General features: G+C 43.3%; 130 protein-coding genes across 163 annotated transcripts; 63 read left to right on the forward strand and 67 right to left on the reverse strand.

The window, feature by feature from the left end:
* Positions 1-1,792: 1,792 nt before the first annotated feature.
* BCIN_07g00470 (hypothetical protein) lies at positions 1,793-3,170 on the forward strand. The gene is made up of 3 exons (XM_001555980.2): positions 1,793-2,074; positions 2,258-2,393; positions 2,707-3,170. Exons 1-3 carry the CDS (start codon positions 2,072-2,074, stop codon positions 2,787-2,789), a joined length of 222 nt encoding a protein of 73 aa, XP_001556030.1. The 5' UTR covers positions 1,793-2,071; the 3' UTR covers positions 2,790-3,170.
* Positions 3,171-3,212: 42 nt separating this feature from the next.
* BCIN_07g00480 (hypothetical protein) lies at positions 3,213-5,839 on the reverse strand. 3 transcript variants are annotated; one of them, XM_024693782.1, is made up of 4 exons: positions 5,656-5,839; positions 5,428-5,543; positions 3,428-5,361; positions 3,213-3,355 (listed from the first exon to the last, which is right to left on the reverse strand). In XM_024693782.1, the coding sequence occupies exons 1-3, from the start codon at positions 5,795-5,797 to the stop codon at positions 3,562-3,564; spliced, it is 2,058 nt and encodes a 685-aa protein (XP_024549569.1). In that variant the 5' UTR covers positions 5,798-5,839; the 3' UTR covers positions 3,213-3,355; positions 3,428-3,561. The 3 variants fall into 3 exon arrangements, with proteins under 3 accessions (XP_024549569.1, XP_024549568.1, XP_001556031.1); XM_024693781.1 differs by having other exon boundaries at positions 3,423-5,361; XM_001555981.2 differs by having other exon boundaries at positions 3,213-5,361.
* Positions 5,840-5,973: 134 nt separating this feature from the next.
* On the reverse strand, positions 5,974-9,685 carry Bcapl5. Its single transcript, XM_024693783.1, has 6 exons — positions 9,507-9,685; positions 9,327-9,445; positions 9,075-9,271; positions 8,643-9,026; positions 8,366-8,594; positions 5,974-8,318 (listed from the first exon to the last, which is right to left on the reverse strand). Coding segments are annotated over exons 1-6 (3,036 nt in total). The 5' UTR covers positions 9,509-9,685; the 3' UTR covers positions 5,974-6,213.
* A 33-nt stretch (positions 9,686-9,718) lies between these two features.
* Positions 9,719-11,682, forward strand: Bcemc2. Its single transcript, XM_024693784.1, has 4 exons — positions 9,719-10,311; positions 10,362-10,568; positions 10,625-10,774; positions 10,821-11,682. The coding sequence occupies exons 1-4, from the start codon at positions 9,934-9,936 to the stop codon at positions 11,055-11,057; spliced, it is 972 nt and encodes a 323-aa protein (XP_024549571.1). The 5' UTR covers positions 9,719-9,933; the 3' UTR covers positions 11,058-11,682.
* A 501-nt stretch (positions 11,683-12,183) lies between these two features.
* BCIN_07g00510 (hypothetical protein) lies at positions 12,184-18,148 on the forward strand. 2 transcript variants are annotated; one of them, XM_024693785.1, is made up of 6 exons: positions 12,184-12,756; positions 13,187-14,082; positions 14,179-16,423; positions 16,490-16,724; positions 16,785-17,036; positions 17,090-18,148. In XM_024693785.1, the coding sequence occupies exons 2-6, from the start codon at positions 14,078-14,080 to the stop codon at positions 17,104-17,106; spliced, it is 2,754 nt and encodes a 917-aa protein (XP_024549573.1). In that variant the 5' UTR covers positions 12,184-12,756; positions 13,187-14,077; the 3' UTR covers positions 17,107-18,148. The 2 variants fall into 2 exon arrangements, with proteins under 2 accessions (XP_024549573.1, XP_024549572.1); XM_024693786.1 differs by having other exon boundaries at positions 16,490-17,036.
* Positions 18,149-22,338: 4,190 nt separating this feature from the next.
* Positions 22,339-23,460, reverse strand: BCIN_07g00520 (hypothetical protein). Its single transcript, XM_001555987.2, has 4 exons — positions 23,422-23,460; positions 23,306-23,361; positions 22,826-23,162; positions 22,339-22,755 (listed from the first exon to the last, which is right to left on the reverse strand). The coding sequence occupies exons 1-4, from the start codon at positions 23,426-23,428 to the stop codon at positions 22,748-22,750; spliced, it is 408 nt and encodes a 135-aa protein (XP_001556037.1). The 5' UTR covers positions 23,429-23,460; the 3' UTR covers positions 22,339-22,747.
* Positions 23,461-23,801: 341 nt separating this feature from the next.
* On the forward strand, positions 23,802-32,093 carry BCIN_07g00530 (hypothetical protein). The gene is made up of 2 exons (XM_001555988.2): positions 23,802-24,166; positions 24,224-32,093. Exons 1-2 carry the CDS (start codon positions 24,051-24,053, stop codon positions 31,731-31,733), a joined length of 7,626 nt encoding a protein of 2,541 aa, XP_001556038.1. The 5' UTR covers positions 23,802-24,050; the 3' UTR covers positions 31,734-32,093.
* Positions 32,094-32,151: 58 nt separating this feature from the next.
* Positions 32,152-33,861, reverse strand: Bcdia4. The gene has a single exon (XM_001555989.2). The coding sequence runs from the start codon at positions 33,803-33,805 to the stop codon at positions 32,285-32,287; it is 1,521 nt and encodes a 506-aa protein (XP_001556039.1). The 5' UTR covers positions 33,806-33,861; the 3' UTR covers positions 32,152-32,284.
* A 940-nt stretch (positions 33,862-34,801) lies between these two features.
* On the forward strand, positions 34,802-37,111 carry BCIN_07g00550 (hypothetical protein). Its single transcript, XM_024693787.1, has 6 exons — positions 34,802-35,176; positions 35,250-35,549; positions 35,612-35,889; positions 35,968-36,086; positions 36,137-36,521; positions 36,665-37,111. Exons 1-6 carry the CDS (start codon positions 35,125-35,127, stop codon positions 36,953-36,955), a joined length of 1,425 nt encoding a protein of 474 aa, XP_024549574.1. The 5' UTR covers positions 34,802-35,124; the 3' UTR covers positions 36,956-37,111.
* A 185-nt stretch (positions 37,112-37,296) lies between these two features.
* Positions 37,297-38,822, forward strand: BCIN_07g00560 (hypothetical protein). Its single transcript, XM_001555991.2, has one exon. It carries the CDS (start codon positions 37,546-37,548, stop codon positions 38,656-38,658), a length of 1,113 nt encoding a protein of 370 aa, XP_001556041.2. The 5' UTR covers positions 37,297-37,545; the 3' UTR covers positions 38,659-38,822.
* A 916-nt stretch (positions 38,823-39,738) lies between these two features.
* BCIN_07g00570 (hypothetical protein) lies at positions 39,739-40,600 on the forward strand. Its single transcript, XM_024693788.1, has one exon. The coding sequence runs from the start codon at positions 39,933-39,935 to the stop codon at positions 40,494-40,496; it is 564 nt and encodes a 187-aa protein (XP_024549575.1). The 5' UTR covers positions 39,739-39,932; the 3' UTR covers positions 40,497-40,600.
* A 990-nt stretch (positions 40,601-41,590) lies between these two features.
* On the forward strand, positions 41,591-42,666 carry BCIN_07g00580 (hypothetical protein). Its single transcript, XM_001555994.2, has one exon. It carries the CDS (start codon positions 42,099-42,101, stop codon positions 42,597-42,599), a length of 501 nt encoding a protein of 166 aa, XP_001556044.2. The 5' UTR covers positions 41,591-42,098; the 3' UTR covers positions 42,600-42,666.
* A 24-nt stretch (positions 42,667-42,690) lies between these two features.
* Positions 42,691-45,922, reverse strand: BCIN_07g00590 (hypothetical protein). Its single transcript, XM_001555995.2, has one exon. It carries the CDS (start codon positions 45,837-45,839, stop codon positions 42,849-42,851), a length of 2,991 nt encoding a protein of 996 aa, XP_001556045.1. The 5' UTR covers positions 45,840-45,922; the 3' UTR covers positions 42,691-42,848.
* A 142-nt stretch (positions 45,923-46,064) lies between these two features.
* BCIN_07g00600 (hypothetical protein) lies at positions 46,065-46,910 on the forward strand. Its single transcript, XM_001555996.2, has 2 exons — positions 46,065-46,261; positions 46,353-46,910. Exons 1-2 carry the CDS (start codon positions 46,154-46,156, stop codon positions 46,563-46,565), a joined length of 321 nt encoding a protein of 106 aa, XP_001556046.1. The 5' UTR covers positions 46,065-46,153; the 3' UTR covers positions 46,566-46,910.
* A 978-nt stretch (positions 46,911-47,888) lies between these two features.
* Bcurb2 lies at positions 47,889-52,687 on the reverse strand. Its single transcript, XM_024693789.1, has 7 exons — positions 52,651-52,687; positions 52,332-52,588; positions 49,890-52,275; positions 49,722-49,843; positions 48,953-49,665; positions 48,747-48,901; positions 47,889-48,694 (listed from the first exon to the last, which is right to left on the reverse strand). The coding sequence occupies exons 1-7, from the start codon at positions 52,651-52,653 to the stop codon at positions 48,017-48,019; spliced, it is 4,314 nt and encodes a 1,437-aa protein (XP_024549576.1). The 5' UTR covers positions 52,654-52,687; the 3' UTR covers positions 47,889-48,016.
* A 180-nt stretch (positions 52,688-52,867) lies between these two features.
* Bcabp140 lies at positions 52,868-54,232 on the forward strand. The gene is made up of 2 exons (XM_001555998.2): positions 52,868-53,224; positions 53,432-54,232. Exons 1-2 carry the CDS (start codon positions 52,912-52,914, stop codon positions 54,217-54,219), a joined length of 1,101 nt encoding a protein of 366 aa, XP_001556048.2. The 5' UTR covers positions 52,868-52,911; the 3' UTR covers positions 54,220-54,232.
* A 1,520-nt stretch (positions 54,233-55,752) lies between these two features.
* On the forward strand, positions 55,753-57,606 carry BCIN_07g00630 (hypothetical protein). The gene is made up of 3 exons (XM_001555999.2): positions 55,753-56,186; positions 56,240-56,455; positions 56,506-57,606. The coding sequence occupies exons 1-3, from the start codon at positions 56,006-56,008 to the stop codon at positions 57,375-57,377; spliced, it is 1,269 nt and encodes a 422-aa protein (XP_001556049.1). The 5' UTR covers positions 55,753-56,005; the 3' UTR covers positions 57,378-57,606.
* A 148-nt stretch (positions 57,607-57,754) lies between these two features.
* Positions 57,755-59,799, forward strand: BCIN_07g00640 (hypothetical protein). Its single transcript, XM_001556000.2, has 4 exons — positions 57,755-58,470; positions 58,539-58,860; positions 59,019-59,201; positions 59,292-59,799. The coding sequence occupies exons 1-4, from the start codon at positions 58,185-58,187 to the stop codon at positions 59,569-59,571; spliced, it is 1,071 nt and encodes a 356-aa protein (XP_001556050.2). The 5' UTR covers positions 57,755-58,184; the 3' UTR covers positions 59,572-59,799.
* A 975-nt stretch (positions 59,800-60,774) lies between these two features.
* BCIN_07g00650 (hypothetical protein) lies at positions 60,775-62,166 on the forward strand. The gene is made up of 2 exons (XM_024693790.1): positions 60,775-61,065; positions 61,201-62,166. Exons 1-2 carry the CDS (start codon positions 60,970-60,972, stop codon positions 61,936-61,938), a joined length of 834 nt encoding a protein of 277 aa, XP_024549577.1. The 5' UTR covers positions 60,775-60,969; the 3' UTR covers positions 61,939-62,166.
* Positions 62,167-62,274: 108 nt separating this feature from the next.
* Bcmup1 lies at positions 62,275-64,802 on the forward strand. Its single transcript, XM_024693791.1, has 7 exons — positions 62,275-62,464; positions 62,695-62,833; positions 62,901-63,516; positions 63,567-63,726; positions 63,779-63,950; positions 64,002-64,164; positions 64,217-64,802. The coding sequence occupies exons 2-7, from the start codon at positions 62,728-62,730 to the stop codon at positions 64,608-64,610; spliced, it is 1,611 nt and encodes a 536-aa protein (XP_024549578.1). The 5' UTR covers positions 62,275-62,464; positions 62,695-62,727; the 3' UTR covers positions 64,611-64,802.
* Positions 64,803-64,888: 86 nt separating this feature from the next.
* On the forward strand, positions 64,889-67,128 carry BCIN_07g00670 (hypothetical protein). Its single transcript, XM_001556003.2, has one exon. It carries the CDS (start codon positions 65,042-65,044, stop codon positions 66,338-66,340), a length of 1,299 nt encoding a protein of 432 aa, XP_001556053.2. The 5' UTR covers positions 64,889-65,041; the 3' UTR covers positions 66,341-67,128.
* Positions 67,129-67,267: 139 nt separating this feature from the next.
* On the reverse strand, positions 67,268-68,999 carry BCIN_07g00680 (hypothetical protein). Its single transcript, XM_001556004.2, has 3 exons — positions 68,669-68,999; positions 67,976-68,618; positions 67,268-67,849 (listed from the first exon to the last, which is right to left on the reverse strand). Exons 1-3 carry the CDS (start codon positions 68,833-68,835, stop codon positions 67,589-67,591), a joined length of 1,071 nt encoding a protein of 356 aa, XP_001556054.1. The 5' UTR covers positions 68,836-68,999; the 3' UTR covers positions 67,268-67,588.
* A 180-nt stretch (positions 69,000-69,179) lies between these two features.
* BCIN_07g00690 (hypothetical protein) lies at positions 69,180-70,283 on the reverse strand. 2 transcript variants are annotated; one of them, XM_024693793.1, is made up of 3 exons: positions 70,207-70,283; positions 69,981-70,146; positions 69,180-69,873 (listed from the first exon to the last, which is right to left on the reverse strand). In XM_024693793.1, the coding sequence occupies exons 2-3, from the start codon at positions 70,075-70,077 to the stop codon at positions 69,425-69,427; spliced, it is 546 nt and encodes a 181-aa protein (XP_024549579.1). In that variant the 5' UTR covers positions 70,078-70,146; positions 70,207-70,283; the 3' UTR covers positions 69,180-69,424. The 2 variants fall into 2 exon arrangements, with proteins under 2 accessions (XP_024549579.1, XP_024549580.1); XM_024693792.1 differs by having other exon boundaries at positions 69,981-70,283.
* Positions 70,284-72,187: 1,904 nt separating this feature from the next.
* Positions 72,188-73,747, reverse strand: BCIN_07g00700 (hypothetical protein). Its single transcript, XM_001556006.2, has one exon. It carries the CDS (start codon positions 73,619-73,621, stop codon positions 72,398-72,400), a length of 1,224 nt encoding a protein of 407 aa, XP_001556056.1. The 5' UTR covers positions 73,622-73,747; the 3' UTR covers positions 72,188-72,397.
* A 2,787-nt stretch (positions 73,748-76,534) lies between these two features.
* BCIN_07g00710 (hypothetical protein) lies at positions 76,535-78,976 on the forward strand. Its single transcript, XM_001556008.2, has 3 exons — positions 76,535-77,178; positions 77,230-77,761; positions 77,816-78,976. The coding sequence occupies exons 1-3, from the start codon at positions 76,820-76,822 to the stop codon at positions 78,839-78,841; spliced, it is 1,917 nt and encodes a 638-aa protein (XP_001556058.2). The 5' UTR covers positions 76,535-76,819; the 3' UTR covers positions 78,842-78,976.
* Positions 78,977-85,393: 6,417 nt separating this feature from the next.
* Bpk3 lies at positions 85,394-90,206 on the forward strand. The gene is made up of 4 exons (XM_024693794.1): positions 85,394-85,410; positions 85,471-86,427; positions 86,566-89,143; positions 89,208-90,206. Exons 2-4 carry the CDS (start codon positions 86,299-86,301, stop codon positions 89,357-89,359), a joined length of 2,859 nt encoding a protein of 952 aa, XP_024549581.1. The 5' UTR covers positions 85,394-85,410; positions 85,471-86,298; the 3' UTR covers positions 89,360-90,206.
* A 605-nt stretch (positions 90,207-90,811) lies between these two features.
* On the reverse strand, positions 90,812-93,604 carry BCIN_07g00730 (hypothetical protein). The gene is made up of 4 exons (XM_024693795.1): positions 93,511-93,604; positions 92,694-93,295; positions 91,796-92,497; positions 90,812-91,733 (listed from the first exon to the last, which is right to left on the reverse strand). The coding sequence occupies exons 2-4, from the start codon at positions 93,234-93,236 to the stop codon at positions 91,548-91,550; spliced, it is 1,431 nt and encodes a 476-aa protein (XP_024549582.1). The 5' UTR covers positions 93,237-93,295; positions 93,511-93,604; the 3' UTR covers positions 90,812-91,547.
* A 1,078-nt stretch (positions 93,605-94,682) lies between these two features.
* Bcgpi10 lies at positions 94,683-97,481 on the forward strand. The gene is made up of 4 exons (XM_024693796.1): positions 94,683-95,018; positions 95,404-95,634; positions 95,686-95,897; positions 95,948-97,481. Exons 1-4 carry the CDS (start codon positions 94,719-94,721, stop codon positions 97,341-97,343), a joined length of 2,139 nt encoding a protein of 712 aa, XP_024549583.1. The 5' UTR covers positions 94,683-94,718; the 3' UTR covers positions 97,344-97,481.
* A 749-nt stretch (positions 97,482-98,230) lies between these two features.
* Bcsec59 lies at positions 98,231-101,979 on the reverse strand. Its single transcript, XM_024693797.1, has 2 exons — positions 100,843-101,979; positions 98,231-100,796 (listed from the first exon to the last, which is right to left on the reverse strand). The coding sequence occupies exons 1-2, from the start codon at positions 101,735-101,737 to the stop codon at positions 98,650-98,652; spliced, it is 3,042 nt and encodes a 1,013-aa protein (XP_024549584.1). The 5' UTR covers positions 101,738-101,979; the 3' UTR covers positions 98,231-98,649.
* Positions 101,980-102,285: 306 nt separating this feature from the next.
* Positions 102,286-108,620, reverse strand: BCIN_07g00760 (hypothetical protein). Its single transcript, XM_024693798.1, has 4 exons — positions 108,037-108,620; positions 107,779-107,911; positions 105,373-107,588; positions 102,286-105,317 (listed from the first exon to the last, which is right to left on the reverse strand). The coding sequence occupies exons 3-4, from the start codon at positions 106,441-106,443 to the stop codon at positions 103,077-103,079; spliced, it is 3,312 nt and encodes a 1,103-aa protein (XP_024549585.1). The 5' UTR covers positions 106,444-107,588; positions 107,779-107,911; positions 108,037-108,620; the 3' UTR covers positions 102,286-103,076.
* A 1,475-nt stretch (positions 108,621-110,095) lies between these two features.
* Positions 110,096-112,310, forward strand: BCIN_07g00770 (hypothetical protein). Its single transcript, XM_001556020.2, has 3 exons — positions 110,096-110,263; positions 110,487-110,682; positions 110,729-112,310. Exons 1-3 carry the CDS (start codon positions 110,239-110,241, stop codon positions 112,047-112,049), a joined length of 1,542 nt encoding a protein of 513 aa, XP_001556070.1. The 5' UTR covers positions 110,096-110,238; the 3' UTR covers positions 112,050-112,310.
* A 1,716-nt stretch (positions 112,311-114,026) lies between these two features.
* Positions 114,027-115,201, reverse strand: BCIN_07g00780 (hypothetical protein). The gene has a single exon (XM_001556021.2). It carries the CDS (start codon positions 115,161-115,163, stop codon positions 114,192-114,194), a length of 972 nt encoding a protein of 323 aa, XP_001556071.1. The 5' UTR covers positions 115,164-115,201; the 3' UTR covers positions 114,027-114,191.
* Positions 115,202-116,102: 901 nt separating this feature from the next.
* Positions 116,103-118,361, reverse strand: BCIN_07g00790 (hypothetical protein). Its single transcript, XM_001556022.2, has 2 exons — positions 117,405-118,361; positions 116,103-117,327 (listed from the first exon to the last, which is right to left on the reverse strand). Exons 1-2 carry the CDS (start codon positions 117,881-117,883, stop codon positions 116,622-116,624), a joined length of 1,185 nt encoding a protein of 394 aa, XP_001556072.1. The 5' UTR covers positions 117,884-118,361; the 3' UTR covers positions 116,103-116,621.
* Positions 118,362-119,028: 667 nt separating this feature from the next.
* On the reverse strand, positions 119,029-120,624 carry BCIN_07g00800 (hypothetical protein). The gene is made up of 2 exons (XM_001556024.2): positions 119,994-120,624; positions 119,029-119,937 (listed from the first exon to the last, which is right to left on the reverse strand). The coding sequence occupies exons 1-2, from the start codon at positions 120,556-120,558 to the stop codon at positions 119,099-119,101; spliced, it is 1,404 nt and encodes a 467-aa protein (XP_001556074.1). The 5' UTR covers positions 120,559-120,624; the 3' UTR covers positions 119,029-119,098.
* Positions 120,625-121,775: 1,151 nt separating this feature from the next.
* BCIN_07g00810 (hypothetical protein) lies at positions 121,776-124,388 on the forward strand. 2 transcript variants are annotated; one of them, XM_024693800.1, is made up of 3 exons: positions 121,776-122,203; positions 122,242-122,975; positions 123,042-124,388. In XM_024693800.1, the coding sequence occupies exons 1-3, from the start codon at positions 121,794-121,796 to the stop codon at positions 124,085-124,087; spliced, it is 2,190 nt and encodes a 729-aa protein (XP_024549587.1). In that variant the 5' UTR covers positions 121,776-121,793; the 3' UTR covers positions 124,088-124,388. The 2 variants fall into 2 exon arrangements, with proteins under 2 accessions (XP_024549587.1, XP_024549586.1); XM_024693799.1 differs by having other exon boundaries at positions 121,776-122,199; positions 122,256-124,388.
* A 650-nt stretch (positions 124,389-125,038) lies between these two features.
* On the forward strand, positions 125,039-127,311 carry BCIN_07g00820 (hypothetical protein). 2 transcript variants are annotated; one of them, XM_024693801.1, is made up of 3 exons: positions 125,039-125,604; positions 125,662-125,784; positions 125,836-127,311. In XM_024693801.1, the coding sequence occupies exons 1-3, from the start codon at positions 125,148-125,150 to the stop codon at positions 127,179-127,181; spliced, it is 1,926 nt and encodes a 641-aa protein (XP_024549588.1). In that variant the 5' UTR covers positions 125,039-125,147; the 3' UTR covers positions 127,182-127,311. The 2 variants fall into 2 exon arrangements, with proteins under 2 accessions (XP_024549588.1, XP_024549589.1); XM_024693802.1 differs by having other exon boundaries at positions 125,662-127,311.
* Positions 127,312-127,334: 23 nt separating this feature from the next.
* Positions 127,335-128,472, reverse strand: Bcsws2. Its single transcript, XM_024693803.1, has 4 exons — positions 128,400-128,472; positions 128,303-128,347; positions 127,971-128,237; positions 127,335-127,913 (listed from the first exon to the last, which is right to left on the reverse strand). The coding sequence occupies exons 1-4, from the start codon at positions 128,400-128,402 to the stop codon at positions 127,869-127,871; spliced, it is 360 nt and encodes a 119-aa protein (XP_024549590.1). The 5' UTR covers positions 128,403-128,472; the 3' UTR covers positions 127,335-127,868.
* Positions 128,473-128,636: 164 nt separating this feature from the next.
* On the forward strand, positions 128,637-129,875 carry BCIN_07g00840 (hypothetical protein). 2 transcript variants are annotated; one of them, XM_001556027.2, is made up of 4 exons: positions 128,637-129,049; positions 129,099-129,225; positions 129,282-129,433; positions 129,525-129,875. In XM_001556027.2, exons 1-4 carry the CDS (start codon positions 128,722-128,724, stop codon positions 129,794-129,796), a joined length of 879 nt encoding a protein of 292 aa, XP_001556077.1. In that variant the 5' UTR covers positions 128,637-128,721; the 3' UTR covers positions 129,797-129,875. The 2 variants fall into 2 exon arrangements, with proteins under 2 accessions (XP_001556077.1, XP_024549591.1); XM_024693804.1 differs by having other exon boundaries at positions 129,282-129,875.
* A 665-nt stretch (positions 129,876-130,540) lies between these two features.
* On the forward strand, positions 130,541-131,017 carry BCIN_07g00850 (hypothetical protein; the record flags this gene model as incomplete). The annotated part of the gene is made up of 2 exons (XM_024698299.1): positions 130,541-130,783; positions 130,858-131,017. The coding sequence occupies exons 1-2, from the start codon at positions 130,695-130,697 to the stop codon at positions 131,015-131,017; spliced, it is 249 nt and encodes an 82-aa protein (XP_024549592.1). The 5' UTR covers positions 130,541-130,694.
* Positions 131,018-133,301: 2,284 nt separating this feature from the next.
* Positions 133,302-134,841, forward strand: BCIN_07g00860 (hypothetical protein; the record flags this gene model as incomplete). Its single annotated transcript, XM_024698300.1, has 2 exons — positions 133,302-133,348; positions 133,467-134,841. The coding sequence occupies 2 exons, from the start codon at positions 133,302-133,304 to the stop codon at positions 134,839-134,841; spliced, it is 1,422 nt and encodes a 473-aa protein (XP_024549593.1).
* A 318-nt stretch (positions 134,842-135,159) lies between these two features.
* On the reverse strand, positions 135,160-137,902 carry BCIN_07g00870 (hypothetical protein). 2 transcript variants are annotated; one of them, XM_024693805.1, is made up of 15 exons: positions 137,838-137,902; positions 137,673-137,783; positions 137,559-137,602; positions 137,450-137,498; positions 137,089-137,315; positions 137,013-137,032; positions 136,887-136,948; positions 136,765-136,839; positions 136,494-136,715; positions 136,178-136,206; positions 135,942-136,127; positions 135,783-135,889; positions 135,640-135,724; positions 135,530-135,584; positions 135,160-135,475 (listed from the first exon to the last, which is right to left on the reverse strand). In XM_024693805.1, the coding sequence occupies exons 1-10, from the start codon at positions 137,862-137,864 to the stop codon at positions 136,186-136,188; spliced, it is 858 nt and encodes a 285-aa protein (XP_024549594.1). In that variant the 5' UTR covers positions 137,865-137,902; the 3' UTR covers positions 135,160-135,475; positions 135,530-135,584; positions 135,640-135,724; positions 135,783-135,889; positions 135,942-136,127; positions 136,178-136,185. The 2 variants fall into 2 exon arrangements, with proteins under 2 accessions (XP_024549594.1, XP_024549595.1); XM_024693806.1 differs by having other exon boundaries at positions 136,178-136,715.
* Positions 137,903-137,977: 75 nt separating this feature from the next.
* Positions 137,978-140,213, reverse strand: BCIN_07g00880 (hypothetical protein). 2 transcript variants are annotated; one of them, XM_001556032.2, is made up of 3 exons: positions 139,592-140,213; positions 138,954-139,519; positions 137,978-138,689 (listed from the first exon to the last, which is right to left on the reverse strand). In XM_001556032.2, exons 1-3 carry the CDS (start codon positions 140,062-140,064, stop codon positions 138,541-138,543), a joined length of 1,188 nt encoding a protein of 395 aa, XP_001556082.1. In that variant the 5' UTR covers positions 140,065-140,213; the 3' UTR covers positions 137,978-138,540. The 2 variants fall into 2 exon arrangements, with proteins under 2 accessions (XP_001556082.1, XP_024549596.1); XM_024693807.1 differs by having other exon boundaries at positions 137,978-138,868.
* Positions 140,214-143,326: 3,113 nt separating this feature from the next.
* Positions 143,327-145,222, reverse strand: BCIN_07g00890 (hypothetical protein). The gene is made up of 5 exons (XM_024693808.1): positions 145,002-145,222; positions 144,881-144,946; positions 144,816-144,829; positions 144,646-144,761; positions 143,327-144,590 (listed from the first exon to the last, which is right to left on the reverse strand). The coding sequence occupies exons 1-5, from the start codon at positions 145,108-145,110 to the stop codon at positions 143,627-143,629; spliced, it is 1,269 nt and encodes a 422-aa protein (XP_024549597.1). The 5' UTR covers positions 145,111-145,222; the 3' UTR covers positions 143,327-143,626.
* Positions 145,223-149,084: 3,862 nt separating this feature from the next.
* BCIN_07g00900 (hypothetical protein) lies at positions 149,085-150,648 on the reverse strand. The gene is made up of 4 exons (XM_024693809.1): positions 150,330-150,648; positions 150,031-150,274; positions 149,648-149,971; positions 149,085-149,463 (listed from the first exon to the last, which is right to left on the reverse strand). The coding sequence occupies exons 1-4, from the start codon at positions 150,498-150,500 to the stop codon at positions 149,303-149,305; spliced, it is 900 nt and encodes a 299-aa protein (XP_024549598.1). The 5' UTR covers positions 150,501-150,648; the 3' UTR covers positions 149,085-149,302.
* Positions 150,649-151,881: 1,233 nt separating this feature from the next.
* On the reverse strand, positions 151,882-153,065 carry BCIN_07g00910 (hypothetical protein). The gene is made up of 2 exons (XM_024693810.1): positions 152,824-153,065; positions 151,882-152,767 (listed from the first exon to the last, which is right to left on the reverse strand). The coding sequence occupies exons 1-2, from the start codon at positions 152,996-152,998 to the stop codon at positions 151,986-151,988; spliced, it is 957 nt and encodes a 318-aa protein (XP_024549599.1). The 5' UTR covers positions 152,999-153,065; the 3' UTR covers positions 151,882-151,985.
* A 949-nt stretch (positions 153,066-154,014) lies between these two features.
* On the forward strand, positions 154,015-155,618 carry BCIN_07g00920 (hypothetical protein). Its single transcript, XM_001556040.2, has one exon. It carries the CDS (start codon positions 154,547-154,549, stop codon positions 155,477-155,479), a length of 933 nt encoding a protein of 310 aa, XP_001556090.1. The 5' UTR covers positions 154,015-154,546; the 3' UTR covers positions 155,480-155,618.
* A 2,719-nt stretch (positions 155,619-158,337) lies between these two features.
* On the forward strand, positions 158,338-160,794 carry BCIN_07g00930 (hypothetical protein). The gene is made up of 2 exons (XM_024693811.1): positions 158,338-159,749; positions 159,802-160,794. Exons 1-2 carry the CDS (start codon positions 158,461-158,463, stop codon positions 160,334-160,336), a joined length of 1,824 nt encoding a protein of 607 aa, XP_024549600.1. The 5' UTR covers positions 158,338-158,460; the 3' UTR covers positions 160,337-160,794.
* A 4,258-nt stretch (positions 160,795-165,052) lies between these two features.
* Bctps2 lies at positions 165,053-169,455 on the forward strand. Of its 3 annotated transcripts, none has more exons than XM_024693812.1 (4): positions 165,053-165,607; positions 166,031-166,491; positions 166,542-168,507; positions 168,560-169,455. In XM_024693812.1, the coding sequence occupies exons 2-4, from the start codon at positions 166,279-166,281 to the stop codon at positions 169,114-169,116; spliced, it is 2,736 nt and encodes a 911-aa protein (XP_024549602.1). In that variant the 5' UTR covers positions 165,053-165,607; positions 166,031-166,278; the 3' UTR covers positions 169,117-169,455. The 3 variants fall into 3 exon arrangements, with proteins under 3 accessions (XP_024549602.1, XP_024549601.1, XP_024549603.1); XM_024693814.1 differs by having other exon boundaries at positions 165,053-165,556; XM_024693813.1 differs by having other exon boundaries at positions 165,053-166,491.
* A 2,748-nt stretch (positions 169,456-172,203) lies between these two features.
* BCIN_07g00950 (hypothetical protein) lies at positions 172,204-173,652 on the reverse strand. The gene is made up of 3 exons (XM_024693815.1): positions 173,278-173,652; positions 172,803-173,123; positions 172,204-172,710 (listed from the first exon to the last, which is right to left on the reverse strand). The coding sequence occupies exons 1-3, from the start codon at positions 173,407-173,409 to the stop codon at positions 172,237-172,239; spliced, it is 927 nt and encodes a 308-aa protein (XP_024549604.1). The 5' UTR covers positions 173,410-173,652; the 3' UTR covers positions 172,204-172,236.
* A 946-nt stretch (positions 173,653-174,598) lies between these two features.
* BCIN_07g00960 (hypothetical protein) lies at positions 174,599-176,496 on the reverse strand. Its single transcript, XM_024693816.1, has 4 exons — positions 175,981-176,496; positions 175,549-175,915; positions 175,424-175,484; positions 174,599-175,345 (listed from the first exon to the last, which is right to left on the reverse strand). The coding sequence occupies exons 1-4, from the start codon at positions 176,119-176,121 to the stop codon at positions 174,868-174,870; spliced, it is 1,047 nt and encodes a 348-aa protein (XP_024549605.1). The 5' UTR covers positions 176,122-176,496; the 3' UTR covers positions 174,599-174,867.
* A 536-nt stretch (positions 176,497-177,032) lies between these two features.
* Positions 177,033-179,086, reverse strand: BCIN_07g00970 (hypothetical protein). The gene is made up of 2 exons (XM_024693817.1): positions 177,918-179,086; positions 177,033-177,865 (listed from the first exon to the last, which is right to left on the reverse strand). Exons 1-2 carry the CDS (start codon positions 178,773-178,775, stop codon positions 177,125-177,127), a joined length of 1,599 nt encoding a protein of 532 aa, XP_024549606.1. The 5' UTR covers positions 178,776-179,086; the 3' UTR covers positions 177,033-177,124.
* Positions 179,087-179,640: 554 nt separating this feature from the next.
* On the reverse strand, positions 179,641-182,121 carry BCIN_07g00980 (hypothetical protein). The gene is made up of 9 exons (XM_024693818.1): positions 181,837-182,121; positions 181,704-181,780; positions 181,589-181,640; positions 181,362-181,536; positions 181,263-181,286; positions 181,141-181,212; positions 180,590-181,093; positions 180,367-180,527; positions 179,641-180,311 (listed from the first exon to the last, which is right to left on the reverse strand). Exons 1-9 carry the CDS (start codon positions 182,071-182,073, stop codon positions 179,889-179,891), a joined length of 1,725 nt encoding a protein of 574 aa, XP_024549607.1. The 5' UTR covers positions 182,074-182,121; the 3' UTR covers positions 179,641-179,888.
* A 1,326-nt stretch (positions 182,122-183,447) lies between these two features.
* BCIN_07g00990 (hypothetical protein) lies at positions 183,448-185,286 on the forward strand. The gene is made up of 5 exons (XM_001556051.2): positions 183,448-183,998; positions 184,050-184,176; positions 184,235-184,358; positions 184,417-184,859; positions 184,919-185,286. The coding sequence occupies exons 1-5, from the start codon at positions 183,858-183,860 to the stop codon at positions 185,230-185,232; spliced, it is 1,149 nt and encodes a 382-aa protein (XP_001556101.1). The 5' UTR covers positions 183,448-183,857; the 3' UTR covers positions 185,233-185,286.
* A 57-nt stretch (positions 185,287-185,343) lies between these two features.
* Positions 185,344-186,691, reverse strand: BCIN_07g01000 (hypothetical protein). The gene is made up of 5 exons (XM_024693819.1): positions 186,551-186,691; positions 186,167-186,491; positions 186,019-186,118; positions 185,729-185,966; positions 185,344-185,668 (listed from the first exon to the last, which is right to left on the reverse strand). Exons 1-5 carry the CDS (start codon positions 186,593-186,595, stop codon positions 185,456-185,458), a joined length of 921 nt encoding a protein of 306 aa, XP_024549608.1. The 5' UTR covers positions 186,596-186,691; the 3' UTR covers positions 185,344-185,455.
* A 979-nt stretch (positions 186,692-187,670) lies between these two features.
* Positions 187,671-191,156, forward strand: BCIN_07g01010 (hypothetical protein). Its single transcript, XM_024693820.1, has 4 exons — positions 187,671-188,754; positions 188,828-189,217; positions 189,297-189,951; positions 190,249-191,156. Exons 1-4 carry the CDS (start codon positions 187,769-187,771, stop codon positions 191,014-191,016), a joined length of 2,799 nt encoding a protein of 932 aa, XP_024549609.1. The 5' UTR covers positions 187,671-187,768; the 3' UTR covers positions 191,017-191,156.
* Positions 191,157-192,304: 1,148 nt separating this feature from the next.
* Positions 192,305-193,874, forward strand: BCIN_07g01020 (hypothetical protein). Its single transcript, XM_001556055.2, has one exon. It carries the CDS (start codon positions 192,348-192,350, stop codon positions 193,656-193,658), a length of 1,311 nt encoding a protein of 436 aa, XP_001556105.2. The 5' UTR covers positions 192,305-192,347; the 3' UTR covers positions 193,659-193,874.
* A 1,908-nt stretch (positions 193,875-195,782) lies between these two features.
* Positions 195,783-197,068, forward strand: BCIN_07g01030 (hypothetical protein). Its single transcript, XM_024693821.1, has 2 exons — positions 195,783-196,944; positions 197,000-197,068. The coding sequence occupies exon 1, from the start codon at positions 195,883-195,885 to the stop codon at positions 196,750-196,752; it is 870 nt and encodes a 289-aa protein (XP_024549610.1). The 5' UTR covers positions 195,783-195,882; the 3' UTR covers positions 196,753-196,944; positions 197,000-197,068.
* A 567-nt stretch (positions 197,069-197,635) lies between these two features.
* On the forward strand, positions 197,636-199,826 carry BCIN_07g01040 (hypothetical protein). Of its 2 annotated transcripts, XM_024693822.1 has the most exons (4): positions 197,766-197,961; positions 198,020-198,367; positions 198,424-198,543; positions 198,599-199,826. In XM_024693822.1, the coding sequence occupies exons 2-4, from the start codon at positions 198,151-198,153 to the stop codon at positions 199,027-199,029; spliced, it is 768 nt and encodes a 255-aa protein (XP_024549612.1). In that variant the 5' UTR covers positions 197,766-197,961; positions 198,020-198,150; the 3' UTR covers positions 199,030-199,826. The 2 variants fall into 2 exon arrangements, with proteins under 2 accessions (XP_024549611.1, XP_024549612.1); XM_024693823.1 differs by having other exon boundaries at positions 197,636-197,961; positions 198,424-199,826.
* A 3,360-nt stretch (positions 199,827-203,186) lies between these two features.
* On the reverse strand, positions 203,187-208,315 carry BCIN_07g01050 (hypothetical protein). Its single transcript, XM_024693824.1, has 2 exons — positions 206,532-208,315; positions 203,187-206,465 (listed from the first exon to the last, which is right to left on the reverse strand). The coding sequence occupies exons 1-2, from the start codon at positions 207,071-207,073 to the stop codon at positions 204,512-204,514; spliced, it is 2,496 nt and encodes an 831-aa protein (XP_024549613.1). The 5' UTR covers positions 207,074-208,315; the 3' UTR covers positions 203,187-204,511.
* A 4,785-nt stretch (positions 208,316-213,100) lies between these two features.
* Positions 213,101-217,927, reverse strand: BCIN_07g01060 (hypothetical protein). Its single transcript, XM_024693825.1, has 3 exons — positions 217,345-217,927; positions 214,049-217,282; positions 213,101-213,967 (listed from the first exon to the last, which is right to left on the reverse strand). The coding sequence occupies exons 1-3, from the start codon at positions 217,473-217,475 to the stop codon at positions 213,385-213,387; spliced, it is 3,948 nt and encodes a 1,315-aa protein (XP_024549614.1). The 5' UTR covers positions 217,476-217,927; the 3' UTR covers positions 213,101-213,384.
* A 1,314-nt stretch (positions 217,928-219,241) lies between these two features.
* On the reverse strand, positions 219,242-221,126 carry BCIN_07g01070 (hypothetical protein). The gene has a single exon (XM_001551471.2). It carries the CDS (start codon positions 220,858-220,860, stop codon positions 219,445-219,447), a length of 1,416 nt encoding a protein of 471 aa, XP_001551521.2. The 5' UTR covers positions 220,861-221,126; the 3' UTR covers positions 219,242-219,444.
* Positions 221,127-221,593: 467 nt separating this feature from the next.
* Bcdao11 lies at positions 221,594-223,395 on the reverse strand. 2 transcript variants are annotated; one of them, XM_024693826.1, is made up of 3 exons: positions 222,697-223,395; positions 222,036-222,645; positions 221,594-221,942 (listed from the first exon to the last, which is right to left on the reverse strand). In XM_024693826.1, exons 1-3 carry the CDS (start codon positions 223,345-223,347, stop codon positions 221,683-221,685), a joined length of 1,521 nt encoding a protein of 506 aa, XP_024549615.1. In that variant the 5' UTR covers positions 223,348-223,395; the 3' UTR covers positions 221,594-221,682. The 2 variants fall into 2 exon arrangements, with proteins under 2 accessions (XP_024549615.1, XP_001551520.1); XM_001551470.2 differs by having other exon boundaries at positions 221,594-222,645.
* A 1,710-nt stretch (positions 223,396-225,105) lies between these two features.
* BCIN_07g01090 (hypothetical protein) lies at positions 225,106-227,912 on the forward strand. The gene is made up of 2 exons (XM_024693827.1): positions 225,106-225,413; positions 225,495-227,912. The coding sequence occupies exons 1-2, from the start codon at positions 225,319-225,321 to the stop codon at positions 227,617-227,619; spliced, it is 2,220 nt and encodes a 739-aa protein (XP_024549616.1). The 5' UTR covers positions 225,106-225,318; the 3' UTR covers positions 227,620-227,912.
* Positions 227,913-228,072: 160 nt separating this feature from the next.
* BCIN_07g01100 (hypothetical protein) lies at positions 228,073-229,555 on the reverse strand. 3 transcript variants are annotated; one of them, XM_024693829.1, is made up of 4 exons: positions 229,510-229,555; positions 229,217-229,415; positions 228,958-229,106; positions 228,073-228,902 (listed from the first exon to the last, which is right to left on the reverse strand). In XM_024693829.1, coding segments are annotated over exons 2-4 (819 nt in total). In that variant the 5' UTR covers positions 229,219-229,415; positions 229,510-229,555; the 3' UTR covers positions 228,073-228,234. The 3 variants fall into 3 exon arrangements, with proteins under 3 accessions (XP_024549618.1, XP_024549617.1, XP_001551518.1); XM_024693828.1 differs by having other exon boundaries at positions 228,958-229,415; XM_001551468.2 differs by having other exon boundaries at positions 228,958-229,555.
* Positions 229,556-231,223: 1,668 nt separating this feature from the next.
* Positions 231,224-232,669, forward strand: BCIN_07g01110 (hypothetical protein). Its single transcript, XM_024693830.1, has 7 exons — positions 231,224-231,328; positions 231,381-231,398; positions 231,456-231,562; positions 231,610-231,675; positions 231,724-231,828; positions 231,880-232,188; positions 232,249-232,669. The coding sequence occupies exons 1-7, from the start codon at positions 231,253-231,255 to the stop codon at positions 232,345-232,347; spliced, it is 780 nt and encodes a 259-aa protein (XP_024549619.1). The 5' UTR covers positions 231,224-231,252; the 3' UTR covers positions 232,348-232,669.
* An 827-nt stretch (positions 232,670-233,496) lies between these two features.
* Positions 233,497-235,864, reverse strand: Bcerg5. Its single transcript, XM_001551466.2, has 5 exons — positions 235,526-235,864; positions 235,320-235,470; positions 234,302-235,266; positions 233,967-234,250; positions 233,497-233,912 (listed from the first exon to the last, which is right to left on the reverse strand). Exons 1-5 carry the CDS (start codon positions 235,692-235,694, stop codon positions 233,877-233,879), a joined length of 1,605 nt encoding a protein of 534 aa, XP_001551516.1. The 5' UTR covers positions 235,695-235,864; the 3' UTR covers positions 233,497-233,876.
* Positions 235,865-242,746: 6,882 nt separating this feature from the next.
* On the reverse strand, positions 242,747-243,885 carry BCIN_07g01130 (hypothetical protein). The gene is made up of 2 exons (XM_001551465.2): positions 243,517-243,885; positions 242,747-243,443 (listed from the first exon to the last, which is right to left on the reverse strand). The coding sequence occupies exons 1-2, from the start codon at positions 243,763-243,765 to the stop codon at positions 243,111-243,113; spliced, it is 582 nt and encodes a 193-aa protein (XP_001551515.2). The 5' UTR covers positions 243,766-243,885; the 3' UTR covers positions 242,747-243,110.
* Positions 243,886-244,410: 525 nt separating this feature from the next.
* On the reverse strand, positions 244,411-245,670 carry BCIN_07g01140 (hypothetical protein). Its single transcript, XM_001551464.2, has 3 exons — positions 245,578-245,670; positions 245,102-245,498; positions 244,411-245,013 (listed from the first exon to the last, which is right to left on the reverse strand). Exons 1-3 carry the CDS (start codon positions 245,620-245,622, stop codon positions 244,592-244,594), a joined length of 864 nt encoding a protein of 287 aa, XP_001551514.1. The 5' UTR covers positions 245,623-245,670; the 3' UTR covers positions 244,411-244,591.
* A 787-nt stretch (positions 245,671-246,457) lies between these two features.
* Positions 246,458-247,444, reverse strand: BCIN_07g01150 (hypothetical protein). The gene is made up of 5 exons (XM_024693831.1): positions 247,401-247,444; positions 247,323-247,329; positions 247,026-247,206; positions 246,776-246,886; positions 246,458-246,721 (listed from the first exon to the last, which is right to left on the reverse strand). Coding segments are annotated over exons 1-5 (387 nt in total). The 5' UTR covers positions 247,402-247,444; the 3' UTR covers positions 246,458-246,634.
* A 210-nt stretch (positions 247,445-247,654) lies between these two features.
* Positions 247,655-249,821, reverse strand: BCIN_07g01160 (hypothetical protein). Of its 2 annotated transcripts, XM_024693832.1 has the most exons (6): positions 249,648-249,821; positions 249,080-249,595; positions 248,824-249,031; positions 248,394-248,771; positions 248,096-248,341; positions 247,655-248,044 (listed from the first exon to the last, which is right to left on the reverse strand). In XM_024693832.1, the coding sequence occupies exons 1-6, from the start codon at positions 249,771-249,773 to the stop codon at positions 247,821-247,823; spliced, it is 1,698 nt and encodes a 565-aa protein (XP_024549622.1). In that variant the 5' UTR covers positions 249,774-249,821; the 3' UTR covers positions 247,655-247,820. The 2 variants fall into 2 exon arrangements, with proteins under 2 accessions (XP_024549622.1, XP_024549621.1); XM_024693833.1 differs by having other exon boundaries at positions 249,080-249,821.
* Positions 249,822-249,987: 166 nt separating this feature from the next.
* On the reverse strand, positions 249,988-251,179 carry BCIN_07g01170 (hypothetical protein). Its single transcript, XM_001551462.2, has 4 exons — positions 251,034-251,179; positions 250,606-250,872; positions 250,422-250,548; positions 249,988-250,367 (listed from the first exon to the last, which is right to left on the reverse strand). The coding sequence occupies exons 1-4, from the start codon at positions 251,064-251,066 to the stop codon at positions 250,297-250,299; spliced, it is 498 nt and encodes a 165-aa protein (XP_001551512.1). The 5' UTR covers positions 251,067-251,179; the 3' UTR covers positions 249,988-250,296.
* Positions 251,180-251,802: 623 nt separating this feature from the next.
* Positions 251,803-254,450, forward strand: Bcvps52. Its single transcript, XM_024693834.1, has 4 exons — positions 251,803-251,917; positions 252,031-252,644; positions 252,698-253,095; positions 253,149-254,450. The coding sequence occupies exons 2-4, from the start codon at positions 252,170-252,172 to the stop codon at positions 254,289-254,291; spliced, it is 2,016 nt and encodes a 671-aa protein (XP_024549623.1). The 5' UTR covers positions 251,803-251,917; positions 252,031-252,169; the 3' UTR covers positions 254,292-254,450.
* Positions 254,451-256,113, reverse strand: Bcgyp8. The gene is made up of 3 exons (XM_001551460.2): positions 255,699-256,113; positions 255,502-255,639; positions 254,451-255,443 (listed from the first exon to the last, which is right to left on the reverse strand). The coding sequence occupies exons 1-3, from the start codon at positions 255,922-255,924 to the stop codon at positions 254,545-254,547; spliced, it is 1,263 nt and encodes a 420-aa protein (XP_001551510.1). The 5' UTR covers positions 255,925-256,113; the 3' UTR covers positions 254,451-254,544.
* Positions 256,114-256,538: 425 nt separating this feature from the next.
* BCIN_07g01200 (hypothetical protein) lies at positions 256,539-261,716 on the forward strand. The gene is made up of 4 exons (XM_024693835.1): positions 256,539-257,166; positions 257,583-258,734; positions 258,818-259,311; positions 259,392-261,716. Exons 1-4 carry the CDS (start codon positions 256,921-256,923, stop codon positions 261,601-261,603), a joined length of 4,104 nt encoding a protein of 1,367 aa, XP_024549624.1. The 5' UTR covers positions 256,539-256,920; the 3' UTR covers positions 261,604-261,716.
* A 331-nt stretch (positions 261,717-262,047) lies between these two features.
* On the forward strand, positions 262,048-265,678 carry Bcfun12. Its single transcript, XM_001551458.2, has 2 exons — positions 262,048-262,813; positions 262,873-265,678. Exons 1-2 carry the CDS (start codon positions 262,352-262,354, stop codon positions 265,579-265,581), a joined length of 3,171 nt encoding a protein of 1,056 aa, XP_001551508.1. The 5' UTR covers positions 262,048-262,351; the 3' UTR covers positions 265,582-265,678.
* A 668-nt stretch (positions 265,679-266,346) lies between these two features.
* Positions 266,347-269,738, forward strand: Bcpol5. The gene is made up of 2 exons (XM_001551457.2): positions 266,347-267,412; positions 267,462-269,738. The coding sequence occupies exons 1-2, from the start codon at positions 266,371-266,373 to the stop codon at positions 269,483-269,485; spliced, it is 3,066 nt and encodes a 1,021-aa protein (XP_001551507.1). The 5' UTR covers positions 266,347-266,370; the 3' UTR covers positions 269,486-269,738.
* A 118-nt stretch (positions 269,739-269,856) lies between these two features.
* Positions 269,857-273,421, forward strand: BCIN_07g01230 (hypothetical protein). Of its 2 annotated transcripts, XM_024693836.1 has the most exons (3): positions 269,857-270,504; positions 270,597-271,720; positions 271,875-273,421. In XM_024693836.1, the coding sequence occupies exons 1-3, from the start codon at positions 270,054-270,056 to the stop codon at positions 272,487-272,489; spliced, it is 2,190 nt and encodes a 729-aa protein (XP_024549626.1). In that variant the 5' UTR covers positions 269,857-270,053; the 3' UTR covers positions 272,490-273,421. The 2 variants fall into 2 exon arrangements, with proteins under 2 accessions (XP_024549626.1, XP_024549625.1); XM_024693837.1 differs by having other exon boundaries at positions 270,597-273,421.
* A 742-nt stretch (positions 273,422-274,163) lies between these two features.
* Positions 274,164-275,378, forward strand: BCIN_07g01240 (hypothetical protein). The gene is made up of 3 exons (XM_024693838.1): positions 274,164-274,640; positions 274,743-274,893; positions 274,949-275,378. Exons 1-3 carry the CDS (start codon positions 274,337-274,339, stop codon positions 275,319-275,321), a joined length of 828 nt encoding a protein of 275 aa, XP_024549627.1. The 5' UTR covers positions 274,164-274,336; the 3' UTR covers positions 275,322-275,378.
* Positions 275,379-275,397: 19 nt separating this feature from the next.
* BCIN_07g01250 (hypothetical protein) lies at positions 275,398-279,072 on the reverse strand. The gene is made up of 2 exons (XM_024693839.1): positions 278,929-279,072; positions 275,398-278,868 (listed from the first exon to the last, which is right to left on the reverse strand). The coding sequence occupies exon 2, from the start codon at positions 278,775-278,777 to the stop codon at positions 275,502-275,504; it is 3,276 nt and encodes a 1,091-aa protein (XP_024549628.1). The 5' UTR covers positions 278,778-278,868; positions 278,929-279,072; the 3' UTR covers positions 275,398-275,501.
* A 691-nt stretch (positions 279,073-279,763) lies between these two features.
* Bcsrp68 lies at positions 279,764-281,903 on the forward strand. The gene is made up of 2 exons (XM_001551453.2): positions 279,764-281,102; positions 281,160-281,903. The coding sequence occupies exons 1-2, from the start codon at positions 279,802-279,804 to the stop codon at positions 281,713-281,715; spliced, it is 1,857 nt and encodes a 618-aa protein (XP_001551503.1). The 5' UTR covers positions 279,764-279,801; the 3' UTR covers positions 281,716-281,903.
* A 28-nt stretch (positions 281,904-281,931) lies between these two features.
* BcniaD lies at positions 281,932-284,867 on the reverse strand. The gene has a single exon (XM_001551452.2). It carries the CDS (start codon positions 284,829-284,831, stop codon positions 282,072-282,074), a length of 2,760 nt encoding a protein of 919 aa, XP_001551502.2. The 5' UTR covers positions 284,832-284,867; the 3' UTR covers positions 281,932-282,071.
* Positions 284,868-287,373: 2,506 nt separating this feature from the next.
* On the forward strand, positions 287,374-292,605 carry Bcnmd2. 4 transcript variants are annotated; one of them, XM_024693840.1, is made up of 9 exons: positions 287,374-287,673; positions 287,739-287,783; positions 287,839-289,955; positions 290,007-290,298; positions 290,351-290,505; positions 290,554-291,156; positions 291,212-291,350; positions 291,408-291,510; positions 291,916-292,605. In XM_024693840.1, exons 1-9 carry the CDS (start codon positions 287,655-287,657, stop codon positions 291,920-291,922), a joined length of 3,480 nt encoding a protein of 1,159 aa, XP_024549630.1. In that variant the 5' UTR covers positions 287,374-287,654; the 3' UTR covers positions 291,923-292,605. The 4 variants fall into 4 exon arrangements, with proteins under 4 accessions (XP_024549630.1, XP_024549631.1, XP_024549632.1 ...); XM_024693841.1 differs by having other exon boundaries at positions 291,212-291,510; XM_024693842.1 differs by having other exon boundaries at positions 291,408-292,605.
* Positions 292,606-292,839: 234 nt separating this feature from the next.
* Positions 292,840-296,047, reverse strand: BCIN_07g01290 (hypothetical protein). Of its 2 annotated transcripts, XM_024693844.1 has the most exons (7): positions 295,793-296,047; positions 295,653-295,720; positions 295,547-295,578; positions 294,043-295,489; positions 293,644-293,937; positions 293,048-293,585; positions 292,840-292,977 (listed from the first exon to the last, which is right to left on the reverse strand). In XM_024693844.1, the coding sequence occupies exons 1-6, from the start codon at positions 295,797-295,799 to the stop codon at positions 293,298-293,300; spliced, it is 2,136 nt and encodes a 711-aa protein (XP_024549633.1). In that variant the 5' UTR covers positions 295,800-296,047; the 3' UTR covers positions 292,840-292,977; positions 293,048-293,297. The 2 variants fall into 2 exon arrangements, with proteins under 2 accessions (XP_024549633.1, XP_024549634.1); XM_024693845.1 differs by having other exon boundaries at positions 293,644-295,489.
* An 887-nt stretch (positions 296,048-296,934) lies between these two features.
* Positions 296,935-301,189, reverse strand: BcCHSVII. Its single transcript, XM_024693846.1, has 5 exons — positions 300,094-301,189; positions 299,834-300,034; positions 299,576-299,742; positions 297,665-299,516; positions 296,935-297,613 (listed from the first exon to the last, which is right to left on the reverse strand). The coding sequence occupies exons 2-5, from the start codon at positions 299,870-299,872 to the stop codon at positions 297,344-297,346; spliced, it is 2,328 nt and encodes a 775-aa protein (XP_024549635.1). The 5' UTR covers positions 299,873-300,034; positions 300,094-301,189; the 3' UTR covers positions 296,935-297,343.
* A 5,504-nt stretch (positions 301,190-306,693) lies between these two features.
* BCIN_07g01310 (hypothetical protein) lies at positions 306,694-310,069 on the reverse strand. Its single transcript, XM_024693847.1, has 2 exons — positions 309,229-310,069; positions 306,694-309,174 (listed from the first exon to the last, which is right to left on the reverse strand). The coding sequence occupies exons 1-2, from the start codon at positions 309,532-309,534 to the stop codon at positions 307,048-307,050; spliced, it is 2,433 nt and encodes an 810-aa protein (XP_024549636.1). The 5' UTR covers positions 309,535-310,069; the 3' UTR covers positions 306,694-307,047.
* A 182-nt stretch (positions 310,070-310,251) lies between these two features.
* BCIN_07g01320 (hypothetical protein) lies at positions 310,252-311,038 on the forward strand. The gene has a single exon (XM_001551443.2). It carries the CDS (start codon positions 310,340-310,342, stop codon positions 311,009-311,011), a length of 672 nt encoding a protein of 223 aa, XP_001551493.2. The 5' UTR covers positions 310,252-310,339; the 3' UTR covers positions 311,012-311,038.
* A 278-nt stretch (positions 311,039-311,316) lies between these two features.
* BCIN_07g01330 (hypothetical protein) lies at positions 311,317-315,017 on the reverse strand. Its single transcript, XM_024693848.1, has one exon. It carries the CDS (start codon positions 313,767-313,769, stop codon positions 311,466-311,468), a length of 2,304 nt encoding a protein of 767 aa, XP_024549637.1. The 5' UTR covers positions 313,770-315,017; the 3' UTR covers positions 311,317-311,465.
* Positions 315,018-315,526: 509 nt separating this feature from the next.
* BCIN_07g01340 (hypothetical protein) lies at positions 315,527-317,706 on the reverse strand. Its single transcript, XM_024693849.1, has 4 exons — positions 316,786-317,706; positions 316,560-316,721; positions 316,240-316,500; positions 315,527-316,162 (listed from the first exon to the last, which is right to left on the reverse strand). Exons 1-4 carry the CDS (start codon positions 317,512-317,514, stop codon positions 315,788-315,790), a joined length of 1,527 nt encoding a protein of 508 aa, XP_024549638.1. The 5' UTR covers positions 317,515-317,706; the 3' UTR covers positions 315,527-315,787.
* An 842-nt stretch (positions 317,707-318,548) lies between these two features.
* Positions 318,549-320,029, reverse strand: BCIN_07g01350 (hypothetical protein). 2 transcript variants are annotated; one of them, XM_001551439.2, is made up of 3 exons: positions 319,212-320,029; positions 319,064-319,158; positions 318,549-318,994 (listed from the first exon to the last, which is right to left on the reverse strand). In XM_001551439.2, exons 1-3 carry the CDS (start codon positions 319,645-319,647, stop codon positions 318,653-318,655), a joined length of 873 nt encoding a protein of 290 aa, XP_001551489.2. In that variant the 5' UTR covers positions 319,648-320,029; the 3' UTR covers positions 318,549-318,652. The 2 variants fall into 2 exon arrangements, with proteins under 2 accessions (XP_001551489.2, XP_024549639.1); XM_024693850.1 differs by having other exon boundaries at positions 318,549-319,158.
* Positions 320,030-320,232: 203 nt separating this feature from the next.
* Bchox4 lies at positions 320,233-322,359 on the forward strand. Its single transcript, XM_001551438.2, has 5 exons — positions 320,233-320,475; positions 320,559-321,189; positions 321,238-321,444; positions 321,504-321,749; positions 321,802-322,359. Exons 1-5 carry the CDS (start codon positions 320,465-320,467, stop codon positions 322,192-322,194), a joined length of 1,488 nt encoding a protein of 495 aa, XP_001551488.1. The 5' UTR covers positions 320,233-320,464; the 3' UTR covers positions 322,195-322,359.
* Positions 322,360-322,933: 574 nt separating this feature from the next.
* On the forward strand, positions 322,934-324,633 carry BCIN_07g01370 (hypothetical protein). Its single transcript, XM_001551437.2, has 3 exons — positions 322,934-323,777; positions 323,824-323,996; positions 324,065-324,633. Exons 1-3 carry the CDS (start codon positions 323,270-323,272, stop codon positions 324,557-324,559), a joined length of 1,176 nt encoding a protein of 391 aa, XP_001551487.1. The 5' UTR covers positions 322,934-323,269; the 3' UTR covers positions 324,560-324,633.
* Positions 324,634-328,941: 4,308 nt separating this feature from the next.
* BCIN_07g01380 (hypothetical protein) lies at positions 328,942-334,283 on the forward strand. Of its 2 annotated transcripts, XM_024693851.1 has the most exons (6): positions 328,942-329,603; positions 329,674-329,704; positions 329,861-332,329; positions 332,387-333,157; positions 333,209-333,342; positions 333,395-334,283. In XM_024693851.1, exons 1-6 carry the CDS (start codon positions 329,520-329,522, stop codon positions 333,539-333,541), a joined length of 3,636 nt encoding a protein of 1,211 aa, XP_024549640.1. In that variant the 5' UTR covers positions 328,942-329,519; the 3' UTR covers positions 333,542-334,283. The 2 variants fall into 2 exon arrangements, with proteins under 2 accessions (XP_024549640.1, XP_001551485.1); XM_001551435.2 differs by having other exon boundaries at positions 329,861-333,157.
* Positions 334,284-335,085: 802 nt separating this feature from the next.
* On the reverse strand, positions 335,086-338,989 carry Bcstu1. Its single transcript, XM_024693852.1, has 4 exons — positions 338,340-338,989; positions 338,162-338,280; positions 337,218-338,111; positions 335,086-337,165 (listed from the first exon to the last, which is right to left on the reverse strand). The coding sequence occupies exons 1-4, from the start codon at positions 338,802-338,804 to the stop codon at positions 335,374-335,376; spliced, it is 3,270 nt and encodes a 1,089-aa protein (XP_024549641.1). The 5' UTR covers positions 338,805-338,989; the 3' UTR covers positions 335,086-335,373.
* Positions 338,990-339,164: 175 nt separating this feature from the next.
* On the forward strand, positions 339,165-340,950 carry BCIN_07g01400 (hypothetical protein). Of its 2 annotated transcripts, XM_024693854.1 has the most exons (2): positions 339,165-340,662; positions 340,729-340,950. In XM_024693854.1, exon 1 carries the CDS (start codon positions 339,550-339,552, stop codon positions 340,516-340,518), a length of 969 nt encoding a protein of 322 aa, XP_024549642.1. In that variant the 5' UTR covers positions 339,165-339,549; the 3' UTR covers positions 340,519-340,662; positions 340,729-340,950. The 2 variants fall into 2 exon arrangements, with proteins under 2 accessions (XP_024549642.1, XP_024549643.1); XM_024693853.1 differs by having other exon boundaries at positions 339,165-340,950.
* Positions 340,951-342,393: 1,443 nt separating this feature from the next.
* BCIN_07g01410 (hypothetical protein) lies at positions 342,394-344,949 on the forward strand. 5 transcript variants are annotated; one of them, XM_024693856.1, is made up of 3 exons: positions 342,394-342,810; positions 342,968-343,232; positions 343,306-344,949. In XM_024693856.1, the coding sequence occupies exons 2-3, from the start codon at positions 343,173-343,175 to the stop codon at positions 344,443-344,445; spliced, it is 1,200 nt and encodes a 399-aa protein (XP_024549645.1). In that variant the 5' UTR covers positions 342,394-342,810; positions 342,968-343,172; the 3' UTR covers positions 344,446-344,949. The 5 variants fall into 5 exon arrangements, with proteins under 5 accessions (XP_024549645.1, XP_024549647.1, XP_001551479.1 ...); XM_024693857.1 differs by having other exon boundaries at positions 342,998-343,232; XM_001551429.2 differs by having other exon boundaries at positions 343,201-343,232.
* A 162-nt stretch (positions 344,950-345,111) lies between these two features.
* On the reverse strand, positions 345,112-347,823 carry BCIN_07g01420 (hypothetical protein). The gene is made up of 2 exons (XM_024693859.1): positions 347,478-347,823; positions 345,112-347,419 (listed from the first exon to the last, which is right to left on the reverse strand). The coding sequence occupies exons 1-2, from the start codon at positions 347,541-347,543 to the stop codon at positions 345,521-345,523; spliced, it is 1,965 nt and encodes a 654-aa protein (XP_024549648.1). The 5' UTR covers positions 347,544-347,823; the 3' UTR covers positions 345,112-345,520.
* A 344-nt stretch (positions 347,824-348,167) lies between these two features.
* On the forward strand, positions 348,168-350,220 carry Bcsec62. The gene is made up of 3 exons (XM_001551427.2): positions 348,168-349,055; positions 349,107-349,669; positions 349,732-350,220. The coding sequence occupies exons 1-3, from the start codon at positions 348,275-348,277 to the stop codon at positions 349,921-349,923; spliced, it is 1,536 nt and encodes a 511-aa protein (XP_001551477.1). The 5' UTR covers positions 348,168-348,274; the 3' UTR covers positions 349,924-350,220.
* Positions 350,221-350,324: 104 nt separating this feature from the next.
* BCIN_07g01440 (hypothetical protein) lies at positions 350,325-351,726 on the reverse strand. Its single transcript, XM_024693860.1, has one exon. It carries the CDS (start codon positions 351,573-351,575, stop codon positions 350,463-350,465), a length of 1,113 nt encoding a protein of 370 aa, XP_024549649.1. The 5' UTR covers positions 351,576-351,726; the 3' UTR covers positions 350,325-350,462.
* A 1,367-nt stretch (positions 351,727-353,093) lies between these two features.
* Positions 353,094-355,968, reverse strand: BCIN_07g01450 (hypothetical protein). Its single transcript, XM_001551423.2, has 3 exons — positions 355,776-355,968; positions 353,831-355,718; positions 353,094-353,764 (listed from the first exon to the last, which is right to left on the reverse strand). The coding sequence occupies exons 1-3, from the start codon at positions 355,838-355,840 to the stop codon at positions 353,411-353,413; spliced, it is 2,307 nt and encodes a 768-aa protein (XP_001551473.1). The 5' UTR covers positions 355,841-355,968; the 3' UTR covers positions 353,094-353,410.
* A 380-nt stretch (positions 355,969-356,348) lies between these two features.
* Positions 356,349-359,998, reverse strand: BCIN_07g01460 (hypothetical protein). Its single transcript, XM_024693861.1, has 2 exons — positions 359,232-359,998; positions 356,349-359,180 (listed from the first exon to the last, which is right to left on the reverse strand). Exons 1-2 carry the CDS (start codon positions 359,316-359,318, stop codon positions 356,436-356,438), a joined length of 2,832 nt encoding a protein of 943 aa, XP_024549650.1. The 5' UTR covers positions 359,319-359,998; the 3' UTR covers positions 356,349-356,435.
* A 2,310-nt stretch (positions 359,999-362,308) lies between these two features.
* On the forward strand, positions 362,309-364,475 carry BCIN_07g01470 (hypothetical protein). The gene is made up of 3 exons (XM_024693862.1): positions 362,309-362,679; positions 362,740-363,489; positions 363,546-364,475. Exons 1-3 carry the CDS (start codon positions 362,583-362,585, stop codon positions 364,169-364,171), a joined length of 1,473 nt encoding a protein of 490 aa, XP_024549651.1. The 5' UTR covers positions 362,309-362,582; the 3' UTR covers positions 364,172-364,475.
* A 3,124-nt stretch (positions 364,476-367,599) lies between these two features.
* Positions 367,600-372,263, reverse strand: BCIN_07g01480 (hypothetical protein). Of its 2 annotated transcripts, XM_024693863.1 has the most exons (2): positions 371,753-372,263; positions 367,600-371,617 (listed from the first exon to the last, which is right to left on the reverse strand). In XM_024693863.1, the coding sequence occupies exons 1-2, from the start codon at positions 371,778-371,780 to the stop codon at positions 368,250-368,252; spliced, it is 3,396 nt and encodes a 1,131-aa protein (XP_024549652.1). In that variant the 5' UTR covers positions 371,781-372,263; the 3' UTR covers positions 367,600-368,249. The 2 variants fall into 2 exon arrangements, with proteins under 2 accessions (XP_024549652.1, XP_001551468.2); XM_001551418.2 differs by having other exon boundaries at positions 367,600-372,263.
* A 570-nt stretch (positions 372,264-372,833) lies between these two features.
* BCIN_07g01490 (hypothetical protein) lies at positions 372,834-375,033 on the reverse strand (the record flags this gene model as incomplete). Of its 3 annotated transcripts, XM_024693866.1 has the most annotated exons (5): positions 372,834-373,917; positions 373,974-374,075; positions 374,143-374,322; positions 374,399-374,594; positions 374,650-375,033. In XM_024693866.1, 5 exons carry the CDS (start codon positions 375,031-375,033, stop codon positions 373,013-373,015), a joined length of 1,767 nt encoding a protein of 588 aa, XP_024549654.1. In that variant the 3' UTR covers positions 372,834-373,012. The 3 variants fall into 3 exon arrangements, with proteins under 3 accessions (XP_024549654.1, XP_024549653.1, XP_024549655.1); XM_024693865.1 differs by lacking the exon at positions 372,834-373,917 and having other exon boundaries at positions 374,013-374,322; XM_024693864.1 differs by lacking the exons at positions 374,143-374,322; positions 374,399-374,594; positions 374,650-375,033 and having other exon boundaries at positions 373,974-374,097.
* Positions 375,034-375,460: 427 nt separating this feature from the next.
* BCIN_07g01500 (hypothetical protein) lies at positions 375,461-378,153 on the forward strand. Of its 2 annotated transcripts, XM_024693868.1 has the most exons (5): positions 375,461-376,253; positions 376,329-376,508; positions 376,564-376,623; positions 376,690-376,712; positions 376,771-378,153. In XM_024693868.1, the coding sequence occupies exons 4-5, from the start codon at positions 376,691-376,693 to the stop codon at positions 377,904-377,906; spliced, it is 1,158 nt and encodes a 385-aa protein (XP_024549656.1). In that variant the 5' UTR covers positions 375,461-376,253; positions 376,329-376,508; positions 376,564-376,623; position 376,690; the 3' UTR covers positions 377,907-378,153. The 2 variants fall into 2 exon arrangements, with proteins under 2 accessions (XP_024549656.1, XP_024549657.1); XM_024693867.1 differs by lacking the exons at positions 375,461-376,253; positions 376,329-376,508; positions 376,564-376,623; positions 376,690-376,712 and having other exon boundaries at positions 376,765-378,153.
* A 1,444-nt stretch (positions 378,154-379,597) lies between these two features.
* On the reverse strand, positions 379,598-382,305 carry Bclsb6. The gene has a single exon (XM_024693869.1). The coding sequence runs from the start codon at positions 382,130-382,132 to the stop codon at positions 379,805-379,807; it is 2,328 nt and encodes a 775-aa protein (XP_024549658.1). The 5' UTR covers positions 382,133-382,305; the 3' UTR covers positions 379,598-379,804.
* A 133-nt stretch (positions 382,306-382,438) lies between these two features.
* BCIN_07g01520 (hypothetical protein) lies at positions 382,439-383,594 on the reverse strand. Its single transcript, XM_024693870.1, has 2 exons — positions 383,128-383,594; positions 382,439-383,053 (listed from the first exon to the last, which is right to left on the reverse strand). The coding sequence occupies exons 1-2, from the start codon at positions 383,220-383,222 to the stop codon at positions 382,609-382,611; spliced, it is 540 nt and encodes a 179-aa protein (XP_024549659.1). The 5' UTR covers positions 383,223-383,594; the 3' UTR covers positions 382,439-382,608.
* A 93-nt stretch (positions 383,595-383,687) lies between these two features.
* Positions 383,688-385,381, forward strand: BCIN_07g01530 (hypothetical protein). The gene is made up of 2 exons (XM_024693871.1): positions 383,688-384,128; positions 384,182-385,381. Exon 2 carries the CDS (start codon positions 384,320-384,322, stop codon positions 384,857-384,859), a length of 540 nt encoding a protein of 179 aa, XP_024549660.1. The 5' UTR covers positions 383,688-384,128; positions 384,182-384,319; the 3' UTR covers positions 384,860-385,381.
* Positions 385,382-386,269: 888 nt separating this feature from the next.
* On the reverse strand, positions 386,270-389,898 carry BCIN_07g01540 (hypothetical protein). Its single transcript, XM_024693872.1, has 3 exons — positions 389,450-389,898; positions 386,728-389,236; positions 386,270-386,665 (listed from the first exon to the last, which is right to left on the reverse strand). Exons 1-3 carry the CDS (start codon positions 389,455-389,457, stop codon positions 386,648-386,650), a joined length of 2,535 nt encoding a protein of 844 aa, XP_024549661.1. The 5' UTR covers positions 389,458-389,898; the 3' UTR covers positions 386,270-386,647.
* A 771-nt stretch (positions 389,899-390,669) lies between these two features.
* Bccsf1 lies at positions 390,670-400,959 on the reverse strand. The gene is made up of 3 exons (XM_001551410.2): positions 400,652-400,959; positions 400,568-400,603; positions 390,670-400,518 (listed from the first exon to the last, which is right to left on the reverse strand). The coding sequence occupies exons 1-3, from the start codon at positions 400,708-400,710 to the stop codon at positions 390,858-390,860; spliced, it is 9,756 nt and encodes a 3,251-aa protein (XP_001551460.1). The 5' UTR covers positions 400,711-400,959; the 3' UTR covers positions 390,670-390,857.
* A 127-nt stretch (positions 400,960-401,086) lies between these two features.
* Positions 401,087-403,829, forward strand: BCIN_07g01560 (hypothetical protein). Of its 2 annotated transcripts, XM_024693873.1 has the most exons (7): positions 401,087-401,421; positions 401,479-401,496; positions 401,552-401,605; positions 401,664-401,751; positions 401,801-402,832; positions 402,883-403,313; positions 403,362-403,829. In XM_024693873.1, the coding sequence occupies exons 1-7, from the start codon at positions 401,312-401,314 to the stop codon at positions 403,642-403,644; spliced, it is 2,016 nt and encodes a 671-aa protein (XP_024549662.1). In that variant the 5' UTR covers positions 401,087-401,311; the 3' UTR covers positions 403,645-403,829. The 2 variants fall into 2 exon arrangements, with proteins under 2 accessions (XP_024549662.1, XP_024549663.1); XM_024693874.1 differs by lacking the exons at positions 401,087-401,421; positions 401,479-401,496 and having other exon boundaries at positions 401,551-401,605.
* A 1,430-nt stretch (positions 403,830-405,259) lies between these two features.
* Positions 405,260-407,792, reverse strand: BCIN_07g01570 (hypothetical protein). The gene is made up of 10 exons (XM_024693875.1): positions 407,520-407,792; positions 407,325-407,445; positions 407,104-407,265; positions 406,868-406,950; positions 406,636-406,817; positions 406,428-406,576; positions 406,261-406,270; positions 406,116-406,209; positions 405,999-406,068; positions 405,260-405,941 (listed from the first exon to the last, which is right to left on the reverse strand). The coding sequence occupies exons 1-10, from the start codon at positions 407,525-407,527 to the stop codon at positions 405,888-405,890; spliced, it is 933 nt and encodes a 310-aa protein (XP_024549664.1). The 5' UTR covers positions 407,528-407,792; the 3' UTR covers positions 405,260-405,887.
* A 4,938-nt stretch (positions 407,793-412,730) lies between these two features.
* On the reverse strand, positions 412,731-415,324 carry Bcnog1. Its single transcript, XM_024693876.1, has 3 exons — positions 415,113-415,324; positions 413,272-415,058; positions 412,731-413,165 (listed from the first exon to the last, which is right to left on the reverse strand). The coding sequence occupies exons 1-3, from the start codon at positions 415,240-415,242 to the stop codon at positions 413,124-413,126; spliced, it is 1,959 nt and encodes a 652-aa protein (XP_024549665.1). The 5' UTR covers positions 415,243-415,324; the 3' UTR covers positions 412,731-413,123.
* A 449-nt stretch (positions 415,325-415,773) lies between these two features.
* On the forward strand, positions 415,774-416,851 carry BCIN_07g01590 (hypothetical protein). Its single transcript, XM_001551402.2, has one exon. It carries the CDS (start codon positions 416,092-416,094, stop codon positions 416,788-416,790), a length of 699 nt encoding a protein of 232 aa, XP_001551452.1. The 5' UTR covers positions 415,774-416,091; the 3' UTR covers positions 416,791-416,851.
* Positions 416,852-416,888: 37 nt separating this feature from the next.
* Bcpaa1 lies at positions 416,889-418,333 on the reverse strand. Its single transcript, XM_001551401.2, has 4 exons — positions 417,654-418,333; positions 417,184-417,588; positions 417,029-417,115; positions 416,889-416,979 (listed from the first exon to the last, which is right to left on the reverse strand). The coding sequence occupies exons 1-4, from the start codon at positions 417,933-417,935 to the stop codon at positions 416,935-416,937; spliced, it is 819 nt and encodes a 272-aa protein (XP_001551451.1). The 5' UTR covers positions 417,936-418,333; the 3' UTR covers positions 416,889-416,934.
* Positions 418,334-419,496: 1,163 nt separating this feature from the next.
* Positions 419,497-421,429, forward strand: Bcddi1. The gene is made up of 3 exons (XM_024693877.1): positions 419,497-419,797; positions 419,862-420,469; positions 420,528-421,429. Coding segments are annotated over exons 1-3 (1,302 nt in total). The 5' UTR covers positions 419,497-419,795; the 3' UTR covers positions 421,220-421,429.
* A 16-nt stretch (positions 421,430-421,445) lies between these two features.
* On the reverse strand, positions 421,446-423,393 carry Bcrrp8. The gene has a single exon (XM_001551399.2). The coding sequence runs from the start codon at positions 423,097-423,099 to the stop codon at positions 421,603-421,605; it is 1,497 nt and encodes a 498-aa protein (XP_001551449.1). The 5' UTR covers positions 423,100-423,393; the 3' UTR covers positions 421,446-421,602.
* Positions 423,394-424,723: 1,330 nt separating this feature from the next.
* Positions 424,724-429,373, forward strand: BCIN_07g01630 (hypothetical protein). The gene is made up of 4 exons (XM_001551396.2): positions 424,724-425,573; positions 425,641-428,267; positions 428,317-428,401; positions 428,461-429,373. Exons 1-4 carry the CDS (start codon positions 425,450-425,452, stop codon positions 428,706-428,708), a joined length of 3,084 nt encoding a protein of 1,027 aa, XP_001551446.1. The 5' UTR covers positions 424,724-425,449; the 3' UTR covers positions 428,709-429,373.
* A 570-nt stretch (positions 429,374-429,943) lies between these two features.
* BCIN_07g01640 (hypothetical protein) lies at positions 429,944-431,626 on the forward strand. Its single transcript, XM_001545049.2, has one exon. The coding sequence runs from the start codon at positions 430,046-430,048 to the stop codon at positions 431,453-431,455; it is 1,410 nt and encodes a 469-aa protein (XP_001545099.2). The 5' UTR covers positions 429,944-430,045; the 3' UTR covers positions 431,456-431,626.
* Positions 431,627-435,079: 3,453 nt separating this feature from the next.
* Positions 435,080-438,520, forward strand: BCIN_07g01650 (hypothetical protein). Its single transcript, XM_024693878.1, has one exon. It carries the CDS (start codon positions 435,985-435,987, stop codon positions 438,103-438,105), a length of 2,121 nt encoding a protein of 706 aa, XP_024549667.1. The 5' UTR covers positions 435,080-435,984; the 3' UTR covers positions 438,106-438,520.
* Positions 438,521-439,007: 487 nt separating this feature from the next.
* Positions 439,008-440,585, reverse strand: BCIN_07g01660 (hypothetical protein). The gene is made up of 2 exons (XM_024693879.1): positions 440,548-440,585; positions 439,008-440,309 (listed from the first exon to the last, which is right to left on the reverse strand). The coding sequence occupies exon 2, from the start codon at positions 440,177-440,179 to the stop codon at positions 439,100-439,102; it is 1,080 nt and encodes a 359-aa protein (XP_024549668.1). The 5' UTR covers positions 440,180-440,309; positions 440,548-440,585; the 3' UTR covers positions 439,008-439,099.
* A 23-nt stretch (positions 440,586-440,608) lies between these two features.
* On the reverse strand, positions 440,609-441,529 carry BCIN_07g01670 (hypothetical protein). Its single transcript, XM_024693880.1, has one exon. It carries the CDS (start codon positions 441,435-441,437, stop codon positions 440,667-440,669), a length of 771 nt encoding a protein of 256 aa, XP_024549669.1. The 5' UTR covers positions 441,438-441,529; the 3' UTR covers positions 440,609-440,666.
* Positions 441,530-443,559: 2,030 nt separating this feature from the next.
* BCIN_07g01680 (hypothetical protein) lies at positions 443,560-444,494 on the reverse strand. Its single transcript, XM_024693881.1, has 2 exons — positions 443,666-444,494; positions 443,560-443,604 (listed from the first exon to the last, which is right to left on the reverse strand). The coding sequence occupies exon 1, from the start codon at positions 444,315-444,317 to the stop codon at positions 443,712-443,714; it is 606 nt and encodes a 201-aa protein (XP_024549670.1). The 5' UTR covers positions 444,318-444,494; the 3' UTR covers positions 443,560-443,604; positions 443,666-443,711.
* Positions 444,495-446,359: 1,865 nt separating this feature from the next.
* On the forward strand, positions 446,360-448,399 carry Bcade2. The gene is made up of 3 exons (XM_001545704.2): positions 446,360-446,718; positions 446,791-447,343; positions 447,410-448,399. The coding sequence occupies exons 1-3, from the start codon at positions 446,442-446,444 to the stop codon at positions 448,302-448,304; spliced, it is 1,725 nt and encodes a 574-aa protein (XP_001545754.2). The 5' UTR covers positions 446,360-446,441; the 3' UTR covers positions 448,305-448,399.
* An 18-nt stretch (positions 448,400-448,417) lies between these two features.
* Bcrna15 lies at positions 448,418-450,099 on the reverse strand. The gene is made up of 4 exons (XM_001545703.2): positions 449,713-450,099; positions 449,513-449,638; positions 449,335-449,432; positions 448,418-449,255 (listed from the first exon to the last, which is right to left on the reverse strand). Exons 1-4 carry the CDS (start codon positions 449,762-449,764, stop codon positions 448,563-448,565), a joined length of 969 nt encoding a protein of 322 aa, XP_001545753.1. The 5' UTR covers positions 449,765-450,099; the 3' UTR covers positions 448,418-448,562.
* Positions 450,100-450,226: 127 nt separating this feature from the next.
* Bcphb2 lies at positions 450,227-451,580 on the forward strand. The gene is made up of 3 exons (XM_001545702.2): positions 450,227-450,571; positions 450,645-451,000; positions 451,055-451,580. Exons 1-3 carry the CDS (start codon positions 450,337-450,339, stop codon positions 451,385-451,387), a joined length of 924 nt encoding a protein of 307 aa, XP_001545752.1. The 5' UTR covers positions 450,227-450,336; the 3' UTR covers positions 451,388-451,580.
* A 609-nt stretch (positions 451,581-452,189) lies between these two features.
* On the forward strand, positions 452,190-454,928 carry BCIN_07g01720 (hypothetical protein). The gene is made up of 4 exons (XM_024693882.1): positions 452,190-452,815; positions 452,925-453,118; positions 453,172-453,310; positions 453,363-454,928. Exons 1-4 carry the CDS (start codon positions 452,436-452,438, stop codon positions 454,855-454,857), a joined length of 2,208 nt encoding a protein of 735 aa, XP_024549671.1. The 5' UTR covers positions 452,190-452,435; the 3' UTR covers positions 454,858-454,928.
* A 397-nt stretch (positions 454,929-455,325) lies between these two features.
* BCIN_07g01730 (hypothetical protein) lies at positions 455,326-456,779 on the forward strand. Its single transcript, XM_001545700.2, has 3 exons — positions 455,326-455,728; positions 455,814-456,309; positions 456,377-456,779. Exons 1-3 carry the CDS (start codon positions 455,617-455,619, stop codon positions 456,450-456,452), a joined length of 684 nt encoding a protein of 227 aa, XP_001545750.1. The 5' UTR covers positions 455,326-455,616; the 3' UTR covers positions 456,453-456,779.
* A 1,370-nt stretch (positions 456,780-458,149) lies between these two features.
* Positions 458,150-460,894, forward strand: BCIN_07g01740 (hypothetical protein). Its single transcript, XM_024693883.1, has 4 exons — positions 458,150-458,745; positions 458,801-459,067; positions 459,125-460,079; positions 460,130-460,894. Exons 1-4 carry the CDS (start codon positions 458,742-458,744, stop codon positions 460,707-460,709), a joined length of 1,806 nt encoding a protein of 601 aa, XP_024549672.1. The 5' UTR covers positions 458,150-458,741; the 3' UTR covers positions 460,710-460,894.
* An 845-nt stretch (positions 460,895-461,739) lies between these two features.
* Positions 461,740-466,226, reverse strand: BCIN_07g01750 (hypothetical protein). The gene is made up of 5 exons (XM_001545697.2): positions 464,697-466,226; positions 464,074-464,583; positions 463,006-464,003; positions 462,580-462,950; positions 461,740-462,343 (listed from the first exon to the last, which is right to left on the reverse strand). Exons 1-5 carry the CDS (start codon positions 466,042-466,044, stop codon positions 461,959-461,961), a joined length of 3,612 nt encoding a protein of 1,203 aa, XP_001545747.2. The 5' UTR covers positions 466,045-466,226; the 3' UTR covers positions 461,740-461,958.
* Positions 466,227-471,008: 4,782 nt separating this feature from the next.
* Positions 471,009-474,839, reverse strand: BCIN_07g01760 (hypothetical protein). The gene is made up of 2 exons (XM_001545694.2): positions 472,726-474,839; positions 471,009-472,670 (listed from the first exon to the last, which is right to left on the reverse strand). The coding sequence occupies exons 1-2, from the start codon at positions 474,076-474,078 to the stop codon at positions 471,885-471,887; spliced, it is 2,139 nt and encodes a 712-aa protein (XP_001545744.2). The 5' UTR covers positions 474,079-474,839; the 3' UTR covers positions 471,009-471,884.
* Between the last annotated feature and the right edge of the window lie 553 nt (positions 474,840-475,392).

Raw genomic sequence — 475,392 nt, forward strand, 5'->3', positions numbered from 1 at the left:
GATTCTCAATAGATAGACATTGAGTCTCAAACGTTGTTTTGGATAATGAGGTCCTCGGTTTGTACCGACTAATGGTACCAACTGGTGAACTTATGAAGGCATCGACAGATGGATGTTATGACGAACCAGAGTAAGACAACATACCATCACAATCCCATGCACGGGGAGCGCCATCAAGGAAAACCATGAGATTTTCGTATTTCCCACGCAATAATGAAGAAATTTTCTGAAAATGACTCTCTAGGAACAAAGCAATCTACTTGCTTCAATCACAAATGGGATGAGAGATTTGTTCTCTTTATAGTCTACAAAATGCTTGGAACATGGGTTGTGGCTGGCCCCGCCCTTTTCGCAGCAAGGAAAACTTTGAGCTTCCGAAGGACATACTCCATGATGCTAGTTCCAAAAATATCATTCGGAAATCCAGAGAGATCTGGTGTGTATAGCTCCCTCTCAATTCTTAAATGGCGGTTTGAGTCGTGAAAACCGATTACACACATAATTCTGTCAAATGCTGTGCAATTTGGAGGAAAAGAACATGGTAATGGCTGCGATCATCCAAGGAGGCCAACCCCACAATACGATATTCACCCCGCTTATCAACCTGCTTACGATCATGATCATGATCAACTCGATCCTGGGTATGTCCATGTTTCTCATTGTTCGCCACATTCTCAACAGCAACAAGCATTAGGTCCAAAAGGCACAGAAGTTCAACGGCCTAATTCCACTAGACATAATTTTGATGCGGAAAGCAATCCTCTCGAGCACTCCGTCAACTCTCTGGGTCACGACTTGGGACTTTTTAACGCCCTTTTGTATTCTGAATCAAAGGGTTAAAAGGAGCTGATAGATAGGCAACAAAATCCAGTCTGTAATATTTTTAGTGTACTACTAATGAGACATCTTCAGCCTCCAGCGGTTTGCTTCCGCATAAGTCAAAGTTTCTTGGAACTGCTCCTGCACAAGGACTGATAAGGAAGCTGGGGGTCGGCAGGTGTGGAGAAGAAGCACTTGGCTTTGCTAAACACCGGGCTCACAGGCACGACGAGAAGGGAGGTTTGGGGAGTGTGAAAGAGGAGCATTTAGTTCTCTTAATCCTAAATTCACATTATGTGAAGAGTGGCTCGCTTGATAGTATAAAAGACCAGTCTGTGGATGATGTCATCCTTATTCAGGACGAGGTCCTGAAATTCCCTGGGGAACAAGCTCCTCGACAAAAACGGCATCATCCACGATTGGTGGAACAGGAATTAACAGGAAGTTCATCAGGAAGAAATTAGAGATCACTAAATCGAAGGTAGATAGCTTTTATAGCAGCGAGTTCTGGTTTCTTCTCGGTGAGCTTCTTGTCCCCTTTAGGTTCAGAATGACAAGCTACTTCCATCTAAGGCTGCCATTGGCGTCTTTGACGTCCCTTTCAAGTAAATCTCGCAACTTCCATGTCCGAGTTTGAGACAAGTACACCTTCATGTAGATTTTGTATCCTCGAAGTCTCTCTTTACCTATCCTTTTATTCATCGTTATAATAGCTGTCCCCAACGTGATAGCATGCATGGTGCTGTGTCAATTTTGTGAGTCTAGTCTCCTTAATGACACCACAAGTCCGAGACTGTGGAATGTGATATGGATGGCACCATAGATGTTGTAGCAAGAGCTCCTGGATGGGCGACAAGCTTCGCGATTTGATACCAAGTGCAGTAACGTCTTAGATACGCTCTACACCGCTTCCATCTTAGCACCGGCGAAATTCTGCCCATCAATATGCGAACAGGCTTCCCCACAAATAATCGGCCGCATCTCCAAGTCTAAAGAGCCGATCGGGACACATTTACGAAGCTCCCAGCCCAAGCTTTCTTCTCCATCCCAAAGTAATTTTATATTGAATAAGATTGATATATCACCCTTTATTATAAATCCTACCGAATGAATTGTTGACAGATATTTTACATCTTTGATCTTTTACCACTTCCAACCTTTACAATTCAAAAACACATAGAACAAAACTCGAGTCTACTCCTATACATCAGTTACGAGACATATTTCATCATTCGCAATCGCAAACGTCAAAATGGTATGTACTTCCACTTTTCCCCTCGTATGGATTTTTTGGGGACACTTTGTTTTTCCAAATGATCATTCGGTTTATAACTCTTCTCTGCTTGTCCCAATTCGCATTTAATACCTCTTGGAAAGACCCCAATCTCTATCCCGGATCCTTAAACTCTTAAACCCTCAAACTGATCCTCTTCCCTAGGTTCAAACACCCACCCAACGCAAAGCCAATCTCAAGTTCGCTGCCGTCAATGAGAACAAGCAAGGAAAATCAGAAGCTCAATTGCACAAGAAGGAGTTGAAGAAACAGAAGAGCCCTATTAGTAAGGGTTGGCTATGTAGGTTTTGATTTCTCATTGTCTTTTCTTCATGGAAGGGAATAGGGAAAAGGAATTGGGACCTGCGGAGGAGAGGCGGGAAGCTTGAAGGTCTGGAAAGAGGGGCGAATTAAGAAGAAGTTCGATTGGCGTGGGAAAGGGGCGTTTCTCAATCGCTCATCGAATGCCTTTTCTTTTCATAAAAAGATGTGGATAGAAGCAGAAGTTCCATGGACAGATAAGAATAAGTCACAGCCTAGCGGAATGTGCTTCATGAAGGAATTCCGAGGGATCTCACTATGCGCGAGACTCAAGCTAACAACCCAATCAATAGACCTTTTCGCATTCATCCTCATTGGCGGATTATTTGTCGATCTCCTTTTCCGCGTAGTCTCCTATTTCAGCGGCGGCAAATAAGCGCATTACATTCTATCTTATTCAATTCATCTATTCGAGTCTCGCGACCATATATGCCAACTAAAAACGGAGGAACTGTGGATTTTCATTGTATACAACTCAGATCATGTCGCGTGGACGGAAGCTCACGAGCTATCAGTATTCTAGGGGTTGGACTTAGTCTGCAATTGAGAAACGCAATTGCGAGATTTGTGGATGGGAGTTTTATTTGGGTCTCGTTTTGTTATTCCATTTTTTGTATCCGTTAAAATTAACCGGATTTCGATGGTCAAGGGGGTTTCATATGGGATCAATATCAATGAATGATTGATTTAGCGCTCCATAATTCTCTGTCATGTCAATTGAACAAATTTCAAGTTCGGAAATATTCCCCGGGAACGAAAGTGCGATATGTTTTAAGTACCTCGACATCTTCCATTTCCATGTAAATATTGGCTGGTGGATCGAAAGCCAATAATTCCGATGGGACTAAGAATATGCATACCTGCTTGATGTTCGTGTACGGTTGTTGCTTTACAGATCCCAGCTGTATCTTACATTAAGATATATTTATCTTTCATTTGGCTCTACCTATCTAGTCATTACTTCGCTCAATCTAGAAGTCAAGGAGGTATGGGATGGGGAGAGATGAACCTAACTTTTAGAACTCCCATAACCCCAAAACAAGATATAAGAGAAACAGTAGATCCATGGATATTAAGATTTTACACATCACCCAAGCGAAACAGATTACCCGCTCCCGTCTTACTCATTTATCCACTTGAATATAACCCTATGCGCCCAAACCTCTCCTCTTCCCACCTCCATCATGTTTCATCTTCATTCCATAATCATACTGTCTCTCCAACTCACTCTGCACTTTCTGGATATCTCCCTTGCCCTTCGCCTCCACCCCCTTTCCACTGACAGCACCGCCCTTTCCAGCCCCGAGTAACCTCAGAAACTTGCTTTTCCTTTGAGCATCCCCATCAAGCGCATCTGCATTCCACTGAGCCGCTACTTCTTTCTCAACTTTTGGTTTCTCAGACTCTTCAGTGAGCTTGGACTTCTTCTTTTTTGACGACTCCTTTTCCTCCTTGGAGCGCTTGCGTTTTTTGCTTTCCTCTGCTACTGGTTCTGGTTGAGGAGTTTCCTCTTTGACAACGACGGGGGTGGATTTAGCCGCCTTTTCGGCCTTCTTGCGTGCTTTCTTCTCTTCTTTGGTTTCCTCTACTGGTTGTGAGACTGCGGCCGGTGTGGGTTCATCGACAACAACTTTTGCGGCCTTTTCTGCCTTCTTGCGAGCTTTCCTCTCTTCTTTACTTTCCTCCACTGCTTCGGAAGTTTCTTTCTCGGCCTTTTCAGCCTTCTTACGGGACTTCTTCTGTTCTTTCGTTTCCTCGGCTTGGTTTAATGCCATTTCCAGACTACTTAGTAAATCGACACCTCCCTCATCCTTGTCCTCCTTGACGTTTTCTGTCTCAGGCGCATCTCCATTCTCATCAGCTTTCTTAGCCCTCTCAGCTCTCATTAATTCCTTCCTCGCTTTTCTATTTTGCTTTCCCTTCAAATTCACGACTCCCAGTTTTGCCTCTTCTTCCTTCTTTGCCCTTTTTTCGGCTTTCTTTTCGGCCTTGCGCTTTATACGGGCTTCTTTTAATGCTGCTTTTTGTTCTTCGGTCATTACTTTTGGCTCTTTCTCAAATACACCCATTACTTTCTCCTGTTTTCGTGCATCTTTCTTGACGCGCTGTATTTCTCTTTTGACAATTGCGTTTAATTGGCTCTCATCTAGGTTGAATTTGGGCTTCTGTTTCTTCTCTTCTCGTTTCTTGGCCTTGGTCTCCTCAGGATCTTCTTCGTTATCGCTCTCGGAATCGGAACCAGAATCGGAATCAGAATCACTATTCGATTCATCTTCAGAATCAGAAGATTCTTCATCATCCTCGTCATCATCGTTGTCGCCCAAAATCTCGTTTTTTGCTGCAATGGGATCGAAAGCAACACCCATTTTCTGTGCGTTTCTTCTCTTCGCTTTCATTAATCTCCTAAATCTAGCTTCTTCTCTTTGTCTTCTTCTAAGATCTCTCTTTGCATTTCCAGCTTCTCTCTTAGCCATTGCAATCCTCTGCTCGATTTGTCCATCCGAAATATCCCATAATGCTAACCAATTCTCTTCTCCTTTTGGTAAAGCGACTCCCTCGGGAATAATCGGTTTTGGTGGAACAGGTTTTGGTTCGGACATTTTCTTCTTCTTGAGTGCTGTCTTCGAAATGTGTGATTTATTCTCTCCGTCGAGGAGAAGAAGTCGTTCCGGATTGATACCTTCTGGCACAGCAGTATTTTCATTTTGGGCCGACTGCTTCCCTTCGGCTAGTTCTTGTTTCTTCTCCAAACTCTTCTTGCTCTTCACAGTTCCATCCTCCAATGTTACTACCTCTCCAACATTAAAGGAAACACCACTAGGATCATGGATCGCGGCCAATTTCTGGGCTTGGTTGACAGCATTCAGGCGAATCTTATAACGTTCGATATCGATTGCGTGAAGACGATTCCTCTCCTTGTTCTTGTTGTATTTTTCTGGGTTACGAGTCTAGAGGCCCAAATTTAATAAGTCTTTTCCATCCTACCAACCAACATCAGAAAATCGAAGACTTACAGCTCGTCTAGTCATGATACCATTCAATTTTCTAGCCTTCTTTGCATCGGACTTGGCCTTCTTCTTCTCTTTCTTCGCCGTATTTCGTATATCGCGCGCGATTTGTGCTCGCTCCTCTATATTGCCAGTTCATTAGAATTATCTATCCCAATCCAAACGAATCAGAAGCTCAATGATTCTATGACCGGGCCATATCCATTAGGATATGCAAAGAACAAATGAACCTACCTTTAGTAGCTCCAATTACCTTCGGCTTTCCAGCGGAAAGAGACTTAGCTCTATAACCCGCATCGCGCTTTTTCATAGGTTGATCGAACTCGTGAGTCTTATCCACCCCCCCGAGAGGAATGTAATTTGCTGAGGTTGCCATATTGTCTATGTGCAAAAGAATTACACTCGGAGAAATTTTGGCAGGAGAGTTTTGAATTTTGAAATGCGATTGGGATTTTTTTTGCTCAGTATTGGTCCAAGCTCTGAACTCCGATAAGGATAAGGATCTTAGTCACGTGCACCACCCCCCTTTCCTACAGATTAGATGCGCGAACCTGGATCAATGGGGGATTTCAATTGGCAAGAGTATAATCAAAGCAAGGAGTATTTGCATACTTCCAAGTCAATTGAGATAGAAACAACCGAATACTTTGTACATATGCATTCACACGGATAACCTACAGAACTACATTTTGATCAAAACTTAAAAAGTTTTTAGCCCATGAACACCTTTATGGTATTTGTTGCACGCTCCATACGCCATTGAATGCTTCCTAAACGCTATGCATATTACACCTATTCCATGATCTCTTCTTCCACCTTTGGTTTCTTCTTTTTCTTCTTTGGCTTCACAACATCTGTAGTCGTTGGAGCCATGGAGATCTCGCCTTCTCCTTCGTCAACCACAGCTTTCTTGGCCTTTTTCTTTTTCTTAATCACTGTCGCTACTTCTTCGCCTTCTAGTGGTTTGGCCTTCTTCTTCGTCTTCTTTTTCACCACTGTTCCTTCTGGTGGAACATCTTGTGCAGCGTGGATTCTCTCATTCGCCCGCTGCATCTCCAATCGAAGTCTTTCTACTTCTTTCATGGCCTTTACCATCTCAGCATCCTCTTTCTGCTGCCTTTCGAAGTCAATCCCGCTAGTATTGTCACCCTCAAGGGAAAATTGGCCGATATGGCTCGAGTCTACTTGCAAAAGGGATTGTTTCCCTTTTGCCATTCGCGCCTTCATGGGTCCATCAGTACTGTTCTCAGAATCGTTTGCAGGCGTAGAAGTTCCACTCATGTTCAAAGTCTCATCGGCAGCCACTTGTATTCGTTGACGAGGCTTTTTTGAGGGCTTTTTAGTGTTTGTTGTGTTTAGATTCGTCTTTCCTAGGTCTAGCTGCATAATTGGTATGGCATCGATGTCTAAATCTGGCCCATTGTTGCTTTGAATAATGTTATGAAGAGGCGTCGAAGTACCAGAGATACTGCCATCATTTAGTGCGATATAAAAGGGGTCGTCTTTGTTTCTTTCAAGTCTTTCCGCTTTCCGTCGCGCAACAATATCTGGATCTAGGTATGACTCTTCGCTGCCTTGTTGATAGGACTGAGCAGGTTGGTCGGGACTTCCGCCAAGACGATTAATAGCAGGCTCATTTGATGACATTGAAGTAGGCTCTGGTTTCTGATGATAATAGACTTCGAATTCGTCGTTTTCGGGCTCATCAAAGGATATCGTGTCTACATTGCGCAATAGGTTGTGCAAATTTGGATTAATTGGCTGATCAAGGTCCAAATTAGATGGCAAGGGAACATTTTTCTGCGCACTCGCTGCAACAGAGTTTAATTCTTGGCCCCTGAATAGAGAAGGGAGTGCTTGTGTAAGTAGAAGCGGTGCATCTTGCTGAACCGAGTCCGAGGACGGCTCTTGACCATTTGTTGCTTCCGCTGCTAACTTTAACAGCTCTGAAAACTCAACCGCCCTCTCCTGTACCTCCAAATCGGGGTGCATTGCTAGGGGTTCAATGGCATTTATAATACGTGCCATTAAAAGTGACATCATTGTCTTTCGTTCAACTGTCCATAATGAACGCTCGTCATCAGCTATGATCGCAAAAACCTTTGGCAGTGCTTGGAGGTATACAATGAGACTCTCAGCAGACGTAGAAACCTTGGCAATATGCAGTAAGGCTGCCATTGTATTTTCTGGGGACTCCAGATAAGAAGCATACTCTCCAATCATCCATGATATCGGACGAAGCGCTCCATTTCCGGAGCTAACTTGACTCGACGTATCGTTAAAAGCTAGTATCAGTATTGAGTCGGCGGCTCTGGCCGCTTGAGATCGGACTGCTTTTACCTTGACGGCGACATTTCGCAATTCATCTCCGATTTTTTCAGAAATATCGTCATCTGAGGATTCATCCATTTCTTGGTTTGAGGTCGCATTTGTGATAGGAGCGTTTCTGACGAGTTGAATTAAAATGTCGATATACCAGTCAAAATCGACGAGATTAGCATAATTGTTTATCGAGCACATTTGGAGTATTCTGGTGATGACATCCACCTTGTAGTCATCAGGCAATAACAGATCTTGTGATGACCCTCTATCAGACTTGATCGCAACTTCCGGGGCCTCATCGTCTGAATCTGCTTCGGGCTCAATGTGCCCAGCTGGTCGAGGATTTGAACTATTTGCAGGCACTGAGGGGGAACTCCGAAGTTGTCTCATCAATCTCCCAACAATCGACATCAGATTGTCGCTGCTGACCATACCTACAACCAAGTCTAATGCGCGTAAGCGAATTGAGATATCAGGGCTATCGATACAGTCCATTATTACATCTTCTTGTTGGGCGACAAGAAACGAGTGAGTAACAACAATCTTGTTGAAAGCGAGTAGAGCGACATATTTTACTTTGAATTTTTAGCATCGGTCTCTTGCTCAGGAACTCAATACTTACGATTAGGATCTCCTTCAACCATAATCATGCCACGCAACTTGCTCACACAAAGAGATGCTATTTCTTCCCCGCCTGCGGATTCCTCACTGCTTCCTAGAATTCCGCCTAATATAATGCCATTTATGCATTCATATAGCAGTGACATTGCTGGAGTGGTTCGTATGATAGATGTAAGTGGTGGTAAAAGTTTTTTGACCAATCTTGGCTCAAGGGGAGTCAAGGTAGCGAACTAGACGTATGTCAATATACAGTTTCTGATACGAAATCTAGAACTGACCAATTTAATGAGTTTGATGGCCATCCAATTATTTCCACTATCAACAAGGAGCTCGAATAACCTCGGAGCGAGGGGTAAAAAGTCTTGAGGTCTCCGCCATCCCAATTCGCAAACCACATTGACAATTGCAGCTGTAACACTTGGATCTTCGCCCTCATCCATTAACCGCTCTTTTATTTTTGGCCATGCCGGACGTAATGTTTCTGGGTAGACTAAAGCCAGTCTATAAAGTGTAACAATGGTTTTCTTGCGAATCGTTGGATGGGAATGTGTCATTCGAGGTAATAAGTCTGAGAGAACCGATAGTGCAAGTGAAGGAGTAATGACATGCGGTAACGTTATGATTGGTAGAGACATTGTCGTCGGTGTCGCGGAACTCAAATCCTGTATATGCCTCAGTAGAATACTTAAGAATCATATGGGATTTCGTACCTTCTTCAAGAGATTTGTAGCCAGCATTAGAACTTCAGTATCCGGTCGGAAGCTCTGCACAGCGCCCAAATATCCGACTCGCTTCTGCAGGTATTTTGGCGAGGACATGACTTCGAGAACATGAAAGGAAGCCCATGACATATCATGTCCAAACATTTCCAGGTAAACCAGTTTCAGCAAGGCAGTAGCCTTGAGGTCTGCGTTGTATCTGTCAGCTAAGATGCACCCCCTCCTTCTGCCATAGATTCTAACCCATGTCGGACCCTTTGATTTCCGCACGACATTCTTTCAAGCTATTTTGAATGTATTCCTTCTCGTTGCCTTTGTGGTTTCGCAGACCTCGAATGAGGTCATACAAGGACTTTTCGAACCTGCTAAAGCTTTAGTACATTATCCTGGATGAAAGTACGGTCATTCCCAGCAAGGGCGTACATCTTTAACGGCTTATATCTGTATTGAGTGGTCCTCCATTAAGAAATTGGTTATGGGAACGTTGGATGTCCAGTAGATACGACGCGCATGACTTGAGGCTTCCTGGAATTTGGTGGAGTCAGGAAATAGATATAATTATTCCAATGTTGTAAACGACCCAAGTTACGAGTGTCCATCCCATACCCATCCCCCCACTAGCTTTACACCGCCCGCATCGATAAAGATATTAAGGCATTAACATATAAGGCATAAACTTTGAGAATCGTCAAAACATCCGTGAGAGCTAAACTTTATGTGGAGAGCTTCACAATCACAAGCTGTCCCTACTTTACTCGAGCTTCCAACCCCGGATTTTCATCTTGCACTCTTCTTCTTCTTCTTTTTCCTCCACAAAAGCCACATCTAGAACACCCGAAATACTACAAGCATGTCCTCTGCACTCCTACACCCACCTGCACATCTCCCGCCAGCACTGGCCTTACAAAACTCTCAACAAGCTCCCTCTATATTGCGGAACACTCCCTCATCGATATCATCGTGGTCCTTAAGCTCGCTTTGGACAGCTGCGGAATCACCAGAATTATGGACCACTTACGAAAATCTGTTAATGTCATGCTTGCGGACTGGTGATGAGAAATCTGCGCAGCTATGCATCAAGCGACTCCAAGAAAGGTTCGGGGTTGAAAATGAGCGGATTATGGCAATGAGAGGATTACTTTGTGAAGTTAATGCAGAGGACAATGCAGCACTACAAAAAGTACTGGACGGATACGAACAAAACTTGTCAGACAATCCAAATAACATGGTAAGCTTACTTGAACGTGTTTCCATACAAATATTTACTGAGCCGTGCAGCCTATCTTGAAACGTCGAATTTCGGTTCTTAGGTCACTTGGAAAAACCTCAGAGGCAATTGCCGCACTCAATGAGCTGTTGGATTTATCCCCCACGGATGCAGAATCCTGGGCAGAGTTGGCGGATCTTTATGCTTCGCAGGGCATGTATCCACAGGCAATTTTCACATTGGAAGAGGTCCTACTCATCACACCTAATGCATGGAATGTAGGCTGCCTAGTATCTTTTTTGGAAGCCGTAAATGTGCTAATAACTGAATTCAGATGCATGCCCGACTTGGAGAAATTCTATACATTGCCGCGGGTGTGAATGATTCGAATTCGGACCGGTACCTTGCAGACTCTATGCGAAGATTCTGTAGAAGTATCGAATTATGTGATGACTATCTACGCGGATACTATGGCTTGAAACTGGTAGGCTTAGCCCATATTTTGAAAAATCACTTCTAACACACCACAGGCTAGTAGTCAACTTCTCCGCAAGCCCCCAACAAGTCGAAACAGCAAACCAGATAATAGTCTACCCTTTCCAGGCACAAACACAATCGAGAAGCTGAATGAGACTGCTACGTCTAAGTTATCGGAGATCGTCCGACGAAGTGCTGCTAGAGAACCCGGCTGGGAGGGTTATGACGAAGCTTCCCTCATCGCCGCTCGTGAATTGTTGAATAGAGATTCGGGTTCTATTACTCGTTGATATTCATAGAAATTAATCAGTTCTCAGAATGTGGAACATGCAAGGCACATCATCTTGTCCCTGGAGACACAAGATCCACATTTTGGAACAAGAATTCCCATCATTATTTTCAACGTCGGATATATGCACTCGCACAGTCAAAAGTGCAAGGTTCGATATGGTTTTTCAACTCGAAAATTTCTTCCATCTATAAATTACGGTTACGACTTGCATGAGAATGTTACTGTTCAAACCCGTCGTTTCAAATGTCATGGGCTAGAATTGGACAATCGAAAGGTAGGTTATAAGCCCCTCCCGAGGTCGTGGCACCAGTAAGGAGCGCATTCATGGATTTCGGTGCCCAATCATTGAATTGGCGATTAGCTTTGCCACATTGGGCAAGAGGCTCGGAATTCTTGGGCATCTTTAGGCTGTTAAAAAAGGCGGTGACGAGGTTTTTTTAGGCGGCTCTAATTATTTGAACCTATCCGAACCTGAAAGAAACAATTGAAGGATGAGTCTTTTAGAATCGTGACAGCGCACGGGTTTAGAAGGCCTGGTATATGTAGATAGAGTCAGCCTTGAAGGTGGTCGATTACAGCTGACACCGCAATGATTCCCTGATTTCCTTCCCGAATACTACACAAGTTGTATCTATACATAAAAGTCTTCCATTGTCCAATCTGCTGTGCAACATCGTGGACCCTGGTTGTATATTTCAATATTCAAATATGCGGAAACATCATCAATTTAATCACAAGACCAACTACACCAAGAGGAAAGGCTGAAGGAGCCAACCACACAAGCCTGAAGTTCCAGAATCATAAAACCAAAAAAACCCCGAAGTGAGAATTTTCCCTTTTGGTCCACAATTCACGCAGTTCTGCGAGTTAATCTACATAAAAAAAAAAGCCAAACTTTTACTCTTCCCATAAGAGCCCAAGGGCTTTGAATTCGTACCCGGTTCCCAAGTCTTATTACCCCTTCATCAGCAGACGAAGCGAATTTGTACCGGAATCTTCCATCATTACCCCCAAAACTTGAATCCATCACTTCGTCCCCCCTAGCAACAGAGTACCATCCATCCAATATTTATTTGTCCTTCACATCCATTCCCTCGTTGAAAAAAACCCTTCTAAGTTCTAACGGATTGAGAACAAATTACATCAACAACCAGTCCCTCCCTCGCCACTACGGAAGACTCTATTGCAAATGAGAAAACAGAAATACACAAACTATCTCACAACATGAAGTCTACATAAACTACACAACATCATATCACATCGTCAAGTTCTTTTTCCTCCTCTTTCATTTGATTTGAATTTCCCAGAAACCGAAAACCAAGTCAGTGGTACTGGAGTAATCATATCAACATTCCACAAAGCACTCACACATAAAATCAGTGTTTGATTATTACCATACTCCGTCAGATATTACCCCTCAAGACAAATATTTGGAAGGCCCGTTCTTTTTCTCCAGGTGGTCCATCTATTCTAAACTGCCCTTCACTACACGGACCATTTGTTATTTCCTCTCCGGCTTCCCCTCCCTTCTGGTGTCCTTCTGGTTTCATAATCGTCTAGACTTCTAATATCGACCGCGGATGCAACCCCATTTAGAGCTTTTTTTTTTGGATCATTCTCTTCCTTGGATTACCTAGGATCTCATTATCATACCTCGGATCATCCTGCCTTTTGGTCAACTTCACAAGGAAAGAAAGGTATGTTACAGTATTTCGATCTTCATATAACTCAAGATATCAGAATCAGATAGCCGATCAATCTTTTCTGTTACTTGAGAACTTCTATCGTTTCTTCCAGATCACCTTCTTCTCATTGAATTGATCCCTTGATCCTTGTACTGCAGTGTATGTACAATAGCTCTTTCACTTTGCGTACCGATAATGCTCGCCCTTTTCTCCATTTGCCGCCAGTGTGTGCCAATTTTGAAATATAGCTAGGTATATTAGATGTAAGAGTACCCAAAAGGATCCATATGGACTTCGTCGATGAGAAAGAGAAATGGAAATAGGAAGAACCTGGCAGCCTAGGAAACCATAGAGGGAATTAGAAAATACTACCTTACCTACTAGAACTAGTAGACGAATAGCAGTCCAGCTCAGTTTGGATTGGTTGACAACGAATAATTAGGAAAATTGGAAATATACGCTAAAATATTCGACCCCTCGCAGCAGAAAAGTATCCGGAAAAGCTACTCGTGGCTACAAACAGACAATACTTCTAGCCACTGCTGCCCACAGACCAAAGCCAAAAAGTTATAATCCACCACACCACCACCATCCTTCATCCACTCATCCACTCATCCACCCTTTCACTCAACCCACTTATTATTACATCCATTCAAGATCCACACACCACACTTTTGTTTCTTGATTTCCCTTTTCCCCTCCAAACCCTCCCTCGAACAATCAACCTTCACTTATCGATAAAAATCCCTCCGCCACATTCTTTCAACACAACCAGACCGTTCGAATAACAACACCGACAGTCGACAGTCGGCAGTCGACCATTTCACCAGTAGTGTTACTTACCTACTATATTAATATTCTAAAGTGTCACTTGAATCATCGCCGCTTACATCTCCGATCAACACAACCTTGGATTTACATAAACTATCTTAGCATACCCGTCGATTGATCAACATCGAACCACTAGCTAGTTAGGTTCGCGACGGCCCGCACAACCACTACAATTTATTATTACCTCTTCACTCAAACTACAAAAAGTTTGACACGACGCCGTCCAACCTTAAAAATCAATTGAATTTGGTGCTTTGACGTTGAATCGCTTCTTCGTCTGCGTCGTCTGCATAGAAATCATATAAACTTAACAGGTTTTTCTGCAATTCATTATCGGTAGTCCAATCCGGAATATTCTTCAAGAAGTTGTGAGGTGGGACATAGCCTGGGCGAAGACTTCCCCCCCCCCCCTCCACCAACCCATTTTCAAGGATATCTTCACTCCGACATTCTCTAATCGAGAGTCGTGGGTGGGAGATAATTCCTTGCAAGAGACATCCCGATGCCGTAAGTACTTGAATTCACAACATAAGTGTCACACTGATAGCTGCGACATGATTAGCGGTCTAGCTTCACGTATGCTAACTCTTTTATTCCTCATAGTCTTCGTACAAGGGGTCAAACAACTCGAATAAGCATTTCACATACTCCTAATACCCAAAGTCCATATACTACTCCATCACACTCTACTTCAAATTCTAGATCCAATTCATTCTCCGAGGGATCGTCGGGTCACATTCGCTCAGACGACAGTCAGGAATTTTCTGATAATTCCCAAGACTCTTGGAACGGATTAGATTATTCAGACGACATCGAACCCTCTGAATCTGCTTCACGGCCACGCGCACAGGCAAGATACATAGACAGAGGGCAAATTAGTTCCCGAGAACATAGTGCAGGTCGACCAGCTCCTAGTGAACGTGCGCACTCGAATTACGATCGTCCAGCACGCCGTCATACTCCGGCCGCTGAACGAAACCACCGCCCACCTATATCTAGAGTGCACCGGCACACAGCACCGGGACCAGTATCAACCGTGGAGCAATTAGATGATTTTTCAGGCTATGGCCGAGGCTATCCTGCTCAACAAACCGCTCCGTATGGTGGTAGAGTAGCGCCTGCGCCTGGATATGCCTCAAATGGATACCCCGCTAGTGCAAGTGCTCAATATGCACCCCCGTTTGGCAATCCCGCTGTCGCTCCCCCTCCAGGCTCTGGCCCAGGAGCTTTAACACACTATGGTGGCGGATATCCTCAACAACAATACAACCAAAGTTCAAATCCATTTGCACCACAAAGCCAGACTTCATTTGCGCCACAACCATCTCCAAGCCCAGGCGGAGCTAGCTATTTCAACAGCCATAGTAGACACGATCCAATGGCATCTAGACACGATCCAATGACGTCTAGACACGATCCAATGACGTCTAGGCATGATCCAATGGCATCCAGACATGATCCAATGGCATCTAGACATGATCCAATGACTGGGCACAGTGGACACAACACCCCTTCTGGATATCCTGGCCATGCTAATCAAGAGCTTATGCATTATGCACCTCAGCAAGGTTACCCCGGGAATCAGCCATATGGCGGAGGTCAAGGCTATCCAGGGTACCCAGCATATATGCCACCTGCTATGTCTCCGGGAATGTCTCCAGGTATGTCTCCAGGTATGTCTCCAGGTATGTCTCCCGGTATGCAAGCACTGCAGCATGGACATCATGGACAGCAGCATGGACAGCAGCATGGGCAGCATGGGCAGCAAAATATGGCAATGGCTCCAGCAGGGATGCAATACTTCCCTCCTCAATTTTCCCCGCCAGCTCCTGAGCCAGCTCCAGCTTCCCCACCAGTACCAGTAATTGATATTGAGATGGAGAAGAAAATGGTGTTGATGGAGGAGCAAATGAAAAACGCTAAGATAGAGTCTGATAGGGCTAGAGAGCAAGCAGAGGCCGCCCAAAAAGCATCTGAAGCTGCACAGAAAGCATTGGCCGACAAAGAGGCACGAGAACTCAAAGAGAAATTAGAAGCCGAAGAAGCTGCTGCTGCTGCACAAAAGCTAGCAGATGAGAGGGCAGAATGGGCAAGGAAAGCCAATGAAGCCCAAGCTGCAATTGAGAAGAGAGCAGCCGAGAAACAAGCTGAACTAGAAAAAAGGGCTGCAGATATGGAGGCCGATTTAAAAAAGAAGGCCGCTGAAGCTGAAGCTGATTTGAAGAAACGAATGGAAGAAGCTCAAACGTTACTAGCGGCTAAACTTGCACAGGAAGCAAAAGCAGAGAAAGAGGCAGCTGATGCCGCTGCACAAGCTGCTTTGAGGGCTGAATGGGAGAAGAAGGCATCAGAAGCACAAGCAGATTTAATGAAGAAAGCTGCAACAATGGAAGCAGATCTCAAAAAGATGGCTGCCGATAATGAAGCTGATTTGAAAAAGAAAATGGAAGAGGCACAATCAGCATTGGCGACCAAATTAGCGAAAGAAGCTAAGGATGCCGCAGACGCTGCAGAGGCCGCCCAGGCCGCAGCTATTAAAGCTGAATGGGAGGCTAAAATCGAAGCTGAGAAACAATTGGCATTGGCGAAGGGCGCCGCGGATGCATTGAAAGCTAGGGAAGAAGAAGCAAAAGCTAGGGCAGCCGAAGAGGAAGAAGCAAAGAAAAAAGCAGATGAGTTAGCCGCCGCTATCGCCGCCGCGACCGCGGCTGCGACTGCGGCTGCAAATGCTGCTAATCCACCGCCACCACCTGCTCCACCAGTGGATGAGAAAAAGAAGCCTATCAAGTTCAAGGATGCCGTAGGCAGAAAGTTCAGCTTTCCATTCCAGTTGTGTGCAACATGGGCGGTCAGTTATTTTTTTCATTGTTCTTTCCCTTTGAGAATACAATTACTAATTAAGGATTCTGTACAGGGCATGGAAGAGTTGATCAAACAAGCTTTCCTTCACGTCGATATTATTGGTCCCCACGTTCAAGAAGGTCACTATGATTTGATCGGACCCAATGGTGAGATTATTCTACCCCAAATATGGGAAACAGTGATTGAACCCGATTGGGCGATCACTATGCATATGTGGCCAATCCCAGAACCGCCAAGGCCAGCACCTCCAACTGGACCTCCTGGACCACCCCCAATGAATCCAAATGGTAGGCCCCGAAGTTCTCATGGATATTCTCATCATCATTTTCCTAACCGTCTTCCAACAGCACCTCCCAATGGCATCCGACCTCCTGGGCCTCCCCCTGGTGTAGCTATGCCACCTGGACCTGGACCTAGACCACCGCCACCGCCACCCGGGCCTGGGTCTGGAGGCCCTCCTCCTCCTCCCTTTCCTCCCTTTATGTCTCACCCAAGCGGCCCACCAGGTCCAAGAATCGTAACGGTTAAGCCAAAAAAGAAGGTAGAATCCGGAGTGCTGGGATGGATGGCAGGCAAGAGACCTGCGCCTTCATCTAAAAGTATACAATCTACCTTACATATCTTTCGAACACCTCACTTACTGAACAAATAGGTCGATCCAAAAAATAAACATCACGAAATTTCGTGTAGCGTGAAACATCATCTAAATCTTCATTGTTCCTATGAACGCTTGGAGTGCCATAATCATAGCGACGACTTCCTGACTAAAAAAGCTTCTGGTCTCAAGATTCCTTGCCTAGAGCTGGATCCAGGTCACATAGATTCCATATGTCAACTTTAGCTGGGAGGCAGTATCTCAAAAGCTAGAGCTGTTTTCTTTTGTGAGTTTTTGTGTGGGCGACGGGTTGCGTATTCTCGAATCCTTAATTTTTGTTCAGAGGCATAGATCTTTCTACCTCGGAGAGGCGGGCCGTTTCGTCTACACAAAAGATGAAGCTAATATGTTCACGTTTCTTCAGTATTTTCAATGTTTTTTTTTCCATCTAGCTAATGTCTTCTAGCGTGTTTTTTGTTTTGTTTTGTTTTTTTGTTTTTTTTAATATTTCGGGGGTTTCTCTTTTGATACCATCTTGGGATATACAAATTTCCTATTGCTCATTTAACTCCTGTTTTGCTTTTGGATGAAGGACAAATTTTGGGCGGGAAATGGAGATATGACACCAAATGATTACGAGCAGATGAGATAAGAACTTGAACGAGAGATGAAAGGGATGGATAGTATTGGATAGGCAGGGAAATGGATGGCGCATCATTTCTTGTTTTATATTTTTATGGCATGAAATGGTGTTGAGATTTTTTGATGGGGCATTACTTACATCTTCTTATTTTTGGCTGTGGTTCCTAGTTTGTCTATCATTGTTATAGAATGTTTATAGGACTACGACTATTCTGTATTTGTTTCTAGCCTGTCTCCTTTGTTGCAGATTCGAGGTACAGCAATGCATGGGGGAGAAGCTTAAGAGGTCAATTTGAGTGGAAGATTAAATAGGGAGGGGATGAGAGGAACGCAAGCAATTGGCAATGGAAGATATTTGTATTCTTTTTGGGGGAGAGAGAAGGGGAAGATCAAGATGCTGGAAGTGAAGTGCAGTGAAACGGAGTACAGTAATAGCTTTTACACAAACAAAATATCTTTACATCTTTAAAAACACGAAATTGTCCAACCTCTCTGCAGCGAATTTTTGGAGGCACACCACGCGAAGTGGTACGCGCTCCATGCAATTAAAATCCAGTCTCGATCTTCATGCCAAGTAAAAACGGATATGCATGTACATACGCATGACTCGGTCACTTTCGGAGTATGTCGATGTGTTCTCGGCTCGCTCTAAAAAGGTGAATACCCGCAATAGCGCAGTAGTACAGAGTTTTCACAAACATGTAGATCATGTATGTATGTATGTATGCATGCATGGGTGCATGGGTGAAAGCACTGGAGGGGAAGGGGGGGGGGAGAAAGATGTGGATTTGTATGGATGGATGGGTGAGTTGTGTTGTGTTGTGTGTGTTGTGTGTGTTGTGAATATCTTTTTTTTTTGTACTCGGTGAGATGGGTGGGCTAGGTGCTGGGCTATGTGATTTTTTTATATGCGGATGGTCATGTGGATGGTCATGTGAGGGGTGGGAGGGTGCGGGGTTGGATGTGAGTGATGGTTGCGATAATGGTAATGGTGTGGTAATGATATGAGGGGTTTTGAAGGTGCTGATTAGCTTGTAGATGGATTTTATGGTTAGATTGGGTTGGGCTGAGAGTGTTGATCATTTTTGGGTTTGGAGTTGGGTTTTTGTTCGTGTTTATCTTTGGGGGCTGGGTGGCGGGGCAGGGGGAAGGGGGGGAAGGGGGGGAAGGGATGTTGATTTTGAGATTTTGAGATTTTGAGGTTGAGAGGAAATGGGAATGGGAATGGAATGAATGAGGACAGTATGAGTGAGTGAAGTGGATTGGCTTCTTCTAACTTGAATGGGATTGTGTGACTATAATCTTGAGCCTTTGAAGGACTAGGGAAGGAGTTACTTGATATTAAAATGTGGTGGCGAAATAAGCTCACCGGGAAGTTGAAAGATGGAGAGGTACATGGGAGGGTTGTTACTATCTCGATTATCAAGTACGGAATTGGCTGATTTATAGGTGTGTACTACTTACTCATTGGAGTGCAATCAAATAGCTGTTTTGATGACAATGTAGATATCATTTACGAATTTCGTTTAAACGCAAACTTTTACATGTTTGAGCATCTATTTGTCTCGGTTTTGATGTGAACTCGGGACACTTACAGGAGGATTACATTTGGAAACAAAAAATTGAATGAATTCTGTTTCTCGTGAGTCTCATCTTGGAAAATCGAATCAAAATTTCTTGTGAAGATGGAAATGCAGTAGATGCCGCGGAAATATTTCACATTTCAGTGTTGTTTTTCGGAATTTAATCTGAAGATGTGAGGATTAGGTGCTCACCGGGAGCAGTTGAATTGCTAGATTCGTCTACATAAATTCTGTGCGGTAGTCAATATGATGAGTATATGAATTCTTCGCATCAATTTTATACATTGCATATCTTCGCGGTTTAAATAGTTCTGGTAAGTGCCTGAGACATGAGTTCAAATAATACTCCTGTACGTAATAAAGTATTGAAGATGTTAGCAAAGCAAAGACGTGCTTGGAAGTATGTACAAAGAGTGCTGAGAAATTGATGCTAATTAAAACATATTTCACGGGTTGAAAAATGAAGTTGACGTATGGGACTAGGTTCCTGTTTTAGTTTACTGACTGAGGATATCTATCATGGTGTACAGGTATTTGATGAAGTTGATCTCCTCGCTTTTGTAGGTATAATTCTGTTCTATGAGTCTAAAATGATATCTCACTGCGAGACTCAATGTGTTACATGTAATGATGTAAATATTCTATCATTTCTTTCAAGGAGCAACCTATCATCACACGTCATCAGACTTCATGTGTGTTGTCTCCAGAGTTTTGATTAATTCAGGGCTAGAAATCTCAACATTCAATTCAAAATCTCTATAATAATATATGTGATAACGAGCAGCGTATCAAATATTGATTTACCCATATGTAACCAGGAGACCGACAGTAGTATTTAAACCCCATAGTCAAGCATTTGCTCATGAAGTAATGTAGTATAAATCTATCTTAGTACTCAACCCAAAAGCCCCCCCAAAACTCCTAGGGCATACCTATATTCCCACCCAAAGACACAAACCTACTCTTGGTGTCTTATTTAACTAACAATTCTGGGCGCAGCCTCGGTCCACCGTCGACACATGTTGAAGTCAGGATAAGCTCGATGTCAATATCAAGGTACACATAGTGGAGGATCTGATCCAGACAAATTACGCGAGTGACGAATTCCTTGAGTAGAATTCAAGAGGCTATTAGCTAGTATGGTAGATATTTAACTCAACTTCTGATGACCTGGAGTGTATAATATATATTAATAGGTGCGGTAAATATATTCAACTTGTAAGTCAAGAACTGACGCATATTAACTGGCTAGCTGATAGCGCACACATAGTTTCAAGATCCTGCGGTGGTAGCCAACTTGCCGAAGATTTGAAGGACAAAGAGTAGTGATGTTAGAAGCCTAATTGTAGCAGTTAACAATAACCTATTGAATCAGAGATGATGTGGATTGGACATGACAAAAACGTCAATTTCGGGAATCCTTAAAATGAGTAGGAAATCGTTTTGACATACTGTTCGCTGGTTTCATGCTTTGAAATGACTTTGGCTAATGTATTATACTGGGCCGCGTAACTGTTAAACGATCTCTCAATTTGTTGAATATCGTCCTTGAACATGCGAAGAAATTTTCACAATTCATTTTGTTAGTTGTACCCCTTCAGCGGAAATCCACGACGGCTAAAAACTCGTCTGGAGTCAACAGCCGTCGGTTTTTTTTTGTTTTTTTTTGAGATGTGCAACAAAACTTTTCAGACCTCGCCTGATAGACTGCCAGTCTTTCGGGAACAATATGTACGCGGTATAATTCACTGCTTATACGACTGCTTGTACGAAGAAAATCATTTTCCTTTTTTTTTTTTCATTTGAGATATGCAACGAAATTCATATTGGGAATAGTATCCCTGGATGCTCTCTTCTACAAGGTTGATAAATAGCAGCTTATCAGTGTAGAAATATCGCACAGTGGTATAGAGATGACAGAAGGTTCATCGAGAAGCAAGAGCTATGAGTTCTACTTAGAATCACTGAACTCATAGTATCATTTGGAGATGTAGATACCGCATCTCAGGAATATTGAGGATGCATGAAGCTTTCAAAACACAGATGAATTTTCCCTCCAATTTTGAGTAAGTTCGTGATCAATAAGATAGAATTGACTCTATCTTGACCGCCAAACTTACTGAGAGTCTGTGATCTTGTGAGAAATGAATTCGATGATAAAATACTGACATGCCCTGGAAATAGATCTAACGTATAAATATGTCGACCCATTTATCGTAAGAGACACGTAGAGCAAACCGCTTTCGCATGATGAGTCGTAAGGTTTGATCTACGAGATTAGTGAGCTGGGGAAAAGAGCCGGAGGGGATGAATCGCTAGAATTGTTGTCTTCACTTATGTTCTTGTGGACGCTATGTTCGGGCGCAGTTGTGTGGTGAGGGTGTGGTGAAGCGAATGGGGACAGGAGAATAAGGAAAATCTAGTTCGCATTCTAGGCATAAAGGAGTGAGAAAGTGACGCACAAGAAGCAGCAAGGAATGACGGACGTAATGGAAGGTAGTGTCATTTCTGTGCTATGTTTGAGTTGATGATCGGGAGGTGACGTGAAGGCTGATGCTGTTCATTAAGTTTACGTTGCATTGCAGTATGCTATATTAATTGTTACAGCTTACTATACTGAACACTCAGAGTGTGAGTATGGACAAAGTATAGGTAACGTGAATGTGCCGTAACAAGTAAATCGACATGGGCCAGTTAGACGAAGTTCATGCATGAAAATAGCAATGCATCTGAGGTATTCGTTGATAAGATTGATTTTCTAAATTGGAGCAAATTATTCAACAAACTGAATTAGAGACGGATATCCAGAGGTATGTTTCTCAATGCGTTGTTGCATTTGGTAATTGAAGCTGTTTTAGGGTAAATTATGGAGAAGATCCTGAGTCGTTGCAGGAAACTTTTCAAATGAATGTTGTGGGGTAGGAAACTATGAGATACTAAAGGAAGGAAATTTTTGGGCAAGGCCTGGACGTCATGGGAACTTGGACAAATGAATACGTGGGGGAAAGATCGCAGTCAATTGTAATTGCGCACTTGCAAATTGATGCTCAAGAAATATCTGTACTGGACTCTCGAGAAATTTGGAATTGTGATTGTAAGATGCGGACTGCTGAAATCGAATTGTGAGATCCGAAAAAGGGCCATTGAAACTTGTCAGGTTCTGGAATAAGGACGAAATCAGAACTCCTCCACCCATGTCCATATCCACCATATCGAATGCCAGAAATCGTAATAAATCCTCGAAGTCGCTTGTGTTAATTTGTCGGTATGAAGGCACCTCCAGATTCACATCACAATTGACCCAACATTCTCCAAGTATTCTCATGATCGGCAACTGAGATTTTGTCAAAATGTACATTTTATTCACGTTTGCAACGTGGAAAGCAAGCTTCATAAACATTTTTTAATGGAGATGCTGCATTCCTAGCTCATGATGCGACTAGACCATGTAAATAAACCCCATTCCGACCCGATGACGCTGAAGAATTGTTCAAAATCCTGCAATAAATGTTAGCCCGCCCGATTCTTCATACAGAACTCCTTGGAAAGTAAGGGAAAAAAAACATACTGAGAGGAGTGAAGAACCATCTGTTCTTTCCTGATGTGTATCTCTCCTCCAAAGCCTTCTTGACGGTCTTCTTGGCCTCCTCGCGTTGAGAAACCTCCTTGAAGGTATCTGCGGAAACAACACCCTTCAATCCCTCCAACTCAAGAGTGTAACGTGTTGGCATCAAGTGGTTGTAGTTGATGACCTTGATGAAAGGCTTGACCTTGCTGCGCTTGGTTTGCTTGGCCTTGGACATACGACGGGTGATTTGGGATGGGTAACGCTCGATACCGGCGACCAATGCGTGAGGGTATGGGTGGGACTTGTTGCCGGCATCCTGGGGTTGGATGATCACGACCTGTAATTATTCCTCCATCAGCAAATATTCCTTACAACTCCAATTCCAGTAGTCCATGTGCCGCCGCTCTTTTGTTCATCAAATTGCTCGCTTGAATTCGTCTTTTCGTAGGGAACGGTAAATGGTGAAGGGTGAAAATTTACCTTCTTTCCGGCATATCTGCCTCTGGTGATGATGGCAACACGGCCGGTCTTGAGGACTATAAGTTCAAATTAGAATCTTCGTAATCTCGCGATTGATCAGTCCGGAGTACACGTACACTTCATGGCGACTGTGGTTAGTTGTCGAAGGGTTTGTCGTAGTCGTAGTTAATTCGAGGTTATTCAGAATTCTTTTCCCAAAATCTAGCTCGGTGCGAAAGAGCCCTCGCTTATCATGCACGTGACGGTGGCGCTAATTTTGTGTGGCTGGTATGCAAAAAAGATGTGGCTGTCGAGTAAAAACCCAGCGAGGGATTGATTGGTCATCAGTTGCCCGTTCACATTTCGTGCCGCCAATTGATTCGCGCTAAGCAATTTATCACAAAACTGTCCGTGCTCAATGGTTGCCCCGCTGCGTCCCCAGCCAGCTCATGAAAAGTAAATAAACACTCCTTGACCGCTGTGTTTTACTTTATGGATTCCTTTCAAACTTCTTAATGAACAGAAACAGAGACACTCTATGCGCAGTCGATACCCAATGCCACTTGGCAATTACAATTAATACAATCATAAACCCCTTGACCTTTGCATAATTTGGGGTTATTCCCATACTTTCTTACATCAACAAGTCAACTCCATTAAATCTGGATTTTGTATCGCGAAGTTCCTCGAGTACATACATACTACTGCATCTTCTCCACAATATCAACATTCCACATAACCACATTCCGGGGATTTATCCTCCGCAATGCCTTCTTCAGAGAGAGAGTCTTCTCGCGATGGCGATAGACTTGCTCTTGTACATAGAAATTCCGCGCATTCCATATCCTCATCAATAGATTCTGGACGAGCAATTGTTCCAATGTAAGCTTTTATTTATCTCATCTATATGTCAACACGATTCTGACGGTGAATTTATAGGTGGGATAGTTCTGATCCAGAACGCGCACCTCCTCCACTTCCCATGAACCCCTCGTCCCCGAGTGTCTCATCGCGAGGAACTTCGGCTGCTATCAAGTCTGCACATGCGGCGCTTACTGAAAGAGCTCGCGACAATACTTATTTTATCAATATACCACCCCCAAAACGCCTCACCGAACCATCCCCAGAACGTTTACTGATTAAGGGTGCTGCTCCCGGTCATAAACGAATGCAATCTTTGCAAAATGGTAGTGTCAGAGATTTGAGTAGTTTTATTGAAAGTGGAACTTTCGGTCCATTGAAACCTCCAGAGAAAATATCAGCAAGACCTGCGACACCACACGCCAGCAAGGATTTCTCATTCGACCCATCGCCAGAGAAGTTTTCCGACAAGATGTCAGATAAAGATTCGGCTCGAGCCACAACACCTACCAAAAGAGCCGAGTCGCCTCGGGAAAGACGCGACTCCATACATGTACGACCTTCACTGCGCCGGCCACCCCATGGTATGTTTAGCGAAAACACGCCCCCTCAGTCAGCCACGATGCAGGCTCTTCACAACATGACGAGTAAGGAGACAGATCCACCTCTTGCCAATGTCACCAATGGCTCTACTGCCTTAGTGCGACAACCTCAAACGTTCGACGCCATCTCAAATCAAATTCTCAGTCTCACCAGTATATGCACCAGCCTGCAGAGGGAAATGGCGCAATTGAGTAGAAGAAGTAAGGATAACGCTACAGATCTAGTCAGTCTAAAGGAAGCGACAAATGCCAGGGATGAGGATATACGTAAGAGTCTCCGAGAACTGGTTACTGGCTTGTCTGATGCTGGCTCCGAGCGTACACTATATGGAGGCAATAATCTTTACGCGGACAACAAAGGACATGCTTCACCATCCTCATCACGCAATTCAAAAGGATTCTCGCTTCCTCGAATCCCTAGCCCAAACAGCTTCGCTGCTTCATTGGATCGAGAAACCTTATTATCCACCCCGCTTACGAGAGATCATGGTCGAGAACACATTGGCGACGCTGCTGCGCATGCTGCTAGTGTGGCTCTGCTCGAAAAGGTACTGCGAGAGATGGGAACTAAAGAAGGACAAGAGTTGTTAATATCTCGACTTACGGAAATCGCTGAGCAACTTGGTCGGGAAGGAATGTCGACAGCCAAAAAACTAGAGGACCTGGTAGAATTTATCAAGAAAAATACTGAAATTTCTCAATCTCTAATTGCCCATCACAACAACAATCGCGAACAAGAGACCAGGGGACGTAAATATAGCTTTGAAGAGGATTCGCCAAGACTAGAACTAGATTTTGATAGGCCGGCCTCTGTCGCACAGAAATTAGAGGCTCTTGTCGCCACTGGAGCAAATAGAGACCGACACAAATCGCAAGGGCGCAGTCGATCAGGTGAAGTATTAGGTGATGATGTCATCCAAGTTATACGAAGTGTCAAAGATAGCGTCGCACAAGGAGGTGGCCTTACCGCAGAAGTCAAGGCACTAGTTCGAGAACTTCGTGGTGAGGTTTTGGGTATGGGACGAGAGATCGGCAGAAAATTAGATCAAGCCAGCAAGGATGGAGCTTCCAATGGTGCCGATGTCACTATTGTCGTTCAAAATGGGTTGGAGGAGTTGAAAGAGCATATGAATCAACTTATCCGTGAAAGTCGACGTCAAAACTCCGCTTCCGCTGCCACACAAAAGATTGACTACAAAGAAGTCTATAACGTGGTACGCTCAGCGGTAACTGAAAAGTCCGAATCAAGGGAAGACATTATTGATGCGGTTCGAGAAGCTTGGGAAAACTATAAACCGGATATCGAGTTGCAGCATTTTGGTCTCGAGAGAGAGGAACTATTGGCATGCTTGAAGGAGGGCATTCAAGAGTTTGCGCCTCAGAACGAACCGGGAGCAACACGAGAGGAAGTCTTTGCCGCAGTCATTGAAGGATTGAAGCATTTCACTCCGCCACCAGTGGATAACGAATCATTATCTCGAGACGAAATTCTCGATGCTGTTCGTGAGTGCCTTGAGGAGTTTGAGTTTCCAGCTGCACCAATGCCAGAGCCTCGCGAACCTGAAATCACTAGAGACGATATGCTTGATGCTGTGGCGGAAGGTCTTAGAACTTTCGACTTTTCTGCAAACCCCACGGCACTCAGTGCAGAGGTTCTTCAAGGGTTCACTCAAACTGAAATGATTCAAGCCGTTAAAGAGGGTCTCAAAGAATTTGATTTTGCTGCTATCAACCGTGGTCATGATGACATCAAAAGAGACGATATGGTGGTCGCTATTCGAGAAGGGCTCCAAACATTTGGACTTGCTAACCAGAATCGCGAAATGGATGGAGGTGTTACTCGAGATGACGTGGTAGGCGCAGTTACCGAAAGCCTACATACGTTTGACTTCTCCGGCAGTATTCATTCACCACATCATGGCGAAGAATCCATCACTCGTAACGACATGTTTGAAGCTGTGAGAGCAGGTCTTGAAAGCTTCGAATTTCCCACTTTGAACAGGGAAGTCGGAGATAGTATTAGTAGGGAAGACGTTTTCGATGCCGTGAAAGAGAGTCTCCACAATTTCAACTTTGGCGCATTAATACCAGCCTCCGACCCCGAGGAAAAAGAAACAGGAATTTCTCGGGAGGATGTTTTCGAGGCTGTCAAAGATGGCCTGCAAACCTTTGATTCCGCTCTCACACGCGAGGTTGGTGGAAACACCGGCATTAATCGCGGCGATATCCTTGACGCTGTGAAAGAGGGACTTCATACTTTCGGTTCTGCTCTTACTAGGGAAATCGGTGGAAGCGGCAGTCTTACACGTAATGATGTAATGGATGCTGTCAAAGATGTTTTGACCACTTTTGATTCAGCCCTTATTCGAGGAAGAGCCGAAAGCGGAGCAACTCGCGAAGAAATCGTCGATGCCATGCAGGAAGTTATGACCAAATTCCATGGCTCATCCATAGCTTCAGGTCCAAGCCAAGGAATTACTCGCGATGATGTCGTCGATGCTTTACAGGAGGTTCTGGAAGGGTTCAACTCGGCTCTAACCAAAAATGTTGGAGGTTCTGCAACTCGTGCTGAAGTTTTCGAGGCTATCAAAGTCGGTCTCGAATCACATGAATCTAGTGGTAACATAACTCGGAATGACGTCCATGAAGTTATCAAAGAGAATCTTCAGAATTACCATATTGAAAGTGCCCTTACCCGCGACGAAGTTGTGGAGGCCGTCCAAGAAGTATTGACGGCGTTCGATTCTGCATTAACCAAAGATGCTTCTTCAACAGTTACACGAGATGATGTTCTAGGGGCCGTGAAAGAAGGACTTCAAGCGCAGACATCTAGTATCACGCGCGATGAAGTTCTTCAAGCCATAAAGGACGGCCTTCAATCAAAAGAAATTGCATCAACTCGGGAGGATGTCGATTCAATCACTCGAGATGATGTATTCGATGCTGTGAAGAATGGATTTGAGATCCATGAAATTGGAGGAAGTGTCACCCGGGACGATATTCTCGAAGCAGTCAAAAGTGCTAGTTTCACACGTGAAGACATACTTGATGCCGTGAAAGATGGACTCCAAACCTTTGATTCGGCATTGACAAGAGGTGTCACACCTACATGCACTAAAGCTGATGTTTTCGAGGCTGTACGAGTTGGTTTACAATCTCAAAGATTCCCACCAACAGTCACACGTGAAGATGTATTCGAAGCCGTCTCAGATGGCCTTCAAACATTCAACTCCGCCATCGTTAGCGTTAGAGAGGCAAATGCTAGCAAAGGCGACGTCTTCGACGCTGTCAAGGAAGGTTTCGAAACATACAACAACGCTCTTACTCTTGATATTCCAGTGGGCGTTAGTCGTGAGGATGTTCTAGATGCAGTGAAGGAGGGACTACAAACGTTTAACTCAGCGCTCACTACCGAAAATGATGTCAAGGTTGACCGAGAGGATATTCTTGAAGCAGTCAAAGAGGGCCTCGAAAACTTTGATTTTGCTGCTGCTAAGGCGTCTACCGATCTAAGTCGAGAAGTTGTGGAAAATATCACCCGTGCCGATGTTATTGAAGCCGTGAAAGCAGGACTAGAAAGCTCACCACAATCTGTTGACAAATTCACTGCTCAAGTCTCGGAACGCATACATGAAATTATGGACTCTGTACGAATCGAATTCAAGGCAGTTTCAGACGAAGCTAAACAACAGGTTGTTGCAAATGGACGGGATTCCGAGCAACTACTAGATGCAACTAAAGACGGATTTGAGAAGCTCCGATCTGACATTGAAGCTTACGTTGATCGAGCCTCAGATGTCACAGGTAAAGATGAGATTCTCGAGAACATGCGGGATAACTTCGCTACGCTTCGTTCCGAAGTGGAAGAACTTATCTCTAAAAGCTCAACTACTGGTCTTGAAAAAGTCCACAGTGAACTTGAGCATCTTCGAGGTTCGATAGCATCAGCTTTGGTTCCATCAGGAGCAAGCGATGATAAAGATGAGATTCTTGATGCCTTGAAGGAAGGTTTCGATGGTCTTAAACCTGGTATGGAAGTCTCGCGGTCACGAGATATTGACGAAGAAAACATGCCAGGAACCAGAGAAATCATCGACGCTCTGCAAGACGGGTTCTCTGTTCTCAAAGCTGAGGTTGAAAAGGCTGCCAACAAGCCTATCGATATGACTGTTAATCATGAAATTCTCGACACCCTCAAGAAAGGTCTAGAGAATGTCAAAGTTGATTTTGAAATTCTCAAAGAGAATCAAAAGAAAGAGCAAGCACTGGTAGAAGTCTCTGATCGCGCATTGGTTCCAGCTAAGGACAGCCTCTCTCATAATGATATTGGGAATCTAGAGATGCTCATTACCCAGCTTGGCATCAAAGTAGCAGCACTGGAGTCGAAGGAACAGCTTCCACCACAACTTGCTCCTGGTTCTGTGACCAAAGAAGATTTGGCTAAAGTCGAGGAGCTGCTTCGAAGTGTTCAAGATAAAGTGGAGGGGGTTGTTACGCGCGAGGTTATCCCTGATGAAGATAGAGTCAAGAAGGAAGACCTTAATGCCATTGAGATTTTGCTTCACAATGCAAAAGCTAAGCTTGATGAGATCGACCCTGAACAAACTGCTAAGAAGGAGGACATTGAGACTATGGGTGTCTTCGTTCTTGAAATCCGAGATGGTGTCAATGCAATGATTGAACATCTTGAGGAAGTCTTGAAGAAAGATGACATCACTTCTATCGAAACTGCAGTACATGATGTCATGAATGCCCTCGCAGAAATAAAGGAGCAAGTCAGTAACGAATTCAAGAGTCTCGACAAGGTTACAAAGACCGACGTTGAAGCTGTCGAATCTGTATGTCTTGACATCAAATCTGCTATCGAGCAAACCGTTGTTCCAGAATTTGCAGTTTTAGCTACGAAAGACGAAGTTACCACACTAGGTACCTTGGTGAAGGAAACCGCCGGTCGAATTGAATTACATGCAACGACGAATGCCAAAGCTTTCGAGGACCGACAGGCGGAAACTGTTGGTGTTAGTGAACGTGTTACAGAGGTCAAATCTTTCCTCATGGAATTCAGGGATGCAGTCAAGGAGAAGCTCGACGAAGGTACAGCTAATGTCGAGACAGTTCGCACATTCCTTGAAGGTCTTGGAGAAACTATCAACAAAAATGGCACTATGTCCGAAGATCTACAAGCAATGTTTCATGCTATGACAGAAGAGTTTGAAAAGACTAATGCTGGTATGGTTGGATCTAAGCTCGATACTGATGAAAAGTTTCAACAAACATGGGACAAGCTCGATTCACATTTTGATGAAAAGTTTACTGAAATCATTACCAAATATGATGAGCTCCAGAACTTCTTGGAAGAAAGAGCCACAGCCGGCGTAGAAAAAACAACAGAAGTTGAGGCTAACATCATAAGCACGAAGCAAGTGGCTGAAGATGTCAAGGGCCTACTTGATACATTAATAAGTGCTGTGACAGACTCCGCCGAAAAGATGGATGAAGGCTCAAAGACCGTTTTCAACCGTGTTGATGAAACTTTTATCAGAGTAGAGGAAACTCACGCCGATGCTAAGGTCGAGCACCAGCTCACACGCGAACAAGTATTGAAGACTTTGGGCGTTGTGGAAGGAGTTCATGGAACTGTAACGGAGTACAATCCCCAAATTCTTGACATGATCAAAGATGTTCTTAAAATGGTTGGCCAGCATTACGAACATTCAAAGAATTCGGTAGAGACAATTCAGGAGAAGATCGCCGAAATTCCTCCTCCACCAGAAATCCCTCCTCCTGTTGAATACGATGATACACCTGTTCACGAGAAGCTTGATAAGCTTGTGGACCATGTGCAAGAAGCCGGAAAGTCCGTGGCACAATTGGAAATGCTTGACAAGATCCATCGACAAATGATGTCTACTGCTGCAGAAGTTTCTCAATTTGTCACAACCCAGACCCAAAAAATTGCAGATGACCATGAAAGTAAGGAACAAGCTGCCGCAGAAGCTGCCATTGCCTTGGAGAGACGTCTTGTTCAGAAAGAACAAGTCGAAGCATCGATTGCTTCACTTAAAGGCGAAGAAAGAGCTATGAAGGAATATATTACCAAGCTTAAGACCGACAAAGAAGATTTGCTTCATCAAAAAATGAGACTCTCTTCTGATGTTTCTAGCTTGGAAACAGCTTTAAGAATCCGCCGTGAAGAATTACAAGAAATGGAAGAAAGAGCTGAAGGACTTGAGAGACGAATTCTTGAGGGAGTCATTGATCATTCCCGAGCCCTTTTGTTAGCAAATGGCAATAGAAAGAAAGCACGAGATCCTATGAGTCGTAAACGGAACCCCACTCAACGCAACTCAACGGCTCATTCTATCGCCTCCAGCGTCGCTTCCAAAGCTCCATCGATTACACAGGGCGCTGTTAATATGGCAATGAAAAACCGCTCTCCTACCAAAGGACCTCAAGCCAACCAGGCCCAAAGACGCATTCTATCCCTGAGTCAAATCAACAATAATCTTACAAGTGGCAACTTCAAACGCAGTCACAGTGTCAAACAGCCCAGTGCTGCTGCTACTCCACGTAAAACTAGCTGGGGAGAAGACTCAAACAAATCCCGCAATTACGGAGAACTTAACAAGGAGAATCTGGCTTTGAAAGAATATGAAGATGAAGATGAAGAAAACAAAGAATCAGGCCATCTTTCCGATCATGAAGGCGGAAATCAAAGCGATTCAAACACAATGAGAAGAAGTAGTCATGGTACTACTGTTATTACGGGAAATGAAGGAACAGAGTATTCGGAGAGTATTGATGGTGGTGGAAGAGATCGAGATGAGGATAGAGATAGGGATGAGGGGTCAGAATCGGATTATGAAACGGAAACGGACTTGGGAACCAATAGTCATCTGGGCACCGAAAGTGAATTGTCGAGTAGTAGTTTGGGAAAGGGAAAAGACTATAATGCGGTGGTTTTGTATGAAGAGGAAGTTGTTTAGTCCATTGATGGTTGGAGATGGAGATGAGGGAACTGATGTGGGCAGTGTTGGATTCTATGGAGGGGCTTTTCGTAAACTACAAATTCACGCGGTAATGGTCTAATTCTTGTATTTTTTTGACCCTCTTACTCGCTTTGGGAAACGGAGGAAGGGGTGGCTTTGTTTTTGCTAGGAAGCAAGGGATCATGACAGGACCTACAATATACCCTAGTATGTGGGTTTCTTGATGAAGTCCTGATTGAAGTTTATGATTTTTATATCTTTTTCCTTTCTATGAATAGCGTTTTAGCGTTTAGTATATTTTATATCCTTTTTGGTTGTGGTATTTTCAATTTCAAAGATTCCCTTGCGAAGGCGGCATACTAGGTAGTTAGATAGTAGTAGTAGTAGTACAAGTACAATTACAATTTTTATCTTCTCATATATTCTTCTATGGTATCGTTCATTGCATGCATTGTGAGTAGAGATATGAATCTGTCCCCATTAGTATCTTAAGTACGAACACAACTACCTCGCATCGACATAAAACCACCCATACTGCCCTTCTGAAGTTACTCCCTCTTCAAAACTTTCCTCCCCGCCATCCACGGCCACAAAACTTCGGGCACCCTAACCTCTTTCCTCTCCTCGTCCCATCCATTTTCTAAAATGGCAGCCACAATCCTAGGCACCGCAAGCGCTGTTCCATTAACAGTCCACGGAAACGCAATTTTCCCTCCATTCTTATCAATATCCACTCTCGTCGCCAATCTCCTACTTTGATAATCCCCGCAGATACTTAATGATGTTACTTCGCCCCATCCATTATCTCTTTCTCTGCGCGAGGGAAAGAAGGCTTCGATATCTATTTTGCGCATAGCTGAGGCGCCGAGATCGGTAGAGGGCATTTCGAGGATTCGACAGTGGAGATCGAGGGAGGTGAGGATGGTGGTTTGGAGGGAAAGCATTTCGTTGAAGATTTCTGTGGTTTCTGGGAGGGAAGGCGAGGTCCAGGCAAACATTTCGACTTTTGTAAATTCGTGCACTCGATACAGTCCCTTGGTGTCGATGCCACGAGCGCCAGCTTCGGCGCGGTAACAGCGGGATGTGGCGATTGTTTTCAAAGGGAGGAGGGATTCGTGGAGAGTGGTGTTTGCTTTCATCCCCGCGAGAGGAATTTCGGCGGTTCCGGCGAGGGAATATGTTGGTTTTGCGCTTTCGGCATCGGAAGGAGATTGGGTGATGGAGTAAATTTGTTGTTCGTCTGATTGATCGCGGGGTTGGAAACCGCATGCTGATGCGATGTGGGAATATACCATTGAGGGGGGAGAAACGATGGACCAGCCTTTTGAGAGAGCGAGAGAGAGGGAATACTGGATTAGGGCTTGTTCGAGGAGTGCGGCACCGTTGAGTAGATAATACCATCCCCAACCGGAAGTATTGGCTGCAGAGGAAAAATCAAGGAGGTTTAATTCGCTACCTATGTGGACGTGAGACCGCCATACTCGATCTGAGGAGGCGGCTTTGGGTTCGGGATGTTCGTTGATGGTTCCTATTACTTTTGGTTCTGAGCCGCGGGGAGTGGAATCGGATGTAAGGTTTGGAATTGCGGATGCGAGTGTGTTGATTTCTGTCATGAGCATTGATTCTGAAGATTCTATTTCAGAGATTTTATCCTTCAGACTTCTAGCTTCTGCGATAATCTCCTCTTTGGAAAGGGCGCGTAACTTTTGAATTTCTTCTGAACCGTCATCTCGTATTGCTTTTGGATTTGCAAGTTGAAGTTTTAATTTATTATTTCTTTCCCGTAATGATCTTGCATCGCGCTGATAATCGTGCCATTGTTCGAATAGATTTATGATTTTGGCTGGGTATGTTGACTGCAATTTGTAATTTCTTTCTAGACAACTTGTTTCGTATAATTCGGGATTAGCTCGTATATGTTTTGTATCGATAGATTGTTTGGGGGCTATGGAGGGCTTGGGTATTTCGGAACGTAAACGTGGAGAGACATGGTATGGACGACGAGGAGATGGACGTGAGAGGGATTGGAATTGACATCGTAAACATGTAAAGCGTTTTATCGTTGACATTTTGGATATTGAGGGGAAGGATGGTGGGATGATATTATTTTTTTGGAAGCTTAACCTTAGAGCTAACAATAAGATAAGATTAACCTTAGCTGTTGAAACTAAGAAATGTGAGCTGAGCTGATTATTATTGGATGAATCTAAAATGCGGGGTACACTCGGTAAAACTATTTTCCGACCCCTTCGCCAAAAAATTTGCAGCCAACACCAAAAAAACGTCTAGATGAGACTCTGAATTCAAAAAAGGATGTCAAAACAACGGAATGTCCAAAAAGTGATTTCAAGATCGGATTTAAACCGACGGAACTCAGGGTTACTCCCTACGTAGGGCTCGAACCTACAGCCTCAAGATGGATTCATATATAGGTATGAGCCTAATAGAAGTCTTGCGCGCTACCATTGCGCCAGCAGGGAAATCAAATGATTTCTTAGTAGATTGTTGAGAACCAATGCTTAATTCAAAACTATATTTCACTATGTATTAAGGAACTCGCGTACTACAAACCGGTCTTCCATGCCAATGCAATAATTGCAGCCGAAAACACCAGTCTAAACGGCCATTACATATTCATATTGCGGCTAGTATGTCAATAGATACTCTATATAATACGAGATTCAATATAGGTTTCATAATAATACTTTTTGGGGTTGAAAAATTCATACAAGTTATAAGGTAGGGTAGTGTAAGATGTAGGGATATCGATTAACAACGATTTCGAAGACTATCTAGTTATATGATGTGACTGGATAGTACTATTGTAGGTCTATTATTGATAAAAGTTATATGGGGGATTGATTGTAGTAAGACAATGAAATATATACTGACTCGAATGTATATAGATGTTCCTTCTCTTGCTCCATCAAATGATTTCTTCCCACCTCTAGTCTTGTGCGCTCGTATAGACGGGTACGTGCTCGTATGCCCCTGCAAGCATATATGCTCGCCAAGTGATCGTTGAGCCAAGGGCCCGTTAGTCACGTGGTTGCTGCTATAATACTGGGGCGTCCAGGGGATTTGGCGGAGGTGTATTTGTAAGCGATGAAAGATGGATTCGTTACAGGCAGTATACTGTACTCAAATGGTGGCAGGCTTTTAGTTTAGAAGTCTTTCTTCTTTTCTTTTATTTCACTTGATTGGTAGACTTCTATGATCCTACTTTTAATAATCGATTTAACCTATTTTATTCCGATTTTCTATGATACAGGGGGATCACGGTTAAACGATACGCTGACTCCGAACAAGGCGCTCTCAAATCGCACTGTTACAAACACAAACTATATAGTTATTTTAACTGCTTGGTTCACATATGTAACAAATTTAAATGATGTCATCAAATCAATCTATCACAGAATCTACTGACGAGCCTGTTGCAAGTAAGTTGAAGGATAGTTTTTATTCCTTCACTTTTTGGCAAACTCTCGCTGTGTGATTGCTGACTCTCCTCAGATTCAAAATTCCTGTTCATCGCGATCAACAATCCAGATGATTTAAAAGATCATGACACAAAGCGCCGAGCCCGGTCGCATGCTGTGAAGCAAGCGCTCGAGAACAACCGAAAGCTTCGGAAAGAATCAGGTGACAATTTCAGAGTTTCGTCGTCAAAAGATTACTCCAGAAGATTGGCGAGCAATAGAATGCGTAGCCAACCCCGAGTCGCAATACCATTGTCCCCATCCGTCAGCACGCTTGATCCTTTCCAGACGCTGGCTGTGGATTCATCGAGACTGCATGCACTGTTTAGCAACTGTAAGTCATTCATAGCCACTGAAAAACTACCTTGAATAGATAGCTTACATAAACTGATTCAGACAAGGCCAGACAGGCTGCCGAGCCTGTTTTCAGTGTTAAGAATGAGCTTGTATATCATAGCTTTCACACAGTTTTTAACGCAGGGCTAGATGACCCTGCTCTTTTGAATGCTGTTATGCTTACATTCGCATTTGCAGCGACGGAGGGGGGCATCAATCAAGAATGTCTTAGGTACCAGAGTAAAGCAATAAGTTGCATTCGTGAAAGAATGAGTTCTATAGACAGGGCTACTATGACAACAACCATTGGGGCCATATTGCTGCTTACTGGGGTAGAGGTCTGCTAGCATTCCCTCTTAGATTTCCTAAAGTTCTTAAGCTTGCGGCTGCGGTAGACTGATAATTTGGTGTTCTAGGCTCGCCTTGGGATGCAGTTTCAAGTTCAAATTCACATGAGAGCAATAAAACAGGTGCTTGATATGTGTCAAACGGAGGGGATATATCTCACTAGCGGAATCAAGCGGGCTATATTTTGGTAAGCTACAAAGCAGCAGTTCAGTGATTCACTCTTACATTAGCATGCAGGCAAGACTTGAATTCATCGTTTATGACAGGCTCGACCCGCATAGTTGATCATACGACTTTTACCGAGCTTCAGTGGAAAAGAGATTCGTATTCCCCAAGTCTTTTCCGGCTTCCGCCAGGATTCCAGGTCCGATCCCAAGTACTAACCAAAGAGTTTGTTGAAATACTGGAAGATATACATGCATTGTCATGTATTCGTGTGTTTTCCGGCCCCTCCAACTGTAAACCGCTAGCGATGGCAAATATTAACAACCACCAAGCATCTATTCAGTCACGGCTGGTGGGATTAGTGGGCCATTCTCCCATTTTAGAATGTTGTAAGCTTGCTGCATATCTTTGTTCCAGTATGCTATGCTGCCAGGTTTGGTGTGCCTTAGTAATTCCGGTACGTCGCCCATAGGGACTGATTTTTTCCCCAAATCACTTCTCTTTCTCTCTTGGCGAATTTTTTGGTTAAAATGTATTCGAAAATGTGCCAAAAGTTTTTGTTAATCTGTCTTATGAGGTGCTGAATTTTGGATTCTACAGACCCACGTTTCCTTAAGGTTACTTCGAGAACTACAACAAGCGAACGACGACCCTGTATGGGAAGATCACCCCGAGTTGTTACTTTGGCTCCTGTATATCGGCGGGGCTTTCACCACCACGGAAACCGTACGCTCAGATTACGTTGTTCTCCTGCGCTTGAACACCTCTTCCAGACTTCGAGGCTTGTATAAATCGTGGCAGGAACTGCTTAACATTTTGAAGCAATTTATTTGGTCGGACGTCGCATTCACGTCGGATGTTAAGGCGCTCTGGGAAGAAGTCACAAATTAAATTGGTTGGAATTTGAATATCAAATTCCCAACATGCTAACCAAGACTGGCTACCATTTCAGTAGAAATTAAGCGTTCTGAATACTTAGATAACCTCCTATTCTCTAGCATCATATCTTTATACTGGCTTTTCATATATAATGTTCGTAATAATTCATGGTTTCCTCTCAACAACTTGGGTAATCGCACTGATCATAGGGAAATACCGATGTTGGTCCCAGTGTGACGCAACAAGATCTAATCCCTTTTTGGAAGTATCATCTTACTATATTCGGAAGTATCCACTTTCCTTATTTGGAAGTATCTCTTTACTCTTTTTAACAATATCCTTCTTCCTTTAATGGAAATATATCTACTTCTTAGATATTGAATTAATCTATAGAGTACTTGGATTAATAATTCTTCGGGCTGATTGGTAATGCCTCTAAATTTCATATTATCTTGACTACAGCTTTCTTCATCAAACCACAAGATGTAAAAGTATATAAACCCCCAAGTGGTGGATATGACCGTTTTTTGCACACTTAAATCCCAGATCGATAAAACAAGAGGTGAAAGAACCCAATCATTCCAAAAGAACTTCTTGAAATCATGGCTCAATCGCGCCTTTTCCAGCCTTTGACAATTGGCAATATGGAAGTGAAGCATCGCATCGGTATGCCTTCACTCACTCGCTTCCGCGCTACCGACGATCGTGTGCCAACCACTATGATGAAGGAATACTACAGCCAACGCGCCTCTGTTCCTGGTACCTTGATGATTGCAGAGGGTACCTTTGTTTCGCCATCAGCCGCCGGCGGATATTCCAACGCGCCAGGGATATGGAGCAAAAACCAAATTGCTGCATGGAAAGAGATCACAGATGAAGTTCATGCGAAGGGTTGCTTTATCTTCTGTCAGTTATTCGCAATGGGCCGTACTGCCAGTATAGAGGTGGCGGAGAGTGAGGGAATCAGCATCGTGGCGCCAAGCGCTATTCCGATCGATGAAAACTTCCCAACACCGCGGGCTATGACGATCCAAGAGATCGAACAATTTGTTGGAGACTTTGCGACCGCCTCAGAAAATGCTATCAGCGCGGGTTTTGACGGCGTCGAGTGCCATGGCGCGAACGGCTACCTCATCGATCAATTCATTCAGGATACAAGTAATCAGCGCAACGATGCGTATGGCGGGAGTGTGGAAAATAGATCTCGCTTTATCAACGAAATCATGAAAGCCATGGTCAACGCTGTTGGCCCGGAACGTGTTGGACTCCGTCTTAGCCCTTGGAGTCCGTTCCAGGGTATGAGAATGACTGATCCCATTCCACAATTTATGGACATCATCTGCAAAGCCAGAAAATTAAACCTCGCATACCTACACCTAGTTGAGTCGCGAATCTCTGGTGCGGATGATTATAGCGGCAGCAACGAGCGGCTAGATTTTGCATATCAACTTTGGAACGGACCTATCCTTGTCGCGGGAGGGTACAAACCAGCGGATGCACAAAGGCTTGTTGACGAAGAACGTCCAGACAAGGATATTGTGGTCATGTTCGGAAGGTATTTCATTGCAAACCCAGATTTGGTATATAGGGTCAAGAAGGGCGTGGCATTGAATGCGTACGATCGGAAGACGTTCTATATTAAAAATTCGTCGATGGGGTACGTGGATTATCTGCCAAGCATAGAGTATCTGAAAGAGCACGAGAGTGTCTATTAGTTCGAGTTGATAAGGTATCGTAGACTAGAGGGGTTTGACCATAGTTACTAGGTGCTAAATTATGGCTCTCTTATAAATCCTTGTTCCTGTGTATAACTCTAATTCTATTGAAGACTTCTCCTCTAATGTTTGAATTTTACCTCCTTTGATATTTCTAAAGCGCATTCATATCACAAAACCTGGGCAATCGCTAAGTGATGGTGCGAGGAAAAAGAGAATTGAAGTTCTGGTGACGAAACTATTCGCTAAGCACCGGTACGTGGAAATGTGTTAAGTGACAGAAAGACCATACTATTGCTAACTGTACTGGTTAGTTCTCATTTTTATTACTGCTGTCGGGCTACAAGTCTTTATAGTGATCCAACTACGTCTAAAAATTGTTGCACTTTGTGTGATTTTCATCCGTCGCTCGATCTCTTTGCGCTGTAAAATTTGTGTATGCAATACAGGAAAGAAGGCCAAGTGACTGGTCTTGATTGGCATGTTGATCATTGCAGAAAATACCCTAGCACAACTTTTATCAGCTTAGGTGATTGTAGTTTCTTGGTCGCGGATGAGATCAAGTATATCACGTCTCGGTGGGAGAATCGAAGAGGATGGGAAAATTGAAACCCACAGGAATGAGAGGGTTAGATATGCGACTCGTATGTGTGAAAGAAATACCAGGCTATAAAGGAACTTCATCCTGATCGGAGTTACCAAAACAACATAGCCCTTGATTTTAAGCAGACCAGCTTACTTTAAATCAAATGAGGTCACTACTCAATCCAAGTTCAAGAATTTGAAGCGATAAACTGAGGGCAGAACCGAGTATAGAGACTCGTACACAAGTGCCACCAAAAGAGACCATGTATGGCACAAAGTGATACATACACAAGAATAGAGAAGCAAATTGGTTAAAGTGTTAGTGGCAAGATTTCTAACCCATTTGAACCATCGTTTGTCATCTTTCTGAAAAGAATGTTTGAACTTTCAAGTCATGCCTTGAATGAAGTGAGTTTGAAGTCATGACTAGCCAGACCAACACCCAACTACTTATCACTTGTCTACCTGATAAGAGTGCAGATTCCGACACACATCGTTTTTCACCTTTAAATTCACCATCACATTCTAAAATCTGATCATTTCGGAGTTCTCACACAAGGAACGGAGGAGCCTCATTGATATTACAAATAAGATAACAAGAGTTAGAACCAATTGCCGACAATTATTACAGACCGAGTGACTTCGTTCATCAGCAAAAGCCACGAACCCAAAGACTACCTAACCAAGCCATGGATTTTTCCAAAGTACCAAAGGCGAAGCCCATATCTGCGAAGAAAGCAGCTCAGTATAACAAGATATTTGATGATCCGCAAAAGATGAAGGAGATATTTGAACAATGCGAGGCGTCCGGTCGTTGGGCTGCTGGGGGGTGCAGGGTGGATGGGCGGGGTGCTCCGATGTACCGAGGGACCAAACCGGAGGGGATTGTTGAAAAAGAAGAAGAAGAGGAGGAGGAGGAGGAGGAGGAGGAGGAGGAGGAAGAGGAGGAGGAGGAAGAGGAGGAGTTGATAGCTTCAAAGTACTTCAAGAAGGGAGCTGGAACGAAACTCAAGGATCCAGAGAAGAAGATGGAGAAATTTGGGGCCGGAGTAAGAATTCCAAACTTGCTTGTGTTGAGAAATGAAGAGGAGGGATCGGTGCTTTCAACCAAGAACACCACGACCCCACGTACTCCGACTGCCGAGTCTGGAACAAAAAACACCCAACAGCATGACGAAGAGGCCTGCCATTATCAATCTGCAATTACAATCATGTTCTCCAAGCATATTGTCGACGCCTACAATCACGAGTGAGCCGCTGTTTTCCAGGAGATGTGAAAGGATGCTGCATTGCGTTACTGAACATGAGACTGTGAACCCAAGAGTAGAAGACACACAATTACCAAGCATATGAATCATCAATCAACCACGAACAAGCATTGGCGAGCTACCGTGAACACAAATTATCAATCGAGTGATCGACCATGTAGTCCAATCACCGAGTAAGAATGACCAAGCTATCTAATTGCGCAAATAAACAACCAACCATCCGTTTTCATTGCCGAATGACAAATCAGACTGAAAATAGAAGTGTTCAATGTACTAGTACTTTATTGACAAATTCTATTGCAAACCATCACTACCGACCAACCAAATCTCCAACGTTGTAGTCCTATTCTTACCTCCAGTCTCTTGTGTGTCTCGCATCACTATGCATTAAACTTGCGTGATTAAGGTTGATTCGGACTATGATAAATCATGCTACTACACTAGGTAGGCAACTTTCGATACCTCGTCTGAGATCATGGATTTCATCAGACTGTATCCAAGTTCTTGCGGGGAAAAAAAGTGACTAATGAGAGCTACATCCCAACTTCCATACTTCCCCGATGAAACGTGTAACAAAAAGACTAATAAAGATATGCAACAAACCCTTTTGACCAGCTCCGATTGGTGTTTTTCAAAGAAATTCTGTCTAAGCGCGGAACAGACAAGCTGGCGTGCGCGTTAAAGACTATAGTGTCTAAATATGCGTTGCTAGGATAGCCGTCTTATACCTTTAGAGCCTTACTTAGCGTTGTATGAAATAGAATTTTAGAGCGACGCAGATGGATATTATTTAACCAACCATACTAAATTTCGGCTACACCAACTATTTGCTGTTGGTATAATGTCATTATATTAAAGACCATAAATCCAAGAGCCCCTAAAAGATATAAAAAGGATACTCTTTTCATTATCGATGCTATCCAACCAGGCCAGGTACTGAGAAGGAGTAATAGTCCAGTTTTAAAGGGTGTCATACTGTTTGTTTTCGACACACGGTAGTCACTCTTCACATGTTATTTCGACTCAACTTTGGCTCAAAATCTAAACAAAGTCTAACAAGATGAATGGAATATTAGTGCGCCAGCTGCTTAAGCTGGCCTGTGCTACACTGGCTATACTTGTTACTACATATGTAATAAAACTTTATTGAGTGCGGAGTTTCATTCGAGGGATCCAGAAGCAAGGCCTTGTCCGTTCTCACCACCCATCTGGTGGTCAACAACCAATCTTCTCTCGATGTGAATGTTGACCAACAAATCTCCAAGCCTATGCCACCCCATCATTGGTTACTCGGACACATACCTCTCAGTGCAAGTATCATTGGTAATCTCCCTCCATATGCCCATGGCGTCTACGTTGGAGACCAAATCCGACAGAGATATCCGCATCTCGACAGCGCCTTCTACCTCGACAATTGGCCGCTCGCCGCCCCAATTCTTGTCGTGCTCAAACCGGATATGATGTACCAACTGACTCGAGCAAACCAAATACCAAAAGACAAAAGCATTCGCGCTTTCCTGAACCCTTGACCGGTGAATCTGATTTGGCCACCTTAGGAGGCGATACTTGGAAATACTGGAGAGGCATATGTCAAGTCTGGTTCCGGGAATGATTGAAGAGATCAAGATATTCAAAGACCTGCTAAGAAAAAATGCCGAAAGTGGTAAAGTGATGTTTCTCGAAGATAATGGTCTTTGTTTCCTCGCCGACCGAACAATACTCTGGGGCGATCGTTATGCCACACATCACAATCTTACCCACTGGCCGCGAGCCGAAGAGTTTATTCCAGAACGATGGATTGTAGCTGAAGGCGACGAGCTCTACCCGCCTAAAAATGGATGGCGACCATTTGAGCGCGGTAATCGCAACTGTATTGGCCAGGAAGTTGCCATGACAGAAATAAAACTCATGCTCGCGTTGACGATTCGAGATTTTGATTTCAAAGATGCTTACGAGGAGTATGATGTTATGAAAGGTAACCCAAAGGGTTTGAATGTAAATGGCCAAAGAGCATACATGATGCTTCGGGGAGGCGGCCATCCGGCGGATCATTATCCATGCAAGGCGACTTTTGCAAAGCGAAGGTGATCTGGCTAGAGGGAACAGTTGTGCATTATTATGAGTAGGAATTTCGCTCGGGATAATATGCGATTCAACAAGTCTGTAAGTAATAGTGGTATGGAGCGAGGTTATAACCCTCTCAATTTGAGGGTATCTACATGAAGACAAAAATCAAGGTTGAAAAGTAGAAACTTATAATCTCAATCTTTGAGACATCCAATTTCATGAAAGATGATTGATGGTCAGGCTAAGTCCAACGTGCTATGTGCTATGGTATCATGCCCTGCTCCGATTTGCCAACTTCTTTTCTCCCATCTCCTCTATCTCTTTCTTCTTGTGATAATGGGGTGCAAGCTCATACAACCAATTTGCTTTGATGGGAATGCAACTGCGCATGTACTCCTTTGTAGTTTGTACAAGTTCATGATACACAACCAACTTGATAGGGGGATCATTTGCCATCAATACTGACGAAGGATGTATATACACTGTAGTATTTCTCTTCACTGTCCGATAGCTATCTCCATCTCGTTGTAATCGTGCCGCATTAGCGAAGAATCCCGCCGTAATCGCTTTTTGAATAGGCTCCAGATTTGACGCCCCACAACTGGCAATTGTAACTTCCACGCGTTCACAGAGCTTTGCAAGTTGGTCTCGAACATCCCTAGCTCGAGTAAGGGAACGTTGTTGAAGAAAGTTTTCTTTAGCCCAGATAGTGCTGAAATCATTGTCCACCCACTGATTCCAAATGTTCAAATAGGTGAGGTGGTCCCCTCCTTCTTTGATCGTGAAGCGCGCTCTGGCGCTATCTGCATGCACTCTTTGTTCTCCTTTGGGACGGAAAAATAGTGCCGAACTTTCACCTAACATTGCCATGATGCTCAATACTTCGTCAGAGCATGCCAGTTGGTCTGAAGCAATGATAGACTTCGCAACTTGAGGATCTGTTGGGAATTCGGCCATTTGTCTTCCAATTTTGGTTAGTTCCCCACGGTTGTTCAATGCAGATAACGCGTACAATTGGTTGAGAGCACCAATTAAAGTTTCTGTCGGTGGAGGGTCCATAAAGTCAAAAGTCAAGAGATCGTTAATTCCAAGTGACTTAAGTAGGAGAACTGTACCATTCAGATTTGTTCGCTGGATTTCAGGAGTGGTACTTTCTTCCATTTCATTCATAAACGCCCATTTGGTGTACAAGCGGAAGCACTTCCCAGGTCCTACACGACCAGCACGACCACTTCTTTGATTCGCAGACGCTCGTGAACATGCTACTGTAACCAACTTTGACATTCCAGTCGCTGGATTATAGATATTCTCCTTTACAAATCCTGGATCGATGACATACACAATGCCATCAATGGTCAAACTCGTCTCTGCAATATTGGTTGCCAACACAACTTTTCGTGCTCCTTTAGGTGTTGGTTCGAAAATTTTGGTTTGTAGGTCGGTTGGAAGATTTGCGTAAATAGGACAAATAACAAGCTCGGGTACTCTCGAACCCAATTTTTTTGAAATATCACTTATTCGTTCTTCCGCTGCCTCAATCTCATCTTGACCTGTTAGAAATATCAGCACATCGCCACTTGGCTGAGAGGTATGTATCTGAAAAAGTGTAGTAATGGCTGCAGCAAGATAATTTGCTTCTGGCTGTGGGGTATTATAAATTTCGACTGGGTAACTACGCCCTTTAACATTGAAGATAGGAGCGCCATCGAAGAAGTCTGAGAAAGCCTGTGCATTAATTGTCGCTGAAGCAATCAGGAGTTTAATTGTTGGCCTTTCTTTGGCAAGATCTTTGAGCAAAGCTAGAAGTATATCGGTATGCACAGTCCGTTCGTGAGCTTCATCAATCATAATCACCTGATACTCGTCCAGAGAAGGTGTAATCATGACCTCTTTCAAAAGATGACCATCCGTCATATATTTGATGAGAGTTTTGTCACTTGTACAATCCTCAAAACGGATAGCGTAACCAACTTCGTTTCCGATCTTGCATCCCATTTCCTCTGACACACGTTGAGCAACGGACATGGCAGCCACTCTCCTAGGTTGCGTTACTCCAATTTTCATCCCATCTTTAGTATACCCAGCTTCATGTAGATACTGGGGCAGTTGTGTAGTTTTGCCAGATCCTGTCTCACCAACAAGGATAATAGTCTGAAACTGATCAAGGGCAGCCAGAAATTCGTCCTTGTAAGCATAGATTGGAAGATTTTTCCTCGTCTCCTCAATTGTCTTTGCTTTCTGCTCAGCAGCCTTCAGTTGTTCACCTAAGAATCTTGCTTCTTTATCCATGCCTTGACCCGGTAACTTCGAATCCATAATCCACTTAATCCCTTGCTCCTCGTCCAAGATATAATCATATTCGCCTTGATCGACTCGTTCTGTGCTTTGGATCTGGTTTCTGGCGAGCTTTTCTTGTTGCCTGTCCCACTCCTCGTGTTCAGAAACGAATTTCTCCTGGCCATATTCATCCCTTTCGACGTAACGTTTGTATAGTGCATCTTGTTTCTTCTTTTGATCGAGCTTCCCTTTCTCTGTAATATAGTCGTCTGGCATAGCATAGCCATCACGGTGATCATCAATTCTTGATCTCTCATCAGCGAGTCGAAGTAGCTCTCTATTCTTGGCGAAATCTGCCTTCTCCTTCTTTGATAAATTGGAATAAGGATCATTCAGCTCCCTCGTTTCATCCTCGACCTGTCTCCTCAGCAAAGCGAGACGCTCCGCTTCACGCTTCTTCAGGTATTCTTGTCTCGACCTTTCCCTTAGATCTGGCATTGCAGCACGTCTTGCAGCAGCATCGTCGGCCAATGCTCTCCTCTGTGCCATAATAGGATCGGATCTATCTTCGAGTATTGTCTTCGATTTGTCGGAATTCTTCGACAGCAGCCTCTGCGCAAAAGCATCCTTCTCTGCTTGATCTTTCCTTCGTTCTTTTTCTGAATCCGAGATATCGTCATCTGAATGTACTGTTTTGACCCGTTTTGAGGCAGGCTCCTGAAATTCGGGTTCGTCCTCGGAAATGTATTCTTCGTCGCCCCATCGTTCCTCATAATCATCATTCGCCTTATTCCGGATAGTTTTCGAGCGCTGCTCTGTATCTCTACGTGGAGACCTTTCTCGACGAGGTGACCTTTCTCGGTGTTTGTCGCGCCGCGAGGAGCTTTCACGGTGTGACTTTTTCTCTTTCCTCTTTGCTACCACTTTTGCTGGACCTATTTCCTCTTCCTCCATAGGAAGAAGCGCGTATTTTTTAGAAGCCATACTGTTTTGATATACTGGAGATATCTGGGTAAACAGAAACAGGTTAAGTTAAGTGAGGCAGGCGATTTTTCTGTAATTTCGTCGAATGTTGAAATAACATTATTATGAATGTCGCAGCCTCGCGACATGTACGATGTGATTGCTTGGAGCTCAAATAAGTGGATCACAAAATGATCCGATAATTATCCGACAATTCAATAAGGCATTTCTGGACCTCACTTCAATGATCGAATTTGATGCCATGTGACGGAATGGGATGAACGACAATTGAAAATAAACAAGTGAAGCGGAAAAGAAAGAAAAGACTGAGCAAAATGAATCGCACTTCGATGAGTCTCTTAAGGGGCTCAAAATACCTGGCAAGGAGCGGCGCATCCATATCACAACGACGATTTGCATCCTCAGAAACTCCTTCACCTACTGTAAGCCGTCCGCTTTCTCTCACTAGATGCATATTTTCAGTTCACATACTGTCCCCAAGTTGGTTCTAAGTTAGAGCTAATACCTACTAAGCGCGCATTCTACAAAACTTTCACTCGCCCTATCGCAAAAACTCTCCTGATAGCAACTTTCATATATCAATTGACCTATTGGGGTTGGGTGAAATTGGAGAAGGATGAATTAAAAGCAGGCAAACGTAGGGAAATAAAGGAACTCGAGGAGGAATTGGAGAAAATCAGTGGAGGCGCTATTAAGGGCGAAGATGTGAAAGTCAAAGGTATCTAAGGAGAGCTGGCAATATTATGCACGAGGTTCAAGCACATAGTCACTTGGGGAACTGTGCAGCGTGGAAATGAAGATGGAGAATTATTGCGACCAAATGAAGTCGCTCTCATGATCTGGTCATGGTGGCTACTACTTAGTCTCCAATATACAGTCGCAATCGCTGTACAGCGACGACTTACAGACGAGATATCGTTTGCGATATACCTATCAGATTCATGCTCGATTTTGCGCAAATCGAAATCACAACATAGATAAACATTTTGTTTGTGTGGGGCCCTTCTTGGAATCCGATCGACTACCATTGCGAAGATATCAGTTCCAAAATATGAACATAACTATAATTACAAATTATGGTAGCCATCGTACCTGCTTGTCTACACTGCATCTTGATGTTTCGCCGAGAGGGGAGGGCGTGTTGCGCTTCACACCATGATGTTGAATTTCCATCGAAGTCGATCAAAATCCTTGAACACTGTCTTGAAATTCACCAAATGTTTCATGCAACTATCTATCATCTACACCCCCTGCTCAAAATTTTACCAAAAAATTGTATCAAGTGTAGCAAGTACACACTCTCTCCTCTGTAATGAAATTTCTACTTACTTTGTCTAATCCCAATGGCTCAGGACTGCCTCCTCTTTTTAAATAAATGTATTGAATCAATGATGTAATGTGAAGGAAGGATTGGGCATTGATATGAGTAAGGAAATGGAGTAGGGAAGGAAAGCAATCGAGTTACGTCTCACACATGTCACATTGATGACAGCACGTGGTCACCGCATCTTGCCCGAATAATCTTTTTTTTGGTCTATAGAATTGTTAGCGGAAACTCAGAGCGGGGACTTGCCAAGAGAGCCAGAGAAGAGAGAGAGCGTTTGCTTGTTTTGATGCTGGTCAGGGCTTGTGCATTTATTTGTTTGAGAGATTGGGTATTGCAGTGAGTGAATGGTGAATTGGTGGAAAGATGAGAAGTGCGTGGTTGGGAAGCGAGGACTTTTGGGCGGAGGCGGTGAAGTCGGGGTAATGTGCTTTGTGTGATTTGCGAATGAGCGGCGGACAGAAAGTTTGACTTGTTGGGGTAGGCAGTGATGATGCTTCGAATGATAAACATGTGTTGTTTACATGCCATTCATGACGTCCCAAGCATCGTCTGAAACCAATTGGCTTATATCAAAAATAGCATTGCATACCTAGTAGTACATCCATCGATATTCATATTTAGAACCGTGGCACAGAGCTGTACCATTGAAAAGTTGTGTAGAAGCAAGAGTAGGATATGACGTAGCCAAAAGTAAATTGAGAAGGGTCTAGTAGAGGTAGTTTTGAACAATCGTATTACGCTTTTCCAAATGTGGTATCTATCTAACCGTCTATCACTTCGGCATATGTGGAATATCACTATATCAACTAAATCCCACTTATTCTTCATATAAACCTTAACTGTGTTCGGTTTAAGCACCTTTCCATTTTCCGAATCGAGCCCAATCTCTATATAAAGTTCCCCAAACTGCTCTAGCACTGGAATCCAGCCCATCAACCACAGCCTTACGTCCTTCCATATCTGTGCACCCGAATATTGCATACAGGCCAGGTGTCATAGCAGTTCTAACTTCTGACTTCATTGTCATTTCGAGGTTGAATTTTATGTATGTCTGAAGTATGATGTGCATATGTTGACCGGCGATCTTTTTGGCTTTGGCGACAGCAGACGTGAGATTGTTCATAGATGAATGAGAAATGGAATTAGGTGTAGGGTCGCAAATGAGGGTGAGAAGACGGGTAAAAGATTCGGCGGCTATGGGAGAAAGGGTATTCGAGGAAGATGAAGTTATGCCTGGTTGAAGTTGCGGGAGCCAGGGGGGCGGGGTAAAGGCCTGAAGAAGCCTCTTAGAGGTGTGCGAATGGGCTGTAAAGAAGCAGCGGAGAAGAGGCTGTAGAACTTGGATGACACAATGAAGATGACCCTCAAGACGGAAGCGGTGGTTGGTAAGGACGACCTTCATTAACGCACACAGACGAATGAAGATGTTATTCGCTTGTGAAGTAGGAAGAGAAGGTCCTTTGCTGGAGCATATTATAGCAAGTATTGCCAGAGTGCGATCAACGGACCATTGGGAGAGGGCACGACGCTACGGATTTGTTAGCTATATCTAGGGAAGGCTGCGAAATTGAGACTCATACTTTTGTCTTTAACATCATCTCCATAATTTCCCCTAGCAGAGAAAATACCCGGTATGAATTGGTCTTGATAATCTGTGTGCAAAACAGATCGTAAGCTTGACAGAGATCCATAGATCCTTGGGAATTCTTTGCATCAGCAGGCTCATGTCCAATATCTGTCAAATGTTAGCTATAAGCAGCAGGAGATGAAAGCACATTGGACATACTATCGCAGGCGCCAATAACATATCTGATAGCTACCAACTTATCCAGTTGATTCAAGCCAATCAGTTCTTCGCCCATTAACTGTTGAACCAGCTGTAACTTTTCCGCATTGTCCATTCCGGAGGTAATTGTGTCCATCTTTTTCTTGATGCCAGCTCTACCGGCAGATGTGTTAATAAAAGCCTCCAAAGAGATGTGGAGGATTCCATTTTCGTTGCTCGACGCACGAGTAGCAAAGAATTCCGGCAATAGTTGACGTACACCATCCACTTCTGGCTTTCCTTCATTCAGCTTCGCAGCATATACTTGACCTTCTGTTGCGAGAGGCTCAAGCTCTGATGAATCCACGTCCAGAGATTCCAGAGCCTGGAGAACAACAACGACCGATAATGAACCATCCTTATGATTACCAACCTCATCTATCTTAGGTTTCTTTTTCAGTCGCCTTTGCAATTGGACGAGAAGAAATTTTCTGAAGGATGTGCAAAGGTCAGTCAAATCTTGGTTGCTGACAATAGCTAGATCATCAAGTTGCTTCGATTTGGTAATAAGAACAGTAAGTAATGAGTGTGATGTGGAGATGAAAGGCAAAGCCTTCTCGCCCTTGGTCTTCTTCTCGTCGCTGGTAAATTTGGAGAGTTTATCTTGGAGATAACTTATGGCATCTAAGACATAATTTCGATTTTGAGACTGATCCAAGTTACTAGTCACATGTCTAATATAGATCAGTAAACAAACAGCCGGGATAATATCAGTATGAAGGACACGTACGACAAAGTCAACTTAACAAGCTCTCTCAATGTAACAAGAGTCTCCAATCGCTTGGGCATCTCCTCGAACCCGACTTTCTTGATCAATTTCTCAATTTCTTCGAAATCCTTGTATTTCATGCCCTAGTATTGAATTAGTGACGCCTAGAATTCTGCCGGTTCTACTTACTGTATAAAATGTAGGGCGATGCATGATCTTCAATTTCAATGCTAGCACAGCGGGATAACACTCAGGGGATTGTGCCAAGAGATCTGTTGACCAACTTTGCATAATCCGCTCTCTGTACTTCTTGCCGATCACCTCCAATGGAAGTTGTGTTAGAGATTCAATGACAGCATAATTACATGTAAAAGTAGCAGTAAGAGGATTTTCTTCTTGAGTCTGACAGTTCAGCAGAACATCGATGAATCGACTGATGATGCTCGAGTGGTTGAGTACACAATCTTGACGCAGTACTCCAAACCATAAAGCGGCGAATGCTCCATGATTCAATACATGCTCAGTTGTAGAGGTCTTAGCCAAAGAAGCTATCCAGAGGATATTCTTTAACAGCAACTCAAAGGCACTGTCTTGTAACTTTATGCCAAGTTCTAGGGCACGAGGATATTCCTGAAAGATGCAATTATAAAATGACCATGCAGTCCATTGAGCGCCTCGCGATAATGTGTTGAGATGGATGGGCCACTTTTCGATATTTGCCATTTTTTGATCAATCAAGGCACCAATAGAAGGGCCTAATTGTTCAAGGCAGCGCAAAACCACTGGCGATGAAAGACTTTCCAATTTCGTTCCAATTTCAGCCGCATTCCATGCTGAGCATGCACATCGAAAGATTTCCAAATTATCCAATTCTTTCTCACCAAACGTATGGGTAGACAATATGGTAAAGGGGCTCGCTTGCTGCTCCCACAGCCCAGCAATTTCTTCTAGATGAAGAGGTTGCATCCATTGGAAGGATCGAGTCAGAACCCTCCAAGCCCGCCAGCTATATCTGTCACTCAACTTACCAAAATTTCCGTTATCAAAGATGACATGGTACAAACGTGTTCCAATGATGTCTACAACATCTTCTCTAGAAATTGAATTTGCAATAGCTTCAAGGATGGTTACGACAGCGTTAGGTTGGTTTACCATCTCCATAGCTAGCCAATCAACCAACTGTACTATCTGTTGAACAGTTAAGGAATTCTCCAAAACCTTAGGAAGCTCGATCTGCAATGCTTCATCCTCCCAAGCACAAAAGGCATCTGCCGGGAACATCGCGTCTTCCTTTCGTGTTTGCTCAAACTTAACAAGCTGAGAGTACCAGTGGCGCACAAATCCCGACAGATCACGAGCTTTGGCAAATTCATTCATTAAAGGAACGACAATCTCGGATACAATATGTCGAGATTGCTCGGGCCAGGCAGATTCGAAGTATACGTTAGTAATTCGCTCCAATACATCGTTCAATAAATTCTTGTCGCTATCAGCGATGAGGAAAACATTTGCATCAAGTTTCATCACGGTTTCTAGAAGGTACCAATCCGTGCTTCCCTCAGGTACAATATACTCCGCTGTTAAACTTTTAAGTTCTGGGAGGCTAAGATCCACTTCGTGTTGAATGGAGCGCTGAAGTATTTCGCGGATGGCAGAATTATGCGCCGCTGTTTTAGTTGGGGGCATGGCAGCTTTCAAGGTTATGAATACTGTCTGAAGCCAGGCATTGTCTGATGGTCGTCTTCGGCGGTCTCCATTCGACTGCAAAGACCGGATCGCAATATCAAAAAGAATAGGAGCGTTTGCAACATCTTGTAGAACTAGGACTCTCGTCAAACTCTGCAACAATGTTGAATCTTGTTTCTCTCCGGCGCTCGCTTTTGAAGGAATGATGATATTTCGAGCAATCAATTTCTCCAAGATTTCCTTCCAATCCTGTGTTGCTGAATCTACCTTCGTCATTTTTAACAATGCTAGTAAAGGTTCTGAGCAGTGAAGAGAAAATTGCATAAGGTCTTCGGTTCCTGCCACGCGGTAGTCCCAGATGTCGATAAAGGGGGACATCAATTGAGGCGATATAACCACACCAGCCTTTTTACTCAAAACCATCTGGCAAAGAGACATCCAGGAACCTAGAACCATGGCGGACGATTCGGGCGTGGTTCGTACGACGGCTCGCATATACTCCGTGGTAAAGGCTGGACTTCGACCATTCCCTGCCGTTCTTTGGGAGAAAGAGACTTTGGTCGATCGAACGATACTATTGATGGCAGTATGAATCGCCATAACTAAAGCTCGAAGCCCGTTGGCTGGACCATGATACGTGTGGGTGACTAGTTCCCCGGTCCGTTTGCGCTTTTTCGAGATGATTGATGTTTCCCTTGAGTCAGACCCCGACGATGAATCATTTTGTGCCTCCATGCCTGAATCGTCAATGTCGTTGATCTCTTGGGCTTCCTGTAATGTCTGTTGTAGGGTTACGATAAACTTCTTTTCGGTGAGCATGCGTGCTGTATTCGCTAGCGGGATCGCATTCAACAGTAAACGGAATAGGTGCCATGATGACGGTGTAATTCTAGGGGAGCATTGTTAGCTCATGATATTCAATCCAAAGTGTAATCAACAATGTACCTGGCAGTTTTATCCTTAGGAGACTGCAATTTCTTCAAAAGCCATCGTAGAAGCCATTCTTCTCTACCATGAAACGAGCCTGCCGCACATTTCTTCCTGAAGACTTTCTCTTCATGTTTTTGATGATCCAGAACAGTAGCGACCTTATCCAAATCAATATCAACAAATTTTCCAGCTTCACGAATTTGTTCCTCGAACGGTGCCGATGCTTTCTCCAGCCCAGCAAGCTTTTCTTGCGCAATTCGAGATTTTGAATCCTATACAGTGATTAGTCCAAGGGTCGAACTTAAGATACTTATGCGACCTCGATATAACTTACCATTATTCAAAACTCTCATTGACAATTCGAATTTGGCAAATTCCCCTCCCTCGTTGATAGCTTAACTTTTTTTTGGGAGCCATTAAATCAAAAGCTGTAAGTGGCATAGTGTCCTGGCAAAACATGTTACCGCCTTCCTAATTGATACTGGCGTGCGCACGGACAGTCGCAGTAACAAAATAAATTTTCTATCTTGACTGCGACTTGTTTCTTCCATGCACAAAACCACAACACAATTTCAAACGTTGCTCATTGCTAAATATGTCTCAAGACGAAATTCCACCAAGTAATGAAGGTACTGTTGCTGTCGAGGGTATCTCTGCCTTGACTATCCAGGATCCTGAATCATCCGTGGCTAATGATCGTCCCGAACTTCCCCATCGTTCTCATGATCCCGAAAACAACATGAAGAGATCAGATCCATTTCAATTTGGTTCTCGATATCTCAGTGAAAAAGACAACGTCTTCGAGTTCAATGCATGGGATCACGTCGAGACTGATGATACTTACAAGGAGTATGCAGAACTACAATATGCGAAGCAACGCGAAGCTCCTGTATCGGAATTTGACAAAAGTACGTATTTTCCGCTTTCTCTTTTCCCAAAACATTGCGCCAAATCCTGGTACAGTGCTACTATGACGATAAATCATAATTCATCTGAGGTTACTAGCCTCTGAATGATACAAATATAGCAATGTCTTTCGCTCCTATCTGACTGTAGTTTAATTTCTGAAACTATTTGACCTATGGTTTCTATCAAAAACTAACAGATTTCTCAAGGCAGATTCAATTCCGATCCCGCCAAATGGTGGAACAATTTTTACAAGAACAATACTGCCAATTTCTTCAAAGATCGAAAATGGCTCCAGCAAGAATTCCCCATTCTTTCTCAAGTGACAGAGCCAACCTATGGGCCTTGTACAATTCTGGAAGTTGGCGCAGGCGCAGGTAACACTGCTTATCCAATATTAAAACATAATCAAAACCCTGAATTAAAAATCCATGCTTGCGATTTCTCCAAGAAAGCAGTGGAAGTGATACGTGCGAACGAGGCATATGACACCAAGAATATCCAAGCAGACGTGTGGGATGCTGCTGGCGATGACCTTCCCCCTGGATTGGAAGAGGGTAGTGTCGATGTTGTGATCATGATCTTTATCTTCTCTGCACTTTCTCCTAGTCAATGGAATCGAGCCGTACAAAATGTCTTCAAAATCCTCAAGCCAGGTGGCGATGTGCTATTTCGAGATTACGGCCGTGGTGATCTTGCTCAAGTGCGTTTCAAAAAAGGCCGTTATCTAGAAGAAAACTTCTACATTAGAGGTGATGGAACTCGGGTATATTTCTTTGAAAAGGACGAGTTGGTCAACATTTGGACCGGAAAACTTCCCGAGTCAGATGCTCAGGCTACAGATTCAACGACAGAGCAAGAGTGTGGCTTCGATATTATTGATCTAGGCGTTGACAGAAGGTTACTGGTTAATAGAGCCAAAGAACTAAAGATGTATAGATGCTGGATGCAAGGCCGATTCAAGAAGAAGAGCTTGCCTAGCACCAATCCAAAATAAAATTTTCATCCCATGACTCACTGTATTGATTTTTGTTTCTTGTGTATTAGGTGGTGCCGACTATAACGCCCTGAAAATACCAACCATAGCTCCGAAGGGGATTCTCCTGTAAATCTTGTTGCACATGTTGAGATTTTGAGAACAAAATCTCTTGTTTTAAATAAGGCTTAAAATCCCTTACACTCCATACGGCTCCTCTTCGGCGATTACTCACACCCTTTCTGTTCTCTGTTTGAACAACTTTCACTACATCTGCAATTGGACCTGTCCGCGTGCAACGTTTTTGAATATTCAATAGAAGTGATCGATGTAGACCTAAAGCGGCATTTGGGTTTCGTCATTTGATGCGTTGGCCAATGAAGCATTCCTTAATTCATTCGCATCTTGCTGACAGCCATGTTGTAGGGAGGCTTGAGGAGCGGTACTGTTCATGTAGATTTGAAACTCGATTAGAGTCGTCCAGAATGATGAATTGACTAGAAATGCATTGCTAGCTGCACTTGCTCTAGACTAAGTGCTATAATGGTTCATCTGATATACTTTAGGGGCAGTTCAAGTGGCGTGCGCCGAATGACTAGTAGCTATTGGCATCACACTGCTATTTAGATGTATTGGGAATCAGAAATGGACCACAGATATGAGAGTGACCCATGCATACTAGCTGCATAATCAAATCTCAGGTTCATCTGAGTGAAGAAGCGTGAGATAGTCTAGATTATGACTTGGTTGGATAGAAATAACAGCAAGCTGCTTAGAGGTGTGCCTAGGTAGGTACTTGAACATATCTACAACAAAGGGGAATGGCCACATATTGCATGATGGAAGACACTATTTAGGTAGACTGAATGCTGGAAGGAACTGGATTGCCTAAGTTGGTGACGTTTGAAGCAAACATGAACTCCTGCAGAGATACCGAAATATGATACCCTATATCTCATTAGGAGAATCACGCTTAGTTTTGACAAGAACTATTAGATATTTTATCCTTTGGCTTTCTTGAATTCTTGGATCACTCATGAAATAATGAACCAAGCTGGCCAATATACCCCAAAGCCAACAGCTTTGAAACCTGTTGTACTAGAGTAGGCGAATTGAACAATGACATCAACAAATACTGGATATCTACAAGTACAAGGAATCGGTCCGCATTGTGGAAATTTTCATACGTTTCTTCCAAACGTTGATGAAGACGATACTGCTCAACTAGTAAAAAGCCTATCATTAGCTTTCGTTGACCTATTTACATCTATATCATCACAGAGCTAAGGAAATGTGAAATCGTAAATAAATCTTGCATCTCATCTCAGCTCCCCTATCATCTCAAGTCCTCAGCCGAACACGAAGCGATAAAAATTCGCGTTGGCAGTAGTGGAGCCCAGGTTTCAGCACCATGGGGCGGTTCTTTCATCACAAAATAATTCTGCTGAATAGTGAATTACCAAGCCGTAGTGTAGCAGCCATTAAAACCCTTTACTAATAAAAAAATCTTTCCCTACAACAACACCTTTTTAAATACTTGCAAGCTCATCTTGTGAAATTTCCATTCCGTTGTGTCAATATTATCAAGGAACTCCTGAACTTTGCAATAATGTAATGGTATTCATTACTTTCCTTTCGACAATTTCTACAATATTCCAGATACCATCACTACGAAGTTCTGATAAATAGAAGGACAAGACGATTGATAAGCTTGGCTTCAGGCTGTCAAACTAAACCTCTCTTCACTCAAATACCTTGCCACCCCTCTGAACTTTTCATTTGGATTGTTGGATAGCAATCAACAACGATGCCATCGAGGAGAAAACAACTAAAGAGAAAACAACCTGTCGCGACTCGCAGCTCAGCGAGACTAGCTAAGAAGCATCGAGCCAATACGCCAGAAGAAGATGTACAAGCACCGCAGCGAGATATCGAGAAGCCAGAAGTCAAGGCAGAGCCCGAGTCAAATGATGAAACACCACTTGCTAGTAAGTTATATCACTCACCATTTCTTTAGAAGATAATCTGAAATTGCTGTTAGTTAATCCCGGAATCGAGGCCGAAATGTTTGATAATGGCGCCGATGCAGATGATGAAGCTGAAGACTTCCAAGGAGAAGGCAACGACGAGGATGAACGACACGAACCTTCCGAGAGAGAACCAGAGGCAGACAAGTCCGATGATGAAACGGATTATGAACAGTACATAGCGTACGGTTCCGACGATCCTGAGTATCACGAAATACGACGCAAACGTGGTAAGCTATTCTCAATCCCATGAATAATTCAGCTAATATGGTGAACACAGAGAATGAAGTATCGCCGTTGCCCAGGGTACCGACAATTCCTCGATTGATTACAATACTTCGTGGTAATGGCAGGGATACCTCGGATCAACGCCTCACAGCCAGTTCTGGAAAGAATAGGCTCCCGAACTTTTTCGATAAATATGGAACCCGGCATCACATCCCTATCGAGATCTTCAAACAAATATTGGACTACCTGCATCAACAGAAAGATGTCATTACCGCTACTTCGGTATCCCTTACCAATGTTTATAATTACGGACTTGTCTTCGATATTTTTGGACTCGGTATATGTAGGAGAATCAAGGATTTACTACAAAACCAGCCAGTGGAAGCATGGGAAACAGGCTTTTTTGACCTCCCAGTTCTCTTTGCGCCACCCTCAAGGCCCAAAGTTTGTCTTCGAAACGTCCTTCATTCGTGGTTTCCAGAAAGGCTCACGTGGATCCAGTATGGTAATAAATGTATGTATCATGGCCCGATCTCACTCAAGCTTATACGAAGATATATAAGGAGAACTGAGGGGGAAGGACAACGGAGAGCGATTAAGGAACATGAAACACGACTTAGAGAAGGTCGGGAGAATAAATTGCAAAGGCAAAGAGACAGAAAAAAGCGCATCGAAAATAGACGCAACAGAAGAATTGCCAGGTTGTCAGAAACACAAGAAGCACATGCCGAGGATTCAGAATTCTCAGATGATCACGATTGCGTTGAGAGCCAATGCGCTCTTAACCCCGAAACGGCCCATAAGAAAATACAGTATGTCTCTTCAGGGCGTGATCCGATTACCGATTCCGAGGCAATGAATTCTTTTGCCGAAGACTCGGATGATATGGGATGGTCGACTGAGGACTCAATGCTGGCATCATAGTTTCATTAATAACATGAGATAAACGTCTGCGATTGCAACGCTCGCTGATTGTGATGTCTTTTACTGTGCGGCCGTTGAATAGGTGGCGGAAAATAAGGCTGATGTCAATTTTGATGTAGAAAGATCTAGTCAAAAAAACTGGACGTAGTCAAAAGTACAATACTTTGACTGATTGCGTATTAAGTGGGCGTAGATGATGGATTGCTAGCGGTAAATTCAGCAAAATACATTTGGGAGTGGTGACTGCATGAAAAAATAGAGGGTTTTCGATTTGGTGTATAATCCTCCGTAAAAAACCGTTGTTTTTATTGTCAGATTATATTAACATAAGCGAGGGGGGGGGGGGGGGGGGGGGGGGGGTGCAAGGCCATATACGCGAGTCTCTCGTTGATACTCGTGAGAGATCACAGTGAAGTAAATTGAGGAGAGTTGCAGACTTTTTTTTCTCTCTCTATATAAGGTTGTTGGGGACTGCATTTTCATTTACAAAAGCCTCGTGAGCTATTTCATTCACCAGGACAGCTACATCTTGATGCGAATTTCGAGTAACAATTGGCTATAGAAAATTTGTTACCATTCACAAACAAAGACCTAGTCGTCAACAATGAAAATCTTTATATTGTAGCAATTGACAGCCTCCGCAAATGTATTAGTGTCACGGATTTTTCCCTCAAACAAAGAGGACTTGACTATCCAGGAATCCAAGAACTTATTATTATAAGAAATAAATCATAATGTAGTGAGTAACTTTTATTCTCCACCCCATTTTATTTTTATTTTTGTGATCGATATATAACATCCGTAACAATGGTACGCCAATTCCGTGTACATGTACCAGCTGTTCATGTGCAGCCAACTTTCCATCTGATCGAAGCAGAGATCCTGGATCTTTCATATCAAGCACTGGTTTTACAGGTTGATGGCACCGTGAGACTGGATAAAACGGCAATAAACCCTGCCGCCTGGAGAGGTCGTGCAGGTGCTGAATTAGTGGGCGGTCCAAATGGCATCCCCCCTGGTCGTATAAGAAATAAATTGGCAGCGCTACCAACCGGCCCTCAGTTAAGAAATAGCTGCACAATGTCTTTTTCTGGTACGTGGGCTCCATAGGGACTTGCTAGAGTGTTTGGATAGTAAATAATAACGTTCGAATGTGTATAGGTCAATTAGGAACGTTTGGAACCCCTGGAGCAATGCCGCTTATGATACTAGCTGTTCGAGTGGATGATCCTAATGATGGCACACTTCAACCCCCTCCACTCGGACTGGCAATTGGAAAGGCAAATCATGATTACTTTTTAAGGAAAGGAATTTCCCATATAATGTCCCGTGCAATGAATATTAGGAGAGGTATCCCCAACAATTATGACCCCAACGATGAGGAACAAGTAAATGAAAACAAATGGCGATCCGAACCGCCTGTATCTATTGCGTTCCCTCTGATAGGATGTAGAACAGGGTATGGGTTTATTAATGCAGCCGAGTAAGTTTTAATTTTTTACAGAATGTATTGTCTTTAGTTTTCAGTCGTGCTTCCCGAACCATTTTTCACTTTCGTGTCTCCTCACAATACATCTGGTTGACTTCCTGAAATTGTTCAAACCCCCTCATTGGGCAAGTGCTGACTTCCTGATTTTTCAGAAATATTCTGAGCGCAATCATTGGGTGGTACAGAGATCCACAATACAACGGACTGTTTGGCAATGCTGCAATGCGCGCTCTCAGCATTCCAGATATATATCTCGTCGTTCCTCCAAGAACACCTTTAAACGTACGTCGTCTCAAGCCTGCATTGATTCGATCTGCCTGGGAAAAGGCATGGAAGTAAGTGATTATCCTCCACATTTCTACTGTACTCTGTTTCATAAACTACAGAATGTCTTATGATACAGATACTGACTGGTTTATCTATAGCCGATATATGCCACCACCTCCGCCTGCTGCTGGTGCTCCACCCGCAAATTTGTCTAGAGAGGCCAATGGAAACCAGTCTGATCAAAATCGACAACACACAACTACATATTGGGCACCAAATCTTGGTAATGTTTTATTAGTTGATGGTGTGGATGATGTAGCAGGAGGGTTTCCACTCAACCTTACCCCATGGGTACGAGAGAATATCACTGATGCCTGGATCAGACGTAATTGTAAAGTATTTAGAGGAGGTAGAATAAGGAGAGTGACTGTGATTTGAATTTGATATAAATTTAACGGGGAAGGGAGGAAGGAAGAGTGTAGACTAGAGGGAGTTGCTGAATTATCATTTACTTAGAGAACAGAGCTTCAATCTTTGCGAAATTCTAATCTCTAGAGGTCCAGAATGCCCATTTTACCCATGACTTATAATAAGAATGAAAGGATTTCACTTGAGGGTGATTTGTACCAAGGGCAAGGAAGAAAATACCACGAGAAAGAAGTATCAAACAACAGTCACATGCTGCATTGTAATTCGAACACACTCTATAAGCGATACGAATGTGAAGCTAGTTGCGTCCCAGTTCAATAAATATCAACACAATTCTATACATGGGGTTCAAAATCCAGGTCAGTGAATAGCAGGAATTCCAAAAGTCTGGACTGAAAGTCTAACAACGAAAGATTTTGGATCCCCATCACAATTAACAAAGTGTACATGAAATTCGAATCACTTTCGAAGAATGGCGGTGATGAAGGCTCGTTTTTGGTCTAATATTCCAGACGATTCAACAAACTTGATTCTGGCTAGAACGAAATGGCGATTTAGAATGCAGTCCGCATAATCTTTGTGTGTGCGGCTATGCACTACACAGATTTACCACGATAATACACATTCATGATACAAACATCACCAATTAAATCTACTCTGAGCATCTACCGATGCTCAACTATAGCTCTCTTCTATTAAAAATGACTATCCATGAGATTTGACGCTGACCCCTCACTGCTGCTAACATTGTGACAAGATGGGCATGCTCGTATGCCTATCAGAACCCTAGTTCCAATGCCAGTTTCAATTTTAGTCACATTTTCGAAAGAGAAAACCACACCAACCGTTTAATTCCCTCGAACGTTCTCGTTCCGACAATAACTTTGGAACTGTACACTGATCAGGTGACCATTTATTAATATACCCATACAAAGCTGCCCCTGGTTACGCAGCCTGCTGACCATAAGCGAGCATTCCCCTTGGCTTCGGGGTTTATCTAAACGCCGCCGAACCCGCCTACAGGAATTAAGTCGAAGCTGATAAACGAAAAATTGTTCCTTGAACGGAATTTGTTTCCATATTTCCCTCTTTGAATGCAAAGGAATTAAGAATATAAAATGAATCAGACATTAAGGGCTTATTTTTATTTATCAATGATTGCTATACTGATAACCTTACACCAGCAGTATCTAGGTAGCATCGATATAATTCGATCCGCGGTATGCAGCACGAAGATGTTTGAAAGTCTAAGCAAATATGACGCGAATATACCATAAATTTATTGAGACATGGAGATATCGGATTTGAACATTCCGCATATTATAAGAGTATCTATAAGAAGATAATATTCCCTCGACTTCGACTGCTTCAATTTGCTTCAGTTCAACAACAACAAAATCTTAAAACATGATTTACAGGAACTCCATTATCATCACTGGTGGGACCATCAACCTAGGGTACCAGAATGCTCTCAAGATAGCAAGACAGCATCCAGACTACCTCGTCGTCATCGCATCCAGGTCCGATGAACAAAACTCCGCCCAATCCATCAACAAAAGTCTACATCAAGACAATGCTATTTTCATGCAACTCGATCTTTCCGACTCAAAAAGCGTTCGAAATTTTGCTACGAAATAGATCGCTGATTCCACGAAACCTCAAATTAAAGCTTTAGTTTTGAACGCCGGTCTTCAACTCCCAGCCGGTCTCGTGATGACACCCGAGGGATTGGAAGCAACTTTTGCCATTGCTCATGTGGGACACGCACTTCTTTTCTTCCTCTTATGTCCACATCTCGCGCCTGATTCCCGCGTGGTTTTCACATCGAGCGGCACACACGATCCTACGCAAAAGACTGGTATGTCTGGGCCCGAATACAATACCGCAGAGGATCTCGACCGCCCTCCAGAATCCATGATTGAGATTCCAGGACGCAAGCGTTACACCACCGCTAAGCTTTGTAACGTACTATTCGCCTACGCTATATCACGTAAACTCACCGAACCGGCCCCCGAGCGCCATATCACTGTTACAGCAATGGATCCTGGTCTTATGCCCGGCACTGGATTGGCAAGAGAAGCAAACAAGTTCGAACAATGGCTTTGGAATTCTGTTCTGCCACACATGATTTGGTTGCTTCGTTTACTTGCAACACCAAACACAAATACACCAGCAGAGTCAGGTACTGCACTTGCTAGACTTGCGACTGCTGCTGACGTCAAGGGCACGACGGGAAAGTACTTTGAAGAACTAAGCGAGATCAAGTCGAGCAAGGATAGTTATGACGAGGGTAAACAAGAAGACTTATGGAATTGGACAGTCAGCTATTTGGCAAAGGACCCACTCGAGAAAGCGAAATTTGAGTCGCTCAGATGAAAGCAGACATTAAAACAGGTCAACATAAAACTTCTCTTCGCTTTTCAATCTGTACTGTAAGAATATTCCTAATGAATCCTGCAAAGATTCCGCTCCGCTAGCCAAGAAACAATGATTCTCGTTATGTCTTGTGGCTTAAGAAAAGACCCTGAGAAGCTCTAGATGCGTGATTTATACGAAGAGTCGAAAGACATACCGCTGTTTTTATTGATGGATGAGGAAGGTCCTTTTAAATGGCTCGAGGATGGTACACTGAGTGGGGCATATCGGAGAAAAGGATTATTAAGTTTCCGCTGGGCAAAATCACGACATCGCAAATTTTACCTAACAATCCTCGCAATTCCTCATGAATTTCATCTATACTTGAATACCATGTTTAGTGAACCAATGAAATGGAAAAAAGTTACCTATAAAAATCCACTTAATCCCGAAACTCTTGACAGCTTTCGGTTCGCGACGGCATGCCTAGCTTCACATCCGTCATACTATCTGGATTTGCTCTTCTTGATCTCTTGTAAAAGCTTGGGTTAGTATCACGTCTTCGTCTCACTAAATTTATCATGTTGTTATGTACACTTAAGAATCTTCCAATTCCCTTCTGATGTTTTTCTGCACCTTGTTGTATTATATGAATAGCAAACGCCTCGAATTATTCCCCTTTCACGCATAATTTATACCCTTGAGTGCTCGAGCCATTCTATATCCCTCGAACCGTCATACAATCCAGGGCATCAATAGTAACCAAGATATCGACAGGATCCCGGCACCTCAGAAATAAACACCAAAAACATGAGAGACTATTCGAATAACGCATCGAGTCCTAAATATGGCGGTACGGATCAAGTTAGCGAGACCCCCAAGACGGGAGTTGGAACACAAAGCAATTTCAGTCAAGGTACAATTAAAAAACAATCCTGATAATCGACTAGACTTTCTAGCTCTTAATTCTGACTCTCAAACAGAAGAAGGAGAATCCGCTTATCAAACTAATGATGCGCGCCGTCAAATTGGCCCCATTTCCGCCATTTTCTTGATCTTCAATCGCATGATCGGAACCGGAATCTTCTCGACCCCAAGTACCATTGTTGCACTTTCCGGATCTGTTGGGCTAGCACTATTTATCTGGGTTGCAGGTATGCTGATTGCAGCAGCTGGTCTTGCAACATATATGGAATTTGGTACCGGACTTCCACGAAACGGTGGCGAAAAGAACTATCTCGAATATGTATTCCGAAAGCCTAAGTTTCTCGTCACTAGTATGTATGCTATGTATGTAGTACTACTCGGTTGGGCGGGTTCGAATTCCGTGGTATTTGGGGAGTATATTTTGAGTGCCGCCGAAGTTGAGGTAACTCGTTGGAATCAACGTGGAGTAGGATTGGCCTGTATCACAGCCGCTTTCTTGATCCATGGGTTTTCTGTAAAATGGGGATTGAGACTTCAAAATCTTTTGGGTGTTATCAAGCTTCTAATTCTTCTCCTGATCATCATCTCGGGCTTTGTTGCGCTTGGTGGCCATCTCAGAATCGAGAAGCCAAACAATTTTACCAATGCTTTTGAGGGAACGACTGGTAGCGCGTAAGAAAACACCCATCCCATGAACAACATTATCATCTGACTTTGTGTAGCTACGGAGTTGTCACAGCTCTGTACAACGTCATCTGGAGTTATATCGGCTATAGCAATGCCAATTATGCACTTTCCGAAACCAAAAATCCGGTCAGAACACTCAAGATGGCCGCGCCTACAGCTCTCGCTATAGTCGGCGTGCTTTATATGCTTGCAAACGTATGTTGGCGATATCAAGATCCTCCACAAATAATGCTAATGTGTAAATCAGATTGCATATTTTGCCGCTGTACCAAAGGAGGAAATCATGACTTCGGGTCGTATTTTGGCTGCTTCATTTTTCAGAAACATGTTTGGATCCCGTGCCGAACGTGTATTGTCTGTTTTCGTTGCCCTTTCAGCATTTGGGAATGTCCTGAGTGTCATATTCTCCCAAGGCAGAAGTAGGTTGCTTCGTATGACTTCCCACAAAGTGTTATTCTAACAATTCTTAGTTGTACAAGAAATTGGCCGAGAAGGAATCTTGCCATTCTCCCGACTTTGGGCAAGTAACAAGCCTTTTAACACACCATTCATGGGCCTTTTCGAACATTGGCTGGTGTCTGTGATCATTATGTTAGCTCCTCCACCTGGAGATGCTTACAACTTTATTCTGAAGTATGTTCCTTTTTACTCAAGATCTTGCTATCATTCAACTAACACCACTCAGTGTTATCTCATACCCACTTGCGGTAGTAAACGTCTTTGTATCTCTAGCTTTGCTTATCCTTTATGCTCGACCATTCGCAGCTGATCGCCATCCACAACATTGGGCCCCGCCTTTCCGTGCTACTTGGCCTGTGGTTTTATTCTTCCTTCTCTCGAATGTCTACCTTGTCGTTGCACCATTTGTTCCACCCGATGAGGGACAAAATGTATACGAGAGTTTGCCATATTACCTTCATTGTGTTGTGGGTATTGCATTCTTCGGCGCGGGAGCTATTTACTGGTTGATTTGGGCTCAAATACTACCCAGAATTGGTGGATATAAACTCGTTCGAGAGAATATCGTTACTGATGATGGATGGAGTGGAAGTGTCTTCAGAAGGGTCAAATCAGAATAGATAACGAGAAGCAATTGGGCTGACAAGGGAGCAACGGAGTACAAATTATTGGTATCAACACTTTATAAGAATAATGGTAATAACAACAACAAATTCAACATGTAATAGAAAGTAAACAATTGAGGTTCTGATGATCGTTGTTGTTATCGATGTATTACTAGTTGTGTAAATAAGGCTGAAATGTTAGATCCAATCACACATACGCTATTCCTCATCCAATCTAGTCTAAAATGCCACCCTATCATACCCGCTTCCCGCCTCCCGCCTCCAATCCAGACGAACATGTTCACAAAGCAACTTATGTCAAACTCATCTTGCAGTAAGTTCACAACGCATAACAATAATGCTTCATTGAGACCCACATTCATCTGGATGCCTCATATACCGTGTCGTTCTCCTCGCGCAAATTGATATCTGTTATCCGTAAAACAATGGCACCACTACTCGAAGATCCTCGTATCCGACAGACCTGGAATCAATTCTCACAGAATGCGGAACATGCAACAGAAAATGCTGCGGCAGGAATATGGACTTTTCAACATAATTATTTGAATCCTTGCTTTTCGACCATTGGGAACGGCTTCAATTCGTGTACCGCACAATGTTTCCCAGGACAAGAAGAAAGGGCGAGGAGATTAAGAGAACGAGGGCGGACGAGAGGACGCGCAGAGTTTAGTTTCGATTTTTATGACGATTGGGATGAAGATGAAGGCATTTTAGGAGGGTGGGGAAATGATGAGTTGGATAGATTATTGGCAGGAAGTGGATCGCATTCTGGAAATGTGAATGAAGCACCAAAGAGAAAGAGAGGGATGAGTTACGGAACAAGAGGAAGAAAGAAAGGATTAGAAGGCGACCCTACAATTATACCGAGTACAAGCGCTATAGGATTTCTAGGACGTTTACCTTGGAAGTTAGGGGGAACGCTAAGATACAAACCTAGCGCTGCAGATTTGCAAGAACATCCTGGGGCGCATCGATCGGATTTTAATGGAGTTGGAGAGGAAGCAGATGCATTAATGGGAGACGATCTTGATGATGATGTGCGGGATTTCATGAGAGGACATACGAGAAATAGGAGTTCGACGCAGAGTTCAGGGGAAACTTCAGATTCATTTCGATCGAGAGGGGATTTATTCCCCAGTGATGAAGAAGATGCCGTGCCTTTGAGTGACGAGTTTGCAATGGTACTTGAAAGGCGAAACACAAATTCTGGTACGGACGATAAGAGTAGTGGGAAAACGCGAAGTAGTAAAGGCAAAAGACCTGCGCAGTCAAGGGATGTTTCACGAACCACACAATCATCACAAACCCTACGACCAAAAGGAGTCCGTTCGGGCTCAGGGACGTCATTACAGAGTAACCCAGATCTTTCAGAACATGACTTGATCAATACCTTGTCAATTGAGGATTTGCAATTGGAGGAGGAAAGGATACGTTTAGAAGAGGATGAAGAAGTGGAAAGAAAACGACAAGCTGCGTTACGACTGGCGCAGGAACGAGGGCTTCATGCAGAGGGTAACTCTGAACCTATTTTGTCAGAGCCAAAACAAGATATAGAGGAAGTAGACGAGCCAAGCCCACCTGAAGTAGTCGACGTAGTACAAGCCACCGAACTACCTCCAGCACAAGCAAAAGCACAAGATAATAAAAATACAACGGAGATCAAGGATATTGACAACGACAAAGGAAATAATTTTGTACCTGCGAGACTACCAAATTTTGGTTGATTGCATTCGAAGGAGTATTCAAGACAACAATGACGAAAAGTTCAAATTCTACAGATCTACCATTACCAAACCTGGCTTATTCGCAACTCAGGGATTGGATTGGAATATCGCGCCCACTTTTCGTCTTTCCAAATATAGAGACTTTTTAAACAAAGAAGAATTTCTCGTACGTACTGCGCGCGGAAGGATATAATTGTGCCGTCAACATCAAATTAAGAAGACGCGAAAGGTTTAGACTTCAAGCTACAGCTTCCGGAAGATATTGCGGTATATTGTTGCGTCGCGTTGCGCTGAACGGATTGGTAAACTACAATAGTGCCCCCCGAAAGTTAAATCTCACGCAAAAGGTTCTACCTCCCTAATAGGATTTGTCTGCACGACTCAGCAGCGTGCAGAAACGTCAAAGATGATGGATCGTGAGCCAAATGAGCCGGAACAGAATACGAGGACGAGGACCAGAGGATCGTTAATCATCCTACTACGCTACAGGTGACGGACGAGCGACAGGCAGAAATCAATCGTTGGTAAACCATCAGAACAGACTGGCGTTCCCGGAGACGGAAGAAAGAATGTGCGAAGTGCTCGCTATTCTGGAATGGATGATCGATAACCCTGGCTGGGTGGGTATTCGATCATATAATCATCACAGGAGTTTGGGCTGGGTTGTGAAGTATGTTTTGCGTGTTGTAATTTAATGCGCGTAATAGATATGGAGTATGAGATGGGATGGGATGGGATAGGATATCTATAGATACAGTGGTTAGTTCAATTGAGCGATTATCGATACACGCTTTCTGAGGATATGTCGTTACTATATGACATTACTATATGGTGTGGTGTTGTGAGTGTGAGCTTATCAGTAGGTAGTGTACTAAATGCCCTAGGTAGGTAGGTATCGCATGTGAATCTCACCTCACATCATCCGAATACCATTATTCTTTCTCTATTCTCTATTCTTTAATCTATCGATCAAGATATATAAAGTAAGTCATGATATCATGTCAACCACCAATTCGGCGAAACAGCCTACCTATGGACCTACTACATAGTACCTAGTACGTAGTACATAGTATCCAGTAACTTCTCAAGCTCTCAATACCTAGACCAGCATACTTTTTTCCCCCCCTATTCCAAGATCGCATTAACCACCCAAGATCATACAATCCTCAATCCTCAATCCTCAATCCTCAATCCTCACATCTCATCTCACCTCCCAACATCCCCATCCCCCACACCCCACGCACCCCCTCACAATTTACTCCACCCCGCCTTCCCCGCCCGCGCACTCAAAAACCCATCCGCCTTCCCCAACATATCCACCGCCTCCGCAACCATCTCATCCACAATCACCCGCGCAGGTTTAATATCTTCAATCACGCCCGCCACCACGCCCATCAAATGCGGAATATCGACATCTTTCCCCTGCTCCATATCGTATTCGAGGGGCGTGATGCCTTTGCGAGTTAACTCTTGGATTTTGGCTGGTTGCGATTCCCAAGATTGTATGTACTAGAAGAGAGGGCGACGCGTTAGTGTGATGTGATGGCTAACTTGATGGAGGATTGTGAAGAAGGGAGGAGGGAAAGTAAGAAAGAAAAGAAAAAAAAAGAAAAGAAAAAAAAAAGGGAATCTCACATCATTCATCTTCACTCTCAGTGGTCTCCCCGACACAACCAACGTCCTCAATGTATCCTCGAATCTCGCACTGACAACCTCTTCCTTATGAATCCTACTACACCCCGCCTCATCACTCGCCACGAATCTCGTTCCCACCCACACCCCACACGCGCCCTGCATCAAACTACTCGCCAATCCCCTCCCATTATAAATCCCTCCCGCCGCTACCACCAACGCCGTCTCTCCCTTCAACATCGCAGGTTTGTATTTCCTCGCCACATCCACCACCGCCGGTATCAAAATAGAATTCGGTATATCCCCCGTGTGTCCTCCGCCCTCTCCTCCTTGCGCACACACAATATCGACCCCCGCATCCAATGCTTTAACCGTATGTTTAGGAGCCCCAACCATATTCATCACTAGAATCCCCGCATCGTGCAATCGTTTAATGACGTGTGGAGGCGGAATTCCCACAGCGGATATGAAAAGTCGTGCACCTTCTTCGATTGTCACATCGATAAGCGCATCGAGTTGGCCATGCGTATAATCGTGGTTTGTAGCGCGAGCGCCTTCGCCGACTTTAGGGAGAGCGAGATCAACGCCAAAGGGGAGAGAGGGGTCTGACAGATTGGATTTGAGGGAGTGGATGATTTCGCGGAGTCTGAGGTGTGTTAGTGAGGTTTATGAAAGAAAGAAGCATGGAGGATGTACTGTTGAGGTGTGTATCCTAATCCTCCTATACAGCCCAGTCCACCTGCATTACTGACTGCAGCTGCCAGTGGACCACCGGATGTACGAGCCATACCGGCGAGAATTATAGGATGTTTGATACCAAGTAGGGTGGTCAGGGGAGTGGTTATTGGACCTTGAGTCGCCATTGTGTATTGATTTTTGTATTTTCGTGATATCTGTTGTGTGACTTGTTATATTGAGTCGGATTTGATGAGATTCAAGGAGGGTACAAAGATATAGACGACCTTAGCAATTGATATAGGGAAACAGATGTGCGGAGAAGATGGATACCATTGAAGTGAAACATGTCAGAAAAATAATAGAAATAGATAATATGGGGTAACGCGCGGATAAGGTCGTTGTGGAGTAAACAAAATCAGGGGTTCTGTGGGGAAATACCGAGGTTATCGGATCGCAAGATCTGCGATTCGTTAATATGAGGTTGTGGGGGTTGAAGGGAAGATCACATGAAAGAGAATGACGTTACGTATGAGGATCGAAACGCGAAGAGGTAGTATTGATCAAAATGTCTGCACATCTTGATGCTGGGTATATCTAGGTTATTAGAAAGTGCTCGCCAGGTATAGCATAAAATCAATGTGACATCCGAACTCCTCATTCATTCCCTTCCGTTTGCGTTGCTCGATCTGTTGATCCTCCCACACGTTCTCCGCTACACACGTTGATCCCCCTACACATTCTCCTCCTTGCACCCGAATGTCCTCTTCTCCCCTCTCAACATGAATGTGAAATCTCAAACGCCGGCGGTACCGCACCCTTTTCATTCCTCAACGCAAGCAAATGATAGTAAATCGTCATACTATCCTCCGGACTTTCATGAAGCAAGCTACGCCACTCGCTCTTGAACATGATGTACAACGCCGGGCCAAATCCGTTGAACCTGCATGCCGTTTCGTAGGCGATGATGGCACCACGTTCGCATTTCTCCAGAACCATGAGATAAATCCAAAGACGACATGCCGATCGAGGCCAAGCCCATTGAGGGACGCTTGCGGTGGTGATTTCGTCTCCGCCAGGAAAAGAGCGAAGTTCAGCTTCGAGGTAGCCTGCGAGTCGAGATCTCACGTATGGAGGTGGCAAGGCAGAGTCCGAATGTTCTCCGGGTACCTCTGATTCGGAGGATGATCTGGATGCCATTTCAAACCGATCGTGAGATTGTCTTCCTATGATTAAACACCTTGATATCAGTAATCTGAAGGATAAAAGAAGTAAACAAGAAGTTATTTGTTGAGCCATCATCACGATCCCAAGCGTTGATGAGTATACATACTTTCTAATCTTTCTTCTCCAGATCTCAAATTCTCCTCTTTCGTCTCCTCTCTTGTCCCACTCTGTATCCCCTCGTAGATCGTTGGGAAAGTGGACATTTAGAGAATTTCGAGTTCGAAACAATAGAATGGCAGAATTGAATAGAAGTTGAGATGAGGTTGAGAAGCCTTAAACACCTATTAACACAGACCTCGGAAAAACAGGGGGAATATGCAAAAGTGAATTACAATGAAAGTATCGGCAGGCACTGAATGATAGTTCACGTACTGGGAAAGTACGCACCTAGATAATCAGGGTCTTTCCCATGCGGACGTCATTGAGAGCTTTGAGAGTAGTAGTTTGGAAGGAGTCTCAATTCTCCGCACACGCTACAAGGTATACCCCGCCCTCTAGCCTTTCTACCACATCCTTAGTTTCGCCCTAACTACCTGCGATCTCCAATATTCAAGACATTATGATATACAGTCACCCATTCCCAACCTCATTCATTGCTACTGAACTCCAGAATTGAATGTGAGTTGTTGTTGTGTTAGTTTATAAGCTATTTCCATGATAACATTGCATCTAACTATAACCACATTGTGAGAATCTCAAATCATCAAGCTAGGAATCGAGATTGCAAGTTATCATGTCCTATTACTGACATGCTTTACTTGTGTTAATTCATCCAATTTCGACCTACAACCGTTAATGAACCACCATCTCACTACTCAGCCTCCATAGAATCCCAAGTTCAGGTCACCAAAACTCCTCGCTCTCCCATCCTCAAATCTCCTTGGCTCATATTCGAGACTACCGCTCAATATTCACATGCCCCATCCACAAATTCAACCCCATCTGCACCCTCTAATAAAAATCGCTCATCCAAATACCCCTCCTTCGCCAACCTCAAACCATTCTCAAAAGCGTTCCAAGTTCTATCATTAGAAAGTGCAGAAACCTCCTCGTGACCATCCAAGCAACTTGAGTAATACGAATCATCTCAACCAGTCGTGTAAATAACCAGATCAACGATGTACTTCTTTGGGCGATGAGTAGTAATTGCGTCGTACACGGTAGTGTCATCATCATCTCCAAGTTGACCATTCTGCTTTTTTTTTCGAGGAGGTCGCTGAATAATGCTGAGATGGACTCGAGTTTGTACTTGGAGATGCGGATGGAAGGAGGCTGGGAGGGATGGCTCAGAGGAAGGTTCGGATTTCCAGGGTGCGGAAGAAATAGAACATAGGTAGTGATATTATCGACGGGGGTTTTCTGCTTGCGGGCCTTCTTCTTTCTGTGCTTGTGTTTGGGGCGGCGGGGAGTCGTCGATCCTTCAAGCTCGGATTTCGAAAGGTGTTTCGATGAGTTTGAGAAAAGATGATCGACTTTGATGATTTAGTAATCTGAAAAAGATACTGATTGATGATACAGGTCTGAAGTGCATGCGAATCGTATCCAGTGGCTCATCAAGTTCTAACTCTGCTCTCACAATTTGCCCAATTTCGATATCATACTGAGCCAAGCTCTATTCACATACAAATTCTCTTACCGACTCTTAAACTTGACATCCAACTCTTGTGCTCCAAAAAGTGTCAAATCGGCCTGTATTTGATATACCCCTTTACTGCGCCATTGAGATCTTTTAACACGGTTTCAGAGTCCATGATTTGTGATTGATACACCGAGATAGATAGATGCAACAATGATATTCCATAGATATGAATGAAGAAGCTCAGAAGTCAAACGGAGAATCAAATCATAAATTGTATATTGCCTAGAAAATGAGAAGTGGAAAATGGTGAAAGCTCAAAGAGGGCATTGGTTTCACATAGCAAGACCAGGCAGAAAAAATGGGTATCTTTTATCGCTTCTAATAAGGGGAGTGAATTGTAACATGAATATCCAATGAAAAAAGTGGTTTTTATTTCTTGCGCTACCATTTATATCCGGCGTGACTCTGAATGCGTAAAAAAGAAGAAAAAGAGTATCTAGAATATTTGCCATTTTGTGAGACAGAGTATATCAGAATAGGAAAATGAAAGAGCGAAAAAAAAAAAAGACAATCATATCTCAACCTGAGCTCGGGACCGTGATGGCTGCTAGACCAGAATCGAATCCCAAAACTCTTAGAAAAGAGATATGACATTCACAAATTAATCAACAAATGAAATATGAATGTTTCAAAGCGAGGCATTGGAAGCAAGAGCTGTCAAGTTTGGAATTACGTGCACTTGCAGAACCAAGTATTTGATAGTTCGGCATCCAGATCAGCTGCGCACTCATTTTATCAATCCTTCTCGCTTTTCTCTATCCATAACTATATATAAAAGCAGGTTATCTCTTTCTTTAACAGCATCATGGTATCTATGTATCATGCATCCCAGTTCTCACACGCCGTCTATGCCTTTTACAGATCCTTATTCAATCTTTCAATCATCACAAAATTCTCACCACCTTCAATTCTCCCTCTCCCCCATCAATCTCCACCCAACCACCTCCTTCAATCCTCTTTTTCCACTTATTACTCTCATCTCTCGCCGTCACAATCGTCATTCTCAATACTACGCCTTCTCCTTGGCTACTCTCGTGTTCCTTTTCCAATTGCTGTACTTCCATTTTTGTGCTTGTCCAACGACCAAACGCCCAGTTGAGAATATACTTTGCAGGTGTTGGTGTGAGATCAGAAGTAGAGTTCGATGAGGATGAGGATGCAGAGATGTCAGATTCGGGCGGCGAGAGTGAAGAATCAGAAGGTGGAATGGGAGAGCTTGAGGATAAAACTGCCTTGATGCGGTATACTTCATCTTTGGGTGCTTTGGTGAGGAGTTTGTTGAGGGGATCGAGAGATATTGTTGAGGATGGAGAAGATGATGTGAGGGTTATGGATAGGACTTCGACTTCGGATTGATGGTCGTGGGAATGTTCGTGTTTATGATCGCCATTTGTATGGTCATGGCTATGACCATTCTCCTTTCCATCAACATCATCGACCAATCCTCTAGCCAGTCCTCCGTCAACTCCACATACAACATCTACCCCCACTGACCCCTTATCACTCTTGACCCAAGCGACCTGAACTTCCAAATCCCCTAATCTATCCAAGCATTCATCGAACCTTCTCTCACTGACCCCCTCCCACTTATTGAAAACCACCAAATCCGTATATTTGGCCTGTAATCTCGCCGTATAACTCGTATCTTCATATCCCTTCCAATTCTCGACATCAATCACCGAAATCACACCATCCAATACATAAGCCCCCTTTGTTTCCCTCGCAATCCTATTGACCTCCATAGCCAACGTAGCAGGGAATGCCGAGCCAGATGTTTCAATTATAATTCTATCCAAACTTCCCTTCTCTTCCTCCCCGGTTGATCCGTTGACTTTGACTGGTAAACTCTCCTGCAATTCTTGAAGCGCCGAAGATAGAGAACCGACGAGATTACAACATATACACCCGTTGAGCATTTCCCGCACGGAAGTTATGGAGGATGAAGAAGCAAGCTGGGAATCGACAGCGAGATCTCCGAACTCATTTTTGAGAAGAGCGAGACGGTAGGAGGGGTTGAGGGCGTGCAGTTGTGGGAGAAGGTTGAGGATTAGAGTTGTTTTCCCTGAGCCGAGGAAGCCGGTAAGAATCGTTATGGGGATTGGCGACATGGTGGGAGGACTTGAAGATCGAATTGAAGAGGGGTGGTGAGATTCGTGGTAATTTAGAGTTGCGGTGGTGCTGTGCTGGTGATAATTGGGATGTGGATGGAGGGGTAGTGATGGGTGGAGGGGCACTTGGGGAAAAGAAATTCTCTTATCGCTTATCGCTTCAGTGATTGTCATTTATTAACCTTTCATCTTCATATTGGTGTATCCATACTAATAATCCACCAGACCAGACCAGCCATTTGTTGAAGGACAAGCTCCGACTTTGAAGCCGCCCTTCATTTTCGTGAAATACATATCCTTCGTCATCGCCGCTGGTTTAGAACACTATCGCCAACATTGCTATGCTTCATCAATTGGAGAGAACAGCTGAAAGTCCAGTTGACCCTCCACTTAATCACAATCCTCCATCCATTGCCGCCCCTCTTTCTCCCGCAGCCAATGCTTCACGAGGTGCGAGCGGATCGCCCTGAATTCCAGTGACTTGGTACAAAATACATACTCAAGTGCCGTCACATCTACTCTATCTGGGCGTCTGACACGATTTACGATCATTGGACCTAAAAGTCTCCGAGAATGTTTCGAATAGAGCGCGGGCACGGGAGTCTTACGGCTTCTTACCACGAAACCACGACGGCGGAGATGAGCTCCAGCTGCTGGCACTCACCACGAATTCATGTTACTACCCGTGCAAAACTCGACTGGGGAACACAGCATTGATCGATTGCGTGTTTTCTTATTTTATTTTATTTTTGGCTTGGCAGTTTGTTGAGACTCTTGCCTCCAAGGGTGTCAGGCGAGAATCATGACATGATGCGAGATCCTGACGGCGTAGGTAGTTAGCTGCATGAGAAGTTTTGCGAGCAGCGAGCTTATGGAGTAAGCCTTACAAGTAGAGAAAGGTCTGAGCCATTTATTCGTCGATCTCCCCATGAAGTAATTTCCACATGTCCACTTAGGTACAGATCATAGCATCAAAACTTGTTTAGTATCTTATCTTTTTCTCCGACGTAGGATTGGACGTGCAACCATCTTTGCGTGGATGTCTATTTCCTCAACTCACCGCAGACATGTGTGCGTGAGGGTGTAACACTGCACGACTGCACGATACCGCGTCATGCAGGAGAACGATTCAGGTACAAGTCAAGGGCATGGCTCGAAAACCAATGGAGAAAACATACTGGCACCCCATTGAGAATTGAATCCTTGTATGTGCCGCGGAGTTGTTGACGCTGATGTTATCCCCAAGCTCTTCCTGAGTCCGTAGGAATATGAATCAATTGAATCGTTGAGAGTAAGCGGCTGACAGAAAGAGCTATTGCCGCCCCTTTTACATCATGATCACCGGTTTATGTGTTGGAGTGAGGGGCTCATGATATCGGATGGTGTCCTTGCCGCCGGTTGTTGCAACGCTTCACGGACATTTGCTTGGAGCAGTTTTTGGCCATGTCGAAGCTCAACAATGCTGCACTGCACGTATTAACGAATGATGTCCACATACCCCTCGATAAGATATTGGGAAAGCCTATCGTTGATTGAAGGTTGTCCTATGTGAGATGCTGTGTTCTTGAACTAGATGTGCGTGCAATGATTCGTATGTGTGATTATCCCAATTGCGGAAAACACCAGCCACATTCCAATCCCACCCAAAAGCAAAAGGATCAAGAAGCTCATTTCGGCCATCACCCAGCCAAGGCTCGGATCGTGGAACAATCCTTTTCACGATTCCATTGAGGCTTCTTAACAAGAATATCGAAAGAGACATCGTCACAATCTTGATCGTATACTCCTAATGTCACGCTCGCAGGATGAGATGCCACTCATAGGATTTCCCCAGGGGAACTTCGTCGTGAATACTCGGCCAAGTAGAGTTAAGATCTATTCCAGGGAAAGACAGGGAGCAGCAAATGCCAAAGAGATTTCTTTTTGCTGGTTCATCCGAATTGTGATAGATCGCTTTGCATAGATTGCTTCCTTATTCTTATCGGAAGGTTGTTTCTCAAGGCCGGACCGTACGGGAGGCGAAGAGGACTCACGGAGGACAATAATCTAAAATTGCAACTTCGACATCACCATGATTTTCTAGCCTGATAGACCACGGCCATATAGATAGTACATATTTCGAAACGGGAAAAGCTTAAGAGCAGATCATTGTATCCACTCGATTTTCACGAGGTTAAATTAAAAGCGCCCTCAGGGGGGGAAGGACGGAAAAGAAAAGTCTGCCCCTGGGTCGAGACGGTTGATTGGTGAGCGTTCTCGCGATGTTTGTATGGGAGGGGATGGATCTAGACTTTTTGACTGGGGTTGCCGTTTCAAAACCATAAACTAAACGCCACGCAGCCGAGTTAGTTCGGAATGGACATGGCTTTTTGGTCAATGACTCCAAGGAATCTATCTGTATTTGATCATTGATGCCCCTGCAGACGGTTTGCCCCTTCTTGATATCTGGTCCACCGAGATAGCCCCCAATGGCTAGCTAACCCGGACGTCAGGAACGAGAAACCAACGAATTTCCCTCTCCCGACGATGCGTCCACCCTTGACACTACACTTCCATATGGCTTCCTACTTCCCTAGCTATGGTCTCTTTCTTTCGCACTCCCTCCCAAATGTTTCATTGACTAGCCGGTCATGTTGGAACCCGTTGCTTTAATTCTTTAATTCTTGGATAGCGAATGGGAATCATCCGTGGGGAGATAGATCCGTGTCACTCTATCCAGTTTCCCCTGCATCCCCATTCTGGGCTGAGTCTTTTTCACCTTAATCTTCCTTCATACATGTGCTAGCGCATCTTCATATGATTTCCCGCGTTGAGGTGGGTAGCACTGCATATTGTAAGAGACTACAGGTCAGAGTCATATAATATAAGATTCCATACTTTTCCGTATGATGCTTCTTTTTCTCACCCTCTTTTGAAGCTTCTTCTCAACACACTTTCGTACTTTTGTACACCACATTCATTTATTCGTTCTCTGCGTACTAGTCATTCCTTCATTTGCTATTCTGTTGATACAGAATCTTCTATTCCATCAAACACCAATTGAGGCCAGTCACTCTTGTGTTTCCCGTTCACTTTTCAACAATCCTTCAGCTTGCAAAGCAGTCAGTCACCTTACAGATATCAGCACCATCAGACTTGGATACATTTCAAAGTACATATTCTACAATCAAACTCTTCATTGACACTCACTCCGCCATTATGGTTTTCTCAACATTGGCCCTCGTGGGCACATTCGCCGCTTCGGCCACTGCATACTCTGCAACTGCAAGAACTTTCGCTGTCAACCATTTCTATGGAACGGGACCTCTTCTCACCGCCCGTATAGATCCAATCATCAACCCAGGAACTGTTGGATCACACGTTCATACGATTCAAGGAGGCAGTGCCTTTGGTATGACTATGGGGGATACCACTGCTTTGGATGATTCTAACTGCACTTCCTCGCTTGTCAAGAATGACAAGAGCAACTATTGGACTCCTTCATTATATTTTGTCGATCCCAAAGATGCATCCAATATTACAGCCGTACCTATGTTCTACATGAACGTTTACTATTTGTGAGTGACGAATTTCATACATTTCCAATAGACATGCTAATATATCCAAAGCTTTGAGCCCACTACCGACAAGATTACCGCTTTCCAACCTGGTCATCGAATGGTAGTTGGAAACCCAGCTCTTCGTACGCCTCCAGCAGGAGGCGGAGCATCTATCGTCGATTATAAGCTCGGAACACCCCAACCAGTCCAAGTTACCTGCCCACGTAGCAATTATGATGTTCCATCTTACCCCGCAGACTCAGATGGATTACACGGAGTAGGAATCCAGGACCCGCAAAACAAGGGAGCAGGTGTTGGATTTCCAGATCAAGAGTGTGATGGAGTTGCTTCACCAATGCGTCTCGATGCTCACTTTCCTTCATGTTACAACCCTGCTGCTGGATTGACGGATTATAAGACAAACATGGATTGGCCTACAGATGGAAATTGTCCAGAGGGCTGGATTCACACTCCTCATATTTTCTATGAGGTTTATTACAATACTCCTCTCTTTGCAGATCAATGGACCCCGGGTCAAGGAAAACAACCTTTTGTTCTTGCTAATGGAGACCCAACTGGTTATTCATTCCATGCTGACTTTGTAAGTTGTCATCTTCTCGAGCAAAATGTATTCAATATACTAATATATTCATAGATCTCGGGTTGGGATGTAGAAACTCTCCAGCAAATCATCGATAACTGCGACGCAGGTGATAGCGGTATGGATAAATGCCCAGGTCTCATTGGTGGGCTCAATGATCCACAAACATCCTGCACTATCAAATCACCAATTAATGAAATTGTTTCCGGGTCTATGTCTATCTTGCCAGGTAGCAATCCACTTGGAAAATGGGGCGCTGGTGTTGCCAGTGTAGCTTCTTCCGTCGTCGCATCTGCTACTTCTGGTATTGTTTCTCAAGCTTCTTCAGTAGCTGTTGGTGCTTCTTCAGCTGTCTCTTCTGCTGTAGCTGGTGCTTCATCAGTTGCTGCTTCCGTATCAAATGTTGCATCATCTGTATTAGGGGATGCTACATCTGCAGCAAGTATTTCCATCCCAAGCATCTCTCTACCTCTCTACCAAGCAACACCTTCAGACTCAGCCCAGCATTCTCAAACCCATACCCGCAACGGTGCGTCCACAAAGGTCGCAGCAGCATCATCAGCCGCTAGCGAGGTCGTATCTTCCAGGGTCATCACATCCGGAGGTCAAGTAATTACATCCATCGTCACCGTTCACGCTTCCACACTCATCTACAAAACCGTTTCGGTCACAGCAGGTCAAGTTCTTCCTACCGGGTCTAGCGTCTCTTCCAGCACTCCAGCTGCTATCTCCGGATATTCATATGCTGGTTGTTACGCAGATCAAGAATCAAATCGCGCGCTTTCTGGCGTCACATTTGCTGATGTGGGAGTGGGTGCTGTTTCTAGCACAGCTTGCGTGGCTTATTGTGAAGGAAAGGGATATAGTGTTGCGGGAACTGAATATGGAGGACAGTGTTTCTGTGGACAAAATTTACCTAGTCAGACATTGAATGCTAGTGAGTGTGTCATGGCTTGCGAGGGAGATGCAAATGAGATTTGTGGTGGTTCGTTGGCGTTAAGTGTTTATTCTAAAAGTGGCGCGAGTAAGAAGGAAAAGAGAAGTTCGAGACATTTGCATAGACATGTGCAGAGGAATTAGACTGGTGTCTAGCGATCATTATCTCGGTTACATTTGGAATATTCGGGAAGTGGATGAATCTGCATCTTACAGGTGCCGGAGCTGGGTGGTATGGAGGAAGCACAAACAAACATAAACTTCGTTCTCGCAAGGCGAGCCTTTTTTTTTTTTTTTTTCTTCTTCTTCTTCTTCTTCTTTGAACAAACTTTAGAGTCATTGGAAGCAATTTGTTAGGATAGACAATTCTTTTTGATATCTCGAACAATCAAGTCTTCTCAACTCATCGTTTTTTATGGATAGTAGGCTTGGATCTGAGATTGAGATTGAGATTTAGTTACGAGATTTAGTTACGAGATATGAGATATGGATGGTAGTTATGAAATCTATGATTTGATGATCTTTTGATTATATTATACGGATACTAATAAGTTATGTCATCACTTGGTATTATTTTTGATTTGTGATGTCTTGTGTGTCTATGTTGTATCTGTGTTTTTGGAATGGGATGGGATGGGATGAGATGAGATGAGATGGTGGTTTTCGTGGGGGGAGGAGAGGGGAGTGTTTGGTGCTGCATCTTTCGAGTAGATTCATCATGGGGGTGTATGGGGGTTTATTATATGCTATGTGATGTGAGCGTATGAGAATGATTGTGTGATATGAGAATATGATAATATGTGAAGGTACGTAAGTAAGAGAGTGACTGTGTGATATATATATCACAACCGGAAAGACGCAACCTGAGAGATCGATCCACCATATTTTCAATTCTTAGCATGGAGCATTGAGCATTTATAACTTAATTATTTCTTCCGCCAGATTGATCACAAAGGAGATCGATTTTCTACTCTTCCTCTTTTGACTCTTTCTGTTTATGTTTCTGTTTCTGTTTACTATTCGTACGCTTTTGTGTCCCGAGTGTGTATGTAGGTTGCCTCGTCTTGTTTTTGTCTGGCTGTGATTATTATTATTATTATTATTATTATTATTATTGTAGAATGATTCATTCGATTGGTTTTATGATTATTTGGATTGGCTGTAGTGTATATTTATATGTATATGTATATGTATATGTATATGTATATAAAGACTTTTTTTTTTCGTATGCTTATGCTTATGCTTATGCTTGGGTGATCTCTCTATCTAGATATAGCTAGTTATCTATGTATGTATGTATGTATGTATGTATCAACTTTTGTTCTTTTGCAATGTGAATTAGGATAATCACACGAGTTGCAATTCATTATCATCATCATCATCATCATAATAATAATAATAATAATAATATCAATTGAGATGATCGTAGGTAGGGGTCGAAGAAAAGAAGAAGAAGTAAAAAAAAAAGAGGCGGGAGTTATGAAGAGTTTTCTCTGTGTAATTATCTAAACTCTTACTTTCCCTTCCCTTCCCTTCCCTTCCCTTCCCTTCCCCTCCTAATCGCAAAATTCCTAAATGAATAAACTGATATATCTGTGCAATACTCACTCTCATATTTGATATCAATATCAATATCAATATCGATCTTTCAAAAGCGATCTTCTGAATTGTGGTCAGGCCCCACTGACGTAGTAAGATCCTGGTTTGGAATATGATGTAATAGTAGTGGTGGGATTTTGGAGATGTTGAGGCGAGCTTAAGGGGTTGTGGGGGGAGGGGGGGGGGTTAGATTTGATTTTTTTTATTTAATGCTGGGTGGATGTTAATTGGGTGGGAGAAGGAGGAGGAGAAGGAGGAGAGGTGGATGGATTGATGGATTGATATGCGAAATGAGAGGAGAAGAAGTGAGAGGAGAAGAAGTGAGAGGAGAAGAAGTGAGCTTGGGATACGATTTGGGTATTGTGTTGAAATATAGAGATATGGTGACAGAAATGCGATGTAGAAAATAGTCTGATATTTACTAGAGTATTTGTGAAAGTCCTGGATAGATGATATATATATATATATATATAATAATAAGTGCCCAATAGTTTTCCTTTCACATCATATTTCGAAACAATCCCCGCGCGAAATCATACTCATCTGAGTATTTGAATCAAAGCGGGTATTCATCTATTCATCTATTCATCTATTCATTCACCTATTCATCCACAACCACAACCACAGCCACAATTCCATCTTCATATCACACGCTTTCCCAGCTCCCATTTCCAGATAGATCGATAGATAGACCGACAGCATCGAGTCCCAGATATCGAATAGAGATCGAGATATCCCTACAAGCTCGCTAAATTACAATTCAAACATCGCTGATCATTATTAGTATTAAAAAAACCCAATGATTTCTTTAACAAATGGTTGGCTCCTTGTGTGGAAATCACGCCGCGCCGTCGTGCCAAAATGGGAGTTTGTGAGCCAAAAAGAATATGTAGATAGTGCTACCGGAACACTGATGACTGGAGGGACAATATTTTGCTATAAATATGAGTGAGGTGATGGGAAAGATGTACTCGAATCCATATTCGCGTGTATATATACACACGAGAAAGAATACTTTAGTAAACTCCATGCGCATGGAGTCCCCCTTGCTATCCAAAGAAAATAAATCTATACACTTATATATATAGATCTGAGAAATCTATAATACGATAATCCCACATACGAGTAACGAAGATCATGAGACTTTCTATTCCAGACCCACGAAATAAACACACACGTGATACTTTCTGTGATATGCTAACTATAAGATTATAAATAACTCAATGATAGATAGATAGTCACCTTACCTCATTAGCAGAATAGCACCTCACATCTCCAAGAAAATGGATAAATACGGAGTTGATGTATAAAGTATAAAGTATAAAGTACAAAGTGTCTACTTCCATAGGGCAAGAAACACCCCAAACCCCATAGCCGAAGCATGGATAAATCGATCATTCCATCGCTCCACGCTCCAAAAAACTCAAAGATAAAAATGATCAAGTCCGCCCTCGCTCGCTACGCTACGCTACATTACCAAGACACTTTCCATCCATCCGCTGTCACGCAACCTCAACTGTCTCGTCGCGCAAATCTTACACATACCCTATCTCGATTCTCCATCGAACCAAAACCAAAAACAAAAACAAAATTCACCACTATCTCTTCATAATCAAATGAGTTAAATAACTCATAACTCATAACTCATAACTCATAGTACCAGCAACCCGCACACAGCGAAATAAACACATCAATCACCCCGCCCATCGAAATGAACATTTTCCGAGGTATGCCAGTAACATAACTTCACTCTATGCAGTATATACAGCACTAAACATAACCATGCTATTCCAAGAAGTTTTTTTTTACATTCTTCCATGAGAGAAATTCCAAAAGAATAATAATCTGTTTTCGAACTCGAAAATGAAAATCAAGTCTTGTCATGTCAGCCATCACCTACCACCACAGACCCCAGACTTACTGTATATTTCTACTACAATCCAAACAGACTCATGTCGAACTGATATCCAAATAAGTCTTCACCATTTCTTCCCTGATCCTAATACCCTCCCCCCAAAAGACTTTCATTCAACACCATCCAAGAACATAAATGCATTCACAAACAAATTTCTACCAAGTTCCAACCCAAAACAGATATTTGAAAACCAAAAAACTTCATGATGCTGAGAGCGAGATACTCAACACTTTTGACTTCATCCACACTCTCAAATGCATGATGATAGATATACTTCCTAGCCCTATCGCAGGATCCGATAGAAAGGAGTTTTGGCTGGATAGGGATAGGGGTATAATACTATACTAACTGCCCCATAAAAAAATCAATTTGTTGCATATCTGAAAATTGATCACTTTGAGCTTGCTCACGTACGTTAGTAAAGAGCAGAGAAATTAAAATGATTCCTCTATCGACGTGTGCGGATAAAATTTCAGATATGTAACAAATGTCCTTCCAATACTGAGATAGGCATGCTGTTTTATTACCATGCCCATACAGCTTCTCTCCTTCCTCCAAGATTATATCGATATCTTGATTGATATCGTGTACAGCAATGGAAATATTATGTAGCTGGCGCATCATGTATTTTAGAAATTTTAAAGTGTATCAGAGCAAACCCCAGATGCAGGATGGGATAAACACATTGCACAACTTTGGGCATGGCTACGATATTATGAGATGCAGTTATTAATGATAGTGGGTTGAGATGTATAGCGACTTCACAAGACAACGTTTTGATTCATCCACAAGGAATATTGCCTTGTCTTGTGTTTGCAAGTAATTCAATACCCTGTAAGTATTTGCCCAAAGAGGATTTACAGAAAGATTGTGATGTTCTTGTTGTCCATAGATGGATTTTACTTTGAATTTGAATTTCTTGTGATGTCGGATTGAGCTATGGAGTATGTACTAATACTAATACAAACAATAATGCTAATGGATTACATACGAAACCACTCGCAATCTGGGCTTGTGTGTGTATGATGGAATGCCATGAATTCAGTATAAAGCAGTACACTAGATATGTGGGTGGAATAGTGTTGCGTGGAGAACGATTCCTTCGAGACAGATATCACTTGGATCTAATCTCAAATGTGTATTGTAACTATGAAGGCAAAAGAGTAAGAGGGGTACCATACGAAAGGGTCTCCTCGATACAATTTCCGCTTTGCTGGTCACACTAATGCCCAATTGAACTTTGGGGCAGTATTCTCAAAGTTTATACATGTGTACGAGAATGCAGGCTGAAGTCAAATGAATGTACGATATTTGTTCACTTGGTAAGCTTGCCCTATACTTGAACGACACGCAATTGTCATGCCATATCTATCATAACAAGGGGTAAACTTGATAAGCCAATGCTAATTGACTAGATATAATCTATATCAGATTGGTAACTTGTTGAGAAAAGACAAAATGTGGCCAATATCAGAATTGAAGTCTTTCATTTGATACGTGAATATGCAAAACCCATGCGAGTACTTGGGTAGTTTCTAAAGTGTGAAGGTGCCGGCATCCTAGAAACAAAATGATCGAATGGAAATGTTTACCGTGATTGCTCATCTGTACACTTAAGCCTCGATGATCGCGTGTGTGCGCGGGATTGGAAACACTCGCTCTTTGATACATGTGGTTTAATATGAGGGGCAAGATGAATGTGTGATACAAATCATAACAGGAGAGATCTTTTGAAACCAAACAAATCAAATGGAAAGGGAAATTCCGAGAAGATGTAATCCAAATTGCCAACACAACCCGTATTTGCTTTCACGGTGATAGTTTGAAGCGTGCCATCATCAATAAAGCCAAAGTTTCTTGATCGTCTCAAGGTTTAAGTCTTATGATGTTATTGGATACTGGAGGATTTCCAAGTTTTCGTCCATCCATGGTGCACTAGGTACTTTTTGTAAGGGTGTAAAAAGTGTATGCATGCAGCGATATGTACCCCATGTCAGGGATTCCTCTTGAGTCTTTGTCTGACGTTGTTGGAACGTTGGGTTGCTTTCTTTCCATCTCTTTGGGAGAGAATGGATGGTATCTCGAATCGTAAAGACGTATCTGGAGCATCGGGACCCTTTCTGCGGATCAGTCGCAGATACATGCAAAGACGTGATTTTGATTCATGTCATGTCATGCCATGTTGTGTTGTGTCGACAAGTTCAGACGATCAGGTGATCGCTGGAAGGAAAAGGAAAAGGAAAAGGAAAATGAACATGAACATGATTGCCCGCGCCACGAGAGCCAACCTATGAGAGTGTGCGATATCGGCGATAAGGTTATCGGTGAATGTTAAAGTGTCCTCCGACCTCGTAAAGCGTGAAAGCGTGAAAGCGTGAAAGCGTGAAAGCGTGAAAGCGTGAAAGCGTGGAAGCATACCGGTACTCGCTCCTCTCTCGTTCCTCTCTCGTGCTTGGCTATGCGACCGACCTACCTTTGATCGGAAGCGTTCTGTGGGGGAATCCTTGAAAGGGAAATGTGGTTGGCTCTCAAGGTCAAAGGGGAGATGTTTATTTAAGGGTCCAGCCAACCAGGGTCAAAGGGCAAAAGGACGAACGCATGTGATCAATGCTGCATGAATGAAGGAGATGGGATGGGGCGGTGGAAATGGATGGGGCGATGAAGATGAAGATGAAGATGAAGATGAGATAGATCACGCTCGCAGGTATCAGATTTGTTGGGAACGACTTCAGAAACAATAGAAGCTCTGTAGATGTAGATGTAGATGTTGATGGAAATGATACATGTACCAGGACTATCGACGGCGAGGGCGATTGATCCAGCATCAGAATGAATGAACGTCCACCCATGTTCTCCCTTGTCGTCTCTCGTGATTAGAATCGGCATCGGCATTTAATCTAAAATACAATGGCTGATGACTTTAGATTGCATGTGGGAAGTATCTACGATGTATACATGTATGTGTGTATGATTAGCATCAACAGGATCAATAGTATCAATAGTATCAATACGCTTCTTTCTTCTTTCTTCTTCTTCTTCCTTCACTCTTCACTACCAGCCTTCACTCAACACACACTTGCCTCATTCGAAGTGAAGTGAAGTATCGTGTTAGCGGCACAAGTTTCATCCAAAATGGTATAGCGCCAGCAGATAATGAATGATAATCAATGATAAGACCTTTTGCATTTCGATATCACGAGTGCGATTCCTCTTGAATGACTGACTGACTGACTGACTGAGTGACTGACTTTGATCAAAGTACTTTGCAACGACAACACGAACAACAGCAAGACTCACCAGATTACAATAAATCTTTCTTCTCTGTCTATTTATTTCTTACCTCTCTCTCTCTCCTTACAAATCACATTATTCCCGACTCTCTTACACTGCCTTACTTCGACCGTACTAGGTTCCTCCTACACCTGCCTACCGATTCACACGCAATACGCCATACCTACACATCCTTACACAATCATCAATATCATATCATACATCTTCCTGCTCCGACATATAAATTCCTTCTCAAAAACACTTTACTAGATTGTACCAAGCCGCCTTCCTACTTTCAATTGCAATACCTCAAGAGGAAACGGCTTTTATCGAATCATTAACTTGAGCTCGGCAGATCTATCTCCAAACAGCCTTTCGTTATCCTAACCTCGACAATAGCCAGCCAACCAGCCAACCGGGTACCAATAATCGCTCTCCGCCATCGATATCGTACAACATACGAGCCGCATATCCCTTTCTCCCTTCTGTCTTCTATCTTTCTGCCGTATTCCTTGGAGAGACCTTGGCCGTTTCCTTCAAGGCTTGCCAATAACTACCGAGGGCGCGCATACAAGCAAGCTCAACTTCGCTACTGTTACCTAACATATCTCCATCGTCGTACAACCTCCTCATTCTAACCCTTCTAAATACGTACAACTTCAACCATCTCTTCATTTTATCAAAGCGACCATAAGTGTGTCGATGCAGACGATTATTCCATCAAGGATATTGCCTCTTTCGAGTCGTTGAGCCGAGGGGAGGATCTTTCAAGGAACTGAGAAGGATATTATACCTTCCTGAGTAAACAATCGCAATCATGGCGTCAACGACGACCTCAACTTCATCCTTGTCGTCAAGGCGGCAAAAGACTGGCGTGGGATCTTTTACTATCAATGAGCAAATTGGTAAAGGGAGTTTTGCCACAGTTTATCGGGGCACACATATGGTATGTCATTGAGTAGATGGCAGCCTTGCCATCTTATCTGCTATTTTGGATAATTCTTGAGAGCTTTCAGACCTCAAATATCTACAACTTCTGTCTCATATTCTCGAATGCTTCTAATGCTAACGCGTCTTATCACAGCCCAGTGGAAATCTCGTGGCGATAAAGTCCGTAAACCTATCCAGACTGAATAAGAAACTCAAAGACAACTTATATGTCGAAATCGAAATATTGAAAAGCCTTTACCATCCTCATATCGTTGCCCTCATTGATTGCAGAGAATCTGCCTCGCACATACATCTGATGATGGAATATTGTGAACTGGGGGACTTGTCATATTTCATTAAAAAGAGGGATAGATTGGCCGATAATCCTACACTTTATGATATGGTTCAGAAATATCCTATGCCAGTCGAAGGCGGACTCAACCAAGTTGTAGTTCGTCACTTTTTCAAACAACTATCCAGTGCCATGGAATTCTTAAGAGAGCGGGACTTCGTACACAGGGATGTTAAACCACAGAATTTACTTTTGATACCATCACCGGAATGGATAGCAAAGAGGGCGAAAGGTGGACCAGAAGCCATGAAGGCGAGCAAGGAATCCGTTGTGGCTATGGTTGGAATAAATTCATTACCGATGCTTAAATTGGCAGATTTTGGATTTGCTCGATCCTTACCATCTACTTCGCTTGCAGAGACTTTGTGCGGTTCACCCCTTTACATGGCACCCGAAATTTTACGTTACGAGAAGTATGATGCACGAGCTGATCTCTGGTCTATTGGAACGGTTCTTTATGAAATGATGACCGGAAGACCTCCTTTCAAAGCAATAAATCACGTTCAATTGTTACAAAAGATTGAAAAAAATCAAGATGAAATTAGATTCCCTAGTAGGGGTATCTACAGCAGAGATTTGAAAGATATTGTGCGACGTCTCCTCAAAAAGAAACCGGAAGATCGAATAACCTTTCCAGAATACTTTGCTCACCCCGTCGTGACCGAACCAATTCCTGGCCTGGTTGGGGATGATCGACCAAAGGAAAAATCTCCGGAAACTTCAATTGTTCGCCAGCCATCTTTGAGAGATCGTCAACGTGAAAGTCCAACTGTCAAGCATATTGACACGGCATATGAATCATTGATTACTAGAGACATTGGGGAGCAATCTCCAAGAACTCCTAATATAGAATCCAATCAACCTTTTGGAACACCAGGTCGTAGCTCGGGTCGTCCTGACTCCAGAGATCGACCTTCTCCAGTTTCTGCTGCAACTGCTCCAAATGTGGATACCTTGCCACGACAAAGAGATCGCAAGGATCGCACGGAACCAAATTATGCTCCTATTGTAAGAACTGGGTCCACGAAACAACGTTACGATGAGCAAGCGAATTTGCAACCCAAAAATGAAGTTCAATCGAGTAATTCCATAACTGAAGCCGAGCAAGATGTTCGCGATGCTAGAGAATATGTTCTCGTTGAGAAGAAAGCTGTTGAAGTAAATGCTTTTGCTGATGAGATGGCTGCAAACCCACGACTTGGACGTGCTAATTCAGCACCTAAACAATTGCCCAGAAGACATACATCAATGGGAGAACCAAATTCGACAACAGGAGCTGTAGCTGTACCACCTTCACGTATAGTTCAAAGAGCGTCAGGAAGAGCCCAGCCTGATACATCATCCGCCAGAAATTCATATGGTTCTTATGGTAAAACTGGTAGTAGTCCATCAACTGCTTCAGCTATAGCTAAAGCACTCCAAGGCGCGAGCGTCAGGGTATTTGGAGTTTCTTGGTCACCAACCCTCATTGGAAAAGGTCCATCTCCACCACAATTATACAATCCTTATCCCGCTTATCCTACACCTAATGCTGGGTTGATTGGAGATGGTCGACCTATTGATGAGGACCAAAGAGTTGTTAATATCATTGAGGATTCTGCAACTCGAAGTGATGTTGTTTATGGATTTGCTGAAGTCAAATATCGACAGCTTATTCCTTTAGCACCTTCTATGAATCATGGCCTAGGAGGTCCAAATCCAGAAAGAACAGGTGATGCTATGGATGAAGATGATGGTCTAACCGTGGAGGCTATTGTCAACTTATCCGAAGAAGCACTTGTGTTATATGTCAAGTCATTATCACTTCTTTCAAAATCTATGGATATTGCAGGAGCTTGGTGGTCACGAAAGCAACGTGGTGGAATTGTTAGTGGAGGTCACACTCCAGGAAGTGATTCATCTTCAGCAGCTCAAGCAGGAAACCGTATTAACGGTGCAGTTCAGTGGGTTCGCACCCGATTCAATGAAGTTTTAGAGAAAGCAGAACTTGTTCGACTCAAATTGGTCGAGGCTCAAAAAAGACTCCCCGAGGATCATCCAGGACACCCGAACAATCGTTCAACAGCCTCAAGATTGGTTGGTGGATCTTCAACTACTGATGGTGTTGTATTGAGCTCCGGTATAACCGCTGAAAAGCTGATGTATGATCGTGCTCTAGAGATGAGTCGTACAGCAGCTATCAATGAGTTGGCAAATGAAGATCTCCCTGGTTGTGAAATTTCATATACCACTGCCATTAGAATGCTTGAAGCAGTTCTCGAAAATGATGAAGAACTTATTCCTCGAAAGAGATCATCAAGTTTACGGGAAGATAAGGAGAAATCTGAAGGGGGAGAAGTTAATGGTATTAATTTTGGTGATAGAAAGGATGTCTTGAAAGGTAACTATGATTCTTGGTTTTGTGAAAGCTTACATTTGTGAATGAACTGCTAATTCGAAAATAGTACTGCAAATGATTCGTACTCGTCTTCAAGTCCTCAAGAAGAAGATGACAGCTATTGCTAAACATCAATCAATGCCACCTCCATCATCATCTCCACGTCGAAGCTATAGTGGAGGAACCACTCCTACCATCAATAATACTCCACCGAAATGAACAATATCCAGATAAGCAAGAAAGCTGGTCTTTCGATTAGTCAAATGCATTATGATAACATGGACGTAAGCGCAAATGCATAGTTCGGGCGTCATTCGAGTTTAGCAACTTTCCATCTCTTTTCTCATTCATTTTATGCTGAATTTTTTCTATGATTTTTTAGAAATCTCTGGATTTTTTTTTTTTGATTTTTTAATGTGGATTTGGTTGTTCTTTCCTTTCTTCTTCTCTTGGACTGGAGTACCTGGACTTGTGCTTTACATGGAGATTTCGTTTGAGAGCAGGTGCATGCGACATTCACTTCGTATCACAACCTACTGATGATTATGATTGAGGGTCGGAATGGTTAAGATTGGCGTTTTTTACTTGATACTATTATTTTCAGAGATTGAGAGCTTGTGAATGCACAAACCTCCCAGGCTTTTTTTCTTTCTTTCTTTTCTTTTTGCAATATTCAATGGGGTTAGGATGGGAAGGAGGATGGATGGATTGATGGTGTTTGATAGAAACAGACACGCACACGCAAATGAATGGATGGATTGAATCAGGCACTCCCTCTCCTCTCTTATGGGCGTATTACATCCAGATATTCATTCGGATTTGGTGTTTGGGTGGGATTTGATTTTACTTATGGGCTTTTTGCGTTGAATTTTGGTTGTGTCTAGGAGGACGGTGAGATGTGTATGCGTGCATGGATTGCATTGAATTGCATCATAGTATTTCAGAAGATACCATCATATCATATCATGACAGGCAGAAATGGAGGTTGTGGATATCAAACGAGGAAGTTGGTCAACTAGCGAGTGAGTAAGCAGTTCAAGAATGATTAGGATTTAAGGAATCAGGATTTCGGGGATTGGGACAGGATAGGATAGGAATGGAATGGGATGGGATGGGATGGGATGGGATGGAATCGAATCGAATAGGATAGTTAGTATATGGTAGGATAGGATAGTATGTTAAAGATATATTATATTAATCACAATATGAGTGATCCATAATTATGTGAACCTATTCGTGAGTGAGTGAGTGAGTGAGTGTGTGTGTGTGTGTGTGTGTGTGTGTGTGTGTTTGCATATAAATTACCGACTACCGATTCCTTTTCTTCTTCTTCTTCTCCTCCTCCTCCTCCCTCCTTCACCTTCCCCTTCTTTCTCATCTATCCATCCCTTCATCAATTATCGCAGCACTTCATCACCGCATCATTCCCAGCTAGGTACGTACCATCACCATCACCATCACCACCCGCTCCACCACTCAAACGTATCCAATCCATTAATCTATCCATCTGCCAGTGCCCGTACTCCCTCCAGACGACAAGCGAATCGGATCGAATAAATTCCTATTAGACTGTTCATATCTCACATCCCACATTTCACATCTCACATTGAAGTATAGAATGATTTTCATCTGTCGAGGAAATTGGATATGTTAGGCTATTTTGTGCTTCGGTGTAATAAGATAAAACAAGATATGATATACTATGCTATGCTATGCTATGCTATGCTATGTCATACTATCCTATCCTATCCTATCCTAATACTATATATGCAACCTCCTCCTTTCCAAACATCTCTTTCGTCCAGGTAGGTATACTTGCTCACAACCCACCTCACCACAATAATCACAAGGTGCGTTGAATCCAGCAAAAACGTCATGTTTCTATCCATTCATCCCATTCTTCTTCATCGTCCAAAGTAAAGTAGGTAAATAGATCAAGAAACAGTAGATACCACCAACAGAAAAACTCCCTCCCAAATGCCATTGCCTTTTAGGTATAATTGCGACTTCAACTTTATAGTTCCGTAACGTCAAGCAAACCGTCATGTTTTTCACTCAATCCTTTTTCCCGATTTGCATTGCATTGCATTGCATCAAAGAATCTCAATGCCCAATCGTCAAGCGGATTGCCAAAAAACAGTAGATACCCCAAAAATCAAAACTCCTTCTTCCCAATGCCTTTAGGTATAATTGCGACTTAAAGTCAAGCAAAACGTCATGTTTATGTATCATTTTCCCCTCCCGTTCGCCGATGCCAGTTTAGATCGTAAAACATCTTTGTAATGAGAAAAGAAAAAGTAAAAACAGTAGATACCCAAATTCTTTTTGAACCCCTTCTCTGAAAAACAAAATGAAACCTCTCTTATAAAAAAAAAAATGCGTGTGCTGAATGAGAATCGGAGTTTTCTTAATTTTCCAATGGGATGTGAACATTCTTCTCGCCTGCAGGAATAACGTCATCTTCTTTCTCACCTTTGAGGTTTGGTAATTCGGCGATAGATTCCTTGATGATGGCGAGAGCCTTTTGAATGTCTTCCTCGCTGATAACAAGAGGTGGTGCAAGACGAATGATGTTCTCATGGGTTGGTTTGGCCTATGAATTGTTAGCCATGTTCATCTCAAACAGTTTTCAATTATAAAATAGAAAAAACTTACAAGTAATCCCTTGCTCTTCATCAACATACACAAATCCCATGCACTGTGACCACCAGTCTTTGTTTCATCAATGACAATAGCGTTCAACAAACCCTTTCCTCTAACCAACTTAATCATAGGGCTGTTGAAGTCTTCCAATCCCTTTCTCAAGACATGACCCAACTTTTCAGCTCTCTCAGTCAATTTTTCTTCTTCCATGATTTCCAAAGCACGAATAGAAACTGCACAACCCAATGGGTTACCTCCATATGTAGAACCGTGAGTACCGGGTTCAACAGTAAGCATAATCTCCTTTGAACTCAAAACACAAGAGACTGGGTACATTCCACCAGAGATGGCCTTTCCGAGGGTAACCATATCTGGTTTAATACCAGACCATTCTGAGCAAAGCATACGTCCAGTTCTACCGATACCGGTTTGGATTTCATCACAGATCAAGAGGACATTATGTTTCTTGCAAAGAGCATGAACCTTTGCAAGATAATCATCATCTGGGACAACAACACCGGCTTCACCTTGAATCGGTTCGACAATAAAGGCAGCAGTGTTCTTTCCGTGGGCTTCGAGGACAATTTCGAGATCAGATACATTGTTGAATCTAATTTGTCTCTTGGTGGTTGGGCATGCAGCACCGACACCTGGAACATATGGACCATAGTTATCGCGAGATTCAGGATCGACAGACATGGAGATTGCGGTCATCTATAATGGAAACAACAAGTTAGTATCATACGATAAAAGAAATTCGAGCGCAGCGAGCTATGGGGGTTTGGGGGCTTGCCCCCTTCAAGAAGATTCAATCAATTGAAGATGACGCTCCGCTGGCCCTCCGGGGGCCACTGCCGTGGAGGCAGACTAGAGATGTATAAAAGGATGAGAAAAGGTTATTGCAACATACCGTTCTTCCGTGAAAGTTTTCTGCCGCTGCAAAAATGAGCGCCTTATCCTGCTCAACGCCCTTAACCTTATACGCCCACTTTCTCGCAATCTTGATCGCGGTCTCCACAGCCTCTGCTCCTGTATTCATGGGCAAAACCATATCATATCCAAACACTTGTTTAATCTTCTCTGCCCATTTAGGGAAGACATCATTATGGAATGCTCTTGAGGAAAGCGTTAGACGTTGGGCTTGCGCACACAGAGCTGCCACGAGCTCTGGATGACAGTGGCCTTGGTTGACGGCGGAGTAGGCAGAGAGACAATCGATGTAGTGATTTCCTTCGGGGTCCCAGACGGAGGATCCTGAGGCGCGTGCAAAGACGATGGGGAGGGGATGGTAGTTGTGGGCTGCGTAGGCGTGCTCGTCGTGGATGGCGGAGGCGGTAGAGGTGGAATGGTATTTGGATTCGGGGATGCTGGTTACGGGGGAGAAGGTGGGGGCGGTGGCTTTGAGTGTGCTACCGGCACCGTTGGTGGACAGGGTGTCTGCGTGGGGAGCCATGGTTGATAGGGATGTGATTTGTGATAGATGTTGTTGAAGGTGTGGTTTGTGAATTGTTGCTATTATTTAGAGACTGTGTTAGAAATTGAAATTGGGAAAGGAAATAGTATTTTGATATGCAATTGTAAGGAATTGTAGGATGTGGTGTTGTAGCTGTTGTATATGTTATTTGTAGGAGGAAGTGGGATGAATGTTTGAAAGGGAAGTTTGCTTGCTTGTACTCTAATAAAGTACACCAAAGAAATAACCTGTTTAGTACAATATATCTACTTACTTTGTATTTTGAGTATGATCTAGTATAATGTTCGCTTTATTAATAAAATGTATATAAAACCTTGATATCAAAAGTATCAATGAACAAACAAGTCAAGTCAAGTCAAGTCAAGCCAAAGCAAGGGGATTCAAGCCTCTTTATACTCGACTAGACGGGTCAGAATCGTGTCTATCTCTCTCTATCTACCTCTTTTCTTTTTTCTTCTTCTTCTTCTTCTTCCAAAACTCACTAAACCCCTAAGTGCAAGTATATCCCATCTTCCCACCCAGCTGATCACTCCATTGACTAACAGAAATTTCCCAAATCAAGACCATCTACCATTTTGCTCGCGTTTTCTCTCCATCGTGCTTATACCTGCACTTAGGGGAACAAAAGACTCCAAAACACACCCGTTGCTTTCCGCCCTCGTCACCCCTTGCTTATAGGGTTCGAGTGAGGCGGAGATGATGATTTTAGGGTGTCCTTTTAGTGGATACGCATTGTCTGGGTTCTGCATGTACCTGGTCGTTCGGTGGTGAAAAGAGGATTTAGAGGGTCCAAGATTCATTTGGAACCTATCATTGGGGCTTTGATATTCTAAGCATAATCGTTCAGGATCTGATTGGATGAGAAGGGGATTTGGGATTGAGGAACTCTGTCTTCCAAGGTTTCCTCTTCCAACAGTGACGGTTTTGAATGATTGAGTGATTGAGTGATTGAACGATTGAACGTTGCGTGAATGAGCATGAGAGGTTAGCTGTGATTTGAATGATATATCGGAGCGTAGTACATACAAAGACGTACATATATAACTAAGGGCAAAGACAAGAGATAATGAGAGCGATACAGAGGACGCAATTGGTTCCACCAGTTCCTTGATATGGGATTCGGTAATTTATTAGTCATTCAGACGTTTCGTCATTTGGTAATTCCTGATAGCATCGACACACGATAGGACACACCCCGCATAGTAGAGTACATCTATGGACAGATATCATTTTTGGAGTGCTCGTGTGATGAAAATGTAATAAGGCAACAAGGCAACAAGACATCTCTTCTTAGTCACCCTCTCATCGGGTAAAGATCGGTACGTGCTCACTCCCACCACACAAACACGTGGGCAGCTTCGTAGGAAATTATATCATGTTCTCCAATTGTACATAGTATATATACATTCTTTCCCTCTCCCCCCCGCCGTCTCATTCAATCCTCATGAGCAATCCATCGTCATGTCAAATTCAATCCCGACCTCTAACAAAGAGGTAAAATCTTCTTCACCACCTACAATACCTTCACCTCCCCCCCATCACCTCAACCACAACCTCCCAAATCCAGATATTCAAGAAAATGGTCTCCACGCTCTCGTAAATATCCAAACCGCAAAAGATATCTGGACTTTCCTTCTAGTATTTAGAGTCTTTAATTCTTTTCTCGTCAAAACTTTCTTTCAGCCAGATGAATATTTTCAAGCTCTAGAACCGGCTTGGGAAATGGCTTTTGGAGAGGGGAGTGGTGCTTGGATTACTTGGGTATGTGATCTTTTCAATTCATTCTGTTTTTTTTTTCTTTGCGTCTTGTGGGCAAGGGAAGTGTGGACTGTTTATAAGATACGAAGAGGGGAAAGAAATATAGATGACATGGTAGTAATTTTACCGGTGAAAGGGGGAGGGGGAATAAATTGGGAAAAGTTTCCCTCTTGTTATTTTCTCATACCTCACTTCCAAATATTCGGCCTCCACGGCAGTGGCCCCCCGGGAGGGCCAGCGGAGCGTCATATACAAATCTTTCTTCATCTCATCTCGTCTCACTTCATGCCAGTTGAAACCAATTGACTATTTTTCCTTTATGGGGGCAAGCCCCCAAACCCCCATAGCTCGCTGCGCTCGAATAATTGATACTAATCAGATCAAATAGGAATGGCATTATCAATTAAGATCTTCATTACATCCGACTCTCTTTGCTGCTGCATATTACTTAATAGATAAACCTATGGAATTTGTGAATTTCTTTCCTCAATTTAGAGCTGAAGTTTTAGCTGTATTGCCAAATATCATTCAGGCTATTTTTGCCGCAGGTTGTGATTACTATACTTGGAAAATGGCAGAGAAAATGTATGGATTGGGTAGTAGAACTGGTTATGTTACTGTATGTTTATATCTTGAATCTCTAGAAGAATTGAAAACTAATTTTGATCAGCTTCTCATGAGTGTATTAAGTCCTTGGAATTGGTTTTGTTCAACAAGAACCTTTTCGAATTCTTTGGAAACTAGTTTAACAATTACTGCATTGTATTTTTGGCCTTGGGACATGGCAATTAGTTCTGGAGAGAAAATTAAAGAGGGAAAGAAGGAGATGTCGACTACGTCTATATCTAAAGGTGTTTTCAGAACGACAGAAACCGTAAACCAGTAAGATTTCTAGAGTTATGTATTCGAAACTCATCATCTAATTGTAACAGTCTTCGATATTCCCTTCTTCTTGCAGGTATTGCCTGTATTCTTAGACCAACCAATCTTTTGATATGGTTTTGTGTCATAATGCCAATCATTATGTCCCTCATACCCGGAGTATCTCCAAAAACAACTAAATCACCCATCCCACAAGATTACATTATTCTTCTCAGAGAAGCTATCTTATGTGGTTCGATCATCCTCATCATCTCAGCTATTTCCGATCGTCTCTACTTTGGAGAATGGACATTCCCACCTTACCAATGGCTTCATTTCAATATCTCTCAAAATTTAGCCGTATTTTATGGCAAAAATGATTGGCATTATTTCTTTTCCCAAGGCTTGCCACTTTTGTTACTCACTTATCTGCCATTCACGATTCTCTCGACATTCAAAAGCTATACACCATCTACAATGCCAAATCCGGAATTCACTTACAACCTCCAAACAATTCTAACACATCTCACTGGTGTGATGATCTTCGTCTTAAGCACAATCTCCCATAAAGAAGTTCGATTCATTTACCCACTTCTTCCTATTCTTCTCCTCCTAACCGCACCATCAATCACATCATTTTTCACACGCGAAACTCAAATCCCTACAAACGACTCTTCCAAATCGAAAATCGAAACCGCAACAATCCGCAAACCACTTCTCACCATTCTCATTCTCCTCAACATAGCCTTGGCAGCTTATACAACAATCATCCATCAATCCGCCGTGATATCCGTAAATACATTTATCCGACACAAATACGAAACAGAAATGTTGGATGCGCAAGGAATCCCTCTTCATTCTCCAGACGCATACACATATCTAAAACATTACCCCGCTTCATTTGATGAGCACGCGCCCCCTTCGCTAAATATCGACTACGATATTAAAAAAGAAGAAAATTCTCAATATGCAAAAAAGATGATGGGGACTTCCCAAAACCCGGATTGGGATGGGGAAAATGGGGAAGGTGCGATACCCTTTGTGGGATTTCTAATGCCCTGTCATAGTACCCCGTGGAGAAGCCAATTGGTGTATAAGGGATTGGGGGCCTGGGCTTTAGGATGTGAACCTCCTGTACATTTGGAGATGGGGCAGAGGGATATGTATAGAGATGAGGCGGATAGGTTTTATGATGATCCGCGGAGGTTTTTGAGGGAGGAGATTTTGATAGAGGGGGATGGGGAGGGTGATGGAGATGGAGATGAGAAGAAAATGTGGCCCCGCTATCTGGTGGGATTTGAAGGGGTTGAGAAGGATGTGAGGGAATTTTATGAGGGGGTTGCGGAAGGAGCACAGGATGGAGCGGGTAGAGGAAAGAAAATGAAAGAGATTTGGAGAGAGAGAAATACCCAGTGGATTGATGATTGGAGGAGGAGTGGCGATGTAGTGGTTTGGGAATTTGTATAGGGGTATGGGATGAGATGAGCCGTGAGATTAGGCGAAGAAGATAGTGGATGAAAGAAGAATGGATAGTGAAAATGTATACATAGTAGATAAAAAGAATTGAGATGATAAGATTAATATCGTATATAGCGCATTTATTCATTTCTCTTGCTCTCCTTAAGCCTCATCTTAAAGAAAGAAAGAAAGAAAGAAAGAAAGAAAACCCATCTCAATACTTTCCCTTTCCCTTTCCCTTTCCCTTTCCCTCTCCCTTTCCTCTCTATCTTCTCATCATTAACAAAATTCACAAAATCCACAAAATCCAAAACCCTCTAATATACCTAAGTAAATATATTCCAAGTTCTACGCTTCCAATTCCATCTTTTCATCTCTCATTTCTCGTTATCTAATCCATCCCCCTTTCTCAATTCCCAATTCTCTAGAATCCTAATTCTTTTATATATATATATATATATAATATATTTTCAGTTTCATTTTATACATAGACACTATAGACACTATAGACACTATAGACACTACAGAGATTCGAGATTCGAGATTTTTTTTTTTTTTTTTTAGATCCAGGAGCATAATCGGAAAATAGGTTATATATATATATATATACTTACTTACTTACTTACTTATTCTCTCCTCTTCTTTCTCTTTTCATTCTCCCCCACTCATTTCTTCATTTCCTCTCTCTCCTCTCTTTCCTCTTTCCTCTTTCCTCTTTCTCTTTCCTTATTCCCAGAAGAATAAATCCAATAAAAAGAATAAATTCAAAACAATCAAACAATCAAACCAAGACAAGGCGAAGTGAGACGATATGAGCATTCCAGGATAAAGTAAAAAATCTTAATATTTCCTTAATCTCCCCCACCCTCCCCCTCTCCTTTTCCTCTTATCATTTCTGATTTTCTTCCCTTCCCTTCTCTTCCCTTTCACTCTGCTTCCTCATCTGTACATCTAATATCACCCGATCAATTCATTGATATTATATCATCTCATCTCATATCACCTAACATACCTATACCATACATATACTTCATATTAATATTCTCCTACTCTTCTACCGCTCTACCCTATACGCTTTCAACCCGATTCCCCCCCCCCCTGATATCCTCCATTCTTTATGCATTCATCTATCCACCTATCTCTCTCACGCATACTCTTCTATCCCCAAACCTTAAAATCCCTATTCCCAAATTACCATTCCAAATCCCAAATCCCAAATCCCAGACCCTAAGAAACATTTTTTTCTATCCTCATTCTTCCTCTCATCTCTTCAAACCGAATACTTGTTAATCTCTCCAAGCATCCCCACTTCATCCTAAATCCCCAACCCCTTAACACAACACCAAAGCACCACCGGCACAACCACATTATCATTCCCCCCAGTCAGAACCGCCTCCGTTAGACTCGCCACCCCCGCCGCAACAATACTTTTCCCCACCGTAACACTCCATGCATCGCTCCCCTCTCTCTCCCACCCACCTCCCCTAACCCACCCCTTCGCCCCCACCAACGCCACAGCAACCACAATCATAAACGCCATACTCCCCTCTAAACTCTTTCCCCCTCCCCAATACCATTTTCTCTTCCCGCACCTTCTTCCTACCAAACTCGCCGCTGCGTCACCTAATCCCACACATATAACTCCTGCAACCATAGCAATTTCTCTCTGTCTCTGTGGAATTTCCCATCCTTTCCACGGATCCATCGCTTCTCCTTCTGCTCCTCCTTCAAAAGACGAAGACGACAAAAACTTCGAAGAAGCGATTTCAGATCCCGAGACAGAATCAAGCAATTCCATTGAAGAAGAAGAATAAGACGGCAAGCTCCCCAAACTCAACCACAAAGGCACCGCACATCCCACCCCAAGAAAAATATGACTGACAACCACCGGTCCCTTCAAATCCCTTCCATCGACATACGGCATTAAGAATTTCGCCAACGCCCTACTAATCGGCGGTAACTGACTCGCTCTCAGTAAATCCAGTAGTAAAAACACACCCAACACCAATGCCATAGCCAACGCACAATAATTCGGATCCACAAATGTCGATGGCAAGAGAATAAAAACCATCATGAAATGAAAAACTTTTCTTCTCGTATCCACTTCATATATTTTCGAAAGACGGAAAACAATCGCTAGACCCGCAATGATAATCAGGAGCCAGTAGCCCAAGAGTATCAACCGCGTATTTGCCGCGCCGAAATCTTGAGTACGAATGCGTTCTACCCATCCTCTTTCTAAACAAATCTTTGTTCGTTCGTGTAACTCTAGATCATCGGAAGAATGGGAGCGAGAAGGTAACGGAATCCATCTCTGCAAATTCGCCTTCACGACCTCGAGTCTAAATCGTGGCAAATCTCCAAACATATACCCAAGAGCCCAACCCACGGGTTCATAACCTTGCAATGCTTCTTTCCCTACGTATTCTCTGATACCAAGTAGGATAATAACGAGAATACAGATATATACATAAATAGCATATCCCCATTTCCGAAATGTAGCCTGTCTATAAGTTAATTTGGAAAATGATTGAAGACTGATAGATGCCGATCTTTTCTTCCGACCAGAAGGTGTTCTAGTTTTTAATTTGGAGGGACTAGATCCCGGTAAAGTATTTCTCCTCGAGATACCCGAATACTCTCCATCTAAAGGAGAAAATTCGGAAGAATGTAGTTTCCCACCCCTTTCTTGTGAATAACGGCTATGAAGTTCGTCATCACTCGTATCACTGATGAATCTATCTTTGGCAAATACACTTAACGTATTTGTACCAAACGATAAAGATCTCTTGCTGAATCTGAACCCCGAGTTTTTAGGATCCGGTCTTCTAAATTTCCATGTAGGGACTCGAGCTAATGTAACACCCCATCTAAGAACATGTGTACAAGTAACTAGAATTCCTATACCACCACCCCAAAGAAGTGCTTTTAGAATAACTGCTTGCGGAGATGATGCTCTGAGTAATAAGCTTATAAGCGCGGTTGATAGTAATTGTAGTTCAGCTGCCAGGAGACTAGTAGTTGTGAGGTAATAAAGTGTTTTACATAAAGCTTGATGAAGTGGTGGTATTAAAACCAATACTTCTGGATTCAGAGGCAATGATTCTTTACTCAAGAATGGAGCTCTGGTTAATGTCGTCGTGAATAATGGCATACATGCCAATACCCAATGTAACATATCTCTTCCTTCAAGACCTCCAATAGCAGGGATTAATTTTTTCGGTAATGTTGATATCGCGAGTATCATACTTGGTAAAAGACCACTAGGATCACTGACTGAAAGTAAAATCGAAACAAGCATTGTTATCGTAGGAGGATATAATAAAGGAGCAGGATCGAATGTTGCAGGTATAGTAAGAGGGAATGGAGATTTCCATGGTGTTCGTGAGCTCAGATGTCGTAATAGTCGAAGTGGATATAAAGCTATCAAACCACTTATAATAAGAATTTGACATCCAAGTTCTTCACAGTCAGCATGATTTCTGAAAGTCTGGAGATAAAAGCATACCATTCTTCCACAGATAGAGTATTTCCTTAACTCCTTGACTCTGATATATTATACCTCCCACAAAACATAATAAACACGCCTCAGTTGTTCTCCTGACAATTTCAATCCTCCTCCTCTGTTTAAACTTCTCAATTAATTTTCTCTGTTCCTCCTTCGTAACTATCTTCGAAGTCGGCATTGTAGACCTAATCCTCCCACTTTCCTTCCATCGTATCTCATCATCCAAAATAGCCGGACTCAACAATGGACTGGGCGTACTTGACATACTACCATCTACACCCCTCAATCCTTTGTGTGGTTTCGTCCTCGGAGCAGGCAGGCCTTTGAGGAAATGTTCATCATCTGCCTCAGTCCCGCTATCGCTGTTCGTAGATTCGATATACCCATTTGATGATCCATCAATCGTTACCCTAACGCCATTATATAATTCATCGTCTGTATTTTGTGCCGAACGTAGAGGTGACGGCGACGCAGGAGCTCCCGAAGAAGATGTTCTCGTTTGGGAGTTAGAAGGCCTCAGATTGAAAGAGGGATTTAAGGAAGAAGGTTTCCTGGCAGGCACTCGGGAAGTCCATTCTTCTCCTTTCGAATTCCTAATAACCGGATTCCTCTCACTTCTTTCGCTCCCAAACGGAATCTCCTCATGTCGTTTATGATATGGATGTGGACTTCTTTCCAATCTCGGGGCCTTCTCTCCCGTTAATGTATCCCTCGTCTCCCCTCTTCGTGCAACTTCCTCCCTCAACTTCTGCGCATGCGATTGTTGGGTGTGCGATTGCGATTGCTGCATAGTCGATGGTATCTGCTGCATTTGCGTCTGCAGCTGTATCCTGGATCCCGAGTCTTCCCGTATCGCAGTCTGCAGACCCAAATTCAAATCTAACCCTTCCTCCATTAATATTATCCCTCCCTTTGAATCTCAGTCCAAGTCCCATTAATTCATCACTGCCTTGCGAACCAGACCTCAATTACCATCTACTCTCAAAGTTTGGTTTGGAAATAAAACTGGGTGAAAAATAGAAATGGCAATGACAATGATGGTTGAAGATTGAAGATTGAAGATTGAAGAAGAATGTATCAAACTAATCCGTGGCATGAAAAATCTCATGATTACATTACGAAAGCTATTCACATGCCAGATCTTTGAACCATTACTCCCCACGTAACCAATCCACAATCCAGAGCCATAATCCACGAGGCTCCGAGTCCGCTAGCGGCCGCTTCAGCGTTGATTTTCTATAAATAGTCGAGAGAGTAACATAAGGCTGATATCAGATGTAGATCGTTGATTTTTGGACTATTTGGACTATTTGGACTATATAGCCCATTGGATGGTTGAATGTTTAAATAACATGTTGTCAAATGCTAGGTAGCTCAATAGTCCTATTGATCGAAATCGAATATAATAGTATTGTCATATTGTTCCTGGAGGAGAGTTCACAATGAATCATATTCAATTAGATGAGATTAATTATCAATAGAATAATGATTACGCTAACTTGCCCACCCGAGATCAAATCAGGATTCGTAGGGCTGAGAGAATCAGAATTCCAGTGTGTATATGTGTGCTTGGTGGTATAATATATGTATCATGCTAAAAGTAAGTCCAGGAAACAAGCCCACTAATCCGTTCCACCCCATGTCATTCATCAACGCATAACCGCTCAGTTCGCTCAAATCTCTTAAATTACATCCGATTGATCTTCTATCCTGTCGTTCTTTCCTCTCATTGAATGGCATTTTCGTGGAACAAGAGAAGCCCCATTTCACAATTGTTCAGCGTGCCATCCCGTACCATCTGCAACGAGAACTGAAATTGTAAGAATGAACAAGTGAAAGGAAAAAAGATACCGGAGAAAATCAATGGCTAGTATCCATATGCCGCTAAAACTCCCCATCGCCAACTATACGTTTCTTGTGATGCCCAATTCACCATGTCATTTGAAGGCAATTGAATAAAAACCAGCCTCTAAGACGCCACCACATGGTACGCATCCATGAAACCTCATAACCCTTATATGCATCCACCCGACCCTGCCTCAATTGCAAATGATAAACTCCTGATAGTAGCCGTTTTTCATTATAGGGTATTGCGCTTTCCTTTGCGCCAATGTTTATGAAAAAGAAGAAAAAAAAATGCAAGAAAAAGAAATAGATTGTGATATGAAATGTATATTTAATGAGGATATTCTCGCAAAGTGCAATAAATTGATTGTCCTTTGGAGATTATCAGCTCAATTTCCATGAGGTTGGGTCCCCGTGAGAATTGAGGAGATAGCCATAGCACTTCGTGAAGTTGTAGATGATCCCGGGTTTGATGAATTGGATGAGCTGCCATTGTTCTGGTAAACCTGGTTCGATGGGTTGACAGAAGAAGCGTTGTTATTTTGAGAGGCGTAACTCAGGTGAGGAGGAGGTAAGAGCGACGAAGTATTATTGCATTGGGTAAGATGATTCGAAGAGCCAGAATTAATAGCATTATTGTAGGTAGAGTGGCTAGAAAAGTCGCCCAGGGCATTGGCAGAGGATACATTATTGCTCTGAGACATTTGGTTCGAAGTACCATAAGGATTCATCTTAAAAAAGTCTTCTGGTGAACTAGCATTGGCGCTATTAATGTTCTGAGACAGGGAAGCCATTGGATTTGCAGAAAAGTTGTTGTTGCTGTAAGAAGCACTTTTCATGAAATCACCATTGTTGTTTTGAGTGCCACGAGAACTGTTACTCAACAGACCCATGGAGGAGTTGTTCATGTTTTGAGACCGAGAGGCCATGGAATTGGTGAGATTGTTATTTGCGCTGTGGGGACCATTGTTCGATGAACCCATGAAAGAGTTGTTGCCGTTTTGAGGAAGAGGGGCCATTGAAATGTTGCGGGAAGCACTGCTCGATGAACCCATGTTCTGAGATAGAATTGACATTGCACTGGCAGGAAGCCCACTGTTTCCATAAGCGCTGTTAGACGATATCATGGAACTGTGATTTTGAGTAAGAGAGTTCATTGAGCTGGCAGGAAATCCGTTATTGCTGCGAGAAGACATGCTCGTTGAGCCTATCAAAGAGCCATTGTTGATTCCAGAGAGGCGACCCAATGAGCTGGCAGAAAAGCCACTGTTGTGAGAAATGTTGCTCAATGAATTGACAGAAGGACCGGCATTGTTATGAGAAGTGTTGAGCAAAGAGTCATTGGGGAGCGGAAGACCACCTGGAAATGACATTGTTGGATTGTTCAATGGTCGTAACGTTGTAGCCATAGCGCCCTTGCCAGAATCAAATGAACCAGCATGAATCATTGCAAGAGACGACCTATTATTTGTAACTGATGTGGGGATTTGATATCTTTCCAGTTGACTTTGTTGTGTGTTTTGTTGCAGACCTTGATTGCCAATTTGTCGGAGAGCATCGTTAGCTTGCTCAAAGTTTTCGAGATCTTGCCCAGTCATTTGAAAGTCTTCGTCTAAATTACCCCGGCTTGGTACGTCTTGTGCAGGAACGATGGCTTGTTGGTCAGTCCTTCTCGATTGCTCCTGCTGGTAGACTGCTTGAATCTTCGGCTTCAAAGCTCTCCAACCTCGTTCTGAGCCACCATCTCTGAAAATTCTAACGGCTGCTTTGAATGGCTTGCTGTTGGCGATAAAGTCCTCTGGAATATCTGGAAGGTCACGCTTCGCAAGTGTGGAGAAGAGGATTCTCCGGCTTTCGCGGTTAGCATCATTCGGCTTGCGACCTTTTGCCCTCTTCTCACGGACTGCTGCTTCGACTTGTAAAACGAGTTGCATGACCTTTGCGTTCTTAGCCTTTTTCGCTTCGAAGAAGGCATCACGATCTTCTTCTAACTTTTCCATCTTCTCCTCCCAAATCTGGCGGGCGGTGGCTTTCTGCGCATCGTTATGTGTAGGATCCTCACGATATGGATCGGGTGTGAGTGCTTCATATTCCTTTATGATGTTTTCGACGTCGGCAATCAAGTAGTATTTGTATAGTCTGTGCGTTGACGTTTGAATTGCTCCAGGGTCTCCTTCTTCGACGTAATCATGAGGTTTACCAAAAGAGTCGTACATGCTGACTGGAATGCATGCCAGCAGTTTGTCAATGACAGGGAGGGAATACTTGAGCTGGCGATGTTTCTGGATTCGATCTTCTCTCTCAATCTTTCCCTTCCAACAGTTGAGACACCACCTCTTTTTCCAAGCCCAATGTGTTCTGCTTGCATCTTTGTTCTTACAACCAGGTTCCATGCAACCTTTTCCTCCCAGAAGATCAACATATTGCATTGCCGATAGACCTGGAATCTCATCAGGCAAGTTGTAACCATAGTTTTCTCTGCGGCAATTTATATGGATAGATTGCAACCCATTAACCCACTTGTTCCAGCTGTGACAGATAGTACGAGCTTTTCGGAGAAATATAGGAGGGCAAAATTCGAGAATGCGGATGACAACGTCGGCTGGTATTGTAAGTTCCTTCTTCTTTGCCTTTACACAACAGTTAGATTTATTGCCAGATGTATACGTGAGTGGGCACACTTACTACCTCCAATTTATTTATCTTTTCAGCATTTTCGGCCTTTCCAGAAACCTTCAATAGCCTTGCCTTCTTCGCGGCGGCCTTCTGCTCGTCTGTTTGTATCTTGCGCTTCCTCATGTTGGTAGCTTTAGTCATTTCCAAGTCCATGGGCGTTTCTGACCGACTTTGCGTACTCGATCGAGATTCTACAACAAGTAGATTTTCGGTTTGTGGAAGTTTTTGCGCAGGAGCCAAAGTTGGTAAAGATGAACTGGACAAAACTGAATTGCTCGAACTCGATCTTTCTAGATTAGGAATTGGGCCCTGTCCACCGTAGCTTGAATAGGATTGATTTGCTAAAGTTCGAGAATCTTTCTGCAATCGAGCAATCATCTGCTGTTGATAGTTGCTTCGATTTGCGGGAATTTGCGAGGCCAGGACTGAATCAGATCGGGAGAAAAGGTCGTCCATATTTTGGGGGTATTTAGTGGCAGAGATGTGTTGTTGCAGTTGAGGGCGTAGAGGTTGGTTCGAAGAGAGTGAATACGAGTTATTGTTGGAGGGGTAAGTTTGTTGTTGAGTGTAGTTGTTTGTGTTCACTGTTCGTAATAAATTGGAAAGTTGTGGAAGTTCGGTTTGACTTTGGGTGGCATTAAAAGAAGATTGTGGTCGATGATTGGAATTATTGAATGGTTGTTGCTGTAATGGATTTCCAGGACGAGTGTGAGAGTTGAGATTGCTCGTAGTCAAGGGTGAGAAGGACATTTGATTCATTTGACCGCCCATCGTAGACGATTGAGAAGTTGAACTGATGGTATTTCCGGAATATGGAAGCTGAATAACATCACTGTCTATCATCATGCCTGCGGGTGAATCTAAATCTCGCAGGGCAAGAAGAGTATTATATGTCTCATCACCAGAAAGTATTTGCTGAGCTGGGAAACTAATATTGTGACCTTCGAATGACACACGAAGAGACTTTAATAACACTCCCTTGACAACGTCTCGAGCGATACCGAGCGACTCTTTGAATGCAGCTTCGAGATCGACACCCGTATCGCCCGATGCGAGAGACGATATAGGAGGAGCACTCATATTATGATTGAGTGTATGCCTCGTATCAACAGATGGGTCGTGAAGGAGGGATGGGCGAAATTCAATCGATGGTGTTGAGGATGTCGAATCGCTTTGTCCCCACCCGGAATCAATGACAATGTGTAATGTTCATCCACAGAATCGGCGAATCCATACAATAATTTCTGCCACGGGTGATTATATTTGCTGGAAATCAAATGAAGCTTGGTGGCGACAGGTATAATTATTGGGAAGGGAAGGCTTTTTTCGCCGATGTGTGGTTGTCGTGGTGGATTGTGGATGATGTTGTTGTTGTATGATTTCTCGAATTATTTGAAGAGGTGGGAGGAATTGGAATTGGGGGGATTGTGAGATGAGATTCTTTAAGGACCACCGTATCGAGAGTCTGGAGCTAAAATTGGTTGTGGTCGTAGTTGTTCAATTTTTGGCTGCCCAGTGATTTTAGCCCGAAACCTTTTTTTCCCTTTCCTTTCTTGACCGATCCTCCGATCCTCAGCCTCGGTGGTGCCGCCACTTTTCGAAAATGTTCAACTGACTGACTGAGGGATGGATTGACTGACTGATGGACTGACTGACTGACTGACGGACGGACGGACGGACAGACTGGTGGACTGATAGACTGTACAGGCAACGCAACTCATCGATGCACAAGTCTGTGTTTTGCGAAAGTCCAAGGCCGGACTATGGTAATCAATGTCGTTGGGAGGATAAACCAAAGGCAAATGATGATAACCTCAAGAAAGATTAATGCATGGATTCGGATCGAATGTCGAGTTGAAAGAGAGAGAAAAAGAGGAGGGAACAGAAGAGAAAGGATTTGATTCCCCGTTTTCAAACGAGTCGTGAAATCGTCTTTGCTGTCTTTGCTTTAAGTTGCTTAACAAGGTTTTAATTAATCGACGGAAAAGCTACCCTTTGACTAATTATAGTAGATGTGTTTGCCCTTCCTTGGTTGTGAACGATTTGGGTAGTAGTATACTGTAGCATGAGGTGGGCGGTTAGTTTTCACAACTGGCGGCTAAGGGGATGAAGATGTGTATGTATGTATGTATGTATGTATGAATGAATGTATGTATGTATGTATGTGTGTGTGTGTGTGTGTATATCTGTGTGTGTATGCGGATGTGGATCTGTATGTGTATATCCTAAGAATCGGTTATGGTGATGATTCTGATGTTGTGTTGTGTTGTGCAGTGTAGTGTTGTATTGTTTCGTAACCAAGGTTTAAAGCGTCAACTTAGAGAGGACTCCCAAGATCCAAAGCTTCGGAAGATGAGCTGTCTCTCTGTACAGATAGAACGAGCGAGGAAATAAATTCAAACAAATACAACATACCTTTCTGCCCATGCGTGAATAGAAACGAGTTCTCACCAACGATATGGAGATTGAAGATGAAGGGGGAGATTGGTGGAAGAATCACCTGATGGCAGAGTATTGAATGGGATGGTTCCTCGTGGTCACCACTACGCTACAATACAAGTGTTAGTAAATCAAGTGAGAGGAAGAGGCAAAACAACTCGTACCAAGGTTTTTAAAGCCACCCACCACCATTTAAGCAAGAAAAGGAGGCTATTGAGAAGATGTAAGACTTACTAAACTTTTTGCTTGCTGGCTTGCTTGCTTGCTTCCTTGATTGATTTATGATTCGAATATCTTCTTGATGGTTGTGCTTTCCAGATAATTATTTCCTCCATCAAGTCTTTCGCATGCCCGACTGATGTGTATATTCTCGTGATGTATATAAATCAAGTGTGAAGCCATCCTCTACATACAAGAAGATACTTGCGGAGATGCTTTGATTCACCGCGTCAATACCTCCCTAGCTACCTACCTGGGCATCCTACCCAAAACACGGAAGAACAAATCGGCTTTCAAGCAATATCACAACCAAGAATATGACGAGGTGCCACTACTCACATCTAAAGCCAAGTACAAGTTGAGCGGGAAAATGAGGGTTTCTGAGATGAAGGAAAAGACGGAATACTTAGGTACAAGCCGAAAACGCTCAATTCTCTTTCCAGATGAGAAATGAAGATGTCAATGTCATGCTTTGATATGTTGTTGTCGATACCCTCAAACAAAACAGAGAAGAATTGAAGAGTAAATTTTCAATTCCAGACGCGTTTGCTTGCGCGTTCAACCTTCTCGCACCTTGCTCCCTGGTCACCTGTTCGGACGAGGATTGATAATTTGATAATTTGATAATTTGATAATTTGATAGCCTCGTGCACGAGGCTTGTGATAGGTGATACGTGATAGGTGATACGTTGATACGCGACATGTGATATCCGAGGATTCCGTTCCGTCTCTACTCGCTTGGGAACACTCTACGTAGCACGTGCCTGGATAGGTACACGACAGTCCACTCTACTAGGTCAACTCTCTCTTTATCAAAACTGGAGCTGCTTCAATGATTTTCATCCTCTCGAATCCACAATACTGAGGACTCTTTTCAATAGTACATGCTACTTCCCGAGTCACATCCCGAGTCTACGATGGAATCAGTTTCGCTTGAGATGCAAAACCAAAAGCAGCATCGATCAATTCGTGAACTTTCTTGCAGTAGGAATCTCACCAGTTTGGAGACAAGGCCACGCGTGGATAATTTGGTATGGAACCTTGGAGTAATGGAAGAGGCATATTTAATACTTGCACACTTATTACTCATGGGCATCTTTTCGGACCTACTACATTGTACTCGTGAAAATCTCTCCCGCCCATATTTCTTCAGATCAATATCCAATTCCCATCCCACTCCCACTCCCACTCCCACTCCCACTCCCACTCCCTCTTCCTCGCCCAGAATGTATGACTCCAATTTTTATATATCCAACCTCAAGATCCAGACTCATCTCAAACCGTGCTGCGTAATACAAACAAGCAGAAAAGCCCGTCTTCTGTCGAATAAAGGAAGAACCTCTCCGATACCGGTTTGGGGGAACATGCTAAGCTCCCCCGCAAACACTTTAAATATTAGAATTCTCCACCCAATCCACTCTTCTCAAGAGTCACAACGTCAAGATACCCAGTCGGAATTCCCTGGACTATGGATCTCCAGCTTCGAAGGAAGATCCCCATGTTACATTCATATCCTACCTTTGCATTGTCCAACATTCGGTGAAGATTTTCAGTGTTTTTTTTTTGGCTGGGAAACGTGGACATGAGGCAAAAGCTACACCAGCTTCAAATCTTGCTTCGATGGAGAGTTTCCCCTGGTTTCTGCTACTGGGAGCTTATCAAAGACATTTAAAATGCCGATGTACAAAAGCCAAAGATATCCGAGGTAGGTATACAAACTACAATCGACACTTATTACCCATTGCCCATTACCCATTACCCGAGTCATATGGTATGGCCACCAGGGGGCGGATGGATACAGTAAAACAGTGAATGGCAACACGGCAAATCTCAAAAACATCCTCACTAATCAGAGAACTAATCAAAAGAAAGATGACTCTTCCTCGGCTTCAATCATTCAGTTATTCAATGTTACTCCGAATTTAATTGCGGGGATAACTTCATCCCTTGTCCACTTTCTTCTGCAGTAGGTGTCCGATCTATCACTAGTTAGATAAAGTATTCTGAGTCCGGAGCATGCACGCACGGTAAACTTTGGGTTTGCTTGATTGAAAAGCAGCTCGATATCTCTTTTGATGATTCTTTTCGATTCTTCTCTTGTGCTTCTTACTCTTACTCATATTCTCACCGTTACATTTTGCCTTCGGGGGTAATATAAAGGTGTGCCGTCGATCGAGTTTGGCCTTTCGGCAGTAGTCCAGGAAAAGGAGCACCAAAATGGGTTTATTTGGTTCGAAAAATAGTAAGTATCAATTCGTTCTTTGCTAACCATTTATGTTATCACCATTGTTATTCTATCACAATGGCTTCAAAGCTCCAGTATCGAATACAGACTCGGTGTCTAAAAAATTGTCTGGATATCTGATTGATCAAGTGATCTACCGAGGATACAATACAGTATCTCAGCTCAGCTCAGCCCAATCCCTGAATTTTACGTTTTCCGAGATGAATCTAACTTGATCCAGAAGAAACGGGATCTTCCCCTCAACCCTCATTCTCAGAGGATCAAGAAGCCGCTTACAAGGGAAATAATAGCTATGTACCAGACATTCCATCGGCGGAGGGTCAACCAGAATTCGATGAATTGCACGTGGTTTGTCCTTCGCATACAACGGAGGCCAAACTTATGCGAAAAATCGATTTACGTGTGATTCCATTTTTGTAAGTAATGTATTGTGTCTCTCAAAATCCATTCTGACTGCCATAGATGTATCTTGTATCTTTTGGCCTTTTTGGACAGAGTCAATATTGCCAATGCCAAATCTTTCAAACTCTCAACAGATTTGAAATTAACCGGCACTCAATACAATACCGCTTTGACCATCTTCTTCGTCCCATATGTCTTCTTCGAGATTCCGTCGAATATCCTCATGAAGCGCCTGAATCCAAACATCTGGCTTTCATCCCTCATGTTCCTTTTTGGCCTCGTAAGTATCTGTCAAGGACTCGTACAAAATTTCTCCGGTCTCCTCGCAACCCGTTTTTTCCTCGGTCTATGCGAAGCGGGTATGTTTCCTGGCTGTTTCTACCTCATCGGCATGTGGTACAAACGATCCGAAGCCCAACGTCGTTACTCCTTCTTCTTCAGTAGTACCACCTTAGCTGGAGCATTCGGAGGTCTTCTCGCTTCCGGTATTGGAAAAATGGATGGATTAAGAGGATATTCCGGTTGGCGTTGGATTTTTATCATTGAAGGAGTCCTTACCTGCGTTGTCGCCCTAGCATTCTTCTTCCTCATTCCTTCATTCCCAGAAGATGCAAAATGGCTCACTCCAGACGAAAGAGCATATGTAAAAGCTCGTCTCCAAGTAGACCAAGGAAGAAGCGCAGCAGAGCGTAAAATCACTTTCAAAGACGCATGTAGGGTCTTCAAAGACTACAAAGTCATTCTCGGAGGTTTCATGTATTTCGGCATGATTATCCCAGCCTACGGATACGCATTCTTCGCACCAGGTATCATCTCCACCTACGGTTACTCCCCAATCCAAACACAACTCCACAGTGTACCTCCATGGGCGTGCGCATTCGCATTCGCAATGTGCATTGCATTCGCATCGGATTTCACACGTCATCGATTCGCCTTCACCATCGCGCCGATTTGCGTCGCAATCACCGGTTTTGCTATCCTCCTCACCGTTCACGATAATACCAAACTTCAATACGCTGCGCTTTTCCTCGTTGCAATGGGTGCCTACTCCGCCATGCCCGTCATCGTCTGTTGGTTCAACATGAATCTTGGCGGTCATCACCGTCGCAGCGTGGGCACGGCGTGGCAAGTCGGATTCGGTAATATCGGAGGAATTATCGCTACCTATGCTTTCCTTGCTAAAGATGCCCCGGAGTATAAGACGGGATATGGAATCTGTCTGGGATTTTTATGTTTGAGCGCCATGTCGTGTTTGCTTTATTTCGTGGCGGTCATGTTGGAAAATCGCCAGAGGGATAGGAGACCTAGGGATTTGGGTCTTACGGAGTATGAGAAGACGGAATTGGGAGATTTGAGTCCGGATTATAGGTATTTATTGTGAGGGGTGTGTGACAGTAGTGATGATGATGATGATGATGATGATAAATGGGGTTGGGGAAAGAAAATGGAAATGAAGTATGAAAAGATAAGAAAGTGGATTAATGGGAAATGTAATGAAAGGATATGAAAGGATATGAATCAACATGTATAGCACGATCGATCAATCGATCGATACTAAAAGTTAATAGCTGGCTGGGAAAACTTGGGTTTAGTTTTAGTTTTAGTATGAGGGGAGGGGAGGGAAGTTTAGTAAGTTAAAGTAGTAGTATGTAGGTATATGATTAATGATATGAATAAATATGTAACTTTTCTTTATGTATTGAATTTTGTGTGTAATGTTATATGTATATTATATATATATTCTGTGAAAAGAGGGTTCTTTTTCTTTCTCTTTCTCTTTTCATTTATTTTTCTTTTTTGGGGGGAGAGAGAAGAGAGAAAAGAGAAAGGGCGGGGAATGAAGGAGAGGTTTCTAGATATAGATATAGATGTAGATATATATGCAAACACAAGTACAAATACAAACACAAACACAAAAATTAAAGCAAACATAAAGAACAGTTATAAAAAAAAATATATATATAAAAAAACATAAAACAGGGCCTGTTTATCAAAGGGGCTGGCTGCTATGATTGATCATGAGCGAGGAAAATATTAGTCGTCGTCGTCGTCGTCGAGTTCGATGGATATATAGACGCGGGATCGATATCGTGAGTACGTGTACAGAGGATGAATCGACTTGGAGAGGGGTAGCGAGGTTTCTTGGCTTGGCTTGGCTTACTTGGGTTTATTTGATTTGATTTATTTGATTTATTTGATTTATCGAAGGATGGGGAGGGTATGAGATGGAGAGGGTATGAGATGGGATGGGAAGTGAAGTGTATGGGGTAAACGAAATAAAATCGAGCTCGCCTCACCTCACCTCACCTCGCTTCCGCTAGATCTTTTAATCGAAACCCTCAAAATCATATGTGAAGATTATTATCTCATTTCGTTTTACAAGTCTTGGTAATTAACTAATTGTGGATTTTGGCTGAGGTTGGGCTACTGGGGTTCTTGGATGAAGAATTGGTTTACGGGTGTTGTGCTGTGGTGTATTATGGGTGTAGGTGTAGGTGTGGGTGTTTGATGACGATGATATTTATGTATCTATTTGTTACTTGTTATAGTTATAGTTATAGTTGGGGGAGATGATATATGATATATATGAATAGGGGGGGAGTGGTTTCTTGGAAATTGCGAATGCTTTTATATTTATTGATAATGATATGATATTGATATCCCTATCAAACTCGAACTCGAACTCGAACTCGAACATGAGGATCTAACTTATATATAATTTTTGCAATTCGAACCAATCATCATCATCATCATCATCATCTTTTAAGAATATTCTCAAATTCTGAAGACAAAGAAAGAATACCGCTCTCGTGGATCTACATAGATAGACATCTTGCGTCTTCCGTCTAGGCCATGAATTGATTTCCTAAAAAAATGATTTTTTGATTGTCTAAAGATTGATCGGGTTTCTAGGGAGAGGTAGATATAAATGTAAATGTAAACGTTTACAGGAGCGGGAGACAGGAATAAGGAACAAAGGTGAATGAATGTTCAGAGGGTTTAGTTTATATTTACTTACTTCTGGAAGCTGGAGTGATTGATTGATTGATTGATTGGGTAATTGTTAATTTAGACGAGAATCGTGCTATTGATCACTGGGGAGGAGTGGCCTGAGATATTGGTCGGTTTTTCGGGAAATGGAAGGGTTTGTTTGTGTTGGTGTTTGGGATGGAAGGATGGATGAATGGAATTTGGTATGTGAGTTTTTGGTATGGTATGTGGAATTGGACTGCGGGTAGAGATGAAGAGCTTTGAGTTTTGAATGTTTCATTTACCCGAAGTATGGGGGTTTCCGGAATCGAGAATTAGAAGCAAATTCAGATTATAAGATATGCTGATCTGAACAACGAGCATTGGATGTAAGTAATTCTTGATAGCTGACATTATTCATTAATTTTTATGGGCCGGAAATATCTGAAACTTAGATTCCCTCCTTCCTAGGATCCTCCTACAAAAATCTAAGACAGTTTCTCTCTAGTCAAAGATACTCATTAACATTAACATATCGTAACTCATACCCAAATCAAGCATTGGGGTCGACAATTACATCACCCGGCCAAATAGGATAAACATCGTTAAGTTTCCCATCCTCCGCACCATCTTGATAGATGAACATCGTTGCACTCCTAAACCCTGGATTTCCATCCTCATCCTTAAATGCACAAAGAGTGAAATTTGACGTAGCATTTGTGATGCGACAGACTTCAACGTTTGCATACGTGATAGGATTTTGCGCAATGACATGGTAATCGGTGATATAATTGGGTGATTGGGATAAGATGTAGAATCCTTCGTATGTGCTAGCGGTATTGAAAAGGAGGAAATAACGCGAGGAGATTAAGCCGGTGGATGGATTACCATCGACGTATGTGCCTGCGTTGTCTTGAACGACGGGCTTGGTGGCGGAGATGGTGGGCCAGGCGTTGAGGGTTATACCTGGAGCTGTGGGTGTGGGATAGACGGTTGTGGTTGGTGTTGGTGTTGGGATTGCAGTTGTAGTTTGGGTTGGGGAGGGTTGGGCGGATTGTCCGGAGGGGTATACAATTGTGTCGCCTGGGTAGATGGGATATATCTCGTTGACAAATGCGGTACTGTTTCCACCAGATACTCCAGTAACATGGAAAGACATTGTATCTGTAAAGATTCCGGCTTCGCCAACAGAGTCGTAAAAATTGACAACAGTAAAGTTGGATGTAGCGTTGGAAACCTTTCCAACAATAATATCTTTGAACGTCGTACTCTCAAGAGCTTCAACATAGTAGTCGGTAATGTAAGCACCGGAGGACTGAACATAAAAACCGATATATCCAGCTTTAAAGTTGAAGAGAAGAGAAAGAGTATTTGGTAAAGAGACAACTTCATCGGAAGTTGTTACATTCCCGTCTACAGCATAGCCGCAGCATCCTTCTCCGTAGACGTTCTGTCTCCAGGCATTAAGGGTCTGCCCGAAAGCAGGTACCGTGAGGAGTAAAAGCGAGGTTGCAGAGAGCAACATATTGTAATTCAACTATGAATGAATAAGTGGTAGTGAACGAAGGAATCTTGGGTTGGCAGATGATATTTGCAATGGGTTCATCTCATTAAATACTTGTAGGAATGCTAGGCAGCCTTGCTGCCCCTGTGCAATTGACAGCAATGCAAGTGAAATACCCATGACAGGGAAGTTCGTATAGCGAAATTGACTCTAGAGTGGGAGGAGTAAGATGCATCAAGATTTTTCGGCCCCGCTTCTTGCCGAGTACCAGATACTATGTAGGTTAAGGCACAACTATGATTGTAGATATAAATCTTCTACAACGGGGAAACACAGTTAGCCTATTGGTAAGGCATAGACACCGTAGGCAGTGATCCGAAGTCTCGTGGTACCAATAATGTAAGCATGAGGTTGACGGTTGTACTCTGACCGGATGTGCACTGGAAGTAGCATAGTGGACTGGAGCTTGATGGTACAGTGACCTATCATAAGGTGTAAATGTTAATTAAAAGTGTAGACCTCAGCAGAAGAATAGCAGCAAGTTAAGGAGGCCCACCCCGAAGTTGAAGAAATCTGCAAGGCACGAAATAAAAGAGGCGCAGATTATGCAGGTTCACGGCGGGGCTGACAAAGCAGAACGACTCCACCAACCACAGGAGCCCATTATTCGGAATTATGTCCATTATCAGAACGACCAGCCATCCTCGCCATCTGGGAGAAAATCTCATACAAGAGATCTTACTGGAGATTGGGTTGCATATGATGCTGTGTACATCCATGGTTATTCTCACTGCCTGGTGTCTCCATGATTACCCGAAGCTATCGATAGAAACTGTGGGTCGAGCAATAGCGACGAAGCTAAGGTTGATGTGAAAAATGTCTCCGTACTATAGCTGCCGGTGGCCTTTCTTCTCGAGATAAACATTTCCTTTGAGAGTTCACCGTCATTCATGATTCTTTTGGTAACATAATCTTTGGCTCTTTCTATTCTGATATCTGTGAACGAGGAGGTATTGATGCAGCCCCTGAAGCTGCCGCCTCCTCGAAACTAAACATCTGGATACACATTAGGCTTTCCGGTCCTTTCATTGCTTTAAATGAAATTGACTGTTCCAAACCATTTCTACGTTCTTTGACACCCTTTACTTTGTCCATCTTTCAAGCCCGAGCCAACATTAAATCCTTCAAGCAATCTTTGGTATCATTAATTCTCTTTGCGCCCCAAACCCAAACGAAATATTCTCCCCTCAATGCTCTTATGTGTTTTTAATCTTTCGCATACCCCAAATCAAACCAAACGTGGCATTTGCCTTTGAGCCCCCAAGTATTTTGACCAAACTATAGACCCAATGAACCTGTCAACGCCAGCAGCTCAACGCTGACTTGTCATACAAGATATCCGAGAAATTAAGCCTCAAACTTAACATCATAATGGCAACATAGTTGCATTAATAATCTAACCCACCAGGAACCAGGAATTCAGTCATCTCGACTGCGCCAACCAGTAGTACCGAGCATCTCGTTACAGATCTCGCTTGGGGCATAGTCGCTCTGTCTCGCTACTCTCTCGGGAGACAATCTCTTTCTTTCGGGTTCCTCTTTTGGTAACAAAACAGGTCTCGGATGTGTCTTTTCTCTGATCAACCTTTCCTTCTGAGCCTGGTACACATTTCTTAAAGCGGTGGTTGCATTATTTTTAGCACCGAAAAAGGCGGCAAGCATGCATAGCTCGTCAAGCTCATGGTTGGAAGATATGCGCTCACTGAAGTCGTTATTTCTTAGAAACATGACCCAAGACTTGGTGTGCTTCCACAATTTCTCCTTTGGCCAGCTATCAATTTTTTTTGAATCGCTCAAGGAATGATAATCCTGTGCAGTGCGCCCATAGGATGAAGCAATCAGATCGGCTATATATACGAGTTTTGCTTGACGAATACATCTCTTTCGGTTCGATGTATATGCGGGATCGTACAAGCAAGTATCGTCAGGGTCAGCAAATTTCCCGATATCCTTCGCACTGAATGCCGAGTGTATGAAAGGACAAGCTTTAAGTAAGACATCTTCAGAAATTCTGATGTAGTCTGGAAAATTATCCTGTATGAGATATGGCCGATCATCTGTTTCATGGCTTTCAATAAATAAGACATCTCTCTCCTTGAGCGGCAGTTGAACCGGAACGCTACCGCTGTTGGACTCAAGTGTCAGTTCTTTCCAGTAGTTTCTTCTATTAAGCGCTAGAACCAAAAGTTATGGGAGACTTACCCTGGAATAAATTCGATACGCATAGCCTTCTCCTTTTCTGGATCTCGAAGACTGTGGCAGAAGTCCACTCCCTCTCCCAAAAGCGCGTTCTCATTAAAAAGCTTCACAAGAGCGCTTGTGAGTTTCGAAGATCCAGTACCCTTTGGATGAGCTCTTTCACCTGGTTCAGAATCGTCTTTGGAAGCCAATTCTCTAATTACAGGCACTATTCCATGTCCACACAAGAACCCACGCAGTGTTTGCTGAATAATTCCGTCGCAAGGAACCATTCCAGTCTCAACAATTCTCTGCATCTGTGGCAGGAACATTACACATATTTTGTAGACATCTCCATCGTCAGGCTTAGGCTTAGAGATTGTTCGTGGTGGTAATGATTGAGGTGAGGAATGAGTCGGTCTTTTTGCCTTTTTCTTGTCAGTTTTCTCTTTCCGTGCACCTTTTATGTCCTTAGATTTTTTCTCTGTGCTCTTTCCTTCCATTTTGCTGTAGATGTTGTCGATAAAGAATGAGAGTGGTATGTTGGCGCGTGTCTTCTGATTTTTGAAAAGCAGAAGCTCGGGATTAAAATTGAGATTTGGAAAGTTTGTTTGAATCCAGAATTTTACACGCTAAGAAGCGAGAATTCATTGGACCCCCCTATCTCATCTGATCTTCTCAGAAACAGAAGTCCTTTTCGGCCTCTCAACTTTATTACAACGTGTAAAGATGCGTTTTGAATCGGGTTTTCATTCTTAATTTAATTAGAATAACAGGTTAGCTCAACTAGTCGATAAAATAGGGAGTAGAAATGTGGATTGCGAAGTCAAAGATAGATTTGATCCCAGTGAAGAAAAAGATTGGACGAGTTAGACACGTGGCTGAATTTATTTAGATTAGGGCTATTCTTGTGTTTCAACCTAGATTTGAAATTATCCTAAAGATTTATTTGCTAGTCTACAGTATCGATTCTTCGCATGCAACGATGGGATAAACTAGATGCGTGTATTATCTAGGAGGGCTAATAAGGTTTGAAATAAAAGAGAAAAATATGGAATATTTTGTGAAAGAGATATTGAACACGTACTTGGTATCCTGAAGCAAAGTCCAATTTCACTGTTGTCTAATACAACATACCGGGTGAAATGAAGTTTAGCCAACTATTTACGTAAGCTTGTCGCGAGCCAGCTTTTCAAATCTACATACCAGATTACTGATGTTTGATTTGGTAACATTTGGGAAATCGAACATAATGTGACAGCTAGATGAGCAAAAACAACGAATATCAAATGGAACGTAATCGGTTATAAGGTTATTAGTCTATTAATCACTACGCTCGACCCAGGCGTACAGCCATGAGTGAACTTTTCTTCATTTGGAAATAAATAATAAATACCTATGCAGATAAAGAACCGTGCCTCCATGTATAATGTACGAGGATAAATATTAAGGAGACTCCCAAAAACTCCCCAAAAAAACCACGAGATGACGTCAAAGTCATCATCACTTCCTACGAACATCCTTCTCAGCCCTCCACTTTCTCTTCTTTCGCCAGGGTAGTTTGTCTTTAATCGTTAACATGAATGAAAGATCTCATGAAATCATTGTTTTTAGCGCAAATAAGAATGAGTCCCCGGCTCTCCACCCATAACCATCACCAGAGAATTGCAACTTCTCTCCTCAGTAGAATCTCAACGTTCCTGTCGCGGAAGATGAATCTAATGATCAACGTCAGGTCTCTCCATCTTGAACTTCTTGCCCGAAGGTCTTGAGGGACCCGAAGGTGAGCTAGTGTTGCTGCTAGTGGTTGCAGGTCGCTTTTGAGTTGCTACTGGACCAGCGGTAGAGCTACCTGGAACTGCAGAGTTAAATGGTGGGATCTGGGGTATGTGTAGTTGGCGTCTCGTGCCCGAATGGTGATGGAGATTTGATTGAGGTGGTCTAGATTGTGCTATGGTAGCACCTGGTCTTGGACGTGGCTGTCCATTACCTTGGGCATTGCCATTTTGTTGGTTGCCGTTACTCTGAGGGACCGAAGCAGCGGGAATGTTAGATCTACCTGCCTGGACAGCGTTAGGTATAGCAGACGAGACGACGCGATTTGCTCCGCGTAGGGTGTGGGCAAGGGCGCTGCCTGAAAGCATGAGAGTGCTCACCATTCTGCCGGTGTTAGGTTCAGGCGTGGGCATGCGGGGATAGGGCTGATTGAAAGCAGAATTTGTGTTGTCAGATTGTCCACTTGATTCATCGTCGCTAATCTCTAAAGTACCAGCAGCCACAGACACACCGGTCACTGGCCCAGCACCCGCCCGAGCACCCGAAGCTCCACGGGTAGGGCTATTACCAGGGTTTCCGATGATGGATGGATGACCAACAATGCCAACATCTGCACCAACGAGGTTCTGTGGAGGGTGAGCGGGCTGATAAGCTGGAACTTGGGGAGCTGGGGCTGGAGGATTAATTTGGGGTGCTGGATGATTATGGAGTGGTAATGGTCGACTTAGTACATAGCGTACAAGCTCTGAAAATGTATCACGTTCCGTTGTACGTGGGCGACCTACAAAACCAGTCAGTCATAACTACCGAAAAGATCAATGACTCAGTGAAACATACCTCTCATATCCATCAACATGTTATTCATGAAGCATTTATACTGCCAAATATGAAATACTTGCTGGAAGATCTCGCCGATAAATTGATTAGGCTCTTCATTCTTCAAATCGGCTTCAATTTCTTGCCAAATGATTTGAGCTCTACCGAGAACATTTTCTCCAGTATATTGCATCTCCTCGCTAGGATCGTGAACAACGGTTAGAAAACCCATTGGACCAGGTCTGGGACGAGAAAAGATCCAACGCTTAAAGAAGGAATGATTCTGGATGATCTTGAATAGTTGTCCCCAGAGAGCAGGGACCAAATTCATACTATTTAGGTTGAATGATATGAGCTCATTGATGATTCCTCTCACCCAAGCAAAGATTCCTTGTCGCGAAATGGTTCCAGCGTTCATAACGGTATGGTTACCAGACAAGGGCGGCTTTTGAGGTGTGTTAAACGAACCGCATATCTCAGTGGCATTGATATCAATAGGACGTTGTGGATGTAGGAATATTCTAAAAGCAAATTCACGCTGGGTAGCTGCGCTAGCCAGACCAGGTTGGTGATTCACGTTAGCCATTTTGAATGTGTTGATAAAGCTCGAATTTCAATGGATTGAAAGTGTTTTGTTGAGAATGTCGGTTCCTTTGATAAATTTGGTGAAGGGGTAAGTTATTCAGGTAATTGATGAGATTTTTATGTCGAGAATATTGGAAAAAAAGTTTCACGATGAACGAGTTTGGTGATTATAAGCAAATTAAGAAAATACAGTGTAGGACAGTAAGTTAAATACGGCCAATACAAAAAAAAAAAAATGCATTGGCTGGATCTCAACTGCACTATAGGTAATGATACTAGGCAGTAGATCTAGCTTCTTAATTCTACTGACTCGATCTTAGAAACTGACGAAAACATATGTGCCACTAGATTGGTGGCCGCATACTTTATATCCAACTACGGTCCTTCAACATCCACTACTATTTTATAAGCTTTTGATTAAATTCAAATAACTGCTACCACTGATGGAGAACAAACAGCCGTATAGAAGCAAAGGAAACCAAAGAATGGAGGACGATGAATCGAGTTCGATATCTAATTGTACGAATCAAGAAAATCAATAATGGAAATAAAGTCCAATCAAGTGTAACCCAATACGTAAAGATTCCGCACAATCGCGAAACGATGTTTGTCTTGAAATGTGTATGATATCATCATTCATGATTTAAGCGAAATTAGGGTGTGCATTCTCTTCGTCTAGTAGAGATGAGGAGCATAATAAAGATCCAATATAATGGGAGTCTATTGGAGTATTATGAAGACACCTAGGCATTGCAAAGGAGTTAATCTCTCTGGGATTAGGTAGCACTAATGAAACATCGACATATGTAATGAAAAGTTACAGATTCGAGTTTGAGCTCATTGAGCATGTAAGTCAAGTGCCTCTTTATTGATACACAACAAATCACAATGTTTGACATCCACCAGAAGTCACTAGATGGGTCTCCAATGTGGAGGTTACAACATTAGTTCTAAAAAATGAAGGACACCAGTATATCGTCCAATATCCAGCTTTATTCACTTTTTGTAAAACAATTTACCGCAGAGCATAACTCATTTTTTACTGGCTGTGCTCGCTTCAATGTTAAAACTTGCATATTGGTTGAAATATTTGACCTGGCCATACGTTAGCCCTATTAAATTGAATGTGTTATACAGGAATGATCCAAAGTGGAGGCATCGACAACATCTTTCTCATCAACCTAACAATATTACGACCATTAATCCATCAAATTACAAGGATTGAAAAACTGCAATATGTTCAACCCATTTGCGCGATCCAAGAACGATCTCCCGTCGATGAATCGACATGGCATCACAGCCTGGGCCCACGATATTATCGATGAACTGCAAAGAATCGGTACCTTAAATTCAGACGATGAGAAGGCTGCAGATGATATTTTTCGAGTGTACCAAAACATCCTTCAATTTTATTCATGGGTGTGCACACGTCCTAGAATTCATGTAACTCATGCCCAACGTCCTATCCAACAGCCTTGGGCACAAAATGACATTTTTGCTTCGGCACATAAGGTCTGGAGCGATCTTGAGTGGGAACTAAGGCTAGAGAAAGATGGCGCGTTTGTTGATCAGATGATTGAACATCTCGGGTGGTTTTGGAATGTTAAGAACAATTTGGTAAATCAAGCCCGCCATACCCGTGGTAAGTGCGCATCTACTTTTCACTTTAATCCACATACTAAAGGCAATTATCAACAGGACTCCCTGTCCTTTCAAGCATGCAAGCAATGGCAGAAGCGGCAAACTATGCTAGAATTAGCAGTATCGATCGTGCGAATATGATTCAAACTCCAGTGTCGAGAACCATAGCATCGGGTTTTCACTTCCACCGTCCCGTGGCGCCTGCAAGCAGAGAAAATCCGAGAAATGTTACCGAAGCTTTTCCTGCAGGACAAAACACAAGACGAGGAAGCTCAAGCGATGATAATCTGCGTCCGAGTCAAACATATTCATCCGAAATTCCATCCATACGACAGCCGAAGACAGGTCATTTGCAACTCCCAAAATATTCTCAATCAGTTCAGGAGCCGCCTAATTCTGCAATGCCAGTCGCTCTATCGGTAAAAGGCAAACATTCTCCTCATTTACACCCCGGTGCATACTACCAACCACCCACTGCTCGTGATAAGTCGTCGCGCAATGTTGTTAACATGTCGGGTGATAAATATAACGACGGTGTTGAATATTCGCAGATCTCTCAAGTTCCTGTCGGCCTGATCCTACCTGCACCACCAACTCGAAATGACAGGTACCCCAATAGAGCCCAGGGGTTCGGTGATGGATCCAAGCGTCTTACGACTAGTATGCCATCTATCAAACCAGCTTTTAGTGGCCGAGAAAAGCATGGAAGAGATTTACCGAGCTCTCACGATGGACAGTTAGCACAATCTCATAGCGATATAACACGTACCACGGCCGGTAATTATTCATCTGACATCAGACATCCTGTCAATACCCTAAGTAACGATGTGATCGTAATCTTAGATACGCCGTCACCGGAATCAACAACTACACCTATCGAAAGACTCAGGCCGAGAGATTATCGCTCCCATCCAAGTTCACCCGCTATATCTTCTGAAGATAAACATGAAGTTGAACGTCCTTTCTCAGTAGAAAGACCTCCTGTGCATAGCAGAGACATAACTAGGCATTCTATCTATCCGATTAATCCTGCGGGACCTTGCAATCAACGCTTAGTAGAATCTGCAGAAGTAGACAAAATGAGAAGCGAATCTTCTGATCGACGATCAACCAGACAGGGAAGCGATGGTACGGGAGAAAAAAAGCAGAAACGAGTCACTGAAGTTAGTGATAAGAAGGCAAAAGCCACGGAGAGCGATCTGAGCACACCCAAGGAGAAAAAATCCACTCCTATAAATGGCGATCAGCGCAATATGAAGGTTGACTGTATCGGAAAAGACGAGAAGTCATTGACTAGTTCTGTCAATTTGATACAGAACTACAGGATGAATGACTTCCAAAAAGCCAATACAAAAAGACCTGAGCCTATCAATACTATTTCGGCAAATCAAATCAAGAAAGCGAGGATCAGCGAAAATTCCGCAACTTCCTCTCTTGGTTATACTTCTCCTTACACAAACTTCCTCAAGCAGTACCAACCGAGCAATCTTAATAGTCCTAAAGGATCAGGAATAATTAAAAATTTCGCCGGAGATAAGGGGGAGGAAAACAAAGCTGTTGGCGGTGGGTATATTGGCGAAAAAACTGGCAATGAAAAGTCTGTCGGCGAGAAAACCCTTGAAGAAAGCACCATCGGTAGCAAGCATATGAACCAGAAGTCTATCAACGAGGAGCTGGTTAGCGACAAATTCATCAACGAGAAAGTTGTCAACGAAGACTCTACTGGCGATGAAATAACAGTCGAAGATCCAGCTATGGAGGATGCTGTGAGCAAGAAGACTTCGAGAAACAAAGTCGCATCGGAAAAGTCGTTGAGAAATAAGCCACTTTCTGCGAAGGGCAAAAAGTCCAAATCACTCTATCGTCCTTTCAGCATGAGACAATCCTAGAGAAATATGTTTTAGAGAGTCACTGTGAGCTTCTGTGGACGGAAAGGCAGATGGGAAGGGAGGGGGCCAGCAGTCAACCAAGTCTAGTGTGCTAGGTGACTAGAAAGTGTTATGATAGCGTCTATAGCCATCTATAGATCACGCATGTACTTTTGGTCAGGAGGTTCGACCAGTGGATAGATCTTCTAGGCATTCGAGTCTAGCAACTTCATCCACTTATTTTAGTTCTTTCAAAACACACCTATGTCCACAATAATTTCCGATTCTAGTTGTCAGTTTTCCTACAAATGAATCAATGCCAGTCATTTTGAATGCTCTTTTGTTATGTAAAGAATAAATTGCGTATATATATCGTACCCGGATGCGTGAGAACCGAGAAATTTCCAGTCCAAAAGTCATGTACTTTTTTCAGAGTTTCCAATAGTCCTAATGGAGGCTTGATAACCTACCACCTTGAGTTTCCCAACCTACTTATTAACCTTTCTAATAATTCGGACCCCTATTTAGCGAGGATATTACAAGGAAATTTAAGTTTAATAAGAGTTGAATATAGTTCACTAATTTACCAGTGGGTATATGAATTAATGTGGCATTTTCAAAATGGACTTAAAAATATCTCTTGAGATATTGATTTGAGTATCTTAGAAATCATCATAATGATTTATTCGGGATTGATCAACCAAATTGTTAGAAACTTCAAGAATCAAGAAGCTTCTTGTCAGTTCATAAACACACTAGTGCTCCAAACTCACAGACAGCGATGAGCTTCACCGATAGACTAGAGTAATAGTACGTTTAAGATTTACTATATTTTGACGTGTCTGTTTAACGGAATTGACAGGGCAAGGCATGGACTGAATCATTTAAAAAAGCTTTGAGCACATTCACTCACTAATAGAGTATCACCAACCAAAATTCAATAGAAGGAATTTAGCAGCAGACTTCCAGGTTGACCCCTCAATATCAAGCCAATCAGTATTGCATTTGATACGGAAAGTAATCAATATATCTGAGTTTGATCATAACATTTACCAGTAGATGAAGGATTACCAATAGGCGAATGCGTATTGTGGTAGTGAAAAGTTGGAACTTTAATCAAGCTTGTTCGTCTCAAAGTTACAAATTTAACAACAGGGCCTTGAATTTTTCCTCACCAGCAATCAATGATCGAAGAACCTACTCAGTAATCTTTCTTCTCAGCAACGCAGAAAATGATTGTCTGGTGAAAATCTATTCATTGTCAGTGACTCGACACCCTCTTCAATCATCCCAAGCCCAAGAGAAAGGATTCAATAAGGCAGAATTCGCATCAGGGAAAATGAGCTTCCCTTTAAAGGAAGTCTGGAGCGAGCTTCTGCGCTCTACCTCAAATAATGAAGCAGTCCTGAAAGAACTTCTCGAAGGTCGCCCAGAGATCGGACGGGCAACAGATTTGAACTGCATGTTTGTGAATTATATTTCTATCATCTACAAGGTCTTTAACATAAAGATAGAAGGTGGACAGATTGATCCAAGAGGTGTGTAATATACCGATGTAGAAAAGAGACCCAAAATTGACGATTGTATCGATTTAGTTTGGCTACCCAACGACCACGAGTTTATCGAAATGCTGAAGCTATTGGTACGTTATATTAATGACATTATCACTTGGATTGAGGACCATGATCAAACTGGCGCGCCTTGGACGTCTATTGGCGGTAAGCATCAGTATGGCACAGATGTAGGGAAAAAGCTGACAAATTTCTCAGAGTTTCACGCAGAGTCATTGCTCGAAGTCGACGCACAGTGTCAGAGATGGTGGGTATTGGCCGATATGACTATCTTTAATCCGGCCACCACTCCGTTCAAGATACTTCCACCGATGCCGCTTAATGAAGAAAGTGTTCTGGGAGAGTTCAATGCAGCTATATTCAACCGGTTCAAAGGTGCACCTTCAATGGCGCCGATTGAAAGTAGCCCCATAGACATAAGTACATTTGAAGCTCCGCCGTCGCCAGCATTGTCATTGAAACGACGTCAAATCCGATATTCTAATTCCTCAAGTTTCAATCAACAATCTACAATGTTGTCCCTCGACAAAGACCAGACAGCATTCGAATTTGCTGATAGTTGGAACCACGGCGGAGATTCAAGTTTTCCCCCGCAAGATTCATATGGAGATATAGATCGGGGCCTCTTATATAATGGCGGCGTCGAACCTGAAGGGCTTGCTGTACAGCACACTCCCGTTTTCATGCCACCCACACCTCGATTAAACCAGAACGGATTTGCACCATCACCCAACCCGAATTTATCATTCCGTACACCTGTTAATAAGCAAGATGGATTCTGCCAGCCAATGCCTCCACCTGCTCGAAAGATTGCTATACCACGGCTTCAAAAACAAGGAACTTTCGAGCCACTTTTTTCACCAACCCAAAATTCGGAACTTCGACCTTCTCTGTCTCCTCCACAGACTTTCACTTCCGGAGCACTTAGAAAGCGAGGATACACAAAATTTTCGCCGCAAGCATTGAATGATAACCCTCCAAAACGACGAGCAGTTGTCGGTGAGATGCCACACCATAACACAGAATATACTGCGATGCAAGAGTTCTCACGTGGCGCTAAACTTCCGCCTGGTAGTTTAGTGCATGGCTCCCCTGGCAGCGCTTCGGGATTTTCTAATGGATCCTGTAACACTAATCACTCAGTCTCGACAGCTTCCAGTCCCGTCAAGAGAAACGGGAAAATGCTGCGGATTAATCTCGATAGAATTTCACACAAAGCCGCGATCGGTTCGGAAATGGATTACAGCAACACAGTTTCAACCGAAAATAGCCCAGGAAGGAAAGCCGGAAACATCGTTACCAGACAGCAGGACTGGAACGACGCTGTATTAGCTGGCTTTGACTTAGAACAGGGTGCAACAAACACAGGCCTTGGGATTGCGCGTCCAAAAATCAGCCGCGATCCCTCAAACTTACCAGGAATTCCCACAATGTGTACGGATACGAGTATAGAATATGGACGCCCAGCTACATCCCAGCAGCCAATATATTGGAGCTCGCCAGTGCACTCCTCAACGATAACAGGAAGTCATTCAAGTGGGTAATGTACCCCGCTTTATAAGATTGATCGAAAGTCGACTAATACTTGGTTTGCTAGTACCAGCCATAAAACATCACGACATCTGCAACACAATGCGGACTATGTTTTAGGTGAGGATCAATTTTCAGAAAACAACCAGCCGAATCCTTCCAAGCCATGGTAAAGTATTTGCTTGTCTATGTAAATCATCATAGAATAAGTTTGTGTTATAAGAGTTTGCTTCGTCTGAGTATCAGACAAGTACTGTGGTAAAGAAGCATATTTGGGAATGATCGCAAGGTGTATGCTTTCTCCTTGCGAAGGACCGGAGATAGGAACAAAAGTGCGGGTAAACATGTGGATAGGACTAAGGAAACTACAAATGGAAGAGCATATGCTTGAAGCTCTAAAAGTCTCAGACACGACTCTTCAGTTTGCACTTTGTGAGGCTTTAGAAAGTGGCGTGCCCATACCTGAATTTGTATGTATCTCCGACGTTGGGGCGGAGAATTGGCCGGTTCAATGTTTCCAACGTTTGCAAACAATCGGTGCCATTCGCGACCCATTCCACCATATCTTTTGTGACCTTACGCCTTGTGGCCCAAGAGTGATTCATTTCTAATTTCGATGTCACTATTCGTATAGCCCCCCGAACCTGTAGATGCGCCCGCAATACAATCCTATTTGTACAAACATTTCCAACGTAAATCTCTTATCCTTTTCTATTTACTTTATTGAGTTTCCTGGCCGTTGATATCTATTGTCTATTAGTATTTGCAATCTTGCATACCCTGTTCCGCAAGTCTCTACATACCTGACTCTTCGTATTCTGTCCTCTTACTGGCAGGCCCATCGCATGCCTCCTCCCCCGGTAGCTACCCATTGTCCGCATTCTTTCGATGTTATCCTGCAACCTTCGTTTCAATTCGGTCTCTAAAGGCATGGTGGAAAGCTCAGCGGTCAAAGATGTGACCGTTTTTTGTGACAAGGAACCGACAGTCGCCGTGGGATGGATGTAGTGCTTGGCCATGATACGAGCTGAAGCTTGGTTCCCTAAGCCATAGAAAGACTCTAGAGATTTCTACACGCCGTCAGTATGCGAATCGGGATTGTAGCAGGCTCAATGGGAGTTGAATGGAGCCTTACCTTCACCAGATTCCTCTCAGCGAACGAGATACCCAAGATGAAAACCTGCAGCCAATGTCAATATCCGAGTGGAGAGAAAAGATCGGCAAGAACATACCATATTCAAGGAGCTTTGATTATACTGGCACTAGGAATATGTCTCGAATGTCTCTCACAGTTCTTAATTAATCATGAAGTTGAGAAAGTTACCCATCAATTTTTGATAACGCACGGACTTCTTGTTATGACCTTCAAGCCTTCCTATTCCGAGGCTCGCACGTGCCATGTGGCGCTAAAGGTAATCGACACCTCTCCACAACACATAACTCGAGCTTCTTCTTAACAACATCACTTTGTTCTTCTAAGGTTTTTCTTGGAGGGCATATTATCTTCTTTTTAAAACTACACTGTACCAAGTCGATACCCAATTGACTTTCAAGATGCTCACACTTCAACGTTTTGTAGTCTCTGCACTACTTATCTTAACTGTCACCTTTCTCTTCTTCGCCCAAACGGCCGAAGCTGCCAAAGGACCCAAGATTACCCACAAGGTCTACTTCGACATCAGCCATGGCGATGAACCCATGGGTCGTGTCGTTCTAGGTCTTTATGGAAAAACTGTCCCTGAGACTGCCGAGAACTTCAGAGCTTTGGCAACTGGCGAGAAGGGATTCGGATATCAAGGCTCTACCTTCCACCGTGTTATCAAGGGTTTCATGATCCAAGGAGGTGATTTCACAAAGGGTGATGGAACCGGAGGCAAATCAAGTAGGTTACAAAGTCTGCGAGCGAAGTGCGGGGTTCTAACAATTGATAGTCTACGGAGCTAAGTTCCCAGATGAGAACTTTAAGTTGAAGCATTCCAAGAAAGGTCTTCTCAGCATGGCCAACGCCGGAAAGGATACCAACGGTTCCCAATTCTTCATTACTACTTCTACTCCTGGGTAAGCCATTTCTCGCAAGTTCTGCAATGGAACACTCTCGTTCTAACATCTTCTAGTCATCTTGATGGTAAACACGTCGTCTTTGGCGAAGTTTTAGAGGGATATGAGATCGTCGAGGCAATTGAAAACGTAAAGAAGGGAGGATCAGATAGACCAGTTGAGGCTGTCAAGATCACTGAGAGCGGGGAATTACCAGTACCAGAAGAAGGTATCCATGTGGAACTCTAGAGTAGACTCCTTCCGCGGCATGCGAGCATGATTGGGAGGACTTACTGATTCGTCTGTCTTACGTGCTGTAGATGAATACGGTACTGCTGAATTTCAACACGGCATGGAAGAAGTCGAAATTCCTCTTACACCAACCGATCCTTCAACTCCCGCTGCTGCCACTGCAGTCATTCCAGTTGTTGGTACCCCACCAAAAACCGAGACAGAGGAATTTGGCTATGCTGATGAGGCTGGTTACACTCTTTTGCAAAAAGGATTGTTTTTGGCTGTTATTTTAGGATGTGTTGCCTTCTACGTACGAATGAATAGAAGAAACAAGAAGTTTGAGAGGTCACTCGTCTAGTTATATAGCTTTCCATTTAAGATCACTCTTTATCTACATTGCTAGTACACTCTCAGTCTATTCATATTCTCATTTTCCAACCCCCTTCTGTCCCTAAAATTGGTCTGCTATGACGATACAGCTCTTGTGGATGTCGGTCCCTGCTAATGAACTCTACACTCCAACAAACCTCGTATCACCATTACCCAAGTACTTAGACCAACTCTGACCTAAACCAAGGATCATGCGTCGTAGCGTCGATCGATCGCCCCAATGAAACTCTCAACCACATTAGCCTTTTCAAATACTTCAGGTTCCCATTCTACTCAGTCTTCGCTGCTCTTACTAATTCTCTCGAGCCATGGCCCCAATGCCTCGAATGCTATTTTTACACTCTATCTCTGGATGGCCACCACTTCTTTGTTGTTCTTTCTCGCTTGATATCTAATTATCGAATCCCAATTCACACTAACGCAAATACCCCCTTCATGTCAGTCGTCTAGATTGACCATGTTCTCGAGTGCAGGTTCCGATGTGGTATTCCAGCCCTTGATCAGGCTAGAGAACAGACTGGATTCTTCCGTTGCCCACTTAACCTCTTGTAGGTAAAGCTCATGTTCTCCGCTCGCGGTCAAGCTTTGAATCAAAATAGGCTAAAGGTTGTGGAGAAGATGATCAACAAAGATAACTCACCGCGTCTTGAGGGGGAATGGTGCGCGTGCCAGGATGTCGCTATCGGATAGTATAGCAGGCCTGGTATCTTGAGGACGCGAAAGAGAGCGACCGCTCGGCCAAACTAAACCTACTGCAATAAATCCTTCACACTTCATCTTCGAATACCAGATTAAAGTTCTGGTTATGGTAAATCACTCAAATTCGCCGCTTAGCAGGGCCAAAAACACACAAAGTGTGGTTCAGAATGGGTTATCCAAAGAACTTGTCGACTTGCGTCAAACTGCAGATGTTCACTCAGATCAAAAGATGTTTAATGGAGCAGGTATTTATTAGGTTGTTCCCGTCTCCTTCATCTTCTAAGTGTTCTATTGAAAATTAGAAACTGATATCATCCTATATTCCCCCAGGCCGTATTCTATTCATGTCCGGGTAAAATCTGCTGCTGCCTTCAATGATGATGCGCCCCAATACCAACTCCAATTGCGACATGATGATGAACAACAACAAGACTCTGCTGGTCGTACGAAAACCAATCCAGAGAGATTAGATATGAGTGCAACTGGTTAGATCGACTCTCTTATTTCCCCGAAGAAGAAGCCAAATGGTCGCGTTCTTCTTTGTGGTATTCTTGGTCCCGATGGAACACCTTGGATGCCAAAGTTAGGAAGGTGCCAAAGAAAGACACTACAGGGGCGTTTAAAGTTAAAGGTAAAGGAACAAAGGGCTAAGGATGAGCAAAGTGCGGCTGAAAAGGAGAGGATGGATTTAGAAATGGAAGATGCCCTCCGATCTCTGCTTTGGGGGGAATTGTTGCATGGAGCATGTTTTATAAGAATGTTAATGACCAGAAGCGATCCAGCAAGAAATCAAAACTCAATCGTTCATGCGAGATAATCGTTTCAGTAATGGCTAACGAGCACCGCTTATTTATGGCCAATTGGTACCATCCGTATTTCAGGCCAGTATACAGCCACGCTTTTCAGAGACCAGCAATCTTTCCCTCCTCCTGCAGTCGATCTGGTCCCTCCGAGATATAATTCACGGGAATGTCACAAAACTTCAGCACAATACATAATATCATTTTATACAAGAATGGTTAGCAATGAACAAAGCTTTGATTTGCAGTTCCCTGGTTTGAATCTATGTTATAATAGGTCAACTCATAGCCTCAACTGATGGTTAGAGAGAAGAGTGATAGTACTGGAATCACTACAAAACAAATGATGACAGGCCCTTTTGTTAGCTTCCCTATATAACTGTTCCTATCTCGTCGGATCTTGAGAAGTGTAAGATGCAACTGCCATTGACTTTATTTTGATGGGGGGATAACATCATGGAAGGGAGAAAAGCCGAGGGCTATATGTTTAAAGAGCGTCGCTTCAGAACAAACATGTGGTGTGTACTTATTAGGTTTCGACCGACCAGGCCCACACTGTTTGCTCCCCGGAAATTGTAGATTTTTTGCATTTTTTCCTTCAAGAGTTTTCTCCACTCTGGTTTATTCATCTTGTTTTTTTGTATAAGACTTGTACTTCCTGTGGGTGTTTATGCACTTGCTGGTGATTTTTGCCCGTATCCTGATAACCACAGAAGTTATAGTGGGCCCAGCCCGTCTAATATCACAAGCGAGATAACCGGAGCCTTCAAGCCCTGGCTTTCTAACTTCACCTTGGATCACTGACACATGAAAGATGCATCTAATTGAATACTAGCTGAATACTTGCAACATGCTACTCATTGTGCTCAATTTTTATTCTGCTCAAAATGCACTCACTTCCAGATTTCTCCCTTGAGACGAATCTGGTGCTGTGAGTCATACTCAAGGGACCTTGCCTTGCATATATTGCGATTCGTATCGCTTCAACAATACAACTTGCATAAATGGAAGAAGAATTCCTAATCAGATTGAAAGGCCCAGATAGATACTAGTGCACTTGTAAAGCAATTTTGCTCTTTCTAGAGCACAATGGGGAAGGCGATCCACCTCAGCACATCAAAGAAAAATTGGCACTGAAGGAAGAATTGGTTTGAGCTGTGGGTAAGTGGCTGGGAGAAGAGTACAACAGTCTCAGGCGCTTCAATGATACTTGGGGTAAGAAAATGAAGAGCGATGATCCTAACAAGAAAACCAGAGAAAAAAACCCATGGCTTTAAAGTATCGAGATATTTTAAAGATAAGCGTGGACCCAATGATACATTGAGGCTTGTTAAGTAGTATGGGTCAGTGATAGTATGGGTTAATGATGCAAAGTACGACTGGGTGGAAATGCTATCGAAAAGGCGACAATTCTTTGGACTATGGTATTAGCACTGCCTTGTATGATAACTTGAATTGTGAGAGGTAGATGTAATTTGAAAGGAGAGATTGAAATGAATAGTAGTAGATTGAACCAATAATAACTTTCCAAAAACTTCAGCGTCGAAAGCGATCACCTTAGATTGATGGCATAACAATTGTGCCTTGACTTGGTGCTCTTGCAATTAAAGTGACTTTTATCTTAGCTTTTAAACAAGACTGCGAAAGAGCTTGATAATGAGATGGTCTCGAATATCTCAGAGCACCGTGAGTTAGTTTCAAAGTAATTACGGAAATGTCTATTCTAGATGCATCATCTAAGAGCCTGATGTTGAGTCTTCCTAAACAACCGAACCGTATATCGGGCACTGCAGTACTTACGTAGTCAAGTATAACATGATATATGGATCACATGACTCTCGCTCGTTTTGAACAGGTTTGGAGATGTTCCAATGTGCAACGGCACCTCAGCCTTGCAACAAATTCTAACCTGTTAACATATCCATCTATTAAAGCCGACAAAGTTTCTGAACGACGCCTTAGCTGTCAGAAATCATGGATTTCTCTTCGGAAATCAATAGACCTACCGTAACTCGAAAGTTGTAAGTCGTGTCTTTCTATTTACAGCTTAAGAAGATCTGACTGCCCCTTAAAACCAAAACATGAGCTATGGACCATCAGCTTTAATTCTACCCAGACTAACAGTTGTCATTGTTTTAGTGCCCTAGATAAAGACCATCAACCCCCAAAACTGATAACCTTTCAATCAGTATTCCTCAAGAATAGTCAGGAAAAAATTCGCATGACCGAGGCATCGGAAGCCATTATCTTTAAAAAGTTACCTTTGATTCAGATACTATTCGACTTAAAGCTCAATGGGATGTTGAAAGACGACAAAGACCAAATTTGTTATGATCCAGAGCACGCAAGAACGGAACGGCCCGTATTGCCCAAGGTCCCGGGAAAAATAGTCTACATGTACGAATTTATCCAGTCGAACTTCCAAAATAGAGGACAGGATTACGATCAAATTGCGAAATGGAACATCGGGACGCTTTGGACAATGATTGATTGCCTTGTACGTTTCTTGGATGGAAAACCTTTACCTCTCGATTCCAAGATGGGTCTCATGATAAAACACTGGGACCTCGAATTGATAGGTATTGAAATACTTGCAGTATACCTTGGATGTACTGAGATGAATGATGAAGCTAAGCGCAACGCGTTGATTTCATACATGCGCCGGCTTCCTACCCCTGGATCCACAAACTCTAAAGATAGCTGGGAGAGAAGATTCGAAACAACGAACCATGCGAAAGTGTTTAATGGGAACAAATCTAGACAGCCTGAGATTATTGACTTGACCGAAGACCCGATTGCTGCCCCAAAGACTTTGGAGAAGAAAACGCAATCAGCAATCAAGTCACAGATGATAAACATAGGTCAATTAGTTTCTATTACAAAGAGCATGGGTATAGAGCCCCCACCATCTTCTACATTAGAAAATTCTGTTCAAGTAGCTCAGTCAAAATTGATTTCACGGAAGTCGAGAAAGGGGAGCCAGCCGTCTGCTACTTTGCAAAAGTCGAAGAATACAATACAGTCGAGCAAAGAATCCCATCAAACTACCACCCCTCAGACGTCAATCGAAGCAAGTCGATCGAATTCTGCTCGTAAAGGCCCTCAACTTATGCCGATCGACGCATATATTAGCCTGAACCAAACATACGGTTGCTTTCTTCATGTGCACATAGGCTCAGCAATGAAGGGCTCAGGCTTGATTGGCCGACTTCTACAGGACTTGCATATGGGACTCTTCAACACCGGAGATATGTCGAAAGTAGTTGGAAAGAATCGCAACGGAAAACCTATGCTGGTTTGGGATGAGGTTTTGAAATACTTCAGTGTGCCTGGAAATGTGGTGGAAAATATGCTTGCATGGAGTGAAGATGAACGTTGGGCGCCCATGGTCATGTTCATTGAGCGGTGTCAACTGGATCCTGCTTTGTGGCAAGATTGGGATGAGCGAGATTTAGCCCTTGCTAAATATTTCGATATGTTTGTAAAAGCTACTCCTGCAGCGAAGGATATTTAGGCTGATTGTGGTTTTAATCCTGAATCCGTATTTTGGAACAAACTTTCTGGTTGAGCGATCGATTTCATTCAGGGAAATGAAAGAAGTAAGGCAGACAAGGCTTTTCCTGTTAGAATAGGGGAGGAGCACAACTAAGGAAGGGAGTATTGTAAAAGGATATTGGGTAATGTTCAGGATTTCAATGAGAAGTTAGATTTCTCATACGGAGCTTTTGACTGCAGGCTTTTCGACCCTCTCAACTCTATATCTATTAATTATACCACTAATGAGACAATCTATTCCTCCAGATCTTAATTTCCTGAGCTACTAAATTCTTATTGTATTTATCTTCAAGTTCTTACTGCATCATCCTAACTAAATAGAGAGTGTGCCGCCAGTCTACACCTCCGGTCCCCCATCGCAATCTAGTGGGAAGCAACAGCCGCAGCTGTTGCCAATTCTCGAAACCCATCGCCCTCAACCCCCTTAGTCGGCTCATTCTCGACATAGAAAACCTCTTCATGATTTATTGCTTCAGAATCTTCGTGGTTCAATTTTGTTTGTTGCTTCAACTCGCGCTTGTGAAGAAACTGGATAAGTAAGATGGCGAGGAGAGCCGCGATGACAAATCCAAATGTAGCTGGGAAGCCACGACCTGTCTAATGATTAGCAGTTAATCTTTGTAGAAAAGGCTTTCAAGGTCACTTACGAAATGTGGGTGCTTCGGTCTGCGGAAAAATGACAATGGGAAGCCAGGCTGCCACCTGCGTTTTAACCGGTAAGTAATTTTACCGAAATCAAATGATTGAAGATACCTACAGCGTATTGCAAGCCATTCATACTGCTTATAACAATAGCTCTCTCTTCACTATCTCCTGCACATATCTCATTTGCCCATGCATAACTAATAGCATCATCCGAAATTAGCAATTGTACGGGAAAACACTGGAATACAAACCTACAAGACTGCAGTCATTATTTGAACACCGTCCGTGAGAAAAGCAAACTCCTTTAGCTTCACGCTTTTCGGCCAAACAGCAAGAATACCATTAGGAATCAACCCATAACTCTGTGTCGATCAATTAGCATACTCAATTTTCAAAGCTGAGCTTGTAACTTACTAATGGTCCAATCACAAATGCAAACCGGCTGCCAGAGTAGTCTGCACCAAAACCCCATAGAATGACACAGAAAGCGGATATCAAACTAGCACCTGATGGGATAACGTTCCGCGAGGTAACTGAGAACTTCTCAGATTTGAGCCAAATAGCAAAATAGCTACTTGCTGCACAACTTGTCCCGTACAGCTAGTTTATTGAATTAGTGGGTGGAAAGCGAAGTGTTGCGATCGACTTACAATATAGCCTAATACGAGCGCATACCACCCTATGGAAACTATCAGCAGTCTGATCACATATGGTCGGGAGACCGAATTCTTCCACTTCTGGTTGCTCAAATAAGTCCAGACAGTCAGAACAAGAAGCTCCAACAACGTCTCCACAAGTGGAAAGAGCGATGACATAATTACAACGGTTTTTCCACCGAGGTAACTAGCCAATAAAATAGAGTTGGAAAAGAAAAAGGCAGGCGGGAGGATGACTGGGTGGCTAACAAAAAGCCGGAGAAGAACAGAAAGAACGAAAGAAAGAGGGACAATGGGGTTGGTGGCTAACCAATTGACAATTAAGTCGTCGATTTTCGCCTGACATACTCCATCTAGTGAACATGCGTCTAATTTTGGCCCATGTTATTGGTACGGGAGCTGCCTTTCCGGCCTTTTCAACTCGCTCAATTGCAAGCGTGCACTCATTTTCTGTTAAGTACCAGGCTCGCGTGTTATGCGGTGTGTCCGGGAGAAGAAAAATTGTTGCGAACCCGACGGGAAGAGTCATGATCTAGAGACATATCAAATAAAATCCCCAAAATAGATTCTGTATCACTTACCCCACACACAATATATAGCCATCGCCAGCCCGCAAGCCCATGGCGTCCGTTAAGATTGGTGTAAACAGCAGCTTGCTAGGCATTTATGAGTTTCAGAAAGTTCAGGAACCTGATTTGCTTACTAGGTAACCGCTAAACGCTGTTCCAAGAGGTGCAGTCATGTGAAATATAGCAATACGCTTTGCTATTTGAGAACAGGAAACATCAGAAATTTGCGGTATCGGGTAAGTTTATGCCTTAGAACTTACCGAGCTCAGTCTTGGTATACCTGTATTGTTCAATTGTCAGTCTGTTTTGAGAGAATACATGATAGCGCTTACTCACCACGAGCCGAGTATAAAGAGCATGCATGGGAAAAATGAACTCTCGAAAAGCCCGACTAGAAAGCGAAATGCGTACAGCTGAGGAACACTGTGCATTCCAGCTTGTGCAAAAGTAAAAGTTCCCCAGCCAATTTCCATGAGCCCTAGCCAATAGCTCGGTCGGACTTTTTGGATGATGAGAGTCGATGGTATTTGCATAATAGCATATGCGCAGGTATAAAAGGTTCCCTAGGAGAGATCGTGAGAAATGATTTATGAGATCAAGAGTGGATGTAAGGACTCATGGAATGAGTAAATGTTAAAGAGTGTTTCATGGGTCCATGCACCCACTGTTAGAAGGAATCAAAAACTTGAGGGCTCACAGCATAGGTGTATTGATTGCCGAACATCTTGAGGTCCTCCTGCATACCACTATTTTGATAGCCTAAATTAAATCATCCGAACACAATATTGGAACATGGTCAGCCATACCTAACATAGGCATTTGTAAGATTGTTTTGGTCAAGATATTTCAGCTGAAGGTGACCAGTTTCAGTAATGCTTCAACAACTACCTAGAAAGTCATTAACTGATAGATTTACTTACGAAAAAGCCTAAGCATCCAATGCTGAGAATAGCAGCATCAAGCTTCCGCAGAAGCTTTCGCTCTTCAACAGACTTGAGGTGCGTGTCGTTATCCCATATAAACGACCGAAACTTGCCGAGGAGTGTTAATAATTTATTCCAATGTCAGAAGTTGAACGGACTGACCGACTGCTTTGTTTTAGCCTGTGACATAGTTTCGTGATGAAATTTGAAAGACTGATACGGACGCCACGTTCACAAAAAATAGGGACACCAATATCAAGATAAAGAAGAATATTAAATAAATGATTGCAGCTCACCTTATATGCGTCTGCGATGTTGCGTGCTTAAATTTTGCTATCACATCATTATTTCAACATCAACGGCTGCATTCATGAAGCATCACATTGGCTCACGGTACACATCCTTGATGTGCATCCTACCCATGAATGCGGGGCGATTCTGTCACGTCACACCCCGGGATGAATAGCGATAATGTGTATGAGGAAGGTCTGTAACGATGTAAAGCGAGTACAAACTCTGATATCTGTAAATGCAGAATCGGGGCCAAAATGAAACATTAGTTGAGATAAGAAATTGTTCGTGGAAACGGGTTAAGGATTGACATTTACGTGAACTGGATTTAAGCGCAAGTATGCCTAGCAGATAACACTGCATCTTTTGAGATAGCAATAGAATCTCTAGAGCTTGAATCATTATATTTCAGTATCAAGCAAGCTTATTGAAATATTTGAAGATAAGTTGATGTGTTCCTTGCCTCCTTGAATTATCTAGGAAGTCGTGGACGACCAAAGTTAGAACCCCCACGCTCAGTAGCTCCCCCAAAGCGGCCGCATCATCCGCTCCATCAAAACCCATCACTCCTTGATTAATCATCACGATGTCGCCATCCCAGGTCTGAAGTCACGTTTTGAACGTCATCCGCAACATAATCGTTTCCACGGTGTCTCTTACTTTGTTCCTCCTCTACCGGCAATATATCTGATTGCAGAGCTCTCTTATTCGCAAGAGAATTACCTGTTGGAAAACAAACGTTAGTCGATCAAAATATCATGAACACGCGCAGAGGGTGTCCAGTCACTCCAGTGTTCTGGAGTTGGTGACTGGGCTAAGGATTTCGAGTTTGAAAGTAATTGCATGGCTAAATTAAATTCAAAAACTCAAAGCATTCGACTCCCCTGATAAGTGATTCAAATCTTTCAGGCCCTTGTTGTCAGTCTGCAATTCCAACCACTGAAGCCCAGTATAACCTCACAGCAATGACCGATGTTGAATGCTTACCAGTTATTGAGGAATTCCCATGATGGCCCTTCAACTTATGATTACGGTACCACTTCCTTAGGAGACCGGTTGCTTCTTTGTTTGCACCCAGAAAATTACCAAGCATACACACTTCATCCAACTCCGCCGCAGAAGAAATTCGCTCTTCGAAAGATTTCCCATCAACAAACAGTACCCAAGTCCTCGTGTTCAACCATATCTTTTCGATACTCCATCCGCAAAGTATTCTTGTAACGTACGAGGACTGAGAACCTCGTATTTCACGGAAATAGGTAGAGTCTATCAAGTTAGCCAAGTAGATGATCTTCGCTTTCCCAATGCATAATTTTCTGTTCCGGGTTGATTCAGGGTCATATATTGCCTTGTCACCAGGATCTGAGAATATCCCGATTCGCTTTACATCAAATGCAAAACCTGCAAAGGGACACATCTGAAAGAATTTCTCTTCTCCCACGGTAATAAATTCTGGGAATTTAGTTTGTGCCAAATATGGTACGTCTGAAGTCTCATGCCTTTTGAGAAAATAAACTCTTCGGTCTTTCAGCGGGGGCATTTGCAAAATTTCCCTGCGGTACAGGCCAAATGTTAGTAATCTGCTTTTCTTCATCACTAACTCTATATGGAAGGACAAGACCTACGAGATACTAGGTATTGGCTTTTTTGACGTTTTTGGAACAGATTGAATTAGCCTTGGAGGTGGCACTACTATTGTAGCACCAACATAACTGGATGAAAGCCTGTTGGTTGTTTGAATCGCCGGATAATGATTCTTATTGTTCAATCGTTTATTGCGTACATAGTCTTGCGCAGTTATTTCATCCTTTTCAATGCTTTTGTTGAAGGTGGAAACCAGCGCTCTAGATAAATTAGTACTTGGTATCCTATCTGGATGTGCTCTCCTGACTGAGGGATACTTTGTGACTTTAGTAAGTTCTCTGAGAACGGGAAGTGTTCCATCATGGCGCAATATATCTTCTAAAAATGGCCGAACTGGGGAATCTTCCGACACTCTGCGATCTTTCACAATTTTCTGGATCTCAGGCAGAAGGACTGAACATAAACCAACAAAATCTGAATCATTAGGTTCCAACGACAAGTTGCGCATAGCCATGTTTGGTTCTTCTTATGGTTTCGCGTCTCCGTCGTACGACATTAGCAAAAAATGAAGAAGTCGGATCTTGGAAGATTTAACAAGATTAATTAATGGCAGACTTTCAATGACCAGCAAAGGTTGAATGTTCTACAGTGCCGGAAGTTTACGGTAGAGAGCGAAAATGGAAAGTGAATTCAATACGAAAAGCACCACATGGTCCGCTTTTGTTAACCGAGGCGATTATAACAATGAGAAAGTCCATCAATATTACTTGCGAATTATACTTTCATAGCCCATCACAAGGATTCACTGCCTGTAAATCGACTTCTTGGGAGCTTCTGGTCATAAATCGGAATGTGCCCGTGGTTTGCAAAATGGAATGTTCACTTTTCCTGTGATATCTGGATGGTTTCAGCCCTCGACTATGAATTTCAGTTTCTTGAAAAGTTTACATGAATTTACTGTACTGCATTAATGAAGCATATATCTCTGTTGGCAGTATTGATTAATTTCGTGGGTAGCTAGGTACTGTACTTGGATAAAATTTGGACTGTATTTGAGTACCCCCTTATCTCGTCTCAACAATTAGCGGAATTCACTCTGACAACTAGAGTTGTACCAGCTCAGCCCCTCCTACAGCCCACTCTAAAATTCAAGTCTTCCATCTTTGACCAGGCTTTGTTTGATGAGAAGAATACGACGCGACGGCGATTTCTTTAACAATATTTTCCTCTAGCTACGTCCGCTGCTGGAGAAAAAAGAAATTTTTGGGGGGCTGTCGAATATAATAAAACGTCTTTGCACACTGTATTATATGTGTGCTTATAGCATTCCACCCTCTTATCTTTATGAAAGGCATCTTCAAATATGCAAATCTTTTTGGCATCTCTTGGTAATGCATAAGAATTTCGTCCACCAAGGCCCAAGATGTGCTCGACATCTTATACAAAAAAAAAATGTTGCCTATAGCAAACTTAACAGGAACTATATTAATAAGAAGCAGAAAGACCGAAATTTAATTCGATCCTGATTATCAATCTTTGTACCACCTTCTAAGGTTCAATGGTGCCAGAGCCGAAGGCGATACGGTATCTTGTCGTAATTCTTACTAACAGAGTAGCTCGTTTCCGTCAACACCTAGAACCCGAACTCAAGATTTTAGTGTCAGCTTTCTCCTTATCCTAAATAGTGATATTGTAGATTTGTTATTTTACTAGAATTCAAAATTCGTAACACAACAAGACAGGTCCCGAAAAAAGAGATAAAATTGGCTAGCCTGATAAGCTGGATTGAAAGTTGCGACAATAATAACACCAGATCTGCTTCTAGTAATGCAGCCCCAATTTAAGTCCAAGCAAAAAAATTCCCCCAAAAAATGTCGTAAATTATGCTGTAATGCAAGTCGTTCTCTTCTCTATCATTATTAAGAAGGGCCATCTTTAACACCAGTCTAGAATGTGACAACCTAGCGGCTCGAACTTCTCAGATGAATAATGGATATAAGATCCTTTATTCACTGTGTCAGCAAGCCATTCGGTCTTCGCGTTACTGAAAAACACTCCGTTATTTAATTCTATACACTCGAAATCTCGCTTAAGTGTCTGACTAAGCAATGTCGTCCTTCCTTCACAAAAGGAGGCAAGCTTGAGAAGAAGCATCTGTAAAACTTCCAACTAATCAAACATACAGGTAAGCAGGCACTTCTCTAAATACTTTTATCGAGTAAGTCATTACTACAGTACGAGGAAAAACATTGACAAGTGAGAAATAAAGAAGGAGATCCAAAGGTTACTGAGCTGAGTTTATCCGATATCCCAAATCAAGTCATGGAATGAAGCGCTATTCATTGCTTAGTGCCTACTACCGATAATTTGAGTAAGCAATTTTTCCAAATGAAATGCTTTCGGGGTGCAGGCAAAGAAAAATATCATATCCGTGAGGATCAATTCTACTACGATCGACTTCTTGTTTTAAGGTCCATGTCATATACGTGGCTTTGATGGTAGCCATGTCTTTCTTTTTCCTAATATTCCTTGGAAAATCATATGTCTAAACGATAGAAAGAAGGGGTTTTCAGGGGCATTCATAGGCCTATGAACATCTTCGTGGTGTTGAAGGACGTGAATAAAGGTGTCATCAACCAACTTTTCCAACAGTCTTTCTACCTCCGCTGCTGCTACTTTGAACGTCGCAAAATCTTCTTCATCCAAGAGTTCGTGATGGATACTGTAGATAGGCAATAGTGCGACATATTTCGAAATCCGATGGACGCACTCTATTACCGTATCGCAGGGTACCTTTTTGTCCGACATCTCTAGAGCATAAGTATTAACAAGTGCGATTAGCCATAATGAACGAGAGGTTGCATCAATCATACGTAGAGTAAATAGACTCACTGGAGAATTTAATGAGCGGAAAAAGTCTTTGGGATAGGTAAATTTAAGTGACGACTTCTTGGTGCGAGAATTCAAAAACGATGATTGTGGCGCGGGCAGTAGGTGGAGAGAAAATGTTTTCTGAAAGCTTTCTATTCAAACTGAGCATGTGCGGGATTAATATACTTTTACCCTTTGAGCAAATAGCTATTCAAATTGAACAAAACAAAGCTGTTCCTGGGCTGCTAGTTTTGAGGAGAAGGGAGAATAGAAATACAAAGAATCAATTGAGAAAGCCGTTATGCTAAAGAAAATTGAATAGTATCACCGCGTTTGCCATGGGACCAATTATTTGTCTAATACATATAGGATATAAGAGCAATCTCAATGTTCTATGCTACACTTAGATAATCAGATTGTCAGCATCAATTCGTCGCTTAGAGTTGAGACGAGATAGGGGGAGCCATAGAGCCCACTTATTATTATGGGACAGTTTATTCTGTCAAGGCACCTAAATGATTTCGTCTCTTGAAATCTTACATCTAGTCTGATAGTTCATCTTGAACAGTTAAATATCAGAGTATGAAGCTTAGCACGCCTCTACTGGAGACTCGAGAGTCTTCAGACCTTGATTTATATCTTCAGCAAGTCGCTGTTGGTATATCATAACATACAGAATGCAACTAGCATGTTTGTGGCATACCTTATTTGCCCACAATTTATCATTATCCTATATGAGATAAATCCACCTCCCATGGTAGTAAATTAGCTAGTTGAATAGATCATCATTTCCACAACACATAACCGCAGTGTAAAGGCTAAAACAATCAGCAGCTTTTACAACTGAGCATCTAATCGTACATGAAATCACAAGAAGTAATTCATCTGGACAGTTTATACATGAATAAGAAGTATTGATAAATTGGTATATAATAAGCTGCTAATAAAAGTTCTATTTGAAAAAAGGAAAAAGATACGTCATCCACTCTCCCCATCTATGGAATATATGCGAATGATCGAGCTAGGGAGCCAAAAAGCCGTTGAATAAGTGTGCGGCTCCAAGTATATACAAAAGAATTGAATAGATTGAAAATATGTGAAATAATCTGGAGATATATAGATATAAAGGGTTGAATAACATTCTTGCTGCATCGTCATGAAATGCTGAAGCTCGACCATTGCTCTTCTCATGACTAGACTGGATTTTAATTGGGATTACACTGTGAATACCAGATGCTATATGCGACACAACTTGTGCCAGCAACGCAAACAGTACCTCCATTCCAGCCCTGTCCACCACATTGGTTCCACTCATTAACAAGTGAACCGCCAGTCGAAGTAGGGCTGGCGCTAGTCGTTGTTATAGTCGTGAGGGTAGAGCCTGGAGACGTTGTAGTAGCGGAAGTGGTAGTTGAAGTAGTGGTGGTAGTAGTGGTGCTAGTAACAGTGCTAGTAATGGTGGTTGTTGTGACTGGTACCGTTACCGCTGGCTTTCCAAGATCCGCATTGACTGCATCGAGAAATCCGGGATTTGCGTAAAGTTGACTCATATCCCACATCATTATGCCTCCGAAACTGGAGAAACTCTTTGAGTATGCGATGACGCTTGCAAGGGCAGCCCCAGAAGTGTACCCGGCTCCAGCTCCAGTGTTGGATGGTATGCCCAGCATAACCTTGACATTAGGGTTCAGGGATACTGTCTTGGCCCAGTTGTCCCAAGTGTCAAAATTGAAGTTGTTTTGTATTGATGCACTGGAGACGAATGATTGCACGCCACAGTAATTGTTGTAGAATTGCACCCAGACGATATCGAACGCTACTGTTCCATCAAGCATGGGCCCATCTGCGGCATCAGGGTAAGGGCACTGTGGAGCAGCGGATAGAAGCCATGTTTTGGTTGTATCTGTATCCATTAACGAGCGGAGCTGATTTGCAAATGTAGGCATGTTGGATACCGTGCTTTCGAAGTCAAAATCAAAACCATCTATCACAGCGGATCCGAAAGGTCGGATATCGCCTGAAGTATCAGGTCCGAACCATGACCAAAGGTTATTTGCTGCAGTTGTGGCAGCTTGTGTTGATGTAAAGCCGCCCTCGGTATATGTGGCCCCGCCAACTGATAGCATAATTGTCTTGCCATATGTTTTCTGACATGTAGTAATATCGGCTCTAGATTGGATGATTAGATAAGGTGCTCAATAAGAAGTTGAGAACTTGTACTTACTCAAGCTCTGAGCAGTAAAATAATGTAGATCCTGAGATTACCGTGCATGGGTCTCCCTGATTGGCAAAGTTGAGTACTGGGGTATTGATAGAACTTAAGAAAGCGAGTGGAATGATCTACGATATTGGTTAGAACATTAAATAGGGATTTTTATTAGTGCATTTCCGTACGTTGATTTCCGTATCTTTATCATGTTAGCTTTGCTAGTATATAAAATTTGGCAGAGGCAACTTACTTTGGCAATAATATGAAAGCCGTTGCTGAACGTAAGCTCCAGAGCCCTGTCCGTATGAGTTTTGTCCTTTTCCGAGTTAATACCAAATTCGCAGATAATGCTAAAGTTCAGGTAAGCTCACCCCAATAGACCGCAACATTACTCTGGGAGGTCGGATCAAAGCCCGCCATCACAGAAGGAATACTGGCAATAATGCCCGCGAGAGGAGCTAGTGCAGAGAGCGACGGCATGATTGAAGAGATAGTCCAAGTCAAATTGTAACTCTAAGCCTAGAATGAACTGAATAGATGTTGATAGTTTCGAAAAGTCCGGCTATCGAAAGTATAAACTTTGAGTGAAGTCTCGTTGTTTGTTCGAACCACTCTTTGGATGGTATTCTCGACCTTCTTATACTTACTTGTGTTATCTTCACAACCCAACACTCAGGCAATTACGCGGCAGTGCATTTGTGGCTCCCCTCAAGGTGACCACACGTTACTCAGATAATTGGCGTTAACAAACAGCAACTTGTCAATCATGTTGCAACCAAATATTAACTTTACAGTGAGTTTTTGAAGGCAAGAGGTCAAACGACAATATCGATAATTTCCCAAAACTGGGATTCCCACATTCCAACCATTGACGCCCACGTCCATTCCTCACAGAGGTAAGGGGTTGCTAAAATGACTTCTCAATAAGGAATCCAATATCCGCGAGGTTCTACTTGGGATCTACTTTTGACTGAAAATGTGATATAACGCTCTCCTCGGGAACAAGAAAAAGCTCCAAGAATCATCACGGGCGCGGAATTTGAGGAAATCAAGGAGTTGGATCCTGAATGACGGTGGTTAAGTTGCATGTGAGAGACATCTGGAATTACCTTTCCCCGGCACATGTAAAACATTGGGTATTAAAATATGGAAGGGGCCCTTCTTCTGGGTGATAAAATGCCCGGTAGATCGTCAGGGGTCCAAGATTGCCGACAAGCCACTTGGTGGGATGAAGGAAAAAGTGGATTTACCCCAGCGGTTAGGAGAAAACGACTTCAGCTTGAAGGACTTCAATGAAACGCATGATAAAAAAGCTTGTTGTAACGTTACTCGGTGACCTGATCAGGCATGCTGTGTACAGTCGAGTCGGCCCTGGACAGTATTCCAGAGTATATGACAAATGTTTCAGTCCGTCCATTTCGGTCAGAAGACTTCTGCCGAAGGAATGAATGATCAAATTTACCGACAGGTACTTGCGATAAGCAGATAAGGAAATGTGTACCGGCATACAGTTCGCGTGGAACATGAAAAGTTTGTCTGCTTCGTAGTAATGCTTCGTCATATCACTGTTCCACGAGATTATGTTTTTTACATCGTGATGGATGTTGATAGTCAGGCGTGTCTGGTAACCTTCCATCGCCACCCCAGTGGATGAGAAATGAGGTACAAACGACCTCAGGAAGACTTCGGCATTAATTCGGGCGCTAAACCTATGTTTTGCTGCCAATCATGCCTGGCTGAGTCCTTGGGGCTTGGAGTAAATTCCAAATCTATTTGCAGAGTCTGGAACTTGGAGGGTGAAATTCTGCTCAGGATAGTCTTGGGTTTCGTCGGTAATTGAAGAGACATGTTGCAGATACCATACCGTCATCAGATGAGCTTGGACCCCACAATGTTTGAGTTCGACGTGATACTTCTGCGCGTGAGATGAGAAGGTACGTATACACGCAAGCATAAAGAGTACGGATACAACAACATGCGTGGAATAAAAAGCCAAGTATCTGGCTGCTCGAAACTGCCGGTGCTTGTATCGACAAGGAACCCTCGTGAAATCTTTCGCAAACGGCCATTCTGGTCAAGCTTGATGAGAGATTCTGTGCCTCATTTGTATGGCAGCAAACTCTAGAACATGCATTTTGTGATCACCGATCGGTCCTGAGGGTTTGAGTATGAGACAAGGCGATAACTCAACAAACTGGGACGTCAAAGTGTCCTTCGTTTGCTGGGAACACCAAACTCAAGGTTTGGAGGCAAGGTAGATGTGTGATGTTCACCCCGTGATTGATGACTAAACAAGCTTACCTCATTGCTAAACTCAAACTTCACGTCCATCAACTTTACCCGAAACGTGTTTTCTTCAACAACGTTCGAGATCTAATGTTACTTCATATAATCGTTCAGCAGCTGGGCTCATTCTTTATTCATTTTAGCATTCATTCACTCAGAACTTCTGACACAAGTTGTGCTGTGATCATTTCCTTTCTCCCTATACAACTAGCCCCTGTAGCATCATATATATGGTGAACAAGAGAAGGGGAAACGCAATAAGATCCACAATTACTGACGAAATCTTCCAGAGTTGTTTTTTCCCTTACTTCTCATGATGAATCTCAAAACAAAAACCAACAATCACAAGACACGCCAAAGAAATGACCGACAAAAGACGAAAGATTAATATTGATGCTTCTTGAGATTTTGCGGGTGGAAACTCAACTACCTAGCCATTTCTCAATCGTTCGGTTATTAGTTCAGCTTTCTCTTCTTATTGAGGGAGGGGGTATCGAAAGAGACAAAGCTATCGTTGTATTCGAACACCTTTTGCGGCATCTGCGCATCCAATCCGAAAAGGGTGGTCACTATTTTTCAAGGGGAGTCTCGCGAAGCGTTAAACTAAGCGTAGCGTTACTGCTATTTGAACAGGAAAAGCAACATACAGAGACCATGGAGATCCTCAATATGAGCGAAAGAGAATCTCACATCAGAAATATCAAGAGCTTTTATGAGACTCCCGAGCTTCGAAAATGGGAGGGAGTTGAGTGTTCCAGGAGGAAGCGCAAGTTACCAGCCACAGAATGCATAGGACATATTAATAGTTCGCTCGTACAACTCGATCATATCGGATATACATATCAGATATAGATATTCAAAGACGACAAATCATATATATAGCATCTCATCCCTGTATTTCGATGCAAATCGGCGTATTACATGTGATTAGAATTCATCATCCGTCGCTACTTCACGTTTTAAAGGAATGCCATACCCCGCTATCCGGCTCAGAAATCAATGACAGAAACCATGGAAACAGCCTAAAGACTAAGTTTCATATTCAATTCATCAACAGTTCTCTTCTAATAAACACTTGTGCCTCACAAATCGTACGAATAAATTTTTCCATTGAAATTAGATCGTGGCACGCACAGTGGAATGGGACGATAACCTGATCTCGCTTACCATTGATAACCTCACCTGAGGCATCAGCAGGTCATGCGAAGCGACGTAGATTGACAAGATTAGAATTTATGTAGGTAGTAGGTAAACCGAGCAAAGAAAAATAAGAGTGATTCTCCAGTATAGATTTACTCGCAGTTAATATAGTGATGGCTTTGGCAATATCATTTCACATCCACGAAATCTCTAATTTTCGTAACTCGCTCGCGACCATGCGCTTTATTCTGTAGATCCCCACTCAATAGTGGAACTAAGAACTTACGTCTATTGTTCACTGAACTGTATACCGGTATTGAAGAAAGATAATGGAGACGATATACAGTGTATAGGCAGTACCCGTGTATTCTGCCACTCAGGAAAATAATCAAGAAATGCGTGTCTACTCCGAAGATTTTGAAGCTCTGGGAGTCTCACAGGCGAGGGAGTAAACTACAGGTTTTATTTTCTCGATTTTTTCTCTTGCTTTCGATACCAAGCAGGTACCTGTGGTAATATCAAGCCCATTCAGTCTATCTATAGCTAGTGCTACGCGGACTATGTCTTGCGCCTCTGTGTATTTACTTGAATAAATTTAATGAGAAATACTAATTAAAGTCTACCTCCCCCGGATAGTTACTCGGGTCTGCTATGATAATTCGCCTTCCTGTACAGCAAATAACGGGCACATAAATTTATTTGATGCGGGGTGCATTTACACCTGCAATGGTACATTGCATCTATCTAGTCCAGTTCTTTTAAGATAAAGAACGGCAAACTATTATCTTGGGAAGATCAAGGGGTAATGCGGAATAGATAATAAAGAAGCATAGCATATTCTACTACGCATACTACTTGCGTCAACTCTCATCTTTGTGGCTCGGCATTCAGACAGGTGTTCAATTTCGAGCCAAATCGGAGAAGGGGGCATCTTCCAACCATCAGAGAAATTGGGCATTCATCAACACTCAATGACAATTCACGGGATGTCAATTTCTATAGCCTCTACAAATCGAGGGTTCAATATTTGCTTTAGATCATATTATTTTGTTTACATGTGCTAAAAAAAAAAAAATAACCAGGCTATTGTAGTCTTCTATCCACCGCTAATTTCAATAGCGTTGAGGTGCTTGAAACTCTCGATATCGCTATTAAAGCCTCTTTAAAGCCTCTTGTGTATCATTAATAGTACTCTTCGAATCATACGTGCAATTAATATCCTTCGTTGAGCCTGCGATAGCACACTTCAGCCTAGGGGTATCGGGTTACGAGAATATTTCCTCATCTTGCTCTCTTTAGTTTCGGCCAATCCGTATCGAACGCCGCCGGGACCATTGATGGTTTCGAAAGAGAAAGACTTCAAGTTCGCATTGTGGAAACAATTTCTAAAAGGAAATTTAGAGGCTTCTGTAATGAATCAAGTTAGCTGAGTTTGGTTTACATTCGAGGACTCAAAATAAGACAATATAGTATGATCCGGTTTGAGATAGAAGGGAAGTCCAATACTTGGTACCCGCTGAAGCTTTCGCAGACCACCGAGTTTGTTTTCTCATGGAAAGGTCTATGTGAGAATATAGAGTGAAGAACTTACTGCCACCCAATTCTGCTTCCAACATCGTTTCCAAAAATCCACCATGTGACACAATTACAATCTCGTATGGCGCATAATATTGGCCACGTATCGAGAAGCTACCGTCTCTGATATCATATATCACGCCAAGACGAGTCAATTCTTGCACGTTCTTAGCGATTTTGAAGAGCGATTGTTTGACCTTATCAGCCCGAGATATATCGCCGAAAATCTCTTTGTTGTGCTCCCAACCAGGCTTGATGAGACTGAAGTCCATTTTGTGGCCAAACTCTTCTTGTAGCTTGGCTATTGGACTGCCTGTGCAACAGGGGATGGAGCCCCATTCTAATGAAACAAAAATCAGTCAACATTCTTAGAACAATGAATAATGCAAACTTTCATACCACGAAGTGCATCCCAGGCCGTGGTTTGGATGTCTGAATTTTCCATCGAGAATTTCATTACATCTCTGAACGTAATTAAGGTGGTTTCGATAGCGCGGGTCATCGGAGAACAAAAGATCTGCCGAATGTTGCGATTTGAGTTCAGAACAGTTCTAACTTGTTCACACTGTCTTATTCCGTCGAATGTGAGCTTAGGATCACAAATCTGGGCACGCTTCTCGAAATCTCCGACATTGGAATGTGCCTGTGAAGTAGCAATTAGCTTCTTTTCTGTATCACTTATAGTTCGTGGGACTTGCTTGTCCATGTCTCATGAAATGGAATATCACGGGACGGTCGGGACGCCCTTCTCTTGGAAGACTTGCGCATCCTTCGAATTCATTTGTTAAAAGCGTAGACAATCGTGGAGGCATCCGTCTAGGTAATTTTTGGTCTATATGAGAGACTTCAGTGGTAGTATTTAACTCCATGGTTCATGTAGTAGAAATGAACTCTTCGTTACTTAGAGTTTCAATGTATAAAGATGGTACAAGTAATGAGATAAAGAATGATTCCCGACTTGGCTGATCAAGTGAATATGTACAGAGGATCTGAAAAGAATCCAGAACTCGAGAAGCCAAGAAAGAGGTTGAATTTTTATGGTAGGTACTCGAGTGAAGTTGAATGTCCTTAAATAAACATAACTGTTAGTACAGCAGACTCTTAGCGTCTTATCAGGATTTTTGTATCGATGAAACAGCATGAATAGATGAGTCATGCTTCACAAAAAGCCAGAAATAATTTAAATGAATAGACTGAACTCCATGAATGAATTATTTGATAGAAAAATTTGATTGCATGGTAGGGAATGAGGTGGATCTGGCATCTCTGGGTAATGAACTGCTACAAAGAACGTGAATGTCACGCCTAGATCTTTGAAAATTGCGTGGAAGTTTACAAGGCTAGAGAACTCACAGAGCAAAAAGTACTTGCATCTCTGAGAAGTAGTTCCATTTCTTTCTGGATTTTTAATCAGATTTGGCAGCGAATTAATGCTTGTTTACTGCATGCAAATGGCTACTGGCAGATGAATCATGGTTCATGTTTGAGATACGATGTATAGGAGGCAAATCAATTCATCTCGTGAATGAAAACTGATCTCTTGACTGTCTGTTTACGATACTTACAATTTGTAAGGAAGCCAAAATGTAACATTCAAAGGGCGTAAGAGAGGCATTCGTATAAAATTCAATAGAGGCATCTTATTAATGTTGGAAGCCGAAAATAAACAACATGGCGACTTGATTTTCCTCATAGATGGGCACAATCTTCCATACATCCTTTCCCTTTCAGTTGGGTCAATTATAACAGGCTCAAAGCAAACACTGTAATTTTGCTCACACTTGATCCACCAAGTTCAAAAGAGGGTAACAGTAATGTCATGATACATAAATAGACACTGGTAACAGAGACAGCACTAAACATATTAGAAATCGAGGTCGTATTCTTGAGGAAGTTTAATGCTTGATCCAATAGCTCTGGCGCCGGCAGTATAAATTTGGAATCCTTGCAAACACAACCGATCCAGCAATCCGTGAAAACATGTTGGGCATAGTTGGTTGAGACCTTCGGGTGATGAAATTTCAGCGTGGCTGGATAGACAATACCCCAAATTATAAATATTCATACAAATTCTGAGTGGTGGAGTTTGATCGTTGGCTCAGAAATTACCATAGTACGCACAAAATTTCAAGAAGGCAGGCACACTCGGGTAGTCAAATTATTGATATCATAGATTGAGATTGTATCTATGTACGAGGAAGCAGGAACGAATGGCCATCCTCCTATAATGACACCGGAGAAAAAAGCTTTTGCTCAAAAAAAATTCCAATACCATGCTGCAGATTTGCCAAATCATATAAAACTAAAATTCAGCAAAGTCTATAAAACTATCCCCTGGATAAAGTTTCTTAGACTTAGAGAATTAGATCATAATCATCACCGCCAATTCTTGTTCCAACAAGAGAGAGACCGCTCAAAGCCGACATCAACGCTTGCTCATCCCTAGCTTGTCTTTCTTTAAGCCTTTCAGTACGGGCCTGGTATTCCTGTTGATACGTTGCCTCCCAATCTGCGGGGTTTAGTCCATGACCGTAGAGATCCACCTTCTCGTCCGCGTTTGATCTAGCAGTCTTATCGGCAAGCACAAGCGCTTTCGTGTCCCCAAGCTTGCGACGTTCCATCAGATATTCCATGTGGTCCATTTTCCCCTCCTTCGACTTTCCGGTCCTACGCTTCTTGACAGCACCTTCCGACGGCTTGGCTTTAGCGTTAACAACCTGGTCCCTCTTCTTCCTTTCTTTCTTCGGCTTTGTATTGGGTGCGTTGACAACAGTGTTGCTCTTTTCCTTTCGTTTGCGTTTCTTTTCGGTGGAGTTCTCCTTTCTCACTCTGGAAGAATCGCTTTCAAGGGTACGTCGCAATTTCTTTACATTACTTGGCAAAATTGGTCCTATGAAGGCTTCATCTTGGCTTGAGATCTTTTTGCTTTTGTTGATAGCTTTGTCGGTGGCGGATTGAAGTGCTCGAATCGCGGGTTGTAACATGCGTGCCATCTGAGCTTGCTGATGAATCTGACCGGTGTTCATAGATGAGTGTGATTTATGCCTCGATCTGCGATTTTTCAAATTGCTTATGATTCCGCCAACGGAATGATCGAGACCTGACATGTCGACATCATCATTCAGATTATTATTTCCTGATTTGGCTGTCAGATAAATGAGAACAAATTTCATAGCCAAAGTGCCATCTCACCTGGGGAGCCATTGCTGACCTTGAGGGTTTGTAAGTTGATCTTGAGAGAAGCAGTCTGAATTCTGTTGTTGTCTGGGTCGCGGTCGGCATACTCTGCTTGGATCTGAACAGAGTTGCCTTCCATGTTCTTAAATGGAAACATGGACGAGGGAAATTGTTTCGCAGGCATATCCATGCTTATTTCTTAAGTGGCTGCATGAGATGGTGGATAAATGTTGGATGTGTATTGTTGATGGGGAAGCAAGAAACAATTGGAAGGTCTGTTAACCTACGGTTTGTTCCCGGCGAAATAGCTCGCTTAAGCAAGCAACGGCAGGACAACTTCCGCTGTCATTCACTTTCTATGTTTTGAATCTTGAGAACAGCGTGGGCAAACATGAAGAGTAAGCGGCAAAGCTGAAAAGTGCTGATGACATCCTCTCTTTGCGTTATCAGTGTGTTGATGATGTTCCACCTGGAGGATCACTGCCAGGTTTCTCAAACTGCATGACCGTTACCTAGGTATAGATAAACTATCTATTCCAATCCAGTCGACATATGAAGTTTCTACTGCGTTTTTAATCCTTATATGGTACTGGTTCAGAGACAAGAGATGAGGAAACACTTCACCTTCCTTACATAAGTATATGAGCACCTACAGTTCGTGGGAGATGGTCTGCTTGATGGACTTCACAGAATTTCGCCTTATTAAGGAGAAGACCGATCAATGTATCTACACCTGTGAATATAATTCAACATAGTTGAAGGTTACACAACCCTAGCCAATTGCCGCCAGTGCAAAGTGGTGCCCTGTACTAGAGATTTCCAGAAATATTGTCAGAAATATTCCAATCGCCCTCAATAGAAATCTTTCGTGTATATGATGGAATTTTGCGAATGATCGTTCGATATTGTTGCGAGGTCAATTCTGAGAGCAACAGTATCTAGTACGACATAAGAAATTACTTCATGTCGATTGGATGAAGTGAGGATAAACTATAATGCTGATCCAGTAGCGCAAATCTTATCTAATCTTTGAATTTGCCACAAGATCAGCCTGTGACAATCAAGCAATCGATTCTTTTGTTGCACATCTAAAAGATGCCCTCTACGTGGTTAAACATCGGCTTTATCTAGACCACATGCATTGCCGAAACACCAAACACTATATATAGGACCATGAAACCTTACCACCGCTTACATCCATCCTATGGTGCCAAAGTCACCATTATTTTTACTCCAATGCAATTTAACTGAAGACACGTTCGAGCGTTTCCACGACTGTCAAGGGGAGGAATAGTATATTGAGCTTCTGAATCTCTCTTATGCCGCGAGACATTCTGAAATCGGTAAAATTCAACAGATAGAGACCAAAGATAATTCTTCGCACCATCAATCGGCAGTATGACCAAACCGAAAGGAGGTTGTAAATACGATGGGGGGGGTTAGCGTGGAAACTTGGTGGGGGAATGCATGGACCACAATATCCAATCCGATCGATATCACTCCCTCCAAGCGGAATTAGATGGAGATAATGGAATGTCTTCGTGGAGATATACTGTAATTCCGAAACTCAATGTGAGATATCAAGCGTTTGCCTCAGCTGTGTTTGACCTGACTGTCTTTAAACACACATATATATATCCAGTAGATGATCCGTTCTTTATTGTACACATCACATCCCACTTCTTCCCACACATATCTCTCTCTATAGAAGCCTCAGAATCATTTCATCGCGACAATCATGAGCAGAAATCAACACATTTTCATGACCGGAGCCACTGGCTACATCGGATCTGTTATAACTGAATTTGCCATTGCAGAAGGCTACACAGTCCATGGACTTTCTCGATCTGAATCTGGAGATGCCAAGTTGCTCAAAGCCGGAGCCGTGCCAATTCGAGGCAATCTTACTAACCTCGATGTTCTCCGTCGCGAAAGTGCCGAAGCAGATATTGTCCTCCATCTTGCGACTGATTATCATATTACCAAAGCCAACGCTAGCTATGATGCCGCGTGGCCAATTGACAAGGCGGCAGTTGAAGCTATCGCAGATGGATTGGAGGGTTCCAATAAACCACTTGTTGTGACCGGTGGTACATTATTTGTCTCGCCAAATCCAGATGGTGGAGAGACTACGGAAACTTCTCCGGTAGATCCAGAGCCTATCAATAATCGTCATCAAGCTGAAGCTCATGCTCTCGAGCTGGCAAAGAGGGGAATCAGAGTTATCGCGATACGATTGGCACCATGGGTTTTTGGGAGAGGGGGCAGTGGAGTCAAGCTATTCACGGGTATCTCCAAGCAGGCTGGCGAAGTGATGTGTGTAGATGGAGGCAAGAATTTCACGACCACTGTTCATGTTGATGATGCTGCACGACTCTATTTGCTGGCTACCCAAAAAGCAAAATCGGGAGAAGTGTTCAATGCTAGCTCGGCTACGGATGTTACTTTCCATGAAATGTGGGAAACTATGGCCACGGCATTGAATGTGCCATTGAAACATCTTTCTACTGAGGAAGCCATCGCTAAGCTGGGTCCGATCATTTCAAAATTCATCTCGATGGAGAATAGGGCAACGGGGGCGAAAGCTAGAGATATTTTAGGGTGGCAGTCCAATGGAATGAGTATATTGGAGGAGATTTGTTTGACCTGTTCTCAAAGTCAGGAAGCTTAGTGGCTTTTCTTAGTGATATTGCAATGGAATTATTAGTGTGCTGAGTATAGTTATGTCTAGCCATAAATCAGATTGTTTTGAGATCCAGGGGTGTACACAAAATGAGAAGTAGTGAGTGATAAACTTTAAATTGTTCACAATTAAGGGAGTAGGCTAGTGGAATGCATGTATTATTGACTATGTAGAATTGCTGTAGTGATCTAAATCTAAATCCTGAAGTGGAAGATATTATATGTGCACATAAGGTGCACGTGCCATATCTTTCCAACATAAAGAAAGAATTCGTGGTAAAATTAATCTCCAGGCTCTCAACAGTCAACTAACTACTCAACATACAGTATGTCCACAAGTCCAAGTGGCACACAGCTTTGGGTAACCCTTAAAACTCTTACCTAACAGCTACTCCAAAGATTGAGATTTGTTCAATCTGTTTCCATAAGTGCTTATCGATCTCATCCACCTTCCATTGTATCTGCTTGCGAGTTCCTTGATTCTGTATACAAACACCTTATTACACATAAAATTTCAGACAGTGACGCGGCAGTTGTTATACAAGGCAGACTTCAAACCGTCAATGCTCTCAATGTGCAAGTTGCTGAATTCCAACATATCTACATGATGACACTAGGTATAAGAATTTCTTCTTTCCCCCTGACTATACGTCTCTGTCAAATCATGAGCTAACCTTAACTGAATATCCCGTTTCTACTCCAAAGGACTTCACATAGCAAACTTCTTATCCAGTCGATTGAATCCGAAGCTACTCGAGCAAATATAGTATTCCACACTTATTTGAAGCATTTTTATCCGAATCATATGTTACAGTGCAAGCCTGCTCCATTTTCCACAAATTGGAAGCAAGTTCTAATATTACAAATACTAAAATTCGGGAATATCTTCATGGCAGAGGACAGACATACTCTCTTTACTTGACGCATATTCTTCCAGGCCCACGATGTTGCAACGCAGTTGATACTAAGACACTGTGATGAAATCATACTCTCATTTCTTACACTGACTATTTTCTAGATTCTTATGTCTTCCGCCGAAATTGTACCACCGACTTACCTTTTCTCGAGTCAAACGTCTGTTTTATTTCTCTGAGGGCTCATTGCAAATCGATCAGCATGCATAGCTATTTATATTCCGAAGAACTATCCACGTAACTCACCACAATTCAGGCCTCGCTTCTGAGAAAATCCACGTGCTTGTGAAATCCATCTTTTTTCATACTTCGCTACAGGGAACCAAGTAGCTACGATAAGTATCACCAACGAATAGAACTATCTAGAATTCAACTTACACGAAGTATTAAGCAGGAATGTGAATGCAGCGAATAGCTTTAATTTAGCGGCTACTGTATTACAGCCCTAGACGAATACGAAAGAAATTAACTCTTTGATGCAGTCCTCATTTAAGGACTGCTATCTCCTGTACATGTACATAGCTAGCTCTTTAGATATAATATAACGTTGACATCTATAACCTACAGTCGTAGGTGCTACGTCATCTGTATCCTTCTCACACAAACAAAGGCCTCTAGACCATAAAAAGTCATTATATACTTTCATCCTCACTCCTATACTTACATTCTCCAAATCTAACATTCCTCTTTCATCACATCGCATCACATCACATCACTCACCCGCCTTTCATTTCCACAGCCAAAAATCAGGAATCTCCACGCAAAAAAAAACATCCACATACCAACCCAACATAGCCATTTAGACTCTCACAATCAAAGCCCGGAACACGCACATAAATCTCACTAGATGCATGAAACTCACTCATTACGTCTATCCAATTAGCTCTTGCAATATTATCTATTCATCAAGTCATTTCGCAGACCAGATCACTCGTTCTGGAGATTGTTCTTTTCGTTCTGGAGGGATTAGCTTAGATAGATATGCATACATGCATACATACATACAAGACAGGACAAGACAGGACAAGACAGGACAGAACTCCGGTTAATATCAATAGTGATAGATATATCTGCCGCGAATCTCAATAATAATAAAAATAAAATAAAAAAACCAATAAAAAAAACCAACAAGCGGAACATTTCCATATTTTCCCCGCCACATTCAAGAGCCGAGAAAGTGGAAACGAAAAGACGATCTGAGATTGTAAAACCCCATCAATCGCTCATTGCAAAGTCGACATAGACTCAAAATGCCAAGAACAATAGTGCTAATCTACGATATTGTACATCCCACAGAAAGGAGAGTCTTATTAAAGTGTGGTGAACAAGATTGAAGGAAATTTCTCGCCAAAGTTCACCCAGGTGCAAATGTGCTGTCTTGAACAAAGATTACCTAGATGATAGATTTCTCTTGCCTGAGGTGGGAAGTATTTCTCAAGGCAGATTTAACGGGTGTATAGGAATAGGGATGAGGAAAATAGATGAGGTGTTTAAAGCATATATATCATTGACCGAGTCTCTGGCATTGACTGACTAATTTGAATTTTTGGATGTTCTCAGCACAACCTAGGATTATTGCATCTTTGATGACATTGTAGTTAACAATGAAAGAGAGGTGCATTTTATAGTTAGAAAGTTCATGCATCATCATCAAGCTCACATTCAACCATCTGATTCTCACCTTCGAAGTTCCAACCTCACACAACTATTCACCCAACAACCACCAATCAACCAAAGATTTTCACGTGGCGACCACTAAGAAGCTCGGGAGATTCCCGAGCCCACAAATAAGACACCTGATGCTAGCGTATTTTAGTGAAGGTTGTTGATAATTCTTGGCCATAACCAAGTCCCCTCGAACTTGCAACTCTTGATTTCTTACAAAAATATCCACAACAACAACAAAAACAACCTTGTGGATATTCCCTTTACAGAACTCCTGTACTATCATGAGATTTTGTTTCTCTTGAAGTCTTTCAAACTTTTTCTCGCAATAAAGTTCTCTCACTCAATCAGATACTCTTCATTCGTCCGACGTGAACTTGATTACTTAATCATGTCTTCCGACGGGGACAGAGAAGACCAGGGTGAAGTGTCAAGCCCTCTTGACTCAAATCTGATCGATGGTCAAGAGGTTAAAATTAAGGAAGAGCCTTTCGAGGAAGATACTAGAGTCAATCAAGATATTCCTCTTTACGATCCAGCTTTTCGTCCAGATCTCGAGAGCCAAGCTATGCCGTCTCGTTCCGAATCACCAGCTCTTTCAATTCGACTACGAAGACCTGGAAGAGCTTCGTCTGAGATGCATGCATTCACGACAGCTGGTGTAGCCGCTTTGACGAACAATCGGCTTTTGCAAGCACGTCTCAACAAGTTAATGACCATGCCGCACTCAGAAGATGAATTCCCTGATGATGAGCTAGCTCAAACTTCAGATTGTCAATTCGATTCACAGTTCCACAATGTCGGTTATAGTCAGCCCAATCTTGCTTATCCAGCAACCCGTTACCAGCAATATGAGTCTCAACAACACCCAGCTCAATTATCAGGTTATCTTCAAGATCCATTTTTGCCAGAGTACTCTAATCAGTTTCACGGTTCCTTCGGTCGACAATTTCCACAATCTCCTTATGTCGAGGATCTAGATCAGACCATGTCCAACTCCTCGGTTCCTCCCGAAGACTTCTCCGCCAGTCCAACCCCTACTCCGCAACAAGAAGTTCTACTCGAGAATCGAGCACCCTCTACACCTCGTGCAGGTCGTCAAGCAAAACGCGAGTCTGCCAAGTCTAGAGCCCATGGACCTAGTACTGCTGGTCGAAGACGTCGTGCCCGACGTGCAGAAGATTTTGCTCCTCCCCCTGGTGCGATGACTGCTGCCGACGTCATGGCTGTTCACGAAAACAACATTCGTCGTAGGAACAAGCGATACAAGAAGGCTGGCATCAAGCCCCCAGTCCTCGACGATATCGAACAGGACGTCGTTGACACACTGAACGAACTTGGCGTCCCGATTGACTTTAACGACATGTATCTCCAGCAGGTCTATTCGAATAGAGATACGACGCTCGATGGAAGTTTGGACGAGTCTGCAGACAGCACCATAGATACTATGGATACCGATGAAACAATAGTACCACTTCCTCCTAGTCTTCCTGCGGAACCTGATTTTCCAACAAGCGCACGCTGGCGAGAACGTGGGCCAGATGGTCAGGCAAGAGCGAGATGGGGATCTGCTCGATTGCGGGCAAAGAAAAAGGTCCAAAAAACGGAAGCTTGGAAAGAAGCAACTAAAGATGAAAGAGACGCGATGGAAGCAGCAGCAGCAGATTCTCTCGTATTCATGTAAGTTTTTGATTCGATCTTGAGTCAGATATCAATACTAAATGAACCAAAGTGCAGACCCCATTCCAGTCGGCCCGGTACCACCAGGATCTCATGCACCATGGTTACGATCAGAGAGAGCCTTTCTTCTACAAGAAGTGACCGAAAACAGCAAAAGGATTAATTCTTCGGGCAACAGATTGGCCGCCGTGGCCGAGACCTACAATCGTCGCATGCAATACAAAACCCAAAAAGCAGGCGAGCTTTGCATTGCTCCTGGCAACGGTGAATCTCGAAAGAATTCGCGGTTAACAAGAGACCGCACTCCACCACACAGAACAGATGTCGCGATCATGTCGAGCATCAAAAAGTGGTCGGAGTTGGGCGATATCTGTATATGCCGACAGCATCAGCGGTATCCTGTCGGTGATTTTGAACGAAGTGGAGATTTTCCCCATGGCCACGGGGTTAAAGAATGCATACCTAAGGATCGTAAGGATGATGCTTGCCATTGTGACGATCACCTTAGGGATTTCAATGGAGAGTTCCCGCCAGGACATACAAAAGCACGATGCAGTCACCTTCTTCTCATTCGATCGAACAAGTGATTTGATTCTAACTCTCTTTTCAGTGATCCATAAGAGGTCTTGTTGCTACTCATGTGTCACAGAATTGGCAAATATGTTTTGTCTTTGTTCTTTGGGTGATTGGGCCTAAACTTTGCGGTGATCAGTTTGTATTGACACTCACTTTTATTTGATGGATGGAAGGAACGGTAAAGAAATATGAGAGAGGTACATAGTATCGTCGTTTTGGTTGTAACATGTGGCAACATTGGGTAACATTGATGCTCTTCTCAGTTTCCAGCAGTCTTCTTAAAAGGACCTCGGTGGACATATCAATGATAACAACTCACAAACTCCTTATTCTGTTAGTTTGAGCTAGCAGTTTGCTTTCTGGAGCAGAGTTCCATATAATAATGGTTTACAGAATTCGATGATTTTCTTGATTACTGTGTATCTTGTAATCTGCAACCTTTGTATTAAATAGACTCTAGTTGCATTCAGTCGTCTGGTAGGATTATGGCACCCACCGCAGACAATCGTATGTCCACTCTTGAAATCCTTTTCTCTTCCTTATCAGAAGCATATCTACCATCACAATTTCATGTATAACAAAGCTGGTGTTAAAAAAAGCCTCCATTGGTTCCTAGTAACTATATCGTGAAGTCACAATGAAGTGAAGTTAAGAATTAGCGCCACGAAACCGAGCTCTAATAAACTTTAGCCGCGCAAATGCCGAAGTCTACGTACGGTGTGAGTTCACAGGGCCGAATTTCAAACGGGGAAAACGACGAATCTCAACCCTATGATATCGACTCCTTACGAACTCTAACAATATTTCAAGGGATTTGTCTCAAGGCTCAAAACGCAGATACGTTGTCTGGTCCAGGATTTCCGACTATAAAATCACTATTCGCTCAAGATATCGATCCAACCCATACATACGTACAGACCCCTTTTACAACTTGCGCGCTAAGAAATTTGGTTTCCAGTACTTTCCTACCCGTGTGTCAATTCTTCCATTCTATCTCAATTTATGATCTCGTGATGTTGTCTCTCTAGGAATTTAGATATACACTCATTCCATATTCATTCTCGGACCCATATCCGCACCTACTTATATCCACATCCATATATTTCAGAACCCCTCTAAAAAACAAAGTAACAATTAATCCTTCAAGATTTCATCTACAAAATCTCCCCCTTCCCTACACTTTACTCGCCTCTCATTTGTCGTTGTCACCGCCGTCTTTCCCCCCCCCCTATTTCCTTCTATTCCAATTTCTCGTTCAAATTCCCCTGATTCTATTATTATTTTCCCTTTTTTGTTGTATCCAGTATATTCGGGATATCTTGAGTGTCTTGATTGTTTGAGGGGGGCTAGGACGTTGTATGGTATGCTATGATGTGTTTTGGGATTGCTGTGCTGTGCTGTGGAGGTTGGAGAGATGATATTGAGTTCGGGTTTGAGAATGAGGGAAGGGAAATGAGGGGGTGAGATGGATGTATGATATATGATATATGATAAGATAAGATGGAGTTGAAGATGCGACGAGGTGTTGAGGCATTGAGAGTGAAGATGAGGGTGAGGATTGGAAAATGAGGAGTGAGGAATAAAAACTTCATCTATGTGTTTAGTTTAGACTTTCGACTTTCGAGGTGTGATTTGGGGAGGGAGAGGGAGGGAGGGAATGAAGAGAAAAGACTAGGTCTGGGTGGATTATAGAGGGAAGGAAAGGAAGGGAACTTGGTGAGTTCTTGGAGAAGAGAGAGGAGAAGATTACATCCGACTATGATGAATCAACAGCAGGAATAAAGAAGAGATTATATAAAAACCACACCACTATCACAATATAATACAATACAATACAATACAATGAGAAGGTGATACATACACAACTTGAAATACAGAGATTTGATAACCAGCTTTGAGAATAAGAATAAGAATAAGAAAGAAAAATATGTTGAATTACTAGAACCTAAAATCTACTCGGATAATGAAAGATCAAGTCTCCATTGATAGATAGATAGATAGATAGATAGATAGATAGATCTACCTATTCTTGAAAAATTACATGTAGGCATATGGAATATTTATATATGACTCGATGTGAAGATTCATTGTATAGCTTGAATAAGTAGTCTAGTATAACTAGTACAAACCTTTCACACAAGGTCTGTATTAGAAATTAGAGCAGTGGCGAGCTACCTACTATGTATTATTATACAAAAGGCAAAAAGTAAACACACATTTCTGGAGAGCAGTTTTGTTATTAGTTCTCTTTTCGAATTCCTTTCTATTACATATTTCTTCATTACTTCAAATATTTCACACAAATACATACATACATACATACATACATACACAGATTTTCATCCTATCTCTCCACCAGCCTTCCCATTCCTTTCCTTTCCTTTCTTTTCCTCAGAAAATCTTTTTCCCCCAACTATTTCTCCCCACAACATAGATAGTGATAGTCTGTCTACCCAACAGGATCTTGAAAAAAAGAAAGGATATCCATCACGTGATCTAAAGAAAATACAGTACTGTTCGAGATGAGAAATTTATCAGGCTTGAGTAGATGATGATGTATGGTCATGAACGAGATAGAAGCCAGAATGTTATATTAATGAATTTGGATAGATGGAGATTTCGATGTTGTGATGATTAATAAGTGATGGGTGAGGGTAATGTAATATGAGAATGAATGAATGAATGAATGAATGAATGAATGGATCGGTGAGGAAATGAATCGTAGTTGCTTGTATCGTCGATGTGAAGTCAGAAAATGACCCCACATCAGCCACGGACTTGTTGATGAATGGTTGAGTTGTTCAAAAAGGATTACTATATCGTATAATAATTAGGTAGATGGATAGATGGATAGAAATACGATATACAAATATGTCCTGAATAAGAAAGATGATGGGAAGTTTAAATTTACGGTAACCTAACACAACACAATATATAACATTACCTCCATCCAGCACAATATCTAATTAACCCTCCCTTCTTCACCCGTCCCTTCCACCCTCACCAATTCACACTCACACTCACTCACACTCACATTCACATTCACATCCCTCCTCATCATCTTTCCCATCTCCCATCTCCATCCTCTCTTTCCCATACTTCCCCCCTACGTTACAATTCCCACTCTCCATCCCATCCCCTTTCTCCATCCCCAGCTCCGAGGATTTATTAGTCCCCAGCGCACGGTCTCGTACCTATCCATCCACGCAGACCATCTAGAACATCCATCTGTCAAACCCCCCCACCACGTGAGTTATCCTCCGAACATGTTTCTGCTTCACCGCAACATTTTTCTCATCACTACGGATCCCCTCGTACTTTGTACACCGATTGATTCACATACGACTCGATACAGTGCTCGTAGTTGGATACCTAGGTATTGTGTTGCATGTATTGTGAGATGTCATGTGAGAGATACCTAGGAGAAGATATCCTGATGGGAGAGTCATCTACCATATCAAAGAACAATGCAAATGCACGATGGGAATGCTGTCATCTTTGAGATTGCTGTTGTGTGCGATATGATATGTATGTGTGTGTGTGTGTGTGTGTGTGTGCAATGTAGAGTAGTATACCTAGTCTTCTGCACACGGATGGATAAGAGATGATGATAAAGAAGAATGTTATCCAAACGGAGTTCGTTCCGTTGAATACTTGTTGGCAATATAGCTCGATGGACAGGCAGAGAGATAGCGAGATAGATACATTCCCGCCCACCACCCACACTCAAGCACCACCACTCAAAGAATCGAATCCGTCTAGAACATTGATGGAATTACCAAGAAAAGCACACCAGGAGTAAATAAGGTTAGGGAGGGAGGTACCAAGCATCTAATAAATTCTAACAACTAATAAATCCTTTAGTTAACTAGTAATTATATAATCACAAAGCCGAGCACGGACAAGCATCGCGGAAAATTACTCATATTATGGCCGACGCTAATGAAAATGAAAATGAAAATGAGGATGAGGATGAGGATGATACCTTGTTCACCACATTTATCTACGAGTGACTGCTGGCAGGTTTCCGCCGGTTTTCCTTTCTCTTTTGTTTGGGGGGTGGGTTGTGGTTGGTGAGATGGATGTGTATCTCGGTCTCCAGACATATGGCCAACATCTAACTAACCACACATCTCGAGCGCAGCGAGCAATGGGGGTTTGGGGGCTGGCCCCCATCAATCGTTGTCATTGTAGATTATAGATTATAGATTATAGACTATAGACTATAGACTATAGACTATAGACTATGCGTGAGTAGTCGTGGTTGTCGTCGGGGTAGTATCTAGAATATCTCGAATCTACCTAGGTAGATATTAGGGCACCAACACCAGCAACACTTTATTTGTTGGCTGGCATGTGGCCTTTTTTTATCAACACCTCCCTCCCTAGTACCTACATCCAACATGCAGTTACCAGTAAGCACTCTCGGAGGATCTCTCTGGCATTATCCAATCACAGCCGCATTTAATGCAATCAGGAGCCGTCGACTAACCCATTCCAAGCTTGGAATTGTCCTTTGTGCCCCTCCACCGCCCCTCCAGAATCCGAACCTGGAAAGGTCTTGGGGCCTCAGATCGTGGGCCATGAACAACTAGTGAGTTTGTGACAATGTGCAATACGGTATGCAATGTGCGAACAGGTATGCGGATTTATATAACTATATATATATATATAAACCTATGTATATACAACTGGGGAGATGCTATTATCGGCGTATTATCTCTCTCGACACATAATGCCACTCCCGTTTCTTGGAAATATACCAAACTAATAAGGTATCCATCGCTCTGCCCAGGTAAACTCTAATCTTCTCTATGCTTCTCTCACAAGTACATAATAAGTAATAAGTAACGAGTACCTAGCTAGTACTTGACTCCTTTTCCCCTTTCCCTTCCCTTCCCTTTCCCATTCCTCTGCCTCTTCCTCTTCCCCTTCCCCTTCTTTCTTTTAAACCTTCGCTTCACAGCCGTCCTGTCCTGTCTTCCCATCCGCCATCTTCCCGTCTTCAGATCGCAAAGAAGCATCACCAACATCAATTTGACATGCATCGTTCCCAAGACCACATTTCAACAGAGAGATAACGACAATCTATAATTATCTATCCATTATCTATATCTATATCTATATATTCTTCACGAAAATCACCAATCTCATTCGTCCAGACGCTCTTACTTTAATTACGTCACATATTTGTACGACCTGAGCTTTTGCTCCGGGAAATCTGCAACTTGGTGGGTTGTTTTCATCAGAAATCAGAAATTTTGGGGACAGAATATTCCAAGGTGTGCCATCGACCCTCCATTGCCATGCTCCATCCATTCCTTTCATTCCAAGATTTTCCATATTGCGCTCTTTCCTTCTTCCAACCACTGCACCCACGTTCCTGCTCGAAAGGATATAAACCAAGCAAGATCTGGCCATTTATAGAAAGAGACAGGTCAGATTGGGAACGAGAGACAACAGTTCTTCATTCTGCCAAAATTGAATTGAGAGATTTTGGACCGTCAATCAAAGTTTCACAAACCTAATACTACCCCTCCATTCACATCATTGTCCGCCCAAAGAAGATCCTGCCTACCACCATTCAGCTCCTTTTCCCCCAGCTCTTCATTCTGTTTGAGACCTACCCATTCTTGACCTTTTCTTCTGCAAATACCTGCAATACAATTCCTATATACACTTTGACTTATCATTCATCATGGCAGAGAATACCAAGGATTCGTCAAGCTCAGGCTTCGCCGAGTCGTCAGCAACAGCTACCCCTCCACCACAAAGACCAGCCGTTCTCAAGAAGCAGATTACGCGACACCCAGCTTTAAGTCCATCGATTACGAACATCCCAGTGACTCCGGGTGGTTATTTGGGAGCATACGAAAAGATTGAGGCAGAAGATAAATCTCTCGAGATTGACGAGCAAAATTATTTTACCCAAGGCTTTAATCAATCCTCAATCATGGCAAAATCTCCATCCGATGCCGAGACTGGCACATTATCGAATCAAGAAGTTCTTCGCAGGATGAGCTTGGCTCCTGGTCGCGAGAGACAAAACTCCTTATCGGACCTTGATCCGCGCGCGGCGCATCCTTCATTAAATTTGACGGGAGGAATCATCTCTGCGACATTTTGCATACAGCAATCTTTGATGTACAGAAAAGGCTCCGATTGGGTGAGTGAGGACACACGGTTTTGGGGTGTTTTCAACTAACCATCGCATAGACATGGTCGCAAAGACATGGCGGTTCTTCGCAATTCGACTCTTTCAGATATCTTGCATCGGAGAAATCGCCCTGGCATCATACATTAGTTGGCTGGACTGGCGAAATCAACCCGGTTGAGGATCTTACCCCTCCAGATACCCCTCCTCTTGGAGGCCATCCTATACAATCGCAACCTCCACAAAATAGGGTTCCTTTCAATAAGAGCTCTGCGCCAATTCCAGTTGATGGTGTTACCATGCCTCCAACACCACCAGAGACCGATGGATTATTTGTTACAAGTGACGATAGGCAACGACTGGAAAGACAACTCGCACATCAACCACATGGAAAGATCGTCCCAGTTTGGCTATGTGATGATGCAGATACGAGTGAGGACGGAAGTGTTTGTTTGAAAGACCAATCAAGATGGAGAAGATTCGCCGAACACGAATTATATACTCTATTTCATTACAAACAACACGAACCTACGAATGGTCGACAAGAACGACAATCATGGGCGGATTATTATCGAATGAATCAGAAATTCGCAAACCGAATTCTCGAAATTTATAAACCTGGCGACATTGTCATGGTTCACGATTATCATCTTTTGCTTCTTCCCAGCATGTTAAGACAACGGGTTCCACATATGAGCATTGTCTTCTATCTGCATATCCCATTTCCCAGTAGCGAGTTCCTTCGCTGTTTACCAAGAAGAAAGGAGATATTGGAGGGCGTTTTGAGCGCAAATTTGGTCGGATTACAATCATTCAGTTACACGCGACACTTTAATTCTTGCTGTACAAGAATTTTGGGATTCCCATCTACGAGCGCGGGTGTCGAAGCGTATGGTGCGAGATGTGATGTAGCGGCTTTCCCAATTGGAATCGATGCGCGAAACGTTGAGCAGCTCGCTTTTAATGATCCTGCTGTTGATGAGAAGGTTGCTGCATTGAAGAAGTTGTATGCGGGCAAAAAAATCATTGTCGGTCGAGATCGTCTTGATAGTGTTCGAGGTGTGGCACAAAAGCTCATGGCCTTTGAACGCTTCTTGGAAAACTTTCCAGAATGGCGTGAGAAGGTTGTTTTGGTACAAGTCACCAGTCCAACTAGTGTTGAAGAAGAGAGAGAGGATTCAGGAAATAAGATTGCAGCCAATGTTGCCGAACTGGTTGCGAAAATCAATGGTCTCTACGGATCTTTGAGTTTCTCGCCCGTCCAACACTATCCTCAATATCTCTCTCAAGAAGAGTATCTCGCTCTTCTTCGTGTGGCAGATGTTGGTTTGATCACTAGTGTACGTGATGGTATGAACACAACAAGTTTGGAGTATGTGGTTTGTCAAAAAGAGAATCATGGTCCTTTGATTATCTCTGAATTTTCTGGATCGGCCGCAGTCTTGGATGCAGCCATTCACATCAATCCGTGGGATTTCAATACTGTTGCCGAAAATATTCGACTTGGATTGGAAATGCCTCCTTCCAAGAAAGCAGAGCTTCACGAAAAGTTATCCGAATATATCTTCAGTAATGATATCACAACCTGGACCAAGAGCCTCATTCGAACATTAATCACAAAAATTGGCTCCAATAGTCATGCTTTCGCAACACCCCTCTTGGATAAGACTTCTCTGTTGCTTCAATACAGAGCCGCCAAGAAGAGATTGTTCATGTTCGATTATGATGGTACTCTTACCCCTATCGTTAGAGATCCTGCTGCAGCTTTACCTTCTGATAAATTGTACCGAACCCTGAAAGCACTCGCTTCCGACCCCAAGAACGCCATTTGGATTATTAGTGGTAGAGATCAAGAATTCTTGGGACAACATCTGGGACATATTCCAGAATTAGGATTCAGTGCTGAACATGGTAGTTTTATGCGCCATCCGGGTAGTCAAGAATGGGAAAACCTTGCGGAACAATTCGATATGGGTTGGCAAAAGGAAGTCATGGAATGTTTCCAGAAATATACTGAGAAAACTCCAGGTTAGTATTTTCATCCAACAGATTCTCATTGAGTTCTAGCTAACAAAATTAGGGTCCTTCATTGAGCGCAAGCGTTGCGCTTTAACATGGCATTACCGTCCTTCAAACCCAGAACTGGGTGAACGCATGTCTCGTGAATGTCAAAAAGAACTCATGGCCACTGTTGGTAAAGCTTGGGACGTCGAAGTCATGACCGGTAAAGCAAATCTCGAAGTTCGTCCTACTTTCATCAACAAAGGATCAATCGCCAAACGTCTTGTTGATGCTTATGGTAAAGAAGTCGGACAAGCTCCCGAATTCACATTTTGTGCAGGTGATGATACGACAGATGAAGATATGTTTAGATCTTTAAACAACAGTGAATTGAATGTAAATCACGTTTTCACCGTTACTGTGGGCGCATCAAGTAAACCGACATTGGCTCAATGGCATCTTCTGGAACCGATGGATGTTATCAGTAGTATTGCACTCCTTGGGGGAGGTGATACAAACGTAGCGGACTTGGGACCGGTTGGTGTTATTGAGGGGAAATCCCGGGAGGATATGATGGGAAAGATTGAGGCATTGGATATGATTCCTGGGGCACCTAGTACAGGTGAGGGAAGATAGGTTATCATGCCGGGTGCAAGGAAAGGACTGTTGGGTTTGAATCTTTTTGAGGTATGGGCATAGCGTCGGATGGGATAGGTCTTAGAAGGAATTATGAATGGTTAGAAGGATTATGAATGGATTGATAGGATGAATGGTGTAGATTTGGGAATTGGGGGAGTGAAGATACATGGACATAGGATAGGATAGAGCGTTGACAAAATACGATACGATGCGCTGTGAATAGGGGTGATTGGATTTTTGAACATGCGGATACCGAATAGAATAAGCAGACACTTATGCATATGTAGATGCATGTTGATACAATGAAGAACTTTAATTATGTTGGATGTATATTCAAGTATGTAAAGACTTGAATGATGGAAATTTTATATTTATCTAGGTATCTATCTGAATATGGACTGACTGGAAGGACATTCAATTTCTTCAATTCTTTTAAGGATATATATATAAATACTAGGGATTTAAGTCAAGGTTGTGATGTATATATTTGTTGGAAATTATATATGACACTAATAAGTAGCGTGCTAGTGGTAAACTTCTTTTTCTTTTTCTTTTTCTATTTCAATCATATTGATGTGGATAGGATATCCATCTGTCTTGGATACTATTATCTCGATTGATTGATTGATTGATTGATTGATTGATTGGTATTTCTGGTTTTGTAGAGGTAGGTAGGTAGGTAGGTAGGTAGGTAGGGAGGGAGATGAGATGGGATGGGATGGGATGGATTTTTTGCTTGTGCTTTGAGATTTGAGATTTGATTTACTTTCACAAATTTTACTTGAGGTTTTAGTTTAGTGGAGATTGTGTGTGTGTACCTACCTAGGAATATATATATGTGTGTGTGTGTGTTTGTGTGTGTGTGTGTGTGTAATGAGATGGATGGGATGGGATGGGATGGGATGTGACGGTTGATTTTTGGGGGAGGACGCGAGGGGCGGAAGGGGCGGAGGAGGTGAAAGGGGGGGAAGATAGATTGATTTTATACCTGGTGAATGCGTAGTAGAAAGGAAGGAAATGGGATTGATCTTGTGGTGTGTGCGGAGGGGGCAGGTGGATTTTATATCTATATCTATGTCTATGTCTATGTCTATGGTGTGAAATGGGGAGAGGGAGGGGGAGAGGGAGGGGGAGAGGGAGGGGGGAGGGATAGGAGATGGAATCTAATCCCATCCCGGCCCATCTTCAAAGATTAGAATCTCGCAATCTGTTTTTTTTTTTTTAGTGTGTATAAAATCTATTACCATCCATCACTATGGATGGGGATGTGGATGGGGATGGGGATGGGAATATTGAAATCAATATCGCACACACAGCACTATAGCTCACATCATCTATCTGGCTATTGTGTAATCTTACTCAAGGTTCTTATTCAAAATTAGGAATATATAGCTATGAAATTTATCTATGTATTGCTGTGTGTGTGTGTGTGTGTGTGTGTGTGTGTGTGTGTGTGTGTGTGTGTGTGTGTATGTTGTGTCGAGAGGTGCTCGCGGGAGCTGGTTTGGTTATACAGTATGATTCCTATCCCGACTGAATCGATTGTGAGATTAGAATCGATATTCGAGGGGGGGGGTAAGAGGTGTTTTTGTTGGTATTGGGTTTGGTATGTGTGTGTGTGTGTGTGTGTGTGTGTGTGTTATTTATATGTAATCTGATCTGATCTGATTAGGTTTTGTAATGGTAGTAATACCTAGGTAGTAATAGTAACAGTAATAAATACTGATTATAAAAAAGGAAAAGGTGATAGAAGTCATACCAGAAAAGCCTTCTCATGTAATACAGTCAATGTCAATCTAATAGCTATACATAACTGTTAGTGAATAAAGGTGAATCATTACATAGCCGTAGCGAGGTGTGGTGATGTATTTGGGGTAAAAGTATATATATGTACCTAGTGTAAAGGAGTAGAAGGGGATAGGGATCACACAAGAAAAGCCTTCGCATATACTATGGTCAGCCTAATAGCTATACCTTAGTGGTTGGGGGTGAATCACTACATGACGACAGTGAGGTGCGAGGACACACGTGGGCTAAAACACAATATAGGGGGTAAAATAAGAGGGGGTAAAATCGTTGCATTTTAGGTCTATAGGAGGAGAAACTATAAATACGAAGAAAATAATGTTACGTGCTCTCTAGGTTATGTTTTCCGCATGTATTATATTGTTGGCGAAAAGGGATGGGGGATGGATTTGGGTTTTGCTGCGGTGCTGCTAGGCTAGGCTAGTAGTAGGTACATTTGTGGGAATTCTTGAATTCTGAATTCTGAATTCTGAATTCTGAGGTTTGTAATGATTAGTAGTAATAGTGGTAAGTAGTGATTGAGATTTAAAAAAAAAGGGCTATTTGGAAACTCACATTGGTGAAGACAAGTGATTAGTCAATGTTCGAATTGCCAGTAGAACGAGTTCTTTCAAATGAATTTTGTGACGATTTAAAGATTTTCTCTAATTGTATCATTCTGTGATTATTGATACAGTTGGAACTTGTGAAATAGTCGTTTTTGGAAAGAATTTTGGGAGTTTGATAGTGGTTGTGATTTATGTCTGTAGTAATTTATCTTATACTTGTGAATGTGAATATCGGTAATGAATACTGATACTTCATTTTTCGAGTTTTTCTAATCTGGCGCCATTTTGAGAGGAAGTCTTCTTAGGCAAAAGATTGAGAGCATGGAGATGAGCATGTTGGGATGTTCTGGAAATACTTGTTGTGGCTTTCCTGTGTGTGATTTGAGGTTGCGGTGGTATGTTTACTTAGGACGATATTATGAAGTCTTTGATAGCGGAAAGTTGAATGAAGAAACGCTATATAGATGGCTCACAAGTCGTTGATTATTTGCTCAAGTGACTCGTGGAAATCAAGGACTTGTGAGCAGAAAGCTTCATCTTCTAGGCTAGACGCTAGATTGGATCTGGGTGTGCTGAAAATGGAAAGAGGAAGTTTTTCACATCAGGAGATTCCAGTGACTCTATTGTCTTCGACCTTTTAAGGTGAGTGTTCATCCACTACAGTGTTTAGAAATATCTCATGTTACACTGGTAGTGCTTTAGCGCTCCAGTGTTCTAGTTAAAAAAAATATGATAATATCCCAGTAGATAACTCGGATACATCTCACATCGCAAGACCCTTCCCCCCACCAATGGGCAAAATAGGTATCCAACTCAACTTCAAAAGATTCTTCTCTCTGATCTCCTTTTGAAACTGTTCTAGTTCCTCCACATCCCAATTCACAGACATAGTACTGCCTCTCAAGTAATCCGCTCTCGCCTGACTCAAATACAACGTCAACATCCCGCTCATTGCGGGATCATCGCGCGCATACGGAAGATTTTGCGGCTGTTGACTGGGCGTGGCGACGAGTCCTGGGAGGAGAGAGAATATGCGGAGAGTGGGATACGAGGCGTCTACAAATTCGACGAGGCGCTGTGCGCTTAGTTTTCCGATTCCGTTGGCGGGGTGTTGGATGTCGAGGATGGAGGTCGATGCGCTGTTCATTACTACGATTGTTCCGGTTGGGTGGGCGGGGTTGGATTGCGTGTTTATGTAGTGGTGTATGCAGGAGTATACGCCTTTAGAGTTGATAGCCTAGTAGGTAGGTAGGTAGCTTTGTGTAAGCTTTCCCTTCATATCTTCATATATTCACAGCACGAAGCAAACAAACAAATGAAAAAACATACCATATAACCCCACCACTCATCTGTCCCCATCTCATGCACCAATCTCGAGGGCTCCAATACGGCCGCACAAAGCAAGACCACATCCGGACCTCTCCCAAACACTTTATGGGTCTGCTGAAATACATGTTTCACTTCGTCATCAATGCTCACATCGGTTTTTATAACTAACACTTTGGTTTCGGCGTTGATGGCTCGGATTTGGAGAGCCGTTTCTTCGAGTGGCTCGATGCGGCGGCCGAGTATTATTATGCCGAGCGCGGATGCGTGGGCCCAGACGCGGGCCGCCGAGGAACCGATTCCTGTGCCGCCGCCTGTGATGAGCTGGTGGTGGGAATGGGGATTAGCGAATTTGCGAATGAGGGTATGTTGGGAAGAAGGGAATGGGAGTTCGGTTTTGATATGCTTCATCTGATTTGATGCGGGGAGAGAGAAATGAAGTGATATGACATAGAAAGAGAGGGTCGGTCTTTCTTACGATTATTTTTCCAGCTTGAGAATTACTTGGGTTGGATGGGAGGATGGCGGGATAGGGGTCCCGACGGATGGTCTTGGTTAGGCTGAATGGGAGGGTGTATGCATTGGGGTCAATGTCGATTTCTTGAGACATGGTCGGTGGAATGGATTTGATATGTTATGATAAGATTATGGGATCGAAGAAGAGAAGAGAAAAGATCTAGATGACTAGGGAGTGAGATTAGCTGAAATGGGTAAGCAAATATAGCGTGCGAGAAAATTGGATATCAGATTCGAGAAATATGTTTCGAGAGCCGAGTTGGGTTGGTGGATACTGAAGGATTGTGTTCATGTACTGCATTGCTTATTACTGTAGTAAAAGATGTATTTTACTCCCATAGCTGCGAGGGTAGGGTAGGAGAGTGTCAGTTGAACAGTCTGTCTTCCGGGACCAGACCGAAAATCCGCAGTATGTAAGTCTATCACTTGCATTTTTTCGGGGTTTGGCCGTTTGCTACTAGCATCTCCGCATACACGAAACAGACGAATGCTCACGAAGAGATTTCTCTGAGTGCATGGGTGGGAGAAACTCTTGGGTGTACGGAGATGTCCCCGGTTCTTCCATGCATACATATATTTGTCATATTTCCCCTCGCGGGAGCTTGGCATGGCGGGCTGGCGTACTCTTTTGTTTTCTGATATTCGAATATTATAATATCGGGCCTTTTCTTCTGTGCTTGTTTATTGAGGACTGAAATGGAAGGTGAGATTCTCTCCTCGGTTTACTGGAAGGGGAAATCGGGTGGTTATAGAAGTCATATTTAGTGAGATACTATGAGAATCGAGATTATTATCTAATGGATTGGGAGCGGTTTTCGGGGGCGATGATGGGTATAGGAATATCTATGTATGAAATGAATTTTTAATGATGTGTTGAGCGGAGTGTATTGAGATGGGCTGAGATTAGGGGGTTTCTTTCTCTGTTTGGGTATGGAGGTAGACGGTTTCTTTCTTTCTTAATTTCTATTCTGATTCGAGTCTCTTGCTTTTTTTCTTCTCAGACTTGCTAGGGTCGGTATAGCGTACATCGAGCTTTTCGAAAAGTCAAAGGTTTGTCTGTCGAACTATGGTTCGCTAGGTTGTGATCCGAATCATCGGACTGAAGTATTTGATGGCTCAAGTCTTGAGCTTAAATCTCTTGTGTATTGTGGAAATTTGTGATGTATATTATGTATATGTCTTGGTTAGTAATTCCTGAGCAGAAGGCCCGTCAAGTAATACTCAAAATATATTGGATTTCCTTTAGTAATTTATAACAAGGCTTATTTTGCATGCTAGTAAGTTGTACCGTAAATGTCTGCGGTGTATAAAACGTGTGAATTTTTCAGGCAGTTAATAGACGAGAATCCAAAAGCAATTTTCTCTGAACAAATTCAATCCTCGAAGTAAAGAAATCGACTGTGGGACCTGTTGAATTTTGAGAATAAATTCATATATCATACTCCGTAGCATTTTTCCATCTCTTCTAAATCATCAATTCATACAATCAACTCATACTACACCTTCTTTCCATTCCAAGCGAAAGAAAGCTCCCCTTCGCTAAGATGGATGTCTATGCTTCATATTCCCTCACCAATCTATCTTGACTTATATCCTTCGTGCGTGTCTCCGCCGACTTTGTGTTTCCAAGACTATGATCTGAATTGAGAGGTAACCTCCTTGAGCTCAACTCCAAATTCTCATACGGATTAGAAGAAGTGCGGTATGATCTATCGGACTTGTCTTTATCTGTAGATGCATCTCTCGTAGATCTGAATTTGCCGAAATAACTTAAAATGGTCGGACCTAGCAGAGAGAATTTAGCGTTGATGACGGAGCGCCCGAATGTCGGGATGCATCCCATGATGATGACCATGTCTCCTTCCAAGAGACCGAGTGTCAGAATCGCGGTTTGGTTGTAATGCTCAAGAGTCTTGCTGCCGTGGTATGAATCGACTACCCAGACGGTTTTCAAGATTGACATGATCATGACGAAGAGTGATAGTGCTAAGAGAAAGATGAGACCGAATTTTTGGCGTCGTGGCATATTTCTAGGAGTGGAAAACAGTCAGGTAAAGATTTATGAAATGATTGTGAAGAAAGGACAGGGAATCTTAGAATGTACATACAAATGCCAAATAATAAAAGCCGGGAACAAGACAAAGGTTATATCAGAAAGTGTCGAAGTAGCTTTCATGATAATCAGCGAACGCTTTGTTAAATTAACGCACTGGCACAAACGGCTACCACTCACTTTGATTGAAGACAGCAAAATACAGCCAAAGATCTGGATTCCATTGTTTTGTCACAGGTATCATCGGGTTCCAAATAGCTTGAACTGGAGTTATTTGGGCGAAAGAGATAATGATCACACCCGCTGTAAGCAGACTCAAAATCGTCATCAAGACGATCAAATATCTCTTCAACCAAAGATGTACACCAAATAAGCGAATCAACAAGATGGTGACCGACAGTCTTGCGATCACAGAGACTGTCAATTGAGGTGGGCCCGCGATGTAATTATATTTCAACGCATTAACCTGGTCTTGAAAGCTGGGGGGGTTGCGAAATTGATACGCTATCGAGATGGTGGTTAAAACACGGGCGACAATCTGGTCTACCTATATGAAAGAATCGTGAGTGCTGTCTGTCGTGGTTTCTGGGGAATGTATTTGCCGTCACTTACCATAGCTATAAGCATAAGCCAATCGTCCCATCCTAACCTAGCATTATGTGTAATGCGCACCCAAAAGCGAATGGCAACAGCAATGACGGCCAAAATGGTGAATGCCACTGGTGTGCCGAGCAGCGCATTTTTCCCTTCCATATCCACCGCGGAAGATGGGAAACTCTATGACGAAACCGAGAGAGACACTCGGATTTGACGGAGTCGAGAAGTCCAGGTTGAGAATTGGTTTGGAAGATGGCCAGTACCGATTAAGATAAACTGGGTCCGATAATTGTTAAAAGAAAGGAGATTCAAGAGAATTTAGGTTCTAGAGACAAAGATGGAAAAATTTGGTAGTGCGGTTGCGGGGTGAAAGGCTCAGAGGATTCACGTAGGCTTACGAAGTCTTTAACAGAGTATCTAACCATATCTGCTGGATATATTTGCCGCGCAGGAATATTTGTGGACGGCGAAGCTGCTTGGCTTGATGCTTGTCAGATCCCCCACGCCCAGAAGACAGGACAGGATCTTGTCAGACGCGGAGGGGTTGTGTTAACTACCTGGGTAGGTTAATGTGACGTTAAAAATACGAGCTAAAATTCGAAAAAGTTTATTTACCCCGTGTATGATCTACATTACACCCCGGGACACATTACTGGTTATGATACGTTCTGCATGCCGGCAAATTTGAAGATTATTTATGGTTAAATTTTGCGATGAGTGTTACGACCCTAGGTCGCATTCGGTAATCATAAGCTTATTAATGTTCCGGTGAAAGAGCCTTATGTCAAACGGACATAAACACATCTTTTTGCAGCGCCCAGCTCGTGTTGCCTATTGATAAATACACATTATGCCTAAATGTAACGTTCGGAGCCAAGAATTTTCCAATCTTGTTGACTGCACAGAGCAGTAAGGCCGGCCGAATTTGCTGGTCTCAAATTGCAGTGTTACATTAATTCTTTGGATCGTATGTTGGACTCGATCTGGATCCTAGTACTGAGAGAACCTCGAAGCTACGAGCAGAGTGTGCAATCTAATAGAACGTAGATAGAATGAGCACTGTTGAATGAAAGGAACAAATCATTATTGTTCAAGTTACTTCCTACGGGAATTTATAACTATCACCAGATAACACTTTCTCGAAGCTCTTACGCCAAACTCATGCCCTTCGACGACGAACACTCATTTCCACATATTCAGGCGGTAGCATCATGTTCAGCAAAGCTTGTCTCTTATACTGCCTGCCATCAAACTCAATATCATAGTTCATGGCAACATAAGCAAGAGCTTGCTTGATTGTCTGGGTAGCGAACCAGCGTCCAGGGCATTGAAATTTCCCATATCCAAAGGGCAGGAAGGATTCGGTGATAGTGGTGCAAAGTTCTCGCTCGCCAAGCTCTTGCTCGCATTTCTCTATTTCCTCATACTTTCGCGAGAAGCGGAAAGCGTCATATCGCAGAGGATTTGGGTAGGAGTCGGGATCGAGGTGCATTGGCTGTGTAGCAAAAACCATTCGCATGCCTGAAGGGATCTGAATTCCGTTACCGAGGTCGACTTTGCCTGAGACGACATCTATTGGAATGCTGGTGGCCCCAACATCAGAAACGCGCATGGACTCGCGTAACGCGGAATCGACACGAAATAGGCTGTCAACTGCTTGTTTTGTCGACAAGCCTCCATGTTCTGCGGATACACATTTGCATTCCGCAACCAATCCAGCGACAAATGAGGTCTTCTCTGGACTCTTGTAGAGATCAAGCACAGAACTACAGAAAATGTAACCCATTGCAAAGACAAATGCAATGCACAAGACGAGAATTCGGTCAGAAATCTTGTCGGGTTCCATTTCTTTTGCATCTAATTTACTGCAATGTTCAATTAACCATTGGAGAAAATCATCCTAAAGCTATTCGTCAGTAACGACACATAGTACTTTATAGTTAGGTATGTACCGGTTTTTCGGACCCTGCCTTGTGATCCTTGAATCCACGGATCCTCTGCTCGATCAACGGCCTAAGTATTCTTCGGCAACGTGCCTGGTAGTACTTTGATGGCCATGATATGATTCTCGCTAGCACTGGCCTGGAAAAGGGGGGCAGACAGTTGATGATAGATGTTCCTTTAAAGAGATAATTCGCATACATCCTTGCATTCTCCAACAAGGATTCATCACGGCAAAGAGGTAATCCGATGAGAATGCGGAATCCGGCCTGCGTGATAACTCGTGTGCAATTGTCCCAAGCATTTATGCTCGTCCACGTTTCAGAGGTTCCCCAATATTTGCGGAATGCTACATCAATTTCTTCTTCTGTTATGGCGGCGAGGGAGCTGACTACTTCTGCTTGTCTAAGCTTCTTGCGAGCAATATCAAATTGGATGAGATTGTCTATCACATCGCGGTCGGAAATCATATAAGGTAGCTGGAGGTGATCCATTTTGGCTTGATGGCGAGCCATCGAAGGATAGACCTTCTGGGTTAGATGTAGTAACGATGGTGGAAGCACAACTACAGAGCCTCCTGTCCACATAGTAGGGAGAATGAATGGCCGATTTTGAGCTTTGCAAAACTTGTCGTACCCATCTTGCGTGTTCTGCTGATAGGAGAATGCGGATCCGATTACAGCACGAGTCCATGAGAAAATGCCGCCGGATGAGACACCAATGGGTTCAACTTTGGTCCATACATCAACTTCGTCCTTGTTTTGGAAGAATGTCTGAAAAAGAAGCCGTGAGAGTATGATAACTGTAATCAACAAAACTAATAGAAGTAATTGAGTGCCCATTGTCCAAGACATAATTGCTATTGACATTCAGAAGAGGAAATGAGTAGCGGCTCTTAGATCTAAAATTACTCTGTAAGAAATCGGCAGTATTGAATGAGCAGTCTATCGTAGTTGAGTGTTAGAATGCACACGTCTGCGGAGAGTTTGCTATCATTTTTCTCCTCATTTCGAGCCTTGGAGTCTCAAAACTTTACACCCCGCAAAGAATATGGAGTACTCTAACAAGAAGAGAAGGTGCATCGGCTTTTTCTGTGGCATGTTTTTATATACCCCTTCATTGGCTCACATCCACATTCTGATCAGGACTAATCCGGCTGTAAATCCGTGTGGCGTTTGCCTGTGGGAAAATCAAAATCGTTGTCAGCATAAGCGCTGGACGATCCTTCCAAACTCAATGCATTTAAATATGAAAGAGGGTGGTCAGCAAAATTTTCGTCTGGAGTGATCTTTTTCTGCAATAATCACTTCCCACCGAGTAAGCCGGCAGAAGATTGATCTTCACATTGCATAGAGGTTATATTGAATCCAAAAGGCTTAGGATTCAAATATGGAAGAGGGTGGTCAGCAAAATCTTCATTTGTAATCGTCTTTTTCTTGGATAATCACGTCTCACCGAGTGAGCCTATAGAAGATCGATCTCCTGCATTGCCTAGAGGTTACATTAAATTTAAAAGGCTTGGTATCTATCCAGCCTCGTAAAATTTCGAATGCCGGGATCGAAAGATACTGCTCTTTTTGGTAGTAAGTGATACAAGTGTGTAACGGTAGTATTGTTCTGCGAGATTCTGATGTAATCACTCAGTCGTATCAGAATACTGTACGAAGTAGCAAGGTAGATTTTTAGGCTTTAATATCTATTAGTTGCCTGTCCTGTAATAATTATGCTTCAGGCTATAATAAGAGCAGGCGATGAAAATTAGCGAGCCAGGGTGGAATCTTGGCTTGTGGACTGTTCTATCATAATTAAAAAAGGCGTTGAGTCAGAAAAAGAATACAATATACTTCGTTATTACTAATGAATGGGAATTGATCTATGCTATGCTATGTCGTTCTTTTCTAAACCTTAGCCCAATAGATGCATAGCAAATTTTACTCGTGACTTACGCTTAGATGAATGAAAAATTCTTTCTTCTTTCAACCCTACGCCTTTGTGATTCCATTCTCTGTGCTTTCTTTTACTTTTTTATCCTGTCCATTCTGTTCATCCGTTGCTTTTATGCTCACATTTTGCCAACCCAATCCCCAAAGAACGAACCCACACATTACGCCCATAGCAGCCACTAAGTAGAAAGCGCGATCTATACTATTAGAGTATGCCAGTAAAACACCAGGAAGATCAGTTTCATCAACAAAGGCTCGGAATCCTGTAGCTCCAGCGTCGATAATGGCAGTAGCGTTGATGTGCGGTGCATGCTGGGGAAGTTGTGATTCAAGAGCGTTATCAAAGATTACGTTGCATATAACCAGGACGATAGCAGGACCTAATGTTTGTCCAAAGATAAGGAAGGCCATTGCAGATGAAAGCTCTTCTCCTGTTGTTGCTGCTTGTATTGCAATGATGGTCTATATATTATATTAGTAATAACTTCCAAATTTGCTTAGAGACATGACGACGAACCACTTGAAGACCAGCGCCTGAGCCAATTCCAGAAAGGACTTGAAATCCAGCCCATTTTCCACTTGAACTATTAGGACCTAGTGTCGAATACAAGCCAGCGCCAATAGACATCAGAACCGTCGAGAAAATCGCGAAAGGGATCAGATATCCCACTTTCATTACTAGTAAAAACGTCAGTCATAATGAAGATATCGAATTAGCGATGAATTCTTCGCCAACTTACTCATTGGACCCGAAAGTCCGGCCATAAATAGCTGCGGAAGGATTGTTGGCAGCAAGTATACACCGCTGAGCATGGCATTGGTATTTAAGATAGCCTGGAAATATATGGGAAGAAAACAGATCGCTCCGTAAAGACAGGCCATCATGAAGGCCTGATAGAGAACAGCCATCGCGACAACCCGTTTGGTAACCAATGAAAGCGGGAGCATAGCTTTGTCACCAAGCCGACTGTTCCACCAATACCAAACAACAATAGTTGCTGCAAAGCCGCAGAATAGCCCGATGACTTGTGAAGAGTTCCATGCAAATTGATTCCCTCCATATTGAAGTGCGAGAAGAAGCATCACTATGGCTGGTGCAAAGAGACAAAATCCGATCAAGTCGAGATAGTGATGTAGCTTAGGAAGAATAGTTCGAATCGGTGCTTTGCGCGTTTGCTCGGGAATGCGAAGTAAGATAATGGCAATCGACGAAACAGCTCCGAGTGGCAGATTGATGTAAAAGCCTAAGCTTGTTAGAATAGATGGAGGGATCATGGGACATTTCACTTACACCAGCGCCATGTAGTAAACGTTGTGAATACGCCACCGAGTAACGGTCCTACGACAAGTCCGAGTTGGTTGACTGGTATATTAACTTTAGCTTGCGTCTTATATCGGCGGAAGAGCACTCACGGCCTAGAGTTATCCCAATTAGATCTATGAAGTAAAGTCAGCAACCTTGAGTTCCAAATAATCATGTGAGTGTTTCCGCAGGAGATGTTCATTACATACTTGCGCGTTTCTCTGGCGCTGCGCAGCTAGAAATTATAGTAAGAGCACCACTTAGAATGCCGGCAGCACCCAAACCAGCGACGGCTCTGCCACATATCAACATAACAGAAGAATTGGCCACACCACATAAAAGCGATCCTAGCTCGAAGATTGAGAAGAAGGTCAGAAAGACCCACTAGATATCTTGTCAGCAAAAACAATGCGGTTTTTTTTCTAGAAAACAATACCTTCGTCTTGAAATGAGTGTAAATTTTGCCTGTCAAAGGCTGTGGAGCTGCACTGGAGGATTTTCAACTCTTGATTCTTCTGCTTTATCTTGGATAATGAAAAAGGATAGCATACCTTCCAAACTGATATGCACTGGCGTACCATCCAACATCTCTGAGAGATTTGAACTGATTAGTTATACGCGGAATAGCCTGTATGTCAAGATATCAGACAAAATCTGGAGAATGGAAAATAGAGAACAGCATACCGTACTAACGATCATATTATCTACTAGAACAAGAAAACAGGAAAATGCGACGCTTGCAATAATGATTGCTAATTTCACTCCGGATACGTATTCCACCTGGTACTCAACCTCGTCAACTGGTTTAGTCTCTAACCTCAGTCTAGAGCCATTGATTTTGGAATCGCTGGAGCTAGGGTTTCGTTCAACTGTCTTCTCGTCATCTTCTGGAGATGAGGATTTTGTCGCAGTGTTCTCCATCCTGTATTTCTTCGTGGCTCTTGTTGCTAGAGCACAGAATGAATTCACTGTGAGGAGAAGTTGTTAGGAGAGAAAAAGAAGCGTTGAAGGCATGACATTGCCGTTTGTGTGGTTACACAGGCTGTACGATTGGCCATGTTGTCTTTTACTCCAAACTACACCCTAGGTACTTTTCTTTTCGATTGGTAAGGTTAAGGCTACTGTACAAGCAAAATTTCAGATTGGAAGCAGTGCCACCCAGTGTACCAATAAAGACATAATGATTATTAGTGCTCATGTATCCTTATCAGTCTTGCTGTCTAGGTCATTATAGTGGTCGTGGTAATGTCATTGTGGTGGTAATGAAATACTTGGCAGTATCATCATTATCTTAATTGGGTACGACTCTTACCTGAATAGGCACGGCTTGAAAGGATAAAAGGATAACATGGCCGGCCATAAGTATACATCGCTCTATTACTTGTTGCTTATATATTTGATATTTATCAGGACAGCATTGGTGGAGGGTAGAGAAGCAAAACGATTCGTCTTCAGTCTTTGGTCATTCTCCAAATAAGATGATCGGTGAAGCAGTATGATATGATTTCGGGGCGGCTTTTGAGAGATAATATTGCGCCTCAATTTTGTGCCTCATTATTACATGAACGAAGGCTTTTTCTTCATATGATTTTTGACTTCTGTTTATGGCGCCTTAATAGGGATGTCGGAATTTTAAAAAATGGGCATGGTTTGTAAAAATTGCTTTTTCAAAACTAACCTTACCCCTTTAAAAAGAGAACATCATATTTACGAATTTTTAAACGACAACACTAGCGCCCCATAGCTGGAGTAGAAGCTAGGACATATTCACCCGCTCCCTGTTCAAGTGCCGGTGGTGGAGCTCAGAATGATTAAAATCCCCCGATTGATTTCTCCCGCCCCAGTTGTAAGCTTACTGGCAGGGATTGTATGTCGAAATAAGACCCTGTTCAAGCGCCGGGGGTGGGAACTTGCTAATGCAACAGTAAGCCGACCTGGTTAATTCTCCCGATCCCGATTTTGCTCCCCGCATTTTGTCTGATTTATCCTCTTGTTGGATCACATGTATGTTGAAATCAAGCAACAAGCTGCTCTAATTCAACAGATTTGATTTTAATATTACCCTAATAAGCTACGGGGACAAAGCAATCTTTCCCCGTGAAATTGGAAATTGTATTGGGCGAAAGAAAGCCATTACTGAAAAGAGTTCCGGTGCACCAATAGCGTCTCGCCAAAATTCTTTTTGCGTGCCAGTGCTACCTAGGTAATACTAGATATAGTACTGGCGTCCGTCCAGTCAGCATGCACACAAAATAAGGAACGAATTTGAAGAAGACAAGCTTCAACGTTCCCTGTGAAACTTGTCTTTAGGGCTTAGAATGTCATAATGCTAATGGGAGCGGAAAAGCAAACAGGACCAGATCAAGGCTCTAACACCCCCGGAGGACCCTTTTCAACGAGCAATTCGTTACTTTCACGTGCAACCCAGGGCTTAGCGCTCTCATAGAAATCCCTGAGAATGACCTCGGGAGTGTAAGCTAGCTAGCCTATAGCCCATGACTCACGTCTTATACCCCGCTGGAACCCCAGTGAAGCAAGCTCTCAGTTAGGAACAGCCTCCATGCGACTACAATAGCACTCTTTTCTGAGTATCATCAAATTTCTGCTTTTTTGATCTTTGTCTGATTGTTGAGTGTGATAATCAACTGCATTGCCATCTATCTACGTTTTCTTCCACCTCAGATAGCTTAAACAGTCAAATCAAAATGGAAGCTATCTTTGGCCAAATCAGACAAATCGCCAATACACTTGGTGACACGGCGAAGTCATCCTTAATCCGTGATCTTCATACTTTAGCACATTCGCTAGAAAGCGTGGATGACACTGTGAAAAGAATAAGCCACTTGGTAAGTTCTATTATTTGAGTTTGGTACGAATTCTGACTCGAAGCGTTTTAGCATGAAGAAGCTGCGGTGATTCGCGTCGGTATCGATCTCAAACTATTCGACATACTGGAGGCTCGCAGATCTCCACTCAGTCTTGATGAAATTGTCAAAACTACTGGTGGTGATAGCCAACTTATTGGTCAGTCGAAGTCGACGTTGGATCTTTCCATAATATTAACGCAATCATAAATGTTTAGGGAGGTTGATGCGATTTTTAGCTTCAGTCGCTGTAATCGAAGAAACTGGTAAAGATGTTTTTTCTGCTACTAATGTAACCAAGAATTTGGTGGTTGAAGGGAGTCAAGCCGGTGTTTGCCACGGGTATTCCATAAAAATCCTTCAAATGTTACTTCCTACCTGAACGCTAATAAAGTATTAGGTTTGAGACTTCAGGACCAATGTATCAAATGCTACCAGAGTTCCTGAAGAAAACGAATTATCAAAACCCAAAAGACCCTTTTCATACGGTTTTTCAAGATGCATTTAATTTTCCCGGGTCAGCTTTTGAATGGTTTGGCCAGAATCCCAAAAACCTTAGATATTACCAAGAGTATATGGCTGGTCGTCGTCAAAGTGTACAAGAGATGTGGATGTCAGTTTATCCAATCGAATCCGAGACAAAAGAGCTTGATCCGAAGGCTCCGTTACTTGTTGACATAGGTGGAAATATCGGCCATAACTGCGTACACTTCAAGACAATGTTTCCTAATATTCCTGGTAGAATCATTCTTCAAGATCTGCCAGAGAACATAAAGGCCGCTCTTTCAACACCGGGAATCGAACCAATGGTTTACGATTTCTTCAAACCACAACCTATCAAAGGTATGTAAAGCATCAAGCAAAATTTTCATTTATAGCAGCATCTAATCTATGTGTTTTAGATGCAAAGTATTACTATTTGGCTCATGTTCTTCATGATTGGCCAGATGATAAGTGCCGCGAGATTCTTGAGAATACGAAAGCAGGTATGGGTGAAAATTCGGTCATTCTCATTGATGAAATGATTCTGCCAGATACAGGGGTCTCTATGAATGTGACTACGATTGATCTCGAAATGATGTGTGCACATGCGTCTCAGGAAAGAACACAGTCGCAGTGGGATAATCTCCTCGCTACAGTGGGACTCAAGAGAATTGAAACTTGGGTTTATAATGCTCCTGTATATGAGAGTGTGATGAAAGTTGTTCAAGTTTAGGAATTTGAAAAGACCAGCCTTTTCTGCGTTGAAATTAATACCTTATTTTATCTAGCGAAATTTGTTTTCTTATTTCCTGTAAACGTATCATCCATTGTGGTCTATAGCTGTTGGTAACTTGATTTCTTTCTATTCTAGTACATGAATTTAACCATCACAAATTTACTGCGCAGTATCTGTATAAGAAACCTCACTTTCCGATATCCACCGTAAGTCATTACAACTATTTCTCATCACTGTTCTGAAATTTTAAGTTGCTCTCCATTCTAACAGCTCCATAAATGCTGAGAATATCAGCTTTTGGACCAGCAATGTCTCTTGCAGCAACCATATGCTCGATTCCAACTTCATACCCTTTTAGCGGCACTCCAACGGATGCCGCTAGCTCAAGAACTTTTGAACTAAGATCGATAGCTTTGGAAGTCTCGACCATTGGCTTTATTGCGTGTCAAATTAGCAACGACCAAGTTTTCTCAAGTGATTGCTAGCTCCTCACCTCATGTTTGTAGTAATCACCTGCATGCATTTTCTTCGCGTATATTGGGGGACCGACTTTATAATAGTTCGAGATCAACTCTTGGATATGGGAGTTACCTATCCCAGTTTTCGCTGCAAGTACGCTCACTTCAGCCACAGTCTCCATTGTCGACACGATTAGAACATTTCCTATCATCTTTAATAGAGCAGCTTTACCGGGACTCTCTCCACTGAGATCGATAATTGCTTTTGCTACTCTGATAAACATTAGAAAAAAGTCTTGAGGGGAGGTGAAAACTTCAAACTGACACGCCCACAAGGTAAGGTTTTATACGGGCAACCGACTCCCGAGGGCCTGCTGGAACGCAAACTAGATTCCCAGCATATGCTAGACTAGGCTCACCAAAAACTGCCAGTATTATTAGCACTTCAATTACAATTCACTAAAATTACTAACCAGGCATAGAAACAAACTCGGCACCAGCATCCAAGATTTGCTTCGAGAGACTATCTGCGGTCTCAGCCGGGATCGTTGAGCTTTCCACGAACAATTTCCCACGGATATCAAAACTGGAGAGGGACTTGAACATTTCTGTTACGGCCTCCTCGTTTTGAATACATGACCAGATAATGTCGGCTTTTGATACGACCTCAGACAAAGAACTGGACACTATTGAGTGTCCAATACGTGCGCTTTGCTCTTCGGCACGGCTTTGTGTTCGATTGTAGAGAATTAGAGGTTTTTCAAATTCTCCCTTTTCGACCAGATTCTTTGTGATACCCTACGCAATTAACTTTCAGTAAATATGGAGAAATCGTAGATTAAGAAGGTAAAACTTACCTGGCCCATCAAACCCATACCGATAAATGCAAGACGTGGAGCCATTGCGATAACTTTTGTCTTTCTGATATCAAGCACAAAATTTCTGTTGTGATATACCTGGGTGGGTGCTGTGGTATGATTGTGAATGGCGGCATAGCCATTGGAAGGGAGAAAGGAAAGAGGCGACAATCATATGAATGTTACAATGAAAATTATTCACTCAAAATTGACTGACTGCCTCCCCGGTCTCTCCATAAGATTGAGTTACATTGAATCCAACAGACACTCGTGTAGGTGTCTTCCAAACCCTTCACCGGGCGCGGAGTACGTAAATCGTACCAATAGTCTCAGTAGCCAAGGAAGTAATCATCCCAGATTTGCTAATCATAACGGATTTTCCAAGGGGTATACTATTTTTTATTGAGATCCAGAAGAGGTTAAAGGTGAAAATTGGGGTATTGAAGAATACACGACAGCTATGGCGTGAGGTAATACATGTCTATGGGATGCGGAACATGGAACATGGATCTCCTCACACACAGCATGTCAGATCTTAGTGACAGTTAAGGATCTTTGTAACACCCAATAAGAAGGGAGGCGGAAAATTGGCAGAACTTACTTGATCATTTCACTGGCTAACTCTTTTAATCTCGCGTTATCGATCACCAGCGCCAATGCCTCGGAAATCACCCTTTCTAGACATAAGGTACTCATGCATTGCTGCTGGCTAAACGACGAAGTCAGCACAGCATTGCCGTCCTTGAAGCATAAACGTGGCGTTTCGTTAATTCCTGCGAAAACTTTGCTAGTTAACGCTTATAATATTAAGATAACCTTATTCTACACTCACATGTTTGGTGACTTGAATAGTCTCCGGTTGAATCTTTGTGTTACATTATAATTCCCAGCAGCTTATAAATCCTTTAGTATCTCCGAACCGGCTTTTCAAATTTTGCAATTCCTCGTTTAAACAAGACATGGAGATATCAGCTGAGTGATTTGCAAAAAGTATTACAGCTACACAGAATAGCTTAGAGATGACATATAACGTAATAATGAAGAAAGCATCTTTAGACGTCTAGTCCAGGATATAATATCTGCCATTGTACAGCGGGATTTTCTTGGGATAAGAACCTTTGATGCTGTGAAGCTAGCTCGACATATCTTGATCTCTTTCAAAAGAATTATCCTCCACCTGCATTGACTCCACCCTGAGTACCACAGCATTAGCACGAAATGGCCCCAGCTAACATAATAAGCATTCTGAGGCTCTGCGCTAGCAGAGACGACGGGCGCGGTATTGTCACTTATCCACTGGGAAGCAGAAACAGTGTGAAGACGTTATACAAAGATTTAGAGTTCCAAGTGATCCACAACGCAAGATTCCTGTCACGTATCTCCAACTTCAGACCAAGATCAATCGTTTTACTTCATTTCACGGATCACCTTGATAACATCGTATGGTTTTGGTCCGTAATTGCTGCTGGAGGCATTCCTGCACTATCAACACCATTCAGTAATGTTGAAACCCAGCGCCTGAAACATATTGCACATTTACACAATCTCTTGAAGGCTCCCCTCTGCATAACGAGACGTTCCTTGTTAGATCAGTTCTCGGATCAGGATATACTGAGACCATACGTTATCGAAGACATCTTCTCCGCTCAAGTCGCCTTAGAAAATGATAATATAGACGAACTTGGTCAAGTTGCAAGAGAAGAGCATCCGGAAGACTTAGCTATATTAATGCTTACCTCTGGCAGCACGGGAAACGCAAAAGCCGTCTGCTTGACTCATGGCCAAATTTTTGCCTCAATGGCTGGAAAGTCTTCAGTTCGGAAGGATATCCCCAAGGATTTCTCTGCCCTGAACTGGATAGGCTTTGACCATGTCGCCAACTTGACAGAGATACACCTTGAAGCCATGTACCTTAATATAGACCAAGTTCACGTACAGGCTCCAGATGTCATTTCTAACCCTCTGTTTTTACTGGAACTCATACACAAGCATCGTGTGGGATGGACATTTGCACCAAACTTTTTCTTGGGAAAATTGAGGAAACAGCTAGACACAGTTATTGTGGACACAAGTCTCTACCTAGACTTAAGCTGTCTCCGTCTTTTGGTTTCCGGTGGCGAGGCAAATGTCGTGGAGACATGTGATGTTCTTTCCCGCCATCTAGAAAAATACGGAGCACCATCAAATGTGATCTCTGCAGCCTTGTAAGTTAGATCTCAACTTTTTCTTTGGTTCAATTACCACTGGAGAAACACCACTCAGCTAATGATGCCGCAGTGGTATGACAGAAACCTGCGCTGGGTCTATCTATAATCTCGATTGCCCTAGATACGATGTTCATAATATGCAGCAGTTCTGTTCTCTTGGGCGTTGCGTACCGGGAATAGAGATGCGAGTTACAATCCCTCAGGCTGGCGATGAAATTGTCCGGGCTTCAGCCAACGAACTTGGCCTTCTTGAACTTCGTGGACCTATCGTGTTCAAGTCCTATTTCAATAATAAGTCCGCCACAACAGCTTCCTTCACTCCAGATGGCTGGTTTAGAACAGGAGATCACGCCACGATCGATCGAGCTGGAATGCTCCATCTGGCAGGGAGGACAAACGATACCATGAACATCAATGGCGTTAAGTATCTCCCGAACGAGCTAGAGGCTGCTATCGAAGAGTAAGTACTGTTTCATCATAGTCTGCTCAGCTATCATTCAGCTAGATAAATTATTGAAGCTGACGTTGCGAAAATGAAGGGTTGGAATTGAGGGTGTGACACCGAGTTACACAGTATGTTTTTCCTTTCGTCCACTTGGTGCGGAATCAGAGCAAATCGAAGTTGTTTACTTGCCCTCCTTTGGACCCCAAAATGTCGATGCTCGAATTGCAGCTCGAGACGCCATTATTCAAGTCACAATGTTGCAAACTGGCTCTCGACCTTCAGTTCTGCCATTGAACGATGCTTTGCTGCAGAAAACGACACTCGGAAAACTCTCTCGCGCCAAAATCAGAGCTGCATTTGAACGTGGTGACTATAAGAAATGCCTGGAATTTGATAAGATGCAGATCGAAATATATAATTCATCCCATATGCAACAACCTTGTACTGAGAGTGAACGCATCATTCAAGAAGTATTTTGCGAGGATCTAGATCTCCATCCGCAAGAGTTTGGCGTCAATACACATGTGTTTGAGATTGGCATTACCTCCATCCATTTAATCCGATTGAAGCAGAAACTTCAAAGCCGCTTCTCTATCCCAGAGATTCCCATTCGCATGATGATGCAAAATTCGACCGTTCGAGAGTTAGCCACGGCTTTGGAGAACCTCGGTAAACCACGAAACTATGAACCCATCATATCACTTCAGAATATCGGACAAAAGGCTCCTCTATGGCTCTTTCACCCAGGAGTAAGTGAAATCTTTCCTATAATTCTGCTGATTCAAATTATCGTGCGTACGCATGAAAGCCTGGAGAGAAGATCATGGTACGGTATTTGTATTATAATCAACTTAATAGGCTTTCAACTGGATCGTTAGCACATTTGGTCATAGACACATTTGGATGTAGACAGTATGATTGTTTGGGGATAAGAAACTTATACAGTATAAGTTCTTGACCATTTAACCGAGATATCACGGCTTGTGAATCGATCAAGGTCCTTGAACGCTACTTAGAAGCGACATGCTAACCTTGTGATACCACAGGTTGGCGAAGTTCTCGTATTTCTCAATCTCGCAAAGTATCTTCCTGATCGCCCAGTATTTGCTCTTCGTGCTCGAGGCTTCGAAAAGGGGGAAACATTTTTCACAGATATTAAAGAAGCAGTAAACACATATTTCGAAGCCATAAAGAGCAAGCAACCGAAAGGTCCATATCTTCTCGCAGGTTATTCGTATGGTACAATGCTCGCATTTGAAACCGCGAAACTGCTAGAAGCGAGCGGTGATGAGATTTCCTTCCTTGGATCCTTCAACCTGCCCCCACATATCAAATTCAGAATGAGACAACTTGATTGGACCGAATGCTTGCTGCATCTGGCCTACTTCCTTAGTCTCATCGATGTCGAGCATTGCGAGATAATGGCACCACAGCTCCGACAATATTCCAAAAAGCAAGCCATCCAATGCATCAGCAAAGTCGCAAACCCAAACCGTCTTCTTGAGCTTTCACTCAATGAAGAGATGCTTGGAAATTGGGTCGACCTTTCATATAGGCTGCAGAGCATGGCAAATAACTATGACCCCTCGGGAACAGTTGCGATGATAGATATATTTGTTGCAGATCCCTTGCAAGCTGTGGCAGCGAATAGAGAGGATTGGAGGAAAAATTGCTTAAGCAAATGGGCGGATTTTAGCAGATCGAAACCAAGATTTCACGATGTAATGGGCGAGCATTACACAATGATTGGGGCGGACCATGTTTTCAGTTTCCAGCAGACTTTCCGTAAGGCATTAGAAGCAAGGGGATGTTGAAATTTTCGCAAGATATAATAATATTATGCGAACCATACCTACTGCAGGTAGCAGTGTTTGGAGCAATGAAGGCAATATACTATGAACTGTCCGAACATTATGCTAATATTTATAATTGTTAGATAGCACGTGTATTTTCACTATTGTACGCGCTAGTGCAATCTACTACATTATACATAGTTCTACCACAGCATTCTGACCTGCGATCTAACAATGTGATATACTTGATTCACCGTCAGCAAAAGTGACGATAAAGGAGAATTGGTAGGTAGAACTTTTTTTTCGTTGAAGGTCGACTGTATTAGGTTTGTTTGTGGAATACTTGAAAAAGAATTTGGCTATGCTACACATGGAGGCTTTTACATGGAATCTCGCGGAGAATTAGTAGATTATGTCTTTTTTATATCGGCACAAAGTGCCGTTCAAGTCTAAGATAACACATGAAGAAACAATCGATGCGTAGAGTTAGTTGGTGAGCTGTTTTCGCGAAGTCGATTGGTGATTTACTGTATCACAATAACAGTTGCAGTGTTTCTTGGTTTAGTTAGGCTGAAAAACTACAAAACACAAATTTCGAAGCGACTTGGATCCAGAAACAGGGAGTGCTGCCTCCTGTACCTTGCCGCAGCTGAGAGTTCTCAAGTCGCCTCGGTGGCCCTGGGACTCAGGGTAGCGTGTTGCCAAGGCGTCATAATAATACTTTTGTGAGACCCCATCCGCCACGATCACGTTCTTTATTGATTGGAAATCAATTTCAACATTGATAATGAGACTCTCACCGCGTAATAAGTCCAGAATGGTGAATATCCATGGATATTTGGATTAGATGTGTGGCAGCCACGCAAACAGTATGCTATTCAGACACCCCGGACTCCATCCGTGCCGTGTGCGGTAGGTGTAGGATTACCACGGATTTATAGATGTAAGAAGTAATAATGCGTGTTTCATAGAGTAGCACAGCATTTGCTGTGCCCCTTGCTTTTAGCCTCAACTCTTTATCATATGATCTTATTCGTTTGGAATCCATGGTAGAAGGCTTCGGTAAAATGTACTCTAGAATCTTAGTAAGACGCTAGTACCAATTAGATCGGATACGGTAGGGGAGACGTACCATTCTTCCCTACCACCTAGAATCTGCACCTCGCCTTTCAATTCTTATGAAAGGTACCAATCAGCCTATGATTATCTGCATGTTACTCACCAAGTGTAACAATTCAATACTGTCAAGTTTTCCGAGCCTTTAAGGTTCTTTCCGCCAAATGAAATCCCTCTTCCCTTCACCTTTTTTGTTCACGGTGTTACTATCCTTTATTATTGCAAAGGCGAACAGCATGTCCGAATCACTTTTATCGGAGTTCCCCCAAGGTGTCTCCGATGCCATTCAATACGAGCGCTCTCTGTGGGCACACAGTGCCGAAGAGGATGCCGCATTCTACTCGGTGTCTGGAATAGACATGGCCTCTGCTCAACCGGGAACACCGATCAAAGTGCAAGAAGATGCAAACGTGCCACAGAACTATACTCTTCCACCTAATACTGCGGTATCACGATTCATCTATGTATCGGAGAGTCTATCTGGAGAACGTCGTCCTGTTTCTGGCTATGTCTTGTGGCCTTATATGCCTCGTCTGGATGCGAACGGCGGAAACCAAGTTGTTGCCTGGGCTCATGGCACATCAGGAACAACAGTCTCAACTGCCCCATCCAAATTCAAAAATCTTTGGAACCATTTTATCGCTCCCTACCAATTAGTTCTTCAGGGCTACGTCGTAGTAGCCACGGATTATGCTGGTTTGGGTGTTGGTAAAGACCAGAATAACCACTCGATTGCCCACGATTTTTTTGCCTCTTCTAGTGTAGCCACCGACGTTGTTTATTCTATTCAAGCTGCAAAGAAAGCTTTTCCTCAACTCTCTGAATCGTTCGTTGTGCTTGGACATAGCCAAGGAGGTGGCGCTACTTGGGGTGTCGCCCAGAAACACGCTGTATCTAAAATTCCAGGTTATCTCGGTGCCATAGCCATCTCCCCAGCCACCAGTGTTCTTGATAATCCTGAGCCCTTCGGAAGTCTGATAGCTGCAACCATGGCTCCCGGAATTGCAGCGTTATATCCGGAATTCGACTACAATGATTTCTTTACGCCTGACGGCCTAGAACTGTTCCAGAAAATCGTCAAACTTGATTGCGCCTCTTCTACAACCATACCAATATTACTCACGCTTGCTGGCAACTTACTAAAGCCTGACTGGACATCTAATGAATGGCTTTTGAAGTACGACAATCTGACTGCGAATGGTGGACGAAAGATTTCTGGACCTCTTCTTGTAATCCAAGGCGACAATGATCCAATGGTCAACTATAATAACACGGTGAAAAAACTTGGGGCTGCACTTGATCTATCTCCTACATCTCACGTTCAACTTTTCCGCCTCCCAGGGACCTCACATACCCCTGCTGTAACAGGCTCTCAAAGAATATGGATGGATTGGATTGCAGATCGATTTGCTGGAGTTCAACTTCAACCTTTTGATAAGAATGCAAGTTTTACTAGTGTAGTCACTCCCGCCAGAAATTTGTCAAGCTACGTACCAGAACTTAATTGGTTTGTTGGGCCTGCAACAGAACCTTATCAAACCCCATGATTCTGCTTCATACTCATCACTTCACTCTATTTATCGGTTTCTCTTTCTAGGAACGAAATATCTCGGGTTTAATTTGCTGATTTTCCTGATATTGGACTCATACAGTCGTGGATGCCTTGACTAGAGGGTCGAGAAATTCTTGAGTAGTTAGGAGGATGGATGGAGGATTCATAATTATGTTCACGTTTGCCAAGAGAAAATCACTACCTCTAGACAGAAGAAAATAGGAATAATCCATTATGATTTTCGTTCACTGCTCATCACTTCCATATGCAATATTTGAGTTCTAAGAATATAATTAGTAACAGTAACAGTAGACTTGAATTCTCACCTACTATCATCACTATACCTAAAATTGATGAATGGCTTAGTGAATACACAAAGGTCAAGTGACAAGTATTATGAGTTTCTCCAAAGCTGCTCCTAGATTCAACTGATGTCACCAGACTCAGATAGATATTTCATTTCGATGTATATATCAACCGTGGGCGTGACACACGAATTTATTGTAAAATTATCTTCCAAGTGCGAAACTGGTAAATCGACTAATACGTGTCATTTGATTCTAATAGATCATCCTCAGTCTGTTTACTTGCTCAATAGAATATGGAAATCTAGAGAATATTTCAAGTTTTTTGAGGTGATGAGTTGAAAGATATCTTGATGTTCAAGGTTCTGATTGTCCTTGCGAATTTGTGAAACTATTGTTACATCATATAGTTTGGTCGTTGAGCGAGTATAATAGGCGCTCGCGTGTTGATTGATAAGTGCTAAATTACTTTATTCTTTATGACTGTCATCGTTCTCGATCATTACTATCTATGAGAAGCTGTGATGTACTCAAATAAGGAAGCGTTAGCACATTGCTAGTTGACATAACGCTCTCTTTATGATCATACAATTTACATTCCAATAATTACTATACAACACATCACGCAAACATATGATCTAGTGTAATATAAGAAACATCATCCTTACGCCAATGTAGACGAGTTGGTGTCCTGGTGCTTGGGGGCGAGAGTGAGAGTACACTGCAAAAATGGACTTAAAAATATCTCTCGGAGTGTTGACTTGTATATTTTAGGAATCATTTTAATAATTTTTTAGGGTTTGAATAATGAAAAGACAGATTTTGATGTTAACCAATTGAATGGTAAAATAATAATATAATGAAATGATTACAAGATTCGAAAGTTGAGAAGTGTCCCATCAGTTTATATAGTCACTGATAAACCAGCCCCGCATAACCCCCCTCCTCCCTTCAGAGCCCTATGGTTATCCCAACTCATATTATTCAACCACCCTCATATCCTCATATTATCATAAAGTCTTGCCACGAAGATATATCATTTAACCCAATACCAAAAAACCTACACCATAAACTTTGCGTAAAATCCTCAGCACGATGACTTCAACGCTGGGCTCTAAAGCACTATAATTGAGATACTCCTTCATACTCTTGACCAAAATAGGAATATACCAAATGGATTAGCAAAAAATATGTGAATCACTCAGTTTCTGTTTAATGCAGAGCACTTGTGGTACACTGAGTGCGTGGACTGGCAGGGCACTATAAAAGTTGATTTGGAAGTATCTCTTGAAGAACCAGTTTCGATATTTTGAGAATCGCTACATTGATTTATTAAAAATTCAATAATGAAGAAATTGATTGTAATATCAAACAATTGAAGAAGGAATTTACAAAAAAAAATGAAAGTTGTGAAGGGTCCTGTCAGTCCATGCATCTGCTCACTGATGAACATTCACATCGGTACGAAGCAAGACGTGCTCCGTAAATCGTTCCAGATACTAAAGTCAATTATTACACGTGTTAATTAACAGTAAGCAGTATACTCAATTAAAAAAAAAACTTGGCAGCCAAGGAAATGTTCCGTGAGTCTGGTCATTACTAGAAAATATGACGACGTACGAGTCTGAATCTAAATACTTTAATTTAGTGAATGTTCCTGTTTTATCACGTACTTGGTAGCCCTACTACCCCGCCCCAGGTATCTTTGAAACTATGTGATTGGGTAATTCCATCTGATTCACTTTAGCTCCATGCACAGATATAAAAATATAACAATTTCCCAACCTTACTTTCTTTCTTTTCCCACAGCCCCTGCACATTCAATTCTACATTATCATCTTCACATATAATATTCAGTTCGGAACAATCATCAAATTACAATCAGAATAGACTGCTATCAACTACAACCTTATAATGGTCAATATGGCAAGAATGCAAAAAACGACCTTTATCGTGTTGTCTGATACACACGACTACCAATTTGGCGACAATGCATCAAGCAAGTTACAGCTCCCCGTTCCAAAAGTCGATGTTCTTCTCCACTGCGGAGACTTAACACAAGTTGGAGGAATTCCCGCCTTCAAGAAAGCACTTAAAATGCTCAGCAACTTTGATGCAGAGCTTAAACTAGTTATCGCAGGAAATCATGATTTGGAGCTTGATGAAGGATGGTGCAAAGCACACATTGAGGAAGACGAGGACTATCTTGACGACCATGCACGGGCCATGGAGGTAATGAAGGGGCAATTAGCGAAAGAAGCGGGGGTGACTTATCTGGAGGAGGGAACACACACTTTCAATCTTCAAAGTGGTGCAACATTCAAGATCTATGCTTCTCCATACCAACCCGAATTCAATGATTATGCATTCCCTTATCAACGTAATGAAGATCGATTTAATGCATCTGGGAAAACTGCAGAGGGTGTAATTTCGATTGCTGAGAATCCTATCCCAGCTGGTGTAGATATTGTCATGACCCACGGACCACCAAAGGGCTTTCGTGACGAGAACCTGGGCTGCGAGAACATCCTTCGCGCGGTCCAACGTGCGAAGCCTTTGATGCATTGCTTTGGTCATATTCATGAGGGATATGGTGCCAATAAAATCGTGTGGGATGATGCGAGAAAAGCAGAGGATGACTTAATCAACGAGTATCCACAGGCTATGAACTTGCATGTTGAGTCTGGCAAAGAAACACTGATGGTTAATGCGGCGATTCTGGATGGGGAACATCAGCCTACCAATGCTCCCTGGATTATCAGTTTGGAATTGCCTTATTTTTAAGCAAACACCTCCCGCGCCGGCTACACATATCGATGATGATCGTATAGAACGGTGTCTCTGAAGAGAATGACTGAGTCATCTGGAGCTACGCAACAAATACATTCATTTCAACTCTACGAATGAATCAATCTTGTTTCTCTCACTATCAGAAAGTTCATATCTCATCTATACGTCATTATAACAACCAAAAAGGTATGAAAAAATTCATTTATCCTCATAATGATTTTGCTGATTAGAAAAAATCTAGAATCCTTTTTCCTTCTTTCTATCCTCCTCGCTAGAAGTCAAAATAATATAATTTATAATGTTTATATCAAAACATGGATAGAAAATAAGAAATAAAAGTGAAGCCTGTTATCTTTTATCCATCATCCAATTTTGTGTAATGTAATATCAATTTATGAAATATCATACTCGCAAATTCTTATGTTATATCTCAAATCTTCTATTCAATCACGTTTATTCCGAGCTCCTCGGGTCTATTGACGGGCTGAGCTGACAGTTTAAGGTCTCGGGGACAAGTGCGATATCCTCACACTGTCAAAGTAATTCAATTACTTGATATCTCAGTCTGGTGGTACTGGGAAGCAAGACTTGACTTTAATGTTTAAGATTTTACAGAATAATGGTCACGTGTCTTGCTTCGTGTCGAAGTTGTGCTACAATTGTTCGGAATCGACAGGATTGGAAAGCTCAATTATCTAACTCAAGAGAGATACAGTGTTCAAATACGAACGAATATCAGGCTTGTGTGAATAAATGCAATATGAAAGTACAACGTGGAAGTCATTTTGTTTGAGACAAAATCTGTGACACAAGTCCTGTACAAATTTACGACTTCACAAATGTCATCCGGCGTTGCATCGCAATTACAATGCAATTTGTAATTTCAAACTGAAGTCACAAATGTCACATGAATGGGACAGTGATTGAAATGCTTAGATACAAGAAAGCCTATATACCATTCCATCTCTATCCCTTCACCAAAGACTACTTCGTTTTCATCTCAAAATGAAGCTCTTAGGCATCTTTGCATGCACAATTACTCCAGTTGAAGCAGCAGGAGGAATTCATCATGGCCGTTCCTTCCAACCATCCCCACTTTCCCTACGTCCCCCAACAAGTTTCCCAGGACCTCATCCCAAAAACCCTTCTATCCCTAGACCAATAATCGATCTCGGCTACGAACGTCATCAAGCCATGGTCAATGTCAGTACATCTTATCCATTCCCATTTCCAAATCATCACTAACTAGATCCTCATGTAGTCCACCGGTCACTACAACAACTTTAGCAATATTCCATACGCCATTCCACCTCTCCAAGATCTTCGTTTTTCAAAGCCTCTTCCTATAAATAGTACTTCTTCGCATATCAATCATGGTTCCATAGGTCATATATGTCCACAAGCTCATCCAGATTGGTGAAAGATGCCGGTTTACTGGTTGCGTTGTACACTTTGGGGCTTATCAATAATATAGACCCAAGTCACTTGAAACCAGATCCATTTCAAGGGGTTCCTCATGGCTGGGAGAGCGAGGATTGTTTGCTGTTGGATGTAGTTGTGCCAGAGGGAGTGGCCGAGGCGGTGAAGGAAGATGATGATTTTGTTCCTTGTAAGCAATATCACCATATGATATCGAACAATGGAGAGATTGACAAAATTATGTAGTGCCGGTAATTGTTTGGATCCATGGAGGAGGCTTCGCATTCGGACATAAAAATCAAGATGGAAGCCCATATAGTTTTTTCAATGCTTCAAAATTCACACCAGACAGTGTAGCTATCCGCGGTAGTGTGATATTCGTTTGTTCCCCTCTCCTGTATAGTTGCTCACAGCTCACTAGAAGGGATTTTATTTACAGATATCAAATCTGTGGAAAACGATGATACATTTGCAGCATTCATACGGAACAGTTTACCGGGATTGAAAGATGAAGATGTGGAGTATATTGTCAAATATTTATATCCTTTGGAAGAGGAAAATACAGGAGTTCTACATAAATTACTCAGAGGTGCGAATGCCACCGCGCAATTGAGCACAATTTGCAATGCTGTTTATTTGCTTGATGCTTTTGGGGATGAGGAGAGTTATAAATATGTTTTTGGGGTGGAACCAGGTGTTCATGGACAGGATGTTGGGTTTTCGGTTAGTCGATTCGTTCTTGATGTTCTATTTTCTTTCTCAAAGATTCTAACTATATACATGGTTCTATCAAAAACCACCCTCCGATCCAACAGATATATACAACACGGGAAAATCTCTCCCATCAACTGAGATTATTGCACAAACACTTCAAGCCTATATTGTTGGATTTGTGAAAGAAGGAGATCCGAATCGCGGGTTGATAGGACCGGAGTTTCCAGTTTATAAAGATGGGATTGTGATTCTTGGATCGAAGGAAAATGGAAGTATGATTGTACCGGAAGGAGATGTGAGGGTAGAAGGCGATACGTGGGTTGATGAGGGGACGAGAGAAAGATGTAAGTGGTGGGGTGAAGCGAGATATCAGGATGGATATGAGGGAGGTGATGAAGATGATGGGGACGATGGAAGTGATGGGGATGGGGACGATGGAAGTGATGGGGATGGGGACGGGGATGGAAATGACGGAAACGAGAATAACGATGACCAAGACGATGAGAACGAGGATACTCTGTCCAGCCTTAAACTAAACAGTATACCTCTTGGGAAGACCTCACACTCGTTAAAGAGTTGGAAAAACAAACCTTTTTCATCTCAACTTCAAACCACCGACTCCACCACACCCACATTTTCTGATATCTTCAAAACGAAAAACAATGGTAAGAAGGTGGAATGGCATTCGGAATGGAAAGCCGACTGGATAGGTAGTAGTAGAAATGCTTTTGTAGACACTGAGGGAAGTGATAATAAAGGAAAGGATAGTGTGTGAACGGAGTGAATAACTTCAATTCAATTACCACTGTAATATAGCAACTATAATAAAGCCCTAAGCGAATGCGAAAGAGACTAGCTCTTTCTGTAAGCCTTTATAAGGCTTACTACTTTCGATACGTAGCTAGCTCTTTAGACAGAATACAATTAGACATACAGGACCTACGATATTCGTGGGTGCTACGTCTTCCGTATCCTTCTCGTACCAACAGATAGTGAGGTTGAAGGGAAAGAAGAGCTGAGATAATATAGCCGAAGGACAGACTTGAGAAATTTGAGAGATTGGTTACTTCATAACGGATTTTTGCTTGATTATATCTTAAATCTGAATCTATCATTCACTCAACTGATATCGTGAACAGTGTGTTGTGATTTTACAATCATTCCTATCATCATTAGCTAATTACCCAGGAAACTACATAATGCATTCTTGCACTCGTTTATATGACATTGAGTTATTCAAACGATAATATAATACCAATCTAGCTTGATTGTTCAAACCTATAACAAACATTAGGATGATTTAGAACACTCTTCCATTTGAGACAATGAAATATAATGGCACTTCTTCTCATCAGTTCTTACTTATCAAGTTATGAAATCACCAACCTTCGTCTAACATAGAAATGGAGAACATCCATTTTCGCAGCACTCTCCCTCCATCCCAAACTTCTTGGTCAGAAATCCCCACGACTCTCATCTATCTTACTCAAATTGCAATTTACAAAGCCGTCCTCCCACCACCAATCAAAACTACAATCTCCAACTTCGATGCAGTCAACTCTCCCAACACCTTCTCCTGCCACTTTGTCAACATCAAAAGAATTCTCCTGCTGACTACAGCCATCATGCATACCCATACCCATATGCAAACCCACACAAAAATGTAACCTCGCCTCAGCATGCTCTCATCTCGTGGTCCCAATACATCCAAGTATTCATACATGCATACATACATACATACATATATACACACCACTCCATTCACAAATTCCCAATCTGTCGTTAGACCCTTGAAAATATCACAAACAAAACCAGCCCCATAGACAGCATCTCAAATATCCACATCTTCTCGTATCGAACTATTATCCCACTCCAATCCATCGGAGATGTAAATATCAACATCAAGTTTCAACGACATATATTCCCAGTTTCTCATCATATATCGTCTCATATCATATTGAAGTCTATCCCACCATCCAACAATCATCCAACTTCCCTTCGCACACCCTCCCACACCCAACCCTTCAGGTTCAAAACCCCCCAAGAAAGCAAAAGATCGCCACCACAATCCTCATACCCACTTACCCCTCCTTTCCATCCCACCAAGTCCATATAAACAAACCACTCTCAAGCCACTCAGCTCCATCTCCACTTTGCTGCATAAAGCACAGATCCACATCTCGGGATTCGATCGCACGCCATCCAATCCAACTCATCTTCTCATTTTCTCCCTACCCGAACTCTGAAGTTCGTGTCTGGGGCAAATTTCTTCTAGGTAAAACCTTATCCTCTTACATATTAGCTTTCCCGCATCCCCATTTTAATACTTGTGAATATCATACACATCATGCATACCAAGATAAGAAGATCCTCTTCTAGAAACTCCAGCACACATGTCGAACAATACATTCCCACTATCCAGTTTCCTAAATACCCACCTACCTACATACACTATGACCAAGTATGTAGCTCCGTCGTTAACCCGAACCGATGATCACAAATAAGCTTATAAACGCGATCCGATGAGACTCCATCGATGCACAAGAACCGACATGTTTCTATCCACCTATCCGTCTCTATCTCGTTATGGATCTCCATCCCAAAAGCTTCATTCATGAATCCCATCTTTATCTATGATGTTTCACATAAAGATGGAGATGCACGAAAGCGGTTATGCACGCATTGCTTCGCTTGCCCATTTGTCTCATCATGCAGCACAGCTTCATCCTACAAGCTTCATACCTAAATCTGAATTCTCAAGTTTGGCCCTTCCCTTTCTGACACGTCTTTCTATTTCCTATTTCCCATATTAGCCTCTCTTTTCCCATTTCATCTTATACTTATCTGCTTGCTTCCCCACTTCCTTCTCCCCCGGACTCCCCACAACTCCAGATACAAATATTCCGCAATCTCTCTTTCACCCCCCTCATACACACACACATATACCTACCCCTCACTGAATTCCAACTTCCCCCGCCCCTTCACAACTTCACACCCTCACACCTTCACTTCCTCTCCACTCTTCCTCCCACTTTCCACCCCCCCTCAAACCCCACCAATCAAACCCACTCTCCCAAATTCCAAATCCAAACCCAAACCCACGCACCCCTCACACATAAACACATAAATACCTACATACCCCCCTCCAAATCTGAAACATATCCTCTCCCGTGCATGCATTCATCTTTCCAAAAATCCTCCCACCTCCTCCCCCTCCTCGTATCTCCTCGTACTTCCCATCTCGCAACCTAAATCTCTAATTCTCGAATCTACGAAAACAAGAAAATAAGCCTACCTGTGCGCACCACTTTCTAGCCAGCCCAGACCAGCCCAGCCCAGCCACCCGTTCGCATAGCAATGGCATAGTGCGATGTAAACACGCAGTAAATACTGAGTATCTGCCCACTGATAACCCCAGAAACACTTTCCATCAGCCTTCTAACCAATCCACCAACCAATTGGCTCATACAGCAGTCTTGTCCAACCCAATCCAATCCGATACTCTAGACTCACCACACACTATCCATCAATGACCTCTCTCCTCGAAATACAACCCCAGTATCTCCATCTCCATCTCCAAACATCCATTTTCAAACCCCCTCAATCTTCATTTAACATTCCCTCCCTACCCACCTCCTTCCCACCCACCAACCCACCAAATCCAAACCCCAACGTCATGACCCCCTCTCCCTTCCTCTTCCCCTCCCCTCCCCCTCCCCCTCCCCAAAAAGCAAGACCTAAAGCCGCAAAAGCCGCAAAAGCAAAAGCAAAAGCAAAAACAAAAACAAAAGCAAAACCCCTCCAAAAGTGAAAACAGCGAGGTTGGTATGTACATACATATTCATAATTCATAAACCCTAAACTGTAAACCACAAAGCATAAATTCTAAAGCTAAAAATACATCCAAGCATCCATCTATATCCATCGAGGTATACATACATGCATATACTATGCACATGCATAAACTCTTTCATTCTTTCATTGTTCTATGCAGATACCACAAATATAACACAAATGCAACACAAATGCAACATACTGCAACATAATACAAGATAGACAGAAAGATATGCCTTCCAATGAATGATTGACCCACATTACATGCATAGTGCATAATCCAGAAATTTAAAATCCACACACACACACACATACGCATACGCATACATCAACAAGCCCACCCTACAGATAACTCCGAAATCGAAACTATCACGCACACACACACACACATTCATCCTCCAAACAAGATAAGATGTGTTTCCAAGTTTGTTAGATATCTATCCATTAACTACCTACCTACATGCCTACCTACCTACCTACATTTCTATCAAACCTATCAACACTCGACCATATTAACCCTACATGCATACAAATTTAAAGATAATTGTATTATGCACAAGTCAAGTCAAGTAAAACCAGGCTAAAGCCAACTCCTCTCCCCTCCACCACCCTACCCCCCAAAAATATCCAGCCCTTCCATACACCATCCATTCAATCATACAACCATATCCCACCCAGTCCAGCCCACGCCGTCCGGCCAATAACCCTACATGCATAGGTACACACAACCCTCCATCCATCCCTCCCTCCCTCTAACCAACCATCCATCCACAAATCCCCAAACCACCCAGCCCACCCAGCCCATTTCCCAGCTCCACGGGTTAAAAGATCAAACCCCGTATTCTCAAATTTTGAGGACATATTTAACATACTAAAAGGACCCCTAGATACGAAGATGCAAGCATGAAAAACAGACTAACAAGACGCCAGCCAGCCAACCAGTTCATTCCATCCCAAAATCCATGACATCACACAATCTTCGGCCTTGATAGCAATTCCCCAGATCCGAATATTATATCTGCCACTTATGAAAATGAAGGAGCACACACACATGTCTAGAACCGTAAACTCTAAAGAAAATTACCGAAATAACTTTGAGAAAATGATTGAATAGCATTTGGGTATAGAGGTATCAATAGTGCAAATCTCATAGCCAAGTCATAGCCAAGCATACCGCCCATTAGAAAATCCCGAGTAGAGTACCGCCTTGTCCTGACGCTAGAAATAACAATTGAAACCTCCCAAGTACGCTAAATCATAATAAACAATCCAAAGTAATCCCACCCAAACGCTACCCAAAAATCAGACCTGAATACAAAGGAGATAGGTTAGAAACTCGGGCTCGAGCTTCCTCCAAGTCATTGGAGAAAATCGAAGTTTCGTATAGGACATCAATGCACTGTGTGGTAAGTGGTCAAAAATATCTGATTTGACGACGAAAACGCTAGACACAATAACAGGTACTAGCCCCGGTACATGAGATCTACTGTATATTCCACAACATTGAATGGCGTGAAGAATTCGATGAAGCTTCAGAGGGAAAAATAGAAAGAAAGAAAAAAACAGTTAATAATGCCAAAACCCTAAACACCAACGCTGGCAAATCACAATGTCCCATTCCCAGTAATCGCAGAAAAAAAGGGAAAATCGTGATAAAAAAGTTAATCTGTCTTGTTTCATGAATTCGTGACATTCTTCAAATAGAATGTAAATCGGGTATCGTTAAAAGAAATTGACTCGAGGTGTAATATTTACGCAAAAGGTATGAACCAACGAAATCAATCCTTCAAAATGCATTGTTGTGTACACTGATCTGACCACTTGTTGCGGCTGCTGCCAGAGCGTCCAATCCTTCAGTGCGATAATGTTGCGTAGATGACTGGGGGACTTGTGGATACATGGTTTGAGTTGACGTAGGGGGCTTATGTGTGTAAGAATGTTCATTGCCATTTGATAGTGTGTGGTAGTGGTGAACAGTTGGTTGTTGGGGATGAACGGTTCGGGAATGTTCCTCGTGGTACCCGTTTGATCGTACAACGGCAGGGTTATAATCTGTCGCGGTGGCACTCTGTGGAGTTATAGGCGCTGCACCTTCGGAGCCAGTTGACCCTTCCGGAGAGGTTCCTTGAAATCTGTTATCAGAAGTCTGTTGGTATACCACTGGACCATTGTACCATCCATCGCGTCTGTTTGATCTGTGCATGTTGACAGGTAAACTAGCAGTATGCTTGTGGTGATAGGACGAAGAAGCCCCTGTTCGAGGACCAAGTGCTGGTTGCTCAAATGTGACTCTTGGCTGATTGGCCTGTGATTGCTGCGCAGTTGCATGAACAGCACGAGCTGTCTCGGTAGCCCAGCTTGCAGCATCCGCATGTGGTGGGCCTTGGATTTCTAGTTGGTTGAATTGTCGATCAAGGTGAGAGCTAAGAGGTCGGTCCCTGGAAGTCATGGGTCTTGAGCTAGAATAGGGAACTGATTCTGATATAGAATGTCTTGGTTGATAATAAGAGCTTGGTCTATCAGTCATAATTTGACTTGGACGACGTTCAGGCACAATCGGGTTTGGCTGGTGGTAAGAATTTGGTCTATCGTTCATCAATTGACTCGGGCGAGGGTCATCGGACATGGGAGTATTGTTCTGATAGTAAGGCGGTGGTCTATCAATCATCCTTTGGCTTGGACCACGATTAGCCATGTCAGAAATCGGCTGGTAATAGGACGCTGGTCTATCAACAGGATTTTCTCTTGGACGCTCAGCCATGCTAAGGCTTGGCTGATGGTAAGAGTGTGGTCTGTCAATCATCATTTGTTCTCGACTGCGAAGAGGCGGAGGGGATTCTCCTCTGCCGGGTAACAAGCTTGAAATTCCGGGAAGTCTTGCATGTTCTTGTGGAGGAGCATTACTGCGAAGAATCGCGGCGGGTTCAGGTATAGGACCATCAGCGTAGTGGTTTGCGTTCATGACACTGTGCAGTCTTGTGGTAAATGATGCTAGTGTAGCCGCATTGGTTCCCTGGTGCCATGTTCTCCTTCTATTATCCATATCTGAATGATGGGCAGCCATTGATTGTCCAGCATTGTTGAATGACGAGTTAGTAGGGCTCGAAATCAAACTTGGCGAATAGGGTGCCGCTGCAGAGTAAGTTGATGAAGTGCCAAAAGGGTTGGAAGCGGGACCAGAAGGAGAGAACGGATTTGCGGCCGAGGGTGTAGACAATCTTCGACCGGGCGTGTGATGCCCGTCGTAAATGCGACCAGCTGGTATTGGTACACCTACGCCTGGTCCAGGAGATGATTGAAACCCAAGTGTTGGCCATCGCGGACTATTCTGACCGGTTGAGAAAGTAGCGGAAGTGGGCGTACTATAACCTCCAGGTGAACTTGGGCGTCTTGTTAGGGGGCTAGGCATCTGTAGAGCGAGCGGACGTCTGAGATTGTGTGCTTGACTATAACCGGATACGTGCGACATATTCGACATTATGCTGGAAGTGGAGTAGGAATTTCGATGATGACCACGATATGAAGGTACCTGTTCGCTCACCGTGGCAGCTCTTTGTCTGCCAGGGGGCTTAGATCTATCTGTACGAGGCTGTCTAGGAAATCTTGTGCTAGTGGCTGCCAACGATCCTGGGGGGATTTCCTCCTTTTGATGCACCGTTTGAGCATGCTGGCGTAGATTGTCTCTTCGAGAGAAGTAACGCCCACAAAAGCATTCGTAGGGACGTTCTCCTGTGTGTTTTCTGCGTCACACCAAGGGTTAGTAGATGAGAAGTGATTGTAGAGTAGCTCAAAACGTAGTGAATTACCTTATATGACGCTGCAAATGCTCGGTTCTGGTAAAGTTGAGGTTACAAGGCGGATAATCCGTGCAATAGAATTTCTGACTCTTCTTCTTCTTGTGCGGCCTTGGGCTATTGCCATTGGAACTAGCAGCATCGGATTTATCCATATCAACGTCTTCAGAACCAACAGAATTGTTTGACCTCGTCGAATTGTCTCGGTTCATGGCTGTCAAACCTGCCACGGTTTCTGGAATGGTCGCGGCGACATCGAAAGGGGCTTGTGGGAGAGGTCTTTGATTGGCAAGCGCATCTGAGACTGGTCTGAATGTGACTGTCGTAGGAGTCGTTGCATCTTCCGATCCATGCATCGGCCGAGGTTGGGTATTGGGTGCGGTATTGGGTCGAGGTGTCGTAACCGCCGACTCCTGGGGATTATGGCCGCCGAATGTTCCTTCGACTTCGGAACCATTGAGATCATTTGTACGGATGATATTGGTAGGTAGAAAGGAGGGACCGGATCTCGGGCCAGATGCTGGCTCCCGAGTTGATTGAGGATCGGTACTCATTGTGGTCGACGATATTGATCTGATCACTACGGGCTCGACGAGAGGGGTGATCGCGATGGCAGGTCGTGAAACGGATGGAAAGGATGAGGTGATATGGATCGTATCTCTGTCACCGCATCAAGACAAACAAGAGCGTGTTGTGGAATTCGTAAGCAGGGCAAAGGTACCCAAGTAGAGGCTTGGTTTCAGAAGAATCCAGCTCCGATGATTTTCTTTCAGCCTGGAAATGGAGACGACACAGCCTAGACCGGCAACCGAATCGAAGAGGGGATTGTTGACAGGTCGATGTATTAATAATCGAGGATTTCTTTTTCCTGGAATGCTTTTTTGCTTTTTTTTCTTCAGTAGTTGTCCAGTATTGTACTGTCGAGGTCGAGGTTGAGGTTATCCGATTAACGGCGATAATATTATGTCGTCGATAAGAGGATGGCGGGGGGACAAGGAAATACTAGGTAGGTAGTAGTTACAACGATAATATGCGACCGGGAGAAGGAATGATGTTGCTCTTTTGCTCTTTTCCTCTTTTTGCCTCGTTTCAGTCCGCGAAGATTAAAAATTGATTTGATTGCGAAAGATTATCGCTACCCGGTATAGTGTAGTGAGTGATGCAAGGATTGTTTTCTATAAACCTTTAGACGCTTTAGACGACTGTTATAAGATCTGCAAGAACTTGCTCTCGATACCGTCGTAAGTGGATAGATGGATGATTCAAGAGCCGTACCTTGAATTGATCCAAAGGCTACGAGGGACGGCAAGGTAGAAGTATATCTGTCATGTATGTTATAGTGGGAAGATATTATGAAGATTGTTTGCTTGCGTTGATTGTAGTTGATGGTTTTCCGTTCCAAGTTTGCTTGCTGGCGGTGGCAGAAGCAAATGAAGGGGCAGAAAGAAGAATAGCTCGACTCGAGTAGCTAAGTAGCTCGCCTTAAGTGTTTCAAGAGAGGAAGGATTCGGGTCAGGACGAGACGAACACCTGAACAAATATACCTGGACGATTTGATAGATTCGAAAGACTCGAAAGATTTTTCTGACTGAATATGCAATGTATGAGAAGGGGTGTAAGTATTGGGGTACAAAGGCTTTTCATATATCTCCACTCTCCTTTCTAGCTTCAATAGTATTTCATTAATATATTATAACTATGTTATGTGTTATAACGATGAAAATAGATCGGTCTCGTAGCTGGAGAGTATTGATAGATGGGGTGAGTTTCAGATACGATTACTTATTTTTACGGTCAGAGGAAGAGGGAGAGGGAGAGGGAGAGTTTTATCCAAAGAATCTTTTGGCCTCCTCTCCTATTATTATACCAAATGTTAGTACTCCTTTCAAGCAGGGAAGCTGGTAAAGTATAACTTTATTACTATGGTTCGTATGCTTCGTAGCAGCTGTCCTCAAGCTCACTCGAGCTGTCATAGTAGAACCGATAACCTTATGGTAGCGTAACGATAAGCGAATTCAAAGTGGTCTACCAAAAGGTACGAACAGGTACGAAAGGTACGAAGGGAAAAGTTAACGAATGATAGCGAGAAGATCAAAGGAAATCGTTGGCATGAAAGTTAGTCGAAGTCTATCTTTGATACAAAGAAACTGGGTTTCCGGTTATCGACACTCAACACACATTTGCCTTTCCAAATCGGAATCCCAAAATAATTTCTCGGCAGAAATAATCGATAGATTCATTACCCCTTCATTCCGTCAGTCATACATCGCGTACTAGCTACAGGTTTGGTATTCCTATTCTGTTAGTCTACCCCAAGCTGAACGATATTTAATTATAAACCATTTGATGGCTTATTAGCTGCTACAAAGCTGGCTGTTCAGATGAAACCAAAGTCCGTACGGAGTACGTACTCCTATGAGCATCGGTTCGGACGGATGAATAAAGGAATGAATGGGCGTACGGATGAATGAATATACGGAGAACCTGACAGGATGACAAGATGACAGCGGGAAACCCATATTTCCAGGAACGGTACACCTTTTTTTTTCTTTCTCAATCAACAACCTCTCTTGCATCTTCAAGCCTTTCATTCAACTCTCGAGCCACTTAAAGTGACGAGGATTAACTTGAATTCATGTTCCTGTCCCTTACCTGAACCGCTCCAGCCTGCAGCATATGCGCTTAATCTAACACAAGCATCCTATTATATTCCAGTAAGCACTGCAAGTCATCGTCTTATATTTTCATAAAGTGGATCGAAATTAAATAGTATATTCAATAGGTTTCTTCTGCGATTCTACCCCTCTTGAAAACATACTGGGAAGAATTCTATTTGTTAACATCGAGTAGATTACACGTAACGTGTTCTCATCATATAAAGTGTAATACGTGTAATGCGTGTAATATGTGTAATATTACAATATCCTAAACATACATAATCCATAAATCGACTCTCGAGAGCCGCCTCGTGAACATGAACATGATATGATATTGGGCTATCGGTATCATACCGGGTCTTACTCTTTGCTTTCTACACTACACGGTGGCTCGGTGGGTAATCTTTCTTGTTCATTCGTTCTTTTGGATCTCATGGCTTGACAAGATGCTTGACACTTTCTATCCGATACGCCCTGTGCTCTCTCTACCTTTGAGCTAACGTGCCGCCACTAACTGCGATAAGCAATCGAGGGGCGGGGCAGGGCAGGGCAGGGCAAAAAGTACTGGAGTCCTTGTGGAATCATATCGTTCATTATCTTTGGCTTCTTACTCACCGTCAAACAGAATTCAAATAAACAGAATTTTGATTTTTCTCCTGTTTTCTCGTTGACTCGAGTCAATCGGTGTACTTGGTTGATCCGATGCAACAACACCAACAAAGAAGCGAATCAAAAGGCAATCCGTATACTTGGGAAGAAGGAAGGTTTCGTCCATCCAACACGTTGTGCACAATCAACTTGAAGCCAAGACAACACTACGATACTGTCAAGAAGATGGATTACTACGTTTACTAAATCCACCCCCCAAAACAGTAAGCTGACTCTATCATTCCACCACTCCGGACGATCACAAATGATCAGACACCAGTCTGGTACACTCATCTCGTCCTATCTAGCCTCATCTTCTCCGTACAAAGATATCCATCGTCTAAGCAATTCTATTTGGCAGCTTAGGTGCTTAGATATTAGTAGGCATAACTTGACGATGCAGATCTTGAATAGATCGTCCAGCCGGACCATACTTAGACAAAAGCGAATCCAGGTCCGAATTCCCCTACCACACTCAGACACTCAGGAACCACAAAAAAAAAGATACTTTTGCATCTGCAAAATGCAAGGCACGAAAAACAATCACAGAAATTTTCAAAAAATAAGTGGCAGAATATTAATGGCGGCGTACTTTGGTCTACGCATGATAATGATCATGATGATGATGAAAGGAAGGATGTCTCGTAAGTGATTATTGATTTTCCTTCTCTTAAAACCACCCATCCATCAACTGACCCGAATCCCAAAGCCTTGGGTCACACAACATCGACTTCAAATCCAGCCACTTATGTTTCTTGGCTCCCGTTTTTGGAAATATCCTTGCCGAGGCAGGTGGTGCCATCTACAATCTTTGTTCCTGGTACCTGGAAAATATCCTCTCTCAACTCACATATATCTGTGTTCTCCACTGTTCGAACAAATCTTTCGAACCTCGTTTTTCTGCGTTACACCTGAGCACCTTGAAATGCACCCGATGCATCAGCAGAACAAACTTCCGATGGGTTTTACGTCACGGGACTCATTCGACCAATGAAATCTCAGAAACGATATATTGGTCCAGGTACTAGTATTCACATGTGTTGTGTGCTGGCAGACCTTATTGCATGCACTAAGTCTATATCTTCAAACAGATAAAGAATTGAAAGACCGACGCAATGACTATTTTAATGGAAGTCCATATAAAAGTTCACTCTGATGTCGACCTAGTCCGAACAGCACCAAATCAAGACACAAGAATGAGTGGAATATCTGTATGAAACCAGTCTTGTGAATCCCACGTGTACCATTATCTCCCTACATTCCCGGCTTGGGATGTCCGAAATCTTTGATATAAGTTTTGATATGCACAATGTGTGTCTCTTTGAGTTTGGCTAGTTGCAGACTGGATATTATAATGGCCTGCACGGGAAAGTTTATTTTTCCTCACAACTCCTGTATTTTCTCAGGGTGGTATTACAACACATGTTACCACTATTTCCTTTGAGCTAAGTGGCCTGATGGTTGCAGGTGGTGCTATCTACTGGACCATCTCATCATAGATCTAAAACTTCTACCATTTCAACATATGAATGTACATTCGAATGTACATGATTCATGATGAGAAAGCAGCCTGATGTCTAGTTCCAGACCACAGCACATTTCCCCATCATTCACAGCCTATAGGCTTTCATATCATAATTTCTCCCAGGCAAGGCAATCGATACTATTCTACTTCGAATCAAATCCTCTTACTTCCACGTGTAAAGCTGACACCAAACCACCAAACTTGGTTTCGAATCACATACATCTTCCAAATTCAAGATAGCCATTCTCACGAGCCTCACTTTTATGACGCACATCGTATTATCTAAAGAAGAATGAAATGGGGTTGATCCTACGAATCGGTATTAGTGCTTGTCGATCAACCTGGGGTAGGTAGACATCTACTATCGCGTCGATTCACCAGTGAGTGTATGGACTAATGGGATACTACAAAAATTGACTTAGAAAAATCTTTTGGGATATCGATTTTTAAATCATAAGAATTGTTACAATGATTTATTGGAGATTGAAAAATGAATAGATAGATTCTAATATCACACAATCAAAAATGAAATAATCAAAAACATCGGAGGGTGAGGAGTGTCCTATTATTCTATACACTCACTAGCGATTCTACAACTTGGCATTACATACTCTACTATACAACTATATCACCTAGCAATACTAGTCGTATCAAACTCCAACCCAAGCAAGAACTCTCTATTTTCTCATTCAAATGTAGATTAATCTTCACCCAACAAATGAGATAGAATCAAACTTCCTTTACAATAAGAAGCTCTTAATCGAATACATACGCCAAGAAAAACGTTCAATATGATATTCATCCATCCGTCCATCCATCCATCCTTCTTCGCAAGACCTAAAAAATAACCCATAAACTAACTATATACAACATACTCCCTAACATCCTTTTTAGTATGAATAAGTGTATATGCATTTATCCATTTATTCATATACATTTTCTAAACAAATAAATAAAAAAACAATAATTTTCTCGATTCGCGAACCAGATGTGTATCTCGTAATTGGGGTTATATTTATTTATATCTACATAATCATAATCATAATCACAATCAATCTCATACGATTATGATTATGATTATGATTATGATTACGACACTACTGTTCAACATCCATATCCACATGCATCTTCTCACAGACAAGTGACAGGTCACCACATCTCATCTAAAGAAACAGCGAATGATGTTTGAGCACTGTGAGATATTTATCTACCAGCTCACCCACCTCCCAAATAGAGCAACAAACCCCTCCCATCCCATCCCCCAAACCCAAACCTGATAAAACCCACCTCTTCACAGTCCATTCAAGATCGATGCAGATACAATATTGTTAACATCCAGGTGATTTTCATATTTCACATCTTTTCCATTTTCATGATATCCGATGATTCGAATTCCATATCTATCATCCATTTATCCATCCATCCAATCTCCAACCTTCTCATCTTTCAACCCCTCAGTCTAAAAGCCTCACCATCCATATCCAGCCTCGAACCTCTTCTCTTTCTCCCCTCGCCTGCAACCCATTACACGCCACCCACCCAGTCACTCAACTCAATTCAGATAAAGCCAAATCAAGTCAAATACCCCATCTAATTTCCAATTTCTACAATCTTCATCATTATCACTAGATTCAATACCAAGCTATCCAACTATACAACTACCCAATTAAAGTAAACTTTCAAACCATTCATGTAAAACACATTACACACCATATATCTATATTACAATATGTATAAACAACCCCATGATTTGTATACGGGGTATCATTGTATTTGTATAGAAGGCTAGGTATATGCATGATCTTTGTGTATCTCCTTTAATCCTATCCCAGCCCATCCTATCCCATCCGATTTATATACCGTTGCTTTTTATTCCATACCATCATGTCCCAGCCGAACCTTGTAACATTCCATGTCATCCGATCTCAGTCCATCTCACACTATCCCAAATTACCCCCGAAACCCGACCCATCCATCCATCCGTTTATCTATCTATTCACCCAGTCCTCCTTTTAACTCCACCAAATCCTTGACCCTACCCACTCCCTCTCCTCTCGCTCTCCTTCTCCATTTCCACCACTATCTTTCCCAATTCCTTCAAAGGTACAGGTTTACTCATAAAAAGATTGATCCCGCTACTATATGCCTCCCTCTGGCTCTCATCACTAGCCAACCCAGTCACCGCCACTATAACACTTGCTTTCCAACCCTCTTTCTTCTCCAACCCCCTAATCTTTCGAGATGCCTCAAACCCGTTCATGATCGGCATACTTATGTCCATAAAAATAATATCAGGTTTCACTCTCGCGTTTTGGTAGGTGGTTACTGCATGTAGACCATTTACTGCGCAGTAATATTGCACAGATAATTTTTTCATACACGCGATGAGAATTTTCATATTAATGGTGTTGTCTTCGACGAGGAGTGCGATCGGCTTAGTGGTCAAGAGAATTTCGGATAGTGAACGATTGTGTTCTGGTTTAGCACTACTTGTGTTAAGAGCAGGAGAAGTGGTTCGTCGTGGATTAGGAGGCATTGTGAGGAAGGAATTATTATTCCGGCTACTAGATCTTTCGAATATAGAGAGAAAACAATCTGCGAGCTTTTTGGGGCCAATTCTAGAATATTGTTAGTCATATTCAGGAATCTCAATTGAGCGAGAAAATTTCAAAGTCATGAGCAATGAAGAGAAAACGTACGGATTGCTGAGGAAATGTATATTTTGGTGGGTCTCGAACAAGGTTCTTCTTTCAGATTGTTCAAAGCCTGTTAAAACAATCAAATGCTTCTTATGATTATCACCTGTAGTTTCCGAGTAGAGAGTTTTCCAATGATTCTCCAGTTCGTAGAATTTTTCGGAAGTTACCATGAAGACATCTGCACTCATTGCATCAAGTCCAACAGCTTCACTAAGCTTCATTCCAAACCAATTCCTGGCCATCCTAGAGATTGCTGGACCCACAGATATATCATGGCTAGATTCCCCACCTGCCTTTTTCTCAGGCTCAGGCGGTGAAATTTCCATTCCTATCAATACCAACTCTAGGCCATGAGTGTAACTTCTAGCTTTTTCGATATTGTTTGGCATGCGAGGTAGGTCGCCAAATTGTGGTTGGGACTGATCTAGTTTGAGAACAACGTTGACAACTGTACCGGTACCTTGGATACTAAAAACGTCGATTTTCCCATCGAGTGCTCCGACAATTTGACGAACGATACTGAGACCCAAGCCAGCGCCAGGTGTCAAGCTATCTTCCTGGGCAAAAGGAGTGTATATTTGACGCTTCAGGAAATCTTCCGCAATTCCCCTACCAGTATCACTAATCGTCAAAGTGACTAACGCTTGATTGACTCTTGAATTTTTCGATGTGACAGTCTTACACCCAAGACTGACTTTGATCAATCCTGATGTGGTATACTTCAATGCGTTGCCAAATATATTCATCAGAATACGCTTCCAAGCCCCAGGTTGAGTTAAAAAAGTCCAGTTGGATTTGTGGTCTACATCAAGAATTACAGCTAACGGCGCTGAGTCCTTCGTTCCTTGAAAATCAGAATTGGTAGGCGAATTTAGGTAGTCAACATCAGTGTAAGTGTCATGTGGATTCGAGTGAATAACATGAATGTGCCCAGCATATATCCCATTAATGACATCCTCTGTAATTGAAGCAATATCAAGATCTGAGGTCAAGCTGATTGTCCCGTAAATCTGAAACTTCTCTGCTGGAACGGCCCTTCTTCTCTTAGACGAGTTGCGTACCACTCTTTGTTCCGTCTTTTGCGCCGTGGTAAAATTATTGATTTTGGCATAGTCAAGTACATTAGTTAATGTATCAAGTAGAGTTGTAGAACAATGTCCAATTGTCTCCAACGCACTCCTTTGATATGTGCTAATTTGTGTATCTTGTAGAAGCTCGATCGATCCTTGAATTCCTTGTAGCGGACTCCTCAGTTCATGACTTATTGATGATATCAAAGCAGTCTTCGTTTGGTCAGATGCGACTATCTCTAGACGAGAGACTTCAGCCATGATACTATTTCCGAAAGCAGCAACATAATTTAGATCGTCATCTAGACTAAGTACTCGAGTTGGATCTGAGGTCCAAAGCATAGTACTAGCAAACCAGCGCTCACTATGCGAATCCCATAATGGTAAAATCATTACGTATCTAGCGCCGGGAAATATTTGTAGCATAGTTCGACCTTCCATAACCTTAGAAGATGCTTTCTTACATATCGAGTTTTGGGAAGTTTCCGCAACGACTGATATTTCTCCAGTCGGCGCAGCGTCGAGAATTTCATCTTCACTTGACGACATATGACCTCCTTCGTCAAAGGCAAAAACTTTGCCATGAGGATGGCGCTTGAGAAGGCGGCGAACAAAGTTTTCTTTAACAGTGAGGTGCTCTGGAAAACTTGTATCCCCACGCAATGTACAACGTGAGGCTGTGGAATATGCTAGTACTTCACACATGCGTGTTTGCGACGACTGTGCCTTCACTTCTGGCCCCCTGTCAGAATCCCTTCCATCAACACTATCCGAGGTATCGTGCCGCGAAGAGGTTCTTGAAGCATCTTCGCTGCTGGAAATCTGTGCAGCATCGTGTAAGCCAGCGGTTCTCTCTTGATCATTCAAAGAAGATTGACGTCCAAAAGAGCTTTCTTTAGCATCAAAAAAAATCACGCCTTCCACATCTGTTGACTCACGTATGAGATTACTAGCACGAGAAAGCATTCTTTTTAAAACTTCGGCTTTTTCGGAAGGAGAACGAGCTTTAACATCGTTGATAGTTGTATCTCTAGGTGTCATAGGTGTATGCGCTTGATCGAGAGACTTGGATAATGAGCTTCTAGGGGTTTCGTTTGATGGCGAGTCAAGAGGTATTTGAGGAGAATGAATGGGTGAATTGAGGGTGGATGGTTGGTCGAGTTGTTCCTTGAAGCAGGGTGAGATATTCCTCACTTGAACATAGGAATGGTTATTTGATTCGTTGTTTTCACCTCCCGGCCTGAGCGGCAGACCATTGCAAAGATTACTCGGAGGTGAGGATGAGGTCGGAAGTAGAGATGTCAACTCCTCCATCTTTTGAAATCGATTGGCAGACGATGAATTTGCTTCAGGGCCAACAATCGCTAAATTCTCAAGGGAAGCTTCAGTAGGAACCGTCGGATTCCCTACGCTTCTTGTAGCATATGAATCTTTGCCCCGAACAGATGTTTCGCGATCATTTCGAGTGCGCAGCCACCAAGACTTGATGCTAGAATGGCCTTCCACAAACAATCCTAATCCTTTCACCATCTTCTCTCCTCTCTGATGGTCTCGCTTTACAGCAATGTTCTCAAGGTGCTCCATCACTGTATCAGTTATGTCCGTTAAAAATTCCAATTCTTCTGGCAACAATCCGTTCCGAGGTATGTCATCAAACACACTATATGCGCCTATGTCAAATCCTTGACGAGATCGTATGGGCACAGTAGCCACGAACCGGATCTTCGGGCATCCAATAATATTGGGGTCGAAACGCAAAGTTTCTCCAGACAGATCGTTTATAACTTTTGGTATTACCTTAGGTCGAAATTCAGTATCGTTGCGCTGGCTCTCTGATCGTGGTGTGTTTATAACAGCAGCACATAATGAGTCTTCGCGAGGTATAGTTCGTAAGCCTAGCCATAGGGAATCTCCATCATCGTGCACATCATCATTCTGTGATGATAACGTCTTGGTCGACTCTGCCAAAATATATTCATGTGTGCGATCAACAAGGGAGATCATAGCCCGCCTTGCCCTTAATCGCAGAGCACCAAGTTGTGCGAAGGCATTGAGTGCTCTATCCGATGACGAGAAAGCCTTGGGGTAGTTTTTGGAACTTTCTGCATTTTTATCATTTTGTTCGCGCGGGGGGATGAGGGGTGCTGCAAAGGGGGGAAGATATCTGGATAGTCAAATGTTAGGATGGAATGAGTCGAAAGGATAAGGAAGATTCATTTCACTGACTTGTAAACTTCTCGTACCCTATGAACTTCAGACACCCTAATAGATGTTTCCGAACTGAACTTGGCTGGCATCGCAGTTGGGAGGCGAATTAATGGAATCTTCTCACAGGCGTCATGCTCAAATGTGACCATACAATTCTTCCAAAAGGGCAAACTCTACCTAGGTAATCACGAAAGCGGGACAGGATTGGATTTAACAAATGGACGGACGAGCAAGCGAGCGAGTGAATGTAGCATAAATGAAATCGTATACAAACAGACACACGGTACCATAGCGAGGTGTAGTAATCATGAAAATAAGAATTCAAAGACAAGTTATTAAGGTTTGAAAGGCCCCAAAAGATTGTAGTAGCAATAGCAGGTAGCTAGGTATAAGGCGGCGGAGATCTGAAGATCTTGATTGGACTGATCAGTAGAAGTGGATGCCGTCTATCAGATAAAATCTGCATGCTGATCGCCGGCAATGGCATGGTGAATTATGAATCCGATGATTTGAATTTCTTAGTGGGCTGCGGTAGGTAACTTGAGTCGAGTAGTCGGCATAAGAGATGATACGAAGGAAATGGCTATCGGTGGTTGGATCTTTTCGTTTTTTTTGTTTTTCGCGTTTTTCCTCTTCCACTACGAAGAGCCGGGATGGATGGATTGGAAGAGGTTTTGGGGAGGTGGGGTAAATGTGTGATCTTACGTACTCATCCGCCCATGCACGCAAGTGCTGTGTCACGTGTATGTATAGCCAATTGTGAAGATGTCTGCTGTGGCTGGTGAAATGTGGCTGATGGCTTCTGGAGCGTCGACTGGAATGTGGCGTGGCTTATGTTTGAGACCCTGATGAGGTAACCACTTTGACCTAGCACGTGCCCGCGCACCTCGTAGTGAAGAACATCAACCACTTCCAGTTCCACTGGTGAAAAGTTGAGACATTGTTGCAGAATCCAGACTACACTGTATATCATCAACCCTTAGCTTCAGTGCTGCAGTATTGGCCGTCGCAACCCAAATCAAACCTCATTTCATCAGTCTTCTACATCAATTACAACAATAACCACAACTCAACCTCGCAATCCGACATCATCCACGATGATCCACCTACCTAGGCCTTCTTGATCCTTCGGTACTTTTACGACTCTGTACGCTTGATGCGGGGTATAGTGCATACAGAAGCTTGAAATTTGTTTAGCCATAGTCACGTTTCATCTATTAAAGGGGAAGACATGTTATGATATGCGTAAATATCTCCTTATTGGGTAATCGATGGCTAAGTTTGACTTGGATAGGAGCCGCTGATTTTCGGGATACCGGTATGTTATGAAAGACAGGCTAGTATACCACATGTGGACCACGAGTATGAGACATATTTTAATATAGATACGCCATGTCTCTACTGGTTACCATGTGTCTAACCCTCTACCAGCACCGTTCACGAGCATCAGCGCGAACTCCATCCCACCAAATTCATGGTCCTCATCCATCACCAACTCCCGTTTCCCATTTTCAACGCCACCATTCTAATTAGATCAAAACCAAAAATGGCTGTATTTTGGTTATGTTACTTGGTGTTTTTTGATGGCCTGTGGCTATCGTCGATGTAGTGTGGAAAACTGCACAGCACTTTACCAACGGTTATCTTCGGATTGAGACGACATTTCATCGCAGGATTTATAGAAAATCAACATGGGTGGGTCCTCAGGCTACACAATAGTCCTCGAGTGGAGCGAAATAGCTTCGTTGCTCTTCAAAGCAGCTTTTCTGTGGTACATTCTATCTCGAAATATTTCTGGTTATCTGAGGAATCCTGTCTCGTGAAATTCCAGCCCCTTTAAGCGCGACTTCGCAGCTACAGGGGAAATTATTTAGAGAGTGCATGCTTCACATCAGACATAACCAACAGCTTGGTGTGTAAAAATAAAGTTATTCAGATTCAATTTATATCTACAAAATCTTCGACGGGTTTGCCTGCGCACTAAAAGTCTAAACTCAAATTTTCTAAAGCGCATGGATAGAAGCTGTCAAGAGCGCCACGAACTTTGCGAGCCATTAAAGTTCTTACTCAAACGGGTGACACTCTTGTAAACATTCTCCTCGTCAGCATGATTTTCTATCATTCACCCCCTCCCAGTAAGCTCAACAGAGGTTCCTCGTTGAGAGGAAGCTCTAATGGGGTTTTGGCCACGTCCAAATTGAATGGCACAATCGTGGTATCCGACGACTTGCGAGATTGCTTCTTATGAGCAAACAGCTCAGCTAGATATTTCAACCACAAAGGAGTAGAAGCTGTGATTGTCGCAGAGTGGTCCAGTCCCGGGTATCTAACCAAATGCGCAACATTGCCTGCTTTCACGGTTTCCTGGAATGACGTCAAGGTGCTTTCAGGGAGAACCGAAGTATCGTTCCATCCCTGAATGATCAATATTGGCTTCGAAGCTCGATCACCTTGTGCTGGGGCGTTCATATCCTGAAATTTTTTGAAAAGTTCATCATTCGCAGGTGTTCCATTAGCGACTACGAACTGGTCCCGTGGCAAGTCTAGGGAGAGGCCCATGAAAGCCAAAGTACAAGACTGCATTATATTGGCCAACTCCACCCGCTTGTTCATCCCATAGGCCAAAAATGGCGACGTGTAATTGGGAAAGATTGCTTTGAGGCCGTAAATAACTTGGCCCAATTCGGCAGTAACGACAAACTGATGAAAATCAGGACGAGGGACTATGCGTTCGAAGGTCTCGACCGCCATGTCAAAAATCTTGGATCCGGGAGATATGGCAACTGTTCCAAGATATCCAGAGGTATGGTTTTGTATAAGAGGGTGCTCCGATAGCTTCCACACGGCGCCACCACCTTGAGAATGCCCCAAACTCGCCCATTCTTTTGTGAACACACCGGGAAATGCTTTCCGAGCTGCCTGGATGGAATAGAGTACATCATTGGCATGAGCCGTGTAAGCACTGTATTTGTGTAAGGTATGGTTGTTGCCGAGACCGGCGTAATCGGTGGCTACAACAGCATAGCCACTATACAACAATTGAGCCCAGCTATTATAGTTGAAAAGACTTGGGGAAGATGATGGCGCGCATCCTCGATGAACACCAAGTGTACCGTGGGCATAGGCGACAAGGGGAAACTGACTCCCATTTGCTGGTGAGGCAAAAGGAAATGCTATGAAGCCACTCGATGGTACGATACTACCATCTAAGTCTATGGAAGTATACTGAAATCGAAAAGTTGCAGTGCCATCGGGTATGCTCAGGGCAGAGCTATCGACTGGTTGCAGTTTTAGAAGGTCGCCTGGAGCAGAGGAAGAGAAATTGTTTGCTGTACTGTAGAAATCAAAGTCGAATTCTGTACCGACGGTTTCGAGGTCGGCAGTATTAGATATGGATAGGATTGCTTGACAGGACGCATTACACCCATATGATTGGAGCTCAACTATGCTGACATTGAAGTTTGATGCTTGGCCGGTTGCTGATCTCGCTGGTAATGCCAGATATAGAAAGGAAAGAATTGTAATGATGATCATGATGGTAGAGTGAGTATGTACAGTTTGATAAAGATGGTGATTGGAAGGAGACGAGAAAAGAGTACACTTATATATGCTCAAAGATTTAGCAGAGCATCCTCAGGTCGGAACCTGCGGACGTTAAGTTCATGTAGTTCTCCTTTCGTTAAAGTTTAATTAATGATGGCTAACGCTGTAAGTGTTATGAGAATGATCCATATATCCAAAAAGAATATTGCATGTCCTGCGAATTTCAATTTCCTCATGATCTACCCAACTTTCTCTTCGCGCAGAACGAGCCTTGCTATTTGCGATAGTAATATGGGAGTTCACTCACAAGGCCAGCTCGTACGCCATTTAAAGTGGATCGGTACATACGAATAAGAACCGAAGTTTTGCCGTCGTATGGACATCGTATGGACATCGTAGGAACATTAGCTGAGTCTACGCATGTGCTGCACTTCAGGAAGATTTACAGAGCAATGGCCGTCTTAATGGTCTGATTTGAGGTTTGGCATCGAATCGGCCTACATGTACAGTCGGATCGTAGTTGCTGCAGTAACGCAAGCATTTATGAATCAATTTCTGAGATTGATTTTGCGATGTCATACGGTGAGCTAAATGGGTCTTCATTTTCTTCTTCGGCTTCATTTGGGAGTGGAGTATCAGGGACAACAGAATCGTTTAGTGGTTTTTGAGAATTTAGAAATGAAGAGGAGTTGAATATTGGAGATAGAAGGATTCTGGAAGGTACTGTGAATGTGAATATGAATGCCTCGCTTTATTTTTTGGTCTTCTGATGCGGGACACCAAGGCTTGTTTAAATTTTACAAGTATGAAAGATTATATGAGACGGGGAAGCTCGTGGATGCTGCTTTGAGCAACCCTTTTGGAAGAGCAAATAAACTCCTCTGGAAACCAGTCGCTGACTACTCCATCTGGTTTCCAGATCTGCCCATTAGAATTGACATTTTCGCGACCGAGAACCTGGAGTGCAACAGCCACCCCGCTTAGCCAGGTGGTAACCATGCCTGATCCGTTGAATCCTGCTGCTATCCACTCTGCTGGCGCAGCGTTTGTATTCGCAGTGACCTGCTTGTTTCCTACGTTCACAGCACGCTTGGTTAGACTTGGTGAAAGTTTTCCTACGAGAGGCATGAAGTCACAAGTTAGTCCCATAGCACCGGTCCACATACTTTTAACGATAGAGCCATTGGCATCTTCTCCCCAAAAACTGGAGCGGAAAGATACCGGAAGTACACCTGCGAGATATGATCCGATGGGTTGTTCAATCTTGTCATCGTCCCATTGACCAACTTCATTTAAGCCGGTGCCATCCATGTGGACTGATCCACCTCCGGTCATAATCTCAGCCCCCAAACCATCCGTCGCATCGGGCTTTCCAGGCCGCTGCGTGATATATTCATAGTCTCGACTACCAACGATAGACCAAGAGATCTTACCATCGTAGTGAGGAAAAGATTTTCCTGGTCGTTGAGCAGACATGTGTCCACGCAGAGGAAAAAGTTTCCCAACCAATCCGGGTACTAGGTTTGCGGTGAAGGCTTCTGTTGCATGGACGACATGTGCGGCTGTGATGTCGCCCCGTGAGGTGTTCAGAAGGAAAGGACTATCTGGGTTACTCGTAGTTTGGATTGATTGCACCATGGTTCCTGTCTCGATAGAGAACTGCTCTGGAAATTTTGATAGCAGAGCCGCATATATAGCAGTGACAAATCGATATGGCCATAATGCACCACTGGTGTAGGTAATCCCTCCATGGAACTGACTACTGAAACCAAATTGCTGCGGAGATTTAGAAAGTGCTCTTTATTGGAGATTGTGCCGGGGGTTTACCTTCTGGACTGTCTCTCCGTCTAGAATCTCAATTCCTTTGGCAAGCTCGGGTAGATCTTCTCGCAAGATACATAGCATCTCAGTAGCTTCTTTAAGCCTCTCCGCATCAGTGAAAGCATCCACTGTCGTAACGTCTCGTGCTTCACCTTCTTTCAATCCTTCTTCTTTTGATAAGTTGAGGAGGAAAGGTCTATGCTTCAAATAAAACTCCAATATCTTTTGTGCACTTGCGGCTCCGAACCTATCCTTAAATTTTTTGTACTCATAGAAAGGGGCCACTTTGATATGTCCACCATTCCTGCCCGTTGCACCGCTACATATAGTCCGCCCCTCTAGAATAGCTACTTTTATTGGTCTCCCAATAGCCAGACATTCATTCAGGATGGTATATGCGACACTGGCTCCAGTCATACCAGACCCAATAATCACAATATCTGCACGTGGAGCCAATTGCTCAGACTGAACATTTACAAGTTCAGGATGTAAAGGCTGCTGTTCCCAAAAAGAGCTTGTGGGATTTTCGTGGGGAAATTTCACTCGAGTGATGCGATCAAGCAGCGCAGAAGCGGCCTTGTTGCTCTCGGCAATAATGGCAATGAGGCCCAAGATGCCGAAATAGCCATCTCGCAAGAGTGAGAACACAGAGCCCATTATTGTGTGTGCTGCGAATTCAGCAAGAAGGAGATTATTAAGGAGGGCTGCGGCAGATGTAGTTATCGAAGTTATAGTACATGTATATAAGTAAGAGTTGTGGCCCTAGCTTATCGTATGTACCTTAAGTGAGATTAGGCCAACCACCTCAATTTTGAATCACGAATTTGAATATTCTATTGGAATGCGAATTTTGTACTTTTTTGATTCAAATTAAAGATACATATTTATATTGATGAAGATGATGATGATAGGTTTTATTAATATTGACATACCTTTCAATGTTTTAAAGTTATCCAAGCTAATTCAAGGGAAGATCGGTTCGCTCAAATTTGAGTACACCTCAATCTATAGCAAGAAGCATTTGTAAGATAATGTCACGGGCTCGAGGTTTCACTAGCGTAGTAGGCGCTTAGTCGCCTTTGCTGAGATATAGTAAAGTTACATGGCACTTCCTTTCTTCCTTCCTTCTCCATAAAGTATCACATATAAGCTTGTACCAATCCCTTGCAGAGTGGTACAAAATCAACTCGAAACCCAAGAAACAAGGTTTATATTCAATCTATGATAATGATAGAAGAGCTCAAAAAATTATAAGAACTATAAAAAAATATCAAAAAAAGTAACGGATAACCTTCAAATGACAGAAAGTTTTCATGGCTTTGAATCGGTGTGAAAAAAGGATTGTCAAGTCAGTACAAGCTCCCTTGTTTCGTAATTTTTCTTCAAGATATATCTAATCATGATAACTGACTCTTGCTTTTGGTAGTTTTGGAAAGGAATGGAGACTTGACGATCAGTCTATTTATTTGAATTATGTGAGTAAGAGACAAAAAGTTTTTAATGGCTGTGCAGAGGTTAATGAGGATAAACTCAGGTTTATACAAAGGAAGTATGATCCCGAGGGAGAGTTTGAAAGGTTGTGGCCGGGGTATTTCAGACTTTGACTGGAGAATGATGGATGAGGATGGCCGATGAATTCGGGATGAATTCGAGTTAGGTAATGAAAATCGACAATGAGTGGGCAAGATTTGCTATTTTGGGAGATCTAGATTGAACCGTCTTTTCAATTCAATTGAATGAACCTGAATCTAGACTTTTCTCTAGAATCATTCTCATGCAAACAATCAGATTATTGGATCCTCGCAGATCTCGGAAGATCGAGGCACGCAGCCGTTCAATGGCCACCATTTAGGTAACCTACCACAGCACGGGCACTGAGCCTCAATCCTGAATTACTCAATGCTTTCAACGGCAATTCATTGAATATACCGATCTATTTCCAACCTGACTAGTTTACGTTACATTTCCCATGTGAGTCAAGCTTTTCATTCGCGCTTGTCGTTTCACCCACTCATTTTCGGGTTCGCTAAACACATCCCCTGAAATTAATGCTAGCCAATCAAATGATTCACAACACGAGTCTTTCAGACGAGATAATTTTACTAAGCGCCAACGTCATGTTTGAGCTTCATGCTGTGTATTTTCCATTTATTGGATGGGAAAACTTGAGTGGGAACTACAATAAACTGTGGTGAAATCGTACAGCAAATACACTAGTTGTCTATTTACCTGTCGATCTGGTGGAGTTCTGGAAAGGCGCCAAGTTTGTAATGCAGTGCACTGGTTTTGGGTCGCAGTCCCGGTCATGTTCATTGAGATTTCGAGTATATAGAATCAGTCGAGACTTTTGGTAACATGATTTCAATTTCCATATTCTACTCATCGTTCGTTTTCCTATTTTCAATTCCATTCATTGTTTCGTATCTTGTCTGTCATTGATTATTTCCTTCTTTTTCTTTTTCCTTTCACAACTTTCTTTGCTAAATTGTTAATCATTAATTTTGGTACCAAAAATTTGCAATCTTTCACATATTTATCAGTCTATAACCCTAGTACACATCTAGCTTTTCTTTTCCTCCTAAAAATCCTTCCCACGAAACAATTCTTAGAAGTATCATTTCTACAATCATGAAGGTCTCTCATCCACTCTCTTTTTTTAGTACAATTTTTCTTTCTCATCTTGTTGCGGCTGGTCCGTTGTGGCGCAACGGAACAAGTAGGAAGTAAGTAAACTTCTCTCTCACCCCAGGTCACTTTGCCTGGTTGGTTCCTGGATCGATAGTTCTGATTTGATTTGGCCTTAGCTTTATACGAGGGGGTGAAATGAAAAGGGATAGCGTTACTCCCATCGCGATCACTATTCTCCCTGGGACGGTCACTTCTTCGATAATTAGTTCTACAGCCCAAGCCGAATCCACATTGTCGATAGAAGGCACCACCTCATCCAGTGCAACAGATTTTACTTCACAGTCGAGCAGCACTTCAGCTACGTCCATAATACAGTCAACGGAGGGATCGAAAACGACAGAATCAAAAAGCGAAACGAGTACTTCTAGCACATCATCGGACAAAGATAGCGAATCGAGGACTCCATTGAGCTCTGCTACATCCTCGCAACTAGCGTCTTCAATTATATCGAGTATAGGAGGTACAGCTCCAATACGATCAAGTAAATTTTCAAATACCGAAACCATAGATGGAAGCGTAATTCCAACAGCAACAGAATTAACTCTTACTCTTACTCCACCACTAAGCACGACGTCCACCGGGGAATCTTCTACGAAAACTGAAACGTCAAGTCAGGGTACATCTGGGTCACAAGCTGGTTCTCCCTCATCGAGCCAGGTTTCTTTGCAGACTACAACGTTTGCGCCTCTTCCTACTAGTTTACCTGAGAGTAGTCTTACGGCAAAAGCTTCTTCAATCTCATTAGATAGTTCGACACTGTCAAGTCTGAATTCTGTTCAAACTACAACATTCCCACCGCTTCCAACTACCTCTCCAAAGGCTACTACAACCCCAGAAAGCTCTTCGGGTGAAACTTCCGAGGAATCTCCGTCAGCAACTCCATCATTCGTGCCGACATTAGCGTCGAGTATATCGGTCGCACCATTCGGTACTGGAAACTCAAGCACGGCAGCTACAAGAGATCCGCAAAGTTCCGGTAATTCGGATCCGAGTTTTGGATCCACGATTGGCATCACAACGGAAGCTTCTAGGATCACTTCTCAAACTTCTATAAGGGAAACTCTGTCACCTACCACGGTTTCATCAAGCACTGCTAGAGCTTCAAGCTTGGTGGAAAGTGTCGTTTCGACGAAGGAGACTTCAAAGGTTACCGCTCAACCGCAAAGCACTATCGTGCAGTCTAGTGTGGTGGCGACTCAAGACTTAGGATCTACCACAGGAGCATCTGACCAGAGCATTACTTCTCAAACCTCAATAACTGGAGGTCTGTCTCAGGCGACATCGATTGATTCTTTACAGACAACATTTGTATACGTAACCACAGTTGTTCCATCTTCAACTCTTGGAGTTATCCCATCCTCCTCCTTTTTATCCAAAACCTCAACTTCATCTACACAAGTAGAAACCACAAAACTTGAATCTTCAACGTCTTCACTCTCTTCGGCAGCAATAACCATCAAGACAACCGAGGTCTCTTCGTTTTCCTCGTCCTCGGAGCCACAAACTACAATTTTCCCCGAACTGCCCACTACACAACCTGCTAGCACAGCAGAGATTCTCGTAACAACCGTAACATTATCAAGTAAAACAAGAGAATCGTCTTCTAGCACCACAAGAATATCCACTGCTACATCCTCCATCAAAGAAACCACAACCCAAGAATCTATCCTCCTACCTACCACCCAGATCACTACAGCTGATATCCCCAAGACTACTGAAATAGCCAGCACTATAATCATCAGTGTAAACACTGCAGATTCGAATAATGGAGCTGTAACTGTATTGACTATCATTCCTGTTACTGCTGGTTCAGGTTCAGGTTCAGGTTCTGGCAACGACATTGGCATTACCAAAACCAATGATGGAAACAGCGGCGCAACCACATCCATAACCATCATCAACGCCAGTCCCACTGCTACCACAACAGCCGGAGGTAATGGCCTAGCGCAGACTACACTTACTCTTTCGCCCACTTCTCCGACTCCCATACGCACGTCTATTTCTATATCTACAAGTGCGATAGATGATGGGTTGAGAACAACGACGTTGAGTATTTCACCACCGAAGGAAACGATTATTACTAGTGCGCCTGCAGCGACGACTACGAGCGCGGCAGAGAATATTTGTTTGGGGGTGGGAGGGGATGGGAAACTTACTAGTATGAGTAGCTGTGTGGGTGGCGCGACGGAGACGGTGAGTGTGACGGTTACGGCAAGAGAGACGGTTACGGTTAGGGGGTAGAGTATGGGGATGAGTGATAGGGGTGTCATTGGGGAGGGTGGAGTGGAGTGATGAAATAAGTGAATGAATGAATACACGAACAAAAAGTGAAAATGAGGGGGGGGGGGGGGAAAGGAAGAGAAAAAATTGACAACTTGGCGTTTGGATATTGGATACTGGATATCGGATAGATGGGGCAGTATGTAATGGACCGAAGGAATTGAATTGATTTATTTAGAGATTTCATGTTATGATGGATTGAAGAAAGAATTGTGTGTAAATCGTATAGGGTGATGAGAGCTTGAATGACTACAAACCTTATTGGAAATTTTCAATCTTTTCTTGTTCAAATTGTAGATCTCTTGGGAAGTGGTATGGGTTAAAATAAACGGCTGTTGTGTAGTCACCAAGGATTGTTTGTTTTTCCAGCTTTGTAGCTTTTGCTACTAGGTCCATTGTGATTGAGATATGATTTGTATTAGACAGGCTATATATATATTGGTAGGCTTTCCTTCTCAGGAATAGAGACAACTTTTCCTCAGCACGATGCACATTATCCAAAGTTCTTGTCCACTATCTAACTCCAAGAACCCTATATTCTCACAAAACATTTCCTTCGCCTCCAAATTTAATCCATCACAAAATCTCCATTCCATCCTGTCCATCATCCTCATGATTATCAAACCACCTAAAGATCTCCTTTGCCTCATGCGACATATGTCTAACCGGCTCATTCAGCGGTCTCCTCAACGCCCCAAACTTTTCCAACGGCACCGCAATCTCATCATGATACTCTAGTATCGCTTCAAAATCCCTACATTTATGATTGATATTGAAATCCGGCACTGCATTTTCCTGCATATCCACCCAGTAATGACCATACGTATCCACATTTCCCTGACACATCAGATTCTGCAGCAGCGCATACACGCAATGTGAAGCGTGCAGTTGGTGGTATTTTCCCATCTGTTCGTCAGGATAGTAGTATGCTACGTTCCAATAGAGATGCATACGCAATCGGTTGAGACAGTGAATTTGATGAAAGACGTCGATGCGTCCGATGAAGGCGTCAGGGCCGAAACCAAAAGATTCGGGAAATTTGGCGTACATATCTGGATCTTTTCCTTGGTTGACAAGATCTTGTCGGGATAGGGGAATGGGATTTTGCGTCTCGATACGAGCCCATGCTGCATCGACTTCGGGAGATGGGGGTTTTCGATAGATGGATTCGTCCTCGCGCTCTAGAAATGTGCCGTTGAGTCGCCAGGTTGAAAGCGGAATCTCGATTGCGTCGAGAATTGGAGCTGTGGGTCTTTTTATGAGATACATCTTCAGTGCTGGAGAATTCTTGGATCTTACATTTTTCTGAAACTTGTTTCAACGCCCAATTTCGCTCCCTTCCACCTGGGACTTGCTTCCAATTAAGCATGGCAGCGGTGAACAAGTACAAAGACAGACAAAAGAAAAGACCATTCAGCCAGCCCAGACATCTCACAAATGAGTGATGCCTATGGCAGCAATTAGTTTCTCCCTTTTCAGCATGTTCAAATGAATCATCGCCGACAGAAAGGCGGTTCAGAAGTCGATCTTCATCTTGATATTCGTTATCCGAGCTTACATGTGAGGGGTCTAATTCTGCATATGTAAATGATTTATTGCGCTTGAATACATGTAATATGCGTTGATTGAAACCCATTTTGAAGAACGGAGAGGGTGGGTATGCAAAAAGTGAAAAGTATAATGCGGATATGAAAGGTAAATGATAGAGTTGCTGTTTTCAAACTGAATGTAGAATATGTCTTAGTCGATGTGAACAACTACTTGCCAATAAATTATAATTTGCTCTTCTAGAACCAACTACAAGTGACACTAAATTTCAAACGTTCGATAATCTCAAAACGTTACACTTACTAGTCATGACTCCCTCACTCCCTCACTCCCTCCCCCGCATTCTCTCGAGATAGGAGAAAACCATTATCCTCTCTTTCAGCCAAGAAAGGATAAGCCATATACTGCACAATTATCTATATGTAACTGATCGACGAATATGCAAGCCAACTCATGCAGATAGGAATATGCAAGACGACATCTGTAGTCCCGGAATCGAAGTTTCGGCTAACTTCTCCCGTTCGCGTGGCAAACTTTGTGTTTCTCGTTTGGTTGTACAGGTTGTGTTCGACCTTTAGTTGGATGAGAAGAGATCTTATATATGCTTATCTGCCGGTAGATTGGATTTTTGTTCCTTGTATCAATGATGATTTTGCAAGCTGTGGGTAAATCTTCCGAGTGTATACTTACGCGAATTTGAAGAATTGACATTTATCGGATCCAAATTTTGAATTTGGAAGCATCGCCAATAGATCAGCAGCAGAGAACAAAAATCAAGATATATTTTCATCTTTATCCCAATAAGCTGTTTGCTAGATGTGAAATCTACGTTATTCGTAACTCGGAGATAGATATCTGAGTGACATTACTGTTTGTATAAATCAATCATATTTTATACAGTGAATAAACGGATTGGTGACAGATAAAAGATACACGACAGTGAGATAAGTGGCATCATAACGGATGACCTACTCTCAGCCAATGCTATATAAACCATGTAAACACTATATCCCCTTCTGGACATGTCCAAAACACTCAAAGTCTGTAAAAACTAGTATAGAAAGCAAACATCAGTTCTAGTCACATCAAGTCACCTAAAAAAAAACACAAGTTAGACCAGTGTAGATCTCTCCTATCTATGATGATCAACGAGATCCTCCCACCCCTATTCCAATCAACCCCGCTTACTCCCCGCGTAATCCTCGTTTGCACACCCGTATGTTCTCCAGAGATTCTCCTCATGCTCCTACCTCACGCTTACTTTTCGGCATGTAATACAAATCAACTCTATTCTCGTAAGGGTGTGAAGTCACTCATGCATGCAGATATATGTCCAAAAACGACGTATAACCGATTACTTACACGAGTTGTTTCAGCAGACACAAAAAACGTATTGATGATACAGAATAACAAATTGAGGCATTTCTTCAACGCTTGCTTCGCCACGATTCTCGTCGCAGCGGAGATTTTTCAAATTTCTCACAATTACCTGTTTTGACATGTATGTCGTCTTTTCGGCAAACCTCGAGTTGCCGATTTAGTTTGAAACGATACTAGGATCCAACTCACAGTTCGGTACATCTTTATGATTCCTCGAATCATGATTGAGTTTGATTTTGCGTGATGCATACATTATCCGATAGACTCCACGACTCTTTGTTACAAATTATGTCGGCTGTGCGTGTAGTTGTACGTTTAAGAACGTATTACAGCCCTCTTATTTGTGGGGACAATCTAATCTTGTATCAATAAACGAAAAAAAAAGATTGAAAGCAAGATAACAGTAAGTTACAAGACTTCAAAACATGTCACTCTGTAGAATAGTTTTGTGCAGCGCCTTCGGATCTCCCCGTCGGCTTTGCAGGTAGACCGAAAGACTTACGCCTTTCATTGCTCTGAAAGTTAAAAAAATATCTATATAAACAGTCTATAACTAGAGAACTGGCATTACTCTTCTCAACCATCCAATCCAACATACATTCTTTCAAGTCAAACTCAAATATATATACCCCAGAACGCCCAAAATCCTCAAAACACCTCTTCAAAATGGTTCGAATGACCGCGATCCTGGCCACGGCTATTCTCAGTCTCGCATATGCTGCTCCGCTGAGCCCTGCTCAAGGTCTATATAATTTCTCTCTGAAGTTAAGAATATCATCACTGACTTTAAACAGAAGAAGTTAAACCACGAGGTGTGTTGGATGCTACGTATGCTCAGTTGGATTGGTTTATGGCTAAACGTGATCCAGAGCTATCTTATGTGAATAGCCGTGCAGCGGAATTGAGCTATGTCAATTCTAAGCGTGAACCGGAACTTAGCTACGTTAACTCCAAACGCGCTGAACTCAGCTATGTGGTATGTTTCTCAAGAGATAGTGCGGAATTTAGCTCATCGAAGTGTAGAATTCGAAACGTGAACCGGAGTTGAGCTATGTGAATTCCAAGCGCGAGCCAGAGCTAAGCTACGTAGTAAGTATCATAGAAAACCTTTTCAGTATCCAGCTCACATAAACACAGAATTCCAAGAGAGAGCCCGAGCTCAGCTATGTGAACTCCAAACGTGAAGCCGAGCCAGAGCTCAGCTACGTGAATTCAAAGAGAGAGCCAGAGCTTAGCTATGTGGTTTGTTGACACTTCCCATTATTCAGTAGACCCTCGTTGACAGGTTTTCAGAACTCCAAGCGGGAGCCTGAGCTGAGCTATGTGAATTCGAAGAGAGAGGCAGAATTGAGCTACGTCAACTCCAAACGTGAAGCCGAGCTCAGCTATGTCAATTCTAAACGTGAAGCCGAGCCTGAGCTTAGCTACGTCAACTCCAAACGTGAAGCCGAGCTCAGCTATGTCAATTCTAAACGTGAAGCCGAGCCTGAGCTTAGCTACGTCAACTCCAAACGCGAGCCTGAGTCGAGCTATGTGAATTCAAAGAGAGAAGCAGAGCTTAGCTATGTCAACTCCAAACGTTCTCCTGAACTAAGCTACGTGGTATATTCAACCCCAACCCTAACCCCATCTCAGTCCTATTCACTAACCTCCCCTTTCTAGAACTCCAAGCGGGAGCCCGAACTCAGCTATGTCAACTCCAAGCGTGAAGCCGAAGCCGAACTCAGCTACGTCAACAGCCGGCACACACACAAGGAATAGGTTCCCACATCTCACATCTCACATCCCACAAACCTATTCCGTGTTTCTTAGCAAGGATTCCACAAAGACATCCACGACACTTTCCTCTCCCGGACAAAAACAGAAACACAAAGCAAAATCTAAATTGGACACACACACACACACAACCTCCCTCTCTATTTTGATGGATTTAGTTTCCCTTTTTTTCAATTTCCTTATCCTCGTCGTCACACCAGATCAAGGCTCTCTCATTCCCAACTTCCAGCTTCCAACTTCCAATTTTTCATACACAGTACAATCCAGTTTGCAGAATAAATCAATGAAAGCACGTTACCGATTCTCATCTTTTATATGCATGTGCTTTTCCCGATATGAAATCAAATGAAATGATTATGACAATATACACGTCCTTCTTCTCTTGTTTCCTTCCCTGAACCAAAAGCTAAACCCCCTCAACTTTTCACTCTTTTGTGATTCTCATCATTTCCTCTCCAAAATTTTCCTTTCAAATCACCATAGCACCCACTCACGCTCATCTATCAATACCAAGGAGAAACCCTCACTCCCCAATCCTCAATCCCCAATCCCAAGTACCCAACCACACCCATCCATCCACCCATCTATTTCTTCATTCTTCATGAAAGAATGTACATACATACACACAAATATTCCTCTCCCCACACACACACACACACACTCTCTCTCTCTCCAACCCATACCCATACCCATACCCAACTCAAAGCTTTATATCACTCAATCACTCACTTTCTCACTTCCTCCCTCTCTCCATCCATCCATCCATCTTAACGACCTATCCAGATTCCCCACCTCTCTCCCCCCTTTCCTCTTCCCCCTTTCTCCAGCTCTTCATCTCAACCTTTCCTCATCTCTTGGCCTCGTTTTACCTCACCATACCTCGCCTCCCCTAGCTACCTCATCGCATCCCATCCTATATACTCGAGTACAGCACAACAAAACGGGGTCATAAACGAATTATATAATCAACTAATCATAATAACAAACAGAACGAACGATAAATTAAGCTTAATCAACATTTCGGTAAAACCATAAAGTTTGTGATCTAACTACTCTATAGATCACTCAAATCACATATCACACTATTCAATGAAGTCATTCCAGTTTTCATAGAGCCACTTATTGCAGTCCAATTGGATCTTCATTCTCATTTCTCATGCTTCCCTTCTCATCTCTTTTGAAAACAAAAGATAATGACTAATTACAATTGATTAAGTATCCTTGGTGAGTTTCACGTGCTTTCTTCGTCAAAGGTTGAAGAAATTACACAAACCAACTCTTCCATCCCTATCTTCATTACTACTTTCATGAATAACGCCTATCCTTCCCCTAATATTTAATGGACAGAAATGTTTGAACGCCCAGTCTAATGCATTAAAATGATCATAACCTTACTGCCGCAACTTTGCCCCTAGTGTGCGGAGATTGGCGTTCCGATAATAAAAAAAATGGTGAGAAGGTAGTGTGAAGATTGATGAAAAATTTCGAAATTTCGAATAGAGATATCAAGATAATTAAGATCTCTTTGTAAAGGTCAATGGACAGTCATCCTGTAAATTGTGTTAGTAAGGATCAAGAGCCATTCAATGTGGATCTGTACTAACCATAGGGAAAATTGTAGCAAAGACCTTAATCTCTTCTGATTTTGGAGTAGGATGATGGACCCAATCAAGTTCCATCGATGCCTTTCCAATCATAAGAGCAAGGTTCATTTGGGCATATTCTTGTCCCAGACAATAATGAGCACCAGTTCCAAAGACCAAATAGTTCTTAGCACCCTTTACTTCTGCGTCGCCAGAGAAATAACGTTCGGGATCAAATTCATCAGGACGGTCATATACATCAGGATCGCGTAAAGCTGGGTATGTTGTTGGCACAATCATGGCTCCTATTTCAGTGGTTAGAATTGGATTTTAGTTTTTGTGTCAGCTTGACATACCTTTGGGAACAGTATAATCTGGGGTGATTGGGAATGCTTTCTTCGCAACGTATGGGACCATGAGAACAGGAGGGCGCCATCTCAACAATTCTCTAACCACGGCACGAGTATATTTCATGCTTTCCATCATATCCATGTTTGGTCTAACTCGTTTATCACCACCACGAACGCGTAAGTTCTCCTCACGGACCTTATCTAAAACCTCAGGACGTTGAGCCATAACTTGGAATAACCAGGTGGCGGCACTGCTAGTAGCATCTTGGGAAGCGAACAAAAAGGTGAAGACGGTTTGAGCGATTTCGAAGTCGGTGAACTCACGGAGTAACGGTGTTGGCTTTGTCATTCCTTCCGTTGAACCCTTTGCTTCTGCCTCGATCCAAGCAACAGACTCGAGTTGAGACTTGATCCATCCATCCATAATACAAGAAACTTCACCACCGGCAGCCATGCGAACCTTACTCTTTGCGGCACATTTGGAAAATTCCTCGAGAACCATATCAGCAGCAATCTTTCCATACCAAGACTTGGTGAATGGGAGAATGATTGGGAAATTGACCAATTCCAAGGCAGCAGTGATGTTGTAGTAATCGTCCGCAATCTTCTTGATAGCTTCGTCTGAGATATAGAAACCAACGAATGTACGGCAGGAAACGGCGCACAACAATTCTCGGAATTCGGACATGAATGGTACAGGCTTTCCTCCAGCTTCCTCGGTAACCTTGGCGAATCTTTCATTGTATTGATTGTAGACGTCATCTTGTCCTGGGAGATAGCAGTCGAGAGCTTTGCGAGTGAACAATCCATTGAGACCCTTTCGGTAATCAACATGGGCCTTTCCGTCAAGGAAAACCCAGTTGGTCTCGCCCAATAATTTGTGTGCTGAATCGACTACACATGGTTTGACGTATGCTGGGGAATTGAAAACTTTTCTCGCCATATCACGAGTAGAAGCAATGACAACGAATCTGGCAATGATTAGGACCCGATGTCCGAGTAGCAGATAATGGTGTTGACTTACTTGTGGAAAACAGAAACGCAACTGAGGTCGCCGCTTGCCCATTTTGCTTGATATTCGTGAAATTTAGGATTGACAGATTGTAAAAATGGACCGATAAAGGGGGCTTTCCATGCTGGCCCGATGATTGAACCTTTTTGCCAGATATAACTGCCTGTAAAGTTGTTAGTGGTGCAATTGATTGATCGACGCGTGGAGAAGTTTCTTACATTGATCATACGCTACCATCAGGCAAAGAATCGTGAGCACAATCTGCCATGCGCTGACCTCTGCCAGCTTGGCTAGATAACTATTGAGCTGGGGATGCCCAATAATCTGCGCAAGTTTTGCATCTGCCACGGGTGAGGCATAAGTGATATTTTGTACCACGTCCGCCATGATTGTTCGCCGTGGTGTGTGTGCCCAACGCAAAATGTAATGTAATGACAACAGTCGCAAGTAACAATTACAATGGAAGATTGATATGAAGAGCAATCTTATAAGAATATCAGTCTGACGGTTGACTGTAGAGTCTTGTCAGAAGATACCTGCTACTTGTACGGCACGACAAGTGTTGAATAAAAAGTATTAAGAAGAATTGAAGGTAAGGGAAGGGAAGGGAAGGAAAGGAAGAGGAGTTTTTGGGTGGGTAAATAGGTGGATGGGAAAGTCGGGGATTATAATTGCACTAAGAAGCACCAGAACCTTACCTCATCAAGGACCTTAAGGAACAATTGGGAAGTTGCGGAATTTGATTAAGTAATCCACTCAGACTGTCTGAGCAACGACCGTACCCAATCGTCTTTGCATCAAATCTCGTCAAACAGGTTAGATTGGGACACAATCGGGTGAATAGACCGATCTAAAATTTCATCCAACGGGGAGCTCTGGGAGTAGCTTATTTGCTATTGGGTTATTGCATTGAACTAGGATTAAATCTCATTAAAGCCCCTCGAGAGACCATTAGCAACAAGGGTCAATCCGCCCGGAAGGAAAGGATAGAAAGGAAAGAAAATTCGAACATGAACATCAGTGGAGTGGGTTTGTGTGAGCTCACCATACTAGGGAGGATTCAGAGGTAAAAAGAGGTCATCTATGATCTATTGACTAGTGGCGCGATGTCGGGTGGATTGTTCTGCACCATCAGGTGTCATCAGGGGAAGATACCTAGGTGCCTTTGAGTGAATACACGATGTTGGGAAATGAGATATTCATCTGGAGCGCTGTGCTGTATATACATGGCGTGCCGAATGTACCGAAGTACAGTTGCACAGGAGTACCGTTGTCAGTAGGAGACATTTAGATAGAATCTACTCAAAAAGGAGGAGAGGTGTAGCGAATGCGCGTGTTGTACTGTACCTAGGTAGTTACATGCTCACTTCATTTCTGTACTCGGTAATTTTCTACATGCAACAGATAAAGGAGGGCAAAAAAAAGTGAGTTCAATAGCATCTCATCCTTTCAAAAAGACGTCATGGTCTGTTCAATTCATTCATCTATTCATGTGTCTAGGTCGGGTATCTAGGTAGATAACGGGAGCAGCAGACAATAGGGCTAGATGGTCGTTCAAGGATTCATGGGTTGATTGATAGGTTGATAGGTTGAGAGGTTCGCCAGGTCAAGCTTTTGAATGAAGAAAGTAAAAAGTTTGTATAACGAAAAGTATAAGCAAGCAGGTACGGGTTGATTGTGGTTGGTTCCCAGAGTATGTGCCTCACCTATGTGGTGACCCTTTGCTGACCTGATTTACATTTATTGATTCTCATATCCTCCGTCCACCACCATTAGAAATTAGAGATATACATACATACATACTACCACTATCTAGGGACCTGGTACACACGGAAGAATCCTTGTCAAATAACACTATCACCTGCAGTCACTCACTCACACTTGTCTGACCAATCATTTTCCACATCTTCCAACGCTTCCTCCATACTTGGGTAGACGGAAGGAAGAGAAGGATTTGCAGTAAACTCCATTCTGGAACGACATCTATTGCTATATATTGTGCATTACTTGTATATATTAGATGTTCTACCTACTAATAAGGACACTCGATAGACTTTGATCGCGAACACCTAGACAGGGCTACAATTAGATGCTTCTCACTCGAAGCATACCTAGGTAGCAAACCAAAATACTCAAATCTCAATCAGAATGATAGAGAGATGACCAACTCCATCCGCGCACGACGACGAAGAGGCTCATTATACTTAGATAGTCATGAATCTCTATTTCTCCAAATAAATCACGAGAGATCCATTCATACTCGGATCCTTCGGTTTGTACTTTGCACCTAGTGAAGAAAACTGGTGGCTGGTTGTGCAAATAACCTGACAAATACAAGTCTCGGCATCCATCCATCCCCTATTCCGAATATATCTTCATCCGCAAGCAAGACTCACCCACAAGCACCACAACTTCACACCAGGACCGGCCTCCCACTCCAAACATATCAATCGGCACCTACACACGGGAAATAAATTCTCACGCCAGCTTTTTTCATCAATCAGTCAAACAAGCAAACAGGCAAAACCCATCATCTCCAAACTCTTCAAACTCCACAAAAATCCACTCAAAACTTAATCTGAATCAACTTTTCAGATCACCTCATAAATAAAACATGTGTTGACTATGACTATGACCATGACCATAACCATGACCATGACCCAACCCAGCTCAGCTCAGTCCACCAAATCCAACAACGTTATTTAGTCGAATGCTTCTTTTCTATACGCGTATACAAAGTACTTACTCGTATCGCATACTTAACACGCAATACGGAATATATGGAGTGTTACAACGACAACAGTGGGGAAGTACGTATCTGTTTCGAGCGTATCCTGCCTACAGAGTAATACGAAACATCCAATTCTGCAACAACCTCGAATTCTCAAAAAATCAGCACCGGGAACTCATATTCCAATCATATAACATCTCTCACTCCAGGATCCCAACATGGACCCCCATTTTTACTCATCCCAAGATGGATGACCTCCAAATAGTCAAGCCATCTACTTACTACGAAAAGCAAAATCCAATCATATTCCTCTCCACACAATCCATTCTCTGCACATATGAATGAGTTCCAGCCCGCAACAGCAAGATCAATATCAACAAACCGAGCTAGAATTTCACGTGAAGGAATACGACATATATAGCCGAACGATTTTCCATGGAAACGGCTTTGCGGTGCTTTTGACCCGGAAGATGAGGGGTGTGAATCCTTCGTCAGAAACTGTCATGTTGATCACGAGTCATTCGTCTCTTGAGTGGGAGATTCTAGACTCGGTACTGGCTGCGAGTTTTGGTAATCTTGGCTTATCATCCGTCATTGGTTTGGAATCTTATTGTCGTATGTTTGGTTGCTACTTCATTTCTCTTGGGACCCCTCATATCGACATTTCAGGATATGTCGCTTATCTTTTCACTTCTCTCTCCGATATTTCTACTCTCTCCCCTCTACTTCGTCTTTATACCTCAATTCCACGCTGGTAAACACCCGCAGAAACACTCCATCACATTGCTGGATACAAACTCCTTCCTTCACATATGGTTATAGACGAAGGACGGCAGATCGACATTTTAGCTATGCTCAGATTTAATACACGCCGGTCTATATCTCAAGTTAAGTTTAAATACTGATTATGATTCTATCTTGCCATTTCGCACCAGGAAGATTTGGAAAAGCCTATCTTTTAAGTACTGACACAAATACAAAATCATCTTCACAAAAGTTTGGATCCCCAACAATAGAATCGAGTATCAACTCTATACACCCCCAAATGTCTCGTTCCTCCTAAACGACGTCTTTTGATTGGATTGGATTCAAGATCTCGCAGTTGATGAAAATGCTTCTTGTCTTGTTCTCTCTCTTCCCATTCTTTCTGTCTTTCTTATTCCTTTTTTATCTCTTCTTGCTCTTCTTTCTCCGGTTTCACCCTTTGCCCTTTTCTCTCCCCCTTCCTTCTCCTGTTCTACCGCTGCTGCTCTCAACTTTTCTTGCAATTTCTTCCTCTTCTCTACCGTTTCAAGAACCTCATCTTCATTAGATACCTTCAATTTTCCCAGTATCTTGCAGATTTTCTTCAACAACACGCGTAGATGTGGTCGTCGTATTTTCGGATCTACAGTCAATTGTAAATATAATGTTTCGTCCACATCTTCACTATAAATCCTTTTTTGTCACCCTTAAGAATAGAAGTACATCTCCTCCATTGTTGAACATTCCGCTTTCTTCTCAATTTCCTCCCCTCACTCTGTTTTAGCCCTCAAATCTGCTCCATATGTCTTCAGTCTACGATTAGAAAGATTCAAAAAATTAGTACCTGTAATAAATAAAGGCTCGTCATCATCATACCTTGGAAAGCTCTTTTCCTTGTTTATAAGCACATTCGCACATTTAGCAACCTACCATACATTAGTCTGACAATTACCCTTTCTAAATCTCAGGTATCATGAACTATCTATCACCTTTTCTCAAAGCCTCCATTTGTACTTCAGTTTACAAACTCTTATTATCAATACATCGACCAAACCATCTCATCTAACGATTGAAAGAATTAGCATCTTGAACACAAATCATCATTCAGTTTTCTAATTTTCATAATCAGATATTCGGAGTGTCTACTATACCTTTGTACCTTGGTCCCACGAGAATTACCCACTACCAAAAGTGATTAACAAATCTAGTAACCCCAGAGGAAGACTCAGGAAGTATCTCATCCTCACTATTATCAGACGTAATATCCATATACACAAAACCAAGCCAAAATCTCGATCTAGAGCCGTATCTACAATTAATCTACAAGTCATCCAAACAATCCATTTCTGAATTCCAGTACGCATACCCTCCTTTTCAAACATTCAAAATGCCCTTCTTCCTCCCCCTCCGCCTCCCCCTTTCCAGAAAAATTTCTTCAATGCCCTCGCTACGCTCTCCTGATGTAAGTTGCCAAAAGGACTATGAGACTAGTACTTGCTATATCTTCACATCATCATATCACCACATCAACAATTTCTGCATCAAACTCCAACTAGAAGAATCTATAAACATACAAAACACGTTTTTTCCACAACAGCGATGAATTCTATGAATTCATCTCACCATCGTCTTCGTATCCTCTCTTTCCGGATGCACATCTGGATTTGCTCATCCAGGACTTGTTATTATCGAAACTGTCCAATCCTATACTTATTAAAGGTGCCGGTGTGTACAATATACGGTATACGAACAACAAGCTAGCTCTCCATACATATGTATATATACGTACATACTCAAGAATGCTAAAGACCACCCCACCAACCTCACAATCCAGTTCTCGTAACCATAAAGATCCCATCCCTTCATTCCTTTGTTCACTCCTCGCTCACTATCTCTCCAGCGTTCTCAAATCCTCAAACCCATGAACCGAATTCCTATTTTCCAGTTTTCCCACTTTCACCTAACATACCTCCACCTAATACACCTCCACTTAACATATCACAAACCACAAACCCACAAATCGTTGGTATTAAAACCAATATAATCTATCACCGATGATCTATACAAGTAAGTACACGAATATGAATATGAATCTCCAGGGGAGTTGTGCACATACACCCATCATCCTCACAAAGTGAAACTAAGCACTTTCTTGCTTACTTCTAACATATACCCACTAGTACAAGATATAACAGTGAGTATATCAAAATGAACGTACCAAGAAGTTTTCCTCTGGGTGTCAAATTCTACCTTTTCTTTCTTTGCAACACGAGGTTCGGAAGGGTTTCTCGTATCCTCATTTTTAGGCCCGCCTTTTTCTTCTCCTTCTCCTTCTCCTTCTCCTTCTCCTTCTCCTTCTCCTTCTGCCTCTCCCTCTCTCACAAAATCTCAAACCACAATAGAACAAAGACCTCTAGATACTCGCATTTCTATATATACATGTATATACATCATCGAATCCTCAAAACCGTAACACACACATAGTCACATTATCCATAGCAGAGAATAATGTCTCCAACGAGCAACAAGCAACAAGCCACACTCCATCAGATTCAAAGCGGCATCTCAGTTACGACTCCATATCATATGATTTTACAATCCAGAAGGAGTAATACACAACTAGAGATGTGTGAAAATAATAGTTCCTCGGCGAAATGTATGGATTGAGAGTTAAGAGTTAAGAGTTAAGAAGGCGGAAGTAATCGATACCTCCTCCCTCCTCCCTCCTCCCTCCTCCCTCCTCCCTCTCTCCCCTAAACCAACCCAATGTCCTCATTTCCACACACACACACACACATATATATATATATATAGTAGACAGAAATCCGAAAAAATAGCAAAAAAAAAACTATGAAAAATGAGATACCTAAAACACAATCACAGGAATTCACCAACGACAATATCGTTACACCACTCCTCTCCAACTCCAACAATATCTCTTTTCTTTCAAAAAAAATAAAAATGAAAATAAAAATCAAAATCCATTTCCAGCAGGACGATCGCTCTACTTCTCCAATCTTCCATATCCATCTACCCAGGAACTGACACTTCACAGCTATCCACAAGAGCTTCGATCGAGGTGCGCACAAGCCCTCTCTTCTCAAACTTCCTGGTTGGATTTATATCTATATTCATGTCACACTTCGTATATGTATGATTTCCAGATATGTGTTTCCGTATCTGTATATGTCTATCTATCTCCCAACTCGTAAATAAACAGTAAACCATCCAACCACTGTGAAAGAGTAAAACAACCTTAATACATTCACCACATCACATCACATCACATCACGTTCCCACCCATTGACACACAACACACAACAAGTTCGAAGGCAGCTCTGAAAAGAAAAATAAACGGGGTTGGGACTTAGATATTTATTTCGCTTTCACGAGTCTTCAACAACATTCCACGAACGTGGGATAGACGCGGTCTATCGCGACATGACACGTGTGTGAAGAGCAGAGAGTGAGATTCTTGAAGAGTATATGGATCATCTCCATTTGATGAACGAACGGGCGTTTGGAACGGGGAATGGGGAATCGAGGAAAGAAATACGAGATGAGAGGAGAGGAGAGGAGAGGATGTGCAATGGGATATGTGAAGGCTTGCCGGATAATAGTATGTGCTGAATAGGGATATATGCAGGAAGGGAGCAACTCGGTAAGAAGAAACAGAATCACATGGGATAGTATGATATGAATAGATGAATAGACGGTACAGAAGGGGAAAAGGAGATCGCATTATATGGCATATAAGAAAAGTGGAAAGAGCAAGAAAGACTATCCTATTTCTGGAACTTGAACTTGAGCATCAGACGGTAGCGATGTAAGGAAGTAGCGGGCTAGGTCATTTCATTACCTAGCTTATGGAAGAATATACATTGAAACATCTGATTGAAGTTTATGTACTTCATATCTATCATGAGATATCTAGGAGAGATAGTGATGCCGATCATCTCAGAGATGGGAATAATGCATATTCGTATTGAATGTGTAGAGTTGAATACAAGACTCGTACAAATGCAAGTACTTTGCTTCATGGTATGGTATACTTGAAGAGAAGGTAATGATAGAGTTTCTTTTCTCTGCCTGCGACTACTAGGTCTGCAGTGCGTGGCTTCATATTCCTCGCCAGAGAAATCCATCTTGTAGCTGTGCACTTCAGAATACAACATGAACACATCTGTAATCCACAGATTGCAGTCTATCAATGATATATTCCATCAAATCGCCATTTACAACACACAACCAGCACTCCAACTCTCACAACTTCCACACCCTCAATCCCAAACCTCCTCCCCCAACCATATCTCTCCCCCGCTCCCATCCTACTTCTCCACCTCCCCTCCCATCGCACTCCACTCCCCCCAACTCCCCTCAAACTCCCCTACGTTGCTCCACCCATTCCCCCTCGCAATCTGGGCCGCCGCCCGAGACCTCACCCCCGCCTTACAATAAAACACACAGTGCTCCTCCTTCCCCGGCCTCTCAAACCCAAAGCGATCTTCAAATTCTTCTTCGCTAATACTAAACGCATCCGGATACGACGTTATGGAAATATTCACCGCGCTGGGAATGCGTCCCGTTTGCTGCACTTCGAGGGGTGTGCGAACATCGATGATGTGAGTATCGGGATGTGGAGCAGACGTGAGCTTTTGCATCTACAGAAAGAAAAGGTGAGTGAGTAAGCTAGAAAACTCCATTGAAGAAGAAACGGGCAGCAGGAGAGCGCACATCTTCAAAAGTGTAGTATTTAGATTTCGCCTCCGATTCTTGCGAATACGATCGAACTTGTCTTGAATGTCGAGCCGACTCCCGACCCAAGATCCCCGTACTCTTCAACCCGCCATCTCGAATCTGAGCACTAAAACTGTTGCGACTGCTCGTGGAGAAATGCGACATGGTATAGCATTTTGCAGACGAAGCTCCCATGCGCGATTGGAACGCGCGGGCTAATGTGCGAGATACTCGAGGGGTGGACATATTTTCTTCGTTTTTGGTGCCGAAGTTGTGAAGACAGGATCTGTATTCGGTGCTGGGCACTTCAATTGACGACTGCGAGGGTGTGGAAGGTTGGGTTTTGGAAAAGCTCACTTTCTATTCGAGGTTTGGTTTTGATGGCGGGATGAATGGAGGGATGAAATATTACCCCGGATTTTAGGGACGTCTAGCGATCCTTGTTGGATTTCGTCATGTCAATGTCAAGACAAATAACTGAATGCACATCAAAATAAAGAAAACAAAGGGCACCGGACGAAATCACAAGTTGTATTAAAAACAAGATTCTTCATGAATTATGACACAGTAAAAAATCATAGGGCTCGTTCGTCAGTCTATAAGGCGGCTCACCGGGAGTAACAAATAGCCAAACCTGGTTCTCAAACGAGCTCACCGGGAGTTCATCAGGAGCAACTTGCCATGTAAGAGCGTAAGCACCTCAATACTCTTACTTTAAGGAAGACGACAATTTGGCGAGTTACAAAAACAAATCGAGAAATTTCTAGGTAAACAAGATTCAAAGCTAAAATTTTAATTCTCGGACACCTTGGATGGCTGTTGCAAATCAAGTGTATTGTACATCCATGATAGAAGGGAGACAGATTACTTCAAACGAAAGTTGATACACAGTGAGCAATAGGTTAACATGATATATTGTACATGATAATGGGTATCGATCTATTTGTTTGATTTTGAAATGACTTATACTCCTTGAAGATATTCACCCCCCCTTGATTCGGGCCAGCCTTTACTCAGTCTCTTCTCAACCCTTCATCCCCAGACAAAAATGTTTCTCAAGATATCCCCAACTTTAGAACAACATCCTACTTGGATCGGCCCCCTTGGCAGGGTCTTCCGCCTCAGGCTTCTTGGCTACCGGACTTCCATGGGCAAAAAACAACACCTTAATAGCAATTGCCAAACCTGCATGTAGAACAACCACTAAGATAAGTAGTATTTTACTTGTCTGTTTATCCGTAGCGCTGAGAACTGGATATAAATTCCTAAGGAGGAAAGCAACGCTCAACCCAAATCCGACTCCTACGAATACCCAATTCATGATTGTAAAGGATGACCAGGAGACCAATGCGACGGGAATCCATACGAGATTGGAGTAGCCGTAAAGAGCGGCGCATTCAAGAAGATTGGCAGATTCGCTGCCAAAATATTTAAGGGCTAGGAAGAGAAGGATTGGAATTACGAATGTATATCCATAGATTAGACCTGCGGCGCCTGTTGAAGAACCCGAGTTAGTTTTATGTTCGTTTTCTCTAGCCTTGAATGCGCTTCAATTTCCACGCAAGCAAAAGAAAGAACCTACCGCTCAACAGCCCAAAATCGTATGCAAATCTTCCTTCTCCTCTTTCCGCCAGATACAAACTAACCGTTCCTCCCATAAACAATATAAAAATAACCGTCGTAGCAATCCAAAATGGACCATACAAGTCCGGATTCCCCTCTAACACATCCAAGAAATTTGCACGAGGATATAAAGCTGCCCAGCATCGTGCTAGAACGGAAGAAGTATCGACATCGAAGAACTGTGAGTAGAAATGTAGGGACCAGAGATAACGTTTTGAGGTATTGGGACCACCTGCAGTTGCTGGAGCGGGGAGACCAGGCGATGTGGGCTTATGGCGGGATGAGGATGGATTGTTTTCGAAATTGGAATTGTGGAAGGAGAGATCTTCTTGGAGATCAGTGTGGCCTAGATCGCCCTGGGTTTGTTAGTATGAGAAAACGGGTTGATTGAAGACAGGAAAATGAGTCCTGGAGGAAGTAAAAGATGAAACATACTTCCTCATCCACATCGACAACGACATCATATCCAGCTCCTGACATTTTGTTTTGCTGCAACTAGAATGATTTTGATATGGCGAGGATTGTTGCATGAGTGGTGTTCGGTGTTGTAGCTTGGGACAGCTTGCGAATCTGGAGATGGGCGCGCTAAGAGATGCAGGCGATATCATCCCTGCAAAGCGAGCGTTCCGCTGATTAGATGAGATGAGATATCAAAAAGTTGAAAACGAATCCAATGTTATTCTATGGAAGTATCAAAGTCGTATAACGATATATTTTATAATGCTATACTAGGCGTGAATCACTCAGACACATTCATTCAGATGATCATATATAATAATTGATCTAATAAACCACTTGCGATTTTATAACATTGTGTCTTTCACAATAGCCACAATGCTGGGAAGAATTGTGCTGACTGATCCAGCGACAATAAGACTAAAAACTCTTGATATATATCCATCCACCCTTGAAGATGACCGCCGATGATTATATTACCCTTGTTCTACTACGTGCCCAGTAACTCATGATCCCACTCCGTTCAATTCTGGTTGGGTTTCTGCTGGAAGGGACTTTGCCCATCAGGCGAAAGATCTATCTTTTCTTCATCTTCTGTACTCTTCATTTGGCACCAGGTCGCCCGGAAATGATGCTGAGCCAAGGAAGAATATCGGAATACCATGTCACAAAATCGTCGCTTGCTGTAGCACTGGGCAGTAGAGAGTGGATAGATCGTTCCCATGCTGCATCTATCCTGGCCAAAGTGAGAATCCCTCCAACATTGGCCAAAGCCCACTACCGAACTGGAAAGTTAAAATGGAATTAGTTCAGACAGACAGGCACATATCGACTTCAATTTCAACTACACACGAAAGAGTGTTCTTGAAGATATTTGTAATTGGTGTGCTGAATAATCGTCTCATTGCTTCATTTGCCTCATGCTATTGATCTCAAATACAGAGCCGGCCACGCAAAGAATCCATTGATATATCCGCGCACCAATCCTCCCTTCCACAATCTCCCTGTGAACCCAAACGCCATAGGAGCGAAACATTTACTTGAGCTTCTTCTTTGGGCGGAGTTGGTTGGTGTGTCCGCACTTCTTCTTTCTGCAGTTGGTAGCACGGGGAGGGAGACGGGCCTAAATTTGTTCATCAGTATGTCGTAACTTGATGGGAAAAGTCGGAAAACGTACGTAGCACTTTCTGCAGATCATCTTCTCGCAGTTGAACTTGGAGGCAAGGGCCTTAAGAGATGGCTCAATAAGACCACCACGGAGACGGAGGACCAAGTGGAGAGTAGATTCCTATGAGCAAAATAATGTCAATCAACCAATTCCGATACTTCCATCTCGTTGTTCTCTGCAGACATCCTCCAGCTCCGATAATAAATTCCACCAGGCATCCCAATTCTTCGATTTAATCCGGAGTATAAGACAATCGTACCTTTTGGATGTTGTAGTCTGAGAGAGTACGTCCGTCCTCAAGTTGCTTTCCAGCGAAGATCAAACGTTGTTGATCGGGAGGAATTCCCTCCTTGTCTTGGATCTTGGCCTTAACATTGTCGATGGTGTCAGAGGACTCGACCTCAAGGGTGATGGTCTTGCCCGTAAGGGTCTTGACGAAGCTATTAATATATCATCAGTTTCCTATCATTTACATTCGTGTATCGATGTCGCAAATAATTCCGAATAATCGTATAATCTTATGGTAGGTGGCGGGTGGGATATCGGAGTTTCTTACATCTGCACTAAAATCGCAAATAAGGTCAGTAATTACTCGCAAGCATTTTAGATGACCGCAAGAACTGTATATACTTACTGGTTGCTGAGGTTCTTCGATTTGTCGTACTTGTCGTGGAAATCTAAATTTCGAAGTCCCAACTCAAGTCGAATATTGCAAAGAATGTGGGTTGGGAAGCGAGAAAAACCCTAGCGCGTTGAGTCACATGACATGACCAAACACCAACCCTCGAATTTGAGGCTGCCCGCCCATCAAGCAGGTAGCCATCAAGGTGAAAATAGTGGGATGATGTCAGGAAAGAATTGATTTATTGATGTAAACATCGTCGAGTCTGAAGATTCCATTAACTTATATCTTTGGGTATCTATAATAAATCCTAAACACCAATTTCAAAGCAAGATTGCAGCCTTTTCTTTCCAATACATTCGAATCAGAACCATTACCTATACCCGTCCTTCGAAAATCGTATACCAATTAAGGAACCCAATTGCTTCATGTTCACTCTTTCGTAGGAGAATCAACGTCGCCCTCATCGAATCCTTCCTCCCCGACTTCGCGATCCATCCCGACGACATGTGTCATCTCCTGAGCAGCGTTTTCTTCCTCGCTCTCCTGCTCCAACAACTCTTTCCTACGTTCATCTAACATCCATTTTTCTAATTGGATTTCTGTAGTAAAAACGCCGTGTACCATTTTTTGAATAGAAGTTCCAATGTTTCTCGCTACATCAGTCAATGAGAGCACGAAGACATCATTTAAGAAGAGCAACTTACCAGCAATCTCAAAAAAGGCCTTGGCACTTTCAGGTAATTCTTCAACTGTCCGGTATCTTCTATACTTCTCACCTGGACGAACAATATCTTGGGATCCTCCATCGTCCATACGAGCCACTGGCTTTTGAAGGGTTAATGTTTTGTGAACTTCCTTGGCCCGATTGATTGGATCGGGATCAACTATTCCCATTGTCGTCTCAGGTATAATATCCGGCAATGGGAAGAGCTCTAGAATCTGCTGAGGAACTGTTCATAACCTTAGTAAAAAGCATACTCAACTAATGTAGCGTCTGCGCACCTTTTTGATCTCTATCATCGATCCAAGTTTTGTGATACCAATTCATCCAGTCATCCATTTGTTCTCCAGTCATTTTAAAAACGTCTGCATCTGTAATTTTGATCTCGTCTCCACGCTTCATACCTTCAATCGGATCATCGAACATAATACTTTGCCATTTAGCCCAGTTGATTCTTGCAGCTTTGGCATCTAGATTGCCTTCTGGGTGACGTTGTATGTCATCGAATGGCTGGCTGAGTTTTGTGGCAATAACTATCAGACTGGCGAGCTGATATTCTGGATACCCAGTTGTTCCATGTAGCCGCTTGTTATGGATTGGGTATGAAAAATTGTATTCCAGAATCTCAGCAAGATGATTTACAGCCATGTAAATGTCAACTGAGAAAGTTTAGATTTAAATAAAACTCTGAATCTGAGGTTGAGAACACACCTGTGAGACCCAGATCTCTAACACTCTTGTATAGAAGCAATTTGTGGTTTATTGGGGGAAACACCATTTCGAAATTGAAATTGAAAAAAGAAACCATGTCAAGTACTGTCTGATGAAGTCTATGCCCATTCAAGATACCATGGATTTCGAGTGCTCTGAAATAATGACCTGGTAATCGAGATCTCATATCTTTAGGTATTTCTTTAATCTGCATTCGTTTAGTAAATATGAATCTATATTCTAGAACCTCACTTACCGCTCGAGTATAAAGAATCTCATCCCTGGTTGCCCATCTGTATATTTCCCCTAAACTTGTTGGCAATCGCAAAAGCAATGTTCCAAGGTAACAAAACCCCAGAGTCTCAATCAACTTTGGAAGATTTTTCTTGGCCCTAGATGCTCTTTTCCTACTCATAACAGTCGAGGCCGTACTTCTATACCCCGTCCCATCCGTATCCGTGTCGTCTCCTTCTGTCGTTGACCCAAATTCGGTCCCATACTCACTTCTCTCATCTCCCGAACCTTGTAAAACTCTCAGTCTCAATTCCCACAAATCTCTTACGATAGTTTCTAATTCTTTTGGAAAGCCCTTCACTGTCACTAACCAGTGGGTTTGTTTCCAAAGAATTAATTGGTAACATTGTAGGTAGAGTTGTGTGGCATCACGACCCCCGAAAACTTTTTCCACCTGCTCCTTTTCCTCCCGCCGCTTTCTTGACTTCTTTCCTTGTTGATTCCAGTCATCCTCATCTTGTTGAGTTTGCGTAAAACCCTAGAGTGTGTTATTTTGTGATACTTTTGGTCTGGAAGCGTCGTCTACAAACCGCTTGCTCGTGGCCTCGTTGACAAAACTTTTTACCATCTTCAATATAGAATTTTCGAGCGCGACATCCTTCTTCACTACATGTCTCCCCTCTGCGAAACTTATGATAATCAATCGCCGATGACATAGCTGATAGTAGAGATTAACACTTTGGCAATTCTCGAATCATGACTTCCAGTGACACATTCAGTACATGGAATCGGGTGCCCAGTTTCCGGGAATCGTTTAGGTGGAAAAATCGACGCTAAAAGCGGGTGGATATAGCTCGTCTACTTTTTTTTTTTAAATGTACTACTACTTCGCTGATGAAATTGTAAATTCATGCGTCTCACGTAGATTCTTGACAACTGGGAGATAATTTTTTATTTCGTGAAGACAAACTATGTAGCATGCCCGCTTGACTACGCCGGTCAAGGATACCATAAAACAGCATTCAGCTATGAAATTATGATACTGGGGAAGCTAGGAGAGATAAGATAACCAGTATGACCAAGTTTTCGTAGATCAAATCGCCCCAACGTAGACCATAAGAATGCAGATATCCGAAAGCATCATATTCCTCTGAATTTAAAGGACCTTCGAGCGAACAGATATTCACGCAAAACAACCCATGCTATTGCGAAAATCCCGGTGATATTACTTTCAGATATTTAACCAGATTTTGGTGCCTCCTTTCCATCGATAGCGAGTTGCTCACCCATAGCAGTGAGGACAATGACGTCTAGAAGAATTTGTTAGTTGTGTTTTAGAGATTTTCCAATCATGCGTTACTTACTGGTGTCCTTTTCAGAGTCGAAAAGAGCACGGATCTTTTGTCCGACCTCTCCATCTGGCAACTTGACATCATCCTTAGTATCACCTCCCTCAGACATCAAGGAGAGGAAATCATCATCGATGTCAAGCTTTATAGATTCGTTAGTGAACGCGCCCAACAATTGACCATGTATTTATATTCTTACCAATTGGTACTCGATACGGGAAACGTTAGGGACATCCATGTTGTGGGTGGATGGGCAAAGTTCTTCGAGCTTCTTTCCGGTGAAGATATCGGTGGCGATGAGATGGACTTTGGCGTGACCGTGCTTACCAGTCTTGGAGGTAGACATGTCGACGATCTTGCAAGGGCGGCCCTTGATGACGACGTGGCCGTTCTTTCTCAAGGCAGAACATTGCATGGGGAAGGTGGTAGATGCACCGGCATCGGCAGAATCGAAGGTGTGCTCATGCTATTAAAAGGAATAATGGTCAGTTGTCAGGTTTTTATCGTCTTCGTCGTCGTTGATTTTGGTCGATATGCACGCAAAGCGAATTTGGTGCGGGGGGGGGAAAGAGTGCATGTGCGGGGTGAAATCAACACACAAAAAGAAAGGACAAAATTCAAACTTACTTGAGAGTCATCAACTGGGGCTTCTCCAGACATCTTGAGAGGTATTGGGGGGATTTGGGGAGGTAGAATAAAAATTGATAGAGTTGAGGAGTCGTGATGAGAATGATTGCGAAAAGATTAGGAGGTGTGGAAGAATTTATAAATTCGAGGAAGAATAGAAAGTGGTGTGTGGAAGGGAATCTGGTCCTGGAAAGATTGGTAGATTTTAGCGACCATTAGTTCCAGTTTTTTTGTGAAAAAAAGTCGAGGGTGGAGACAGTGCGACCAGTGAAATTGTTGTATTTGAACTTCATTCCTATTACGGTTATTGGATAAATCGAGCATGGAAGAGTGGCTGAAAAACAGAACGCTGGGTCTCGGGTGTTGATTGGCTGCCTGGATCAGCTATTGTTTGTTATATCAAAGCCAGCTGGGCATGTTGGGATGCAAAGTGAGGGGAACACTGGTCACATGACATTACATTGCTGAAAGGTGGAAGGAAGAGTGGCTGGTATATCATCAGTACGTCCAGATCCTCGCCAATCCAGCTTGTGTGTAGAAGCTCGAGAGAAGGAATAAAAGTATATGCACAACTTTATCATCCAGTCTTCTCTTATCAGGGTCATAGGTGGAGGGAGGTACTACGTCTACGTCCAGCCACAGACACCAGCCACTCTACTCTGTGGCTGGACTTGAGTCACATTCCTTATCGCTATCGCTATCACTTCATACACACATCCCATCAGTGCCTTGTAACCTACCGCCTGGGTATTTCACTCCCTTCAACAATGATACAAAAGCTTTCGAAAGCCGCTTGAGTAAGTAAGAAGGCAATAAGAGAGGTCCTCGTCCGTGTCGAGATGTGATGCTTGAGTCATTTTCCTGGTATAGCTTCTGCAATCGAGGTAATTATTTTCCATTACTTCGCTTTGTTACCTATTTCAAAGCTTTGGCTGCTGAGGATGCCATGTTCGATAATCTGGTCTGTTCCGTATCGATAAGCTGAAGCTCCCTTTAGTTCACACTCTACTACTTGATTCAGATTACACCAGGAGTAACACCTCAAGTATTCCATATTAAATACAAACCTTTCCCATCTTAATCTATTGTTGGCGCATGGGGAGAGGAATTAATTGCTTTGCTTTTTGGCCATCAGGATGTGGTCATTAGATCGATTATCCGGACACACAACACCTTCTGCCTCTCCACCTCCCCCGTTAAATAGGATCCCAAATCTCCCTCGTCGTCCGAGTCATCTTGTGCCATCCCCAGTTGGTGGTAGACCTCCTTTCAACCCAAGATCGTCTTCCCTGTCGTTAATCTCCAATGACTCTAATTCATCGTTGCTATCATCACGGAGACCCAATGGTTCGAATCTCAAACAAGCAGTCACATCTCCGAATGTGCCAGATCCTTTGGAGGTTTTGGGAACACTACTGAATAATGGGGAAGAGACAAAATTGCCATCAGCGAAAAGCCCGGGGGCGACAAATGGGACAGTTGCTCCCATTGAAGAGGAAGACGATGAAGGCGAATGGGATTTCGGAGGTTTAAGTCTGCAAGACATTGTAGCAGGAGAACCTCTCGATGTTGAGGATGAGCATGTGTATAAATCTCAAACGCTGGAAGAATGTATGTCTGATACTTCCCAAATTGCAGTGCGCAATTGCTGATAGCTTCAACAGATGAGCGCGAGAAAGAGAAGTTTGAAGACCTCCATCGATCAATTCGCGCCTGCGATGACGTTCTTAATTCAGTCGAGATAAACCTCACAAGCTTTCAAAACGACCTTGCTATGGTATCTGCGGAGATTGAAACTCTGCAAGCACGATCGACGGCTTTGAGTGTAAGGTTGGAAAATCGCAAAGTAGTAGAGAACGGACTTGGGCCTATAGTGGAGGAGATCAGTGTCTCTCCAGCTGTCGTTAAAAAAATTGTGGATGGAGCTATAGATGAAGCTTGGGTTCGAGCATTGGCGGAAGTTGAGAAACGATCAAAAGCAATGGATGCTAAATCGAAGGAGCAACGTACTATAAAGGGCGTGAACGATCTTAAGCCTTTACTGGAGAATCTAGTTTCCAAGGTAGACTCGCCTACTCTGGTCTCTCCTACAAATATATTGACTTTAATATCTAGGCATTGGAAAGAATCAGAGATTTCCTCGTTGCTCAAGTGAAAGCATTGCGATCGCCCAATATAAATGCACAGATCATTCAGCAACAGCACTTTCTTCGCTATAAGGATTTATATGCATTCTTGCATAGACATCACCCAAAGTTGGCTGAGGAGCTTGGTCAAGCATATATGAATACAATGCGATGGTACTTCCTTAATCAGTTCACGAGGTATTTGAAGGCGTTGGAAAAGATCAAGCTTCATGTGTTGGACAGATACGATGTGCTCGGATCAGATGACGGGTCTCGTAAGGCCACTCTTCTTTCAGGATCCAAACAGACAGGTCCACCACACGACGCATTCAATCTAGGTCGACGAATCGACCTTCTCAAGACGCCAAACCAAACTGCACTTCCCTCTTTCTTAGCCGAAGAAGACAAACAAACCCACTATATGGAATTTCCTTTCCGTAACTTCAACCTCGCACTGATTGATAACGCTTCCGCCGAATACTCCTTTCTTACCTCTTTCTTCTCTCCCTCTCTAAGCTACGCTACCATTTCCCGACACTTCAACTACATCTTCGAACCCACTTTTTCCCTCGGCCAATCTCTCACCAAATCCCTCATCCACGAGTCCCATGATTGTCTCGGCCTCCTCCTATGTGTGCGCTTGAATCAACACTTTGCATTTTCCCTTCAACGCCGCAAGATCCCCGCTGTAGATTCCTACATAAATGCAACATCCATGCTCCTCTGGCCACGCTTCCAACTCACAATGGATATCCACTGCGAATCCGTCCGCACCCTAACATCCGCTCTCCCTACCCGCAAACCCTCAGCTTCGGAACAAGCTAAACAATCTGCAGCTCCACACTTCATGACCCAACGTTTCGGTCAATTCCTACAGGGTATCTTAGAATTGAGTACGGAAGCGGGAGATGATGAACCTGTAGCGAGTAGTTTGGCAAGATTGAGAGGCGAGATGGAAGCATTTTTGACAAAGTGCGCGGGGGTTATGCCGGATAAGAGGAAGAAGGAACGATTTTTGTTTAATAATTATTCGTTGATTTTGACAATTGTAGGGGACGTAGAGGGTAAATTAGCCGGGGAACAAAGGGCGCATTTTGAGGAGCTGAAGAAAGCTTTTGGAGATGGTGTCTGATCCTTCACTTCATTTTGATACTTAATTGGAAGTTTTTGAGCGTGTACACTTATCAAAGCGTATTATTTGATCATGTATTTTGTATTTGTGAAGAGAAACAAAGAACTTTTATTATGGTAGAAATAGAGCCGGAAATAATCTATGCTGTGGAAGAAACCATGTTCCACCCAACCATTAATTACGCCGTCTATACTCCATTCCCAATGCCCCTGCGACCTTATACACAGTCAATAGACCCCACCCATCCTATGTTTTAATGGACATTGTAACCCCCGCCCATTAATTCCCAGAAAAGTCCAACTGCAGACGTCCAGCGTCTTCCTGTTACATTTGACCTAGGCAAACAATGATATGAGAAAATTCCGACCAAAATTGCAACACCAATAGCCTTAGCAGGCCGTCTGTATCTCCACATCATCTTTAACAGCTCATCACGCTTCGCAGCCCATTGTAATTCCTTGACTTGCTGCGCAAAATACCTCTGGCCATCTGAAAGGCTCTGTTTTGTGATCTGATCAGACCAACGAGCGGTTTTAAGGACGCTAGATGAAGATATCCATCTCCAGGAGGGCAAAGTTTCAGGCGGATGCTCCTCAAATAATTTGACAGTGTTGGAAATGAGAGATTCGAGATCGAGAGGTTTAGGTAGTTTCGAAAGTATAGAATGTAACATTTCCGGTTCATCGGCGGGTGTCTCGAAAAGCTCTTCGGAGCGTGAAAGGACAATTTGTGCAAACATATAAACAGAAAAGACAGCCTCTCGTGCCAATAAAACGTCGAAAAGTCGAGCAATATCACCATATTCTTGTATATCATGTGCGTACATTGTAAGGGTGCCCGAGAGAGCAAAGAATGGTTGGGTTTGCGAGAGGTGAGTGCAAAGAGCAGGAGAGACAGTATTTATGATGGATGGAATGAGGCGAAGTTGTGCGAGAGCTGGGGATAGAGTCGGAAGCATAAAGTCTCGAATTCGAAGTGCAGAAAGCCGAGCAACTGAGGGGGTGCGAGTAGTAGGTGGGAGAACAAGAAGAAGTACTTGGCAGATATCGTGGTAACCTTGAAAGTAGCAGAGATAAGGATTGCAACGCAAGACTTCAATAATGAGGTCAGAGAGTTCTTCCTTTCTATGGCCAATCTCTTTCGAGGTTTGATCTGGGTAACAATTAGCTTGTGCTGGCTATGCTGCTTCATCGTGTTTCCGTAACCATACCATTTGGGTAGTATATGAAAGACCGATTGACATCCAGAGCAACCTGATCCTCATCCCCATGCTTTGGCAGTTCCCTCCAGCTCGTCAAGTTGCCCTTTGTGTCGCCGTGTTTATCGTCACAACCGAGGAGTATAGGCCCTATTATTCATTGTCAATATCCAATTGCAAGGTCTGTCCGGGGAGCTTGAACGTCTTACATGCTTGACGACGAACTTCATCTGAGATCAAGCCATCTTTCGATGTTGCTAATTCTCTAATAGCCTCCAAATCCTTCCATTTGCACGCCTCCAAGATCTTTACTTCCTTTTCAGTAGGCTCTCGTGGTTGCTTCTCTTTGATGGAATGTGAGGGGGAGCGGGACGAGGCTCTTGAGGAGCTTGCCGAGGACTTCTCTTCCTTGATGGGCTGCTCATTAGACTCCATATTGAGTATGATGAAATCTCGAGAGTCGAATTATCATGATAGCCTCTTGTAAAGTCGGAAAAAGGAATCCGACAAAGGGCCAATAAGTCACTTGCAGTGAGGCTCGCAGAGTATCCCTTCCATTGTTGTCCAGTTTCATAGCTTCGCGTAAAAATAGAGTAGAAGCGACCTTGATGGTTTCCCGTCTTCAGTCAGGGATTCTTTTCAATCCATGTCGGATAAAATATGATAACCAAAATATGACATCCAGTTGAAAAGGGTACGAATGAATTTTTCCAGAGAATACTTTACGTTTTCTAGAGATAGATAAATGTCTGAAGTCTTACATTTTCTACGATATTTCGGGCCGAAAGAGGTCTATCAATCAGCCTTGTTTTGTAAAGGCTAAATACAAATACAGAAGTCACGATCAAGGTCACATTCCTACCCAGCATCCAGGCCATACATATATCAGATACTGGACCGGTAAATTTGTATTGATACGACGATTCGTGCTGGCCACGGCATTTCAAATTCTCAAGTGGTGGATACAACTGTTAGGCGGTTCATCTGAGGAGCATGATCGGAATACCAGCACTTGGAAGCAACCTCAAGTATCAATATTGTCCTTACTAGGTGGCCATGGATGAATAGGCTCGCTCGTTCATAGGCCAAACTTTCATGTCGTTCACCTACCTGGGTATCATTATCGGAATATTACTGCTCTGAGGCACCTCCAACTGTCAATATTAGTATTCTCCTCCTTGCCCTATGGTCAAAAGTCTAAAAGAAAAGTTCCCGAGGCTAATGAAACCACCACTATCTGTCCAATATCATTGATCAGTCCCCTCGAAGTTCACACTCAATACCTAAGGTCATCGCTCATTCATCATCCCGCCTTTTATTCAATACTTATTACCAAGTACCTCTCGATTAGGTTTGCATATACGAGGTACGCCGAGTCTTCCTGATTCGGATGACAATTGATTGGCAATCAATCTTATTTGAATTGTCCCCATGGCTTTTCCTTTGCAAACACAAGTCTTGGTTGACGGACAATGGGTTACCAGGACTGTCGATACCCATACACTGCTTCAACGCTACAATCAAATGGATGACAGAGAAGTTGATCATACCATGGAAACGATACGTCCTCCAGTCCGTGGAGTTCTGACTCAAACAATCGTTCCCAGCCCTCTTGTACATTGGATTTTGCCCATTAGGATTCGTGGCCAGGAGTATAATGATGTAGCATATATTGGAGTAAGTAAATGTAGCTTTCGTTTATCAGGCTGTTGGGATGCATGCTGGCGATGTTGCTTTTGTTCATTGTTGTTAGTAGTTCTTTGATTGCCTGTGGTAGAATTGGACTGTCGTCGCTGAAGTTCTGCAAGCATCGGAGAAAATCATGCGATGACGGTGACCCAGAGCCTATCAGGAAACCGAAACATCTAATATAATCAATCATTAGAGGCAATCACGATACCCAATGTACTCACAGTGTTGGTGGGCTTTCATACAATTGCAAACGTTCGAGGCTTAGCAGGTATTTGTAGTGCCTTGCATACTTTCTATCTTGAGCATGTATGAGGATATTAATAAGTCACTGCGAAATCTGGCACCTGTTTCTTTCATGTGATGATACCCATTTTTCTTCGAATGGCCGCTAACAGAATCAGGACACATTTGTTGAGATTAGACGATTAGGGGTTGGCCCGCATCTATTCGAAGTCATCCGAAAGGACGACTTTGGTTCCAGAATTCGCAATGCAACTGTCCTAGGATCGCTCGAAGACTACGAAAAGGAGCAAGTTCGTGTCAAACAGGAGTACGAAGACAATGATATGATCAACTTTTCGGCATCGTCAGACAGCCCATCGTCTTCCAAGTCACTCTTGCCTCCTCAGACTCTAGTACTACAACTCGAAACGGATACGTCTAGCGATTCAGTCTTTTTAACGCTGCATCAATCCGGCGATGGATCATGGAAGTTTAAGTCTAGCAGGCGACGGTTATCCAGAGCGATGGATAAGCTCCAGCCTGGAACACATTTATCAATTGACCCGAGTTCAAAATATATGGTCATAGGTTGTTCTGAACAATGTTTTACAGTGCAGGCATTGAAGCCAAGAACGGAGTTGAGTCTTCAACATATCAATGGAGAAGAACTCCAGTTTATCGAGTCTGAGAAGATCATTCTCTGTAAAGGAGCAATTTTGAAATTGGAATTCCTTCATCCCCCAGCTGAATCCGACAATGACGTTATTCTGCTACTGATCGTAACCGTGAATGGCAAGATAAAGATGCTCATATATTCATGGAGAGCTGGGGATCCTCTGTCAACCATTAAATCGCGAAATTCTCGAGGTAAAAAAGGCTATGCCTTGATGGAGATGCCCCTATTGCTCATACCTTTACGCTTTCAATCCGCGTTTGTTCTAGTAAACAAGAATTCCATGGTGGCTTACAAAGGCATCTTGGAGGGCGCACCTGAATGCATACCAATTGGAACCTCTCCAAGGAAACCCCTCGACCTTTATCAAGGCTCAGACGTGCCCTTATGGACAGCCTGGGCAAAACCGACTCGTTTGCCCCACTATATAGCGGAATATGATGATATATATCTCGCTCGAGAGGATGGATGGATCTGTCTATTGCAGGTGAATCACGATAGAGAAGATCTTGATCTTGCTATAACCGACGTTGGCAATATGCAATGCAATATCGGGAAAGCTTTTGCATGTGCAGACTATTCACTCGATCCGGATGTTCACCGCCATGGTGATGTGCTTGTTTCTGGGGGTGACGCTAGTATCGGAGGAACTTATTTGGTGAGTATGAACACATGGCTTATCATTGCAACAGTGTATTGAAGAAATTTGCCGAGAACTTGGCTGATCATCCATTACCATAGGTAACAGCTCGAGCACAACCTAATGTAAAAAAAGACACACAAAACTGGTCACCAGCTATGGATCTTGTAGTAATTAGGAAAAATTCAAAACCTAACTCAGACATCAATACTAGGATCCAAAGCTTTGTTCCTTCGCCAGATTCGATATTTGTTTGCAGCGGAAAAGGAGCACTATCATCCATAACAGAATTGAGGTCTGGTATCGAAGCTATTCTTGGTCTGGACCTTGAGTTTCATTCTGCGGTTACGAAAGCATGGGTTTTAAATTCAGAAACTTACTCAGGTTCAGCTGGTGGTGACGATTGGGTATTGCTTTCACTCGAGGATCGATCAGCCATTTTACAAATTTCTCTAGACCGGACGAATGCAGAAGAACTTGACCCGAATCATATACCATTAGATCTGATGAGCCGGACTATTGCAATCAGCTTCTGTGGAAATCGTGCAATACAAGTAACAGAACGATCCATTGTTGTTCTCGACTCTGGCAATTGGTATGTCTTTCAGCTTCTCATATCATGAGTTATACTTTGAACGATTGTATGGATGTGATCAAGCCTGACCGTTTTCTTAGTACTATACTTAACGACTTAGATGTGATGGGCTATCCTCAAGCTCCACCCATTTCAGCCTCATTCATTAATGATGCCATCATTTGCAATGGAAAGGTATTATTTACCACACATTACGAGGAAAGGCGTCTACTTCGCGTACTCGATACCGCCATTGATAATAGTACATCGCCACCTACCATACTGTATTACCCCAAGACAGTTATTGAGTGGACCCACGACGATGGAGAAGTAACGTGCATCGCGATGCATCTGCATCCACAAGATCATCAAGAGCTTATTATTACCGGTAAGAGGAAGGATGGGGAAATCTTCTTGATGTTCATTAGACGGGGAGAATTCCACTTACGCGTACCTACCACCTACGAAGGGTGTAGCTATGACCTTCGAGCACTGGCCAGTATTCTTGTTATACCCTCGTCAACTCCTGACAGCTTTACGTTACTGTGCGGAACACTCACTGGATTGGTTATTTGTTTGGAAATTTCTCAGGTCGGACAAGACTTCCATATCCACAGGTCTTGCTGCGTTAGATTCGGAGGCAGTGTGGCAATTTTGACTCAAGCTGAACATTCGAGCTACTTGTTTGTGAATTGCGACGAGAAGATTTTTAAGATTAATCTAAGTACTCTGAGTAGTGATGGAAACTCCCCAAGGAAGCAGACAACGAGAATGACTATTGGAGCGGATCAAATTTGGCTGGTAGATGCACTGAATACTACCCTACAACAGCCGAATATTAATTCCATATTACCACTCGAATCTGAATCAATAGCTGATACCGATCTTCTTCTGATATCATACAATCGACTTCTACTTGCCAGAATGGGGATGAAGCAGAAAACGGTACCTCGCCGCATCCCCATCAGAGGAACACCATATCGAATCATCCATTCGGAAATTCGCAATGCGTTTGTCGTTGGCGCTTCTATAGACGGTCGAAGTACACTCTACTTTGTAGACCCTGAAACTGGCGAAGATTTATCTGACCCAAGGGTCAAGAAGAACGGGCCACAAACAAGTTTTGTAGCAGGATTGGGTCGCTTTGATGAGAAAATTCTTTGCATTTATGAGTGGCTGTATTGCCATGGGACTTCCATTTGGAATTTTATTGTCGTATGTACCAGTGGAGGCCGAGTCGTGATTGTATCAACTAACAATGACGACGCTCCGGGGACACATTCTGGTCGAGCTAAGATATCGTTTTGGCAAACGACTCAATTTAAGAATTTCACTTCTGTGTATTCAGTTGTTGGAGACTCTGAAGGCTTGTACTACTGTGCGCAAAGCGGCAACGAAGTCAAATTATACTACAGCACGCTGAATAGGGCAGAAAGAAAGTTTAATGAAAACGTGGCAGAAGCCAAACTACTTTCACCAGCAATTTCACTGTCTTATGATGCTGGAAAGATATATGCTCTCACCAGACATCATTCTCTACAAATTATAGAGGTCATCAAAACCGATGGAACTGTTCATCTTCGTCATACGCATACTGATCAACTTCAACACGAATCTCTCCACCATATGATTGGCAGACCAAATCCTCTTGGAGGATCTGATAGCAGTCAAATTGATCTTGTCTCAGACAGGTCAAAATCTGTTATTGGTTTGTGGGCTAGTTCTGGCTTGAAAGTTGACACACTCGATACTATATTTGAAGCACAACTACCGGCTTCAGTAGTTCGATTTCGATCTGCAAATTGTCGTCCTGTTTGGGATGCAAGCTGGAAAGTTCATAAAGTTGGGGATTTCATCGAGGACCCCACTCGTCTTCATGGTCTTGGTGCGATCTTCAATGATGAAATGAATTCAGAGACCTTGGGATTAGGAATTGATGGATCATTATACCATTTCACCACCCTTGATGTCCGAGCATGGCAGTTTCTCAAATATGTTGCCAATCTTGCAGGAAATTCTGGTCTTGTTGGAGGGCGACCATTGGATAAATCAGCCGACTTAGAACCAAATCAGAGCCCTGCTAACATGCAAGTTGACGGTGATATTCTGAAGAGGGTTTTAGAAGATCACAAACTCGAAGAAATGTTTGGGATTGGGCATCGTCAAACGGATGAGAACAGAAGACAGTTTAAGCGGTTTTGTATGCTACTCGAGAGTATGCATGGGGGAAAATTGGAAACTAATCATGGCCCCAATGTCTATATAGAGCAGGCTTATGACGATTTAGGAGTGTTTTTGAGACCAGTCATTTAATAGTTTCATGAGGCTCAATAGTTTTTAGATATTCTGGATCACAAGAACTAATCATTTCGATAGTCCATGTACTTTGAATCAAAATAAGAGACCATACCCCCTAGATATTTCCAGAGCTTATAATGGAGTATGAAGGAGACTAGACCTGTCGGCATGATTGATTATAGATTGAGGTGAAAAAAAGATTCAAGCGCCCAAAATGAGATTAATTATTATAGAAGAAAACCCCAGATCCATTCGGTTCGTAATCAAAAATAAAACACCAAGAACTCAACAATGTTATCCTGAAGAGTACAAAGAAAACGGTTCAGGAGTGAGACAGAGATATAGAATGAAGTGAAAGAATTCCAAGGAGGGGGTGAACTCGTTTAAATCCCTGCCTAGTGTGGATTTGAACGCAAATCAGTTAAACCACCGAACGCACATTCAAGATTAAAATGCCCCGCGCATACCTCAAAATCTTCAATCCCACTCGAAATAACATTCACACATTCGCGCTACAGTGAATCTCGAAAGTTATTCAACTACCATCTTTTTTGGCACTCTTTCACTAGATTGTCAAATTAACATTCATTGAACAGCTGTCACTTATCTTTGAAAGGCTAGCTGATTTGTTTGGGATCGTCTCGAATCAAATCCTCGATCTAAACGACCTCGATTTTTGATTTCGCCACGTAATTCTTACTATAATAACGCAAACTTTCCCACCTTTTCGTTCTTGAAATCAACGACAACTTCAAACACCAAGATGGCACCCAAGAAGAAGAACAACAAGAAGCAGAACGATGACTGGGAGGCGGAGTTAGGAGAGACCGTTGAACCTGTCAAGGCAACGGAACCCGATGCCAACGCGGCAGAGGCTGATCCTGAGGAGGAATTTCCTGCAGGAGGTCTCATGGCTATGATGCGCAAGAAGCAAAAGAAAGGCAAAAAGGGAAAGCAAATGGAAGATTTTGTTGAGGGAGAGGACCCACCAGCCGCCGATGAGCAACCTCAGGATGATTTCGCCGACAAAGCTCCCGTTGAAGCTTCAATAGACGATGAATTTGCCTTGCCAGAGAAGAAGGGAAAGGGAAAGAATGCGCAAGCTAAGTCCGCAAAGAATGACGATGCAGGAGATGACGATATGGGTGCGGATGGAAAAATGCTCACAAAAGCGCAAAAAGAAAAGTTAAAGAAGGAGAGAGAAAAGCAGAGGAAAAAGGAACAAGTACGTGAAATTATTGATTCAGGGTTCTTTGAGAATGTTGCTAATTGTACACTTTGTAGGCGGCTTTGAAAAAGAAGACCACTCCAGGTGGAAAATCTGCTGAACCTGAGAAGCCAGTTGAGGAAGAGAAACCCGTCGAGGTCGCACCAACTCCTGCTCCAGGTGGAAAAGGCAAAAAGATTCCAGCTGCTCTTGCAAAGCTACAAAAACAACAAGAGGAATTGAGAAAGCGGGAGGCTGAAAGAGCTGCTGCCATTGCAGCTGAGAAGGCTCGAATCGAAGAAGAGGAACGCCGAGAAGCTGAAGAGGAGAAGAAGCGTGAAGAGGCCAGAGCCTTGCGAAAACAAAAGGAGAAGGAGAAGATTGAACAACAAAAGAGAGAGGGTACCTATCTCACCAAGGCTCAACGAGAAGAGAAATTGCGAAATGAAATGAAACTAAAGCAAATGATCGATGCCGGTGTAAAGGTTGGAGGCGGAGAAGGCGGAGAAAAGAAAAAGGTTGTTTATGGCAACAAAAAGAAGGGTGGAAAGAAGAATCCCGCTGAAATCAAGGCGGACGAAGAGAAAGCCCTTGCCGAAGCCGCCGAACGCGCAAAGAAGGAAGCCGAGAGAATTGCTGCAGAGGCTGCAGCTAAAGCAGAAAAAGAAGCTGCTGAACAAGCCGCCAAGCAAAGCAAAGACGAGAGTGAGCTAGAAGACTGGGAGGCAGCTGCTGACGAAGAAGATGAGGATGTCAAGGATAGCTGGGATGCGGATTCTGACGAAGAAGGGGAGAAGAAGGCTGTCTCTTCCTTGCCGGTTAGGAAGAAGGAGGAAGAAGATTCTGAATCTGAATCTGATTCAGAAGACGACGATTCTTCCGAAGACGAAGAAGCCACAGCGAGAGAATTGGCTGAACTCAAAAGAAAGAACGAAGCCGCGGAAAGAAAACGAAAGGCACACGAAGCAGCATTGGCGGCTAGATCAAAGGATAACTTGCGATCCCCTATTTGCTGTATTCTTGGACACGTCGATACTGGAAAAACGAAGCTCTTGGACAAGATTCGACAAACAAACGTGCAGGAAGGAGAAGCTGGAGGTATTACGCAACAAATTGGTGCGACTTACTTCCCAGTCGAGGCTATCAGGAAGAAGATTGCAGTAGTGAACAGAGATGAGAGCTTCGATCTCAAGGTTCCTGGTCTCTTGGTAATCGATACACCTGGTCACGAGTCTTTCTCTAATTTGCGTTCTCGTGGTTCATCCCTTTGTAACATTGCCATTCTTGTCGTCGATATTATGCACGGTCTTGAGCCTCAGACTTTGGAATCGATGAAACTTCTTCGGGATAGAAAGACACCTTTCATTGTTGCTCTCAACAAAATTGATCGTCTATATGGTTGGAAGAAGGTTGATAACAACGGATTCCAAGAGAGTTTGGCACTTCAAAACAAGGGTGTACAAAACGAATTCGCAAAGCGTCTCGCAGATACAAAAGTTGCTTTTGCCGAACAAGGATTTAACGCTGAAGTCTTCTACGAGAACAAATCTATGGCCAAGAATGTTTCCTTGGTTCCTACATCAGCTCACACTGGTGAGGGTATTCCAGATATGCTCAAGTTGATTCTTCAACTCACCCAAGAGCGTATGGTCGGTGCTTTAATGTACCTTTCAGAAGTTCAATGTACTGTCCTCGAAGTCAAGGCTATCGAAGGTTTCGGTATGACTATCGATGTCATTCTATCCAACGGTATCCTTCGAGAAGGTGATCGTATTGTAGTATGTGGTGTAGATGGAGCTATTACCACAAATATTCGAGCACTCTTGACACCTGCCGAGATGAAAGAACTTCGTCTTAAATCCCAATATGTCCACAACAAGGAGGTCAAGGCTGCTCTCGGTGTCAAGATCTCTGCACCTGGTCTCGAAGGCGCTATTGCAGGTTCAAGATTGATGGTTGTTGGCCCTGACGATGACGAGTCAGATGTCGAGGCTGAAGTTGAGTCCGATCTCGGTGCACTCTTTAGCCGTGTTGAGAAATCTGGACGTGGTGTTACCGTTCAAGCATCTACTCTTGGATCTTTGGAAGCTCTTCTTGATTTCTTGAAGGTATCTAAGATTCCTGTTGCCAACGTCGGCATTGGTCCAGTCTTCAGGAGAGATGTAATGAATTGTGGTACCATGCTTGAGAAGCAAAAGGAATACGCAGTCATGTTGTGTTTCGATGTTAAGATCGACAAGGAGGCTCAACAATACGCGGACGATCAAGGCATCAAGATCTTTACTGCAGACATTATCTATCATCTTTTCGATTCCTTCACCAAGCACATGCAGGTTATTGCTGAGGCAAAGAAGGAAGCTTCCAAGCTTTTGGCTGTCTTCCCTTGCGTTCTTAAGCCCGTAGCTGTCTTCAACAAAACCGGCCCTATTGTCATTGGTGTTGATGTTGTCGAAGGAAATCTTAGATTGCACACCCCTATAGCTGCTGTCAAACAAAACTCGGTTACTGGTAGCAAAGAGATCGTGGGTATTGGAAGAGTCACATCCATTGAACGTGATCACAAGCAACTCGAAAAGTGCAAGAGGGGAGAACCTTCCGTTGCTATCAAAATCGAAATGGGCAGTTCACAACCGACATATGGTAGACACTTGGAGGAGGCTGATACATTGTACTCATTGATTAGCAGAAAGAGTATCGATACACTGAAGGAGTTCTACAGAGATGAAGTCAAGAAGGATGAGTGGGCACTGATTTTGAAGTTGAAGCCACTTTTCGATATTTCTTGAGTAGATTAATGGTAGATGGTGGAAAGGATATTTGTATGTATTATGCTTGAGCCATTTACAATTTGCCCCTCAATGTACATGATTTACTGAAAAGTCAAATGATTATACCCTTTTGTTCGATTTGCAATAGTGATACATTTACAAGATACAATATATGTTTCCCACAACCGAGGAGCAATGAGGGTTGCCAGAGAGAGATATCATGTGATATAAAGGAGTTTGCATGTATTGTGAATGAGATTCTTGGGAGTTTGATATTTTGTGTTTTTGTATGTAGGTAATGGGAAAGGGCAGGTGAATATGAGATGGAAAATTGGAAGGGAGAAAGAGTTTCAGATATGTGTGTTAAGGGGTTGGAGGGTATAAATATGGTATATGGTGTATGGTGTGGATGCATATGCTGCTCGATTCCGGGCATTGGGTGACAACTGTCTGAATGTGTGCTACAAGGTTATATCCTCAACGACTGAATGAATGAAGATGAATAGATACTCATCTAGAGACTATGTGTACCTTGGGTGAAGTGATAGAACGATTCTTCGATATGTGACTTTGGTTATTTGTAATTGAGAACGTCTGGACTTTTGCATGCATACGCCTGGCCGGCCTCCAGAACAGGGGGAGCTTTTCGGACCCTCATTAAAAAACGCTAGCAAGGTATAAATCCACTAATCCGGTTTTAGAACTGATAGTCTTACCGCCTCATGGCAGAATTTAATTTTTGGTCAAGTTTTTAGACAGAGCTCTTCAAATTTTACAATTTCTGCAACCATCACGCTTTAATTCGAAATGGGTAGCAAAAGGAAGCGTTCAGCTCAAGATGCTGCAGTTGCAGCTCCTGCTGCCAAAAAGCAACAAAAAACATCCAAGCCAACGACCAAGAAGCCCGTGGAAACTCCTGTTCCTCTCGATACATCTCCATTTGTCAACAACCCAAGAGGGGACGATTTGAAGCGTGAAGTCAGTCTTTACGATATGCTTAGTAGTGAGGATGATTCGCAACGACTTGATGCCGCCAATGCTATTGTGTCTGGATTGTTAGGCGGAGATGGAGTCGAAGAATCGACATTACAAAAGCACTTGGAGAGAAGATTGTTTCGGGGACTTGCAAGTGGCAGGAAGGGTGCGCGATTGGGCTTTAGCATTGTACTTTCGGAGTTGTTGGCTCAACTTTTTGGTTCGGCGAATCTAAGTGCGACAAAATATCCTGGATTGACCTTCGATAACGTCTTCGAATTTTTAATCCTCAAAACAAAACCCGAGGGCGATCTGAGCGGACAGGAACAGAAAGACCATGCTCTTGGATTGTTATTTGGACTGCAATGCTTTGTCAGGTCCAAGATTCTTTTCTCAATCAATGGGAAATGGGAATTGGTTCTTGATAAGCTATTGGATTTATCCAGCAAAAAATCCTGGACTCGGGAGGAATGCGGTTGGGTAATCATGGAAGCTTTGGAGCAGATGAACCAAGATCAGGCAGAATCTACTTTGAAGAAATTGTGCGATGTTGGATTGGGACTCTCACCAGAAGGTGTTGGTATCTGGCTCAGAGCAAGGGACAAGTTTCCGAAAATGAAGTTTCCAAGCAATCCTTGGGGGCAGAGTGGTAACCCATTGGAGCATCTCAACTCCCTTGCAAAAGCACTCAAGGAGAGTTCTTCTAGCGAGGAAACTTCGAGCAAAGGACAACAAGCCAAGCAAACTGGAACATGGAATGCGAAGTTACATTTTGTTTGGGACATTGTCTTAAGTCAATATGTTAAAGCAGCTAATAGCAAGGCCAAGAACATTATGTCTGAATTCGACAAATTCTGGAAGGTCACTGTTGATGGTACGTTATTTCTATTTTATATCTTGACCTATTGTTGACTATTCGCTAGAAAATCTGTTTTCTGCATCTGCATCAAGAGAGCGTAAATTCTGGGGCTTCCTGGTCTTTCAAAGAATGATTCAAAGCCATATTTCGTGTACAAAACTCATCACTAGTATCTTCAGTCACAACCTCGTCCGTTGCCTCATCAATCATGTTCAGGAAAAAGATCGTTTCCTCAATCGGGCCGCCGACAAGTCGCTAAAGGTTCTTACACACGCAGTGGAAGAGAATCCTGAAGCATTGGTTGTTGTCCTTCAAGGATTGATTGACGGCAACGGCGCATACAGTTTCGACCGGGTCACAAAGACAAAAACGATAGAAAAACTGTTGAGTATGGTTGATGACACAAATGGCGAGGCCGTTCTCGATGTTCTCACTTCTCCTGTCTTGGTTGTACCAAGCTCGGAAATCAATGACGCCGAAAAACGTCGACAAATGTTCGGAGACTATGTTTTAACCGCAATTCGACATGTTGATCTCACAGAAGCGTCACAAAACTCAAGTTGGATCAAAACCGCTGCGTTACCTCAGCTTGCCTCATTAGCATACTCGAATAACTCAGAAGCCAAACCTCCCATTTCCGAAGGAACCCGTACATTAATCAGAAACCGGTTGACATCGGCATTTACTCATCTATTGTCTAACATGGATGGCTATCATTACCCCTGCGATTTAGTTATTTCATGCACTCCTGATGCAGTCGCCATGGACGGACTCATCACTGGTGCTAAAGATGCCGCATTCACAACATTACAGAAACTCATGAAGAAAGCAAAGAAAGGAGGGAAGGATAAGGCAACTTTCCAAACTTTGTCATTGTTATATGCTTTAGTAATCTTCCAATTGTATAATGGAGACGTTGAAGCTGTGTCCATCTTGGATGAGTTGAAGTTATGTTACGATAACTTAATCAAACACAAATCGATAGAGGACTCGGAAGTTGCACCTTTCGAGGTTCTTGTGGAGCTCTTATTGTCATTCCTTTCTAGGCCATCCGCTCTTCTCCGAAAAGTCACTCAACATGTCTTCACTGCATTCATGGGTGAGATGACCGAAGGTGGATTAAAACTGATGACAGATGTACTGGAAACTAGCGAAAACATGAGAGGGCAACAGGAAATGTTTGATGAGAACCCAGATGATGAGGACGCGATGGATGTTGATGAAGAAGATGACGAAATGGATTCGGATGTCGAAGTCGTTGACATGAATGGCGAGGAAGGTCACTTAAATGCACATCTTGCAGAGGAAGAGGAAGAGAGCGATGAGGAAGATAATGAACAGGAATCGGAAGACGATGGAGATGAGGAAGATGATGAAGCTAACAAAGAGCTCAATGACGCATTAGCAAAGATCCTCGGCACATCATCATTAGATCAAAATGAAGAAGACGAAGACGGCGATAGCGACTCCGATATGACTGATTCGGGGATGGATGCTCTAACTCCAAAACTAGAGGAGGTTCTCGGAAGAATGCAAAAGAAGGGGCCAAGTAAGAAACAAGAACAAAAGGACGCCAAGGAAAACATGGTCAACTTCAAGAGCAGAGTTTTGGATCTTCTTGATATATATGCCAAGAAGCAAGCGTCTGATCCCTTGGCTGCAGAAATTCTATTACCTTTGTTACGATTGATCCGTTCTACCAAAGCCAAACACTTGAGTGATAAGGCATTCTCAATAATTCAAGCTTTCGCAAAGTCCAAGTCGAAGGCATCGTCTTCGGAAGCCGAAGTAGAGATTAATGTTAAGGCACAAATCGCATTGATCAAGGGTTTTCATGAAGAAGTACTCAAGGACCAGTCTAAGGTCTTCGCCAAAGCTGCCAGCATAGCTAGTTTATCTTTGGCCTCTGGTATATATAGAGCGGACAAGAGTCAGTTTGAGAAGATTGGAAAGGTTTACTTGCAAACGATGACAAAATGCGATGTCGAAGGTGTGAAGATTCAGGCTAGTTTTGTAAGCGATTGGGTTAATTGGTGGCAAAGTCATATTGCCCAAGCTACGGCAGGGAGTGCTGCGAAGGAGGAGTAGAGGCAGACTAGGGGAATTCGAGTGTACATGTAAAGATACCAATGAACCAAAAGTTTTAGCAGTTATGACAGAAGATACAGAGGGCTGTTATTTGAGTTTCAACAGGGGATTCCTTTCCGGCGAGCACAAAGATTGCTACCTTTAGGGTATTTGATTTACTTCTACTAATCTTTGAGACTTAGAGGAATACAGTCAAACAGATGTTCATTTCTATGAAAACATCAAAATGAATCTGTCTTTTCGTCGAAGCGTAAACGTTATCCTGATAGAAAGCAGTGTGTACATGAAAGAAAGGAATGTGCATACAAATCATTATGGATCTTACCAAGCACGAATCAGATACTGATTATATCATAGAGGCCGGGGTCCCTGAGATCCTTGTTCGTAGGAAGAAACCTAGACGCTATGGAGCTGTCCACCCACATCCGCCCAACCCCTCTTCATTCAAAACTGCGCCGTATTAAGATTTCTTCATCCGTCTTCATTCTCGTTATCTACTAAGTAACACCTCATCTATTCCCACAAAATCTGAAAATCTTGTCCATAAATCTACGAGATTTTCAAAGGCATGGCTAGCGACAACCTGGAACTACCTGGTCTCTCCGAACCCTTTGAAGAGAATGAAACCACAACCCTTTGTGAGCTTTGCAATGGCATAATTTCTCACCATACAGGAATTGGAAGTGAAATTACGGTTACGCCAGAGTTCAAATTGTCCGAGGAAGAAATACCTACCATGTTGTTGATATTGAACGGTGCACAAGGAGGCTGTCGTCTATGCGCTGTGGTTTGGAGAGTATTTAGGGATGGGGGGACTTATCAGAACTTCTGTTCAAACAACGATACTAATGCGTTGTCCTTGAATGATATTGCAAAGCTTTTCGTTATAAGCTATTTGCATCTTGAACGTTCGAAAGACATTTCTCTAGGCCATTACAAGCTGTCCTACAAAATAACCTATGAGAAGACAAATTGGGGAGGTAGTGGCACCCTGGTGCTAGTTCTAGACACATTCGAGGGTAAAGCAGATTCCGTTTTGTCAAATTTTTGAGTTGCACCTTCAAGGGTAGACATGGAGAGTTTAAGCATATCTACTAAAATCTCGATACAGGTTCCCAAGACTTCCATAAAGCGTCAGAGTCTCACACAGATACCAATTATCTTTCTGAAGAGAGGTGGAGGAAATTCTGTTATTCGTCAATCAGAATGTGTCAAAGAACTCACGAAATATGCAATTCTGCACCAATATCTGACAAGGCTTCGCGTTGCTTACCCACACGTCTCATTGACGTCAAAGAAGATCCTCCAAAGTTAATCTTGTCATCCAGCGCAGAACCTGCAAGTTCATACGCGGTTCTAAGTCACTGCTGGGGCAGAGCACCGATCCTTACTTTGACGACGAAGAATTTGGAAGCTTTTCAACAAGGATTGCCCATTTCTCAGTTAAGTAAAACCTTTCGAGATACCGTCGATGTAGGAAAAAGACTATTACGAGACTTCAATGTAAGATATATTTGGATTGATAGTCTATGCATCATTCAGGATTCTAAATCAGATTGGGAGAATGAAGCACCAAAAATGTCCCAGGTTTATGGGAACGCCTTTTGCTGCATCGCAGCCACTTCTGCCACCGATGGATCGAAGGGTCTTTTCTCCCCAAGGAACTCCATGGTGGAAGAAGTAATTCGTATAAATATTAATAGATCAAGATATCCATATCTGCCAAGCCCAGTAAGCATAACAATCCTCAACAAGGACAAGTGGCTTCAGTTCATTCGAGAGGCACCCTTAAACCAGCGTGGTTGGGTTGTGCAAGAAAGGGCTCTTACCAAAAGAGCATTGCAGTTTTTTGATGGTGAAGTAATGTGGAAATGTCAACAAAGAATGGCATCAGAGACATTTTCTGCCATAAAATCTGGTTTAAAGATACCCGATGATCGCCTTCTATTTCCTCAGTCTCTTACAGCAAACTTCAATTTCCGGGAATTCTGGAATCAACTCTTACGGATGTATAGCAAGACTATCCTTACGTATCCAGATGATATACTCATGGCAATAGCTGGTGTGGCACGCCAATTTGGGGAATACCTACCGACCAACAACAAGGCATATCTCGCCGGAATGTGGTCATTCGAACTTGAGAGGCAATTGGGATGGCGAACAACCTCACCTGGCTCTAAATTCGATCTCGATCGTCGAGGATCCCCTAGCTCTAATGTGGCGCCATCTTGGAGTGTGAGCGCAATTAGTTCCTTGATTTCATAATTCCTGATAGAAGTTTCTTTTCCTCTGCTTTGTTCTTCGATTTCTCCTTGCAAATAGCCCACAAACATAATCATTCTTCCAGGTATCTCCATGGTAGGCATTTGCTGACGCTCCTGTGGTCCAGTGGGCTTCATCAACAGGCAGGTTAATCTCGACTGCATGGAAAACCAGCTCATATGAAGATAGTGTTTCTTCTGTGCCCTGGTATGACTGGACTCCGGCAGAATACAAACGTCACATGATTACGGATCTAAGTCAGGTTCAACCTCCTCAATTCACCATAATCGATGTCGGAACCACTCTTTCTACCAAAGACCCATTCGGATCCGTTACTTCGGGCTTTCTTCAACTTCGTGGTCAGTTGAAGGTTGGGCGTCACTCTTTTACATTGTCTAGAGATAATCTAGCAACCTGGAATAATAAAAATCTTCACTACATCCAGGTACTCGGCAGATCCTACCTGTCCCCGGTAGTTTTTGACCGTTTGCAGTCTGATGACGAGCTAAGAGAGATTAGAGAAGGGATGTTGTTCGTTTTCCCCTTGCATTTCAAAACTATCCGGAATTCCCGTGCTCTTATTCTGAAGCCAAGCAGTGTTCGAAAAAGCTTAGTGAGGGTGGGCTGTCTATTGCAGATTCCAAACATTATTGACGTTGATTCGGAGAGTGATAAATTGATTGGGGAGGAATTTTATGAGGAATACCATGGGAATGGAGAATACACTATACGTATTATATGACAATTGCTCTATTAAAAGCTACCGTTCTCCAAAACCCCTTAGATAAGCAAGGTCTGGTTGACTAGCATCAGCTGCCTAGCTAAAATAACAGATGCTAAACTCTATGATGGAAGGTGGCTCTGAATGGTTATCTATATGGGCTAAAAGCACTGAGCACACCAAAGCTCAATCCGATACTACTCGCATACTTGTCGGATTTCTCTACATTCATATAATAACCATGGACCATAGAGCATTGCACCTCAACCAATTGACGCCATCATCATATTGACACTCATGAAAAAGTTACAAAGGGCGAGTGAGATAATGCCGGGATTGGACGTGGCCTAGCCCGTTTGCCATTACACTAGAACCAACACCAACACGTTCCAAATAGCAAATGGTTGTTCTATTCCGATTGCTTGTGGCCATGTCCGGCATGAAAGATGGTCTCCTAAAGAAATCCTGGAATCTCATGATTGCAATTGCGCCACCAAAGGAATCGTGTCTCCGATCGCAAAGCCAGTCCAATTAGATCCTTCCACCTGTGCGTACTTTTTGCGTGTATAGCAAGCCATGGATAGCATTCGGTACGCTATATTCGGCTTTCTCGAGCCCAGAATATTTCAGAGCTGTAGAAAGACCCCTAAATCGGAGATCCAAGGTTACCATCATTTACCATTGAGGCCTCCTAGCAAAGACCAACTGAAGAAGATTGATAGAGATCCCGACTTCGGGTACCTAGGAAATCTCAATGGACTGCTCAAAGATTCGCAACAGTGGTTGCACGCAGTGGTCGCAATGGGTGGGTTTCGTGCTAATTTTCCAATACCCATACCCAAGCCATTATTAATGGGTAGCCAATCAGAGGCCCCAATACCCAGCCATTATGAGTAGCTCAAAGTCCCCGTTTACACTCATGATACCCATGTTGAATATAAAAATGGAAAACAGTTGGGTGGTGTTTGCAATTTGTGTGTGTTTTGTATACAAAAATCAAACAAATTATAAAGTTTTTAGTTTCCAATGTTCTTACTCTTTATGAGGCTGAAACTAGTAGCGACCTTTACTATAATAGGACTAAGTCTCAAGCTAACGGGACACACACTTTAACCACTCAACCGACGAAAATAAGACTTCCATACCCATAGCCAGCTATTGATTGGTGAGTATAGCTTTTTTCATCCGCAGCCAGCCGTACCACCCAAGCCACCCATTGCGATCACTGGTTGCACAGGACTGCACGATTTGAACTTGTAATCACTCTTGAACCTAAGATCAGATGCGTCTAGATTTGACGATGTGATTCATTACAGATCAAATAATGAGATCAGAGGTTCCAAGATCAATCAATCGATTCGAGATTATTCTGATAGCAATTTTGAAGTTGCAGAATAGATCACGAGATCACCTACCCATTAGCGAATCGACAGTCGGATTAGTGGACCATCGAGAGTATTGGCTTACATAACAATCCGGCACATCTCATCCCCTCAGACTGTTTCAAACAACCATCATGTCCATCCACAACTCAGACTCTCAAACATCATTCGTGACAGCAGCCACAGGCGGATAGCAAAAATAATAACGTTACCCACTTCAAGCCAATCTTTTTGCAAAGAATACGCTCTCGATTACCGTGATTTCGTCGGATATGTCTCCCTCCATAATCGTGGCTGAATGTATCTGTCTCCAGGGAACAATGCATCTAACAAACTAGATCTTCAGCATTCAGAAACTAAAGAGCTGGTTTCATATCATTTCCCTTGCTCTTCCTTATTACCACCTCATCCCATACCTCTCTTGCACAAACTGCACATGCCAAGAACATTCCCTCATCCCAATCAATTCCAGAAGGCCGGCCCTTCATGTTCTCCCCTCCAATAATGACATCCAGAACGTTCCTTTTCCTTCAAGTTGTCTTCTCCCTGTACATTTCCTCCGTCTATTCATTTCCCTTTTCTCTCCTCAAAACAAACCTCATCAAAACCCGCGATCTCTCCGCCGTAGCCAGCGAGCTCGGCACCCTAGGAAGCGATCTCCAGAACTCCAGCACTCTGAAAACCTTCCTCGGCGATAGAGGAAATGTGATTACGCAGAACGATGTGCTGGATAGCAATGGAAGTTGTGCTACGATGACTGTATTATTCGCGCGGGGAACGGGGGAAGTCGGTATGTCTATTTCACTTACCTACTTATTTACAAATTCCTCTCGAGAAATCCAATGAAGAGGAACCAAGGAAGCGAAGCTCGTATGACTAACCTCACGACTAGGTAACGTAGGAATCTTAACCGGTCCTCCATTTTTCACAGCCCTAGCCGCATATATGAATGAAACCGGAAGCATGTCGATCCAAGGCGTAGATTATTCCGCGAGCGTCTCCGGCTTTCTCGCTGGTGGCGATCCCGCCGGTGCAAAAACTATGTTCGTACTCTTCCTCCTCCTCTAGACCATACTCAACCATTAACACACACCCCAGGGCCGATCTAATAAATAATACTCTAACCAGCTGCCCCGATACGCATCTCACTGTGTCCGGCTACTCTCAAGGAGCTCAACTTGTTCATCTCGCTATGAGTTCGCTGCCCACTACCACAACATCACGCGTTAGATCCGTCGTGATGTTCGGAGATCCAAAGAATGGTACTGCGTTAGCTGGTATCGATTCGAGTAAAGTCATGACGATTTGTGATCCTAAAGATGATATTTGTAAAGGCGGAGATGCCATATTACCAGCCCATCTGGAATATAGTGCAAATGCCGGAACTGCTGCCAAATTTGCATTGAGTGGGCTGGCGGATGTGGGTATCACGAGTGCGAGGAAAGTCAGTGGAGTTGATGGGATATCTTGAATATTCAAGGTTGCGGAATGGGAAGATAAGAATATGAGAGATAAAATATTGTCTATAAATATGCTGTTAGAGTCTTTAGATCAACAAAGTTGAGTTTATTTGCATGTAATGAATCTATAACAAAATCTCTATCTATGTATCGTACATGAAATACATAACTGTACAAAAGGTATCTACGCTTCACCCCAAAATTTCTCGTTCTAGAGAATCTCCTGTTCTAACCATGGTTTTGATTGCATTCAGCGTCCTTGAACAATCATGCTCCAAATCATTGAGCAAAAGTCGATTAGCCCTCGATTCCGCAGCCATAGCCTGTATATTGAGAAAGCCTTTGGTAAGGTACAAGAATGTGCGGTATTCTGGACGTAGAGACGTCAATAGCTTTCCCTTCCTCCGAATTTCTAATGGTAATCTGTTTTTCTCGCTTGTTAAAAATCTTAACTTCGCCCATCCTTTCCAATGATCCATAAGGACCGTTTCGCATATCTTAAATGCTAGTTTGAAATGTCGAAACTTGGTAAGATGTTGAATATATTCGTTCCAATTCTGATTGCTTAATTGAAATCCCATATCCGTAATCTCATTGACAGTTCGTATCATGACGTTGATTTTTCCTTGCCTTACAAGAGCCATCATGTAAAAGTGCAAGGCTTTTGTCAGAGCAAGTCTATGTGCTGCCTTAATTGGCTCCTTGTTCTCTTGCAGATTGGCTTTGGTATCTTCCAGAGCGCCCTCTCCAGATGCATGGTCGACATCACTTTCAGCCACTTCTGCCTTTTCAGAATCATTGGTACGAGAGAGTAATTTTGAAAGTCGAAGAGATTGAGCTCGCTTGCGGGTATCAGACACGAACTGCTGCCACAGATCCTCCACGGCGTCATAATCTAACTCTTGAAGTTTTAATGACATCAAAGCAGTGGTAATATTCCCGGGTTGTGTGTCTCTTCTATCGGCAGGTAGCAATCTTAAGAAACGTTGATGCATATCCTTGGCGGATGTTATCTCCATATTCTTGGAAAGTACAAATACGATATACCCGAAAAACGTGGTAGGAAAAGCAATGTCAAGTGGCTCGTGCTGGATACCTTTCCTGACTTTGTCACTAATGTCGCGAGGATTCATTGTTTGGACAACTTGTTCAAAAATCTCCATGGCGCCATGTGGATCTCCCCAAGTGACCCTAGCTGCATGAATTGCCGCTCTCAACTCCAAGAATTTTGTGCTTGCAGTTTTCATTCTTTTTTGCTCGAGCATTCGATCTTGGATTACAAAAACTTCCTTGTAGCGTTTAGCAGCAAGATAGCCACCCATAACAATCGCATAATGAAGACTAGTCGCAGGTATACCAGCTTCTGGCATAACTTCTGCTAAAATCTGCCAGGCACGTTCGGGTTGTTTCACCATAGCCAGCGCTTGCATGAGAGCCGCATAAGTATCACCATCATGCTCTATATTAAGCTTAGACATTCTTTGAAGGATTCGATTGACGTTAATGAGGTCATAACGCAATGCCCAAGCAACAAGCAAAGAATTCCACATGCGGGTTCGTGAATCCGAGAACTTTAAATTCATGGCCTCTTCGCAAATGGTTTCAGCTTCTTCCAATCGATCACCTGCCAAATAGGCAGTCACGAGAGTGCTAACCATGGCTGCGCTCTTTTCAACTCCATAAGTAGCAGACACCCGATAGAGCTCAATGGTGTTTTCGAGATCACCACGTGAGGCACACATTCCCATCAGTGTTCCGAAAGTATAGTCATCAGGTTGAAGTTTTCGTTTTGTGACAGTAGACTCAAAAGTCTCCAAAGCATCATCGACTTGACCAACCTGTGCATAAGCACTGATAAGGATGTTGCAACATGTTATGGTCGGCTTGAGACGATATTTTTTTCGGATGCTTTTAAACACGTCGAGGACTATTTTGGGTTCTCCTCGCCTTGCGTGAACATGCAAGAGAGGGGCCATGTCATCGGCCGATGCCAAAGGATTAGGAGTTGTTGCAGATTCACTTTCTAATCGCATATACTTTTCTGCAAACTGTTCAAACAAGGCATGAACAGTGTCAGCATCTCCATAGCGTGCAAATTCATCCATACATCTCCTGTGCGACGCTCGATCTAAAGTCTGATTGAATCGAAATATGTCTGCAAACACTTCTTGAATTCCAATCAAATCATGATTTTTGAAGAAAATCTGCAGTACGGATTGTAACATGGATCTTGGAAGTAAGAGGTTTTTCATTGGGCTTTCTCGGGCCTGTCTGTAAAGAACGACGGCTGCTTTTAGTTGACCAAGAGACAGTAGCATGTTGGTTGCCTGTGTATAAAGACGAACAGACTCAGTTCCCCAGTCCTGAATATGTCTTAGAAGGGGCCAAAACGTGGCATATGAAAAGTGTTTGGCACTTAGTAGAGCTGAGGTGATCACTGCCGTAGCAAATTTCGTGAGGGCTTCAGATGGTAGAGTTTCAACTTCCGAGGGATGGTGAAGCGACTTGTTGACATACTTTGCCAAAAGTAGAGCTTTGTTAGGAAGATCTTCTATGTGGTGTAAACTTTTAAACATATCATACCGTGGTCCGGTAAGACTACCGTGCAGCTGCACTTCTGTCCAAAGAGTGAAGGCTTGCGACCACAAACCATTTGTCATGAGATGTAACATGATATCTGATCCTCCAGCAGTCGTGTTGAACTTTTCGAGGGAGTAGTGGTAAAGTTCATTTGCTCTCGAGAAATTCTGCAGTCTCAAATAAGTACGAATCACGATCTCGTATATTTCTGGTTTCTCTCGACGAGCATCAGATCTCTCGAATAATGAAGTGGCCCTCTCCGCATCTACTATCCGATTTGAAGCCGCCATATATTCCAAGACTTGAATTCGAATTCTCTCCTCGGCCCAACTCCCAAATTCCAGACGTCGATATTTTCGCCATACCTCTTCGTATCGGGATGATGTTGTTATTCCTAGAACAGTTGCAATAGTTGCTGCATCGTCAGGCGCCTCGTGTATAATAGGACGCTTCTTAATCTCGGCGGATTCTTTCGTCTCTGCATCTACCGAAACCAAGGCCAACGAAGGTTTCTTAGCAGAAGATGTGTAGAGCCGATAGCCAGAACCTCTCAATCCCAGTCTAGTCCTCTTCCCATCTTGTCTATCAACTCCCAACCCTGGATATTGCCGTAGAAATTTGAGGGTACTGGTTGGATAGAGAAAGTCCAAAAAAATACCAGGACTTTCGCTAACAGTTCCATCATTGGGCAATCGTGAGTTCGAGCCCTCAGTAACATCAGGCCCTTGTAACATGAGCTGCCATAATGGCGAGAGCTCAAGCTCAATTGCACCGTGGGTCCAGAATGCCGAATGAAGTGCGCGACGACTTTTGGCTAAGTGTTTTGGTCCTGGTAGAAGGCGCCGCAGACTGCCTGTTTCAAGACATCCCGCCGTGCGCTCGAGCATGCCCTAACAAGAGAGACAGAAATCGTATACGGATATGTAGAAAACAGGTTTAATCGTCACCGGTGTGCGGCTCTAACGTAAAAATCAAAATCTAACTGGATATCAGCCGATTTTGTAAGTGAAAAAGACCACACACAAGCTCTGTACTCACCGTAGAACATGCTTTGCACAGTCAAAATTAGACTGAAATTGAGACGACAAGGAGAAGATGGTGGGAGTTCGTCAATCTGTCAATCTATGGTGGTTTCAGTGAGATATCAAGTTTAGATAAAGGCAAGAGGCAAAAACTTCACATATCAACGTAGACAATAAATTTAGCTGGGTCGGATCATTATTTATTTTTTGCTCCGATTGCTTAAGTAAGCAAGCAGTGTTTCCATGGAGGGGTGATAGTCGGAACAATAAAATAGTGATATCACTATAGTTTTGGCTGACGGAGAATCCTACCGAGACTTGTATTTGATAATGAAAGTCTTCAAATTGTGTCGAATCAAAGTCATTTTGAAGAGAGAGAGAGAGAAAGACCTGAATTCTGGATAGTTTTCTTTCTCCCACCATTCTTCCATCTGCCTATCTCAAGATGATACACATATGTGTATATTCGATTTATTCCGATCTTCCCAAAAACAGACATAGACATCACCGGGGCAGATTGGAAAGTGTGTACATACGCTCAATTCACAACTAATTGGAGTGAAAATCGATTGAAAATAAAACAAATCAATCCGAAAACATCAAAATGATTGTCAGATTTTGATCGTCCTAAATCTCATCCAAAAAAATACAATTCATGTCAAAGTTTGGGGGTGAAACAATCAATATCAAGATGTAGTCAAACTCGCCCGCTTCTTTTCTCTCATGTCCTTCGCAAAGAGGTGGTCCAACCCAACGTTTCGCTTACCGCCTTCCTTGCACTCAAATCATTCTGCCAGGATTAAATTTCCAGCTACAACTGATCTATACCACTTCTACAACCCCACAATCCCGCAATCCACCCAACCATTCTTCCAAACCCCTTCAAACAATGGAAATAACCAAATTCGTCCTCGAAGGACGAGACGAGGCGAAGCTATATGGCGATTCTTCCGCTTATCGAACTCGACTTTCAAATCGCATTCACACCTTGAGAAAGAAGCTTGGAATTACGACGAAACCCCGCGCAAAGTACTCGAACAAGCCTGTAACTGCGGAGGACATTAGTCAAAGCCATGATTATATCCATCTCCTGTTGCTTACCTCCGAAAGAGCGTGGGCGCATGCTATGTCAATGAAAGAGATACACACTGTTGATACAAAAGGGATAACTGGTTCAACTCGATCGCACATCGTTTCTCGATTACACAAAGCCACGATATATGCCAATGATCTTTTCCGATTACTATCCGATAAATCGACTACCAACGCGAACGATGTCGATGTATTGGAAGCTAGAGCATACGCTGCTGCTCTCGCTGGAGCAATGGAATTCGAAAAGCAAAGTTGGGAGGCTTGTGTGAAGAGATACGCGGAGGCTAGGATTATATACACTGCACTTTCTAAGGTCACCAAAGCGGACATCTTCAAGGATCTCTTGGCCGACCCTGTTGATCCCAGTATACGATACGGGGCTTATAAGATGGGACTGCCTCGAACACTAGCTATATCTGCCATTGCACGCAAGAATTTCCCTTCGGATCAAGAGTTGACAGAGCAGGTGGAAAAGTTAGACCCCGACTGTCTGAAAGACGAAGCGACAATATCAAAAGCTCAAAGTCTGGAATCGGGCGAGACAATCAAAACTATTGTCTGGCGATCACGGACAGTGGATTTAGAAGATGCGGCAATAGCTACTGCCCTTGGATCAGTAAAGGCAGCGTCATCAAAACTGTCTAATACTCTTTCTTCATCTACTCCTAAGGATAGGGGCTCCGCTTATGACGATATTCTAATCGCTAGTCAAGAAGTAGTAGACGCTACAAAGCATGCTATTGACGAGCTAGTTTCGGAGGGTGTTGGACAAAGTGATAAGCGAATGCAAAGCCTATTAGTGACTAGGACCGCTGTTAGCTATGATATGATTGGCTGGCGTATAGGCAGAAACAGAGTCATGGTAGGGGAGCAAGACGGTATTATCGATTACGTTCAATCATTTCCCGCAGGGAAGGTCAAGAAATCAACCAAGGATGAGCCTATAGGGCGTAAACTTGCCAAATTACGCGAGAAGGTTGTTCTCTATGACGCAATCCTGCAAAGTGTTGAGTCAATTAAAGAGCTCCCAGGTGTTGCAGCAGATTCTAGTCTACAGGAAGAGCTAGATGCAAAATATAGCTATTTCCAAGCTCTTAAGTAAGTTGATCTAATAGCTTTAATTTGCATACAAAGCTCAACTGACCATTAAAATAGATGTTTGATAATAGCCCGCTCTCACGCAATTCTTTCGAATCCCAAAAATTCACTAGCTCTCTTGAACCGCGCAACAGAAAAATGCACAGCTGCCCATTCAAAACTATCTTCGTCAATGGACACCACGACTACAGATACTCCACCTAACCTAACTGTCACTCCCTCTGAAACTGAAAAACTCCTCGCTTATCTTCAATGCGAACTTCAACGCTACCGCGCCTTGGTCGAAATATCTAACCTCACCTCCACTACCCCGAAACCTGGCGATGAAAATGTACAACAAATTCCCCTCGTTGAGCGTCTCCATGAGTACCCATCCGATGGAGTTGTTGACCTGAAGAATCTCGTAAACTATCCTCCAAAATTGGAGGTTGTACCCGTCAAACCACTATTCTTTGATTCGGCGTGGAACTATATTGATTATCCAGGAAGAACAACGGAGAAAGCTGCAGAAAAGGCAGCAGTGGAGGTGCAAGCGAAGGAGCCAGAGCCAGGGGAGCCACAGGAGCAGCAGCAGCAGCAGCAGAAGAAAGGATGGTTTGGTTTCGGCAGATAGATACAGGCATTGGATTAATAATTGTTGCTAAGCGAGCGGGAGCTATCGAACATATCCATCAAATTTCAATCATGCTAAAGCGAGGATTCGCTAGTAAGGTTGACAAAATAGAGCTTTCACGATAAGTAGCCCAAGCTAAATAGTTACAAGAGCTAGGTTTAGAAATATAAAACTTTCAAATCCTGGCATGTTCTTACTCAGACTCACTGATACATCTGGCACCTACTTTATAATAATACTTTATTGAAATACTTTATAGATACTATATTCAAACATCCTCTCTCCCATTATTTTAGACGCAGTTCAATGGCAAAAACTACAACCATATCTAAACCACCTCTCAGTTACTTAAAACCTCAAAAGAAAAGTATATCTTGATCCTTCCATCCCAAATCCGACAATATCCCATGCACACTCTTCTCCAACGCTTCCGGTCCACAGATCAAAACCAATTGCTCACCATCCCTATACCCATTCCCCTCACCATCCATATCCATCTCAAACCTCCCTACCTCTTTCTCCAAAACCTCTTTTCCCAATCTCCCTCGTAATCCTTTCCATTCCTCCGTCGGTTGACTCAAAGCATGCACTAATCTACATCTCTGCTCGTTCCCCTTTACCAGATCATCCAACTCTTCTCTGCACAGAATATCCTCCTCTCTCCTGTTCCCATCTAGCACGATGCATTTCGGTGCACCTCCCACCTCCTCATTAAGCACCGCTCTCAATACCGAGAAGATAGGCGTAACGCCGCTTCCTCCACAAATCATCACGAATCGCTTTACCCTCCTCTTTTTACCCCCAATCACACACTCTCCCTTTGCCACGTACTCGAATTTGCCAATCGGTCCTTTGAAATCGATGGAATGACCAACGGGGATACTTTCCAGCGCCATTGTCATTTTTCCTCCGGGCCCCTTTTCATTTTTCAGATAGATCTTGATCAGGATATCTAAGACCCCTTTGTCGGTCCCGAGCGAAAGAGGCGTGTAGGATCGTATGATGGCTTCCCTGGTCACGGGATCCCGTAAGCGCATCATGAGATGTTGACCCACAGGCAACCCGATGACTTGCTCCACATGATCGAGAGTAAAAGAAAAGATGCGCGTATCGCTCGAGATAACTTTTTTAGCGGTGAGGACGGCTTTTTGCCAGCTTTTGGGTTGGAGGAAGATGGGACGGAGAGATTGGGATGAGGAAGATAGGGGTTCGGGGTTGAGGAGGGAAGTGAGGGCTGAGGGGGAAAGAGTACCGATGTGGTAGGCGGGCATCATTGCTTTTGCCGTTTCGGAATGGATGGCCATGAATTCGTCGGTGGAGTCTTGGCCTGCGGCTCCGGTAATACTTGTTGCGCCTCCCGGGTGACCTTCCAGAAATGGGGCTCCGTCGTAGACTTCGCCGTTGAGGACAAACCAAGGTTCCTTTTCATTGTCATGTTGACGTAATTCCTCGATGGAGATTTCACGCTTCACATCGTCCTTTGTCATTTTTATCTCTTGCTTGACTTCGACCAACGCGACCGATTCATCTTCAGTGCCCATTTTCTCGCCCCAGAATCCATTGGCGAGATTCCCGCCGGCGGATTTTACTCTTTCCATCCATCCTCCTGGCATAAGCGCTGGTTGTGTGGGGTGTTCAAAACGTAGATAATCACCTTCTTTGGTAATGGTCACTCGATACCATGGGTTATTCATCATGCCAAGCACACTCCAGTACATATCCCTGGGTTGAACATTCATACTCTCGTCCATGGCTCTTACCATGATATCTCCCGACATTGCGAGATCTTCGACATCCAAATCAACCTCCCAAAAGCACCATGTGAAACATGTTTCTCTCCATTCCATATCTAATTTACCTCCGAATAACGTTTCATTCTCGTAGGCACGGTCTCGATAATCGTCTTCGTGGTATCGTATATCAGCTAACGCCCATGATTTTCCTTTGTCAAGTGTTACCTCGACTCTCGTGACGCGTCGTCCACCACCACCATACGCGTAGCCCTTCGCACGATATGTTTGTTGTCCGCTCACCAAAGATAGTCGCTCTTCATGTTCTGGGTATGCGGTGGCGCTGTTTGTACTTAGATCATAGATGGCATATCTCTCATCCGTCCACCACTTGGGTTCATTGGCACTCTGCTCTGGGCTAATCATAGTTGGAAGGACTCGGTTATCGTAGATATGGTACCAGTTATCGCTAGGAGCTGCGGTAACAATAATCTTTTTCAACCATTTCACGCTGCGACCACCGATTTGCCCGGGAACAACAGCTCGTAAAGGTTTACCATGATCGGGTCGAAGCATTTCCCCGTTCATCTTGTGGGCTACCATGATTCCTCTATTTGGGTCCATAACCCAGTTAAGCTTTAAGGAGGTTCCATAGTAGCCGTTAGGAAGCTTATCGGCACCCTCCATACAAACATACTTTGCACCTCTCATTGGCATCGCTTTTCTAATCAGTTCGTACATTGGTACGCCTGTCCATAGTGCCGTTGACACGCCTGCAGCACCCCATGAGAAACCTTTAGATTTCCGGACTTGGTTCTGTTCTTTACGGCGGTTTCCGGCGCAGACAAGTGTTATGGGTACGGTGATTTGTTCGTATTCTCTCAGGAGATCTTTGAGTGTAAGAGTAAAGGGTTTTTTGACCAGTCCTTCGACAGAAAATTCCCAGTCGGGTATTGATGAGTCCTCAACATGAGGTACAGCTCCGTGGTTCCGGACATAGAACAATTCAGGCGATGTGAGAAATCCTTCGTCATATAAAGCGCTTAAAGGAGGTTCGACATTGAAGGGATGAATTCCAGTCAGCCGAATAAGTCGAGGGTCCCGGGGCACTTGATTGTCTGGTGTTTTCAAATCTTCCTTGAGGATTTCTGTTGGTGGATTTGTCGGAGGTGGGAGAGTGTATCGCTGCAATGACAATGAGGTTGAACTAGAATAACTTGATAAAGAACCCAGCTCATCTGAGCTGTTCTCATTAGAATCTGGCGGAGTCTGTGGCAATTGAGGAATCATTTTCGACATCTCCGCATCAGCCTCGGAAGAGTGTTCATTCATGAATTGAGCACTAGCCATTGCGATTCTCTTTTCCGTATAAGATATCAAATCCATTAATATAAGATATAAAAGCTGACAAAATCTTACAACTGAAGGGTATGTAGGATATGATGATATTGATCCAGCGAGACCCTCTTGCGCTCAGATAAAGAGGAAAACGATATTCGACGAAGGTTTCAAGTCAGTGAATATATGAATTTCTCCGCGGGCAACAATAACGAAGAGTGATGTTGCAAGGGAAGACTAGAGGCAAAACCCAGATCGGTACAAGGAGCAACGGAGTGCAGTGTACCAATTATTTGAAATCATTTCAATCACTAAGTCCCACGGCAGAAATCCCACTAGGGACTCTCCAGGCAAGTATATCAATAACAAATTTACAGAGAGTATCATCTAACGTCAAACTATGACTTTCCTAAACGCACGATATGGTGAAAGGTGCATCTCCTGAAGCAAAGTAGGATCTTTGAGGATTTCCGCGGATATCTCTTTATTTTCCTGCAGAGGAGATAAGAAAACCTTTCTCTGTATCCATATCTATACCCATCAGTAGCCATGGGCTTGAACAAGATATGTTTGGTGGCTCAGAGCGGACCATACTTGTGCCTTTTTTTCTTATCTATAAGATGGTCGAATGTGATTGGCTCACCAGGTTCGGCCACTCCAGTTACTAATAGCTACGGGAACGAAGTATTTCCGATCTCGAGACACAATTGATATGCTTGTCTATACAATGAACTGATGATAAGGAAGGTTTTCACATTATTGTGCCAATTGACTGGAAAATTCGGTTGGTAATGCCTTTGTTGGTACTCGGGGTTCTTTAGATTGTTTCATGAAATGATTTGAGAAAGATAAGAAGCTAGATATCCCGGGCTCTTTACCGGACGCTAGCCTTCAATTCGCATGATGATCCCCACGATTCATGTCTTCCTTACTCCGTGGATGCAACAGTCATGTCGCAGGCCATGATCAAAAGTCCCTCATATTGAACTGTGTATCAAAACAATAACGCAGTCTGCTTTGGGAGCGACGTCTTGTTCGCGATCTTAAGACCGAGTTCAACAACTTTGAGGGTTTGAGAAGAACAGAAACACAAGCAGGCGTGTGAGAAGCAAGAAATTAACAACTTGTCCGTGCTATTGTCGTGAAACCCCTTCCTTTGAATAGTGTCAAAACTTTATGACCGTAGGGCTATCTCAGACATATTATTGTACTTCCAGGAGTTCACAATGTAGGCAAATGTCCCAACGCGGCATCGTATCAAGACAGACAACATGGGGCGAAGGAATCATAGAAACAATTACCACCAAAGCTTTCATCGAGTCAAAGCTCGGTATTCGAGCTTGTTCCTGTTTGCCACGGCCATCAAACCAGACGATGTATACGAGATACTCGCAGTGGAGATAGTCGAGCCCCCGTTTATCCAGCTATTGGTGGAACGAAAGGGTGGTGTTCCCGAATGGAATTGGAATACCACAAAAGTCTCCAACAACCCGAATAAAATCTTCACAGCCACTATTGAAGTAAAGCAGAAGTTTCGGACGGTTCAGAGCCCCGCATCAGAAATGCGCATCGTGCGAACAAGTACATCGTGGCAAGTTGGACCGTAACGTTGAAGTCAACGATATAATAGGAAGTGATGTCTGGATCTTGCTACATTGTTGAAAGAGGAATGCCCTTTCACATCGTCGATTCCCTGTAGCAAAGACCAAAAGGCCCATTCAGCATGGAAGTTTGAGTGCTCTGTCACGTCTGTCAGGCCTCGGTGAAATATGCCTAGACACCTCCCTTTGCTGTTTGATCCCTTTGTCAATAAACATGAGCCTCCAAGGTCTACCATTGTAGAGATTGGTATTCTGGTGGGTTATGACTTGGAAAAGTTTGAAATCAACATTTCCTGTCGAAATTCCGAGAGAGGGTGCACAAACTTTGAGTCTCATTTATTTGTGTGAAGGTTCATTCATTCTTGAATGAAGGCAGTGTATGACATATGAAGTCAACATGCTGGATGGCCAGTAAATGTATTCTCAGACCCTTGGCAATGGGAATAAGTGGGCAACGTGGTATTCATACTGATTGATCACCTACAGTACTGTCCTCATGAGCGGATAGAGCTATCATGTACCAAGACTAACACGTAGGGAAAGATGCAGACCTAACAAGCTCAGCATGACACCATCATCTGCTGCATATGGTTATATGGCTGCAACTATTCTTATGCAGGACAAGACGGCTGTATACCTACCTTCACCATCTCACCGGCGTTGTAACATGTAGTTACTGACTGGCAAACAAAGCAAGGAAATAAACAATGAATCCCATTCACCATGGATATAGTAATCTATCTACTACAATGGAATACGAGAACCGGCCATTTAATTTGTTGCTTGGGACATCTCGATATGCTGATATGCGGATATGTTGACCATGATGCATGTGTCTTGGGTTGCAGAAGCTTAATCGATAACAGTAGCAGGTTTTGTTAGTTCGATCTCTTCATTCGAGCAGCAGCAGTAGCAGTAGCAGTAGCAGTAGTATGTTTGGGGAAGGCAAGGGACAAGGCTCGCACGGGCTAACTTTATTATTCTCTATTGTGATTCCCCAATTCCACAATTTATTGGGAAACTTTCCCACAACCCATCTTTCGACTCACCTTGTAATTCCTCTCAACCTACATAAAAGGGTGCTGGACAATCAATTCCAGGGAAACAATCCTCCCCCCAAACCAAACCTTCGTATCCAGATGCATCTGTCTGCTTCTGTGAAGTCATACTACCTTTGGTCTTTCTTACAAAATCCCTGATGTGGGGCGCAAGGAACACATATCGCACCCCCCACCTCAAAACATAAAGATCCGGCCTGAATAGGCTCATCATGGATCGCAGGAGAAAGCGTGAGTGCTTGCATATTACCCTACGATATGCAGACATGTAGGCTGACGTGAATATTGATTTGAAGGCGAACTGCGCGACTTAAACACTCGCGCTTGGAATGGCGAGAAAGGTTGGTTGGATGTGCGAACAACTCATAAACTATTCTGTCTAACCTTTCAACACAGACATTTATGCCGTGAACAAGTCACTGGATTCATCGCTCAAGAAGAACACAGCCTTTATCAAGCGCCTTCGAACCGCAATTTCAGCTGCGACCCTCAGCACCTTCCTACAAGAAATTCGAACTCTTAGCCTACACAAATATCTCTCGGAAATTATATCGGCTTGTTATGAAGGGCTTTGCAGACTCAAGTCGCCGGGAGAGGTTGAGGCTGGTGTAGAAATTGTCAGCGCATTACATCAGCGTTTTGGGCCGGCAGAATTTACGGAGTTTCTGGGATGGTTGGTAGGAAAGGGATTAGCTACACCGGAAAAGTCATTATTGAAGAGTCTCGCAGCCGAAGCCCGGGAGAAGGAAGAAAAGGAGCGGATTGTACGACAGAGAGTACTTTTGAGAGTTGTCACCGAGTTGTGGTTGGTGGGAGTTTTGAGAACGTTGGACGATGTTGCTCGACCAGATGACGCATCTCACGGCAAGGAATCTCTTTCAGGATCGTCGAACAAGGCACCAGATACTAAAGCGAAACCAAACGGAGTTGGAAAAGGAGGAGGTGCGGAACCATTTCCTCTCGAAGTTCTCAAGGACCTTCTGGGCCATGATAGGGATCATGCGAACTTGCCCCTACTGGTAATCTTTGTAAAGGCGTTTGGTTGGGACATACTCGGTGTCAGAGAAGCTGGATACGAGGGCAGAAAAACTGTAGAGGAAGACGGCACCACGAAGACAACGCTTGATGCCACCGAGGGCGAAGGTGAGAATGAGGATGGCGACGAGAACGATTCGGTGGAAGAGACGTCACCCTTAGTGGACTCAACCGAAGATGCCCCTCTAGCTTCACTCGAACTCCAGGAGCGCTTCCGCAACATCCTTAACCGCTATTTTGAAGATGTCAAGGCACATATCATTCGTGATCAGAAGGCTATTGCTAAACAGGCCCGCAAAGACTCAGAAGCATACGTCAAATCTGGCCAATTGTTTGAAGACCGCCAGGCAAATTATGAAAAGGCTCTCAAAGCGCAAGAACGACTTGTATCGAACGCTCAGGTTCTCGCGGAATCCATTGGCGCAGAAATGCCAGATCTTAAAGATTCCGATGACTCTTCGGCCTTGGGCAATGGAGGCATTGGGCTTGTGAAGGCTGGCGATTATCTGAGAGGAGAAGGCGAGGGCGCAGGTATCTGGGAGGACGAAGATGAGCGGAGATTCTATGAAAATCTAGTAGATCTTAAAGGAAAGGTCCCGGGTATGCTCCTCGAAGATGGTAAAAAGAAGAAAACAGATACGGATGAGCAAGTGGGCAAAAAGGTCGATACTTCCGAGATCATTCCCGCAGAGTCCACTGCGCCCACCGCGAAGACCACAGATGACGACCAATCCACGGCCATTGCCAACAAAACCATTGGCGCCCAGGTCGATGCATTACTTGCTAGACTCCCTGATCTTACAAACAAAGACCTAATTGACGAGGCTGCAATTGACTTCTGTTTCTTGAACTCCAAAGCTTCTCGCAACCGTTTGATCAAAGCTGTGCAAGAGATTCCTAAGGGTCGTAGTGATCTTCTGCCATCATACTCAAGACTAGTAGCAACACTGGGGAAGTACATGCCTGATATCATAAAAGGCTTGGTTGATCACCTTGATCAAGAATTCCGCAGCCTTCAACGTCGCAAGGAAAAAGAATTCTTAGGTCAAGCCCGACTAGGAAACATTCGCTACTTGGCTGAGCTGACCAAGTTTGGCGTGGTTCCTGAGCATGTTATATTCCATTGCTTGAAAGTCAGTCTTGACGACTTCTCACGGATGAATATTGAGATCATATGCAACTTGCTAGAAAATTGTGGTCGATACTTACTTCGCAATCCAGACATGTCCCCTCGAATGACATCCTTCTTGGAAACACTAAAACGCAAGAAGTCGGTCCAACATATTGGCCAACAGGAGCGCATGCTGATCGAAAATGCCGTTTACTATGTAGACCCACCTTTGCGACCAACGATCCAGCAAAAGGAGAGAACGCCAATTGATTTATTCATTCGCAAGCTTGTCTATTCTGATATGACTACACGAAACTATGCTAGGATTATCAGGTCGATTCGAAGACTTCACTGGGAAGAATCAGAGGTATGGGCTATCTTTAAACTTTGGACGACATTTACTAACAATTTATCAAAGGTTGTCACTATTCTCGAAAAAGTCCTTTCCAAACCCGGAAAGGTAAAGTATGGTAACATTTATCTTTTGGCAATTGTTACAAGTGCTCTCTTCCGTTATCACCAAGGGTTTGTAATCACAGTCATTGACAATGTATTGGAATACATTATCGTTGGTTTGGAGCAAAATGATTTTAAGTTCAACCAACGTCGGATTGCAGAAGCCAAGTACCTTGGGGAGCTGTACAACTTTCGAATGGTAGATCATCCTGTAATATTCGACACAATGTACCGTATCTTGACATTTGGTCATGGTGAGTTAAAATTGCAGCATATTACAATTTTGCAGCATGCTAACACAATCAGGTGGACCGCCTGTCCCTGGTCGCACCAATCCTTTCGATATGCCTGATGACTTTTTCAGGATTCGTCTTGTAGCAATTTTATTAGAAAGTTGCGGAGTTTTCTTTAGTCGTGGCGCGGCGGGAAAGAAACTTGATTACTTCTTGTCATTTTTCCAGGTATATCCTATTCCAATCCCATTATTGCTGGCATGTTAACCTATGTAGTACTACATTTATACGAAAGATCCTCTACCCATGGACATTGAATTTATCGTCAGTGATGTTTATGCAGCCACCAGACCTCAATGGAAGCTTGCCTCAAATATCGAAGAAGCTAGTCGTGCGTTCCAATTGGCCATGGCCCAGGATCAAAAGACTGCTGGCATTGAGAAGGTTGTTGAACCAGAAGAGCCTGATAGTGAGGCATCATCAGACGAAGGAGATGCAGGCATTCCGGAAGGAGATATCGACGATGCTTCCCTCGATTCCGAAGAAGAAACGGAAATTGATGCTAATGCCGACAACTTAACATCACCAACAGGGAACGAATCAGAAGAAGAAAACTTCAAAGTCACTCGCCAGGAAGAAGAAATTGATCCTGAGGATGAAGCCGATTTCGAACGTGAGTATGCTAAAATGATGGCTGAGAGTCTAGATTCCAGAAAATTTGAACGAAAAGCGACATTCGATGTTCCACTTCCCATGAGACGCAAAGACCGTGAAGTCGCAACCTCGAGCGAATTGCCTAGTGAGACTACCTCAGGAAATGGTCCATCCAGTGGTACAATGGCATTCTCACTTTTAACAAAGCGTGGCAATCGACAACAGGTCAGAATTCACCTACACGAGATATTGCAATTGTCACTAACTGCTCACTTACTAGACTCGAACGGTAGCCCTCCCTTCAGACTCAAATTTCGCAATCGCTATGAAATCACAACAAGCTGCCGAGCGCGAGGAGCAACAACGCATCAAGAATCTAGTTCTGAATTATGATCTCAACGATGGCGAAGAACAAGATGGTGACTCTGCACTGCAACCCTTACTCCCTAATCCCAATATTCACACTTTCACTTCAGGTTTCGATAAAAATGCCACTACAACGTTCTCCAGATCTGATAAGTCTGGTAGTAACCGTAGTGGACAGAGGTCAAGAAAACTACAGCTTAGTGATGTTGATTGGTATGGTCCCCCAAAAGAGTCTTCTCAGAATCAAACTCCAGGAAATGCCCTAAAAGAAGAGAATCGTGAATCCCGGAATATTCCCGAGTTGGACGTTGGGGTAACTTCAGTATCTACGCGAAAAGTTTCCAAGTCATACCCAAACCTCACTGTTGAAAGTAGCCCAAATGATAAAGGTTCCCCCAGAAAGGAAGAGAATCTGCCAATGAGAGATACGCCTGGAAGTATTTCCAAGAAGTTCCACCTGAGATAATAATCTGGCTTTCATTTCGGCAATTTGGTATTCTACTTTGAACAGTGGACAACTCAAAAATTTTGCTTTTATTTCTTCTTGCCAACATTACTAAAACAACAAGGATAGACGAGTGCTGACATTTTCCCCTTTTTCCGGGGACCTCTTAATAGGACATGATAAGTTTTGCTGTTATCATATTCGCATTTCAACCCCGAACTTTGACTTGGGGATTTAGTTGCGGACACATAAGTATACACTTCTTCTCTGCCCGCTCGATTTGAGGTTCACTGCAGTCTGTGAATACTTCTTCTTCGGGTGTTCATTCATCAGGGGTATGATTCAATGTGGCTCCTTGTCGACCGAGACACAATCATCAGCAAACAAGCAATTCCGATGATGGTCGACGAGTTGATGTTTGTCAAGGTGCTAACTAACCCCAGAGAAGCGGCAAATCTAGCGGAGATGGAGGATCCTAGAGATGAACTTCACAATTCACTCGTCGGGATGGATGGGCGCTGAGTTGGTTGATGGCGGGCAAATAAGAAGTGACGTAGATGATGGTGAAGGATCTTGATGAAGATAAGAGGATTTGGTTGCCAATCTCATTTTCATTCGTCCACTCTTTTGACTTGCTTACTCTGTTGCTGTTCTCGACAGACTGGCCCTCGCTACATTCTTTACATACGCATGCATGTTCATGCCATTCTCACTCTCTCAGGCCTTACTCCTTCCTCTTCCTCTTCGACTGATGGATGGAGCATCACGGATTGAGTGCGCAGAGATAAGCAATGAGAATGCATGGATGGATTTAGCATACCCGTACATCAGTCACAATCAATTGAGAAGCATAGCACATCGCATCACATCGCTGTTTGTAGCAGTAAAGTCTCATCGTGATTATGTGATACACATACATACGCAATATATATGATCCATCGATGTGTGAACAATAATACCGTATCGTACGCAGCGTGAGTAACCATCCCATAGCCCAAATGCTCACTAAATAATCTTTCGGGATTTCACTTCGTCATCTTCTATGGCCCGTAACTCTACGTAACTCATCACTTCCTCGCGATTTTTCATCGCTTTCCTGATCTCTCTCTCTCTCTCTCTCTCTCTCTCGCGACTACTCTTATTTTCTCTTCTCTCACCTTCCCCTTCGTTATGTCCAATCCAATCCATACAAACTTAGCTTTTGAAAATGGGATCAGGGTATGAGTAGATATTAGCTATGAGCTATTAGATTAGCTAGTTGATACAACAGAATATAAACATCTATTAAAAATCTATTAATCTTACATTCTCGTCCACTGCTCCTTCCCTGGTTCCCCTCTCGATAACCCCATACGCCCACATCTTTAACAATAACGGATCAAATTACAAAATATCACTCCATTCCATTCAAACTCCATTTGTCATATTCATATTCATAACATCCATTCATTCTATAAGATCATTCGTAGCTTCGCAGTTGTACCACAACGTACGTCATGCCTATTCTATTTATTTCCACCCAACTCCCTCGCCTTTCACATCATATATTTTCCGTTTACTTCTCCTCAACCTCTGGCTCAACCTTCTCGGCATCCGTCATGACCTCGTCACCATTTGCTCCACTCTCTGCTGCCTCCATGGCCATTGCAGCTTGTTTAGCAGCTTCGGCCATATCTCTCTTCCTCTGTAATTCAGCCTCTTCTTGTTTCCTGACTTCCTCACGCTCAGCTTCAACCTTGTCAAAGTAGCGTTGAGCAATAGGTCCTGCTACCATGCGGATGTCGTCCATCTTTGCTACGTAGACAGCCTTGGTTGCATCTTCACCTTCATCGTAGAGCCAGTCCTATTTGATAGTTAGTATGACAAATTCCAGGTGCAAGCAAATTGGGGAAAAAACTAACCTCGCTAGCCTCAAGCTTAGCCTTCAACTTCTCCTTCTCCTCATCACTTGCGAACTCGGCATATTGGTCATCAATCTTGCTTCTCATTTCGTAAATGTAAGTCTCGAGTTCGTTCTTCTTCTCCTCGGTATCGGCGACCAATTTGTCTTCCATGTTCATGGTGTTTTCTTGTTCGGAAGCAGTGGCAATGGCGGCGGTGTCGAGGGAAGCGGTACCAGAAACGATTGGAAGATCGCCCTTTCGGACTTGCTTCTTGACCTTTCTGGTCTTTGGCTTATCATCGGTGTCCATAGCCTTGGTGGTGTGCGTTAGTTTATTATGTCCCTGTAAACGGGGACGTTTTGCGATAGGCTCGTCTTCGAAAGGGGGTTGAATATTGTTAGAAATTTGGTTACTCACATCATCCTTCTTCTCACCATCCTTCTCTGGGATTGGCTCCTCAACCTCCATATCCTCAACATAGTAACCTTGTTCAACGTTCAAGATACCATGTAAATTGAGACGGGCCTTCAATTTACAGATCATGAAATCATCCTTGGAGTCAGCCTTAACGTTCTTCACGGTGAATCTTCCGATCCATGGGTTCATTGTGCCGGGTAGTAATTCTGGCTTGGCATATTTGGCCTCCAAGTTAAATGGTTCCTTTCTGTAGAAAGTAAGGATCTTGGTTGATGGCATAATTCCACCTCTGTTGAAAACAGTGAGGCTGGTATCCTCATCTGGGATATCTGGGGATTTCTCCCATGTGAATTCGATTGGGTAGTTAACGATATCGTGAATGGCGAAGTCGCGGACACGGAAAACTGGGGAAAGAATGGCGCAGCTGAAAGCACATCCTCTCGCGATAGCCTCATCTTGGTTGAGGGTGAAGGAAAGGTTCTTTCCGAAGAATTGTTGGATGCGCTCCTTGAGAGCTGGGACACGTGTGCAACCACCGACAAGTTCAATAATGTCGATATCCTCAGCCTTCAACCCCGCATCGGCCAAAGCTTGCTCCAGAGGAACGTGGGCCCGGCTGAGAAGTGGCTCAACAAGTGCCTCGAGCTCCTCACGCTTCAACATGGCGCTAACATCAACGTCGTTCATCAAAGATTCAATGTTGAGAGGAGCCATGGCGTTGGCGGACAAGATCTTCTTTAACTTCTCGGCACCAGCAGCAACACGGACCATAGCCTTAGGGTTGGACTTGATATCGATCTTGTATTTCTCCTTGAACTCTGCGGCGAAATGCTCAACCAAAGCCTTGTCGAAGTCTCGTCCACCGAAATGTCTATCGTAAGCAGTTGACTTGACGGTGAGTTCACCCTTTCTGAATTCCACAATCGAGGCGGTATAGTTGGAGTGACCAATATCGATGAAGGCCACACGACGGGGTTTCTCTTCTGGGGTTGGGAGATCCAATTTGGTAATACCCCAACCCAATGCAGCGGCTGTGGTATCGTTCATTAAACGGAGGAGCTTGACACCGGCAATCTCAGCAGCATCCATCAAACTTCTTCGTTGAACATCGGTGAACCATGCTGGTACGCTCATGACCATATCTGATACTGGAAGCTTCAACTCAACAGAAGCGGTTTGTTTGATCTTGCTCAGGTACATAGCCACGAGTTGAGTAGCAGTGTATCTTTCCTTCTTGCCCAAATATGTGACTTCCGCACCAACTTGACCGTTAAGGTCGACGAGAGGAGCCGAGACATAATCTTGTTCTAAAGCGACATCTGGGTCCTTTAACGATCTGCCTGCCAATCTCTTGAGGGATCCAACAGTGTTCTTGAGGTTGGAGATTTCTTGTGTCTTCGCTGGTTCACCGAGGTATCTGGCTTTGGGTCCGAAACCTACGAGGGAGCTAGATGGCAGATGTGTTAGAAATGCTATGCAAGTGAAGTGAATCAAGATAACTTACGGAGTTGCACGATTCGAAACTTCGTTTGTGATCTGCGCAAAAAAAAAAGTTAGCATAACAGCCCCCACCAAAGGGAAAACCCATCCAAGAGAGTGAAGAGACATACGACATCGACACCACGGTTTCTTGCGACCGCGATGACTGTGTTAAGAGTACCGAAATCTACACCGACGACTAGAATAGCACGACAGTTAGCATTCAAGGTCTGATCCCAGAGAAGAAGGAGGGAAAGTAGCCATCACGTACCAGACATATTGAGTTTGAGTTTGTTGTCTTTGCGCTTCAAAGTAAATGGGGGTATGGAGAGGTAAGAAGAAGACGATTCTTCTGACGATAAGGGAAGAAAAGGTATCTAAAAAATTGGAATTCCTTTGGGGAAAGTCTAAAACGAAAAAGATGAAAACTTTTTGGGGGGGAATATGGGAAAGGTGTTTCTCGTTGATTGTCAAATCCTCAAGTTGGTTTTGGATTGGACAAAAGTACGAAATAGAAGGGGTTCTCAGAAATTTTAATTTTTCAGTCTAAGCTGGCGAAGGCGCGGTCCGTTGTCTACAACCACACCACACCACACACACACACACCAAGCGCTTCCAGTCTAACGAAGAAACTTCTCGATCTTTCTCGACCAATTCACACATTACATCAGGGAATTTGCCATATACGGCTATTTGCATGTAATAGACGACAGCCTTGTTCTTGGATTAAACCCAACTGGGTGTATTAATAAACGTAAATATCCATAATAACGTGTGGCATATATGCATCAATTATATATTCTTTTCTTTCATTCTTTCGTTCTTTCGTTCTTTCTCTCTTCCTCCGGATATCGATATAAATCCTTACGAACAGTTGCATCTACACTGACATCTGCACTCACACCCACACACCTAAAACCCCTCCCTCTTCCCCAAACACTTGCACCTCCAGCCCATTCTCCCACTTTCTACTAACTTCGTCCACCCCTCTTAGTCACGTGACACGTCGATAAAGGCTGCGATAAGGCGAAAACAAACAGGCGGGAAGAAAATGGGTGAGCCACCAAGCCAACCCGGGCAGGAGGAGGAGCCACTCTGAGCCACTTTGTTGGTACAGTGACGTCTGTTTGGTGGGGGGTGGGAAAATGTTGTGTTGGCAATTTTTGATCAAAGAGCCCAAAGAGAATCGGAAACCACATCATAGGCAGTCTCGCCCTACTCTTTGTCACAAAATCAATACATGTTAGGTATCTAGTTTCATTGGGACCATTATAGACATTGGCATTAATAAACGAATGCACATGTCTAGTCACAGTAAAAGGATGATGATTTCTTGGAATCCACATCCGTCATAAATAAGGGTATTGGTCAAAGAAATCTCCAACATCAACGCTTACATTAAAAACGTAGACTTGACAGCAAAATTGTGTACTTTATTCGAATTATTGTACTGTAGCTCTCTCTTCAGTTTTCTTTCATCATTAATTACAACTCGTGCCAAAATTTATCCTCCTTTGGCTTCTATGATGCAAAATTCCTCCACGTGCCTTTCTATGCTCGTGGTCTGGTATGGTTGTTTTTACGCCGCGCTATGCCCATTTCAATATGGTGTATAAAAAACCATCAAAATGCAGGATGCAATATGCAGATGCCATGCTGTGTGAATGCCCTTTGTAACGCCCAAGAATTTCACCCCTCCCCTATGCTTGTTCCGTAGAACTTTTCAGCCGATGAACCTTCCTACAGGCTCTTTGGGCCCAACCCGATAAATCCCATTTTCCCATACAGAATGCTAAAACCCTATTTTCACCTAAGACTCTTCTCAACGTTTTGGTTTCGGTTCGGGAGAGTTTGAACTGTCAGAATGGTGATCTCTATCCGATCGTTGGTCGTCCATCTCAATTGGGTCATCCCTCGAATTGGAACGAATCAAAGACAAACGACCCAGAGGACTTCGTCCATTTCGGTACGAAGATGCTTGAGGAACTGCCAAAGAATTTGATGTCGTTCCATCCATGGACGCCAAAGATTCCACTGAATCTTGGAAGCTACCCTTGGCCTCAGGTCCATCAGGAATTTCATAAACGTATCCCTAAATAGATAGTTAGCGCTATTCAATTTTCTCAGAACCATGGTTGCTTACCTGGTTGTAGTATGCTCCAGCTGGTGCCTTTTGATTGGCTTGAGCAATCTCGTACTTCTTTCTATCCTCTTCTCCCATAATACTCTCCACTCGTCTTGGCATATACACTGAATTTGTACCGGTAAACCCTGACACGTAACTATCGATAGATTCTCTAGATCCCGTGGGGTTTCGCCCAGAAGGTGCAACGCGTCCGACAGCAACGCTAGTAAGAGAGTCATTGACATGCTCATACCATCCACCTGGGAGTCTCTCCGCAGCTGCGAAACGACCTTCGAGACGAGTCGGAGGCAATAAAGGAAGCGTTGGGCGGCGAACGACTTGGTTGTTTCGAGCTTCGGCAGCGGGTTTGAATGTTTCTGGAATAACATTAAGCTCATCTCCAGCCTCCTCTGCTGCTTCGATAACTTGTTGTGGACTTGTGGTCGAATCGGCAGCTCCAGCATCTGCTCGAGGTCCACCCCAAGTTCGTTGTCCGCAAGTGAAGATGCCATAAACCATGTAATACCAGTTGAAAAAAGGATTGATGATGAACATCAATGGGTAGAGCCAAATCTTGAAACGACGGAGTTTAGCACCAAAGTAGATCATCATCAGCCAATTGAGGCCGAGTGATATACCAATAAATCCAACTGGGAGATCTTGAACTTTCTTAGTAGTTGTGACGATTGAAAGTACCATAATGAAGAATAGTAGAGCTGTTGTTCGGATCGTGTTCTGCATAAATCGCACGACGGCCAGGATTGGATATCTCTTCCAGATTCTGATGTCAGTCAACATACAAACTTCATTGGTGATAAATCCCAGGAACCAACGACGACGCTGCTTAATCAGAGATTGGTAAGTTTGAACAGCTTCGGTCTTGCAGAAAGCAGAGGTACACATTTGAATCTGAAACCTCTTCTTTGCTCCAATCATGAAAAGATGGGTGAGCCATCGATCCTCTCCCAAATGGCATTTACCGTAATCGAAAAGATCATCGCATTGCTCAGCCTTGTCAGCAAAATAGTACTTGGCCATACGGCGAAAGGCAGAAAATCGTAGCATCGTTAAAGCTCCCGGCAAGCACGTGACGGAACCACAACCTGACTCGACCGTTCGCTCAAAGAGTTGGCCGTGAATATATTCCATATCTTGGAGCAGAGTAATAAGACTGTGTTTCTTTGTAGTCGAAGTAATCACACCTGTCATTGCCAGCATGTCTCTGGTGTTCCCCGGGCTCAGCTCCATATCGTACATGAAGTTCTGGAGACAAACACGATCCAAAATACAATCGGAGTCGATAAAAAGAATGAACAGATTGTCATTGCGCTTCAGGTATTCGGTATAAACTTTGTCGATCAACTTGAATGTGGCTTTCTGACAATGTCGTTTTCCGCCGTGTGGAAATCGAGAGACTGTAATCCGGGCAGTTCGGTAGGTGACGTCGATACTCTTTGGGTAGGAATCTAGAGACAACGGAACTCCTAGTGCTTCAATCGTCTTAAGGTATAATTCATCCTCTTGATCGCCATCGAAGGAAAGAAAGACGTGAATACAAGAAGGAGGGTAATCGCAATCCACAATTGAATCGATAGCCGTCACCAAAATATCTGGTTCTTCCTTGTAACATGGCATGACAATCACAACCTTTGGTGCTGAGTGCTCATCCAACACTTGCTTTATACGCTTTTTTCGTCCCAAGGAATTTGTTACAATTTGGTAGACGCAAAAGAGCCATGGAATCGTAAGAAGAGCCGCGAATGACCAAAATCCGAACCATTGAAGAAAGCTGACCATTTCTTTGGGGAAGTATTGAGTGACTCCTTCTGGTAAAGGGAGTGTGACAACCATAATGGGCAGGTAAATTGCTCTGTAGAAGATCCCGATTAGCAAAGCCGACATATGTATATCCTTGAATAGATTTCGTACCTCAAGAGAAAGAAAATAATCGCCACTATTATTGACAAAACCCGGACGGACCAGTGCTCAGCCTTTTGGAAAACTTTGAATAGACAATACATGAACGCCGCCAGCCAGAGAAACCACTCGAGAAATGCGGCAAGCATGACTGAACCCATTATAGCGGTATAGACGATCTGGAACCAAAATTGTCAGTGAACTACTCCTCACAGCTCCGTCGCGAGAAAGAGCTAGGGCATGAGTCTGAATAGAGAACAAACTACTCACATCTCTCACCGGCCATGGTGAAGTATCGTATTGAACCATCTTGAACTCCGAAGAACAGTTTTGAATGTGGTAAACTTTCGGCAGAAGGGTGGTATGATCTGGACCGAATATCAAATCGCCGACTGCGGTATCTCAAGTTGAGGGACAGAAGAACACCATGCGCGAAGTTTCGAAAAGTGCCCGTCTGGGGATGAGTGATAACTGAAAAGCAAATTCGTCAGAGTGTGCCTGTGAGGAAATTTGTGATGAATCAAACGTACAAAGCAATGACTCTCCAGCAAATTGGCTAATCCGAGTAATTCAGAGATCTTTAGTAACACGATATCCGAGTTCCTGTTTAACCAGGTAAAATTCGAGAATAATTATGTTGAGCAACGCTCCGCCTATTCGGTCGAAGAGTTTAGACACAAGATGATGACGGAAAGAATAAATGGTATTCACTCAGGAAGGCGGGTTTGAGGCTTAGATTATTTCTGTATGATTTCGTGAAATGATGGTGAAAAGGAGAATGAAATGCGGGTTATCGTGGTTTGCTGCAGGTTGGACTATCACAGCAGGAAATGGGTGAAGGCTGCAGTATCAAGTCTTGGTATATCGAATTAATGTTTGGTTGAAACGAATGGATGCCCGTTAGATGCGAAATGGTCCCGAAAGGAGAACTGAGGTTTCACCAAACGATTTGAGGAATTAAAATTTCTTTTGGAATGATGAAAGGAAAAGGAAAGATTCAATCTTCCAGCTATGGTGACAAAGTAAAAAGTTAAGAAGGGGACAGTAACATGACCGTGGGAACGAATGGATATGATGGCAATGTATGAATGTATGCTGGCTCCAACGACGACCGAGCACAGAGTCTTTCCCTTGGAAGAATGATTAAATGTGGAAGGAAGATGATGAGGTCGAAGAAGGGTAGGTATGTGAAGATCAAGTAGGAAGGCGAATATCAAAAGGAAGGCAAAGCATTCACCCCTGCTTAACTTGAGGGAGGAGGGGGGAGGTGGGCGAGGACCTTTTTCTTATACCTATGTACCTACCTGCCTCCTGCAGTGCATGTTGGAAATTGTGAAATGATCGACCGTTTCTTTAGACTGCGTCCGTGGGGCTGCGAAGGGCATCCAAACTACACTGCATTGGAAAAAGCTGAGATGAAATAAGTGTGACCATTGGCTCCTTGGCTCCGATTGTTTGCTCGCCTTCCATGTTCGCCATATAAATATCACGGTCGCGGCGCGAGGGAGGTGTCGTGCGCGATGGAGGGAAGTGGGATGAAAATCAAAAGAGGGTACGAGTGCCTAGTAAGCTGCGAGACTCGTTTGGGCAAGGGCGCATCTAATTCCTCGCGGCGCTTTGATGATCGTGGGGGTTGTGGTGGTTGTGGTGGTGCAGTGCAGTGCAGTGGAGCTGGATTGTTTTTCCGGCCAAGCTATCTGGGTCTTTGGTCAGTTCCCTGGTGGTTCTCACTTCCAATTCACACATCGTTCCTTTCCGCTGGGGCGAGGAGGTCCAAGTGTTCCCGGCTGATGCTGGCAGTGGTTGGGGCCACGGTTCACCGGGTTGCATGACCGAGCTGGGCGCATCGGAACAGGTATTGCTCTATGGACATGTATCTGCAGCCACCGTCGATATGCCTTCTTCACGATATCCTTCCTGGCCATGTCCTTCCCGCGCTCTAAACTGCCCACGCCATCCCAGGTGCAACGTCTTGAAAGAGGCATATGTTCACGCAAATACTAGCAACGTACAAATATCCGCAATATCTGACCCAGCCCAGCCAAGCCTGGGTCTTTTCCATTCCCTGGCTAGCATGGATGTAAGGGTCATGAGTGGCCGGTTTCATCTTGCAGCTAAGAAGCGAGTACCGTTCCAACGCGGTTACAAGAAGCACAACAGCCAATTCTTTGCGAATATATGGATTAGCTTTGCATGATACCTGCTACTTGCCAGCCAGAAGAGTATGCTGTAGAGAGCGACTCGTTAGCTCTGCACAAATCGATTCTTTTCCATCGGTTTCTTGCTGACATTGTATCATCATCGGCAGATCATTGGCTCACGGGGTGCGAGGGAGATGGGTTAAAAATAAAAATGATCATCAGGTTTCGAAACTCTTTTTTAACCGTAGCAGACATAGCCTCCTCCACATTCCATCCACATTCACATTCACATTCACATCACGTTTTCCACGTCCTCGCATCAAAGATCGGGTACTTTAGTCGCTTCCAAGGTCCAATTACTCACGATGCTTTGATTTAGTCCAGTGGACTAAAATTGCCTTGTCCTTTCCCGTGAGTGATTCGCTCTGGCTTGAGGACTTTCATCAAGCTAAATTTCTAGGGCGGTTGGACCCTGACTCTCGGCTTGCAATGATTCTACGTACATTCGATGAAGACACGGCAGTATTGCATGCGAACATGCATAGTACCAAGTTAGACAACATAGGAGAACATGAAAACTATCCGAAATGGGAATACCCAGACCGAAACAGATGCGATCCAGAATTATTCTTTACAATATCCCAGGATCACAACCTTCTTTTCGAAATGCACTCAACATCTTACATTTTGTGGGGAGTTGAGGTTATGCCGTCCATATCTATTTTCTTCTTCTCTTGCGCCAAGGTGGGTGCCAACACGAGCTACCATTTCGTTTGCACTGTAACGGTAGGTTTGCAGAAAGGATGATACCAGAAGAACTTCAACTACTATTGATATTTGTGGACAGTAACAATACGGTCAAATCAGGGAGAATCGTGAGGGCGTGAGCATGTTTTTGCTCCTCTGCGTCCTCTTCGTCCTCTTCGTCCCCTTCGTCCCCTTCATCCCCTTCGTCCCCTTCGTCCCCTTCGTCCTACAAGGATGACGAGTCCCTCAGCTGTTTGTTACATTTCCCTTCTTCCTGGTATCATCGGTGTAGCCCTCGACGATAAAAACGGTTGCGCCAATGGCCTACATGGTGATCTGGCTTTCATCCGTCGGACGGAAGATGTCAGCCGTCAAGCTTTCATGGCCATTCCGTGCATTGCATCTGTTCACTGTTTGTACCGCAGGTCTTCGTTAACATCAAGCCACAAATGTCTAGACAATGGATATGGCCCCCTCGTGCCCCTCAACAAATACGATGTAATAAGAGATTGAGTTAGCAATCGAAAAGCCTCCATCTACGCCACAAGGGACATCCTGTTCAACCTCTCAGATCTTTAAAATACGTTCATTTGCATTGACCGTCCTCAGACCTTTTGACACCTGGGTATGAATCAAAAACATCAGCAAACTTTTGTGGAAGTATTCCTAACCCGGGGACCAGATGTGCCGGCATTGCTAAGGATGTACCTAGATAGGTAGGATGTTTTGACGATTTTGACTATTTATTCTTGATTTCAAATACCATTTAATCGTCACCTAATAGAAAGACTTGTCGATCGACTGTACGATATCTATCAAAGATCATTGGTCGTTTCTCCATGAGAGATTCGAACCCTTTACTCTGTACAGTCTTCAATCCTTTCAGCTAGACATCCTCCTGAGTCTGCATCGTTGCTTTTTCCTTACCTTGCCTTACTTGACCTTACCCTCGGCTCATCCGAGAATGTTTTTCTTTTCATTTGCTCTCATCAACCACTCTGAACCAAGCGTGCTGGAGTAGGTACCATCGTACTTACAGTACATTTAAGGATCCTCGGAAAGGAATGGTACGCCAGGTTACCAAAATCCATATGGTGCTTCGTCAAAAGATCGTCAAAATCTCATTTAATACTGGAGAATGAGAATCGGAGTGTTTTTAGGTGTTGTTCTAACGAAACTTAATCTCAGCTTCCTCACTCGAACCCGATTTTGTGCTTCTATGGGATTGTGTGTGCATCATACCTGTACCTACATCATACCTACACATTCTAATAACACGGCTACTGAATAATTGATCAGAATAACACCCAAAACACACAAGTTCGATATGACGCCTCAACAAGCCGCAGATAAACATCAGACGGATGGATATCTGCGGCGTTATGTGAGTATGTATGACTTTATTATTTTAGTCTCATCCACAACTAAAAAGTCCGGTATCATCTTGAAACAAAAGATCGCAAGGAAGATTCAAGGTCAATGCTTTCACCTTTCACCGCCTCCTCCTCAAATTTTTCATTTCTGCCCTCTTATCGTCATCATGATTCAGATTTTGTTTTTTTCCTCGCAAAAATTTGTAACTTCCTAAGTGGCGGAGTCAGTCCTCGTATTATGTTGGCACACATTTTGTGGTGCAAGTTGTCAAATGTATCAAATTTTCATATAAACATATAAGCAACCCCTTTTATACACATGGATTTTTTATACATACCACCCTGCCTAGGTACCATGTGCTTGGAATACTTACGATTCAGTACCAGTATTATTAGGGTGAGTGTATGACAAGCGAGTGCTCATCCTTTGGTTAGCAGACGACCTGAGCGGTAGGTGGATTGTCAAAATCTAGATCTTAGTCCCGATTTTTGGTGTCAAAATGGTTGGTAATTTCATCTAGATTTAGGTTTGGGATTTTGATTACTGATAGTATTTGCACATCATCGATGTTGATTATATTACCAGTCTTTGCTCTGCTTTGCTCTTGCGAAATATAGATTATCTAGTCTTTCAAATTAGCATGTCTTTTCGATATAGAGAGTTGGTTAACTTCTTAGTATTCTCTCTTCTTCAATCTAGTTTAAGTATAAACTTCCATCAATCGAATTGGCAACAGTAATTGGACTGTCTCAGCAGAATTTGTCCCTTCTCTTTGACCTCGAACATCAAAAAAAAAAATGAAAAATAACTTTGACAGAAGAGTGTACATGATGGAATAAACTTGTCTTCTAATTTCATTCCTTTGACTGCTTGTATACTCCATCCCATACCATCCCTAGTTAAAGGCGGACGGACTTAAACTTCATAGTGTGTAAATGAACAGATGCAGTGTGAATATCTATCTCTATGTATTCCGTCAACCGGTAAAGTTCCTTCTTGTTCATTTGATTGATACTGGGGATTGTAATTAGGGAGGGTTTTTATATGCTTATTTTGGTGGGGTTTTGGGGGGAGGGGGGGGGTTAAGTTACCTAGTCGTATGTATAATGAATAAATGTTATCACTTCATCTTCAGAATCTCCAAACTTAGTTGTGTATTTAGTATAGATGGATAGATAGATGCATTACGCTTGAACTGTATTGTCTTCTGCGATATCGCATCTCTTTTCTTCTCGTGCTGGATACTGGATTTTGTTTATGTGTATGATTGTACATGTTTGTTTGTTTTGTTTTGCATGGAGACTTGAATTGGCTTGTTTTGTGTGTTTGTTTGTTTGTTTGTTTGTGTTTTATAGCTATGTTCTGTATTATGTTTATGTTTATGATTGTGTTTATCTCTCTGTTAAGGAAGGGGATGAATGAATGAATGAATGAGTAATGAATGAGAGAGGAGAGAGGAGAGAGGAGGTGAAGGAATTTTTTATTTTTTTTTATCTCGATATAGGTATAATATATTACATGTCCCGCTACATTGTATATTACATATTATGTATAATAATTCGAGGTCTGTATTCTTATATTCTTACATCAAATATCGAATATCAAATATCGAGTATCGAATATCGAATATTAAGATGAAGTTTGAGAATGAGAATGATACTAATATATATATATATATATATAACAAAAATCTCCTTGAAATGAAGTGTGATTATTATTGTAATTATGACTGTAGCTGTAATGGTGATTGTAATTATTCATTCATAGGCGAGTATGTCTTGAAGCTTTATTGTAATTCCTCTCCTTCTTTTCTAGGGTTTTAAGATGTTGAGATTGTGATTCTGATTGCATTGATGTCATTCAAGGTAGAGAATATAGAGCTATAACTATTTTTATTTTTTTAATAAAAAAATTGGGTTCTTATGTTCTTTTATTGTTGTATGATGGGTTGTATAACAACTATATAATTAATCTCTCCTCCTCTCCTCCTCTCCACCTCCTCACCTCTTCTCCTCTTCTCCTCTATAAATCTCACCACTCTTTTACTTTCTAGTATAAGTATAAATATAAGTATGATCAGAACCAGAATCAAAATCAAAATCAAAATCAAAATCAAAATTACCAACCTCGTGAATCATTCAAATCTTTCCAATCATTCGAAACCCTAGAAATCCATCCATCAACCTCGCCACCCTCTCCAAATACTCGAAAGCATTCCAAACCTACAAAAAAAAAAAAAAAAAAAACATATCGTATCATATCATGCCGTATTACATCATGACATGTAATTGGAATCTGATATATATTTGAGAGGATATATAGTGGAGTAGAGTAGAGTAAGATTTGTTAATTTTTATGTTGTATTTCATTTAGCTCTCCCCGATTTATCTCTCTTCTTGTATATATCTCATCATTCTCCTCATATTCCATTCCCATCGCCTTTCCACTCCCACTCCCACTCCCACTCCCACTCCCATTTCCCACTTCCATTCCCATCGCCTTTCAACTCCCACTTCCACTTACACTCCCACTTGCACTCCAATTCATAATCCAATCTACACCTCCCCCAAAAGTCCACTCCTCAACTTCTTTTAACTCTCAAATCCTCAAATCCCCAAACCTTCAATCCTCAAATCCTCAAATCCCCAACCCCGACATATAGATATAAGATCCAAATCAAACCATCAAATTATCAAAAAACACAAGAGAACTACCCCCCTCTTCCTCTGCCTCTTCCTCTTCCTCTTCCTCTTCCTCTCAATAATCTGCAAAGCATCTTTCTACCCACCAAATATATCACGCCTCAATACACCAAACAGAAATATCTTTATTTCTCGGTTTCTCTCTCCCTTTCCCAGAAATGACATATATTCAATTTTTCAATTTTTCGTTAATTTACTATTCAAAATACATACATGCATACATGCATTAAGCTATCCAATAATGAATCAAACTACAAGTTCCAATATATCTAAAGTAGCACCAGTAGTATATCCAGCAAGCTCCAGTTCAATCTATAAAACCGAGTCCTATGCCAAAATTTCCAAGCGAGAAACTCGCACTGCGCCAAACGATTCCTATACCCATGCGATGCCATGCGATGCGATGCGATACCAAATTGCTATATCCCAATACCCAAAAAGCCATCCCTAGACTTACCCAGCTAATTTATACTCCAAGTAATGTAATTACAATATTTACAAACCTCGATCCTCAAAATTTCTATGAATTTCCCCCTAGCTTCTCACTTTCAAGATCCGCTCTTTCTTTGTCATTCCCATCAGCCATCCCCATCGAGAGCCCTACACCTAATTCCCTCAATCTCGTTGCCAACAATCCTTCTGCGGGAGATTGTCTCCCCTCTCTATCGGGAGTGTTAGTTCTCGTTGGAGAGAACCCATCATTACCATACCCCAAATCGCCTTTTTTCAACTTCTCATATAATCCCGTCCCTATCCCAGTCCCCATACTACCCATTTCCACCTCTCCAAACGCCGTACCCGGTCTCACGTTATGTTCCAAATTCAATGATTCCCTTGCCCCTAAATCCAATGGTCCAATACCATTATCTCCACCCATCATACCCCTCTTCGCAGAAAATTGAAAAGGAATAGGATTCACCACTCCCCTACTTGATGCACCGTCATCACCTCCAAAATCAAAATTCTTATTTCCACTCAGAGGAAATCCAGAACTTCTCCTCCGAAATGCTTTTTCCGCCGCCAATGCCGCACCTGCACCCCCGAGACTCGAATCGCGAATTGCTTTATAAGTAGTGAATCTCGGTTCTGGAAAAGTGATTTCGTTATGAAGCTTTTCTTTACCATCTGGAACACGATTGGCAAAGACGACTCGTATGCTTTTGTAAAGATAGTAGCGACCTCGAGCTGGTGAGCAAATATGGATATGAACGAGATAGCGGAGGGTAGGTCTTTCGGCGAGTGGATCAATAATGGGTGCAGATCGATGAGGTGAAGATGAGAGGGCCGAGTCAAGAATAGGTCCAGCAGAGTAGCTACGCTGACGGATGAATGTTTTGGTACCGGGTTCCATTCCAGTGAGGTCATATGGGACGAGGAATAATTTGACAGCTGTTTTGTTAGGGTTTTTAATGATGATTTGCAATTGCCCTTTTTCGGGGATGCGATAGCTACCACCTGGGGGTGCTCGTGGAGAAGTGGATCGACGTTTTTGCTTTCCTGCTCTACGAATTTCTTGTTCTGAGACTTGTCCTGAGCTTGATGGGTTGGTGTCGAGATCATCCATATGTATTCGGTCAAGCGTAGCATGTCTCCTCCTCTTTTGATTGTCTTTTGCCTTCTCAGGGCTTGGCAATCCATTCTCTAAATCAATACAGCCAACATATGGACTAGGCCCATCATCTGATTTCCCTCTCCGACCATGACTTGTGGATTCATAGGCATAGAATACTGCCGGAAATGACAAGGTCACATGAGGTGGACATTTGAGACTCGATTTGCACTTTCCGAACCCCAGTACCCCTATTTGAGCAACGAAATCGAGTGGTTTAGAGGGGGTAGTAGACATTCGACCCCGAAGGATACTCTCTTCGTAGGATCCCACCATCGAAGCATGCAGAGGTGATAAATCAGAAAATGAAGGTCTCCTTGACCGCAGGAAGGTGGGTGTTTGCGGAGAAGATGCCGAGTGTGGCATTGTATTGGAGGCGAGAGATCTCCGAGGTTGATGAGCTTGGTAAGGATATGTATTGTCTCTCCTAAGACTCGGTAAAGGTTTGTTAAAAGCAGTGGATCCCGGTATAGAATTATTTGAATATATTGAATGTGAAGCCTGTAAAGTATGACGTCTTGAGTTAGTTGTAGGTGTCCCGGGAGAAATGTCTATTGGATTTAAATTTGACGTATAATCTAAATCGTCGTTACTTTCTGATTGTACTAGAGGGCTTGTTGGTGCTTTCAATACAAAGCTAGAAGAGTATGAAGAGGATAACGATGGTGCACGAGTTCTTGTTCTTAACTCTGCTTCGACTCTATCTACTGATGGAAACCGAGGATCGAGTTGAAAGGGAGTAAAATTTCGCGGTGGAGATGTAGCTAGCCATGGTAAATTTACTGTGCCAAATCTCTTCATATCCTGCCCAGGACTACCAGATATAGTTCGCTGCGGACCTTCAGTAAAATTTCCACTGTGTAATGCGGACCTTGGCCGTTCAATCTCTAGACCAGCTTGTAAGCTAGGTTTGTCAACCGACGAGGGTCTGATAGTATTAGATATATCGGGAGATGGCAACAGGGAAGATGAATTCGAATGATTCGAGGTCTTTCGAATGGGAGTTTCTGGGCTTTGGCCATGAAGGAGGGATTCCAACTGTATTCACTGTCAATATAAAATCACATGCATTGGAGCTCAAGATGCACACACATTTAAATTCGGGAACCAACTCGAATTTTCGCCCCTTTTCAACCTTTCAATAAGATCCTCTCTCTCCGATGTTCCGCTGTATGAATGATTAAAGCTTGTATCCAAACCCAAAGCCGGTGTGCTTTTTGATCCCTCGGGGGTATCTGGCACAGGGCCTTCACATAATTCCGTCCGAATGCTTTCTTCACTATCTTTCCTCACGATCGTTCTTCTTTCTGGTGGTGTCATTGAAACAGGCGTCAATTTGGGTTTTTGAACGGGCAATATCTCTCGGCCGTCACCGAGGTCATCTTGAAACATGGGCATGATAGATGGATGTGTAGATGGAGCCTTTTGATTTTGCTCCCTTTCGTTTGGTTATAAGAACATTTCAACGTAATTTTTGAGTGATTCAGGGTGGGAGAGAGGGTTTATATGTTGTAATAATGTGGATGTGGAGGGATGATGTTGTGACGGGGCGGGGTGACAAGTGGTAGTTCCCTAGTCCTTTGTCTCTGCCGATGAGATGTTGTGTCGTATCGTATGCAGGACTTGTACGACGAATGAAAAGATGTGACAATGATCTGATATTCGATGGGGATTGACGTGAACGAAAGAGGAACCTGGACTATTTTTCATTCAATACATCAAGTAATGAGAATGCAATGTAGCGGTTCAATATGACTGCGAGGATCAATACATGTGCAGAAATGGAAGAGAGGAAAGAAAAGCAAGATCCTCTATATGCTTGCTGTATGATGACTCTGCTCTGCTTCCCAAACTGATAAAGCTTACGATTACCGCGGATGCATTAAAATTCCACAATTCTACGTTATCGCTCTTGAGTACCGGGGGACCCTACAGATGGAGGAGTGGCAGGTATCAATTATATCATGCTCCTGGTACGCAATTGGTGTAGACAAGTGCGGTCAAGTGCGGTCAAGTGCGGTCAGGTGGGTGTGAATCTAGTACAATTCCGCATGTGTAAGAAGTACCCACCAAAATTTTCTCACAAGACCCTTCCAATTCAATTCATTCCACCAAGGAAGGTATCAATCACATCACATCAGAGATTCTCATATTCGTCATTCCAGTACTACTCTTTCGCACTTTCCACTCGACAAATTCCAGAATGGCTCCTACCAAGCGTCCCCGGGAAGAAGATAACCCATCACGCTCAACTACCAAGAAACCTCGCCACGGCTTCAAAGTCGGCCCCGACAATTTGCCTGATGGAACTTGGCGTCGAAAGGTCATCGCCATTAAGAAGGATTTGATTCATAAGGCGAAAGTCAAGAAGTCGTATGCGAAACTAAAGGCGAGGGAGCCGTTAAAGGATGAAAGGAATATATATGCCGATGACGAGGACAAAGCGGACGAGGCAGCAAAAAATGAGGAAGGGGAGGATGCTGTCGAAGGAGAGGAATCAGTGGAGCTACACCCGCAGAGAAAAGCTATGCTTGATGAGCCCGAAGCCGATACTGCAACCAAAACTGTTCCACGTTACTCGAATAATTCTGAAGATGCGAAGGACAGGAAGAGGGAAAGAGGTGAAAGGAGAGCAGCAAAGCCGGCATATTTTGCAAAAGAATTAGCATTTGCCGAGAAGCAAAAGGCAGAACAGCAGGCGCGAAGAGAAGAATTTGAGAGGAAAGAAAGGGAGAAGAAGGCTAAAATTGAGGAGAGGGAGAGATTCAGGCGGCAGATGGCAAAGGCTAGAAGTGGAGGAAAGAATGGGCAAAGAAAATTAGGAAGGGAGAGTCAGGTTTTATTGGAGAAGGTCAAGAGAGTTGTTGGTAATTGAAATGTCGGCGGGATCTGGGTGAAGTTAAAGGATTGAAGGAGTCGCGGGGGGGGGGGGGGGGGGGGGGGGGCTTTTGAATGGATGTAATGAAAAGTATTAAGAAAGGCAGTAGGGAGCTGCTCAGGGAACGCTGGAGAAACTTATGATACCCATGAAGTTATCACAGATAAATGGACAAGGAATTTATCTAGAATTATGGCGTTATGGCCGGTGCTCCCAACAAGCGTTTTTGCATCACGGCACTTTTTCAAAGGCATATCTAGTTAGTGTCTTGAATTGAACAGAGATGAAGGTCATTTCTTCACTGGGACTTGCATTTTTTATTGAAAAGGCATCATTGACGCTGCTATACGACATGCTACATACTCCACTCTCCTAGTCCTACAACGCGTAAATTCCTTCGTCCGATTGTCGTACTTCAACATGAACAATTGAATTTCCTATACCCTGCAGCCTATCCAGAAAACTCGAGTTCTTCCAGAGCAATGCTCAAAGCCTGCTTGGCCTTTTTCTTTTCCTCGAGTTCCGCCTCGATTCTTTGCATCTCGGCTAGATATGCAGTCTGGCTTTTCAGCTGCTCGGCTCTCCTCAAGATCATGATATCTAATTCCTGCGCAGTGTCATCTAGTTTCTTCTCCTCGTCCTCTTCCGCTTCCTTGACTCTGAGATAACTCGCTCGCAAGTTGGAAATTTCGACATCAGTTCGCTCCTGCTGTTCTCGCAACAATTGCGCCTGGGATTCCGAGCTGGTGTTGTTTTTGGTCTCGTCATCACTTGTGCTTGGTTGCGTCAATGGGACTTCTTCTATTGTCTCGTTTGATGTTAGGGAATTGTCAAAGGATGGATGTCCTGCAGATGTAGAAGGATCGCTCGCATTTGTGGTTGCTGAGATGTGGCTGGACTCGAAATCGCTGTACTCATCTATCCACGCCATATCCGCCTCACTTGGTCGCATGAAAGGCGGAGTGGCGAATCCCCACTCGTCAGAGGTACATTGTATGCCATCCTGTGTGTTGTTTGTCTCGTTGGGCTGTAATGATGGTGCATCATTCTCATCTTCTGGAATTGTCTCTCCCGGTTCGATTTGCTCATCGGGGGCCATCGTTTCTCCTGCCTTGATTTCCCCAATTGATTCCACTCTCTCCTCAGGCGTACCTGTCTCATCTGATATCGTGGATGGAGCATCGGTTAGTGCAGGCGCTGGTGACGAGTGAGAATCAGTCGCATCAAGAGCTGACGGGAAGAGATCTCGCTCGCTTTGCGCCTCATCTTCGGTAACGAACAAAAGGCTTCCGGGCAGGCAGCCCGCTGCTGATGAAGGAGGATCATAATTTTCCTGCTTCTCAGTAGTGAAGAGTCCGAAACGCTCGCCTTCGGATGGCTTGATTAATGGCAGAGGGTATTCCTCTGCGACCTTTGCTGTTTTGTCTACATTTCTATAGCCACCCAGCCAACTTTTCATATCATGTAGTACCGTGGTTGACATCCGTGGCTTGTTGGGTTTGGGCGTTTTGGGAACGCTGGGAGACATTGGTGCCATGGTACCACGAAGTCTTGCCCTGACGCCATCAGGATTCGAATTTCTTCTTCTTCTGCGAGCATCGCCGACTGGGGAGTCTTCTGGTGTCATAATCCCATTTTGCATTCTGCCAGTGCCGACATGAGGATTACCAGGTTGCGAAAAATAGCGGGTTTCGTCGTAGTCGAAGTACGCGCGACCATACTTCTCAAACCACTCGCGGTACTCATCCCTTCCTCTGGTATATCCCTCTCTTCTCATCGCTCGCCCAACCATTATCCAGAGCATGTTCGTATGCAGACGGTGTTGAATAGGTCTCTTAGCTTTAAGCTTTGCAAAAAGAAGAAGTTTCTCTTCTCGAGGCCAATCTTTAGGTTCTTCGACTGGGTCTGATGACGCGAAAGCCTCGGTAGTCCCAGCGGTCTCAGAGGAGGCGACTGGTACTGTAGCGAGTCTAGCTGCATATGCTGCTCTCGCTCTATTGGACTTTGCACTTCTCAATCGCCTATAATCTGCCACCTCCTTATCGACATCGTCTAGACTATCAGGCCACCATCGAGCGATATTGGTTCTCATACCCCTCTTGCGCCAATACAGCCAACAGTCGTGCACTTCGAGCGTAGTACCGGTTTTTACCGAAAGATTTATGCACGCTTGTTTGAGAATATCTATTGCGCTCATGGTATCGTCATGGCAATGTTCTGTAATCGTTTCGGTGATGACATCACACATTTTCTTGGTGAATCGGCGTAGTGGACCTCCGGCATGCTCACAAATGAGCTCGTACTCATCCTCATCTCTCGATGAAGGAGTTTCTTTATCCTTCGTAGAAGGGACGGCTTCTGCATGATGTGAGACCAGTGGAGCCGACTCCGACTCCTCTGATGTATTTGCAGCTCCTGCAGCACTGTTAAGTGAAGTCCTTGCGGTTTCGAAGGGTGAACTTCGTGATTCCTGAGTATAGGTGTCATGCGTAGAAGGACCGGGATACGAAGGGTTTCTAGCTACGTAATTGCGACGTGGAACCCGAGGCCAGTGTGGTCTACTTGGTCTATAGCTATCCATTTTTCTTCTCATTTGATTGTGATTGTATCTTGGAGCGTACGAGTTTGCATCTCTTCTCGAGTCTTCATGATTTTGCGCCATCTCTCTTTGTGGCCTGAACCGATATTCCTCTCGCCTTGGTGATTCATCGTTGTCGCGTTTCCCGAACGAATTGGTACCTCTATGTTGTTCCATGTTGAATTATGCTTGGAGAGGAGGTGGCTATTGTGGATGTGGTTGTGAGATGTTGAAAGTAGGAAGGAATTCAACACCCTTAAGTAATTCTCAAGAGTTCGCCTAACAACGTATTCAACCGTAGAGGCAGAGCACGTATCCAGTAAGGAAGGAGAGAATTCAACCCGACTGTCTGGAGATTGAACTATTGAGTAGTGTTGTGTGTTGCGAGAGGGAAAGATAGTTCTTCTCAAGCGGTGCGAGGAGGTTGTTAAATCCATCTTGCAACCTCGCCTAGCAACGAGAAGAACGGCGTCAAAACAGGCTGTGGTGAAAAACACGCTAGTGCTCTCGACTCTATATTCAGTATGTTTATCGCGACGAGAAAATTGTATGAGCCGTACAAGCCGTAGGGAAAAATGCGCTAGTGCTCTCGAGTCTATGCTCAGTATGTAAATCGTGCCTCTAGAATCGTATAGGCAGTACAGACTGCAGTACATAACGAGCAAGCGCTCTCAAGTCCATTCATAAGACAGGTAGATTGTAAGCCGTATAGACCGTAGTGGAAAATGCGACAGAATTTCAAAGTGCATTCTCCAAACTTCCGTCGCGAAGTGAAATCACATGTATCGCATGGACCGCAGTGAGTGATGCGACAGGTGCATCTTGATCCACTCAGCAACGCGAAGAGCCGTATGAGCCGTACCGACTTGTAGATTTCGAAGTTCCCTGGTGGAAAGAATTTGCTTCAACGCCCCTGGTTCGCTCAGTACATTGAACTGCTCAAATTTGTTGAGACATTTTTCCGCCTCTCACCTTAAGATGATATCAAAAGGTTCTATTCACTATTACACGAGGTGTATCGCATATGATTATATTTATAAGTATTTTCGTATCTTCTTCGCCAAAGAGCATCGCAACCAAATATCAGGGGCTTCTACACGTGGATTATTAGCACTGCAGCAGTGTATCTAGGTCTGGCAATGGGATATCATGAATGTGATTATCCGAGCCGTAATTTCCATGATGCCACAAATAGGAACTGGTCGGCCATTTCCTAGGCTCATCTGAATTTCTACTTGCTTGTAGATCGAGTTTGGTATTGGGATCCAGAACTATGAAGGTGCAGGAGAAGCATAGATTGAGATAGTCATAGATTTTAACAGTATCTGCTGGTCTGATACAGACATTAGGGCACCCTCTTATTATCATTCCACATCCTTCTTAGCTCTTATCAATGTGTAATATTAAAGTCAGATAAAATGCACCGTTTAGTTTTGGTATATCTATGATTATAAGAATACATGCTACTGAAATATTGGGTATGAGAGAGAGTACATGGCTGTGAATATTATCTAATGCTTGAAAACGAATCCGTTCAGAACTTTGAGTCCTTAAGTGATCGCGATCATAGCATCCTCGCAGTTTGTCAATCAAATGATGCTTTCAATTGTTGACTTGACTGTCACATCAATCCAAAACCTTCCCCATCACTAGAATCTTCTCTCGGCCTGCTCCGAGTTGTGACTTGTCTCACCCAGTACTTAGCAATGAAGCAATGAAACGCCATCCTATCCGAATGTAATCTCTCCCTCAAAAGGAATCTCACATATCAAAATGGCAAAACAATAAGTCATACGCACAGAACCATGGATAGACCGGTTAAGTGAGATAGCCTCACTGGCTTAAATTCTTTGCAGAATTGTTAGATCTTACCATCCGAATCGACAAGTGCGCACTAGTAACGTGAATTACGATTGAGAATGAGATAGACGCATTGCCCTTTGTTAAAGTCGTTCTATATGTATACATAATTATCATAAAGAGAAAGCAAGAAAGTACCCCATGGCCCATAAAAGGAATTCAAATCCCCAAGACGAGTAGGAAGAATCAAAAACATGTCGATGGGTATCTTTCAAGGTCGATATTATCAACGAAAATAACTCGAGTAGTGAAAACCCCCAACTAAAGTAGAGACATAGAAACAAACTTTTTTCAACCCCAAGAAATTACATTGCCATCCCTATAGCACAATACACTCAGTAGTCATCGATGAAGCTTTCAATCATCGCAATACGCTTCGTGGCTTTCTCGCGGATTTCCTGCTGAACTGTAAGCTCCTGTTCTTTTGCAATTGCAGCCTTAAGCTCCAGATCTGCTCTGTTCTTGTGAGCAATGATAGCGAGTTCCAATTCTCTATATTTCTCCTCGGCCGCGTGTACTTTTTGTTGTTCCAATTCCCGATTTTCTCTCATCACGCTCGTCACATTAGATGTACTGTCCGGAATGTTTCTTTGCGTTGCAGATTCGAGAGAAGGTTGTTGGACTTCGATAGTTGATATTGCAACATCATTTGTTGAAAGTTCATTCTGTTCTGGTACAATTGAGTGGCGACCAAAAATCTCGGGTTTGTCCTGAAGCTTCCATGTTAGAAGAATTCTCAATAAAGAAACGATTGAATGATCAAAATCGAACAAAAATTTGAGCCTACCTGAGATTTTGAGTCAACCAGAATTCCTCCATGATTTTTCATCAGAATCTCCGGGCCCAGACTGTGGCGGACTCTTTTAGCTGGTTCCTCCTCTGCTTGATGATAATAACCAATGTCTGACACGCGATAACGCTTTAATCCTGTGCTTTGCAATTCCGGTTCATCAAGAATGGGAGTGGATAGTTCTTCGGTCTGTAGCTCAACTTCCTTCTGAAGCTTTGCTTCTTTCGCATCCATAGCTCTCTGATATTTATACCACAACTAATTCTCTTGATTAGTGACTATGGACTAGAGTAGTGACCTAATCAATGCGCTCGTACCTTGATCTGTTCTCTGCTCAAACCAGTATCTTCCGTCAACTGGTTCACCACGGGGTTGTCTATACGATTGTATATTTTATACTGAACCATCAGCAGATCATGCTGCCAAGGTGAAATCAGGACTTGTAGATCTTCCATAGTCATCTCAGCCTTCGAATTGTTCTGCTATTTTAACATCGTCAGCAAAGTCCGAGCTATTGTATGCAATGGTTTAAAGATTGATTACCTGTAAATGGTCTTCGGTTGAGGATTCAGGCATCGAAAGCCAAGTATAAACTTTAGACGCTGTATGTCCCGGAGAATTTTGTGCAGCCTTCCCTCCACGAACTCGAGGTATTCCACGCGAGGATTTCTCAATCGCATCTGCAGTTCTTTCATCGAAGTTGTACTTTTCTCTCCCCTTATTTTTCCAGTAGGTGTAAATGTTTGGAATTTTTCGGTAGATCTGATGCTGTTCTAAAGCCTCTGCCACCATATGCCAAATTTGATCCGCCGTGATGGGTTCAAGTTTGAGTTCTTTCTCCTTATCTCGCTGGGTTTTGATGCATTGGTATGCAATCTCACTCTCCTCATCCGACCAGTTGCTTCCTTTCGCCCAAGGTTTAGAAGCATCGTCTCCGGACCTAATTTGAAACAGAACGTCACTTTTAGTGTCAGTCTCTCCCTCATAGTCTTCAATTTCCTCTTCGCCTCTTTCTTCGCCCTCCGTATCACTGGAATCCCCATAACCAAATGAATTTTTCTTTGACGATTTCGGTCGAGGTGGTTGATTCAGACGCATCCACTTAAAATAAATGGCATGTGCTTGTCGATTCCATCCATATGTTTCCATCTCACCGGCAACCATCTCCCAGAATGGATTATTCGATCCGCGTATGCTAATATATGCCTGACGGCTACAGATCTCCTTCAGCTTGGCAACCTCTTCAGATTGCCATCTTTTACCCTTTACCATTGCAGTATTTTCTGGCACCTGCAAATGATCTAAAAAAAAAATAGAATTGGAAGTTCAATAAAAATTGCAAGATAGTTATGGTAGCAGAGAAATATCTGTTGATAGTGTAAACAATGAGGAGCTCAAAGTATAAAGTCTTCTTGAGTTGCTGGCTATGGGCGAGCTGGCAATTATTTAATGTCAAAGTCCTACAAAGTATTTGAAGATGAGACACAGGAAAACGGGAAGGCGCGTAAGCAAACGTGCTGTGCCGCAACAGAGTTGTCGCGTAAAGTCTATTTTTAACAGATTCGGGCGCGTGTTGATAGGTTTGAATTAAAAAGTCACATGGACACGCGATCTCGTCCTACATTGACAAGATATCGATGTCCCTCCAATTTATTCTATTTAGGACTAAATTTAATAGTGGATGCTTATCAAAAGAATCATGCTTTCACCTTAATGAACAGATTCATTGGCATTAGGAGCCACGAAAATTCATTCTTAACATCTCCACTATCGACTAGAATATTTTTTACTATAGGTTACTGTTTGTATGAGAGAGATACGGGTGTCGTAGCACATACGATGGCAAGTTCTAAATTTCAAAGCTGTATTCTGTCTAATGAAGAGCTAGCCTCTTTCGCATTCGCTTAGGTGATACAGCGGTCATTGAATTGAAGTCATCCCACCTACATTCACACAGTTACCCTCTCCTAGTTCATCCATTTAATCCACTCTCTCACATATATAAAACTACAGATGGATGCATAATAGCGAGAAAGAAGTTGCAGGTCGATTCATTTTCTTGCTTTCCCGAAGATTTTATTAGTCGATATTCAAGGAGCAACGAATTCTGTGTGGCATGTTTCAAGAATTCTTCGAGATTGTAGATGAGTTGTTTCTTCTCCTCGACAGTTCTTGTCTTTCATTGTACAGCTAGCTTCTGTTCTCGAGAACTTACTAGGTGGTTGATGAATTAGTAACACTTGTAAATTTTGATGGCTCATGTAGCACGTGAGAATCGTTTTGCATAACTTCATGGAGTAGAAGCTTGCACTTCAAAATTTGTAACCAAAGTAGTATTGTATGCCCGCAAAATCCAACGCAGCAACCTCTGAATCGCCGCCAAGATAGATATTCTAAATCATGCCAACCTTTACAAAAGGGCCGGGCCCTTCTCTTTTCTTCGCGTACTTTTCTCCTTTGCAGATCCTCTCACTTCACTACTTGTAGTAATCTTTGCATCCAATCTACTAAACCACTTTCCCAACCACACCTCTTGCTCCTCATCCGCCCCGCACATCAAAATCTCCTTCAAAACCTCGACTCCATAATCCTTATACCTCAACTCCGGAACTGCATAACGAAGCTCATTTGCCCACTTGCCCGTTTTCTTGAGCTTGCGTCTTCTCAATGGCAGTCCTAACGCTTTCCGAGTTTCGCCATCTGGATCGTCGTCAAGTGGACGAAAGGGACGTTTGATTGGGGATTTGACTTTCTGAAATAGGGACCGATCAGTACATGTGGATAAATGACAAGGAGAATGGGCGGATGACGAGAGTCTTACTTCTTTTCCCGCTAGGGCATTCTTCACTAATTCTAATTCCTTTTGCCGTTGTCTTCTCTCAGATTCGGAGATGGGCTCAGGGAGGTTTCCAGTAGCTGTCCAATTTATCAGTATCATGAGATGATCGGATGTCATGCAAAAACCATACCTCGTAGTGCATTATCTTTCTCTCTCTTTTCTTGAGCCTCTAAGCACTCGATGGACCGTAACAGACGATCGCGCTCTTTAGCACTGATGGCTCTCTCATGCGAATTCTTGAAGGAAGTATCAATGATAGCGAGAAGTTGCTTTCTAAGTTCCTCGATCCGAATCCTTAGTTCGGATTTTGGTTTTATCTCATACCTAACTGCAAATGGCGTGCTTGAATGTCTCAATCTTTCCAGTGGGGCTTTGCAGTCTTCTTGTTTGTCATCAGATACGTTCCGAAAGGTATTTTCTTCCGGCTCCTCATAGATTTTCGGCTGAGCTGATAGCATAGAAGCTTCTTTTGTGAACCTTGGGGATTCATTTTCTGTGGGGACCTGAAGCTTAGTTTTCATAACCTCTCTGCGAAGGAAAGCTTGAAGACCGAGTTTCTTGGTCATGATGACGGATCGAGGTGGCGGAGGTTCAAGCACTTGGTATTCTTGGGAGAAGCCAGTATTACTACGTATACTTACACCCAAAGAATTCGATTTTATAACGAAGCACTTAGATACTAATCTAGTTCAAAGATGCGGGGTAAGCACAAGATGTTGGTGAATATTAAACATTACTTATTGGATTCTTAAGAACCACAAGATACTGACGGCATTCTCTTCTGGATATGTTCGGCGATGAAGATAGGGATTGACAATCTACAGCACCGTGGCAGCGATAATGCGAAATCTCGTCATGAAACACGTAGAGCATCCTATATAACCAGCCGCAGACTAGCTAGATATTGAACAACTATGTTCAAACTAGTTTAGCCACACAGATTGATCCTTGATAAGTTTGTAAAAATTCTACAAGTTAAGTGAGAAATCCTAACTCGATACAGAAGATTCAAAATGATTTTCTGGCTCCTTGGTCAATTTCAAATCTGAAAATACACGGGCATCGATCAGGATTACTTTAAACTTCAAAGATGCGAGATCGGAGTATTGATATTCAAAAATGAGAGCAAGTGCTCTACCACTTCAAATTATGAGTCGATGTTGAGGGCAAAGTGACATCGATCTTTTTGGTCCACCTTGCTTTGTTTATCTCAGCTTTCAGAAACGTATTATACAATGTCAGCTTCGTCCATGTCATATTACTATGGCTAGCTCGGAAAATTGCCTTTTGATCTTGACCTGAATAATCTTCCACCTTTTTCTCTGTAAAAGCTCGACATCTTTCGGTCTTCGCCAGCAACAGGGAACCCGTCCACGTTGTATCATGCAATCATCGTAAGTATTATCATCTTGCTTGTATTACACTTAACGGTGTCAATCTATTTCTGGAGGTGTATACTAACTTCTCCACCTTGCAGCCCATCGACAAAGATGGAAGTCGATTCAGAACAACCGTTCGCAGAAACAGCCGCGCGTTGGAATTGGAGCTTACCAGAGGAAGAATGTCTAATTCGGCTCATTAAAAAGCACAAGAAAAGAGTTGAAGACGGTGAAAACCCCAAGGGCAATCTCTTTGACGAGGTATCCATCGAGCTCAATGAACTAGGATTTGGCATACAAAGAACTGGTACCGCGTGTGACCAGAAATGGCGTCGAATTTGCAACAAAAATTCGACGCTGCGGGCCGCAGATGCATGGAAGGATGACAAAGATTTAGATGCTGACTTCGATGTCGCCGAACATTCTACTTCATGTGAGGATGAAGCTGATGGAGTTTTCACTAGCATGGCCGACGAAAGTCAAAAGCGATTTTGCAAGCCATGGACTGAGGAAGAATCCAGAATTCTCTACGAGGAAATCAAAACTTTTACGGAATTGAGAGCTCAAGGAGGTTTACCAAAGTCCACTGCAGTGGAACTTTTCAATCATGTAACGCCATTACTCAAATTGAAAGGCTGTGTTAGAACCCCGCAGGCTTGTCAACGATATTGGCGCTCCACTGGTAGCGAGTTGTGGAACTACGATGAGCGAGCTTTCGGTGATTTTAAGGTCAGTTTCTAATTATGCCTTGCACTGGTATGTCTAACATTCCCGTAGTTGCTTGATGTGCGCAGCGCAAAGTCTACCAAGCCATCTTCTGAAAGCAATGATAGAGCAGTAGTGGAGGACAAATATCCAAGAGGAACGCTCAGAAAAGAACAAAAAATTGCACTAAATCAACTAGCTGAGCAGACACTAAGCCCTACCACGGAGCAAGAGGAGAGGCTCGTGAAAGATCACAGCATCAGTGCTTTCCAGATTTCGGTATGACTAAATTCTGACCCCGCGTCCCAAAAGCTTATAGTTTCTAATGAGATTCCCAGACCTATTTCGCAAATAAGAGATCCTGTCAAAAGAAGGAAACAGCAAAAAATGCGGTAGACCAGGAAAATCCCAAACGGAAGCAATTTGAAAGATTGGCCGAGGACATCGCTGATGGTAACGAGTCGGTTGTTGCTCGAGCAAATCGTGTTTCGAGAAATGCAAAGAGACCCAGAATGTCAAGTTCCTCCCAGATAGCATTCAACAATGATGGAAGTAGTGCTCAGCTACGATTAAGTACCGAAGAAGTGAGTAGGAGCGAGTATATATAATGTGTGATCATTGCTAACATGGAGCTAGGATTATATTCGAAAGTCTTCTACCTCGTCACTACTTCCCAAACCTGCCAGATTGTACACACCCAACACAGAGTTTATAGGATCGAATGCCCCTATCGAAAACAACAATTCACCTCTGAGCCCCGAAAACACCATGGAGAATACACCAAATTCAGATGACGAGGCTGGATTCAAAGAAATGCAAGAAATGGTGCTCGTTCAGCGTCGCAGAATCGAGGAAAGAATTGCAGCATCGATTGATAGAAGAAAGCAACTGGAGTTAGAAACCATTAGACATCAGACTAGGGCGGATATGGAGCGAGAGGCGGCGGAAGGAACCCAGAAAAAAGTCGACGAGGAACTCAGGGTCGAGGCTCGATTGAGGACTAGACTCAATCAAATCGGAAGCTTGTAGAGTAGAGGACAGGAGAACATTTTCACGCGTTATTAGCATTGATTCGCCTTTGCGCTGCGAGAGCTCTCCTCTTTTGCAATCAACTTATGAAGGGATCGCTGTATGTAATTAGGACGGAATAGTAGATGCAGTTAATAATAATACAATAATGGATTCACAAGTTCACAAGGCACATACCCTTTCCCAATCATCATAGTCATAAAAAACGTATGCTCTATTCGACTACCACAAAAATGCTAGGCACATTATTTTACAATTTGACCTGTAGTGAATGACCATGAGCCCTCTTGATGCAAGTGTACTGACTCAACCGTTCCGTCATTTCTTGTATACGTACATTAGCCCACGATTGATACATGATGGTCCACGAGATTTGCCCTTCTACGAGTCACCACTTATTAGAACAGATTCAACGAAGAAGTGAACATCATGACCAAAAACCTCTCATCTTATTTCAAAACTAATCAAACCCAGCAGCAACCTTCAAGGTGCCACCTCTCCTCCTGCGAAGGTTGAAGGAAATGACTGTCTACTTATCACGACATGAAGCTAAACCTCATTCAACCATCAAGATATGCACCGCCCTTCCATTCACTCAATATCACGCCGGGAAATCATTTCTTCCGCCTGTTTTGGAAGAAAATTTGACACGCTAGTGGGAGGTACCCAGAGGAGTCAGATATTGTATTTTAGTCTCGAGCGAATCTTTCCTTTTGTTTACTTGTCAACAACAACCTTTGGAGCGCTCGACGTCCAACCTCTCTGTCAGTTGTTCTTTACGCTCCTTGCGCATTTTCTGCGCTGAATGTACTCGATCGATCGCATAATTCATTTCATTCAAATATCGAGTTTACTTTTTTGATTTTCCATACGAGCCTCGTGTCGAGAATTGAGCAGCACGAACTCTTTTCAAACGACTTCATCTCATCCACCGATACCTACTTTCAATAACAGCAAATAATCGAGCCACTTGCTGCCTTGAGTACATTGAAGTTACGCTATCGTCTCTCCAATTTTCAATCCCTTCGAATTTTTCCAACTACCAAAAAAAACTGCGATTTCGAATTTCGGTAAAATGGCATCACCTGATGAGATTTCTGTCAAGGAAGTACCAGCTCCCACTAAGGACGGAGAGGTAGAGAAAGCAGGCGAACAGAGACAGGTAGAAGTTCAAAAGGTCTCGACACTTCGATCAGTAAGTCTCGATGTCGTTGGTGTCGAAAGTGTCAATAAGGAGGCCAAAAAGCGTCGTACATACAAAAAATGGTCAGAAAAGGAAGAAAAAATTGTCCAAGGCATCGTTGATAACCATAGAACCAATCCCGAGACATCTAACATGGGTCTTATGGAGTTGGATCGATATTCAGTCACAAAGCTGGCAGATGCAGGATTCTTCAGAACACAACTGGGAGTTAGTGGTTTCCGTGGAAGAAAAAGTTCTAAACCCGATTACAACCCGGTCGTCGATCTTGTTGCTAATATGCCTGAATCAATTCGTTCTATGGAGGCAAATTATAAGCCATTTGCCTCGGTTGCAAGAGAGCCAGTTCGTAGACCAAGTACAGTCGTTTCCCAGAGTGCAAGTGAGTTATGGGTCATCGTTTTGATTGAATTATTCTAAACCTTTAGCTACATTGCAGGAGTGGAATACTTTGAGTAAATTGAAGAACAGTCCATACGCTCTTAATGGCAAGCGAAGTTACGGAGATTTCAACAGCGATCTGGCAAGAGAGAAAGCCAATGCTGCTACTACTGCTACTTGGAAGCCACAGGCACAGGCATCTTCCATGGGAACCAACGGCGTATTTGACCCAGTTCCTTTTGACATTTTGAAATTTGGTCAGCAGAAATTCTTGCTAACATAGTACAGCAGCAGGGCTTCCTAATGACTCCTGGATCCAAGTCCTGTGAAGTTTCCAAGTCTCAAATTGAGATGGGTTTAAACATGTTGCCACCATCAAATCGGATGTGTGTCACCAATGGTAGTAGAGGAAATCCTATTGAAGCCCGAAACGACCCACTATTGGGTCAACCACAGTCAGAGAGTGATCGGATTGAACAAGCCAGAGTCTCAATAGTTAGTCTAGGGAAGAAATTATTGGGAGCTATGACAATGCAAGGGGCGCATGAGAATATTGCAATGACACACGCGAATATTGCAATGGCACACGAGGCGCGGCGCAAGGAGGCAGAGAAGCTGGCAGTGGAGTTCAAAAAGAGAGCTCAGGCGCAAAGAGACGAGATCGTCAGAATCCAGACCTTAAACCCAGAGTTAAAGCACTATGATGTGTGTTCAAGCCCAGAGATAGAGGAGGATATGCGAATCTTTGAGCTAGAGTTAAAGAACAATCCGGTATTCCAATGAATGTATACTTGATTGGCTTTGGTTCTGATGGCAACGATGATAATGATAAAATTGTGCGAAATGAAGTGAAATCAAATGAATCGAGACTTGCCTTTCAAGAGGTTCAATACAAGATTTGCCAACGAAGCGGTAGTCTGCAACATCTACCATTGAGGAGCTAGCATTAAAGCGTTGTTCTCCAGTATATTAAGCGAGACTGGACAGAACCTCATGAACACCAACGCATTCTAAAAACTTCAATTCAATTGTCGTTTCTGATTTTATCCTTCGAGTATTCTAAAAGTCAGGTTCTTTTCCGTCCGTTATCAGGAACCAACAATATCAATCAGAATATCAAAAAGTTGAGATGAAGATAGCCCCTCGGGAGTTCCCCAAGCTTGAGTGATATCATGTGTTCTTTTTCATGATCTAAATGAGCTAATATATGACAAGAAACTTGCTACAGGAGGTGTGACAAGCAGGAAGCGGTCTACAATATTACTGCTGGTAAGATCATCAGCCGTACCGAATGAATTCTGAGAGATTTCATCGGGATGAAAACTTTTCGGCTACAACAAACGCAAGACAGACCGTTTCTCGAACTACGGTACCGGATCTGCGAACAGAACAAATGACAGAGCCCGGTGCGGAACGACCAAACAAAAAAATCACAAACTTGTTATGCTATTTGCTATATAGGTATACTACCCCATGTGCAACCTTGGGCCCATCAGACAAATTCATAGAAATCCCATATGCAACGTCGGCACCTACTAAATTTAAAGACACTAACCTTTCTAAAACGACAAGCAATCCCTAATAGCATCCCAGGTTCAGACTTAAAAACAAAATGACAGGAAAAATCCCCAAACTCAACAACAATTGTTGTCATTCCTCCATGAACACGGGAACAACCCATTTACCTCAGGCATGTAAGACCTCCCAACATATAAGCAGCAGTCCTATTCACACAGTAATAGTATACCATTCCACTTAACAGCTTACCAGGAAACTACCGTTGAACATGTCACGGAAACCTCCAGCTAATCAGACAGCTACTTGGCTATCACATCATCGATTACACCATCATAGTGGCATTCGTATCGATAATTTGTTTTACTGAAACATTGAATGAACGTGGAAAAACACACCAAAATTATATATACCGCCGTAGAATACATCGGTTCCAGCCGAGCACCATGAATACGAAACAAAGTCGTGGCTCAGGCAGGGCTGAAGAGGAGCCGAGGGAATGGCGACGTGCAAGCGGGGGGTGAGGAATGAACAAATATGCGCGTCAGACTGTGCGGCCTTTTATGCATGCTATGTGATATGTGATATGATTGGGTGACTGATTGATATTTATGCTTAACCTTAATATAGTTTGTGTTACGCTGGGCGTTGGCTCAATGTAGGATGATAGGTGTCACCCAGAAAGTGGGTTGGTATATGCTGAGTAGGTAATAGTTTCAGGCCCGATAAGATTAGGGGCTGAGCCTTGAGTTGATTAATGCAGACGATTGTCCGTTGGTTGGAAGAAGTTGGTGAGTGTCGTTGGGGCGGGAGTTGAGAATTGCTGGCGATATGTTGGTGGCTTGTTCTGATACTCGTTGGATAGGTGTTGTATATCACACTGTGCTCGATATGAATCGCGAAGAATATCCAAGCTTGTGAAAACTTGTCCCCCCTCTCGCTCTAGATTCAACAAGAACGACGTCAGGTTTCTTCACGTGACTATTTCGACTCCCCTGCTCTCCCACCAACGAAAAGGCCGCGGCACTGGTGGCCGGCATGAAGGTTTTGGTAAGCGACAGGGACAATGATCGCAATGAAGGGTCTAGAACGAAGTTCTATTCTTGTGATTTGCTCTCCACAAATAATCTCCCTTTGAAATTCAACCAGACAGGGTCGATTATATGGACTCGGAAGAGAAGGATATGGTATATCATCCCTAGATCCCATATTTTCTGTGCCTCCCTTTGTGATTGGGGTGATCAATAGGCCATGGGTAGGAATTTCCTGCTGGCAAACGCGGTCGAAACAAATCCAGGCGTTTCTTTAAGGAGGATCATCAAATTGACGCTGAAACATCGATGTTGTGTTTTAGGACAGGACAGATAGGCGGAGTTGCCGAATTGGGCACTGGCGATCGAATTATATTTCTCAGCTGATAATTTGGTTCCTACCGGATCAGAACAATCGTATGGAGCATAAATTATATAATTTAGGAGAGGAAAGTCGACGTAAGAGCAATTTGGTTTTAATTCTTCCGACGAACTATTTTCAGCCCAGCAGCTACGTAAATGATGCACTCAGCCTCGTCCAAGGAGTTCGAAGTAAAGATTCAAAATCAAGGGGAAATTGTCAAACTGGACATGTGGGTAGCCGCGTGTTTGAATAGAATCAAGCGTTATTTGAGATGTGGTGTATCTAGTAATTGCAGAAGCGGCAAATCATCAACATTACTCCTGGCGACCGACAGGAGGATTGTCGAGGTACATACGTTTAGTCTGTTCTTGACTGCTAGCTAGACCTTTGGCATCCTTCTCGACGGGCTAGCCTTTCCAATATTGAGAAGTTTATGAATTACTTATGGGAGTCTCCAAAAGAAAGTTTCGCGGAGTAAGTGTAGACCACACCGGCGAGCATCATGTGCAGAGAGCACTCTTATGCTGGCTTTGCGTGGCAGCGGCACTGTATGACTAAATCTTGTGAGACGAAGAACACGATGTTATTCAAGATGCTTGGGAACTGGTGGCGAATGAGTATTTCACGAGTACAGGATCAACATCTTCACTCGAACACAAGGACGCCGCCGTCTTATCGTCTTATATGTACACACCATCTGGTTGGGATCGTTGAATACAGCGCGCTTTTTATCATGGGTTGCAGCATAAATAACACGAGATGAAAGGATGCGTTGTGGAAGTTCATATCGCCACGTTCATCTTCTCTACATGCCACCTTTTGATCAGCGAATCAGATGTGTCCCGTCCTTATGTTCATCGCGACATCTCCTTGGTTGAGGGTCTATATTTGAAACTCTTTAAAAGTGCCACCATGCACGAATAATCGCATCTCGTAGGCTAAGCACTCTCTTGGTTCCGTCTGCCCAGGGTCATTCCTGGTCTCGGATCAAACTCTGTTGGAACATTGAAATGTCGGGTCATTTGCATGTATTGACTGGGCTCCGAAGATTCATTATATCTTTTCGGTATTGGAGAACAATGAAAGGTCCGCAGTGTCTTATATATGTATTTGACAAAATGCGAGGGGTGCATACGGCATTCCGTCTTCCCGCTTCTTGAGGTCCACAAGGTTATATGAGATCACAGTGTGCAGAAAGAAGAACATCGATATTCCTTACTGTGGCCATTCTTCCTGTACCTGACGCCACGAAGGAGAATATGAATATCCCTACCGAGGAACGAATACAAAACTGATACATGTTCCCCATCCATACCTGCAGATCGAATCTGCAGCGGTAATTAGATTCTGAGGGCTTGGTACCTCGAATGGTCATCCTTCTTGTAGCCACCCATAGAAACGGTTCACGGTATTGTTGAACTACAACAGGATGAACGGCAGTAGATAGATTTCCGAGAGACAAATAACTAAGAATAAATCGAAGCATAACCCGGCGGTAAGGGGAGGCGTTTTTGGGAATCATTCACCTGGGTGCTCGTAGTCGAAGGAGCAATCTCATCTCACTCACTCTACGCCTCAAAAGAAAGAGAGATGCTTCTACTGCACAGTTAATCGTCGTGTCGTATTTATATTCCACTCCATATCGTACCAAATTGGCACTCACTCCGGCCCAAGCCATCGACTGATTCACTATATTTGGACTCAGAGCGGTTTCGGGTGTTTATGTTATATGATTGATCTCTATCTTGGGTTTTAAAGGCTTAGACCGTGGGCGTTGTCTCATCTCACGACTTCCACTTCCACTTCCACTCCCACTTCCGCTTCCAACTCCAACTCCAACAACGTGCTGCACAGGACTGCCACCAGTAGAGACTTTGCCCACCATCGGCCGGCCCCCTTTGGAATACATGCTGGTCGCTAAAGGATCATTAGCCTTTCCTTCCACTCGATTTCCTAAAATCTCACCTCCCTCGAGCCTACTTAGCCATTGTTGTCTCATCTGATCTGATTGATAAGTGTGCGAATGTCCCAGCCAGATTCACGCTGCGACCACGGTGAAGCAAGAGAGATACACCGTCTGGCATAAGATTTCTTTTCTCAGTCTAGCCCTTCGTCTTCTCCATCTTCGTCTCTACTTGGTATTTCTAGATTTCCCGTGCCCAGGACTAAGATTACGTTTATATTGGCACAGGCACAGGCACAGGCGCTGGTACTGGTCCTGAGCTACTTACTTATCGATAATACATCTCACAGCAGGCTGAACAAGAAGTCTCAAAAACCGAGTCGAATCGCAACGGCATTCAGTCAATATCAGTAGTATTTTCAAAGACGTGGATTGATTTGTTTTTGGATGAATTCGTCCAGCATATATCTCATATCGTTCTCCAACAACTCAAATCCCATCCCATCTCATCCCTCGATCTTTTCCCGTCACTACTAGGCATTACTAATTATTCTCTCACCTCGCCCGTCTGTTCTCTCCCATAGACAACAACCCTTCAACTCGTTTTCTCCACCCAACTCAATTGACCCTCAAACTTCGCGAATCAAGCCCCAGGAACGTTTCTTTGATGATCGTCTATTCGCACTAGCTTCTTTTCCCCTTGCGAACTTGCATACCTCCGTAAACAATTCTCGAATCTCCTACAGACCGTGCGCTTTTACACTCTAGAAACCTATCCCGACAAACCTAACGTCGAGAGATCGCATCTGTCAATTCATGTTCAGCCTGGGTCCACCGTCCGTGATACTCGAGGAGGAAGTGCATTTGCAGAAATAGAGGGATATTAAAAGGGATACTTTCGAGCGTCGGTCCTCACGCATATTTGGCAACATGGAGTCGCCAGACAATAGCACATATCTGGAATCCCCTATGGAGGGTGACGATGTGGCATATCCGTGTAAAGGATGTGGTGATGTGAGTGTCCCCGTCCCATGCACCATAATGTGTTTACGAATCTGCCACTAAAAGTGATTTTTTTGCACAGATCCTCGAGGAGGGAAAAGCCTTCGAACTTGGTAAGTTGTGAACTATCCCACGATCTTCTTCAATTCCTCTACTATGCGTTACGTTGCTTTATTTGATTTGAGCCTCGAGTTGCACATTGAATATCCGAGAAATCAATCAAATGAACCCTCCGACCTCGAAGTTTAACAATTCTAACGATCCTGTAGCTGGCAATCGATGGCATTTAAATTGCTTCCGATGCAATACTTGCGGAACTCTCCTGGATTCCGATGCGAATTTGTTACTCCTGGGTGACGGGTCCCTTATCTGCAATAATTGCACTTACAGCTGCAGTGCTTGCAATAACAAAATTGAAGACCTCGCTATCCTCACCGGTGACCAAGCATTTTGTGCAACATGCTTTCGATGCAGGAACTGCAAACGCAAGATCGAAAACCTTCGTTATGCTCGCACATCACAAGGAATATTTTGTATGAGCTGTCATGAATCACTAATGGCTAGGCGGCGTAAAAAGTCAAGGGCCGCTGCGAATGCGAAGAAAAAAGACGACCAATCTCCCATGCTTGTCGACAAATCACTACCCGCCCTACCACCGAACGCCGTTCCACAAAGCGCCTTCTCCCCTGAACGTGAGATCCCGGATCCTCACAATGCAGATAACCCTACAGAATTATCACCAAGGCCGCGGCCAACATATTCTCGTGCAGATTCCTCATCTAGGAGTAGTTCTCGAAAACCTCGCGATGATACTTCCTCTCATCGAGCGTCCACCGATACCACAGGCCGGGATGGATTGACGCTTCCAACGACGACGTATCGAAATAATAGATATTCAGGGATATCGCAAATGTCCGAGATTGGAAATGGGGATGGAGAGAGCTTTTTCATACCTCTGGCTCTGGACCCAAGCCCTGCGCCAACCTTGACACCGAGATCTACGTCGACATCATGGGACACAAAGAAGACGAAAGAGAATCAAGCACCAGACCGGGATTATTTTGGCGTGAAAGACAATGTGCGAAGTCAAACCGAACCACAACCACAGAGACGATCAAGGGATCTGAGGGATACGAGTTCAACGTCAACACCGCACATCGCATTCCAAGATAAGAACCAACCATCCGACGAACAGTTGGCACAGATCAAGGAAAGCATACGCAGAGCAGCCAACGGCGCAGGCACGCCTGCCAAAGAATCATCTGCATCTACGAGTGATGATACTCTATTACAACATGCAACCTCGCCAACCGCTGACGCCCCTGATGGAAAGACACAAGGATCTAGTGAAAAGTTCAGGTTAGGTGATGTACCAAAGGGAAAGCGGACTGGAACAATGAGAAGCGATTCTCAATCGGATTATACTGGCAGCGAGAGCAACTCCTCGAAATCTGCCTTGTCCAACATACCCACCAGGAAAGACAGCAACATGCCAAAAATGGACTCTCCAAGGACTTTACTGGCAGCAGACCAGATTACGTCCAGATCTTCACTGGAATCACGACCAAAGGACATGGAAAGTTCTACTGTTTCAAGAGTCAATTCTGGGAGTTCCAAAGTCTCAATACCCCGCAAGGAGATAGCCTCAGGACCCGTGAAAAGCCACGTTAGTACAATGAGCTTATCTTCCGGAACAGAAACCTCTCCATCCACGGAATCCTCTTCCGAAGGAACAGCCCATACCCCGACAGTGAATGGCAAATCAATCTCTGGCCCCTTGTTACAATCGCCTATAGATGATATGGTACCGCCAAATCGCTCGTCAATTCGTCCTTTACCAAAACAACAACTCAGTGATACATACATGACCCCAAGAGCACCCCCAGCGCCGCCATCGGCAGGCTCGAATGGTACCGCTTCATCGCCCAATCTACCGAGGTGGAGTGCTGGCGGTGACCTTACCATGGATGAAGATATGGCTAGAATATTTGGCAACGATGAAGGCTCACAATCTATAATTCGCAGAGTTTCCAATGCTGTACGCCACGTTCGAAATACAAGCAGTGAAGCAAGCACTTCTGCCCGTGGCCATGGTCGTAGCGTCAGCGAAACAACCGCACGTACTCCTAACTCACCACGATGGCCAAAAACACCAATTGTAGAAGACACTAGCGGACCTAGAGATATTAGTAGCCCGATTTCTATGAGCTCGCCCAATCCTGGGGATGATCCAGCTTTGCTCAGAAGGCAACTTCGCAACTCCGAACAAAGAGTTGCAGAACTTGAGAGACAATTTGTAAACGAGAAAGATTTAAAAACACTAAACAAAAAACTCATTGAAAAACGAAAAACTGTCTCGGTTCTAGATTCTCAAACGGAACTTATGATCCGCCAATTAGAGGTTCTAGCTGGCTATGTGGAACGTGCCAAAGGTTCGAAACAGCCACTTGACATTGCTGAGCTGGAAGATTCTGCCATCAAAGAATTTGTTCAAAAGCTTGATCGCCTTAAGCAGTCGATGTCTAGTGCAATTGAACAACTCTTTGAGGAGCGAGATGAATTACTAGAAGAAAAGAACCAAGCTATTGCCGATCGTGATAGAGCTTTAGTTGAGTTTGAGCAATTATCATCTAAGAATGCACAACTTGCAGACATGAATAATGATCTTACCCACCAAATCCAGGAACGCTTTAAATCGGCCAATACCAATATGGAAAGCCCAAGGCCACTAACAAACGGTCTGGGAATCTACACTCACCATAATAAGGATAAATCTAACGTTTCCGTTCACCTAGATAATGCAAGCCTCCGCCCATCGGAAAGCAGTAGTGCTACTTACAATAACTCGATCAATAGCTATCCACACCCAATGGAACAGGACCCCAGCATGGAGCCAGCGACGCTATTATCAGCTCCCCATGTCGTCAATATCCGCAAGGGACAAGCAAAGAAGTTTAACTGGAAGAAGGGTGGTCAAACTGTTGCTAAGGGAGTTACTAAAGGTTTCAAGGGTGCTTTCTCCAGCGGACAAGAGCGGCCATTAAACCAATGGCCAGGTCAGACTGGTGATAATATTGGCATGCCTTACAACATGACTATGGAGCACGTGCAATCTCCGGCGCCAAATGCCTCTGGGACAAGTTTACCCAGGTCTACATCAAACGACCCCTCTCGTCAAGGGTTTGGATTATTCAAGAAATCACAAACTATGCAAAAGTCGATGTCCAGTGGTAATATTCTCGCTGCTGAGAGCCCGTCAATTCTGTTCGGTTCTGATCTTGTTGAAAGAGCTGATTATGAGCGTCGGCAAATTCCAAGTGTGGTCACTCGTTGCATTGAAGAAGTTGAATTGCGTGGAATGGACATTGAGGGTATCTATCGGAAGACTGGAGGTACTGGGCAAGTCAACATTATCAAAGAAGGATTTGATAAGACTGAAGACTATGACATTTCAGATCCTGACCTCGATATCACCGCGGTTACAAGTGTTCTAAAACAATATTTCCGAAAGCTTCCTGTACCACTTCTGACCTTCGACGTTTATGATCGAGTATTAGAATCAATCTGTAAGTTCAATTTCATATTCTGATAGAAATTACTTGCTAATACAACTATAGCCATCGAAGACAACGCAGAACGCTGCACACATCTACGGAACACAGTCAACATGCTACCTCCCAAGCATCGTGATTGCCTTGAGTTTTTGATTTTCCATCTTGTGCGTGTAGCAAAACGAGAAAGCGAGAACTTGGTATGTTCACTTGTATACATCAGTCTTCTGATATACTAATTATTCGTTACAGATGACACCTAAGAATCTGGCAGTGGTTTTTGCACCGACCATCATGCGTGATCACAGCATAGACCGTGAGATGACGGATATGCATGCTAAGAACCAAGCTGTTCAGTTTGTCATTGAGAACAGTTACGACATATTTGCCGGCGCTTAAGAAATTTATTATCTTACCACGAATCCTCTATGACCTTACACTTCTGAATGATAGGGACCTTTAGCCTTTTTTTATCTTATGTTTCGCCTTCAGCGTCGGATACGCAGAAAGCGTCGAGATGTATATTCTTTTTTGCACTCATGTTTAGCAAGGTGATGGGTGGGGCGTTAGTTCTGGAAAGCGAATGAATGATAGACCGATTTTTTGATCGGTAACAGAGATGATTGAGAGAGAAATTTACATTTTTATGGCGTTTTTTCAAGTGCCTTACTTGCTTCCGTGTTTTTTTTTTTTTGATTGATGTTTTTTTTGATTTGATATTTGAATGGCTGGAAATCTACGTACTTGCTTGCTAGCTTTCTTTTCTCTTCTTCAAATCAAGCTAGTTGATAGGCCTTGATATCTTGGATCATGTGTCTGAAGAATGCATATTGAGGATAGGGTAAGGGGTACGAGAAGGGGGAATACGATTAGTAGGTATTATGCATTTCACATGACAAGACGTTGCAGGGAGGGAAAGTTTTGGCATTGGTTTGAGGGTAGAGTTCGCCGTAGCTTACGCAGGAGGATATTGGATCGAAAGCGTGATTTATTTATGGGTTGATGTTTATGCTGTGATGTGGTGCGGTACGGTGGTTTTAATAGTCGTTATGCGTGCTTTGCATAGTGGATTTTGTATGTATGCATGCATGTATGTAGGTTAGTTAACTCAGGGAATAGTCATTGTGCTGATGTTATATCATACCTCATATCTCACATCTTGAAGTGTGCAGTTTCGGATGGGTGGATGAATAAATATCTGAATATCTGAATGTATCATCACCTCGCTCAAATCCAATTCGTCGGAAAGATCGACTTATTCTAATTAACCTGGTCTCACATACATACATTTCATCACCTATTTATTCCCTTTGTAAGGTCAGATCATATTATATCATATCATACCATACCATACCATACCATACCAAACTACATCACTCTCCATCTCCCCATCTCCCCACCCCCCTACCTATCCATCTATCCATCCATCACACCACACCTCCTCCATCCACTCCATCCACTCCAATCCCAATCCCAACCCCAACAACCCCAAACACTATCAACCCCCACAAGATGGACAACAAAAATCGAATATGATTGACCATCAACACACAAACCCAACCCAACCCAACCCAACCCAACCCTACTCCCAGCTGAATTTCCACTTTCCAAGTTTCAATACTCCTTGATCAGCATTTCTCGTTCTCTGCAATTGCATTCTTCTTGAAAATTGGAAGATGGGAGATGGGAGATCAGAGAAATTAGCCTGGCGAATCCGGGTCTGTGAATTCAATAATGGGTAAGAAAAGTGCAATCAGTCAGTCGACGGTGGATTCGATGTTTTACGCGATTCCTCTATACTGAGTATATTCAAACCGCGATGTGATAGCAAGTAAGTAGCATCAAGCATACAGTGAGCAATCTTAGAGAATGTCATGAGATCAATCATCAATGAGAAATTCACAAATGAAGCATGACACAGACGCACATTCAAAAGACAATATTATAACATATAGATGTACTATTAATACGACTCAAACTCTTACGCCTCTGCCAGTAACCAGAAAGTTGATATGTAACGTGCACTGCACAACGCCTTGTATCACCCTTCCATTTTCCCTCGCTGCACACCGTAGAATCCACCACACCACCCAGAAAATATCCCAAAAATATCCAGTCAAAACAAAAGACTTTCGTATTGTACAACGATCCTACTTATCATTCCCTTCGTTCGTCCAAACGAAACATTAGCTTATGCCACTGACTTTCGTTACATGTCCCTCTCCACACCGTCAATTTTCTACCTCCAGCTCCCTCTGCCTCTTGACAATGTAGTACGTGATCAAGCTCTTTGGATCGCCACTCACTCTTCCACCAATTCCACTCCAGAATCTTGCCTCTCCAATTCTTGCATGCGTACTCACACAGAGTACCACAGCATCCAGTCTCACTCCGCTCTCCTTGCTCTCAAGACACTTTGCTGCCAATTCCAAGATGCTATCAATTTCCGCATCTTCCAACTCAACATCTGACTTGATATCTAACGTCTGCTTAAGTATATGTAATCCCATACTAAATTTTCGGCATCCCTCCAATGTCATTTCTTCGTTGGAGAGGGAGTTGAGAATGGTAATGATGGTCTCTTTGGGATTGGCAAGTGTAACAAGCTCATCGGCAAGAAGTTCGAGGCCACTAACAATATGGGCGCGTGCATCATAGCAGGATCTAGTTACAAGAATAGAATGAAAGCCTTTTGCGATATGTGGTCTGAAATACTCTCGGTAGTTTTTGTACATGAGTTTGACTGTAGCTAGTATTTGTGCTTTGACATCCTGAACTTTTGCGGGCGAGAGATTTGTTAATGGTTCTTCGAGATATTCAAAAAGTCCTAACAAGAGGGCGGGGAACCTGCCATCTCCCCAAACAGCTTTGTTATCTCTGATCATGGCTTGAAGTTTTCGGAAACCGTGGACGTCTAGAGATTTAGCTTTGATTTTGGAGATACCGCTATCGAGTAATTTTGTACTATGTTTGAGTTTGTCCGGTGACATTGGCGGATTCATAGCTCCTTCGCCATCAAATTCGCTAATGCTATTTCTTGACAGGTTTATAGCATCTTCGTTCACAGGCACTTCTTCTAAAACGGACTGGGGAACTGCAGGTCCTGGAGTAGTAGTATCATCTGTGCTTGAGAATGGATCTTCATAAACCTTCATTGGCTGATTGACAGGAGCTTTGATATCTCTCACCTCAGATGGTTCAAAGACCTGAGGGAGTTTATCAGATTGTATCCGTTCCAACCCAGTAATCGTGGGAACGACCATCGTAAAATCTTCATCTGCTCTTGAAGGACTAGATCCAGGTCCAGGCAATCCAGGTACCGACTTAGTTCTTGTCCTAACAGGACTACTAATGTGAGGGGAAGCAGCAAGTCTAGGAGAAGCAGTCGTAACTCGTCCAGATGCACTTTTTGCTGCAGGACTTGTGTAAGTGGATTGGGTTGGATGATGAGATTGCGTGGGATGGCTAGAATGGCTTGTGTTGGGTCTCGGAATTGGAGCTCTTTTAGCTTGGGGAGAGCTGGTAGCAACAGGAGTTTTGGATCTTGGTGGTCTTGCGGATGTGGAGGATGAAGGGCTGGCATTTGCTTCGCTGGAGGCTTGGTTAGTTCTTCTTACAGAATATGGTCCGGCTGTTGCAGGTCTAGCAGCAAGTTCTGGTCTCTTAGATTTACTTGGTCGCATGGGTGCAACAGAAAGACCGCCACGAGATCCAGTAGCATCTAAATGAGGTCTTGTGGGAGCTACTTCTGAAGACGAGTGTTTGGTTGGCACGGTCCTTGTTGGAGAAAATGTTGACATAGCAGAACCAGGACGAGTAGGAATAGTTTTGGTGGCCATTTGTGCCTTCTTCTGTGCTAACATAGTCTCCCTCAAGGAGGGTCTAGGAGGTCCAGTAGTGCTCTTGGAGAAACCAAGGCCAGGCCTTGTCGAACTGACTGCCGCTGCCTTCTTTGGCGCATTGGGATTGTCTGGAGAATTCTCTAGTAGTCTTCTCTGAGTCGGTTCTAGATCCTCGATTATTCTAAAACTCGTTAGTCATCATTCAGACCGCGTAGAAATGCTTATACACTTACAACTCAGCCCTTGCTGGCCATATCTGAGCAAAAGTCCAATAGGTTGATCTCATGTTCTCGCGAACACCAGGATTGGCATCGGCTAGACCTTTTTTTATACACTTTTCAATCAGTTCTAAGCCTCCACTATGTTCAACGTGACTCTTGTGTTGCGCCTCCTTCTTAAGCAATGTTTTGAGCCAGCCTGTGGCATAAGTTCTAGGCTGAACATTCTTGTCTTGGCATGCGAGCCAGATATGCTGCATGATCCGATGATTATAAGTAACGCCGCTGATAATAATATCAACCGTCAAATTTCCGTTCTGCGAACTGATTTTTTTGGTGCCACCACAGAGTTTGATAAGGTTTTGCAGAAGAATTTCGACCATAGGATCCAGTCCAGGCCCAGCAGTTCGAGCAATTTCTTGAACGACGCTACACCCTTCCTTTGAAAGACTAGTTCTCAATGAATTAACAGCTTTCAAGATACCATCCAGAAGGCTTTTGATACCAGCCAGGAAAGCATCATGATAGTCGCTTGGGGCGTTTCCAGCGTTCAATCTCCGTAACTTTGTACAGCTTTGTTCTCTCTTAAACCAATTTGCTTCAGACTCCTTGTCTTGAAACCATTGATGCATTTCTTGAAAAGTTTCCTCCAACTCTCTTTGTGTGTTCACATATGCAGGGTCTACTTGCTCAATTTTGACTTCTGGTGTTGCTGGTCTTGAGACGTTCATCGCAGATGCACTACTAGCTAAAGGATTGCGCATAGGGGCTTCAGTTCTTTCCGGTTCCACAACCACTGGGGCTCCTCCTGATATAAGTTGACTCGTGATAGCTGATACGATCGCTGGTCGAACATTGAAATTCTTCAATTGCTTCTTGAGATCGGACTTGGCTCCATTAGGGGCATTTCTGTGGCAATTAGAATATGAAGGTAATATGGCCGATAGGAAGAGACTTACTGGAATAAGGTGATGACAGTATTTCTCGCAGTATCTCTTACCATGCCATCGGCATCTTCGAGTAGCTCCATTAGTGTAGTTACAAAGCTTTTGAATGGCATTCCATGCTCTTGGTGCATCTATTTGATCCGATAGTTAGAAAGTGTAAATAAGCCGGCGCCAAAATGTATCTGTTTACCTGTACAATCCAATTCATTGAATTTTCTTTCATCCTCGAGTTCTTTCCTACCAGTCCTGCGTTCTTCACGATTCTTTCTACATCTATCGGCGCATTTTTCCAGAACGTTGTAAGACATAGCGCAGCAAGTTGTCTATATTTCTCCCTCTGGTCGCCCATCTTATCATTTATCATTGGCAGAGTCCGGGCAGCTTCCTTGACAATGTATTTTGGTTCCTGGCGTGACAGTCTGGTGAGGAGATGATTGAGGGTAGAGAATCCGGCGCTGACCAGTGCGGCGTGCTGCGACGACATTGCTATGCGCAAAGCCTCGAATAGTGAAAGTATGCATGGTTCTGGAACGTTGTGTTGTTTGATACTGGATTTGATGTTGTTGATCTGATTGACCTTGGAGTCTATCAAAGCATCTGTTCGAAGTATTGCCAGCAAGTTTGCTACTTGATCTTCGGTGATCTTTTCACCCATGATTGAGGTGGGGTGAAGTTGAAGAAACCGTGGATATCAAATCAGGATATGTGCCTATCTGTAGATGAGATGTGCTGTCAGTGATTTTGGGAACAAAGGAGGTTATGCACAGTATGGCATTCGGTTGTTGACGAGATGGCAGTGTCGCACAATATTCGCATTAAGAATTATGAAATTTGCAGACACTTACGACAGTGTTGTACTTTGGTAGGTGACTTCAAAATTCCCTTTGGAGATAAATCTGTCGCGTCAAAACAAATTATGGTTGCCCGGGCAGGGGAAGCACGGACTGGTCTCAAAGCTTCCATTATTATAAATACGATCAGACCCAGTCAGAGGAGATAAGCCAGTCAGATTGGTAAGAGACATGAACATTCCGACTCCTCTCATTGGACATGTCAACACATGTGTTGACAACCTTGGAACCTATCATCTCAACATCTGTTCTCGTCCAGGAAGTAAAGAAAGCTCTCAACATATGCACAAACATCCGTCCACAGCAGACCTCCTTGCCGCATCTGAGTTCTCGCCTTGAAAGAAGCTCACCCCTTTGCTACATCAACAAGGTCAAGCTAGGGAGCTGGGCACGACACGCATTACTCATTCCGGTGCCGATATCACCAGTATTGACCCTTCACGGTTGCAATTCTGCATAGGAAGATCAATGCAACAGGACCCTTGCAAGGAGTGACCTTGTCCTAAACCTTATCCTTTGAACCTTTGAACCCTACACATCACCTGCATAATGCCCACTTCCCCCGCAACCAGCCCGGTTCCTCCACCTGTGTTCATGCCTCAATTCTCCAGCACCTCGCCGGCTCCAACTCCTGTACCGATGCCTCCTGCGAAAGAAAAGTCGGCTTCAAAGCCTAGTAAAGATGATGGTTCCATTCCGGCGATCAAATTCCCTCTACCCAAGTTACGCCTCGAGTTACGGGATCTCAATCATGCAGGATCGCATACTTTCTTGACCGCCGTTATAGCGGACGAAGCTCTACAGACGGCAGTTCAAAGCGTTCTTACGCTACTATATGAGTCCCCCAATTGTCCTACCACAACTCCGACTCCAACTCGATCGGTGACCCTCATCCTCCGTTCCATGGAAGGTGTGGCATATACAACGGGTAGCGACCTTGACAATGACCATAAGGAGATACATTTATCCCTAGATTACATACAGCACGAATCAATTAAGCCGGAGCGAAAGAAGCATGAGATCATGGGTGTGTTGACTCATGAAATGGTGCATTGCTACCAGTACAATGGATTCAATACTTGCCCTGGTGGCTTGGTTGAAGGAATTGCAGACTGGGTTCGATTGAACGCCAATTTGAGTCCACCTCATTGGAAGAGAGAGGCCAGTGGGAAATGGGATGCAGGTTACCAACACACCGGCTACTTTCTTGAATATCTGGAACAGAGATTCGGCAAAGGCACTGTAAGGAGGGTGAACGAAAAATTGAGAGTTGAGCGATACGAAGAGAAACGATTTTGGACTGAGCTTTGTGGAAGGCCGGTAGAACAACTCTGGAAAGATTATTCAAAGTATCTACAGGAAGAGGAGAGGAAAGCAGAAGAAGAAGAGTGTGTGATTGTGGAAAAGGAAGATGCTATAACACCCAAACAGCCCAAGTGTGAAGGAGATAAAGTGACGCTTGCCACAACAACAGAGGAAACGAAAGATAACCCCACAAACACTGAGAAGCTTGAGTGAATTTCAGGGACACTTTCTGAAACGATATATCACATTACGAATCTTAAAAACAGTCCTTCTCCGTCATTTCACCTGATGCATATGGCATGTTTCACATCAATATTTATCTCAAGTTGTTCAAGATGAGCTTGTACAATTCGAAAGGTGGTTGTCAATCAAGATTCCAGTTGCTCACAAGGTTCAATCATTGGCTAACATAAATTGTTATAGAAGGACAGAATAGCATAGAGTGAGACTATTTATATTATGATTATACATTACATATTTTTATTACCTCCACATTCTTGCAATCTCCAACATACTACATCTTTCCCGTTTACTCCATCTCTGCCCTGAATACATCATCCGCCCAGATGATTTTGATCTCAATGGCTATGGGTAGGAAACAAGAACTAAGAGTATGCTCCGAATCCAAATCTACGACCGAAGACATTCTGTAAATGGAATCTTTGCCCGAGGTCCATTTCTGGAATCTCATAGTCTCCATTTTCCATATCATGTGCAAAATTCCTAGTTTTGATAACCCTTTCAACAGCGAGTTCTGCATATTCCATAGCATTTGTATACTTTGCTGCAGGGAAAAGTTTTTCGTTTCCCGCGGCCAAACCATCCCAAGATCTTATTTTAGCTCCCATATCTTTCTTGATGCTTGAAAGTTGTTCGAAAAATGGCTCATCAATGGCTCATCACTAGCTGGAAGCAATGATGTTACTTCCTGCAGTTTATCTCGGGCCGAGGAGGATGGTACGTTACTTGATGTTGGGGAAGCAAGGCCGATAAGGACTACGGAGGATCCAGAGGAAGAAAAGGGTGTGGCTTCATACGCTCTTCTATGATTTCTATCTGACATCAGCGCGATGTGACATTTTTTCTCACGGCAATGGGAACATACGACATATTACATTTAAACTTGCGATTAGCATCGCTTAGTTCTGTATTTCGGATTACTAATTGTTGATACTCTTTCTCAAAGTCGACACAAACCTTTGGAATACTCTGCTCTGTCGATACTGGGGCCAAGAAGGTTGAGCATAGAGATCCGACCGATGGCCCTGGGGTTCGTCTTGCAGCCATGTTTTCGGCATTATGATCGTTACTGAGGATGTGTGAGGGTTCTGTTAGGGGCCTATTAGGGGCCTATGAGGATTTGAAGAGGAAGCTGAAGACATGGTTATATTAGGTGCAGTAATTTTGGGCTGGTAGCAGTAGTATTCGTTCCTAGCAAGTTAGGCAGATGCTCTAAATTGCCCAGTATACTTATCAGATCTACTTCTAAATTATATTCTCTAAAGTACACTATACTTCTCTAAACGACATTCGGGATACATGACACTCGATTTGAGATGTCGTGATTAATTAGCACTTTTAAGCCCAAAGATTGATATCATGATCGCTAAGAATATACTTATCATATGTTTTTGCACGTAGCGTGTCGCTAACTCGTTAGGGGGAAGGTTAAAAGAAAGCAACTACCGATCGGACATGAGTACGGGCAGATAACAAGGCTCAGACGAGGCATGAAATCATGATTCATTCCTCCCCCCACACTTGGCCTTGCTTCGGGACTTTTTAGTTTATCGATAAACTTTCCAAGATTGTGCCAAAGTGGAGGTTAGGATCTGTAGCCCATGAAAAGCAGTCATTGCACTGTACCGTACATACGTAGTGCACCAACTCAATTGTACATATGCAATGCGAGATAGATGAAATAGATAGACGAATCTCTCCAGAACACGCAAACGGCATGAAACCAAAATTGGTTAATGGTTGGCGTAAGCAAGGAATGCTTTGTTCCCTCTTCCCTTCAATATTGGACATGTCGTCGGATTGACAGAACTTTGAAACCTCCTAGACATGTATTACGCATTCTCTTCCGTCGTATAGCTGTCTAATTGGGAAATTCAATATTTCGTGAAAACGACAATACCACCTCGAAAGACAGGGCATCCAGCTTCCTCACGGGTGTTACATTGGGCGGTTATCCAGCGGCACAGTAGAATTCCAACTATTTACAGTAGTGTGGAGTTTACTCCCCTCTCGAGCTCTTAGACGCCTCTTTTGTCAAGCCAACATCATTCATTCCGTGCTCCGTTTTATCAGTTAGTCTGCCTCTACGCCGAAGGGCTCTTTATATAGAAACTACAAACGTCCCATCCATCTCTTGACATTGTGCCTATTGTTTCTCTCTCGCTCTCTCTTTTCCTGTCCCTGATTTTGACGTGTGCTTCGATTTCCAAGTTTTTTGATTGGCCCAGAAATAAAATCCAAAGATGCCTTTCATGTTTTCGCCAGGTAAGTAATCAATCGATCAATGAATGTACGGACGGCACAGCACGGCATGTTGCCACAATTTAAGTCCGTGATGTTCATTCATACCACACACCACACACCCACACTCCGTACACACACACATACAACTTACAGCACCCCAATTCTCATCCTGTGATAGGTGAAGATCACCCGATAACCCTGCAAGTAGTGGCGGTGTTTTTTGAATACGCAACCTCATAAGAGGCAGCCATTTATCATTTCAGTCACTCAATACCCAAAATTCCTGTTTCTCTCGCACCCTTCCCTTCTCCATGAGAGATTTCCTTCAATCTCCTCACCAATACCTTTTCTTTCCCTTATTTCACAATCTTTATTGAGGGAACATGCCTAATCATCCCGTTTTGGTTTCAGGCGCGGTAATCATAGCTGCTGTGGCTGTAGGCGTGAGTTTCCCCTCTTTTTACAGAATCCATGCAATGCACGACGAAGAAACTCAAAAACTAACAGAAACAATAGGCGGCGATAGCAGTATATGAATCACCGCAAGCCCGTCAACTTGCTGAAGATGTTCGTCGTAGAATTGCAGTCGCATTACATTCCCTCGGCGATGGAATTAATCCGAACAGTCGACAGCCTCGATTCAACCGACCTGAGGATGCAGAGGGTTTTATGCAGAGTGCTTCGGAAGTAGGTGTCGATGCCGATGAGGATAGCAGAAGAAAACAGAGAGAAGAATTGATGTATTGGAATGCAGTGCGCATGGAAAGAATGGAAAAGGAGCAGAAAATGGATGAGAAGAGGCCCGCGGGAAACCCAACTCGAAAGCCGAGTTTTGAGGATTTCTTACAAGAGGATCCCAGCGCTGAGAAAGGCACTTTTGTTTACAACACTGGCACGGATTTGAATGGTCAAGCTGAAGAGGGTCTTACCCATCGACGAGGTGTCCGAGGTTTAAATCGATCGACAATCTACGCAAACCCATTTGCAGATGAGCATGGTATTGACAGCGAGGAACAACAAGCTATGGATAGAAGTTTAATGTCTCCTGAAGACGGCGAACAATACGAATCGGACTCTGAAGGATTATACAGTTGCCACGAAGGCCGAACTCGACCCCGCTCTCGACAAAGTACTTCCACTCTTTCACCAGCAGAACCTATAGCCCACGAAGACGCCGAAACTCTTGTTGATCTTTCTGAACCATTCAACCCAGATCCACCAGTCTCTGTACCTACCCTTGAGAATTTGGAAACTGAGCCGACTTACACAGCAAGAGCACAAGACAATGAAAATCCATTTGCATCCATCCACGCCTGGGCCGATCATACTGATAATGCAACCGGCTTCTATTCCCCTCTCCCCGTTACACCTCACGAACGTCCTTCAACCCCAACTGCTACCCAGAGCGCTCAAGTTACTCCCCCTTCACCCACCATCTCCGATCCCGATTACTCTTCTCTTGAATCCCTCGATGGAGATGGAATGATCACTCCTACGGATTCTGCATCATTAGCTGGTTCGGGTGAAGAAGTATGGCACCCAAGAAGCGGCGCTACCAGTGACGCCGACGTCATGAGTGTGGATGATGGTATCGTCACACCTGATAGCTGGTCGGAAATTGGAAGCTTAGCAAGCGAAGATGAAGTACACCATTAATCATTCGTATCAACTCGATACATTACCCACACGTATTGAGAAGTTACAACGTCTACCTACTTACAAAGCATGCGGTCTATAGCAAGCGTAGGAGTTGCATTCGGCGTCGGATACATACTAGATGTCATATCAGACAAAAAGTCCATGGGAACCATCACAATTAGCTAGCTGCAGGAACAGTAAATTTGGGGGCAACACAATTTGGGAATACAAGCACGGCGTCGGGATCAATGGGAAATAAGAAAGGGGTAAGGTTGGCGTACTTGTTGTAGTGGACATATCTAACTGTCTCCAAATTGATCGACTAACATACACATTTATTCTGAGATTTACTGTTCTTCATTTTGATGAGGTAGGGTGTTTGAATTGGATATTTCCACCCAGTTTTCTATCAGTGCGGAATTTATATTTGTATATGATATTTGTGTAAGATGATGGTATGTGATATGACAGTACGTGACGCAACGGATACTTTTCTTGTCAAATATTTCCATCCCTTTTGTAATTTCGATTCTCCTAAAGATTTAAAAGATTTAAAAGATTTAAAAGATTTAAAAGATTTAAAAGATTTAAAAGATTTAAAAGATTTAAAAGATTTAAAAGATTTAAAAGATTTAAAAGATTTAAAAGATTTAAAAGATTTAAAAGATTTAAAAGATTTATTGATGTAAGGGATCAAGGGAGAATTTCTCGCCGGTAAGATTGGAAAAGCTGGAGATTTGGAATAATGTCATGGAGATGGAATGTAATGTCCAGATAGTTTTGAGTCTCCATTAACACCTACTAGGTTATAATAAGTATGGATGCATGGAACTATTCAAAACGGTTTTATTATTATCTACTTTAGTTATTATGGTTTGAAGTATTACAAAAAAAATTATGACCCAATTCCCAATTCCCAATTCCCAACTCCCAACCAATATCCTATCCTATGCCGTTTATAATTACACTCTTTACAAAATGGGTAGGTAGGTAGATAGTTGTGTATAGATGTGCATGAAAACACAAAAAAAATACAAGCAAGAAACATAAATAATAATAATAAGATAACTCTCCCCTCCATACCAACCTTCAATCAAGCCGGCACTCCCTCATACACCGCGCCCTCTCTAACCCTCCTTCTCCTCTTCCCCTCGCCCTTCCTCCCCAAAAACCCCTTTCCGCAATTCACGCAGAGCACGAGGAAAAAAATGATCAAAACAATAACCGTGGCTACCAACGGCACAACCACGACTTTCTCTCTCGCATAATCGTCGCTATCTTCATTGCTATACGGACACGTGATATTGGGACCGCCGGTGGTCCAGCAATTTTTGGTATCGAGCGAGTTGAAATCGAGCCAGATTTTCGGATCGTCGGAGTCGAAGTCGCGGGCGGGAGAGAGGTTTGTGGCGGTTTGGGAGAGGTAGGCGTTTTCGAGGGCGGTGCGTGGCGCGGAGAAGATGTAGGGGGTGGGACAGGCTTGTGAGGCGTAGGAGTAGGAGATGGGGTAGGTGGTGAGGGTCCAGTTGTAGGGTTGCGAGGGGGCGCGACAGGCGGCGTAGAGTTTGGTGGAGCAGTCGGTGACGTGCCAGTGGGTGGTGGTGGGGTGGAGAGTGGCGCAGCGGAAGAGGGAGTCGTCGTTGTCGTTGCTGCTGTTGGAGGAGCGGGGTTCGTGGGGAGCCCAGGACCAGATGGTGGAGTAGGTGTAGTGTTGGTAGGGGAAGTTGTTGGTGTTGGCGCTGGTGTTGAGGAGGGTTGTGTTGAGGGTTGGGGATATACCACAGTTTGTGAGAGAGGATGTTAGGTTGAGGAGGGAAGTGAGGCTGGAATTCGAGTCGGTGGGATAATCGAATCCGGGTATGTTTGCTGCTGTTGCCCAGGATGAGTTTACTTGAGAAACGTCTTCGGTGGCATTCACAAGGAAGCAACCGCTTTCTATTACTCCATCAGCACTGGCTAATGTGTCGTCGTCGCGGCGGTTGCTAAGATAGCCTGGAGGAAAGATCGTCCCTGCATCTCCACTGAAATTGTAATTCTCCATTTGAGGGTCCACAGAGCCAAATTGTAAAAGCATTCGTTTGCCTTGAGAGAACTCAATGTAAGATTCTGATGGCCAACCATCTTCAGTGGATATAATACCAAATTCTCCCGTGGCGGTAGTATAATAATCTAAATCAGGTCGATATCTTGCTGCAACTTGATACCAAGATGTGTTTAAATTTGCTCGATCAGTCCTTAAATCATTTGGTGTATATATGTATGCTGATAAATTTGACGCAAAAAGGAATTTTAGAGATTCTGAAGGATCTGGAAGGTCGGTTGGCTGAGGAGCAGGGTCATCAATGCCGAAACCAGATTTTGCTTCGTGGATATTGAGAGTCAATGTCAACATATATGCATCAATGTTATTTTGTGTTTCTTGTATGCAATCCAAAAGAAGGCTTGTTAGCATATCAAGGTTGATAGTGTTAGTACAAGTGTAGCTTCCAATATCATACAGCGATTTGTTCGAAAGCTTTGGGATTGCAGAGGCTACAGGAAGGGTTGATTCGAGAGAGCTTGCTATTACGTTCACTGTAGACGAACTATGGGAAGTAGGTCTTGAATTAAATGTAACATCTGCATCTAATGTACTTGGTGAAGGAATGATAGGGCTCGTGGCTGCATTTTGCCTAGGAATCAAATCCGAAGTTTGCTGGGCTAAAGTTAAACTGGCTGTGGTGGATGAAAGCGTCGATGTTGGAGTTGGTGTAGAGGCAACATCCGAGCTCGAAATTGGCACAGCAGCAGGGCAAAAACTCCATAATTGCCTTGCTTCATCCCAATATAAATCTACTTCCAGTCTCCGGAATCCATTGGCCAATAAATTGGAAATGCAAGTAGTCGCATCATCATCCTCATACTTGAGAGATGAGAAACATGCGGCCGTCAAAGAAACACCAGGAGCCGTAGCATAATTGATTGGTATGTTTAAGCCCAGATCTCTCTGTGACTAGGGGGTAGTTTAGCAAGAGTGCCCATATTGATCCAATCAGAAGAGCATAACACACCAGAAATGCTATATCATAAGGTGACTCCGGAAAAGCGTCATTGTCTGGTCTATAACTTTCACTCATTTTACAAGGCGAGTATCAATGTTTGTCTTCTGCCCAATAGTTGCGGATGCTGCCCCTCTGTTTGTTGTCTTTCCATCCGATGTATCCGAACAAATGTGAATGCTGTCATAGCTTGCACGGTCACCGGGATGTAATTTGTGAACTGTGGTAAAGAATAGGAGGAGAGTAATCTGTTCAAGTGATAGGGAAATGATCAATCATTCTCATGAGAGACTCCCGACGACAAAATAGGTATGTATAAAGCGGATAAAACCTAAGAATGTGAAGTTCTGTTTTCATCTTGTCATTTTAGCTCTATTTGGATAGCCGAATCGATGATGAAGGCGCACTGGTGGAGGTTTAGAAGATGAGCTCGGTTCGGCGATCGTATCGCTCGGATGCCTGAGGACGCTAATGCTGCTAATGCTGCTGATGCTCAGATCCTTGTCGGAAGTCATGTACAGACTCTACAGAGGAACTGATCAATCCTTGGAAGTGCCGTGCACCGTTCATGCCAGCCAGCATGCCTCACGAGTTACGGCTTACCTCATCTGCCTGTTAACGTCCGCCACATTGTGTGGCTGTATAACCCGATTTATACCCACACCACATAAAGATTTGGACAGATAACTTTAACAAATCTTTGTGGACTGATTCACTCGTTCACTCGTTCACTCACTTCAACCACATTTTTTTAGCAGAAGTTCCCCTTACATTCACCACATACTGTATTCGACTTTACATTTTCCAATATGGATTCTCCAGATGCAGATCCCCAACAAGGGCCACCACCAGGACTAGGTCAAATTCAATTCAGATTACAAGACGGTTCGCAACCAAGTCCCGAACAAATACAGATAATGCAGCAGCAAATCGCTCAGCAGGCAAAACAACAAGGATTATCGATACCTGATTTCATAGCAAAGATGAATGCGCAAAATCAAGCCCGATTACAAGCCCAAGGCCAGCAGCCATCTCCAGAACAAATCCAAGCCATGCAGAAGCAGCTAGCTCAAGACGCTGAAAAGGCGGGAATGCCTGTAGCTGAATTTGTAGCAAAGATTAGGGCGCAACAAGCTCAACAGCAAGCTCTACAACAAGGCCAACAGCCATCTCCAGAACAAATTCAGGCCATGCAGAAGCAGCTAGCTCAAGACGCTGAAAAGGCGGGAATGCCTGTAGCTGAATTTGTAGCAAAGATTAAGGCTCAACAAGCTCAACAACAAGCTCTACAACAAGGCCAACAGCCATCTCCAGAACAAATTCAGGCGATGAAAGAGAAATTGGCTCAGGATGCAGCAAAAGCTGGTATGTCTGTACCCGACTTTGTGGAAAAGATAAAGGCGGATGCAATGGCCCAACAGCAGCAACAAAGAGAAGCTGCAATGCAACAGCAGCAGCAGCAACAAACTCAGCCAATTAACCCCGGTCCTCCGAATCCAGCTGCTGTTGCTCTCGCAAACTTCTTGATGGGTCAGGACTTGAAAGCAAGAACATGTATCTTGAATGGTCAAAGAAAGGACATGTTTAAAGGTAAGAATTTTCACTACTGTATTGCAACCATTTTCTAACATGCAACCACAGTGAAACGTGCTCTACGAGCCATTCAATCACCAGCTTATGAAAAAGCTCGCAAGAAGAACCCACTTCTCCCCGAAATTACTGATCGCGCTTCACTCGAAAATTGCTTCAAACTTCTCCCACTTTCTCTCCTTGCACTCCGTGTTTCTAAAGTCGACCCTCATGAAGGTCATGATCATGCCCCTGGTGCTCACAATACAAAGCGGGTGAAAGGACTTTGGACTGTCAAAATTGAACCGCAGCAAGAATGCAAGGAGGAGCTCCATTTCGTATGGCTTTATGAAGGTACACAAATCAAACAGAAATTGTACGCTGCTGGAGCATTAGCGATTGTATTTGCAATTGTCATGTTCCCACTTTGGCCAATGAAGATGAGATTGGGCGTATGGTATCTAAGTATGGGCATGCTTGGATTATTAGGATTGTTCTTTGCGATGGCAATTTTCAGATTAATTCTGTTTGGTATTACAATGTTTGCAGTACCTCCTGGATTATGGTTATACCCAAATTTGTTTGAGGACGTTGGATTCTTCGATAGTTTTAGACCAGTCTGGGGATGGCAAGAGGTAAGATTTTCTTCCCTTGAAATATCTTGTTATTGAGCAGGAAAAACTAACATGATTTATAGGAGAAAAAGAAAAGCAAGAAAAAGTCAAAGTCGAATGCCTCTGCCAGCGCAAGCGCTATTGGAGCAGCAATGACAGGTCAACCAGCTCCAGCATCGGCAACCACGACAGGATCAACAGCACAAATTTCTACCGGAGAAACCACACAGCGAAACCTAGCACCAAGAGTTGAAGAGGTGTTTGATGAAGAGTAATTACGCGGTAAATGACTTTACTACGTGATATGATACCTGGAAGGCGATTTATGGATGGGCTGATGGATCGATTTATGGACGATCGGAAAATCACTGGTGTACAATAGCGTTATGTGGATATCGGGAAGGAAATAATATTCTTTTATCTCGATTAGAGATTTTTGATTCTACTTGCATCTATTTATTTATTTATTTATCTTGAGTAAAATCGTACCACTTAAACTTACATTTGACAAGTGGTTATCGATGATCATGGTTCAATTCTGACAGCAAATACCAGGTGCAGCAGCCTTCCCATACAAGACATAGTGTCTCGGCTATGGAACACATTCTTATAAAGAAAACTCAAAGTTCCATCTCTGGTTCTCTGATTCTAATGTACTATTGTATTCGCAATATGTTGTGAATGTGCAATGCATTATTCTAATTAACAAATGTACTGTTTCTATGTGTTTTCTATGATTAATTTTCTATCAAGATGCGAATGTATGTCTAATCTTCAACTCCATCCAAAATGCAAAAGCTTCAACTCTCAGACTTCAAAGACTATCCGAGTGATCATCCAAATGCTCAAACTGTCTTCCATAGTCCTCCGGAAGCCTGAGATTTTTCGGCAATACATACTGTCCTCGACAAGTCCCCGTTGTCCTACAATCTAGATCGCACTTCCCGTAGAGTCGGCAATAGCACTTTTGTGCACTTGGACAAGCCTGTCTATTAAGTCTATCCAAATCTACCATTCCCTCAACCTCGCCACCGTCTTGTTCCAAAAACAAAACGTGCCACAAATAACTCAATATTCTGCCCGCTACCTTATCATCCTTAGGTGCGCCATCAGGGTTCAGCAGCCACTGTCTGAGCGCCACATATTCCTCTCTCTCATGTTTCCAAATACTTTTCCTCGAAACGACAAATTGTGCACAACATTGACTTTTCACAACATCCGTTCTGCTCAACTGTTTGCCCTCTCCGAATAGCACCCTCAACGCCTTCGGCATCGCCGCATCAGAAACTGCTCTTTTGTCCCACGGTTGCAGGGATGCTTGCATACTCGTCTCGAGACTTCCCTGGGCGACTGCTTTATCGCTACACGTGCTGAGACTCCAATCACATTTGAGATTATGGTATCCGTCTTCCGCTAACGCACTCTCGAGATCAAGCCGAGATAACAGATCAAGATTGTCGTATTGCGGATGATCATTATGCCACTGATAGCGATTTCCATGGACGAATACCGCGCCAGTCGCGGGGATATTTGCATAGTTATCGATGAGGAATGTGAGATAGGGCATGGCTTCATGCGCTCTGTTAGCGGGCACTTGGAGCACTTTCTGAGAGGATTTTAGCAGAGCAGAGGAATCGATATTGTAGAGGCAGATGTGATATTTGTGGCTGAGCGAATCCAGCCAGCTGGATTCGCCGTCGGCTTCGACGCGGGAGACGACGAGAACCGGTTTGGTGGCGGTGGAGAGCCCGGGACAGATGCCGTGTGCAGGGGGGACGGGGATCCGGGATTGTGCATCATGGGTGTAGCGGATGCGGGTCCAGGGGAAAGAGGTATTGCTGGAAGAGCGGTTGAGGAAGATGATGAGGAAGAGGGCGCTGCAGAAAAGCGTGAGATGCACGAGGGCTTTGCGGGTTGTTCGTTTCATTTTGCGGGGAATTCGCCGATGCTGTGGAGTGTAGGGGTGTGGAGGATCAAAGGTGGAGGTGAGGAGGTTTGAGAGATGGGATGGGGATTATATTTTGTTTATCTGTGCAAATAACCCGAAGAAAACATTATATGTTTCCCAAATTTGACCCTTTTAAGGATTAGTAAAGACATCCCTGCCGGTTCCTGTGGACAAAATAAAGGAATTCCAACCCCCTACTCCGTCTAGTATAAATTGAGGGTCCGGAAAATCTAACCGAGCTCACTAAAATTATGATGGTATTCGAAAAGGAAGATATAAGTTTCTTAAATTTTCTACAAAAGAAAAAAAAGAAATATGCAAAGAGACGAATCGATTCTCAAACCGAATTTCTACAAGAACTTAGAATTCCGCAAGATCGAAAGAAATTCCAAAAGAACAATCGAATTTCATTGCCGCAGAACAATTTTATGGTTAGTTTTAGCGAATTTCAACCGGGCTCACTTATCAACCAACACCAACACTAGACCTAGTAGTCCATCCCTCATCTCCACCCAAGTGCCAAAAAGCCTCGTTTCAAGTTCCCGCTAACCTCTCAAACCCCCTCCCCAAAAAAAAAAGCGATAAAGTGGATTTTGTCAATCCGCAAGAGCGAATTAAAAGCTTGTATTCACGGGAAGTTGATTGTGTATAGAAGAAGCTGACTCGAAGTTGACAATCTGAGTTTTTTCGGGTTTTTACTCATGACTTATTGTCACTACAGTGAGTGTCACTGGTGTGAATTTAATTTTCGCATGCGCACTATCAACGACGAACATAGGAGTAAAATGATGTAAGCGACAGATATATATAGATATATCTATGCCGCCGCATGATTCGCGACCAATCACAATCAATCGCTCCAGATTTTGATTCTTCTTCAACTCTTCTACTGCCTGCAGTTGTAATGTATGAAATGGCAATAATGATTAATACCTTGAGAATTGTGTAGGTAAAGCAGAATACACATATACTGTCACAGGGACACAGTTACTAATAAGCCTGGTGGACACCGGAGGGAGGTAACGTGACTCAAGATCTATAGCGTAAATAAATAGAGAAACTAATCTACCAACGTAGCCTAAAATAAATAAAGAACTATAATCCAACGAAAAGGAATCTAAGAATTATAGAATTGTTTATTAGAAAAGAAGTAATGAGAATGTAGAATAAAAGGTATATTATATATAGTCCAATATATACCTAGGGTTAGTCAAAGTATATAATTAGTTTTGATCACATTGAAATAGTTAGCTATATCTGATTATCTAAACTACTATGAAGTTCTTTCGGAATCTATTCGACGTATTCCCTACTTAGAACCCTGATATATACCGATCAATACTAATAGATGCAAGTACGACATATACCCTGTGTAATTCTCGTGATTCGACGCTTTATAATACATCAATCAAAAACAAATTGAGAAATTTCCTCATCTTTGAATGACAATGCAAGGGCACTCGATACTTTGGAGTACACTTTATTATAGCTTGCTCATGTGATATCCATATTCATGATATTTCTGATTACGTATGCATAGCTCTCAACAAGTCTCTTCTGTATGCTTAATTTCATATAACTGAAGTCAGATATCATCTCCCTGATAAAGGCATCTGTTATGTGCATTTCCTGCCCACCCACCCAGGTATCTTTTGCTCCACCTCTCGCTCTCTGGTTATTATTACAAAAGTGCCAAATTCGTACAAGATGTATGCTCTTCGTTATACAATCATTCAATCCTATGTTTATTGAATATGTTTTTTCGTCCGCCTACCCCCTTTCCTATTTTCACCCTAATCATCTTATCCTTCAATCTACTGCCAATCGTCATCACCCGCAACATCATAATCGATGTTTTCTTGCATCTCTCTCTCACCACCGTGTCCACTCATACCCATTGAATTAGAATCTTGTGCCATGGCATCACCTTCCATTGCACCTTCCATCTTGGAATCTGATTCTGCGTTACCACCTCCGGTTGAGCTCTGAGTGTTTGGCAATGTAATCGGTGGTAGGGGCGTTTGAATCCATGATAGTTCAACCCTCCCTACTGATGGAATTTCGCCATTCTGAAGCCCATACATGAATTTTTCAGCTATATGACGATCTTTGAAAGTGATTTGACAACCGCTTGGCGTATTTGTGAGTTCAGTATATTCGCCAATACCCTGAGATTTTGTTAGCACACGTAGTGTTTCGACGGAAATTCTGAGGGGAGGGGAAGGAAGTCATACCAAAAGATGCTCTCTCAAACTCTCATCTATCTGAGGATTTGTAAAGTCGGCACCACTAACGGCAATTTTCTTCGTTCGATTGTCAAGATTATAGCGGGCCGGAGCACCACCACCAAAAGCAGCACCGCCACGTCCTCTAAAGCCACCTCGAAATCCACGTGGAGCAAAAGTACCTCTTCCTCTATAGCCACCACGTCCGCGACCTCGTCCACCCCATGTATCATCAGAAAGAGGGCTATCCAGACTTGGTAGCCCTAAAGATTGAGCTTCCGCCTCTAAAGCAGCAAGTTGTTTCTTCAAGGCTTCTGTTTGAGATGAAGGTGCAGGTGCGGGAGAACCACCCTCTGTATTAAGACCTGGGGATACAGATTTACCAGACTTGGCTGCAAGTCTTTCCATCAACTTTCTCTTTTCCTCAGCTTGATTTTTCAGAAGCTCTTCTTGGCGTCTCTCCAGCTCCTTACGAGTGGCTTCCATTTCCTGTTTTTTCTTCATTTTTTCCTCGTGGGCTTTCTGTACTTCTTGCTGCTTTTTCGCGAATTCCTCGATATCAATTTGAGGTTCATCCGTCTCTCTTGCAGGGACTGGGCCAGATGCACCGTTGTTATTTGCGCCATTGAATGGTCCATTAGCAGGGGGTTTTGGAAGCGCTTCATTATTTGTGAACCAATAGACCTTTACAAATCTATTGTCAAAAATGACCTTAGGTGAGCTGTATGCTGAATTCGCCCCATTCCAGTCATCAAATGTGATCAATGCCAGTCGTTTGTATGGTTTCATTTCTACCTCCTTGATGGTTCCGAATTGAGAGAAAAATTCTCGAACGGTTTCCTCTGAGAACTTGTCTTCTGGAATTTGTTCTACTACGATTGTAGTGTTGTTCTTATTGAAGTTTGCTCGATCTGATGAGAACTCTGATCGTCTCGCACCTCTGTTAGAATGCATTTGCGATCCGCCTCTGCCCATAGACTGCCCTCTGCCACGTCCCATACCACCACGGTTGTTTTCAAAGCCGTTGTATGGTGGCGGTCTTTGGTTGTTATCATTCTGGTTCTGACTTCCGGTCATAAGCGACGCATTGCTTGGATCGTACTCGTCTGTAGGTTTGCCAGCGCCTCCAGGAACATATATCGAATCTTGACCGTGCTCGAACATACAAGTATTTCCTCTCGCGCAAAATCCCTTTTGGTCGTAATCCCGACATCTTTGTTTCCTCTGGCCCGTTGGACCTGGGTGTCCTCTATTTTGATTGGCTCCGTTAGGAGGAAATCCTGGCATACCTTGTGGAAGAGGCATACCCATCGCACCCATAGCCTGCTGCATAGCAAGAATAGCTGCCATTGGATTGTTTGGATCGAGAGGTAAGCCCGTTGGAGAACCTGGCATATTAGGCATGTTAGACATGAATTGCGCGTTCGGCATTTGCATATGTTGTGGACGACCTTGAAATCCTCCTCTGCCATTATTGAAATTGTCGAAAGCTCCACGTCCTGCCGCGCCACCTCTTCGAGGTTGTTTAAATGAGCGCGAATTCTGGTCTGCGCCCCCCATGTACATTTGAGAGTCTCCATCACCTCGTCCGTCAAATGCGCGCTTTCGGGAACCGTTTTGATGACCCATCGAAGGTCCCATATTTGGATTATTGAAGGCTGGAGCTGATGGACCGGTAGGTGGCGCGAATTGTTGCGAATTGCGACGAGGAGGTCCACCACTCAAATATGTCTTATATTGGAGAGCATCGAAGACATCTCGGACGAAAATTGATGTATCCTCTTTCAAGAAATCGGGAATTTCAGCCATGCAAAGTTGTCGAACTGTATTGATGTCTCCATCATGTCGCAATAAAGCAAGAACATAATCGGCAAGAACATCAGCATCTGCATCTGATCTATAAAGAAAATCAATATCATATCTATAGGGTGACGCAAATTGAAGCTGAACATACGTATTTTCCAGTCTCTTTATAATCCATTTCTTCAATTCTCCTGCATCTTCTTCTGGAAACAACATCTTGAACGTGTGATTCTTTTTGTTGCAGTATGCTGTTGAAAGGAGGGTCCCTACTTCTTCGTATCAATTTGTTTTCAGTAAACTTATTGATTTGCGATCATAAATTCATGGCTGTCTGCACAAACAGTTTGACTTTGGGAATAAATTATCGAGAGCCTCGGGGACGTTAAACTTTTGGGAAACTGGAAGCTCTATTGTGGTCCGAGCTTATGAGGTGGTCCAAGTGCCTAGTCGCCTCTCTGTTATTGTAAAAAATGATGTTGACCATACAAAGTTGTTGTTCTAGACATTTTTGAAACCAACATATCTTTTTTGTACCTGGCTATACAATGTACGACGGTCTAGTTCAAATGAAATTGGAACCAGAGCTGAAAACTACAACAGTCGATGGTTAGTTGACAGTTCACTCCAACCAGAAGTGAAAAACGGCACATCACCCTGGTGAATACAATCATCATACAGAAAACATGAAGTATGAAGGACCTGCTCTTATACAAATCTATTCTTATACGAATCTATCGTCTTTCTATTATTTAAATTTACATCTAATCATCTAGTATATGTGCAGCTTTTGTTTTCGTTATTCGTTTATAGTCTAGCTCCTCTCATCAAATATCCTTCTGTTTGTTCCAGAGGGCGTCCAAGGTTCAAGAGCTTCTTCAGATGAAGTCTCATGCACTCCTTTCACTTTAATCATAGGTGCTTTCCCAGGACTTTGATTGTCTGAGTCTTTCATATCAACCATAGTATCTTCACTGATACTCCCAACGTCATTCTTGGTAGTGATTGACCTATTCAAATCCCTCTTTGGAGCACCATTTGGTATCCATCTAATCCATCTCATTAACTTTTGTTTGTAGCCTTTGCTACTAGATTCATTTTCTCGTGCAGACACATCTGCCTGTTTAGGTCCTTTTTCTTGATCAACAATATCAACTTTCGTTGTAGCATTTCTTTTTCGCCAATGCCAAATTCCTGCGCAAGAAATTGTTACTACAGTTATAGCTAAAATCACAAAAGCAATCATTCTCATCATTGCTTTTTTCCTCTCTCTCTCAAAGCCATTATGGGACTTAGGATCGGGAGCTGTGGGCACCGGCGTCAGAATACTGTTGGGATCGGCAGTATCGCTGACCATGCTCGCTGGACTTGGTGGTGCTGGCCCCGTTGTCCAATTGGAGGGTTGAGATCCAAGAACAAAATCCATTGTTCCACCATTCGCAAAGACATCGTTCCAGGTAAGCCATGATTGATTCCATGGTTTCCCATTAACTTTGAGAGATTGGACATAGAAGGAAGACTCGGATCCGTTAACAGTGGTCATAGCAAGTGTTTTTCCGCCACCAAGTTGAATAGTTGTGTTGGCAAACCATGGGCTGCCAATTAAGAAGGTGGTTTGCCCTACCATAGGGTATAAACCAAGCATATTCCAAATTAACCATGATTCCATTGCGCCAGCATCGCTATTCCCCGGTAACCCACCAGGTGTAGGTGAATAATATGACTTTGCAATGTATCGGGATTGCATCACACTCAAATCTTGTCTTCCCACGTAATTATACAAGTAAGGTGTGGTGAATGATGGCTCGTTGCCTGGGTTAAAAATCGTGTTGTTGAATGCTGAGGAGCGCCCAGAGGTGTTGATTCCAGGTTTAAACATGGTGTCAAGACGATTGACGAATGTTGATGGTCCACCTGATAATGCGATCAGTGTGTTCATGTCATGATGCATGTTGAAAGAATATTCCCAAGGCAGTGCTTCATAGTAAGCATCTCCCCAATAACATCCACCACATGAGAGTGGGTCCTGCTTGATAAATCCTAAAGCACTTCTAGGAACAAGAAATCCATTAAACCCTAGAGAAGTAGCATTTGGGTTCCAGTGGTTTACCCAATAACGGGACCTCTTCAAATACTTCATTGCGTCGTCTTTTATTCCTAACCCAGTCGCTACTTGATAAAGGGAAAAGTCGTTAAAAGAATACTCGACAGCTCGAGACACAGATCGGCCATATTTTGGTGTAATATACCCATGCTGTAACCAATCGGGAAGTGCTCCACGACCTTCTTTTGTCGAAGATGAATTGTCTCGAGGATCGTTATTATTAGCTGGGGTAACTTCAGCATCTTTGACCATAGCTTGATAACCGGTGGTCCAATTCACTGCCCCTCTTACTCCCTTTACATAGGCATCAGCTAGCACATTATCAGAGTTAGTCCCCCCTTGTATTGCGCCATTAAAATTTGAGGACCTGGCATCTGGCATATAACCCTCAAATCGAAATATATCAATCAATGATCGGATATACTCCTCATATGCTACCGGTTGAAGTATATGAAGTAACGAAAAAGTACACCGAAATAGATCCCAAGTCGTAAAGGTATCATCATAGTATGGCTCTGATGAAATCCAGAGTGGGTTTTCCCCAGTCCGATTGGATGGTAGTAGGTGCATGAAATATAGGGAACTATATAACAACTGCAAATTGGTTTTATTGGTCTCGGTAGTCGTGACTTTGGATAAAACCTCGGTATTCCAGACATTTTTCGCATCATTGGTCAAGGTGGAGAGCGTTGTACCAGAAGGTATTTGTGAATTGACGTTTTCACAGGCCTGGGCTGATGACATAAAAGATATTCCTACTCTGGAGACTACCGTTGTAGTATTGAAGCTGAATACGGCTCCCAGTCGAGTTTTGGAAGAAGCTGATCTCTCCGTATCATAACTTGCAACTGCGCTTCCATTGAGGCTCGTTCCGGTAAATGTCTTTGTCGTCGCGGGGCTTTCGAAGTAGCCACAAAAGTATATTCTCCAGTCAGGTGCCATATTCCATCCATTGTTATAATCACCAGATCCTTCATAATGCCCATCCTCTAGTACGGTAATATTTCCGCCAAGGTAATTTTGAGAAAGGCCTTGTTTTCGGTAGGATGGTAATACGTGAGACACATCAACAACTACGTTTGGGGTACCTCTTCCCTCCGGGAATGTGTATTGATAAAAGCCCGCACGACTTGTTGCTCCCAATTCGACAGTGATGTTACTTCCTAGCGAGGCTTTGTAATATCCTACCGATGTGATATCGGCAGAGGCTCGAGTATCATTCAGGTTAACCAGTGGGTTGGTTATATTCCCAAGTATCGGCATCTGTGAGACAACACCATATTTCGGTGATCCCCCAGTTCCGCTCTCGTGCATCATGGAAAATCCGGTAAAGTTGCCACGTAATGCAGCTCCAGAATAGCTATCACTTCCCGTGAACATGTCAGGCCCAAGCTTGACCATCCCAAAAGGTAAAGAAACTCCAGGGAAAGTATTGCCTCCACTGGCCTCGCCATTCTAGAAAACACATTAGGTAAAACTCTGGTATTGGGTATTGTATAAACTTACTGATGTGAGAACATGTTGTGAATAATCTACAGTAGATTGAGCTACCACTCCCGTCATGAGCCCAAACAGGGCAGTGTAAAGATACATTAGAAAGGTGTCAAATAAAATCGAAAGGCGTTAGAAGTCGGCTTCAATCTCATGATCGTGGAGTCCTCAACCGACCAGGAAATAGTAAAATAGTTGGACTGTTATATGTGATCATGCATATTAGCAGTGATGAATTCAGAGATACGCACACATCCTCTGCTTCCCTTGAGGAGTGGTACCAAACGTAAAGAGCGTCTGATGCGAAAGAGCGAGTCTTTACATGAATGAATAAAGCATTTTATAATAGTGCTGTGTGAATCATAGAGAAGTGTGAAAGCAACGAGAGGGATCTAAAAATGACCGAGTAATATCAAAATGATTTTTCGCTAGAACAGCACAACTAAGTCAAGTGTTGAGAAAAGTAAGGAATGATCGGTGAGTAGAGTACAGCAAGAACGAAACACGGCACTTGTGACTTCCTTTAAGAATGATCAGGAACTTCATACTGTATTTCACGATACCACTTACTTGAGATCTGGACACTAGATCGATCCACTTGGATCTCCCGCGGTGTGCGTTGGTCCTGCGCATCTGCGCCATAATGAGGGGCCTGAACATTGCAGGCCTGCGCAACCAATAGCACACGATAAACCCAAACGTTTCCTCAAAGATGGCCCCCAGATCCGTTGATTCTGAGGGTTTGGTGAGAATATGACTAGTCAAACAAATGCCTCTCTCACATATTGTAAGAGACTTATTGGGGTTTGTTTGCACAAAGGGGGGCCCATCTCCAAATTAAGCTTCTCGTGCAGTAGCCTTATATCAGCCCCCTAAGCCCTAGCCACATCGGAAAATTTGGGTGCCAATAGGATTCTGTACTTTACCATCGTGTTTCCATTTTTATCAGTTTCGTACCTGTCAATCGAATCAAAGTAGATGGTCGCTAGTTATTTAACAGTTGCTCTCTCTGTCACTGGATGGGTCTATCAAGATCTCTCTCTTTCTTCAATCATGGGATTGCGCCTCCAGCATTTGATCTCGACATCACCCCACCCCCTTCCATCTAGTTGCAATTGTTGGTGGCTCATATGGTGAATATATACGAGAGATCACACCACCTACAGCCAGATATCCTCTCTGTTCTACTGCATAATCATGAAACCACTGTTTAAAAATCACTCCCGGCATGATCTATTTCATTTGATCGGAAAAGATCCAACAACAAACAGCTGGACCAGGCTCAAGATGACTGTGGACCACTACCGAGCATTGCAAAAAGCCTCTCGAGTCTATTTCCAACAACAATCAAAATGCTCTGGGTCAAGATTGCCGACCGATACTGGGGCTTGCAAAATCGATTCTTCCGAAGAATGGAAACTTGTGAATATCAAGCTTTAAGCTGAGGTAACCTTATTCAAGCTGCCGGCGACCACCATACAGAATCCTGAGTGTGATGGCTATTAGGCATTACTATAGTAAGCATGTACAGTCAGGATCTATGGCGATCTAGAAGACAACTCCTGCATGAGCATGGTTTCTCAAACACGCCGCATCCATTATTGAGCTTTTCTTACTGTGCAGTATGGTGGCATATACGGATGGCGTGGAAGTGAGATTTATAATCGAAGTGCTTACCATGTTATATACTTCTGAGCTCGGCGAAGCCGGTATTCATACTTGGCTGTTCTTCTCAATCGAACATTAGAAACATATTTTTGATGGTTGGTGAATGAGAGGAAGAGAGTCCCGTATTTTGGAATCATGTCAATGATAAATAGCCTTTCTCGTAGCTTACCTCGCTCTCCTTTATCGATGATGAATTGTCCTCGTCTTCTCACTCACTCACTCACTCACTGGCACAGCTCCCACACACATCTACCACCGGCCGAGAGAGTTTTCCTGACCTAATTCATGCTTTTCCAAGAGTTTCTTGGCCAACATTCAGAGATTGATCAACACGTGTGTCAGATACAAATACCCCGCGTCGCTACCGTGTCTCTACAAAGATAGGAAAGATAGCGAAAGATCTAATGGCCACATTCTGTCTCATCCTGGGTCGAACAAATGGGATCAATACACAATTATACAAATCCATGATACATGATACATGATACACGATACACGATGTGTGGCACACAATCGCTCCCGTGTGTGACTCAGAAACACTATTTTACGGCATGCTACTCACATATCAGAATCCTTCTCGTTCCTTCAAATCTTATATTTCCGCTTCGATGGCCGTGATGATGTGAAGCGTTGGTGATGTACCATTGTAAACACCTAGGTCCTCTTGTTAGCATGTACCTGATGATCATCGACAATACATTTCAGTAATGAGCCACCTTCATCAAACTTTGCGTCACTGGGCAGATCCCAGCATGCAGCTTTAGCTTTGCACCGTGATAGAAACTAAAAATACCCATCACATCGTGTGGAAATCTCATCACATCTAGGTAGCTTGCTCTCTGCCGGATCGTCCTGGGTGTCAAAACGCACGGATTTCTTCATCACAGAAAACGCTCATTGAACGACCTGATCGTGCATGTTAGAGCGAGAAACATGCATATAGCGATAAAATAGCTTCGAGCTATTTCTTGCATTAGTACCAAAATGTTGTCCTGCAAGGTACAGAAGTATTGCATTGCTTGAATTGTCTTCGCAGCCATCCAGTTTTCAATCCTTCCATTCCTTTCAAGGACATCAGAGGACACCCAAATGAGAGAAAATGGCAAGAGACCATTCCTGTCGGGGCAAATCCTTTCAATCGACTGGGTAACTTTGCCGCCCACTGGCCAATCTAGCGGTCCATCTCCCCTTCCAACCCCGCCCACCCCATCTCGTCACAACCTATCACCATGCACCAACAGAAACAATTGTGCGTAACTGCAAGCAAGTGCGAGAATGCATCTGCACGCCATGGGGCAATCGTGGGTCATCATGGGTAGTGTGGGATAATCATGGGTCATCTACCACCATCGCAAGCCTTACAATGCAATATTTACCCGCTGCGAAGAAACGCAAATTCGGGGTGCCTTTTGCTTTCAATTTCGAAGAGGCTTTTTCGGGCGTCTCGATCTTTGACGGTCTGGTACGACGTTCCCATTTATGCCTAGATACCCAATCATTAAGATAGAGTTATCACATTCTTCAAATCTCCTCGATACTTTCGCAATGATGCTCTCTTAGCTTTACACTTGGTTGTTTCCTGCTTGTTTCCCTTTGGAAATATTCTCACTCTCGTTTTCTATTGTCTATTGTCTTTTGTCTTCTGTCCTTCTTTCTTTTACATTTAATCCAAATCGTGTTCGGTATGAAGTCGTGGTCATGCAATTTTTGAGCAGGTTTCTCACTGATGCGCAAATGGCATGGTTAACATCTTCCATCAATTGTTGTGCGGCGGGGGACGAAGTGGAGAGCTGTGGTAAGCAAACAAATGACAACGTTCGAGTCTGAAAGCGTGAAATTCTAACGAAATATCAAGAACCAGAGAAATCAATGCGAATAATAAATGGACAGCCCCAATTAATATCTCCCCCATTGTCACAATCTCCAGAAAGGCCACCAACAGCATCTGCTTTTGAAAGACCAGATACTCGAGGAAAGGAGCGAGCGAGAACTCGATCGAGGACGTCAAGTCGTGGAAGCAGCTTTACTTTGAAAAGAAATGCATCATCTCGTGCTTCCAATCGAATGGTGATTAGTGCGCCATATAACTTCCAACATCATACGGAAACGAGTTATGTGAGAGAGCCCGAACGAGTCGTACTTCGAAAAGAACCGAGATTGCGACCGTTGGAATTGAGTATATACTTACCAGGAAATCGATTATCACCACTGCCTGAATTTGGACCTCACTTCAATGAAGACAAGACGAATCGTCCTTTAGTTCATATGAGAAGCGAGTCAGCGTTGGAATTTAGGGTACCTAGAAAGCCAGTCCTATCGACAGTCATGGAAAGGAGATCAATGAACACTGAGGAGTTGTTGAATGCTTTGTCAAATGATTTGCCTCACGAACGTCCTACACGATTGAGAGCAAATACAGAACCACTTGCGTATGAGAGAGTCAAGTCCGCGTTACTAGAGAATATGGAATTGGACAAAAAGTTAAAAGAACTTGATGATGCTATCGAGAGACGAAGTATTTATCTACCCAGTCGACCGGTAAGTCGTGCAAGCCGAGCCGAAAGCCGACAAGAAAGACGCGAGAGTATATACTCGGAGTTCACAGGTAGGTCTCTGATTACATCATTATATTCTAATGTGACAATTCTAACAAACTCAAAGAACCCATGCCAGCCATCACCGAGCTGCCACTCCACCATATCGATCATCGTCCTCAAACCGCACCCTCTCGTCCTCGTCGCATGAAGTCCCTAGACTCTTCTCTGCACGCACCCAAGCTTCTTAAAGAGCGTCCGTTACCTCCCCCTCTCCCATTAGTCCTCCAAACACCTCAAATTATAAATCAAAGAAAATCTCTATCGCGGGTCTCTTCCTGGTTATTCCCATCTGGTTCGGAACAGCAACACTCCCGCCACATGTCCCTCGATTCCGTTACCAACACTCCCAGACCCGTAACATCTAGAGATGGCTTTTATCAATGCATTGAAGTCAAAGAAGTTCATAATCCACACAGTGTTAGTAGTGTGAGTAGTATCAGGAGTGAAGTTGACGGCAATGAAGATTACGAAGCGACGAGTTGGAGTGATAGTCCAAGTCTGGGATATGGGCCTAGATATGCGCGTGGATTGGGGTATGAAGTGAGAATCGGTGCGGATAGTAAGGGGTTGCAGGTAGCGCCACCAAGTAGAGATGGAGCGAGAACATTCGGTGGAAGTGAAAAGGGTGAGGAGGCAAGATGGAGTATGGCTTATGGATATGGAAAAGATAGTGTCGGAGTCGCAATTTGAGAAATCGAGAGATTTCTTGAGTTGTATTGTATAAATATTAAATGGTTGGCGGGAAAGGAAAGGAAAGGAGATTGGGATATGGAGGTCTGGTTGCTCGGTGGTATACATGGATGGATGGATGGTACGGTCGGTCGGTCTATTCGATCTGGATGATTCGGATACTGGTTCTTCTCAAAGTTTTTTGTAAGGGGGAAAAAGGGTCAGGACACTTCCTTTATGATACCACCTATTGTTATTTTCGGCGTTGTGATTTTAGATATACATATTCAAGATATAGTAATGAGGATGCGGATTTATGTATACATAATGTGGTCGATTTTAATTGATATTGTATTGTCTTTACTTGAGATATGATAGTTTAAGTATAGAGAGGTGGGTAGTTTTCAAGTCTTGAAATAAGAAGTAGCTTGGCAAGTTGATGAGGTTATTGGAAGTTATTGCGAGAACTCACCTAGCTGGCTGGGTATTCTCAGAGAGTATTGTTAGTGATAGGACAGGTAGATAAATAGATAAATAGATAAATAGATAAATAGATAAATAGATAAATAGATAAATAGATAAATAGATAAATAGATAAATAGATAAATAGATAAATAGATAAATAGATAAATAGATAAATAGATAAATAGATAAATAGATAAATAGATAAATAGATAAATAGATAAATAGATAAATAGATAGCAGATTCGTTTTCATCATCAAGTCAAGAAGTTATTTACCGTTCGTTCCCTTTTTACCACAAAAAAATAAAATAAAAATAGAAAAAGCTGCATCATCGAGTATGAGATTGTAGAATAGACTCTATCAGATTCCCTTCTCTCAATCTAATCTAATCCAATTCAATTCAATTCCCCCAAAATGTATACACTACAGATCCCCCTCGCTTCCTACTATCTATCTATCTATCTATTTATCTATCTATCTACATCTCCCCTTACCCAATATCATGAAACCATAACCAATAATTCCTTTTTCCTCCTCATTCGGAACCGGAAATCAAATTGGATTCGGGAGATGTAGATACAGATATCAGGTAAATAAATAAATAGATAAATAAATAAATAACCAGTATAGATAGGTAAGAAAGAATGTGAGAAACAGAACTTTTTTTTTTTTTTTTTTTTCCTTGATTTGTTTTATGGATAACTTAATAAGTTATCATTATTAGATTATTAAACGCGTGTGTATGTTCGCACTTCTTGTGCGCTGTGAAAAACGGTATCGAGGTAGTTAAGGTTAATTTAATTGTCTACTGAGTATTCATTCGTTCGTACTCGTCACATCAGTCCGCACAAAGAACGGACGAACAAACGGATGAACGAACGGACGAACGAAACAAGTGGAGATGAACCCCTCCCTCGCCCACTACCACTACCACTGACCCAATCTCCAAGATGCGAAAAAATGCACACACACACATCCAAAACATTCCCCCGAAAAAATTAACAAAAAAAAACCCCCAAAAAATTTGATGAGAGTGGGATTCGAACCCACGCCTATTACTAGACCAGGAGATTAGAAACAATCTTATCTTGTGTTAAGCTTGACCTTAACCTGGCGCCTTAGACCAACTCGGCCATCTCACCATTGGGTGTTTGATGGTGACGGGGACAGTTTATGAGTATTTATTGTAGAGCAAAGTAGTGGGGTGGGGGTGGGGAGGTTCAAAGGGCTTTGATTTTCTGTTTATTTTAATTGACTCACTTCTTATAATACATTAATTATCATTATTCGATCTAGCTTTTTGCGATTTCGTGATCTACATATACATATATAATTAACATTTTTTTTTACAAAATTCCTAGAGAAAATCCCATCACAATCGTAAAATATCATTCTCCCCTTTTTCTTTTGCAAAGGACAACTTGAAAAGCTTTTGCGGAGAGAAAAACTTCTCCTGCGTTTCGATACCCTTGTTTAATTTGGTCGATTGGTTGATCTCTGTCGGGGGGGGGTTGGAGAGTATATATATATATGAGAAGGTGAGATCGATTGGGGGAATGCATATGATGATATACTACCTATTTCGAACGATTGATATAATATAATTCATTCGCTCAAGTCAGGCACGTCAAGCAATATCCAGTGTATTGTATTGTATTGTATTGTATGTAAAACCTCGACTATTGGAGATTAGTTCTCTGTACTCGATTTGATTTCTCGATGGGTGCACGCACATCCATGATCATGGATGAGAGAAAGAGAATTATATAGTCAGATTTGGATTTCTCGTTTTTGGGGGGGATGAAGTCCTCATCTTGAAGATTACTAGAACAAGAGTCCTATGTTATATGTATATCCCCATTCCATCTCTACAAATTCGAGGATATCTATCATATCATATCATGTCATATTATATGCATACAATCTTTATGACTCGATAAATATATATATACACACGAAGAAGTACTTGAAGACGAGCAATCGCTCAAGAATATTCGCTACAAATTGATGCTATTCTCTTCTACCAGATTCAATTTAAATAGATAGATAGATAGATAGATATATATATGCAAAATTCCTTCAACATCTATCGACCTAATATTCTTCCTTTCAAATTTCGAATTTTCAAATTTCAGCTCCTCTCATCGAATATCATATACCATATCTCCCTCGCGAGGTAAACACCTACCTACACATCAACTATACAACAAATCAAACAGTAAACATTGTATATCTCTATCGATAACACAGCATACAAAAGACCCTCATAGACCCTTTCATTTCAGCACTCCCTCGATACCCCTCCAATCCCTCCAATCCCTCCAATCCCATGCAAACACCACAAGCATCCATCCATCATCCATAACCTTCCCCTCCAAAACAGCCAACAAACCCCCTCCAATACCACCATGAAGTTCCCACTTCCACAACTCTCCCATCATCATCATCATCAATAGGAACGAGCATACGTATTCTCATTCTATTAGATCTCCCCGGCCTTATTGTACCCCTATCCGTATGCGATTCTAGTCCAGCCCAGAAATTTGGATTTGGTAGAGACATAATCTTCAGTTCCAGTTTCATTTCCACTTCCCATCTCTACACTACAACCAACACCCTCACCCTCACCCTTATCTCATGCCCGCAATACCATAACAAAACACCCAACCTACTGTCCATCTATCCTCCTACTATCCAACTACCCCTCTCTCACCTCGCACACACATCCCAAAACCCGTCCATCCATCCAACACTCCCAATTCATCACTCCCAATTCCCAAACCTCTTAAACTCAATCAAACATCAAGCTAGAATCAACAATCACCTATTATCACATCTGAAAAGATTTTATTTTATTTTAAAAAAGACAGATACGTAGATTTATCAACTTCTTAATTCAATCATAAAAGCCATCAATCTACACGTGCACACCACCGACGACAAATACATAGATTATAGATAGAAGGTCACATATCAGCAGCGGTTGCAATTAGTTCTCATTTTCCTCTCTTTTCTTCTCACAGAATACATACAGTATCCTATCACATTACATCACACCACACTACACAAAAACCAATGATCTCATAAAAGGTGACAATGATCTATGTATCTATGTATACCGCATCTCAAAACTTCAATTCCTGATTCACCCTTCTCGCCAAATATTTCTCCTTCCATCTCCATAAATACGTACTGCACATGGTACAATACAATACAGCATTCGCCGAACCCCTTCCCTTTCACACCTTGTGTAAAAATCCTCTAAAAATGTATTTCTAAAAAGTATAGTAGTAAAGAAGTTAACCACCCGCCCCCCAAAATTGAAGTCATGTCATGAGAGTGCATTTGATTCCCCTGCCAATCATCCTGTACACAAGCGCCCACCTAGAAAGAACATAAAGATATCAACAAAATTATAAAGAAAAACATGAGAGGTGGGAATCTAGCGTCTGATCGTAATCAGAAAAAATGATGCATGCATGTAACATGATCCCAAACTCCATCCCTAAGGATCCAATGTACCATTGACTCCTCCTTTATCTAATTTTGAAATATTCCGTGGGTCCCCTCCAACCTGCCAATAACACCGAAATTTCAAGGTCCAAACCCCAGAATAACATCATTGTCATTGCGTCTACTTCCTGAACAAATCTTTCAACTCTTCCAATCTCCTAATCGACGCTTCCTTCTTATCTAACCTTCCCTTCTGGGAATCCATACTCAAGCTCGCCAGCTTTTGTTTTTTATCTTGAATTTGCAGCATTTTTTCCTCGAAACTTTTATTCATAATAAATCTTACTGTCTGTACCTCTCTCTTTTGACCCAATCGATGTACACGATCAATGGCTTGAGCTTCCGCTGCAGGATTGAATTGAGGTTCCATAACATAGACCTTATTAGCTGTAGTGAGATTGAGGCCGAGACCACCGGCAGCGATGGAAACTAGAATAACAACGATTGATGGATCTTCGCGAAAATTTTCCATGGCCATCGAGCGAGCGATACGAGTCATTTTACCATCGAGACGTGTGTAAGGGATATTATTCTCCTGCAAAGCGAGTTGAATAAGGTCAAGGTGAGTTGTCCAACCAGAAAATACAACGCTTTTGATTGGTGGCTCGTTCGGTCTTGCTTGTGATTCCTTTCTGGATGCTAGAAGATCATGAATAAGAGCTATTGTCTTGGTATGAGGTCCACCATAATTCGATAAATCCTTGCCCGCTTTTGCCGATTCCTTGGTCTTCAATCGGGATTCTTCTTCCTTATCTACTTCCTCTTGTTTGAGAGAAAAGAACATAGACGGGGAAATTTGTTGGTGGCAAGTAGGACATCCGACTAAAGAACCACCAACAGCCAACTCTTCCAATTGAGATTTGTAAGCACCAATACACAAGCCACAAATGATGTGGAAACATGGTGTCATGTAACCAATAACTTCTTCCTTAGATTCGCCATCAGAATCAACAACATCCTGAGGACCAATCTTCCGATTGCATGTCAAGCAACTGTCTGTACCCGTATCTCTCATCAACTTATACATTTCATAAGCCTGCTTGGGCGTCATTCCATCATGATCTTCGTATTCTTCACTATCAAGATCGATAGCAGAGTCCTTACTTAGACCGTTCATGATTTTCAAGTCCTCGGCACTCAACAAATCTTTGCCATGAGCGCAGACTTGACGAAGACGCAATATTGATTGCAAAATATGATGAAAGGTTTTACCTCCCAATGCGCTTTCTCCCTGAGAAGTAATAACTTTAAGCCTATCTGTTGCATTTTTCTCAAAGATATCATAAACCATACGTTCTTCATCACTGAAATCTAGCCTAGCAATCTGATCATGACGCTTAGGAAGGTCGATTTTGTCTTTAAGTCGACGAAGAGTAATGCTGTCAACTAACAATCGAAGTTTGGGAATGATTTCAGGATCGCAAATTTTGAAAGGGGATAGTATATGTTGGGCAAACCCACTTCCGTTGAACGGTTTGACGCGAAGGAAATTCATCAATGCACCCAAGTCCTCAAGTCGATTCTGAACTGGTGTACCTGTGCATGCCCATCGACGCTGTGCTGAAAGCCTACAAATAGCCTTGAATTGCAAAGTTGATTGTTCCCGGATCATATGAGCTTCATCGAGTACAATTCGAAACCAATTCATCTCCTCGAGAGGATATTTACCATCTTTCTTCTTGTTCCGGTTATTGCATTCGCTAGCCACAGAACCATATGTAGTAATGACCATATCATATTCTGACAGTTTCGTAACATCCTTGATGCGATTAGCGCCATGATAGATGTAATACTTCAAAGCATCGGATTTGATATGTGCCCTGATCTGATCTTCCCAATTAGAAATGACACTGAGCGGAGCAACTAGAAGGGTAGTTTTGCAGTTCAAAGCGAGAGTTGCAGGTTCGAACTTGGGCTGAGAGGCAGCCTTGCCTGATTTGAGAACTGGCTGCTCTCTCTGATCGGATTGTGATGGTCTTTGCTTCGCCCACTCTTTTGAATCATCCAGCGTTGTAGCTACCAAGGAGAGAATGCTAAGAGTTTTGCCAAGTCCCATCATATCGGCAAGAATTCCACCAAGTACCTGTGGTGGACTTTTGCGTTCCTCATCACCGGTGATGACATTATAATATATCTTCTGGCCATTGTTCCCATGTCTAAGTTTCCACAAATCGCATTTGTCATTCATCTCATAATTTCGCTCCTTTTCTCTATTCATCATGAAGTATAGACCCTGTTTCTGATGTTTGAGCAGCTCCGTAGTAATTAAAGAACTTGGCTCCATCTCTGGTAAATTCTCAGATCTCGGCAATGAGTCAAAAACTCCCAAAACGTCATTTCGGATTTCTTCCGTTGTCCGAACAGGGGCTTGAGAACGAGATGCGTAAGACGAGTATGTACTAGATGTGGGCTGCAAGGCCCTTGAAGGTTTTTCTATAGCATGGGGATTGTGCAATGGAATGCCGGCTTCTACAGAAAGTGGGGTTCGTAACCACAATTGCTTGTGAGAGAGGTGACGACCAATTTGAAGAGCGTGCTTTTTTGGACCGTAAAGATTCAAATCCAGATTGTAACGAACAGAGCATGGGGAACCCACTGGCTGATCATCAGGCGCCTTCCTTCTTGTAAGAATACGGGCAGCTGTTCTGACACCCATTTTTGGGGAGTCGAGAATAGGAGCGAGTCCAATTGCAGTGTTCACATCGACGCAGCCAATAATTTCGCGAGTACAATCGAGAGCGTGAATATTATTTGTCTTATCCCCTTCCTTCCTTCGCAAGACAATCTTTATCTGCGGCCAGTTTTCAGGTATAAGTGATTGGGCTCCAGGTTTTGGGGTTGGTACTCGATGAGCGTTGAGTTGAGATCCTTCAATACGTCCGTAGCAAACTTCCCTATCCTGTTCATTCCCGACAACTACAACATCATCGTCATCCACTAAAGATAAGTCGAGTACTTGTTTGGTACAGCCATCCTTCGAGCCTTCAACCCTCCTGTTTTTCACATATTGTCCATATGCACCTCCACTAGAACTTCCATTAAATTGTGCTCTGCTTCCCTCTCCGGTCAAGTCTTCTACTCTTCGGCGTTTTTGAGGTACCATGTCGCGATCAGTAATATTATGCATTCGATCCACGAAACTTCCCATGCCTGGCATTTGCCCACTTGGGTTCGCGTATGATGCAAAGCCATTCTGCCCATTCGAGTACGAGTTCACGTTATAATTCGGGTTCGCGGGAGGTGACGGCGTATACGATCCGCCGGGCGCGTCGAACTGAAATAAAGGCTGGGGAGCAGGTGCTGCCGGTGTAAATTTTGGTTGGGGATGAGGTGATAAACTGGGCGAGGGTCGTGAGTTTTGATTAATGCTTCGAGGATTTAGCAGTTGCGCGGGACTCCAATTTTGGGCATTTGCGGCATGACCGTTCGAAAGTGGTATACCAGGATTGTTCTCATTTTGATTCGGTCTCGATCTTGGAGGGTTTTGGCCTTGTGCGACAGAGAAATTGTAAGTAACAGGTTTATCAAAATCGGTAGGGTAATTTGGGCGTAGGTCTGAACTTCCAGATAGTTTGCCTTGGTGTGAATGCAGGGACTCTCCGTTTGCGAGGGTTGGGAAATTACCAGAGAAGTTGTTATTCATTGAGGCCATAGTTCTCCTTTATGGTAGATAACCTTGAATATTCGTCACGGCCGCATGCATCAAGCTGTGTGTCGTATGTACTGTGTGGGTGTATGGTTATGATGTGGTTGTAGTGGTAGTGGTTGTGGTGGTCGAGCCGATAAATTCACAGGAGGGGCAATATTTGTCACTAGGGAGGATTGTGCAAAAGTAAGTAGGAAAAAGAAAAAGTAGATGAGACTAAAATCATCGGAATGTGATCATTCTGTTTGATCTTCGTACATTCACTAGATAAGTGTTGTCTATAAGTGAGTCTTGAGAGGTTCGTGAGTTTCGTGAGTTTCGTGAGTTTCGTGAGTTTCGTGAGCTTCGTGAATATTTATAGAAATTCTTATGTGTGAATGAGTAATGAATGAATGAATTTATATCGTATACGAAGAAGGTAGATACGGAGGAGAGCAGATGTATGGATATGTACGGAGTAGGAGTAGGGGTGTGGGAAAGAGTGGAGGCACAGCGATAGATGCAATAGAAAATTTCCGCACGTCTTTGAGATACCTAGTACGGTGGTAGGCGATTAGTAAGCAATGGCATATCATTTTCAACTTCCTCAAGTGATTTGCCTAGATAAATATCTATTACAAAGATAAATACCTATCTATGCAACCTTCATCCATACACGACTTTATGCCATAAAGCAGGCTCGAGATGTTTCGGCCGCTACCTCAGTGCATTCGACGAGCTCAGCACGCACTAATATCATCGTTCACGTGAACATCCTGATCCCTCCCCGTTTTGCATTCCCATCCCCATTCGTTGCATATTCCCATTCTCAAACCACTGTTATGATCAAAAAAGACCAACCATGGCTGTATTCAAGTCATTTACATAATATAATAGGCATCACATTTCGCGTTTCTTCTGCAGATCACGTGGTGCTCCCAGCCTCCGATGACTCGGTCGCTTAGTTGTCAGTCATTAAGAGCGAGTGTCGCGTGTAATCAATTATCCCTTTACTTAGAACTGTATCAAGTCAAAATCAAACGTCTAGAGATTATACTGTTTAGAATTTACTCGTCGAGCTGATTATATGATGTGAAAGTTATTATTCTAGCTCAACTCCGAGGTCTCCATGGAGTTGTACATGCTAGGGAACACTCGCTTACCAACTGGGAACCAGTCGGCATTAACAAAAGCCGACAAACCATCAAAGGTTGGATTTTAATACTAGTGGCGCGGGTAGCGTTTGTAACCTCAGAACTTCAATAATACCTTTCTGAAAATTCGTTGCCAAATTCTCTTTCGAATCGCGATGAGCTGAATTCGATACCTGTTCTTTCCCCTGGAGTCAAATTCAAAAAACAATCACCCCTTATATATTTGCTAAGCTCTGTACTTGAAGAGCAAGATATGAGCAGCTTGAAGGTCGCTCGCATATCGGTCGCCTCTCGAAGCTCTAAACAAGACTCCACCACCAGCTGCATATCTTCGAAATGAGGGCCATGATGATCACAGTAAAAATCAATACCATCAATGATACAAAACAAGGTTACTTCTCTATCCAAATGTTGCACGAGAGTCTTGAAAAGCCATCGGAGCGCTTCAAGATTGTTTGCCTTAATCTGCTCGATGTCGCCAAGGCTTAGGAATTTCAAATCGAATTGATTTTGTGAAAGTAACTGCGCGAGAAAGCTCTTGATCATTGAAGCACCTCCGGAATAGGGATCATAATGTGTTGATCGTGTATGAGATCCGCAGAAGAAGAAGACGGTACGGAAGCGGTCCATACTGATCAAATTCTTGATCAACAGGGAGCAGAAGAGAGTTAGAGGGGATGTCGCCTCAGATGATCTATTCCCATGGATGAGAAGCTCTCTAGATACTGGGTTGACTAGCCATTGTCTAAACTGTGAAGATTTTGTAATAATTTCGGGTAACTCCTGGCCTGCTAGTTCAAACTGGTGCTTAGATCTCAAAGCGTGCGCTAGATCTTGGTTGGTTTGTTCGACATAGCTTTCTGGCGCACCACTCATCGGGGGTACATCAAGCAGCCTTTGCAACTCTCCTTGGGAGATATGGGGTTCTTGGGGCAATGGCAGCCCTTGTTGGGGAGGTGGTGTAATAGCACGAAAGAAATTGTTCTCCACTCGAAGATACATGTTTTCGTCTAGAATATGTCAGCTTTCTTCAAGTAGATACTAATATCACAACAAGGTCTCTTACATCTCAAAGCTTCTTCTTGGGCATATCTTCTTTTTAGATTGTTTTCAAAGTCCAGGAACATTTCCTTCAATATTGTAGGTAGCTCGGAAACTTCATCGTGAACTTGAATGTTTCAGGTCAGAACGGAAAGTTAAGTTTGATCTATAAAGCTTTGTTATACGTGCCATACCTTGTTGGATACCATTATTTGCATCAATCACGCCAGTGTGTGTCTCGTGATTTTCCTTGAAATTGGCTTTTTCGGCTTCAAGATGAAGACGGTTTCCGTGTGTGGTAATATCTTTGAGGCTCGCTGTGATTGATTTTTTGTAATCTTCGCCATTCCAAAGCGCCTCCGATGCTTTAAATGCTGTATAACTTGTCACATTAGTCACTCATTCACGATGAATGAGGGGGGACGAGGATAGAGAACTTAGTGACTCTACCTGTGTGTTGAAGATAATAACCAATCACCTCTTCAATTGCTTTCAAGATGGCAACCCCCAAGGATATAGCTGCCTTCGATACTTCCGGAAATCCATGATAAATTGAAAAATAGGTCTCAATGTCCTCAAAAGAGTCACGAAAACTATCCAGTGATTTCAGGAGCTCTTCCCGAACAGTGTTGGACGCTTTCATAGCCTAAAACGATCACTGTGAATGTGTTCCCCAAACTATTGGTGGAGAGAGAACTCACATCAAATATCACGTTCAGCACAATGATCACGGGCGATGTATAAGTATTGCTCGGGATTAATGGGACAAGTTTCTTGACTTTAGTCGAGTGGGCATTAAGTTTCCCCGCAAATTTCTTTACTTTTCCAGCGGCTCCGGGTCGAGCATCACCTCTGGCATCTTGAGCTGCAATGATTATTCGCAGTACTCCATCCCAATCTGTTTGGCTTCGAATAGTGTATTTCGTGTTGCATCTCCCCTTCGGTTCTTTGTCGTATTCTTTTCTAAAATTCGTCATCATTTCTGGAAACAAAGCTTGATGTGATCCACTATGCTGAGGCTCTGTTTTCCCAACATTTTTCAATTGAGTGCGCATTGGATGGCTAAGATCACCGGGTGTTGACATCGATTTGGTATAAATTTTGTCGGCATAAAAATTACCGCTTATTGGATCGAAATGGGAAGGTGGATTCTTAAAAGCTGGATGGTACTGAGACAGTCGATTATCAATGAAATCGACTGAAAGAGGCTGCAGTCGCAGTGAAGGAATTCTGTTCTTGTCGTTTGCCATCGCGCGCTAACTATTAATCATCTTCAAGGATAAGATATCCTGTTGAAGAAGTTGCAATATTTGAGTGAAACCAAGTAGGACACACGCAATTTCAGTCAGCTGCAGAATATTGTTTGCATGTGAGATGTGTGAAGGCACCACCTTACAATAAGCAGTCAGTACCAATCATATCAGCCAGGTTGCTGGAATTGTTGTGCGAGGCGACAAACGATGCTAAGTATTGGCTAGATAAGGGAGGGTATCTTCACCGGGTAAATATCTAGAAAGCAGCTCTTGCCAAAAGGTTGTGTTTAGTGATATTTGGCATCTCTTTAAACCTGGAGATGAAATTATGGAGGGGAAACTTCCGCAAGCCTACCGAGTTATCAGCGTTAATTCTAAGAAGCATAGATTCAAACGACAATCACGGTGGGTAAGTGATGCCAAAGTAGCTATCGATTATGGTCCTGTCACTGTCCACTGTGTCTGCATAGATTACGATGGCAAACTCCTTGGCCCAGTTTCGAAGCATTTCACAATACAGGAGTATGAAGGAGAACAGAATGTTACCTCACTGCCAGTCTATCCACTTCGTTTCTATAAAGAGATGAACCGTGAAGTGCTGGTCGATAGAGGCAAGCTCTTTCTTGAAACAGCAGGTGTGAAACACATGCACTGTACAGGACTCACTCTTGACACACGAGACGAAGTTGACAGTCAGGTAATGATTGATTTCGAAGAAGCTCTACTTCAGCACCAAAGTTGGGTACCCTCTATCGAAAATTTAGCAAACGCTGCTCCAGACTCAGAAGTGGAAAATGAGGAAGAAGGTGTCAACAATTGTGATTCAATTTGTTGCAAATCAGAGATATGCCGCAATGATTCATGTGTTGATCGTAATCGCAAAAAAAGTTTCATTGGAAGTCAGTATTCCACTGTCAGTTGGAGGTATTCATCTTTAACACTTGTCCCACGAAGCCTACAAGAGGCTCGAGGTGACAATTTTCCAAGTCAAGACGAGTTGTTAATCATGTCATACCGTGTGTTTGGCTTTATTTTACGTAGTCGAAAATGGGGTATGGGGGTTTTTTTGTCTCTACCTCTATTCGTTCAAGTACAATCAGCATAGAGCTAGACTAATTAGCATGCAGCAAAGTTGAATCTTGGAGATATTACCGAGGTAAGGCGAGTTGACGACAAGAATGGCTTTGATCAATTGGTATTACCCAAGGGCCATAAGGATATGGTGAAGTGTCTAATCAGACAACATTTCAGAGAGAAAGAGTCGAAGTTGGCAGATAAGGATGAAATGGATATCGTGCGTGGGAAAGGTATGAGCCCTGAGTCATGTGCGAAGTGTATTGTATCTAACGCAATGCTGTTAAGGTAAAGGATTGATCATGCTCTTGCATGGAGCACCTGGGGTGGGAAAAACTTCCACTGCAGGTATGCCAATCTCTACTCCACCGGTATTCAAATAGAGAAATCATACTAATAACAGTCTTCCTATAGAATGCGCAATGCTCTTGTAGCGGGTACGTTATATCGTGAAATAAATCTCCTTGGAAGGATTATATTCTAAAATATGAATAGTTTTTCTGCGTGTTTTGGAGTACTACGCAGGCATACTTTTCCTCACCACAAATCGGGTTGGTGCTTTTGACGAGGCCTTCACGTCCAGGATTCACGTCAGTCTCTACTATCCACAACTTAATTGGAATTCCACCCTGGAGATATTCAAAATGAATATGCAACGGGTGAAAGACAGATTTGTGAAAAGAAACAGAGATTTTGAGATCGACGGGACATCTATTGGTGCTTTTGCAAAGAGTTATTTTGATGGAAACAGGGAAGGGAGATGGAATGGGCGTCAAATTCGCAATGCATTCCAAACGGCACTCGCTCTTGCCGAATACGATGCTCAAGGAGACGGTGATGCTATAAGTCTCACTGACAACACCAACAAAAAAGTGATTTTAAAGGGAAGCCATTTCGAAATAGTGTCAGAAGCGTACCTTGGATTTGCTAATTACCTGAAAGAAGTAAATCATGGGGTTGGTGTGGCCAAGAGAGCTCTTGATAGGAGTTATCGAGACGATGATTTTGGAGAGCCCAAGAGTGCAAGTTGGAGTCGTCTTGAGGAACGGAGAGGGGGTATTTCGCCAACACCATCCGTAACATCAAATCAACGCCATCTACCCGATCACAATTTCCAGGATGATTACCGTCAACAGTTTTCTAGAATGACGCGGTCAGGTGTACCAGTTAGCAACTATGATCAGTCATATCACGGTAATCATTACCAAGATCCAGGCTTGAACTCGAATTTTCTGAACAGCGGAGATGGACGACAATCTCGGGCAACGGGGCCAAACCGTGGTAACAACTTCCCTCAAGACACTCAAAGTTTCCGAGAAGACTCCAGCGATGTGAGAGATCTTGGTCGGAACTATACAACCTCGAGTGAGCGTGGAATGAGGACAGCTGCAGCTCAACACCCCAGTCAACTTCGTCAAGGCTCACAAGCCTGGTCTACATCTGACAGAATGGAGAGAAATAATAGCTCCAACTATGCAAGCTATCCTTCGGGTCCAAACACGTTTGGAATGGAAAAAAGAGGCTTCTATACTGAGGATGAATATGACAACCAATCGGAGCTTCCTAGTATGGGGGTAGAGGAACAGAGAACGAACTCTGGAGGGTTTCAAAACACAACTAGTCAAGGCTAAGATGATTGGATTGCATAACCTTACCACTACACTCTCTCGCCCGCTTACTTTATAAAGCAACAGAAATATAATCTACCTTCTTCTTTAAACCCCAAAAAATCGTCATGTAACTACACTAGTGAAACGAGCTCCTCTTCACTATAAACACCCCTCTACACCATTTCCTAATTGTAAGTATTTGAGTTGCATTTAGCAACCCATTCAGTATGGCTTGCTGCTAACCCAAATATAAACAATATCCTGCTTATGCTAGTCTGACTATCAGATGCTTCAGGAGATACGACTGATACGAGTAGTCCGAGTCCGAGTTCATTCCAATTTATACGTGCGTTTGAGTCTCTCTATGGTCAAAGATATACCAAGTTCAAGTTTAGGTTCATCGATAATAACGAATGGATCAAGCTTTTTCTAAATCTGGAGAGAGAATCATATCTGAAATCCAAATGCTTTGGGAACGATAGGATTAGGGATATCCTCAGAGTTTGACTTCGGCGCAAAGAATCTTGCACAAAGTCAAATACTCTACTCTTACTCAACCTCAACAAGATTTGGGATACTTTCAACTATCCCCAATCGTCAGCCCATCATCATCGCTAGACTATCACGAGTATTTATGATGTGCGTTATGTCGAATTAGGGAGGTACTATACAACCGCTTATACATTTACTCAGGTGAAAATAGAGCATGCCCCCCTTTCCAATCTCATCTGCCCTTCCCTCGGTTAATAAAATACAAGTAAGTTGCTATTACAACAGCTAAAAGCCCATTAAATCCAAGGTAATGAACCGAGAATACAAATATAGAGGAAATGCCGGAGTAAAACTTACGATACATAATAAGCCCCAATATTCAAATAAATGCGTGTTCTTGTAAAGACATTCAAAAGCAGTAGCTAGCTCGCTTAAATATTGTTACTTGATGCAGCATTATAAGTTACTTTGATATTTTCCCTCTTCCCTTCACATCACATCACATCAAATCAGTAACGAATTAATAATAACTCATGAGCCATCTATCTACTACCCACCAGGCCTACTATCAATCAATACCCCTTAAATTACAAACAGCACATCAACACAACCAGCCATCTTCAATTCTTCTTCCCTTTCCCTTTCCACACAAACACCCAACACCCAACAAACATCTTCCAAGTTTCAAGTTTCAAGACTGGATTAATTCCCAGACACATGCCTACCGACCGACCACCTATCTACCCAGATAATCCCACCATCTCACCATCCCACCATCCCACCACTCCCAACCCAATAAACCCACAAACTCAAACTCGAACTCGGACAAACTCAAAAGCACAGGCAAAGACACACACACAAGCAAAGAACACACCCTTTTTCAAGAGAACCCCCATAAACGCAAATTTCATGCACAAATCTCCATTCCTATCCCATACCCAATCGAGAAGGACAGATACAAACAAACATGGCCGCTTAATACGTGTAAATAGGTAATTAGTAAAACAAAAGCTACCCACCTGATCAGGACGGGCTTCACATTTCAGCCAGCCCAATTATCTTACAGGTATAGTGACGGAGTATCGATACGAATCACAACCAAATCCAATAAAATTTTCATACAAACCTTTAGATAAGTACTCGCCAATCAAAGACGAGGGGAGAAAGAAAAAGAGTAATACAATAAATAATCTTCAAGTTTCAAATATAATTTAATTCATTGTAAGCGAACGGCATAGAAACCAATTTCATAAAAAATCATGCTAGCTAGCCCCTTTGTCCCATATGATTACTGCCCCAGAAGATTTCTATCTTGAGACTATTTTGACGCCCATTTGCAAAAAAATAAATCATGCGCCGCCTTCCGAGAGATAATATACATATTCGTACTCATTTGTTCCTTTGCGGATCATCATTCCTTTTCCCCATTAACACCATGTAAAAACTGGGTTTTTGCTTTTGACTGTTTCAAGTCTTTCTACTATCACCTTCCTCTGATGTCCCTCCATCCCTTCAGCTGCTGCATATCCCAAGTCCCCTTCAAGATCATCACCGTCGTACAATGTCTGAACAGCTCCACGACTCCTCGAGCTAAACGAGAATCTTCTCGATTCTGAACGATTGCCATTTGGTGACCTTGCAGGTCCATCATAACTCATACGATTTCTAGAATGTTGAAGGTGTGGTCGATCCGAAAACCTCACTCCATCCTTGAAAGTATTATCTCGAGAGAATCCTGAATTTGCAAATGTTTGAGAAGACTCAAGGTCAGGGGAAGCATCTCCACTATATCGTGGACTAGCTAACTCGAACCGATTTGGATTGGGTAATTCTGTAGATGGACTTGCAAGTCCAAGAAGATCTGGTTGCGGTGCTGTCGCATTGGCGGCACTAATATCCATCTCATCATCAAGGCTATTGCGAGCCTCATTACGCCTTCGCATTTCTGCAGAAGGCACTCTCATAGGAACCGCAACAGGTATATCAACAAGATCATCCCAAACACAAACTCTCGGTCTTCGAGTCAATTCTAAAGGACCATGGTCTACTGTTTTGAGGGTTTCCACGACATTCCAAGCTTGTCCTTTCATGACAGCAATTTGTCTAGCAAACATGCGTTCTTGAAAATCCGCATCTTGACTGAAAACCTTTCTTAACTCTAGCTGAGTCTCGCTCCACCATTGCTTTGAAGTTAGCAAAGGAAGAAAATGTTCCCGAGTTTTTTGTGAAAATGGTTGCCCAATCAGTGATACAGGTAAGAACAACCATCCAAAGGGAAAACTTCGCCAAGCATCGGGGTGCTTCCAAGGCCACGATAAACTGTTGTCAATCGCACCAATAGACATTGTTGGTGCTGCCATTCTAGACGGTGTAGCCGACCTACTTGTAGCTTCCATAGGCTCTTGACTACGGTAGGGATATGCCGGTAGATGGGACATACTGATGTTATCAGAGCTAGAAACTACTCGAGGTGGCTGTTCTGAATCTGGATTGTTCCTCATTTGCGGAGGGTCTGAAACAATGGAAACGCCCTGAGTTTCCCAGTCGATTTTGATCATCCAATTATCAAGGCCTCTGTCTGTATTTCGCATTATATAATCCAATATAACCAGTTTCTCCAACTCCTCTCGAAATGATTGTTGTAATGCATCTGTCCAAACAAAACGTCGATTTTGGTTATCATCTCCAGATCCGGAAGGACTGCTAGCCCCTGCCCCTTCATTACCCTCGTCTGACTTTGATGAACCTGGACGACAAGTCTCTTTCCACCCTCTTTTGTTTCTGTGAGTATCATTCATTCTGAATGTTCCATTTGCATGATCTGGCCAAGGGTGTTCACGGAGGAAGATATTCGCATCCTTGAAACCTTTGAGGAAGACTTGGAAACTGCCAACCTTTGGAGGCAGAGGCTTCTTACTCCTGTAAAACTTCCTTCGATCCCAAAAATCATAATGGAAAGATTTCGAAGATAAGTGAACTATGTCGGTGTAGGGCACAAGGTGGGTTCGTAGCCTACAGTCAAGCGTGTATGCTGCAGCTTCGGAGACATAACTCAAATTGGGAATTAGACATGCTCTTCCAAAGAAGCATGGAAATAAATTGCGATGGATCCATTTGTTCCATTTCGGATTTCCTGCGGCGTACGGTTCCTCATCTTTCGGCTTGAACACACCGACTACTTTTCCATCACTATTTCGAGCAAAATAACTTCCAGAACTACCCTGAGATATCATTTTTGGATGCATCCCCTGCTCGATCGCAACTCGAACACTTTCAACAACGTCGTCAAATTCGGATTTCGTCATTCGTCCATGATCGGGTTCTGATGCCAAAGTATCGGCAGTGAGGGGTCGCATGCCTTCCGGTGCTTGAAATACTGAGTGCTGGATTTCCAGTTTTTCCTCCTGATGTGATTTCCCTTTTACTTTATTGATTTTAAACTTGGACGCTATCTCGTCTGCCCATCGTTCCAATCTAGCATTTATAGCTTTGATGTCCACACCGGAGGCATTGCTTCCCATACGACTTCGCCTTCTCGTGTGCCCAAACTTTCGATTATTTGTCGGTGAGCTGTATCCATCGGTATACATTCCACCATGCGGTCGAGGCTGTGAAATAGAAGCATATCGTGGTGCGCCTGCTGGCTGTAAGGAAGCATGGCTGGCAGCGAGGGGGTCCTCCTCTTCGTCATCGCTGAACTCTTCGGCTTGGGCGATTTGGGCATAACCCGTGGTAGCTGGACGAAATCTTGGCATATTAAGTATGATATGTAATTAGGATTGGAGTCGCCATGAAGTAGAATTATTTATGGTTATGAGGCATTTCCAGGAGCGGTGGAACTAGGTATGTTACAAGCTCTAGATTCACAACATGCCAGGTAGTCACCGTGGCCCCGGGTCGCGTCACTTATCAATGTACTTATCCAATCAAAAGGGTGGAGAACACAAGGCTGAGAGATTTATCCCCAAAGATACCAAATCATGAAGAAACACGATGATTGACTGATAAACCGGTCCATTGATATCCATTACACTAGTAGGAATCATTCTCTGAGCATTCGATGTCAAATGAAGGCAATTGGATTGAACACCATAACGTCAATACCGACAGCCATTGTAACGACGATTGAGTTGGATTGATTTCTAGTCTAGATATGAGAAGGTTATTGAGACTTCGAGGATTTGCTATCTTTTTATACAATTGAGACACACATTGGCCAAAGCCTTCAACCTTACGATGCTGCCATGATCTCCTTTACTATCTTTGCGACCTCCCCCTTTTCTACATTCTTTTCTCCCAATACTTCAGGAGCAAACACTCTTTTCAAGACATCTCCCATTTGCATCTTGACCCCCTCAGCCTTCATTGCGTTGACAAGCTCCTTGACTGTATTTCTGATCTCTTCCTCGCCAACTGTCTCAACACCACTGGCATATTCTTCCAAGACCTTCAATTGCTGTTCTTCCTTCTCAACGAGATCTTCTCTACCTGCTGCCTTGAACTCTTCACTTGCAGCGCGACTGGCATTCGCAGTCTTTCGGAGGAGAGCTAACATTTGCATATCGGTATTGATAGGCGAGGAAGTCTTAGAGGCATTGAGTGTTTGACTGAGAAGCGATCGAAGGACTGAGAGTCGATTGCTATCTTTGTTTCTCATGGCAGTTTTCATATCATTCCTATTACCGGACTAATATTAGTACAATGCCTCCCCACAACTAAGAACCACGAACGATATGGTGTGTGTACTGACCTGATCTTCAAGAGCATAGGCGGAGGGGTACTGGCAGGGCTTGCATAGTAGCGGCAGCAAATCCTCGAAGCTCTAACAGCTGGTCGTGAAAACATTGTCGATATGGGTGAGGGGGTGTTGAGAACTTAAAGGGTTGGTATCGAGAGCTTGCAAAAAGTGATTTCCGTCTGAAAATCAAAGGTATGCAGTATTTTTGATTCAAGTCCACTCACTGTCTGCGTCTGCGAAGAAAACGAGGCTCGCCAAAATTATTTTCCCCGATGCTGCGCTGCCTCACACATCACATAACACAACATTTGAATGATCGGACACCTACTTAGGGATGCCAATGGTACAGCACAACAGATATTTGTTACTTTTCACACAAACGCATCTGTGACTATACCTGTTTATCCAATATGTCACCATGGATGTGAATATACAGCGAGTGCACACACATTTTCGTGTGGACTATACCAACCAGCATCAGCGCAAGCAAAAAACCATTCAAACAAAATACAGTTCTTTCATTCGTCAATGTCCCTTGTAGGTGATCGTCAACTTCCCCGCACCTTCTCATTGATCTATGAAGAATGCCGGTTGAATACATATTATGATATTATCATTGTTATAACTTATACCTATCAAAGTGTTCTTGTCACAACAAACAAGAAAGTGTATCAAATCTACTATTAATCTGAGAGACCATCTTTCGTTTGCTCATATCCAATTCTGTTACAGCTCCAAGTATCTAAAATTGATTCCTTGCATCAACCCCCCTCTCCAAGTTTCAACGTCCTACTACTTACACACCAGAGCTCTGTCTGCTCTCTATATTTGATTTTATTGCCTTCCTCTTACATGTTTCTTGATGCTGTGCCACCAGAAGAGCAACATCGAGCCACTAACATTTTAACATTTGCTGGCACCATTCACCATCAACTCATCGCTCAGCCTCTGACCTCTGACCTCTGACCACTCATACAGAGACGGACTATCACTCTTTATATACAATCTCCCATGTATACTACCTTTTCGAGCATTACTCAAGCAGCAAACTAACACAAGATCATAGTCGATTGACCACCCAACATCAACCACAATAGACGACTTGACCTCCAAAACTCGAACCTTGCGAACTGGATCACCAGAGCTTCATTGAGACACACAAACTCCTAACATACATACCAATCTTCCAAATCCATCGTGAAAAATGACACCCATTGACCCTCGCCCCGCAACCCACCCACCTTCCAACGAACCCTCTCCTCACCGCGGTCGTAAACGTCGTCGATCATCTGCTGCTTCTCCACCACCCATCACAACCAGTACATCCACGAATTTCCGAGGTCGAGTTCGTCATCGATCACCTCAGACGTCTCATTTGACAACATCCTCGCAATTGCCATTATCCTCGCCCCTCAATATCAAATCAACAAACGCAAATGCAACTATGTCATCCCTCACAGCCACAGCCCCTAAAGTCAAATACCAAAAGACTCGCGCCTCAGCAACGACAACAACAACGACTCCCTCCCCATCATCATCTCTCCTGCTTTGCTCTCCACGTTCAAAGAACCGGAGAGGCCAATCACCCTCCCGTTCTCGTAGCAAAGGCCATTCAGATGACAAGGAGGTTCCCAGGAGAAGACAGAGAACCAGAAGCAGAAGTCGATCTCACAAAGTCGCGAATGATGAGAAGGATAGCAGTAAAGGAAAAATGAAAGCTGTATCCGGGACAGAAAGAGCTTGAGACATAGGAATCTTGGAGTTTCATTGATTTTGTTCGCGGAAAGATACCCAGCTGGAATTGACTAATGAAGCACGATGAATACGATGTGGCCATATATCAAATGAAGACCCGAGAAGAATTCTCACTTGAGATACTTCTGAATGCCACGCCCTGGAGTATCCGAAGAAAGTTTGGGTTTGGATTGGATTGGACGTATGGTTCGGGTACGTACCAAGAATTTAGGAGTTTATTCCATTCTGGGCTAGGGAGCATGTAGGCAATGGGCAGATAGGAGTTAGGCCTGAATGCATGGAATTTTTTTTTTATCTTCGAGAATAACAGTGGCTAGTCCGCTCAATGAATGGTAAATATCAAAAGCAAATGCCCATCTTTGTTTACATGCTCTTTTTTACAATATTGCACTATATGCAAATAACATACTCTGTACCAAATCCTCTCTCTCTCATCAGTACTCAACCCCCCCCTAACATATAACATACAACACAAAGAAAACCTATCCCAAATCCCAAATCCCAAATCCCACCAACAAACCCCACCCGCCCACTCCACTCCACTCCATCCCATCCCGCCCATTCCTCAACCCCCGAGCAAAAACATGACATATAAATATCCTAATTTCCCCGTCCGCACCATCAAACAGGACAAACATCCTCCCTACTCACGAGAAGAGTAGCAACATCCCGCCTCGGTGGCACAATTGGTTAGCGCGTGGGCCTTTTAAGCCCAAGGTTGAGGGTTCGAGCCCCTCCCGAGGCGAATCGTATACTTTCGTCTTTGATTTTTTCTTATTTTTTTTTTTTTTTTGGAGGGAGGGACGGAGGAAGGAAGGGGGAGGGAGATATAGAGAGAGAGAGAGAGGAAGAGATAGATACCTAGATAGACAGATATCTTTATATTTCTGTATATTAGTATATATATATACATACATACATCTATGTATCTATTCTATCCTATTTATCATCTATTTATTGATTGTTTACTAATTACTAACTACTAACTACTAACTGCCAACTAACTAGATCGTTAGTTAGTAAAATGTATATATATACATACATAGCTAATGAATTAGAATGAGAACTTTTTTTGCAAATTTTTAAAGAGTTGGAAGGAAGGGCGAGGAAAAGTGTGAGTGGATTCTTCTTCATGGATCGATGGTCTTGAGATTGGTCTGGTGGAGTTGTTGGATCAAGTGGGTGGGGTTCTGAGGGAGAGGATGATGGAAAATACCTACCGTTATTCTGGTCGCTCTTGCATTGACATTGACATTTGCAAGCTCAATTTGTGATCAGGCAAATGTGAGATTGTTGGAGTCTTTCGGTGGCATACTTGTAATACTGAAACTCTGGCTGTCGTTTTCAATACTCAGCACATATCATGTAGAAGTCTCGAAACTATTCAAGACACTATCCTTGCATTAGAAAGTCTTTATTCACAGTTCAACTGTAAACGAGTTCACCATTTCACATTTATATTTTGTAGTTTTTCACCAATTCATAGGATACATTTATTAAATGTCATAAATCATGTTTTTGAAATCCTTCAATTCGCCATGCTGCTAAATACATGAAGACTCGAAATGAAAACAGAAGCTCAAGAAATGTGAAAAGGCTCATCTGTCTATCACATGGCGTGCGGCTAGCTTTTTATACCAAATCGGCTATCAAGCCGAAGTGGTTAACGAGCATTCGCTCATAAAATCATGAAAGCGCCGAGCTTGAGATAATCTTGATGTGAAATGTGCATGGGAATATGGAAAGGACGGTATCTTTTATTTTGGAAATTCGTTCTTTACAGCTTGTCATAGTACTATTGAAATGGTTAGCGAAATGTTTTCTTGTGCAAGAGATTATGATGTAAAGTAGACTTACGTTCTCGTAACCTGGAACCTCAACCTTGATACCCTTACGTTTACGGAGCTCTTGGACGATTTGTCCAGTCTTGGAGGTTGCGTCAATTGGCGATCCACCTGGAAGAATTTGCCAATGATCGAAGATGGATTGTGGGAAAGCTTGACCAGAAGTGTGGGAACGGAGATCAGCGTTGAATCCGAAAGATTCACCGACTGGCAAGTATGCCTTAATGGTGAAAAGAGGAGTTCCTGGACGTTGCTCCTCAGCGAAGACGTGACCTCTTCTTCTGGTGAGAACACCGTAAACACCACCCATGGCAGATTCTGGTACTTGAATCTCGACCAAGAAGACTGGCTCGAGGAGACCTGGCTCAGCCAAGAGGGTAGAAGCGTACAAGACACGACGGGTAGTTGGCATGACTTGTCCGGAACCACGATGGATAGCATCAGCGTGGAGGGTAACATCCATGATGTTGAATCTGCAAGATCTCATTGGCTCTTCGGCAATTGGACCTTCTCTTGAAGCCCATTGGAAACCGGAGACGACGGAATCCTTGATTTCGTTCAAGTATTGAACAGCCTTGGTTTGATCAACCAACAAGTTGGCACCGTTGGTGTCTGGACCGAAACACCAAATCTTACGGGCATCAGTGACATCCCATCCGTGCTCATCGGCCAAGATACGGGCACGAGCCTTGAAATCGTCACGGGGACCGATCTTTCCGGCCTCGATCTCCTTGGAAACCTCCTCGTCGAGAGGCTCAGCGATCATGTAAAGACGGTTGTGCTTGTTGGGGGATTTGGAAAGAGCAGTCATGCTGGACTTGCCAGTGACGGTCTCACGGTATGGAACGACAGGGTCGGAGATACGGAGAGGAACACCAGCGTGGTCCTCCTCGAGATCCTTCAAGCAAATTTCCAAATGCAACTCACCGGCACCAGCAACAACGTGCTCACCGGATTCGGAGATGAAAGTCAAAACACAAGGATCGGACTTGGAGAGACGCTTGAGACCTTCGACAAGCTTGGGGAGATCTTGAGCGTTCTTGACCTCGACTGAACGTTGGACGACAGGGGAGACGGAGAACTTCATGACCTTCAAGTTGTGAGCGGTATCACTGGTGGTGAGGGTACCAGACTTCAACAAGAATTGATCGATACCGACCAATCCGAGAATGTTACCGGCTGGAACATCATCGATAGGGTCGACCTTACCACCCATCATGAGAACAACACGTTGGATGGCCTTGATGAACAAATCGTCCTTCTTGCCAGGGGTGTAGTTAGGACCCTGGATACGGACCTTCAAACCGGAACGGACGGTACCAGCGAAGACACGACCGAAAGCGTAGAAACGTCCCTTATCAGATGTTGGTACCATCTTGGAGACGTACAACATAAGAGGAGCCTTGGGGTCACAGTCACGGATACCAATGCAGGCCTCATCATCTGGAGGACCCTCGTACAAGGTCTCAGCACGGTACTTTTGGGCAGTAACTGGGGATGGGAGATGGAGAATCAACATCTCCAAAAGAGCATCAGCAGCTGGCAAGAAAGTACGCATGACAACCTTGAGAAGTTGCTTGCCCTCCTTGTCTTTGTCATCTGGAGAAAGCTTGATGTTAAGCTTCTCGAGGAGAGTTGGGATCTCGTCCTTCTTGAAGTTCATGACAGCAGCGAAGATACGGAAGATAGGGTCGAGGATGAACTGGTTGAAAGCACGCTCCAACTCCTTACCCTCGTGGGAAGACTTGGTGGTCCACTTCTTGGTGTGTGGGTTGAAGTAGTTGTCGCCCCAGAGACGCTCCATCATCTTGTTTCTGTCAACACCGAATTTCTTGGCGTATCTTTGAGCGAATTGTCTGATGGTGAAAGCCCATCCGTGGAGACCGGAACCGAAAGCAACCGTTCCCTTACCTGGGTAAACTTGGACGTCACCCAAAGATTTGTCGAAGTAGGTAGAGATAACGACGTTGACGGACTCGATGGTTCTGGAGAAAGATTGGTAAAGATCTTCCTTGGAGACTTGCAACTCGAGGAGAGCACGATCGACCTTGTTGATGATAACAACAGGCTTGATACGCTCACCAAGAGCTTGACGGAGGACAGTCTCGGTTTGCACACAAACACCTTCAATGGTATCGACGACAACGAGAGCACCATCAGTGACACGGAGAGCAGCAGTGACTTCAGAGGAGAAATCAACGTGACCAGGTGAATCGATCAAGTTGATCAAGAAATCTCTTCCGTCGGTCTTTTGGCCAACAATGTCCTTCAAGTCTTCATCGTCTGGGAGGTTACCGTAGAGGGAGATGGCAGTGGACTTGATGGTGATACCACGCTCTTGTTCATCGGCACGAGTATCGGTAGCTCTGGCATCACCAGCCTTTGCGGCGGAGATAATACCAGCCTTGGAGAGCAAGGAATCGGTAAGGGTAGATTTTCCGTGGTCGACGTGGGCAATGACGGACATGTTACGAACGTTCGTAGCCTTGTCCATCAATTGGCGGACCTCCTCAACGGTGAAGCTGCAAAGGGAAGAATTGTTAGCAAACAGTTCATTGTCAACAGCATAAGCTTATCTCCGAATCCTCCATCTCGAGCTTATCATTTCCAAGTCCTTAATCCATCAAAACAAGATGGCTCAAGATACTTTTTGATGATTTGCGATCCGGTAGTTCGATCTATGCATCTGCCACAGATGGTATGATGTTAAGAGAAAGGAAAAAAAGGATACTTACTTAACCATGTTGGCGGTGGTGCTTCGAGAAGCTGATTAAAGAAGATGTATTGTTTTGACGTTCGACACACGCTCGAACGAAAGATACTTGAGTGGTTTATTGAACCACCTGAAGTATCGTAAATGATTTGTAGATACCTGCTACAGACCCAAAGTATTTGGGATAGAGAGATAATACAAAGAAAGATTTGGTGATACTTTCGATGTAGAATGAGAGGAAGAAGAAGAGGGGGAGAAAAGGAAGTCTTGTATAAAGGTGGGCAAGAATCTGGTAGGAAAAGATCTCGGGTGGGGCAGGTAAAAAGTGGCGGGGTTCCAATTGTAATCTGGAAATTTTTCACTTAATTTTTCTGCACGGGAATGGGTGGCTAGGCAACTATAGTTCATGCCTTAAGAGGGTTAGTGCCCTAGAGGAGGGTTTGGCATGGCGATGAGTAGCATTCATCTACCAATTGCAAGCAAGATTGATAGCAATTCACATCATGCAATCCATCCCATTTATGAAGCGTACGGCGGTATGCAGCTGCGTTCTTTATTTCTGCCGCATGTCATTGGTTCATTCTATAAAAGGTGTATTAGTAAAGGGTGCGTTATCGCTTTGTGCCGTTGAGGTCACCGTACATGTGCCATTGTTTGCTGTGTCACCCTGCGGTACTAGGCATACATAGTAGAACTTTAACTTCACCCTCCTCATTCACTAGAGGTGCTTGGTGGGGAGGGGGAGGGGAACCTGTTACAGTGCATATGAACGGCCCAATATGATTTGTGTGTAATAATAAATTCAGCACTCTATCGTTGATGCATACAGAAACTCCACCACATCACAGGATTTGTCTAGGAGATGGCCACATCAAAGAATTCACGATTTATCTACCTATAGCTATTCACTATTTGGGTATACGTATTATGATCGCTAAGCTCCTACCTCGGGAGCTACCTCGGGAGCTATGCAACCTTATAACTAAGTCACCACAAAGAAGCAACTGTTCAAAGGTAGGTACCTACTAGCAACTGCCTACTAGGTAATTAATTCACCCGGCCAACATTTACCCCTCCTCCTGACTCACCGCCCTGCCGGCATGACAAATCCGGTCTGCGTCAGACGAATCGAGGAATTCAATTGACATAAAAATCAATCAATCACAAGCTATGACAAGTTATAGATTTGGTAACATGACATTCAATCACTATTCATAACATCAACTCAAATACTAGGGAAGTTGATATATCAAGAATAATAAATTGAATATTAATAAGTTGCTACTAATGGTATAAACTCAACTAGCTACCCTAGGACCAACTTCTAGTCCTCCATCAGAAGATCATCACTCCCGCTCCATCGCTTTTACTTGTAAAGATTATGTGTGAAATCGATACATGAAAAAATGTTTCGCAGAGTTGACATGTGCTCAAGAAGACCCTAAAATCTTTTCGTAGGCATCCTCTACCTCCCCAGCCAATTCTAATAACGCTACAATCACTATTTGATGTGTGAGATTTGGAAGTCGTTCTCGATGTAACCCAAAAAATTCCAAGGGTGGCGTTGCTTCACCTAGACTTTGAAGGAGAGGTGTCTCGATGACAGGGGGCTCAAGGGCTGTGTATTCGTATTTCGATAGAGGAACGTTGACTTCGGCTGTAATCTTTTGTTGCTCGCGCTCTTGACTTTGTGGATCTTCTGCGTTTGGTACACCCGTAATTTTCAGAGCCGAGGGTGGTAAAGGCTTTCCTAGTCTTTGTGCTAATGCTTTTGTGTGTGCACCGTACATGCTACGGATGTAGCTGACACGAGAATAATTCCATCCAACCTCGACCTTCCCTTCAAAGGAGCTTTTAAATATGTAATCAATGTGGTTGGAACCAGGTGCCTGCCAAGTTTGCATCGTGGCCTCGACCTGGGGAACTTTCAATATGGTACCGCCCCGAGATCCCGTGACACTATTGACCACATCTTCTACAGAAAGGTCGCTAACGGACTTTGGCGCCTCGTCTTGCTTCACTCCAGCAAGCCCAATGCGAAGCTGACCAAGAGTGAGACCTAAAATACTGTGAATCTTTCCCCGATCCATGGTTACCGCAAATCGTGCCTGTGCATTGAGTGCCTCGATTTTAAAGACTTGGTGGTCGGAGAATGTGCTTGGAAACGCCCCTATATTCAATGCTTTCAGTGTGACAATCACATCAGTGTGCAGTGAGACGGGTGATTTCGACTTTTTTGATTTCGGCTCCGTAACAGGTGCTTTGGGATTGGGTGTCATTGCCTGAGAGATCGATTTACGTTTAATGTATTTTTCAATTTCCGAAAGGGACGTTTCATAATTACTCTTCTTCTCTTGAGCAAGTCGCAAGAATGCTTGGTATAGAGCGAGTGCTTGCGATGCGGTCGTTGCCGTGCAGAAAATCTGTACGGCTTCCCCGTCTAAGATGGCAACGAGTCGATCTCCCTTTGCCTGCGTGCCATTACGAACATTATACATAAGGAATTCGAAAGAAGTGATGTCCGCAACTAAGAAGGCTTGATAATCAAATGCAGCCTTAACTCTCAATTGGCTGAAACCCAAAGAGCCTTGGACTAGTGGTGTTTGATTCAGTGCCTTCTCGCGTGCTGGCCATTGGATTGAGGTACGCATTTTGAAATCCTGAAGTGCCACGAATCCACTCATTCTGCCTGAACTGTCAACACCAACTTTGTCAAAGCCGAGACAGAGATTTTGCTCCCAGTCCGAATTCTTTTTGGATGAGATCCAGAAATTTGATATAATAAAAGCAGATTTGCCAATAGCCTGGCCGAGGTCCAATTGAACGTCCAGCTCAGCAATGGAGACTGTAGCATTCCAAGGGAAAGCACCAGTTGCTGCAACTTGCTGGTATCTCTGCACGAGAAAAGTTGATGATTGTACATTGTCAGTTGATGATACAGGAGCTGTAGAGCCTTCACGCAACTCTTGTGGAACCCAAATCTCCCTAAAGAGCAAAAAATCTTGTAATTGCTTGGCATTGATCAAGACTTTCATGGGGCTAATCTTTAATATTGCAGACATTCCACTGGTACCACTCACATGCTTACTATTCATGAGAGATAGGAAGATTGATTCAACATCAAAGCTCCCCGTAGATTCTCTGGAGTAAACATGTTGTACTGAGGCTTGCAGCCTTGAGAAAGCAACGGATGCAGCAAAGAAATGCCCATGCTCGGTCGATCGGACCGTGTTGACAGTTAAATAAATTTCATCAAATCGCGCGCTAGCAGCAACACGAGCTATAGGTTGACAGCTGAGAGTGAATTCTTGCTTGCAGATTCTAAGCCCTAGGTTGAGGCGGGTGCGGCCAAGGACGGTACTGGGATCAGCTGCCAAAATGTTATCGTCATCGGCGCCCATGAACTTTTGTGGAGATGTTTTTGGAACCGACTTTTTATCCTTACCATCCTCGCTTACAATGTCTTTGACTGACGAAGATATCTCGAGAATGAGAGGCACAACTGATGGATATAGTATGTTTGTCGAAGCGTCCACTTTCACCTCAGCATTCAGAGATGGGTCATCAAGGCCATTATCTGTGTACTCTATCTTCCAAGCTAGGCCAGGTGCGCGTAAGACTGTGCTACTACCCGCATCCTTATGTGTGAACTGCCCATATCTTCCAGCATGAGGCACGCGACCCGTCGTGCCTGCTTGATTTGTTTGTGTGGTCTCTGTCAATTTTCTACCCGACAGATATACAACGGCTCCAGCAAAGTCTGCATCCACTAGTAAAGACTCCATACGTTTCTTCCCGAAGAAGGGCTGCCTTTTGTTGGGAGACGTTGGAGGTAATAGTGTCGGTGGTGGGCTTGCACTCCATGTAGCTGATGCTACCCGTACCATCTCGGTAGCAGATCCAATTGATCGTTGAAGCTCAGCGGCAGGTATGATGAATTGAGAAGTCAGTCGCAGATCAAGTGATTTTCCTGCCGCTTGAAATGCCAATCTACGAGTATTTTGACCAGAGATATATCCAACATTAAAGATAACTTCTGGCAATAAAGCTGAGTTAAGCGAACGTTGGATTTTGTCATGTGACGAGGGTACCATTTGCAGTTGTAGATCTTCAATGGTAAGTCGAGCAGAATTCTCCTTCCTCGTTGATAAATCAATGCGTTTCAATGAAAGAACCAGATTTTCCTTCTCAGACTGCGAGATGCGATCGTTTTCTGTATTCCCAACCAGCCAACTAACTTGGATGTTGAGCAATTCGAGAGTGTACATTGAAGCAAACATAATAGTAGACGTTGAGCCAGCAACGCTATCATGATCTTTGGGCTCATCGTTGACTGTGATCCTTGGTCTAGACTTACGAAATTTCTTCAAATACTGTTTTTCCCTAGTGAAGTCGATGTCTCTGATTTTATTTTGCAAATGGCCCATGACGTCTACCACAGAAGATGCAGTTTCGGCGAAAAGGTTGATTTCGAGGCCATTGCTAGTAAGATTGAATGATCTAACATCGTCCCCAATTTCGTTCTTTTTACTCGTGGCAGTCAAGAAAGCAGCGAATGCAAGATTTCCGCAAGGTTCCATTGTCCCATTGTTGAGGCGAGACAACTCAAACATGATTCGATGCAGACTTATATGGATCTCTGGAAATTCATATGTTGCCCCATGTGTCTCCAGCCTGTTTGCAACTAGAAGTTGCACGCATCCAACGTTGAATTCAAGTCTTGCCGTGGTTTTTCCCTCTCGTGACGGTTCCGCGTTTGCATAAACATCCAAACCTGCAAATGTCAGGTGAGCATCGTATATTAGAGCAGGACCGGCTTTCGGCGGTGAATCCGGTACTGGACTGTTGCTGGGACCGAATATTTCCTCAACATGTGCTTGTATTGCTTTGATATCGTCACGGATATCAGAAACAACACTAGATATTTCTGGTCGATTGAGTGCAGTAAAGAGACTATGAACAGCAGCTGCATCGAGCTCTATGGGTTCCACAGAAGCAAAGACTGAAATCTTATTCTCATCCACGGACATACTGCTAACGACACGACCATTTGTTGGTGGCATTTGCAATAACGATATGCTTTGTTGTTTATCATTTTGGGCTGTTTGCACATCGTGTGAGTGTTCTTTAATGTCAAAATCAAAGACAATTTCAGACCCAAACTGAGCTGCCAAGGAAGCCCTAGCAACAACACCTGAAATGGTATATGTCAACGATTGTATGAGAGGTATGCTGATTTGATACATATTTAGGAACAGTGCCAAATTAATCCTGTTGATGGGCTTTGGTTCCTGAACATTTGGTAGTAAAATATTCGGCGGCGATGCAGGTCGTTTGGCTGTAGGAAGTTTCGGTATCAAACGATTCAGCTGCGCAACTTCATCCCCAATCACTAAGTCTAAGACTTCGATAAGTGCGACAATATCTTGCTGGACTATAAATGACAACTCTTGAGAGTTTGCTGCAACTTTAAAAACGTTGAGGGGAGTTTCGTCGAGCACTGAGCTTTCGAACGACACATAGACACTTGGATTTAGCAGCTGGTACAGACTTAAAGGTTGTGAGTGACTCTGAATTTTCGAGGTCGCAGCTTCTGCGGCAAGCATGACGTTGACCATAGTCGTGTTAGCAATGTCCTCTGTCGAAACAACAGATACTTTCAAGCCATTACTGATGGAAACAGATCTGAGGTTTATTGTGTCAAGTGTGATAGAACCTTTGTTGGTTGCAATCACGACCTGAAGATTTTGTTTAGCTTTCACTTTTGGGCGAGCTAGCGTGATTGGTGAAGGTTTTTCTGGTACTTTTGCGTTTGATTCGCTCTGTTGATACAATTTCAAGATATCTTGTACGAGCTCACACAGTTCCCAATTTAAATTGATCGAAACGTCCTCACAGAACACATGCACGACAATGTTCTGAAATGTGTCTATATCTGAGCCATGCTGCGACACAGATATTGGAGACTTCATGGGAAAACTCGTAGTTACCGAAACACTGGCCGACAAAGAACGTAGTGCAACCTCATTTTGCTTCGGGCCTGGATCTATCACAAGCCTTATAAGTTCTGTTCGAAATGATATGCTTAAGTTTGGTGCTTCTGCTACAGCTACCGTGGCATCATCTTTTACAAACCCGAAAACATTACTCATCAAGACACAAGTGCCAAGATTGTTGAGATCCCAGCTCCTCCATTGAGAAAAGCTAGCGAGAACTCGCTGAGCAGCGTCTTCGGGAACGCTTTCTGAATTATTTGCGCAACGGCTAATGATATCGCGTTGCGAAGATGGACCAAGTATTGAATACATATGTCGAAGTCGAGCAATTACTTTCCACGAATCATGGGTTCTCAAATGTCTTTGTGCGCTTCGAAGGACGTACGCCGGCCTTGTCAAAAATAAAGGATCTGTGGCATGCTCCCCTGCAGTCGCGACGAGATATGTGAATAGTTGTAGACGATTTCGTTGTTGGCTTAATTTGGATGCAAACGTCTCACTTACACGATCAGCGAGGACATTGGTACGATGGACCAATGATGCAAGATATTCAATCTTACTGCTAGCCGTGTTGGCTTCTATAGTTTTGAAAATTATGTTTGCCGCCGTGTTATGTCCAGAAGAAATCCAGAACACTACATCTTCAAGAATGACGTTCATACCTGCTTGAGGATCATTTAGATCACCGAATCGTTCCTTCGCAGCCAAGACAGCAGAGCCGAGGTATAAATGGATTGCAGAGGATTGCCGACCAGCTTGGGCGGCGATGAGGTCCGAAGTTCCAGTTGTTTCACTTCTTGAGGTAATAGCAAGTTTTGCAATAGAAAGATCATACTGATCATGCGTTTCATCTTTATCACTGGTCAAGTCATGCGCATCGGGCGAATTTAAGAATCGAAGACATATGCCTGGAGTCCGCACAGCTATATCAAGAACCTCGCCATGTACCTTGTCTTTTTTTTCCTTGCCGAATATCTCTCCCATAGAGCTAATCTGGAGATCATCTATCATATCCACAGGATCTACAGGCTGTATTGCAGTAAGCAAATCCGCAACAGCTCCCACTGCTTTCGGGCTAAGCACTGCCTTGATGCCACCGGGCATTTCCACGATAAAGCTGACGTGAGTGGCGTTCTCGCCCACTCGATCTGGCTGGATGTCTTCTAAATTCATGCGAGGTGATTGCATGGGTTTTTCTGTTTGAGCTTCTGGATCTAGGACTGGAAGATCCTTAACATCAGGTTCAACAGCCTCAAGAGGAAAATATGGTGCCATATAGGAGCTTGAGAAGGTAACATTAGAGGGAGGTAGGCTTCTAGGCTCGCCAACAGCACTATAGAATGAAGATTGACGACCGGTCGAAACGGAAAGGTCCCTGAGATGTGATTGGCCAGCATGTATACTTCGGGAGCGTGAAGCAGAGATGGACGTTCCCTCACGATTAAATGAGTGAGGTCGAAGAATACTCTGATCGCTTCTGAAGCTTGAACTAGAAGCGGTCAAGAATGAGCTTTTACGCCCAGTCTGAAGTCGATTCCTACGAACCGACGATACATTGGAGGACATCTTGTAAGTAGATGGCCTGTCTTGGCTAAGGTCGTCACTGTAGAAGAGTGGAGGGGGCATTGGTGGAACACACATTGCAGGCGGTTCAACAATATCTTGATCTACCTCTGCCATAACATAATCATGTAAGAGAAAATCGGTCCTGTGCGTTCTTCGATCATGACGTCTTAGGTGTGCTTGCTGCAGGCGCCGATCTTCTACAAATGCAAGCTTCTTCAGGATCATCCCAAATGAGATCGTTGTTTGGATAAGGCCATGCGTCTCAACGGGATGTTGTGCTCTTGATCTGTGTCTTGAAGCTGATTCCGCATCAACACAACCAAATTTCAGATTTGGTATTTGAAGATCTAACTTCTTGGAGTAATGGGACCCAGCCCAATCATCGAAATTCAACATAATTTTAGAAGTGGAAAAAAGAAACGCTGCCTCTTCGACATGTATCCAAATTCGTATAGAATCAACCGAGGCACGGAGAAATGTTACATCGTGCAATATTAATTCGACAGTCAGCGGTAGAGCATTTTCATCATCATCGAAGGAAAATGCAACCGCCTTGACACTTCCAAGTAATCGCACAAAGAACTCGGTTGTACACTCGCCAGTGATTGCGCCCACACTAAAGTCCCAATTACAGACATAAGTCGGTTCAATAGGAGGTAGACCAAAAAGGCGGTTGCCCGAGATATTAAGACCATCAATGAAAAGTTGGGTACCAGACGTTGCGCTAGCGAAAGACATTCTGCTGTCACTTTCAGTGCCCAAAGAGAAGGCTAGTGTGCCAAGCTCTACATCCAAGTCCATGTAATAGTTGGTAAAGCGAAGATCGGCAGCCAGAGTCGCAATCTCGATTCGAATATGGTCCTTTGCTGAATACAAGTTTGCGGGTAAAATTACACTAGACTCGTCAGCAGATACGCTCAAGATCACATCGAGATCGTTGCTCTTCTTGTGAGGTTGAACGTTCGCGTCCTGTTGGCTGTTGGCAGTTTTGACACGAATTGCTTCTTGGTGTTCCTCTAAGGTCCTGAAATGGATATCATCACCAAAGTAATTGTCTTTAACCTTGAGGTAATATCGAATGACGAACCCATAGAACTGCGCTGTAGCCCCATTGCCATGCACATCAAGTATTAGTGTATCGGTATTACTGGAAGAAGTGGTTGCACAATATTGATATTTTCCTCCAAGTTTTATGGTATCGAGTTCAGCAATTTCTTTGGAATTTAGAAAAGTAGCCTGCGTATTCCACGGAGGCACATGCAGATTCAGACCACCGTGCTTAGCGAAAACATCAAATGATATATCATTTCGGTGAGGTCGGAATGCATCGATGGGGATGCAAATGTCCGCAATCAGCGACTCTCCGAAGATGATGATAAAGGTATTGTCGTCAAAGTCGGCAGGATTGTTGATTATGTTGGAGTCATTGACATTGAGGTAGAGTTTGAATGCCTGAAGATTGAGGTTCACCAAATATCGAAACGGAGTAAACGTGAGATATTCTGGCGGCGGGCCACTGGCCCAGTCCCCAACAAGATCTGTGAGAAGGAAGATGTGTTCCCTTAAAATAAAGAGTTCCAGTCCGCGACTGCCAATATCGAAATTCCATGTTCGGAAACCGTTCCATTGTAAGGGATTCGATAAATCACAACTAATCACATTTCCAGTAGATCTCCAAAGTAGCCCGTGATTGACACTTGTAGTTATCTCCGTGTTGGGCAAATCCAATTGAAGCTTGTTTGAAAATCCACTATCCCCTGCCACCATATCCATCAGGTATCGAATCGTTGCATTCGCGCCAACCTTAATATCCAGCCAACCAAAAGGTCTAACCTCGGGCCCAGGGGCCCCCTTGTCATCCTTTCTCCTGCGATTTCTGTTACTAGTTCGTTTTTGCTCGTTCTGCCGGGCACCAGCAGTCTCTGCTTGCTTTGTCCATTTCCAGTTCTTCGATTCCTCTCTAATGGGCACTCGAAGTGTCGTTTCATGGTCAAGTTCAATGTAAAGCTTGAATTGTGTTGGCACTCTATATTGGCCAGGTCTAAGCATTTTGGCCGGGGAGGCATCTTTACACAGACTTGGAAAGAAGACTCGTTGGATCTCGGCCCGCTGTCTATCTGCCCAAGGACCGTAATTGATAATTGCACCTTCCAGAACAAGATCAATCCCCCATTCAGGAGGAACATCACCATTGATGTTATTAGATGCTGATTTTGATACTTCACGACGCCATGGGATCTTAGCCGGGACATCCCAATAGAATCTCATAGTAGCGCTAGGGCTATCAGCGATAGTAGTGACTGTTGCATATTCGTTGGAAGACCACCGCGCATTATCATCCTGCTCACTTTCATCCAGATACCTCGAGAGACCTTGCCAGCTACTAGGGTTGGGTCCTCTTTGAATGGGCGAGTTCGAACGGCTATCATCATTTGACGAGAAAGATTCTACAGAACTTCGAAAGTAAGGTACGAGGTCTTGAATAGTATGCCATGCTCTCTTGCGCTGTCGATGGAAAAAGCTGTGGGAATGGACGCGGCTTTCAATAGCGTCCGACTGCTCAGGAACCCCGCGTTGTATTTTACAGGCTGCCGTAGTTTGATCTTCTTTGTAATCATCATTCGGTTGCATTTGTATAACAGGATGTTCGAAACGAAAGTTTATTAGCTGTTTATACTGATCCAGTTTAGTCGATGCTGAGGCGTCCAAATCTCCTTCGGCTTTGTCCATTTTAACAATGAGCACGCTCTTAGTGTTTTCATTCCCTAGTACCAATGCAGCTTTGGAACATTCTATATGAACTGGAAGAAACCTAAGTAAGAAAGTTGATTCCACAGTTGCATGAGACTCATCATTGTCCATATCGGCTGTCTGAGAATTCGCGGAAGATCTGTCAGATTTATCCTCTATGTGAGGTGCTCCAGGCTTAGCTTGTTCTTCGATATGTGAGGGTAAGGTTTGAGAATCGGCTGTAGATTTCTTGGACAAGTCTTGCACATCCCCACGCTCATTTACAACGCCCTTCTTTCTCAATCTCACATGCTGATGGGAATCTTCTCCATGGCTCTGCGCAGCACGATCTGTGTTCTCATCATCTCCAGCAATTCCCGAGATAATAGCATCATATGCCGCACTTCGATTGTAAACAAACCATTCCACCCCGTTCAAAACGATATCGAATCGGCACGGTAGTTTCTTCTTTTCTTTCGGCCCCTCCTCGTGATCTAGTCCCGTATCGACAGTCGACTCCTGTTCCTTCTCTTTTTTTGTAGATTCGTCGTTTTCTAAATCCAATTCTCTCACATTGCGGAGCCAATATTTCCATGTAATGTATCCATTTTGTATCAATATAGTTTCATTGTCGCCGTGATATCTAACACCTTTTAAAAACACACGCCCTCCTAGGAGAGATATTTGTAAAGCTTGGATGTCGACATAAACTTGATATTGATGCCATGTCCATTTTCGAAGACCAAATGATACGATAGCAGCAAAAACACGGTTGAAATAGAAAAGAAAGAATAATGTGCTATGCCGAGGGTTAGCTATGCAAAAACAACCAAAGTATAAAGACTCACACAATCCCACAGACAATCAACTCGATGAGGAAAATCCTAATCTGTTAGTTAGCCTTCGTTTGCGCCAGGAATGCAAAAAGCTACCAATTGAAGCCCAGATCCGCTCGCAGAGGGGATGCTGTCAAACCACTACTGCTCGCCATCCTTTAATGTTCTTGTGTGAAGTGTGTATGAAGTAAAGGTCTACGTGATTCCGACTGAAATGCTCATGATCGCAAAGATTCCGGCCTCCATGCTACATATTGCATTGTCTCACGAATATCGGCAGTCTTTGGTCTTTCGTCTTCGAAGAGATTGTAGATACAAAGGTGTATCAAGCGGAATGGTCAGAGTAGCATCAAACCTCTTTGGTTAGGTATTTGAAATGTAAAAGATTGAATATTTGGTATATCAGACGAAGTAGAATTGTAATGCTCCATAGGGGCCACTCGGCCGCATTAGCCCGCTTTGAAAGCTGAGAGCCACCGCCTTGGGCAGAATTACGCACGCTTTCGCCTCTATGCTCTGTAACAAAAACATGGCATAGCTATCAAGACCACCAACTGCCTGCCTGTCTCGCTGTGTGAACACTCTCCAGAGATCATATCATTCACTAGACTTATCATTCATTTTTAACAGTATGAAGGAGAGTTTCGCAGACCATGTTAGTCGCACAATTTGAGACTTCCAAGCTCCAATCTACTCCTATAGCTTATCGTGACCAGGAGCGCATCCCAACTTCATTAATTATTCACACCTTCCAAGATGATGGCAGGAAGCAGTGACCTATCCGGTGGTACTGGTGAGAAATTGACAAATGCAACAATAGTAGTAGCTGGTTCTGCTGCATTGCTTGCCTCTATTCTATCGATCGTGTATGTTTCAGAGCGTCTTCGTTCATTTACTTTAGAAGCTAACATCTTGTTCAACAGGTCGGTTTGGTTGCAAACGTACGTTGTAAAAGCTACATGATACAAAATTTAATCAATTCCTAAATATTCATAGTAAAAACTATCGAAAACCTCTCTTGCAACGCTATGTCATTCGAATCCTACTTATGTACGTGGATGAAATCTTCAACAGTATTCACAGTTCCTATACTGACCAATATGCTTAGGGTACCGATATACTCAATCTCGTCATGGACTAGTCTAGTTTCTAGAGATGCAGCGATGTTTATCGATCCTATTCGTGATGTATATGAGGTAGGTCGGGCATCTTTGAATATCATGGCTCGAAACTAATTATTGGCAGGCTTTCACAATTTACACATTCTTTCAACTCCTTATAAACTTCCTCGGGGGTGAACGAGCATTGATTATTATGATGCATGGACGAGAACCGGTTCATCATCTTTGGCCATTGAACCACGTCTTTCCCAAGGTCGATATATCCGACCCTCATACATTCTTGGCCATCAAGCGTGGGATTCTACAGTATGCTTGGTTGAAGCCTCTTCTTGGACTTTCAGCTATAATTATGAAAGCTACGGGTGTCTATTCTGAGGGTACCATTTCTTTGACCTCCGGTTATATGTGGAGTGGTATTATTTACAACATTAGTGTCACACTAAGTCTATATTCACTCGGAATGTTTTGGGTTATCATGTCCAAAGATTTACAACCTTTTCGACCTGTGCCGAAATTTTTGTGCATCAAGCTTATTATATTTGCCTCATACTGGCAAGGATTTCTTCTTTCGATTCTGGTTTTTCTCGGAGCAATTCCAGACAACGTGGAAGATTATACAGCCGATAGCCTCGCCGCGGCAATACAAGATGCCTTAATATGTATCGAGATGCCTATTTTTGCCATCGGACATTGGTATGCCTTTTCATGGCATGACTATGCAGATGTCACTATATCTGCAGCTAGAATGCCGGTCCGCTACGCTATTCGAGATGCTTTTGGCATTCGTGACCTCATCGAGGATACGAAAGAGACATTTAGTGGGAAGAAATATGAATACCGGTTGTTTGATTCAGGAGACAACGTATTGGCGCATGAAGGGTCATCGTCAAGAGTAGCTCGGATGATGGAAGGTATGCGATACGAGCGTGGCGGGAAAGGAAAGTATTGGATTCCCAAACCAGGCGAAGCAACCGCAAGAACACCGTTGCTTGGGAAAAACGCTGGATCTCCTGGAAGTCAATCTCCCGTACAACCCCGTGATGGCGATTCTGACTACATGGGGTGGGGAAATGGTGGGGTAGAACAGCAAGGTCTTGATCCTGAAGAAGAAGGTCTTTACGAGAGAGCTAGACAACTGGAATTCGGGGATTGGAACGTAAGTAAACTCGGCTTACTGCTTGCTTCAAGCTAATCAATCATCTATAGTATCATGTGATCACTGCTCATGAACCGTCTAGGGAAAGATGGCTCACTGGGCAGCCTGATCTTCTGACAACTTCGGCAAATCGTCATCTTCTTCAACCTACTGATGATAACCGTATTCGAAGAGCCAGTAACATTAGAGAAACGGTTGAGGATGTCACTAAGCGAACCAAGAGAAAGTCTTCAAGGAATAGTCGTAGCAGAGATTCTAAAGGCAAGAATAAAGAAAATTCACCGCTGAGTGAAGAAGGAAGAGCGCCAATGCTCAAAGGCATGTTGCGACAGCATTCGTCTGCCTCCAGTTCAGCCAAATCCGACAGAAGTCAATTAGTTGATGTCATCGTCGAAGATACTGCTGCAGAAGAAACCGAAAGAGTTCGGGCTCGCAAAGAAGGAAGCGCGGGATGGAATGAAACTGAGCCCCGTCGTTTTGTGTAAGTCCATTCTTTCGTTAGATCAAAATTCAAGGCTAATTTACAAAGGCGAACATATGGAGACGGTACAGGTGAGGACATTCGGGAAGGATTCGAGCCTGATGATGATGTAGAGGCTGTGGATCCCAAACCAGGTCTTGATGAAGAGTTCGGAGTTGATGGGGATCAGAATCATGGCAGTGATCAGGACAACTCGGAGGAATCACGCCATTGGAATGAAGCTCGACAAGAGAACGTGCTATTAAAGCCTAAATACGGAGTTGATGGAGAGGCGTTTGAGAATGTTTGGGGTAGTGGGGAACCATCGACTCCTCCACGGGAAAACCCCTGATGTATAATACCCTTTGGTCTTTCGGGAGCGTCTCGGATATATGGTTGAGGCGTTTTGTTTAAAGCATTGTGTAAACATACGAGGTCTTTTTTGTTCTTTTTCTTTTTCCTTTTCTTTTCTTTCTTTTGTCTCTCCGGTTTTACACACATTCATAGCGTAAATTAAATATAGGACTTTTCTTCTCAAATTATCTGTGAAATTTGGAAATGTAACGTACTCCATTTGGGGTTGTGATAGCCAGCCATTTGCTGGCTTGCGAATGTGGCGAATCATATTGACATGGGACCAAGAAATGCCACGGGGAGATAGAAAATACTGCTTTGCCGGAATGAAAGAACAACTGAATGCCTTATAGCTACATTCTTTTTTGGCAAATCCAGATGCAGACCAAATTCCTTAATCCTGTACACCGCACGCACAAACGTCGTACGCATATTTACCAGGGCCTAGAACAACTTTTCAATCTTCAATCCAGGTATTCGGGGCATCCCAAATCTCAAATCTCAGGTAACACTTCCCATGCACAACATCAAAGCTCCATCGGCCGCTTGCTTATCTCACCAGATGAACCATGTGTTGGCTTTGCTGGAAGATTGCGGTTAACCCCGACTTGGTTTAAAGCTTGTGTAACGTCAATTCGCCGACCCACTTTTCCCATGAGACAAAGTAAAGTAAGTCTACGGTGCAATGAGAGCACCTACTGGGTTCCCAAGTAGTACTGTGGTAAGAATAACAACTTTTGGTAAATTCGTTGACGATTGATTGTCCGACGTCCCTCGAGACAACAAATGCAACAATGATACGTTCCTTTAGGCTAAATAGAATGGGAATTTCTGAAGGGTTATTTCGGATGCTGTATATTAATGCAGCACGGTATCACATTATGATACACCTGATCAGCGGGCCGAAAAGCTGTCTGTCTAATTGATGTTATAGCCGTCGGCTGTACCGTCTCTGTGTAACTAACGGGCTGTGTTGTGTGACGACGGGACCGCAAAGGTTCTGAGGTTATTATGATGTCTATTATCCACACCCAAGAAGGAGGGGCCACTCAGAATTCAGGAAACAACCGTGTAGCTAGACGATGAAATCCGGATCTTGTAAAAAGAAGGGGCCGAAATATTAAAGCGGGGATGGCATCTCCCAGCTACATATGACCTAGTGGATGGCCCAAAAGAATTCAGTAGTCAGGCTAAGCTTGCGAGAGGTTCCTGTCATAGAACATACCCAGTACCTACTTCGCACATTTTAAAAATGGCATTTGATTTTGATATGTGACTACTGGGATCCATGCGTTGTTTGCTGTCTGGAGAGGAATTGCACACAGTATAACATGCAATATTCTCTTGCTTCTAGGTTCTTACCGGCTACTCTGACGACCAAGGGTTCCATACTACTACCCGCTTGGAGAATCCCAACGAGTTGGTAGCGAATAATTCCTGGAAATGCATATATAAACCTCAAGACTCACTACTGATCTCTTGAGAATCCCTTTGCAAAAAGCGGCTCTGCGATGTCTGTTTACGTTGCAGCGGTATCCCTTCGATTATTCTAGGCTATATACGCTTTGGGCTCTGTAACCCTTTTGCGAACCGACCGTACGTCTAAAAGCACTTGCCATCTAGCGATCTCTAACACAATTCATCCAATCATACTGGATAGAAAGGCTGGGTTGACAGGGAACTCACTACTTACGCTGAGCTTCTTGGTTACATCTTCACTACATATATTCTACAATCTGGCCCAGGATAGCATGACTTTACATGAGACAAATTTTGAAGATAAATTTTGAGTTTCGTTATTGGAAATAGCTCATGAGAAGGATGGCCGACGAAAATGTAGGAGGTAGTTGAACTGCTTACTTCTTTCTTCTCATTGTGGAAAGAACAAGCAAGTCGCGGCACGATAAGAAAACACTAAAGCCCTCACAAAACACCAAAGAACCTCACTTCACAAACACAAAGATCCAACAATTCTCTGTTCCTTTCCAGTATGAAGCCTGCCACTTGATCGGCCGATGTATGTTCTCATTAGGTACGTCCAATCTTCATTGTGCCTAAATATCCTCCCATGTCTGAACATCATCGATTTCTCTGCAATCCCGTTTTCGAGCGTCTTGAATGCAATCAAATCTTCTTCCTCTTCCCCTGCTAACATTCTAGTTTGGGCTATCTAGTTCCTGGGCCTTTCAGACTATACAAGTGCTCAAACGTGCCTGTAAGTTACACATCAACGCCTGCGAGCTATCGACGCGAGCGAGGTTTCCTTCCGATGCATACATACAAAGGGAAGTACGCCTGCGAATGGGAGATTAACAACATTTATCTTTTACGTTATCTGGATTCAATAATCACCTTCAATAATGGGTCATCGGCCTCTACTCGAGCCTGCGCTACAAGAAGTTGAACATCTTGGATCGGCATCCTGCCATTGGTTAGATCTGATTCTGAAGGGGAAGCAGAGACAATCACTCTAGTCTTTCCGCGAATGGATAAATCGCAATGGAACCCAAGAATTGCTGGACATTTTCTCTGTTGGCAGTACCAATATCGTAGTCTCTGGCATCTATCGCACCTGCTATTAGTGTGCTTCCCCGCTCCATCATTGCTTACTGACCGCTTGACCACTGTAAAGTTCTGAGGGTTAGCATTTAGGCATTACCGTACATCGCCTTCAAGGGGTAATGAAGTATTTCTTCTCGAATAGAATATTGAGAGAGTGTTATTTTGGGAATTGCCTCATGTTGTTTGATTATTCGAATGGAGATGAAGTTGAGAACTTACACCACAAGTGTGGAGGGGAATCATCCTATGTTCAATGTCGACAAACCCTGCAGCTCTCATCATTTCTGGAAGTCGGGGTGCGACACGAAGATCTTTTACGCCGTTCAGGCTCTCATTGTACCTAGTGCTCCATTGTCTAAGAGCATGGGCTATTGTTTTGTCCGATCAGATACGACATCTTCACATAGTACCTGTCTAGAGAACTTACCCTCTGTTAGACTTCCATTGTCTGATTGAGCGTTATGATGCAGCTCTACCAATTGGCACCATCCTCCAGGTCGAAGCACACGAAGCATATCACGAAGGTACCCAGCCCATCTATTCACATGTATAGCGCCCGACATTAATCGACTGTGGACAAGGTCGAAGTTGTGGGCTTGAAAAGTGAATCTAGTAGGTGTTATTAGACCTGTTCAACCTTTTGCCTTTTGAGTACAAACCGGTTGTTGAGATCGTCCACTTGCAAATACAAGTTTTCAGGTACAGTTTCTGGCTGGAACGGATAGATATCAATCGCTATAACCTGCATGAATATTAGCACTCGACCGTCTGGGCGATTCCAATACTTCTGATGGTGCTCAGCCATCTGCCTGGTACTGGCCGAGTTCTGCATTATACACGTTTGAGAATCATGCCACTTTGTATCTCACTAGAAAGCAAGGAAAAGGAAGAGAACCTCGCATCCTGGGTTCTGTGTAGCAACGTCGACGGCCCAGCTGGCTGTTCCATAGCCACAGTCCAGAATTCTTCTAGGTCTGCCCAAAGTCGGAAACAAAAGACGATTGTCGAAAACTCTGTTTAGGATTGCATGCCAAACACGCAATCTTTCTAGTTCGTCCTGCGTGGGTGTTTTAGTTGAAATTTTCCAGACTGTTCTGTGCCTGTTGGTCTTATTACCTCATCGATAGGCTGGAAGTAAGACAAGTTCGTTATGGCATACTGTTGGAAGTGTCGATTGTGGTATGTCACAGTCTCGAAATAAGTGTTATCCACTTCGACTGTCTGAGATTCGGGATGGCTAGGTAGAAAGTTGGCATTTTAGCAAGTTATTCGTTTTCGAGGTGCTTTAATTGTACGGCACAGAGAACCTACCTCGCCATGTTAGTTCTTTATAAGGTGTTTTGACTAAACTTCGTGCTATTGTTGCTTTTACAAATCTAATTTGAGGCAGCTGGTGCGGGGTCAAAGATTGTATAGCATATGTTGTCGAGGTTCAATGTTCAGTTTAGTTTTTCACGCAAATTGGCGACCCATACAATTCACTCTCTCCATATACTAGATGAAACTGAATATTCTTACTGTGCAACCATCCATGTATTCTAATTTGCTATTCGCTGAACCTTTCATAGTCTGTGTGGTGCGGCCATAAGCGGTTGCTTCCATGTCCGTACATTCCATGCGGCATCTATCTGTTCCTCCACAAATGTGGTAAACCCATGGTGTACGTCATACAAAAACAGAAAACCGCAGTTAGTTCAATAGACAATAAGTATAGGAGGCTATTCCAGTCTTAAGCCTCTATCAGATTGATTAAAGAGCCAAACAGAAAAAATTGTGAGCCAATCAAACTGTGTCGTTTCAATTAATGGGACTTCAACAAGAAGGTCGTCAGTTAGTCTATTCACTCTGCAAGGTTGTTCTGCAAGGTCTGAGCACTAGTAAAACTCCTTTCTCCCACGTCAACAGGAACTAAAATATGAAAAGCCAGCGGGTGCTCTGCGATACCTCCGGACTAACTAGTCAAATTGAAGCGGGGCAAGGAGGTCTTCAAATTTGTATCGACTAGCAGGCTATATTTGGAGGCACCGCAGCATGCTTTGGGTTCCACTTACTGGCTAATAGTTATAGTGTTAAATGATATTCGGCTGTTGATACATGCTACTGAGTAGTTCTACCACAACGAGAGAAGTAGCCATGCTACAATACACCGCAACTGGCGCTCCATGCCTCCCCTGGTATCTTCCGGTCATGAGCAAAAGTTATGTTTCTATATAAGAGCCAAGGCACAGATCTCATGGATAAGATGACTGTTGCGGCTTCTGTATCCAGATTACGTGAATACATGGTGAGTGTATGACAAGAGACAAGGATTATATATTGGGTGACCACATCCTGCAACTGATTGTTATTTGCAGCAACGGGCCCTAGTTATTTCGCCTAAGGTTATGGCCTACAGTCAATCCAGTACATATATGATGTGTTTTGCTGAATGCATGTCGAAGCCTGTTGCATGCATTGATGGATATTTCGCTGCTAATACCAAGGAGCAAAATCTGTACAGGCCCGGGACGCCGCTTCTTAAACAGCACAGATCTTCAGCTAATCGTTCACCCTTGGTGGGCAGCCGACTTACACTTTATGTTAGGCCTGCTTAGTGGAGCCAGGCAATCGAACCGGGTCATTGGAACAAACCTTCTCGATGATAGCAACCAATGTTAAAGTTGCAGTGCATAACAAAGGAGAACAATTCATATCCATACTTTACAAACCCTACGTTAGAGAGATGAATTATAAGCTTGCTGAATTGCAGTGAATGGAAACAACACATTTTGAAACTTTTGACCTAAGGGATTACCAGACTTGGGATCATATGGTCTATCGATAGCAAGAATTCGACATTACCCGTGGAATGTATGAAATAATTTAATCGTCAAAATCGGACCCACCTGAACGTACAGATTACCCTCACCTGCTTTACCCCCACCATAGTATACGACGACGATATGTGCCCTGGTGTATAATACACGCTGGATCACACGATAGTGTATATAGTCACTGTACGCACCAGCGAGCGACCTTTAGACAAAGATACCAAGATATACAGCTTTTTAATGCTCAGGGGTGAAGCACAGCCCGTGGCAGCGAAAAAGCAAAAACACAATGAAGAGTTTACCTAGCCTTCTAATTCCTTAGATTTATTTATCACTATAGTGGGACTTCCTAGCAGCAGCGGAGTTGGACATGCGCCTGGGCATGCATGAAGTTTGATCCGATAGAGCCACTGTTACAGCTAAGCGTCAGCTAAGCACTTCCAATATGGAAAAACTTTGGAGCGAGGGGTTACACGCCTTAAGGTTTTCGGGATTTAATCTTAAGTTCGACATCTGTGACATCCCAAGCATACTTAGCTGCCGTTCCTGGACAAAGTATCCGAGACCCATTGCTTCGGAGATGTATGGGGGTGTGGATCATGACTAACATAAAATAATTTTGCTTGAGTAAACGGGCTACAGCAAACTTTAGCATATTTTCTTTTACCCAGAGATATAACATAATGAAGAATGTCGCAAAATTGTCAACAAACCTGTGGAAAGTGCCATATGATTTATGTAAGTACATGAGGACGAGCACCCTTCTGTGGAGATCATCACTCTTTATAGGCACGATTAATAATTAGCGATGCGGTATTAATGAAATTGAAGAATAGGCTTTGCTGAAAACGTTCATAAATTGCAGCTCAGAGGGGGAGATTTTAACTAGCAGAGTCCGCTTCATGTGTTATGAAGTATGTGGTTCATTGGACTTTATCATCACCACAAATATTAGCAGGCTCACGAGACAATTCGCTTGCAGTAGGTTGTAAAATATGAGCATCTTTATCCCTCAGGGATAGCAACATAATTCTCCTGCTCAGAATCGATCCTTCCTCTGTCATCAAATCTGGCTGCCTCGCTTTCCTCTCCAAGCGAGACCACCAGCTTCACCATATCATCAGAAGTAAGAAGCGCAAACGAATTGGCTTTCGTGTTCGGATGCTCGGAGTTAGTTGCCTTTGTCTCAAAGTATAACTTTCTTCGATATCCATGACAACGTCTGATAAATACGACGGCAAATGGGTATCCAAGATTTGAGTTCCCTTTACGTGCATCAATGCTCAGCCTAGCCTCGACGAAAAGGTAATGCAGATTGCCTATGTACGGGGTAGACATGAAACTTATTACTGGGCTCCATAGTGTTCCTTGCTAATACCATACCACGCTGTTCAGTGGCACATGTTCACTTTGTACAGACAGCAAAGTTGTCTATCTCTTGCACCACAAAGCTTTATGCAAGATGCACAACCTATACAAATGCTTTTTGGAAGCGTGTCCTAATATCACTCGTTACCACACTACTGGACTCGGCACGTCCACGTCATTGGCGATCAGTCTCGATATTCGGATGAGTTGAAGAATCGCCTCCAGTAGGCTGGGACATTTGACAAGCACATTTTAACCTCGGCCGTAAGTTTAATATGTACCATGTTACTGTCTCCAATTGACTAACTAGGGTCAACGACGAAGCGACTTCACGTTCGGAAATATATAATCAACGACGTGAGCATGCTGGTTTTTATTAGCTTGGCCTCGATCTAGATGGCCAGCGACCTTGTCAGCTCACTAAAAATGGATCGAGATGATGCGAATATCACATCGGGCGTGGGAGATCGGACACACATACATAGATACATATCTCCCTCTGACAAGACCTTGTAAAACGGTTTAAATTCATTGTTCGAGAGTTGTTGATGCCAGATCTCAAGATATGTATAATTCAAATCAATACTTCGTACATTGCGAAGTGGATACATATATATACATACACGATGAAGGCGAGACCGAACCCATCTCTCGGCCCCTGAGACGCTCCGGGCCGCGCAACCGATAGCAATGGCCAGAAAGTATGCAGCTCGGCCGCTAAGAAACTGGGTTCGTTCTCTGGGTTTTTGTGCTCTGCCATCGTGTGGTATGTGCATCTGTATAACTTCGGAGCGACATGGTATATTTCTGGCAGTGCCGGTGTGCGAGGAGGTGGGGTGGGACGCGTCGAACCGTGGTTATGGGTCGGGAGGGGAGGGGTTGTGTTTGAGGTTTCGGAAGGGGGGAGGAGATGGTTTGTTTTACTTTCTTTTGTTTCGGGTGAGTTGTATCCACAATATCCCTTTGGTGTATATGTTGATAAATCTACAGTCAATCACAATCACCACAAAACTCCAGAGATGAGTAATATCTAAAGAATCCAAATCGGATTTCGCCTTTCTACAAATAAAAACATATATATTCATCCTCGCTCCAGCTGGACGGAAAAGCGGGGGGGGGAGGGGGGGGAGAGGGGGAAGATGCGCCCAGCTCGCCAAAACCAAAACTCTTTCAAAAGGTGGACCAAATATATCTTCAAACATATTTTTGCGCAGGTCAAAATATCTACAGCACAAATACCCGGGTATATATAGTAGTTAGGTAGTTACAACACCCCCATATGATACGCATTCTTCAAGCATCTGAATCATCGAAACAAGGAGATACCGAGCCTCGGAACTTTCGCGCCAAGATTGCTTCGCTCCACTATTGAATGGGAATGAGGATTGAAATGAGGATTGAAATGGGCGTTGAAATCACAGTTCTGTGTCCGAGTCTGAATCTTGGCATGGCATGGCATGGCATGGCATGGCATGGCATGATCATGAAGATTTGGGATAGAGGATAAGCGATGTGTGATGAGTAATCGGTGATGGGTATGTTTTGTAATGTAGGGGTTCATTTTAGATTCTAGAAAGGGGGGTGCGAGGAGAAAAGGGAAAGGGAAAGGGAAAGCTGGGATGGAATGTGGGATGTGGATCTTTATTCGCGGTATAATCGGCTTTTGAAGAAATGTCGCAGGCAGGGCAGGGCGGAGCAGGGCGGAGCAGGAAAAGATGAGGAAATATCCGATAGTCTGGCTCCGTCGCTCCGAGAGTGAGTGAGTGAGTGAGTAAATGAGTATGTGAGTGTGCGAGTGAGTGGGGGGGGGGAGGGGGGGAAGTTCCGTTCTGTTCTGTTCTGTTATGTCTATCTATCGAAAGTTCTAGGCGATGTTTAGGGAGGAGAATGTGATGGGTTGTGCTGAGGTGTGCTGGAGATGGGATGGGATGGGATGGGATTGCATTGTATAGTATAGTATTATATTATATCATATCACAAAGTAAAATATAAGCTCTTTCTATTTCTCTACATTTTCTTCGTCATCCATATCGAGCTTTCTTATTTATTTATTTATTGCACATTTAGATCCCTGTTTAGTATCTAGAGAGTGAGTAGTGTTGATGTATGTATGTATGTATGTATTGCGAGTTCATAGTGAGTAGGTAGATAGATAGATAGATTGATAGGTCCTTTTAAACTTGTCGGTTCATACTCATCATACCCATTCATAAGCGATTCTATACAAATTTCAGTGATCTCGTACCTGTTAGTTAAAAATTGATTCGAATCACTCTACTTCTCCTCACATCTCAAGTACGATAGATCATTATACGTCCTAAGTTGAGTATTGGTTAAACATCTATGGAGCAGATACAAAAAGTGAAATGGTATTAAAAATTCGGCAGTAACAAAATCCAAAGCTAAAGAATTCTACGGAGTAATATAGCAATGTTGATATTTATTGACACCATCGACTCAATGCTAGAAGAGGTCCCTCCTCAATTGTACATTGGCACTGAGGAATTCATGAAGCTATAGGTCTATATTGCTCATCTTGTAAGAATGTTTCGTATTCATCTCTATGTATCATCCCCCCATTTTACTTTTAGTACGTAACACCTGACAGATACTGCATCTGAGTACATTATGTCGTGAATGACTAAAGAGAACCCTCCCCAAAATCTCCAAAACGCCATGCATAATTCCATTATAGTAAGCTTGAAATAGAATTGTGCCTTGAATGTCAGTGGGTATTTTAACGACTGTTTGTTTTGCCGATACTGCGTTTGCCGGAGAACTAATTGCACATGTGTTAGCAAGGTGTTTGATATTAAGCTTAAGAGACCGTTTTGAAATACGGTGAAGAATAATATGTGAATAGGGTATTGAGGGGAGTAACATACCAAATGCTTTGGTCTGACACCAGCAACATGCCTATCGGCTTCACCTTGTCTGGCCATGCGATTCATCTTTCTCTGGCCGAGTTTCTGAGCACGCTCAGCCTTTGTCCTAGATTCTTCATTTCCAGCGACACCATCATCTCTTCTATTGGCCTGGCTTCTCGCTCTGCTCTTAGCACGCATCTTAGCTTCATAATCAGGATCATCGACATCCATAGCATCTTCAGTTTGTGCGCGGCTGCGTACTTGGCTACGGCCTCTAGATTGAGAGCGTGCGCGGGCAACAATAGATGTGGTATCGTGACCGAGAGAGTCGAGGTGGTCTTCCATCTCGGAAAGCTTCTTGCGAGTGGCAGAGCGGGGAATGAGAGCACGGTTCTTGAGAGATTTCTTCATCTTGGCTTCATTCTTGATGAGTTCACGCTTCTCGCGAATAAGGTTAGCCTTCATGCGGATCTCAGCATCCTCGGCATCCTCGAGATCGTCGTCAGAATCGTAATATCCTTCTGCCTCGAGCTTCTCTTCTTCCTCTTCCAAAGCGGCCAACTTGGCCTCGATATCTGGGTCCACGAAATCGTAAACGTTCTTTCCGTCGAAGATTTCGGGAATTTTGTCGTGCTTCCATTCGTCGTTCTCGAGCATATATTTATCCTTCAAGTCTACGTTGTAAACACCAGCTCCACCATTTTCTTCCTCAATATCACGAGCAAGCCTGATGCGCTCTGGATCACTTTTGTCGTACTTCTTCTTGGCCAAGGCAGCCTCTGGAATGAAGGCCTCACGGACAACACCATCCATAGGCCTGGCAACGTGAATTCTCGCGAGGACATCGCCCAATCTTCCACCAACAGCACCACTGCTGTTTGTACCAGCCTTGAGCTTCTGAGCAACACGATCAGCGATCAAACGCTCACATGCAGCATTCTTAACTTCTTGAACTCCCTCGGCGGTTGTACACGAGAGTTGCAATAACTCAACGTCACCAGGCTTGAGGAGTGCCTGGAGTTGAGCCTGAGTCTCAGGATCCAAGTCTTCGGGGCGTGTGACATCAATCTTGTTAATGACGATGAAAACGAGTTTGTTAGCGAAGAGAGGTTTGATACTTTGGAAAAGTTGCATTTGTGCTTGAACGGTGTAACCGCACTGTTCAGACAAATCCATAAAGTAAAGAATGGCAGACCTCAAATGCGCAATGGCAGTGATAGATTGCATTTCAATGGTGTTCATCTCTTCCAAAGGATGATCCAATATACCGGGGGTATCAATTGCTTGAAATCTGAGGTATTTATAATCGAAATGTCCGACGAACAAACTTTTAGTAGTGAAGGCATATGGTTGAACATCCACATCCGCTCTAGTAACACTCTTCAAGAAACTGGACTTTCCAACGTTGGGATAACCGCAGATCAAAAGTGTTCTGGTATTTGGGTCGATGGATGGAAGACGACCGAGATGCTGACGCACTTGATCGAGATACAAAAGAGGGTCTTTGAGTCTTCTGCAGATAGTGGCCATTCGTCCCAATGCAGCACGCTTAAGTTGTTTACATTGAAACAGAGATTGACCATATTTGAGAAGTCGAACGTAATCGCGAGAAACAATTTCAATGAGATGTTTGGCAGTTGACAATTGTCCTAGAGCGATACGGAAATGGTCGGCATCGTAGAGGGTGTTGAGGAGATCTTTGTGGAATGGATGGATATCTTGTAGTCGTGGGAATCCGTCCAAAATGAGAGAGAGCTTCTCGGAGAAAGTCTCAGCTGTGAACTTGACCTTTCTAGTATAGAAACCTAACATGAATTAGTTGAAAGAATCGTTGCGATGGAGGCAGATGATTTCTGTACCTCTGATTCTGGTAATGGCAAAACCAGAACGAATTTGTGTAGGTAATCGACGTTGTGTTCTGCTCAACACAATATCGAGAAACTCTTGGGAGGTTGGAACCGGTTGAATATCCTTCCATGTGGTCTTCATGATGGGCAAATGGTATCAATGAAGTGTAATGGAGGTGGTGATGGGGATATCGAGAACTCGGCTTGAAGTTCTCTCGATAAGAATTTGGATAATTTTTTTTTGCTTAGTGCCTCAGAAACTGACCGCGCTAGTGTATCTTATCGCTAACCGGTATTTAGAATATGTTGGCGTGGTTTTATCAGGTCCACACCAGTCGCCCCAATCATATCAAAATGCCTTACCCAGGTAGTCGTTGCACTCCATTCAGACAAAACTGATTGGCAAAGACATGATCAAGAATATGCACAGCTTAACGTCCCTTGTGCTTTTCTGCGTACAACCAATTTCAGTTGGTCGATGGTGAAGTATCTCGCAAAAGAAAGCAGCCTTACACCGTTTCCATGTGGTGTGTCTCAGAAGATCTTTGCGGCGTTGATCTATCCTTAGGTACACCTGGTTGTACGGTTTTGAAGAGAGGACGCTCTCACGGGTTAATTCTCAACATTCAATCCCATGGACATTCTTGTTGATATCTTGAATCTTTGTGTACCTGGCGTCCATTGTATATGAACAGTCGATTTCAACTGTAACTGTAACGAAAAGAACGAATCAATACTGATGTGTGCTTGGCTATAGTTAACTGTGATGTTATTTGCTTATCCATTTTTCTCAGGGTCGCTAATTCCCCACCATAATCTTTTAGGTGCATCCGATGAGGGGAGATGAAATGAAAAAATTATTTCCCCTCCATGACATAGACATTGCGATAGTTCGAATTCCAAGACACACAAGAAATACTCGAGTTCCACTCACACAAGAAACCTCGAACCTCACTCATTCCCATTTCACACCTCTACACACATAGCCATCATGTCCACCCTCTCTCCATACAAAGCCGAATTTCTCAAAGCCGCAATCGATGGCGGGGTCCTCAAGTTCGGCAGCTTCGAATTGAAATCGAAACGAATCTCTCCTTACTTTTTCAACGCCGGCGATTTCTACCGCGCAGATCTCCTCCGTGCCATTTCTACTGCTTATGCGAAGGCTATTATCGAGGCACAAGAAGCAAACATTCTGGACTTCGATATTGTGTTTGGACCTGCATACAAGGGTATTCCACTTGCGACAGCTACCGTGGACAAGTTGGCCGATTTGGACTCAAAATACAATACCATGTGTTATTCTTTCGACAGAAAGGAAGCAAAGGATCACGGAGAGGGAGGAAATATCGTAGGAGCTCCTTTGAAGGGAAAGAGAGTTTTGATTGTGGATGATGTTGTGACTGCTGGAACTGCAAAGAGGGAGGCTATTGATAAGATTCGCAAGGAGGGTGGTATTGTAGCTGGTATTTTGGTAGCATTGGATCGCATGGAAAAATTGCCTTCGCCAACTGGTGATGATAGCGCACCAATGCCAAGTGCGATTGGCGAGATCAGAAAAGAATACGGTATTCCGGTTTTGTCTATCTTGACATTGGATGATATCATTGGAGGTCTCAGTGGCATCGCATCAGAGGAAAATGTCAAGAATATGGAAGAATACAGGGCTAAGTACAAGGCCAGCGATTAATAGATCCGATACCCTGTCCATAAACCATGATACCCGTACGAACAAATATACCAGCATTTCACTAATGTTTGAAACTCCTGTGTGATCCCCTTTCCAAATGACAATGAACCATGTGTGAACCAAAACTGTAAAGGGTATCTCTCTCTAACCATAAGCTGTTCGTGCCTCGGGAGTCTTAAGTTCATAAATCTGGCCATATGTCAGTGTCTATTCAAGACTGATCAGATTTGCAACTTACCATATCATACCAGCCGCCGCCACCAAATTGAGCATCGCTTTTACCCTTCTCTAAAAAGCCAAGCATCTTGTAGAAATTCACTTTATGCTTGAATGAATGTCAGTCAAAATAACATATGTGAAAACCATGCAAAATTCGAGTCAGAGCAAACTTACATCATGCGCGATAAGAGCCAATCTATCAGCAATTCCAGCACCATTCATTTGTTGCATGTACGCAGCCATGAGAACTCTCCCCAAACCTCGTCCTTGAAATGCCGGCAGAATTGCAACCGAGTGAAGTACTATAGTCCGGCCATCTTCTTGATGGCCAACATTTGTACGTGGAGGTTTAGTAGCTTCCCACCCTTCAGGAACTCCCATGGATGCATCCGAAGCTGTCGTGTCATGTGTCTTGGCTGCAATGACATGACCGATGAGAACACTAATCGCTCCATTCCTTCGACTGGTTTCAACAGGATGTCCTGTGGCAAGAGTCTCGATCTTGGGATCGGAGCCGGGGATCATGGTGCAGAAGATACCCAAGCATAGCTCACCACATCTGGTAAGTCTATACCTTAGCTTGTGGAAGGTTAGCCACGTCAAATTCTCTAGACGCGAATGGAATTGAGGTATAGATGACCAACCTTTTCTCTAGATGCTCTCTCATTTGGATCTTCGAAGGCGATATTCTCGAGGGCCAAAACAGACTCCAGATCGGAGACAGTCAGAGGACGAGTATACGGGTGAAGATCCCGATGAGAATTGGAATACATATGGAAGTTTTTGATTCGCTGATCTTCAGGTATGATTACAAAATTTCTCTGAGGTTCTTGCTGGTCGTCGGATTGTCGTGGGGTTACGGGATTGGGACTCTCTGATAAAATGGGTGATTGAGGTGTTCCTTCACGTTGTTCGTTTTCCGACATAATTTCAACTTTCTAGATTAGGTTGGGACCCGAGAAATGCTAGTAGCCTTATGGAGAGGGATTGTGAATTAGTTCTAGATTTGAGCGATTACCTAAGTCCCCACGGGCAGAAATATGGAATGTGAAATATTGCTTCTATGAGATTTGGAGATCGATGGGATCCGCACGAGCAGTCCATTCACCGTATTGTATGGAGCAATTGCGAAATTGATGGAAGCGAAGTCGAATGAGAAGATAGTAGAGAGTTAGCACCCGCGCCACCAAGACCGAAAGAGAAGGCACCAGAGAACAAACGGCGTATGGTCTGATCATGTGCCAACAAGGCTGCTTTGTAGTATTGTGCCTAGACAGGTAGGTAGACGGGCATGCAGGCATGTAGCTCATCGTCATTATTGGCCATTGTGTGCAACTTCGAGTGAGACCTGCGTAGTCGTGTCTTCATGCTGCTCTTGTTCTAGGAAGTGTGATGGCTATTTCTCCACACATCCATACGATCATGTCAAGCTGCTTACTAGCGATATTGCAGCAGATATTGCATCACATTGTTATGCGATCATCATGCTAGCTAGCCAAGGTAGATGGCTTCTCCAATTCCCCTTGACACCCACGCTTGAAGTGGTGACGGTTCATCTCTCTTAATGGTGGAACAAGATATACGAGCTCAAAACATGTGGGTAGGTGACGTTCAGTTACTACTAGGCTAATGGGTAGATACTTGTTGAGGTACATTTCTTCTATTGCACAGCATCTGCTTCTTGTGGGCACAAGAATAGACCCCGAAAATTCTATATTTATATCCATACCCGTTTATCTCCTTCTATCAGATGAAGCAATGAGGCAGAGGTCCCCGCTTATATGTCTTTGTTGTCACATCATTACCGTCGCATCAATAAGGGATACCTCCAAGATTCTAATAGTCCAGAGTACCGACACGATATTGCATATACCTTGACTGCCTGCCTGCGGAACAACATTCGTCACCAATGGACGCGGATCTCCCATTTTACCCTCTTTAATCGGCTTATGCCCATCCATGGGTTTCATCGTCGGGTGCGGGTATGGCTGCATTCGCATAGTAACCTTTAGCCACTGCTCAGGTACCTAGCAGTCAACAGATGAAATCATCTGCGCTATTTTGAGTATCATGGACCATTGGTACCAATGCTGATCGACAGCATCAAACCGGTATCTTACCTTTCCCCAAGAATATGCCCAGGTAGACCCATCACTCTTTGACATGCACTGCCACTGAAAACGAGCACGAATCGGCCACCAAACCTTCCTGCTGCCGAAGACTGTGCCGTCACACTCATTGACATCGATGCGTCTGGATGCACGGTGAAGCCAAGAGGCAAATCTGGTAAAGTCGGTACATGTAAAAGCAAAGAAGAGGCAAAGAAGAGGCAAACAAGATTGATTGATGCTAGAACTTTCCGCGGTACAAAGTTTGCCATGTACTGTGCATGTAGTTCTACACTGATCGGTTACCTCACAGGTAGATATTCGCTACAAACAAATTGACCCCATTTCTAATCCATTAGCTTCATCCGCTTCTATTTCAGGCCATAACGGGCCTGGCACCGGCAATATAAGTGTCAGCCTTCTCTCGTCATACATGGATACCTACTTATCCCCAAGCTCTGACCGAAATAGTTAATAACCCCTCTACCATCACCATCACCATTACAATTACAATTTCAACTTCAAACTATCAATCTTTTCTATACGTTTCACTGCTTCTCTTGAGATCCCAGATTTTCTAATATACAGAATAGCCTCTGCTTTCTAATATCTTCTAATATTGAAAAGTACAATACTTGTTACTGCTACAGAAGTTCTACCCGTGACATAATCTTCAAAATGTTCGTTCCAGATCCCGAAAGCCGTGCTTGATTTGTGAGCTGAAGCTGATAATTTCAAACGTAGGCGTATCACTTTAACCATTACTGCTCCTACAGACGATGATGCAGATCTTATATCTCTCGAAATACCCCAAGATACCACGGTGGGCACTTTGAAGGAATCTGTCCAAGCCGAATCTCGCATCCCTAAGAGAGATCAACATCTATACCACAATGGACAACTACTACACGATGACAACAAGACCATGGAGCAACTGCAGATTGGTGATGGAGAGATGCTTGCTTTGCACGTTAGGGAATACAGAGATCCTCCTGCTGCCACCGCACAACGAACTTCACAACCTGCTCGCGCACCTCAAGGCAGAGGAGGCCAACAACAGCCAGATCCAGAGACAATCAGATTACAGTTGATAGGCAATGCGGAAATGAGACGAGAGGTCGCTCGTCAAAATCCGGAACTGGCAGCAGCTGCTGATAGTCCAGAACGATTTGCAGCAGTACTGAACCAAATGCGAAGCCGGGAAGCAGGTGAGGAGGCTAGACGGAGACAGCAAATTGCGGATCTAAATGCCGACCCTTTTGATGTTGATGCGCAAATGAGGATTGCGGAGATGATCCGTGAGCAACGAGTGCAGGAGAACTTGCAAAATGCTATTGAGCACAATCCCGAAGGTAGACATGAGACACCCCATTCTACCTGCGCCAAGCTTCTAATCTGATCAATCAATAGTATTCGGTCGTGTTCATATGTTATACATCGATGTCGAGGTCAACGGACATAAAGTTAAAGCGTTCGTCGATTCCGGTGCCCAAGCTACCATCATGTCTCCCAAATGTGCTGAAGATTGTGGTATAATGCGACTGGTCGACAAACGTTTCGCAGGTATCGCACGAGGAGTTGGTACTGCCGCTATTCTTGGTCGAGTTCATTCCGCGCAGATTAAAATCGGAAGCATGTTTCTTCCTTGCAGCTTCACTGTCATGGAAGGCAAAGATGTCGATTTGCTTTTGGGCTTGGACATGTTAAAGAGACATCAAGCTTGCATAGATCTGTCCAAGGATAAGCTCATCATTCAAGGTGTCGAGGTTAGCTTTTTGGGAGAGGCGGATATTCCTAAAAATATGGAGGATGAGAGGGCAGAGGAACCACAACTCGAGGGACCAGGAGGAACAACCATTGGAGCAAAATCTGGAGCAGTTTCAGGGCCTTCGACAGGACAGCAAGCACCTCAGAGCGCATCATCAGCACCAGCTACTTCTGCTTCATCGGCTCCACCACCACAGCAGCAGCAACCATCGTTTCCGGCAGAAAACATAGATCAACTTGTAGCTTTGGGATTCTCGCGCGATGAAGCTGTCAATGCCTTGGCAGCTTGTGGGGGTGATGTTCAGTATGCAGCTGGTCTCCTGTTCCAAGGATAGAGTGGAGTTAGGTCGGATTGGATGCGCTAGGTTATGATATAATACAGAGTGCATTCAGAGAATAATACGTTCAGAGGTCGAGCTTGGCGTCACATAGCAAGACGGAAAGAATGAGAGGCAGAAAGGAGCGAAGTCAGAGGACACAGGACTCGATCTTCTTGATGACGTGGTCTGACGATAAAACCATAAATAGCAGAACCGGCGTTAGCATAGCAGATGTGTGGCTTGGTGCATATGATTTACTTCTTCATTGTATATCTGCTCTTTTGTGATTTGAAATTATGAAATGGGCGAATCTAATCCCCAAGATAGTGCTAAACATGTGCCCATCATTTCCATTTTAATTACAGTACGCTCCCCCACTAACTCATGCTAGCTTTTCCCTATCTCAATTTATAGACGCAAGGTTTTAGAACTGACGCCTCGCTGGAAACAGGTACATCTTCGGGCTCATCCAAGAACTTAGCCTTGGGCTTCTTCTTCCATGTCTCTCCTTCTGGCATACCCTTAGGCACTGGTACACACTTGCCCTTGATAGGCGTCGCACCCTTGACAAAATGCATCTTGACAAACATCTTGTTACTCAAATCGACCGATTTCTCCGTTTGCAGAACAAATCCTCGCTTCTTCAGAACCTCAACGAAAGCCGATACGTCGGTTTCCTGCTTGTTGTCTTCGTTGCCGTCAACGTGCACCATGAGATCCGCCTCGTTTTCCTCGTCGTCGGCGGCTTTGATGGCTTTTTTGTTGACGGGTTGGTTCTTTTTGCGGTGGCCTACGCTATGCTCGACGACTTTCTTGTTGTTTCCTCCTACGCGACCGAAGCGGGATTTGATTTCGGCGATCCAGAGTTCACCTTTCCAGCGGAGAATGCGGAAGGCTTCTTCGATGAAGTCGATCCAATTGGTTCCCATGAGTGCCAGGCAGAAGATTGCAATATCGATACTTCCGTCTTCGAGGGGAAGATTCGCGATATCCGCGCGAGTGACAAGGGGGCTGGGGCTTTGGAGATCGAAACTGTGAATCTTAAGGTTGAGTTTTTTGAGATCTTTTTGGAGACCTGTGGAGAGAGCTGCGTCACCGCACCCCAGATCAGCAATGCGACATGTGCCGTCTGTTCTTGGTAATGGAGTGAGATCAGTCTTTTCTTGGGCGGGCTGGCCTCGCATATCTCGTCTGAGTTTACCGCGCTGGCGAATTTGGAGAGAGTAGCCGTCGACGGGGTTTTCGGGCCAGACTTCTACTTGACGGCGGAAACCTTCGTGGTACTCGGTGAACATTTCGGGGTTTTGTTGAAAGGTGGCGAGGGATTCGGCGGACGGAGTAGTATATAGAGATTGATTGAGGTGACGGAAGCGGGCGGAGATGAGCTTTTGACGCATAGAAGCTTGAAGTGGTGTTAATTTCGCAGCGGGCTTAGGAGGTGGAGGAGCTTTGGTCGAGGTGTCGTCTTTCGTAGATTGGTCATTATCGGATGGTTTTGAGTCCTTGTCCCTCTTATCCTTCTTATTTTTCTTTTGTTTCTTTTCTTTTTTAGATTCCGAAACTTCTGTCGATTCATTTGAAAGGTTTGCAGGTTTGCTCTCAACCTCGTCTGTGGTGACTTCCTTGGCTACCTTCTCTTTTTTCTCTTTTGTTTCTCCATCCTTTTCGGCATTCTTTACTTTCTTTGCTTTTGGTTTGCCTTCAATGACCGAATCCCAAAGTTCCGACAAGTTTGCTGCGTTAACATCTGGATTCTTTGCGCGTTTGCGTTTCTTGCTCGATTTCGTCTCGGCAGGCGCTCCTTCTTCATCAGCCTTTGAAGCTGCAGCGACAGGCTCCGCTTTTTGAGTTTTTAACAGACTCGATGAGACTGACCATCCTGGAACCGCGAACATTGCGATAAAATGGCAATGCTTGCTTAATGCTGTGTGGATTGATAGTTGTAAGGTTGGAAGTTGAGTTAAATTCTAGACATTTTTTTTTCTCCTGCGATAAACTCGATAACGACGATGAATTTTGGCCCCATATTTCTGCTCCAGCTAGCGCATTCTTCTGGGGAGTGAGCTTATTAACCGAACCGAATGATGATCGATTGACCGAAACTCAATTGTTTGATATGTCAGATATATTATTCCCTACCTACCTAGTTGGATCAAGTACTTCTTCGCGATAAACCTCAGTAAGAAATCGAACAATGTCTGATTTATCAGGTACTTTTACTTTGCTAAATCTCGATTATTTGTTGCTTTGGCGCGATGATTCATGTGGGCAGCGAGTGCTTGCTTTGCAGTTTGATCCAATTCGACTGTCTTAACTTGCGGTGATATCCGCTTGGCATGATACCCTTGTTTGGAGATATTTGCTTCCCCGGGGGCCTACCAAAGCAAAAGGAGTGATACACATCCATTAGAACTTGAGTAATATTTAGGTTATGATGGCGAATACGTCTGAGTTCGGAACCCTCCTTATGTACTGTACTACCAATGTAGAATGATCGCTGTAGGTCATAACGGGGTGATGAAACGGTAGGAGACGGCCGAACCGATTTTCTTTGGGTCGGTAGAACAGGGGTAAAGTTTAGTAGTGGCTTTGGGTGGGAAACACGCATACAAACCAAAAGATACTAGAATCATCAGCCTGTCATTCTTACAATCGCCTGAAAAAAACCATAAGAGGGGCTCTTGAGGGGCTCCAAAATGTACTATTGTTTCTTGCTCGTTATTCAAGGGATTATAACGGAATGGTTAAAGCCACAAAGCCTTCGGCGTCGTTTACAACTATGGTCTAGACCGTTAGCTTCTCCGATAACTTATCATTAGTTACATACTTCTTCGGCGGAAACAGGTCCAAGACAAGGATATCTTATTTGAAGCGGTGGTGATATGGTAGATTTGGCAGGTTGATATAGAGCGGAGAGTCCAAGACTCCAACGAGACATTACGGAGTATGAAATGCAATCCCTGGATGTTCAATCGACTGTTGGCCACCCGCAACACAAGGGCAAAGACTCGTGTAGTATATGAATTACCAATCTTCCTTTTTTATATGGGTAGTTAAGTATTATGCTTCATTAAGGTTAGGAATGCCAATCTTTCATAACAGAAACCCAATAGCCAGATGGCAGCATTGCACATCAACCCCTGACTAACATCCCATTCTCCTTTCTTGCACCCGGATCTAAAAGACCAAGGTGGGTAGGCACGTAGGGTAGTGTTACCAGTCTATTCGGGTGCCTAAGTTTGATGACAAGCCTTTTTTCCATCCCATAAGCCCAACTTCATGGGGTTTTCATAAGCTCAAGCCAATCGTTTCTTATCCCACGCAGCCTTGTGAGTGAAAGACATGTTGAGCTTCTGAGGGGATCTTCTCATCCGGCAAGCCACCAAAATTCAAAACTGTCTACTCAGTAATCTCCAAATATCTTCACCACAGCGTAAAGCCAGCTCTGTAGTGATACGTTGAAGTCCTACTTCCTTCTTACTTCCTATTTTGTCGATTTTTCCAATTTGGGTGAAGCTCGGTTCAACTAGAGGAAAGGTCCACCAAAAAAACGACAACCGTATTGCAGGGAACCGCGGACTAAATTGAAGTGTGGATTTTGAGAAAAAGAGAGACTGGATGCTTCTTTTCCTTCAAACCTCTCCTTACATTTGACGCCTTTTCTTCCACATCCAAATTTGATCATCAACATTGCCATCGCCATCATCATTGCCATCACCGTCGCCATCGCCACTGTCGTTATTACCTCGCTCTCGTTGTCGCCGTTGAATGATATCATTTAGACAATCGATAACACCCACCTACCTTACCTAGCTGAGCAACCACGTTTTACCTTGGAACTTGGAATCCCATCTTATTCAGCCCTTAACGATTTTGGGTTAATCCCGCCTTGAATCACCCAAATACTGGTATCACAGCAGACTTCAACGCAGAACTAGCTATACTTCATTGGGCATGACACATTTGAACCGAAGCTGCAAATAACAATGATTTACATCCCTTAGGATACACAAATTGGTTATTATTGTTGATACTTTCTCGTGCTGGCAATATCGCCGACTTGCTCGATTATTGTAATATATATTATGGTCTCCTGAGTTCACGGGTGAACCTACCGAAAATTGACGTTTCCCAAGGTTACACGAGTATTACCATGATGGAATCATGAGGTCCGAGTCTTGAACTGTCCATTTAAAGAGGGGAGATATCACTACGCTTGAACCAAAACCCACGGCCATTTTCAATATGAATCCAGAGAAATCGCAGGATCTTGAAAACGAGGAGGAAGAGGAAGAAGAAAGTCCCGCAGGTGTAAGAAAGCCTGGTTCCAAGGCTCAGGGTAGGAAACGCACGAAAACGGGATGTTTAAGTGAGTCTACACCGCACCAAAGTCGAGGTTATCTTTGAAATGACTGACATATCTACCTTGCTCTTAGCATGTAGAAAACGACGGATCAAGTGTGGAGAGGAAAAGCCAACATGTCAAAATTGTTCCAAATCCAAAAGGCACTGTGAGGGCTACATTCAGCGAGTTGTGTTCAAGGATCCCTTAAGTGCAACCCGGGGCCCATTTGCCAATTCATCCCAGACAACTTTCTCGTCGGGATCTGGTCGGTCAAATCAGCGTCGTGTTGAGGCCCCCAAAACTTCTCCTCTTCCGCAAGTACAATTACCAAATCTTGCACCGAAACCAGGTGACTCGGGCACATATACCAGCCCTCCATCTAGACCCCCCAACGAGATAATTCAAGGGTTTGAACAAAGCATACACGTTTTCTCTGGTCGCGCGACTCAAGACGTAGTAGTCCAAAGGAACACTTCTCAAGAAACCCCAGAGACAAAACCAGCCCAAAGAGATACCGTGGATCGTTCATACTTACCAACTCCCGAACATAGATCACCTCCAGGTTCTGGGCCTACTCATTATGACTTTAATGCTCTTTTTGAGCAACAATCACCTGGTGGAAATTTCCCCGTTATGCAATCAAGTCCCTCTCCGTGGATTGTGGACCAGAATAGTACACCCCACGCCTACCCTCATAAATATGCACAAAATACAAATCCACAATTTTCGCTTCTCTCGCCACCTATGGTGACTACTCAGAGTAATTCAAGCTGGCAACAACCAGCCTTTTCTCACCCACCTAATTTGAGTTCAAGCATGTCACATGCCCCACTTACAAACCAAGTGACACCGATTCTAGAAACAGCATATACACCTCCCTTTGACATGGCACAGCAGGCCAGTCATATATCTGATGGAACCTTTTCACATCACACGGTCCCAAGAAATACAGACGATCATATCATCAACAAGAACAACTATGCTACGATTGAACAGGGAAATGAACGGACATTTGACGATGATGAAATGAGCTTGGATAATGATCAGTGGGCTGATAACTACGAATATGATAATTTCAATGCTCAGAAGAACATGGAATATGGCATTGGACAAGTGATTGCCCTCCAAGCTAGACAGAATGCACAAGACCAAAGTCTTCGCTCTTTTACCTCACTGCTCGATCGATCTAACATGCTATCGGCTTACAATCCTTCACTACGGTCATCTCCACTCAATGACAGCATGACAGCTAGGATATTTTGTCATTTTATCAATGTGACTGGACCGAGTATTTCAATGTTCGAGCGGAACCCCGCCAATCCTTCTTTGATATTTCAGGGGACACCTGTGCCATCTTCTCAACAACACATCTGGACTTATACGTTCCCCATGCTCGCCTTGAAAAATGAAGCCCTTCTCCACGCAATGCTCGCTTGCGCCAGCTTACACATTGCAAAACTGCAAAATACCCACATAACCGCATCTTTAAAGCACTACGCAATTTCTTTACGAAGGATTGCAAAGAGTGTATGCGTGCCTGGGCGCCGAGAACATCCCGCTACTTTGGCTGCAACAATGTTGCTTGCGTTCTATGAGTGTTGGTGTGCTGATCATCAAAAATGGAGTAACCATCTGCTTGGAGCAAGAACCCTTGTGAGAGACATTGACTTCACTGGCATGACTCGCCATCTGAAGGACATACGGGCACAGCTACGTCAAGAAGACCGTGCACACTATCGTCAGGAGCAAATACATATGGGCAAAACATTTATTGAAGAAAAACGTAAATTTGCAGCCTCATTAGAAGATGTGGACGAAAATATTGTTGGAGTATTGATGGGCCGAAGACTCCGCTACGATGACTTTGGACACATTATCGATGAAGTCTGGGAGGATACCGAAAACAGAATTTATAGCCCTAAGGACATTGAAACTTATGAAATGCAACGCGACCTTGTGTGGTGGTACTTTAAACAAGATGTTTATCAGAGCATATTAAGTGGAGGGAAGCTCTTCACTGAGTATGACAAATGGAGTCTTTGCCCTCCGCGTGCACCGCTCGGTCGATTAGATGCAGTATACGGCACTTTTGATCATCTCATTCTTTTGATGGGAAGGCTTGCAGATTTTGCCGCCAAAGACTTGAAGAGGAAGACATTAGCCATGAAAGCTGCCAACAACCCCATGGGTAATCAAATGCCAAATTTTGCAGGCATGGTACCAAATGTTAAGGAGCCGACTCTTCCTATGGGATTTTCACCAACGCATACTTCATCTCCTCAAAGCTCAGAGGGCGGAGATGTGGATCTTGAAACTCAAAGGCTTGAGGCAGAAGAAGAGTGGCAGGATATTCGCAATGCATTCAGCGTACTTGAAGACCATTTTGGTGAAGACTTTCAACCTTTAGGCGACGAATTTTCGACACCAGCTCAAACTCCTTTTGGCCCAGCTTTGCAATACCGAACTTATGGTATTGCTGGCATTTGGATGAATTATTATATGGGTCTTATTTCTTGTCACCGATCTCATCCTTCTATGCCACCAGCAGCAATGGTAGCCGCAGGTATGGCGGCTCGTAAGACGGCGTTCTTTGCAAATGAGCTCGGCCGTATCGCTGCTGGCATTGCACCAGATCTAAGCATGACGCCTCAAGTCAATCCGGGAGTCGGCGCAGCACTTATGGAAAGTACAATCTGTCTCTTTATGGCAGGGGTTCAAGTAAGTCTGTAATATCTGAGTACTGTAATCTTGTACTGACCATTTGTAGTTTCAAAATCCGGACCAGCGGACATGGCTGATATGCCGGCTGAACGATGTGGCTCGTTTGACGGGCTGGGAAACATCACTCGCTAGTATGTTACTTTGTCATTCTATGAATTCAATTTTTCTACCTCTACTGACCTCTTTTAAGTTGCTACCGGCTGCGAAACATCTTGGGTCAAGGCCGGAGAAATGGGGAGAGGTCCACCGTACACAAGGACGAGGGACGAGCGAGTAAATCCACAGATGGTCAATGGTGCACGCAATGTGGAAAGAGTTAAAATACAACATCAGCAAGCTACTGACCAGGGATTCGTGATTAGTACTCATCAGAGGGTTCATTATGCTATTGGTATTCTGGGTGTCCAAGATGATCTGAATAATCTTGACTTGGATTAATGATCAACCAGGGTCCAATGATGTTCACTATTTACAGAGTTCGAGAGCCCAGACACAAATAAACGAAACTTTGCCTAAACGATGGATGTTCGGAAATGAAGTTATCAATAAGACGTGAATCCGAAGCCGTCCAGATTCACGTTGGAACAAGGCCAACGGCTTGGTGTAATGACGCAGTCAATAATGATATCGTCGGTCATCGCAGAAGATAATTGAGTAGCTCGTGTTCGAGTCTTGGGTATCCAATATCTTTTGATCCAGATCATGAGTTCGAGATTGAAAGCTAGATTATGAATTGGGATGGATTGAGTTTGGGATGATGCCTTTCATCAGATGAGCTCGCACAAGCCACTGGCCAGAGAGTTCCAGAACCCATACAGTGTTATTCATAACCAAATATAATAATGATATTAGTAATACCGAAATGGAAATTCTGTAGGGATATCACGCATCACTGTGATGATATTCGTACCAACATTTGTGAATTTATGGATGGAGGATTTTGTATGGTCAGGCAGTGACCATTAAGCCACTACATATTTTCATTGGCAGACACTATTCCTGGTTGAATATTTTCCAGGAGAAATATGAAGCCCACCACACAATGAATTCAAGATGTTTTTGTTACCATCCGGATTCAAATTTGACAATGAAGTGGTCCTTCAAGCTTCAAATAATTTGTCGGGACCTCGAAGCCTTGAAGGCCTGAAGTAAATTTTGTCGTCTACATTGAACTTCGACAAGCACATGCTGTCTCACGTCTAGATACTTTGTGAAAAGAATGACTTTTCACATTGCTAATCTATCATTTGGATGAAAGCTTCATTGCCAAAATGTATCATCGAGGATAGAATCTTCTATTTTAATTTCTTTGCCTTTGTATAGCACTGCGTGAAGAGTCTGAAGATTTACTGCGCTTTCATTGAGAAAAAATCAAGTCCGGCAATTATACCTCATACCAGAAAGCTTTACGGAAAGAACTAATTCTTGAATGGTGTATAACGTCTCCTTTCATAAACGAAAGGAAGAGAAGAAGAATTTCAAGTTCGGAAATCTGGTAGGGTAAGAGGAATAGACGAAATCACGTTCTTTAGTTTCGAAACCCAGAAGCGGATAATCAAGTCGTCGTCGGCCCTTGGAATATTTACCAAGTCAGAGCTAGATAGTATGCCTCAGTGTTGAAGAGGTGGCAGGCGCAAACATCGTGCTTGCTATGTTAGGCAGGTAGGCAGGTAGGCACGATGCACTTCGAGTAAACAAGTATACTGTCACTTCATCATTCAAAACCTCCAGTTTCATACTTCAATTGTTCAACACACAACCTAGCAATTAAAAATATGTTTTTCGGAAAAAGTACCGGGAAAAAGAAGGCTGGAGAATCCTCTAGTCAGAATGAGATCCCTAATATGGCCCAGTGCTTGGCTGCCAATCGAAGCAAACGCGACAACGAGCACATAAATGCAATGGTGTTTCAAGACGACTACTATCGGGATCGTATGCGAAATATGCAGGCCACCTACAAAGTCAAGCTAGACAGTCTTCCCGGTCTAGGTTATGTTTCACGTATTAAACTGATCTGGGACCATGATCGTCTCTTGGGGACTTTCGAAATGGACGTTTTCAAAGGTTCTTTGCTTATTGATCCCGGTCCTAGCCAAGAGCACTTTAGGGCAGATATCGAATACTCAAAGTTTCACGAGGCACGAGCAAAAGATAAAGAATCGAGTGAAGAGTCTGGAGATGATAAGGATGACGCAGATGACGGAGATGATGAGATTGCTACTACTCGAGAGTATCGTTTCAAATGGCGTGGCATGAATTCAAAGATACCACACAAAACCTTCAACTCATCCTTTACTGTCGGAAAGATTCGATTTGGTAACGGCAAGATTTGGGGACACTTCGAGGCAATGTCTGGTGTTGGGTTTCCAAGTGGCCGCTGTGAATTTCATGGCAAGATACCACATGGTCCTTGTCTTGTGGATATGACTATTCAACAGTTTATTGATAAATGGAATGGATATGCAGAAATTGAGGAGGATGAAGAACCACGATCTCCCACTCCAAGATCTACAATGGCAATGCCACAAAGTGAACGCGATGGTGCTGATTCAACACCCTCACCAAAGGGTGATACATTACAGGTCGAGGAATGGACAGAGGACGATCAAAAGAGTTTTGTCGAGATGATTACGGGTATTTATGATATCACCAGTAAGGAGATAGAAGAAGATTGGTCATCAAAGTCAAAGGGTCTGATGGTTCGTCTTCACGTAGACCAGCAACAAGGAAGAGTTCTAGGGTTTTTTGACATTGGCATAGTTGAAGGCTTCTTCTGTTTGGATGATGAAATCAAAGACCTCGCACACAATGATTCAATGGGTTTCAAATGGCATGGAAAGGGAACATTCTCCGGGTCCTCCGAGAAAGGTACTGGTACGATAACCATTCGAGCACGAGGGGGAAGAACAGTAGAAGGTATCTTTTGTGGTATGCCTGATAAGAATGATGGTGAGATTGATTTCCGCGGTACAAAGCGAGTTCTGCCATTGGGAATTTCGGGTCGTGGTGCGGGCTATTATCGCGCGCAATGGGCGGATTATACACGTGCTAAGCTGGATGTTCCACAGCAGATTGCTCACAAAGGACGATGGGGAGTCAGGCAAGAGCTTGCTAAGAGAGTGAGCTGGAATCGTTCTGCCGAATCTGCTAAAGAGACTGGAGCACCAAAGAAAGGCTCTGGATGAGGAACGGTTTATGGTAGTCTTATACTATTGTTACGAATCATACATCCGAGGGGATATGTTAGCATCAGTGAGATTTTTAGATCTTCGTATGCCTAGATAGATGCATTAGATTAAAGTATTAGATGAGAAACGTCGGTCCGAATTATCTATGTATATTGTGTTTATTGTTCATCATCTTGACTGTAGAATATCTATAGATTGAGACAGTCATTCAAATGATATGATGAGAGATCTTTCAAAATTGGAATCATTACAAGTCTTCCTTCAAGCAAACTGAAATGTTGATGATATATGTTACCGTACACTTTCCGAATCATTAACACGTGCCGGACTCAACATAGAACCTTCGCACCCCTTACCTAGAGTCTGGAATTGTTATAATCAAGTGATCTGGAATACTTGATGATAATCACAGACATACTCATTCATTCATTCATTCAGATTAGACTATGCAGTGTTGAAATAAATGGGGATTGGAATGAATGACCGTGTTGCGATTCAAACATTTATATAAATATTTTTATATTATCAGTTGTTCTTGTTCTCGTTCTCGTGCAGAACGATGGGATTTTTAGTTGAGATTTTATATGCACGTGATCAGGATTTTTTTTTGTTTTTGAAGAAGGGGGGGTAATTCTGGAAACTTAGGGGTGGGATTTGAGAGGTTTGGTGTGATGGATGATAGGTGATGGATGATAGGTGATGGATGATGGAGGTTTGGTGTGATGGATGATAGGTGATGGATGATAGGTGATGGATGATGGAGGTTTGGTGTGATGGGTGGATTGATAGAGAGGAATCTGTGGTGGTGTTTCGGGGTCTAGATCTAGATCTAGATGTAGACTTGGTGTCTGTGTGTGTGTGTGTGTGTGTGTGTATAGGAGGGGAAATGGTTCTCATGCTGAATGAATGAATACCCACCCTAATGAGGAATCGAGAGGGAAGGAAGGAGGAAGGACAGAAGGAAGCTCCATGCTGCGAACTGCGAGCGGTGCACGCCCCGGGTAGGTTGTATACGGTGTCGCGAATTTTGATATGGCAGAAAGCGGAAAGATGAGTTCGTGATGGATAGAGAGAGTCTTGTTGGTTGAATGATGTTGATTGAGGTTAGGGGTGGAGAGGGGGTGTGGTATGGTATGTGTGATTGGTATCGGGTCAGCTCACTCACGTCAATCGAGTCGTCTGCACCAATCGCACGCCCTTGTTATTTGTTTGTTACTTGGTGGGTTGTGGGTAAGGTAAGGTAACTAACTAACTAACTAACTGTTGTGAACTCACTCGGCTGGAGTTATGCTTATTGTTAGATGATGTCTATCGTATCTTATCGGTACGATCTGATTGATTGATTGATTGATTTATTGATTAGAGATGCTGTATTAAATGGTTTGTTTTATACTTGTTGTGTATGTGTATGTGTATGTGTATGTGAAGACGAAGCGGAAATTCTAGATCACGGAATGGAATGTACGAGTGGGAGATGCAGCATCTTCTGTGGCACCGTTGTGGATAGGAGTATGGGGATGGCGTGGCGTGGCTTGGCTTGCACGCAGGATGCACGTACGGTGGTGGATAGATGGAGGGATGGATGGAGGGATGGATGGATGGATGGATGGTGTGAGTTGCGAAGATAGATGCATAGATGCATAGATGGAGCTTGGGATGCGTTTTGGGTGAGATGTATGGGATGGAGGGTGGGTGGATGAATTGCGTGTTTGGGTGCAGAGAATTCCATTTCCATTTTCATTTCTGATTGGGAGGAGTGAGAGTGAGAGTGATAGTGACAGTGACAGTGATTGGAGGTTGGATTGGGTGGGAAAATGATGATGGAAAAGTTATGGGGTTTGGGAGAAGTTGGAGTTGGAGTTGCTAGTAGGTAGGCTTAGCTTTTGACTACTGTAGATGCGTGGGTGGGTAGAGAGGGAGGTAGGTAGGTATCTGGGATTGCGCATGTGAGCTAAGAGGCGGACTGGTCTGTCGGGTTGTTACTATGTATATACACGACAGGCATCACACGAATGAATGGCTTTTTTTCTTTGGCTGGAGGGCGTTTGGGATGTTAGTTTGGGGGGGGGGGGGGGGAGGATTTTATTTAAAGAAAAACTCGTATTCGTTGGTTTCTGTCAGCATGAGCCATCTACTGGTAGGTTTGCGCGGCTGGGGATGGATGAGGATGGCACGACGGGTGATAGATATGCTATGCAAGGCTTTGGAGAATGAAAGGAGAATAGTTGTAGTGGGTGGCAGTGGCAATGTGTATCGAATAGGTTTCTAGGCGGTAGTATCGCGATGATTTGATTCGAGATTACTGTACAGAGTGTGCGTGCGTGCGTGTGTGTATGTGTGTGTGTGTGGTAAAGAAAAGCGGAAGAGTGACATGATCATATACTTTTACCTGAATCCGTGGTGGTATGTATTGCTGGGCAAGCGGGTACTGAATCCTGATACTCCGTGCATCATCTATTGGTGGCTCACATCACATCGAAATTGTTTGCTACCAAGTGCTCGAGCATATGATATGATATGATATCAATGCAGGGAATGTTGGATGGAATTGACATGATTCATCCAATCAAAATTGATTAATGCTGATGAAACATACGTAACCGATTAAAGGGGCAGTTGGCGCGTGTGTGTGTGTGTGGTGTTGTGTAGGGAGTTGAGAGTTGAGAGTTGAGAGTTGAGAGTAGAAAGAGGAAAGAAGAAAGAAGAAACAAGAAAGATGAGGATAAGCAATCAGCTCATTTGTTCTCATTCACAAGTAAGTCGACACGGATTATAAGATCAAAACATTAACCTTGGAACCCCCCTCCTCGCTTCAAATCACGAGAGGGTCGCCTGTGGGATTTTCTGATACATCCAACCTCCTGTGTAAAATTACTTGTAGTCGTTAGTTTCTCTAGTCGTTGCTCCGAGTTTCCAGGGAGCGATCGCAATGATGATGACATCAATTTGAAGGTTCGTAGGGATAGGATAGGACCGCGACAACCTCGCTTCTTTTCTGTTCTCGTTGATCAACATGTGTGTGAGATTGGGAGGTGGGTAGGTGGGTAGGTGGGTTGATAGTTATTAGATATTATCGTTACAACTATGGGTTTGGAGATTATTCAGATTCAGATTCAGATTCAGATTTAGATTGAGATTGAGATTCACTTGACATGAATGACCATTGCAATCTCCATACCTATCTAGGTCGTGCAGCACAATACTGTCATACCTGTCATAGCATAGTCTTGAATTTTAAATAGCTAAAGACTTGAGCTGTGACATCGTTAGCGCCACAGATACGGAGTAAAAGTGTCAGTATCAGCATCGGTATCATCTAACATCTAATTCAATATTTCCATTCGAGTGCCGTTGCCGTACATCACACATGGGATTTCTGTATCTGTATATATACTCGGGACGTACCTGTGCATACCTCCTGTGTGTATATCTTCTCGATCCACCATGCTTCTAGCATAGCCTCCTATCATTTTGATTGAACATGAAGAGTGCACTGAACGGCCAAGTATCACCTCAACACATTGCTTGATTTTATTGCCCTGCGTGTACATTATAACAAGACCAAGGGAGAGAGAAAAAAACCTGTTAAATAAACTTTAGAATCAACCCAGTCAAGCCAGTGATGTAGATGTATGCGCACTTTACCTTGAAGCCCGCTTATTACTACACTATGCTAGCCCAGCCCCTCGACTAAAATGTCAAAGTAATAAACTTCTCGAACGGCCCACCAGTCCATATGTCTTCATCCACCAGTCCATCAGTCCATCAGTCCATGGCCTTCTCCACCCAATTCCAAGCCCAAACCCAAACCCAAACCCTCTCGACCCTCTCGACCCTCACTATCTTCTAGAGTTTCGCAAGCTTTCGTTCTAGCTACATTTCCGCTGGAAAGCCCACCAGGTGGTCGTAATATACGGAGTACATTCAATCCAATCCACTTTTGTATTTTCTTCCCTTTCATGCTTCATGCTTCATGCTTCATGCCGCACACTTCACATAGATTTTACAATTTATTCTTTTAATTGAAGGGCTGATTCAATATACAATACACTCTTGTGTGGTTCAAGAAAAAGGACTCGAGGAACCAGAACACCCTGCTTGCTTTTACCTCGAGGAACTTGGATCAACTTTGTCCCAAGAACAACATCTTCGCACACTCACTCACACACACACAATCTGGAGAAAACAAAACGAGACCATACTAATAAATAACTTATTTGCTGTTGTTGGCTTGACTCTCTGTCTACTTTATCCCAAGAACATCTTCCCGCTCGAATTCACGCAATCTCAACAAATAACTACGAAATAACTGCGAAAGCTGTCGGCGCGCACCATTCCTCTACATGAAATCTCAACAATATCCACGAAACTTCTCTAAACCACTAATTTCTCAATTGTAAAGGAATATCCCTATTCGATCTACCTCCTCCAATACCGAATAAATACAAGAATCTCTATTGAGCGACATACAACAACCTCAAGTCTCCATATCCGTTCTAGGCGGATTTCCCGCCGACTTACCCTCCATGATGGATCAAGCCGGGCATGCTCTCCTGGCTGCGAACCTCATATATGCTAGAGCAAATACGACAAATGGCACAACCACTGCAGATGCGGACACGGAAGTTCGACCACCTATATATAAAGCAATTGGAATTTCATTGGCGGTGGCTTCGGGAGTATTCATCGGAATATCTTTTGTTTTGAAGAAGATTGGATTATTGAGAGCCAATGAGAAATACAATGAAGAAGCAGGAGAAGGATATGCGTACCTTAAGAATGCCTTGTGGTGGTCTGGTATGACTCTCATGATTCTTGGAGAAATTTGCAATTTTGTTGCATATGCATTTGTTGATGCAATTTTGGTCACTCCGCTTGGCGCACTCAGTGTCGTCATTACCACTATCCTGTCCGCAATTTTCCTCAAGGAGCGACTGAGTATGGTCGGAAAAGTTGGATGTTTTCTCTGCATTGTTGGATCTGTGGTTATTGTCATGAATGCGCCAGCGGAAGCTTCGGCAGCGACCATTCAAGAAATGCAACATTTTGTGATTGCTCCAGGGTTTCTAAGTTACGCCGGCGTCATCATCATTGGATGTACCTTTCTTGGATTTTGGGCTGGGCCACGATACGGAAAGAAATCCATGCTTGTGTATTTGTCAATCTGCAGTTTGATTGGAGGACTTAGTGTTGTTGCGACACAAGGTTTGGGAGCTGCAATTGTTACTCAAATTGGTGGTACAAAACAGTACAATCAGTGGTTCTTATACGTTTTATTCGTCTTCGTCGTCTGCACGCTTTTAACGGAGATCATATATTTAAACAAAGCACTTAACATTTACAATGCGGCATTGGTAACTCCTACATATTATGTTATGTTTACGAGTTCTACCATTGTTACTTCAGCCATTTTATTTAGAGGATTCAAAGGAACTCCAACCTCTATAATTACGGTCGTCATGGGTTTCCTGGTTATTTGTTCTGGGGTCGTCCTTCTTCAACTATCGAAATCAGCCAAAGATGTTCCAGATGCTGCTATTTTCGCTGGTGACCTCGACCAAATGCGCATTATTGCCGAACAAGAGCAACCAGAAACGGAGCCAAAGGCAGATGCCATTAGAGGAACAGCTGCCATTGTGAGAAAATTCTCTTCAGCTAGACACAAGATGGAAATGGAGGAAGCCAAGCGACTTCATGAAGAGTCTCACTTGCAGCCACTTGGTGAAGATGAAATTGTTGAATGGGATGGTCTCCGAAGACGTAGAACTACGATTGGTTCGAACTACAGCGCGAGTATGAGATCTCGTGCTAATTCATCTGTTCCTCCTTTACCCGAAAACATGCAACATCCAACTCACAGAGCAACTCTTCCTAGAACACCTATTGCTCACCCACCTCTCGGTATGTCTCATTTCCCGGATCCAGAAGAAGACCGCGACGAAGAAGATCGCCCCGGTACTGGTCTTAGTTCTTCCATCTTTGGCACTATTCGCAACCGTGTAGCTCGTGGAAAATCTCTGTCTTCGGGCACAAATCCTGTTGTCAACCTACAAAGTCCTACCCGCCCCGTTCCCTTGACCGACATTCGTACCTACAGAGGTGGTGATGGCAATATTTACAAAAGCGAGAATAGCGATGAAGCTTACTATATTCATGATGATAACACTTCGGGTTTACCACCCGCTTTACGCGATCAGAAGACTGAGTACACTGGTTCGGGAGGTAGACATATTACTATTGCAGAAGATCTAGTCCGTCCGATCTCCAGAGCCAGTAATCTAGTTCCACCTACACCCCCACCTCACTCTGCCAAGAGACAATTTTCATTCCAGAATGTTTTCAGAAAGGGTGGAGGACCACAACATGCTGACGGACCTCCACAAGAAGTCCGTTCACCTGATAGAAAACGTATGGGTTCTCGACATGGAAGTGACGAGATTGTTAAGGGTGCAACTGAAGAAGAAAGATTAGGACTCGTCAAAGGCGATACTAGAACACAAAGTCCATCTGGTACATCTAGTGCTCCATCATTCGAAGAAGAAGAAGAAGAATTAGAACCGTGGAGTTCTGAAATCAAGGGATATAGAAGAAATCGTTCTCCTCCCCGAAGAGATCCTGCGTTGGGAGAGAAAGGTTCGTTTCTCTAGGGAATACAAAGATGGAAATATGGGATATGATGGAATGATATGAATCATGTGGAGTTTTGGCGTTTGCGAATACCTAAGAAAGTTTTTCTTCCTGGCATTATTATTTGATTGGTTGACTGGATGGGCGGGTGGATTATTATTACTGCAAGTGTATAATCACAAGCTTTGTATATTGAAGAAAAATGAAGTGGGACTTGCCTAGAAGGCAATTTGGATTATGGAAGGAGGATAGAAGATAAATGGAATTATTCGAGGAATTGACTTGGTGATGGAAGAAGGACCTAAGATACCTACCTAGAAACTATTATGGACTTGGTTGCAATCGTACCTAGGGACCTCTTCTTACCTATGACTGATATCTATCTATTCATTGACGTACCTATGATGTGATGGAATTCTTTGAATTATATGTACATGTGTGAGTTTTGGGTGCATTGTGATGTCTTTGTATTTGTTTTTAATGCGAGAGACTCGCTTGCTTACTCGCTTGATTCTTGATCTACACTTTTGTGATGTCGCTCGAGAACACTGAGACTCAAGCATTGTTAGTGTACTTCTCAAAGCAAATTGAAAAACTCAATGGTTTCTATTATTTAAGTGTTCTTTGGACGTGTACGTATATATCTATGTATATAAGCTTATATATACAACCTTTGAGACTCATATTTTCTTCCCTGCCATTTAGTATCTATTGTAGTATCCTAGTTTAATATCATCGGTGCTTCTTAAGCTTGCATTCATTTTTGTGTCTGCTTTTGAATTCGTGCATATATGGGTGGCTATGGATAGATGATGGGATTTCTTCCGTTTGGTATAGAAAGTAATTTCACGTGAATTCTGATGCTAATAACTGTCTGGTCAATTAAATTGCTCGGCATCATTCTCTACTGGTCTCAATTTCCTGTTCCCCTCGCTTATTAAAATACGACGAAAATTACATCACTCTCCTCCAACAGCCCATCCTCTCAACCTCGACCTCTTCCCTCCCCCCCAACTAGCAAACTCCAACCCAAAATCTCCGCTGCCACGGCCAAATCTCCTCTCTCGCTTTCCACTCCCTCATCGCCCCCGGCACTTTCTTCCACTCCCCACACCACCACTTCCAATCCTCCCTCGTCGGCACACGATACTCCATTCTCCGCACCCCAGCATCTCGCGCAGATTTCTCCGCCCCCGAGTCATCCCCGCGCATCGCAATCTCATCTTCGTGCACAGCCCATAGATACTCCCACTCGCCATACAGATATGGCTTCTTCTCTCCCGCGATCGCAATCGCATACTGGGCATCGAGCATTCCCAGAATCGTCCAGTCGTCTACGCGCTGGTTCGGGCCTTCGGATTGCAGAATGAGTGTTTGGATCAGGTCGATGAAGGTGCGTGCGGCTTGCTCGTATGTTTTGCGGAGCTCGGGGCTGGGCTCCTGCGGCCTGCTGTTCGTGCAGGTGCGACGTCGATTCATGAGGTGGTTTGCGAGGAGGGTTTGGGTCTGCTGGAATCCTTGGTGGGGGTTTCGCCCTGTGTGAATGGGGTTGGGGTTGGGGGTTCTGGAGAGAGTCTTGTTGGGGGCTTTTTGAGAGGGAATGTGGATTTGGTTGGGTGTGGTGGTTGTTTCTCCGAATGCTTGGGCCCAGGTTGTGGACCAGCGAGTGGACCACCAGGTTGAGGATTGTGGTGCTTCGATGTTGGGTTGGGAAGTGGGTTCTTCTATTCTTGTTTGTGGGATTTGGGGCGGCTTGGAAATAGGAGGAGGTTGTTCCTGGGTTCGTTGAGATTCTGAAAAGGGGGGCGGGGTGATACCCGTCTGGCTTTTCATGTCGGGAAAGTAGGCTTGGCTGGGTGGTGAGATGGTCACTTCTGATGTATGGGTCCATCTAGTAGAGGCTTGTGCAGTTTTGTTGCAAATATCATCGTTGGTGTCTTTGGGGTCATCGAGATGGAGATTCTCGAACTTGTCTGGTCCGGTAAGGTAAGAACTAGTTGAGTTGTACGGGGGAGGTCTTTCCTCAGACCAGTTAGGTTCTTCTACGTCTGCGGCATGAGTGTTGAGTGGTGAGTTTAATTCGGTGCTGAGCATTTTGAATGGTTGGTCTGTGTTTTGTATATTGATGAAAAGGGAGAGTATGTCGTGTGCAACGATGAAAAGTTGTCGGCTTGTATAGATTGTAGATTGTCTCTTCAGGATTTGAGTAATGAAGACAGCGAAACTATATATTACCACACTGATGAGTATCATGAATCCTCTTCCTTTGCTCTTTTTACATGACTGGATTTTTTTGGTGTCGACTATATGACTTATTCGAAACTTTCGAATTTGAGTCAAAAAATGCGGTAGAATAATCATTGAGAAATCAACGTCATGAATATTAACAAAACCGGCTCGGATAGAACAAAAGAATTAATAAATATAGAATTGCTACAAAATACAGAGAATATGAAACTTGCCTCTCAACATCAAATTCCCACCGAGCGCTATCAAGTAAACCACCCCCCCCCTTCGCTACCGTCCGAAACCAAAACATAAAATATTCCCAACTTCAACCATCCATCTCAGCATTTCCCAACTAGTGAACCTCTTTTGCCCCGCTTCGCTCTAAGATTCGTCTCTTCCACCCCTGGTATAATCCCACTTTGCTTGCTTCCGAAGGTCTAATATCTAACTCAAGTTTTTCTTCTGCGACACTCTCATTTATCTCCTTGGACTGCAGGTCGTGACAACCGTCCTCGTCTGTGTGGTCTTTTTCCACCGTGATGGTGTTCTCGGAGTAGTCGTGATTTTGCTCCGCACTAGCCCCGCGAGCTAGATTGGAATTAGATGCATTTTTGGGTGGAGATAAAGACCATTTAGAATCGGGAGCGAGAACTAGACGAGTAGGTTTGGGTTTGATTGCTGCTTCAGCTGCTGCTTTGATACAGGTGTTTGTTTTCTCCTCAGTTGTCGTCTTGGGTGGCTCTTTGGAGTGTCTGTTGGAGAAAATACGAATTTTGGGCTTGGGAGCACGAGCTCGAAAGAGATTGTTCGTGTGTATTGATGTCTTGTGTGAGACGTTATCAGATTTTTGCGTTCTCGATTTTCGAAGTCGGACAAGATGATGTTCGGGCAGATGCATCACTGGGAGACTTGACATTCCATCTTGAAAGACATTGCCGATAGATATTGGGGAATCTGATGATACGCCTACTTTTTGTCGTATAGATTCTTCCGGTAGATGAATTGGAGATTTCTGCACTTGTTGCATAGGTCGAAAAGCGTGCTTTTGTTTGTGGTAAAGAAGCGCGGCTTTGTGAAGTTCAAGTTGATCGGGAGTTTTCGAGAGGCGTTTGGAGAAAAGCATTCTCAGTACGAGAGGATGATTGACTAGACTAGGTCGTAGATGCTTTTGTAATAGAGAGATTATTTTGATATGGAATTTCGGAGGGATCTTTCTGATTTGCTTAGGGAAATGAAGTGAGAAATGAGATTGGTTCGAAAATGTATTCAGAAATATATGTAGTTCCTAAAACCATAATCTACTGACTCTATAGACTATTTCGAATCATTGAAATACATCTAACAAGTAAATTTTCCGCTTGAAATTTGAAAGTAATAATGCACAGTCAGGGAAATTTGATTTTTTGAATCAATATGTAAAGATAAGAGAATGAAGTTGCAGTGAATACTTGTCCATAACCCGAGAATGAACCCGCTCACTCAACCCACAGTGAAAGAAAAAGGCATAATGATACTTCATATGAATTTCAATAACCCCTTGAGCTGAATTTGCACGCGCTCCACGTACCTAGCACCTCCCTCCCCAAAAGTCCCAACCTCCCCAAAATTCACGCCTCAATTATCAAGCAAAATTTCTCACGCACAACTTACAGAAGTACGACAATCTCCTTTCCATAAGTTAGCAACGAAGGCTCTATTTAGATATAGAAAACATACCTAAAATATCGCAGATTCTAAGTTCCTTACTTTTGAGGTGCCTCAATTCCCAGCACACTTTTGATCTGTTGCATAGCTGTAGGAGGGGGAGAGGCAGTAGATAGATTTTCTTGGCTAGAAGAATCGAGAAGTTTTGGCTCTGCGGGTTCTCGTAGACCGAGACTGCTGAAGGAGGTATACTCTGGTTGCCGAGAAGCTCTTGGCTGTTTGTCACTATTTTTTGATTTCAAATCTGGTGATTGTATGTCGCTTTTTGTTTCCGTAGCTGAGTCTATGCCTCTTTGGGGGGTGGGAGACGGAGCTGGGTTTGAGGATGTTGGTGGAGGAGTGTCTGGTAAGTGGATTTGGTGGTTCATGGGAGAATTTGTGGCTGGACTATGCATAACTGAAATCGTAAGTTCTCGAGTAATGTATGGCTCACTGGTGCGTAGACAGACCGCATTACTTGAGAATATGTAGACAAAAAGTTTAGAAGCTTTTCTTGTCTTCAGTATTGCGCAGATATGTAGTACGACATGCCTGAAGAGTTATTTAAGGGTCAAAAATGGTCGAGCATACGAATGTGACGCCATGTCTGAATGGATCATTATTGGCATTCTTGTATTGAATAATAATTCTTAACCCACTTGGCTGTGAATGAATACTTCTTATCTACTTAAGCCATCAGACAAGAGTGAAAATTACTTAAATTCATGCCCAAATCTCGATGTCTTTGGGTTTACTAGATAAGCATCAACTCTATCTTTGTAAATAACATGCAACTTATATCTTAAGCAAGAGATAAAATTTGGACAGAGTATCTCGGTCTTGAATTATTCTCAATCTGCATGTGCCACACAGATTGACTACTACTTTCGAACCCGACTAGAACACAAACCCCAGACTTCTTCCCACAAAGTCTCGACAAAGCCATCGAATCTAGCATGAATCTCTATGACACTGCTCGACATCATAGAACCAGAGGACAAACTCGTTGGAAGGTTGCCCCTTGCCCGTCAATAAATATTCCTTCCTGACGATCTCCACATCTTCCAATACCTTTCTCTCAATCCACTCCATACTAATCCCCATCTTTGCAGCCTTTTTCTGATAACGACTCGTGAGGGCTCGTATCGCTTGAGAAAAGTTGTTTGAATTCGAGGCTATCGGGTTTGGGGCCGGGGCGATAGCTAAAGAAGTACGGCGCTTGGGTTCTGCGTTGCTGAGGAACATGATTGCTGCTATGGAAACCTGGAAGTTTGACAGAGTGTTGTTTGCTCAAATTTACTTATTAGGTACTTGTGAAGAATATTTAAGCAATTTCATTGCATTGGAGAGTTCTCGTGCTATCTAGATCATAAAAGTGTAATATAAATTATGTGTTGCTCACTGCTATTCAGATATTGTCCATGGATAAGTTACAACAAAGAACTGTGCCAACCTCTACGTATTTTGGTATCATCAAGAAACAGTTCGAAAGCAAGCGAAAGTCTTAGAAAATCTATGTTCCCAGGCCGTGTCCAGGATTCTCAGGAGCCAGGACTACATCTTGGCAATCGGAAGCTCTCAATTTTTAATCAATCAGATCATTAAAACTGTTTTGAGATGTTAGATTTAATCTAATTACTAGACTGCTTTCAGTCATCAAAAGCTTACACCAGTCTCAGTCCAAATGATGGAACGACTTGTCTCCATATTATTATTATGCGTGCCTCCACCTAGCTCCAGCTTGCCACGCTTCATATCTGAGCTTGTCCAATTCAATCTGGTCCTTTCGAGCACCACAGAAATCGATGACAGCATTGTCATATGATTCGTCGAACCATTCCAAGCCTTCGAATTGATGTAACTTTGTGAGCTTGTAAGAAGTTCCATGAGTACTATCAAAGTCCTTCATCTGATTTCGAATCAACTGCTCAATTAGTTTATGCTTTGCATCCTGCAAGTCGTTCTTCGTCAATAAGGTCGCACAGGACAGAGGAATGGGTAGCGTCTTGTCATTGTCGTTGTTGTTGATACGCGCGGAGAATTCTTGAAGCCTTATGACATACGGAGAATATGGAATGTTGTGGAGTTCTTTGAACTTCTTCTCATGGCTATACCATAATACTTCTTTAGCTAGAGCTGGCAGTGGAGGATTTTCTGAGCAAGCAGTTTGAATGGAAAGCGAAGATGTTATCACTAATGGAATTAGTGGGTCTTCGTCAGGTACCGAATCCTTCAATAGCATCAAATATTTCTCGGACGCTAACCAAGCCTCAGATGCGACCATGGAAACATTGCCTGGGACTGGATAGTTGGCATACATTGGAAGGTTGAAATTTTTTGAGACAATGTAGTTTCATCAGCTAATGAGGATCTCCTTCAGGATATGGAGACCAAGGCGTCGGTACGAAAAACCGTGTAATGTGTATTTACAATGTTGATATGTATTCAGTTGACTTAAAAAATTCTGGAACTTTGCAAGAGAATTTTGTTGAAGTTCAGGTGTGGGAAGAAAACACCTCCAAAGAGGATGTTTATACATAAAATTCGAAAACATAATATGATTCAAATATCGGGGGGAAACATGACTCCAAGAGAGGAAGATATGAATAATCGCTAGAATTATCATTGAGGCAAGATCTCTTCACCATATCACTACTCTTCACAAGATTTGGGGTAATTTAAAGTTGTGGCTTCGTAGTATTGAACCGCATAGTCCCACGCATCAAAATAATCAATGACATCCTTTTGCGATGGGTGTTTCCCACTATGAGCTTGCTGATAGACTCAAACAAAAAATGAAATTTCCTGTGTTACAATCGTTGAAATCTCGATATTCTTCATGCTTTGGAGGTTGTAATCTCCCTCCGACTGGTCCATAACTCCGCAAGGGGCATCAAACCCCGATTTGATGAGATGTATCCGTACGGGCAATGTATGATCCTGCATATGGTAAAGTTCATATAACCTCAGGCGATGTCTGAAAATGAGGATTTTGAGGCTATTATTGTAATGGGAAAATTTCATGCCCAGTCTCCACTTCAAATAATCCAGCGTAACACGATGCGGTGCAGACATGGAATGAATACCATCGACGCTGGAGTATGGTGGAGGCGATTCTTCAATGTAGGGACTGATCGAGTTTCCCTCTGAAGACGTTGCTATAGTCCTTTGCTGTGGACTTTGGTATTTTTAAAAAGCTGACGAATACAAAGAAACATAAATTTTAAAAACTGCTGTTTCTGAAAGTCTTCCGAAGAAACCTAGAAGAAGTATTGTGATTTAATCGAAATGAGAAGAATTATGTGCATGAGTAGAGGAAGCAAAACTGCTTTGATAAGAACAGAAGAAGCTAAAAGATACAATTGAAGATTAATACAATATGTTCGCCAGCCTAATTCATATATGACCTGAAATGATGAATGTTTCAGGACGGTAGATGTTCCGCAAACTACCGCGCGACGTGAGCACCACTTGATGTCTACCTCCAGTCATACAAAACAGTTTATGCAATCACTGCTTTGATAGACTCGGACAATAGATCAATGTTACAAGTACTAGTCATCAGACCAAGGGATCGATCACAAAGATAGTAACAGTACGATCACCGACTTTTGGCCCAACTGAAATAACCACTTAGTTGTCATCGGCATTGGGCTTTGCAAGTTTTTGATGTATGGTTTTCAGCTTGGAGTTGTCAGGCCATGTTCTGCGAACACCAATATCATACTGAGCAGCGCAACAGCTCCCAGGCTGCGGAAAGAACGTTCCTGAGGGAGATCATCTCCACAACGAAGCCAAAAGGTAACATTGGTTCTTTTGAGACAAGGTGTGCCTACAAGCATCGGTTTGAATACCTATGATCTTAGGGTTATCAAAATGCTTTGGGCCAACATTTGGAAAATATACTCCACACATCGATAGGAACCATATATTTTGTGCTGATTTGAGCACAATATTGACTCTAGGTATTGCCATTACTACACGCGGAGATCCAGCAATGGGTGTACGGATTGACAGGACTCCTTAACTTCCATATTTTTGATTATTGCATTCTTCAATTGTTTGATATCAGAATCTATCTTTCCATTGTCCAGTCTAATGATCCATTCAGTTCCTAGTGTTTCATCAGTCCGTACACCTACTGGCTGGTGATCTCTTGTGTGACATGAAATAGATAGACTCGCATGCAAATGTAGTCAATATTACGAAACTCAAGTTGGTGAAATCGGGTGAAAATTGATGTACCAATCAATAATCATAAAGTTTGATTCACGCTGAAGGAATGGCAGTTCATTTTAATCATCCATTCGAATTTCGCAACTCACCGCCTCATAGCGGTGAGCAAATGTGGGATTTTCTGCAGGTAATATATATTACCCCAACCCAAATTTTTCTTCCTCTTCTCAATACCCCGCAATCATCAAACACCCCACCATTCGACATCATGGAGAAAACTATAGGACTTCTGGGAGGAGGGCAATTGGGGCAAATGCTCTGCGAAGCTGCGAACCCTCTTGGTGTCAAGGTTATTATTCTCGATGCACCAAACTCTCCAGCCAAGCAAGTCAATGCCAAGAATGACCATCTTGATGGCTCTTTCATTGACGCAGAAAAAATCCGCGAACTTGCAAAGAAAGTAGATGTTTTGACAGTGGAGATTGAGCATGTGGACACATACGTATTGGAAGAGCTCGCAAACTCTGGAGTGGAAGTGCAACCCAGTGGGTATTCATTTTGATATTCATTATGAATATGTTGATTCAAGCTTTGAAACAACACTAATATAACTTTAGGCTGGAAGACATTGCGAGTCATCCAGGACAAGTATTTACAGAAGGAGCACCTCATTAAAGCCGGAGTACAGACTGCGACATCACAAGCGGTGGAGGCAGGAAATCTTGAGGAGTTCGGGCGCACACACGGGTACCCATTCATGCTTAAGGCAAGGAAAGACGCCTATGATGGACGAGGTAATTGTCCTGTGAAGTCAGAATCCGATATCAAGAATGCACTTGAGGTATTGAAGGATCGATCATTATATGCCGAGAAATGGGCGAGCTTCAGAATGGAGCTTGCGGTAATGGTTGTGAAGACAGAAAATGAAGTTTCCAAAGATGGGGACTCTACGATTGCATACCCGGTCGTTGAGACAATCCACGAAGATAGCATTTGCAAATTGGTTTATGCTCCAGCAAGAGGAATATCCAGTGAGCTCCAAAAGAAAGCACAAAACTTAGCTCGCAAGGCAGTGGGTAGCCTTTGGGGTAAAGGTGTTTTCGGAGTTGAACTATTTGTTATGGAAGATGGTGAAATACTGGTTAATGAGATTGCTCCTCGCCCTCACAAGTAAGTATTTTGAGGCGTTATCTCAACAGGCAAATTTAGACGAGCACTAACGCATTCTTACTATAGCTCGGGACATTATACAATTGAAGCATGCCCAACCATGTCGCAATACAAATCTCAACTTCTTTCAATATTAGGCATCATGCCATCTTTCCCCAACTCAACTATTCCTTCAATGTTTCCCGCAACGATCATGCTGAACATCCTTGGTGGGGCGTCAAAAGATTCTCACAAGGAGTTAATGCAACAAGCCGCTGCGATCCCCACGGCCAACCTTCACATGTACGGAAAAGAATCCAAGCCAGCCCGCAAAATTGGTCACATCACTGTCATTGGTAGCTCTATGGCTCAAACCGAGCAACTCATTTCCCCCTTAATCGCGCTTAATGATAACATGCGCGCCGAACGAAAAGGTCTCCCTAAATCCACATCTACCACAATCTCATCTTCATCTTCACCTCAAAAGCTCGTCGCTATTACTATGGGTTCAGACTCAGATCTCCCCGTTCTCAAACCCGGTCTTGCTATCCTCGATTCACTTCAAATTCCATACTTCGTTACCATAACATCTGCGCATCGCACACCACAACTCATGGCAGATTTTGCACGCGACGCCGCTTCCAATGGCTTCAAAGTCATCATAGCTGCTGCAGGCGGGGCGGCACATTTACCTGGTATGATCGCTGCGCAAACTCCCCTTCCAGTCATTGGTGTACCAGTAAAGGGAAGTACATTAGATGGAATGGATAGTCTTCTGAGCATTGTACAAATGCCAAGAGGAGTTCCTGTTGCAACTGTTGCTATTAATAATAGCGTAAACGCAGCGTTGTTAGCAGCTAGAATAATTGGAGCTAGTGATAGTGCTGTGTTTGCAAAAATGGAGGACTACATGAAGAAAATGGAGGATGAAGTTGTAGGAAAGAAAGGAAGATTAGAAGAAGTCGGATGGGAGGGATATTAGATTTTGAAGGATGTAGAATCACATTGATACCACGCATTTCAACTATGCACATGGGGGATATATAGTTAAATGAGAATAGACGAATCAAATCAGCAATTAAATTTACATTTGTTTGATTGATCTACTTAATTGGTTCCTTTGCTAACTACATATCAACGCCTGACCCCCGAACCAGAAAATATCGAGGAAGCATAAGGTGAAAAATCATGAGAATTACGCCCTTAATTGAACCATTTCTCTTTCACTCACCCCGTAGACTTATCCACGAAACTGGGCTCTCAGCGCCATCAATTGTGCCCTATCAGCTGGTGGCAAACTATCGATCAATTCCTGTGGCATAGCCATAACTTGCGCCATCAACGCATCTGCATCTGGTTCCGCTACTTGAGCTGGTGGTGGAGGGGCTTGTCTTTGTTGTGGAGGTGGCGCATAGCCTTGTACTGGTGGAGTACCCATCATTGGCAAACCCATTTGGCCTGACATGTGTGGAGGAGGGGGTGGGTATCCAGATGGGTATGCGGAATTTCCATATTGAGGGATAGCCGCAACTGGTGGAGGAATGCTTGAGACAGGGGGAGCAGATACTGGTGCTGCGACTGATGACTCGATAACGGATGAGAGGGCTTCGGGTTGAACGAGACCCATCAGAAGTAGGGCCTGGAAAACGGCGTAGGAGAGTTGGGGGGCTTGATGGAGGAGTTCGGTCGCCTTTTGGGGATCGGTTGAGGCAAGAGTCTTCATTTGGGAGAGGACGTCAAGAAGTTGGGATGGAGGGAGAGTGTTGAGGGTGCGAGAGATAGCGTCAGGACAGGTGAGACCTTGGGGTAAATCGATGCCTATTGGTAGAGGCGGCAATGGGGAGGTGTTCGAGGCTGGAGGAATTGGTAGGGATGGAGGTGGAACTGGAAGGCCGTTTGTATTGAGAGGGGGGGGTTGATAGGTTGGCGCAGACTGCAAAACACACACAAATTAGTACAGTCTCTCGAGATGTTCGTAGATTGGATTATTGTAGGATAGAAGCTCGACGTACATTCTCTTCCTCGCCACCATCATTTGAGAAATCAACGCGCAATTTTCGATTCATAATTTCGTAGTCGTTTAAATTCCTTACCGCAGAAGCTGCAGAATCTAGATGGACGCGCAAAATTTTAGCAGTGTAACCATGGATGGGAAAGTCGCAAACAAAATATGCAGTGTACTGCACGTACCTGAATCGGGATATTCTGCGAAACCGAAGCCTTTGGGTCTACCTGTTTCGCGATCATAGACAAGCCGAAAATTGACAACATTTCCCGCGCTGCTGAAGATATCTATTATCTGTTCCTCGGTGAGACCTTTGAATACGGCGTGAATTAGCTCTATACGGTACAGCAACGATGACCGGTCAAATAGAAAGAGGATAAATTACCATAAGGAATATTTCCAACAAATACAGACTTGGAAGGCGGTTTTATTGACATATTGAAAGAGAGAATGGATGTTCCAGACTATGGAAATATGCGATGGACAGAGTTGAGATGATTTTGTTTGCAAGATTTGACCCTTTAGAAAGGAATGCAAATGGATTGATCACTTCTTTTGTCACTGCAAAATTGAGAAATGGCACAGAAAGTCTTTGAAGAAGTGATTTCTGGCTACTCTAAAATCCTTCTTGTCCTCTTCCTTATGAGCACCGACAATCCAAATTCCTTTTATAATTGTGGGAGTAGAAGCGATTGAAAAGCGATGCCTCTGTTTTGAAAAAAATTCGATTTTTAATATGTTGTTTTGAGCAGCATGGAAGAGGAATACGTCCTTGATAGAAATGATAGTAAGGTTTAGTCCATCGCGCTTCACGACTTTCACTCTGCTTGGCGTCAAAGCTTGTGTGGAGTGAAGGTGCGGCTAAATTAAAAATACGCTAGGACGGTTTTCGTTGATCTGATCATAGAGCTTCACAAATACCCCCTCCGCACCACGATATTCTCCCCTCAAACCCCTCCACAATAATTCGCAGATCGATATTGTGTCCGACTTTTCGAAAGCTGCCATCATGTCGAACAATCCGCAAGATGTTTTCAAGAGGCTGCAGAGGATGGCAAGTGAAGCAGGTAGAAATGGTGGCGGAGGACCGGCACCAAAGGGAATAGCAGGCGGAGTGGCTACACTTATTGCACTGGGTGGAATCATGGTCGTTGGAAATAATGCGCTTTTCAACGTTGATGGTGGTCACAGAGCTATCAAATATACGAGATTAGGTGGTGTTGGCAAGCAAATCTACAGTGAAGGTATGTATTTACTTTTTCCTGGGGCGATTATTTCATACAATGTGGTGGCTAACATTACAATTTCGTTTTCTAGGTACACATATCAAGATCCCATGGTTCGAGACTCCTATAGATTATGATGTTCGAGCAAAGCCACGCAATGTCGCCTCCCTCACCGGTACAAAGGATTTACAAATGGTCAACATTACCTGCCGTGTTCTCTCAAGGCCTCGAGTCGATGCCCTTCCTCAAATCTACCGAACTTTAGGTACCGATTACGATGAGAGAGTATTGCCATCTATTGTGAACGAAGTTTTAAAGAGTGTAGTTGCGCAATTCAACGCCAGTCAGTTGATCACCCAACGTGAGATGGTTGCAAGATTAGTCAGAGAGAACTTGTCGAAGAGAGCAGCTAGGTTTAACATCATGCTTGATGATGTTTCCTTAACGGTATGATATTTATAAGATGTTCTAAGAATTACACGAGTGCTAATGAATCAATAGCATCTCGCATTTTCTCCCGAGTTTACAGCAGCAGTAGAGGCCAAGCAAGTTGCACAGCAAGAAGCTCAGCGTGCTGCATTCGTAGTTGACAAGGCACGTCAAGAGAAGCAAGCTATGATTGTTAAGGCCCAGGGAGAAGCAAGATCTGCAGAGTTGATTGGTGATGCTATCAAGAAGAGTCGATCATACGTTGATTTGAAGAGAATCGAGAATGCTAGAGCAATTGCTCAAATCATTCAAGAAGCTGGTGGACGCAACAAGATGTATTTGGATTCGGAGGGATTGGGATTAAATGTCACTGAGGCATTTGAGGATAAAAACAAAAAGGCATAATGAATTGGGATGGTAATGGCGAATTAAACAAACTCTCTCCACTGTACTACAAGCGTATGTAGCATGTATTTTATATTTCCTGAAAGGTACAAGGTGTGCCGATCAGATTTTGGCCCATGGCTATGAATGCATTATTTGAGCATACATATTACGCCTCTCATTGAGTCGATTAAATCCCCACTATCGGTGGGCAAGATGTGCAGCGGAACCTGAGCGACAAAACCACTTTTCCAAAAAAAAACTTTCGGATCTTTAGACTTCCATTTTTCGCTTGAATTCGTTGCTTAGGTATCCGTTAAGATCATTCTAGCATTCAGATTGTTGATCACTTGCATTGACCCCCTGTTAGGATTTGTACTCGTCAAATCCTCCATGTCGGAGTACGGATCAAGCCTTCTCGAAGTACAGGTCGGTTTAGAACGGCTCACACCGTCGGGCACGCAATCTCAGAACTCTTCGTGCCTTTGGAGGAGAATCACGTGATATATATATTCATTTCTGGCTCACAATTTGTCGTGGCGTGTCTTGGCGCTTGGCGCTTATAGCCAAGACACTCCCACCTTCCTTTTGAATGATAGTTTCCGATAGCATTTTTACAGACCTTCCCCTCATGATTAGATTGGCCCAGCCTCATGGTTGAGCATCGGAATCGATACGAGTGAACTCAGATGAATGAACCAATTTCAATTGGTATGCCCCTGGCCGATCTTCCCAAACAATTGGAATTACCTTATAGAATCCTGGTATTACGATAAGACCACAGACAAAATTCACAGGGGAAAGCTCTCTCCGCACTTTGTGTGACTTTACCGTTGAGTGAATGCATATTGCCCTGTTTAAGCTTCGGATGTAAACTGTCAATATGTTTACTGTTATAGAGCTTGGCACTTTAGCACGACATCATAGCCCGAGATAACAACCCAATTAGCGGGGCGCAAAGGAATGAATGGCGAATATATAAAAGCTCGGCTTTTCCCCGAAAAGTTGTGTTTCGAAGTCACCCCCCTCTTGCCGTCCTTCTTCAAGCCCACTAGGACACTTGCCCATCATGCTCTTTACCATGAGGAGCTCTTTGTCGTTGGTGGCACTGCTATCCGCAGGGCTAGCTAATGGTACCTACACCAACTCTACACCGACATTCACCCCTCAAGCTATGTTGAGTTCTCCTCGACGAGGATCGGCCATCCCAAATGCAGATGGAACGCTTGCACTTTACACTGTGGCTACCTATTCATTTGAGGAACATCACAATGCTCATGAGCTTCGTGTGATGAACCTTGCGAATGGTACATCTTGGCTATTTAGCAATTCCAGTGGCATCAGCAATGTCAATTGGCTAGGTGATGGAAGTAAGATCATTTGGTTCGTTTCGGAGGAGGATGGATCCACTAGCTTTGTTGTTGGAGATGCAACGGCACCAAGTGCGGAGTGAGTATTTTGTTACGTCCGTCATGTAGTCTTGGGCTATAAAGAATACTACGGAAACCTTAACATGGCTTCCTGTTTGAATCTCGACCCATTTCTGACCTTTTTATAGACCCATCTCGGCAGGTTCTGTTCCTGGAGCAGTAGACAACCTCAAGCTAGTTAGCATTGGCGAGGGAACTCTTGGTGTTGCATTCAGTGGCCAAGCTTTACCCAATGGTACTTTGTACAATTCCGAACTTGCTCCCACACCTTATTCAACCGGAAGAGCGTATACCAAAATTTTCGTGAGGCATTGGGACACTTGTAAGGAACCCCCAAACTCTTTTTCTTTGACAACCAGCACTAACATAATATAGACGTCACACCTCAGAGAAACAGTATTTGGTATGCTGCTTTATCAACCACTGGAAACAACTATACTCTCAGCGAGCCAATTAATGCTTTGAATGGATCTGGGCTCGAATCGCCCGTCCCACCATTCGGTGCCACAAACAGGCAAGTGAATGACGTCACATTACTTTTTGGGAAACTTTCTAACTTTAAGCAGCTTTGACATTAGTAGCAAAGGTTTGTCTTTCATTGCAAAGGACATCACTTTGAATCAAGCCACCACAACCAAGTCGGATGTTTACTATGTACCATTGACGACATTTACCGAAACCTCTCCAGAATTGAAGGTGATTTCCACCCCCAACCTCGAAGGTGCTTCGGACGCCGTAGTCTTTTCACCCTCTGGATCCTCACTTGCTTTCGTTCGTATGGCGCATATCAGCTACGAAAGTGACAAGAACCGCGTTCTGCAGGTAGCAGATGTCACCTCCGACTTGACTGCCATTGAATTCTTTGCCTCGGAAGATGGAAAGGGAGCTTGGGATCGTAGCCCAAGTACACTTCTTTACAGTCAAGATGGAGAGTCTATCTACGCAGTAGCCGAAGATTTCGCTAGAGTTAGACTGTTCACATTTACTTCAGATCCTACAAACACAACCCTTCCATCCATTATCTTCAAAGATGGTGGTGTGACAGATCTTCACTATCAAGGAGAAGACAAGCTACTTATTAGCAGTTCAAGCTACCTCGATAACTCGGTATTCTCTTCCGTTGATCCCATCGTTTCAGCTGCCACCAATGCTTCATCTGGTATTACCACTATCTCAGCCAATCTCAACAGTCTTAAGGCCTATGGACTTTCCCGTGATTTTATCTCCGATGTTTTCTACCAAGGCGATGGAGACTACCTTGTCCATGCATGGATCATCAAACCAAGTACATTTGTTGAAGGTCAAAAATATCCCTTAGCATTCTACATTCACGGTGGACCTCAGGGAGCAACTGAAGATCTTTGGAGTACCCGTTGGAATATGGCCGTATTCGCGGAACAAGGTTATGTTGTTGTAGCCTTTAACCCCACCGGTAGTACAGGGTTTGGTCAAAATATCACCGACGGAATTCAAAACCAGTGGGGTGGTAGACCATACAACGACCTCGTCAAAGGTTGGGAATACATCGAAGAGAATCTCTCATACGTCGATACCGATCGAGCTATCGCTTTGGGTGCCAGTTATGGTGGATACATGGTGAACTGGATTCAAGGCCAACCTCTCGGACGTAAATTCAAGGCTTTGTTCACACACGATGGATGTTTCTCGACTCTTGCCCAATATTCATCCGAGGAACTCTGGTTCATGCAACATGACTTCAACGGAACACTCTGGGAAAACTTTGACAATTACGCACGCTGGAACCCGGCAAACCACACCGATGCCTGGTCGACTCCTCATCTTATTAATCATAATGAGCTAGATTACCGTCTTCCAATTGCGGAAGGTCTCGCTGCGTTTAACGTTCTCCAGGCAAAGGGTATTGAGAGTAAATTTTTGAGTTTCCCGGATGAAAATCATTGGGTTTTGAACCAGGAGAACAGTTTAGTGTGGCATAAGACGGTGATAGATTGGTTGAATGAACATGTAGGCTTGCCTGTTTATTCCAGCCCAGATGATACCGATTACAGAGCTGTTTTACAGAACGGTCCTTGGATTTAAGGGAAATAAAAGATTATAGCAAAGAGGTCAATAATAGGGTAGTTTGATAGGCCAATAAAAATTATATTCTACTTCTGAAGTATTTATTCTCCCTCTTTAGATGCGTAAAGAGCGATGATTTTTTTTTTATAAGCTCTTATGCAATACCTCAAGTTGCCCCCAAAATATTCTAGACTGCCGAGAGGAACATTTATCAGTCTTACTATCAGACGGCACGGAGATTTTTTACGGGAACACTTTGACGTTTCTAAAAGGGTATGAATGTTGAGAAATACGTGAGTAGATTCCCTCTTGTCTGGACGGTCCTTCCTGGTTATACCTCTTTTTTGTTACCTCAAGTAGTAGGAACTCGTTTCTGCCTCGAAAAATGGGAAGAAAAGTTAAGAGCTACCTATATCACTTGTTCTCCTAGTGCTTAGAACATTCCATGCCATACAGTATGTTTCTCCGTACATTGATACTTAATTCGATGTTTGCTTGACTTCCTATTCACCTTCACCTTCACCTTCATCAGCATACAAGCAAAAAGTGAATAGATTGTTACCTGATCTTTTCATTCGGGCCTTACACTTATCATAGATTTTTTGTAATTTATCCCTTTGTCAAATCAAAATTTTCCTCAACATGAATTGATGTCTTTCTGTACTCAACATCTGCTGTATTCGATAGGTTCTAAGATAAAGATAATTTCGAATACAAAAGGAGTCTCCCCATAAATTCTTTTTCTTATATTACACTCATACTTGGCAATCAGAAACCATGTCTTTTGCTTCCGAAAAACGAAATGCAAGTCGTGCTAGTTCTTATACTTTTTCTCCAAAGGTATCTCAAATACCTGAAGCTCCTTCTCCAGTTCTTCCGCCAAACATCCGTAAGTAAATACTGGAATCATTCTCTGCAGACTCACCTCACAGTTTTATCATGGAACAGAGCTTCATGCTAATCATATATACAAGATCCAACAACTTTCTGCGCCATTGGTGCTCATGCCTGCGATCTCGACATCCTCTCCCGCCTCCACACTCAAACCGTGCGAGCCATGGGCCGCGACGTTTCCCGCGAGGAATTCTATCTCCGTATGGAAGGACGTCCTGCCAGAAGTCTCGTCCCCATTTCTCCCCATTCAAGCATCAATCCATTTTCATCTTCCAATACCAAAATCAATCCTGGATATCAAACATCTGGGAAATCTGGAACGGAAGGTGGTGGTGCTGGGTCTAGAAGTAATAGTTTCAGAAGTGGTGTTAGTACAATGGAGGAAATAGAGCCAGATCAAAAATTCAGAGAATTTGTAGCACGATGTGTGGGGATTACACCACGGGCTTTGTTTATGGGAGTTGGAGCTACAGAGAGGGCCGATAGAAAGGTAGGGAGGGGACCAGGATTGACGGCTAAGGAAGAAGAGGAAAAAGGGGTTTACGAGAAAGTTGATTGGGGAGATGGGATTTCTGAGTATGATTCCTACGTTTTAATGAGATCACTCTGAAATCCGGCCTGTGTGCATGCTAATGAGAAATAGGTTTGATGCATGGGTCGACATGGTATGCAAAGAGGTCCTGGCTATGAGAAGAAGGCTCGATGCTTCAAAAGGCTGAATTCAAATTTGGTGAACGAATGAGTTAGAGGACTTTTGATGGAATGGATTGGTACCGTGTATCTGTTACATCAGTTTTATTGAAGGCAACTAGTATCTTGAAGTGTATCGTCGGTTGTGTTTATCACTCGATCCATCGACTCTGCCCATTAACACTGTTATTGAAATTGGGGTGGGAGATGTATCGCTGGAAAACAGGAGATGCAGATTGGGAGAGTTTTCTCTTGCTATAGTTGCTTCCATGACGAAGATCTCCACACTCGCATAGATTTAGAGCCAGCTGTACTTCAACAAATAACTACTGGCGGGTAATATAATAACAATAGCAATGATTACTAAGTGTCTAATATGTGATGCGTGAGAGCTGTAAATAAACTCTTGGCTGAGAATGATGAGGAACTTGCTTGGTCTTCCTTGGGTAAAGCTAGTAATCTATTATCCTGCAATATTTCATTCATCGATTTTAATGCGAGGTTAAGCGGAAGACAAGCTTTCCAGTGATAAGAAGTGGCAAAAGAGATACTAGATGCGTGTCGAAATAAAGTTTGAAAAAAGCTGTGCTGTGCTCATGTGAAAGTAATGTGATGCAAATGGGTAATTCAAGAGATGGAGCACTTGAGTGTAGTCAGTGACGAGTACATGCAGACAAAAAAGCAGTAAAGTGATGGGCGAGTCTATACATATTACTACCCAGATATCTATAGATACTCCTCAAACCATGCGCATGATACTATTTCCTCTCACCCTAACCTCATCTACATCATCAACAACCATTCCCTACCAGGCAACCCAATCATTACCCTACCCCATCACCCATCCTCTCCTCATCTTTATATACCCCCAACTCTGACATTCCAGCATAAGCATTCCACACGCCTCGTGGCGCAGCGGTTAGAATTTCTCGCTCCCCTCCCCCGAGTGAGATCTCGCCTTTCTCCCGCATTGTGGTACTTCGATCGGACAGTGCATAGAGTATGGTTTCGCAAGGCAGTTTCGGACTGTCTTGATCGTACATGTAGACTGGGACTGCAAGCCGTCGCGGCTGAAGTTCTGCTGTTTTTGATGTTGGGTGCGTTTGGCTTTTGATTTGGGGGATGTGAGTGAATGGGAATGGGATTGGGGTGGATGGAGTGGGGCGGTTTTGGCGAGGGTGTGGTTTCATTGGGGGAGGGGTGGAGGGGCGGGGGAGGTGGGGCGGGGCGGAAGGAGATGGGATGGAAGGGGAGTGAGTGGGTGGGTGAAGGTGAGGTGAATGGGTATTTTGAAATGGCTTATGAGAAGAGAGGTCGGGTTTGAGATTGTGATATTGTGATTGAGGAATGGTAAACTTGGCTTTGCTTTGGATTTCAAGCTCGGATTTTAAGGTAGAGATTGCGAGGATAGGGTCATTGAAGGTTCTGCTCCAGTAAGTTTGAGGTGTGAGTTTCACGTCCATCTAGATGATATTAACCTGCACTGTTTTTCGACCATGGCGCGTACAACTTTGAAGCTTGGTTATGATGAAGATAAATCATCTTGGTCGTCACGATTTAGACGGCGTGGAGAAGTAAGGGTTTAGCCTGGCATTTATGGTGAGCCAATTGAACTCATTGAAGGGACGCAGGGTGGGTCCAAGCATGTGCGTGTAAGCTCCAAAATATTGTTAGGGTAAGTTACTATTTGAGGGGCTGGTTTAGAATCAGAGAATCAACTGTTACAGAGGTCCCTTCATCCCTCTTAAAACCCTCTACACTCAGATTGCTTGCGAATGGGTCATCAAACAAGAAAGCCTCTGGTCCCCAGCTCTCTTGGTCATGCCGTTCTCTGATTGTACTGTTTGAAGCGAATCACTGATGGTCATGGTTCGTGAGCAAAGTCGACAAGGGCAAGATCCTGATTGATTCATTACCATGAAGTATGGAAACGGTTCAAGGATCTCACTAGCCTGGGATGCAACGAAAGCTTACATAGCTATACATGGGTACTCACCTGGACCCCAATCGCTGGGCAGCTGAAATCTTGTTTCTCTTCACCTGTCAGATGTCAACGGCCGTCTGGATTTCCTTCAAACTTCAATATTGTCACTCCCCACAATGTTGGACGAATTGTACAACGTTACAAAGCGGAATCATCCCATTGATGAAGATCCGGAAGTTACACAAGCTCAATCTTATCTCGGAAGGACAGATGTCGAAAATTATGGGGTTGAAGATGGAATTACTCAAAAACGGTTTTCTCGAGATGGTTCTGTAGCTCGATTTCGTGAACACAGCGATACTATTGCCTGCGGATCTCGCCGATCGATTAACACATGGGTAGGCATGTTTGGCGACGATTCCTTTTTGTGACAAAAACTAATGATTGTTTTAGATGATCGAAGCACGATGTATGGATTGCCTGCAACAGGTTCCAGTCCCCAAATTGATAGGAACTCGTCTACTACACGTGATAAGACAGAAATGCCCAAACCTGAAGACGAAGAGCTAGTCACGGTTCCTCTCGCAAAGCTACAGCAACTAGTAGAGTTTGGAATCCAGGTACTGAAAGAAAGTCGAATGAGAACGAACATTCGTGAAATTGACCTAGAGTATAACGCACCTCCGAATCTCCAAGACTTTCCTGTGCTTCAATCTTACCGTTCGAAATCCCACTCTTAAACCGAGTTGAAAGTAGGTGCTAATGAACAATCCCCAGAAGCACGATCGGAAGTTCCGCGCCCACTGAATCGCCCAGAGTATCTGCATCAATTCTTAACTCGGGCTTGCGCAAATCCTTGGCCAGTTCGTAAGATTGAAGTGAACCGTGACCAGGTGATTCACCTGGATCATCTCGGTCAACCATTTAATAGATTCAATTGTGCAAATTTTGAGGCCATTTGGGAAAGCCACTTTAGGACCTTCTTTGGTTATGGGCAAAGGTCTGTGACTGCTACAGAAAAGGTGCGAAGAGGATGGTTTTGGAAAAGAATACTTAATGAGTGCGAAAAAGAAATGGTACCTTGGTTGCTCGAAATTGGGACTGATGATCCAGATGCTCGAGCAGCAATTCTTGTAAAGATTGTAATTTGCATCATCCAGTCGTCGATTGAAAGGAGATATTCTGCTACTTCAACAATTGGGGCTATTCTCGAGCGCTGCTACATGAGCGGAGTACTACGCCAACCCGAAGATATCCCCTCGAATCCTGATAGCATTCAGTTACAAACAGAAATAAGGCAGGACTATTGCTTTCATATAATCCTTGTGGCAATAGCACTGAATATATTTAATGACTGTTTGATGGAAAATAAATCGGAACTGGGTCTCAATAGCCGTCAGATGTTATGGTCCCCTAAGGATTTATTGAGAGAAGCTTGCGGGGGTGCTAATTTAGAACAAATTCTTGCGTTTCAAGGACCAGAACTTGTGGTATCAATCCTATCTGTATCAAAATCTTCCGATGTTCCAGTGCGATTGGAAAGCCTAGCCACAAACTCTGGACGTATTGACGATCTGAACATTGGGTCCTTGCAAACAATCGGAGGTCTTCGAATAGTCTGGACAGATATTTTTGAGGAACATCTACTCCTGAATCATCAAAACAAATGTTTGAAAGTTGCACGACTGCGGCCATTCATCTGGGGGATGCTGAGTCTTTTTCAAAACGATTGGTGAGTTGTGTTCTCTCTCATTGTCCGGCATCGTACTAATGGTATGATAGTGCCCGTTGGTCTAGTATATACCGTAAGCCACGAGAGCTTTCAGTCTTAAAAGAGCTAAAAGCCGATATTGAAAAGACATGGGCTATTCTATTCTCAATCACAACTCTAGGCGAGAACTCCAAGAACAAATTACGGGTTAGGGATAAGCTCAAGCAAGAGTACGAGACCATTATTGACGAGGACCGAAATCCAATGCATATAGATATTCAAACCCTCAAAGAATATCATATGCCATGGATAGAAGACGATTCGGCGACCGGTAGAGTGCAATCATACTACGAGTCACGATGGGAAAATCTCCTAGGAATTATTAAAGCAAAACAAGACAAAAGTACTATTGCCTACTCTAACTTCGGCATGTTCGAAGACCGTGTGAGAGATTTGAGACAGTATATGGATAATCAAAAACCACACGGGTTGCGACAGTTACTGCGAGATTCTAGGGATGCGCTTAATTATTATACTTTCATGGGAGTCATCATTTTTGGACTGTTGACTGTCTTTCTTGCTCTGGCATCTTTTTTTGTGAGTGTCGCTCAGACGTATGCTGCGTTTAAAGCATTGGATATGCCTTCTTAGTGTGAAGCTCATGGTGTGCTTAATAGCCAGCACTCTTGCGGATGAGATTTCAGAAGCTGTGTTGGACAGTTCCTGTTGCGACACGAGTAAAAATCCACGTGAGTGCGCCTCAGCGCATGAGCGTATTGTATATATCTCTTGCGGTTCTAAATCTAGAATAGATAGATACAATACAGTACAGTACATTAAACTATACCCCTTATAACGATGTCATAATCACCACCGAGATGATACCATCAGTCAGTTCCATTAGATTCTCCTACCAAGAAATAATTATCATGCGCCAAAGCAGCTAATCTCATATCCTCAAACGTGTACAAACAAACAAAAAACGCCAGTACTCGCATCAACGAATCACCAGCACTACATCATCTATAGATAATCCCAAATCTTTACCCGCGCCTGTAGGGGAGGAGGGTGGGTGCGGAATATACGATATATCAAGCGCAAAGAGGCTCGGGAAGCCAAAAAAAATACAAAAAATGGACATGAAAAATTTATATACCACCACCACCGTTACGACATCTCTAGAAATCTACACAATAGAAGAAGAACAAGAAGAAGAAGAGAATAGAAAATCATGAATGATTACTTCGAAACTATCAATCTTGCGTACGAAACAATGGAGAGGGGGGGGGGAGGGGGGGTAATTGTTACTATTGTGTTTTGATTTCTTTCATTTCAGATTCCGCTTACTGTTGAAACGTATTGTTATGTCAATGTTTCTCAGGATATCCGGACTGCATGCTCGCTCACCCAAGTTTCAAATGTCGAGAGGTTGAGACTGTGAGATCGCCATTATCCGGGTATTTAAATTGATCTGTTATTGCGAATCACTTTAATAACCACGTGTATTTCGATATCCGAAGTGGGTTTCCGGATTCAAGAATTTTTGAATATCTCAACGCTTTCGATCGTTGGACTGCAGTTCGGATTATTGGATACACTATCTAGCCTGTAGCCAAATTGTGTGTAAGTCACTCGCGATATTGGTATGATGTATCGAATATACTTATTTTTCGATTAGTTCTGAAGCTCCCACTCGCTAAAATTTACCACGAAATAAAAGGCTAACACGGTTTAATTAAGCAGAACCCATTGAAAAAGGGAACAAGACCGGAAAACGTCAGATAATTAGAAACACATCACGCTCCGCCACTCCATTCAGATGAATTCTGGTGCAATAACAACTTATCCTTGTCAAAGAAAACTGCTGTATCAAGTTCTTACGAACAATAAATCGCTAACCCTATCCCTGCCAACTATTTGGAAGAAGACCAGGTACTCTCTCCATTTCCCTCAAGCACACACCCGCAGCTAAATATCTGAAGCTCTTTAGAGGTTCTTCTCGAGCACCTCTTCTCTTTCTATCATCTAAAGAAACTGCAAAACAAGCAATGCTTCTCTCGAGAGCCTCCTCCGAATACTCATCATCGACCTTGATGATACAATTAATGATAAATACCGCGGTTTCGTCGTATTTCTCTTTCATGCTGATGCATAGCTCTCTTTGCTTTTTGCTCACAGATCCAACTTTTCCGAGAATGTTGCCGACAAATACCTCGCGCTCGCTGATGGGGCGAGTTGGATGCTCACTATACTGGTGCATTATATCTAGCATGTTGTTGTCGTAACTGTGTCTTTGTTAGTTGGAATGGTCATAGGAAAGAAAGGGGTAACGTGGAAATTTAGGATGCCCAACAGTAAAGACTGACGGACTGAATGTAAAGCTTTAATTTTCGGAGGTAATTTGAAACTCGACAGAAGTTCAAACACTCAAATCGTTTAAATACTCTAAACGAATCCAAAAATTAAAGCCTCTCATTGTCGGGCTACAGTCTGGACTATTTTAAAACTTGTGAGAACGTACATTTCCTGAATCTCTAGGGCATCTTTGCGCAAATGTTGCCATTGAATGCCCTGGGAACGAGACTTAACGAATTCCCACATGTGCTGTATGACATCAGGGCTATCGTTAGCTTGAACGTTCAGCTTTTGAATATCCTCGAAGACTTTTCGCTCATCAATTGCACGGTAAAGCTGCCCGCAAGCTTTTTTACTCTCATAGTACTTGATATTCGTGACTTCGTCCTCTTCGTCCATTACTTCAATTGGAATATACTTTTCCGCGAATCCCAGACGATCATCAGGCCGATGAGAGATTTTGACATGAGGGCCTGGTGCCATAAAATCTGGACGCCAGAGACTATGCCTGGGTACACTTGGGTCATTGAGTTTAGGCTAGAAGGTTCCAAAAGTTAGTAAAACACATAAATCTAATGTAAGAATATCATACCGGGATACCTGTTTTAGAATAATCAACTGCAGTAGAGCAAAGCTCCGCCAATTTAAGGCAATCGGAACACTCGGTTCCCATCACATCTTGGTCTGCATACACTTGATGTCTATTGGATATAACACCAAGTTGGTCCGTCTTCATGAAAGTCAAGAAAAAGTCTGCCATGTCTTCTTGTTTGACTGGGCGGCCGATGTCTAGAGGTAGCGATCTTGAGTAGTCCGCGGGCTTTACAGTCCTCTTCAATTTCATGTCTTCATCAAAAATAACATAGTAGAGATCCCCATCTAAGTCCCCACCCGATAACTGACTTGGTAGATCCCGAGCACCTTTTTGACTGAAACAAACGCAGTTGTAAAGTCTATTCAACGGAGAATCACTTGGAACATTCACGGCATTCGCCAATTGAATGTCTCCAGGATGGAGTGCAGGAGCACGAGTGATAACAACGTTCGATCCGACTAGAGTGGTGCGCTTTCCATCCTCAATCCAACAACAATAAATTTCGCCTTCCTCCAGAATTCCAGTTTCATCCATGATTCCATGTAGATGATAACCTCTCTCAACGGGTATTCTAGCCTTGTGCTTCAAAGTACGAAGCTCAATCAAGACTGTCATTTCGAGAATATCCCGTAAAAACAAATCATTTCTGAAGTCCAAATCTAAAGCAGAGCAGTGTTCAATAAGTTGTGGCAGAAGAACAACATCTCCGACTCTTTTACTTTGAAGAAATGTCGATGCATTGTATGCACTGGCTGTAATCTCTCTCAATCGTGAAACTTCCTTTGCTTGGAGCCTCATAAAGTATTCGGGCTCCACTCCTAAGTCTTCCAGGATTTTAATGAATTGTCGATTAAGATACATAGGGAGGGGCTTGTATGCACCGCCGCATATTTCAAGATCATTCGAAGTCGATCCTTCAAATTTAATCATAGATTCTCTGAGTCGTAATTGAACGCCTGGGAGACGGCTATCCAGAGAAATCATTCCTTTCGCGCCTGTTATGATTGGTAAGCTTGGTTCAAAAATGACAATTATATCACAGAATCAAATGATGTGCAGACTAACCTCGATAACGAATTTGAAAACAAGTCGGCTTCACAAGGTATTTGTCCGGTAGTCTATCCCATATCTTCTCCATCAATTTCTCCGACATGGTGCCCACTCCATCGCTGAAGACTCTGCCATTTCGTTCGATGTCAGCAACTGTTTCTACTGTGACAGTTTCATCAAGAGTGAGAGTGTTTGGTGTATCAGAGAATGCCTGTCCGATTCGTGCTGCACATTTGGCCGGAGAGCGAATATCTCCAAACCGGCCTAAGTCTTGAGTGATGTGCAGAGCATCATAATATATATCATTTTGCGTGAAAGGTGCCACAAACCAACAAGATTGTGTACGAAGAGAAGAATGTGATGATCCTAGATACTCATATTTCTGTTTTCCGATTGAAAAGCCATCTTGCAGAACCTTCCTGAAAACTCCGTCATAAATCTCGTCGTTAGAGGCATTTGATGCATATTGAAGTCTATCGCCATCTTCATCGCAGAAGGTCACACGTACAAAGTTACTATGGTTGCCTAGTGATAGAAAATCAGTCATCAGCACGCTAAAATAGTCTTTTTGGATTCGAAAAAGGGGATCCAAATCAAATGGGAGAGAAAAGATAGGTGAGAAGCATAATGAGGCGCACCAGCATATTTACGGAGTATGCGATTATTACTCTCAGGCTCAGGGCCATCTAGATAAAACCCGGCAGGAGTAATGGTAACCCGATGAATCAAAGCAGTATTCTGAGAGGCTGTGCCTCCAAATCCTTCGGCGTACAGAGCCTCTCGAGTCGAAGCCTTCTCAACTTCCAAAAGCAGTTCAATGATGGCGTTTTTGTCGAAATCTTCCGCTTTGACATTAGGTCCAGGGTACGGGATCTGCAAAACCAGCCTCCTCATCGCCGTGACGCAAATTGGAAGAGTAGTTCTTTCAAAAATTGATGTGAAGGTCGGTAGAAGATCGATTATTTGACGAGGAGAAAGGTATCCGTTTTGGGCTAGCTTTTGGATTTGAAATGTCAATGGGAATGGTAGTTCGTTATTGAAACTCTCTAAAGCTTCATAAAGTTTTCTGAGTCCGATAATATGAGATTCTCTAGGACTAATGATTGAAGCAGAATGATGAATCATTGGAGGAATCCCACGAGCATTCTTCAATGACTCTATTTTTTGCTCGATATCCGATGAGAATCCGTTTACATTTTTGAATGTACAGCGATACACAAGAGAGCTACCCGCAATCTCCTTGTGCCTCTCGTCAAAACCAGCGACTCGAGATCTTCTTGGCTGAGGCCTGCTGCCGTTTCTGAGGTTCGCATTGCTCAACATGTAAGTTATTTGCAATAGGAGATCTTCTTGGGGGGGAGATCTGAAAAAGTGAGGAGATTGGTGAAGTGTCGCAGTAATTCCTGGGTAATGGCCGTCATCGGTGGTGAGAAGTTCTATTGTATCATACCGAATTACCATCCTTAATCCGTTGCCCAGAATCAATATCATTGCTCTCTCCTTGAAATGAGCGATGATGTTACTTTGCCATATCAACTCCGGCATGAAGACCAAAGTCTCTCCAACATAATTCCAGTTGCCACACATGATTGAAGAGCATTCAAACGAAGTGTTAGCAATTGGTGGGCCATGCTTAAGATAAGATGTCTCGACACGGTCTATCTCTTCTTTCTCCAAGCACCGGAGCAAGTAAGGATTAGCAACCTGATTGCTCTTCTCACAATAAATCGGCGTACTGTGGTAAATAAGCTTTGGCTGACTAGCTCTTGGATTTCGTTGTCTATTGTTTGGTCTTCGTTCCCCGAACTTGCGCAGAAACTTTTCCCCATCTGTAGCCGTCCGAAAGGTGATTTTCGCAAAGTTGTTGCCTCGCGCAGTATGACAATGAAATGCACGAATTGCGAGACTATTGACCCTCGGTCTGAGAAAATTCCGAAAATCGTGCTCTCCAGTCTGAACTGGCACGTTTCTCACGAACACCTCCATCGCGCCTTGATAAATGTCACCACCGTAGAGATGGAAACAATTATCGAGTCAAGAGAATGTCAGACGACTGGCGAGATAATTTAGAGACAAGAAACTATCAAATATCGGAGAAATATGGTAGACTTTGGATAAGATAGAATAGAGAGACTCGGTATTTCTATGGTGGATAGTATAAGAAGGTCAAGGTAAAGGTAAAGATAGGTAAGGCTCAGTGAGCTGCAGGTAACCGCCGTTGACTGGGTGCGGGCAATTCACTGGTTGGTCGATTGGAAAATAGCAAGGGTGCGTAACTACTAAGCGGCAGCTACATCCGCTTATCGGCAGGCGGGGTAAATCATTCTTGCCCATGTTGTACATTTTCCATTTCTTACCTTTCTGAATTCCTCATCTCGTGACTGAAGTTTCATCATTTTCAATTCCGTCGACATGCTCTATCAGATTCTCCGTGCGAGATTTCGAGATAATCGAAGATCAACAATACACGATCGCCAGGGACACCTTGATGAAATATTCACTCTCGGACATACCCGTGACTTGAGACCTTGCTTTCAGAACTTGGGAGCATTTGAAAATTCAGAGTCTGGCGTGCTAAAGTGATAGCCAGAATACAAGCCGACGGTGTATAAATTGAAGCTGTTGGTAGTACCAATTTTCAGCTTCAACACTGGCAGAAAGCTCATGGAGGCTACCATGACATACATTCTGACCAGCTAAATATACTGATGGCCATGCACTCGAGATCAAAAAACATTCAGACAGCAAGTATCGATACAGAGCTCAAGAGATTATCGTTTCATGGCCAACAATTATCGATACAGAGCTCAAGAGACTATCGCTTGATGGTCTATAGCAATCACTAGAATACCACAAGCAGATTGGCTCCGCACGCAGTCGAGAGAAATGCAGAATTTGTAAGAAAGAGCGTTTTTCCACCTCTCCATTTCCAACTTTTACTTCGACGTAGCGAGATACGACGATTGATTTGGCAACCAGAGATCGAGACCAACACGCTTTGCAGCTGTATTGCCAGAGCCGCGAGGCACATCTATATGCGTCTCCAATTCTCGAGTACAGTCCGAGTGCAAGCTTTTACAATTAGGCACGATCAGTTCCAATCACTTCTGCATCCGCTTCCTCGGTCCATAGACTTCCTTTTGAAACCGAAGAATATCCAGCCCAGGAATCGTATAAAAGCTCTACCTAAAGCTCCGATCGCACTATCATCTGTTCTGATCCATTCGAAACGTTCCGTTTCCCCACTCCCGCGATATAGCCGAGTGAGCCGAGGTATTTTTGCCCCCACTTCTCTTTTAATACTGTCTGCCTTATAGTTGAAAGCGGCTACAGACCGGTCACTCCTGATCGAGGCAAAGTTCTTGACATCAGAAAATCTTGATGAAGAACAGGCAGAGAGTTTCATTTTCTGTGATATTATTAGAATCACAAATTAGATGTGCAACATTTCGCTTTCTCGTGGTCGAGGGAATGGTTTAGCATAGTGTGACATAGACAGGCAAGGGCTTTTTGGATGGTTCATTGGGTTTTGTGTGGCTTTGTGTGAGCTTTATTTAGAAGAGCGTGCAAGAAAGCTGTCTGAGTTGTTCCGAGACAAATCATGGGAGAGCAAGAACTTCTGGAACTTATCATAGTACTATTCAAGCGCACGGGCCGAAAAAAAACTTATTACTTCCTCTTGGATTTGGTGGGAAATTTTCAACTTCAACCCAAAGATATTCCGGATGAAGGGATTGAATACAATCTCTCTATATTGGAAAAGTATCATAACATATACATAGTGAGCCCAGTGTTTCAAACTTTCTAATCGTCGTTCTGAAAGAGAGATCTTTAGATCCTCATTAAAACCTTCAATACGTCATACGATTAGACACACACAAAGTCTATTCGAAAAAGGGTTTCTTCATCACGACTTGCACGTCTAACCACTCGCACAGAAAGCCATGTATACTTTATCTCGAACGCAAGTTCCCTTGATCTATATTCCGCATACTTCCTCCATCCTTCTTTACGATTGAGAATAGATTTTGTTGCACATCTGATATAGCTTTCTAATAATAATATGCCGATGAAATAAAACTATTACCATCTCTCGACCACCTCCACGACAAGCACCACAGGCCTCGATACAATCCCGATCCATCTTCCACCACGACTCCACTTCCTCCCCTTCCTCGTGTTCCTCCAACCTTTTGTTGCACGTCTATTATACCTACCTAATAATAATAAACCCCCCATCTCCAACCGTAATCTACATCCCCCTCCAATAAGCGTTTCCCACGAGCAACCATCCCCATCTCCGCCGTCCACTCTCATCCCCATCGCGATCTCCGACCTCCCAAACACCCAATGTTGCACATCTCATATACCCATCTAATAATAATAATAATACCGTCTTACTTTCCGTCTCTCCCAAGCGTCCGTCAGCTATACCAATCCCTATATCAAACATATTAATATTGCATCCGCACCTCAAACCTTCCACCTAGCACGCACTAGCCCATCGGAGAACTCCACTCTGCGGCTCAAAAAAATCCTCCTCCCCCCCCCCCCCAGCCACTTCCTAGCGCGGAATGGGCGCTGCGTAGGAGCGTGGGCTGGTCCGTGGAGAAACTCGGTAATTGCAGTGGGTCGTGCTGGGTTCTCAGACTACTATACTGTACTGTACAATCATATCTGGCGAGAGGGAAATGGGGAATAAATGAATCGATGAATCCAGGCAAATTCTTTTCGGCCGGAGAAAAGTAAATTGTGAATATTATTTTTTGGTTTTTATTTTTGGTTTCTTTGGATTTACAAATCCTGGGGAAGTAGAGATTTTCTTACTCGTGTGTGTTGATGTTCATCTCGCTTCGTGGATATCTATCTAATCGAGTGTATTCTGTCTGTGGTTGTATGTACAGAGAACAAAATTTGCAATCTCGGGGGTGCTAGTTGCACGTTTCGATGATGATGAGATATTTTATGTCTTGGACTCTTGAGACACAAATGGAGAGTCGGTTTCTCGTCGCGCCTGACGTAACTATTATTGCATATCACGCTATTGTTGTTGTTGTTGTTGTTGTTGTTGTTGTTGTGTTTGTTCTTTCTCTTTCTCTAGTCGCGTGTATTTTTTTTCTGCCGTTTGATTCTCAAGTGTTGTCAAATATCCTACGCGATTCAATCCGCGTCCTAGAAAGTTCTTGGGAGGGAAGGGGGGGGGGGGGGGGGGGGGGGGGGCTGTGTAATTTGGGAATGGAAAATTTTGATCAACCTCACGATTGGGAGAAAGAAAAAAAAAAAAAGTCTCCTGTGGGCGTTTGATTCTGAATTTATTGATTCTGTCGAAGATCGACAGGAGAGGAAGACTCGTATCTTTTATATCCATGTGATGAAATGCGCGTTGAATATTCTAGAGGAGCGAAAATGGTCGAGATGGGCGATTTTGGTCAACCATGAACATGATTCATTGCACAAACAAGATCATTTGATATCAACCAAGTTCAATTCTATTGCAATGAGAGAAATGCACGCGAGGTACAAAGTTTGCATTCCACATCTATAAAACAGTTGTTCTTCAACCACACCTACCTACCTAGCATTTATCCACACTTCTTGCGAAAAGTTTCACCGATTGTATGTGTCCCCCTCCCAGACCATGGGTAATCTACACATTTCCAATTCTGGAATATCTCATTAAAAATCACTATTATTATTATTATTATCATTATTTTTATCATTATTATTACTAGGAAATAACCCAGCAATTTGGTAATTTCGCTGTCACGATTGAAGATCTCACTATCATCAAGATTGTCAACATAATTCCATAAACAACTTGTGAACATCAAGCCGTGTCAACTTTTCGCATAGTACAGAATCGTCACTTTTGAGCCGTTATGTATAAAGAATTTATTGTAGGGAAAAAAAAAAAAAAATGAAATTATATAGACTATAATCCCATCCACCACCACCCCTCCTCAATATCCTTCCTCCATTTATCTTTCGCCTCTCAACTTCAACGAATTAGGAAGGTATAGAATACAAATTTATCATCTCATCTCATCTCATCTCATCTCATCTCATCTCAAACTACACCATCGACAATCTTCGAAACCGTACTCTCGTCTCCTCCTTCTCGTTCCGATCAATAGCAAGTATAAAACCACACGCCAGGAAATCCGCCACGAACCCTAGAAAATCAAATGCCCTATCTTTGTGAATGTATGCCTGACCGACCAACTCACCTCAACTCCCATCTTCAAGTTCTCGAAATCTGTATCTGCGTTTTCAATATCCGCTATTGTCACTCCCACTCCCACTCCCACTCCCACTATCATCGCAGTCATTCCTTCACCACCGCCACCATCATCATCATCATCATCATAATCCCCATCATCATCACCATCAAACCCGCTACCTCCACAAAACTACAAACGATAATCTCCAATTTCCAATCTCCAATCTCCAACATCGCCAATTACCTAAACCTCTCAAGCCCTCAAACCTACTGTTCCGTCCCCCAAAAACCCAAGAATTCGCTAATTCACCCACCCTACTTACACACAATCTCCATCACCCATCCCAAATCCCAAATCCATCCCTCTCCTCTCCCTTCCATCCTCCATCCCCTATTCCATCCCATCCCACCCCATCCCATCTAATCAATTCTTTCAATCCACCCTCTTCACTTTCCAAACCTCTCCTACTCCATTACATCAGCAACAAATACTTAAGCCCCTATCCATTCTCTTATTACTCTCCATCTCTCAACCCTACCTAGATATATTAACCAACATTTTGATTCTTTCCAATTCTCGCCTCTCAACTCCCCCTCCCCCTTTCCCTTTCCCTTTCCCTTCCCCTTCCCCATTACTATTCTACCAAATCTCCATCCCTAAACCCACAAAATAATCACACATCACATAACCTCACAAGAACCCATAAAAACCCTCAGACCATTATAAAATTGTTTTTTTTCCCTATTCTTATTCTTATTCTTATTCTTATCCCTACCTGTTTACTAAATATCTCCCTTTCTCAAATCAAGCCCAAGCCTATCTTCCCCTTCATTCACCACATATTCATATATGAATATCTAGTCTCAAAACTAGATTAATCAAATAATGAATATCAGACGTGGCAATAATTCTCCTTCCGCAGTTTCCTCATCAACAATCCCAAAATACTACCGCTCAATAATAGCAAAATGAATCCTAATCAATCAAACCATTCAAATGGTAGGATGATATAAAAAAAACCATCGAATCGATTCAAAGCACAGCTCTTTCTTGGCTCAATGTCTCATGCCGACCAATTGAAGTTTATCACCAATCCATCTCGCTTCCTATTCTTTCCTTCCCCTTGATCAATCTTTCTATCAATGACTAGCATTAAACCCTGAAAGTCTCAACTCACACCCAACATAATATGTTTCCGAGAATAGAAAGGTATCTCAAAAGTAAAAAGGTCCGTCGTAGAAAAGAAGAATGTTCATAGATACACATTACTGTTATTAGCCCATGTAATAAGTGTATTAAAATTGGTTCTGAACTCCTTCGAAAGAACAACGTCAAAAAAAGAAAGAAAAAAACACCATCCACAAAAAATTGCAAACTTGGTGCAAAAGAAATGAAGAAAGAAGATATTGAATTTTGCTAAACGATTTGATGAAAATGCGCCAATAAAAACTTGTGTACATTCGTCGTTCTGTTCATGTCGAATTTTATCTGATCAATTCGATTCCCAATTGCGCCGTTGTAGGACCCTATCTTTATACTTGAAGGAAGTCTATACTGGGATATAGATAATCTATTCGACCCATATTCGTTTGATAGGTATGTAAATTACATGGCTTGACCTGGAACAGGCTTTCTCTCCACTGGACTTCTGATATTTGGAACAGATGGTGGAGATGAAGGAGATGAAGTACTAATTGTTGGCACGGAAGTATTCAATGTAGGACTTGGTTGTCTAGATATAGGATCGGTATCCGAATCACTTCGAGCACGTCCTTCACTTGGTTGAGTCACTTCATGATTTGGCGGAGTGATTGGTCGTTGTTCGGTCACCTGAGCCGGTGGAGAGGCTGGTGTTTGTTCAGTTGCCTGACCTTGTGGAGTCATTGGTCTTGGAGCAGATGAACCTTGAGGTGTCATTGGTCTCTGTTGATTTGGGTGATTTGGAGGAACCATTGGGCGTTGACCTTGTGGTGTCATGGGTCGGTTACCAGCTGGGGACATAGATCTTGGAGGACCTTGCATCATACCAGGGCCACGAGGAGGTCCTTGTCCGTTTGGACCCATTGGTCTTGGTGGTCCAGCTGGTGACATAGATCTTGGGGGACCTTGCATCATACCAGGACCACGAGGAGGTCCTTGTCCATTTGGCCCCATGGGTCTTGGAGGTCCATTGGGAGGTCCATTTGGTCTCATTGGAGATGATGGATAAGGTGGACCATCCTTGTTTGGAACACGAGGAGGGCCTTGTCCGTTTGGACCCATTGGTCTTGGTGGTCCAGCTGGTGGTCCCTGAGGACCAGGTTGTTGAGGACGTGGTTTGACAGGACGAGTAGAGAGACAAGTTCGAGGAACAACACCTTGTTTAGAACGATCGAGACGAATGCAAAGAGCCTGTGTTCAATTAGGATGCGCGATTCAGAGACAAAAAACAATAGAAACAACTTACCCATCCATCATCATACTCATGCAAAATTCTAATCAATTGACCAGCTTTCAATTCAAGTTCATCATCCATGGAAGGAACGAAATCAAGTTGAACTCGGTGAACAGTAGTATTAGGAGGACCTCCAGCTGCAGCAATAGCCATGCCAGTTACAGATTGAGCTTGAGTGGCACCTGATGCAGTACTGAATTCAGAACCAGAAGGACTTGGTGGGCTCAAAACTGTGTTAGTCTTAGTAGTGAAATCCATCTTGAGACCATTGCCGGCTTTAGAAGCACTGCGAGCTAAACCAACTGGTTTAACAGGAGCTGGAGCTTGGGCATTGGAACCAGATGCAGCAGCAGCAACAACGGCAGAAGCAGCAATTACTTCACCTCCATCATTGAAACCTTCTATAATAGGTGGGCCGTTGGTATTAGGGGTATCAATAGATTCAGCGTGGTTACCAAATGGATTGTCTCTGTTCTGGTCTTGAGGTTGCTGCGAGTGATAGCTAGGCGCACTTGATACTGGTGTTAACATACCACCCATTTGAGGAGATGCTTGACTGGCTCCATTTTTCTCGTTAAAAGGCTGGAATTGTGTAACAGGGCGGAGAGATAGACGATGAGCGGCTGCTGCTGCGGCTGCTCCTCCTCGGTTGGAACGTTGACTTGCTTGGCGTTGAATTTCTGCACGTGTAGCTTCTGCGCGTCGAGCTGATGAAGCAACCATGGCAGACTTCTCATCATCAAGACGTTCCGCCTTGGCCGCTTGCTTCTTCTTTTTAAAGAAGAACAAGAGAAGAGCCAGTCCAACTCCAAGTAGTAATAAAATTCCAACGACCAATCCTGCTTTACCACCAGCACTCATACCGGAACTCGATGAATCTGCTGCAGCCGTGGAGGAAGCATTGGCAGAGGAAGCAGTTGTCGAAGAGGCGACTGCCGTACTTGTTGGCACATTATCAGTGGCTGCGAGAAGAGCAACTGAACTTCCTACAGAAGTTGTCGCGACGAGGGAACTGGGAAGGTCGGAAGAACTGGAAGAGCTGGAAGCGGAAGTTTTCAAGGTGGAGGCAGCCGTTGTTGAGTGACTTTCACTTGAAGAGGTAGCAGTTGTCTTGGCGGCTGTAGTTTTAGTTGAGGAGTGTGTCTCTTCAGCCGATGTTGTTTCATCTTCTTGTCCGACCGTTGAGTAACCTGCAATCGATCCGCTAAAGGTTGGTGCAGCTGTTACATAAACCACTGATACAATTGTTTGTAAAGCTGGTTCTGGATCTGGCTGCCTGACCTCAATGGGTGCTGCAATGATATCTTCCTGATTTAATTCGGCGCGCTTCGCATGACGTGCATGTTGATGAGAACGGCCCTTCATCTTGACGAATTGAGAATTTGTGGACTGAGTATGGATGGATTGGATTGGGTGGTGGATGGACGTCAATTAGTATTTCGAGACAAGAGTATTCTTTCACTCCGATGGACTATCGTGTTGATCGTGTCGGATATTGGTATGACTATTGCAATAATCAACTCGGTATTTATCTACGGACGGTATGTGAATTGGGATCGAAAAGAAGGTAATGGGAGTCAATCGCGTTTGAAGGTTGGTGAAAAGAATGTAATTCAATTGTTGATTTCCCGTCGCAGAGAATGGCTGTGTTGTGGATAATTATTAAACCAAGCCAATGATTTATGGGAATTATCGAGCGTGTCGACCGTCTGGTCTTAATTGATCCTCGTCGATAAAGGAAGGACGACGAGATAGAGTTAATCTGGACTCTCAAAGATTGGGGGTGGGAAGGAAAAAGCAACGACCGACGGAGGTGAATGGGAAAAGAGAGGGAGGAAGAGAAAGGAAAGGGTCAGAGGGAAAGAGAGAGAGGTAAAAAGAAAGAGTGGAGTGGTGGTGGTGGTGGTGGTGGTGGGTGAGGGTGGTATGCGTATGGGATGGGATGGGATGGTATGCGTGCGTGTGGTATGCAGGTGGTATGTGATGTGGTACAAGCGCAAGATAATAATAATTACAATAATAATAATAAGAATAATAATAAGAATAAGAATAAATCGCACCCAGGGAAAAAAAGGGTTCATCTCTTCTTTTTCGCTGGTGGTAGTGCTGGTGCTGGTGCTGGTGCCTTTTTGAGCGGATTGCGGAGAAATGGTTGAAATTCCACACAAGCGTCACGAGCTAACATACGCTAGTGTCTATTGCGGTAAGGTTGATCCGAATTCATTTAATCCCTTGATCGAGTTATTTCCTCTTGCGGGAAGGTCGATTCGGGACAATTACAGAAGTTCTTGAGAGATTTCTCAATCTTGCCTGTCTCTGGCTCCGTCCAAGAATGATCCAAGAAGCCAGGGCATCAGATTATACTTTAATCCGAATATAGATAAGCGTCAGGCACCCGACACGGACCTATCCGACACATGACGAGACATGATTGGAGAATGGCGAGAAAATAAAATTAAGATTCTGGATGATTGGCAAGGGTGTTTCAACATGAACCTATCACTTGTCTGCATTGAGACTAGGGATGCTGAAAAGGGTTAGCGTCTCCATCTTCCCCCCCTTGCATGCTGGTAATGTGCCATGCATAATCAGGAACAGGAACAAGAATAGATGGGAAATTGGAAAGTGATTCGTTTGTTGGATGATGAATCATGAATGGTGAGTGGATTGGATTGGTGA

The sequence above is a fragment of the Botrytis cinerea genome, chromosome 7 (assembly GCF_000143535.2).
Source record: "Botrytis cinerea B05.10 chromosome 7, complete sequence".
NCBI lineage: Eukaryota > Fungi > Ascomycota > Leotiomycetes > Helotiales > Sclerotiniaceae > Botrytis > Botrytis cinerea.

Bases quoted from the DNA above. Each gene is read 5' to 3' on its own strand.
- BCIN_07g00470 (XM_001555980.2), top strand. The intron at 2,394-2,706 runs GTAGGTTTTGAT...CCCAATCAATAG, and splicing joins TATTAGTAAGGGTTGGCTAT to ACCTTTTCGCATTCATCCTC.
- BCIN_07g00480 (XM_024693782.1), bottom strand. From the start codon at position 5,797: ATGGCAACCTCAGCAAATTACATTCCTCTCGGGGGGGTGGATAAGACT. The intron at 5,544-5,655 runs GTAGGTTCATTT...CTGGCAATATAG, and splicing joins GGTAATTGGAGCTACTAAAG to AGGAGCGAGCACAAATCGCG. The intron at 5,362-5,427 runs GTAAGTCTTCGA...TTGGGCCTCTAG, and splicing joins GTATCATGACTAGACGAGCT to ACTCGTAACCCAGAAAAATA.
- Bcapl5 (XM_024693783.1), bottom strand. The intron at 8,595-8,642 runs GTCAGTTCTAGA...ACATACGTCTAG, and splicing joins CCATCAAACTCATTAAATTG to TTCGCTACCTTGACTCCCCT. The intron at 8,319-8,365 runs GTAAGTATTGAG...AAAAATTCAAAG, and splicing joins GGTTGAAGGAGATCCTAATC to TAAAATATGTCGCTCTACTC.
- Bcemc2 (XM_024693784.1), top strand. From the start codon at position 9,934: ATGTCCTCTGCACTCCTACACCCACCTGCACATCTCCCGCCAGCACTG. The intron at 10,312-10,361 runs GTAAGCTTACTT...TGAGCCGTGCAG, and splicing joins CAGACAATCCAAATAACATG to CCTATCTTGAAACGTCGAAT. The intron at 10,775-10,820 runs GTAGGCTTAGCC...AACACACCACAG, and splicing joins GATACTATGGCTTGAAACTG to GCTAGTAGTCAACTTCTCCG.
- BCIN_07g00510 (XM_024693786.1), top strand. The intron at 16,424-16,489 runs GTCAGTTATTTT...GATTCTGTACAG, and splicing joins AGTTGTGTGCAACATGGGCG to GGCATGGAAGAGTTGATCAA.
- BCIN_07g00520 (XM_001555987.2), bottom strand. The intron at 23,163-23,305 runs GTAAATTTTCAC...GAATAATTACAG, and splicing joins GCAGATATGCCGGAAAGAAG to GTCGTGATCATCCAACCCCA.
- BCIN_07g00530 (XM_001555988.2), top strand. From the start codon at position 24,051: ATGCCTTCTTCAGAGAGAGAGTCTTCTCGCGATGGCGATAGACTTGCT. The intron at 24,167-24,223 runs GTAAGCTTTTAT...GTGAATTTATAG, and splicing joins GGACGAGCAATTGTTCCAAT to GTGGGATAGTTCTGATCCAG.
- Bcdia4 (XM_001555989.2), bottom strand. From the start codon at position 33,805: ATGTCAACGATAAAACGCTTTACATGTTTACGATGTCAATTCCAATCC.
- BCIN_07g00550 (XM_024693787.1), top strand. From the start codon at position 35,125: ATGATGTCATCAAATCAATCTATCACAGAATCTACTGACGAGCCTGTT. The intron at 35,177-35,249 runs GTAAGTTGAAGG...GACTCTCCTCAG, and splicing joins TACTGACGAGCCTGTTGCAA to ATTCAAAATTCCTGTTCATC. The intron at 35,550-35,611 runs GTAAGTCATTCA...AAACTGATTCAG, and splicing joins GCATGCACTGTTTAGCAACT to ACAAGGCCAGACAGGCTGCC.
- BCIN_07g00560 (XM_001555991.2), top strand. From the start codon at position 37,546: ATGGCTCAATCGCGCCTTTTCCAGCCTTTGACAATTGGCAATATGGAA.
- BCIN_07g00570 (XM_024693788.1), top strand. From the start codon at position 39,933: ATGGATTTTTCCAAAGTACCAAAGGCGAAGCCCATATCTGCGAAGAAA.
- BCIN_07g00580 (XM_001555994.2), top strand. From the start codon at position 42,099: ATGTCAAGTCTGGTTCCGGGAATGATTGAAGAGATCAAGATATTCAAA.
- BCIN_07g00590 (XM_001555995.2), bottom strand. From the start codon at position 45,839: ATGGCTTCTAAAAAATACGCGCTTCTTCCTATGGAGGAAGAGGAAATA.
- BCIN_07g00600 (XM_001555996.2), top strand. From the start codon at position 46,154: ATGAATCGCACTTCGATGAGTCTCTTAAGGGGCTCAAAATACCTGGCA. The intron at 46,262-46,352 runs GTAAGCCGTCCG...ATACCTACTAAG, and splicing joins CAGAAACTCCTTCACCTACT to CGCGCATTCTACAAAACTTT.
- Bcurb2 (XM_024693789.1), bottom strand. The intron at 52,276-52,331 runs GTACATTGTTGA...ATGCTCCCCTAG, and splicing joins CCTAAGGATAAAACTGCCAG to AATTACACCGTCATCATGGC. The intron at 48,695-48,746 runs GTATGAGTCTCA...ACAAATCCGTAG, and splicing joins AGATGATGTTAAAGACAAAA to CGTCGTGCCCTCTCCCAATG.
- Bcabp140 (XM_001555998.2), top strand. From the start codon at position 52,912: ATGTCTCAAGACGAAATTCCACCAAGTAATGAAGGTACTGTTGCTGTC. The intron at 53,225-53,431 runs GTACGTATTTTC...AGATTTCTCAAG, and splicing joins TGTATCGGAATTTGACAAAA to GCAGATTCAATTCCGATCCC.
- BCIN_07g00630 (XM_001555999.2), top strand. From the start codon at position 56,006: ATGCCATCGAGGAGAAAACAACTAAAGAGAAAACAACCTGTCGCGACT. The intron at 56,187-56,239 runs GTAAGTTATATC...AATTGCTGTTAG, and splicing joins TGATGAAACACCACTTGCTA to TTAATCCCGGAATCGAGGCC. The intron at 56,456-56,505 runs GTAAGCTATTCT...TGGTGAACACAG, and splicing joins CGAAATACGACGCAAACGTG to AGAATGAAGTATCGCCGTTG.
- BCIN_07g00640 (XM_001556000.2), top strand. From the start codon at position 58,185: ATGGTACGCCAATTCCGTGTACATGTACCAGCTGTTCATGTGCAGCCA. The intron at 58,471-58,538 runs GTACGTGGGCTC...GAATGTGTATAG, and splicing joins CTGCACAATGTCTTTTTCTG to GTCAATTAGGAACGTTTGGA. The intron at 58,861-59,018 runs GTAAGTTTTAAT...CTGATTTTTCAG, and splicing joins GGGTTTATTAATGCAGCCGA to AAATATTCTGAGCGCAATCA.
- BCIN_07g00650 (XM_024693790.1), top strand. From the start codon at position 60,970: ATGATTTACAGGAACTCCATTATCATCACTGGTGGGACCATCAACCTA. The intron at 61,066-61,200 runs GTCGTCATCGCA...GCTACGAAATAG, and splicing joins GACAGCATCCAGACTACCTC to ATCGCTGATTCCACGAAACC.
- Bcmup1 (XM_024693791.1), top strand. From the start codon at position 62,728: ATGAGAGACTATTCGAATAACGCATCGAGTCCTAAATATGGCGGTACG. The intron at 63,517-63,566 runs GTAAGAAAACAC...GACTTTGTGTAG, and splicing joins GAGGGAACGACTGGTAGCGC to CTACGGAGTTGTCACAGCTC. The intron at 63,951-64,001 runs GTAGGTTGCTTC...AACAATTCTTAG, and splicing joins CATATTCTCCCAAGGCAGAA to TTGTACAAGAAATTGGCCGA.
- BCIN_07g00670 (XM_001556003.2), top strand. From the start codon at position 65,042: ATGGCACCACTACTCGAAGATCCTCGTATCCGACAGACCTGGAATCAA.
- BCIN_07g00680 (XM_001556004.2), bottom strand. From the start codon at position 68,835: ATGGCGACTCAAGGTCCAATAACCACTCCCCTGACCACCCTACTTGGT. The intron at 68,619-68,668 runs GTACATCCTCCA...AACACACCTCAG, and splicing joins TTAGGATACACACCTCAACA to ACTCCGCGAAATCATCCACT. The intron at 67,850-67,975 runs GTGAGATTCCCT...CCTCTCTTCTAG, and splicing joins TGAGAGTGAAGATGAATGAT to TACATACAATCTTGGGAATC.
- BCIN_07g00690 (XM_024693793.1), bottom strand. From the start codon at position 70,077: ATGTCCACTTTCCCAACGATCTACGAGGGGATACAGAGTGGGACAAGA. The intron at 69,874-69,980 runs GTATGTATACTC...GTTTAATCATAG, and splicing joins TGGAGAAGAAAGATTAGAAA to GAAGACAATCTCACGATCGG.
- BCIN_07g00700 (XM_001556006.2), bottom strand. From the start codon at position 73,621: ATGTCGCCAATCCCCATAACGATTCTTACCGGCTTCCTCGGCTCAGGG.
- BCIN_07g00710 (XM_001556008.2), top strand. From the start codon at position 76,820: ATGGTTTTCTCAACATTGGCCCTCGTGGGCACATTCGCCGCTTCGGCC. The intron at 77,179-77,229 runs GTGAGTGACGAA...ATATATCCAAAG, and splicing joins TACATGAACGTTTACTATTT to CTTTGAGCCCACTACCGACA. The intron at 77,762-77,815 runs GTAAGTTGTCAT...ATATATTCATAG, and splicing joins ATTCATTCCATGCTGACTTT to ATCTCGGGTTGGGATGTAGA.
- Bpk3 (XM_024693794.1), top strand. From the start codon at position 86,299: ATGGCGTCAACGACGACCTCAACTTCATCCTTGTCGTCAAGGCGGCAA. The intron at 86,428-86,565 runs GTATGTCATTGA...GTCTTATCACAG, and splicing joins TTTATCGGGGCACACATATG to CCCAGTGGAAATCTCGTGGC. The intron at 89,144-89,207 runs GTAACTATGATT...ATTCGAAAATAG, and splicing joins TAGAAAGGATGTCTTGAAAG to TACTGCAAATGATTCGTACT.
- BCIN_07g00730 (XM_024693795.1), bottom strand. From the start codon at position 93,236: ATGGCTCCCCACGCAGACACCCTGTCCACCAACGGTGCCGGTAGCACA. The intron at 92,498-92,693 runs GTATGTTGCAAT...TTTCCATTATAG, and splicing joins AAAACTTTCACGGAAGAACG to ATGACCGCAATCTCCATGTC. The intron at 91,734-91,795 runs GTAAGTTTTTTC...AACAATTCATAG, and splicing joins TGAAGAGCAAGGGATTACTT to GCCAAACCAACCCATGAGAA.
- Bcgpi10 (XM_024693796.1), top strand. From the start codon at position 94,719: ATGTCAAATTCAATCCCGACCTCTAACAAAGAGGTAAAATCTTCTTCA. The intron at 95,635-95,685 runs GTATGTTTATAT...AATTTTGATCAG, and splicing joins GTAGAACTGGTTATGTTACT to CTTCTCATGAGTGTATTAAG. The intron at 95,898-95,947 runs GTAAGATTTCTA...TAATTGTAACAG, and splicing joins ACGACAGAAACCGTAAACCA to TCTTCGATATTCCCTTCTTC.
- Bcsec59 (XM_024693797.1), bottom strand. From the start codon at position 101,737: ATGGAGGAAGGGTTAGATTTGAATTTGGGTCTGCAGACTGCGATACGG. The intron at 100,797-100,842 runs GTATGCTTTTAT...CTGACTGTGAAG, and splicing joins ACTCTATCTGTGGAAGAATG to AACTTGGATGTCAAATTCTT.
- BCIN_07g00760 (XM_024693798.1), bottom strand. From the start codon at position 106,443: ATGAGTGCTCCTCCTATATCGTCTCTCGCATCGGGCGATACGGGTGTC. The intron at 105,318-105,372 runs GTAAGTGTGCCC...TGTTGTGTAAAG, and splicing joins AGATAAATAAATTGGAGGTA to GCAAAGAAGAAGGAACTTAC.
- BCIN_07g00770 (XM_001556020.2), top strand. From the start codon at position 110,239: ATGGGTTTATTTGGTTCGAAAAATA. The intron at 110,264-110,486 runs GTAAGTATCAAT...AACTTGATCCAG, and splicing joins TTTATTTGGTTCGAAAAATA to AAGAAACGGGATCTTCCCCT. The intron at 110,683-110,728 runs GTAAGTAATGTA...TGACTGCCATAG, and splicing joins TTACGTGTGATTCCATTTTT to ATGTATCTTGTATCTTTTGG.
- BCIN_07g00780 (XM_001556021.2), bottom strand. From the start codon at position 115,163: ATGTTGCTCTCTGCAACCTCGCTTTTACTCCTCACGGTACCTGCTTTC.
- BCIN_07g00790 (XM_001556022.2), bottom strand. From the start codon at position 117,883: ATGGAAGGAAAGAGCACAGAGAAAAAATCTAAGGACATAAAAGGTGCA. The intron at 117,328-117,404 runs GTAAGTCTCCCA...TGAGTCCAACAG, and splicing joins CGTATCGAATTTATTCCAGG to CGGTAGCGTTCCGGTTCAAC.
- BCIN_07g00800 (XM_001556024.2), bottom strand. From the start codon at position 120,558: ATGGCTAACGTGAATCACCAACCTGGTCTGGCTAGCGCAGCTACCCAG. The intron at 119,938-119,993 runs GTATGTTTCACT...CTGGTTTTGTAG, and splicing joins CATGTTGATGGATATGAGAG to GTCGCCCACGTACAACGGAA.
- BCIN_07g00810 (XM_024693799.1), top strand. From the start codon at position 121,794: ATGTTCAACCCATTTGCGCGATCCAAGAACGATCTCCCGTCGATGAAT. The intron at 122,200-122,255 runs GTAAGTGCGCAT...AATTATCAACAG, and splicing joins TCAAGCCCGCCATACCCGTG to GACTCCCTGTCCTTTCAAGC.
- BCIN_07g00820 (XM_024693802.1), top strand. From the start codon at position 125,148: ATGCGTATTGTGGTAGTGAAAAGTTGGAACTTTAATCAAGCTTGTTCG. The intron at 125,605-125,661 runs GTGTGTAATATA...GTATCGATTTAG, and splicing joins TGGACAGATTGATCCAAGAG to TTTGGCTACCCAACGACCAC.
- Bcsws2 (XM_024693803.1), bottom strand. The intron at 128,238-128,302 runs GTAAGGCTCCAT...GACGGCGTGTAG, and splicing joins CTGAGAGGAATCTGGTGAAG to AAATCTCTAGAGTCTTTCTA. The intron at 127,914-127,970 runs GTATGTAGAGAC...AATAGACAATAG, and splicing joins GACAGAATACGAAGAGTCAG to ATATCAACGGCCAGGAAACT.
- BCIN_07g00840 (XM_001556027.2), top strand. From the start codon at position 128,722: ATGCTCACACTTCAACGTTTTGTAGTCTCTGCACTACTTATCTTAACT. The intron at 129,050-129,098 runs GTAGGTTACAAA...AACAATTGATAG, and splicing joins TGGAACCGGAGGCAAATCAA to TCTACGGAGCTAAGTTCCCA. The intron at 129,434-129,524 runs GTATCCATGTGG...TACGTGCTGTAG, and splicing joins ATTACCAGTACCAGAAGAAG to ATGAATACGGTACTGCTGAA.
- BCIN_07g00870 (XM_024693806.1), bottom strand. From the start codon at position 137,864: ATGTCACAGGCTAAAACAAAGCAGTCG. The intron at 137,316-137,449 runs GTGAGCCCTCAA...GATCTCTCCTAG, and splicing joins GCAATCAATACACCTATGCT to GGAACCTTTTATACCTGCGC. The intron at 137,033-137,088 runs GTGAGTAAGCGC...TGAACAATACAG, and splicing joins CTCTTTATACTCGGCTCGTG to GTATACCAAGACTGAGCTCG.
- BCIN_07g00880 (XM_001556032.2), bottom strand. From the start codon at position 140,064: ATGGCTATGCGCAACTTGTCGTTGGAACCTAATGATTCAGATTTTGTT. The intron at 139,520-139,591 runs GTAGGTCTTGTC...CCTGTACCGCAG, and splicing joins AAGCCAATACCTAGTATCTC to GGAAATTTTGCAAATGCCCC. The intron at 138,690-138,953 runs GTAAGCATTCAA...GTTTTCCAACAG, and splicing joins TGGGAATTCCTCAATAACTG to GTAATTCTCTTGCGAATAAG.
- BCIN_07g00890 (XM_024693808.1), bottom strand. From the start codon at position 145,110: ATGCCGTCGCTCTCTGCACTAGCTCCTCTCGCGGGCATTATTGCCAGT. The intron at 144,947-145,001 runs GTGAGCTTACCT...AACTCGGAAAAG, and splicing joins TAATGTTGCGGTCTATTGGG to GACAAAACTCATACGGACAG. The intron at 144,591-144,645 runs GTAAGTACAAGT...CATCCAATCTAG, and splicing joins TTTTACTGCTCAGAGCTTGA to AGCCGATATTACTACATGTC.
- BCIN_07g00900 (XM_024693809.1), bottom strand. From the start codon at position 150,500: ATGGAGTTAAATACTACCACTGAAGTCTCTCATATAGACCAAAAATTA. The intron at 150,275-150,329 runs GCAAGTCCCACG...GCTACTTCACAG, and splicing joins ATTTCATGAGACATGGACAA to GCACATTCCAATGTCGGAGA. The intron at 149,464-149,647 runs GTAAGTTCTTCA...GATTCATTACAG, and splicing joins GGAAGCAGAATTGGGTGGCA to AAGCCTCTAAATTTCCTTTT.
- BCIN_07g00910 (XM_024693810.1), bottom strand. From the start codon at position 152,998: ATGGATATGCCTGCGAAACAATTTCCCTCGTCCATGTTTCCATTTAAG. The intron at 152,768-152,823 runs GTGAGATGGCAC...CAGCCAAATCAG, and splicing joins GGTCAGCAATGGCTCCCCAG to GAAATAATAATCTGAATGAT.
- BCIN_07g00920 (XM_001556040.2), top strand. From the start codon at position 154,547: ATGAGCAGAAATCAACACATTTTCATGACCGGAGCCACTGGCTACATC.
- BCIN_07g00930 (XM_024693811.1), top strand. From the start codon at position 158,461: ATGTCTTCCGACGGGGACAGAGAAGACCAGGGTGAAGTGTCAAGCCCT. The intron at 159,750-159,801 runs GTAAGTTTTTGA...AATGAACCAAAG, and splicing joins GCAGATTCTCTCGTATTCAT to TGCAGACCCCATTCCAGTCG.
- Bctps2 (XM_024693813.1), top strand. From the start codon at position 166,024: ATGGCAGAGAATACCAAGGATTCGTCAAGCTCAGGCTTCGCCGAGTCG. The intron at 166,492-166,541 runs GTGAGTGAGGAC...ACCATCGCATAG, and splicing joins ACAGAAAAGGCTCCGATTGG to ACATGGTCGCAAAGACATGG. The intron at 168,508-168,559 runs GTTAGTATTTTC...TAACAAAATTAG, and splicing joins ATATACTGAGAAAACTCCAG to GGTCCTTCATTGAGCGCAAG.
- BCIN_07g00950 (XM_024693815.1), bottom strand. From the start codon at position 173,409: ATGTCTCAAGAAATCGACATTGACCCCAATGCATACACCCTCCCATTC. The intron at 173,124-173,277 runs GTAAGAAAGACC...TCCCACCACCAG, and splicing joins CTCAAGCTGGAAAAATAATC to CTCATCACAGGCGGCGGCAC. The intron at 172,711-172,802 runs GTATGTTTTTTC...CCTACCTACTAG, and splicing joins ATGAGTGGTGGGGTTATATG to GCTATCAACTCTAAAGGCGT.
- BCIN_07g00960 (XM_024693816.1), bottom strand. From the start codon at position 176,121: ATGGAAGGGAAAAATGCGCTGCTCGGCACACCAGTGGCATTCACCATT. The intron at 175,916-175,980 runs GTAAGTGACGGC...TCTTTCATATAG, and splicing joins GGCTTATGCTTATAGCTATG to GTAGACCAGATTGTCGCCCG. The intron at 175,346-175,423 runs GTATGTACATTC...TTCCACTCCTAG, and splicing joins GCTTTTATTATTTGGCATTT to AAATATGCCACGACGCCAAA.
- BCIN_07g00970 (XM_024693817.1), bottom strand. From the start codon at position 178,775: ATGTCAATAGCAATTATGTCTTGGACAATGGGCACTCAATTACTTCTA. The intron at 177,866-177,917 runs GTACATACCTAA...GAATAGCTTTAG, and splicing joins AGGCAGGGTCCGAAAAACCG to GATGATTTTCTCCAATGGTT.
- BCIN_07g00980 (XM_024693818.1), bottom strand. From the start codon at position 182,073: ATGGAGAACACTGCGACAAAATCCTCATCTCCAGAAGATGACGAGAAG. The intron at 181,641-181,703 runs GTATGCTATCCT...AAAATCCTCCAG, and splicing joins AGTGCATATCAGTTTGGAAG to TGCAGCTCCACAGCCTTTGA. The intron at 180,528-180,589 runs GTAAGTTGGCGA...CGTTTTTACTAG, and splicing joins CGGACTTTCGGGTCCAATGA to TAATGAAAGTGGGATATCTG.
- BCIN_07g00990 (XM_001556051.2), top strand. From the start codon at position 183,858: ATGGAAGCTATCTTTGGCCAAATCAGACAAATCGCCAATACACTTGGT. The intron at 183,999-184,049 runs GTAAGTTCTATT...GAAGCGTTTTAG, and splicing joins TGAAAAGAATAAGCCACTTG to CATGAAGAAGCTGCGGTGAT. The intron at 184,860-184,918 runs GTATGTAAAGCA...TATGTGTTTTAG, and splicing joins CAAACCACAACCTATCAAAG to ATGCAAAGTATTACTATTTG.
- BCIN_07g01000 (XM_024693819.1), bottom strand. From the start codon at position 186,595: ATGGCTCCACGTCTTGCATTTATCGGTATGGGTTTGATGGGCCAG. The intron at 186,119-186,166 runs GTTAGTAATTTT...TAATACTGGCAG, and splicing joins CGAGTTTGTTTCTATGCCTG to TTTTTGGTGAGCCTAGTCTA. The intron at 185,669-185,728 runs GTGAGGAGCTAG...CACGCAATAAAG, and splicing joins GTGATTACTACAAACATGAG to CCAATGGTCGAGACTTCCAA.
- BCIN_07g01010 (XM_024693820.1), top strand. From the start codon at position 187,769: ATGGCCCCAGCTAACATAATAAGCATTCTGAGGCTCTGCGCTAGCAGA. The intron at 189,218-189,296 runs GTAAGTACTGTT...GCGAAAATGAAG, and splicing joins CTAGAGGCTGCTATCGAAGA to GGTTGGAATTGAGGGTGTGA. The intron at 189,952-190,248 runs GTAAGTGAAATC...GTGATACCACAG, and splicing joins TATGGCTCTTTCACCCAGGA to GTTGGCGAAGTTCTCGTATT.
- BCIN_07g01020 (XM_001556055.2), top strand. From the start codon at position 192,348: ATGTCCGAATCACTTTTATCGGAGTTCCCCCAAGGTGTCTCCGATGCC.
- BCIN_07g01030 (XM_024693821.1), top strand. From the start codon at position 195,883: ATGGTCAATATGGCAAGAATGCAAAAAACGACCTTTATCGTGTTGTCT.
- BCIN_07g01040 (XM_024693822.1), top strand. From the start codon at position 198,151: ATGTCCACAAGCTCATCCAGATTGGTGAAAGATGCCGGTTTACTGGTT. The intron at 198,368-198,423 runs GTAAGCAATATC...AAAATTATGTAG, and splicing joins AGATGATGATTTTGTTCCTT to TGCCGGTAATTGTTTGGATC. The intron at 198,544-198,598 runs GTAGTGTGATAT...ACAGCTCACTAG, and splicing joins AGACAGTGTAGCTATCCGCG to AAGGGATTTTATTTACAGAT.
- BCIN_07g01050 (XM_024693824.1), bottom strand. From the start codon at position 207,073: ATGAGTACCGATCCTCAATCAACTCGGGAGCCAGCATCTGGCCCGAGA. The intron at 206,466-206,531 runs GTAATTCACTAC...GGTGTGACGCAG, and splicing joins CATTTGCAGCGTCATATAAG to AAAACACACAGGAGAACGTC.
- BCIN_07g01060 (XM_024693825.1), bottom strand. From the start codon at position 217,475: ATGGTCACATTTGAGCATGACGCCTGTGAGAAGATTCCATTAATTCGC. The intron at 217,283-217,344 runs GTCAGTGAAATG...TTGACTATCCAG, and splicing joins AGGGTACGAGAAGTTTACAA to ATATCTTCCCCCCTTTGCAG. The intron at 213,968-214,048 runs GTACGTTTTCTC...ACAATATTCTAG, and splicing joins ATACATTTCCTCAGCAATCC to AATTGGCCCCAAAAAGCTCG.
- BCIN_07g01070 (XM_001551471.2), bottom strand. From the start codon at position 220,860: ATGATCATCATTACAATTCTTTCCTTTCTATATCTGGCATTACCAGCG.
- Bcdao11 (XM_001551470.2), bottom strand. From the start codon at position 223,347: ATGGGCTCTGTGTTCTCACTCTTGCGAGATGGCTATTTCGGCATCTTG. The intron at 222,646-222,696 runs GTAAACCCCCGG...AAATCTCCGCAG, and splicing joins ACGGAGAGACAGTCCAGAAG to CAATTTGGTTTCAGTAGTCA.
- BCIN_07g01090 (XM_024693827.1), top strand. From the start codon at position 225,319: ATGAAGGTCTCTCATCCACTCTCTTTTTTTAGTACAATTTTTCTTTCT. The intron at 225,414-225,494 runs GTAAGTAAACTT...ATTTGGCCTTAG, and splicing joins CGCAACGGAACAAGTAGGAA to CTTTATACGAGGGGGTGAAA.
- BCIN_07g01100 (XM_024693828.1), bottom strand. From the start codon at position 229,294: ATGGGTTTCAATCAACGCATATTACATGTATTCAAGCGCAATAAATCA. The intron at 228,903-228,957 runs GTAAGATCCAAG...AAAGACCCACAG, and splicing joins GAAACAAGTTTCAGAAAAAT to CTCCAATTCTCGACGCAATC.
- BCIN_07g01110 (XM_024693830.1), top strand. From the start codon at position 231,253: ATGGTTCGAATGACCGCGATCCTGGCCACGGCTATTCTCAGTCTCGCA. The intron at 231,676-231,723 runs GTAAGTATCATA...ACATAAACACAG, and splicing joins AGCCAGAGCTAAGCTACGTA to AATTCCAAGAGAGAGCCCGA. The intron at 231,829-231,879 runs GTTTGTTGACAC...ACAGGTTTTCAG, and splicing joins AGCCAGAGCTTAGCTATGTG to AACTCCAAGCGGGAGCCTGA.
- Bcerg5 (XM_001551466.2), bottom strand. From the start codon at position 235,694: ATGGCGGACGTGGTACAAAATATCACTTATGCCTCACCCGTGGCAGAT. The intron at 235,267-235,319 runs GTAAGTCAACAC...AATCATTGCCAG, and splicing joins TGCGTTTCTGTTTTCCACAA to ATTCGTTGTCATTGCTTCTA. The intron at 233,913-233,966 runs GTTAGTACAGAT...CACAATTTACAG, and splicing joins TTGCTACAATTTTCCCTATG to GATGACTGTCCATTGACCTT.
- BCIN_07g01130 (XM_001551465.2), bottom strand. From the start codon at position 243,765: ATGTCCACCCCTCGAGTATCTCGCACATTAGCCCGCGCGTTCCAATCG. The intron at 243,444-243,516 runs GTGCGCTCTCCT...TTCTTTCTGTAG, and splicing joins AATACTACACTTTTGAAGAT to ATGCAAAAGCTCACGTCTGC.
- BCIN_07g01140 (XM_001551464.2), bottom strand. From the start codon at position 245,622: ATGTCAGGAGCTGGATATGATGTCGTTGTCGATGTGGATGAGGAA. The intron at 245,499-245,577 runs GTATGTTTCATC...TAACAAACCCAG, and splicing joins TTGTCGATGTGGATGAGGAA to GGCGATCTAGGCCACACTGA. The intron at 245,014-245,101 runs GTAGGTTCTTTC...GTTCTTCAACAG, and splicing joins CGATTTTGGGCTGTTGAGCG to GCGCCGCAGGTCTAATCTAT.
- BCIN_07g01150 (XM_024693831.1), bottom strand. The intron at 246,887-247,025 runs GTACGATTGTCT...TTTTGCTCATAG, and splicing joins CAGACTACAACATCCAAAAG to GAATCTACTCTCCACTTGGT. The intron at 246,722-246,775 runs GTACGTTTTCCG...GAACAAATTTAG, and splicing joins TGATCTGCAGAAAGTGCTAC to GCCCGTCTCCCTCCCCGTGC.
- BCIN_07g01160 (XM_024693832.1), bottom strand. From the start codon at position 249,773: ATGTCATCGGCGATTGATTATCATAAGTTTCGCAGAGGGGAGACATGT. The intron at 249,032-249,079 runs GTAAGTGAGGTT...AAACGAATGCAG, and splicing joins AGATTCTTTATACTCGAGCG to ATTAAAGAAATACCTAAAGA. The intron at 248,045-248,095 runs GTAAGTTGCTCT...TGACTGATGTAG, and splicing joins GGCCTTTTTTGAGATTGCTG to CGAGAAACATTGGAACTTCT.
- BCIN_07g01170 (XM_001551462.2), bottom strand. From the start codon at position 251,066: ATGTCTGGAGAAGCCCCAGTTGATGACTCTCAA. The intron at 250,873-251,033 runs GTAAGTTTGAAT...TCCTTTTAATAG, and splicing joins CCCCAGTTGATGACTCTCAA to CATGAGCACACCTTCGATTC. The intron at 250,368-250,421 runs GTAAGTAACGCA...AAATTCTTCTAG, and splicing joins CGACTCTGAAAAGGACACCA to ACGTCATTGTCCTCACTGCT.
- Bcvps52 (XM_024693834.1), top strand. From the start codon at position 252,170: ATGTGGTCATTAGATCGATTATCCGGACACACAACACCTTCTGCCTCT. The intron at 252,645-252,697 runs GTATGTCTGATA...TAGCTTCAACAG, and splicing joins ATCTCAAACGCTGGAAGAAT to ATGAGCGCGAGAAAGAGAAG. The intron at 253,096-253,148 runs GTAGACTCGCCT...TTTAATATCTAG, and splicing joins TGGAGAATCTAGTTTCCAAG to GCATTGGAAAGAATCAGAGA.
- Bcgyp8 (XM_001551460.2), bottom strand. From the start codon at position 255,924: ATGGAGTCTAATGAGCAGCCCATCAAGGAAGAGAAGTCCTCGGCAAGC. The intron at 255,640-255,698 runs GTAAGACGTTCA...AATGAATAATAG, and splicing joins TGAAGTTCGTCGTCAAGCAT to GGCCTATACTCCTCGGTTGT. The intron at 255,444-255,501 runs GTATGGTTACGG...ATTGTTACCCAG, and splicing joins TTTCATATACTACCCAAATG to ATCAAACCTCGAAAGAGATT.
- BCIN_07g01200 (XM_024693835.1), top strand. From the start codon at position 256,921: ATGGCTTTTCCTTTGCAAACACAAGTCTTGGTTGACGGACAATGGGTT. The intron at 257,167-257,582 runs GTAAGTAAATGT...TAACAGAATCAG, and splicing joins ATGATGTAGCATATATTGGA to GACACATTTGTTGAGATTAG. The intron at 258,735-258,817 runs GTGAGTATGAAC...CCATTACCATAG, and splicing joins GTATCGGAGGAACTTATTTG to GTAACAGCTCGAGCACAACC.
- Bcfun12 (XM_001551458.2), top strand. From the start codon at position 262,352: ATGGCACCCAAGAAGAAGAACAACAAGAAGCAGAACGATGACTGGGAG. The intron at 262,814-262,872 runs GTACGTGAAATT...TACACTTTGTAG, and splicing joins AGCAGAGGAAAAAGGAACAA to GCGGCTTTGAAAAAGAAGAC.
- Bcpol5 (XM_001551457.2), top strand. From the start codon at position 266,371: ATGGGTAGCAAAAGGAAGCGTTCAGCTCAAGATGCTGCAGTTGCAGCT. The intron at 267,413-267,461 runs GTACGTTATTTC...ACTATTCGCTAG, and splicing joins CTGGAAGGTCACTGTTGATG to AAAATCTGTTTTCTGCATCT.
- BCIN_07g01230 (XM_024693836.1), top strand. From the start codon at position 270,054: ATGGCTAGCGACAACCTGGAACTACCTGGTCTCTCCGAACCCTTTGAA. The intron at 270,505-270,596 runs GTAAAGCAGATT...ATCTCGATACAG, and splicing joins AGTTCTAGACACATTCGAGG to GTTCCCAAGACTTCCATAAA. The intron at 271,721-271,874 runs GTGAGCGCAATT...CCTGTGGTCCAG, and splicing joins ATGTGGCGCCATCTTGGAGT to TGGGCTTCATCAACAGGCAG.
- BCIN_07g01240 (XM_024693838.1), top strand. From the start codon at position 274,337: ATGTTCTCCCCTCCAATAATGACATCCAGAACGTTCCTTTTCCTTCAA. The intron at 274,641-274,742 runs GTATGTCTATTT...CCTCACGACTAG, and splicing joins GCGGGGAACGGGGGAAGTCG to GTAACGTAGGAATCTTAACC. The intron at 274,894-274,948 runs GTTCGTACTCTT...CACACACCCCAG, and splicing joins CCCGCCGGTGCAAAAACTAT to GGCCGATCTAATAAATAATA.
- BCIN_07g01250 (XM_024693839.1), bottom strand. From the start codon at position 278,777: ATGCTCGAGCGCACGGCGGGATGTCTTGAAACAGGCAGTCTGCGGCGC.
- Bcsrp68 (XM_001551453.2), top strand. From the start codon at position 279,802: ATGGAAATAACCAAATTCGTCCTCGAAGGACGAGACGAGGCGAAGCTA. The intron at 281,103-281,159 runs GTAAGTTGATCT...CCATTAAAATAG, and splicing joins AGCTATTTCCAAGCTCTTAA to ATGTTTGATAATAGCCCGCT.
- BcniaD (XM_001551452.2), bottom strand. From the start codon at position 284,831: ATGGATTTGATATCTTATACGGAAAAGAGAATCGCAATGGCTAGTGCT.
- Bcnmd2 (XM_024693843.1), top strand. The intron at 287,784-287,838 runs GTTGGTTGGATG...CTTTCAACACAG, and splicing joins CGCTTGGAATGGCGAGAAAG to ACATTTATGCCGTGAACAAG. The intron at 290,506-290,553 runs GTATATCCTATT...TAACCTATGTAG, and splicing joins ACTTCTTGTCATTTTTCCAG to TACTACATTTATACGAAAGA.
- BCIN_07g01290 (XM_024693845.1), bottom strand. The intron at 295,579-295,652 runs GTATGTCTCTTC...TTTTTTGCGCAG, and splicing joins GAAACCGTGGTGTCGATGTC to ATCACAAACGAAGTTTCGAA. The intron at 295,490-295,546 runs GTAAGTTATCTT...TCTGCCATCTAG, and splicing joins GTTTCGAATCGTGCAACTCC to CTCCCTCGTAGGTTTCGGAC.
- BcCHSVII (XM_024693846.1), bottom strand. From the start codon at position 299,872: ATGGTTCAATACGATACTTCACCATGGCCGGTGAGAGAT. The intron at 299,743-299,833 runs GTGAGTAGTTTG...TTTTGGTTCCAG, and splicing joins CACCATGGCCGGTGAGAGAT to ATCGTCTATACCGCTATAAT. The intron at 299,517-299,575 runs GTACGAAATCTA...GATCTTCTACAG, and splicing joins ATTATTTTCTTTCTCTTGAG to AGCAATTTACCTGCCCATTA.
- BCIN_07g01310 (XM_024693847.1), bottom strand. From the start codon at position 309,534: ATGCCCATGTTTCAAGATGACCTCGGTGACGGCCGAGAGATATTGCCC. The intron at 309,175-309,228 runs GTGTGTGCATCT...CAGTGAATACAG, and splicing joins GTTGGTTCCCGAATTTAAAT to TTGGAATCCCTCCTTCATGG.
- BCIN_07g01320 (XM_001551443.2), top strand. From the start codon at position 310,340: ATGGCTCCTACCAAGCGTCCCCGGGAAGAAGATAACCCATCACGCTCA.
- BCIN_07g01330 (XM_024693848.1), bottom strand. From the start codon at position 313,769: ATGGAACAACATAGAGGTACCAATTCGTTCGGGAAACGCGACAACGAT.
- BCIN_07g01340 (XM_024693849.1), bottom strand. From the start codon at position 317,514: ATGGTAAAGGGTAAAAGATGGCAATCTGAAGAGGTTGCCAAGCTGAAG. The intron at 316,501-316,559 runs GTACGAGCGCAT...CAAGAGAATTAG, and splicing joins TGAGCAGAGAACAGATCAAG to TTGTGGTATAAATATCAGAG. The intron at 316,163-316,239 runs GTAGGCTCAAAT...TGGAAGCTTCAG, and splicing joins TGGTTGACTCAAAATCTCAG to GACAAACCCGAGATTTTTGG.
- BCIN_07g01350 (XM_024693850.1), bottom strand. From the start codon at position 319,647: ATGACCAAGAAACTCGGTCTTCAAGCTTTCCTTCGCAGAGAGGTTATG. The intron at 319,159-319,211 runs GTATGGTTTTTG...TAAATTGGACAG, and splicing joins GAAAGATAATGCACTACGAG to CTACTGGAAACCTCCCTGAG.
- Bchox4 (XM_001551438.2), top strand. The intron at 321,190-321,237 runs GTCAGTTTCTAA...ACATTCCCGTAG, and splicing joins GAGCTTTCGGTGATTTTAAG to TTGCTTGATGTGCGCAGCGC. The intron at 321,445-321,503 runs GTATGACTAAAT...TGAGATTCCCAG, and splicing joins TCAGTGCTTTCCAGATTTCG to ACCTATTTCGCAAATAAGAG.
- BCIN_07g01370 (XM_001551437.2), top strand. From the start codon at position 323,270: ATGGCATCACCTGATGAGATTTCTGTCAAGGAAGTACCAGCTCCCACT. The intron at 323,778-323,823 runs GTGAGTTATGGG...CTAAACCTTTAG, and splicing joins AGTCGTTTCCCAGAGTGCAA to CTACATTGCAGGAGTGGAAT. The intron at 323,997-324,064 runs GTATTTGACCCA...AACATAGTACAG, and splicing joins CTTCCATGGGAACCAACGGC to CAGCAGGGCTTCCTAATGAC.
- BCIN_07g01380 (XM_001551435.2), top strand. From the start codon at position 329,520: ATGGAGTCGCCAGACAATAGCACATATCTGGAATCCCCTATGGAGGGT. The intron at 329,705-329,860 runs GTAAGTTGTGAA...ACGATCCTGTAG, and splicing joins GGGAAAAGCCTTCGAACTTG to CTGGCAATCGATGGCATTTA. The intron at 333,343-333,394 runs GTATGTTCACTT...TATTCGTTACAG, and splicing joins AACGAGAAAGCGAGAACTTG to ATGACACCTAAGAATCTGGC.
- Bcstu1 (XM_024693852.1), bottom strand. From the start codon at position 338,804: ATGGGTGAAAAGATCACCGAAGATCAAGTAGCAAACTTGCTGGCAATA. The intron at 338,281-338,339 runs GTAAACAGATAC...CGGATCAAATAG, and splicing joins CAATGAATTGGATTGTACAG to ATGCACCAAGAGCATGGAAT. The intron at 338,112-338,161 runs GTAAGTCTCTTC...TAATTGCCACAG, and splicing joins ACTGTCATCACCTTATTCCA to AAATGCCCCTAATGGAGCCA.
- BCIN_07g01400 (XM_024693853.1), top strand. From the start codon at position 339,550: ATGCCCACTTCCCCCGCAACCAGCCCGGTTCCTCCACCTGTGTTCATG.
- BCIN_07g01410 (XM_024693855.1), top strand. From the start codon at position 343,173: ATGCCTAATCATCCCGTTTTGGTTTCAGGCGCGGTAATCATAGCTGCT. The intron at 343,233-343,305 runs GTGAGTTTCCCC...CAGAAACAATAG, and splicing joins TAGCTGCTGTGGCTGTAGGC to GCGGCGATAGCAGTATATGA.
- BCIN_07g01420 (XM_024693859.1), bottom strand. From the start codon at position 347,543: ATGAGTGAAAGTTATAGACCAGACAATGACGCTTTTCCGGAGTCACCT. The intron at 347,420-347,477 runs GTGTGTTATGCT...ACTACCCCCTAG, and splicing joins CTTATGATATAGCATTTCTG to TCACAGAGAGATCTGGGCTT.
- Bcsec62 (XM_001551427.2), top strand. From the start codon at position 348,275: ATGGATTCTCCAGATGCAGATCCCCAACAAGGGCCACCACCAGGACTA. The intron at 349,056-349,106 runs GTAAGAATTTTC...ATGCAACCACAG, and splicing joins AAGAAAGGACATGTTTAAAG to TGAAACGTGCTCTACGAGCC. The intron at 349,670-349,731 runs GTAAGATTTTCT...CATGATTTATAG, and splicing joins CAGTCTGGGGATGGCAAGAG to GAGAAAAAGAAAAGCAAGAA.
- BCIN_07g01440 (XM_024693860.1), bottom strand. From the start codon at position 351,575: ATGAAACGAACAACCCGCAAAGCCCTCGTGCATCTCACGCTTTTCTGC.
- BCIN_07g01450 (XM_001551423.2), bottom strand. From the start codon at position 355,840: ATGTTGTTTCCAGAAGAAGATGCAGGAGAATTGAAGAAATGGATTATA. The intron at 355,719-355,775 runs GTATGTTCAGCT...TTTTCTTTATAG, and splicing joins ATAAAGAGACTGGAAAATAC to ATCAGATGCAGATGCTGATG. The intron at 353,765-353,830 runs GTATGACTTCCT...ACAAAATCTCAG, and splicing joins GTTTGAGAGAGCATCTTTTG to GGTATTGGCGAATATACTGA.
- BCIN_07g01460 (XM_024693861.1), bottom strand. From the start codon at position 359,318: ATGTATCTTTACACTGCCCTGTTTGGGCTCATGACGGGAGTGGTAGCT. The intron at 359,181-359,231 runs GTAAGTTTATAC...TGTGTTTTCTAG, and splicing joins CACAACATGTTCTCACATCA to AATGGCGAGGCCAGTGGAGG.
- BCIN_07g01470 (XM_024693862.1), top strand. From the start codon at position 362,583: ATGCAATTTTTGAGCAGGTTTCTCACTGATGCGCAAATGGCATGGTTA. The intron at 362,680-362,739 runs GTAAGCAAACAA...CGAAATATCAAG, and splicing joins GGACGAAGTGGAGAGCTGTG to AACCAGAGAAATCAATGCGA. The intron at 363,490-363,545 runs GTAGGTCTCTGA...ACAAACTCAAAG, and splicing joins TATATACTCGGAGTTCACAG to AACCCATGCCAGCCATCACC.
- BCIN_07g01480 (XM_001551418.2), bottom strand. From the start codon at position 371,780: ATGGCCTCAATGAATAACAACTTCTCTGGTAATTTCCCAACCCTCGCA.
- BCIN_07g01500 (XM_024693868.1), top strand. From the start codon at position 376,691: ATGCGCAATGCTCTTGTAGCGG. The intron at 376,713-376,770 runs GTACGTTATATC...AAATATGAATAG, and splicing joins GCGCAATGCTCTTGTAGCGG to TTTTTCTGCGTGTTTTGGAG.
- Bclsb6 (XM_024693869.1), bottom strand. From the start codon at position 382,132: ATGCCAAGATTTCGTCCAGCTACCACGGGTTATGCCCAAATCGCCCAA.
- BCIN_07g01520 (XM_024693870.1), bottom strand. From the start codon at position 383,222: ATGTTTTCACGACCAGCTGTTAGAGCTTCGAGGATTTGCTGCCGCTAC. The intron at 383,054-383,127 runs GTCAGTACACAC...GTCCGGTAATAG, and splicing joins CCTATGCTCTTGAAGATCAG to GAATGATATGAAAACTGCCA.
- BCIN_07g01530 (XM_024693871.1), top strand. From the start codon at position 384,320: ATGACACCCATTGACCCTCGCCCCGCAACCCACCCACCTTCCAACGAA.
- Bccsf1 (XM_001551410.2), bottom strand. From the start codon at position 400,710: ATGGCGAGCAGTAGTGGTTTGACAGCATCCCCTCTGCGAGCGGATCTG. The intron at 400,604-400,651 runs GTAGCTTTTTGC...CTAACAGATTAG, and splicing joins GCGGATCTGGGCTTCAATTG to GATTTTCCTCATCGAGTTGA. The intron at 400,519-400,567 runs GTGAGTCTTTAT...CCCTCGGCATAG, and splicing joins TTGATTGTCTGTGGGATTGT to CACATTATTCTTTCTTTTCT.
- BCIN_07g01560 (XM_024693873.1), top strand. From the start codon at position 401,312: ATGATGGCAGGAAGCAGTGACCTATCCGGTGGTACTGGTGAGAAATTG. The intron at 401,606-401,663 runs GTACGTGGATGA...CAATATGCTTAG, and splicing joins GTCATTCGAATCCTACTTAT to GGTACCGATATACTCAATCT. The intron at 402,833-402,882 runs GTAAGTAAACTC...AATCATCTATAG, and splicing joins TGGAATTCGGGGATTGGAAC to TATCATGTGATCACTGCTCA.
- BCIN_07g01570 (XM_024693875.1), bottom strand. The intron at 406,577-406,635 runs GTAAGTTCTCTA...ACAAAACAATAG, and splicing joins CAATGGAAGTCTAACAGAGG to CCCATGCTCTTAGACAATGG. The intron at 405,942-405,998 runs GTGATTATTGAA...TCCCATTCGCAG, and splicing joins CCGATGACCCATTATTGAAG to GCGTACTTCCCTTTGTATGT.
- Bcnog1 (XM_024693876.1), bottom strand. From the start codon at position 415,242: ATGAAGACCACATGGAAGGATATTCAACCGGTTCCAACCTCCCAAGAG. The intron at 415,059-415,112 runs GTACAGAAATCA...AATTCATGTTAG, and splicing joins TGCCATTACCAGAATCAGAG to GTTTCTATACTAGAAAGGTC. The intron at 413,166-413,271 runs GTATGTTACTCC...ATGTGCAATTAG, and splicing joins GTGTCAGACCAAAGCATTTG to TTCTCCGGCAAACGCAGTAT.
- BCIN_07g01590 (XM_001551402.2), top strand. From the start codon at position 416,092: ATGTCCACCCTCTCTCCATACAAAGCCGAATTTCTCAAAGCCGCAATC.
- Bcpaa1 (XM_001551401.2), bottom strand. From the start codon at position 417,935: ATGTCGGAAAACGAACAACGTGAAGGAACACCTCAATCACCCATTTTA. The intron at 417,116-417,183 runs GTAAGTTTGCTC...CATTCATTCAAG, and splicing joins TGGCTCTTATCGCGCATGAT to CATAAAGTGAATTTCTACAA. The intron at 416,980-417,028 runs GTAAGTTGCAAA...ACATATGGCCAG, and splicing joins GCGGCGGCTGGTATGATATG to ATTTATGAACTTAAGACTCC.
- Bcddi1 (XM_024693877.1), top strand. The intron at 420,470-420,527 runs GTAGACATGAGA...ATCAATCAATAG, and splicing joins TATTGAGCACAATCCCGAAG to TATTCGGTCGTGTTCATATG.
- Bcrrp8 (XM_001551399.2), bottom strand. From the start codon at position 423,099: ATGTTCGCGGTTCCAGGATGGTCAGTCTCATCGAGTCTGTTAAAAACT.
- BCIN_07g01630 (XM_001551396.2), top strand. From the start codon at position 425,450: ATGAATCCAGAGAAATCGCAGGATCTTGAAAACGAGGAGGAAGAGGAA. The intron at 428,268-428,316 runs GTAAGTCTGTAA...GACCATTTGTAG, and splicing joins TCTTTATGGCAGGGGTTCAA to TTTCAAAATCCGGACCAGCG. The intron at 428,402-428,460 runs GTATGTTACTTT...ACCTCTTTTAAG, and splicing joins CTGGGAAACATCACTCGCTA to TTGCTACCGGCTGCGAAACA.
- BCIN_07g01640 (XM_001545049.2), top strand. From the start codon at position 430,046: ATGTTTTTCGGAAAAAGTACCGGGAAAAAGAAGGCTGGAGAATCCTCT.
- BCIN_07g01650 (XM_024693878.1), top strand. From the start codon at position 435,985: ATGATGGATCAAGCCGGGCATGCTCTCCTGGCTGCGAACCTCATATAT.
- BCIN_07g01660 (XM_024693879.1), bottom strand. From the start codon at position 440,179: ATGCTCAGCACCGAATTAAACTCACCACTCAACACTCATGCCGCAGAC.
- BCIN_07g01670 (XM_024693880.1), bottom strand. From the start codon at position 441,437: ATGCTTTTCTCCAAACGCCTCTCGAAAACTCCCGATCAACTTGAACTT.
- BCIN_07g01680 (XM_024693881.1), bottom strand. From the start codon at position 444,317: ATGTATGCCAACTATCCAGTCCCAGGCAATGTTTCCATGGTCGCATCT.
- Bcade2 (XM_001545704.2), top strand. From the start codon at position 446,442: ATGGAGAAAACTATAGGACTTCTGGGAGGAGGGCAATTGGGGCAAATG. The intron at 446,719-446,790 runs GTGGGTATTCAT...ATATAACTTTAG, and splicing joins TGGAGTGGAAGTGCAACCCA to GCTGGAAGACATTGCGAGTC. The intron at 447,344-447,409 runs GTAAGTATTTTG...TTCTTACTATAG, and splicing joins ATTGCTCCTCGCCCTCACAA to CTCGGGACATTATACAATTG.
- Bcrna15 (XM_001545703.2), bottom strand. From the start codon at position 449,764: ATGTCAATAAAACCGCCTTCCAAGTCTGTATTTGTTGGAAATATTCCT. The intron at 449,639-449,712 runs GTAATTTATCCT...CCGTATTCAAAG, and splicing joins TGTTGGAAATATTCCTTATG to GTCTCACCGAGGAACAGATA. The intron at 449,256-449,334 runs GTACGTCGAGCT...TGTGTTTTGCAG, and splicing joins ATGGTGGCGAGGAAGAGAAT to TCTGCGCCAACCTATCAACC.
- Bcphb2 (XM_001545702.2), top strand. From the start codon at position 450,337: ATGTCGAACAATCCGCAAGATGTTTTCAAGAGGCTGCAGAGGATGGCA. The intron at 450,572-450,644 runs GTATGTATTTAC...TTCGTTTTCTAG, and splicing joins CAAGCAAATCTACAGTGAAG to GTACACATATCAAGATCCCA. The intron at 451,001-451,054 runs GTATGATATTTA...ATGAATCAATAG, and splicing joins TTGATGATGTTTCCTTAACG to CATCTCGCATTTTCTCCCGA.
- BCIN_07g01720 (XM_024693882.1), top strand. From the start codon at position 452,436: ATGCTCTTTACCATGAGGAGCTCTTTGTCGTTGGTGGCACTGCTATCC. The intron at 452,816-452,924 runs GTGAGTATTTTG...ACCTTTTTATAG, and splicing joins GCAACGGCACCAAGTGCGGA to ACCCATCTCGGCAGGTTCTG. The intron at 453,311-453,362 runs GCAAGTGAATGA...AACTTTAAGCAG, and splicing joins CCATTCGGTGCCACAAACAG to CTTTGACATTAGTAGCAAAG.
- BCIN_07g01730 (XM_001545700.2), top strand. From the start codon at position 455,617: ATGTCTTTTGCTTCCGAAAAACGAAATGCAAGTCGTGCTAGTTCTTAT. The intron at 455,729-455,813 runs GTAAGTAAATAC...CATATATACAAG, and splicing joins AGTTCTTCCGCCAAACATCC to ATCCAACAACTTTCTGCGCC. The intron at 456,310-456,376 runs GTATGATTCCTA...AATGAGAAATAG, and splicing joins TGGGGAGATGGGATTTCTGA to GTTTGATGCATGGGTCGACA.
- BCIN_07g01740 (XM_024693883.1), top strand. The intron at 459,068-459,124 runs GTTCGAAATCCC...AACAATCCCCAG, and splicing joins TCCTGTGCTTCAATCTTACC to AAGCACGATCGGAAGTTCCG. The intron at 460,080-460,129 runs GTGAGTTGTGTT...ATGGTATGATAG, and splicing joins AGTCTTTTTCAAAACGATTG to TGCCCGTTGGTCTAGTATAT.
- BCIN_07g01750 (XM_001545697.2), bottom strand. From the start codon at position 466,044: ATGGAGGTGTTCGTGAGAAACGTGCCAGTTCAGACTGGAGAGCACGAT. The intron at 464,004-464,073 runs GTTAGTCTGCAC...CAATCATAACAG, and splicing joins TTTTCAAATTCGTTATCGAG to GCGCGAAAGGAATGATTTCT. The intron at 462,344-462,579 runs GTACGTTCTCAC...ACAAAGACACAG, and splicing joins GCCCTAGAGATTCAGGAAAT to TTACGACAACAACATGCTAG.
- BCIN_07g01760 (XM_001545694.2), bottom strand. From the start codon at position 474,078: ATGAAGGGCCGTTCTCATCAACATGCACGTCATGCGAAGCGCGCCGAA. The intron at 472,671-472,725 runs GTAAGTTGTTTC...AATTGAACACAG, and splicing joins ATGAGTATGATGATGGATGG to GCTCTTTGCATTCGTCTCGA.